Genomic DNA, 548389 nt, shown 5'->3' on the forward strand with positions numbered 1-548389 from the left:
TTTAACTTATATGCAGAATCGTGAGAAACGCTGGACTGGAAGAAGCATGAGCTGGAATCAAGATTGCCAGGAGAAATATCAATAACCTCACATATGCAGATGTCACCACCCTTATGGCAGAAAGTGAAGAGGAACTAAAAAGCCTCTTGATGAAAGTGAAAGAGGAGAGTGAAAAAGTTGGCTTAAAGCTCAACATTCAGAAAATGAAGATCATGGCGTCTGGTCCCATCACTTCATGGGAAATAAATGGCAAAACAGTGGAAACAGTGTCAAACTTTATTTTTTTGGGCTCCAAAATCACTGCAGATGGTGACTGCGGCCATGAAATTAAAAGACACTTACTCCTTGGAAGGAAAGTTATGACCAACCTAGATAGCATATTCAAAAGCAGAGACATTACTTTGCCGACTAAGGTCCATCTAGTCAAGGCTATGGTTTTTCCAGTGGTCATGTATGGATGTAAGAGTTGGGACTGTGAAGAAGGCTGAGCACCGAAGAATTGATGCTTTTGAACTGTGGTGTTGGAGAAGACTCTTGAGAGTCCCTTGGACTGCAAGGAGATCAGCCCTGGGATTTCTTTGGAAGGAATGATGCTAAAGCTGAAACTCCAGTACTTTGGCCACCTCATGTGAAGAGTTGACTAATTGGAAAAGACTTTGATGCTGGGAGGGATTGGGGGCAGGAGGAGAAGGGGACGACAGAGGATGAGATGGCTGGATGGCATCACTGACTCAATGGACGTGAGTCTGAGTTAATTCTGGGATGGACAGGGAGGCCTGGCATGCTGCAATTCATGGGGTCGCAAAGTGTTGGACACGACTGAGTGACTGAACTGAACTGAAGAGAACTTAAGAGGGGGTATAAGGGAGGAAGGCTCCATGGGAAGCTTCAGGTTCGTGAGAGAACAAATTAAGTGACTATGAGGTGAAAGAAGAAAGGCTATACTACTATCAGCAAATTTTCTGAAAGCCTGATGCACTAGGATTCTCAGTACATGTTCCTGCCTAATTCCATGTCCTAGTGAAGTGGTATGAAACGCTGTAAGGTTGTCCCAACAACCATATGCTTTGATGCCTCTTTGCCTTTTGTATATAGCTTCCTCTATTCAGCTCTACCTGAAGACCTTCACATTAAGAGTAGTTTAAAGGCTCCCTCTGCTATGAAGATATGCTGGATTCCCTCAGGCAGAATTATTCACATATATGAATGTAACTCAACCATAACCTAGCTGTGCTCAAGGGCAGGGACTTTGTGTCCCCTAACTCAGCACACCTAAAGCTGACTTTCAGCAACCTGAAGGTAGCTGCTAACAGCATTCTAATTTCAACAAATGATCTGGTAATGACTCATACTTGGTGCTGTTACATGTTTTGCCCTAAGAAACATTGCCCTCTTTGGACAGCAGTATCATAGAAAATGCACATCTACTTTTCTCTGAAAGCAAATCGATCAATCATTATTCCCCATTGATTCAGTTTAGTTCCTTTTATACATTGCTCATCACTGCTGTATATTTAGCAAAACAACAGTTTATTAGCTTTATCTATGTTAGTTGCTCAGTCATGTCCAACTCTGCAATCCCATGGACTGTAGCCTGCCAGGCTCCTCTGTCCATGGAATTCTCCAGGAATCTTCCTGACCCAGGGATTGAACCCAGGTCTGCATTCTCTGGTGGCTCAGATGGTAAAGCTATATCATCTATATTTCATGTTAAATTGGGAGAAGTCACCTCACATTAGGACTGGATTATTTGTTAATACATCATTAAGCTTTTCTATGTAAACATCTACTGTAAAATAGGTTAATGTTCCTTTCTTTCTCCTCTCTACCTCTTTTCTACCCTCCCTTTTTTCCATTTCTGTATATGTTCCCTCTTCTTTCAAAATGGTTATATGGATAGGAAAATGTACACCAAATAACAGAAGAAAGGTATATAAATATACAAAGGGAAAATGGTAACATGCTCAATAAAGTATAATAAAAAATCTTGCTCAGTTGCTATTCACGAGTGGCAAATCTGACTCAGACTCCAGCAACCAAAGAAGGATGAATCAAACTTCAAATTGTCCATTCACATATGTTGGGTTGGCCAAAAAATTCATTTTGGTTTTTCTGTAAGCTGTTACATAAAAACCTGAACAAAGTTTCTGGTCAGCGCTATGGAATCACGCTGGCCACTCAGAGCATGCCGTTCATAAATGGGGTACTGAAGACAACATTAAGCACCAAAGCAGAATTAACTTCAGAGGCCAGAACTCTTGCCTCGTTTCAGGGATTAAACATTACATGACTGCTGTATTGCAGTCTCCATCAATCTGAAAGTGAAATAATAAATAATTCACTTTACACCCTGAAATAGAGTGATTCTAAGATTTCACTTTTCAAATTATAGGAAAGTGGAGGGTTCCCCTTCTTACATATTTCTAGCAATCTCTGGGGATATTTATGTCCATAAATCAATCCTCTTCTATCTGCTGGTGGAGAGGGAACTCAGGGGCCACCTCCCAGCCTCATTCCAGGACAGTTTGACCCTCCACCCCATCTCATACTCCTATCCCAGTTGTCTTGAAAGTTTTCTGTGCCCACTGCAGCAAAGCTGAGTTTTAGTGGGATGATTGTAAGGTGGTAGAATTGGAAGATCACTAATGGCCTCTGAGGTAGCTTTTTACAGAAGTGGGTTTGGAATGCTGTTTTAGTTAATTCCGTTTCATAGTTAGCTGGGCTTACCCCGTAACTCAACTGGGAAAGAGACCCTGGTTTGGTTCCTGGGTCAGGAAGAGTTTCTGGAGAAGGGACAGGCTACCCACTCCAGTATTCTTGGGCTTACCTGGTGGCTCAGTTGGTAAAGAATCCACCTGCAATGCTGGAGACCTGGGCTTGATCCCGGGTTTGGGAAGATCCCTTGGAGAAAGGAACGGCTACCCACTCTAGTATTCTGGCCTGGAGAACCCATGGACGGTATTGTCCATGGGGTCATAAAGAGTCTGACATGACTAAGCGACTTTCACTTTCATGGTAGGCAGTAAAGTTGATCTTCATGACTCAAAGACTTCACCAGTTACACAATAGAGCTCTTTTCCTCGCCTGTACAATCACATGCTGACAAGAATCTTCCCCAGACACCTGTGCTTCTCACCAACCCCTAACCATCCCTTTCGTCAATACTGTCTACAGTCCCTAGTGCCTGATCACTGCTTCCTCAGATGGAAATGGAAGTCGGAGTACTATGACATAATGAGATGCCATTTCTCTATGTTCATTAGAGGGTATCTCAAAGCATAAGTCCCTAAGCACGAGATCACTCTCAAATTATACACAGAATCCAATTCTGTCAGAACAGCCCCAATAAGGAAGACTAATGAAGGCAAATTCCATGATTGGACACATTGTTCAGCTGGACCCAAGATTCCCCTTTGTCCCATAGCCTACGACATAAAGGATATGTTCACTAGTCTCGTTATTTCTGTCTTCTGATAAATTTCCTCTAGGGGTCATGTGATTCTGCCCAACAGTCTGGTTCTAATGAGAACCATCTCACAGCTTCCACACTTTTTAATGTATTTGAACCTCAATATTGGGAGAAATCAAGTCCTATCCTACTATTCTGCCCAGAAAGAAAGTCTTACTGCAAAACTGCCTGGCACAGAAATTAAGATTACAGACTTTGAAATCAAAGAGGCAAGTTTTCAAATCCCATCTCTGCCAATTATTAGCTATGTGTTAATCAGATTACATAACCTCAATTCCTGTTTCTTCATCTATCAAATACAGATTGAAATCCCTACCTCCTATGTTTATGGCAAACAGTAGTTCTTGAACACCCAAACCAACAGAATCAGCATCACCTAGGAATTTATTAGAGATGTAAATTCCCAGATCCCTACCGAATTAGAAACAACTGGTATTTTAACAAGCCCTCAGGTGATGTGTTGCAAGCTGAACTTGGGGGACCACTGGTTGTGAGGATTAAATGAAACAGTGCATGACTTAAACTCAGTAAGTAGCACATGAAAGTGAAAGTCACTCAGTCGTGTCTGAGTCTGCGATCCCGTGGACTATTCAGTCCATGGAATTCTCCAGGTCAGAATACTGGAATGGAGAGCCACTCCCTTCTCCAGGGATCTTCCTAACCCAGGAATCGAAACAGGGTCTCCTGCATTGCAGGCGGATTCTTTACCAGCTGAGCTACCAGGGAAGGTACACACAGTATATTAATAATTTCTATCATCATCATCATCACTATCAGTATTTCTAAAGTAATGAGTGTACATAACCTTCAGGCAAAACTCCATATATATTTCTCATTATCAAGCTTTTCATAAGACATTGGCAGCTAAAGATTAGAAGTTCTCCTATGAGATTCAGAGTACAAATCCCTGTTTAGCCAATCACATAAAAAATGAGTTGAAATTGCTTTTACGAAAAATTAACCAACTGAAAATCTGTAGAGAAAGTGACTTATGGTGCAAAAAGGAGCCCTTGGAGAAAGGGTGAAGCTTTTCCTCAGAAAACAGTCCAGTGTATACTTACACCTGTAAAAAAAAGAGACACTGAAGCTCCATGATCATTTTGACCTGGAGGTCTTCAAAGCATGTGTACCAATTGCATGTTATGGCTATGAAACAGTTTCAATAATGCACTTATAAAATGGCTATTTTATTCCATGAAACTTTCTGAGGAGTGAAATTTGTTTCACAGTGTAACCCTGAGAAACTAAATGAATTTACCTTCTTGTAGGGTGTGTTCAGTTCAGTTCAGTCGCTCAGTCATGTCCGACTCTGCGACCCCATGAATCGCAGCATAGGGTGTGTTAGATATAAACAAATTGCCTGTTGCAGGAGACTAAAACAATTGCGGTTTTAGAATAGTTCATCATAAGCCATTCTTTCTGAGAGCATTTAGATAGCATCCAGTAGAAATTAAATTTGTGGTTATGTCCTCAGCCAAATTATCCACTTGACCTCAAAGGCTCACAATTTTCTCATCTGTCAACTGAAAGGATTAAACCGGATGATCCCTAAAGTTCTCAAGCTCTGCATCCATCCTAAAAAGCTCTAAACAAGGCAAAGCTGCTCATGGATTAATAGTAACTAATGATAAACCCCAAATTAGTCATTAAGTTATATGCATACACAGTCTATTAGCAAATAGCCAATGCGTTTATTGTTTTTTTATTATTATTTTTTGTAGAGAACAAAACTCTTCCATCTGACTTTTCTAGAAAAAAATGGAATGATAACTTGCAAGAGACTCCTTTGGAAATCCCTCTCTAGCCAGACTCACAGACCTAACTGACCTAGACCCCAGAGAGAATGCATTCACTCGTGTTCAGGCTCTCCAAAGGGTGCTATGAACAAACACGAACAGTGACACTCACAGTCTTAAGCAGTATTGAGTTTTTCATCCCTTTGAAAAAACTGCTGACATTTATTTAAGCAGTTTATGTACATTTCCTTCTTTAAACCTGGGAGGAACATAGGTATTTTATTTTTTAATTCTTATTTTTTAATTAGTAGAAAATTGCTTTACAATGTTGTATTGTTGTTTACCATACAATACATATGTCAATCAATATTATATTATTATTATATATTATATCCCCTTCCTCTTAAGCCTCCCCCACTTTCCCATGCCACCCAGATAGCAAGTGGGAAGTTGCTGTATAACACAGGAAGCCCCGCCTGGCACTCTGTGATAAACATAGGTATTTTTCACCCCATTTCACAGATGAGAAAACAGTGTGGAGAGCCACTGAGCCAGAAAAGGGCAGATCTTGGTCTCATTCCTTGTCTTCTCAACTCCGAAGCCCAAGCTCTTAATCAGTGTGTAACACAGACATCAATTTTTTTATATGTGCCCCCAAATATGGTCAATGGTCCATTATTTCCTACACTCCTTCTGAGTAACTTTTCTTGAGGTAGAAAAAAAATGTTCCTAAGATAAAGTACCTATAAATTACTGCTTGAACAACTCAAGAAAAAAATCTACAAAGTTTATCGTAAGCCAAGTAGGGATTTTTCAGCCCCACTACTATCACAGCTGTAAGTGCAGAGAAATCAGCCTTGGCTTAAACCAGATGTTCTCAAAGTGTGGTCGCCAGCATCTCTGGGAGTGGGACCCAGCCATCTTGAGCTTCAACAAACTCTTTAGGGGATTATGAGGCACCTGTTTCAATAAAGCAGAGAAATTAAAACTACTTTGTTGTCTTTCACTTTAAAGCTTACTTAACTATAGAAACAATAAATGATGGTCCTTAAAATATTACTGCAAGCTACTAAATTAAGCTGAAATGCAATACCATTTTACTGACTCTTTCCAGTTAAATAGGCCATTACTAATGAGTAATCTGATGAGAAAGTGAAACTTTTTAGAGCACCATGTTGCCAGGAATAGGAGGAAAGAGCCTACAGATTGGAAGAGCCTGTTCCAAAATTCAGCCATAAGGGAATATGCTCTACAGATTTGTCTCTTATCAAGGTAACAAATCTATAAAATGCTTTTTGTTCTTTCTAGTCAGAGTCTTCGTTTCCTCCAAAAAGATTATACACCCTGTTTGGCAGGACAAGAGCACGCCATTAAAAAAAAAAAAAAGTGTCATTCTTTGCTGTTTACAGTAAGCCAGTCACTGTATAGAGCATTTTATACACATTCTCTAATTTCACTCATGCAATAACACTATAAGATGGAGCTGGTTGTCTTCACTCTGCAGATGAGAAAACCAAAGTTTAGGTAAAGATATTAAGTTGTGAACGTGCTATGCTCTTTCCAAGGTCTCCTAGTCACTGCTGCTGCTGCTGCTAAGTCGCTTCAGTCGCGTCCGACTCTGAGCAACCCCATAGACGGCAGCCCACCAGGCTCCCCCATCCCTGGGATTCTCTAGGCAAGAATACTGGAGTGGGTTGCCATTTCCTTCTCCAATGCATGAAAGTGAAGAGTCAAACTGAAGTCGCTCAGTTGTGTCCGACTCTTAGCAGCGACCCCATGGACTGCAGCCTACCAGGCTCCTCCGTCCATGGTATTTTCCAGGCAAGAGTACTGGAGTGGGGAGACAGTAAATTCCCTAAGCTGCATCTCCTTTTTCCTCTCCTTTCTCTAGCACTAATCCTTTCTTCAGGGTTAAATAAAGGAAAAATATTAGTACTAACTCGGAAACTTGGTCAACTCTTAGCAACCAGGTGTCTACCTTAGAAACCCACCTAGCGGGACTTCACTGTTGGGCCAACGATTAAGATGTCTCCTTCCAGAGGGTGTGAAGAGAAGAGAACCATCCTGCACTGTTGTTGGGAATATAAATTGGTACAACCACTGTGGAAAACAGTATGGCGGTTCCTTAAAAACCCCAAAATAGAGCTACCATATGATCGTGCAAGTCTACTCCTGGGCATATACCCAGAGAAAAGCATGGTCTGAAAGGATGTACGCACCCTGATATTCATTGCAGTGCCATTTACAATAGCCAAGATATATAAGCAACCTAAATGTCCATCGACAGAGGAATGGGTAAAGATGTGGTACATGTAAATAATAGAATATTACTCAGCCATTAAAAGAATGAAATAATGCCATTTACAGCAACATGGATGGGCCTAGAGAGTATCACACTGAGTGAACTAAATCAGACAGAGAAGGAGAAATATCATGACATACCTTATACGTGGAATTGACTTCCCTTGTAGCTCAGTCAGTAAAGAATCTGCCTGCAGTGCAGGAGACCCGGGTTCAATCCCTGGGTCGGGAAGATCCCCTGGAGAAGGAAATGGCAACCCACTCCAGTATCCTTGCCTGGAAAATCTCATGGACGGTAGAGCCTGGGGGGCTGCAGTCATGGAGTCGCAAAGAGTCAGGCACGACTGGGCTGCTAACACGTACTTACTTATACTGGAATCTAAAAAGAAATGATGCAAATGAATTTACAAAACAGAAAGAGACTCACAGACTTAGAAAATGATCTTATGGTTTTTGGGGGAGAAGGAGTAGTTAGGGACTTTGGGAAGGTCATGTACACACTGCTGTATTTGAGATGGATAACAAAGATCTATGGTGTAGCACATGGAACTCTGCTCAATGTTATGTGCCAGCCTGGATGGGAGGAGTGGTTTGGTGGAGAACAGATACATGTATATGTATGACTGAGGCCCTTCACTGTTCACCTGAAACTACCAAAACCTTGTTAATTAGCCACACCCCATTACAAAATAAAAAGTTTAAAAAAAAAAAAAGATTTATCCTTCCAACACAGGGGTTGCAGAGGGTATGGGTTTGATTCCTGGTCAGAGAGCTAAGATCAGGCATGCCTCCAGGTCAAAAAAACAATAAAACAGCAGCAATATTGTAGCAAACTCAATAAAGACTTTAAAAATGGTCCACGTCAAAAAAAAAATCTTAAAAAAATTAAAGAAACCCACTTGGCTGCAGTGGAAAGACCCCTGTCCATCTGCAGTCACTTGCTTCATCGCAGTAGCTTCATGTCACTGATCACATGGACCATAGTCATGCGCAGGTGGCCAGCAGCAATATCTTTCTTGGCCTTCATCATCCTTTTCCCAGCTTCCCCTCTCCCAGAAGTCCTATCAGCAGAGACCTTGCAACTTCACCAAAAAAAAATGATATAAGGAAGTTTGTAAATCTTCCTGCATGCTAGGCACTATGCTGAAAGCAACTTACACCTGTATCTCACTTGAACAACCTGTGAGATAGGTACCACTCTTATCTCCATTTTACAAAAGGGGAAATGCAGGCTTTTCCATCACTTGGCTGATAGAGTGGCAGAGTCTGGTCTTTCGCCCAGGGCTCCCTAATTCCAAAAGTCTTACTCTTGACTTCCACTGAGTGTTCACTTCTCACTTCACACTGAGTGTTCGCCCAGTGAACGACACTGCTGCGTCTAACCAATATTTAAAATGGATAGGAATCAAGGTTTATCCTTTCTGTAACCCAGGCAGAATGCAGCTTTTCAAATGCAGCCAAACAAACTAATGAAGCACAGTTTGGTGGTTCCTACTCAGCAAATGCTTTCCCTTCCTTCCTGCTCCTTAACCTCTTGTGGTGCCACCGTTTTGACATCTCCAATGGGCTGAGAAGCCCCCACGCTCAGGGTTTGTAGGAGCCTTGCTAGTCTCATTAGGTGGAAGAAATGAGTCCCTCTCTTATTCAGTCCCCAGACTACTCAGCTCACCTCAGTAACTGGGCTTTCCAAAAAGTCTCTGAAACTCAGAACACATTATATATTATAAACAGTGATGAGAGTCCCAAATTAGTGTACCCTTTAGCCTAAATATAATGTGCCTGAAATAGTATGAATGGTTAGAGAAGCCCAGAGAAACATGAGGTTGCTGGAGACCCCCAAATTATTTGATCCCAGAGTTTTTCAAGCCTCTTGAGTCCCAGGACAGTGGCAAGTACATAATAGGAAGTAATAATAGCTAGTACTTATTGAGCATTTCCCAAGTATCTGACGCTGCTCCAAGTGCATTATTTCATTTGACCTTCTCAGCACATTTAGACAGGAGGCTGGTTATTAACCTCAGGAAACTGAGGCACAGAGAACCTGAGTGACTTTCCAAGGCTACAGAGGACAGAAGCAGTAGGAGCAAGACTACAGTCCAGACATTCTGGATCCAAAACCAGTGTGACCTACCAGTGTGCCGTGCTACTGGGGAGAGGCTGAGCCAAGCCTCTGCTGTGGAGGCAGCTGCGGTGACGCACACGGGAAATCACACAAGCAAGCAGTGGGGGAGGGGCTGGCAGGGAGCGAGTCTCTCCACGGAGGTGGGAAAGGGTGATCGGAACAAGCACATGAGCTTCTGTGCTTCAGGGAAAGAAGGGGTTGGCAATGCAGCCCCAAGAGGGGTGGAGAACAGGTGGCTCTTCTCTCCACAGTGTCTGCTGCTGCTCTGCGCCATCAGTTCAGTTCAGTCGCTCAGTCATGTCTGACTCTTTAAGACCCCATGAATCGCAGCATGCCAGGCCTTCCTGTCCATCACCAACTCCCGGAATTCACTCAAACTCACGTCCATCCAGTCGGTGATGCCATTCAGACATCTCATCCTCTGTCGTCCCCTTCTCCTCCTGCCCCCAATCCCTCCCAGCATCAGAGTCTTTTCCAATGAGTCAGTTCTTTGCCTGAGGTGGCCAGAGTACTGGAGTTTCAGCTTTACCATCATTCCTTCCAAAGAACACCCAGGGCTGATCTCCTTCAGAATGGACTGGTTGGATCTCCTTGCAGTGGGCAAATTCAACTGTTGTGGTTATTGTTTAGTTGCTCAGTTGTGTCTGACTCTTTCACGACCCCTTGGACTGTAGCCTACCAGGCTCCTCTGTCTATGGGATTTCTGAGCAAAAATACTGGAGTGGGTTGCCATCTCCTTCTCCAGGAAATCTTCCCAGCCCAGGGATCGAACTCGCATCTCCTGCATTGCTGGCAGATTCTTTACCCCTAAGCCACCAGGGAAGCCCATGCAAGTTTGTTACTGATCTGTAAAATAAGCACAGTAACAGTTCCCACCTCTAGAGTCTTTGTGGAAATTAAATGAGATCATTCACCAAAGAACTCTGAACAGTGCCTAGCACCCACTCACTGAACGTGTCCTCTTCTAATTATGACCATTATCATTACAGCATAATATCATTCAACTCTGAAGAAAATCCCAAACACACTGGAAAGCCCTGCTCAGTAACATCGCAAAGGCAGGCTTGAGGGCAAAGAGGTTTTGCCCCTAAATGTGAGGTAGTGCTGACTGGCAGCTGCAGGCCTGGCCTCCCTCTCCCACCTCTGCTAAGAAGGTCGGAACTCCAGTCTCCTTTCCTGCAGATCTCTTACCAGCATCACCACTGAGAGGCACAGTGAATTGGCTTGAGTCTGTCCTCTTGTCTCTGCCCTTGTGCTCGCAGGGGTCAGGGCTAAGAAGCTGAGGGATGGAGCGATGCTGGGTGGTGGGAGGAAGATGGCAGCCCAGCCAAAAAGGCTCGGGATAATCAGGCTGGAGAACAGGCCGTAATTTACCCTGAAATGGTCTCTAATGGTGATGGACTCGGGGGAGGGAGGAGAGCGGAAAAGAGAAGGGAAAACAGATGCCCCTTGAAGCGCTCCATCAAAAACCTAATGAACCATACTATATGAACGCAAAGGTGTTTTATGATATACCCTGGAATTCTTTAAAATGTCTCGGTCCAAAGTCAGCTCTCTCTGCTTCTTTCCATTGTCAGGAGGAGGGTTGTTATCTTTGCCACCACTGATGTTATTTTTCAATTGGCAAATATAAAATAAAACCAAGCTGGATGAATCTTAAACTCAAAATTTGGTTTTGCCTTTCCCTGTTATAGATTAGTTGAGGAGGCTTTTGGAAGACACAACAGAGACATTATATGTAAATCAATAACAATTTTTCTTTTGTATTCAGACCATGAATACCAAACTAGCTAATTTTCACGACATCTCTATAAGATAAGTGAGCTTTATTATACTGTTCCAACTCAGTTCTTCATCAGCATTTTAATCAGCCTGGGCAATTTTACTTTAATTTATCTCTTTGAAATGATTTTTGCCAGCACCCTACATTTTTATCAGATATCCTTGTCATAGGCGGATACAGCTGGCATGGGCAGTTAAGTGCTGCAGAATGGGGCAGACTGATGAGGATGGAGAATCAAACAAGGCGTTGGCATGGGATGGTTGATGGATGTGGATATTTGGAAGGACCGGATGAGAGCCAATATCACAGCTGAGAGTGTCAGGAAGAACAGTCTAGTTGATGCCGGTACCATCTACAAAGGTGCTAGCACAGATAAAAGGAGGGAGCCCAGGCCACAGTCATAATATGAAATACAGGGCATTTGACAGACATTTAGGATTGTTTGCAAAACTATGTGTACCCCTTCCTCTCAGTTCCATGGGAGGAGTGTATATCTCTATCCCAGTGTTTAGTCTTGGTCATTTGACCTGCTTTGTCCAATGGGATGCTAGCAGGTGCAAGAGCAGAAGCTTGTAATATGTTTGCACAGTGGGGCTTCTGCCAGGCAGCAGGACGGCCTGCCATGGGCACTAGTTCAGACAGGTTGAGAGACTGGTGGAGCAGACTAGGACCACACCTATGACTGAGCAAGCTGAGGCAGGCAAACACACATGGTTGAGTATATTATTTATAGCAATTTCTTTGAGGCTTCTAGGCTTTCACAAGGGCCGTCTCCTGTGCCTGAATTGTTCTTACCCATGTTCTTCTGATGAAAGGCTAATGCCTTCTCATCCTTCCAGTCTCAGAGACCTCCACCCTGACTCTCCTCCCATCTAAATGGTGTCCCTCTTAATTCTTCCTAAATGTACCTGGTTATTTTCCCTCATCAAACTTACCACAATTTATCAGTTGAATGTTTGTCTCCTCTTACATTCCTTATGAGCAAAGAACATACTTTAGACATTTGGTTCTAGCACAGTCCCTGGCATAGAGTAGATACTTTGTGAATATCTGTGAGATGAAATATACCAAGCACAGTGCTGTGGGGTGATGCTATAACTGCTGCAGTGATGAATACAGGGCTTTCGCTCCCAGGGGCTTTGAATCTAGCCAGGCCGTCAGCCATTGCACAGTGATGGGCTAGAGCTACTTAATCCCTTTCTGCCTGTGGTCAGATTGAGAGGTTGAGACAAGGAGTCTGCTTAGCCATTGCTGCATAACAAATTATACCAAAATCTAGTAACTTAAAGGAACAATTTTTTTTCAAGTTTCCTTTTTATTTGGAGAAAGCCTAGCTAGACAGATCTGATTCGGCCTCTCTCATGAGATTGTACTGAGATGCGTAGGTGGAGTAGCTGGGCTGGCCAGCTATCTTTGTTCATGTAGTATCAGGTTCGTTCATGTGGGACCTCTTTGTACACAAGTTAGGGCTTCCTCACAGAATGATAGCCTCAAGGTATTTGTACAACTTTCATGGTGGCTCACGGCTCTAGTGAAAGTTTTCCAGCAAGCAAGGCATAAGCTCTGTATCACCTTTTCTTTTTAATTATGGTAAAAAATATTTAAATTTTTCATCTTAACTATTTTTGAGAATACAGTTCTGTAGTGTTAAATATATTCACATTGTTGTACAAACCACCTCCAGAACATTTTCATCTTGCATAAGTGAAACTCCACACTCATTAAAAATTTCATGATTTTCTTCTCCCTGCAGCCCTTGACAACTGTCATCCTACTTTCTATTCTGTGAATTTGATTATTCTAGGTACTTCATGTAAGTCCTTCCTTTTTAAGGCTAAATAATATTCCATTGTATAAACGTACCACATCTTGTTTATCCATTCCTTAGTTGATGGACACTTGGGTTGTTCCCACTTCTTGGATATTGGGAAGAATGTTAGTGAGAACAGGGGTATGCAAATAGCTGTCAGGGTCCCAACTGGCTTCATCACCTTTTATGACTTAGCCACAGAAGTCAAATAACATCATTTTTTCCAGTGTCATAAGCCCACTCATTCAGAGGGAGAGAGCAGTCCCCAGCTCTTGATGAGAGAGTGAGAGTATTGACATCACATTATAAGGTGAGCATGTGGAGGGAGAAATCTTTTATAACCATCTTCGGAGAATACAACCTGCCTCACAAGACCCCAGTTGGAAATAGAAGAGTCAGAGGAGAGAGGATTGGGGAAAGGTCTTCTGTGGCGAGAGAAAGGTTGCAGAAGTTGACAAGGCAGATATCTACTGCACCAGTGAAGGTCATCAGGAAAGACCCCAGCGACAACTCGCCTTCATCCTATACGTCCCTCTCTGCTAGAATGTAAACTCCAAAAGGACAGAGACTTTGTCATTTTGTTTCCTTCTGTATACCAGAGTCTAACATGGTGCCTGACACATGGTGGGCATGCAGTACAATTTTATTAAATGAATGGTTTAAAGAAAGAGGAAAATGTAACTTGAGGTCTGTGTTTTCAAGTGGAACGAGAATTGTCTGACCATGTAAAATTCTAGTCTTCCCCTTACCACCTGGGTGGCCTACTGTTTAAAAAGGGGAAGGAGTGGATTGCAAGGTGGTTGATGCTGAAACTCATAGTCCGTATGATCATGGTAAATAGAAAGGGGGGTTCAAGTCACAGAATCACTAGAGGGCTCCTCAAAACTTGTGTGGTCCAACTCCTTCATTTAACAGAGGAAGAAGCTGAGTTCCAGAAGTCTGCAGTGCCAACACTAAAAGTGTGAAGCTCAAGTCCCTCAGCTCATCCTAAACTATTAGAACTCAAGGTTGCAAGTGACAGAAATGTGTCTCCACAGCAGTACATCCTCTGTGCCACAGCTGCCCCTGTGATGGAGTCTCACCTCACATGTACCCCTGCCTTTCTCTGTTTTTCTATCTCAAGACTTTCTCTAAAACCACAGGAGCCTACTCTGCCCACCTAGTTTCTCCTGGAAGAAGGAGTTTAGTTGAAGCCCCTAGAGACAACTCTCAACTAAAAGGGAATGGGAGCCATGGGACAGATGTCCCAACTTCCTATCTGGTAGATGGACAATTCTGGAAGCTGTTCTGTAGGCTTCAGTAGTCCCTGCAGAGTTGAGCCCCTATTGCCTAAAGCAGTAACTTCACAGTTCATTGCCTGTTCCCTTCTCCCAGGGCAATCTCTGTCCCCACAGGGAATTATTTAGAATCACTTCCCAAATAACTACACTCTCTACAGAAGTTCCTGGAAAAGGAAATAGCAACCCACTCCAGTACTCTCGCTGGGATAATCAACAATAATGGACAGAGGACCTTGGCAGGCTATAGTCCATGGGGTTGCAGAATCAGACACAACTTGGCACACACGCTGTATATGTTTGACTTGGGCTGTGCTTTTGGAGAAATTTAAATTAGGAAACCAAGCTATAATTGATAATAGCCAAAAAATTGGATATGGCTTAGTTATATGATGATTGATCCTAAGTGACACTTGACTCCAGGACCATCTGCCCCCTTAAAGTTGTGGTCTGACCGTGGCCCTGAGGACAAGAAACCTTAAGAATTATGAGGTTTGGCGGTCAGAGTTGGGGCCGACCTGTCCTTTTAGCCCTTCCAGCTGGAGAGAGATCCCTGAATCCATTTCCAACAGCCTGTCTTCCCCTGGCCATGTAAAATGCCCTCTCCTTCCCGTCTACTATTCAGCTTCCATCTTTTCTTCATGTATATAGCATACACATTATATATCTAGACCTACATCTCCATCCATCCTGAACCTGAGTCCTCCACTAGAGTGGAAGCGCCATGTGGTCAGGGACTTTGTTTTGTCTACTACTGTATAACCAACACCTGTAAGAGTGGTACCTTGCATACAGTAGGCACACAATAAATATAAATGAACTGCATACAATTCCATGAGGGGATTAAGTCCTAATGTCCCACCATCCACTCTTTGAATTAACTTCTTTCCCATGCATCAGGAATGGCACTGACTATATATCATCCTTGGAATGAGAAAATATTTGAGAAAACAGTCATTCAAATCACTTGTGTGTTGTGGTTCAAATGAGGAAAACTGGTTGAGAAAATTTAGTTCATGACTGAATGTAAGGATGAAAAGTCTCACTTCCTCTAAGTTGCCTCCTCTGACCATCCCGTTTCAGAGTTAATAGTTAATGATATGTTAGCAAAATTAACAGATAGTTGAATTTCCACACAGTTTTGGTAATTCTGCTCACATCTATTAAATATGTCATGGGGTAGAAATGGTTAAGATTGAAAGACCCCTGCTTAATGACTGGTGTGCACTTAGGAGACAGACACCCAGCCATCCCAGTAAGGCGACGTTGGGGACCCTGTAGTTAATGGCTCTGTAAGCAGATCCAGCCTTTTAAAGGTTTCACAAAAGCCACATACACAATTGAGGCTGCAGTTTTGAGTACTGTCTGGTCCTGATAAGCTGGCTGGGAACACCCTGTTCTATCCTTTCCCCAAATCAAATGCTCTTTGAGAGCCGGCCAAGCATTTGAGACCAACCAAGCAGTACTAAGTGCATTATCTTGTCTAAGCAAAGCATGAGAAATAAATTAAGATCCATGCTGACCTCACCAGCTTGAAAAAAATCTCTGCTTTTACCTAATGTCTGGTCAGTGCCCTAAAGAGGATCTTCTTCCTTCCCTTAAAATTGCATTTAGGTTCAGTGCTTTTGCAATAAGTCCCATTTTACAAGGACACTTGTTTCAACTTTCTTCAGTCATTTATAAACCAAGCACCAGAAAGTGCAATGGGATTATCATAATTAACTTAGGATCCAATAGGATATTTCTGGAGAAGGCAATGGCACCCTACTCCAGTACTCTTGCCTGGAAAATCCCATGGATGGAGGAGCTTGGTGGGCTGTAGTCCATGGGGTCGCTAAGTCAGGCACTACTGAACAACCTCACTTTCACTTTTCACTTGCATGCATTGGAGAAGGAAATGGCAACCCACTCCAGTGTTCTTGCCTGGAGAATCCCAGGGACAGAGGAGCCTGGTGGGCTGCCATCTATGGGGTCGCACAGAGTTGGACATGACTGAAGTGACTTAGCAGCAGGATATTTCTAGGAGATGAGGATGTACTCTGCTAAGCAATACAGGGGAAGAGTAGATATCTGAAAAGAAAGCAGGGTTCTCATAACAAGCAAGCAAGGAGAGGGTACTGGGTCTGCAACCAGTAGTGTCCATCATGAGGACTTCATATGGACTTTTAGCGTGGAAATGATTTACGTACTAAATAAAAGAAACATTATTATTTCTAGGACTGAGATTTCAGATGTTCTCTGTTGGCTGCAGTGACCCCATGGTTTAAGGAAAAATATTTTTTAACTTAGTTGTTTACTTAAAGTGTTGCTTTTTATGTCATGTCATCTTTGTATGAATTACGTATACTAGACTTTATACTTGTAAAATACAAAGTGGAAATCGGGGACAGGTAAGTGATTATGCACAGATCAAAAGTGTAAAAAGTGCTCTATTATACATGATGAGTGAAAGTGAAAGCCTCTCAGCTGTGTCAGACTCTTTGCAACCCCATGGACTGTAGCCTGCCAAGCTCCTCTGTTGGAATTCTCCAGGCAAGAAAACTAGATTGGGTAGCCGTTCCCTTCTCTGTTAGCCTTTGCCCTGCTTCATTGTGTACTCCAAGGCCAAACTTGCCTGTTAGGGGATCTTTCTGACCCAGGAATTACAGATGGACTCTACCATCTGAGCCACCAGGGCAGCCACATACATGATGAGTAAAGCATCCGAGGTGACTTCCAAAGCATTTCTCTTTGCTGACGACTTGAGAGAGGCAGATTTGGGATAGGGTTCTGGAACTTCTGGGACAGGGAAGTGATCTGGACTTGGGCTTTGATATGGTGATAGCTGCTTCAGTTTTCACTTGCGATCCTGTAGGCCAGCTGACAGGGAGGCTGCTATCCTTCCAACCATGGGCGTTCAGTTATCCTGTGATGGGAAGGAAGGCTAGTGAAAGTAATTTTATTTTACTAACCTCATCAGAGAAACTAGTCTTATTTTAATAACCTAATCAGAAACAGAATCAAAACACCCTTTGGTAATAATTTCGTATATGATTCTCAAAGGCTAACAAGAAAATTTTGAAGAAACAAATGAATAGTTTGTATTTTTTTATCTACACAAATTATTTTTTAAAAAACACAAGTCATGGTATGAAGAGTGACAAGACTTGCAGGACACTTGGTCTTGTCCGAATGTCTATAAGACATTTGATCCATAATACATATGCTCCATGCCAAAGGTCCTTGAAATTTGGTCCTGTCCAAAATGTCCATGAGTGTATTTGGTTCATGCCAGATGGTATTGAAGAGGACCAATATCAAAAACATTTTGGCATAGACCAAATGCCTCCCCATGGACATTTTCAACAGGACCAAATGTCTGCTGATTGAATACCAGTACTAATGATCCTGGGTATCATTATTAACACAAGAATTAGCAATGAGGGCAAGAGTGGATATTTGTACCTGGACAGTCTGACACATCAGATGAATAAATCAGGACTTGGGGCTTCATTCTGGCTGTCTTTTCTTTTTTAATGTAACAGATATCTCAGGCGAGATTTTATCTGATTCAAGCAAACTAGAAAAAGTCGGGGTGAAAGTTGTGGGAGCTGGGGAGAGGGATCTCCTAGCAATGTTCCCAGCCTTCTGCCAGACTAACGGTCTAGAAGCAAAAATTGGACTCCCCCACCCCCTTTTTTGGAGTATAAGCATGAATGTGAGGAGAAACAATAAGGAAAGCAGTCTCTTAATCAGCACAGCAGCTGAGAACCTCACGTGCAAACTGCTCTTTCCTTCTCTACCGTCATTTCTTTCCCAGCACCTGCTCCCCACCCTCCACCCCTACACTTTCCCCCTCTAACCCCATGAAAAATCAGCAAAAAAATTTGCTATGGTTAGTGGCCAAAGGAGAACAGATGTACTCTCTTCATATACTTTGGGTTAGGATCAAATAGACTCTCAAGTCCTCCCTGCTAGAGCCCCAGCCACAATCCTTGGCCATCTGGCCCCACCTCCTCCTTCTCTTCTCTCAGGCATGCTAATTAAAGCTCCACAGCCAGCACCGAAGAGGGACTTGAACTGACTCTCTCAATTAGATCCCTAACTGTCTCAAGCCCCTGCTTCCTAACTGGCCACACCGGCAGAAACCAAAGCAAAGCAACTTCTGTAGCAGCAGCTGCCTAGGCCGTTCCCCTCCTTCCAAAGCCCATCATCCTTCCTCAAAAGAAGGTCTTTTTCTGCTGTCAGGTTCCTGGGCAATATTTCAGAAGCTCACTTATCCTGCCACTCCCTCACGCCCCACCCCCACCACCTCATATCTCTGTCCCCAAACAAGACCTCTGGAAGGAAACATGAGAGATTTTATTTTAACCTAATTGAACAACAGCCCTTATTTCACACTGAGTAAGATAAATGGGCTGTCCAACTTTACTTCTCACTTTATCTGTAATGAGGTTCTTCTCTCAACTGTTTACTAAGGTATTAAAAAGCACTTTGCAGCACCTACTGGTATATTTCATCGATGAGAGTCGATGGAACAGATGAAGACATATGAGAAAGTCAGGGAGATAAGGTGCCTTTTATGAAAGTTCAGATTCCAGGCCTATTAGAAAGAATTGCTTCCCCTCTATAAATTTAGTGGCAAGAAATGGCCTTTTCTGTTTGTTAGCAAAGTGGTTTCTGTAGGGGAGGAGAGCACCTGGCAGATTTTTCCCAGGGTCAGGCCAAGGTGGATAACTAATTGCAGCCATTAACATCCAGGTGGTAAGAAATTGGCTGAATTGCGAGAGCCTATGAGTGAATTCCGGGAGTTGGTGATGGACAGGGAGGCCTGGCGTGCTGCAGTTCATGGGGTCGGAAAGAGTCAGACTTGACTGAGCAACTGAACTGAACTGAACTGAATAATTGCGAGCTCTTGCCTGGAAAATCCCATGGACAGAGGAGCTTGGTGGGCTGCAGTCCACGGGGTAGCCAAGAGTCAGACACGACTGCGCGACTTCACTTTGACTTTTCACTTTCATGCACTGGAGAAGGAAATGGCAACCCACTCCAGTGTTCTTGCCTGGAGAATCCCAGGGACGGGGGAGCCTGGTGGGCTGCCGTCTATGGGGTCACACAGAGTAGGACACGACTGAAGCGACTTAGCAGCAGCAGCAATAATCGCGAGATCTCAATGCTGGATGCACTTTTGTGGACCCTTCTATCACCAGCAGTGATGAAACACATCTGTTCTTGCTCAGGCTTTATCTTCCACTGTTCCTTGAAGAGACACGCGCATTCCAATGTTGGCTGTTACAAAGGTGAATCCCCAGGGGTTGGGAGCCTGCCGAGCAGACCCCGCTTGGAGTTTTGACACTGAATGCTGCGTGACCTTACATGAGTCACTAAACTTCCCTACTACATAATTTCTTCCCAAAGAAAGGAAACATGTTACACTGATAAGGAGTCCGGTATGGGTAATGAACAACTGAGTGTTTGATGTGTTGAGATTTTATGTAAGAATCAAGTGTGGCTACTTCATTGCCTTCCAGCCATAGTCCTGTTCAAAGCTTTCCTGCATCAATAATTTGAGGGTCTACAATGCCACCTGGGCTTTTCTAGTGGCTCAGATGGTAAAGAATCTGCCTGCAATGCAGGAGACACAGGTTTGATCCCTGGGTTGGGAAGATCCCTTGGAGAGGGGAATGTCTACCCATTCCAGTATTCTTTTCCAGTATTCTTGCCTGGACAATTTCATTGACAGAGGATCCTGGCAGGCTATAGTCCAGGGGGTCACAAAGAATTAGACACAACTGAGTGACTAAAATTTTCATGCCAGTACATGTAATGGAGAGGAAAATGACATATAAACATGAAAAGCAAAACAAATTCACGACTGTATTAAAATGGGAGTTCAAATTTCTATTCCTTATCCAAGACCCCAACAACATCCTTCCTAATTACCTCCTTAGGTATCTAAGGTAAACTGTTCATTACGCAGCATGGCACCTTGACTATCATCTGCCTTTTCAGTCCCCTCTAACTAGACTGTCACCTTCAAAAAGAAAGGGCTATGCCCCATTCATTTCTTTATCCTCACTCCCTAGAGTAGCTCCTATAGGTATGCAATGTTAGTGCCTAAGTAAATGAATAGCATGAATGAATCAATGCCCAATACAGACCATACATTCTAAGAGAGATGTGTTAGCACTGTGGTGGGAGAAGTCCAGGAAGAGGATCCAAAAGCCCTAGGTGCAAATCATCAAGCTGTCTTTCTATGAATGTCTGTCTCTGGGCTCTCTGAGCCTCCATGTCCACATCTGAAAAATGAGTATGCTAATACCCAAACAAAACAGGGTTCTTTTGGTAATTAGATGGGATAACATAGGTAAAGCCCTGATCAACAAATTTTAGGTCTCTTATCCTGTGTCCCTTTTTTCTAAGTTCAAGGGAGAGAGCCAAGATGCAACTGAGATGTCAAGATTAAAAGAAGTAAGAGATTTTAAACAACAGGAGTAGATGAATTCTCAAGGAGGAAGAGGGACAAAGAGACTGATGGCAACACTCAAAAAAATACCCACAATTATGGGGCATGGTGTTAAAGAAAAAATTATTCTGACACTTGTTAAAATGATAAGGAAGCTCAAAAAAAAATAGAACATAGATCTGTCAAAACTTTTTAAAGGTATTGATTCAGATTTCCAGCCTACGAGTTACCACTCCCAAGTTTTTGTCACCTAAAAATTGTCATGACTTCTGTGTCTGCATACCTTTGATATTTAAAGGGATAGCACTACACTAGAAATAGGAACCCAGTTAACTCCTCATTAATACTCCCACCTTGGGACATTTTTAACTGCTCAGAATTAATCTAAATACAAATCCACTCAATTGAGCTTCTTGAGGGCAAGAACTGTGCCTATATGTCTATATAATCCTATCATCTAGCCCAGGGGTGGGCAGACAGCTGTATCCAATCCACATGTCTCTCCCAAAATCCTTCAGGAAGTCTTGCTGCTGCTAAGTCACTTCAGCTGTGTCCGACTCTGTGCAACCCCATAGACGGCAGCCCACCAGGCTCCCCCGTCCCTGGGATTCTCCAGGCAAGAACACTGGAGTGGGTTGCCATTTCCTTCTCCAATGCATGAAAGTGAAAAGTGAAAGTGAAGTCGCTCAGTCATGTCCGACCCTCAGCAACCCCATGGACTGCAGCCTTCCAGGCTCCTCCGTCCGTGGGATTTTCCAGGCAAGAGTACTGGACTGGGGTGCCATTGCCTTCTCCGTCAGGAAGTCTTACCCAACTCCAAAATCTCCATCTACTTGGAAGTCTGCACCTTCCCATGGTCTGTAGCCAACCTCTTTAACAAAGGCATCATTTGTTCCTGCCATGTTCATCCTGGCTCAGAATGGTGCCACTTTCTTCTCTTAGGCTTCACAAAACTTCTGTTTAATCATCATTCTAGGATCCTGTGAAACTTACAAGGAATCTAAGACTCATAGACATAGACACCTAAGAAATATGTTTTAAGAACTAGCTTTACTTCTAGGCATTATATAACCCAGGCTTTTCTGGGATTTCTTTGCTTTCCTTATTTCCCCAACAGCACTCAGGATGGGCCTATTCCCGTCATTCCTCGCAGCTGCCTGCTGATCCTGAGCTTCCCCCCGTGTCTGAAGGCAAGGCAGTGGCCCGTGGGCAGCTAGAACAGGGCATGTGTAGGGAACAGAGTCCACAGTGCACATAGCATCCTTGTTAGTGGAGTCCTCAATCTGCCAAGTCCTTCCTTGGGGTTGGGTGATGTGTGCATGAGCGGGAACAGTGGTTTCACAGCCCCTCCATCCCTACTTCAGGGCTCTGCCCAGCACTATCCCCATGCACTGCATAGTGACCAGGAACAGCCCTGGGTTTCACATGGACCCTCTGAATCTCACACCCTAAACAGAGCTCACAAAGCAAGGAGATGAGGCGGGCACTTTGGCCAGTGCTCCATCAGGCCTCTTTGGGCAGGTTCTTGGGGCCTGACTTAGAATTTCAGGCTCATTCTGGAGGCCTGCTTGGTGTAGGCAGGGAGTGACTTTTTTCAGGACAGAGGCTCCCCCTGGTTTCTCTTTAGGAAGTATAAACAACCAAACTCCTGTTACTCATCAGGTATATAAGCCATCAGAACTGACATGTATGCAGGGCTTCAGTTCATCACACTTTTTCCACACAGATGCAAAAATTTGCACAGTAATTTTCATTTCAGATGCAAAAACTACTGCACTGCAAAGTCAACTGACCTCTCCACAACCACCTCATGGGTAAGGGGCCAAGGGATAAACTCTGGTCTGTTTGGCTCCTTATGCCTTGCTCTCCCCATCATCCTACCTGAATTACTGTTCATTCCTGAAATACTTCGGAGAAGGCAATGGCAACCCACTCCAGTACTCTGGCCTGGAAAATCCCATGGACGGAGGAACCTGGTAGGCTGCAGTCCATGGGGTGGCTGCTAAGAGTTGGACACTACTGAGCAACTTCACTTTGACTTTTCACTTTCATGCACTGGAGAAGGAAATGGCAACCCACTCCAGTGTTCTTGCCTGGAGAATCCCAGGGACGGGGGAGCCTGGTGGGCTGCCATCTATGGGGTCGCACAGAGTCGGACACGACTGAAGTGACTTAGCAGCAGCAGCAACAAATACTTATTGGGCCCTATGGATACCAGGATCCAGGCTTAGTGCCAGGAAATACTAGTGAGCAACCTGTAGACATTTCAGTTACACAGGGAAGACAGGGAAGTAGGAAGTAAACAAATACTTTCTACTGTTACATGTATTAAGAACAATTACCACATAGTGGTCAAAAGTTTAAGCTCTGAACCAGATACCTGGGTTTGAATTTATAGCTGTGTGATCTTAGGGAAGTTAATTAACCTTTCTACATTTCGATTCTTTGCCATAAATTAGGGATGATATAGGCTTCCCTTGTGGCTCAGCTGGGAAAGAATCCGCCTGCAATGCGGGAGACCTGGGTTCGATCCCTGGGTTGAGAAGATCCCCTGGAGAAGGGAAAGGCTACCCACTCCAGTATTCTGGCCTGGAGAGTTCCATGGACTGTATAGTTAATGGGGTCGCAAAGAGTCGGACACGACTGAGCAACTTTCACTTTCACCTCAGGGATGATATAGATGGTATAGATCTTACAAATTTGGAGGACTAAATGAGTTTATGCATGTTAAGTGCTCATTATTTGTGCCCAATAAATATTGACCGTGATAACAGGGAACTCTGAAAAATGGGATCTTAACCTATAGGGATGGGTATGGGGCAAGAGCCCTTGAGGGTTAATAAAAGTTTCCTGAAATAAATGGCCTTTAAAATAAAGCCTTAATGATGAGCCCGGTAGGCTATAGTCCACAGGATTCCAGACAGGCACGGCTGAAGTGACTTAGCACGCATACACGCACACACACACAAGGCTTGCAGGGCTGAGGACTTGAGAAAGAGACAGACAGACAGACAGACAGACAGACAGACAGACAGACAGACAGAATGTTAGGAGACTGGGGGCAGGGAAAGGGAGGAGAAGGGGCAGGCGAAGAGAACAGCACACGGGTAGGAGTCATCGGACTGCAAAGTGAGCCAAGAGCTGACTTACCTCGTGACTGGCCCCAGGCCAGACATACTAAAATATTTGTCAGAGGAAAGGATGGGGAGTTATCAGGGAGAGAAATTCTAAGGCTTTTAGCCCTGTCCAATCAATCATTCAATCAATTCCTCTCTCACTCTCATTCTCTCAGCAACACGTAATGGAATGAGTACCAAACCCCAAGGAAAACCCTTGGCTGATGCTCTGGTTCAGCCTCCTGTACTGATCCTGGTGGTTCCACCTCACTTCCGGGCCTCAGATTCCTTCTCTATGAAAAACAGCAGCAATTTCAACCTTCAGTGCTATGGATTCACTTTAATAAAATATAAACATTGCTACTCAAGTTGAATTCCCAGCTTTACTACTGTGTGACCTAGAGTAAGCTCCTTAATCACTGTGAACCTCAGTTTTCTTATCTGTAAAGTGGGGATGATAAGAATAATGTCTCATAGGGTTCTCCCCGAACTTTTGATTTTGAAAATTAAACCTATGAAAAGTTTAAAGAGCATTTTTATAACCTTCGTATAGGTTCACCAAGAGTTAACGTTTTGTCATAAATTTGCTCATTCGTGTATGTGTGCTGCAGACATCATAACACTTTCCTCTTAAATATTTCAACACACAACTTGTAGGAGCAAGGACATTATTCTATATACTCACCATACAATTATCACACCTAAGACATTTATCATTGATTTTATGTAAGTAGTACATAATCCAGATTTCCTCATTACACACAAAATGATTTTTATGGTTTTAAAAAAATTCAAAATCGATCAAGCTTTATGCATTTCATTGACTACCATACCTCTTTTCTTCAAGCACTCTCTCTGCTTTTTTCTTGCAGGGGCATGGGGAGGGACTTTTATGACATTACTATTTTTCAAATATTCATACTATGTGTTTTCAGATTGTCCCTGGATTTGTTTCTTTCCTTATGTTTAGATTCAGGTTAAACATTTTTTAAAATATTGCATAGGTTATGAAGTGACTTAAGCAAAATGGCAGAACAGGAAGCCCCAGACTTTGTCCCTCAATAGAGATTCTGACTAAACAACAATATATAGTCAAAAAAGCCTGTATGAAAACTCTGGAAACCAGTTTGGAAGTTATGGTACCTGAGGTAAGTTCTAAACCAAGAAGAGCAACATCAAAATGACTAAGAAAAGCTAATTTAAACTGCATCAATTGGTCTAGTGATGCTAAACCCCCTCAGCTTTCATTTATCTGGGAAGCTCCCTTGTAGGTGATAAGTTGCTTCTTGAGAAAGTGACTTGTCACATAAGGGAGCTCCCTTACGATTATGAACAGATTTCTCAGCAGAAATATTTCAGGCCAGAAGGGAGTGAAATGACATATTCAAAGGGCTGAAATTAAAAACAACTGCCAACAAAGAAGGAGAAGGCAATGGCAACCCACTCCAATACTCTTGCCTGGAAAATCCCATGGGTGGAGGAGCCCGGTAGGCTGCAGTCCATGGGGTTGCTAGGAGTCGGAAATGACGGGAACAACTTCACTTTCACTTTTCACTGTCATGCATTGGAGAAGGAAATGGCAACCCACTCCAGTGTTCCTGCCTGGAGAATCCCAGGGACGGGGGAGCCTGGTGGGCTTCCGTCTATGAGGTCGCACAGAGTCGGACACGACTGAAGCAACTTAGCAGCAGCAGCCGATAAAGAATACTGTATCTGGTAAAACTATCCTTTAAAATTACAGGAGAAATATTTTCCTAGATAAACAAAAGCTAAGGTATTCACCATCACAAGATCTGCCTTTACATGAATTGCTAAAGGGAGTCATTCAAGTTGAAATAAAAGGATGCTAGATGGTAGCATGAAAGTGTAGGGAAATAGAAAGCTCTCTGGTAAAGATAAATATACAGACAAATATAGAATATTAGAGTACTATCAGGGTGGGCCATAAATCACTTTTAATCCACATCTAGAATTTAAAAGATAAATGCACACCTACTTTAGTCCATCCAAAAATTTAAAAACTGACCATACCAATTATTGATGAGGATATAGAAGAACTGGGACCTCATACACTCCTGGGGTGAGAGAGGGATGTAAATAGTACAACCCCTTTGGCAATATATTTTAAAGTTAAATATAAGCCATGTAACTCAACCATTTCACTCCTAGATATTTACTTGAGATAAAGTGTATGTCTACACTAAGACTGATACATAGATGTCCATAGTAGATTTAGTATAATAACCCCAAACTGGAAACAACCCAAATGTCTATCAATAGATGAATAGGCAAATTGTGATCTAGCCCTGAATGGAATACAACTCAGCAATAAAAAGAATGAACACCATACCACAGCATGGATAGCATGCTCAGTGCAAGAAGCTGGGTTAAAAAGAGCACTTGAGTTCACTTACATAAAACTCTAGGGAATCCAAAACAACCTTTAGTGACAGAAAGCAGCTATGGTTACAAGGGGATGGGGAAAATGGAGTGGGGAAGGGCTGGCCATAGAAAGGAAGGCTGATAAAGAGATTAGGAAGAAACTTTTGGAGCTGACAATCCTGACGGTGGTGATGGATTTTCACAAACATATACATATGTCAAAATTTATCAAACTGTACAGTTTAACCATGCTCAGTTTTTTTTGTATGTCAATTCGATAATGCTGTTCTTTTTTCAAAATGAAAATTTTTCAGAGGGCTTTCACTATTTCTGTTGGGCTTCACTGTGCTTTCCTTTTTGCCTGATATATGATTTATTAGGCATCGCAGCGGGAATCAGTCCGCAGCTCCTTTTCTCTGCTTGTATTGCTGGTATTGCCCTCGGTAGTTAGTAACCAGAGTTCCAGAGATCTGCTTCCACCAGCAGAGTGCATTTCAGCAGCTGCCGGTGGGTGGAGACTGTCCAAGCCCTTTGCAACTGCTCAAACAGCTGAGGGAATCTGGGGGAGGGGGAGGAAGGGAACGGAAGGGACAGGGCAGGAGCTGGTGAGGGCGATGGGGTGACTAGTGCACACCTGCCACAGGTTGCTGGCCTGAAACCCCACCCCTACTCAGGGTCAGATAGGGATGACTTATGCACCATAATGAGACAGAAAACCTGTCTTTGATGGCATTCCGGCTCCTTCTGTCTCCTGTCCTATCGGCCTCTTAGACTGTATAACCTTTTGGGAAGCCCTCTGTATTTCTCTGTCTGCCATTGTCTGAAACTTACTTGCTGATAGGGGCCAGTTAGCAAGCCTGTCTCTTTGTTTCTTAAAGCTGAAGAAACAGGATCTTTGACCTCTGCTTGGAAGCACTATAAACAAAGGCCTTCTTGACTGCCAGTAAGTTCAAAATGCTCATTAAGCAAGAAGTTTGTTGGCCAGTGGTTGAAATGACATCATGCTTCCTCCTGGAATTCAACTAGAGATAAAAATCAGGTCATTCCATTTACAAAGAGAGAATGCGCCCGTCTCCTGCCAGCATTCAGAGACACTGGCTTTCAAAGAGAACTCTGAAGAGAGGAGCCCATTTGAGCTCAGGCTTTGAGAATGTCTCTTACACTACCTCCTCTTAATACCTGAAACTATGCAAAGGTTTTCCACTCCAAATCCCCTGGTGTGGAAGAGCAGAGGGTGCTCCTTGTTCATTTTTTCTGAGTTTGCAAATGGAGTGTTTCAGGTGGATCTTGTTAGCTGATAATGGGACCACCCTTCAAGGCTCTCTAACAGCAGAGTGGAAAGAAGAACATCTTTGTCTTTTTTACATCATTAATCACAATTTGATATGGGAAGGAAAAAAAAGTATCATGACCTTAGAGAAGTCCATTCAGATTCTTTTAAGACAAAACCAAAAGAAGTGCAGTTTTCAGAGGCTGGTGAGATACACCCTGTGTTATTTATTTACTTTTAGGCCTCTATAGAGATTTTACTGGCTTTATTCAGTGATTCATGAATGGAGTAGCCTGCAATGTAGCACGTAGAAAGGAGCTTCAAGGAGCTGTAGAAGCTGAAACACTTTTATAGACAGAAAGGAGTGGCAAGAAGGAAGTTTTACTAGCCCCCATCCCGCCCCCCCAAAAAAGTAGTGGATTGATTATTACCAGGTCACTTTCCTTTAGGGGATGACAGGAGTCTTTCAAGCAAATTATCTAGTGTACTGATTTGGTGGTTCCTGATTGATTGGTTTAAGATTCCATTTCTGGGAGATGCTGAAACTAAGTTTCGGTTTGGTGTCATAAGGTTTAGCATAACTGACTCCGTTTGGGTCTATTGTCTTGTTTTTAAAACCAGTATAATTGATGTTTTCACAGAGATCCTTTGCCAGTAAGGGAAATCTGGGGACAGTATGTCTGTAACCAATGTCCAGATCTAGAATTTACAGATAATTTCACCAAATATGGACTTCCCTGTAGCTCAGACAGTAAAGAATCCGCCTGCAATGCAGGTGACTCGAGTTCGATCCCTGGATCTGGAAGATCCTCTGGAGAAGGGAATGTCAATCCACTCTTGGTGGAGAATCCCATGGAGGACTACAGTACATGGGGTCCCAAAGAGTAGGACATGACTGAGCGACTAACACTTCTCACCAAAATATTAGATACACTTAATACAAACTAAAACAGAAAAGACCAATACCTAGAATAGGGGAAGTTTGTTTTTGATAGCCTATGTTCCATTTTTTAAAATCTATATTGAAATGTGCATTATCTCTTATTTTTAAAATGTCTTAATAACATATTTTGGTCCCAAACAAGTAAACTTAAAATTTTAAAATACATTAAAACACATATATTTTACAACTTACTGATCTAATAAGAATACTGCATTCATTAATCCATAGATCACTTATGAAAAACCTTAAAATTCTCCTGTTGTTCAGAAAAATGATTCTAAACTTGGAAATAAGTAAAAAAAAATTATTGAGTGACATTTTGATCATGCTCAGGCATTTTCTAATAAGTCTATCTGATGTGTAACATTATTTGACTTACTATTACTGCTGGGAAGGAAGACATTTTCCTCTACCCTCCTAGGTTGTTCTGGCTGGTCTGAGAATTAAATTGACATGAGACAGATAAACAGGAGAAAATCAAGCAAAAGTTTAATAACATGGATACATGAGAGAGACCCAGGAGAAGCTAGTAACTTGCCCAAATGGCCAAAGCCCTCACCTTAAATACCTTCTTCAGCTAAAGACAAAAGAGGATGTTAGGAGTAGAGTTTGACCTTCAAAGGGGAGAAAGGCAATTTTATGGAGATTATGAAGGAGGAAACAGAGCAGGCTCTTGAAAGCAGAACTCCATCTTGGGCTAGACTGTCGACTTTCAGCTATGTGTCCAGTATCTATGAAAACAACATACCAACTAGAAAACCAGGCCCCCCGGATGGAAGAACGCCAGGGCTCATACCTAGATTCTCCATTGCCTAAAAGAATACCCTAATTATCTGTGAAACCAAATGGAATCATAAATTCTATTATGCTTATTGGGGTATGACCACAGGCCTATTGATAATTGTCCACTGTTAACTACCTAGGCTTAAGGCATATGAATCATGGGCTAACTTTGATTGTATCTTTCTCTTCCTTTGTTCAGACTAGTTTCAGGGAATTTGGGGAGGTGGGTTTGGGCACATACACTCAGGCTATATAAAGTTTTCACAAAAACTGGTTGGGGTCCTTGGCTAAGAGGAGACTCTGCCTTGGGCCTGCCGGTGTAATAAACTGCACTCCACTATCTGCATTGTCCTTCTGAGTGAGTTTGTTTCCCGGAACGTGTGGCTACAACAATTAAAAAGCATATGTTTGGCAAACAAATATTTGCTAGGCTATGCAGAGACAATGGGATGCAGAAAGAAATTTTAGCAAACAGACTTTGCTAGGTTCCTCCCTATAGTTATAACTATATACACAGAACCTAGTTCACACTGTAGTTACCTATGATAATAGCTGACTTCCTGGAATAGGTATTCTACCTACCTTCTTTTAGGTGGTTAGGAGGAAGATCGAAGATCCCTGAGCCTTTGGGGCCTTAAAAATTATCAGCCAAAATTAATCCTCATACCAAAGAGACAGAATTTGTGATGACAAATTTTGCCTCCCTGTACAACCAATTGACTAGTGTCTCAGACCTCTTAGAAATCTGTAAAGTTAGAGTTTTCTATGACTGTAGAAAATCTGATGCTATGATGATATTTGTTCCTCTGGTTGATAATACAACTCAAGGGTTAGGGTGTTATGGCCCTGCTGCAGGATTAACTAATTTTACATCTAATTTAGCCATCTATTCAGCATTCCTTTTTCTACTGTTGATATATCATTACACTGAGTCAGCTTTATTATTCTGCCGTAAATGAATTAAATAAAACCTTGACACAAGTTATCTATTGTATGAGAGTTATCTTTCTAACAGTGTGAAAAGTATGCTTTGGTACTCAATCAGCATTTAACAGAATTTGCAATAGTGGAACAATCCTGTTTTAAACAAACTGCTTGTCTGGGTTGGGATTCTCCAGAAGTAGACCTTAGACAAGAATTTGAGCACAGTGGCTTATCTTGGAGGTACGAGGACCACTGAAAGGGAAGTGAGGAAGTGACTCAGACAATTGAAGTGAAGAGGCTCAGAACATGCCACCCTGATACATGCCCCTTTGGCAGATGGATTATTTTGAGCTGAAGGCAATCAAGACCCAGCAGACTCAATAGAAGTGTTTTAAGACCCAGCAAACTCAATAGAAGTGTTTTACCTCCTCTAAACACAGGGTTGCTTTCTTTTTTTTTTTTTTTTTTTCACTTAAGAGACATCTGTAAAGCCAGGCAAACTTTATTTATCATGCATTTCCTCCTCTCGCCTTCCAGAGAATTGCCTCCTGCCCCAGCAGCCCCTCAGAAGTTCAAACCCCTTTCCCTACCTCAGGATGACTTGTGAAGCTCTGGTGCGAGGGTAAGTAATTTTAAAACATTCCCCTGTTAATCTGTCTTTTTAATTCTTAGACAAGCCACAGAACCTAGAAGGTTAGAAGGGAGAATTTTTCCTCCCCCACATAAGGCAGCCAACAGCACTTTGTTGAAAGATAAGCTGCTGCTGCTGCTGAGTCACGTCAGTCGTGTCCGACTCTGTGCGACCCCAGAGACAGCAGCCCACCAGGCTCCCCCGTCCCTGGGATTCTCCAGGCAAGAACATTGGAGTGGGTTGCCGTTTCTTTCTCCAATGCATGAAAGTAAAAAGTGAAAGTGAAGTCGCTCAGTCGTATCTGACTCTTAGCGACCCCATGGACTGCAGCCCACCAGGCTCCTCCGTCCATGGGATTTTCCAGGCAAGAGTACTGGAATGGGGTGCCATCGCCTTCTCCATGAAAGATAAGCAGAAGCATATGAAAGATTTCAAGAATTTATCTGGGCAAAAATTGATTTGAATTCAATAGTGCCAAAACAGAAGTGGTTAGGAGTACTCCACTGACAGGAACTAGGGGAAAGACTTCTACAGAGAAAAGACAAAACCAAAGCAAAGAAATTATTTGATTTGGTATAGCTTCAATTGTATTATTTGGAAAAGCCTAATTAACTATTTGGGCTTCACTAGTGGCTCAATGTGGTAAAGAATCCACCTGCCAATTCAGGAGACTCAGGTTTGACCCCTGGGTTGGGAAGATTCCCTGGAGGAGGAAATTGCAACCCACTCCAATATTCTTGCCTGGGAAATCTAATGGACAGAAGAGCCTGGATGGCTATAGCCCGTGGAATCTCAAAAGAGTTGGACATGACTTAGCAAATATATACCTATTAACTATTTGTGATTAGTTGCCCCTAGTTTCATATTCTTGGCCTTGAGGCATTATAGACTGAGGTTTCGGTCGGCTTATATACACTTTTAAAGCCTTAGCATCACCTCAGTCTAATGGCCTACTTGTTTGATTAATTTGAGAGCAGATCATTATGTCTGCTACCATTGTGGGTGATGTTGGAGCTTAATCCCACAAGGAAACTGTATAAAACATGGTGTCAGAAGTATCCTACCCAAAGAAGATGGAACTGGAGTATTTACACACCAATCCCTGAGTCATTTACTGAGGTCTGTTCCTGAATAGTACTAATTCTCCAGTACTTCCTGCCTGCTCAGTGGCAGCTCATCTCAGTTTTGGAGAAAGTTCTCAGGCATAAAGAGATAGATAAAGGCATTTGGAAATCTTGAAGTTTACTGAAATAGTAGAGTCCAAGGGATGTAGGCAGGGCACTCAAGGATTTTTTCTGACTTATAGAAAAAGCATTTCCACTTATCATGCGATAGAACATAAATTAAATGCACCAACTTCTTTATTCTTGTAACCTGAGTGGAAGTTTCTGATCAAATATTTTATCGTTGGTTTTTTCACAAAGTATACAGGATTTTTCGTAATTAAGCAAAGTCCTTTACAAAGTGTTATCCTAAATTACTTTTTAAAATTATTGACTTAGTGTGGCTTTTAAAAAAACTAATAAATATTATTTATTTTAAGAGAGTCTTTGAAAACAAATAGAAGACTATGTATCCCACCATCATATTTATAAAAGGAAATGGTCTATGTAGCCTGATAGGGAGGAAATGTCCTTGTGAACTTAGGGAACTTTATCTGTGGTCCAGCTCAGGCATAAGGAAGATTCACACTGAGGCCACACTGGCAAGGTAGTATGTCCTGTGGACCCAGAGAGTGAATAAAATACCACTACAATAGAGACATGGGAACAAAATAATAAAATGCTTAAATATTTGCCCTTTGTGTTTTCTATTTGTTTTCTTGACCCCAGATTGATTGATTGTCTGGTTCAATGACCATGCCTCCAGTCTAGAAAATAATGTTTCTTTATAGTTTTGCCCAAATTACAAGGACAGAAATGAACTTCCACCCCACCCTCCTTGCATTCATTCACACACATGCACACAAGCACACAGACACAGAAACAGGAATTCAGTTCTTCCCCTTAGGTCTCCTCCTACTCTCCCCAGATATTTCTCAAAGGGGATTCCATGTGGGCTCCTGAAACACTCTAACAGCTGCATCCCCGCCCCCCCACAGCAGTGCCAGGTTTTTCCTGCTTGGCTCCCACCCCATTTCCTATGAACAGCTGTCACCTGGTCCTTGTCCCCCTCTCATGCCTCACAAAGACTCACTGGAAAATAATCCTTTCTGTTTGTTTCAGTCAGAGACCAATCAGGATGGAGATCCATGCCATTCACCCCACCTCTCCCTGCTCCTCCTCAGGCCTTGCCCTGATCCATAACACGTCTCTCCTTCCTGAGTGACAATGCTGAAGTTCCCCGGCACATCAAGGAACATAAACACTTACAAATGATGATGGGAGACAATAACATTAATCTATCTCTTCTGGTACAGACCTACAGCTGGAATTTACTAGCCAGTCCTCCAATCTAGCATCACTGATTACCAAAGCAATAAGGAATATCTGAACTGGAGGTAACAGCTCCAGTTTTTCTGATCTCTATGTTGCTATTACTCAGCAAACATCCTAATACAAACCGGTTTTGTTGTTTAGGCACTAAGTCATGTCCGACTCTTTTGCAATCCCATGAACTATAGCCCACCAGGCTCCTCTGTCCATGGGATTTCCCAGACAAGAATATTGGAGTGGATTGCCATTTTCTTCTCCAGGGGATCTTCCTGACCCAGGGATCAAACCCATGTCTCCTGCATTGCAGGTAGATTCTTTACTGCTGAGCCACCAGGGAAGCCCCAGTATAAACCAGGCACTGTGCTAGTGTGGGTATCCTAAATTGCACACAACTTTTTTCTTCATTCTCCCTATTGCTATTTCAGTTCATACTACCATCACCCTGCTCACCTAATTATCACTCACCCAAACCTAATATATTCTCCATATTGTTGCTCAAATAATTTTCTAACATAAACATTTGATCACGTCCTTCATTTCTCTTTGAAAATCTGTAACGCTTTCCTGCTGAACCGACAGTTAAGTCCTAAGACAGTAAAAAGCTTACAAGACTCTTTATGATCTAACTTCTGCTCATGCAGAAGTCTCCTATCTCTGGCCTCCCTGTGATACTCCCCAGACATGCTAGATTCCCTCTACTCAATATTCTCTCTGTTACAAGAATATTCTCTTCCCATACCCTCTTTCCTTTTCCCATTCCCACAAGGCATAGAAATTTCAGCCTATACATGACGTCCCCTTGGAAGCTTCGTTTGACTCAAGGCTGATTCCTGCTGCGGTTGACTCCTTTGGAGGTATCGAATCAACCCATGAGCCATGCTTTCTTTTCTGAGCACTGACACCCACTGGCACCTCCCTCATTATTTACAGTCAGTGGCTCCTACCAGCCATGTTTCTACCCTCACCCTGCTAAATTAGACCAGGACCCTCACCTAAGTGGGTGCATAAGTTTCTCTGCCACATGAACTTGAAATAAGGACTTAGAGACAGGCATCTAGTCTCTTGCTAAGGGAGCAGTTTGCAAACTCAGGAGCAAAATATGGGGTGGTTATATTTCTCTGTGAGAACAGGAAAGCAGGAGGCCCAGCTGCAGCAAAGAAAAAGAAAGAATGCAGCCAAGCTTCAAAGTAAGAGTACTTGTGAGGCCCAGTGCTTTTCCAGCTCCTGCTTCTACTACCATCTGACATGCCTCTACACCTTATTACAAAATTCCTCTTTTGCTTAAGAAAGCACTCAGTTGTGTTTTGTTTCTCATAACCAAAGAGTATTAGCTAATCTATCCTCCCTGTGCTTATTTATCATACTCCTCAATTGCCTGTTCACTATTTTGTATCCTTCATCAAATTTGTAACCCCATTAGAGGCGAAGACTATGTTTCATTCATTGTTATTATACTCCAAATAGAAAGTTTAATATATTAGTTTTCACAAACTTTTTTTGAATCATGGTAATAATCAGTCCATTCTGAAGGAGATCAACCCTGGGATTTCTTTGGAAGGAATGATGCTAAAGCTGAAACTCCAGTACTTTGGCCACCTCATGCGAAGAGTTGACTCATTGGAAAAGACTCTGATGCTGGGAGAGATTGGGGCAGGAGGAGAAAGGGACGACAGAGGATGAGATGGCTGGATGGCATCACTGACTCAATGGACGTGAGTCTGAGTGAACTCCAGGAGTTGGTGATGAACAGGGAGGCCTGGTGTGCCGCGATTCATGGGCTCGCAAAGAGTCGGACATGACTGAGTGACTGTTCAGTTCAGTCACTCAGTCATGTCCGACTCTGTGACCCCATGGACTGCAGCACACCAGGCCTCCCTGTCCATCACCAACTCCCAGAGCTTGCTCAAACTCATGTCCATCTTCCAGCCTTCAATTTTTCCCAGCATCAGGATCTTTTCCAGTGAGTCAGTCTTTGCATCAGGTGGCCAAAATATTGGAGTTTCAGCTTCAGCATCAGTCCTTCTAATGAATATTCAGGATTGATTTCCTTTAGGATTGACTGATTTGATCTCCTAGCTGTCCAAGGGGCTCTTAATAGTCCTCTCCAACACCACAGTTCAGATGCATCAATTCTTCGGTGCTCAGCTTTCTTTATAGTCCAACTCTCACATCCATGCATGACCACTGGAAAAACAATAGCTCTAGGGCTTCCCAAGTGGTGCTAATGGTAGAGGACCTGGCTGCCAATGCAGGAGACGTAAGAGGCGTGAGTTCCATCCTTCGATCCCTTGGTCTTAAGATCCCCTGGAGGAGGGCACGGCAACCCACTCCAGTCTGGAGTCGCAGAGTCAGACACAACTGAAGTGACTGAGCACACACACACACACACACACACACATACACACACAAAATAACTGATACTTATTGTGCGTTGTATGCCCTAAGAAGTAATTACTGTTTTTATACTCATTTTACAGATTAGAAAATGAAGGTATGGAAAGATTAAGTTACTAGCCCACGATCACAAAGTGCTAAGTGGCTAACTATACAAGTCTATACAGTGTGGCTCCAGAGACCATGCTTTCAATCATTGGGTCACAAAGATCACCAGAAATAAGGCAAAGGGGAAGACAGGGCTCAGTGCCTGTGCTTCAGTAGTTTATAGAACTGTTTTCAGTCTTTCTGTGGTTTGTCACATTTTCCAGTGACGCCCATTCTGTACCTACGTGGTTATTGCGTACATCCCTCTCCTGTCTACTACTATTTATCCCATAAATGTCTCCTCTTCTCAGCTATGTAGGAAGTTCTTTGAGGGCAAGGACTGAGACTTAATGTCTTATTATTGCCCCACTTTGATTAAGACTTTTATTTCCAAATTAGAGAAAAACCTAAAAAAACTGGTTTAAACAATCAACGGATTTTATTTATTCTCAACTTCAAAAGGTCCAAAGGTAGGTCTGACTTTGGTTAAGGCTTGATCCAAGATTCAGCCATGTCACCAAGGTCCCTTTCCTTCCTTCATCTTGTCTTCTCTGAAAGAGGGCTTCGGTAGTGGCCCCAAATATCTGCCAACAGCAGTTCGGACTGCTTGCTTTCCTTATTCGTGTCTAGCAGAGAAGAGAAAGCATTATTTGTTTGGCGTGCGCAAAGTTGCTCAGTTGTGTCTGACTCTTTGTGACCCCATGGACTGTAGCCTGCCAGGCTCCTCCATCCAGGTAATTTTCAAAGCAAGAATATTGGACTGGGTTGCCATTTCCTTCTCCAGGGGATCTTCCCAACCCAAGGATTGAACCCAGGTCTCCCGCACTGCAGGCAGACTCTTTACCATCTGAGCCACCAGGGAAGCCCCTATTTGTTTTAATATCCCTAACAAATTCTTATAATTTAATCTAAAGGGATTAAATAATTCCAATAATCACTGAATCAATTATTGTGGCTCTGAGTGTGTGTGTGTGTGAGAGAGAGAAAGGGAGAGAGAGCAAGAGAGGGCTAACTGGTTTAGCCTTGCTCACCAACTGAGCCACATGAAACGAGCTCCTAGAATCATGTGGGGTGCCCAAACCAAACTGGAGGGTGTTGAGAAGAGAAAGGCAGGGATTGAGTTTACAGCTCCTCTCTCCATTGCTCCTCAGAGAATCTCAGGGTCGGAAGGGACTTCGAAAGCTGACCAGTACAGCCTCTCTTATGATGCTTCTTCCCGAAACAGTCCTTTTCAGACTTTGAGGACACAGGTATTTGGATCCAGACCCTGGAGGCAGTCCACGACCTGGTCCAAGTTCATTTAAGCAAACGTAACCTAGCCTCTCTTCTCCTTAGCAACGCTTTCCGTATTTGCAGCCCACTGCCCTGCTTCCCTTCAGCTATTCCAAGTAGCAGAGTTTTATGATCCTTCACCACCTGTTTGGTTTGCTCAGCCCCCAGGGAAGGCTTTATGTTGGGAGGGAGATTTCCTCTCCTACTGCTCTGGGCCGCTGGGCGGCTGGCCTTTTTGGCGGCAGGGAGATTGTTTCTTGTTGCTGTGGCCCATGAAGATTTGACTGGGGTGGTTGGTGTTCCTAACAAAACATAACAGGGCTGGTAAGTGTCAAGTTCTCAAAAGCATATCTGTGGCTATTTTCCCCTTGGAATCATATTTTTGCTCTCTGGAGGAAAGGGAAGATGTGGTCACAGTTCTGTCTTTAGCGGGTGTCCCGGAATGAACAGAAATGCCTAGCTGCTGGGGAGTGTAATCTGAGCAAGGAAATCCATGTGTGGCCTTAAGAGCCATTTGCAGAGGGCATGAGTGTAAACACATGCTCCTTTAAGTTCAAAAGCCCAACGTGGTCCTCAATTTGCTTCAAAGGACTGTATCCCTTCCCATGAGCTTTTCCCCAGCTGCAGGCAAAGAGAAGGGGAAATTGAAAGCTCAGATGTGAGCACAGTGCAGCCAGGGACAGCACCAGCTCACCAGGAGAGGGACAGCTGTGCTCTGTGAATTGGGGCCACTGGGACATCCCATGAGATTCTGCTGCTGGATGCTAAACTTCTTTTGGTTCAGGCAAGAAGAGAGGAGAATGGGCACTTCATCACATGAAAGGAGACATCAGGGGAGGTTTGTTTTGTTTGAAGCACCAATGCTTCTTTGCTTAAAAAAATTGAAATATGACTGTTGAAGACAAGAGCAAGGTTCCAGTTGAAAAACTGGGCAGCAGCAGGCAGGGGCCTCTCATTTTCTGTCTGGAAAGCAGGGGAAAAGGGCCTTCTCTCCCAGCCCTGAGCATCTCTCGCTTACACTGGCTTTTTGAAGGGGACTCAGGAATGTCAGTGTGCTGCTTGGGCTTCACAAGCCAAATTGTTCTATGTTGAAGCAAACAGAGCTCTGTTTGGGGGAGGCACTGGTGCCCAAGCTGAGCCCCTACTTTTCTTGAGAGTAGAAACTTGGAGGATCTCTGGGTTCATCAGTGATACCTTTCTCATTAGCCCCGCCTCACTTGGTTAAGACCCCTCCTCCAAAGAACCTTCACTTACCATTCTACATACCTATTTTTCTCTCTCTGTATTTAGCATCTTAGCATCTGAATCATCTTTTCTAATTATCTCTTCCCATAAAACCTGAAGGGAAGGGCACATATTTACTGAGCACTCTCTATGGACCAAGCATAGGGCTGGGTACTGTGCATCCACACAGCTCTGTGTGATATTTCCTCTGGTCCTGTTTCACAGATGAGGAACATTTAAGTTGCTCACCCCAATCTCAGAGCAAAAGGTATGGAGCCAGGATTTTTACTGAACCTCTAGGACATTTTTCTCCACTGCATCAGCAAGAATAGTCTCACATTTTTATATTCTCTTCAGCATGTGTTAGGTATGGAATAATACTCATCATTGCTAATTAACTGCCTATTTGAAATCTCGGATTGGTAGCTAACCAAGAGTACTTATAAATGGAAGAGGATTTGCTGTATTCTTCTTAATGGCTAATGATATTTTGTACTTCATTCCACATTATTTACCTAGATAAGTTTGTATTCCTGCCCACGATTCCTTCCAACCTAGCCTATTCCAATACCATAGATTAAGATAACAAATCTTTATGACTTCCACCCCCAGTCTCTGCCTTCTCGTATGCCTTTTTTTCAGCTCTTCCCTCTGAGGGATAGAAATGATTCTCAACTATCCTACCCTGGAAAGGAAGGAGAGACAGTAATTGCGACAATGTCAACAGTCATCCACCGTGTGTGTGTGTGTGTGTGTGTGTGTGTGTGTGTGTGTGTGTGTGTGTGTAGCTACAATATGTGAAGCAGTTATTATGAGCCATACTGGGGGCTTCTCCTGATCTTTACGACTGAGGTAGGTACTCAGTCGTAAAGAGTACGACTGCTCAGTTTACCAGCTGCAGAACCTGAGGCTCAGAAGATCTTATCCTACTCAAGCTCACATAGCTCAGAAAAGGCCTCACCAAGATTCAGGCCCAGGCCTGTCCCATTCCTGAGCCATGCTCTTGACCACTGTGCGTGGTGGCCTCATTTCCTGTAGGTGGTGGTGACCAACCCTTTCAGAGGAAAGACATTGAGAAGGGTCAAAGATAAAGCGAAACAAAACAAACAGGGGAGGTTGACAGACAGCATATTTGAGATGGAGAGAATGTAGGAAAACATTTCCCATGTGTAAAAATATAAAATTACTTTCTGAATATTAAGCCTTGTGCAAACAGTTTCGTGACACCAGTGACTGAGAGAAAATACATTAACATGGAGAACAGACAGCCAGTTAATAATCTGAATCTTAAAGAGGCTTTTTTTTCTGACAGCTCAGAATTGTTTTATAAATTTTTAAGAAATGTTAATAGGTGTCTGACATGAACGATGAAAGGGGAACTATTTAGTATTACAAAATGAATTAAAGCTTTAAAATGTCTCTACACAACTATAAGTAGAAGTAAAACTGCTAAAATTGGAATAATGAATTGGGAAATTGCTACTTCAAAAACAGTGAGCAAGATCTGAAAGCCACCCCTCTACAAAGAAAATGCTTTTAACTGGGCCGGGCCTGGAAGGTAGCATCTAAACTTTAGCTCAAGGCACTGAGAGATAATGCAGGCTGAGCCTCTTGAAAGACACTGGGATTTGTGCAAAGAGCGGGGAGCAGTCTCTTGGCCGGCTGCTGTGAGTTCTTTCTTTCTCTCCTCCAGTCACTCCTTGGCCTCTCCCTTCCTTCTAGAAGTATGCTTTCTGCTGAGTTGCTGAGGGCATTCACTGCTTCTCACCAGCATGCTGTCTCCTTCATCATATATTTAATACTGTTTTCCAAAATTACCACCTTGTAAACTGAACTGAAATGTAGTACTTTTGAAATCATACTTCTCCATTGAAAAGTACTCATGATGGTAAGTACTTGATCATAACTTCACTCTTCAGAGAATAATGGAATGAGCTTGGGAAAATGGTTATAGCACAGGGTGTCCACTTTCTTCATCTGTAGCAAACCCCTACAATGGAGAAACACCACCAACACTGAGAACTTCATTCTGTAATTTAGACTAGGAAAAATAAACTCTTCCAACTATCCATGTTCCACAGGAAAACATCTTGGAGTAGTTTACTTTTTATTTGAGGGAAGAAGACAGGGGTTCATCAAAAGGTTTGAACTCACTGGGAGGTGCAAAAATGCAGATATTTATTAAATATTTTTATTTTTCATTCATCAAATGAGCGACAAGTAAGGAACAAAATAAAGGATTCATTTTAATCACTTGGGCCACATGAGAATGGAGGGATTTGGTCTCTTCATGCTCAAAGGCTCATATTTTCTTCTCCTGCACCTGGAGATGTCACTAGTAAATAGAAAAGGATTGACTCTGGCCTGGATGCCCTTCTATGACTCCCAGCATATACAGTGGCAAACTCTGCCCTCCTACTCTTAAAAATCCAAGCCCAGTTCTGCCTTCTCTCTGGGAACTCCAGAGGCTCTTGTTACCCAGCCTCACAGGCATGGAGGGTGGGCACTTTTGGGGTGTGATATAAACCACCTGTAACTTTTTTCCACCTGAAGCCTGTTCTGCCCTTTCTTTTACTGAGTCGCCAGCACTGCCTTTTAAACTCTGACTCTTTGCCAACTTCTTTGTTGAGGCAGAACTATCTTATCTCATCGCCGTTTTCAGGGCTGTTTTTTCTCTCATTCTGATCCCCCGGCAGGCCCCAACCAAACCACATCTATTATCTCATGGAGTGTAAGTTGACAGTGAGCTCCAAGAGTGAACAGTGCGATGGGGTCGTCACAAGAGCAAATGTCCTCATAGTTATCAAAGCACCAGTTTTGGAGTCAAAGAGCCAGACAGAAACCCCTGCTCTGCTATTTACTTTCTGTGTGAATTCTGCCAGATTACTCACTCTCTGTATTCAGGGTGTTTATTTTTAAAATGAGGATAGTAAGTAATACCTGCCTTACAGGCTTGGGGTAAGAATACAAGGAGCTCATTCAGTGAGCACAATGCTTAGCATATAAGAAAAACTCAAATGATAACTATTATTATTGTTGTTGCTATTGTTTTGTATTATTATTACATGTACTATTTAGGTTTTAGATTCCAGGGTAAGGGAAGTGATGACAGTGGTGTGGGAAAAGCACTGGACTGGCTCAGGAGATGGTTCTAGTTGCTGTACAAGAAGGGAATCTCATCAGACAGAGTCCTGGCAAGACACAGATGGTGCACTCAAAGGCTGAATTAATGAAGGTTTCATGGAGAGAGTACTAACAGAGGTATGGAGCAAAGTGAAGTGAATCAACAGGAGCCCGTGAAGTATCAGGGACTCACAGAGGCAGGAAGCTGTTGCCACCCACAACCTGAAGCTGTGAGAGCTGGCACCCTGGAAGAGAAACCATCCCACAAGAGCTGTGGTGGTGGAGGAATCCAGGCAATACCAAACCCCACCCAACAGGATGGAGCCAAGGAACGCATTCCAGGCTTCTCCTTCCTCCCTACCTCCAATCCCCTCTGGTGCCCCATGTTAGCCAAATCCATCAGGAACCCACAGGGCACAGGAGCCAACGTGATGGGCAGAGCAGACAGAGGAGGATGGAGAATGAGTGCAGATGGACAAGCAGAGAATAACCAGCCCAACAGGCTTATAATTTCATAAGTCTCAGAAAGCCCCTCTCTGCATGGGCCAGATCAACCTGGCCTAGGTGATTGTTCTAAGTAGGTGCAGTGGCCTAGTGATGATGCCCTGACTCCACCAGGAAAAGTAGGAGCCCAGTCTGCTGATCTAGAGTCAGGAGATGAGGACCCCAGATCCTTGGGGTGGGAACTATGACTCTGAGAATGATCTGAGAGGCAGCTTCAAAAAAGTAAAACCTAAACTACAAATCAGGCCAATGGTCCAGCAGAGGTATCAGCCTGAAGAGCTGAGTAGAGAGTCAGAATCCTAAGAACAGGAAAAAGGAAAGCCCTTGGGTGACTGGACTGATGATGAAGTTTGAAATGGAGGTGCTTGCTGGATCTGGGGGGTTTCTGAGATGCTGAAATGCAGTCTTCTAGCTCTTCGAGGGCCCCTTGGCCTGGGTTCATTTTGTTTATTGATTAATCCATCTTTTTCAATAAGTGTTTATTGATTAGCTTATCTATTCTAGGCAGGATACCAGGTACTAAGGATAGAACAGTGAGTAGGACATAAATCCTGTCTTGAAGGAATTCACATCTAGTGGGTCAACAGCCAATCACAACACAGAATGTATGATGACTGGTCCTGAGGGATCACAGAAGAGGGATCCCCACCCTAAATTGAGTGGGTGGAAAAAGTTTCCCAGGGAGGGGACATCTAGGCTGACTCTGAAGGCTGAGTTAGCCAGAGAGGACAGAGTGAGATGGAGAGGTGGGGACAGCTAGAAGAAGCTTCTGTATACACCGGGAATTGTTACTCAGAGTGGACAGATGGGGAGTGATGGTTTAAGACAGCCAACAGTGGTAGTTCACAGGCAGTGAAATGACATGATCGGATTTGGATTTCAGTACTATCATTCTCGTTTCAGGGGTAAAGAGCAGGTATTCAGGTAGAGCCAGTGGGCAAGAGTGGACAGACCCCGGTCCATTTAGGGAAGACCTGGTGGGACTGGATGACTGTATATAATCTATTATATTTATCAAATCTATCTAATCCCTCCTCCCACCATACAGCATCTATCTGCAGTTCCTGTAATGGTGTTCCTCAGAGCACTGTTTCTCAAAGTGTGGCCCACAGACCAGCTCAGGTTCACAAACTGTAAACAATCCTTAAGTACAGAAATGGAGACAGTTTAGAAACTTTCAAAAGCAATGCTGTGTCTTTCAATCTAATAATTAAAGTATCTGGGGTTTATCTTCTACGTCTGCTTTTAAAATCTCCACTTTGCTAGTGATTAATTTTTCTTGTATTTTACAAAAGTATCAGTCAGCAAAGGATGAAAAGTTTAAAAACAAATACAAAACTCAAAACTAGTCTTTCAGCAGTAGTTTGAGAAGCACCATCTCAGAGCATACTGGGAAAATCAGAAGAGCTCCATGGCTCTCAGATTTGGCTGCCCATTTTAATCTCCTGAGAGGTTTTAAAAAGTGCAGATCATAGAACCACTCCCAGCAATATGATAAAATTCATCTGGGGCAGTGGAATTTTAGGAAATTCCCTAGGTGATTCTAACGTCCACCAAGGTGGAGTCACTGAGCTTAGGCTCCCTGGTGTTCTTGGCTCACCCTCACAAGCCTACAGGAGGACCAAGCCTGGGGACAGTGGTTCTCAACCCTGGCTGCACAGAGAAATCATTGGACCAGTTTTGAATGAACTTGTGGTTGGCCCCTCCTGAACCAACTAACTTGGGGTCTTTGCAGGTGGTTCTTGGACACTAGGATTTTAATGAAATGATTCTGAGCAGCCAGGGTTGAGAACCACTGGGTTAGAAAGTCTGGTTGCAGATGAGACAATTAATACCAGGGAGGTAGGTTCATTGCTCTCCCCAGCGCCTGGAGTCAGAAGCAACCCTTGGATTTCAAATCTTTTATTTTCTCTGGGTCTATACAGCCATATAGCCATGGCTGAAGCTGGGATGTTGGGGGCTTGGTGGGTGGGCTCATCACAGAGACCAGTGGTCAACTGAGAGGTCCTGGCACAAAAAGCAACCTGAATTCTTGAGCTCATCTCCCTTCCTGCTCTCCTGGCTGATGTTATCATTTCTGGGAGGCAGCACCACTTAGGCTGTTTTCCACTGAACCGGAGTGACCCCTGAAAGGCAGGTTTTCTGAGAGACGGAAAAGCATGGCTCTTTCTGCCCAAAGTTGTAGCCCTTTGTGCTGAGCAACCACTCTGAGCACTGACAGCAGCTGTGCTTCAGCACAAACCCTCACTTTCAAGGTGCCTCTGAAAGGGTCCAGCTGTTTATTTCATCAGTCACTGAAAAGGATGCCTTTAACTTGAGGAAAGCACAAATGCATTAGGACTTCATCTCTGAGAGGAAATCAGAGGGGAGAAGCAAACACTGTGTAGTTAAGACTGTCTTTGACATTTGCTGGTAGAAGCTGGAACAAATAATTACAGCCATTTAAAAGCTGCTTGCAGGAGAATGAAGGGACAGGCCTGGCATGAAGGAATTTGCCTCTTATGATGGTGTAAGGCTAGGTATGACAGCAGTTATTTCTCACAACAAGACTCTGGAACATTCCATTGTTTTGCCTGTGCCAACATCCATTCTATCAAATACTTCGGGACAGTGACATTTGAAGTTGTCTTGAGATATGACTTTGTACTGAAATTCTTATTTTTGAAAATCTGTTTGAAATAACTACATAGACTCCAAAACTAAAGAAATATTTCACAAAAGTTTAGTAAAGGAGAAGATATCTCCTTCCCCCAGGGAACTCATCCTTGGAGGGAAAAAAGTTGTGCAGGGGTGGGAAGCACGTTTATTTAAGATGTCAAATTTTAGTTTATGGTTAAGAAAAGTCGAAGATGATAAGATGATTTGAGCAATGTAGACAGTGGTAATTGTTTAGGTTGTGGACACTTGGTTGTATTATAAATCGTTTAATAGTTATAATTTTGTTATTGTTGCTTTATATGAAAATCATTTATTCAAAAGCATATTAAGTATTTATTTATGTGCTTACTAGGCATTGTGTTAGGCCCTGGGGATTCAATCCATAGTGAGCAAGGCAGACATGATCGTTGTCTCAGTTCAGTTCAGTCGCTCAGTCGTGTCTGACTCCTTGCAATCCCATGAACCACAACACGCAAGGTCTACCTCTCCATCACCAACTCGCAGAGTTCACCCAAACCCATGTCCATTGAGTCAGTGATGCCATCCAGCCATCTCATCCTCTGTCGTCCCCTTTTCCTCCTGCCCTCAATCTTTCCCAGCATCAGGGTCTTTTCAAATGAGTCAGGTCTTCGCATGAGGTGGCCAAAGTACTGGAGTTTCAGCTTCAACATCAGTCCTTCCAATGAACACCCAGGACTGATCTCCTTTAGAATGGACCGGTTGGATCTCCTTGCAGTTCAAGGGACTCTCAAGAGTCTTCTCCAACACCACAGTTCAAAAGCATCAATTCTTCGGTGCTCAGCTTTCTTCACAGTCCAACTCTCACATCCATACATGACCACTGGAAAACCATAGCCTTGACTAGATGGACCTTTGTTGGCAAAGTAATGTCTCTGCTTTTCAATATGCTGTCTAGGTTGGTCATAACTTTCTTTCCAAGGAGTAAGCATCTTTTAATTTCATGGCTGCAATCACTATCTGCAGTGATTTTGGAGCCCAGAAAAATAAAGTCAGCCACTGTTTCCCCATCTATTTGTCATGAAGTGATGGGACCAGATGCCATGATCTTAGTTTTCTGAATGTTAAGCTTTAAGCTAACTTTTTCACTCTCCTCTTTCACTTTCATCAAGAGGCTCTTTAGTTCCTCTTCACTTTCTGCCATAAGGGTGGTGTCATCTGCATATCTGAGGTTATTGATATTTCTCCCAGCAATCTTGATTCCAGATTGTGCTTCCGCCAGCCCAGCCTTTCTCATGATGTACTCTGCATATAAGTTAAATAAGCAGGGTGACAATATACAGCCTTGACATACTCCTTTTCCTATTTGGAACTAGTCTGTTGTTCCATTGTCTACATGGAATTTAAATTTTAGCGGAGAAAATTACCATTAAACAAACAAATAATTACAACAGTGATAAATAGTTCTATTAAAAATGTACAAGATTTTCTCTTCTTTCATTTCCTTCTTTTCCCTTAAAAAATTATATATATATATATATAATATATATATATATTATATATATATTGCCTGTCTGCCTTTCTTCCCTTCTTTCTTCCTTAAAAAGCCATTCAGTTCAGTTCAGTTTAGTTCACTCGCTCAGTTGTGTCCGACTCTTTGCAACCCCATGAATCGGAGCACACCAGGCCTCCCTGTCCATCACCAACTCCCGGAGTTCACTCAAACTCATGTCCATCGAGTGGGTGATACCATCCAGCCATCTCATCCTCTGTCGTCCCATTAGATAGGCCCAAACAAGGCAGTCAGTCAGAGTGGAGAAGGCAGCCTGAGCCGGGGATTGTAGGCTGCACTAGACAGGGACAGCACACAGCTGAATTAAAAAGCATTTACACACAGGAAGATCGAGCAGATAAGTAAACGGGCTGAGGGTAAGTGAGGGTTCATGCTCATGCTCAAGAATTTGCAACTCTTTATGACCCCAGAGACTGTAGTCTGCCAGGCTCCTCTGTCCATAGGATTTCCCAGGCAAGAATACTGGAGCAAGCTGCCATTTCCCTCTCCAGGGGATCTTCCTGAGCCAAGGATAGAATCCATGTCTTCTGCATTGGCGGGTGGGTTCTTTACCACTGAGCCACCTGGGAAGCCAAAGTGAGGGTTACTCAGAGGGTGATTCCAAATCAGTTTTCTCACAAAGATGGCAGCAATATAGCAAGAAGAAAACCTAAAATGAACCTGTGGTGGTAAATTAGAGTTGCAGGTGTCTCTACAAACTCTTGGTTTTCAACACATATAGAGAAAGGAATAGAGAGGGGTGGGGGTGTGTGTGACTGTGTGTGACTCCGTGTGCATGTACACGTTTCCTAGTTCTGTCAATTGAAAGGCATTGGGAGCAGTGATTCCCTAGTAGCAATGAGCACATGCAGTGCCCAGATCTTGGTTTCCAAACACTTCTCTCCACTAAAAGGAACCAGCGCTCCTTGGAGAATGGCTGGCTCCAGGATTGAGCAGAGAAGTGAAAAGATGAGCCTAAACTATCTTTTGACACAAAGGAAGAAAGTGCTCAAAGAATGACAAGAAATATTAAAAGGGCATAAAAGGGGGCTTGAAGGAGCTTCCACTGGCCAAATCTGAGAAAATTCAACACCAAAATAAATGCCAATAGTAATGGATCATAATCTATTGAACAAAATAAGGAACCTATGAGTCCACATTGATATAAATGAATGAATGAAAAGGATAAATAAATGGAGAGAAGAGAAAGCTCCCCTCATAGTAGAAAGCCAATTAATAAATGTAAAATGAATGATAGTAGTAGACAACCATCATCCGGCAATCATTAATCAGGCAAGAAACATCAAAGGATGCTAAAACTAGTTGGTGGCAGTAGGCTAAGTAACAGAAGTTTTCATGGTCTCAAAGTATCTTTCCAAGAAAAAGATTAGTAACCGTGGAAGGCAGCATAATAGTCCCTGAAAGATGCTCAGATACTATCCTGGAAGCTGTGGATACGTTTCCTTACCTGGTGAAAGGGACTTTGCAGGTGTGATGAAGGTGATGATCTTAATCTGGGGAGTTCATCCAGGTGGGCCCAGTGGAATCACAAGGGTCCTTAAAAATGAAAGAGAGAGGCAGGGGAGTCAGAGAGGGAGGTGTGATGGCGGAGCAGAGGTCCGAGTTGGAGGAAGGCTTGAAGATGCTAAGCTGCTGGCTTTGAGGACGGGAAGGACCACAAGCCAAGGCATGCAGGTGGCCTATAAAATCTGGAAAAAGCAAGGAAACAGAGCCTCCCTTAAAGCCTCCAGAATTAACACAGCCCTGTGACACTGATTTTAACTCAGTGAGACCGGTCAGCCTTCTGACTTCTAAAACTATAACATAATGCATGTGTATTGTTTTAAATCATGAAGTTTGTGGTAATTTGTCACAGAAGCAATAGAAAACTGACATAGTCACAAAGGGAAATAAAGAAACGTCATAACAGAGGAATCAGACAGACACTATCTGAATGAAAGTGATTAAAATTAACACTGTCATAAACAAATAGTGTACCATCTGTGTTCCGTCAGATATGAGACAATGAAAAAACAGCATGTGCTCTATTTTGGCTCAAAATGCATAAGCTGGGTTTTATCATGAGACAGCATCAGACAACCCAAACTGAGGGACGTTCTACAAAATGAATGTAGATTTCACTTTTTTAAAATGCTGTATGGTCAAGCCGGTCCAGATGGCTGTTCTCTTGCTCTCTGTACTTTCCCTGCTCGACTAGTCCCTGTTTCACCTACACTCTACTCACACGAACATGCTTGCCCCTTGCTCCTGCGGCCAGAACAGCTCCACCTGCTTGTTTACTAAAGGGAAACCGCTGCCCCTTGTGATGGTTGTTAACTTGAGGGGCTATGAAGCAGGTGCGTCAGCCACTGGACTCCCTGGAAACTTATGGGTCGACTTGATGTCAGTTCCCCCTATAAATAGTAGCCTCCTTTCCTCCCAGGTAGCACAGATGGCTGTCACGTCCTGACTGTTTTCTGCCACACACGATGGGGTTTCACCCCAGGACTTTGCTTCAGGCATGTTAGGTCCCCCATCTATTAAACCACAGATGTCTCTGTCACTGTCTCTGGGCTCTATCTTTGGTCTTGAAGCTGGGCAGCTACAAGACTTGCAGGCCTGCGGGTGCAATTTGGCAATTGGTGAGCCAGTCAAGAGGCCAAGGAAACTCCCGTGGGGGCTGAGAAGTCAGGAAATAAGGACAAGAAACAGAAAGTTGTGCAGGTCACCCTGAGGTGATTGTCCACTAGCCTGTGGGGCCTGTTGGCGTTGAACACCAGGAGAGATGTTTTCCTCTTCCGTTATATTAATGATACTCTATAAACCTTCGTCTCTTTCCAATTTAAACCATGCTCACGGCTCATCTGACGGCATGAGTGTGGCTGGTGAATACAGACAAAATGAAAGGACTTGGATTATCTACAAAATACAAGGATACCCACCACTCCTAAACAGTTACAGACTCAGGCTTTAGGGATGTTAACTCAGGGACAGGCTTGCAAATTGGACGTGGCCAGTTACTTGGTGGCTCAGACGGTAAAGAATCTGCCTGAAATGTAGGAAACCAGTGGTTTGATCCCTGGCTCGGGAAGAAAATGGCAACCCACTTCAACATTCTTACCTGAAGAATGACATGAGCAGAGGAGCTTGTTGGGCTACAGTCCGTGGAGTCACAAAGAGTCGGGCACGACTGAGCGCCTAAGCACACACACAGTTACCTGGAAGCGTTTGCTTGGGGCCTGTGGTAACTATGGTAACAGAGAAATAACAGAGTGCCCTTGGACTTCTGTCCTCAGCTGTGGAAGGTTGCAGTGTGATGGAACAGTTGCGGCTTGCATCCTACAGTGCCTTCCAACAGGCGGAAGATGTCACAACAGGCGCACCCGAGCCATCAAGCAACCAGAAGAAGCAGTGTTCAGGCTCTAGTGTTAACAGCTGTGCATGACACACACGGCACCCATCGGTATTGACAGTGACCAAGGATCCCAGTTTGCCGGCCATGAAGGCCATTCCCATCGGGGATGGGCTGATAAAAAGTCATATACTAGTGTTTCCACCTGCCTCACCACCCTGCTGCTCCCAGACTAATGGGAAGGATGAAGGGGCTACTTCAAGAACAGTGAGGCCCCCAACACATGGACACACACCAGGAGCAATTGTCCCAGTGCCTGCGCAGTGTTAACCCAGAGGCAACCAGCCCATGCCATCCAACTTCAACTGCTGCCCACCGAAGGACCACTGCCAACTGTGGGTCAGGGCAACAAATCACTTTTACCCTGGCCACAGGGTCTACACTGAGGGGAACACACCACAGAAAGGCCCTGGGGCTGGCAGGTAAGTCCCCATTGATTTGGGTTTGCTTCTTCATGAGGAATAGGATTAGAAAGAGACTTAACACGTTTCACCTATCTTCTACCTGGCCCGTCTGAGACTCCAAAGGTAGCTAATCCCGGCCCCTACTGGAGACAGGCACCACTGTACTGTGGTCTGTTGTTAAGCCACCTCTCCTGGATTCAGCCCTGGCTGTGGGCACTGAGGGTGGACAGGCAGGACGGTGCTGCTGGACAAAGCCCATGGGCAGGGGTGGTATGACCTAGAATGCTGTTACTGCTTGAAGTCTGGCTAATGGTTACAATCTTCCCTGTATTGTGCCTGTTAAATGTCTCCATTTCATCCCTAGTCTGATCAGAGGCTTGACTAGGATTTGAGGATTCAGGGATAACAGTGGCATCACTGTGAAATGAGTTTGTGCGGTCAGTAAGACACCCTTGTTATCCTCCTCTGGACTTCCATGAAAAAAATTGACCCAACAAGCACCTGGCTCCAAAGTTTGCCCATCTTTTTACTCTCTAGCTGTCTGTCTCTGGACTGCATTTGTGGTGTCTGGGTTGCAGTGCACCTCTACATACCTGAGCCCAGGGATAGCATGGAAAAGGGGCAGACCAAGACGGCAAGGAGATGTAGGGGTGGAAAGCATGGTCAGGTCACTCGAGACGACTGTTCTCTTGCTCTCTGCTCATTTCCTGCTCTGCCAGTTCCTGCTTCACTCACATGACTATCTAGCCTCTTAATTACAGGGCTTAATCAGTAACTGGTTACAGGCTTGCCCCCTGCGCTAGCTGCTGGTTTCCCCTCATAACAGATGAACCAACCTGACGTCAATTCACCTATAAATCGTAGTCCCCTTCTCCCCCAAGAAGCAGAGATTGCTGCCATGCCCTGCCTGCTGTCTGCTGACCATGGTGGGATATTGCTCCAGGACCCTTCGCTTTGGACACGTAAGATCCCTTATCCAAAAAGCCACTGATGTCCCTGTCACTGTCTCTGGGCTCTTTCTTTGGTCTTGAGTCTGGGCAACTACAAGGATTGTAGGCCAGGGACTGCACCCCAACAGATGCCAAGGTTATAAAAGTCAAAAAGTGAGGAATGTTCCAGATTGAAAGATACCAAGAGAACACGGCATGAGGAACAGCACCTGTCTTTGGATTAAGTCCATTGTTGCAGAGGAACCTCTGAGACAACTGGGAAAACTTGAACGGGGTCTCTGGGAGACCTGGGAGAAGGATATAGAAGACTTTTCTGAGTGTGGCTGTTTCACCAAACGTTCCTGTAAAGGATTGTTATGGTAATTCAGGTCTCATGGATGAAACAGTGTCAGGTTGGTGGGAGATGGAGATGGGTATAAAACATGTGGCTCTGGACAAGATGGCATACTTGTAGGATAGGAGGAGAGTTAGTGGAGGGGTTTCACCAGGACAGTGAAATGGAAACTCACTTCTACCTTCCTGAGTGGAAATCAGCCACCAACAATCTTTGCCTGAGCACCTTAGCTTTGAACCAAGGTCCACAGACTTGTCACGTTGGTCTGTCTGCTAAATTCACCTCTGGGGTAGCCCCTGAAGGTGTTTTGGGAAGCAGTTGTGAGAGACAGTTGGAGCCTCATTTGCTGCTGCTGCTGGGGCTAAGTCGCTTCAGTCATGTCTGACTCTGCGACCCCATGGACTGCAGCCCACCAGGCTCCCCCGTCCCTGGGATTCTCCAGGCAAGGACACTGGAGTGGGTTGCCATTTCCTTCTCCAATGCATGAAAGTGAAAAGTGAAAGGGAAGTCGTGTCCGACTCCCAGCGACCCCATGCACCGCAGCCTCATTTGGAAACCTTGAAAACATGGGTGTGATGACTAGATTTGGCCAGCAGATGGCAGCATGCAATTTCGGGGAAAGAATGCAAGACAACCCCAGCTGGGAGGTCCAACTGCGGCTTCACTGTCAGCCAGCTGAGGGCAAAGGCCTGCCGGCTCAGTGAGTTGTTGGCCTTCTCTGAATTAAAGGGCTCCTGCCAGACAAAACCTCAGGCAGGCCAACCTCACTCTGGAAATAATGGGAGAAAGAGGAGGAAAATCAAAAGAAAGTCTTCATTGTGTTCTTTAAAGAAAGAAGGCTTTATTTCATTCTAACAAGGCAAAAAAGGAAAGAGAGAAGCCATAATTTAACAGACCCTGAATCAGACTCCTTGAGGGTCCCAAACCTTAAAAGGAAAGAGTTGGACTCACAAGTCATGGGGCCTAAAGTGACATTAAGTATTTAGATAATAATAAAAATGAAGCTTTGATTTTTATCTGTAAAACAGGGATGGAGATTTGAGAATTGTATGAATATCTTTGGTGTTTAGAGCAGGGACTGGTACAAGTAAGTATTCAATAGAAATCAGCTCAATTATGATTTTCTGAACACTTACTATGGGCCAGGGATTGGACTGTTTCATGCTATATCCTGATTTCTTATACTATACTTGTACTATATATTTTATCTCAATTGTTTAAATTTAAAGCTTAGGAAACTTGTCATTTAAACATTTACTGACTGCCTTCTAGGGCCACTGTGGATTCAGCAGAGGTAAGGACAGACCTGTCCTTCAAGAACCAACTCTAGGGACTTCCGTGGTGGTCCAGTGGTTAAGAATCCACCTTGCAACACAGGGGATCAGGGTTCAATCCCTGGTCAGGGAACTAAGATCCCACATGCCGAGGAGCAACTAAGCTGGAGTGCCACAACTACTGATCAGGAGTCCATGTGCCGCAACGAAAGATCCCACATGATGCAAGTAAGATCCAGTGCAGCCACATAAATAAATATTTTAAAAACCCAACAGATTGAAAAAGAGAAAGAAAGAACCAACTCTACAGGTGGGTGCATAGAGCTAGTTAGGAAAAGAGTGAAAATTTAAAACCAAGACTGATTCAAAAACCTGCTTCTACTACCTTCCATAATAAAGAGACCTAACTTTTACAGATGCCTATTGTAACAGACACTTTACCTGTTCAATTTTCATATTGACCCAAACGAGGTAGCAATTGTCACCACTGTTTTACAAATGCTGCTGCTGCTAAGTTGCTTTAGTCGTGTCCGACTCTGTGCGACCTCATGGACGACAGCCCACCAGGTTCCGCCGTCCCTGGGATTCTCCAGGCAAGAGCACTGGAATGGGTTGCCATTTCCTTCTCCAATGCATGAAGAAATATTAAATGAATTCCTCAGTGGCCATAGTGATAAGGAGCAGTCAAGCTTTATGTACTTGAAGCCCATCTTCTTTGCATGGCAACACTCTAGATGATTCCAAGGATCAGAAGAGATCTATACCAGCAGCACCTCATTCTGTCCAAATGTGAATTCCAACACTGACAGGTCATGAAATCAGAAAGGTATCTTGGAGGTAAGGATCCTTCAAGTCTTCAGATTCAGGTGCTTTTTGTTTGCTTGCTTTGCTTTTGTTTTTTCTTTTGCATGTTGCTGAAGCAGCTTTGGGCTCCCCTGGTGTCTCAGACAGTAAAGAATCCACCTGCGATGCAGGAGATCTTAGCAGCAGGATTCAGAATTGAAAGATCCAAAACTGACACTTTGCTCTTTCATGAGCTGCACGATTGTAAAGCAAGTCATTTAGACTTTCTGGTACTCAATTTCCTCATGGAAGATAATATGTATGACATTGGAAAACTGAAGATTCAGTAAGATAGTTTATGTAAAACCGCTTTGTACAGCCTAAAGGGAAATTGAAGAATTACGTCAATCCTTGTCAAAAATTTTTCCTGTGAAATCTAGTTCAAGACTTGCTATTCAACATCCTTTGTCCTGGATTCAAACTATCTTCCTAGTCTTAACCCTTATGTTTTTAAGTAGAGGTAGGAATTCTAGTTTAAACTGGCTTAAGAGATAAAGGGAATTCATTGATGTCGTAATTAACTGGCTAATGGATTACTCACAGATTGTTTCAGCTTCAGGAGTGAATTGATCAGAAACGAGGTTTTATCTTTCTACCTTCGGGATGCCTTTCAGCTGTGCTGGCTTCATTCTTAGTCAAGCTCTGCCCTCATGGTCACGAGCTGGTTGCAGCAGCTCCTGTCTCTACATCCTCTTAATTTCAAATCCAGTGGAAAGAGACTTTACAGTTAAATTCTGGATAAAACTCTGTCACTTTCAACACATGTCTTGCCTCTGATTCTCACTGGTCCAAATTGAGTTACATGCCCATCATTGAATCAGTCACTCTGGGGCTAGATTATGCTGACTAACTGAACCCAGTTGGGACCCGAATTAGAAGCTGAAGGTTGTCAATCTCTTACTACTAATGAGATGGAGAAGGAAATGGCAGCCCACTCCAGTATTCTTGCCTGGAGAATCCCATGGACAGAGGAGCCTGGTGGGCTACAGTCCACGGGGTTGCAAAGAGTCAGACACGACTGAGCGACTTCACTTCACTAATGAGATAACTACAGGGAGGGGTTATTCTCAAAATACAATATGTCATATTATTTCCAGTAGAAAAAGGATGAATAATTGTGGCTGAGTGGCAAAAACAGAACTCTCACATGTCTGCAGTAGTCGGATTGAACTATTATACGGTGTCTGAAGCACATCCTGTAATTTCTGGCTGACAGGCCCATGGTCATGTTGTTCTCTTCATCTAGAACATTCCTCCAAGCTCTGTCAACCAATTTCTCCTTGGTTTCCACAAGTCTTAGTTTCTTTTTTAAAATTTTTCTATTGATTTTTTTTCTTTTTTAGTCTCTGCTTCATTTATTTCTGCTCTGATTTTTATGATTTAGTTCCTTCTACTAACTTTGGGTTTTGCTTGTTCTTTCTCTGGTTCCTTTAGGTATAAAGTTAGGTTGATGAGATTTTTCTTATTTCCTGAGGCAAGCTTGCATTGCTATAAGCTTTGCTCTTAGAACTGCTTTTGCTGTATCCTGAGAGGGTGTGGGGATGCCAGGCCACTGTTGGGAGGGGCCGGGTCCCTGGCGCTAAGATTAAAGAGAGTATTCCAAAATGGCTCTTTTAAGTACCAGTGTTACTGTGATTAAATATGCTCCCCAAAAGGGCTGCCACCAGCATCTCCATCCCCAGGGGTGTCCCAGTTGCCTCCTGTCTCCCTAGGAGGCTCCCTGAGATTAGCAAGTAGATCTGAATAAGCCTCCTTTCAAACTATTGCCTCTGCTCTGAGACTTACAGCATGTGAGCTTTTGAATGAATCCTGTAAGAGTGAAATCTCTGTTTCTTGTAGCTTTCTAGATCTTCTGACTGTAAATCCCATTGGCTGTTGAAGCCAGGCATTCTCATTTGTTCCCTCTGGGGCCCCTGGGCCAGGGAGGCTGATGTGGAGCTCAATTTCTTTGCTCCTTGGAGAGGGCCTCTGTGATTGTGATATTCTCCCCATATGTGGGTCACTGACTTGGGGGTATGAGTCTTGACTATGCCACATCTCTGCCCCTCCTACATGTTTCACTGTTGTTTTCTTTATATCTTTAGTCTTGGAAAATCTTTTATGCTAGTACTTTAGATGGTTTTCAAAGCATTTGTAGTCTTGGTGTGTCCATGGGAGGAAATGAGTTCTGGTTCTTCCTACTTTGCCATCCTGACCACCTTTCCCAGTGAGGAATATTTAAAGAAGGAAATACTTAAATAACAGTTTCTACATAACCAGACATACTATCATTACAACAAGACTCCAAGGAATGGCAAGGTACCTCAGGGCTAGTGACAGCAAGGAAGTGTTACTGCTCTTAGATAGGATTGGGGCAGAGAATGAAACAGTTTCCCAAACCCATACAGCGCTGATGGAGGGAGTTACCCAGCAAGAGCTGTAATCTTTGAACCTAGCTATGGAAAAGACTTTGAGGCTGGGAGGGATTGGGGGCAGGAGGAGAAGGGGACGACAGAGGATGAGATGGCTGGATGGCATCACTGACTCGATGGATGTGAATCTGAGTGAACTCCAGGAGTTGGTGATGGACAGGGAGGCCTGGCGTGCTGCGATTCATGGGGTCTCAAAGAGTCGGACATGACTGAGCGACTAGACTGAACTGAACTGAACTGAGCCAGGTGAATCTGTACCCTGACCTCTCTCTCCTTTCATCCCCTTTCCACTAGTTTCCTACTGGCTGAACCCAACAGGAAGTCAAAGCACAGAAAACCTGTTGATGTAGTCCATCCATACAGCTCAGCCTCCCACGACACAAGCAGGAAGAGAGAGGTACAAGAACAGGCAGAAAGTATTGACTTATCTTAAAGGTCTTTTAGTCCCATGATTAATTTTTTTTTTTTTTTGCAACAGGAATGTTTATTCTTTACAAATTAGACTTAAGAAGGAGCCAAAAGAAAAGTGATGGAGATTATGAGATTGGGGGAGTGTGGAGAGACAGCTGGTCAAATGTCCCTCACTCTCTATGGCAAACTCTAGGGTACTGCCACAAAAGCCCCCCTGCCAGTAGAACATAGTTTGAAAGTCACTGATAGTTTAAGCTGTTCATTTTTACAGATGAGGAAACTGAAATTCCAAAAGCTAAGTAACTTGCTAAAAGTCATCCGGTGAGTTAATGGCAGAGCTGAGTTCACTAGAACTTGGGCCCTTTGGTCCCGAGTTCAGTGCTCAAGCACTATTCGGGCACAGGGTGGGTGAGTAGGGAATTCCCAGAAAAGCAACGCTATAGGGGTGGGGAGGCAGGCAGCATAATTCAAGCTCACAGTTAGACAGCTCTAGGTTCCAATCCTGACTGTGAAACTTTGAAGCCAACTTATTATTAAATCTCTTATCCTTATTTTCCTCATTGGTAAACTGGAAATAAAAATGCCTAGTGTTTATAGCTGTTGAGAGGATAAACAAGATAATATTTAATCCTCAGTATAGTATCTGGCACTGAAACCTCATCAATAACAGCTGGTTGTTATTAATAGTAACTCCGTTTAAGGGTTTCTAAAATCATGCAGATAGCTCATTGACATACTCTCAGAAATGTCCAAGCTCAGAATGTGACCAACCAACCATAATGGACATTTGTAGATTTTCACCTTCCTTGGGAAGAATGCTTGGGGTGACTGATTCAACTCCAGCACAGGGTGGTGTGACTCAAGCCTACGCCAATCAGCGAAAAGTCCATCCTCCAAACCATACGGCATCAATCCAAGGATGGGTACCTTACCCAACTTGTCAGTTTAAACCCTAGGATTTTGGCAAGAGTTACTGGGAAAGAAGTGCTCTTCTCAACTAGGACTGTTAGCAGAAAGGAATGATATCAGCATGGGGACGCTGGACTATGAAGCCATCTCAGAGTAGGGTCAAAGGGAAGAGCTTAGAGAATCCTGGGGACATCGCCTGGGCTCCTAGGTAGGTCAGGGGCTAGCAAACTTTTTCTAGAAAGAGCCGTGTAATACTTTAGGTTTTGCTGGCTATAAGGTCTCTCTTGTGAGTACTCAGTACTGCTGTTGTAGCTTGAAAGAACCATGAACAATATGTAAAAGAACAATCACGGCTGTGCCAGTAAAACTTTATTTACAAAAACAGGCAATGAGTTACAGTTTGCCAGCTCCTACCCAAACCATACCTAAAGCCAGACAACCTTAGGACTTCTCAGTTAGGTTTGCCATTAAATTCCCTTTTTGGCTTAGTTTGAGTAGATTTCTCTCACTACAGTGGGAAAAGTCCTGATACAAATTTCCATTTGATAGAATATGATCTTTATCTAGTAGGTCACAGATGCCCTAATGGTAGAGAAACTGGTCATTTCTGTCAAGAAATAGAAGCGTTTAGGAGAAAAAAAAAAATCCCTTTGTAAGTCCATTCTGCAGGGTCATGTGCTATTGCCACAGAAGTTGGATTTTAACTGGTGTTTATCTCCTCCTTGTCACAAAGGAGAAACAAGTACTCCTATGAATCTTTACCTTAGAGCATGTGGTCCACAAGAGACCAAAATACTCACTTGTCTGCAGGACAAAATGATCCCAGAGGCTGACACACACAAATACTCAAGAACCCTGTAGAAGAGCTCTTATTCAGTTCATGTAAAAATGAGACCTAGGGTTTGTTTTGTGAAGGGGAAGAACTGGATCTTTAGAAAAGTCAGGCCCAGATGTTCCTGTTGAGGGAATTTATCACCCTTTGGAAATGACCTTAAGGAAGATCTCGTGTTTCTTGGGTCAGAGCAGCTTGTTCTATCTTTTCTGACTTCTTACTGTTACTCAGACTTTCCTGGAGTTAAGCTGACTTATTTGAAAGCTGAACTCTGCAGTCCTGATCTCAAAAGATTAAGTGGAGCTCCTTCTGGCAAGTTGCAGATATTATAAGTAAGTGTCCACTTGAGGGCTTTCAGTCTTCACTGAACAACTCAGTGTGTTAGGAACAGCAAAGAACTTAACAGTCAACTATGTCTTTCCCTGAAAATTGAATGAGTATCACCAGTGTGGGATATATTCAAACACTAAGCTGTACAGAGCAAACTTGAAATTAAATAGCTGTCAGAAGAAAGAGATTAGTTTAGTCAGTCTGAGCTTCTATAACAAAGCATAGAGACTGCATGGCCAAACAACGTTAAGTTTATTTCTCACAGTTCTGGAGGCTGAGAAGTTCAAGACCAGCAGATCTGGTGTTTGGTGAGAGCTGGCTTTCTGTCTCACAGATGGCCATCTTCTTGTTATGTCTTCATGTGGTAAGAGCTCTTTCAGGGCTCTCTTCAGTTCAGTTCAGTTCAGTCGCTCAGTCGTGTCCGACTCTTTGTGACCCCATGAATTGCAGCACGCCAGGCCTCCCTTGTCCATCACCAACTCCCAGAGTTCACTCAGACTCACGTCCATCGAGTCAGTGATGCCATCCAGCCATCTCATCCTCTGTCGTCCCCTTCTCCTCCTGCCCCCAATCCCTCCCAGCATCAAAGTCTTTTCCAATGAGTCAACTCTTTGCATGAGGTGGCCAAAGTACTGGAGTTTTAGCTTTAGCATCATTCCTTCCAAAGAAATCCCAGGGCTGATCTCCTTTAGAATGGACTAGTTGGATCTCCTTGCAGTCCAAGGGACTCTCAAGAGTCTTCTCCAACACCACAGTTCGAAAGCATCAATTCTGTGGCGCTCAGCCTTCTTCGCAGTCCAACTCTCACATCCATACATGACCACAGGAAAAACCATACCCTTGACTAGACGGACCTTAGTTCGCAAAGTAATGTCTCTGCTTTTAAATATACTATCTAGGTTGGTCATAACTTTTCTTCCAAGGAGTAAGCATCTTTTCATTTCATGGCTGCAATCACCATCTGCAGTGATTTTGGAGCCCCCCAAAATAAAGTCTGACACTGTTCCCACTGTTTCCCCATCTATTTCCCATGAAGTGATGGGACCAGATGCCATGATCTTCGTTTTCTGAATGTTGAGCTTTAAGCCAACTTTTTCACTCTCCTCTTTCACTTTCATCAAGAGGCTTTTTAGCTCCTCTTCACTTTCTGCCATAAGGGTGGTGTCATCTGCATATCTGAGGTTATTGATATTTCTCCTTGGAAGGGCACTAATCCTATTCACCAGGGCTCTACCCTCATCTCCTAATACCTTCATCTCCTAATACCATAACATTGGGGGTCAGGATTTCAACATATGAATTTGGGGTGGGGAAACACAAACATTCAGTCCATCACAGATATGAGTGTGGGTTTGAGAATTTTGGAGAGGAAGAGTGAGGACATACTGGGTAGAAAGTGTAGAAAGTATTACTGGGACAAAGACGTACTCCTGTAAATGAACACTCCATTTACTTTAACAACTGTTTATGAAGCACCTCCCTTGTGCCAGACACTCAACTCCGCTTTGTGAATACAATAGTAATAATAAGCACAGGGTCTTTGTTCTTGTGGCACTTACACTCTAGTGGACTGTGCAGGATACACAGTGTAAGGAGACAGAATTTATTCCTATCAATTGTTAGAGACGAAGTGGGAAGGAAAGAACAGGCCAGATGAGCTGGAGGAAGATGGAAATGGAGTGACTGTTTCAAGAGAGGACTTGATGAAAATGCGTGGCATTTTAATCTATAAGATGCAGAGAGGATTGAGGTGGGGAAATGGTGGCCAAGTGTGGGAGGGTGGTGGGAAGACTGAACTTTGGCCTTGTGCTTCTTCCCGTGTCTCATTTTATCTGTTACCTTGACAACCTGGATCCTCTTTCATTTCAAACTACGAGTAGGGACTGTTTCACTTGTTCAGAATCTTGCACAATGAGGTCCAGTGATTCTTGAGCTGAGTTGAACTGGCACTGCTGAGCTGATGCTAAGATACTATGGAGAAGCAACTCTCTCTTAGTCTCTGCGCTCAAGAGGAATTCCTCTGGAGTCTTGGTAGCAGCTTCAACAAACATGAAAATTACTGTATAAGACTGTGCATCATTTCAAGAACTTTCTCAAGAAAATGCTGTTATTTTTAAAATGTCTATTCTGAGTGTACAAGAAAATGTACAGTAATCAGATGTACAGTTCTAATTCAGATTCTTCTTTAAAACAAGTTTTCTCATAAAAAATTGAACTTCAGTGAGAAAGAATGTTAAAGAAATAAGTATCTGTGGTGCTAAGTCCAAGAGAATAGAGTTTTCCAAACTGTACAGGCAGAGCGTAAAAAACAAAGAGCTCTGGATAGAGAAGGTGAGGGCTTCCTTTCAGCCGGGCTGTGCTATTCCCTCCTGAGTTGTGCACAAGTGTCATGTGATGGCATAAACCCTGGGTGCATGGCGCAGACGGGAGAGAACACCTCTGTGCTGTGGAGGTGACAATTCTAAGTTAGAGAAATAGAAAAGGGCCCTTTGGAAAACTTACAGTAAATGATGTCATTGTCACTTAGCAAAATGTTTGCCTCATATTAAGAAATTTGAGTGAGCCTCTGAGGAATTTTGTTTTACAGATTAAAAACAAATCAGGCTTTCTGCCTGTATATGCCGCTGAGAAAGCAGCGCTGAAGTTCCCCCATCCCGCCTCCACTGCTTTCATGTCTGAGCCAGAGTCTCCCAAAGAGCCTGAACAGCTGCGGGAGCTCCTCATCAGAGGACCGAGCTTTGAAACAACTGATGAGGGTCTGAGGAGCCATTTTGAGCAATGGGGAGCGCTCACAGACTGTGTGGTAACAACGAGCGATCCAAACGCCAAGCGCCCCAGAGGCTTCGGGTTTGTCACACACGCCTTGGAGGAGGCGAAAGGAAGGCCGCGCAAGGCGGACGGAAGAGCTGTGGAACCCAAGAGGGCCGTCTCGAGAGAGCATTGTCAAAGACCTGGGGCCCACTTACCTGTGAAAGAGGTTTTTGTTGTGGCATTAAAGAAGACGCTGAAGAGCACCGCCTGAGAGATTATCTCGAGCAGTATGGGAACCTGGCGTGACTGAGATCACGACTGACCGAGGCAGCGGCAAAACGAGAGGCTGCGCTGTCGTGCTCTTTGATGGCCGTGACTCCGTAGGCGAGACTGTCGCTCAGAAACACCGCACTGCGAACGGCCAGGGCTGTGAAGTGAGAAAGGCCCTGTCTGAGCAAGCGATGGCTACTGCTTCAGCCAGCCAGAGGGGTCGCAGTGGTTCTGAAGACTTTGGTGGCGGTCGTGGAGGTGGTTTGGATGGGAGCGACAACTTTGGTCGTGGAGGAAACGTCAGCGGTCGAGGTGGCTTTGGTGGCAGCCGTGGTGGTGGCGGATATGGTGGCAGTGGGGATGGATATAATGGATTTGGTAATGACGGAAGCAGTTTTGGAGGTGGCGGAAGCTACAATGATTTTGGCAGTTACAACAATCAATCTTCAAATTGTGGACCCATGAAAGGAGGAAACTTTGGAGGGAGAAGTTCTGGCCCCCATGGTGGTGGAGGTCAATACTTTGCCAAACCATGAAATGAAGGTGGCTGTGGTGGCTTCAGCAGCGGCAGGAGCTACGGCAGTGGCGGAAGGTTTTAATTACTGCCAGGAAACAAAGCTTAGCAGGAGAGGAGAGCCAGAGAAGTGACAGGGCAGCTACAGGTTACAACAGATTTGTGAACTCAGCCAGCACAGTGGTGGCAGGGCCCAGCTGCTACAAAGAAGACACCTTTTAGACAACACTCATGTGTATGGGCAAAAAACTCGAGGACTGTACTTGTGACTAATTGTATAACAGGTTATTTTAGTTTCTGTTCTGTGGAAAGTGTAAGCCATTCCAACAAAGGGTTTTAATGTAGATTTTTTTTTTTGCACCCATGCTGTTGATTTCTAAATGTAATAGTCTGATCATGATGCAGAATAAATGTCTTTTTTTTTTTTTTTAATGTGCTGTGTAAAACTAGTTTACTCTGAAGCTATTTTGGTAAACTACCCCAACCATGTGAAGTAAGAATTCCTTCAGGGTGATGCCAGGTTCCATTTGAAATTTATTTACAACCTGCTTTCGTGGAGAAGCTGTTGTCTTCAGAACCTTGGTGTTGTTGAACTGACAGTTACTGTGTTGTGACCTGGAGTTCACCATTAAGACAGTCACCCATGCAAAGTCATGGGTTTTTTTTGTTTTTGTTTTTGAATATTAATGATTGTTGGCACATCCTATGCAATATATCTAAACTGAACTATGGTACCAGATAAAGTTATAGGAATGAAGCTTGTGTATCATCCATTATGATGTGTAATCAATAGAAAATGCAATAACTTCTTGAAAAAAAAGAAAACAAATCAGGTTTGGGTGACTTATACAAGATCCCTGAACTCAAAGTCAGGAATGACTGTTGTTTTGTTATATAAGGGTTATTGCTGCTGCTGCGAAGTCGCTTCAGTGGTGTCTGACTCTGTGTGACCCTATAGATGGCAGCCCACCAGGCTGCCCCATCCCTGGGATTCTCCAGGCAAGTACACTGGAGTGGGTTGCCATTTCCTTCTCCAATGCATGAAAGTGAAAAGTGAGTGAAGTCACTCAGTTGTGTCCGACTCTTTGCGACCCCATGGACTGCAGCCTACCAGACTCCTCCATCCATGGGATTTCCCAGGCAAGAGTACTGGAGTGGGGGCCATCGCCTTCTCTGATATAGGGGTTAAGAGGTACACAAAACACCCTGTAAATGGGTACTATTCTCGGAGTCTTGGACAGGAAGACCTCAGTTCTGAGAACAGCTGTCATGAAACAGCTGTCCAGTCCAGTCCATGGAAAGGTTTTTGACCAAGATGGTTGCTTAAAATTTTTTCAGCTGTGGGTGGTTTTATATGGAATATGCCTTTTCTCTTTGCCTGAGTTCTTATCACTCCCTGTTAATTGTATCTGACCTTGGTACTACCTGTCTAGCCTGGCCCCTAATGCCATTTAAATTACTAACACTGGGCAGAGAGAAGGGGCTGTGAGGGACAACTTGGAATTATCTGTGGGACAGGCAGAGGAGAAGTAACTAATGAAGGAATGAAGAGAACTAAGAAAAAGTGGTGTGTTGAAAGCAAACGGTATTCTAAGACAGAAGTGAAATCAGTACAGAAAATTCAAACATTAATAGAATGAGAACAAAGGATTAGCAATTAGATTACTGTCTGAAGTGGGGCAAAACTAGATTATGATTGGCTTAAGCAATGCAAGGAATTGAACTCAGACTAGAGGCCAGTGTAGTTTTGACTAAAAAACTAATTATTCAGACTTAGAATCCAGCCTTCTCATCGATACACAGCAGTCATCACCAGACTTAGGTTTCTAGAGAACAAAATTTCATTGCATCTTGGCTACATTGTCATACTGACTGCGACTGATGGAAGGATCTTAACTAAGTCATTGGGGGAAATGAAAGAGATGCCAAGAATTAAACAGGTTAACTTCTTGGCACAAGGAAGCACCTAAGGTCTTGTAGAAGCCACTAATGCATTTTACATGATTGCTTAATTTCAGGAAATCCTGACTCATTGCCCCTATAGAGTAAGACGCAAAGGCTGATCTCAATTTACAATCCTGTAAACCAGTTTTGAGTAGAGCAGAAATTATTCTTGGCAGAAATACGTCTGTTTAGAGCCTATTTTGAGAATGTCTTGGTATGCGTGTGTTTTATTTTCTTTGAGAAAAAACAGACTTTATTTGGGATGTTCTGGGAATGATTAAGACTAAATGGGCAGGGGAATACCTCCTGGCTTAACATTTGAATGGGAAATGGGGATACCATCAACAAATCTATGCAGTCAGACAAATGAATCCTTGATAAATGGCCCAGATGAAGCTTGAATAAGAAAATGAGAAGTTAGAACCAGTTTGCTAAACCAGGGTGCCAGTGCTGGGTAATGTGAGAACCAGAATGCTACTAATAGTGTCACTGAAAGTTTAACCTCTTTCTGATTTAATCCTCATAATAATGTAGAGTATTCACAGTGGCTATTATTAACCGTTTCACAGATGAGAATAACATGAAAAAAAAAATTAGATAACTGAGCCAAACTCACATAGTAGGTTAGTGAAGAGGCAGGGCTAGATTCCAGGCAAGACCAGTGCCACTCTGGATCTCCTATCTCCTCTTTTGCCTTCCTCAGCAACTACTCCAAACCTTCTTTACGAGTCTGTTGCTCCCTCCTTCGTCTGCTCTCTACAGTCCCGATGAATGGCCTTGGCCCCAGCATCACTGGAAGCGGAGGTCCCTGGACCGCCATCCTGTACTCCTACCGTGTAAGCCCTTGCCTTGTACGCCATCCTCATTGCTTGTCCTCCAGGCTCTCCCTTCTGCTCAAAGGCATGTCTCTCTACACATTGCCTCTCTTCATTTCACTTCTTCCCTGGCATTTTCCCCTCTGTTTATAACACACTCAATTTTCTCTCAGGCGAAAACAAACAACATATCCTTCAACTCTCAAATCCAATCTAGCTTCTTCCTCTCTCATTCAAATTTCTCCAAACAGTTAACTGTCTCTGTGTTCCGCTTCCCAATTTCTCTTCAGTGCACTTCTCCCCTCACCACCCTGAAATTTAGTTTCAGGCAGTGTTATGGGCTGAATTGAGTCCTTCCAATTATGACGAAATATGATGGAATCCTAACCCTCAGTGCCTCAGAATGCAATGAGGACCCAGAAGAGGCAAAGTTCTCTAATGTGCCCCAGTTCAGTTCAGTTCAGTCACTCAGTCGTGTCTGACTCTTTGCGACCCCATGAATCGCAGCACGCCAGGCCTCCCTGTCCATCACCAACTCCCGGAGTTCACCCAGAATCATGTCCATCGAGTCGGTGATGCCATCTAGCCATCTCATCCTCAGTTGTCCCTTTTTATCCTGCCCCCAATCCCTCCCAGCATCAGGGTCTTTTCCAATCAGTCATCTCTTTGCATGAGGTGGCCAGTGTACTCGGATTTCAGCTTTAGCATCATTCCTTCCAAAGAACACCCAGGACTGATCACCTTTAGAATGGACTGGTGTGCCCCAGTGATCATGAAAAATCACGTGAGGCAAAAATACTCAAAAGAGAGGGCAGAGGGGCTACCTTCATAGAGAGCTGGCATCAGGGAACGTGAGTCTGAAGCAAATGTATCATTTATTCCAAGAGACATCACATGAAGGGGAAACAAAAGTCAGACACCGATGGGAAAAAATGACAGGGAGTAAGAGAATCCCCAGGTGTCGATTTTCCCCTTCTTGGCTTCTCACTGAAAAGTACTGTGATTCTAGTAAGTTATACATAATGGAAACCTGAAGATGCCACTTGCTTTGCTCTACACTGATACTGAACTATTGAAAATAATTCATAAATAAGCAATACCTTCTCATTCTCAAATGCATCCACTTTAAAAAAAAATGGAGGTATTAGATGATATTTCTCCTAGTTTACAAATAACTCTGTAAAGTTAGGATAAAATGCCTGGCTACACTGAGGACAGATTATACCCATCCCTGTCCTAACAGGCAAGTAACTCTGTGGAGAAAGATTACACTGATTTGACAAGAAGTATTTCTTCCAGAGCAGGCTAATTTACTACCCCCTAACTTTCCCTTCTGTTTGCACATCAGTTACAAAACATTTTTCCCACTATTGTTTTGCCTTTCAGAAACTTCTGTACCAACTGACATCACTGTTTACACTCAAAAGATGACTTTCCTCTTCCTGACATCTGTTAAGTCTTTTCCTGTAAACAGTGTTAAATGATTCATTTAATCAACTTTGATGGTATATCCTGTATACAGTCAAACATAAACACAATCTCATGTGTTACCGCTAATGAGGAAAACACCACCACTTTGACGAAGGCGCTTTGGCTAGGTGGCTATGAGGAGGAGCCTGTCAAAATTCTGTTAAAACTGAAACACTGTCAGTCTGACAATCTCTGAACATAGGTTGTATGTGCTTAATCGCTTCAGTTGTGTTCAGACTGTAGCCTTTCAGGCTTCTCTTGCCACGGGATTTTCCTGCTAGAATACTGGAATGGGTTGCCATGCCCTCCTCCAGGGGATCTTCTTGACCCAGGGATCGAACCTGAGTTTCCTGCATTGCAGGAGGATTCTAAAGAGCCTGTGTAGTCTAGACTTATGTTGACCCTTTCCTTGCAAATCTAAGTGAAAGTTAATCATTAATGCACAGAGAATTGCAAGAGGTATATTAGATTTCTCTAGGGAAACAATCAATGGAATCTTTTCCCTTCTCTATTTGTTTATGCACAGATATACAAATATTTAAACCATTGAGTTTTGGGATGATTTGTAATGCAGCAATGGAAACTAGACCAAAAGAGCTTGGCTGGGATCTGGGCTGAGCTTTGGGATAAGATCGAGCTGATTCTGAGTGGATAGGCAAGGGGTATAGCTGGATAAAGATTTCACTCTATATGGAGAGAAACGGAAGAGTCCTGTATTGTTAGGCTACAATGAAGAGATATGAGTTTTAAAGTAGATGAATTAGTCATTGTTCATAGGACTAGGTTAGGCAGGAAACACTGAGATCAGATCAGAGTCTGGGCTATAGGTCCAGATGTTCAAGCCAGGAAGGAAGAAATGGAAACACACTTCAGGCCAGGAGAATAGATTTCAGAATATGGAATGGCAGGTAAAACAGTCTTGTTGAGTCATATAGGTATTTATGATGTGGGAGATCAGGTGAAACAGGAGCCACGGACATGGGTCAAAAGCTTGAATGTAGGTGAAACCGGGCACAAGACCTCTGGTACTAGTTACAGTGGAGGTGGTGACAGAAAGACTGCTATGGATATAGAGTCACATAGTTTCGAGGCTGGAGCTCCGTGTTCCTTCCTTGGAGCTAGAATTGACTTTAATGCTCAATTTAGAGGGGCAAGGTAGAACGCTGGGTGTGGTGTGGACTAATAGGCCCCCCTATGAGTCTGAATAACTAGTGAATAGTCTAAGGATCCTTGAGTATAGATAACAAATAAAACATTGAAATCTCATAAAACTTAACATTTTAGCTTAGGGTTGTCTTTGTTGTTCTCAAAGCAAGTTGATGAGTGATTTTAAAGTGTAAATTATACACCAGATGCTCCTAAAGAGGCTATTAGTGCAGTAGGTAAAGCACTGAAGTGTTTACGCAGACATATTTTCTGAGTGTGCCCATGAGAGTTGATCTTACCAGATTTTGTCACTCCTGATTGAGGTGTTTTTCCTTTTCTGGTTTTATTCTAAAAGCAACTCAAGAGTGTGACCAAAGTCGTAAGACAGCACAGACCCTCCTTGCCTACCTTCCCAACCTCACTTCCTACTATCCTCCTCTCAGGATCACAAGTTTCCAGACGTTCTGACTTCTTGCATGTGTGTGGAAGTGCCTGACTTCCTACGAAGTCTGGGTCTTGGCACGTACTCTTCCCTCTAAATGTAAGGCATTTCAAAGTATTCTTTTCTTAAATAGCTTCCATTTATATTTCAGGCCTTGGTTTAAATATCACATCCTCCAGAGGTCTCTGAACTACTCGCTAGTCTCCTTTGTAATTCTGAGTAACTTTTTTCTTCATTGTTTGTACCATGATTGCAATGATATATCTGTACCTTTATTTAATGGTTGCCTCTCACACTAGAAGGTGATTTCTAATAGATATGGGAACAGTTAAGTTTTTTTCATGACTGCAACTGGGGAAGAGAAAAATAAGCTAAAATCCACTAAAGTGAGAGAAGGCACAAGAGGCAGGAAAAATTGAGAGATCGAAAGATTAAAAGAATTTCATTCTTCAATTCACTTTTAATGGAGGGCATAGTGCTTATTAACACATCTTAATGTCCCCAGATGATAAGGGTGTAAAATGAGTACCCTTAATGAGAGATGAAGACTATAGATGTGCAATAATTAGAACTCTTGTACATTGCTGATGGGAATGTAAAATGGTGTAGCCACTTTAGAAGAGTTTGGCAGTTCCTCAAAAAGTTAAACATTGACAGTATATTACCCTACTCCCAGGTTATGTATCTAAGAAAAATGAAAACATCTCCACACAAAGTGATACATCAGTGTATAGAGCTGTTATTCATAATTACCACAAAGTGGAAACAACCCAGGTCTACCAAATAATGGATAAAATATGCTATATTCATATAAAGAACTATTATGCAGCCACAAAAAGAACTGAAGGACTGATACATGCTGTAATATGAATGAATCTTGAAGACATACTAAATGAAAGAAATCAGACACAAAAGGCACATATTGTGATTCTGTTTATACAAAATGTCCAGAATAGGCAAATTCATAGAGAAATCCAGAGACAACCTGGATAGGTGTCTAGGACTGAGGTTGTTTGGGTGTGGGATTGACTACAGACAGGTACAGAGTGATGAAAATCTTCTAAATTAGATTGTAGTGATGGCTGGATAATTCTGTAAATATACTAAAAAGCCAGTGAATTGCATACTCTAAGTAGGTGAATTTTAAATATGAAATGTCTCAATAAAAATGTTAAATTAGTTAATCCTCATTACTCACAGTAGTTATTATGTGCTATAAAGTCACTGCAAGCACTTAACTGGTGAACACAAAACTATTGCTTTTAGGGGATACAGAGGGTTAGAATCCTGGAAGCCTCTGGTCACATTTTTGCTAACTTATCAGTACATAACCTTGCTTTGTGTTTTTGTTTAAAGATACCTTATTTAAAATACATTGCTTATTTAAAATATATTACTAACAATGAACTCATGGCCAACAGCACTGTAACTCAAGCCTGAACAAAACTTACCTAAAACGAATTTTTTTCCCAGAAGGCACATCGCAGCTTTCTTGCACTTACTAGGAACACTAGACAGCACTTTAGTACTACGCTTGAGAGCCATTCTTAAGAGTGAAATCATCAACAAAAAGCCCAAAAATGCAAAATATGTGGCATTAAATCGACTGTGAAAAGGATGCTTGTTCACAGCATGAGCTGAAGCAAGGCAGAATGTCACTTTGTTTGACCTTGGCTGGGAATGTGTGCATTGGGGCACTCAAATTTTTCACTGCTTTCCACACATCCATGGCCGACTTCAGAAGTGCCAAGAGTATTGTGATTGGGTTACAATTAAATTTCAATGAGCAGGTGAATTTGCAAATACGGAATTTGTGAATAGGATCAAATTTAGCCTAGTCTTTCTACCAAAATGGTTTTTAAAAAACATTTTGAATTTTAAGGTCTAAACTTCAGTCTTCTCATAATACTAGATAAAATGTTATACGTGTTCGTAGTCTGTTTCAAGACTAGCTAATAGAAAAGAACTAGTTTTAGAGGTCTCAGATCATTCTTCGTTTTATTCCTTTAGCATTTCTAGGTATTATGTTTCATGCTACTGATTCCTGGGTTAAAGACCAGTTTGAAGGCAAAATGAAAATGTTTATTTTAATCAGCAAAAGTCTAATTTGAATTTATCACAAACACATGCGATCTTCTCCTAGAAAAAGTTGTCTGTCACCAGGATATAATTAGAATATACTTTCATTTTTAAGGAAAAGAAATACTTACCTAGTTGTGCTCCTATCTGTAATCTGTACTCCTACTTTCTATATATTTGTAGACACGCTTTCACATGGTAGCTACTGCCAATTTCCAAAGTTTTTCAGTTTGCTTTAAAAAATATTTTATGCATTTTATTAACTTTAATTTTAGATTGGCTTTCAAGTCTCAAATCCTCTTAAAACAGGAAATGTCAGCTTTTGCTCATAGCTCCTTAAGAGGCTTTTGCCAAATTCAGGAATTTAGAGACACATTTTAACTGCTTTACGTTATAAGTAACAAAATGTTGGCATGGGGAGCAAATTTATAAATATCAAGTGACTATTACATATCCATATCTGTGAACTTGAATAAGCTTAATCAAATGTCAAAATTTGGCTATAAAATGGTACTATTTTGGACCAGTATTTATATACCCTCTTCTTGGTAATCAAGATTTGTTTCTTTAAAAAGGTTTTAGCTGTTGATTGGAATTGGTGAAAAAGAGTTGGAACTGGCTAATTAACTCAAACTTCCCAATTAAAATAGTGGAGCTTGGTAGATAACACATTTATTCATCAACTCAAGAACTTAAAAGTTTTTCAAAGTTTAAGGTTCTTCAGTCTCTTTTGATCTCTAATAACAACTTGGATACAATAGAGTTTTCAGGCTTCTCAATGCCAGATAACTCATTTGACTGGCTCCTCCTGCTCAGAGAACAGTCCGATTAGGTTTCTGTGCCAACCCCAGAAGTTCTGAAGTTTCACCCTTTCTATCCAGCTATTTTTCTGTATGTGGCAGCAACTCCTCTCTTACTGGTTTTTCCCCACTTTGCACGACTGGCTTCACTTCATTTTTGTTCTGAAGTAATAACCACCATTTGTTGTTATTTAGTTGTAAGTCATGTCCAACTCTTATGTGACCCCACAGACAGAAGCCCACCAGGCTCCTCTGTCCATGGGATTTCCCAGGCAACAATACTGGCGTGGGGTGCTATTTCATTCCCCAGGGCATCTTCCCGACCAGGGATTGAACTCCCGTCTCCCGCATTGGAAGACAGATTCTTTATCACTGAGCCACCAGGGAAGCCCAATAACCACCATTAGGGATTAGTATATTATCCAGAGCCTTGTACTATCAAAGTGATGGCTCTCTACATTACTATGGATGACCAAAAATAGACCACAGCTTGTATGCCAGGACTTACAGTATTTTTTCATTTTCTAGTTGGCTTTTAAAATGTCTTAAAATGACATGTCACAAAATGCCAGTAAAGATTAACAACTGACCTGTTAAATATTCTACAAACATTTCCTGGCAGAGCTGTCTTTAAAAGAATTTCAAATACCCTTCATTAAGACAGTTTAAGAATTTATTCTAAGATTGAGTTAATACAGTAAGATTTTAGACCACTTTAATTTAGTAAGAGGTGTAAGTGACCTAAAGTCATTTGGACGAATGCTGGTCTTAGTGAACCATCTTTAAGAAGTCACTTTAATCACACAAAAGACTAAGCAAAGTCATTTTTAATAGCTCATAAAAAAAGAGGTGGTATTTTAAGAGATATTCCTTATATAATAAGGTAATAATGAAAATGTGTTCGTTTTAAGTGTTTTTTGGATTGAAACAGATTTATATGAAAATAAAAATGTACTGAGAAATGTGTCATTTTTTAAACATGAAAGATTTCAAATTCAGATAGATTTTTGAAACTTTTTATTTATATTTTGGTCTTACAAATGATCATTTTTAAATTGACTTTTCCATAAGAATGTAAAGCACAAAAATCTGCTAAATATCAGGTCCACACAAATCCTCAGGAAGGTTTTCTGTGTAGGCTTCATTAATGCAAATCTTTGTGTGAATATTTCACTCTTACTGTAGATCTTGAATCTGTTTTACAATAATGCAGCCATAAAGTTTTTATGCAGTGCATTCATTATAAACTATACATTTCTATTAAAAGGAAGGCTGGGTGATACAAAAATATGAGAGGATCTGGGGAACAGGCAATCTGTTGAGGTTCGGTATGTCTTACTTGCTTTCAAGATTTTTGTCGTTACTCTCAGAGAGCACACAGCACACGAAGCACAACAATCATCTCATTAACCTCCCTAATTTAGAAATCTGCTGTTCATGAAACTGACCAATTATCACAAACTATCACCTGCACAATTAACCACAAGTCTACTACCAGGCATTCTGTTACTAGTGGTATCAACAAAGGAAGGATGGAAACTTATAAAAAAGGGTTTTGTTAACTTCTTACCTATCATGGGCTGTGCTGCTGCTTGAACTTTTAATTAGATGTTTAATGCCTCACAGTAAAAGACTGATCAATGGAAGAAAGCAAAACTAAATTATTTTCTAGGTGCTATAGTATTTCACTGGACAAGGTAACAGAAGGATAGGACAAAATTTAAGATTTATATGCGTTCCAACTTCTCACTCAGGAATTCTTCTACACTGTCTGTGTTCCATTTGAGGATGCTTAGTTCTTCAGCAATGTTCCCACTGTCGTCCAAAAGCTTTAACACAGGGTCTGAACCGCGAACATACTACAAAAGAGAGGAATATAATTTTCTGCTTAGGAGGAGTCTTTTCATGCTTCAACCAAAATCCAAACCAATTCAACCTAGCTTAACTAAATGTAATAATAATAAGCTTCTAAACTCTTTTAGGGATTTCATAAAAAATAGGGGAAAAAACCCCACACTTTACTTTGAAGAGAAACACTTGCTGGTATCGAGACAGTTTTACTTGGGGTTTAAGCTTACTTTTGAATATAACAAGTGTTTATTGCATACATGAAGAGAATGATAATTAAGAGCAATGTTAAAAAAGACTGTGCCTACCAATTATCAGATAATTCTGCACTGGACTTTCATTTGATTTCTTAAACCAAAAAAATTAATTTTGTTGTAAATAGTTTATAATTTGGTTGAATTCCTAAAACTTCAGACCTACCTAAGTGGCGGGGTCCAATATTTCACCAGAAGGCTCTGAGGAATTCTTACTTTGGGTAAATGGGATAACAAACATGATCCCATTCATTAAGCGATCAATCTTCAATGCTAAATTAGGGACTACATAACTAGAATGTAGCAGTGATGATAAAGGGAGCTCTAAGAACTTAGCAATTATGCTTCAGTTTTTCTAGGTTTTCTAGGGTTGTGAACTCAGGAGATGAAGACAAGCTCTGATGTGATTATTAGCATTGGGTATATTCTCAACCCATTTGTGGCCCTCTAAGCTAATGAAGCAATAACATTACTACTAAAAACTTTTGGGTCAGGCTATCTACATAGACTGTGCTTAAAAACTTCATTTTTTAATTAAAAAAACCTCAGTCACAAAATTAGAAACTACATAGAACACAGCTGCAAAAATATTCAAATATTAAATCAAACCCAACAATGTATAAAGAATCATATGCCATGACCAATTTGGATTTGCTCCAAGTATACAAAGCTGGTGCAATATTTGAAAATGAATTAATGTAATCCACTATTACCAACAGGCTAAACAAGAAATCTTGTATCAACAGATGCACAGAGAGCATCCTGTCACATGCTACAACATGGATGAACCTAAAAGACATCACGCTAAAGTGAAATAAGCCAGTCATGAAAGGACAAATACTGTATGATTTCACTAATATGAAGTATCTAAAGCAGTCAAAATCATAGAAACAAAGTTGGTTGCCATGGGCTGGGGACAGGAGAGAGGGGAATTAGTATTTAATGGATACAGAGTTTCAGTTTGGCAAGACGAAAAAATTCTAGATCTACTGCACAACACTGTGAATATACTCAACACTACTGAACTGTACTCTTAACATTTAACTTACCATCTTAACTGCTTTTAAGTTTTTAATTTTTTGACTGAACAGCATGTGGGATCTCAGTTCCCTGACCAGAGACGAAACCTGTGTCCCCATGGGGTCTTAAGTGCTGGACCACCAGGGAAATTTCTTAAAAAAATTTTTAAACCGTAATTAAAATTTTAAACAGTGAGCAAAAGATCTCAGATTCACCACAGAAGATATACAGATGGCAAATAGCATGTGATATGATGTTCAATTAAGAAAATGCAAATGAAAATGAGATAACAACACACTTTTTAGAATGGCTAAAATTCAAACACTGACAATAACTAATGTTGATGAATGTGGATCAACAGGAACTCTCATCTATTATTAAGGGACTGCAGCATGATATAGCTACTTTGGAAAACAGTTTAGCTTTGTAAGAAGTGCCCAATAGTCTTACTATGATTCAGTAATTGTGCTTCTAGGCAATTACTCATGTAAGATAAACTTATGTCTACATAAAAATGTACACAGCACTGTTACTTGCTAAAACCTGGAAGCGACCACCATGCCCTTCCATAGATGAACAGAAAAACAAACCATGATATAACAGAATATTGTTCATGTTATTCAGCATTAGAAAGAAATGAGCTATCCAGCTACAGAAAAGACACAAAGGAAATGTAAATGTATATCAAGTGAAGTTTGAAATCTGAAAAAACTATCTACTGTATAATTCCAATTATATGATAATCCGGAAGAGCCAAGACTACAGAGACAGTCAAAACGTTAGTGGTTGTCAGGTGTTTGGCAGGGGGTGGGATGTGGAGCACCGGGGAATTTTGGGAACAGTGAAACTTCTGTATGATACTATAATGGTGGATATATGACATTATGCATTTGGTAAAACTCCTAGAACTGTACAAAGAATTAAGTCCTAATGCAAACTATGAAATTCACTTAATAATGTATTAATATTGGTTCATCTGCAAATGTACATCAATGCAGGATGTTAACAAGGTAACTGGAAGATGGAGATGGGAGTATACGAGAACTCTAGAATCAATTTTTCTATAAACTTGAGATTGTTCTAAAAAATAAAAGTTCATTTAAAATGAGTAATTTTTTAATTAAAAAAAAAAACACTGGAAAAAAAGGATCACATTAAAATTACATTACCTTGATTTGCAGTCCTTTGAATAGTTTGGGTTTATCACTCCTGACGAAAGCTTAAAAGAAAAGAAAAATAGATTCAAATTGTTCACTTCCAGATACAAGTGACTATAAAGATCAATATAGAAAGGAGAAATAAATGCAACAAATAAAAAAATTAGATTCTTTTCTATATGGGAAAACCAAGGAAGTTAAAACACCTACAAGTAGAAAGACATCCCATTTTCTTCAATGGAAAGACTAAATATTTTAAGATGTCATTTCAAGGTAATAAAAATCCCAAATTACAATAGGATTTTAAGGGCTTGACAAAAATGACAGCAAAACTCTGAGTATATAAGGGTAAATGTATGAGAATAGAGCAGTTTAGAAAAAGTAAAATACAGGAGAATTTGTTCAACTGTTATTTAATATACTATGTGATACTTATTATCAGAATGGATAAGACAAAGAAACAGATTAGGAAATCTAGAGAGTTAAAAACACCTCTATTTTTATATATGGTAAAGCTATCAAGCCAGACAGAAAGAAAGAAAAAGATGATGTATGCATGCGTCTGGGAGTGTGTGTGTGTATTATGCAATAAATACTTTTGAATATCTATTGTATACCAGACAGCAGAGATAAAGCTATATAAAACAGACAGGACTCCTGCTCTTACGGAGTTTATAGTCTGGTGGGGAAGAAAGATGCTAAACAAGTAACCATATAACTGATAATCTGAATTGTGATTAAGTGTTTAAAAAAAAGATTCGTGTTATGACCATGACATTTAACACAGACAACCTGGATAAATAAAAACACCACTAGAAACAAAGTTAAAAAAGTAAAGATGACAAATTGGGAAAAATTATTTCTGACAGTATATAAGAGGGCTCCTATTAATAATAATAGAAAACACTAGGTACTAGAATGAACTAAGGACAGGAACATGTAATATACAAATACGCAAGTGGTCACTAAACATTTGAAATAAATGTTCAACCTCAGAAAATAATCCAAGAGCTGTCAAAACAATCAGGTAACCTTATTTGCAGTGGCAAAAATTAAAAAGAATATTTAAGGTTAGAGAGGGGGTAGAGAACATTTTGCTGAGGGTTAGCTGTGGGAGAAATATAAATGGATACATCCTTCCTGAAGGGTTTTTAGCAAAAAGAACCAGTCTTAAAAATGTGCCTACTCTTTTAGACCTGTAAGTATCTTTCTCAGAATTTCTTTATACTGAGGAAACAATGACACTATATAAGGCAAACACAGATACGAGGTCCTGCTAACCAAGACTGGATCTGAAAATAATCTAAGTGTGTAAAAGGCTATTGGTTAAATAAATTAACATGGACCTCACTCACATGTATATGTGTTTCATACACATCCAATCATTTAAAAATTGTATTAATCTATATTTAGTGATATAGACACAAATGCATATAAAGGTTTATAGATCAGTTTGTTTTCCATTGTTAAAAAAAAGACAGATACATTGTTTTTATATATTTACATTAATGTATTTATATATTTATCTATAAATATATATTTGCAAAGGAAAAAGCTTGGACGCATTCAAGGAACTTAAAAAAAAAAATTAAGTGAGAAAATACAAAACACTTAGCAGAATACACCTAATAGTTCAAAACAATAACTACTATTTTAATAGGAGTTATATCTAGAGCACAGGGTTTGGGGAAGTTTTTAAGTAAATATCTTCCTTTTTGGGTTACTGCTGATCTACATTTTACCAAGTCTTTAGTAATGATCATATCTTAACTGTCCAAGTTAGAAAATTTTACAATATATTAAAAAATATACAAGCAACCTGTTTCATTTAGATACCAGACAGTTCTTAATACCACCTCTATAATGATTTGCATTAGTTTCCAATTAGATTTTATAGTGACAGGCATGCTTTTGAGAACTTATCTTTTTTTTTTTTTTTAACTTATTTGGCTGCACTGGGTCTTAGTTGTGGCATGTGGGATCTAGTTTCCCGACCAGGGATCAAATCTGGGCCCCCTGAATCGGGAGTGCAGTTAGCCACTGGAGCGCCAGGGGAGTCCCAAGAACTTATTTTTTAAACTAAGAATCAACTAGCAATAGAACTGTAGACATGTTTCACTATGAAGATCTTTATATATGTGCATCTAGAACAACAAAACAAAAATTAATAAATACTTTTTCTTTTCAAGGTGTTGCAGAACTGTTGGAAGAGATTTAGATATCCCATCTGAATTTCCCCTACTGTATTTAGTTCAAAATAAAATTGATTCTACTATTCTGGCTTATTAGAATGTCTTCTCTATTACCTTCATCCTTTCAGATTTGTCCAAATACTCCTGACTCCCCAAATGAAAATGAGCTTATGATATCCTGTGGGTTTTATACCATTCCTTTGGCAAATGTTATAATGCACACCTGTGCAAAGCATTATTTAACACAGTTTGTTCACAACTACAAAAAAAATATCTCTAGAGAAAAGAACTACTCAAACATTTTTTCGTATTTATAACAAAAGCTATAACTTTGTCTTTAAGAAATTTTTAACAGGCTGGAATGAGGAATAAATTTAAAAGAAATATTAAGATGAGTCACTTAATGACCCATGGAGAGTGAAATAATGACTATCGTCATCTGTTCTTTTCTCTTCTCTCTGCTATGTATAAATCCACAAGCTCCTAATTTTGAATGAAGGAAATATCCGTTAAATACACCGTAGTGGCAAAACACATTTTACAGGTGGTAAACTGAACTTTAAAAAGATAGTTGAATATTCACTATATACACACAGCACTAGGACAGACTATGTGAGAATATGAGACTTGCAAAACACATTCCAGAGTAACTTATGTTTCTACTTTACTTATTTTTAAAATTTTTTCTTTTCTTTATTTTTGGCTGCACTGGGTCTCTGCTGCTATGTACAGGCTTTCTCTAGCTGTGGAAAGCAGGGGCTCCTCTCTCCCTGTGGTGTGTGGGTTTCTTATAGTGGTGGCTACTCTTGTTGTGGAGCAAAAGCTCTTGGGTGCACATCAGAGTAGTGGCGCGTGGGCTCAGTAGTTGCTGGTGCTTGGGCTCAGTAGCTGGGGTACATAGCCTTTGTTGGCCCTGCAGCATGTAGGATGTTTCCAGACCAGGGACTCAACTGGTGTCCCCTGCACTGCACATTGATTCTTAACTACTGCATCACCAGGGAAGCCCTCTGCTGTTCTAAAAATAACTAAATTATATCAGTTTGAAGATTCCTAGAGATTAATTCAGTCACTATTTCAAGAAAATGTTCTTATGCCATTTAACTATTTGTCAATTACCAAGGCAGATTTGTAAATAACAATTTAAAGTGATCAAATATACAGAAATGATTAGAAAACAGGTTAAATGATTCAGTTTTGTTAAGATTCTTATCAGCATGGCATTTGTGCAGCTGCTTAGAAGTCAGGGTAAATATTTGCTACATACACTGCTTATAAAGTCATAGGACTCTTCTTATAATCCAGAAGCTCTTCAAAGTTAACTGAAGAGTATTAAAAAATAAAAATCTATCTTCCAAAAGAGGTTAAGTGGGGATGAGGGGTAACAGGAAGGATATGTCTAGAAATAAAAAAAAGTTTGAACTATTATTTTTGAAATCACAAACAAGTGAAAATATAGAAACAAAATATACTTTGCTAGATATAATGATGTACCTTTGATCACATTAGAAGCAGTCATACAATGTACTCTATTGGTTTAAATATTTAATAAATAAAGGCTTACAGCAGGTACAATTAAGATTTGTGAAGTGCCATACAAAGTTACCAGAGAAGGTGATGGCACCCCACTCCAGTACTCTTGCCTGGAAAATCCCATGGACAGAAGAGCCTGGTACGCTGCAGTCCACGGGGTCACAAAGAGTCGGACACGACTGAGCAACTTCCCTTTCACTTTTCACTTTCATACATTGGAGAAGGAAATGGCAACCCATTCCAGTGTTCTTGCCTGGAGAATCCCAGGGATGGGGGAGCCTGGTGGGCTGCCATCTACGGGGTCACACAGAGTCGGACACGACTGAAGTGACTTAGCAGATACAAAGTTACATGGAATGATAATTAGGTATTTTACTGTTGATTAGAAATAAGTACATTTGAATCAATATATATTCTAAATAAAAAAGTCATATCATATCCAGAAACAATAATACAAAGAGAAGAGCACCAGCAACAACAACAAGAGAACTGAATTCTCAAGTGCACTCAATGAAAACTACTGGGAATCCATGTATTTCTAAGATAAGAAAATTTACTATTGTATACAAACTATCTGGAGTGCAAAATCATGACTTATTTTGGACCTTCCAACAAGACAATTTAAAAGCATTTAAAAACATCCAGAGAATGGCAATTTAAATAATTAAAAGAATCTGAGAAGACTGGAGGTACAATAACGAAGGCAAGACAAACTAAAAACATGATCACTTTTCAGATCAGAATAAAAAAGTCAGAAAAGGACTACTGAAGAATATATACTCATAAAAGGTATTTAACCAATGTAAACGTAGGCTTTTAACCAGATTTGCACTTGTCAAAAGTGGAACCTCCCTTGAATTGGATAACTTTAGTAAATACACTCATTCTTTCAATAAATATCTGAATCCCTCTTAATATGAGGTACCGTGTTAGGATGACTGGAAGTGTATTAGTGGTAAAAAATTTAAAAATTGAACTTTAAGGAATTCCTCCAGAAAAACCTCTATTTCTGCTTCACAGACTATGCTTAAAGCCTAGTGTGGATCACAACAAACTGAAAAATTCTTGAAGAGATGGGAATACCAGACCAACCTATTTTGCCTAGAGAAATACCAACAACCTCAGATATGCAGATGATACTACTCTAATGGCAGAAAGTGAAGAGGAACTAAAGAGCCTCTTGATGATGGTGAAATAGAAGAGCAGAAAAGCTGGCTTGAAATTCAGCATTCAAAAAACGAAGATCATGGTATCTGGTCCCGTCATTTAAAGACAAATAGAAGGGGAAAATGTAGAAGCAGTGATGGATTTTATTTTCTTGGGCTCCAAAATCACTGTGGACAGTGACTGAGGCTATGAAATCCAAAGATGCTGATCCTTGGAAGGGAAGCTATGACAAACCTAGATAGTGCAATAAAAAGCACAGACATCAGTTTGCTGACAAAGGTCCGTATATCAAAGCTATGGCTTTTCCAGTAATTGTGTACGGATGTGAGAGTTGGACCATAAAGAAGGCTGAGTGTCGAAAAATGGATAGTTTTGAATTGTGGTGCTGGAGAAGACTCTTGAGAGTACCCTGGACTGCAAGGAGATCAAACCAGTCAAATCTAAAGGAAATCAACCCTGAACATTCACTGGAAGGACTGTTGCTAAAGCTGAGGCTCCAATACTTTGGCCACCTGATGTGAATAGCCAACTCACTAGACAGCTCCTGATGCTGGGAAAGACTGAAGACAAAAGGAGAAGGGGGTGGCAGAGGATGAAATGGCTAGATAGCATCACCGACTCAATGGGCATGAATTTGAGAAAACTCTGGGAGACAGTGGGAGATAGAGGAGCTGCAGTCCATGGGGTTGCAGAGAGTCAAACATGACTCAGCGACTGAACAACAAAGTTTGGCAGAGGCAGAAGACCAGCAAAGCAAATAAATACATTAAAATATTATGCGGGAAATGCTATGGAACACAATGCGGAGTGAAAAATTCCGTGCAAAAGTAATCCCCAAATAATGTTTGAACTGACTTTTGAATGAATAGGGGTTCATCACAAGAATGGGCAAAAAGCGTAAGTCAGGAAGAACATACAGTGTGTGCAAAGACTTAGAGGTCAGAGTTCAGAGAACTGCAAGAGTTCTGCATACAAACTAAAGACATAAACCTAGAAAAGAGAGTCCATGTCATGATAGGTCTTGTTTATGATGCTGAGTTTGACATTTATTCTCTATGTGGTGGGGAACCACAGAGAATTTTAAATAAGAGGTTCACATAATCAAATCTGTCTTCTGGAAAAGGTCTTTTCAGTAGTTGTGTAGGAGAGAGAATAGAAGTAAGAAAAGGGAAAAAACAGGTAGGCCAGATACCAGGTAACTAATTCTTTCAGATAGAGATGCTAAGGGCTGATTAAAATCACAGAATAGGCCAAAGGAGTAAGATATGAAGGTTAATAAGGAGGAGGAAGAGACACAACTTGGTGACTAGCTGGGTATAAAGTATGCAAGAAATATTAATCATGAGTCTTGGGTTTCATGCTAATACTTTTGTTTGATGATACCGCCATTTGTGGAAATAGTGAAGACGACAGTGTAGTTTTAGAGAAGAGGATTAATTTAATTTTTGAATATGCTGGGTTTAAGGCCTCTCTACTAAAAATATAAAAAGGCAAAACGACTGTCTGAGAAGGCCTTACAAATAGCTGAGAAAAGAAGACAAGAAAAAGGCAAAGGAGAAAAGGAAAGATATATCCATTTAAATGCAGAGTTCCAAAGAATAGCACGGAGAGATAAGCAAGCCTTCCTCAGTAAACAATGTGGAAAAGACTAGGGATCTCTTTAAGGAAATTAGAGATAACCAAGGAAACACTTCATGCAAAGATGGGCACAATAAAGGACAGAAATGGTATGGATCTAAAAGAAGCAGAAGATATTAAGAAGAGGTGGCAAGAATACACAGAAGAGCTACAGAAAAAAGATCTTAACGACCCAGATAACCACGACGGTGTGATTACTCATCTAGTGCCAGACATCTTGGGAGTGTGAAGTCAAGTGGGCCTTAGGAAGCATCACTAGGAACAAAGTTAGTGGAGATGATGGATCTGCTGATCTATTTCAAATACTAAAAGATGATTCCGTGAAAGTGCTGTATTCAATATGCCAGCAAATATGGAAAACTCAGCAGTGGCCACAGGACTGGAAAAGGTCAGTTTTCATTCCAATCCCAAAGAAGGTCAATGCCAAAGATTGTTCAAACTACCACACAATTGCACTCATTTCACACACTCACAAAGTAAGGCTCAAAATTCTCCAAATGAGGCTTCAATAGTAGGTGAACTGAGAACTTTCAGATGTACAAGCTGGATTTAGAAAAGGCAGAGGAACCATAGATTAAATTGCCAACATCCAATGGACTATAGAAAAAGAAAGGGAATTCTAGAAAAACATCTACTTCTGCTAACTGACTACACTAAAGCCTTTGACTGTGTGGATCACAACAAACTGTGGAGAATTCCTCAAGAGATGGGAATACCAGACCACCTTACCTGCCTCCTGCAAAACCCACATGTAGGTGAAGAAGCAACAGAACTGGACATCGAACAGTAGACTGGTTGCCCCTTGGGAAAGGAGTATGTCAAGGCTGTATATTGTCACCTTGCTTTTTAACTTATACACAGAGTATACAGTGTTAGTTGCACCTCAGTCGTGTCCAACTCTTTGCGACCCCACGGACTATAGCCTACCAGGCTCCTCTGTCCATGGAGTTCTCCAGGCAAGAATATTGGAGTGGGTTGCCATTTCCTTCTCCAAGATATCTACCTGACCCAGGGGTTGAACACAGCTCTCCTCCATTGCAGAAAGATTCTATACCATCTGAGCCACCAGGGAAGCCCCCAGGGTAACTGTATAATGGAATATTATTTAGCCATAAAAAGGAATTAAGTTCTGAAATACACTACAATATGATGAATCTTAAAAACACATTAAGTGAAAGAAGTCAGTTACAAAAGACCTCATATTATGATTCCATTTATCTGGAGTCAGAAAATCCACTGGAATAGAAAACAGGAATAGTGGAATAGTGGCCACCAGGGGCTGGGAAAGTGGAAATGAGAAATTAAAGTGTGTGTCCTTCAAACTGTGGGCAGGACTGAATGGAGCTATCTTTCCTTGTTGAGGTCAGGATCCCTGTCTCTTCCACATGGAAGCACAAGAAAATAAACTCAAAATTTCTAAGAAATTGATCATTCTAGACCTCAATTATAAAGTAAAAAGCAGTTCTATTGTCAGCCCAGTATCTGCACCCACCAATCAGGCAGTCCTTTTCTCAGGAACCCCTTTGGACCACTTCAGCCTCTAAGATAATGAGGCTTCCAAAATATGGATTTTTAACAAATTCAAACAGTTGTACATCATGTGAAATGCTGGGCTGGATGAAGCACAAAGTGGAATCAAGACTGCTGGGAGTAATATCAATAACCTCAGATATGCAGATGACACCACCCTTTTGGCAGAAAATGAAGAGGAACTAAAGAGCCTCTTGATGAAGGTAAAAGAGAAGAGTGAAAAGCCTGGCTTAAAACTCAACATTTATGAAATGAAGAACATGGCATCCAGTCCCATCACTTCATGGCAAATAGATGGGGAAACAATGGAAACAGTGAGAGACTTTATTTTCTTGGGCTCCAAAATCACTGCATATGGTGACTGCGGCCATGGAATTAAAAGATGCTTGCTCCTTGGAAGAAAAGCTATGACAAACCTAGATGATGTGTTAAAAAGCAGAGATGTTACTTTGCTGACAAGGTCTGTCTAGTCAAAGCTATGGTTTTTCCAGTGATCATGTATGGACGTTGACTATAAAGAAGGCTGAATGCTGAAGAATTGATGCTTTTGAGCTGTGGTGTTGGAGAAGACTCTTGAGAGTCCCTTGGACTTCAAGGAGATCCAACCAGTCAATCCTAAAGGAAATCAATCCTGAATATTCATTAGAAGGGCTGATGCTGAAGCGCCAATCCTTTGGCCACCTTATGTGAAGAGCCAATTCATTAGAAAGACCCTGATGCTGGGCAAGACTGAAGGCAGGAGAAGGGGATGACAGAGGACAAGATGGTTGGATGGAATCACTGACTCGATGGACGTGAATTTGAGCAAGCTCTGGGAGATGGTGAAGGACAGGGAAGCCTGGCATGGTGCAGTCCATTGGGGTGCAAAAAGTAGGACATGACTGAACAACTGAACAACAACTAAAAACGTAGGCCACAATCTATAGAATTGTTAGAAAAGCAGAATCTCGGGATACAAACCCAATTTACAGAATTATACTCTGCATTTTAACAAGACCCCCAGGTGACATATATGTATGTTGGTTTAAGATACTATGAGACCACCTAAGTGGAAATGTCAGTTCAGTCTGAAGTGTGTGATAAACAAAAGAACAGTTTGAGTTAAAGTCATAAATTGGGAGTCACCAGGTGAACACTGCAGCAGAAACCGAGGGAGTGGGACACTGTTTAAGAGAGTAAGAAAAAGGGAAAATAAGAACAAGACTGTGACTGACCCCAATATTTGAAGTTTGGGTGGTAGATGAGATGCCAAAAAAGGAGAATAAAAAAACTTGTTCACACAAGTGAAGGGAAGAGAGAGTCAAACGCTAGAAAGTCATTGTTATTCAATTCTCAAAACAGTCCAATAAGGTAGATATTAACTGATTTTATACCACCTATTAACCCATTTTATAAATGAGTAAATTGATGAAGCTAGTGCTAATCAATTGGTATTCCTTCCAGTAAAACTCAGAGGTAACATAATCCTAGGCATCACTCAAGAAGTGAAAATCTATTTGCTATCTCAGTTGTACATTATTTTAAAATTCCTTTCTGTATCCAAAGATTTATGATTCTAATATAGAGGCTGGCAAACTACAGTCCACAGGCCACAGTGGCCTTCCTGCTTTTATAAATAAGGTTTTACTGGTACACAGACATATGTATTCATTTAAATATTTTCTATGGCTGCTTCTGTACTACAAAAGCAAAGTTCAAAAGCTGCAATGGATATACTGTTGGCTTTAAAGCTGAAAAGTATTACTATCTGGTCTTTTAGAAAAAATGTTTGTTAAGACCTACAAAATCAGGGGAAATTTACATTTTTTGTTTTGGAGAGAGACAGACTGCAGACACATCCTTATCATGGTAAGACTCGTGTATAAGAAAGAAAACAGACTTAACATCATTGCTTTGATGCCACTTAAGTGATAAAACACAAGATCCAACATACAGTGAGAAATTTTTATACATACAGACTTTCCTACTTAAACAACCATAACATGGAAAACCAGAGTATTTTAGGAAGTATATCTGGAATTAGCTAAGACATGATTTGGGACTTCTTTTCAGCCCACGAAACCTGAGCTGATTAATGTGGATAAGACATTTCAAATTTTTAATCCTTCTCTCTTCTAGAATAATTTAACATTATTTTTTCCTTCTGTTTCATGACATGGCTAATTAAAATTAAATAAACTTAAAAAATGTCCTAGTTTCTCATGGGCTCAGAAAATATTGATGATTAAATATGGCTATGGATTAAAGAATTATACAATCATTTTAATTTAAATTAGTCTGTACTAATTAAATATTTATACACAGAATTAAAAATTTAATGTTTCAAAAGGAAAAGACAGTATGACCACATATATCCACAAGTTTGATAATCTAACTATACATAAGAAATATATATATAATTAAGTTGTAATCCAAAGATTAATAAACTATACTCAATCTTTTAAAGACTGAACTAGCAGCTGTAGAAATTATTATCATGGACATGATAAAACCTGACATCACAAACAGAAGCGCTAACTGCAATCTACTCTTGACCTCATGAAAATCTGAGTCACAAAAAATTATTAATAAGACAAGTCAGTAAATATGACTAATCAATATAATTGAAAGTAAATGTCAAAATATTTTAGGAATAAGAATGATCACTTTATCATTCAGATAACTGATATTAAAAAAAGCTAAAACAACGCTGGTACAATTCTGAGTTTAAGTGTTTGAGGCAAGATTAATCCTAAGAGCAAGGAATTTTCTCCCCAAGTTGTTATATTCTGTGCTATATCAGAAGATGTTCTTATTCTAATAAAGAATGTATTTAATTAGATATGCATCTGCTCTGGGTCTCAAATAAAATATCCCCAAGTCAAATTGTTTGATTACATTTCTGTGCCAACAGGAACAATATTTTATTATAAATAATTCTAGGCCAGCAAGAAAGGGCATGTGTTAACATGGGCAATTTTACATAATACTAAACCCCCAAATTCTCTTGCTATTGAGTAAACAAGTCAAGAAACCGCAGGAAAGGCAGCAAAAACAAAAACAGAATGAGGTATACAAATATAGATAGCACTTATGCTTTCCATCAAAAAAAAACACAAAACTTCATTACCTTCATAAAACTGATTTTCAAGTGACATGCAAGGATGCAACAGAAAATGTCCAAGTCTTTTTGGAGATACAGATCTCCATTACTGTTTGCTGTCAACCAAAAGAATACACTTTCACAATTATCCTTTCACATACTTATCTTTAATTCCTATGAAGATACACTTGTATGATTTCCTTTCTTCTACACCTCAAGTTTTATGGTATTTAATTTTCTTCTTGATTATTTTTATACTAGAGTTAATTTTACACACCTTGGACTTGAGGGAACCTCCCCAATTTTCATCCACAGACTTCAAGAATAGCTCCTGCATATAGCTGCAAAAGAAAAAACAGAAGTTTAAAAGACCAGTAAAAATTTTTAAAATGTAGCTATAAAATAAATATAAAATTTCATAATATAAACATTCCAGTGAAGCAGATATATATATATCAAACAAACATCAGAAGAGAAAATGAAGGCCTAAGGGTATTAAGCAGTAGAGGTATTCAAGCCCTTCTTGGAGTACACTCAAACTTACTAAAAAAGACTGAGGAAGATATGAAGACTTGACAATGAACTTGAATAGGTAAGCTGTTCTAGGAAGTTTTTAACAGAATTTTAAAGATTCCCTAGTTTTTCTTTTAAGGATGCTAAGGTGAATCCGGCTTCCCTGGTGGCTCAGAGGATAAAGCGTCTGCCTACAATGCAGGAGACCAGGGTTTTATCCCCGGGTTGGGAAGATCCCCTGGAGAAGGAAAAGGCAACCCGCTCCAGTATTCTTGCCTGGAGAATCCCACGGACGGAGGAGCCTGGCGGGCTACAGTCCACAGGGTTGCAAAGAGTCAGACACTACTGAGCGACTTCAGACACACAGACACATGCACGCACGCACACGGTGAATCCAGGTATGTATCCATCATCTATTCAACAAAAATATTTAATGAGAATTCCTTTTGGTTGTCTTTAAAATTAAGTGAACAATGTTTTAAAATTAAATAATACAAAACCCCAATTAATACCTTTAAAAAGTAATTAGAGTACTATGTAAAGATATTACTGAAAACTCAGTAAAATCTCATTACAAAGAACTTAAATGCAAATATTTCCCTTAATGAAATTCAGCTGAAATGAATTCAAAGGTAAATGCTGCTTTATTATCTACACATTCTCTTTATAATAAAAAGCTTATTATAAAAAACTCAAATGCAATGATTTTATTGCAATGAATTCAGTTGAAATGAATTTAATAGTAAATATCACTTTTTTGTAGCTGTAGAGCATTGTCCATTCTTCTGGTAGTGACTTGGGAATGCTGTGACTCTAAGACAGGCAATTATAAGAACATACTACATCCATTTTACTTCTTAGCTTTTAGTCATTTTTTTTAGTTGTAGGTCCAAGAGCTAAAGATAAATTTTACTTTTCAAGTTCTAAAACAGCACAGAAATCATGTGCGCTATAAATTCTTTTTTCAGACACTAAAAAATAAAAGCACAGAACAGAAATTTAAAAAAATCACCTTAATTCCAACTCCTCCTAACATAATGACTTCAAAAAAACATTCTGGTGATTCTGGGTTGGATCAATAAAGTTCTTAAGTTTTTGAGAGGCACAGCTACCGAGTCTGAATTTGTTTTCATTCACACTACTCATGGACTGTCTGAAACACTGATGGATTTCAGATTAAGAACTCTGATGATCTCTAAGATTCTTAAACAAGATTTAGTTAATCTTGGTTAGCTAATCCCATACCCCAAATCTTTAAAAGTATAAGGCCGTATTACCAATGAGATCGTAAGAAGATTCTAACACCACTAATCAATAAAGAAATTAAACGAAAACCACAGTAAGATACCACTTCACACTCATTAGAAGCTATTATAAAAAAGGCAAAACAAGTGATTGAGCAGGATGTGGAGAAAATGGAATCCTTGTGCACTGCTGTTGGGAATGTAAAGTGGTACAGCCACTATGGAAAACAGAATGGTGGTTCCTTTAAAACTTAAAAATAGAATTATATGATCCAGCAATTTCACTTCTAGGTATATACCCAAAAGAATTGAAAGCAGGGGCTGGAATAGTTACTGTGTTATTATTCACAACAACCAAAAGGTGGAAGCAACCTAAGTATCTACTGACAGATGAATGGCTAACCAAAATGCAGTATACATACATACAAAGGAAGGAAATCACGACACGTGCTGCAACAGGGATGAAAACGGAAAGCATTATCCGATGATAAGGCCGCCACAAAGGTATAAATACTATAGGACTGCACTTTTATGAGGTACTTTGAATAGTCAAATTCAGAGACAGAGAGTAGAATGGTGGTTCTCAGAGGTTGGTGGGTGGTGGTACGGAGGAATTATTGTTTAATAACTATGTTTCATGTTGGGAAGATGAAAAAGTTTTGGTGATAGATGGTGATGAAGCTTGGACAACAACATGAATGCACTTGATGTCACTGAATCGAACACTTAAAAACAGTTAAAATACTTAATTTTATGTACACTTTACCATAATTTAAAAAATAAGGCTATATACAAAATTGGTTATTAGATTTATCTTCTGTTTCCAAGTTTATGATCTCTTGGAAACTCTAAGTGGAGATTCCATTACCTTATATGATGGCATTCCTCTATACCATTGTTTCCCTAAATTCTTCGTATCATTACACAGCGAAAACAGTAACAACTGTTTGGAGCACTGGGGTAAAAGGAAGTTGCTGCTTAGAATTGGAGATGACTAGCCAGAGAAGCCGGTGGCACCCCATTCTAGTACTCTTGCCTGGAAAATCCCAAGGACAAAGGAGCCTGGTAGGCTGTAGTCCATGGGGTCGCAAACAGTCGGACATGACTGACCGACTTCAGTTTCCCTTTTCACTTTCATGCATTGGAGAAGGAAATGGCAACCCACTCCAGTGTTCTTGCCTGGAGAATCCCAGGGACGGGGAGCCTGGTGGGCTGCCGTCTATGGGGTTCAAGAGTCGCACACGACTGAAGTGACTCAGTTGAGTTCCCATTTGGTTGTCCCAAACGACTGAAGGATCCTAGCACTCTTGTAATCCATTTTCTGCACCACAAAACATGAACTGATTAATGAAAAATATTAGAAACATATTTTTAAATGACTACACAAGCTCAGATGTGAGCTTCTCAAGGAACATTTCAAATGCTTAAAGCATTAATTTGTGATGCTAGTTTGGCATTTTAAGGATTTGCAGTGTTCATAGGAACATATGTTTTTAGTGGCGAATAAATGCAGTAAATCAACTACAAATTGTGGTAAATTTTCAATGCCTTATCATCATAAGAATCTTTGGCAACACATACATTCACATACAAGGAAATACATGCTACTCAGAGTTTATCAAGGGTACGAAGTATGAAAGGGTTAAAAAAAAGTTAAAATTTGAAACTTCCTGAATTTCACCTTTAGCATTTTTACTTTTTAAAGTAACATAAACATATAAAAACTGATGTTCAAACATTTGTGGAAAAATACCAGTTGAAGAAAAATCAAAGAAGCAAGTTATATAACTTCTATATAGCAAGTTTTTATTTTGCTTATATTACCAACACCAAGTTGGTAGGCCTCTCTTCTATATGCACTAAAGAGAAGCCTTATTTGCACAGATAACCTAACTCTAGACACTATTCCATTAGGATTATATTACTCTGGCCCTAATAATTTAAATGGAAATATACAGCCACCTTTAGAAAAATATGAAAATGATGCACAAAACTGCATTTCCCCTTTTGGCATCCATACCTATTTCCATATTACTTATTGCCACTTTTCCTAAATTTCTGATAGCATCCTCCAAATGGGAAGTGGAAATATCTAACTACTTCAGCCCTATAACTAATTCACCTTATTTGTAACAGGATTTTTGAATATTCCAATTTCCCTTTCATTTAAAAAATAACTGATTTTTATTATTCTTAAAATAAATTTCAGCTTTGCAGTTAAATAATTTTTTGCAATTTAAATATATTTTGAGCATTACCAAGACTATTATTGATAAGCTACCAGTTTAAGTTCTGTACATTTCATATATTTTCCTAATATTTTGAGACAATGTACTTCCTTCACTGTTCAAAGACTTCCCTGGTAATTTATTTACTGTTGTAATATACTGATTTCTTTCCTACCTGACCAACCTCTTGTTACAAAATTTTAGTTAGAGCCTATAATGAGGTTTCTCATATAAAAAAACAGCCTAAATATTTGTGGTGATAACTTTGCCACAATTAAAGTTTTACTATGTAGCTATAAAATGGATCAGATTAATAGTAAGACAAAAAAATCAATCTACGCTATTTTCTACCAGATAGCTAGATTCCTAGGTAAGTTAAGGCAACATATGTGAGTTTTGTAAAATTTCCAAAGAATTTTTAAAAAGTATTACATTAACTTTTACTGCCACCATCATACCACCACCAACCATTACAACAAATCTATAAACCTTGTCCAAGTCAGAAATATTTTGCTACTTCTCAACACTAAATAAATACTTTTGTTGGTGATGGTATCAATGGCTCTGAAGAAACATTACAGTGAGAAACAAGTTATTAAAAATAAGTCAGACTACCAAATTTTCATACAGCATGGTATTGTTAAATTAAACAAGGAGGCTATCACACAGAGGTAGTTCTAGGACATGAGTGACTTATGTAACCAAAACAAAACCTAAGCCTATAAATGCTTTAAACTTAAGAAATAAAACCTAAAATTCAGTTCAGTTCAGTTGCTCAGTCGTGTCCGACTATGCAACCCCATGAATCGCAGCACACCAGGCCTCCCTGTCCATCACCAACTCCCGGAGTTCACTCAAACTCATGTCCATTGAGTCAGTGATGCCATCCAGCCATCTCATCCTCTGTCGTCTCCTTCTCCTCCTGCACCCAATCCCTCCCAGCATCAGGGTCTTTTCCAATGAGTCAACTCTTTGCAACAGGTGGCCAAAGTATTGAAATTTCAGCTTTAGCATCAGTCCTTCCAAAGAAATCCCAGGGCTGATCTCCTTCAGAATGGACTGGTTGGATCTCCTTGCAGTCCAAGGGACTCTCAAGAGTCTTCTCCAACACCTCAGTTCAAAAGCATCAATTCTTTGGCACTCAGCTTTCTTTATAGTCCAACTCTCACATCCATACATGACTACTGGAAAAACCATAGCCTTGATTACATGGACCTTTGTTGACAAAGTAATGTCTCTACTATTTAATATGCTATCTATGTTGGTTGGAAGAATCATTGGCGGCCATACATTTTTATTTTTGAAATCCTCTTTTATTTAAAGCAGAACTTTAGAAAAAAACTGAAAGTAGCACTGATGAAAATGACTTAATGTTAGGTTAGCCAAAGGAAAAGCTTTGACTGCTAAACAGAATTCAGATCTGAGCAGCAACTATTTCATTGGTCTTGTGAAGCCCTGAAAGAAAGTATAAGTGAAAGTGTTAGTTGCTCAGTCCTGTCCACCTCTTTGTGACCCCAGAGACTGTAGCCCACCAGGCTCCTCTATCCATGTGGATTCCCCAGGCAAGAATACTAGCAGTAGGTTGCCACTCCCTTTTCCAGGGGATCTTCTTGACCCAGGGATGGAACCCAAGTCTCCCGCATTGCAGGTGGCAGATCCTTTACTGTCTTGAGCCACCAGGGAAGTCTCTTCTGAAGAGGAGTTTAAAAATAAGGAAGCATGGCTATAAAATGATGAAATCTAAGTATTATAATATTTAGAGATCTTAAATGAAAAAACTATAATGATAACATCTAAGTATATGCGACCCACTCTTAATTACATCACTAGTGGTAAAGAACCTCCCTGCCAATGCAGGAGATGAAAGAGATGTGAGTTCAATCCTTGGGTCAGGAAGATCCCCTAGAGAAGGGCACTGCAACCCACTCCAGTATTCTTGTCTGGAGAATCCCATGGACAGAGGAGCCTGGTGGGCTACAGTCCATAGGGTCACACACAGTCAGACATGACTGAAGCAACCTAGTAAACACAAATGTTGTTTCTTAAAGTCAACTTTACTCATTTCACATACATCTGGAGAGGAAAAATATATTAAGCAGAAGTTATTTTTTTTTTAAAGCAAAATTTAGTCAGTTAATTCTCAGAGAAAATGTTTACAACTAAAACTATGTCTAGGGATCTGCTGATGTTATGAATTTTAATTCATTATTTATCAAAGTCATTCCTATATTTTCTAATATTTTTTAAAGTGCCTGTAATGCTAGAAACAAAAAGCTACAACTACACATGAGCAAATAACTAGAGTACTAAATATTTGTGATCTTATATAAGCTTTTGTCAAGATATCAGTTTAAGTTACCTTAAGTGTATAAGGCAAACGGTATATTTATTAACACTTTCATACACACTCTGACTGATGGCATTCTTGTATAGGAACAATGAACGAATACAAAGGATTAGGGAAATAAGTTGGGTTTTACAATTTTATCAAACCAACCTGGTAAATATAATGCTCTAAAATCATTTGCCTGAGATCAAACTATTCATTTTTAGGTGCTTTCTACCAAACTCTGCAAAAATATAAAACAATGACTGTGTCTAAGGAAGCTTCCCCTAAGTTAAAAACAAGCTAGGTAACATCTACCTTAAATTAGGCTCTGAAGAAAATAAAGAGTATGCCGAGGGAGTCTTTTCATAAAGATACAATCACTGTTCCACTAAAAAGCTCAACGAAAATGTACAAAAAAAAAAAAGTTTCTCTGACATCACCACAATCTAAATTAGACCATTCTAACTATGAAATCTGAGGAAAAGAACAAGGCTTCTTTCAATATTGTGATTAAGAAACAAAATTTGCATATACACCTAAAACAAGGAGGATTTCATCACCAAGAAGTTGAGACTGTAACGATCAGATTTCCACCTAGAAGCAAATATATTCACAGATACAGAGCACACACATTCCCTTGCACACTTCAGCTATAAGTATGAATAATTCAGGGTATAGTTTGGGAACAATATATTCAATTCTAATACCTAGGGAATATCACACAATGTAAAGAATAATGACACAATGCCACTATATTTCCTGAGGCCAAAATATCCAGAGAATGGTAAAAATGACCCTAAGCTTGAATATCTTAAAGGTAAACAGTTTTAAAAACAAAACCAACTAGCTCCTTGGTAATATGTATAAATAAAGAAAATGGCAAACAATTTAGTGTAAGTACTCAATTAAAAAAAATCAATGTTATGTATAAAAAAATTCAATAATAATAAAAAATTAATTTTTGCTCCTGTTTGCAAAGTATAACCTATATTTCTGTTAATCTGAAAATCTGAGATTGAGATCCTGTTAAAAACAGTTCAATATACATTCAAGAGTCTCAAAAAATGAACATAAATGTGCCAAAATGACTCTGAGGTAGTTATGTCTAGGAAATGTGGCTCTAAGACAGCCTGGAGGTAGATTATCAATTACTTTAAGGATTTATTTCCCTTTTAAATATTATAATCTGCAAATGTGACAGAATGTTTTAACATGCTTAGAAGCAGATCCTGATGTGTAAATATCTAAAAAAAAAATTAACTACACTTATTTTTCATATTAAAGATAAAGCAGGAAAAGCTGCTTTTCAAAAGAAAATTCAATTCTTTGTGTGTTTCCATTACCATCCAACAGTGAACACCACTGTCATAAAAAAGGAGGCAATTATTATCATGTGCAAGAAAGATTACAATTATATGAAATAAAAAATAAGAGCAGCTCAAATGAAATGATTTCTATTAAAATTAATCACCTAATGTATTTTCACTTTAAAAACAGATACCAAAACAGCTGCAATAATTCAAAAGTTAAACAGTATACAAAAATGAAGAGCAACAATGTGAAATTAGAACAAAAGAAACTAGGCCAGTCTACACATTTTTACTTTTTGCTTACTCTCTGAAGAGTATACTATCTATTTTAGAACTTATTATGGTAGCGAGATAAAATTCATGGCCTGCTACAGTACAACTTAACACATCTATCTCCAAAAAGAAAACTGAAAAGGCAGTTTGCAACTAAGGGATGTATACTTTACTAAAAATTATCCTCTGTCACTGTCTCTTTTCCCATCCACCATCATTGCCTTTAGGGGCTACCTTGTTCAGTTCAGTTGCTGAGTCGTGTCCGACTCTTTGCGACCCCATGAATCACAGCATGCCAGGTATCCCTGTCCATCACCAACACCCGGAGTTCACTCAGACTCACGTCCATCGAGTCAGTGATGCCATCCAGCCATCTCATCCTCTGTCGTCCCCTTCTCCTCCTGCCTCCAATCCCTCCCAGCATCAGTCTTTTCAAATGAGTCAACTCTTCACATGAGGAGGCCCAAGTACTGGAGTTTCAGCTTTAGCGTCATTCCTTCCAAAGAAATCCCAGGGCTGATCTCCTTCAGAATGGACTGGTTGGATCTCCTTGCAGTCCAAGGGGCTCTCAAGAGTCTTCTCCAACACCACAGTTCAAAAGCATCAATTCTTCGGCGCTCAGCTTTCTTCACAGTCCAACTCTCACATCCATACATGACCACTGGAAAAACCATAGCTCGATGGAATTCTTTCGTAGCCTTGTGTTGAGGTTAGCAGTTTCTGAGATTAAAAACACTGGAAAGTCTCCTCACTCTTCCCTTCCACATTTCAATCCAGTTAGTCAATAAATCCTGTATTTATTGCCTAAATCTATTTCAGATCTGTCCCTTCTCCATTTTTACTACAGTGTGTTAGCTTAAGCTCCTTCCTGCACCTTTCCTTTGGAAGCTGGCATCCTAAGTTCTTTCTCTGCCAATAGTACTCCTTTCTGCTCTGTCAACTATCATTCACAACACCAACAAAAGTTATTAAAACACAAATCTGATGTCAATTTACTGTTTATAGTCCTTAACTGTCATCAACTGCCTATAGGGTAGAGTTCAAACTTCTTATCAAGACACACAGGCCCTACTTACGCACCTATTGTTCTCTCTCTTCATAATAAGCTCTCTGATTCATCTTAGATGGCCATCTCTCTCATGATGACTCTGTTCCTTTTCAAATACTTTTCCTTCTGCCAGAGATGACCTTCTCCTAATCACTTTCCAACTTATCGTAAGCATCAGCTTCTACATAAGCAAGGGGTAATGTTTACCCGACCTGGCAAATGGTTATATCCTTTCTTCTGTGGTGCTTTTATACCATTTGTTTACAGAACTTATCTCTGTGAATTCTTACTGTTTTTAGTTCTTCTGTTGGTCACTTCCATAGTGATTAACATGGTTGTATTTATAGTTCTTGATTATGCCAATTTTAAGAAATTTATTGATTCCCCTCCTCCTCCTGATTTTTAATTTCTAATTTTTTTTTAGCAGTTACATTATTGGATATTATGTTTTATCCCAACAGAATATCCTGCCAAACGCATTCCAGCAGTCCAATTTCTAAGTCTATTTCTTCGAGTCCTCTAGGACAGTGACTATTGTCTTATTTTGGCAAAATATCTTATTTTGTCTCATTCTCAGAGCCTACAGTATGAAGTAATATTTAGTATATAAACAAAGTTTATTTTGACTCTAAAGTAGGTATGTCTAAAAGAAATGCAGTTATAAGACAGCCTGGAAATTGATTATGATTATCTTAAGGGTTTATTTTCCCTATAAATATTACAATCTGTAAATGTGACAGAATGTTTTAACATGCTTAGACAGAAGCTGATTCTGATTTGTAAATAACTAAGAAAACTGACCACATTTATTTTTCGTATTAAAGGCAGATGAAATGCCCCATATAGAAAATATAAAAAATAAATTTAAACTATTTTCAGTTTAACTGAATAACTGCACAAAAGAAACTTTTAAACTTTTCTTACACAAATATATGACATACATGTTTATTGTCACTTGTTAACTGTATGACTTTAGGCAAGATCTCCTTGTCTCAAACCTAGCTATGAAATGGAGATGATAATGATACTTACCTCATTGAGTTGTTGTAAGGATTATATTAAGTTACTTCATATAAAGGCTTTGAAGAGCACCTTCATATAATAAGAACTTAATGAATGTCTGAAGCTATTATTAATTACTGATTTCTTACACTCAATTTGAACTGTTGCTAAACAGTTTAAAAAAAAAAGAAAACTGTCTGAACAGTGTTTTTATATTAGAATAACCTGTTGAATTTGTTTCCTTTGAAGAAATCAGTTCATAGATTTGATGCTACACACACTACGAAAGTGAATCTATTTTAAGCAACGGTGAAATCTCTTTAGTGACTACAATTTCACACAGTTAGCTTAACCTCCATTTCATCCTTCTATGCTTTACACATCAGTAGCATTCAGCTTCTGATAGGCTAAAGCTTAAAATTTGCGACTGTTTTGAATAATGCTGTTTAAGCTGACTTCTAAATTACTCTAAAGTTGGCTACAGAATTTCATGTATTATTTCTTAGTAAAAAGAGCCTTATTCAAGGGTGAAAAGTTATGAAATATTGTAAGCTAAAGGCTGAGGATTCAGAAACATAAAAAAAATAGTACTGAACTTCAAAAAGCATAAAACACTGGGAGAAAGAAAGTCAGACATCAGATACAATATAATGGAGTTAACTGCAAATCACAGGCATGGTTAAGTGCTTTGGAAATGCAGTGGTGGTTGGTGGTTTAGTTGCTAAGTCATGTCTGTCTCTTGCAACTCCATGGACTGTAGCCCGCCAGGCTCCTCTGTCCATGGGATTCTCCAGGCAAGAATACTGGAGTGGGTTGCCATTTCCTTCTCCAGGGGATCTTCCTGACCCAGGAATCGAAACAAGGTCTCCTGCACTGCAGGCAAATTCTTTATTGACAGAGCTTTGAGGGAAGACCTAGGTGTAGCTTAATGTAACTTGGAAGTGGCAATGGTGGTGGCTAAAGAGGAGAAATTGGGTAAGACTTCCCAGCAAAGGGGACACTTGAGCTAAATCTTTAAAACAGCTTAAGTAGAAGTGGTTTACTCTAGTAATTGAGGGGAAAAACCAGTCTGTTCTTTACCTAAGAGCACCTCATCCATCTGCTCCCTGGTGTAACTTCTCACATGGCTACTGTGGCAGATTCTGTGGCAGTTCTTACATTATTCCATAATCCTGGCTAATAACTGGTTAGTGACCCAACCTGAGCTAGTAACAACCCTTGTCTAAAATACTTCAAAAACGTAACAGGAGAAGAATTAGTCCTTTTCTTGTGGGAAAAGTTGTAAAATACAACAAGCAAGAACTGGCAGTTGTATGTTTTCCACCACAAGCAAAGAGTCAGTCAGTAGTAAACAGTTCCTTCCATTCCATTAAGATTCTATGTACTAAAAGCAGAAGTCACTTACACTACTTAGTAAATGTTAACAGCACCAAGATTTAAACATTTTTCTTTCATTAGTTTACCGTTTTTTTACTTCAAGTTACAAATTAGTATACAGGCTTTCCTGGTGGCTCAGCGGTAAAGAATCCACCTGCCAATGCAGGAGACAGGGGTTCGATCCCTGGAGAAGAAAAATGGCAACCCTCTCCAGTCTTCTTGCCTGGGAAATCTTGTGGACAGAGGGGCCTGACGGGCTACAGTCCATGGGATTGCAAAAGAGTTGAATATGACTTAGTGACTAAACAACAACAAATTAGCATGCTCTTAATAATTCAGTCAATATCCTTATGAGTGTTTATAAATCGTACTTAAGTACACAGTTATGAGCAAAAGTAGTTAAAACAGTAGTAAACGAGCTAACCAAAAAATCTTGTTCTAGTCATATTTGTGATGTTTACCTAGGTCCTTTACGATCAAAAGTGAGGGAGAAACAAGACCAAACACAAACAATATATAGGAATATCTACTTGCAGAATAAGGCATTTAGAAGCTATTTTCTGCATTTATTGGGAATACATTTTTTAAAAGCAAATTTTATGTTTTTGCCTATCAAAGGCTAAATTTAGCTTGACTGAGTGTATGCATTTGAAAAATGATTAGCTTTATCCCTGAACAGACCTATAAAGCACGCAACTAAGACAGAACCAAAATGAGTATTCAGGTAACATTTATTTATTATAAACTGCCAAGACAGTCTTGCAAATAAACTACAAATTTCCTCTTCTACAAAATTTATATTCCCAATGATTTACACACAGCCATGTTTAATTATTTCTAATATTTTTGACATAAGGTACTAGTCTATAATGCAAATTCAATCCCCAAATCTAGAATATCTCCTGGAAAAGGAAACAGCAACCCACTTCAGCAACCTTGCCTAGGAAACCTCTTGGACAGAGGAGCCTGGTGGGCTACAGTCAATGGGGTCTCAAGAGTCAGACATGACTTATATAGACAAACTAGTCTACATATTGCATATTTCTACTTTTGTTAAAGTAGAACTAAATTAAACTATAATTTCAAAATTAAGCCTTAAGCCAGAGTTGAATGAGACAGAAAAGCTATTGCGTATATTGTTACCTATGATTCAGTTCAGCTCAGTATAGTCACTCAGTTGTGTCCAACTCTTTGCGACCCCATGGATAGCAGCATGCCAGGCCTCCCTGTCCATCACCAACTCCTAGAGTTTACTCAAACTCATGTCCATTGAGTCAGTGACGCCATCTAACCATCTCATCCTCTGTCATCCCCTTCTCCCACCTTCAATCTTTCCCAGCATCAGGGTCTTTTCAAATGGGTCAGTTCTTCGCATCAGGTGGCCAAAGTACTGGGAGTTTCAGCTTCAGCATCAGTCCTTCCAATGAATATCAGGACTGATTTCCTTTAGGATGGACTGGTTGGATCTCCTTGCAGTCCAAGGGACTCTCAAGAGTCTTCTCCAACACCACAGTTCAAAAGCATTAATTCTTTGGCACTCAGCTTTCTTTATAGTCTAATTCTCACATCCATACATGACTACCTATGATTATGTACCAATAATCCAGAGAGCAGTACTGCACAGATTAAATTAAGCATACCACTTTTATATAAGAATATGGTTTATATCTACATGGAGGCTTGCCTGACCTGCCATACTTTTATATTTATACTACTATTTTAAGTGTTTTGGTTTCACCAGGCCTCTTAAAGAAAATCATTCACTGATTTTGTGAAACACTGTCCTAGCAAATACTTAATGAGAGTACATCTTATAGATTACAGGCAAGGAGTTGAGAAAAAGCAAGTACAGTATAAAAGGTATATTAGGATACAGGCTCACTTGCACTTATATATAATAAACATTTCAGTTTGTGTGATTAGTTAGGCATGTATTAAACAGTGGCCTATTTCCCCACGGATAATGCTGAGCTGTAACTGCTGCAAAATGTCAAGATATCAAACACAGCTCAATTAATAATGAAAACTGAACAGGAATATGATTAATTTGAGAAGTGTGTGACTGAAGTTTGGTTCTACTAAAATTATATCACAGGGACTTCCCTGGCAGTTCAGTGATTAAGATTTTGCACTTCCCTTACAGGGGGCATGGGTTTGATCTCTGGCTGAGGAACTAAAATTTTGTATGTGGCACGGTGTGGCTTAAAACAAAAAACAACAAACAAACTCACAAAATTTGTGAGAAGAATTACTGAGAAAGGACAATTAAGTAAAAACAGCTTTTATATGCACTTAGTTTATAGTTTAGGCATATTTGATATCAGTCAAAGGCTGGACTTTCTTAGCTTACCCTTGATTACAAAGGGGGTGTGCGATAAAGATTTCTTTTAAAACACCCCTTGTTGTTCAACCCATCTCAGTTTGGTGTCTCAGGAAATAATTATTGTTGGCTGAGTGGCTGTACAGACCATAGAATAACAGCTTAAAGATGAGAGGATGAGTCACACTGTAGCCACTTGTCTCATGTGAATGTATCACTGAAGACACAGAACAGAAAACAAGGAAGGAGCCTACTAATTAGGTCCTATGTCTTAAGTCTATTTAAAATCAAGTTTTAAAAATCTGTTTAGATTTTACTTACTTGCAATAAAGACTAACTTTTATATATGGGAATCTTCTAAACATTAAAATATATTATGGGTATATGTGAACCAAGAAAATGAAAGCCACTGTAGACATGGAAGCCACATCTGGGACACAGGAACTTCAGGTTTTTAGCTGAGAAATCAAGCTTAACTTTCGGTTGAACACTGACATTAAAGCGTGTCTGCTTGTTTTTCTTACAAACCTATAAAACTGTACTCATTGTTAGAAATACACCTTTACTATCTAATAATGAGAAGATACTATTTGAAAGCTTTACAAACCATAGTGCCTCAAACAGGATTCAATAAGTAAAACTGAAAGAATATTAAAAGGAAACAAAGCAAAGAGATGTTGACATTTTTTCTCAAACACAGGGACTTCGTTAATTCAGCTTGATTTGGATGATATAAGTGACCTTTTCATGATAATTTTTAAATTAATCTACAGGTCTAAGGAAAAGATTTAAAAATTGAGCAAGTTTACTGTTAATTTGAATAGTGGGTAAAACCATAGCAGATTTTACTGGATACCTAGTCTTGGTTGTCTTTAGGTGTTAAAGGTGAGAGTAGGTATCAGGAAATATTAGTAACAGGTGTGCAAATTAATAGACCGTATTCTTTAGTTAACCATACAACTTACTGTTGACAATTATGTGCACGTAATAGGTGCTTTACTTTCATCTCAAATTTCATTGTAAGACTGGGTTCTTATTGTGACTGAATAAAAACATCTAGTTAATTATTCTTTGGCTTCATGTGGCCAAAAGGAAGGAAGACTGGACAGCACAGCCACGGTAGGATGGTCTGTTGGTCTACAACCATACTTTTCCACCTCATTTGCTTTGACTGATCTAATGCCCCAAGCAAGAAATCAGTTGAGTTTCTAAAACTACAAAATGTAGAAGCTAATGACTTCTTTGTAGTTAGGTTCATTAAGCAATTTAACATTTTACCTCATCTCAACTAAATCATCTTATGGAAGAGAGATACTAGAAAGCAGTACCTTTTTAGTTTCAAATTGTGCTTCTTCCTGACAGCACCCTCTACAGTCAGGATCCAGCTGCAGAAGGTTGAACTGTCCAAGCAAATCACAGGAGCTGCAGAGCAAGTTGCTGGAGAAACCTAACTCTCTGCAAGACTCTGAGGAAAACTCTGCTCCCAATGCAGAGACCTGAAAACAAAAAATAAGGGGGAAATTCATTTTTACGTTACAAAGCTTCCAAAAAGAACAAGCTAGAGTTGTCAAAATCTAACACACATACTAGAGACTTACTGAACGCCTCATTTGGAGACAATTGTTAAATTATTTTTAAACTCTATAACCTTATGAGTCTTTGGTTCTTCCCATCTCCCATTTTTTTTTTTTCTTAAAAACTTGTCATATTGCAGCTTGGCTTAAACATGGATTCACAAAAAAGATCATATATTATTTCTTTGTGATATACATATAGATATATCTTGCAGAAAAATGAATTTTCATTTCAAGAACTTAGGATCTGCTTGCCCTCTCCTCCTTCTGCTATGCATCTCCTAAGTGTTCCCCATTTCTATTTTTAGTTCTCTCTTTGCATATTTTCCATGGAGAACTATGTCTTTTCCATGGCTTCAAATATCCATTTATTAAAAACTCTCGTCTTTCTTCTTAAGTGTCAAGCTTCCAACATCTTCTCATTTAGATATATAGACACTGCAAATTCAAATTCTCCAACAGTGAAACATCTTTTAAAAATCTATTCCTTCCAATGTATTCATATTCAGAATATCTTAGCAAAATGGTCCCATTTTCCCTGACTACCCACTTGTCCAGGTCAGTCAACCTAGACTGCACATTCTTCACCATTCTTAGAACCAAAAAAAGCAGAGACATTACTTTGTCAATAAAGGTCCATCTAGTCAAGGCTATGGTTTTTCCTGTGGTCATGTATGGTTGTGAGAGTTGGACTGTGAAGAAAGCTGAGCACCGAAGAATTGATGCTTTTGAACTGTGGTGTTGGAGAAGACTCTTGAGAGTCCCTTGGACTGCAAGGAGATCCAACCAGTCCATCCTAAGGGAAATCAGCCCTGGGTGTTCTGGAAGGACTGATGTTGAAGCTGAAACTCCAATACTTTGGTCACCTGATATGAAGAGTTGACTCATTGGAAAAGACCCTGATGCTAGGGAAGATTGAGGGCCAGAGGAGGGGACAACAGAGGATGAGATGGCTGGATAGCATCACTGACTTGATGGACATGGGTTTGGGTGAACTCCGGGAGTTGATGATGGACAGGGAGGCCTGGTGTGCTGCGGTTCATGGGGTCGCAAAGAGTTGGACATGACTGAGTGACTGAACTGAACTGAGAACCGATCAATTAAGTTTTGACAATTCAAAGAGCTCTCAAGCCTCAAGTCTCTCAAAGAACTCTCGAATCTTTTCCTGCCTCGGTGGCTTAAATGGTCAGCTAGTCCTACTTCTCATTACACCTCCAATCCCATTCTACTTTTCAGCTATAATGGATTCCTATAGTACCTAAAAATACAAAACCCTTACTCAGACATACATTTATTTGCTCACATTTTTTTTTTGCTAGGCTCTTTTATACCTTTCCACCTTGTTAAATTCTACTTAATCCAAGTACTTGATCAGTATCAGTTTTCTTAGGAAGCCTTCTCTGAGAAAAAGCAGATTTCAATCTTTAGCCACTATCTTTTCTAAGAAATTTATGCATAGCTATAAAACAGCACACTCATGACACTGTAAACCTATGATTGTTTGATTCCCCAATAATACTGTGAACTCTCTTAAGGGCAAGCATTAAGTTATTTCTTTGTATTTCCAGCACTTGGCTTTCCAGGTGGCACTAGCGGTAAAGAATTTGCCTGCCAATGTAGGAGACTTAAGAGATGGGAGTTTGATCCCAGCGTCAAAGATCCCCTGGAGGACGGCATGGCAACACACTCCGGTATTCTTGCCTGGAGAATACCATGGACAGAGGAGTCTGGTAAGCTACGGTCCATAATGTTGCAAAGAGTCAGACATGACTAAAGCGACTTAGCATGCAGGCACATGCTAGTTCTCAGATGTTTTAAGCAGATGAATTGGTCAAAACCACAGACTCAAATAGGGGGAATTTCAGATTGACTGTAACGCATTGATCTCCTAGACAAAGAGTCTGCAAATTTTATGTAAAGGGTCCCATAGTAATTGTGTTAGGCTTGGGTGGCTATTGGAGAAGGAAATGGCAACCCACTCCAGTATTCCTGCCTGGAGAATTCCACGGCCAGAGGAGCCTGGTGGGCTATAGTCCACGCGGTCACAAAGAGTGGGACATGACTGAGCAACTTCACTTTCACTTGGGTGGCTATATAGTTTCTGTTGGAACTACTCAACTCAGCTACTGTAGCACAAAATCAGTCACAGTAATAAATGAATGTATGTCTGTGTTCCAATAAAACTTCACTTACAAAAACAAGGATTGCTGGATTTGGCCCACCAGCTAACTAAACAAGTTGATAAAACCAAATGGCATATCTCATTGTAAAAAAACTTTAACTACTGCTGGCATACTCCTCCAAAATGCTAATCATCCCACTGGCCTTACATTAAGTCAACATCCTAATTTGATACCTTATACAAACATCCTTTACCTTATGTAAGTAATAGGGGACAGTATATATCATAATGTATCAAAATAGATCAAGTGTACCAGTCTAGCCAGAGGGACCTAAGACCCTTGCTCCTATACTAATACTTTGAATAGTTTCTTTACTTGTAAAGTGATCTGCTTGATCTATTTCACAGGTTAATTTCTATTTCTCCAAAGATGGCCACACCAAAATATATACATCATCCCAAATGTGACTGGCAGGGGCTTGTGACTATTCTGACAAACATGGTGTCAAGAAGTGATAATTATGTGATTTCTGAAGGTAGGCCATAAAAAAGGAAGCCATCTCTGCTTGATTAGGGCTTGCAGGTGCTGCGTCTCTGTTTCTCTAAAATACTCACCTTTTAGCCACCATGCTGTAAGATAGCCTAAACTATAGAGAGAATGTGGAGAGGCCCATGCAGAGAACAGCTGAGGCCTCCAGCTGACAAAGAGCACCAACTACTAGATGTGTGAGTAAAAAGCCTTCATACTTTACTCTTTAGTCTCAGGCTGAGGTCTGAGACACGGTGGAACACAGTCACGCTGTCGTGCCTGTCTGAATTGCTAACCCAAAGAATCTGGGTTAAAATGAACAGGTGATCTGTTTTGTAGCCATGGTAACTAAAACAGGCAATAAAAGCGGAATCATTTTGAAACAGTGAACTGCTAAACAAATGTAAGAAACTGTTACCAAAGCATGTTTTACAAAACAAGCATCTCTAATGAAAACTCATGGGATCGTAATCCTTGGTTTTATTCTGGCATTGACTGAGCACCTACTGACAGGTAGAGTGAACATGCGAAACGTACTTGAGTCTGATGACATCCTGATTCAAATACCAACTCAGAGCAACCTTACTCCTGAACAGGATTAATTACCACTTACTTCACTTCCCAGAGTTTGGCTTCCCTGGCAGCTCAGAGGTTAAAGTGCCTGCCTGCAATGCGGGAGATGTGGGTTCGATTCCTGGGTCGGGAAGATCCCCTGGAGAAGGAAATGGCAACCCACTCCAGTATTCTTGCCTGAAGAATCCCATGGATGGAGGAGCCCGGTGGGCTACAATCTACAGGGTTGCAAAGAGTCGGATACGACTCAGCGACTTCACTTCACTGCACAGAGTTTGGAGGATTAAAGGAGAAAAAGTACTGAAAGCATGTAGTATCCTGTCCAGTACACAGTGAGTACTTAATAAATGTTAGAATTATTCCTTCCACTGTGAAAACAAAAACACTCTATATTTAAATCATTATAATAGACATGGGTTAGAGGTAAGTGTAGGGGAGATAGAAGGTATCGTTAATTTCATGAATGAATCTTTTTTTCTACCATAATTCATTTTTTCCAGACTTGAGGCTTTGACTCAAATAAGAACATCAGAACATATTTTAAAGCACTTTATGACAAAAGGCTAAATAATAGAGGAGAGTTCAACTACAAATTACACCCACCCATCTTTTTATTACATAAAACTAACTGAATAGCATTTAAACGTACACAGTAAGGTCAAATATTACATTTTATTTTTTGTTTTACTGTTATTATTACTATTTTTGGCTCTGCCACAGTGCTTATGGAATCTTAGTTCTCCAACCAAGGACTGAACAGCGCCCTTGGCAGTGAAAGCACGGAGGCCTGGATGACCAGGGAATTCCCCTAAATTTTATAATAATTAGCCACTCTTGTAAGAAAGACATGGATTTTAAGGACAGGGTGGGATAACCCTGACTGGGTAACTACTTAACAGTTTACAACTTTCTCCAATTTTAAGTAGGATTGACAGGCTGAGAGACTATGCGTTATTCATTTATTTTTCTGGTGTTATTGAGTTCTTTAAAAACATGAGGGTTGTTGGTGGAGAAGTTGTAATAACTATAATGCAACATTACCCCTTTGGGCAAAAGTCTGGTATTGCTATACATTTTACTACACTTACACATTCACATGATTAGTTGTCTCTTTACTCAGAAAACTCACAGGGTTCTCACATAGTAATTCTGAAAAGACTCAAATCTGAGATAAAAGTAAATACATGGGTTTACAGACTAGCCCCAAGAAAACAAGTATCAGAAACATTATGACAAGCCATAATGACAAGCTCTTACAAGGCACCAGATACTTTGTAAAGTGTTGCTAAACACTTCACATCATTATTTCATTTAATCTTATCCTCCTATGAAAGAGGAGGTATTATCCTTACCTTATAAAAGAAAAGAAAGTAAAGTCCCTCAGTCGTGTCTGACTCTTTGCGACTCCATGGACAGTAGCCTGCACCAGGCTCCTCCATCCATGGGATTTTCTAGGCAAGAGTACTGGAGTGGGTTGCTATTTTCTTCTCCAGGCAATCTTCCCAACCCATGACCCAGGGATTGAACCCAGGTTTCCCACATTGTACACAGACGCGAAAGGCACCAGCGAAGGTATAAATGAGACCAAAAGAAATCAACAACAGAAACTGCTCAACAGACACATAGAATCATGAGAAATCATTATTTTAAGCCACTATAGGGGGTGCTTACACAGCCACAGATAATCAAACAGTTAAAGAGCTAATGAGATCGGAAGAAGTCAACTTGAAATGTTACTCTATCTTTTCATGGTGGTGAATACAAATTATCTAAGACTGACAAAAAATTCTTGAGTACAAAGTTTAGATAGGGGTCTTCCAATAATTTCTAAGGCACCAAATGACTGAATAATGAAGTATTATAAAGTTAATGAGAAGAATCCACCTTTTATGTAAGGCTGTAAAAGTAAACAGGCAAGATCTTTAAACTCCTTAATGAAAGAAAAGCCCAGGTGTTTGCGGAGGCCTTCCGTATAGACCCTCAATCCTCCAAACCTTGAATAAATTAATCAAACCAGATTTCTAGGAGAATACTCAGCAGACTCAATACAGAGAACACTTGAAAAATTAGGCTGATAAAAGACACTTGTAAAAACTCCAAGTATGATGCCTATTAAAAAGTTTTATTATTCACAGTTGAACGAACTAAAAACTTATAATAAGTCGTTTGTGAGTGAATAGGAAAATAAGTCGAAACTAGCCTCTTCCCATTCAAATATAAAGAAGGTATCTCTTCTGTTAATGGATAAAAACGAAAAAAAAAAAAAACTTGGTTAGACAACGATCGATTTTAAGCGAGATGAAAGCTATCATTTTAGAAAATCAATTTCAAGAATAAATTATGTTTTAGTATGGCGTAGTTCCTTTTATTGCAACAGAGTTGTTTAAAAACCACAAATGATACTGAGGTGTACCCAGCGGCCTGTGAGTGCCAGAGAACAGAGGTAAAAGACTAAGAGTGACTTACAGGGACCACAAACAAATGACAAAAAGAAGTAAAAAGGAAGTGTACCCTGGACCAAAGACTTGAGGGCTTTCCTCTAAGACTTGAAAGGAAGCTTTGTCATAAAGACGACAGTTCCTTGCATTTCTGCTAATTTAAAAACAATCTTCATTTCTTTGCAAAACTTAGTGCCTTTCCCGCCCCTCACCCCTCGCTTTTACGGTGTGTCTTACAGACTGTATTCAAGAAAGTCTCAGGTCAGAAGAAGGAACTGCTAGAAACCCAGGGTGGGGAAAGATAATCTTCAAACGCGGAATAAAGCCACGTCGCACGCCAGCAGCAGCAACCGCTGGGGGAGCCCACCCGTTTCAGCTGTGTTTCCCAAAAGCGACCGAATATTCCGTCTTCCTTAGCGCAATCCCTGTCGCTCGCCCTGGGGCTGCAGCAGAGGTGACCTCCACTCACCGTTTGAAGCACGGTCGCCAGCAGCAGTCGCAGCCCAAACGCCGGGCCAAGCCATCCATCCGGCCGGCCCGCCATCTCCGCCACCTTCCGTAGGTCTCCGGCTGCCGAGAAGACCCCTCTGCTAGGGGCGTCTACTCCAGTGCCTGATCCAAAACAGGCAGCTAAAGGCCGCTGCCATCAAGCCTCTTATTCTGAGGAGACGGGCATTAACTACGGGCATATGTAAGCTTAAAGGTGAGCAAAAACTTTACACTTGATGTAAATATGAAGTCACTGGGTCCTTTCGCTAACTCACATCAGGCATCTCCCTAAACTCCTCAAATCTGTGCTTCCCGGGCTCCTTCTTTTCATTCACGACATTTCCTTAAGCAGTCAAGAAGCCCCGCCTTCGCCAGTTTCGGCCTGCCTCCTTCTCCAAGTTTACCCAATCGAGTGCCGATTTGGTTGACACCTACGGCAAAGGAAACCAACCGTGACACGCACCAAGAGCGAAGCGCTGGAGTTCTTCGGCCCAATAAGCTCAACCGAAAGGGAGTAGAGGGCGGAGCCTCTGGTTGCCGAGCAGCGTACGTGGAGGCGTGCGCGTGGAGGCGGAGAGGGATGGGTAAGGGGCGGGGCCGAGGGCGGCGCAGCCGCAGCCGCAGCGCTGGCGGAGAAGCGCGCGTCCGCGAGCGAAGGAGGGAGGGAAGGAAGGAAGAGAAGGAGGCGGTTAGGCAGGCGGGCGCGGGGGTCGGGGACTGAGGCAGTAAAAGGAGGCGAGAGCCCGGCAGCTGCTTCGCTCTGTGTTTGCTGCACGGGCTTTTGGAGGGAGTCGGCCGTGGAGTCGGTCGAGGAGAAGCGGGCACCGGCGGTGTTGCTGCTGGCGCCTGGGGGCGGGGGACTGGGGACGCGAGAAGGGGGGTCGCTGCAGTGGTTCTCTCGCTGTCGCGCTCTTCTTGCCTTTCTCCCGGCTCCGTGGGCTCCTCCCGGGGTCTCCCTCGCCCCCGGGGCCCCGATCCCCGCCCCCCGCGGTATGTCTTGATCCCGAGCAGCGGGTTTCATGGGGCTCCTCAGGATTATGATGCCGCCCAAGTTGCAGCTGCTGGCGGTGGTGGCCTTCGCGGTGGCGATGCTCTTCTTGGAGAACCAGATCCAGAAACTGGAGGAGTCCCGGTCGAAGCTAGGTGAGGAGCCGGGTCACTCCGGGCTGAGTGGTGTGTGGAAGGGGCCAGGCTGGGGAGGCACTGCAAGCCAAGCAAGTGGGCGTTTATCTAACCTGATATCTGGCTTGGAGGCTGGAGGCTGAAAGAGAACACAAGCCGAATTCATTTGGTGTGAATTAAGCTTGGGTGGTATGCTGGGCTCACGAGGTCAAGGGGCAGAGGTTGCAAGGTTGGACTTTCCCGAGCCAAAGGGATACCCTGAACTAGGCATTTCACGGGGAGAAAGCAAGAGAATATCGAATTCGTTGGGGAGTCAGTACCGACAGTTGGAGGAGACCGTAACGGTCAGGCTTGCCTGTTCTCTTGGAAGTCAAACGGAAAGCTCCAGCAGTGTCAGGCAGGGGGTTTTCTAATTTGAGATGTGGGCACCTGGATACTGAATCTTTTGGGAATGGGGAGGTTCGCGAAGGGACAGATGGGCTGAAATGGAGGGGAGATACTGGAATGATGGTGTGTAAAAGAAATACATTGTAGTGAGTTGCACTCGTGCTGGGGGCAGCAAGGGACCGCGCAACTGACGAGAGAAATAGACTGTCCAGGTAGGACAGAAAAGCAAATAAAAAGCTCGCAAGAGGTTCTGAAACGAGGTAACCAGGCATTTAAATTCTTTTTTAGTGGCGCTAAACTGGTATTTTGAGCTTAAGAAAGGAGTTGTATGTGCATGTTGCTTCGCGGCAATGTTGGTGTAGTGAATTTAGAAGGGGAGGAAACGTTGAGGGGGAATTGCTATAATGAAATTTAAAGTTAACGAGAGGAAGAGTGCAGCAAGTTTACCGTATGGCTAAGTACCTTAAAGAGTTAAAAGATGTTACTTTAATTGGGGGGTGATCTGAAGTACAAAATGTTGGAGTGTGCTGTTGTGAAAGACCAGACGAATGCACAGACAAGTACTTTCAGAGCAGTAAGGAACTGTGGCATTTGGGAAGAGTGAATGGGGAGGGAGTGTTAAAAGAATGTCAGCAATACATTTTGATTTTAAAATGTACATGGCGCTTAAAAATCAGCCCAAGAGGCTGTAATTTGGATATGGAAAATAATGTTTAGTAAGTGTATTTTATACACTTTAACTGCCGCATCATTTAAAATAAGTTTTGAAATGCAAAGGATAAAATAGAAGCTTTATAATTTAGACTCAGAAGTAACGTATGCTGCTGTGATGATTAATGTTTTGGAAAAATCTATCAGAAAATAAGTGTAATATTACAAATAGTAGCTAGCCATTTGCAATTTTGATACTTTGAAAAAAGCACTGGAGACAATTTTAAAGTGCAGTTTATCAAAGAACATCAAATAAATTAACAAGTGCAAATAAATTTGAAGATAGGGACAATTCCACTCTTCAACTCTAAGGTAAAACTTGCCCTGTATAATTTTGAACAGATATCAAATTTATTTTCTATGATTTTATTAATATGTATAGTATACGATGGAAAAATATTCACTTTAAATTTTCAAGGTTGGCCAGTATACTCTTTTTGTTTGTACCCGATTAGCAGCATTCATGGTCATATTCTAGTCTGGTTAATGATCCAGCTTTACAGAAAGAAAAGACTCCTCCTCAAGAAAGTTGAAAGTTATATTAAATTAAAATTTATATTTATTCTTTGTTGTATTGCTCTTTGAATTTCTTATACATATTATGGTGGCTGGGATAACTTCAAATTTTAATTTTCCTTCCTTGTCTAACATTTTTTCCCATAATAATTTAAATTGTTTTCTGTAGGCACAACCTGAATGATTTTTAAAATGTAGGAAGCCAGAGGTAGTGGCTCGGTAGATAACATGTTTCTTTAAGACTTTTTACAAGAAAGAAACTCTTACATTTTGTTAGAAATAGTAAATATGGAATAAATGAAATAATTCTTGAAAAGGAGTCTCGTACAAAAAGCTGCTGGTGCTGCTAAGTCTCTTCAGTCGTGTCCAACTCTGTGTGACCCCATAGACGGCAGCCGAGTAGGCTCCTCTGTCCCTGGGATTCTCCAGGCAAGAATACTGGAGTGGGTTGCCATTTCCTTCTCCAATGTACAAAAAGCTAGAAGGAGCTAATAATAGAGATGTGGAATTGAGTGAGTGATAGTTGCTAAGTCATATTTGACTCTTTGAGACCCCGTGGACTGTAAACCTGCCACACTCTTCTGTCCATGGAATGCTCCAAGCAAGAGTACTGGAGTGGTTGCCATCTTCTTTTCCAGATGTAAAATTATGACAAATAAAATGTATAGCTTCACATCAGCAGTCTTTTGACTTAAAAAAAGTCTTATGAAACGGCCTGTATTAAAGCAGATGTCAGTAATCTTCCTTAGGAAAGGAACATAGAAGGAGACATATTTTGACAATCAGACTCTGTACTAGACCCTTTCATATTTGCTATTCTTATTTGATCTTCCAAGAACACCATAAAAAAGCCATTTTTACAGATGTGGGAACAAGTTCAAAAGTTATATAAGTTGACTACATACCTAATAAGTGGCAAAGTCAGTATTGGAACCCAGGTATGTCTGATTTCAAATCAAGTTCCCCTTTAATTATACCAGGCTGCATGGGACTTTATATTGACATTACACTAAGATGTAGTGGTTTGAATAGAATTTTTAAACTAGCACCAATGTTTAATTGCATTTATTGCTAAGAATGAATATCATTCTTAGAAAATTCAATTTCTGACACAAAGGAATTAGGTTAGTGTAATGTCTGTTGCTTGTTTATACCCATGTAATGAACATAATTGTATTATCTAATGAAAGGACTGAAATAGATAGCTTACTTTTGCTACGGGGGGAAAAAAAAGATTGTCGTTTTCTGTACGTGTAAAATCACAAACAATAAAAGCATTTTTATTTTGCCATCAGAAAAACTTACACAGTTTTCACTTTTCAGAAACTTTAGTCGTGTCATCTGTCACACAGAATTTTGACTTAAAGTGTTGTCAAATTTATTACATTTTGCATTTATGGCTTAAAAAAACCCTTAAACATCATTAAGTATATCAATAGGAATTCCTAAAAACCAGTGTCTCATAATAGAGTTATTTTTTTTTCCAATGAATATTAAATGACAGTATACGTAATACTGGCTTTGCATCTTGCTTTTTTCATTTAATGTCACAGAACATCTTTCCAGGTCAAAAAATATAAATTTGACTTACTCATTCTAATAGCTGTATAACATTCCACAGTATGCATGAGTCATAAATTCTTAAGCCATTATGTCAATAATGAACACTCAGTTTATCCCCCTTAAACGCTTTTTTTTAAAACTGTTTTATTTCTTGGTATTATAAAAGTGTTACAAGAAACATGCTTATATTAGTTTATTTAATTCTTTATTTGTTGGTACTATTTTCAGTAGGATAAATTCTAATAAGGGATTACTGAGACAAAAGATATATATATATATATTGTAGTTTAACAGATTTTAAAATCTGTTACTTCCCTGAAAATTTATTTCCCAAGGGTTATAATAATCTGTACTGTCAGCATACACACAAGTGCAGGATATTGTCAGCTTTTAATTTTTGCTAGCTTTTAATTTTTTTCTAAAGCTGTGAAATGGTATGTTGTTGTATCAATTTATGTTTCCTTGACTTCTAATTAAGTTGAACATAATTTACTGGTTCATTTTCATGTCTGTTGGGTAGTATTTCATCTTACCAATTTTAGGGTTTGAAAAGGATGTTAGGTGTAGTAATCATTTATCTGTCGTGTCTTGCATCTATTTTTCTCCAGGTCTGTCATTTGTCCCTTGACTTTATGGTGTATGGAAGTTAAAAATTTTATGCAGTCAAATCTCTCAGTTTAGGCAAGTAGGTGCCTTGCATTGCTTGAGGAGTCTTCCCCCAACCAAGATTATGTTATTATTCTCTATATTTTGTTAGTGTTCTACAGCTTATATTTTTATGTTTAGCTCTTTAAAGCATCATATGTTTATTGTAATTTCTCTCAGTGAATGGCCACTTATGGCAAATATTATATTAATAATTCATCTTTTTTTCCCTCCTTTCTATGTTACAGTTCTTGTTTTAGTCACATATTAAGTTTTCATATTTCTTGGATAAATTTTGGACTCCATTATTTTCCACTAATCAGAGATTCTTTTGGTCTTAGGGACTCATATATAGGCTTCAAGGCATCTATGAATTCCCTGAAATTATATACATATCTTTTATCAGATTTGCAAAGGAGTACACAATCCCCTTAATGGTAAGAATCACTGAATTGCAGTAAATGGTTTATATTTAATGGAGTGAGTGTGTTTTTTGTTTTAATATTAACTTATTACAACCTGCAACTCGTGAGTTAAATTTAGGATGCAAGCATATTAATATTAATGTGGGTGTTATATTACAAACTTATTAATGTGGGTATTACATTGAGAAAAGTATTAAAATCTATACAAACTTAATTTTTCTAATGAGGTATAGAAAATAACATGGAGTCAAAATGAAAATTTGCTTAGGTTACTGCTTAGTTACTTAGCTGTTAGAACTCTGGTTGTCAGAATTTGTTGCTTTTTCTCAGTAGTTATTTCTGAATGTCAAGAGCACACTACTGTTAATTTTGACTGATGGAACAGTCAATGAAATTTTTGTTATATAAATGTCAGAATTATGTGGTTGATAACTTTATTTTTTATAGGACCTAAGCATTTAAAATAATATTTTTTGTTCATGTGCTTGTAAGACCACTAAATAAATGAATGCTTTAGGACCTAATGTTTTCAATGAAGACAGTAACTCAGAATGGATTATGTAGCTGTCTTCATTGGTCAAAAGTATGTTAATCTTTTATGTTCTTGAAACTCTCCTTAACTAATGAACCAGCTTTCAGGGCCAAGCTTGGGACTTATCTCTTTGGAATTTGGTAGGTTTTACAAGTGCCACTGTTTTTTTTGTTTAGTCGCTAAGTTGTGTCTGACGCTTTGTAACCCCATGGGCTATAGCCTACCGGGCTCCTCTGTCCATGGAATTTCCCAAGCAAGAATACTGGAATGGGTTGCCATTTTCTTCTCCAGGGGATCTTCCCGATCCAGGCATTGAAACCATGTCTCCTAATTGGCAGGCAGGTTCTTTACCACTGAGCCATCAGGAAAGCCCACCTGAAACCATACATACTTATAAAATGTTCCCAAGAATGATAGATTTCTCTACTTATAAAATTGTTTGCAAAGTTTACAGTAGTTACTGTTTAGAGGACTTGACAGTTTAATTGGAATGCCGTTATTCTAGAATTGCTAATTGGTGTTTCACTTATTAGTCCCAGATAGGATATCTAGTGCCATAGAGTAGTCAGTCAACTGAAATGGTTGATTTCAATTAAAGTGATACTAGGCTGTCTCTCTACCTCTCTAAGCCTTCTAAGAGCTTTTTGGGCACTTAGTGAAATTGAAATAATAAATATTCAAACACTGCTCTCCAGAATGACTACTTTGGAGAGATGTTTCTATAGATGGACTTTATAATCATGGTTCACTATAGTCCAGTTATTTATAATTATCTGGCCAACTATTAGTAACTGTGTTTATGTACTTTGCCATTCTGCCTATTAATTATAGATTAACTGCCTATTGGACCACTTGTGCACCTGATCCTGTTTCCTCATCTACTTAAAGGTGTGGTTCCAGAAGTTTTCCCTCATTCTCCTGTAGTCATCATTTCCTCCCTTTCTGCTGGATTCTTCTCATTAGCATGTAAACATGCTATTATTTCTCCCAACCAAAAACAAAATGATATTTTTCTCTTGATTCCTCTTGCTCAGCCAATGTCTGTTTCATATTTCAGCTTCCCTTAGCAGTAAAACTTAAAAATTGTCTATTTTCACTGTTGCTAATTGCCACAATCACCAGTGACTTCCCTAAGTCCTACAGTTTTTGGTCTTCATCTTACTTGACCAGTCAGCAGAATTTGACAGTTGATCACTTCCTCCTTTTGAGCAATTTTCTTCACTTGGCTTCCAGTATATCATACTCTCGGCTTTCTTCCCCCCTCAGTGGGTCATTTCTCTGTCTCTTGTGTTAGCTTCTTTTTTAGCATTCTCTTCAACCCCTTTGACATAAGAATACCAAAGGGCTGAGTCCTTGAAACTCCTCTTTACTCTTCCTTAGTTGGTGACCTATGTGTTGACAACTTATGTATTTCTGGTTGAGACTTGTTTCCTAAACATTAGATTTGTGTAGATTCATGTAATTGAGTTGCCCACTTGAACAATTAATAGACTTAAATTCAGTGTGGTCAAAACGAATCTTCTGATGTTTCTGTTCAGTGCCTCAGTACCCCCCTATACCCCCCCAATAATTTTATCTGACCTTTATTTCAGTTGATAGCAGCTCTATTCTTCCATTTGCTAGTTAACTTGACTTTTTTTTCTCACACTCTACATCTAATCTTTCAGAAATATCTTGTTAGCTTTACCTTCAAAATATTTCTAGAATATGACTACTACTCAGCACTTCCACTCTTATCACCTAATTCAGGATACTGTAGTCTCTTCCCTGGATTACTGCCATGTCTTAACTAGTCTGTTTGATTCTGCACTTGGCCTCCCTACAGACTATTCTTAATATAACAGCTTGGTGAGCCTTTTGAAATGTAAAAAAATCATGTCACTCCTCTGCATAAAGCTCTTTAGAAGCTTCTTGAATTAGAGTAATGATAGCTGTTTTTAAAACAAAGTCCACAATTTTATTGGCTAAACATAGTAAATGACTCTTTTCTCCATCATGTTTTAGGTGATCATTTTGGTGGATGGTTTTCCTCTTCATGAGTTATTCAAGGTCTTGGGTACTTTCTGTTATTAGTTATGCCATCCTCTGGTTTGGAGTTCTCTGCTGTCAGCCTGGGGAAGAAGCAAGAGAAAGGTGAGGCGGTGCCCCTTTCTCAACTTTTTTGACCTCTTTTACCCTCAGTCTATTGATGAGGTTTTGTTGTTGTTTTAGTTGCTGAGTCTTGTCCGACTCTGTTATGACCCCATGGACTGGCCCACCAGGCTCCTCAGTCCATGGGATTTCCCAGGCAAGAATGCTGGAGTGGGTTGCCATTTCCTTCTCCGAGGGATCTTTGCACACCAGGGATGGAACCTGTATCTCCTGCACTGGCAGGCGGCTTCTTTCCCACAGAGCCACCAGGGAAGCCATGGGTGAGGACTAGTTATAATCTCCATGCAAAGGTGGTAGGGGGAATGGAAAATGGTTTTTCAGTTGGCAGTCACTTTAACATTTGTGGCTATGTACTATGGAAGATGGGGGCGCACAGTTGAATCCTTTGAATCCTTTCAAGTATTTTGTGACTCAGAATATAAACTGCCTTGAGTAATGTTCTTTGTGAACATGAGAAATGTATATTCCATTGTTACAGGGTGGAGTATGCTATAACTATCAGGTCGAGTAGTTCCAGTCTTCCATATCTTCTGTATCCTTGATTGTCTTTCTGCCTACTCCTTTCATCAATTATATAGAGAGGGATTTTGAAGTCTCTGGTGGTGACTGTGGGTTTATTTCTCTTCAGAGTTCTGTTACTTTTTGCTTCGTGTGTTTTGAACTACTGTGAGTAGTTGCATGAATGTTAGGACTGTCATATCTTCTTGATTAATTAACCCCTTTTTCATTATGAGATGATGCTCTTTATCCTTAGTGATATTCTTTGCTCTGAAACCTACTTGGTCTGTTATTGGTCACTTCAGTTTTGATTAGTTTTAGCATAGTGTATCTTTCCCATTCTTTTAGTATAATATTAATCTGTTTGTGTCTTTTTCCGCCCTTCATGGATCCCTCCTTGTGATGAAGAGGCTTACATAACTCCGTGAGGCTATGAACCATGCCAAGCAGGGCCACCCAAGATGGATGGGTCATGGTACAGTGTTCTGACTAAATATGATCTACTGGAGGAGGGAATAACAAACCACCCCAGTATACTTGCCATGAGAACCGCATGAACTGTATAAAAGGCCAGAAAGATATGACACCAAAAGAAGAATCCCCCAGGTCTGAATTTGTCCAGTAAACTACTGGGGAAGAGCGAAGGAGAATTACCAATAGCCCCAGAATGAATGAAGCGGCTGGGCCAAAGCAGATACGACACTCAGTTGTGGATGTGTCTGGTGATGAAAGTAAAATCCTATGCTGCAAAGAACAGTATTGTATAGGAACCTGGAATGTTAGGTCCATGACTCAAGGAAAATTGGACATGATCAAACAGATGATAAGAATAAACATCAGCATCCTAGGAATCAGCAAACTAAAATGGATAGGAATGGTCGAATTTAATTCAGATGACCATTATATCTACTACTGTGGGCAAGAATCCCATAAATGAAATAGAGTAGCTCTCATAAGCAACAAGAGTCCAAAATAAACAGTACTTGGTTCAACCTCAGAAATAACAGAATGATCTTAGTTCATTTCCAAGGCAAGCCATTCAATATCACAGTAATCCAAGTCTGTGCCCATACCACTGATGCCAGAGAAGCTGAAGTTGATCAGTTTTGTGAAGACCTAGAAGACCTCCTAGAACTAACACCTAAAAAAGATGTTCTGATCATCTTTGGGGACTAGAATGCACAAGTACAAAGTCAAGATACACCTGGAGTAACAGGCAAGTTTGTCCTTGGAGAACAAAATGAAGCAGGGCAAAGTTTAACTGAATTCTGCCAAGAGAATGTACTAGTCATAGCAAATACCCTTTTTCATACAACACAAGAGATGACTGTACACATGGACATCACCAAATGGTCAATACAGAAATGAAATTGATTATGTTCTTTGTAGCCTAAGATGGAGAAGTTTTATACTAGTCAGCAAAAACAAAACCTGGAGCTGACTGTAGCTCAGATCATCAGCTTGTCATGGCAAAATTCAAGCTTAAACTAAAGAAAACCAGGAAAAACACTAGGCCAGCCAGGTATGACTTCTATCAAATTCCAGATGAATTTGTAGTAGCAGTAATGAATAGATTCAAGGGACTAGATCTGATTAATAATGTGCTGAGGAACTATAAACAGAGGTCCATAATATTGTGTAGCAGGTGGCTAACAAAACCATCCCAAAGAAACGCACAAAGGCAAAGTGGTTATCTGAGGAGGCTTTACAAGTAGCTGAAGAATGAAGAGAAGTGAAAAGCAAGGGAGAGAGGGAAAGGCACATCCAATTAAATGCAGAGTTCCAGAAAAAAGCTGGAAGAGACAAGAGGGGCTTCTTCAATGAACAGTGCTTAATAATAAAACAACAAAGGGGAAAGACTAGATATCTCTTCAGGAAAATTGAAAACCTCAGGGGAGAATTCTGCCCAAAGATGGGCACAATAAAGGATCAAAATGGTAGAGACCTAGTAGACGCTGAAGAAATCAAGAAGAGATGGAAAGAATACACAAAAGAACTATATAAAAAAAGATCTTAATGATCCGAATTATTATGATGGTGTGGTTAGTTACCCAAAGCCAGACAGTGTGGAGTACAAACTCAAGTGGGCCTTAAGAAGCACTGCTGTTAATAAAGCTGGTGCATGTGATGAAATTCCTGCAGAACAGTTCAGATCCCTAAAGGATAATGCCATCAAAGTTTTGCATTCCTTATGTCAGCAAATCTGGAAGACCCAGCAGTGGCCACAGAACTGGAAAATGTTGATCCTCATCCCAGTCCCCAAGAAGGGTAGTACCAAAGAATGTGCTAACCATCGGACAGTTGTACTCATCTCCCATGTTAGTAAGGTCATGCTTAAAATCTTGCATGCTAGGTTTCAGCGTTATGTGAACTGAGAACTTCCAGATGTCCAAGCTGGGTTTAGGAAAGGAAGAGGAACTAGAGATCAAATTGCCAACATTCACTGGATTATAGAGAAAATGGAAATTTCAGAAAAATACCTGTCTTTGTTTCTGACTGTGCTAAAGCCTTTGACTATGTGGATCATGACAAACTGTGGAAAGCTCTTAGATGGGAATACGAGACCATTTTACCTGTCTGCTGAGAAACCTGTGTGTGGGTAAAGAAGCAGCAGTTAGAACCTAGTATGGAACAACTAATTGGTTCAAGATTGAGAAAGGAGTATGACAGGGCTATCTGCTGTCACAGTGTTTGTTTATATGCTGGGCACATCATGAGAAATGCTAGGCTGAAAGAGTTACAAGCTGGAATCAAAATAGGTGGGAGAAAAATCAGCAACCTCAGATAATGCTGGTGATACCACTCTTAATAGAAAGAGAAGAGGAACTAAAGAGCCTCTTGATGAAAGTGAAAGAGGAGAGTGAAAGAGCTGGCTTAAGACTAAATATTAAAAAAAAACTAAGATCATGCATCTGGCCCCTTTTGCTTAGTCACTCAGTTGTTTCCAGCTCTTTGCGACTCCATGGACTGTAGCCTGCCAGGCGCCTCTGTCCATGGGGATTCTCCAGGCAAGAAGACTGGAGTGGGTTGCCATGCCCTCCTCCAGGTAATCTTCCTAACCCAGGGATTGAACCCAGCTCTCCCTCATTGCAGGCAGATTCTTTACTGATTGAGCCACCAGGGAAACCCGCTGGCCCCATTACTGCATGGCAGATAGAAGGGGAAGAGGTGGAAGTAGTGACAGAAAGGTGGAAGATTTCCTCTTCTTGGGCTCCAAAATGATTGCAGATGGTGACTGCTGCCATGAAATCAGAAGATGATTGCTTCTTGTCGGGAAAGTGATGACAAACGTAGACAGTGTGTTGAAAAGCAGTGGTATTACTCTGCTGACTAAGGTCCATGTAGTCAAGGCTATGGTCTTCCCAGTGGTCACGTATGGTTGTGAGAACTGGACCATAAAGGCAGAATGCCAAAAAATTGATGCCTTTGAACTGTGGTGCTGGAGAAGACTCCTCCTGAAAGTCCCTTGGACAGCAAGGGGTTCAAACCTGTTAATCTTAAGGGAGATCAACCCTGAATATTCACTGGAAGGACTGATGCTGAAGCACCAGTATTTTGTCTGAGGCTCTAGTATTTTGGTCATCTGATGTGAACAGATGACTCATTGGAAAAGTCCCTGATGCTGGGAAAGATTGAGGGCAGGAGGAGAAGAGGGCGTCAGAGGATGAGATGGCTGGATGGCATCACTGATGCAGTGAACGTGAACTTGGGCAAACTCCAGAGGGACAGGGATACCTGACATGCTGCAGTCCATGGGGTCACAAAGAGTTGGACATGCCTGGGCAACTGAACAACAACAAAGCATGATACATTGTTATTTTTAAGCAATCAGTTATCTTTTAAAAAGATTAAAACATTTTTTTAGAGAACTTACTCATACATGCGTCATTCCTGATGCTTTCTGTTCCTTTGTGGAGGTGCAGATTTCCATCTGGTACTCTTTTCCTTCATCCTCAAGGGTGTCATTTGAAATTACTTGTACTGAAAGTCTGCTTGGTGATGAACTCTTTTTGCTTTTGTATGTCTAAAAGGTATGTATTTACCTTAATGTTTATAAGAAATTTTTGTTAGGTATAGAATTGTAGGTTGACATTTTTTTCTTTCAGTACTTTAAAGCTGTTGCTCCATTGTCTTTTGGCCTGCATTCTGTGTGATGAGAAGTCTGTCATTGTTCTTATCTTTGTTCAGCTGTTCATAATATCTTTTCTTTTGACTGCCTGTAAGATTTTCACTCGGTTTTAAGTAATTATGGTAAGCCTTGCTGTAGTTTCTTGATTTTTTTCTTGTGCTTTGGGTTTGTTGAGCTTATTGGACTTGTGCGTTTATAATTTTCATTAAATTTGGAAAAATTTGGCCATAACTATTAAATACTTCATATAATTTTTATGTACTTCTTTTCCTTCAAAAATTCAAGTCACATATATATATATATATATAGTCTACATTTAGTTGTCAATGTTTGATGACATTTTACTTATTTTTCCTAGTCTTTCTGCTTTTTGGTATTTTTTAATTACTTTGTCTTCAATCCACCAATCCTTTCTTCTGTGTATCTAATTCTGCTTTTAATTCCATTCAGTGTATTTTTCATTTCAGTTATTTTTTCCGTTTCTAGAAGTTCATTTTGGATCTTTAAAAACAACAGCAACAAAGAACTTCTGTTTGTCTCTTTAACATGCTTTTTACTTTATTTTGTTGAACACATGACATATTGTTATAATGACTCTTTTGATGTTGTTTACTGATTCTATCATCTGTGTTTTTTCTCGATATTTTTCTGTTGGTTTGCTTTTTTCTTCATTGTGGACCATATTTTCCTTTTTTATATGCTTGGTATTTAGGTGTTGGATATCTTCAGATTCTTAAACATACTCTAAGCCTTGATTTGGGACACATTCAAGTTTCCTAGAAACAAACAGTTTGATCTTTCTAGGGTTGCTTTTGTGTTTGTTAGATGGGATCAGAGTATATGATTAACTTTGCCCTACCACTGAGGCAGTAACCTTGCAGTTCCTTTCAGAGTACTCCACCCAGTACCCTGTGTATTTTATTTCCCTACTCTGGCTAGTGGGAATGCTGCTTGAGTGAACCCCAGAAAATTTTCCACCTGTGTCTTTTGGGTGGCCTCGGTTAGTTTCTTCATGCATATGCACTGATTGGTACTTGGCTGAAAATTCTTTTCTTGCAGCTTTGTTGTCTTTAGTATTCTGCCCAGCATAAGCCAGCTGCCTTGGCCTCCCTGGACTCCCAATCCTGGCCCCTTAACTCAGGGAGACTTTTGGGCTCTGAGGTCCCCTTCTCTGTACTCTAGCCTGGAAACTCTCTTTGGAGAGGCATATGACTCACTTCATTTCCTTTCTCTCTCGCAGTGACCCCCATCCTGTACAGATTTCCTGTCCAGTGACCAGCGTCTGAAAGCCTTTTGTTATATATTTTATGTATTTCAGTTGTTTCAGGTGGGAGGATAAATCCCCTGTTACTCCATCTTGGCTGGAAATGGAAGCCAGGTGGCCTAGTTATCTCTGATTGTGTGTCCCTAGGTTGACTTAGGGGAAAGTAATAAAGTTGGATAAATTGAATTATATTTGACAACTAAAACTAATATTATAAATTTAAGGGTGAAATAATGTTTTATTTTTCTCTATTTCCTCAATTTCTAGCATGGTATTGCACACAGGCCCTTAGTAAATTGTTTGTTCCAAGTTAGAGGCAAGTCTTATTCACAATGGCTGGATCTCGTCACATCTCCATTGAAGTTTCAAGTGGATGTCAGTTAATTCTTTTGCTTGTTATCAATTTTACTCTAACTTCAAGAAACCAGTTCTTACTGCATCCCTTTAGATACAGCTGAGTCCAGTGGAGGCTCTTTCAAACTGGGCAGTGAAGTCTCTGACTCTGGAAGAGCTTTCTATTTTTCCTGTCAGTATGCTTCTGGAACTAATTGGTCATATCCTTGCTGGGGTGGGTGGATGTATAGTCCTCTTCACAGGCTTCTTTTTTGTATTCCTGTTGTAATACCCCGATTGCAAGCAAAACAGTAGAGAAGGAAATTTTAAGGGACGTTGATGCCAGTAGTAACTGTAATCATTGTGTGTGCTCAGTTGCTCAATCATGTCTCTTTGTGACCCCAGGAACTATAGCGCCCCCAGGCTCCACTGTTGATGGGATTACCCAGGCAAGAATATTGAAGTGGGTTGCCATTCCTTCTCCAGGGGACCTTCCTGACCCAGGGATCAAACCCACATCTCCTGCATTGGCAGGATTCTTTGCCACTAGCACCACTTGGGAAGCCTGGTCATTATGCTGCATCAACAGAAAATGGACCTAGTTTACCTTAAGATGAACATTATTATTATAGTTACCAGATTTTCAACTTTGCATGAAATAATTCTTGCTAAAGGTAGTTAGGTTGTACCAAATCCCTATGGGTACTATAAAATATCAGGGACAACCATTTTTTTTAAACTGGAGAAAAATTGCTTCATTGTTTTGTTATTATTACGTTAGTTTCTGCTGTACAACAGTGTGAATCAGTTGTAAGGATACATAAATCCCCTCCCTCTTGAGCCTCTCTTCCACCCCTCCACCCCCAATCCCCCCCATCATCACAGAGCACCAAGCTGAGCTCCCTGTACTATACGACAGCTTCCCACCAGCTTTCTGTTTTACCCATGGTAGCATATATGTATCAATGCTATCTTCTCAGTTCCTCCCAAGCTCTCCTTCCTCTGCTGTGAGGAGCAACCACTTTTAATTGAAATTGTTGGATTCTCCTTTTGGGAGATAGTGGTTTGAAAATTTGAAAATCAATTTGGTACTTATGTAGCAATTTAAAACTGGCTTTAGAGGGAAAGAAATGCCCATTTTTCTAAATTCCAGTAGAATTTAAAAGTCATCCATTGTCACCTTATCACATAGCACCTTATATGTTTCCATTATTTATTTCTTAAGTTTGTAACATAGCTGAAAATAAGTGACTTGTACAGTTAAGCACACAGAAATGAATTTAGAGACTCATCATATGTTGTCTAAGTTGGAAAATACCTTAAAATTTTGCTCAGTATGGTTATGGAATGAAGCAAAGGGGCTATGCAGGTGTAGACTAGCTCTTGGCATATTTATTTCTAATTATATATTATGCTTGAGTTGGTTAATGAATGTAATTTAGGACTGTTATTGGTTCATTGATAACATCCTCCTGTTATATATTCTCTTTACGCTTTGAAGCAAAAGAGTATAGGAAATGAACTGATCAATGTAGTTCTTTTTTGTGGTAAATAAGTCAAAAGGTTAGTATCCCAGTCACCATACTTGTCTTTAAACAATGACTCTTGTATTAAGGTTTCTGTTGCTATTGTGCTTTCAAAATAATACCTTGTTACAGTATACTTTTAGTTAATGGTAACTTTAAAAAAATAAAGTCTTTAAAAAAAAGCGCTAGTTGCACAGCATAAACATTGTAACTAAAATCATAATTCAAAAAATTCTTCAATAAAGAGAGTTGTGGGACTTCACTGATGGTCCAATGGTTAAGACCTCGCCTTCCAATGCAGCTGGTATGAGTTCAGTCCCTTGTTGGGGAACTAAGATTCCACATTTTGGGGGGCCAAAAATCTAAAACATAAAAAACAGAAGCAGTATTGTAACAAATTCAAAAAAGACTTTAAAAATGGTCCACATCAAAAAAACAAACAAACCAGAGTTGTAAATTCTATTGTTTTTTTTTTTTAATTTCCCAAACAGCTTGGTGATTAATTAGGACTATTTATGGTTCTTTAGATTTCTAAGATATGTAACATAAAGGGACAATATCTTAAAAATTTAGTGATAAATATATTTTGGGTATTTAGAGGAATATTGGAGCTTTGAGTAAATTAAGTTGTTGGAGTTAAATAAAATCAATAAAATCTTCCTTCAACCTTGTATTTGTTAGTAATTTCAGCTTTGCTTGTGTCTTACTGAAACTAGTTCAGCAATCAGTTTTGACACAGTGGTTCTTAAATATGACTGAGAAATTGGTGATTATTTGTATTTGAATGTTAGAAAGCTGCTTCCAGTTGCCAGCATTTTTTAATTTCATCATATACACGCATATCTGTAATACAATGTTGCATGTTCCCAATCTGGCGAAAAACCAACTGGGTTCAATTGTTTCCTCCAAAGAAGAGCTGATTAGAAAGACTGACTTGATGTATCTTACGGTATGTTTTTGTAGACAACTTCTTCATTTTGTTGAAGAGGAAAGAATAAAAACCATTCATTTTTGTCCTCTAGAACATAAATGTCTTCTTTTCATGTTTTGAAGGTTAAAACAGAAAGAAAGCAAACTTGTGATGCTATTTTAGTGTCTCAAAATAGGTTTCCCAGCGAGGAAAATTAGGGGTATGTATGACTTTTGCTTCTGAACCTGGGAGTTGTTAGTGATGATAGTTTTATTTGGCTCAGGATGAATCTGTCCAGGAACCTGTCTGATCCATGAGATGTCATTATGTGCTGTTTTTCTTTTGCCCTTGGTTGGAACTCTGTGACTAATTAAGCCTGTGACTAGTTATAATCTAGTCTTGAACATGACCACTTCCCTTTGGTCTTTTTTTTTTTTTACTTGTTTAGATCTTTCCCTGCTTTGCCCTTGAACCAGTGTTTCTTATATGGTTTTCTCCCTTTCCCTATCAATGGCAAGTCATCATGATCTCTAAACCTACTGTATCGGACTGTGTACTGAGCATATTTTAAGTGTTTTATAAATATAGAACTTACTTAATATGAAGGATGCTTATTCTACTATCCTCAGAGTTACTAGGAAGAACAGTTAATCCTCAAAGGGTATAAAGAATATGAAAAGGTTTGTAAACTATAAAAACTACAATTTAAGTTGTTATTAATAGTGATAATAATACATTTGCTTGCTCTTTGATGTTGTCTTTTGGTTGAATGTAGTTTCGACTTTACATTTCTTCGTGCTGTAGGCTTATCTCAAAGGATTACACTTGTCTGATAACGGTTCAGATAAATGATGATGTTACATGAGTTATAAATTTGACATTCAGTTTAGCTGTTCATTTCTTTTCTCTCTTAGGATGAAGTAAAAATCACTATCAGTTCATATCATTATTTTCTCTTAAAGGTATAAGTCTGTTTACTTTCATATAAATTATAGAAAAGCCCTGGCCTTTTAACATGACCAGACTTCCTTCCCTCTTTCTTACTGATCCTTGCCAACTTTGCTGTTTAAAGGTACTTTTTTAAAAAGAATGTTAATTAAATTTGGATTGTGAGAGGAATTTCAGTGTGTGTGTGTGTGTGTGTGTGTGTGTGTGTGTATGCACATATATGTATAAAATTACCCCTTAGATTCTAAGTACTTTTCTTTTTGAAAAGCGTTAATGATCAAACTAGTGAAGGAAAAAAAATGTATTTTTCCACTGTGGGAGAAGTTTTTTGTGGTAGTTCCTTTATTGTCAGTTTTCCCACAGTGATTCATTGTCATCTTCTCAAATAGAGGGAAAACACCTGTTTTGTATCCCTAATTTTAACTTAGGAATTTCAATTTTTTCTTTTTTCTTTTCACTCAGATGTAGAATAGAATAGAAAAGGTTGTAGTTTTATACTAATTGCTGGGATTATGAGAATCAATTCTTGGCTCCTACACAGCTTCAAAGGTTTTTTTTTTCCCTTAACTCAGGTCAACATTATTTGCCACTCTGTGATCAGAAAATCTTGTAGGCCTTTGTGATAGAGGTTGTGAGAAACAAACTCTAGTGCAATCACCTCTTTGATCATATATTATTGCTTTTTCTTTTTTTCTTGCATTAGCATGCTATTCTTAAGTATTGGTCAACATTGCTGAAGGTTTGATATAAAATTGTGATATACAAGTTCATGAATAAGCAGTGATTTTTGATTTGCATATTATAGTAGCTTTTATGTTTATGAAACATAAGACTTTTAATTTTGCTAATTGGCAGTGAAAATATTTTGACCGAGATGCTGCATTTGTTAGGGGCTCTATTTACTTACATTTTAGCTGTACCTTTAAGACTTAATTTATTTCTTAGTGAGTTTGCCAATCCCGAATTGAGGATGATAGAATTGAAGAACTCCATAAACCTTTTGCATTTCACCTAACCTTCCCCTATCCTCATATGGTGTTACTCTCTTTTAAAAATGTTCTTTGAGAAGAGAGGTAATTCTATTTATTTATTTATTTTTATTTAATTAACTTAAATTTATTTCCAGATATTTGTAATGTTTAGAGTAGTTTTAGACTCACAGTAAAGTTGAAGGGAATGTACAAAGATTTCCAAAATGCCCCCCATGCCCACACATGTATAACCTCTGCCATTATCAGCATCCTCCACCAGAGCAGCACATTTGTTACAACTAATGAGCCTGTAATGGCACATCATAACCACCCTAGGTCCATAGTTTACATTAGGGTTCACTTTTGTGTTTTATGTTCTAGGTTTGTGGGCAAATACAAGTACATGTATCCATCATTATGGTATCATCTGCAATAATTTAACTTTAAGAATAATTTGTGCTACTCCTATTCATAGTACCCTCCTTACCCATGACAATTTCTAATCATTCTACTGTCTCCCTGATTTGGACATTTTCTCAGTGTGTGATCATTGCAATCAATATTCTTGCGCTTATTAACATGTATTTAAGTTTCCCACATGTCTTTTCATGCTTGATAACTCTTTCATTTTATTTTTTTTTCTATTTTTTTTAATTTTTTTTTAATTTTTTTTTTTTGTTTATTTTTTAAATTTTAAAATCTTTAATTCTTACATGCATAATTCTAAATAAGAATACTAAGTCTTACTTAAATAGTGTTGAATATAGTTAAATGTTTGCAGTTGATTTTCTGAATTTGAGTTATATTATACACTTTTTCCACATTTATTATTCATTGATCTTGTCCTGAAAAATTGTTGAGGAGATTTCCAGATGTACATGTAATACAGAATGAGGGAAGAGGGCAGAATGAAGTAGGAGAGGTATTTGTGTAAATATTAACTGCCATTTTAGGTTTCTTAGCCCATTTTCTTTTGGACAATTTGGGAAAATTAGAAGTCTAGTCATGAGAACTGAGACCAGGATATTGTAGCAGAAATTATTTGTAATAATGCTGTTCTTACTGGGAAGCTCCAACTACAATTTAAGTTTGTTTCCAGTGTAAAATCCATCAAGGTAGAACTTTACATATTGATTATTAATTACATTTTGACAGAGAATTTGAAACCATGTAATAATTTGAAGAGAAGTTTGTTTATGATATATAAGTAATCTTTTTCTTTGATGGTTTTTAATTTAAGAAAACCTGATAAAAGTTGTTTATGGCTGATTAATGTAGCTGCTTAAATAAGAAAAATGTGGATTGAGTTGACATTTCTGAACTACAGCATTCATGTGTGATTTAAATTAAGTGCTGTTAGATTAATATTAAAGTCTAATGTAAAATTGCCAGAGCTTAAATTAAAGATAGTTTTGAAGAGAGCTGGTATCTTTTTTTCCCCCCAAGCATTCTTCTGGTAGTCCATGGTATAGTACATAAAATTAAACCCATTTATTTTATATTCAAAGCAATCGATCCTTCATGCTCTCCTTAGATGCTTTGTTATAAAAAATGTAATACGACTATTTTCATAATTTTCCCTAGATAGTAGTTGGCTTTTTAATTTGCTTCATAGTATTTTTATGTATGCAATAACTTTTGTTTTGAGATAGTCAGAATCATTTATCTTTTGGGTTTTTTGCCTTTAGTTATATGTCTTAAATGAAAATGACCCGTGTGTGAGTGGAAATCTAAAAACCATTGTTAATTTTCAGTTTGTTCAGATTTTTCCCTGTTGTGAGAATGGTGGTAATGATTTATAAGCACTTACATGTCAGACCAGAAACCCTTAGTAATATTTTATAAATTGTGACGTAATTTTATTCACTTATTTGTTGGCTTTTATTTTTCAATCCATTCTTTTTGGATTTTAAGTTTGTAAGGGTGTAAGGAATATGGTATGCTTCCGGGCCATCATTACACTGCTTTATCTTAATAATTTTTGTGTTAGGGTTATACTACTTTCAGTTCTTAACAGCCTTTTAGTTTTTAGGGTTAATCCTTCCTTTATGGTTCTTTATTTTATATGTCTATTTATTATCCCAGTTGAACCTCTGAATCATGTTATTAAGTAAAAGAAATAAGCAAAACTGCTTACGATTAATAATATGATTAGAATGATAGAATTATGTTTGGACTTCCCCATCTGGAAAGTTATTTCTTTGTTTAGTCAGGTCTTCTTTTACATTTTGGAAGTTTCTACATTTTTTTCGCATGTTATTTCTTGGAAAGGGGTTACATTTTTAACCATGGTTGCAGTCTTCAGCAGTTTTCTTAATTCTGTGTCATTCTTATATTTGTCCTTGTCAGGTTGTCTTTCCTGTTAGCTTGTGCCTATGTATCCCTTTCAAATCTGAGCTGATCAGTTAGTTTTAGTAGCTGCATTGCTTTCTTTGGGCACTTTTGTCTACTGCTTTAGCATTCACTGATACCTTCTCTTCTGTCTTTCTCTATTTATTTCAGATACTTCATTAGGTAGAAGCTGTGAATACCACACTTGTGCTTCTAGATCTTAATGTGGTAAATCCTTTAAGAATGCATTTTGTTTTTGTCGTTAACCTCTTCTACATGTATACTCAAACAGCAGTCATTCTCTGACATATACCTAGGTCACTTGTTAAATGATTTTAGCTTTGTATTCCTTATACGGAGCTGTTGCTCAGTAATCTTCTGTTACTCTGAAATCTTCTGGAAGGAAAGGTGAGATTGTATGTTAATTTCTTCTAGTCAGATGAAAGGTACATTGGTGGAACAGTGTGTCTAAAGTGTTTTCTGTTTTATTTTTAAAGATAGACTGTATGTACAGACATCTTTTTTTCAGAAGTTCTGCACTAAGTTAATAAGAAACTGGGTGTGCTTATTTACTTGTAAACAGCTTGAAAATTTGAAATTAAAGTGTATATAGACTTGTATGGGAATGGGATATCTTCTAGATTTGATTAGTGCACTGTTGCTTAATTTTTTAATGAGAATCTTTTTTCTTAATAGTTAAAATATCAATCATTTTCAGTTAAGTTGCTGTGAATAATTCTTGTCCATTTCTCTTCAGTTTTTCGTTCTCTTCCCTATTGAGTTCTTTATACTTGCTCTCTTTCAGCAGGGCTTTTTTTTTTTTTTTTTTTTTGGAAAGCGACGACTCCCTGCAAAGCTTTTGTGGTACCCCAGTTATGAAAAACAGTGGGATAAATGTTCACATGTTATAACTTCCCTTTTTTTGGCTGAGGTGGGGTGGATTAGTAAGACAAAACAGAACAGCGGAACAGTGAATGTTGGCAAGTTTTCAGATTTGTTTTTTTTTGGTCTCAGTCACCTTGGCTCAGTTAAGTAACTGCTTATGAGTTAAGTTTTTCAGTCTTAGAAATAAGGAGTTGAGAATAATGTGTGGGTAACTGATTAGTTTCCATCTCACAAAGATGTTGGATGGCTTGATTCTTAGGGAGTCTAGGAAATGACGAAACAGTATAAATGTGGTCTACCATACAACAAAGTAGAGGCTGGTAGAAGATACTTCTTTTAAAGAAGAAACTGCGTTTGAATTTCTATATGGTTTTTTCCTTCTAATACTAGTTGGTACCTGAATATATGTAAAACTTAAGTGTTGGTTTTTTAAATATATATATATATATAAAAAATTGTGAAGTGTTTATGCAAGTAGATTCAATTGAAATTTCTTGCTGTTTAAAATGTGTAGGAGGGCTTCTTGAGGTTTGCTTTCAGAAATGATGTTTTCTCACTGATAGGGATGGATTTTCATCATTATCGCTTGGACTTTTATTTTCGTTAAGGACAGGCGTGTATAAGCCTTAGGAAAAATACATGTTTCATCTCTCACTTATTTCAGGGTATAGACTAGTTGCAGGTGTGTGCAATCATCAGTTGTATAGAAAAGTGTTTCCATCCCACTTCTATGGCTTATCTCTTGTATTTGATGGATTTGCAGTGTTGGTTTTTGTGATGGAAAGTTCACTTGACCTCAAATACAGCAGGATCATATGCACAAAAGTTCCTGTCTGTTGTACCACAAAAAGCAGACTGCTTAGTTTTTTTTGCTCCCTATCATGTGTGTTTGTGATTTAGTGGGGTACCAAAATCAGGTTTATAATGTTAGAATCTTAGAGTTGTGGTTCTCAACTTTAATTACTTGTGGGAATTACCTTGGAAACATTAAAAAATGCTGATACCTGGGTGCCACCCTTCCAAGTTTCATTTGATTGGTTTGGGGTGTGGCCTGGGCCTCAGTTCCCTCAGTGATGTGATTCTCTTGTGCAAATGAGATTGATAAGGTTGAAAGACTGTATTCTAGGGACTCATTCTGAACCTACTCAGTTCAAATATATAATAGCTTTTTGTCATTTTTTTAAGCTCCTCAGAATTCTTGTCATAGTTATAACACTAATATGAATATTTTAAGTTATGTTTTTGAGTTTACCATGGTCACCTTAAAATTGGCACTGTTACTGCCTAAATTTTGAACGTTGGTTACCAGATTTGATCAAAAGACCAAAAGGCTTAACAGTTAGCTTTAATAGTTAATTGTTATTTCCTTCAAACTATAAGAAATAACAATATATGCTGATAAATAACTGTTTTCTTGGTCAGCCCTACAACTTATATAATTCAGGGAGATGAATAAAATCCCAGTTAGTCCATTTACTGCTGGCATTATTTTTTTCACAGGATTTTGTAAATACACTGTGTGTATTCTAGTCGTTTTTCCCTCAGTCTCAAAATCTGACAGATTTTTGAAGTTATGTGTGTGAACATTACTAAAAAAGATTCATCATTCTAATAATTACTGCTTACTAAAGGTACGTGTTAAAGAACTTCGTCAGGTAACTTCTCATATTATTTTCAGATTCAGTAGGCTATAGTAGGAAGTCCAATTAGATTTAAAGTTATATTTAATGTTCTATTCAGAGTAATTGATGTCACTTGGGTAAAGGTTGTTGGCAGTCTTATTTCAGCATATTTGGCTATGAGAAAATTAAACTGAAATTCTCATATGATTTTGGAAAATGATGACTATTAAAAACATATCAAAAGGTAGAAAAGCTCCTCCCAGGATAATCAAAAGTTTGTGGCCCAAACATCTGTGATCTGCTGTAGAACTGGAAAGAAAATGATATTAAAGATAATTTTAGAAGTCTCTCCAAAGACAGTTATTGATATAGGTAATTCTTGGCAAAATAATGTCATAATTTGTATTTGGATGCCTGTTTTCTGGAATCTTTCCTACTCCACACTCCCAAGATTTACCTTCGTATGAAATGTGTAAAATTCCCAAACTATGTCTTCTTCCCCTTTGACCAAAATTGCTTATAGCTATAAAGTTTTCTGTGGGTCGGGGGGTGGGGGGTGGGAAGCAGTGCATGGGAGAGGTAGAACAGGTGAGTTGAGAGACAAAGTAATTTTTATAATTTCCCTCCCAACCATATACTTAATTTATAGCCTGTACACACCACTTGGATTTATTCAAACAGTAATGTATTTTCACATTCATAATAAAGCTTTAGAGATAGGTCAAAGCCTCTGATACTTTTCACTGAACTTATTTCCCTCTGTTCTTCTGTACAGATAACCACTGTGTTGGGTTTATCTTTTCCAGAAATATTTTCATAAACCAAATATTTTCATAAATCTCAAGTAATAAAAGAGATAAAATTTAGAAGAGAAATGTTTATGAGCGGAAACTTGATACCCCACTGGAGGTTATTAATTAGTGATGAAACCAATTCTGCATATAAACTTTTTTCATCTTTTTGTATATGAACATTCAGTACTGATTGTTTAAAGACTTTCCTGTTAAAAAATTGTGAAAGCTTGAGAACCTAAACTTTAAGGAGACACACAGGATTAATTCTGCTTTGTTAAAATCTACTAATGTGATTATGGCTTGTTGACAAGGAACATTGGATGAACAGAATCCAGTGTTTATGAGACTAGCTTGTTGGCAGGCACAATTAACGGTGCCCACACCACTGAAACCAGCCAACTCTTTTATCTTTAGTAAATTCTCTGTCAAATAAGAGATCAATCCCTTTAAATTTTAGATAATGAATAGAATTCATTTAGACTTTAATTTACAGTGCACAGTTAAAATAGGTTATTGTTGATTGGATTATCTTGGTTCTACATGCTGTCCTGTCTGGTTCACATGAAAGGACTGAAGTAATGCTAGAGAGGGTGGAACAAAGGTTGAACATCTTTTTAAAGTTCAATATAAGAGTAAATTATTTTAGAAATAATGGAAATATTTTGTATTATTTATAAGAGAATCAAGTGCTTTTGTGAGGGCTATATTTCTGGGCACTAATTTAGGTATTTATTTGTGGGAAATGGAAAATGGAAAAGGATCTGTATATGGGCTGAAGACAGAGATTTCCTACTTCAGGCTGGGGCAGTGATTAGCTCCTACTCTTTCCACACCCCTCCCATTCATCTCAGAAGAATGAGCTTTTCTCCACTGATAAGGTAAGATTAGTGTCATACTCTATTTAAAACAGCAGCAAAATAACCTTTCTCTTATTCCACTCTTCCTGCCCTCCCAGTTGGTTTCCCTTCTAAACTCTACTTTGACTTGAAAACTGGGAGTCATCCTTGACTTTTTCCCTGTATATACAGTCAGTCATCAAACTTTGTGGCTTCTACTTCTTTGCCTTTTCTAGTCTTATATTTTAGCCTTACATTTTATAATAAGCAAGAGATGTTTGAAGTTTCTTCCAGCTTTAAAATACTATGGTGACCCTTAATATCTAAAATTAACTGTTAAAGTATAGTATTAAAACCTTTTTAAAGAAATATTAATAATAACTTTGAATAAAAACTACAGATTTTAGATCAGATTCCTCTTAAAAGTATCCTAAAATGTCAGAATAAAAACATGTAGAAATTTGTGCTTAGTGTGAGTCTTAGTGTTAAAATTACATATGAATCATTGAATATTTATCAGTAGAAGTTAAATGTTTAATATTGAGCTTTACATCTAACTTTTTCTGAAGAAACAACAAGTTCTTACTGAATATGAAGAGTAAATTTAGTATCTTAATCAGTCAGCATCCAGGTAGTTTGGGACTAGACTTTTCAACCACTGATGCTGAGATAACCTGGTATGTTCAGTTCAGTTCAGCTCAGTTGCTCAGTCGTGTCCTACTCTTTGCGACTCCATGAACCGCAGCACACCAGGCCTCCCTGTGCAACATCAGCTCCCGGAGTTTACCCAAACCCATGTCCATTGAGTCAGTGATGCCATCCAACCATCTCATCCTCTGTCATCCCCTTCTCCTCCTGCCCTCAATCTTTCCCATCATCAGGGTCTTTTCAAATGAGTCAGCTCTTCGCATGAGGTGGCCAAAGTATTGGAGTTTCAGCTTCAACATCAGTCCTTCCTGTGAGCACCCAGGACTGATTTCCTTTAGGATGGACTGGTTGGATCTCCTTGCAGTCCAAGGGACTCTCAAGAGTCTTCTCCAGCACCACAGTTCAAAAGCATCAATTCTTTGGCACTCAGCTTTCTTTACAGTCCAACTCTCACATCCATACATGACCACTGGAAAAACCATAGCCTCGACTAAATGAATCTTTGTTGACAAAGTAACGTCTCTGCTTTTTAATATGCTGTCTAGGTTGGTCATAACTTTGCTTCCAAGGAGTAAGTGTCTTTTAATTTCATGGCTGCAGTCACCATCTGCAGTGATTTTGGGACCCAAAGAAATAAAGTCAGCCACTGTTGTCCCTGTTTCCCCATCTATTTCCCATGAAGTGATGGGACCGGATGCTATGGTCTTTGTTTTCTGAATGTGGAGGTTTAAGCCAACTTTTTCACTCTCCTCTTTCACTTTCATCAAGAGGCTCTTTAGTTCTTCTTCATTTTCTGTCATAAGGATGGTGTCATCTGCTTATCTAAGGTTATTGATATTTCTCCTGGCAATCTTGATTCCAGCTTGTGCTTCCTTCAGCCCAGTGTTTCTCATGATGTACTCTGTGTATAAGTTAAATAAGCAGGGTGACAATATACAGCCTTGACACACTCCTTTTCCTATCTGGAACCAGTCTGTTGTTCCATGTCCAGTTCTAACTGTTGCTTCCTGACCTGTTAGCAGGTTTCTCAAGAGGCAGGTCAGGTGGTCTGGTATTCCCATCTCTTTCAGAATTTTCCACAGTTTATTGTGATCTACACAGTCAAAGGCTTTGGCATAGTCAATAAAGCAGAAATAGATGTTTTTCTGGAACTGTCTTGCTTTTTCCATGATCTAGCAGATGTTGGCAATTTGATCTCTGGTTCCTCTGCCTTTTCTAAAACCATCTTGAACATCTGGAAGTTCGTGATTCACGTATTGCTGAAGCCTGGCTTGGAAAATTTTGAGCATTACTTTACTATCGTTTGAGATGAGTGCAATTTTGTGGTAGTTTGAGCATTCTTTGGTATTGCCTTTCTTTGGGATTGGAATGAAAACTGACCTTTTTCAGTCCTGTAGCCACTGCTGAGTTTTCCAAATTTGCTGACATATTGAGTGCAGCACTTTCACAGCATCATCTTTTAGGGTTTGAAATAGCTTAACTGGAATTCTATCACCTCCACGAGCTTTGTTCATAGTGATGCTTCCTAAGGCCCACTTGACTTCACATTCCTGGATGTCTGGCTCTAGGTGAGTGTGAGTGATCACACCATCGGTTTGTACCCAGTGATAACAATTTTAATTCAAACCTTTTATTTCTGAAGACTTCCTACAAAAGATATCAAAAGTTACTTTGAAAGATTTAATGTTGTCATTTCTTTTGGGAGGATCCTAAATTATGAAAAGAGACTCTCTAGGTTGGCCTTAATGCAAATATTAGAAAATTAAGAAAAAGTTTTAGTGGAAGGATATGTCTGAGAGAGATTATAGGAAGCATAAACAAAATTTTGAGGTTAGGTACCTTCAGAAGTTTTGACTTTTAAGGTAGGGAGTAAAGTTGAGTATATAAATCAAAACAGTGCCAGAATGACATAACTTTGACCCAGTGATTTAAAAAGCGAAACATTATTAAAAATTGATTTTTTTAAAAATGTGGGAAGCATACTTGCTTGAGCACTCTTGTGAGGCTTTCTCTCCAGCATAGCTATTAGGAACCATGCAAAACAATACTTTTAATTTCCCAGGCTTTTTTCACAAATTCATTAATTCAAATAGTCTTGAAGCAGCTCCTGTCTATATTCTGGACATTCTGGATATTCTGCTGTCTTTGCCCTGCTTTCAATATAAGTTTAGTTTCACAGTGAAGATTTTTTTCTTTTAGCTGATCTGTAATGTTTGAGTTGATAGTTTCTACTTTCTATAAAGCCAGCACCTGTTCTTATAGTCATCTAAATTTTCTTAGGCGTTAGTAATTTGTTTCCCTTTGAGCCCCAGCTGCAAGCACCCAGGGGTCTGACAGACTTTCTGAAAGGAGTAGGTATTTGAAGTTCTCTTGAAAGGGAATGGGATTTGATCAGTAGTTCTAAGAATGGATAAGAATTTGCCAGGGAAAATTCAGGCAGATCAAAGGTATGAACATAAGGCACCTAAGGTATATTCAACACTTGAGATGTGATATGGCATGTTAAAAATGTTCAATTTTGTTAAAAAATAGTGGGATACAAGCAGGAGGTTAAAGGAAAGATCATGGAATATCACACATTTCATTTAATATTACCTATCATTTATTGAACATTTAAATATGTCCAAGTTTGCTAGGCCATTTATGAAATAGTCTAATTTAATTCTTACAAACAGTCCTGTGTTGGCTTTTAACTAGGTTGAAAAGGCTCAAACAGCTAATAAGTTAGATTTGAATCTACATCTCTCTTAAAATATGCTTCCATCTTAGTACTCTGTAGGTAAAATTGCCTTGCAGTGACCTGTAGATTTTATACAAGAATTTTGCAACATCTTGAACTTCTTATAGACTAGATGACATATTGGCCTTAGGGAAGAACCATGATTATTAAAATGCCCAGCTTCAGAAGAACTTCAAATATACACTGCTACACTGCTTCACATATACACTGCTATAAGAACATGAACATGAATTGATGTCCCACAAAAGGAGACTGTTTTGGATAACAAAATACCCTCTTGGTAGCCAAGACTCTTAAAAAAACAAACAAACAAAAAAAAAACAAGAAAATCTGAGACAAGTGGTCAGACTGGTATGTTCAGGGATACCCTCATTTGTCTATCCACAAATATTTGACAGTTTAGGTCTGGGCTGATAAGGATCAGGTTTTAATAGTGTGTCTAACTACCTCTTAGCTCCATGAATTTAGAGCTGACATGTATGTATTTGTTTTGTTTTCTAACCTAGAGTTAGCGTTGTTTGTATATTAAAGGGATGTCAAACTATATTTGTTATTGTTGTTCTAATAGGTGAATATCTTCCATTGAATCACAGCAATTTTAGTAACTGGTAGCATGTGAGTTAAAGAATTTTACAGGTGAAGGGATCTTAGTAATTGTCCAGTGGAGTCTTCTTAAACAGATAAGGCAAACGAAGCATGGGAACAAGATGATGTGACTGAAGTTAGTAGATGATGTGACTGAAGTTAGTTATTCATTTAATGCTGGTAGAACTAGAACTACAACTACTTTTATCAAATTGTACTACCTCCAGTGTTTATAAGAGGGTGTTGTGTAGATTGTCACCCTAATGATAGAAGTCTCTTACTGTTTATGAGGGTGGACTCCTAAAGCATTGGTTTTACCTGGGTGAGATGTAGGTTGCTATGTATCAGACTCTTCTGGGTATCTTTCACAAAGTGCATATATTGACTGCTCTTTGAATACCACTTGGCTAGAGAGTCCATCATATCAAGAGCATCTTTAATCACTGAGCATATCTCTGTGGCTAGAAAAATGGAAAATATTACTGTGTTTTGGAAGTAGGTATCTAGAAAACAGGTAGCTGAATAATCTAATGGTACCTTTATAGACAGATACCATAAAATTATCCTTTCCAGTGCTCATACAAGACATTTGATTAGATTATCATATATTGCTGGAGTCCAGCTCCAGCAGCCAGGGATTCAACCTGAAGGGAGGGACGGTGTCGGGGAGTAACAACACAGTCTCTCAGTTTTCTTGGACTGCACATTTAATTCAAGTTTAAGATTTTGTTTTATACTTTTACAAAAGCATTAGGTCAGCGGTTTGATATTTTCAGTTCCCCCTCACCCAGATTTATTATATCCATAAGTCATTGTTGCCCCTCAAACAGTTCCTGCTTCAGTGATTCTCTGGGAATCAGCTTTACCATCTGTTATCTACTTCCTCTTATGTGTCCTATAGTTAACTTGTGATTACATTGTAACTCATGCTACATTCCTCAGTTTATTTATCTTTCTAAATCCTGTTTGCCCCTAACATCCTGAGTTCACTATCTCTTAAAAAGGCTTCTAGCTCTAGTATCTCTAAAATTCCTAACCTCTATAAGCTATAGTAAAATATGCTAACATTACAACATTCATTAAATCTTTAACTTCTAACTATTTTAATTATTTCTAAGCCCTAAATTCAGTAAACTCCTTTGCCATAAACATTTTCCTCACAAATAGGCTTCAGATAGCAGTCCCTCCCATGGCCTCAAGCTGTGGCCTATGTGCTCATCCTGAACACTCTTTTGTAAAAGTGCTTAAACAAATGTCAATGATTAACTTTATGGATTATTCTCTGAGCACAGCTGCAGGCTTTGTGCCTTCTCATGCTCCTCTCAAGAACAATAAGCACCTTAATATTCCTTTTCAGTCAACTCAGCCAAGGAGAGGAAAAAACAAGTCAGAATCACAAGGCTTAACTCCTTCATCCCGGTCCGTGCCTGCGGGACAAAGAGAGGGGTTTGGGGCCGTGCCTTCATTTTGTCAGTAATGCCTACGCGGCTCCCGACAATATATGTTCTGAAAAACTAAGAAAAAAATTAGACTTGTGAGACCTTTGACTTTTCCACGTGATTACTTTTATGGATATACAGATTCTGAGATTTCATTGTAAACCAACGGATTAGCCTGCCAGAGTTTCATGGAAGCTGGTAAGAAGACGTATTAGCGTTTTTGCACGAGTTTGCTGAGCTCCACCTGCCATAGGTGACATGAAGTAGGCTGGATGACATCTGCACATGAAGTGGGTTCCATTATTGGAGAGGAGCCCTGAACTTAGGGAGTACAAATTTTGCTTTAGAGAAAGGCACTCTGTCTTCCAAGGCTATTAAATAAAGTTTCAGAAGTGTGACCTCTTTATTTATTTTTGTTGTTGTTGTTGTTGTTGTTGACTTTCTTTTTATTTGAAGAGATACTTTTGTTGTTTGCATGTTACATGCCCTTGTAACTATAATAACCAGAAAGTTAACTCTGTTAGTTTTGATGAAGGGTGTTCTGGTTAATTGGATTTTCTTTTAAAATATTCACATTCCTTTATTCCAAGAGAGCACACCTGATTCCTTTATCTCCCCTCTCTCTTTCTATCTTGGAACAGTTTCCCTCTGTGTTGTTTTGTTTTATTTCAGCAAATACTTGTGTGCCTGTCATGGACCAGATACTTGTATGCTAGCAGGTTATATACAATAGAAGATTGCATGTCCTCTATCCAGAATTGTTACATGCCACCTATTTCTGTTTTTATTTAATTCTCACACCAGTCCTACAACAGCTGAGGGAAGGAGACTTATAGGCTAAAGGTTTAGAATGGTTTTCCTGGGAGAATGAAAAATGTTCAAGGACTTTGGAGAAGACAGATAATAGGCAAAAGAGTATTTCAAGAAGAGTAATACATGTGAAGGTCCAGGAGAGAGAGAGAGAAGGTAGAATAGTGAGTACTTCATGATACTGATACTCACTTTTTTTTTTTTTAAGAGTTTCAAATTCAAACCTGTTGAGGTCTTTGCAAATTGTATTCTGTTAGGGAGTGAGGTTCTGCTTTTATGGATCTCAGTGGGTTGTGCTTGTCACATATGAAACCTTTCATGCAGACTCTTAAAATCTCTTTTGGGAGGGGAGGATGGGGGAGGGGGAGAGATTTCACTATATATCTTTTAGTGTTAGAATGCTGCAGTATTAAAGTATGAGTTTTTGGATAAGATTGCCTATGAGTTTGCTGTTTAAAGGATAGTTTTCATTCCTGTATAGTTGTATATCAGTTAAAGAATTTTCAAAATAGCTTTATTCAATCAGACCTCTATATTTGCCTATTGATCAGAATTGTGGTTTGTTTTTCATTTGAAAGGCTTATCACTTGCTCCAGATACAGTGTGGTTCGTATTCTAAAGTTATCCATGACATTAGAAATTAAATAAAGTTTCCCTATGCCATGTATTTTTAATCAGGCTAGTAAAGAGCCTGTTGGACTATAGTCCATGGCTTGCAGAGTCAGACTTAGTGACTAAGCAACAGTAAAGGTGTTGCTAACTTTTCTAAAACTTCTAGCTGTTAGAGGTTTTCAGTAGCTATTGATTTCTTCCAACTAATGCTTTTAATGTAGTATTAAAATTTTTAGCATATTAAAAAGTGATTCAGTTAACAGTTTAGCTGACCCTAGTTTTTCTAAGTGTATTTTGTTAAAGAGAACTCTGCTCTTATTACAGGGTTAATTTAATCATAAAACCTGTCTCAGAAAGGTGTACTCTCAATTAGAGGGTCATCGTGAGGATTAAATGAAGATGTGTGTAAATTACCTTATGTAATATAAAAAGTTCCCAAATGATAGTTACTATTACTCTTGCCATGTTATTGGTTTTTAAAAAGTTTGCATTGCATGTGTTTGGGTTTAAGTGGCAAATGTGATAAAAAGTTGAGAGATTGGGCTTCCCAGATGGCATTAGTGGTAAAGAACTTGTGGAGACATGAGAGACGTGAGTTAAAACCTATGGTCAGAAAGATCCCCTGGAGGAGGGCATGGCAACCCACTCCAGTATTCTTGCCTGGAGAATCCCCATGGACAGAGGAGCCTGGCGGGCTTCAGTCCTTGGGGTGGCAAAGAGTTGGACACGACTGAAGCAACTTCACACGAACTCACACTTCTAATACAGTACATTAGCCACGTATATGGTAATTTAAATTCAATGATATGGAGAAATTTTACTGGTTACCAGATGATCAAACTTAACATTGTAGCATGATCTGATGTTATATGCATCTTGATGTGATGCACCAAGAAGACTAAAACTTCACTTGTGTGAAATTTCTGACAGTTTTAAAAAATGATAATTTAATGAAGAAAAAAAATCAAGGGAATCCAAGTAGGGGATCTTCTCTAGAACAATTGGTAAATATTAGTAAAAATATTCTTGAAAAAATATTGGTAACATGAAAGATTAAATAAATAGGGCAACTAAAGGAGACTAAAGAGACACTACTGTGTTGTGTGCTGAGCCCATTTTATATTGGATTGTAAGATAAAACATAAAGGACAAATTTGGACTGATTGGACAAATTTGAGAATGGATGGTAATAATAATAATAGATGTTAATATTATAATGACTGTGGAAGAAAATGCTCTTGGAGGAGTACATATTGACATATTTAGGGGTGAAATGTCATGAAATATGCAACCAACTTGAAAATGGTTCAGCCAAAAAGAAAAATAGTGTGTATGTGTAAAAAGAGAAAGCAAATGAGATAGAATGTTCACAGTTGGTCAGTGTGGAATACTCAACCTTTTTGTAATGGTCAGAGAGTTTTATCACTACCACCCCTAACCCAGGAACTAATTTTGCCCTTTTGGGGTCATATTTCCCCCACTGATACTGAATGATCTCGATGAAGGCTGTAAGGGTGCTCATCATCATATTTTCTTAAACCTTTTTTTTTTTTTTAGGTTTGAATTTTTTAAAAATATAAAGTTGGAGTATAAAGGGTTGCTTCTTATTTTGTCTGTTTAGCAGACAATTCCAGGGAATTCCCCTGTCTTTTCTGCTTTATGATGGCAATGAAATGGATTTGTGAAGTTTCAGTAATCCCAGGGACACGAGAGCCTGATAGGCTGCCATCTATGGGGTCGCACAGAGTCGGACATGACTGAAGTGACTTAGCAGCAGCAGCAGTAGTCCTTTCAGTGGAAAGTGGTACTGAACTGAACCTCAGATGAGGAGTTGGAAGTTAATTCAACCAGTGAATAGGAAGGCAGACATTTCAGGCAAAGAAACAATATACATAAAAGTATTTTAGTTTATATGTTACATATATGTTTGTATCTAGTTTATATGTTTTGGTGTTTCACCAGAATTTATTCACAGTAGATTATTCAGATTTGTTCTTTCCTTTTAGGGCAAATTGCAGTGCATGTAAGAAGTATTTGTACGTCAGTTCTCTTAATAGCACTTTCCAGTGACTTCAGATGCTCCGAGTCTCAACAGGTAGGCAGCTGCAGGTAGAATCAATTAGGGGTTGCCTGTTTCAGCCTTTTTAATGTTTTGTTGACCACCTAGATTCAGATATGTTTTGTAGCAAATAATATTTGGGTAAGGTTCTGAATTGGGATTTTAAGATAAAAATACATTTAGTTCAAAATAATGTCTCCATGAATACTTGGTCAATAGGCTTGCTATATTGGTTAGTTATACATTATTAAACTAATTATAAATATCTTATATACTTTAAGTAAACAGTATGTGTTTAATCCCCCTTCTCTAGGAAATTGATTCACTAGTAGGATTGGCTGTATCAAAGACCTAGTCTGTTTTTTTTCTGCTGCTTCTTATGTATGTTGAAAGGCATTTTCAGGCTTCCTCCATGGATATCTTAATGGAAAATAAAACAGATGAAAAAGGAATATGGTTTTAGGATCAGGGTACAATATAAATTAGAAAGTTAGACTATAGTAACGGAACACATGTTAGAATTCTTGAACATTTGCTAAAGCCGAGCTGGAAAAAATTTTTTTTGAGTTAAAATTTACTTACAGTAAAATGTATAAATCTTAAATATACAGCTTGAGGATTTGGGGCTGGGAATTTGATTCTGAAAATTACCTTCTATCTGAAGCCAAAAATAAATAGCACTAGTTCCTTGGAGGGGGCAGAATGTTTCCTTGTGCATATTTCTGAAAGAAACTTCTTGAATGGAATCTCATAAAGGGAGTATTGAGTGATGTGGGTGGGTTTCACAAAGCTCTTGTCTTACATCCTCCTTAGTGAAAGCTGATGTCATGATTCTTAGGTGTAATTTTTATTGGGGGTGAAGGTTTGGGACCTAAATAAGTAGTCCTTATTCAAAAATAAAACTTAGAGCATATCAAGAAATGGTTGATACATCTCTCTCTCTTCTGTATGTTTGTATACATACATACATGCACACACATTCTCTTATATATGTATGTATAACGGTTTGTGTAATATTATATATACGTATTATATATATATATAATTTCACTAAATCTCTTTGTTGATAAGAATTGGGCAAGGAAAGAGCTTGAGTACAATTATTTTGGGTTATCAACTAGGAGTAAATTTATTGCTTTAAGAAATAAATACATAAGTAGATAATTTCCTTTTCTGGAAATTCAAAATTTTAAAATTTCCCTTTTGAATCCAAAGTTGTCCCACATTCAGAGGAAAGTAGGCTATTAGAGAATCTGCAGGTAAAGCCAGGATTGTTCTGAGAGAACCATTCTTTGTCTGATTTAGTGTCCTCAAAGTTCTTTAAAACATAGATGGCCTAGATATTTCTGGCTGGAAGATACTTCAAACAAATATTCCCAGTTGGTCATCATAGCTGTAGAATAAATGTCAGTAATACTCCCATAAAAATCTGGTGTTGAGCACTGTGATCCTACTGAAAGAGAATTGGTGGTAAAAGGAAATTTTTTTCCTTCAGATTATCTTCTTTTGATGCCTTTACTTCCTGTCAGTTTCTATGATCCTACTTTTTGTTCTGCTGTCTTGAGTTATGATTTGGGGGAAAAAAAACCAAAAAACTGTCCTTTAGGTGGAAAGGATTGGTGTCTTTACAGAATGCCACAAAGATTTTCCTGCAAGGAAAAATACCTTTTTTTTTTTTTTGGTGGTATTTTAGTGGAAAATTCTTAAAGAGATGGGAATACCAGACCACCTTACGTGCCTCCTGAGAAATCTGTATGCAGGTCAAGAAGCAACAGTTAGAACTGGACATGGAACAACAGACTGATTCCAAATTGGGAAAGGAGTATGTCAAGGCTGTATATTATCACCCTGCTTATTTAACTTATATGCAGAGTGCATCATGAGAAATGCCGGACCGGATGAAGCACAAGCTGGAATCAAGATTTCTGGGAGAAATATCAGTAACCTCAGATATGCAGATGACGCCACCCTTATGGCAGAAAGTGAAGACGAGCTAAAGAGCCTTTTGATAAAAGTGAAAGAGGACAATGAAAAAGTTGGCTTAAAACTCAACATTCAGAAAACTAAGATCATGGCATCTGGTCCCATCCCTTCATGGGAAATAGATGGGGAAACAGTGGAAACAGTGAGATATTATTTTTGGGGGCTCCAAAATCACTGCAGATGGTGATTGCAGCCATGAAATTAAAAGATGCTTGCCCCTTGAAAGAAAAGCTGTAACCAACCTAGACAGCGTATTAAAAGGCAGAGACATTACTTTGCTGACAAAGGTCTGTCTAGTCAAAGCTATGGTTTTTTCCACTGGTCGTGTATGGATGTGAGAGTTGGACTATAAAGAAAGCTGAGATCCAAAGAATTGATGCTTTTGAACTGTGGTGTTGGAGAAGACTCTTGAGAGTCCTTTGGACTGCAAGGAGATCCAACCAGTCCATCCTAAAGGAAATCAGTCAGAAATATTCCTAAATATTCCTAGAGGAAATATTTAGGCAATATTCCTAAAGGAATATTCATTGTAAGGACTGATGTTGAATCTGAAAGTCTAATACTTTGGCCAGTTGATGCAAAGAACTGACCCCTTGCAAAAGACCCTGATGCTGGGCAAGATTGAAGGCTGGAGGAGAAGGGAACAACAGAGGATGAGATGGTTGGATGGCATCGCTGATTCGATGGACATGAGTTTGAGCAGACTCCGGGAGTTGATGATGGACAGGGAAGCCTTGCGTGCTGCACTGCATGGGGTTGCAAAGAGTTGGACACAGCTGAGCAGCTGAACTGAAACTGTAGTACTCACCTCCCTTGTAAATTATCCTGGTTATACTGCTGCATGGTTTTTTCTTTTTATGCTTTAAGTAACATTTTCTTGTTAGTTGAGGCCTCCGGATAGCTCAGTTGGTAAAGAATCCTCCTGCAATACAGGAGACCCTGGTTCAGTTATTGGGTCTGGAAAATCCCCTGGAGAAGGTATAGGCTACCCATTCTAGTATTCTTGGGCTTCCCTTGTAGCTCAGCTGGTAAAGAATGCGCCTGCATGTGGGAGACCTGGGTTCGATCCCTGGGTTGGGAGAAGGGAAAGGCTTACTCACTCCAGTATTTGGCCTGGAGAAATTCATGGACTTTATAGTCCTTAGAGTCACCCATATATCTTCACTAATTGAATTTGAGGGATTACTGAATGTATTCAGAAAGTATAGAATAGAACTTCTCATCCTTGAATCTTTGGACAGTAAAAATGAATTATATTTAACTTTGAAATCATTTATGATATTGTCATTTGAAATTAAAGATGAATAATGCTGTGAAAAGATCTACCACATTTTTGTTGTGTTATGAAAGGGATATTAACCTAAATTAACAACAGTTGTAGGTTACAAGTTGTATGTACAAAGTGAATCTTTAGGTGATAAATTATGAACATTTATAGTTTAAGTTTTTGAGTAAATTTTGTCATCTTAAAAATCAGTGACAAATTGTGAAAGAAAAAGATTCCTGACTTTTATTCAAATGCTTTCCTTGGATTAGATTAATTTGAAAACCTTATAAGGGTAAGTAATTAATTGGCCCATTTTATAGAGAAGAAAGCATGTCTCTCATTGGATAAATGGCCCACAGTCACACACCTAGTAAGTGATGGAATCAAGATTTAAATCTTAATCACTCTGTGATGCTTCTCAAAATTTGTAGTTGACGGTATTATGATATGTTACTTCCTACCTTTTTTCTGACACTGAATTGTCAAGGTATCTGCTCTTTCATTTACTTTTACTTTCTAACCCCAGATTTTTTCATTTTAATGATGATAAAATCTAGAGGAAATAAAAGAAATGTTAAGAGTTAAATATATTAGGTTAAAACACCATATCTGTGTATATTAGCTGGGTGACCATGGGCCAAGGTACTAACTGATTTGATTCACTTCTTTAAAAAATTATAATAAGGAACTAATAAGGTGCTTCTTATTGGTTTCTTATTAATAACTCAGTGTTTGTTGAAAAGATTACAAGTATACTATTATTAGAACTGTTGCCTTGAGGATATTAAAGGTTTAAAAATAGGTAACAGCTATTGCCTTCACATTTCTAACTGAAAAATGAAGTATTTAGTAAAACCTCTTTGATTGTATTAAACATTCAAGGAAAACAGTTAATATCAGTTGTCTACAATGTCTTCCAGAAAACAGAAATAGAGGGAATATTTCCTTATTTAATGATGCCAGCATTATCCTAATAACAAGACTAAAGATTTTAAAGGAAAACTGTAGACCAATATCTCTTAATGAATATTGATGTGAAAATCCTGAAATTAGCAAGTTGAATTTAAAAGTGTTTAAAAAATTGTATGCCATGATCAAGTGGGATTTATTCCAATTGTACAAGGCTGGTTCAACATTTAAAATGCAATTTATGTAATCTATTACTATTAACAGGCTAAATGAGAAAAAAATCATAAGATCATATCAAGAATTGCAGAGAAAACTCTTGATAAAAACCAGTACCCATTCATGATAGAAACTCTCAGCAAACTAGGAATGAGAGAAATTTTCTTTGACAAAGCATATCAGCAAAAATTCCTACAGATAATAGCATATTTACTAGTGAGATAAATGCTTGCCTATTAAGATCAGAAAAAGGACCATGATGTTCTGACTACTACTATTCAGCATCATCCTGGAATACCTAGCTAATGTGGTGGGGCAGAAAAGGAAATAAAAAATGTGCAGATTGAGAAGGAGTAAATAAAACATTTACAGATGGTATAATGGTCTATATAGAAAATATCAAGAAAATCTTCTGGAAATAAGTGATTATGGCAGTGTTGCAGAGTATAAATTTCATATACAAAAGTTTATTGTTTTCTTACGTAGTAACTGAACAATTTAAATTTGATGTTAAATAAGCAGTGTCATTTACATTATCACAAAAAATAGAAAAAAATTTAAGTAGGTATAAATCTAGCAATTGGAATTTGAAGTTAAAAAGTGAACATCATTTACATTAGCAGCCCCAAATTTGAAATTCTTTATATAAATATTATTTAACAAATCGTGTACGAGATCTGTATGAGGGAAAATGATAAAATTCTGATGAAAAAGATCTAAATAAATAGAAAGATATTCTATGTTCATGGTTAGGAAGACTCGGTAGTTAAGGTATCATTTCCTCTTCACTTGATATTTATCATTGTTTAGTCACTAAGTCATGTCCAACTCTTTTGTGACCTTATTGACGAAACCTGCCAGGCTCTTCTCTCCATGGAATTTTCCAGGCAAGAATACAGGAATGGGTTGCAATTTCCTTCTCCTTCTTCAGGGGATCTTCCCAACCCATGGGTTGAACCTTCGTTTCCTGCATTGGCAGATGGGTTCTTTACCACTGGGCCACTTAGATTCAGTGTAATCACAATCTAAATCCCATGAAGTTGTTTTGTGGATATTGACAAACTGATTCTCAGTTTATGTGGAGAGAAGACCCAAAATAGCAAACACAGTATTAAAGATGAACAAAGTTGGAGGACTGACACTACTGGATTTCAAGACTTACTGTAAAGCTGTGGTAACCATGACAATATAGTATTTGGTGAAAATGATAGATAAGCAAATCAGTGAAACAAAATAGCTCAGAAATGGACTCACATAAATATAGTCAACTGATATTTGAGAAAGGAGCTGAGATATTTCAGTGGAAAAGGACAGTCTTTTCAAAAAATGATGTTGAAACAACAGGATATTCTGATACAAAAAAAAAACTCTGTACACAGATCTTAACATCTTTCACAAAAATTACCTCAGTGTGAATCATAGACCTAAATGTTAAGTACAAAACTGTAAAGCTCCCTGAAGATGATAAAGGAGAAAATCTTAGACTACCATAGGTTTGGTGATGGCTTTTAGAGACAACACCAAAAGCAGAATCTATGAAAGAAAAAATTGAGAACATGGACTTAATTAAAATGAAAAACTAATGGTCTGTGAAAGATACTGTTAAGAGATTGAAAAGACAGTTGTTGCAATGTGCATATACGATAAAGGACTGGTACCCAAAATATACTAAGAACCTTTAAAATTCAACAGTAAGGAAATGAGCAGTTCAGTTCAGTTGCTCTGTCATGTCCAACTCTTTGCGACCCCATGAACTGCAGTATGCCAGGCCTCCCTATCCATTGCCAACCGCCGGAGTCCACCCAAACCCATGTCCTTTGTGTCAGTAATGCCATCCAACCATCCCATCCTCTGTCGTCCCCTTCTCCTGCCCTCAATCTTTCCCAGCATCAGGGTCTTTTCAAATGAGTCAGCTTTCCGCATCAGGTGGCCAAAGTATTGGAGTTTGAGCTTCAACTTCAGTCCCTCCAGTGAACACCTAGGACTGATCTCCTTTAGGGAGGACTGATTGGATCTCCTTGCAGGCCAAGGGACTCTCAAGAGTCTTCTCCAACACCACAGTTCAAAAGCATCAGTTCTCTGCTCAGCTTTCTTTATAATCCAACTCTCATATCCATACATGACTACTGGAAAAACCATAGCCTTGACTAGACGGACCTTTGTTGGCAAAGTAACGTCTCTGCTTTTTAATATGCTGTCTAGGTTGGTCATAACTTTCCTTCCAGGGAGCACACGTCTTTTAATTTCATGGCTACAATCACAATCCACAGTGATTTTGGAGCCCAGCAACCCAGTACTGAATGAAAAAATTTTCTGAATGATTTTCTCATCAAAAAAGATGTACAAATGACAAGCAGATGAAAAGATGCTTAACAGCGTATATCATTGCTGCTGCTGCTGCTAAGTTGCTTCAGTTGTGTCCAACTGTGTGCGACCCCATAGACAGCAGCCCACCAGGCTCCGCCATCCCTGAGACTCTCCAGGCAAGAATACTGGAGTGGGTTGACATTTCCTTCTCCATGGCAGGAAAGTGAAAAGTGAGAGTGAAGTTGCTCAGTCATGTCTGACTCTTAGCAACCCTATGGACTGCAACCTACCAGGCTCCTCTGTCCATGGGATTTTCCAGGCAAGAGTACTGGAGTGGGTTGCCATTGCCTTCCCTGCATATGTCATTAGGAATTTGTAAATTATAAGAAAAGTTCACCACTGTAAACCTACGAGAATTATGAAAATTCACAACAGTGACAGTAGGACTTTGCTGGTGGTACAGTGGAGAAGAATCCACCTGCCAATTCAGGAGACGGGGGTTTGGTCCCTGGTCTGGGAAGATTCCACATGCCATGGCGCAACTAAGCCCGTGTACCACTGCTTCTGAGCCCATGCTCTAGACCTGCAAGCTTCTACTACTGACGCCAGTGCACGCAGAGCCTGTGCTCTGCAACAGGAGAAGCCACTGCGTGAGAAGCCCTCACACTGTAAGGAAGAGTGAACCCCGCTTGCTGCAACTAAGAGAGCCTGTGTACAGCAACAAAGACTCAGTGCAGCCAAAAAGGAAAGAGAAAAAGAAAACCACTGACAACAGCAAATGTTGGTGAGGGTATGGAGCAACAGGAACTCTCATTTATTGCTAGTGAGAATGCAAAATGGTACAGACATTTTGAAGGGCACTCTGGTGCTTTCTTTCAAAACTAAACGTGTATTCATACCATATGATCTGGTAATCACACTCTTTGGTATTTAACTCAGATGTGTTGAAAACTTATGTCTACACAAAAACCTGCATATGATTGTTTATAACAACTTTATTAATCAAAACTGGGAAGCAACCAAAATGTCCTTCAATAAGTGGATGGAAAAACAAACTGTGGTACATCTACCTAATGGAATATTGCCTAATATTCCAATATACAGTATAAAAAGAAATCAGCTATCAAGCCATGAGAAGACATGGAGGAACCTTATATTTAGCATAAAATCAGTTAATTAAAAATAATCTCCTTGGACTGTACAAGCTACACAGTGAGCCTTGGGTAAATCCAACAGTGTAAAAAGTAGTGAAAGTGTTAGTTGCTCAATCGTATCCATCTCTTTTCGACCCCATGGATGGCAGCCCGCCAGGCTCCTCTGTTCATGGATTCTTTGGGCAAGAATGCTGGATTGGGTAGCCATTTACTTCTTCAAGGGATCTTCCTGACCCAGGGTTGGAACTAATTTCTCCTGCTTTGCAAGGAAATTCTTTACCATCTGAGCCGCCAGGGAGGCCCAAATCCAACAGTGTAAATGATTCTTAAAAATGTAATGTTGAATGTAAGAAAGCAAGGAAGAATTCTTAAAATATGGTGAAATTGTACTATGTTGTTTTAGGATGGGTGCATAGATGATAAAACTAAAGAAAACCAGGCAATTATTATTAAAAATCAGGATACATTTTATCTTTAGAGAAGGGAGATGTAAGGAGGAACACTTGAAAGGATTCTGTGGTACTATTTCCCACTTCGGTGGTGTATTACACAGTTGTTCATACTTTACATTATATGGTTTTTCTTGAGATATATATTTTTTATTGAAGTGAAATTTCCAATTATTCATTTTAAAGTATACAGTTCAGTAGTATTTAGTGTGTTTATAATGTACAACCAACAGCTGTCTCGTTTCAAGATTATTTTATCTCATAAAAACACCCCATAAAAACATATCCATTAGGTGATTACTCTTAACGCACCCCTTTTGCCCAAACCCCTTGTAACCTGCAATCTGATTTTTGTCTGTGCATTTGTCCATTCTGAATATATCATAAAAAAGAATCATGCAGTATGTGACCCTACCTGTCAGACTTCTTTCACTTACCATGTTTTTGAGATTTATCCAAGTTGTGATATGTATCCACACTTCATTCTGTTTTATAGCTGAGTAATATTCCCTTGTATATACATACCACAATTTGCTGATCCATTAATTCATTGAGGAGCATTTAGCTTTCTACTCAGATAATTTTATATTTAATAAATATATTAAATTCATAACTCTGATATAAACATTTGAAGCTTTTAGTTTTCCACACTATACTGTATGTATGATATACAAGACAATGAAAAAGTAAGGAAAGGAGAAAGATCTTATTGGGACCATATTACTGTATCATCAAGATACAAAGATGAATTAAGCATAAACTTTGCTTCCAAGATTTTTAAATGTAATTAAGCATGTAGCATTTTATTGTAGAATTACAAAAGCAGTAATAGTGCACATTTTAAAGAATTAAGGCTCGAGAGATCTTCATGACCCAGATAATCATGATGGTGTGATCACTTACCTAGAGCCAGACATCCTGGACTGTGAAGTCAAGTGGGCCTTAGGAAGCATCACTATGAACAAAGCTAGTGGAGGTGATGGAATTCCAGTTGAGCTATTTCAAATCCTAAAAGATGATGTTGTGAAAGTGCTGCACTCACTATGCCAGCAAATATGGAAAACTCAGCAGTGGCCACAGGACTGGAAAAGGTCAGTTTTCATTCCAATCCCAAAGAAAGGCAATGCCAAAGAGTGCTCAAACTACCGCACAATTGCACTCATCTAACACACTAGTAAAGTAATGCTCAAAATTCTCCAGGCCAGGAGAATTTTGGAATCTCCAAAATGGCTTGGAATCTCCAAGCCATTCTTTCTTCCAAATGTGCCAAGTGGGCCTTAGAAATCAAGTGGGCCTTAGGAAGCATCACTATGAATAAAGCTAGTGGAGGTGATGGAATTCCAGTTGAGCTATTTCAAATCTTGAAAGATGATGCTGTGAAAATGCTGCATTCTCATATGCCAGCAAATTGGGAAAACTTTGGTTTGCTAATATTATATTGAGAGTTTTTGCTTCTGTGTTTATCAGTGATACTGACCTGTAATTTCCCTTTCTCATGGTGTCTTTGTCTGGTTTTGATATCAGGGTAATGCTGACCTTTGAAAATGAGGTTGGAGGCGTTCCTTCCTCTTCTATTTTTAGGGAATAATTTAAGAAGGATACATATTTACTCTTCTTTAGTGTTTGGTAGAGTTCACCTGTGGGCTGCCTGGTCCTGAATTTTTTGTTGGGAGTTTTTAAATTACTCATTTAGTTTCATTGCTGGTAATTGGTTTATTCAGGTTATATATATATATATATTTTTTTTTTGTTTTGTTTTGTTTTGTTTTCTTTTAATGATTCAGTCTTGGAAGATCGTCTTTTTCTATACATTTATCCATTTCTTTTAGGTTGTCCAATTCATTGGGATATGACTGTGACTAGCAGCCAAGAGTCGGACACGACTGAGCGACTTCACTTTCACTTTTCACTTTCATGCCTTGGAGAAGGAAATGGCAACCCACTCCAGTGTTCTTGCCTGGAGAATCCCAGGGACGGGGGAGCCTGATGGGCTGCTGTCTATGGGGTCGCACAGAGTCAGACATGACTGACGCGACTTAGCAGCAGCAGCAGTCTCTTACGAGTCTTTGTATTTCTGTGGTATCAGTTGTAACTGCTCCTCTCTCACTTCTGATTTTATATATTTGGATCCTTTCTTTTCTCACCAGGGGAGCTGGGGAGTGTTGCATCTACCACTGGAGCTCTATAGTTTCCTTGATGTGGCGAGATAGTGCTACATCACTACAGGGAGTATCTCCACACACCCCCACCTCGCCAGCTGAAGTTTTTAGATTTGAAAAACTACTCTCCTTCTCATACAGTCTTGGCACCTTTTAAAACTGCTTTCAGGGCATGAGAGCCTTTTAAGAGGAGATTTTCAGTTTCCTATAGTACTTTGAGACCCTGGGTATCAGCATCTGGTTTTCTAAGCCAGACATTTTAGAAGTTTGTCTATCTGGTATAGATCCCAGCAACTGGGGTGCCTGATGTGGTGTGCCAACTCTTCACCCCTCCGGGGGAAGTACCCGCCTAATGAGATCCCTTATTGCTATGTGTAGCCACAGATGAAAGGGTTTTGGCAAGAGTGTTTCTGTGCTGCTCTTACCCAATTTGATGCGGTCCTCTATCCTTTCTTGTAGCATAGGTGTTCATCTAGTTCTCAATTTCTTTTCATAGAGTATCAATCCATGTGTGTGTGCTCAGTCACTTCAGTCGTGCCTGACTCTTTGCGACCCTATGGACTGTAGCCTGCCAGGCTCCTCTGTCCATGGGGATTCTCCAAGTAAGAATACTGGAGTGAGTTGTCATGCCTTCCTCCAGCGGATCTTCCCGACCCAGGAATCGAACCCATGTCTCTTAGGTCTGCTGCTTTGGCAGGCAGGCTCTTTATCTCTAGTGCCACCTGGTTATGTCTGTAGGAGGAAGTAAGTTCAGGTTCTAACCACGTCACCACCTTGAACCCCCAATCTGTTGCTTTTATTGTTACATGGTTAGTAGGAGAGATATGAATACTAATATCTTAATATATAAAGGATGAAAAACTCTACCGTGTGCTTAAAGCTGCCTTTTTTAGCAGTCATGATGGATTTATACTGATACATTCACACTAGAACCCCTTTGGAATGCCATATATTTGTAGTATTACTGATAGTGTTTGTAAAGTTTTAAATGAACTAAATAGCTAAGGTTCTGTGAGTTTGGGTCATACTTTAATAGATTCCCTTAATCTCAGTCTCATTTCAAAAAGAATTGTATGCATTCTTCAGTGATACAGTAAGATAATGTAAATGGCTAAGGAAATTTGGGTAACTGGAGCATAAAGTATATAAGTAGTCATAAGGATGAAATGATATTCAAAAATGTATGCCATGACATGCAACCTTAAAAGACTCAGAAAAAAAAGACTTAAAAGCCCCGAGTTTTCTAATGGCCAGTGAAAAGAGGGATTAGTGTTTAAAAGAGAAGTGGTGGGTTTTTTTGGCCAAAAAATACTTCAGTTCAGTCCAGTCGCTCAGTTGTGTCCGACTCTTGGCGACCCCATGAATTGCAGTACACCAGGCCTCCCTGTCCATCACCAACTCCCGGAGTTCACTCAGATTCACGTCCATCGAGTCCGAGATGCCATCCAGCCATCTCATCCTCTGTTGTCCCCTTCTCCTCCTGCCCCTAATCCCTCCCAGCATCAGAGTCTTTTCCAGTGAGTCAACTCTTCGCATGAGGTGGCCAAAGTACTGGAGTTTCAGCTTTAGCATCATTCCTTCCAAAGAAATCCCAGGGCTGATCTCCTTCAAAATGGATTGCTTGGATCTCCTTGCAGTCCAAGGGACTCTGAAGAGTCTTCTCCAACACAACAGTTCAAAAGCATCAATTCTTTTAAGGGTCTAAATAGTTAAGTGCCTAAATTAGAACAGCTATTCCTTCTGTAGAAGAGGATTATGAAATCACACATTGCTAAAGGTCATAAGTTTTGTAGTTTCAGTTTTTAAAAAATTGGAGTATAGTTGTTTTATACTGTTGTGTCAGTTTCTGCTGTAGAGCAAAGTGAATAAATCATAATATACATATCTCCAGGCTTCCCTTCATCTGCCTGCAATGCAGGAGACCCCTGTTTGATTCCTGGGTCAGGAAGATTCCCTGGAGAAGGGATAGGCTACCCACTCCAGTGTTCTTGGGCTTCCCTGGTGGCTCAGGAGGTAACGAATCCGCCTGCACTACGGGAGACCTGGGTTTGATCCCTGGGTTGGGAAGATCCCCTGGAGGAGGGCATGGCCACCCACTCCAGTATTCTTACCTTGAGAATCCCCAAGGACAGAGGAGCCTGGCACACCAGGCTGCAGTCTATGGGTTGCAAAGAGTCAAACAACACCCTGTGCCTAAGCATAGCACAGCATACATATATCCAGGCTTCCCAGGTATTGCTAGTGGTAAAGAATCTACCTGCTAATGCAGGAGACAAGAGATGCGGGTTTGAGCCCTGAGAGGGCATAGTAACTTACTCCATTATTCTTTGCCTGGAGAGTCTTATGGACAGAGGAGTCTGATGGGCCACCGTCCATAGGGTTGCAAAGAGTCAGACATGAAGCTACTGAGCACGCACCTACATATGTCCCCTCTTTTTTGGATTTCCTTTCCATTTAGGTCACCACAGAGCTTTGAAGAGTTCTCTGTGCTATACAGTAAGTTCTCATTAGCTGTTTATTGTATACATAATGGTGTATATATGTCAATCCAGTCTCCCAATTCATCCCACTGTGCTCTTCCACTTGTTATCCAGAAGTTTGATCTCTATGTCTGTGTCTCTATGTCTGCTTTGCAAATAAGATCATCTATTAGTATATGTAGTTTCAATTTTAAAATGAAGATATATTTTTATTGTGGGTCACTCTGACATCTCATATTGGTTCTTTATGTTATGCTGTCCAGTATTGTTTTTAAGCTACTTGTTTTATGCTAAATCTATTGTATTTTTGTGAATACCAAAGCCATCTCTCACGATTCACACTGTTTCTCAGTTCAGTTGGGGTTGTTATTGTTGACGATGGAGGCTTCAAGAGACTGTTCTAACTTGTGCCTTCTTATTTTGGAGAATTTCCTTCTGCTTGCCAGTGACTCTAATCTTAGCCTCTTTATCCATTGTTTGGCCTTTTTGTGCTAGGTACTACTTTAACATTTTCAGGCTTTTTTTTGTTCTTTCAGCTCACTCTGTTTGCTGGCTTATCTCTGCTTGACTCCTTACTGCTCAGCAGTTCTCACTTGAGGCATGGCATTTCTCCTTAAACCTGTGAATCTCTGAGGGGTCTTTCTCTGAGGAAGGCGCCTTAGTACTTAGTTTAACATATGTGGCTTTCCAGAATAGCTCCTCACTGCCCTCTTCTGGCTGTGGCTTCAGTTTGTCATTGAGCATGCTTTAGTTTTTAATCCTTAGAATTCTAGCAATATTTTGGATAGATTAGTGGTTCTCAAGATTAGTTGCACATTAGAATCACTTTGGGAAGTTTTTAGAAAAAAGTACCAGTTCCTGGGCTTCACTTGTGAAGATTTTGGTTTAATTGATTTTGAGGGTGTGTTTGGCAGGGCTGGGTGTTGGTGTTTCTGGATCTTGTTTCTAATTCTTTAAAGCAGTCGTCAACATTTTTGGCACCAGGGACTGATTTTGTGGAAGACAATTTTTCCACAGACTGAGATGGGGGTTAGGGATGATGTGGATGGTTTCGAGATGATTCAAGTGCATACATTGAGTTTATACCACTGATCTGATAGGAAGCGGAGCTCAGGTAATGTGAGCAATAGGGAGTGGCTGTAAATACAGATGAAACACCTTCTCCTGTGCAGCCCAGTTCCTAAGAAGCCAGGGACTTGTACCAATCTGTGACCCGGCAGTTGTGAACCCTTGCTTCCGATGATTAAAATCTCTAGCTAGTGATTAAAATCTAACCACTGGTATAGATGCCCCTTGGAATCCTTTACAACTTGAACTACTTAGATATAGTCCTTATGTTTTTAGGTATCATAGTGGATTAAAGAATTTAAATTGAGGATTGTAGGTCTTCAGAAGAGGCATGGATTAGATAAGGATATGATGTGGATAAGACTTTATAAGATCTGTATAATATCTCCTAATACTAGAAGAAGTTTTGGAGTGTACTCTCTTCTATCATTTTCCTGCATTAAGATTCATATCTCAATTTTCACTTCCTTTTTTCTGTCTCAGGGGTTCAGCCTGAGGCTTCTGTCTGGATTTGGCCGTTGGAAGATACTCATACTAAATAAGTGTAGGGGGAACCCTTATACTTCTTAGTTGGGTTAGAAACCTGATGGGAAATATATATTTATCGCAACTTCTTAAATGAAGTTTGTAGTTAAATACCAGTTGTAATTAGCATCTTATTAATAATGTCTTCTCCAGTAATTACATTGTTAAGAATACTTTTGGTATCTCTTGTTTTCACATTTCAGCCCATGGTACAAATTTCTCTTATCTGTTAAATCTCTATTACTAAACTTAAATTTGGGTTATTTTTTTTAAATAATAGAATGTATTTAACTTTTTAGGGATTTAGGATTAGCACTCTAGTGTAAAAGGGAGTTATTTGAATAAGAACCTCTTTTTTTTTTTCCAGAGGAAGATTATAGTAAAATTTATTGGTTTATTTGTTAAAGCATATACTGAGAACTTATCTAATTGATTCTTTTGATTTTTTTTTTTAACCATTAGGGTTCTTGAAAATACAGTACTAGAGGTAACATTTTAGTGTTAGCGAACACTTGTGACATTTGCTAAGTTTATTAATATGATTATAGTTCTTATTTTAATCCTCAAATAAGTTTTAGGATCTTTAGGTTTTTTTAAGTGGCATATTGATGGTGACTGCAGCCATGAAATTAAAAGATGCTTACTCCTTGGACGAAAAGTTATGACCAACCTAGATAGCATATTGAAAAGCAGAGATATTACTTTGCCAACAAAGGTCGGTCTAGTCAAGGCAATGGTTTTTCCAGTGGTCATGTATGGATGTGAGAGTTGGACTGTGAAGAAAGCTGAGCACCGAAGAATTGATGCTTTTGAACTGTGGTATTGGAGAATACTCTTGGAGAGTCCCTTGGACTGCAAGGTGATCCAACCAGTCCATTCTGAAGGCGATCAGCCCTGGGATTTCTTTGGAAGGAATGATGCTAAAGCTGAAACTCCAGTACTCTGGCCACCTCACGCAAAGAGTTGACTCATTGGAAAAGACTCTGATGCTGGGAGGGATTGGGGGCAGGAGGAGAAGGCGACGACAGAGGGTGAGATGGCTGGATGGCATCACCGACTCGATGGATGTGAATCTGAGTGAACTCCGGGAGTTGGTGATGGACAGGGAGGCCTGGCATGCTGCAATTCATGGGGTCGCAAAGAGTCAGACATGATTGAGCTACTGAACTGAACTAACTAACTCATCAATATGTGACCATTTTATTGTGTTTCTTTTACTGTGGGATTCATTTATTCAGATGTAGCCTTTGCATGATACCCAAAGCAAATATATGCATTTGGTAGCAGAGTTTGTGAAGTCCCAGCAAAAACAGTGGATATTTGAATGGTTTTGGCTTAGGTCATCTTCAGCTTACCTGTTTCTTTTGTCTTTGAAACATATGTGGTTTCTCTGTTTCTGTGGGTTGTGTAAATGTCTTTGATGTCTTTGGTTTGCTTTAAAAAAAAAAAAAGCAAAACTCAAACATTTTGCTGCTGTATTTTAAGATTTAAGAAATCATATATTTGGAAATTCAGTTTCAAACCTGTTAAAAATAAGTGTAAACTAATTTTAATCTCCTCATTGCATAGAGGCATGAATATGAAATCATTAGTACCATTCAGCTAATAGTATAGAAAAATGGGTTTTTTGATGAAGAAATTGAATACAGATATTACCATCAAATTTCTCTTTGTATCAGTTTCACATAAATAAGTGTTATCCAAATATATGATTTTTTGAATATGTGTATCCTTTAGGTAGAAATGTCTATTTTTCATGGTTGCCGACAGGAAATACTAAAAAACTCAGGTAAATATCTCCTCCCCCAGACTCTCACTATTTAAAGTTCTGGTTCTCAACCTTAGTTCCACCTAGGATTACCTGAGAAATTGACAAAAATATTATGCCTAAGCCCTGTTCTCAGAGATTCTGATTTAATTGGACTAGGCTAAGGATGACTTTGAAGCTAGAATTCTGGGGTTGGGAACTGGGTGTTGGTATTTTTGAAAGCTTCCCAGGGGCTTCCCCAGAGGCTTTGTTTTAAAGAGTCTGCCCGCCAGTGCAGGAGGCAAGGGTTCAGGCCCTGGTCTGGGGAGATCCCCACATTCCGCTTAGCAACTGGGCCTGTGTGCCGCAGCTGTTGAGCCTGTGCTCTGGAGCCTGGGAACCGCAGCTGCTGAGTCCGTGCGTCCTAGGGCTGCTGATGCTCCACGGCAGGAGAAGCCGCCACACGTGCAGTGCATTGCAACTAGAGAGTGGCCCTTGCTTGCTGCAACTAGAGAAGAGCCCACGCACCAAGGAAGACCCAGCACAGCCAAAAATAGATAAATGAAAAATTATTAAAATAAAAAAGCTTTCCAGATGAGTTTTAGTATTCAGCCAAGATTAAGCACTATTAACAGTTGTTATAAAATTTGTTGATCATATCAGAGTTCTATGAAAGATCTCTGTATATTATTTTTCTTTGTTTTGAGTGAACATTTGGAATCGATGTTTCAGGCAAAGATTAAAAACAAAGCACAAGCTCTGCAGAGTATTGACTTTGTAGTCCAATCCAGCTAAGATAGTAACCTAATTTTTTTGCAGTTAGTCTCATGGCCTAATGGGAGTTTTGGTCCTGGAATCACATGGGCTTAAATCTTGGTTCCTTCCCTTTCTAGGCATTTGATTTAGGGTAAAATATTTTATCACTTCACCTCTAAAATGGAGAAAATAAAACTACCTCCATTATGGAGTTATGGATTAAATGGATTGACATATGTGAAGCACTTAAAACAGTGCCTGGAACTTAGTACGCATTTGAAAATTATTAGCCATGGTGATTGTGATGGTATTGATGGTGATAATTATTAGTTTTGATTACAGTTTTAACTATTAATCATCCTCTATTTTTAGACATATTATTTCCAAGTTTTAAAAATTATAAATAATGCTGATAACCATTTTCATAAATGTTTTTATTTAGTTGAAGTATAGTTGATTTACAACGGTGTGCCAATCTGCTGTACAGCAAAGTGACTCAGTTATACACATATATCCATTCTTTTAAAATATTCCTCTCCATTATGGTTTATCCCAGGATACTGAGTATAGTTCCCTGTGCTGTACATTAAGACTTTGTTGTACCAGACTCCCAGTCCATCCCACTGTCTTCATCTTCCCCCTTGGCAATCACAAGTCTGTTCTTTGTGTTCATGAGTCTCTTTCTGTTTTACAGATAGGTTCATTTGTGCCATATTTTAGATTCCACGTATAAGTAATACCATATGATATTTGTCTTTCTCTCTCTGACTTCGTTTAGTATGATAATCTCTAGTATCTGTGTTGCTGCAATTGGCATTATTTTTTTCTTTTTTATGACTGAGTACTATACGGACAGAGGAGTCTGGTGGGCTCCAGTCTGAGGGATCGCAAAGAGTTAGACATGACTGAATGACTAACAGTAAAAGTATTCTATTGTATATATGTACCATATCTTTATCCATTCATCTGTTGATGGACGTTTAGGTTATTTCCACATTTTGGCTATTGTGAACAATGCTGGTGTGAACATAGGGGTGCATGTATCTTTGTGAATTATAGTTTTGTCTGGATATATTCCCAGGAGTGGGGTTGCTGTATCATATGGTAATTCTATTTTTAATTTTCTGAGGAACCTCCATACTGTTTTCGATAGTGGCTATACCAATTTATATTCCCACCAGCAGTGTAAGAGGGTTCTCTTTTCTCCGTGCCTTCTCCAACATTTGTTATGTGTAGACTTTTTAGCGATGGCCATTCTGACCACCTCATTGTAGCTTTGATTTGCATTTCTCTAATAATTAGTGATGTTGAGCATCTTTTCTTGTGCCTACTGGCCATCTGTATGTCTTCCATGGAGAAATGTCAGTTAAGGTCTGCCCATTTTTTAATTCGTTTTTTGTTGTTGTTTAGTTGTGTGAGCTGTTTGTATATTTTGGAGATTAAGCCCTTGTCTATTGCATCATTTGCAAATATTTTCTCCCATTCTCCAAGTTATCTTCATTTTTTTATGGCTTTCTTCACTGTGCAAAATCTTGTAAGTTTGATTATGTCCCATTTATTTATTTTTGTTTTTATTTCTATTGCCTTGGGAAACTGACCTAAGAAAACATTGATAAGATTTATATCAGAGAATGTTTTCCCTATGCTCTATTAAGTCTTTAAGCCATTTTTAGTTTATCTCTATGCATGCTATCAGTGTTCTCACTTCATTGATTTACATGCAGCTGTCCAGCTTTACCAGCACCACTGTTAAAGAGAGGTGTTCTCATTTTATAGTCTTGCCTGCTTTGTCAGTTTGGATACCTTTTATTTATTTTTCTTGTCTGATTGCTGGGGCTAGGACTTCCAATATGAAAAGTGGTTAGGAGTGGGGATCCTTGTCTTTTTCCAGATTTTATTAGTTTTTCATTGTGGAGTATTATATTGGCTGTGGGTTTATCATAAATGGCTTTTATTATGTTGAGATATGTTCCCTCTATTCCTGCTTTTATCATGAACAGATGTTGAATTTTGTTAAATGCTTTTTCTACATCTTTTGAGATGATCATATGGTTTTTGACTTTTGTCAATGTAGTGTATTAAATTGAATGATTTGTGTATGTTGAGCAGTCCTTGTGAACCTGAGATGAATTCCACTTGGTCGTGGTGTATGCTTTTTTTAAAAATATGTTGTTGGATTTGGTTTGCTAATATTTTGTTGAGAATTTTTGTGTCCATATTTGTCAAAGATACTGGTCTGTAGTTTTGTGTGTGTGTGATGTGTTTATCTGGTTTTGGTATCAGGTGATGGTGGCTTCATAGAATGTCTCGAAGAATGCTCCCTTCTCTTCAGTCTTTTAAAAGATTTTAAGAAAAATTGGTGTAAGTTCTTTTGATGTTTGGTAAAATTTGGCAAATTTTTTTTTTGTGAAGCCATCTGGTCCTGGATTTTTGTTTGTAGAAAGTTTTTTTTTGTTGTTGTTACAGATTCTACATCATTTCTAGTGATCAGTCTGTTTAAACTGTCTGTTGTTTCTTCATTTAATTTCAGTGGATTATATGTTTCTAGAAGATCGTCCATTTCTTCTAGGTTGTCAAATTTGTTGGCATATAATCGTTCATAGCATTCTCTTTTGTTTTTTGTTTTTGCATTTCTGAGATATCTGAGATTTCTTCTTTTATTTCTTATTTTCTTTGTTTGGGTTCTCACTTTTCTTCTCGGTGAGCCTTGTCATAGTTTTGCCAATTTTGCTTACCCTTTCAAAGAACCAGCTCTTGGTTTTGTTGATTTTTTCTATATATTTTTTTAATCTCTTATTTATTTCTTCCCTGATCTTCAGTATTTCATTCATTCTGCTGACTTTAGGTTTTGTTTGTTCTTCTTTTTCTAATTCTTTTAGGTGGTAACTTAGGTTATTTATTTGAGATTTTTCTTGTTGTTTGATGATGAAAGCCTATATCACTGTGAACATCCCTCCAAGAACTGCTTTTACTGTGTCCATGGATTTTGTATGGCTGTGTTTTAATTGTTGTTTGATTTAAGGTATTTTTTAATTTCTTTTTTGGTTTCCGTGTTGACTTATTGGTTTTTTAGTGGCATGTTATTTAGTTTCCATGTTTTTCTTGTTTCTTTCCTGTGGTTGGTTTCTAGTTTCACGCCATTGTGGTCAGAGAAGATGCTTGAAATAATTTCTATACTCTTAAATTTGCTGAGGTTAGATTTGTGCCCTAGGATGTGGTCAATCCTAGAGAATGTTCCATCTGCATTTGAAAAGAATGCATGTTCTGCCTTTTTTTTTTTTTTTGAATGTAGAGGCCTAAAAACATCAATTAAGTCTAACTGTTCTATTGTATCATTTAGGACCTCTGCTGCCTTATTGATTCTGTCTGGAAGATCTGTCCATTGATAGGAGTCGAGTGTTGAGGTCTCCCGCTATTTTTTCTCCCTTTTTGTCTGTTAGTATTTGTTTTATGTATTTGAATGCTCCTGTATTAGGTACATATATGTTGATGGGTATAAAATATTTTTCTTGTATTGATCCTTTAACATTAGTTTCCTTTTTTTTTTTTATCTTTCTCTATATCCTTTGCTTTATTGTCATAAATTTTTGTAAATTTCTCCAGCTCCTTGAAGTAGTATTAACTCATTAATCTTATTTGATAAATTAGGGTTGGGAGTAAACATTAAAAGGAACTTCTGAGAACTATCTCTCTTGAAAATTATTTGTTAAGTTGATGTGGTTATTTTTATTTCAGGTTTGAGTTTTATGTGGGGACACTAATTGGTCCTTAGAAAAATATAACAAGAGTGTCTTTTTATAATATAAAAAATTTCACTTATTTTGAAAGTGAAGGTGTTAGTTGCTCAGTCAGGTCCAACTCTTTTGACCATGGACTATAGCCTGCCAGGCTCCTCTGTCCATGGAATTCTTTAGGCCAAAATACTGGAATGTATAGCCTTTCCTTTCTCCAGGGGTTCTTTCCTACTCAGCAGTCAAACCCAGGTCTCCTGTGTCACAGGCAGATTCTTTATGTACCATCTGAGCCACCAGAGAAGCCCTTACTTTATCTACCAATTAAAAAAAAAAATCACTAGTCTGTATTAAAGAGCTCGTGCCAAACATAGTTCCAGGCCTTTTGCTTGTGTTATTACATTGATATTTACATAAGAAGTGTTTACAGATGAAGAAACTAAGGTATAGAGAAGTGAAATAATTTCCTCCAGATTATGCAGCTGATACAAGGTCAGCCAGGACCTAAAGGTCAGTTTGATTTCATATTTTGTACTCCAGAATCACAAGTATAAAGGGCATTTTTCGTACTTGACTCACAACAATTTTATTTTGATTATGAGGTTTTTGTCTTAAAGGCCTGCTCATAAACAAAGTTACATTAACCTATTAGGTTTAAAATTGTCTTTCAGCTTTAAAATTTTCTTTAATTCTATATCCAGTTACAAGTATCTAGTTAGGTTCCTCTGAAATCTTAAGTAGTATTTCTTTTAAGAATGAATTTTCTTTCTGAAGGAAACCTCTTAATTGTCTAATGGAGCCCATTTCTCTAATTCTAGCTTGCTGTAGAAGCTTTATAAACAATTGTGTATGTGTACAAAGATTCCAGGTTGAGGGAATGTTGCAGCTGCAAGTCATTCCTTCCTTCTCAGTTAATTTCATATGATTCTTTTCACTTCCAAGATTGAGATGATTTAATGGTGTTTTTTTCTTTAGATTGTCATAATAGTGTTATATTTTAAAACATTATAAACAAGTAGATTAATTATATAGATACTATCAAAATTTAGAATTATGATCAGGTGAAGTGGAGGAGCTAATTTTATAAATTTAAAAGCCTAATCTGATAAATTTTTCTTTGTTTAGTTGGCTTTAGGTTTTTAGCTCTAACAGTTATTAAATCTGTTTACTAACAAGACTGACAGATAAAATCTTTTAATTAAGAGTATTTATTTATTGGTATGTGATACACAGGAAAGGAAATATAATCAATAATACTGTAATTTGTCTGGTGACAGGTAACTAGACTTATCTTTGTGATCATTTTGTAATGTATAAAAATACTGAATCACTGTGTTGCACACCTGAATCTAATATAGTATTAGATAATTCAGAAAAAGAGAGTGTTTAAAGAGACAACATTAATATTTTATAATAGAATGATTAGGTCTTATTTAGGTTATTTGTTCTACCAATGGACATTTTATAATTAATAGTGTATTAATGTAGAATTACATCAATCATATTTATGATTAATACAATTTCCTGTGTAAGCAGTCTAAATACTGAGAAAAAGTTGAAAGAAATATAGGTCAATTAAATGCCATTTAGTATTTACATGTTTCTCTTTTATGGAAAAGACCCTAACATAGCTTCCCTGGATCACTTGAGTAGATTCCTGATGTAAACTTGGCTAGTTGCATTTTCTTACTCAGGGATTACTTATAAAACTAACTTTATTCATTCATTTAGTCAGCAAAAGTTTATTGAGGGCACATTATATGACGCACATTGTTTTAATTGCTAAAGATATAGTGGTAGAAAACCTGTTCCTGTCTTCCTGAAACAAATAGATTGTGGTTTGACATAGAGATGGTGGCATCCAAGAGGGAAGGCCCGTAGGCTACTAAGTTCTACAGAGCTGCCCTGGATCTTCCATACTAAAGCCTGATGATTTAATTCTTCAGTTCTGGGCACTACTCCAGTCTCCTTCCAGCTTTCCTATAAAGCTGATTGACAGCCTCTCTCCCAATCTTATTTTCAATTTCTTCAGATTTTTTTTTTTAGAATCAAAAGAGCTTAACTAATACATAGACCAGGTGGGGTTTATGATAGAATCAACTTTGGTCAGATGTCTGCTCCTAGACCCACCAGACTCCTAGCCATGAAGAGGTGGGATTTTAATACAAATGGTAGCTTCTTTACAATTTCAACCTAGGGAAATGGGCATTTCATAGCAGGAAGTTTGCACTGTTTTGTTCTCTGTAGACGAAGCAATGTCTCTAACAGTGTATGTTCATCATAGATGTTGTGCTTGGCTGTGACTTCCAAAGTTTATTCCATAGGATCATGTCTTTATTAAGAACTTGTGGAATTTGTGCAAAGAGAAGATCTAGTACTTAATAGTCTGAGGTTGAATTGTTTGTTCTTGAGAGACTAAAAAGACAAAAATATTCTGGTCTTAAGATATGAAAACTATACTTTTCAGAGTAACTGATTTTGTGTTTTGGACTAGTTCTTTCAAAATTTGGGGCTTCAACTTTTTGTATTTGTCATAGCTCACTATTATATCACAAATAGCTTGAGGGCAGTCACTGTCACTACAGTCTTTGCTATCTTACATAGAGATGATGTTCAGTAAATCTTGACGTGATTTGAGTTGAACAAAAATTGACCATATATATTATAGTTTCATCATAGGTGTAGTTTAAATGTATTCATTATTGCAAGATTTTGAAGTATGTTGAACTGTGATCATTATTGAGGCTTCAAAGAACAAAAGAGCTTTATGTGGGGTCTTAAGAATTGCATTTTGAAACACGGATATGGGCAAAACCGAAAGTGTATTCTGAGAAAGACAAAGAATTGGGCTTATAAAGACAAAACCCCTAAGTTTGTTAAAGTTGCCTGATGAGATTTTTGATTGACTGTGATGCAAGTCAGGAAATATTTGTCCTTAAGGAATCATGATGAGTTATTTTGGGTTAGGGGTCTGATAAGTAGATAGGCTGTCATGAGTTATTTTAGAGTGAGGATCTGGTGAGTATCTTGAGGACAGTGAATGGTTAAAGATCAGATTCTGTCCAGACTGAGATGTGCATAACCCACACTTTCTCATTGCCTCCCGGCTCCATTGTAGAGAGCTCTCTTGGCAATATCCACCCCATTTTTTATGTTCCTTTCACAAGTTGCAGGAAAATATTCAAGGTCCCTCCTTTGTTAACTTTTTATTTTGAAATTATTTCAGACTTAGAGAAAAGTTGCAAAAATAGTGGCAGAGTTTCTGTGTGTCACCAACTTCATCTGGTGTAAACATTTTGCATAGGGATTGTATAGTTATCAAAATTAGGAAATTAACCTTGGCGCAATAGTGTTAAAACTTATAGGCCTTATTTGAATTTCACTTGTTTTTCCATTAGTGCCCTTTTTCAGATCAGGATCCAATTCAGGATCCCACATTGGATTTAGTTGTTATTTCATCCTTATTATCCTGCAGTCTGCAATAGTTACTCAGATTTTCTTTGTCTTTCATGACCTCGATTTAGTTTGTCCAGTGTTCTCTCTTGTTGTTCAGTGGCTAAGTCTTGTCCGACTCTGTGCAACCCCATGGACTGTAGCTTGCCTGGCCTCCACTCTCTTCTGGAGTTTGCTCAAATTCATGTCTGTTGAGTTGGTGATGGTATTTACATCTCATCCTCTGCCTCCCTCTTCTCCTCCTGCCTTCAGTCTTTCCCGGCATAAGGGTCTTTTCCAGTGACTCAGCTCTTCGCATCAGGTTGCCAAAGTATTGGAGCGTCAGCATCAGTCCTTCCAATGAATATTCAGAGTTGATTTCCTTTCGGTTTGAGTGGTTTGATCTCCTTGTTGTCCAAGGGACTCTCAGGAGTCTTCTGTAGAACCACAATTCGAAAGCATCAATTCTTCAGTGCTTAGCTTAAAAGGTGTCCAACTGTTATGCCCAAGTCGCGAAATCTGCCAATGACCACCAGGGAGCCGATATCCGATGCAAAAGCAAGAGAGTTTTTATTACCAAGCTCGAGCTGGGGCTCCCACCCATACCGACACAGTAGCTATAGGGAGGAGCCCTGAGCTCTGGGTTACATTGCTTATATAGGGTATTATCGTGCGAAAAATTTAAAAAATGGGAGTCTCGGGGTCTGATTGGTCACCTTCTGGTGAAGGATTAGGTGTTGAGTTCTGATTGGTTCTCCTTTCTGGGGCTTGACTCGAATTTCCCGGGCTGGCCAAGGGTTCTGATTGGTTCGCAGGTGGTGGGGTGAGGTCAGGGGATTTCCAAAGGCTCTTTTCCCGGAACCTTACAAAATGGAGTAGCTTTGATTCTTCACAACTCTCACATCCATACATGACTACTGAAAATACCATAGCTTTGACTATACACATCATTGTTGGCAAAGTAATATCTCTGCTTTTTAATATTCTATCTAGGTTTGTCATAGGTTTCCTTCTAAGGATCAAGTGTCTTTTAATTTCATGGCTGCAGTCATTGTCTGCAGTGATTTTGGAGTCCCAAAAAATAAAATTTGTCACTGCTTCTACTTTTCCCCTTCTATTTGCCATGAAGTGATGGGGCTGGATGCCGTGATCTTTATTTTTTTTAATGTTGCGTTTCAAGCGAGTTTTTTCTCATGATTAGACTGAAGTTATTTATTTTCCAAGAATCTAGAAATGATGTGTGCCTTTTATCTTGGTATTCATGAAGTTAGTATGGCTTATTTACTGACAAAAATGATGTGTGTCTTTTTCCATGGTGTGTGCTTTTTATCGTGTTCGTGAAGGCAGTATATCTTTCTTACTAGTAATGTCCATCTTGATCCTTTGGTTACAGTGGTTTCTGCTGGGTTCCTCCACTGGAAAGTTACTGTCTCTCCCATTGTTGTTAATAAATTTCTTGGGAGATACTTAAATAACCTCCAAGGACTCTTTATCTTTCTCTTTTCCCTTTAAACAGTGATTGAGACCTAGTGCTTTATCATTCAAAATGGACCTTTGTTTTTCTTGAGTCCCGCATTCAGGTCAGTTTCCTTTGATTCATTTTTCAGAGGCAAGGTATGCAAAAATGCTAGGAATGCAAAAATGAAGATGATTGATTTCAAATCCTCATTTTGAATCTTGGAGTTACCTGAAACTGTGCAAGTTGCTTAACTTCACTGAGCCACATATTATCTCACAGAATTAATAATGGGAATAAATATGAAATTCTAGAAAAGGCAAAACTAATCTGTACTGATAGTATATAGCGTGCCTGGGGCCATGAGTGAGAAATTGATCTCTGAGTGGACTGAGGAAGCCTTTTAAGGTACGGAAATATGTTATATCTTAATTACTTTTCCAAAACTCATCCTAGTGTACATTTTTCTTAAGTGGATTCCAAGTCCTTAGGATCTTCTTTGGTTTTCTTTGACTCCAAAGCCTTTGGTTTTCTTAGAATCTTTCAACTTGGTTATTCAGTGGGGGTATTATTGATTAAGAGGTTAAATTGACTGAAATAAGCTTCTTGAGACTCTTTGAGTACAGAATTTTATCCTTCCCTTTGCAACTCCAGAACTGCGTGGATCCTGACAGGATCCCAGAACTTCTTATTTCGTAACCTGTTAGTTTTTAAGATTGATTTTGTTGGTTCACCTCTGTGTATATGTGTGTATGTATGAAGTATATTTATTTATACACATATAAGGAGGCTGAGAGCTGAAGAATTGGTAACTTTTGAATTCTGGTGCTGGAGAAGACTCTTGAGAGTCCCTTGGACTGCAGGGAGATCAAACCAGTCAATCTAAAGGAAATCAATCCTGAATATTGATTGGAAGGACTGCTGCTAAAGCTGAAGCTCCAGTACTTTGGCCACCTGATGCAAACAGCCAACTCATTTGAAAAGACCCTGATGCTGGGAAAGATTGAGGGCAGGTGGAGAAGGGGGTGACAACGGACGAGATGGTTGGATGGCATGACTGACTCCATGGACATATGTTTGAGCAAACTCCAGAAGATAGTGAAGGACAGGGAAGCCTGGTGTGCTGAAGTCCATGGAGTCACAAAGAGTCAGACACAATTTAGTGACTAAACAACAAAGTGTTTGTGTGTGTGTGTGTGTGTGTGTGTGTATGTACACCTTACATTTAATTTATTCTCTCCCAGAGTACTTAAAGACTTTGATGGAGAAATTTTTACATGTGTATTTTAAAATCTTGTTGCTTTCCATATAATTTAAAAATCATATCCTATGGAAAGGAGATCAGTGTTTTGTAATTCTGGCTTTTCTTATTTCTTACTAGGAAAGGAAAGAGTCCTGTTGGGATTGGTGGTGTTCAAAATGCTGATTAGCCATGTACAAAAGGCAACTTGCTTTTGTTTTTCCCAACTGAAGTAAACTTGGTTGGTAACTCTTCCCCTAGAAAGATCAAAGGCTGAAAGGATAAGCACAAACAATGACATACAGTTTTTTTAGATAGTAATACATTTAAATAGAAATTCCGAATCTGTAATAAGCTACTAAATAATAGACTGCTTCAAGACAAGGACAGAGCTTTAGACTCACACTTGTAGTCAGTGTTTAATAAAGACTTTTTTGATGATATGAAGATGGCCTTGAACTGTGCTGGATAAATTACAAATATGTATTCTGCTTAAATTTGAAGAAAAAAAATTTCAGGATTGGGTTTTTAATACAGTTTTATCTGAGATTTAGGTTCATTTGTAAGTTACTGAATATTTTATACCTTTTGCCAAAATTGTATTGTTTTTTAAATGTAACTTATGACAATAAATCTTTATGGAAATATTATTGGTAGAGAAATCTTACAAATTTTGTTTCCAGATTATATTCCTGTAGGAACCTTACTATTTTAGGGTATGATAAAAGGGCTAATAGATAAAAAATACCATGCTTCACTAGCTGTTTCTACAGGCTGTATATTTTGATCAAATACTTTGGAGGATTTAAATAGCTCTCATGAGATGTAGTTTGCAAACCAAAACTTAAAATGCCATGTTAGATTTTTTTGTGCTGTCCTGATTCTCTAGAATAAAACCAAAATACACTTATCAAAGACATGTTGAGATTGGACTCTAAGAATGTAATTTAAATATCTGTATTTGAAACATCGTTTGGCATGATATGTTTTAAGCTTCTGTTTCTGTTCAGTAACCAATAATTGTTATACATACTAAGTTGGAAATCCTCCTGGTGATAGATTTTGATTGAGAACTTGTCATTGTAGCAGCTGCTTTAGACCTCATTTATATTTAAATAGGAGAAAGTGATCTGCTTAGAATTTTAAAAGTTGTTGCCATGGCAAAGTGACTTGCTATCTCATCTTTTATCTTTGCCATTGAAGTGATCTATCTGGTTGCTCATTCCCAGGAGTGGAAAGGATGAAGTGTGTTGGAAAGCTTTCATTAGGACAATGATGAAGGCTTCCGCACACAACTGAGCGACTGAACTGAACTGAACTGAAGTCTTCCTAATGGGATATAAGTTAGAGACACTAAAGCTTTCTGAAACCATTGGCTTTGTTAGGTATAATTAGAATTGATTCTTCTCAATTAAAACAGGCAAGATAAAGCTAGAACATTTTTAAAGGAGAAAAATGTGAGCCTAATTTAACATTACTTTTGATTAATTCAGTGAATAACATACCAAAATTATCTATTATGAAAAGGGTTTTATTTGAATGAGTATTATTTTTAGAGCATGAGACAGCATTGAGCTTTATAAAATTGTGTATCCATACTTTTTTTAAAGAAAGTGACAATGCCTCTTGTGCCCATGGCCACCTGTTCACTTGAAAGCCATATATCATAATCTGGCTGTTGCGAGTGATTTTTGAAGACCAACTGAATATTTGGTTTTGTGTTACTTCTTTCCTATAGAAAATATAGTAATTTAACTCTTGCCAGACTAATAATTATCTGCCCAAACCAAAACCTAGTCTTTTTCTTGTTCTTGATGATGTAGAATTGCTGGAGAAAATCTCACTTTATTGTGTGCCTCTGAAAGTAACATTTTTTTATTCTGAAAGTCTTTCCTGGCAAATGACTGTTTGCTATTTGCCATTACCTTTAATTTGTGTGATTTTGACTCTTAATATACAGATTGAGCTATGTGCAGTGTCTAAGTGCATCTTGAGGCTAACAGACCAAATTAACCTTTGATTAATTTGAAGTAAATATTTTGCATTATACTGACTTAGCAGCCTTTTTGTTTTTGCTTTTTTAAGTGTCAGCTTTGTTAATTTGACAAATTAGTCTCTTAACGTCTTAAATATTAACAGTTCTCCAAATAATCACTTGTAAATAACCCAGAGTTTATGAAATTTTATGCATTTCACTGGTCATATCCTCATACATACTTAAAGAGTGATGAAAAACTTAAATAATTGCTTCTAAACTAGAAAAGCACAAATTATTTGTGATATATATCTCAGATTTTATATACTCAATACACAAAATATACACAATTGCATAAATTTTAAAAGTACATATATAGTAAAATGGATAAAATTCTTGTTACCATGGGGCTTAACAGCTTTAAAATATACTACATATTTGTAATGTCATGTCCAGAGAAAGTACAGCTATTGGAATGACATTTGCTGAGACAGAATTATGATTTCTTGGTTATCTGAGTATGTGAAAGACCTTCTAATAAAATATCAAAAGTCTTGTATTTAAATGCGGATATTCACTTAATACTTATAAAATGTTTCAAATGGGAAGGCCCTTTAATCTCAAGCCTAAAAGAAAGCCAGGATAGTGTCATCAGTTTATCAAGTTTTGTCTCCATTCTCTTGGTCATTTGGATAGTTATACATTGGTGCAAAAGTAGTTGTGGTTTTGCATTGTTGAGCTTTGCTGTTTCATATTGGAATACATTCCTAAAGAAGTATTGGTTATGTTATACATCATATTAATGCTCATTTCTCACTGTGTTTTTTTGCTAATGACTTATTACTTGCTGTTTATATTTATTTTAGACTAGGGAAATGATGTTAGACAAAAAGCAAATTTTGAGTGATTTTCTTATTTGAGTTCAAAATGGGTCATAAAACAGCAGGGACAGCTTGCAACATCAGCAATGTATTTGGTCCAGAACATTTGGCTGATGAACATATAGTGTAGTGGTGGTTCAAGAAGTTTTGTAAAGAAGATGAGAGCCTTGAAGATGAGCTCAGTGGCTGGCCAGCAGAAGCTGACGGTGACCAACTGAGAAGATTACTGAAGCTTATCCTCTTACAACTGCATGAGAAGTTGCCCAAGAACTCAGTGTCAGCCATCCTATGGTCTTTTGGCAATTGAAGCAAATTGGAAAGGTGAAAATGCTTGATAAGTGGGTGCCTCATGAACTGATTGCAAATCAAAAGAATTGTCATTTTGAAGTGTCATCTTCTTTTTTTCTGTGCAACAGTGAACCATTTCTCAGTCGGATGGTGACATGCAACGAAAAGTGGACTATATAGGACCCACACGACCAGCTCAGTGGTTGGACCAAGAAGAAGCTCCAAAGCACTTCCCAAAGCCAAACTTGCACCAAAAAAAGGTCATGGTCAGTGTTAGGTAGTATGATGCCTGTCTGATCCACTACAGCTTTCTGAATCCCAGCAAAACTGTTACATCTGAAAAGAGTATAAATTGGGGAGATGTACCAAAAACTGCAATGCCTGCAGCCAGCATTGCTCAGCAGAACGGGCCCAATTCTTCTCCATGACAACATCTGACCACACAACCAGTGCTTCAGCAGTTGAATGAACTGAGCTATGAAGTTTTGCCGTATCTGCTATAATCACTGACCTCTCACCAACCACCGTTTCTTTAAGCATATCGATAACTTTTTGTGGAAAAATGCTTCCACAGCCAGCAGAATGCTGAAAATTTTTTCCAAGAGTTTGGTCAAATCCTGAAGTATGGATTTTTATGCTACGAAAGTAAAACTTATTTCTTATTGGTAAAAATGTGTTGATTTTAATGGTTCTTATTTTTATTAATAAAAAACACATCTTTATGATGTGTTTGAGCCTAGTTATAATGATTTAAAATTCATGGTCTGAAACTGCAGTTACTGTTTTGGCAGCCTATATTCATTTGAGACAATGAATATAGTAGTTGAAGGTAACACTAATTTCCTGTTTTTGAGACATGTAGAAATGTAGAAGTATACATCAGAAATTGAAAAGTAACTGAAGAAAAGTTCAGAGCATTGTATTCATACACACATAAAAGCTCATAAAAATCTTTGAGAACTCTATATTCTAGAATTTTTAGAGAATTTTAAGAATTTATTAATTATGACATACCTTGTATGTTTTAATAAATAATGTTGGTCAGTTTCAAAGGGTGGAGCAAATTCCAATGTGCTTGTACTAGATTTTACTCTGATAGGTGAGGGCTTCCCTGGTGGCTCAGAGGGTGAAGCGTCTGCCTGCAATGCAGGAGACCTGGGTTCAATCCCTGGGTCAGGAAGATCCCCTGGAGAAGGGAATGGCAACCCACTCCAGTACTCTTGCCTGGAAAATCCCATGGACAGAGAGGCCTGGCAGACTACAGTCTATGCTTGTACTAGATTTTCTCTGATAGGTAGGGAATACCTGATATTATTAATAAAGGGCAGTTTTCTATTCTGGTTTCTTCTTTTTAGGTCTAGAATATCAGTTGTGAAATCCTTGAGAAATATTCTTTTTCTTACATGCTATTGGATTAGCCTAAAAAATCATTGTTTCTTCTGTACCAACTTATGGAAAACTATGAACAAACCTTTTGGCCAACCCAATATTTCCATATAATATATGATATTAAAAAGAAATGAGAGGCCTCAAATGAAGTCACTTGTGCTAACCCCCATGTCAGCAAACCAAAACTTACCTAACCTAATTGCAGTTATAAGCCTCCCCCAGGAATGTAATCTTAACTGGTCGGTTTGGAACCTTCTGGTCAGCCTGAGTGAGATAATCTGCTACATTGCCCTTTTTCGTTCTTCCTAGGTGGATTACCTAAGTCTGAAATGATCCACTGTGTTCCTCTTCTGCCTTTTGTGTAACTCCTTGGAGTACCTTTCTACTTGGTAGATAGAATGCTACCTTGTGTAGAAATAAAATTCAACCAAGTAATAACCATTTTATTAGGCACATGATAATTACCAGGCACTGCTTGAACACGTGACCTTTAAATTTGTAAAAGTAGATATTACATACATGAAAACTGGAGCCTTAGCCATGCTGTATTTTCTGAAGACACAAGTTAATATTAATGTGTTTCAGGTCTGAAAAAATGGTTACTAAGAAACCAAAGATAGAATTTCCAATAAAGCCTACAGTTAGATATATTCATAGAATTCTGATTCATTCATAGAATGTTACATCCCCTCCACTCACATTGAAATCAGAAGAGTGGAAGTAAGGTCATTGATTAGGGCTTGAAAACAAAGGAAAATGAAAGATTAAGCTATCCTCATGGGGCTTCCCAGGTAGCAAAGTGGTAAAGAATCTGACTACCCATGCAGGAGACTCAGGAGATGTGTGTTTGATCTTTCAGCTGGAAAGATCCCCTAGAGTAAGAAATGGCAATTCACTCCAGTATCAGGAAAATTCCATGGACAGAATAGCCTGGCAGACTACAGCTTGTAGGGTTGCAGAGTCCAGACGCGACCGAGCACATGCACACAAGATATGCTGAGCTTAATCCTGTTTTCTTATGGAGTTTTAGTAGCTTTATTTGAGTTAAATGTGTACACCATTTTTACAGATAATAGTTTAATGGAATGTGATTAAATTATTTATTAAGTATCCATGAACATTTGCAGGAAATTAAAAGATGTATAAGACTCCCACAGTTTCCCATATGTTGATATCCATTCACTCTGTCTTACTAGTATCCTTAATTATCAGTTAAATTATTTTACCTATATATTCGATTGGCCAGAAAGTTGGTTTGATGTTATGAAAAAGCCTGAATGGATTTTCTGGCCGGCCTAATATTTTTTGTGTGGAGATAGTTATCAAAATGGTCATTGAAAGATAGGTATATAGAGACACCTCTGTCTTAGCTTTGTCCATTAATTCATATTGTAAATTGGCATTCTGGTTTATAAATCAGGTTCCTCTGTGTTTGCTTATATGAATTAGTTCCTCAAAGTTGTTCTTGGTTCATCTTAAGCTGATTTTGTTTTTGCTCCAGTCCCCTTTAGATAAAAGTGTTGGAATTTGTTCATTTAAACATATTTTGCAGTGTTGTTTTTGATATTTCTGGTCAAATAGTTTGTAAAAGTATATGCATTTTATGTACACTTTTGACATTAAATGATCCCAACTCCAATCTTGGTACATATTTACAATTGATTTTTTAAGTGTGTTTGAGGTTAAATTTCCTCTAAATAAATAAATAAAACATCCTACATTGTTTGCTTGACACAATATCTGAGACTCTCAGTCATGCTAGCTTAGGAAAACTATCTGTAAAAGAACATATTTTCAAGAGCGAAAGCTTCCAAAACCTTTTATAATATTTTATCTCATGTTTGTTTCCCCTTACTCTGCCTTAAGTCATGCTACTATTAATGGTTTTTAACATCCATTACCACATGTAGTGACACATTTTTTTTTCTTGTGATAATGTTTAAGATCTACTCTTAAGTAACTTTCAAATGTACAATATAGTATTGTTAACTATAGTCAACATGATTTCCCCAGGACTTAATTATTTTATAACTAAAAGTTTGTGCCTCTGGATTTGTACTTTCACCCATTTCACTTACTCCCTCTACCACAGCTTAATAATTTTGATCTGTAGCAGCCAAACAAATCGATCATTGCTGTTTACCTAGAAGGCAGGCACTGACATTTGTGTGTATGTGTTTGTTTTTTAAAGAAAGTAACACAAATCATTCAACCTTTATAAAATCATCTTAAATTTAAGGACTTTGCCTTGGCATGTTGAGGTGTGCATTACCTGTTTGTAATGTGTTGATAAATTTAGGTTTATTTCTTCAAAACTGAAAATCCTCTCCCAGATTTTTCAGAACAGCCCTAATTTCATACAGAGATTATTATCTCTGAAGTATTTACTGAATATTATTTCACTTCTCAATTTATTTTTACTGAGTGGTTCATTTAATATGTGATTTAAGTTTTATATCATTTAATGGGTTTTAAAAATGACTATGTAAATATGTATGCAAATTCATAAAACAAAATTCTTTCTTGGTCCATGTTTGTTACAGTTATTTTAGCTACATACTTGGTCAATTTTAGGGTTGAAGTAGTTTCACCAGATTATTATCTTACTGTTAAATAGTTTTCCATCCTAAGTACATTGATACTCAGCAAGTCTTCTGATTCTCTTTCCTGTGGTAGGCATAATAATGGTACCCCAAGGATGTCTGCCCTAATCTCTGGAATTTGTTTACATGGCATAGAGAAATTAAGAGGAATTAAGAGGAATTAAGGTAGGAGGTGAAATTAAGGTTGTTATCAACGGACTTTAAAATAGGGAGAGTATCCTGGGTTATATAGGTGAGCCCAGTATTGGGAAGTCCTAGTATAAACACAAAGATCCTTAAATGTAAGATGGAGGCGAAGTGTTACTGTCAGAATTGTGCCATGTGAGAAAGACTTAATGTCTATTGCTGGCTTTGGAGATAAAACTGGGCCATGAGCCAAGGATTGAGAGCAACCTCTAGAAGTTGGAAAAGGCAAGAAAATGATTCTCTGGAGCCTTGGGACTCTAGAAAGAAACACAGTCCTGTGACACCTTAATTTTCACCCATTGAGACTAGTTTTGGACTTCTCATCTCCAGAACTGTAAGATAATAAATCTGTGTTGTCTTAAGCCACTATATTTAATGGTACTTTGTTATGGGATCTGCAGAAAAATAATACATCTGAGTCCAGTGACTTACACTTTTTGTTACTCACAGTAGGTCTAGTTAGAGACTCCTTATTCTCCTCTAGACTACTTTTTTTCTGTCAACTTGATAGTCCTTTGATTCTCTTCTGTTATTAGGATTATATTGGCCAGGGTACTTAGTCTCAGAAGAATCCAATGCAGCTAACTTTAGCACAGACAAATTTTTGAAAGATTGTCATATAAGCAGTTGTTGGGAGGGCTATAGGAACAGGCTGAGCTTCCAGGAAGGGCTCTCAGAACCACACTGCAGTCTAAAGAGCTGCTTCCTTTGTTTGATCTGAAAGCCACAGAATCTGGAGGCTGCTCATGGCATCTGGTCCCATCACTTCATGGCAAATAGATGGGGAAACAATGGAAACAGTGACAGACTTTATTTTCTCAGGCTCCAAAATCACTGCTGATGGCCATCACAGCCATGAAATTAAAAGACTCTTCCTCCTTGGAAGAAAAGCTATTGACCTATTAGGTATTGTCATAGCAAGACAGCATATTAAAAAGCAGAGACATTACTTTGCCAACAAATGTTGTATAGTCAAAGCTATGGTTTTTCCAGTAGTCATGAATGGATGTGCAAGTTGGACCATAAAGAAGGCAGAGCACTGAAGAATTGATGCTTTTGGACTGAGGTGTTAAAGACTCTTGAGAGTCCCTTGAACTGTGAGGGGATCAAACCAGTCAGTCCTAAAGAAAATCAACCCTGAGTGTTCATTGGAAGGACTGCTGCTGAAGCTGAAGCTCCAATTCTTTGGCCACCTGATGTGAAGAACTGACCCATTGAAAAAGACCCTAATGCTGGGAAAGATTGAAGGTAGGAGAGAATGGGACAACAAAGGATGAGATGGTTGGATGGCATCACCAACTCAGTGGACATGAGTCTGAGAAAGCTCTGGGAGATGGTGAAGGACAGAGAAGCCTGGTGTGCTGCAGTCCATGCGGGTTGCAAAGAGTCCGACATGACTGAGAGGCTGAACAACAAGGACTGCTGTGGCATTTTTCCTCTGCCATGATCTAAATCTTACTGTGACCCACATTGCCATTAACTGTCTGACCCTACCATTACCTTTCTGATTTCATCTACTGTTCTTTTGTCACCATTCACTTTAGTCTAGAAACATTGTCTTCTTACTGTTCGTAGACCATATCAGGCATGCTCCTAATATGGAGCATTTGCTGTTCTTTCCCCCTGGAACCTTTGGATGATTTACTTCCTCACCTTCAACTCTGGTTAAATGACACTATTGTAGGAAGACTTTCCCTGCCTACCCAGTTTAAACTTGCAATCCTAACCTATCTGAATACATCCAATCCTCTTAGCTATGTTTTTCTCCTTAATATTTATCACCACTTACTATACTTCCCTGGTGGCTCAGACGGTAAAGCGTCTGTCTACAATGTGGGAGACCTGGGTTCGATCCCTGGGTTGGGAAGATCCCCTGGAGAAGGAAATGGCAATCCACTCCAGGAGTATTGCCTGGAAAATCCCATGGACAGAGGAGCCTGGTAGGCTACAGCTCACGGGGTTGCAAAGAGTCGGACATGACTGAGCGACTTCACTTTCACTTTCACTATACTATGTAATTTACTCATTTGGATAGAAAAAAATTGTTTGCTTCATCTCAATAGAGAAATTACTTTTCTCTGTTAACATATCCCTGAGAGTGACTGTAAGTGCTGAAACATTATGGATGCTTAAATATTTATTGAAGAAATGAGTACATGTTCCTGAAAATGCCTTTGGTTTTGCAGGTACTGGAAAGACTATTCAGTATGCCCTCCCTTCTTTTTGTCTCTTGAGTTTCTTTGATTCTAAATAAGATTTACACTGAATGTAGCTTTAATATTCTTTAATCTCGATTAAATGATTATTATTGTGAAATATAAATAGCTTATTGGAGTGTTCCTTTGTGCTACAGGAATTATTTTCAGTTTTACTTATACTACTGTATTTACTGTTATATGTATGTTTCATGACCATCTAAATCTTCCAATTTAACAGAATATGAGGTAACTTTTCAGTCTTTGCACACAGTTATTAGTATTGTATAAATTCTAATGTTCATTGTGGATACAATAGAAATCTTTTTACTGATGTGATTTGTCCAAAAATATGACAGAACAGCTGAACTTAAATTCTAAAAGGTATTATTTTTGCAGACGGACCATTATTATTAGGTGCAGATATCTTAAAAATTGTTTGCTTAGCCCATAGGAAAAAAAACCAAACATGCTTGACTTATATTTCATAGTAGACATGTGAAATGAACTCGCTGTTTAACCAGAGGTCCATTATCCAGATGTAGGTGTTTAAAAAAAAAACCAGAACCTCTCTTTCATGTACCTGTTATCTGGCTTTATGTGTTTGTTAGCATTTCGTGACTAACTCTTTGCAATCCCACGCACTGTAGCCTGCAAGGCTACTCTGTCCATGGAATTTTCCAGGCACGAATACTGGAGTGTGTTGCCATTTCCTACTCCAGGGGATCTTCCTTACCCAGGAATCAAACCCATATCTCCTACATCTCCTGCATTGGCAGAGAAATTCTTTACCACTGTGCCGCCTGGGAAGCCCATCAGTGAGTAGTAATTAGGGTTTAGATTAGTTTTACAACTTCTTAGGAGCTGAAGAAAAGTCTGTGACTGCTAAATTAGAAGATGATGATGCGGATTAGAGAATTTTGTTTGTATATTTCAGTTTTTTCAATTATACTGTATTATCACAGATACTTAATTGAGTAGATTGTAAGAAATACCAATGCTTTCTCCTTGGTTCTATATTAAAATTCAACTCTCAAATAAAAGTGATGATAGTGGACGTCTTTGTGTTGCTTCTGAGCTTAGAGGGAATGCTTTCAGCTTTTCGTTGTTGAATATGATGTTAGCTGTGTGTTTGTCCTATATGACCTTATTATGTTGAGAAATGTTCCCTCTATGACCACTTTTTGGAGAGTTTTTTTGTTTTAATCAAAAATTGATGTTGAATATTATCAGAAGCTTTTCTGAGGTGATCACATTTTTTATTCTTCATTTTATTAATATTGTGTATCACATTGATTGATTTGTGGATATTGAAAAATCTTTGCATCTCTAGGATAAATTTCACTCGATCATTTCAATGTATTGTTGGATTTAGTTTGCTAGTACATGGTTGAGATGTTTTGCATTCATGTTCACTAGTGGTATTGGCTGTCCTAGCCACAGCAATCAAAGAAGAAAAGGAAAGGAATACAAAGAAGTAAAAATTATCTATCACTGTTTGTAGGTGGAATGATACTACACTAAGAAAATCCTAAGGATGCTACCAGAAAACTACTAGAGCTTATCAATGAATTCAGTGAAGTTGCAGGATACAAAATTAATATACAAAATTTAGTTGCATTTCTTTACACTAACACTGCAGTATCAGAAAGAAAAGGAAACAATTTCATTCACCATCCCATGAAGAACACCTAGAAATAAACCTACCTAAGGAGGTGAACCATGAACTTCCAGATGTTCAAGCTGGTTTTAGAAAAGGCAGAGGAACCAGAGATCAAATTGCCAACATCCGCTGGATCATCGAAAAACCGAGAAAGGTCCAGAAAAACATCTATTTTCTGCTTTATTGACTATGCCGAAGCCTTTGACTGTGTGGATCACAATAAACTGTGGAAAATTCTGAAAGAGATGGGAATACAGACCACCTGACCTGCCTCTTGAGAAACCTATATGCAGGTCAGGAAGCAACAGTTAGAACTGGACATGGAACAACAAACTGGTTCCAAATAGGAAAAGGAGTACGTCAAGGCTGTATATTGTCACCCTGCTTATTTAACTTATATATAGAGTACATCATGAGAAACACTGGGCTGGATGAAGCACAAGCTGGAATCAAGATTGCCGGGAGAAATATCACTAACCTCAGATATGCAGATGACACCACCCTTATGGCAGGAAGTGAAGGGGAACTAAAAAGCCTCTTTGATGAAAGTGAAAGAGGAGAGTGAAAAAGTTGGCTTAAAGCTCAACATTCAGAAAATGAAGATCATGGCATCTGGTCCCATCACTTTATGGGAAATAGATGGGGAAACAGTGGAAACAGTGTCAGACTTTATTCTTTTGGGCTCCAAAATCACTGCTGACGGTGATTGCAGCCATGAAATTATAAGATGCTTACTCCTTGGAAGGAAAGTTATGACCAACCTAGATAGCATATTCAAAAGCAGAGACATTACTTTGCCGAATAAGGTCCCTCTAGTCAAGGCTATGGTTTTTCCAGTAGTCATGTATGGATGTGAGAGGTGGACTGTGAAGAAAGCTGAACGCCGAAGAATTGATGCTTTTGAAGTGTGGTGTTGAAGAAGACTCTTGAGAGTCCCATGGACTGCAAGGAGATCCAACCAGTCCATTCTGAAGATCAGCCCTGGGATTTCTTTGGAAGGAATGATGCTAAAGCTGAAACTCCAGTACTTTGGCCACCTCATGCAAAGAGTTAACTCATTGGAAAAGACTGTGATTCTGGGAGGGATTGTGGGCAGGAGGAAAAGGGATGACAGAGGATGAGATGGCTGGATGGCATCACCAACTCAATGGACGTGAGTCTGAGTGAACTCCGGGAGTTGGTGACGGACAGGGAGGCCTGGCGTGCTGCAATTCATGGGGTTGCAAAGAGTCAGACATGACTGAGCGACTGAACTGAACTGAACTGAAGGAGGTAAAAGGCCTATATTCCAAAAACTATAAGACATTGATGAAAGAAATTGTAGACAACACAAACAGACAGAAAGCTATACTGTATTCTTGTATTGGAAGAATCAGTATTGTTAAAGTTACCATACTACCCAAGGTACTTACTTTACAGAGTCAATGTAATCCCTATTAAATTACCAATGACATTTTTCACAGAGCAATAGCAAAAAATTTTTTAATTTATATTGAAACACAGAAGACCATGAATAGCCAAAACAATTTTGAGAAAAAAGAATGGTACTGGAAGAATCATGCTCCCTGACTTGAGATTATACTACAGAGCTAGAGTAATCAAAACCATATGGTACAGGCACAAAAATAGATGCATAGATAAGTGGAACAAGATAGAAAGCCCAGAAATAAACCCATGCGCTTATGGTCCATCTGCCACAAAGGAGGCAAGAATATACAGTGGAGGAAAGACAGCCTCTTTAATAAATTGTGCTGGGAAAAGTGGATAGCTACATGTAAAAGAATGAAGTTAGAACATTCTTTTACAACATATACAAAAATTAAAAGACAAATTAAAGACCTAAATGTAAGACCGGATAGTATAAAAGTCTTAAAGGAAAACATAAGCAGAACACTCTTTGACGTAAATCACAGCAAGATCTTTTTTGATCCACCTTCTCAAGTAGTGGAAATAAAAGCAAAAATAAACAAATGGGGCTTACTAAACTGAAAACCTTTTGAATAGCAAAGGAAGCCATAAAAACAAAAAGACAGGCTATGTACTGGGAGAAAATATTTGCAAACAATGTGACTGACAAAGGTTTAATTTCCTAAATATACAAATGCTCTTACAGCTCACTATCCATGAAAATAAGAACAAAAAGACAACAAGCAAAAATACCCAAACCCAATCAATAAATGTCCAGAAGGCCAAAATCAACATTTCTCCAAAGAAGATATAAAGATGGCCAAGAGGCATGTGAAAAGACTCTTAACATCACTAGTTATTAAAGAAATGCAAATCAAAACTCCAATGAGGTATCACCTCACACCAGTCAGAATGGCCAACATTCAAAAGTGTACAAATAATAAATGCTGATGAGGTTGTGGAGAGGATAGAACTCTCCTACACTGTTGGTGGGAATGTAAATTGGTTCAGTCACTATGGAGAAGAGTATGGAGGTTCCTTAAAAAACTAAAAATAGATTTGCCATATAATCCAGCAGTCCCACTACTAGGCATATCTAAGACAGATATATGCACCCTTGTGTTTATTGCAGTGGTATTTACAACAGCCAAGACATGGAAGCCACTTAAATATCTGTTGACAGGTAACTGGAGAAGGAAGATGTGGTGTATGTGTGTTTATGTAGGTATACATATATATGTGCATGCATATATACAGTGGAATACTATTCAGACACAAAAAATAATGCAATAATGCCATTTGCAGCAACGTGAATGAACCTAGAAATTATCCTGATAGTGAAGAAAGAGAAAGATAAATATCATATCACTTATATGTAGAATCTAAAAATGCTACCAGTGAATTTATTTATAGTACAAAAGTAGACTCATAGACTTAGAAAAACAACCTTATGATTACCACAGAGGAAAGGCGGATGGGGGAAATTAGGAGTTTTGGATTAACAGATACTACTGTATATAAAATAACAGCAAGGACCTAGTGTATAGTACATGGAATTATAGTCAGTGTCTTGTAATGATGTATAATGGAAAAGAATTTATAAAAGAATAGAACATTTATAACTCAGTCACTTTGCTGTACACGTGGAACGAATACAACATTGCACATTAACTAAAAACAATCTTTTTGTCCTTTATGTGTATTCTCTGGTAGAAGGAACAGTCTGCTTTATCCTGTTTGTTTTGCTAAATGTTGTTTACCCTGTAAGCGGTACTGATCTTTATAAACCAGGAGAATTAATGGTACGGAACAGGTTTATTCCAGATCTCCCTAAATCACCTACATGGACCAGATATTTAAGCATTCAATATCAAAAGCTATATATTTCCCATACTAGTAAGAGAAAAAAAGAGCACCAACTGTCTTTCCCTTGTTTCCATCACTATTTTGAAGAAGAGTGATATTAACCTGAACAATATCTCCACATAGGTATGGCTTATGATATATAAAGAAAGCTTGAACCATGATTTGACTGTATCAGGGCTCCTGTGAGGAATCATGGGGGGATCTCAAGGGTTATTCATATAAGATACACTGAAATTGATAGATCTACTTCATATTACTTGGAGTCCATACACTGACACAAGAGGTCCTGTTGGTAATTTATGCAGCCATACTTCAGAGAAGGCAATGGCACCCCACTCCAGTATTCTTGCCTGGAAAATCCCATGGATGGAGGAGCCCGGTAGGGTGCAGTCCATGGGGTTGCTAAGAGTCGAACACGACTAAGCAACTTCACTTTGACTTTTCACTTTGATGCATTGGAGAAGGAAATGGCAACCCACTCCAGTGTTCTTGCCTGGAGAATCCCAGGGATGGGGGAGCCTGGTGGGCTGACGTCTATGGGGTTGCACAGAGCCGAACCAACTGAAGTGACTTAGCAGTAGCATCAGCCATACTTAGATCTAAAAACCAAGAAGAGTGTTTGAGGGATGGGGTGGAGGAGAGGGGAAAGTGGTTTTTGCCCCTGTATCTGCTACATGCTTATCTAGTGTGTGCTCAGTCACTTCAGTTGTGTCCAGCTGTAGCCCACTAGACTCCTCTGTCCATGGGATTCTCCAGGCAAGAATACTGACGTGTATCTAGTACTCAGACCAAAATTGTTTTCCCTTGTGAAAATACAGGAGTGTTTTGTTTTGTTTTGTTTGCTTCTATTTATATATTTACTAGAACATACTATTTTAAAGTTTTGTGTTCTTGTCTTTATTTCTTAATTAAAAGTTGGTTATATACCCTTTTTTTAGGGGCTTATAAATGCAGTCTTACTAATGTATATGCTTACTCTTTGATCCATCTGGATTCTATATAAATCATGTCCTTGTATATTAACAGTACTTAAACACACACACAACTACATAGAAATTAACAGTTTATAAATGTAGTGTTCTAAGAACTATGTTAAGGAAAGACCTTAGTCCCATTTCTGTGTGAATTACATTACCTGTGAAGCATCATTGCACATTTATATAAATGTATATTTGCCAAATTATACCAAGTGGGAAAACTTAATCATTTCATGATCATATAATCTATTCAATATGACAGCATTTTCTCCTGATGCAATTTGGTAAACTGGTGTTCATATAGATGTAAAGTAACATTCCACAGAATAGGCAGTTTTATCTTTTTTCAGTGCTCTTCAGTTGGGTGTATGTGAATGATGTGTGGAGAACTGGATGAGCTACATGTTTTCTCTTCAGTATGGGCAACAAAATTCCTTTGCTTTATTACATCTTGAGGACCCATAGTGACCACAGCTCCAGATTGACTGTTAGCCAATTCTAGAGTACTAAAGTACTTATGATGATAGGAACTGTAATGTGAGATTGAAATTTTCAAGACAAAGTATCTCCCACACCCCTTTTTGGAGAATTCAGTTTCTTTAAAAATCGTTTAATAGTAGTGCTGATTTCAGGGGAATAATGTGAAAGTGCCCTGTAATCTGACTGTGACATGTATGAGTTTGTGTTGGGGTTGCAATGATTAAGCCTAATGCCAGGACAAGTAAAGCTGATGCTTTGGACTCTGTTTTTATTACAAAGTGTAAGCTGTATTGTTTCTTGAGGAATTAACAAACTGACAATGCACACATTTCTTAGCACTCTGATGTGCAGTATTTTGTTCATGTATATTCAGTTAATGTAAAGTATGTACTTATATTAAATGAATTTTTCTGGAATTCTCTTAACTGAGTAAGGGTACTTAGAATAGGAATGTGAATATTTCAAATATATATTGGAACAACTATAGTATATCAGTAACTGTGCTAGATACATCCTGGAGATACAGTACTAAACAGGATAAAAAGCTTCCATTCTGTTCAGGGGTAGCAAAAAAAAAAAAAAAAGAGAGAGAATTTCATAGAGTAATAAGTGCTATGAAGGAAACAACAGAGGATGGAGTGATAAGGATTAGGGGAGTATTTTAATTCAGTGCTCATGGATGGTCTCACTGAAAATGTGATAATTAAGGTGATGAGAGGGCACTGGTGATGTCTAGCTTCTTAAAATGGTGAGCTAAATTATTTAGATCAACTTTTTCAGTGAAATTAAAGAAATGCTGGATAAAGCATATTTTTAAATGCTTTAAAAATACTTAAGCTCTAAAAATATAGCCAGCCACTTTTTGCGTAGCATCCTATAACTTAATAGGACTGGATGCTGAGCAGACAAGGAGAATAAAGCGAAAAAAGAACTTTTAAAGAAATAACTGAGAAGTATGGCCACAGACTGCCTTTCATACATGTGTGTGTTCCAGGTACATGTCGCCCAACTTGGCTGGAAATGGTCCAATCTTCTGGTGTCCCCTAAAGCAAAATTTAACTTCTGTAGCTGAAGCACGTTATCTTACAGTGAACCCCTACAAATACATTTTCAAGCAACAAGTGAAAGATAAGGCAAATGAAGAAACAGACAATTGAATGGAAGCAGTGGAAATGAACAGCAGAAGCAGAACTTCATGGACTGCAGATACTGAAATTATTAGACACAGAATTAAAACAACAATGCTTACAAGTTATGGCATATCTGCATGGAAACCATGAAAAGCAGCACAGCATATTTATAAAGGAACCAAACTAAATTTTTAGAAATGAAAAACACAGTAAAAAGATAGTGAGCCGTCTGGTTCTGGCATTGTCAGTTAGCTTGTATCTAGTGAACCCTCCTATTGAAACCATTATGAAAGTTGGGCCGTGTCTGTAAGACAACCAGTTGAAGGCCTTGGAGAGCAACCAGTGTGAGCTGGACTTGGGTGGGGAACTATGATTCCTGAGAAAAGGAAAGATTTTGAAGTGATCTCTGTATCTGGTTTTTTCCTTGAAGGAATTTTCCAATTCTCAGTGCTGGATAGAACTCAAACAGAAGTGGCAGTTTTACAGGGCTAAGGTTACAAAGAAGCTAGGGTCTGAGACCAAATGCTAGAGATGAGAGAAGTACGGAGAACTGAACATTCTACATAAAGTACCCACATATAAACTCCCTCAAGGGTAGTAGTTTAATAACTACTAGACCTAGGGCAGGATACCAGACATCAGACAATGTTGACTGTGAGGATACAGAGCTAAGCAGAAGTTTCTACAACCTTGGAGGAGACGTATTTGGATTCAAGTCCATCAAAAACTAGTAAGAAGCACACTTAAGCCATTAGCTAATATATGTGTGTGTGAAACTATACTCATCTGTGTGAATATAGTTTAAGAGCTAATGAATTTGTTTAAAGAAATATAAAAACAGGCCAGACATTGTGATCTTATATCTTATAAAATATAGAAGATTTAAGCTGTGTCCCAAATGCAAATGCTGGTTTGAGTAGTGTATGAAACAAAACACCCTTCAGTCATAACTGTGCATTATCTCAACAGTACGGTGTATGATGGGCCTACTGACCTTTTATTTGCTGTACCCAGTTGCTCCAGAAAGTGAGAAGTAGAGGTCAAGAATACCACTGTGTTGGTCTATATATAAGTCTTTAAGTCATGTTTTTAAAAATCTAGCCAAGTTTCCAATTTATCTTTCTTCTCATATGCAACCTACTTTTAAATGCTTGAGAAGATTTGCTGTAAGCACTAAAATGTCCTCAGGATTGACCAGCACAGTTAATGCATGACCAGATGCATTCAGCATTCACAGGAACATACAGCATTCAGGAGCATGTTTTTTTTACAGGTCAATGAATTTTCTACAGAGCTGTTGCTGAGAATTAGTTTTTAAAGTACCTTCTCTAATATGCTTGTCTAAGTCAGTAAGTCTCTTGTACTAGAAAATTTCCAGGCAATACATAAAGCAAAACACTTGCTTTAATGAATAGTTACTTTCTCAAGTGACATAATGTCTCTCTTTTACTTACTGTATCACAGAAGCACTAAAGTCATTCCTGTTTTTTTTTTTTTGAAAAGGATTTATTGATTTATTGTTTCTTTTAAAAATAAGATTGATTTTATTGGGTCTTGGGTCTTGAATTTTCTTAGGGTTTTTTTTCTTTACTTGCATACATGCAAACATTTAATACAGCTTTGAAAAAGTGTTCTTCCTAATTAGAATTAATTTTTGCCATGTTTCAAACATCTTGTATTAAACTTTAAAGTGAAATTCACCAAGTATTTTATTGCTTTCTCAAAAATCTAATCTCTTGGTCAATTTTTAGAAATTCACCTGCTGCTGCTAAGTCACTTCAGTCATGTCCGACTCTGTGTGACCCCATAGACGGCAGCCCTCTAGGCCACTCTGTCCCTGGGATTCTCCAGGCAAGAATACTGGAGTAGGTTGCCATTTCCTTCTCCAATGCATCAAAGTGAAAAGTGAAAGTGAAGTTGCTCAGTCGTGCCCGACTCTTAGCGACCCCGTAGACTGCACCCTACCAGGCTTCTCCATCCATGGGATTTTCCAGGCAAGAGTACTGGAGTGGGTTGACATTGCCTTCTCCGGAAATTCGCCTAAAACTTTGCTATTTAAACTGTGGTCCTTGGAATAGCATTCTGTGGCCATCACCTGGAAGCATATTAGACATGTAGAATCTTGGGCCCTACCCTAGATTTACTGATTTGTAATCTGTATTTTGATAAGCTCCAGTGATATCTATATACATTAAAGTTGGAGACGCACTGATCTAAAAGCTTATTTCCTAATGTTTATATTTAATCTATCCAAGTCTTAAAGGTAAAGAGCCGTATACAAAGCACAATTAAAAATCAAGGTATTTTAAAAGCTTTCAAGGGTATCTTGGAGGCTGATATGATTTGTACTTTTTAAAAAATAACAATTTTTTCCTAGTGATTGTCCTGTATCATTTTATAATGCCTTTTTTCCCCCCTTATCTAGTCTCACATGTTTAGCTCTCAGCTCTTTGCCATACTTTTTAAATTAATAATCAGCCCTATCTTTTTCACCTGGGCTCTTACATTTCTTACATTCATCATGTCCTAAATAGATGTATCACCATCCTTCTCAAACTATGCTTTCTTTCTTAACTTGCTTTTGTTAATTACCTATCTGTATCAGACCCACTGAAGTCTCCTGTTTTCTGAATCTCTTCATAGCTTTTCTTGTGTTCAGTGATTTCCCCCCTTTGTTTATTGCTATAACCCCTTTTATCCCTTCTATAGAGATGGAGATGGAATTCACATCTTCAACATAGCTCCCTGTTTCTGTATTGCTTCTGTTGTTGTTCAGTTGCTCAGTCATGTGTAACTCTTTGCAACCCCATGGACTGCAGCATGCCAGGCTTCCCTGTCCTTCACCATCTCCCAGAGTTTGCTCAAACTAATGTCCATTGAGTCAATGATGTCATCCAACCATCTCATCCTCTGCTGCCCCCTTCTCCTGCCTGCAGTCTTTCCCAGCATCAGGGTCTTTTTCCCATGAGTTGGCTCTTCAGACCAGGTGGTCAGAGTATTGGAACTAGCTTCAGCGTCAGTCCTTCAGTGAATATTCAGGGTTGATTTTCTTTAGGATTAACTGGTTGGTCTTCTTGCTGTCCAAGTGACTCTCAAGAATCTTTTTCAGCACCGTAGTTGGAAAGCATCAATTCTTCAGCACTCAGCCTTCTTTATGGTCCAACTCTCACATCCATACATGACTACTGGGAAAACCATAGCTTTGACTATACGGATCTTTGTCAGCAAAGTGATGTCTGTGTTTTTTAATACGCCATCTAGGTTTGTCATAGCTTTTCTTCCAAGGAGCAAGCGTCTTTTAATTTCATGGCTGCAGTCACCATCTGCAGTGATTTTGGAGCCCAAGAAAATTAAATCTGTCACTGTTTTTATTGTTTCCCCATCTATTTGCCATGAAGTGATGGGACTGGATGCCATGATGTTCATTTTTTTGAGTGTTGAGTTTTAAGCCAGCTTTTTCACTCTCCTCTTTCGCCTTCATCAAGAGGCTTTTTAAGTTCCTTTTTGCATTTTGCCATTAGAGTGGTGTCATCTGTATATCTGAAGTTATTGTTGTTTCTCCTGGCAATCCTGATTCTAGCTGGTGCTTTATCCAGCCCTATATTTTGCATGAAGTACTTTGCATATAAATTAAATAAGCAGGGTGACAATATACACCCTTGTATAAGTAAAGTTTCCGGCGGAAACCAGTATTTGGAATGCACCTTTTTAAATTTAAAAAAAAAATTATTCCTGATCATTTAGTTGAAAATAGTATGCTGGCAAGTCTGTCTTACCAGTTGATGACTGGATATTAATTTTTAAGTTTCTGTCTTTTACAGTTAACAAGGTTTCCATGTTATGCAGTAACTAACTCTTAACACATTTTGACTCACCAAAAACTAAAATTAACTGAAAACCCCTGAAATAGAATGGTTCTTATGAAGCAAATAATCAATGTCCTCACCTTTAGGTACCTAAGAAGAATAATTAATATTTCCATAAGATTGCTTAGCATAAAATGGAGAGACAGTTATTTCTTAAGGCTGAATAAGATTATATGGAAAGTGGAAACTAACACATACTAATTTAAACACAATTTGGGGATAGAAGTTAAAGATCCTGACTCCTTTATTTTATATTAAAGAAAACTGAGACAGGAGTTAAATGTTTGCCTCTGTTCCCTTGTGGTTCAGATGGTAAAGAATCTCCTCGTAATGCAGGAGACCTGGGTTCGATCCCTGGGTCAGGAAGATCCCCTGGAGGAGGAAATGACAACCCACTCCAGTATCCTTGCCTGGGAAATTCCATGGACAGAGGAATTCCTGGCGGGCTGCAGTCCATGGGGTTGCAAAGAGTTGGGCACGACTGAGCGACTTAACATTTCACATTTCACATGCCAAAATAGTATGCAGAGCACATCTCTCAGCTTTTGGGTTTCAGTCTAAACTCCAGAAACTTGAGAATATAAAGTTTCCAAATTATGTTCACTTTCAATTTGGAATAAACAGTTAGCTTTTGGGTTAAATGACAACATTTGGCATCAGACTGTGCACGTGGGTAGTTTTAACATGAAGACTTCATGTTCTAAAAGATGATCCAAGAGTAGGAGGTACTTAGTAGTTTGGGGTTAATGGATTGTTGGGAACATTTAAAACTGTGCTGAAAATCTTGTAAGATTTTGCCAAGTTTGACTCTACATTTTTTCCCCATCTTTTTCTTTATGTATGGCAAACATTTAATCTTTTATAGCTTTTGTATACTTCAACTGTATAATAGCACAGTGCAAATATATTCAATTTTGTCTTGGGAAAATACTCCCCTGTTTTCTGGGTTAGAGCTGCTGGAATAATTTTAACAATTTTACCCTCCGTTGTTTTTTATTGAAGATGAGCCCCGTACTACTGGTGGCTCATGTGGTAAAGGATTCACCTACAGTGCAGGAGACCAGGGTTCAATCTCTGGGTCAGGAGTACCCCTGGAGAAGTGAATGGCTATCTGCTGCAGTATTCTTGCCTAGAGAATTCCATGGACAGAAGAGCCTGACGGGCTATAGTCCATGGACAAGACTGAGTGACTTTCACTTTTCACTACTATTTTAAAGATATTTAAAATAACAGTAACTCAGAGTCAGAATTAATATCTGCAATATATTGGTTTCCAGAGTTTTTTTCCTTTGTTGTTACTGGGTTTTTGGTGGGGTTTTTTTTTTCGCTCAAGGTAGGTCAGCCTTTATTAGTGGGGTGAGTGGGTTGTGGGGACAGTTCCCATATGAGCATAGGACACTGAAGAAGAAAAGCTTCAGCCCCAGCTGGGGAGGGGATTTCTGCAGTTGACATCAGCACAAGCCTGAATCACAGTAACTCCCACATGAAGATGGTCATCCAGATCCTCCACCATCTAGACATATGGAGGGCCAAGGCAGTGAGGGGTTCCCACTGAGCTGTACATAGGAAGTTGGTTTCAGTTATAGTGGGGGAACTTTCTGTTTTTATTCAAATGGGCATAACCCTGATAATCTTAACTATATTAATGTAGGGAATGGGAAAAATAGATGAAAAGCTGAAGTAGGAATGTTTTTTAAAAACTTAATTTCCTAAAATGTTCAAATGTTTAGAGAGGACAATCAGGAAAAGAGGGTTGCTGTATACGAATACCTTTGGATTTACTATGAATAGGCTATTTCTCATAATATGTTGTTCATCTTTTTTGAACCAACTTCCTTTCTCTAAAACATAGTCATATAATCTCTGAGTTGAATTTTGTTAGTATTGTGAGTTTCAGATCTTTTTGGAAAAAAAATCTGTTTAATGTTTATTTTATACATCTTCCTTATCTTGTCCCTTTTTATATGGGTTCTCTGTCAGGAGGAAAAGGAGGAAACTTGAAATTAAATTTAATGTGACTTTAAGTATTTACTTTTAAATAATTAAAGAAAAATCCAAAACAAGCTCTGAAAATTTAGAGGAGGAGCCTTTTAGAACTTTAGGGTTAGAATTTTAAAAAAACTTAAAACATAAAGTATAATTTAAAGAAGACTAAGGAAAGTTATTTATTATGATATCAGTTCCTATTTTCTTTTTATAATACTTCTAGATCTTTTGGTAGGTGACAACTTTGTGGGTAGCTATTATTCAGACTCTTAAATATTAAGTATGTGTATCTCATTTAATCTCAGTAATATTTTTATTATATAAAATTCTTACTGTTTTCCTTGCTCTTTCAACAAAATATTAATTTCTTTTTCATTTTCCACTGAATACTTTGTGTGAAGTCCACTTTTTGGTCACCAAAGATCCAATTCTTGTCAGTGAGTACTGACAAGAATTCTTTTACTTCTTTTGGGAATAATTGCTCAGTAGTCTGGAATGTAGACTAACTGCTCTTCAGACTTTTTAGTAGAGGAACTTTATAATTAAAATCGCTTATGGAGGGAATTCCCTGGTGGTCCAGTGGTTAAGAATCTTGCAACACAGGGGATACAGGTTTGATGCTTGGTCAGGAAACGAAGGTCCCAGATGCCACAGGGCAGCTGAGCCTGTGTGCTGCAATGAGGGAGCCCACATGCGTTAACTAAGACCAAACTAATTAACTAATTAAACCTTCCATGGATGCTTAGCGTGTATGAATGTAAGGTGCATAAGTATAGTGTTGTCCTTTTGAAGTGGTAGCTGTAGAGGTGGACTTTGAGCCCTAAGAACTTGTGGAAGCAAAGATGAATGTGTGACCCAGGCTCCTTGGGCTCCATGAATCCCAGCCTAGATTGTGGAATGAATCTTGAGTTAGTGATGAGTCAGGTGAAGAAGGATCTTTGGCAAGGGAAAGCAAAATGTTGCTGCCTCAAGTTCTGAGGAAATGCTTGGTTATGGTTGATTTCTTAGAAGTGGGACACAGGTTAATCAAGAGCTGTTTATGATGTTTTATTTCTGTTTTGTGTTAGATATGAAATTAGTTGAGGAAAAAGTTCAGGAGAAAAAAACAGAATAATGTGTACCCAGTTTTGAAGATAGGAACACCATCAGTGTTTGTGCTAGATGAGATTTTATATGCAATTAACCAAAGTTTAAAAATAAGTTGTGAATGCATGCAGTGTTCATGAATAAAAGCTAATTTTTTCTCTTCTCATGAAATAGCATGGTAAAGTTAAGTAATGTGTGTATACATTACCGTTGACCCATTTGATTGAAGTGCTTAGTGGTGCATATTCTAGTTTTGTCTTAGAACAAAGATAGTCAGTTTTGTGATTTCTTGTATGCTTGTCTTGGATTTTACTTGATGCTGTTATCTTTATAGACACTGTCAAGTATGTGTTTGTGTTTTAGTCATCAGCCTTTTGTGTTTTTAGTGACAGAATTCTTAGTGTGGGAGAATATGTTTGTTTGTGCCACCAAACATAGTTTCCAAATAACTTTTTGCAGTTCATTTATTGATCAAAAAATATTTATTGAGTGTCAGCCGTAAACTGTGATTATATGTTATTATTGACTAAGGAAGTGGTTCTCTGTCAGAGGAGTACATCTTACAACAAATATTGTTTACAAGCTTTTATAAAGGAATATTTACTTCTTATTGGAATCACTGTCATCTGAAGAATGACAAAATAGATGGGTGTATTCTGTGAATTACATACACAGTTTGACCTGAGAACATGTAAGAAAAAATATTCTAAATAGGAACCCCCCTCTGCAAGGGATTCAGGTGAACACTGGATGCTGTAGAGCTTCAAGTTTTTCAAAGACTATCAAGAGATGGAATAGGAGTTAAAAGCCACAGTTTACCTTCTCAGGTTTAGTCACTAAGTTGTGTCCGACTCTTGCCACCCCATGGACTATAGCCTGCCAGGCTCCTCTGTCCATGGAATTTTCCAGGCAAGAATACTGGAGTGGGTTGCCATTTCCTTCTCCAGGGGATCTTCCCAACCCAGGGATCGAACTTGAGTCTCTGGCATTGCAGGCAGATTACTGTCTGAGCTTACCCTCTCAAGCAATATTGAAATTGACTCCATATTCTTTTTGATAGGTGGGCATCAGTCTTCTACTAAAAATTTCTGGAAACAGTAACATAAGTAAAGGATAATTAATTTTAATTTTAAGTAACTATCATGATTGGAAAATTCCTTATCAGTTGAGCTAAAGGTGTTTCTTATTTTCCATTCTTTGATCTCAGTTTTGACCTCTGGAGTTAGCAGTTTAATCCTGATCTAATCTGTCCTTCCATATGTGGCAGTTGACATGTTTGAAGGTAATTATGTTCCTTCAGTAAGCTTTTTTTTTTTTTTTTTTAAACATCGAGTGTATTTCTTTTACCATAAAACTCAAATTTAGAAGAATAATTTTATAATGTATGAATTCTCTTTTGCCCACTTAGAGGCAGACTTCCATATATGTTGGCTTTGTCATTTTTCTTGAGCTTTTCATGTTTTATGTATTGATAGTTTGAGAATTTTGGGGGAGTATCTGATCCTGTAATTTTCCTAAATGTTCAAATAGATAAGTCCTGATAACTTTTTAGGCAAAGAAAGTATTTTAATCTATTTTTATGTATTTAAAAAAACTGACTTAAAAACTATTACATTTAGTGATACAGTGAGTATTAAGGTTTAATCTTTAAAAATTAATAAAAGTCAAAATTGAATGATATTAGAAATTCTGTGTTTAAATAGATGTCAGTGATTTACTCCAGTTGGCAAAATTTTAACACCATACATAATTTCTCTGTAGCAGTCCTTGTATTCAATAATTAGGGATTACATGAATATTTGTTTTTGTTAGTTTTCATTAATGAAGAAAACAAGGGAGAAAAGATTCTAGGAAGATGCAGAGTAACTATAAAGAGAAGAAAACCATGGTAACAAAATTGTGTTGAGGCATTAATAGCAAAGTTCTATATATTTGCCTCTGATTTTTTTCCATCATGCTCAATCATAGATTGAACAATAGAAGTGAGATAAATATTTTTAATACTCTTCTTGTTATTGTTTGTTGGGTATGTGAGATTTAGATTACTTCTGTTGTATGTTTAAGAGTTCTTATGTTAGAACTGAGATGCTTCTAAATTTAATTAATGAACTATATTAGTTAGTTAATTATAACTTAATTAGTGAACTATGTCACATGCCAATCTTTGTTCTCCTCTAGTCAGATTACAAAAATTTAGTGTGTTTGGAAGGATTCTTCTCCAGCAAAATACATTTTTATTAGGATATTTTAGTATGAATGTAACTACAGAGAAGAGTAGATTTCTAGTAACAATTTTGTGACCAGTGTAAAAGTACATTACTGTTGCCTGTACCTCTTCCCGTATAAAGAAAAATATCTTCTTTATTTTTGAGTGAAGAGAAAGATGTATTTCCAGAGTCATTTTTATATAAAAATGTGATCTTTCATAATATTTTAAATATTAGATTAAACAGAAAGTCTTATCTAATCGCTATTATTAAAATGAAATTTTAAATAAATAGTTTCTTGGAATTCTTGTGAGTACTGACAAGTTTTGTAACAGGCTGTTCAGTGACCCAGTGAGATCTGGGGACGTGTTTACTGTTTTCCTTGTAAAGTTTTCTCTTACCTTAAAAGGTACCACTAATGCCTAGGGATAGTAGTGAATTAATGAAAAATGTAAACCCTGACTTAACACACTTAGCTTATTTTTTGCTGCCAAAATAGCCAGAAGACATTTAGTAATGCTGTGAGCCATTAGGAGTTGCTGAGGTAGTTCACTTTTTATGGTATGGGCTTCCCTTGTGGCTCAGACGGTAAAGCGTCTGCCAGCAACACTGGAGACCTGGGTTCGATTCCTGGATCGAGAAGATCCCCTGGAGAAGGAAATGGCAATCCACTCCAGCACTCTTGCCTGGAAAATCTCATGGACGGAAGAGCCTGATAGGCTACAGTCCATGGGGTCGCAAAGAGTCGGACACAACTGAGCGACTTCACTTTCACTTTCACCCAGATATACAGGGAATCCCTAACTAAGGGCACAAATAATGCACGCATAGCATTAGCCTCAAGAGAGGCTAGTTTGCATATACAGGCAATGCCTGCCTTCTGATTGATTAGGCCTGTTACCATGAGATTGTATTTATTATAGGCAACACTTCAGTAATTCTTTGCACAAATGATTAATTGTGAAATGATTATTGACTTTAGTTAATTAGAAAGTTCAGGATGAAAATTCTGAATGGAATAGATTGAATCGTTTCATTATATTGAGTTATCCAACTTGAAATTATTAAAACTTAAAATTACTACTTAAAGTTGTCATGCTATGAATATTCTAGAAAAGTCTGAATGATTTTAATCAGTTCTAATAGTAACATATATTAATCTGAAATGAATTTTCAGATATTTTGCTAAGAAAGATACTGGCTTAATCTCTTAATTAGCAACATTTTTGTCCACCAGTAGCCTTTGAATTAAAGATGTTATTATTAATATGCTGTTGTATAATTTCTCTAGTCTTTTCATTGTGTTTTTGTCAGTATCTTTAACTCAAAAATTTTTTTTTGCCTCTGTAGTGTATACTGAGTGAAATAGCAATCTTGTAAAAGAGAAAGCATTTTAAAGGAGGGGTTTTCAACTAAGTAGGTAATGCTGTTCTCTGCAGTAGGAAGGTTAAATTCTTTCCTAACAACATAAGAGCTTGTTGGTCAATAAATTCTGTATGAATTGTACCTAAATAGCCTCATAAGTGGAGAAGGAAATGGCACCCCACTCCAGTACTCTTGCCTGGAAAATCCCATGGACAGAGGAGCCTGGTAGGGCTGCAGTCCATGGGGTCGCTAAGAGTCGGACACGACTGAGCGACTTCACTTTCACTTTTCACTTTCATGCATTGGAGAAGGAAATGGCAACCCACTGCGGTGTTCTTGCCTAGAGAATCCCAGGGATGGGGGAGCTTGGTGGGCTGCTGTCTCTGGGGTCACACAGAGTTGGACACAACTGAAGTGACTTAGCAGCAGCAGCCTCATAAGGGGCTTCCTTGGTGGCTTAGCGGTAAAGAATGTGCCTGCAGTGAGGGAGACCTGGGTTTGATCCCTGGGTTGGGAAGATCCCTTGGAGGAGGGCATGACAGCAAGACTCTAGTATTTTTGCCTGGAGAATCCTCATGGACAGAGAAGCCTGGCGAGCTACAGTCCATGGAGTTGCAAAGAGTTGGACATGACTGAGTGACTAAGCACAGCACAGCGACCTCTTAATTTATATCCTTCAGCCCTTGGTCACACCAGAAGTTGATGGAAGTCATTTAGGAACTCAGATTCATCAGAATTTATGAGATTATTTTGTTCTAGCTTAAAAAAAAAGTTATATCTAGAATAGACTTTCATACACATTACTCTTACACACATATATCCATGTAAAAATCCTCAGTGCTCTTACACATATATTCATGTAAAATCCTAAGAGATACATTGTGTATGTATGTGCATCTTTCCATCTTTAGATCTTGTAGTTCTTGGTTTCCTGGCACATGAATAAAGAGATCTACCAAGTTTAATTTGTAGATCCTGCCAAGATTCCCACAAAGATGAGCTTGTACCTTTGGGTATTATAAAGAATACACAGCAGAACTTGAAGAAGTATGAGGCAGTTATAGTGGTGCCCATGCACTGCCATCATAGCAAGTCTTGTTAAAATGTGATAGAAGAAACTACTTCTTCCATTTAACTTCTTGGCTGTTATGTTTCATTCAGTTTTTTGTTGTTTTTTAACCTCAAAATACTTTGCACTCATCTGACATCTCCAGTGACACACAGCTACACAGTATTTTTTCCATTCTAAGCCTACTGCACAGACTTTTCAGTGGTTGGTTGTTTTTTTTTTGAGTAGAATGTTAATGGTGTGACAGTTTATCATTTATGCACAATGCTGCTGCTGCTGCTGCTGAGTCACTTCAGTCATGTCTGACTGCGTGACCCCATAGACGGCAGCCCACCAGGCTCCCCCGTCCCTGGGATTCTCCAGGCAAGAACACTGGAGTGGGTTGCCATTTCCTTCTCCAATGCATGAAAGTGAAATGTGAAAGTGAAGTCGCTCAGTCGATGCACAACACTAATGCACGCCATATCCTCGTGGTGCCCATATCCTTGCTTCTCTTTCATTTAAACTTAATGCATAGAATTCTTCTTTAAATGCTATATTTAGGACTTTTTTTGTATATACTTGTGCATCCATTTTTAAAGTCACCAACAATCTCAACTGTGTTATCTTTATTTTCAATAACATAAAATAGTATAAACCATTCTACCTTCTAACCTGATTTGCAAAATTAACCTAAGTAAAACTTACTTCTTTAAGTTGTAGCACATAATGGCTAAAAACGGGACTCAGAATTCTGAATTGTGGAGAAAGGAAAATAATACTGTATCAGAAAAAGGGTTAGTTAAAACAGGCATTCTTGGGCCCTGCTTTAGGTCTACTTTTCCTAACAAGTGGTTTAAATCAAAGGTCTCCTGCATTAAATCTCAGAGAAACCAAGTCCACATATTTAAAATCTTCCATAGATAGAATCAGCATAATGGGGTAACTGAGAAAATAGACAAGTTCAATAATTCTTATAGGGAAATCTGTTTCATTATTTTTCTTTTCATAACCCATGCTTTTAAGGAAAAATAATGACAAATTGCAGGCATACACCATTTGTTAACCACTCATATTTGAAAATTGATAGTTAAGTTATATCTAGCACTGAAACAAAAATGAATGTGATTGCTTCTGCCATGTTTTGGCAGAGCATTTATTTACTGTAATATTTTGAAATATAACTGCTGAGCAAAAATGACATGCTAATACCTTAATTGCATTTACTGTACTATCAGTTATCTGTAAGCTACAACACAGTTCTTCAGTGAATTTTCTAATTCGGCAGTTAGTTCATTTTTGGCCCAGTACCTAAATTAATGTGTTGACAAGGCTTTAAAAAAGGTAAATAGGTGAATTTCTTAGGAAACAATGCAGAGTAAAATTAAAAAGACTGAATAGTTGTAATTTATGTTTGGCTGACTCTGCCTTAAGGTAAGGCAACACACGTTTATAGTGAAAATTTCTCGTAGCTAATGTTAATCTAGGTGCTAATTCTATAACTAGCCAAATGGAGGAGTTTCAGATTAGAAAACAACTCTGTTCAATAATACTAATGCCCAGCTGCCTGGTACTACGAAACAGTTGAGTTCAGCGTGTTCTGTGTGTTTACATTTTCCCACCCCCTTCAGTTCAGTTCAGTCTCTCAGTCGTGTCCGACTCTTTGCGACCCCATGAACCACAGCATGCCAGGCCTCCCTGTCCATCACCAACTCCCGGAGTCCACCCAAACCCATGTTCATTGAGTCGGTGATGCCATCCAACCATCTTATCCTCTGTTGTCCCCTTCTCCTCCTGCCTTCAATCTTTCCCAGCATCAGGGTCTTTTCAAATGAATCAGCTCTCCGCATCAGGTGGCCAAAGTATTGGAGTTTCAGCTTCAACATCAGTCTTTCCAGTGAACACCCAGGACTGATCTCCCTTAGAATGGACTGGTTGAGTCTCCTTGCAGTCCAAGGGACTCTCAAGAGACTTCTGTAACACCACAGTTCAAAAGCATCAATTCTTTGGTGCTCAGCTTTCTTCACAGTCCAACTCTCACATCCATACATGACCATGGAAAAACCATAGCCTTGATTAGACGGACCTTTGTTGGCAAAGTAATATCTCTGCTTTTTAATATGCCGTCTTGGTTGGTCATAACTTTCCTTCCAAGGAGTAAGCGTCTTTTAATTTCATGGCTGCAGTCACCATCTGCAGTGATTTTGGGACCCCAAAAAATAAAAGTCAGCCACTGTTTCCCCATCTATTTGCAATGAAGTGATGGGACTGGATGCCATGATCTTCGTGTTCTGAATGTTGAGCTTTAAGCCAGCTTTTTCACTCTCCTCTTTCACTTTCATCAAGAGGCTCTTTAGTTCTTCACTTTCTGCCATAAAGGTGGTGTCATCTGCATACCTAAGGTTATTCCTGTCTCCCTACTCTCCCCAACCACTGACCTTGTCCCTACTGTTAATGGTGGAGAGGTACAGAAATTTTTTTCAGCTTTTATAGATAATGACTTTTTTCTTAATTACTATTTATATTTTATAGACTAGAAATTAGGAAATATTAGTAAAATCAATGACACTGGTAAATGTAGAGAAATTAGTTTACAGAGCATATCATGTCATTCATATTCATACTGGTGACCTCTTCTGAGTTACTGCAAAAAAAAAAAGCTGATAGTAATGCAGAAAAAATGTCTTTTTCCTCCTCTTTTCTTTTGCTAGAGTACCTTTCAGGAGATAAGGAACCAGTAGAGAAATTTAGATTAACCAATTACTTTGTATTGCACATTTTTATATCTCATGTTCTGCTCTTATATTCATGTGGATATAATTTGAAAACATTTTGAAGTTCTAAACCTTTGCAGTAAGGTTTCTTGTATTTACTATTTAAAATAAAAGCACATAAAATAGACTTCCATGCTTTCACTTTGGTAAGAGTAATAGACATTTTCTTATTTTTGCTGTTAGATATTTGTCTTTTGTATTGCCCTCTATAGGCCAACTTGCATTCTGCATAATACTTAGTTATATACTGTAGAATGTCACTGTGGTAATGTGAACTGATTTCAGTCTATTGTGTGCATATTTAGATGAAATAATCTGCCTAGTCCTGATCAGAAAGGAGGTATAGTTACATAATGCTAATCAAGCATTTGTTAGCATTTGGAAAGGTCAGTACTGTAATTTTAGTGGCTACATGTATTATCTATCATACAAATTTAGCAACCAACTGTCTAAAATACAAATCACTCTACCCTGGAAATTGTCAGGGTTAATTATAAGCCCTTATTGTCCTTTAAAAAGCATACCTTATGGTACATCTTAATATATTTTGGGTCCCATTTCATTTGTTGATTGTGGAATTTTGCTTTTTAGTATACCAGAATAGTTCTATGCATTCTTTTTTCATTTCCTCCACCTGGTTTGGGTATGTTGAATTTGTTATTTTTAATTTTAAAAATTATTTTTGAGTTTTGTTTGGTTTGCATTTATTTGGTTTAAAACCAACTGGTAGATTTGGGAAAGTAGTCTCTTTCAAAAGTGTTTTAAAAAGCAAAATCATTCATTCATTCAGCAGACTGACTGTTTACAATCTTTCAGGTCATAAGATGTTCTCTTGAGAAAGGTTGATTGATAAATACACAGTGTAAGTGCTATAGTAGAGGTTTGTACTAGTGATTTTATATGTAATGAAACCAGGTTCCATTTTAAACTGTTTTGAGAATTTGATAACATTATAATGGTGACCCATTCCTTAGACTGATTCATTAAGAACTTACCAACACAAGCGGTGAAACAGTATTCTCACAGTACAAGTTTTCAGTACATTTCTCTCGTAAATGGAAAGTGCTTCTTTTATCCACACAGATTAATGGGATTGTTGAGCTGAACATTATCTCATTGGAACAAAGTCCAACAAAGCCTAAAGTGACTGGGACTTGGTATTGATTTTTTTCAGATCTTCTGCTCATCTTTTGCTAAAACAGATAGAAAACAGTGCTTTCGCTTCTTGATTAGGTTCTCCGGCAGTTTCCTAAGATTAGAAAAGAAATTTGGTCTCAAGATATTAGGTATAGACAGAAGGCAAAGTGGGAAATTTGTGATAGAGTAAACCTTAATAGGCCACATATTAAATAGATAGCTTTTTTCCTTTAAAAAAAATCCTTGATGATTTCTGTTGTCAGCACATTTCAGGTGTTGTGATTGTAATAATAAATGCTGTGTTTAGTTGCTACAGTAATTGAAACAATTGTTAGTTTACTTGGTGTATTCTTCTCTCTAAAATTAAATCATTAAATTCCAGTTCTCATTTTGCATCACTGCAGAATATCATCTAGTTAATCCAAAATATTTGTAGACATTAAAAAAATTTTGAGTAATTTTTTGTGATTTGTTTTACTTTTAAATGCTATTTTTAAACATTTATAACTTGCCTGAATACATAGGATTTGAGGCAACTTACAGGAGGAAACACTCTGAATTAGAAAAAAACATTAGAATAAAAGATAAAAAGAGTCCACATATGTGCATTAATATATGATACTTATTTTTCTCTTTCCAACTCACCTCATTCTGTATGACAGAGTCTAGGTCCACCAACACGGGGGAACGGAGGAGTGGGATGAATTGGGAGATAGGATTGACATATATACACTGCCATGTGTGAAATAGATAGCTAGTGGGAGCCTGCTTAAAGCACAACTCAACTTGGTGCTCTGTGATGACCTAGTGGGTGGGATGGGGAATGGGGGGAGGGGACATCCAATAGAGAGGGGATATGTGTATGCATATAGCTGATTCACATCATTGTACAGCAGAAATGAATACAACATTATAAATTATTACAGTTATACTCCAGTAAAAGATAAAAGGAAAAGACTGAACATGTGTGTAAGCCACGAAGGCCACATTACTTAATGTAGAGAGATTTTAAGAAAATAAAAAAGGGGCCTAGAAATTTTAAAGTGGCTTTTGTGTTAATAAGTTATTAACAATGCTGTATTTTCTGCTTAGAATTAGAAACATATCCTTAACAAATATTTGCCACCTAATGAATGTAAAGGACCTTGGATTCCAGGATGTGGAATTACAAAATGATATTGAGAGAATGACAGGCTGTGTGTTAGTGTGCGTGTGCCTGTCTGCCTGTCTGATGTCCTGTATCTAGGGTTATATTAGCTACTTTGGGAGGATTGGTACAGAAGATTGATGCGAGGTACAAAAAAAAATGAAATGCTAGCTGATCAGAATGTTAGTTCAACTAGAATATAGTATTATAAAGACTGGTAATTTTTACCTTTTTTATTAAGTAAACCAAAAATAACTAAGTATATTAAAAAAAAACCACATGGTTTTTTTGGCATGATAGTAAAACTGAGATGTGAGATGTGATAAAATAATGGAACTCACAGATTGTTATATTGTTATATGAATATTATTGAACTATTAATAATGTCTATAAATCTATGTAACTAACTTATAAATATAAGTTAAAGATATATAGAAATATAGATATGTCTTTATAGTTAGACAGTGTACTTTTATATGTGTTGTCTTATTTAAGAGAATGTTGGATTTAGAATAGAGTTTGATAGTTTGTGTATGGTCCCAAGTTACTTTTTTTTCTCTTAATCAGAGAATCCCTGCCAGCGCTTAAGAATTCATATCCTTAAGCTTCATGATGGTTACTCTGTTCTCAATAAATCAATTCTTGGCTTAGATACTGAAATAGTTTGTTTCTAAAAATTCCACAGAGGCCTTTGACTCTGCTCACTTAGATACCATCTAGAATCTGGGATATTTGTTCCTATCTCCTGCCTCCCACCCTCCCCTCACCCTTGTCTTATTTATAGTTTTCCTTATTTGTGGTTACTGCACAGTGAAAATGAGCCTCAAGCTCTTCTCAAGTGGATAACTCTTATCAAGCAAAATAAATTTTCCTTCCCAGTTTCTCTCTGCTCAGATTTTATGTATGCTTCCTTATTACGTATCCTAACTTACCTTAATAGTAACTGGACAAAGTCTCCATTCTGGATAGTAGTATTTCCACTCTGGAAGTTGTGTTTGCTCACAGTTTTTCTTCTAGTGAAATTATACACTTTAGTTCTAGCAACCTTGAACCACCTGTTAGTAGTAGGCCTACAGCAGGCTCTTTGCCTTTTCCTGAGATGGTTTGTAGATACTCCAACAGATACGTCATGAACATAATAGTTGGTTTTTATATTTGATTTTTGTGATTTTAAAAATACATGAGATTTATTCTCTAAACAACCTGTTAAATGTGAAGTACATATTTATAACTATGATAACAATGTTGTATAGTAGATCTCTCATCTTGCATAGCTGAAACTCTGTGCCCATTAAACAACAGCTCCCGTTTCCTTCTCTCCCTAGTCCCTGTCCTTCTCCATTCTACTTTCTGCTTTTATGAGTTTGACTACTTTAGGTTCTTCATATAGGTGGAATCATGAAGTATTTGTCCTTCTGTGGCTGGCTTATTTCATAGAGCATAATGTCCTCCAAATTCATCCATTTTATTGTATGTATAGGGTTTCCCTTTTTAAGGCCAAATAATATTTCATTATATATATATATGCGATGAATATATATCACGTTTCCTTTGTCTATTCATTCATCAGTGGAATCAAAGGGCATTCAGGTTGTTTCCACTCTCAGATATTGTGAATCATATTACAATGAATATGGAAGTGCTAATATCTCTTTGAGATCCTTACTTCAGTTCTTTTGGTTAAATACCCAGAAGTAGAATTGCTGAATCATTATGATACTTCTGTATTTAATTTTCTGAGGAATCTTCATACTGTCTTCCATAGAGGCTGCACCATTTTACATTCTCAATCAACAGTGTAAAAGGGTTCCAATTTCTTGACATATTCATCAGCATTTAAAAAAAAAAGTCATACTAACAGGTATGAGGTAACATTGTTTTATTGTGGGTTTTGATTTGCATTTCCCTGATGATGAGTGATATTTAACATTTTTTCTGATACATCTTATGTCTTTTGTATGCCATTTGCATATCTCTTTTGGAGAAATATGTATTCAAGTCTTTTGCCCATTTTTAAATTGAGTGTATTTTTGCTATTGCATTGTAGGATATTCTTACATATTTGGGGTAATAAATTACTCTTATCAGACATATGATTTGCAAATATTTTCTTCCATTATTCTGTAGATTGTCTTTTATTTTGTTGTTTCTGTGCTATGCAGATTCTTTTTAGTTTGATGTAGTCCTCCTCTATTTTTGCTTTTGTTTCCTGTGCTTTTCGTGTGATATCTGAGAAATAATTGCCAAGACTGTTGCCATGAAACTTTTTGCCTTATATTTTCTTCTAGTTTCATGTCTCACATTTAAGTCTTTAATACATTTTGAGTTGATTTTTCTGCATGTGTAAAATAAAGATCCAATTTTATTCTTTTGCATGTTGATAATCCAGTTTTCCTGGCACAATTTGTTAAAGAAACTATCCTTCCCTATTCTGTAATCCTAGCATTCTTGGATCATTCGGCTGTATATGTGTGCTCTATTTCTGGGCTTACAGTTCTTTTCCATTAGTTTATATGTCTGTCTTTATGCCAATACCATCCTGTTCTAATTAGTTTTAGAATATGTTTTGAGATTGGGAGATGTGAGTCCTCCAGCTTTGTTCTTCTTTTTCATGTTTGTTTTGGCTATTGGGGGTTCTATTGGGAGCTATTTGGGTGATTCCATATAAATTTTAGAATTGCTTTTTCTATTTCTGTAAAAGATGCCGTTGGGGTTTTGATAGGGATTGACTTGAATTTTTAAATCACTGAGTCATTTTAATAATATAAAGTTTTCCAGTTCATGAACATGGGATGTCTCTCCATTAATTTGTGTCGTCTTTAGTTTTTTTCCAACACTGTTTTATAGTTGTCAATGTACAAGTCTTTTTGCTTCTTGGTTAAAAGTTGGGCAAGACAGAAGTGAGTTCCTCAAGTTTTCTTTCTATAAAGTCAGAACCTTGGATGCACACTCCATCTCCCACCCTTACCCCCAACCAGGAGAAATTCCAAGCCAGGGTATTCTCCTGAGCCTAATCTGTTCTGACTTGGTGGAGGAACTGTTGTTGGTACAGTGAAGCTTTCCTCTTACCCATTTTGCTGCAGTTGTTCTTGGCTTTGTGCTGCCTGGGGTACTGCAACTTCTAAACTGGAATTTGGAAATCTTATAAAGGTATTTTGGTCTTTATGTTGTTGCTAAACTGGTGTTTCTACCAAGGAGAAAGAAGTGGACATAAAAAAACTGGAAGTGGTTGTTTGGGGCTTGATTACTAAGAGCTTTGTTTGTGAACCTAAGGAGTTTGGACTTAGGACATTGAGAAGTCTTTTAAAAATAGTATAAAATAATAACCACCCTCACTTTCTCTGTTCATAAAATTCTATCTCCCTTGTGGAACATGAACAACAATTAACAATTAATGCATACTGCGTTTAGGGGAACCAATTGCAACATCCAAGTTGGGAGATGAAAAAAAAAAAAATGAGACCATAAGCTAAAAAATTTAAAAAATGGAAGGTAAAAAGTTGAGACCATGTCAGTGGCCTTGAGGATGGAAAGACAGGCTTTGACACAGATTTCTGGGATGAAGCCAAGAATTAATAGCCAAATCAAAGTGGGAAGTGGGAGATACTAAAAAGGCACCCTATTAGGGCCATAGGCAGTTGGTAGAGGCAGGAAAATGAAGGATAAAAAAGCAACAAAGTAAAAAGTAGGTTTTTAAAATATCAGATAGACACAACAGAAAAACTCAGTTCTCTTGCTTCCTCTAATTCTCAAATTGTATAGTCTTCATGCTAAAAGAAAACGAAATGAATTAATATTTGAGCCAAACTTAATTGAATTATATGCTTGCTAAGCCTAAAAGCATTTATTATATTACAATGCCATCCTGCCTGGCTCTGCTCTTTAAAGTTCCTACAGACATCTACTTGTGTCTCACTCCCCATGGTTACTGCATTTAAGACAGTAGATGGGATGAAATACAGAATGAGTTCCAAAGCTACAAAGAAAAAAGTCTTGTCCTGTGAAATTTGTTATTTATTTATAGTTCAGAGTTTATTTTCATAGGGAAATTGCGTTTAATGAACAGTATCAGCTCACCCAGAAAACTAACTGCTCTTGACATTAATTATACAAGATAGATAGAAACCAGAAACTTTTTTATCTTAGGCTTATATCTTAGCTCTTTTCCCTTTGTCATCTTGAACAAGTTCCTAAACCTCTCCATGGTACAATTTTTTCATCTATAAGAACAGTACCTACTTTGTAGTGTTATTGTTAATATCTTTAAGGGAATTTTTAGGCAGGATGCTGTCCTGGTGATAACCAAGTGAAATAAATAATTACCCTTCTAAAAGTATATTAGGATGTGTGGAAATAGTGACAGTCTGATAACCTAGGTATTTTTTCAGGCTTCTTCAAATCTGTTCTAGAGATATATTCTTATTAATGAACAACAAATCATTCTGAATGTAAAACAGAGATCCTGAACTTTTTCTTTTTGTCAAGTCAGCAGGGCACCCATTCCATTATATTTTTGTTTAGTTATTAACGTTTACTTTTTACAAAAATTATATCCCTAGTGTTCTTAATACTATTTGAAAGATTTAATTCTATAAACATGTTCTTTCATTTCTCAATTTGTTCAACAGTAATAGAATTTGGGCATTATTTTATAGGACAGCCATCTGTCTTATCTAGCAAAATCAGCATAATTTAAATCTTAATATGATACTGAGCACCTCTATCAGGGTTGACAAGAATTTTTCTTACTTGGTAACAGTACCATCCAAAGCCAAAAGTAGTTTATCAAAATGACAGATTTAGGTCTCAAGTATGGGCTTGGAGGAATTGATGCTGTAACTTTCATCTTTATACCTGATTTTGGAGGTGCAAGTAGCATACCTAGGACATCTGAATTTATATTTTTTTAGTGGCTAGGAAGGGCTCACTTGAATTCTTTCTTAATTCGTGTTTTGTATCTACATAATAACGTAATTATCAGGGTGTTCCTTCAGTGTATGTGCAGTGCATTTATTCATAACTGGTTCTTACCTCTCCACAGTGTTGTCTTGCGGTGCTTTCAGAGAATAGAAACTGCCAGTGATAGTTGGATGGTTTCCACATTTCTCTTCTTCATTTGGGGATTTCTCCCCTATCATAGTCTACCTTTTTATTGACACTAGTATTGAAATAATAAATTTTTCTATTAGTGTCAACATTCTGTAACTCAGCAATACCTTCCTTTGGTATCATTGTGTTGTTGTTGTTGTTGTTGTTAGATAATTTCTGGAAGGGCGTGTGGAAGAAAATACCTAAGGTGTCCCATCTTATTCTACGTTAAATTGCCTGGTTTGGAGTGATACAGTTTTGAATTTGAAAATTCAAAGCCATGAAGAGTCATTTAGCTCTTTTTCTCAGTGAGAATGTAGGTTTTTCTCGTTATTACATCTTTGTTTAACTCAGAATGTAAAGCCAAATGTGCCAGCCTACTCCAGATAGAACCAGTTAAAAAATAGAAGGTACCATTTTAGAGACTCTTAGCTTCTCGTTGGTGATACTTAATCTTGAAGTCATTACCTTTCATCTCTCATTATAAACTTGGATGGGGGAGGTCAGTTTTAGGGCAGATGGTATAATGCAGTTGCATTCCAAATTAATCAGTCAATTAATTAACAGATTCATCATTCTTTCTTACCCTCTTTTTGTTCTTTCCTCTCCCCCTCACTTCCTCTCACTTTTTCCTGTCCTCCTCTACTTCCCTCTTCCCTCTCTTCAGTAGAATTCTTTTTTGAATAAAATATTATAGAAACACAGCACAATCTATTCTTTTACACTGTCCATTTCAGAGAATAATATGGCTTATACGCTATTGGCACGTAAGGGAATGATGTCGGTACAATATGGAAGTAGAATTGCTTCATAGTGGTATTTCCCAGCACATCCAAATTGTAGCAATTGAATAAAAAACAGACCAAATGTTGAAAACTGCAGCCCATTCACTTCTCATTCTGCCTATTGGTTCTGTTTGAAAACACACTCTATCTTAGAAGTATTTATTCTCTGTGTTTCACAATTTTCGTTCACTTTGCCCCTTTTTCCATAACCCAACTGTTTCTTATATCCCCTTCTGTCAAGCACTCTTTACTTCTGTTTTACAAATAATGCTGTATATTTACTAAAGTGATTACTTACCAGGAACTTAACACATCTTTTTATTAGAGTTGTTGTGCCTCTTAGTTCTCTGGTTCAATTTGCATAGGTTTTGAGTGGCCTGTACTAACCCTGCTTTTCCTCCAAGTCCAATTATTTATAATGTGTGATTTTGCAGAATGCAAGGCTTTTCCTGGGAGCTATAGTCTGCCCTCCTTATCTATGGGCTCTGCATCTGTGTGCATTCAGCCAACCAAGGATGGGAAAGAAGTCTGAAAAAAATTCCAGAAAGTTCCAAAAAGCAAACTTGCATTTGCAGCATGCTGGCAACTATTTACATGATATTTACATTGCTCTAGTTATTATAACGTCTCTGGGCTTCCCTGGTGGCTCAGAAGGTAAAGCCTCTGCCTGCAATGCAAGAGACTCAGGTTCGATCCCTGGGTCAGGAAGATCCCTTGGAGAAGAAAATGGCAACCCACTCCAGTATTCTTGCCTGGAGAATCTCATGGATGGAGGAGCCTGGTAGGCTGCAGTCCATGGGGTCACAAAGAGTCAGACATGACTGAGCAACTTCATTTCACTTCAGTTATTATAAGTAAGCTAGAGATGATTTAAGGTCTTTAGAAGGATGTGCAAAGGTTATATGCTAATATACCATGGCATTTTACATGGTGGACTTGAACATCCTCAGGTTTTGATATCTAGGGGGGTCTAGGAACCAATCTGCCAAGGCTGTTGAGGGAAGACCTCATTACCTTGTATTAATAGTTTGAGTGCTTGTATATAAACATAGGAAGAAATGGCTCCAATTTACAAAGAGGACTAGACTCCAACCTTGTCTTCTCTCACTATTTGCCCCATACCAACATGCCCTTTTTGGCTTTTTAGGTCAACTTCTGTATAACTCTGAAGAAGATAATTGATGGGTCAGATGGTAAAGAGTCTGCCTGCAATGCAGGAGACCCAGGTTCGATCCCTGGGTGGAAAAGATCCCTTGGAGAAGGAAATGGCAACTCACTCCAGTATTCTTGCCTGGAAAATCACATGGACGGAGGAGCCTGACGGGCAGAACCTGACGGGCGGTTCATGGGGTCACAGAGTTTTACACGATTGAGCAACTAACAGTTTCACTTTTACACTTTTGTCTCAAGAATAGGCAACCCATCTTCCTTCTAGGCACTCTAAAGACTCTCCTTAGATACATTTGGGTTACTTAGAGAATACATACTTGGGCCAGATCATCCTGGTGTTCTATTAAATTACTGAGCTGAGCCTCAGTTTTACACTTGCCACTTTTTTTTTAAGTCTTTGGAAGAACCAGCTTTGTGAATCCCTTTATTTGCCTGAAAACTATTGTTGAGGACATTGTTCATTATATAATCTCACATATGAAAATCTTTAAGAGTTTAAGGAAATCTTCTTCTTTCAGAATCCTTTTGAGACAGGGTATGTGTTGGTGTAAAGATGGTGGAGATTTTTGATTGCCAGTTTAGTTTCTTTCATGGTTATCGTTTTTCGTTTTTCTTTTCTCAGGTTTTCTTTCTTTGACAAAGGAGGTGGAGATGTCAGTTTTTGCCACATTTTCTAGATACTTGGTCATTTCCCGTGATATGTTGTATTTAAGGTGTCTACAAGTCTGAAATTTAGGAAAGAAGTTAGCCTGGAGATAAAGATTTAGTCATCAGTGTGGGAGTGAATAAAGTTTCTAAGCCAAGATTCTAAAATTGGGAGTGAAAAGAACCAGGAACAAAATTTTCATTAGTGGGTTCTATGTCTTCTTCTCTGTTTTAAATTATCATTTTATTCATTTGTATCCTAGAGTTGAACCATTATAACCATTATATCTTAGAGTTGTATCCTAGTGTTACACCTTCTCGGCAAGGAGAATATTCTAAACATTAACTACTCTTGCTTGGCTGTGCTTGGCAAAAGGGAATGGAAACATTACATCAGCAAAAGGTTTCAGTGAGACCTGGCAAAAACAGTTCTTTGCATAGTAACTAGATATAAGATACATGTTTTTGTTCGTTTGTTTGTTTGTTTAACTAGTGTATCCTTTCCCCTGTCTTAGCCTAAGTTTCAGAGGGAAAACAGGCTCCAAGTCAGAAACTTCAGATTTTGTATTTTGTATTTTATTAATCTGTCCCACTCAAATGCTGCTGCTGCTAAGTCGCTTCAGTCGTGTCCGACTGTGTGCGACCCCATAGACGGCAACCCACCAGGCTTCCCCATCCCTGGGAGTCTCTGGGCAAGATTACTGGAGTGGGTTGCCATTTCCTTCTCTAATGCATGAAAGTGAAAGTGAAGTCCCTCAGTCGTGTCCGACTCCTAGCGACCCCATGGACTGCAGCCTACCAGGATCCTCTGTCCATGGGATTCGCCAGGCAAGAGTACTGGAGTGGGGTGCCATTGCCTTCTCCCCGATCAAATGAGTCAAATATGAATGGTTGTTCCTTCATTATTAGGGAAATTGAGGTTCAAGGAACGAATTCTGTCTAAGGTTTCCCACCCTTGACTCTTTCACTTACATGTTTAATTTTAGTTTTCAAGGTGAAATGTACAGCAGTTTGGAATTGTAGCTGAGTGCTACACTCATCAATTTGTTACCTCTCAACTCTATAGTTACCCTTCATTGACTGATCTGGAGAAAATGAGGTGAACCCTTGAGATGTTTTTCCTTTGCCTGCCAGCACAGTGTCAGGTTTTGTCAGGTTGAAGGTGCTGGCACAGTCATGCTGAAGGAGGAAGGGGTCTTTTCATGGTTCTGGAGTGCTTGCAGCTTCCCTGACTTCTGCAGTACGTGATGTCAGCAACACCTAGTAACCAGGAGCTCCTTCCTGCACGCTGTAACACTCCGACCTCTGCACACCTGGCTGTTTAGTGGCGGAGTTCCTCTGCTGCTACTGTTGTTGCAGTTACAGTGTTGACTTCTGCAGTACATGCAGCCAGCAGCTTCTGGGTGGTTTCACAATGGACTGCTTACTGAAGACACCTCCCCATGAATGGCTTTCCTTATTCCGACAATAGAACTTAGGAAGCCATGGGATGTGGGGTTATTTTCTGATCTCTCTATTTCAGTCCTGGGGGTAGTGGTTATTTCAGTCCTGGAGGTAGTGGTTGCTCCTTATATCTGTTATGTTTATATTCATTTATGTTTTCTTTACTTCCTAGTAGTCAGTCTGCTGTGTGAACTTATGTTGTGTGGTTAATAGTTTAGATGTTCATCTACCAATGAGTTTTAAAAAACCCTCCATGGAATTAAAATCACTTGGCATTATATAGTACTGGGCATAAATTTATTAATTTTTTTTGTGATTTTATAAAGTAGGTTGTAAGTATCATCTCCCTATTTCTAAAGAAATTAAAGTTCTAAAGTTCGAAGAGTATTCCTTAATACCTTTGGATATTTCTTAATGATAACTTCACTAGAACACATTCAATCTGTCACTTGATCTGTTTAAACTTTTGTACACAATACCAGGCATATATCTCCTCTTTCCTTCCCTGAGCCCTGCTGCCACACCTCACAATCTTGACTAACTTTGTGAGGTATACTTTAATATTTTCTTTTTCCTTGAAAGCCACAGTTCATTAAGTCGAAAGCATTTATATTCCTATGTCACATTAGCATGTCTTTAGCTTACTAGATAGTATTTTGTTTTCGGTTGATTGCAAATGTTGATTTCTGTTTTTTCAGTTTGCAAAACTATATGACAGGAAATCAGTAGCTAAATATCACTTTATGATTTCCATCTGTTCAAGTACAATAGTGTTTATAGCACAGTCCAGATTGCAGTGTGATAGAAATGTCCTATTATAGCAGATAGACTTTTAAATGATCATTATATATTCTAATGAGAAAACATTTTTAAGCAAGTACTTCACTTAATTTCAAAGCAGAGTAACTGAATGCTACAATTTGATGACAGCATCTGCTATTCAGTGTATGTGTGTGCTGTCAACAATAAAACCTTTTTTCTGACTTCCATAGAAATTGATCAGTTTGCTCACATGGATACTAATAATGGAAGCTGAACAGTCAGGGAGACAAAGTTCTTTTGACTATCTTAAAAAATTTTTTTCTATTATTATGGAGAGTATCATACATTATTTTGTGTGGCTTAACTCTGGGGGTGGGGCTGTTTTGAGATGTTTATTATAATTTTTGCTAAATTTTTTTCTGAGAGTCTGTTCACATTTATTAAATAGAAATCATTTTCCTTATCACATGGAACTATAGCCGTTTCAAATCTCTTTGACTGGAGAATTGAGGGGCAGAAGAAAGATGAAAACGATGGTCCTTATTGTGTCATAAAGTATTGGGCAGTTCCATGGTGTTTAGTTCTCACAGAGTGTGTTTGCCTCTAGTCCACTGTTACAAATGTGTCTCCTGTTCTCCGGTCTGATCAGCAGCTCTCTGGTCATTTACGAATTTTTTTCCTACTCCACTAGATGCAGTGCTGAAGTGAATCAGTGTGCTGTAGCACTCTTAATCACAACACAGCACTCAGTTTCCTGAGTTTCAAACTTTTCAGATACTGTAGTTCTTAGTTTGATTAATTTTTAGTTGGCCCTTGTTTTATTGTCTGCATTAATTTACTAGGGCTGCCACAGCAAATTCCCTCAATTTGAGTGGCTTAAACACAGGAATTTATTTTCTTACAGCTCTGGAGGTTAGAACTGAGATAAAAGTGTTAGCAGCATTGATTTTTTTCCCTGAGGTCTCTCCCCTCATCTTTACAATATCTGTCTTTTCCCTCTGTCTTCAGGAAGTGCTTGTCTGTGTCCTAATCTCCTCTTTTTAAAGAGATCCCAGTCAACTTGAATTAGGGCCCACCCAGATGACCTCATTAGGAGAAGGCAATGGCACCCAACTCCAGTACTCTTGCCTGGAGAATCCCATGGACAAAGGAGCCTGGTAGGCTGCAGTCCATGGGGTCGCTAAGAGTCAGACAGACTGAGCGACTTAACTTTCACGTTTTACTTTCATGCATTGGAGAAGGAAATGGCAACCCACTCCAGTGTTCTTGCCTGGAGAATCCCAGGGACGGGGGAGCCTGGTAGGCTGCCGTCTATGGGGTCGCACTGTTAAACACAACTGAAGTGACTTAGCAGATGACCTCATTATACCATAATTACTTCTTTCAAGACTCTTATCTTGAGAGTCCCTTGCAAGGAGATCAAAAAAGTCAGTCCTAAAGGAAATCAGTCCTGTATATTCATTGCAAGGACTGATGCTGAACCTTCAATACTTTGGCCACCTGATGGGAAGAACTGACTCATTGAAAAAGACCCTGATGCTGGGAAAGACTGAAGGCAGGAAGAGAAGGGGACAACAGGATAAGATGGTTGGATGGCATCACCAACTTGATGGGCATGAGTTTGAGCAAGCTCTGGGAGTTGGTGATGGACAGGGAAGCCTGGCATGTGGCAGTCCGTGTGGTTGCAAAGAGTCGGACACGACTGAGTGACTGAACTGAACAAGCCCAGTCACATTCTTAGGTACTGAGGTTAGAACTTCAACGTACAAATTTCAGGGGTGAAAGGAGACAGCTCTTTCTTCTGCCTTCTCTGCTGTTCTACACTGCTGATCCCAGGTGTGTGAGTTTGTCCACACCAGCCAGTTTTCTAACTCCAGACACCAACTGGGTATTGTAAGATTCAGTTATGATACTGATTACCTGGAGTTAGCATCAGTCATACAAGTCTGCTTCCACTCACCTTCTTGCCAGTCAGAAGTTCACTTGTCACTACCCGTGCTGCTAACCAAGCATCTGTAGATTAAAGCTTCCCACACCCACTCCTCAGGTTTGATAATTTGCTAGAATGGCTCACAGAACTCAGAAAATGTTGACTGACTTGATTATTGGTTTATTAGAAAAAGGTATAATTCAGGAAAGCCAAATGAAAGAGATGGATAGAGTGAGGTACAGGGGAGGCATTGGAGTTCCCATGCCCTCTCCAGGTGCGCCAGCCACCCAGCACCTCCATGTGTTCAGCAGTCTGGCAGGTCACCAAAACCCCTTTGGTTAGGTTTTTGTTTGTTTTAATGTAGACCTCATTCCATGGGTATGAGTGATTAAATCATTGGCAGTTATCTCCAGCCCTCCCCAGATTCCCCTGACAACCAGGCACCCATCCTGAGGTTGCCTAGGTGCTTTCCAAAAAGCACCTCATTAACGAATACTCAAATGTGGTTTTAAAGGGTTTATTATGAATAACGTAAGAGACTCTTTTCACCTTTATGGCTCTGAAGCTGTTTCAGAAATAGAGGACAAAAGACCAAATGTTTTAACAAAAGATGCTCCTTTCATCCTTTTCACTTAGGGAATTATAAGCGTTTTAGGAGCTCTGGCCAGGAGCTGGGGTGAAGACCAAATATTTACAGTTAACTCTTGAATAACATGGGGCTTCCCTCGCGGCTCAGATCCCTGGTTGGGAAGATCCTCTGGAGAAGGGAATGGCTACTCAGTCCAGTATTCTTGTCTGGAGAAGAGTAAGTATTCTTGCCTGGACAGAGAAGCCTGGTGGGCTACAGTCTGTGGGGTTGCAAAGAGTTGGACACGACTGAATGACTAACAGTTTCACTTTTCACTTGAACACATGTATTTGAACCTAGCGGGTCCACTTATATGGCAGTTTTTTCCAGTAGTGAATGATAAAACATTACAGAATTCATGGTTGGTTGGACCATGGTTGCAGAACTGAGAATACAGAGGAACCACAGAAAAGAAAGGCCAGCTTTGTGTTATATGTGCATTTTCAACTGCACAAGGATCAGTGTCCCTAATCTCCATGTTGTTCAAGGGTTGATTGGATTTAAATTTATCATATATAAATTATATTATCACAGGGAGGACACAGTTAAGCCGATAACAAGATTTTAGACTTCATACAAATGAAGTGTGACAATAAACAGTTTTGAGTATCATTCTGTAAAGATACACCCAAGAGTTTTCCTCTCCTACACAAGCCCCAGCTTTAATATTAGGTTCCACAGTTTTGAGTATCATTCTGTAAAGACACACCCAAGAGTTTTCCCCTCCCCCACAAGCCCCAGCTTTAATATCAAGGTCCTTTGTTTCCTAACTGCAGCTTGCTGCCCGTTTAGGGTGGCTTTATTCCCCCCTCCCTCCCAAATACTGGCTAGGAAGTTAATTAAGGGGTAATTTAAAGGATTTAGTGGAGAGTTTACCTGAAGGTTTCCACTGATTTGTTTTTAGTAGCATGTTCTTTCATTGCCTACAAATAGATTCCTTGTAGGCCCATCCTACCAGCCTTACAGATATGTCCTCCTCCCATTCCTAGCATACTTGTTTTGAGTCTGCAAGAAGCACACAATCTAGACCTTGTTCAGAGACTACATGATATTGAGTCCTCCTTTCAGCCAATAATTGCTTGCTCTACAAAAATTCCAACTTCTTTGATGAATCCGTATTTGGGATAATGAAGAATTACAGCCTTATAAGCCAGAGTACTCAGCTTGCTTGTCACATTCATAATTTTCAAACAACAACAAAAATCTGAAGTTGATAGTTGGCATATTATTTTTGTGTAAATGGTGATAAAGATCCATCAACTCCATATATTTCAACCAAAAGTTGTCTTTTCACTTACACCAGTAAGAAAATGGTGTCCTCTTTCATATAATTTGTGGAGTGCAAGATCATAGAACTGTCCATAGATAGCACAGTTTTGTGCTTTGAGATAAACAGGATTTCCAAAATTCTTTGAAAGATTAGAAAGGAAAAATAGTAGAATGACTAAAGTCAGTAGGTCTGTTTTACAGAGATTATTTTAATTTGATGAACTAGTTTCATTAAGTAGATAACATATTTTTATTTGTTGAAGATAATTTTTCTTCATACTAAAAATATAATTTAAATGCAAGCTAACTCTAAGATACTTTTTATGTGTTTGCATGCTCACTCAGTCATGTCCAACTCTGTAACCCTATGGACTGTAGCCCTCCAGGCTGTTCTGTCCATGGGATTTTCCTGTCAAGAATTCTGGAGTGGGTGGGTGCCTATCATATTATTGAGTTGGCCAAAAAGTTCCCTCTGATTTTTCCATGTTACAGAAAACCCAAAAAAATTTGCCAACCCAATAAGATTTAAAATATTTCCATTACACCACTTTAATGGAAAATTAGACACCCTCGTACATTGTTATGAGAGTGTGCAGTCAGGTTTTCCATAATTTGGCATGTGTTCCTAAAAATCACTGCACTAGGCAAATAGGGCTTGCAACAAAATGTGTCTTAGTTATGTCTCTTTAACAGCTTGCATGATACCTAGTTCTTCCTAGGTACAAAATAAGGATATGTTGAATGGAATCAGTGAGTGGGTCTTTAAGCATGCATGTCTATAAGAAAATTTGATATACAAAATTACAAATGTAAAACAGACTGAGGATGTAAAGTATTCGTGTTACTGTTTTCTTCAAACAGTGGGCATTCTCTTATACTTAGGGCATTATTCTGTTTCTAGGGTTTTGATTTAAATGTATCTTTTGGGTCATACTACAGGGCCCTATCCTTCTTTGAGAAACTAAGTGGTGAAGAGCCACTGGAGAAATTAGAGAAAGAGAAAACAGGACAAAGGACAGAAATGTTAAATCTTTAATATTTTAAGAGATGTCATTAGTAGGCATTAATTTAAGTTCAGTGTTTCTCCAAAGGACAAAAATATGGTTAATGGATATAGAAGATAGAGGAAGACAGATTTCAGACTAACTTGCTAATAGCTATTAACAACTGAAAGAGCATGGTTATAAAGGCATTTGGTAGCAAAAGTTGATACAAAGATTCCTGTCAGAATTAATGGTGAAAAGGAGAAATTTATAGTCCTTTTTTATCATCAAGAAGATTAAAATCTGAATTTGAATGCTGTGCTACTATTGTAACCTTGGGCAAAAAGTAACTTTTAAAATTCCTCATTTATGAAACAAGTATAATATATCTTAGAACAGTGCTATAAGGATTAAGAAAAGGTAAAGTACCCAACACCATGTTATATTGAGCTCTCAATTAGGGGTCACCATTGTCATTAAAATAGGAACTCTTTTCAAATGTCAGCAAATTTGGAAAACTAGCAGTGGCCACAGGACTGGAAAAGGTCAGTTTTCATTCCAATCCCAAAGAAAGGCAATGCCAAAGAATGCTCAAACTACTGCACAGTTGCACTCATCTCACATGCTGGTGGGTAATGTTCACATTATCCAAGCAAGGCTTCAGCAGTACATGAACTGTGAACTTCCAGATGTTCAAGCTGGATTTAGAAAAGGCAGAGGAACCAGAGACCAATAGCCAACATCCACTGGATCACTGAAAAAGCAAGAGAGTTCCAGAAAAACATCTATTTCTGTTTTATTGACTATGCCAAAGCCTTTGTGTGGATCACAATAAACTGTGGAAAATTCTGAAAGAGATGAGAATACAGACCACCTGACCTGCCTCTTGAGAAACCTATATGCAGGTCAGGAAGCAACAGTTAGAACTAGACATGAACAACAGACTGGTTCCAAATAGGAAAAGGAGTACATCAAGGCTGTATATTGTCACCCTGCTTATTTAACTTCTATGCAGAGTACATCATGAAAAACACTGGGCTGGAGGAAGCACAAGCTGGAATCAAGATTGCCGGGAGAAATATCAGTAACCTCAGATATGCAGATGACACCAGCCTTATGGCAGAAAGGGAAGAAGAACTAAAGAGCCTCTTGATGAAAGTGAAAGAGGAGAATGAAAAAGTTGGCTTAAAGCTCAACATTCAGAAAATGAAGATCTTGGCATCTGGTCCCATCACTTCATGGGAAATAGATGGGGAAACAGTGGAAATAGTGTCAGAGTTTATTTTTGTGGGCTCCAAAATCACTGCAGGCGGTGATTGCAGCCATGAAATTAAAAGACGCTTACTCCTTGGAAGGAAAGTTATGAGCAACCTAGATAGCATATTGAAAAGCAGAGACATTACTTTGCCAACAAAGGTCCATCTAGTCAAGGCTATGGTTTTCCCAGTGGTCATGTATGGATGTGAGAGTTGGACTGTAAAGAGGGCTAAGTGCCGAAGAATTGATGCTTTTGAACTGTGGTGTTGGAGAAGACTCTTGAGAGTCTCTTGGATTTAAAGGAGATCCAACTAGTCCATCCTAAGCGAAATCGGTCCTGGGTGTTCATTGGAAAGACTGATGTTAAAGCTGAAACTTCCAGAATTTTGGCCACCTGATGTGAAGAGCTGACTCATTAGAAAAGACCCTGATGCTGGGAAAGATTGAAGGCAGGAGGAAAAGGGGACGACAGAGGATGAGATGGTTAGATGGCATCACCCACTCAATGGACATGAGTTTGGGTAGACTCTGGGAGTTGGTGATGGACAGGGAGTCCTGGCGTGCTGCGGTTCATGGGGTTGCAAAGAGTTGGACATGACTGAGCAACTGAACTGAACTTTTCAATACAGTGTTATTTTATACTGTTTGGTTTCTAAGGTTAGTTTGGTATTTTTGAAAAATGTCCCTTTTTCCCCAGATACTGGTATCCATAGCTGATGTGCTGATACAATTAAGATACACAGCTCTGTTAAAACTAGTCCTCTCTGATAAATTTCAGTTAGTTGTATAGTTCCCACTGAAGCCACTGTTGTTTGTTAACCCTTCCTTTTCACTAAGATATGTTCTTGTCTATAAGGAATATTTGCAGTTGTTCTAAAACAACTTACTAATTTTTTTTTAATTTTTCCTAAGTAACAGAAGTTAATTTATATCTTGAGGAAGATATTAATTCTTCAAGTGACCTAAATTTAACCATCTAATACTTATACATTGTTATTCCTTACTTTATTAATAAGAAAGCAGAAAGTTAATGTTTTTGTTCCCATAGTATCCTGAATATAAAATGGTGCTGTAATAATTGTAACTGATCTTATGTATGGGACATAGTGGAAAGTGTCTTGTATTGAATGTTGGTCCTTTGATTCTCTGTTCATGTAAACTAAGAATAAGTTTTTTGTTTCTCTAAGCTTCTGTTTTCATCTGTAGAATGAAATGAGTCTAGATCAGCAGAAATATACCCCCGTGGGCTTGGTTATGCCCCAGCTGTAAACCAAAACCCAGTAAGTCAGTCAGAATCTCTGAAGGTGAATCCAAGGTGTTCACGCTTTCTAAAGTTTCCCAAATAATTCTCATGTGGAGCCTGGGTTAAGATCTACTGAACTAGATGATCTCAAAGACAGTGCTACTGAGTGTGGTTCACAGACTCTCTGCCAGTCTTTGAACTATTTACTACCAGTCCACAAGGATATGTGGAGCTTGTGCCAGAATGCAAATCAGGTAAAGCATGAGTACACTATTTAATTTGGCTGATTTTTTTTTTTTTTTTGTAGAAGACTTGATTAAAGAAGTAGTGAATTTAATTTACACTCATGCACAAGGTCCTTATTTGGTCTCAGGTGGGCACTTTTAGTAGCACTTCTCTAAGATCTTTCCTGGTTCTTTTTTCTGTTACTGAATACTTAATATAAATTTGTTTAAAATATACTGATTTAAACTGCGATTGAAAGAGGAGAGTGAAAAATTTGGCTTAAAGCTCAACATTCAGAAAACGAAGATCATGGCATCTGGTCCCATCACTTCATGGGAAATAGATGGGTAAACAGTAGAAACAGTGTCAGACTTTATTTTGGGGGGCTCCAAAATCACTGCAGATGGTGACTGCAGCCATGAAATTAAAAGCCGCTTACTCCTTGGAAGAAAAGTTATGACCAACCTAGATAGTATATTCAAAAGCAGAGACATTACTTTGCCAACTAAGGTCCGTCTAGTCAAGGCTATGGTTTTCCCAGTGGTCATGTATGGATGTGAGAGTTGGACTGTGAAGAAGGCTGAGCACCGAAGAATTGACGCTTTTGAAGTGTGGTGTTGGAGAAGACTCTTGAGAGTCCCTTGGACTGCAAGGAGATCCAACCAGTCCATTGTGAAGGAGATCAGCCCTGGGATTTCTTTGGAAGGAATGATGCTGAAGCTGAAGGAAGCTGCAGTACTTTGGCCACCTCACGTGAAGAGTTGACTCATTGGAAAAGACTCTGATGCTGGGAAGGATTGGGGTCAGGAGGAGAAGGGGACGACCAAGGATGAGATGGCTGGATGGCATTACGGACTCGATGGACGTGAGTCTGAGTGAACTCCGGGGGATGGTGATGGACAGAGAGGCCTGGCATGCTGCAATTCATGGGGTCGCAAAGAGTTGGACACGACTGAGTGACTGAACTGAACTGAAATATTATTTAAGATGATAATGAACAGAAGACTATTGCTTAGCTAGTGGAGATGACAAAGTTTGAAAGGTTAAAAATGTGTGACCATTTTTTAAAGAACACATGAGAAAGTTTAGGTGTTGGTCAGAAATGGCAACCCACTCCAGTATTCTTACCTGGAAAATCCCATGGACCGAGGCGCCTGGTAGGTTACGATCCGTGGGATTGCAAAGAGTCTGACACGACTGAGCAACTTCACTTTCACTTTCATTCACTTTTCTTCTAAGATGGAAAATGTTCCACTGTACCACCATGATATTATAATTCCAGTATTTTATGGCATACTTTACTGCTTCAATGCACCATTTTTCTTTTATGGTTACAAGAGATAATTGAATTACCCATGGTTAATTATTTAAAATGATTGCAAAGCAGGTTTAAAATGTAAAAAAGCCCTATTTAAATAAGACTCCAGTAATGATAGCTGGAGAAAATTAAGAAAATAATTGCTCTTAAATGTATTAGTTAATCAGTAAACATTGTTCTGCAAATAGCTCATACCAAAGGGTTTGTTCATGAGTGGATTGAGAGTATCAGGCTTATGAGAATATTTTCAGTATCATAAACATTTAAATTGATTATATGATATAGAAGCTTATAAATTTATAAACGTCTTTGTTTTTGAAGATAGCTTATAAATAGTATTGGATGAAAATTAATCTGTTTTGAAATAACTGTGCTATTTAGGTTCTCTTTCCCTGCCCTGCATATGTTAAAAGTCAAAAATGGGCTTGAATATTAAAATGCTAATTTAATTGAAGGTCTAATTTTAACTGCTAACTTTTAAGACAAAGTTAAGACATCTTTATTTATGTTATTGATAAATTTGAGGCTTTCTTTTTTGTTATTTTGATCCTTTTATAGATTATTATAACAAATTATTTTATCTTAGAGCAAATATTCATAGGTTATTCTATATTGGCAGTGACAGCTTTTAGTGGCAGAGGTTAATTTCCAAAGTAATCATTATTCTCTTTATTCATGGTCCTGCTTACTATTTATCTAGTCTGGGTTCTTATTTTTAATAAAAAATGCATTTGGCTTTTCTTTTCCTTTTATTGCCTTTTTTTTTTCAATTATTTTGACAGTGAAAGTAGTCCCAATAACAGATATTCTTGGCCTAGAAAGCTATGAAATGTATATATGAAAGACCAGTATAATTAAGCTTTGAATAGGCTCCAGATTAACTCCCACAGATTTTCTGGATGAACAGCTGGTTCAATTTGACCATCTGTGATTACTGCCCTTTATAAAAATAATTTCCTTCCTTTCATCTGACTCATTCCCAATCTTTGCTTTTTTTCTAATCCATTTAATGTGTTGTAAACCCAGTCTTCTAATCATGATGAGCCTCTGGGTTGAAAAATAATGATGAATGCCATTATTTAAATGTTTTAATAAATTGTGGAAGCTGAGATTATATATATTTTTGAATTATTATGGACATTTACGAGATATACATAATAGTAAGATTAATCCCTATACCACTAAGCTATTGCAACTAATCAGCTTACACAGAATCTTGCTTCTTCTGTACCTCCCCCACTGTAGCATATCTCAGACGTCATATCATTTTATCCATAAATATTCCTGATGACCGATACAAAATTGGCGAACTAGAATGGATGAAGTCCAAAAACCCCTTTGGGTACTCAGAAGTAATAGGTAATAAAGAATCTTTGCTAGAAGGGAATATGAGTTTCTGCTGGAGTTCCAAGACTGTCACACAGTTACTACTCAGACTCTTCGTATCAGAATGAAATGCCCTCCCAGTAGCTCCACAATAGAACTCTGAACTTATCTTCTTTCTCTGACTCTTCAATGCAATTTTAATTTAAAATGGTTAATTTTTTAGTTTGTATAATGCCATTGTTGTACTCTGTTAGTGGACTTACAATTCCTTATAATGAATAGCAATATTCAGTACCACAGTGAGCAATTATGAGCTTAAGTCTAACAAAGAATTGGAAAAGTGGTTTATCAGTTGAGACACAGTAGCTGAACAGATTGTTTTACCTGTCTAGTGAGTAGTATTTGGCAAATATAAAAGGATTAGCTTTCAAAGATAAAGAGGTAGTTCTTAATCTTGATCAAAGTAAAAATTGAGTAGACCACCTACCGCTTAATTTGTTTGAAAGTGTTAAAACAAAAATTGAATTTATGGTAATAACAGCTTAATGTGGTACCAGTGAAGGTCATAGTAAATTATGCCATGATAAATGAAAATGTAAATTCTTTATATTGCAAATGTTAGTATTACAGGAAAATAGCCAATATACATAATATACTGGGAGACGAATTATTCAGGAGCAGTTACACATTTTTTTTCCATACATCTCCTGTGTGTCCACCATTAATTATAGACACCTTATAAGCTGTACATTTCATAATAACCTTGCAAGTTTGCTGCTGCTTGTATTTTACAGGTGAGGAGTATGAGTATGACCCTGTTACTCAATTAATACTTTTTTGTGTAAATCTTCATCTTCCCACAGGATGTAAAATTCAACTTCCAGTACTGTTGTAAAACAGATTGTTCAGGAAAGTGAATATCTTACAGTTGGTTTAATTGGGAAGATAAGAAATACATTCACAATATAGTTGATATTTAAGATGGGCTTTGAAAGATCAGTAAGTTTCTAATAGCTGTCAGAGGGAGGATATTCCAAGTGGAGTGAATACTGAGCAAAGGCCCAAAGATGTGAAAACATAGACTAGGTGATGGAGACTGAATAGTTTGGCTGGAAGATTTATTTAGGGAAGAAGTGGGAGATAATACAGCGATTAAGTACTTAGATATTTAATTTTTTGTAGAATTTTGTTTTTAATTCAGTTGATGAACTAACTGTAAAATTATCTTAGATTGTTTAATCTTGAATATTTGTTTTGCAAACTCCTTGAAAACAAATCTTATTTGCCGAATGAGTGAGTGAATGAATGAATGCTGACCTATAGTTTTTAAGGAAAACCTTGGATATATATTCAATATGTGTTTTAAACCACAGTGAAGTATGTGATTTTTGAGAGATTTTTATCTGAATGGTTAAATTGAAAGGTTTTGATTCTAAAAAGATAAGCTCCAGTTATCTAGAAAATCCACTTATATATGTCACTTCATTTCCCAACAATATTTGTTAAATGAAGTATTACTCATTTTGGTAATTGAAATGTTTTTCCTATTCCAGTGAAATGAAAAATATAAATGTATTTGTTTCCCTTATTGTCTAATTTAATCACATTCATGGATATACTGACATTTTCTTTATGAGCTTTAAACTTTTGCTTTTTTGTCATTTGAATGTGCTCATTTTCTAGTTGTAAAAGAGGTACCTGAATGTTTGCTAATTATATTATATTGTGATTTGTAAATGTCTTGGAGATAGTTCTTTTTTGCTTCAAAATGAAAAATATGTCCCTGTGATGTGTAATAACCATTGAAGATTGCTAAGTTGGTTTGAGTTCGGTAACTGTTATAATTAACTCACTGTATCTTGCTTTTGAAAAACACAAGTTAAAAGGGAATCTATTCTTTCCATTTATTCTGCATGTTTGTATGAATAAATGTGGTCTGATAAATAAGTTGTCTTCAGTATTTTTCTCTTAACATTTTAGAAATTAAAAGAATACAGAAAAGTACAAAGGAGATAAATCACTGCTGTGAGAATTATTGGATATTAACAGGCATGTTTACTTCTAGACTTTTAGATATAGCTACATTTTTAAAAATATTTCTTAAAATATATGTAATTTCAGATAAAGCTGAAGTTTAATTTGACACCATCCCATTTCTCATCTGTTTCTCTTTTATGTACGTGCTAAGTCTCTTCAGTCATATCTGACTCTTTGCAACCCAGTGGACTGTAGTCACCAGGCTCCTCTGTCCATGGCATTCTCCAGGCAAGAATTCTGAATTGGGTTGCCATGCCTTCCTCCTGGAGAAGGCAGTGGTACCCCACTCCAGTACTCTTACCTGGAAAATCCCATGGACAGAGGAGCCTGGTAGGCTGCAGTCCATGGGGTCGCTAAGAGTCGGACACGACTGAGCGACTTCACTTTCACTTTGACTTTAATGCACTGGAGAAGGAAATGGCAACCCACTCCAATGTTTTTGCCTGGAGAATCCCAGGGACAAGGGGGCCTGGTGGGCTGCCGTCTATGGGGTAGCACAGAGTCAGACACAACTGAAGCGACTTAGCAGCAGCAGCAGCTCTCCTCCAGGAAATCTTCCCAACCCAGGAATTGAACTTGCATCCCTTACATCTCCTGCATTGGCAGGTGGGTTCTTACCACTAGTGCCTCCTGGGAAACATTTCTCTTACAGAACTAACATAACTGTTATATATGGGATGTATATTCATCTAGTATATTTTGGTAAATATTTTTATTCATACCTATGTAACCATAGGAAAAATAGTTTTATTTATTTGCAGAGATGTTTATCATAGTGTATTGTGATTCTATAGTTTGCATTTTTCACTCAATAGTTTTAACATCTAGCCACATTGATATTTCTAAATCTAGTTTTTTTAACTACTGTGTAGCATATATGCACTTATTTATTCTGCTAATGGACTTTTGGCTTCTATCTAGTTTTTTTAAAACAAATTATAAGCAGTTCAGCTGTCAATATTATGATTCATGTTTCTCTGTACACACAAGCAAATGCTTTTCTAGTAGGTACCTAGAAATAAAATTGCTTGGTATAGGGCTTACGTTGTTATTTTGCCAAATTGCCCTCAGAGTGATAGTACCAGTTTTTACTCACAACATATTATGTGTCTTTGTGTGTATGTGTGTAATTTTTATTTTTAGTAAAATAGAGATCCTATTGTCTCTATTCTTTTTGTGGTTTCTTTTTTCATTTAACATTTTATTGGGAGCTTCTTTCTTGGTCAGTATTCTATTCATTCATCTATTAGAATTTGATTTTGGATATTTTTATGGGAGAAGAATGCAATGAAAAACTTTATAGAATTAGTGATCAATATATTTTAACCAATGGAATTTTACCTATTAATAGCCATAGACTTAACTATACTTCCTCATAACATTGCAGTTTAAAAAAACTGTCAAATTGTTTGCTTAGGTCATGATCATCCATTTGATCAAGATGGCTTTGGTCTCTTCTTTGAAAATATTCTGTGTCCTTAACACTCAGCGGTTATCTCATAATGAGTCTTTTACTACTAAGGAAAATAGTGAAATGTATCAGTGAATGTACAGATGAGCAAAGTCCATCACCCATATCAGTGAAATAATTATTTTAAGTGTAATGAGATATTTGACAGTTCATGTATTTTATTTTGAGTTTGGGGTCCCATCCTGGAAACTCAACATAAATGTATGTAATTTATTTACTCTTATATATTATTTGAACATCTACCATTTGGGTTACTGTCATGACACTATTTTGAAATTAAATGTCAAGTGAAAACAAGTTCAATAAAAGTAATTGCAAGTTAGAAGGTGGAAGCTAAGATTATTGTACGTGACATATTCTGAAAGTTCAGTTCAGCCTTTCAGTCTTGTCTGACTCTTTGCAACCACATGGACTACAGCACACCAGGCTTCCCTGTCCATCACCAACTCCTGGGGCTTGCTCAGACTCATATCCATTGAATCGGTGATGCCATCCAACCATCTCATCCTCTGTTGTCCCTTTCTACTCCTGCCTTCAGTCTTTCCCAGCATCAGGGTCTTTTCTAATGAGTCAGTTCTTCACTTCAGGTGGCCAAAGTGTTGGAGCTTCAGCTTCAACATCAGAATATTCCAATGAATATTCAGGACTGATTTCCTCTAGGATTGATTGGTTTGATTCCCTTGTAGTCCAAGGGACTCTCAAGAGTCTTCCCAACACCATAGTTCAAAAGCATCAATTCTTCAGCGCTCAGCTTTATGATCCAACTCTCACATTCATACATGACCACTGGAAAAACCATAGCTTTGACTCGAAGGACCTTAGTTGGCAAAGTAATGTCTCTGTTTTTGAATATACTATCTAGGTTGGTCATAACTTCCTTCCAAGGAGTGTCTTTTAATTTCATGGCTCAGTCATCATCTGCAATGATTTTGGAGCCCAGAAAAATAAAGTCTGTCACTGTTTCCATTGTTTCCACCTCTGTTTGCATGAAGTGATGGGACTGGATGCCATGTTCTTAGTTTTCTGAATGTTGAGCTTTAAGCCAACTTTTTCACTCTCCTCTTTCACTTTCATCAAGAGGCTCTTTAGTTCCACTTCATGTACTGGAAAATATGGTAAAAACTAGGGCTAGGAAAGGTCATAGAGATTATCTAACCCTAACCCTCCATTTTATAGATTAGGAAAAATTCTGTTGAAAGGTGTCAGCCAAACATGTTGGGAAAAAAAGTTTCAATAAAGACTTTAGTGCTCATTATTGTTCTTTAGCATCTGAAAAATTCCATAACTTAATGTACCAGTTGTTATTAGAATATTTTTTATGGCCAAAGAAAAGAGACCAGCTAAATGTTCATCATTAAGGTTGATTGAATAAATTATGATATGTCTACACTGAAATGCTTTGCTGCTTAAAATAAAAAAAAAAAAGGAACAAGGAAGATCTCTATTTGGGAAAATCTTTAAGATATATTTACATTTAAAAGAAACAAAGGCAAGGTATATATTCTAATATTGGTGTCAAAGAGAAAGATATTTAGTTGTTCTAGCTTGTATATACATAAAATGATCTCGGAAAGGATGACAAATAATAGTGGTTACATATTGTGAAGGGTGGAAATTGGGTGGATGGATACAGGACCTCTTGAGACTTTTTGTTGCATAGTCTTTTGAAAAATACTTCTTTATGTTTGAATCACTTGAATATATTGCTTTTTTCCTTTCCTAGTAGTGTATAAATTTAACATAATTCCAGTTACATACAGTTGTAAATTGTTTTTAATTTTCTGATGGATAGAATATTTGGTAAAAGTAATCATGAACCTTTTTTTAACCCTCATGGCAAAAAAGTGTACAGTATATTATTGTTCATTATAATTGTTAACTATAAGCATAATTTTACACCTGATCTCTCCTAGGACGTTTTTTTTTTAAATCTTGTATAACTGAAATAAGACTTACTGAACAGCGGCTCCCATTTCCTCGAATTCCCTGGCAACCACCATCCTCTTTTCCTTCCTACCAGTTTGACTACTTTAGATGTCTCATGTAAGTGGAGTCATGTAGTGTTTGTCCTTCTGTGACTGTTTATCCTTTATTTTATTTAGTGTAACATCCTCCAGGTTCATCCATGTTGTCACATATGACAGGGTTTCCTTTTTTCATGGCTAAATAGTCTTCCTGTGTGGGTGGGTTTTGGTGTGTGTTTACCGCACATCATCTGTTTTTCTGTCTTTGGACATTCAGGTTGCTTCTACCTCTTGGGCATTGTGAATCATGTTGCAATGATCATGGGAATACAGGTGTCTTTTTTTCCATCCCGATTTCAATTCCTTTGGATAAATACCCAGAAGTGGGGTTGTTGGAACATACAGTGTTTCCGTATTTTTCTGAGGAACCTCTATACTATTTTCCATAAGTGGCTACATCACCAACAGAGCACAAGAGTTCCATTTTCTCCACATCTTCGTCAACACTTATTATTTTCTAGATTTTTTTTTCTTCATAATGTTTATTCTACCAGGTGTGGATACCTCATTGTGGCTTTGACTTCCTTTTCCCTCATGATGAATAATGTTGAATGTCTTTTCCTACACCTGTTGGTAATTTGTATGTCTTTTTTGGAAAAATGTGTACTCAAGTCCTTCGCCCATTTTGTATTTTTGGTGTTGAGTTATAGGAGTTCCTCATAAATTGTGGGTAATAATTCCTTATCAGATATATGGTTTGTAAATACTTCCCCCTATTCTAGGTCACGTTCCTTTGCTGTGTGGAAGTTGTTTAGTTTGATGTTGTCCTGCTTGTCTCTTTTGTTTTTGTTTCTGTGCTTTTGCTGTTATATATAAGAAGTCATTGCCAAGACCATGAAGATTTCTCATATGTTTTTTTTCTAGGAGTTTTATGATTTTAATTCTTATATTGAAGTCTATAATCCATTTTGAGTTGCTATCTCTTTTTATAGCACTTATTTTAAAAATAGGCATGGAAAGTCCATTTTCTTTTTATGCTTTTAATATTTTGGGGTAGTTAGATTTTTAGCTATGCTAAATACAGAGGAAGTGCTCTCTTGCATTGCCCACTAAACACATAAGACTTTTTCTTTCAAAACAAATTAACTTCCTGATAAAGAGAGTTTGTATAGTATTTAGTTTTGCTGGAGTATCAAAATGGTAAATATATTGAAATTATGTATTTATGTGTCACCACTGCATAGATTCAGATGGGCTATATTTTATAATACCGTATGTTTGGTAATATGTTAAATAAAATAGTGTAAAAAGGATATGATTAATAGGAATTTCCTTCCCAGATTTTTTTTAAAGCTTAATGCCACATGAAAAATTAAATAACTACATGTTTGCTAAAAGCAAGTCTGAAATGTGCTGTCTTCATGGTGGCCATTTAAACTGGAGGTGAAGGAATTCCCTGGTGGCCAAAAAAAAAAAAAACAAAAAATTGAAGGTTAAGATTATTGTTATTATTTCATTCTCCTCCTTCCCCCTACCCCTTTCAAGATTAAATTTTGCCCATGGAATAGCAGACCCATTTTGTATAAGGGTATGCATGTAACAAATTTTTCCATATAGAAAACAGTTCCATTAATTATGTCATCAACTCAAAATATGCTAAAAGAGAAAGAAATGATATGAGAAAGGCAGTATCTTCATGATAATTTAAGTACTGCTTTGTGGAGAGAGAGGCTTATGGGAAGGGATAATAACCTGGATCTGTATCCTTATAATTAATTCTGTTTCCCATTGATGATTCTGCATAGAAAGCAAGAAATTCTGAAAATCTGAGAACTCTTAAACCGTTAAGGTTAGCCTTGTATATAGTCTATGTGGTTAATTTATAGGTGACCCTAAGTTAAACCTTTAATTTGAACCATTTTATGAGATCAAATAAAAGTGCTTAAATGACTGATTTAATCAACATAATTTTTATTCTAAATTTATTATATTTAGATTCATTTTTTCCTCCTATTCGAAGAACCAACTAACAGCAATTTGGTATTTACTATATCCTAAAGTAGTCAGATGTATAAGTAAATAAAGACATATTCTGTGTTGTTAGTCTGTATCCTGCATTGTGTGTGATCACTTGGAACAAAAATGATATCCTTTTCATTGAAAAAAGTGGATGTGTATGTTTATATGCATAAAAACTGCTTTTAAAAAGGATGTTATGAAATGTATCAGGTCTTCGTTTCTATATGTCAGCTTTACTATCTATCAACAAATGTGTATATATAGCCACAAAATACATGAATGGAAATGTATTTCTTTAAATTTTAGTTGGTGACTATATTTGTGCTATAATACATTCTGTGAGAATAAATTTTCTTTGGATTCCAAAAGTAATATTTATTTTAGAAAACTTGGAAATAGCTGAAAAACACCCTTGTATTTTTAAGTCTTAGAACAACTTAGGTAAAATGCTTTAAAATTTATGTAGCACCATTGAAAACTGAGCTTAGAAAAGATCTTTGGTAAACAATTAACAGGCAAAAACACTCAGCAGGAGAAGCGGTATTAATAGCACTATTCAGTCATATAATTTTGAAATGTGGCATTACTTTTGTTATGTGGAACTAGAACTAAGAAAATAAAGAGCAGTTAAAGTCATTGCCCACATTTTTGGACATTACAGCTCTACTTGTTCTTAACTTTCTAGTTGACACCATTATCATTGCTGTCATCTTTTTTGTATTTATTTTATTGATTTCCAAGAATGCAAACTTAGAAAAGTAGGAGCTAGATACCAGGCATGAAATTTCAGAATATACTTCTGTCTTACAGAAGTGAGAAATGTTTTTGAAGCTGCATCTAAAAATCTCCACATAGGTAATTGTTTGTACTGTTCTCCTTTGAAATGGGAAATGCTTTGATTATTGCCAAAGGTTGTTATTTGAGTAGTGGCAATCTTTTGGTTGTCTTAGTCTCTCTAAGAAGCTATTTGTATAGATTTGAATAAGCTGAGGTAATAAATCAGAATAAAGAGAAATAATAGGTCAGGTCAGGTCTTTTTTTAAAGGAAGCAATTATTTGTTGCCTATAGTGTCTTCATCAGGAATCCAATTTGTAGCTCTCCTTAATCCATATTATCTTTGATTCCTATTGTTCAACTCAAGAAGGGAAAAGAGTGACTTTCTTTGTCCCTCAGTACCGATAGACATCAATATGTATATCCTTGGTGTGTGTACTTTTCAAAGCCTATACCAGCTGCAACTGTTCCAAATAAAAGTTTTCAATAATAGGGGAAAACTATCATGTTGGTAAAGTTAAGGGAAAAAAGGCAATATATGAAAGTGTTCATGTTATGATCACTGTTTAAAAAGTATGGAAAAAAGATAGTAAAGAAATGTTTGCAGATATTCATAGGGTTACATTTGGATGGGGAGATTATATGTTATTTTTCCTCTTCTTTCTAATGCTATAAATCTGTCTTTTCCAGGAGTTTGTTACCTTTTCCATTAAATAAAAGTGAATTCAAAAGGCCCTAGGAACCCTTCTTATTCAATGAGAATAAGCCCCTATGTTCTGTTTGATGCATGTAAGAATTTTACCTTAATTGTTTTAAGTCAAAATATATGTGTGCATTTGTTTAAATATGGGTCTACTTATAAGAGTTTTAGAAAGCATGTCTGTAATAATTTATATCCACTTTGAGCTTCTATAAAATGTAGTAAAGAAAATTAAGACGTTAGCAAAGCAGTCTAGATCTCTAGATTTTTTTTTTTTCAAGTCTTTTGTGTTGTCTTGCTAATATCTGATCTAAGAGCAATTTCTGCTGGGTCTTCCCACTCTTCCAACTTGATTTTTACAAAAGCAACAACTCTCTCGTTTTTTGCATGCATGTATCATTGATTTTGATGCTTTTGAACTATGGTGTTGGAGAAGACTCTTGAGAGTCCCTTGGACTGCAAGGAAATCCAACCAGTCCATTGTGAAGGAGATCAGCCCTGGGATTTCTTTGGAAGGAATGATGCTGAAGCTGAAACTCCAGTACTTTGGCCACCTCATGCGAAGAGTTGACTCATTGGGAAAGACTCTGATGCTGGGAGGGATTGGGACAGGAGGAGAAGGGGACGACAGAGGATGAGATGGCTGGATGGCATCACTGACTCGATCGACGTGAATGTGAGTGAACTCTGGGAGATGGTGATGGACAGGGAGGCCTGGCGTGCTGCGATTCATGGGGTCGCAAAGAGTTGGACACGACTGAGCGACTGAACTGAACTGAATCATTGATTTATGCAATTATACAAATATAACTGGTGTAAAATAATTTGGGAACAAACAGTTAACTGAAAGGTGAACTTAATGAAACTAACACCTTTGTTTAATGTTATACAGTATGTATTCATTGTGGGGGAGGGAGACAAGGTCTGGCTTCTTTAACTTAGTGTGATGATACTGAGATTTATACATGGTGTATTTATATATGAATAAGTCTTTCCTTTTTATTGAGTAGTAAACCATTGTATGAATATACCTCCATTTGTTTAGTTATTTACTTGCTGATGGACATATTGGTGTTTCCCATAAAGGTGAATGTTTGGACACAACTTAAATGAATATATATGTTGTTATTTATTTTCCTTGGGTAAATACCTAGGCGTGGAACGACTAGGTTTTATTGTTAGATGTATGTTTAGCTTTTAAAAAAACTGTCAAACTTTTCTAGAGTGGTGGTCCTCTTTTGTATTCCCACCGGCAGTTCATAAGCATTCCAGTTTCTACACATTCTTGTGAAGATATGATATTGTCAGTTTCTAATTTTTGCCATTCTATATGTGTGGTATGTCATTGTGCTTTTAATAATTTTCCATAATGATGAGGAATTGCGAACACCTTTTCACATTGTTATCTGCATTCTGTAGTTCTTCTTTGAGGAAGTGTCCAAGTCTTTTATCCATTAAAAAACCACATTGGTTGTTTTCTATATATACTAGATGCAAGGCTTTTCTTTGCCATATATTTTATAAATACGGTCTCCCATTCTGTGGCTTTCCTTCTGATTTTTGTGTCTTTTAATTTCAGTGAAGTTGAGTATATTGATTTTCGCTTTTGTAGTTCTTGTGTTTTGTGGTTTTTTTTTTTTTTTTTTTTTGGTCAAACCCAAGATTGCTAGGATTATGTTTCCTTTAGAAGTTTTATTATTTTAGTTCCTACATTTAGGTCTATGATCCATTTTGAATTCCTTCTTGAGTATGATATAAGGTAAGATGGAAGGTTCCTTTAAATTTTTTTTAATGTATGGCTATCAAGCTATTCTGATACCTTTTTTGAAAAAAATGATAGGTTCTATTAAATTGTTATACTAAATAACTTTGTCAAAAATCAATTGATCATATATGTGTGGTTGTATTTTTGGATTTACTATTCTGTTTTGATTTTGATGTTTGTCTTTACACCAGTATCATATACTGTAACTTGATAATAAGTCTTGAGATAAAGTAGTAGAAATCCTCCAATTCTGTTCTTTAGTAAAATTGTTCTGGCTATTTTAGATCCTTTGCATTTGTATAAAGATTATAGAATTATACCAGATATTTATACCAAAAAAGCCTGCTAGGTTTTGATTGGAATTTTATGACATCTTTATATACATTTGGGAAGAATTGCCTCTTAACAACAATCTTTCACCTGTGAACATGATGTACTTTTCTATTTAGGTCTTATTTACTTTTCTTTCTCAGCACTGTTGTATAATTTTTACTGTAGAGGTCTTGCATATCTTTTTGAGAATTTGTCCTTGTTAAAATACTGTTTCAAGTGGTCTTTAAATTTTTTTAAAATTTCTGATTAGTATATAGAAATAAGTTAATTTGTATATACTGATTTTGTCTTGCTAAACTCAAATATTAACTCTAGTAGGTTTTCTGTATACTTTGTAGGGGTTTCTACACAGACAAGCATGCTGTGATAAAAGACAGTTTTACTTCTTGCTCCCTAATCTGTGTGCCTTATTAATTACTTTTTCTTTCCTTACTGAATTGGCTAAAGTTTGTAGGCCAGTGTTGCACAAAATAGGTGAGAGTAGACATTTTTGCCTTATTTGCATTCCTAGGGGAAAACATATAGTCTTTCCATAAAGAATGATGTTGGCTGTGGGTTTTTTAAAGATATTCTGTTATAATTTTGAGGAAGTTTTCTCCTATTCCTAGTTTGCTGAGATTTTTATCATGAATGGGTGTTGGATTTTGTTGAACATTTTCTTTGTATATATTAAGGTGTTTTTTTCTTTTTTTAGCTTGTTAATATGGTGAATTTCATTGACTTTTGAATGTTAAACCAACCATATGTTTCTGAGATAAACTGTATAGATGATAATTACCTTTCTATATATTGTATTCACCTCTCTAAACTTTGTTAACTTTTGCCTCTGTGTTCATAAGGGATTTGGTCCCTAGTGTTGTAATATCTGTCTCATTTTGCTATCAGAGTAAGGTTGGCTGCATAGAATGGGTTCGGAAGTGTTCTCTTCAGTTTTCTTTGAGTGTGTGTGGACTGATATTTTTCTTTAATATTTGGTAAGATTTTCTAGTGAAGCCACCTGGGCCTATTGTTTTTTCTGTGGGAAACCTTTTTTACTTTGTTTTGTTGGGGGGGGGGGTTTATCTTCAAATTTAATTTCTTTAGTATATAAAAGGTTATTCAGTTTAGTTATCTATTCTTGAGTGAGCTTTGTTAAATTTTGATTTTCAAGGGATTTAGCCATTTCTTCTAAGTTGTTGAGTATATTGGCATAGAATTGTTATATAATATACCCCATTTTCTGTTGTGACTTCTCCTTTTTCCTGATATTCATAATTGTGTCTTTTCTCTTTTTTTTTTATTTAACTAGAGGTTTATCAATTTTTATTGTATTTGCTGAAATAACCAGCTTTGGTTTTATTGATTTTTCTCTGTGTTGTTTTTATGTTTTCCATTTCAGTGATTTCTGCTTTTGTTTACTCTTCTTTTTCTATTTTCTTAGGGTGAGGCCTAATCCATTGATATTGACCTTCTATTCTAATATCATATCATAGTATTAGTTTTTCTCTGAGTACTGCTTTAGTTATATCTTACAAATTTTGGTATATTTCATGTTTATTAGGTTCAGAATGCTTTTCTAATTTCCTTTTAGATTTTTCCTTTGTCCTGTAGGTTGTTGTTTTTTAGTCGCCCAGTCGTGTCCAACTCTGCGATCCTATGGACTGCAGCATGCCAGGACTCCCTGTCCCTAACCGTCTCCTGGAGTTTGCCCAAGTTCATGTTCATTGGATTGGTAATGCCATCCAGGTATCTTATCCTCTGACACCCTCTTCTCCTTCTGCCCTCAATCTTTCCCAGCATCAGGGTCTTTTCCAATGAGTCTTCTCTTCCCATCAGATGACCAAAATGCTGGAGCTTCAGCTTTGGCATCAGTCCTTCCAGTGAATATTCAGGGCTGATCTCCCTTAAGATTGACTGATTTGATCTCCTTGCTGTCCAAGGAACTTTCAGGAGTCTTTATGGATCACTGCCTTGTGGCAAAGAAGCTTACATAACTCAGTGAAGCTCTGAACTATGCTGTGCAGGGCCACGCAAGATGGATAGGTCATAGCAGAGAGTTCTGACAAATTGTGAAGGCACACCACCCCGATATACTTGCCCGAACCACATGAACTGTGTAAAAGGTCCTGAGGATTACTTGAAGTATATTATTTAGTCCAAATGTTTGTGGGCTTTTAAAATGTCTTTTTTGTTATTGATCATTTAATTCTGGAGTAATCAGGGAGGATACTTTGTATGACTTTAATCTTTCACATATATTAAGTATTGTTGTATGACTCATAAACTTGCACTTGAAAAGAATGTATATCAGTCTTCTCTATTGTTCTATAAAGGCCAGTTGACCCCAAATTAATTGATAGAATTGTTCAAGTTTTCTGTATCTTTACTGATTTTCTGACTACATATTCAATTAGTTATTGAGAGAATAATGGTGATATCACTGATTGTACCGAACCTGTGGATTTGTCTGTTTTGAGTTTTTGTGTGGTTTGAAACTCTCTTATATATGCACGAATATTTAAGATTGTTATTCTATTGACCTCTTTCTTATTATGAAATAATCTTTTTTATTCCTAGAAATATTTTTTTCTCTGAAGTCCAGTTTTCTTTTGAATTTTGTTAACATGATATATTTTCTGCCATTTTTTAAGTTCATTTATTTCTTTCATCTTATAATGAGTTTTTTGTAGGCAGGATATAGTTGAATCATACTTTTTTTATCCAGTCTGAAAATCTCTGTCTTTTCATTGGGGTGTATAGGTCATTTACAAATATTAATTTTTGTAGTTATAAATAAGGATTTGAGAATTATAATTATCACATCTTATAATGTAGCCTTGTTCCAAAATTTTAATTTTCCTTTTTAGACTCATTATTTCCAGTTTATCTTAGGCCTCCGCTGTACCTCCCTATAGCCCCGGCAAAAAAAAAAAAGCCAAAATGGAGAAACTAACTGGAACTAACTCAAAATGGAGAAACTAACTAACTGTAAGAAATACAGTGGCCTCCAAAGATGAGAATTGATGCTATGGGGAATTCTTCCCTAATGTCTTAGTTATGTACGAAATGGAGAATGATACCTATAGACTCATAAACCAGAGTTAACAAAAATGTATTAGCTAGGTTCCAGTGTTGTTCTAGGATACCTTGTAATGTCTCCAGTTGCTTTATCTTTCATGTCATTGAGACTCATTTCACCCTCGGAGCTTTTTAAAAATATTTATTCCTAGTACTTTCCCAGACATGCAGAAGCTATTATGCCCTGGATTCTATTTAAGATAACTTAACTCTTCTTATGACTTTTGGCTTCATCTAGACTTGAAAATTATAGTCCTACCATGTTATTTAACTCCTTTAATCTTCAGCTTCCATGCTCCTTATCCTCTCTCACATAGTCCTGACACCATTAGAGGAAAAAAACTCTGAGGATAAGATTTGACACACTGAGAATATCAAACCTATAGCAAAAAGTGTGATATGTATGGAGCTTCAGCTTTGACCATGCTGTGTGTAACACTGATTGCTATGTTCAGTTCAGTTCAGTCAGTTCAGTCATGTCCGACTCTTTGCGACCCCATGAATCACAGCACGCCAGGCCTCCCTGTCCATCACCATCTCCCAGAGTTCACTCAGACTCAGGTCCATCGAGTTGGTGATGCCATCCAGCCATCTCATCCCCTGTCGTCCCCTTTTCCTCCTGCCCCAAATTCCTCCCAGCATCAGTCTTTTCCAATGAGTCAACTCTTCGCATGAGGTGGCCAAAGTACTGAAGTTTCAGCTTTATTGTCATTTCTTCCAAAGAACACCCAGGGCTGATCTCCTTTAGAATGGACGATTAGATCTCCTTGCAGTCCAAGGGACTCTCAAGAGTCTTCTCCAACACCACAGTTCAAAAGCATCAGGGTTCAAATCATCATATCACATTCTCACTTCTTTTAAAAAGTAGTTCTTTCTTAGATTGCTTCTGTATCCATTAATTTAATAACATGACACCACCCTTATAGGAGAAAGTAAAGAACTAAAAAGCATCTTGAGGAAAGTGAAAGAGGAGAGTGAAAAAGTTGGCTTAAAATTCAACATTCAGAAAACAAAGATCATGGTATCTAGTCTCATCACTTCATGGGAAATAGATGGGAAACAGTGGAAACAGTAGCTGATTTTATTTTTCTGGTCTCCATAATCACTGCAGTTGGTGATTGCAGCCATGAAATTAAAAGATGCTTACTCCTTGCAAGGAAAGTTATGACCAACCTAGATAGCATATTCAAAAGCAGAGATATTACTTTGCCAACAAAGGTCTATCTAGTCAAGACTGGTTTTTCCAGTAGTCATGTATGGATGTGAGAGTTGGACTGTGAAGAAAGCTGAGCGCCGAAGAATTGACGCTTTTGAACTGTGGTGTTGGAGAAGACTCTTGAGAGTCCCTTGGACTGCAGGGAGATCCAACCAGTCCATTCTAAAGGAGATCAGTCCTGGGTGTTCTTTGGAAGGAATGATGCTAAAGCTGAAACTCCAGTACTTTGGCCACCTCATGTGAAGAGTTGACTCGTTGGAAAAGACTCTGATGCGGGGAGGGATTGAGGGCAGGAGGAGAAGGGGATGACAGAGGATGAGATGGCTGGATGGCATCACTGACTCGATGGACGTGAGTCTGAGTGAATTCCGGGAGTTGGTGATGGACAGGGAGGCCTGGCGTGCTGCGATTCGTGGGGTCGCAAAGAGTCGGACACAACTGAGCGACTGAACTGAACTGAACTGATCCGGTTTTAATTAAGAAAATTTATGTAATATCTATTCTATTCTGGGTAATGGTCATCACCATTTTTTCCCAGAAAGAAGGTAGTTTTTATAAAAAAAAAAAAACTCTTTGAAGGAGATGGGACACCCACCCAGCCTACCAGAACCAATGCCATGAGTTAAAGGGTAAAACATGTCCTGACTAGAGCATTCTCACAACTAGTTTCTACCAGGAAATTGAGTAGCATTATACAGAGCATGGTCCACTGGAGAAGGGAATGGCAAGCCACTTCAGTATTCTTGCCTTGAGAACCCCATGAACAGTATGAAAAGGCAAAATGATAGGATACCAAAAGAGGAACTTCCCAGGTCATTAGGTGCCCAATATGCTACTGGAGATCAGTGGAGAAATAACTCCAGAAAGAATGAAGGGATGGAGCCAAAGCAAAAACAATACACAGCTGTGGATGTGACTGGTGATAGAAGCAAGATTCGATGCTGTAAAGAGCAATATTGCACAGGAACCTGGAATGTCAGGTCCATGAATCAAGGCAAATTGGAATTGGTCAAACAAGAGATGGCAAGGGTGAAAGTCGACATTCTAGGAATCAGCAAACTAAAATGGACTGGAATGGGTGAATTTAACTCAGATGACCATTGTATCTGCTACTGCGGGCAGAAATCCCTCAGAAGAAGTGGAGTAGCCATCATGGTCAACAAAAGAGTCCAAAATGCAGTACTTGGATGCAATCTCAAAAACGACAGAATGATCTCTGTTTGTCTCCAAGGCAAACCATTCAGTATCACAGTAATCCAAGTCTATGCCCCAACCAGTAACACTGAAGAAGCTGAAGTTGAACGGTTTTATGAAGACCTACAAGACCGTTTAGAACTAACACCCAAAAAAGATGTCCTTTTCAGTATAGGGGACTGGAATGCAAAAGTAGGAAGTCAAGAAACACCTGGAGTAACAGGCAAATTTGGCCTTGGAATGCGGAATGAAGCAGGGCAAAGACTAATAGAGTTTTGCCAAGAAAATGCACTGGTCATAGCAAACACCCTCCAACCACACAAGAGAAGACCCTACACATGGACATCACCAGATGGTCAACACCAAAATCAAATTGATTATATTCTCTTCAGCCAAAGATGGAGAAGCTCTATACAGTCAACAAAAACAAGACCAGGAGCTGACTGTGGCTCAGATCATGAACTCCTTATTACCAAATTCAGACTTAAATTGAAGAAAGTAGGGAAAACCGCTAGACCATTCAGGTATGACCTAAATCAAATCCCTTATGGTTATACAGTGGAAGTGAGAAATAGATTTAAGGGCCTAGATCTGATAGATAGAGTGCCTGATGAACTATGGAATGAGGTTTGTGACATTGTACAGGAGACGGATCAAGACCATCCCCATGGAAAAGAAATGCAAAAAAGCAAAATGGCTGTCTGGGGAGGCCTTACAAATAGCTGTGAAAAGAAGAGAGGCGAAAAGCAAAGGAGAAAAGGAAAGATATAAGCATCTGAATGCAGAGTTCCCAAGAATAGCAAGGAGAGATAAGAAAGCCTTCTTCAGCGATCAATGCAAAGAAATAGAGGAAAACAACAGAATGGGAAAGACTAGAGATCTCTTCAAGAAAATTAGAGATACCAAGGGAATATGTCATGCAAAGATGGGCTCGATAAAGGACAGAAATGGTCTGGACCTAACAGAAGCAGAAGATATTAAGAAGAGGTGGCAAGAATACATGGAAGAACTGTACAAAAAGATCTTCATGACCCAGATAATCATGATGATGTGATCACTAATCTAGAACCAGACATCTTGGAAAGTGAAGTCACGTGGGCCTTAGAAATCATCACTACGAACAAAACTAGTGGAGGTGATGGATTTCCAGTTGAGCTGTTTCAAATCCTGAAAGGTGATGCTGTGAAAGTGCTGCACTCAATATGCCAGCAAATTTGGAAAACTCAGCAGTGGCCAGAGGACTGGAAAAGGTCAGTTTTCATTCCAATTCCAAAGAAAGGAAATGCAAAGAATGCTCAAACTACCGCACAGTTGCACTCATCTCAAACGATAGTAAAGTAATGCTCAAAATTCTCCAAGCCAGGCTTCAGCAATACATGAACCGTGAACTCCCTGATGTTCAAGCTGGTTTTAGAAAAGGCAGAGGAACCAGAGATCAAATTGCCAACATCTGCTGGATCAAGGAAAAAGCAAGAGAGTTCCAGAAAAACATCTATTTCTGCTTTCTTGACTATGCCAACGCCTTTGACTGTGTGGATCACAATAAACTGTGGAAAATTCTGAAAGAGATGGGAATACAGACCACCTGACCTGCCTCTTGAGAAATCTGTATGCAGGTCAGGAAGCAACAGTTAGAACTGGACGTGGAACAACAGACTGGTTCCAAATAGGAAAAGGAGTACGTCAAGGCTGTATATTGTCACCCTGCTTATTTAACTTCTATGCAGAGTACATCATGAGAAATGCTGGACTTGAAGAAACACAAGCTGGAATCAAGATTGCCGGGAGAAATATCACTAACCTCAGATATGCAGATGACACCACCCTTATGGCAGAAAGTGAAGAGGAGCTAAAAGCCTCTTGATGAAAGTGAAAGAGGAGAGCGTAAAAGTGGGCTTAAAGCTCAACATTCAGAAAACGAAGATCATGGCATCTGGTCCCATCACTTCATGGCAAATAGATGGGGGAAAAGTGGAAACAGTGTCAGACTTTATTTTGCGGGGCTCCAAAATCACTGCAGATAGTGATTGCAGCCATGAAATTAAAAGACACTTGCTCCTTGGAAGGAAAGTTTTGACCAACCTAGATAGTATATTCAAAAGCAGAGACATTACTTTGCTGACTAAGGTCTGTCTAGTCAAGGCTATGGTTTTTCCTGTGGTCATGTATGGATGTGAGAGTTGGACTGTGAAGAAGGCTGAGTGCCGAAGAATTGATGCTTTTGAAGTGTGGTGTTGGAGAAGACTCTTGAGAGTCCCTTGGACTGCAAGGAGATCCAACCAGTCCATTCTGAAGGCGATCAGCCCTGGGATTTGTTTGGAAGGAATGATGCTAAAGCTGAAACTCCAGTACTTTGGCCACCTTATGTGAAGAGTTGACTCATTGGAAAAGACTCTGATGCTGGGAGGGATTAGGGGCAGGAGGAGAAGGGGACGACAGAGGATGAGATAGCTGGATGTCATCACCGACTCGATGGAAGTGAGTCTGAGTGAACTCCGGGAGATGGTGATGGACTGGGCTGCGATTCATGGGGTCGCAAAGAGTCGGACACGACTGAGCTACTGAACTGAACTGAACTGATTTTCTACATATTTAAACTACTTAAAATTAGTGTAAATTCCAAATTAATAGAGATACTAATAAATTAGTCACATAGTAAAAAAGACTGTTTTCTCCACCTATCTTGTTAATAAACCAGTAGAAATATTCTCTAGAGTATTCATTCTCAAAGTATTCCTGGATCATCATGTCGGCATCACCTGGGAACTTGATGTGAAATTATTGCACCCTGAATTAACAACTGGAGATGGTAGGGAATCTGGAATCTGTATTTTAACAAACCCTGCAAGTGATCCTGATGCTTGCTCAAATTCAAAACCACTGCTCTGAATATGATATATATCAAGCTCCAGTGAAATAATGGCAGGTTTTCAGCATCACTAATTCTCATTTTCAAACAGCTGCTGCGTAGGTTTTAGCTAATGATCTCCAAGCCCAGCTGGAGTTGATGCCTAGTTACTCCATATTCTTTTTACTTACTAGTCAATGGAGCACCAGGTGCAGCTGTTGAAGTGTGAAAATAATTCAGCTTTGTAGACAATATTGGCATTTCTTTCTTGATTTTGAAAATGCTTTCATCTTTTTGGTATGGTGTTTATTTCAACAATCAAAGCTCATCTATTTTAATAGCAGTTTAAACTTCTGCTAGAAGTTGAGGAAGTCTCTGAATCTTCCTGCCAGTTTAATATCAAAATTAATATCTTAGTTGAATTACAAAGCTTATAAAGTAAATTTGTTGCTTGAGGGAAAACAACTGATAATACTTGTTGCCCAGTAGAAAATTTGAGAAAACTTGTATTTGTCACTATGAGCTTCCCAATACTGAGTATTTTGATGAGATTGAGGGTGGAGTTGTATAATTAGACATATTGCCTTTGGTGGATCTGTGTAACTCCATAAACCAGTATTTTTTAAGTGATGGTACAAGGTAGATCAATATACAGTGTATAGAAAGTTTACTAACACGGGTCATCACTTGACAACTAGCCTTTAGAAGTAACACTTGTTGAGTTTTAGTGTAGTGTCAGACAATTACCAGAAAATATTAAAATAATCCTTTTCCAGCTGTTGTGCATTGTGCTCAGTCATGTGCAACTCTTCGCAGCCCCATGGACTGTACCCCTGGGGCTCCTTGTCCGTGGGATTTTCCAGTCAAAAAGACTGGAGCTGGTTTCCTTCTCCAGTTTCCAGCTGTGGATCTGTTCAAAATCTGTGTGTCTGATTGCTTCATAGACTCCATCCCAAATACTATATGGTAATATTTTGGATGGAAAAGCAGTTATGAGAATCCAGTTATCTTCCATTGTTAGACATATAAAAATATATGCAAAAATGTTAAAAAGTCATTCTTTTTACTAAATTTTGTTTTTTGGAAAATGGTATTTTCACAGAACTGTCATTTTTGCTGACATGCTTTATTATATTACTATTTTTAAATTAAATAAATATTTTCAAGTTTCATAGTTTTCATTTCTCATATGATATTGGTAGATCTAACCTACGCTAATGAAAACTCTTTGGAGTTCCTAATTTTTAAGTGTATAAAGAAGGTTCTGAACTTAGTGAGTTTGAGAATTGTTGACTTTCACGTTACAGTTCATATCCCAGTATGGTGATTAATATGCTGCGTTTTGGCCTCTGCCGACTTGTCTGCTTCATGTTTTACTTTGTCGCTACCCATTCTTTCATATTGTAAACTTACCAAGAACCACTTTTAGGATCTGAATGCATCATGCAGTATTATACCTCCAAGGGTTTTGCTCAAGTTTTTCTCTCTGCCTAGAATGCCTTTCTTTTTCTACTCAGGGGGTACTTCCTTTCTCAATCTTCTTTGTGAATCCTTTCTTAAGCATCCCATTTATGGGATCCCCATTGCATCTTATAAAATTTTATTATAATGCCATGCCACCAAACTCTCCAGGCTTATCTCTAGGACCAGATGAATTATAAATTAATAGGTTCTTTGTAAATATTAATGGAATTAGTTAATGAGTCTAGTGTGAAGAACTAGGTTGTAAATTATCACAATATTCTCATTACTTAAAGCATAAAGTACAGTATCAATCTTCTCATTATCTGAATTTTTGCCATAATCATAAGAGGTACATACTTAGTCTTTCTCAAGGTAGGCATGAGTTTGGGCAAACTCTGGGAGATGGTGTAGGACAGGGAAGCCTGGCATGCTGCAGTCCATAGAGTTGCAAAGAGTTGGACACTATTGAACAACACTGAATAAGACAGAATTATGGAAAGAATGTATCAGCATTCCACTTTTTCTTCTTAGTTAATTGTCACCAGCCTGCTTCTATCTTTATTTTTGCTCTATCCTACCTTGTTAGAGGCTCAGTGGAGAGAATCCTTCAAAAGAATCTGTATGCTAGCAGGCAGGCTTCCCCAGTGGGCTCAGCAGGTAAAGAATTTGCCTGTAGTGTGGGAGGCACCAGAGACGTGGATTGGATTCCTGGGTCAGGAGTATCCAACAGAGAAAGAAATGGCAACCCGCTCCAGTACTCTTGCCTGAAAAACGCCATAGACAGAGGAGCCAGTGGGCTACAGTTCGGGGGATTGGAAAGAGTCAGACACGACTGAGCAACTAAGCGCAGGTATTTCCCTAGTGGTAACTGATGCCTGATGTCCTATAGTTTCAGCTCTCATCAGTGCAGAAATCCTATCTACGTCTTTTGGTGGGTCCTCATGAAGCGCCTCTGGGGCTTTTCCTCTAGGCTCAGTAAAGAATCTGCCTGCAATGTTGGAGACCTGGGTTCGATTCTTGGGTGGGGAAGATCCCCTGGAGAAGGGTTTGGCTACCTACTCCAGTATTCTTGCCTGGGAATCCCTTGAACAGAGGCGCCTGATATGTTACAGTCCATGAGGTCACAAAGGGTTGGACCCAAGTGAGCAACTAAGACACATGAAGCCTCTAGATGAGTACCTCTGGAGATTGATAGCTTCAGTTCAGTTCAGTTCAGTCACTCAGTCGTGTCCGACTCTTTGCCACCCCATGAATCGCAGCATGCCAGGCCTCCCTGTCCATCACCAACTCCCAGAGTTCACTCATACTCACATCCATCGAGTTGGTGATGCCATCCAGCCATCTCATCCTCTGTCATCCCCTTCTCCTCCTGCCCCCAATCCCTCCCAGCATCAGTCTTTTCCAGTGAGTCAACTCTTCGCATGAGGTGGCCAAAGTACTGGAGTTTCAGCTTTAGCATCATTCCTTCCAAAGAAATCCCAGGGCTGGTCTCCTTCAGATTGATAGCTTACCTCCCCCTAAACTGCACGTATCTTTTCTTTGCACTGCCAGTTATTTAAAAAGCTCATTCCATCTTGAGACATAGTCTATCTTGTCTTCTAGAGTGATTCTGTAGAAAGGATGCCTCCTTTTCATAATAACTTTTCAAATATTTCAAGATCACTTCAGTACATTTATGGAATTTCTCCTCTCTACTTAAGTGTTTTGGGTGTTTTAAAAGCAGTTTTTTTGTGTGGCATGTGTTATCTAGCTCTTTTCCATTCTGAATGTACTTTATTATTTGTGTATGCCTGAAATGATACATCATAATACATGTGTGACATAAATTTCCTAGGAACAGTGCCTTCCTGTGATTTAAGTCAGTAATGACTACATTTTGGTTAGGCTTTGGTATCATTGAAGTTTTGGGTTCTGACTCTGTTCCTCAAAACTCTTAACTAATCTGACACTACATTTCCATATTATTACCTTATAAGTAATAGATATAGGGTTACTTTAAGAATTAAATGAAGTAATACATGTTTAAACACATAGCAGCATTGCTTCTGGCCCATAATAAAGGCTCAATAAGTGGAACATATGTTACTTTGATAATTATATGCTTATCAGTATAGCCTAAAATTGTCATAGTTTTTTTTTAGCTGTTTTACACTACTGTTGTTAAATAATTTTTAATTTATTTTTAATTGGAGTATAATTGCTTTACAGTGCTGTGTTGATTTCTGCCATACAACAGTTACTTTGCCGACAAAGGTCCCTCTAGTAAAACTATGGTTTTTCCCGTAGTCGTGTATGGATGTGAGAGTTGGACTATAAAGAAAGCTGAGCACTGAAGAATTGATGCTTTTGAACTGTGGTGTTAGAGAAGACTTAGGAGTCCCTTTGACTGCAGGAAGATCAAATCAGTCAGTCCTAAAGGAAAGCTATCCTGAATATTCATTGGAAGGACTGATGCTGAAGCTGAAACCCCAATACTCTGGCCACCTGATGTGAAGAGCTGACTCACTGGAAAAGACCTTGATGCTGGGAAAGATTGAGGGCAGGAGGAGAAGGGAATTACAGAGGATGAGATAATTGGGTGGCGTCACCGACTCCATGGACATGAATTTGAGCAAGCTCTGGGAGTTGGCGATAGACAGGGAAGCCTGCTGTGCTACATACAATTCATGGGTCACAAAGTGTTAGACACGACTGGACGACTGGACTGAACTGAATACAGCAGTATGGATCAGCCAGTATACATATGTCCCCTTTCTCTTGAGCCTCCTTCCCACCACATCCCACCCCTCTAGGTTGTCACAGAACACTGTTGGTTAAATAATTTTATAAACAGATTTTCCTAGTGTGTTACTTGTCAGCTTAATCACTCTGCAGGCCTTTATGGCTTCCCAAAGGATCCATCTCTATATTTTGAAACCCAGTATCTTTTCAAGGCTCAACTTATCCAGTGTGTCTTTCTCCATAAGTTTTTTACCCCAATTCTTGGTTTCAGAATTAGTTTGTTCTCTGTTATGGCATTTATTTGATTTTGTATAAGATGTAAATTTAAAATACAAATAGATTACTTGAGAAGTGTATAAAAAGGTATGAGGGATGTTTGAGATGTCTTGGTAAAACTTGAGAAAAGGGAAAAGAATATTGGTTGGAATCCCCATTTCCTGTCAGAATATTCATTTCAAGTGACTGAAATATGTACAGAATGAAGTCATCTCACTCATGATTTTTAACTATAATATTCTATATTTTAAAAATGGATACTTGCAAAAAAAGTGGTGCTTTTATATAATATCCTGCTGTATTTAGTTATGCAACCCTACTCCTTCCTCTTATTGAAGGAGATTAAATCTCAAATGACAGGTGTAATGTGGAGCACAGGCTCTAGAGTTGGACTGACCTGAGACCATATCCTGACATTAGTATTCAGCTTACGATCAGTTAGCTTCTTTGAGAATCAGTTTCCTCATCTAGATGAGAATAATAATATTGCCTCTTAGGGTTGTTTTAAGAATCAGAACTTGAGATAATGCATATAAAATACTTAACACAGAGTATGCATGTAAAGAATGATACATTTAAGACACATAGTGAGAATTCAGTGTTAGCTATTAGCAATATTATATTTCATATAGGTGTTAATGCATTTTTCAGATTGGTAATATAAAGGAAGGTTGTTATAAGAATTTAACATTTTAAAATTTGTGTAATACGTGTAAAAAACCAGCCAGTATAAATGAGCCATGTTCTTTTAACTTAGTAACCTTAGCAATAAAAAGAAAATAATTATATTGGTAGTTATCAGATTGTTGGGATATTTATCAGCTACTTTATTCTTACCTTATTCTTATTCTTATTGCCTTATTCTTATTCTTATTACCTTATTCTACCTTATTCTTACCTAATAGATCCTCTTAAGAACATTAACCAATAAATTTTTAGTCATAATTCATTAGTGAGTTGAAATTTGGGAAGAAAATTTAATTTTTATTTTGTAATATATTTTCATTAATCTTGAGTCAATATATAATTAATGCACAAACAATAAATATGTAAGGCATGTATTTACAAGGGTCTAGAAGAGTCCTTGTATGTAGGGACACAGGTCTTTTTACCCCTTATATATGTTTATTCGTAAGTATTTTATTCTTTTCAGTTTAATTGTAAATAAGATTGTTTCTTTGAATTTTCTTTCTGATAGTTCGTTGGTAGGGTATAGAAGCGCAAGTGATTTCTATATACTAATTTTGTATTCTGCAACTTTACCAGATTCATTGTTGAACTCAAGTAGTTTTCTTTAGGGTTTTCTATTATTATATGTCATCTGCAGTCAGTGACAGTTTTACTTGCCAATTTAGATTCCTCTTATTTTTCTTGTGCGATTGCTATGGCAATGGCTAGAACTTCTAATACTGTGTTGACTAAAAATGGGGAGAGTGGGCATCCTTGTATTATTCCTAATGTTAGAGGAAATGCTTTCAACTTTTCACTGTTGAGTGCAATGTTAGCTGTGGGCTTGTGTATGGCCTTCATTTTGTTGAGGTATATTCTCTATGCCCACTTTCTGGAGAGTTTGTTTTTGTTTTTGTTTTTCTAAAATCATAAACAGGTGTTGAATTTTGTCAAAACCTTTATCTGCACCTATTGAGATGATTATATAGTTTTTATTCTTCGGTTTGTTAGTGTTTATCACATTAGTTTGTTTGTGGCTGTTGAACCATTCTTGCATACCTGATATGAAGTCCATTTGATCATGAAGTATGATCATTTTAATGTATTTTGTATTTGTTCTGCCAATATTTGTTGAGGATTTTTGCATCTAAGTACATCAGTGATTCTGGCCTATAATTTTCATTTCTTGTGATACCTTTATCTGGTTTTGGTATCAGGGTGTTGCTGGCCTCAGAATGAGTTTGGAAACATTCCTTCCTCTGCAGTTTCTTGAAATAGTTTAGGAAGGATAGATGAAGCTGGTCCTAATGCTAAAGCAGGCTTGCTGGTGTGAGTCTCGGAGTATTCTGGGGATTTTGCCTGCCTACTGGTGGTCAAAGCTGGGTCTCTGTCTCTGGCAGTGAAGCTGTGGAAGGTCTGGTGCCTTCACACTGGTATGTGTAGCTGCGTTCTGGGCCCTGTGGTGGCTAGGTTCATGTTCAGGGACTGCTATGGGCTCAGGGGTGTTAAGGTGCCCCTCTGCTGGTGGGTGGAGCCGTGTCCCACTTGGTTAGTTGCTTGGCCTGAGGGGTTCCAGCACTTGTGGTTGCTGGGGGGTGGAGGGAGCTGGGTCTTGACATTAATAAGCTAGAGGGAGTATTCCAGAATGGCGCTTGTCAACACCAGTGTCCCCATGGTAGGACAGGCTCCCCAAAATGGCTGCCACCAGTGTCTTTGCCTCAGCGTGAGCTCCAGTTGCCTCCTGCTTCTCTGGGACACTCTCCAAGATCAGCAGGTGCGTCTGACCCAGGCTCCTCACTGCCATCAGCCCCGATTCCAACAACAGACAAGATTTTGTGTCTGCCCTTTCAGAATGGAGTCTCTATTTCCCGCAGTCTTCTGAGTCTCCTGAAAATAAGCATCACTGATCTTCAAAGCCAGATACTCTGGGGGCTCATCTTTCTGGTACACGATTCTGGGCTACAGAGCCCATTGTGGGGCACAGACCCCTTATTCCCCGGGGGAGAGCCTCTGCAGTTGTAACAGTTCTACCATTTGCGGGTCATCCAAGCCAAGGGTTGAGGTTTTGGCTCGACTACAACTCCACCTCTCCTGTCCATCTCCGTTATGGTTGCTTCTTTATACCTTTAGTGCAGAAGATCTTTTCTGGTAGGTTCAGATCTTTTTAATCAATCTGTAAGTAGTTGTAAGTTTGATGTGCTTATGAGGGGAAGTAAGCTCAGGGTCTTTGCTGTCTTGGGAATTCCTCTTACTTTATTTTCATTTTTATTCACTCATGTATTTAAGTTTCCTTGATATTTCTTTCAGTTTTGTTTTCTGTTTTTCTTCTTGCCTCTTTTCTTTTCTCTTCATTCCTATAAATTACTTTTACACTTACTAAAAGTTATAGTTTGATTTATCCATAGTGTTTTTGAGTTTAAAACACTTGGAGTGTGTTTCTGAGTGTACAGCATTTTTTTCATGGTTGCTTTATGTGTTACATCATATAAATATCACTTGTCACAGTTTACTGGTGTCATCAGTTTACCAATTCAGGTGAAGTGTAGAAACGACCTCTATTTACATACTTTCATTATCTGCCACTTACAACATAATTGTACTAAATATTTCTTCTGCATACATTTAAAATCATATCACACAATGTTATAATTTTTGCCTTATATGTCAAACATATTTTTGAAAACACAAGAAGGACAGTTTATTGTTTTTACCCATATATTTATTCTTTCTATTTTTTTGTTCCCTTTTTTTCCCTTGTGTTTTAAGATTTCTTCTTTTATGTTTTTTTTTTTTTTCCTATCTAGAAAACGTCATTAATCACTGTGGCAAAAAATCATTGAAGGTTTCTTTCATATGAGAATATCTTGTACCCCTGCATTCTCGAGGATCATTTTCTCTGGGTTTAGGGTTATTTTATTTCACCATGTGAAAACCTGGGCCACCTCCTCCTGGCTCTTTGACCTCTGATGAGAAATCTGCAGTTACTCCAGTTTTTTCTATAATAGGCTTCATTTTCTCGGGCTAATTTCAAGCCCCTTTTTCTTCATTTTTAGTTCCCAGAAGCTTAATTATGACATGTCTTGTCTTGGATGTCTTTGGTGTATGCCATTTGGAGTTTGTTCAGCATCTTAAATCTTTGCCTCCTGTCAGATGTCAGGTTTTCAGCAATATTTCTTTAAGAACTCTTTCAGCCCTGCTTTCTTTCTCCTTTCCTTCCAAGACTCTGTGACCCCAATTTTAGATATTGTTGTTATATCCCACAGTTCCCCAAGGTTCTGTTGCTTTATTCTCCCTATTATATTCTCTCATTGTTATTCTGATTGGATAATTTCTTTTGTTCCATGCTCCAGTTCACTAAATTTCCTTCCTTTCCATTCTACTGTTGATCCCATTCACTGAGCTTTTTATTTGGGTTTTTTTTCTTCTTTGAGTTCTAAAATTTCCATTTAGTTATTTATGTATTCTATTTCATTACTGAGCTTATTTTCTGAGGCCTTCTATTTTTTCATTTGGTTCAAGCTTGTTCTTGAAAGCATTTTTATCATGACTGGTTTAAATCTTTGACAATTCTAACATCGCTGTCCTTTTTATATTGTCATTTCTTATCTCTATTCATTGAGTTTGAGATCTTGTTGGTTCTTAATATGCTGAGTACAATTTGATTGAAACACGGATATTTTTATATTATGTTGTGAGACTTTGGATCTTTTTTCCTTCAGTTGAATAAAATATTCTTTAAATTCTATAGTGTTTTGCAGTTTTCTAAAGTTTCACACACATGATGTCATATAATCCACAATAGCCCTTTTCTCCCCCAACACCTGTATAGCCCCTCCCCTTTCCCTCTTATCACTGGTACCCACTAGTTTGTTCTCTGTATTTGTGGGTACTCTGAATCTTATTTAAAAATACCTTTTGTTTTAGTTGACTTTTTCCAGTACTGCTCTGGCAAGGGAAGAGGTTGCTGCTTTGTTACTGCAAAGTGGAGGTAGAAGTTCAGGTTCCCAGATAGGCCACCATCAACACCTGGTGAGCTCATTGTTACCTTGGGCAGGGACAGGAGTGGCCTCATTACTCTGAGTGATGGTGAGCGTCCTGATTCTCTACTAGGTCTCCTCCAACAGCACCAAGTGGGGAGGTGAGGCGGCCTCTCATCACTCCTGTGTGAAAGCGGACATTCTGGTTCCTTGCTTGGTCTTCACTGACACTGCACAGGTGCCTTGTTACCTGTTGCTTAGGGTAAAAGTCCTGGCTCCCTACCTTGTCTTCTCTGACACCATTCCACCAGAGATACTGGGTACCTGATTACAGCCTTGTGAGGGTAGAAGTCTAGGCTAGCTGCTTGGCCTGTGAGAATGGAAGTGGGGCCACAGTTTTTTCTGTGGTGTTTAGCTAAAGTAGAGTGATTATTGTCCAAAAGCTTTTTGTCTTTCCATGCTGTCCTTTTCTTGGTATTCTGGCAGGGCTTTTGTTGGACGTCTTTTTATATATGCCTGCTCCTGGGTTGCCAGCTTCTGCTACTCCAAGACTGAGATATATAAGGCTAAAGAAAACTTAAGGAACTCACCATGTTGTTCCTTGAATCTTAAGGGCTCTAACTAGTCTGTTTTCTTCTCTCCAACTTTTAGAGTCTTACGTTTGTCATATATATAATGTCCAGGGTTTTAGTTGTACTTCATGAGAGGAATAGCAAAAACATAAGTTTACATCATCTTCCTTGAAGTAGAAGGTGGTCTCAGCTCCTTTTTATAGGATGATCCAGTTAAACATATGTGTAAGTTTTTTTTAAGTAATTAATTTATTTAATTTTGACTGTGCTGGGTCTTTGTTGCTGCACACAGGCTTTCTCTAGCTGAAGCAAGTGGGAGCAGCTCTCTAGTTGTGGACTGCAGGCTCCTCACTGTGGTACTTCTCTTGTTGTGGAGCATGGACTCTGGGGTGTGTGGGCTTCAGTGGTTGTGGCACACGAGCTCAGTAGTTGCCCTGTGGTATGTGGAATCTTCGGACCAGGTATCAAACTCACATCCCCTGCATTGGCAGGTGGAATCCTAACCGCTGGACCACCAGGGAAGTCCACTTGTAAGTTTTAAGGACAACACGTGTGTCTCTTGCTCACTGCCTGGAAACCACATAAGAAAGCATTTACTAGTGTTGAGAGTACAGCCTTTAATCATCCATATTGGAATTTATTTTGTCAGTCCCCATGGTGATTGAATTCAAGGAAGCTAACTCAGGCTAAACATATTCATAAGAAAATGATGTATACAATTGGACAACCAATTTGTTTGATTCATAATAATTACTAAATCCTACTTCTATGAAGATCAGATAGTGCCTGACTAGACAGTTCATTCACAGTAAGTGGTGCTGGAAAAAAAATCAGTTAACCTTTTATTCTTTTGGTGCACCTTTGTTGCTTCCTACTTCTCACCGTGTGCACATTTTATGGGGAACAAATTATACTTCAGAACAGTATTTGGGGATTTACACAACTGAGGATTTATCCCTAGAAAGTGCAAAGGATACACTTTAACTCAGGTGTTTGGTAGCTCCAAGCTCTTAGTTCCTGTCTGGCTCCGCAAAAGGCATAATTACCAGGGAGTTCTGACATGGCAAATGTGACAAGGCACCCTCCCTGTGGACATTTCTCTAATCGTCACTGCCAATTTCCTCTATGATTTCTTTTTGCCTGCAATTCTAATTTTGTGAGTAACCTCTTATTTTCAATATATATACTAATACCTTTAGGCAGTTTACTATCAGGCCTTGATGTCTGTGAACCCTTTTTTCTTTTATTTGAAAATAATTAACTTGGGGTCATGGAGCCACCTGCCCATGGTTGGGCTCTAGGAGGAAGCTCTGAAATGTACACATCAGCCGTTCTGGAGACCAGATCTATTGCTTTCATCATATCCTCAAAAGACCACAAAAATCATCATGAGCCACTATTGCTTGGACAGTTTTGAGCATTGCCTTCGTAGCGTGTGAGATGAGTTCCATGATGCAGTAGGTAGTTTGAGCACTCTTTGGCATTGCCTTTCTTTGGGATTGGAATGAAAACTGACCTTTTCCAGTCCTGTGGTCACTGCTGAGTTTTCCAAATTTGCTGGCATATTGAGCATAGCACTTTCACAGCATCATCTTTTAGGAGTTGAAATAGCCCAACTGGAATTCTGTCACATCCACTAGCTTTGTTCGTGGTGATGCTTCCTAAAGCCCACTTGACTTCACGTTTCAAGATATCTGGCTTTAGGTGAATGATCACACCATTGTGGTTATCTGGGTCATGAAGATCTTTTTTTGTATAATTCTTCTGTGTATTCTTGCCACCTCTTCTTAATATCTTTTGCTTCTGTTAGGTCCATACTGTTTCTGTCCTTTATTGTGCCCATCTTTGCATGAAAGGTTTCCTTGGTATCTCTAATTTTCCTGAAGATCTCTAGTCTTTTTTTTTTTAGGAAATGTCAAATATATAGTTCATAAACTTTAATACACATAATGAACCAAGAATAATGATGAATTCTAAAAACATGCTAGTATCATACTCTATATAGAGTTTTAGCACCTTAAAAAATTTTTTTTAATCCCTAAACTAAATAATAACTTCTTTTAAAGAATAGCAAAATCTGTTTCTTTTCCAAATACTGAGTTCAGAAAAACTAGTGAAAGCATTCAGCATTATTGGTGGTTGTTGTAGCCATTAAAAGTAAAGGTAATTTCATATATTATCTGGGCTGCTGTAGGAAATAACCTCTTAAACTTCTGTCAGCGCTTAAATGTCAGCAGTACTGTTTTATTTCCCATAGTGGAAAAGGGAGAGTCAGGACATAATAATACCGTAATAGTTTTGGATTGTGGTGACAGTTTGGGGTTGCTTAGAAGATACAATTCCTTTAAAATTCTTGAATATACTTATATTCTTAGGCTTTCCATAAATACATGCTGAATTTAGTGAGAGAACTTGCAAATCCTGTGTAGATGCTTGAGCATCATACATTACCTCGATTACAGATTCATTTGTAAACTATTGTAAATTTTGAAAAATATTGTGCGTTCTGAACATGCGGTATGTGGTTCTTAAAAGTCTGTCCAGGTTTCTTTTTCTGTTTCTTCTTAGCCTTTTTCTATTGATTGTCTGTTTTTCTTGTTCCTTAAATGTTGATATTTCCTAAGATTCTAAGATTAAATTCTCTTTACATGCTATATGTTCTGTAATATCTGTGTAGTCTCGTCATTCCTGTGGTTTCCCAGATGTCTTTCTTCTACATGAATGTTTATTCTCAAGCACTCGAGCTGTGTGCCCAGTTATCTACATCTCCTGGGTATCCTAGGCAGTCCAACAATATGTTCCACATTAAGCTCATCTTGTTTTCTCCATATTCCCAACCAACTCTCCCCCATGAGAAAAGATACGTGTATATGCATAGTATATATTCATATGTGTGCTTCTCTTCCTGTTTTGGAAAGCCCGCTGCTAGTAGGGCTTCCCTGAAGGCTCAGTGGGTGAAGAATCTACCTGCAGCTCAGGAGACATAGGGAACATGGGGTCGATCCTTGGGTCAGGAAAATCCCCTGGAGGAGGAAATGGCAACCCACTCCAGTATTCTTGCCTGGAAAGCCCATGAACAGAGGAGCCTGGTGGGCTCCAGTCCATGGGGTCGCAGAGTCAGACATGACTTAGCAACTAAACCACCACCAGTAAGCAGCAGGCTTGGAACTTCAAGTCTTCTGAAGGTGAATCCTCAGCTCAGAGCATGCTTTATAATGTAGTGGCCATATCTTCTGAATCAAAATTTAAGATGCATAGTCAAACAATATTTGAAGCCTGAACTTGTTACTGTAATTATACCACATTGCTTTTTTATGTCATTTTACTAACTTGTTGCCAGTATGGTAGATGCTAATACACATAATATGTAAAATTGCAATTATGTGTATGTATGAGATGTGCATTATGAGGTATATATACATACATCATGTGTGTATGTGTGAGGTTTGACCTAGTTAGGGAGATTGGATGATGCTTCCCTTGCAAGTGATGATTAAATTGAGTGTGAGGTTTGGGGAGTTCACTAGGCAGAATTGGGGTAGAGGGAGAATGAATGAGAGTTCCAGGCAGGGTAAGATAGCTTGCACAGAGATCTAGTGGTAGGAGGGTGCATACTGTGTGTGAGCAGTTGTCTTTGTGCAGAGTAATTTGCAGTCTTGTTACCCCTCTCCCTATTTCTTCCCATATTCTTATTTCTTAATTCTAAAGAATATTTGAAGTTGAAGCTTATATTAAATAGAGAATAGTATGGCTCAGGAAACTCAAAACAGGGGCTGTGTATCAACCTAGAGGGGTGGGATGGGGAGGGAGTTTCAAAAGGGAGGGGAAATATGTATACCTGTGACTGATTCATGTTGAGGTTTGACAGAAAACAGTTCTGTAAAGCAGTTATCTTTCCATTAAAAAATAAATAATAAGAAAAAAATTTTTTAATGTAACTTTCTTTTCAAACTGCTTGGTGAACAGTCATTTGAATACACCATGGAGTTTAATTAATAAACATAGCCAGGACTTATCTGTAGTTTAAAACACCAAAATGAAAAAGGTTCTATGATACCATCTTTCCTCTTGTTACCTAAAATCACACAAGGGTTTATAATCACTGCCATAGTACATTCTGATGAGGAAGGGAGTTATTACATCCTGTATACTTCCCAGGTGGTGCAGTGGAAGGAATCCACCTGCCAATGCAAGAGACACGAGAGATGCAGGTTGGATACCTGGGTGGGGAATTCCCCACTCCATTTCCCTTGGAGTAGGAAATGGCAACCCACTCCAGTAGTCTTGCCTAGAGAACTCCATGGACAGAGGAGCCTGGCAGGCTACAGTCCAAGGGGTTGCAAAGAGTCAGACACAACTGAGCTCACACACAACTACATCCTAAGTAATAAATTTCTAAGTAATTGCCTAAATTATAAGTGATTTTATTTTCTAAGTGTATTTTTACTGTGAAGTTTAGTATTCCATGTAACCTGTCTTTATGTGTTTGAGAATTAATTCAGGCTATAAAAATTCTGTTGGAATGAAAAGTATATTTTGAACTACATGGAAGAACTCTAATCTGTTGTATTCTAAACTCAATGACTGTTTTTTCTTTTTTTCTTTTTTTAATTTTAAAATCTTTAATTCTTACATGCGTTCCCAAACATGAACCCCCCTCCCACCTCCCCTCCCCATAACATCTCTCTGGGTCATCCCCATGCACCAGCCCCAGCATGCTGTATCCTGCGTCAGACATAGACTGGCGATTCGATTCTTACATGATAGTATACATGTTAGAATGCCATTCTCCCAAATCATCCCACCCTCTCCCTCTCCCTTTGAGTCCAAAAGTCCATTATACACATCTGTGTCTTTTTTGCTGTAAACTCAATGACTATTTTTTCTTCTGTTCTTCATATGCATGAGTATTATCTCTCCAAGATAATTCTGAAGTTTTGGTTCTTAAAACATTTCTTTAGTGGTTCTTAACCCCATTTTTGAGTAGGAGAACTGTGTTCCAGGAATAGGGAATTATTTTCAGTGTTTTACAACTTCCTTTATAGTGTCTTTCAAAACTAAGTTCATATTTTTCTTTGCAGAAAGGGCTATTGCACGACATGAAGTTCGAGAGATTGAGCAGCGACATACCATGGATGGCCCTCGGCAAGATGTAGCTTTAGATGAGGAAGACGACATGGTGATCATTTATAACAGAGTCCCCAAAACTGCAAGCACCTCTTTTACCAATATTGCCTATGACCTGTGTGCAAAGAATAAATACCATGTTCTTCACATCAACACTACCAAAAATAATCCAGTGATGTCACTGCAAGATCAGGTAAATACCACTTGGATTAATAATGTTTTCTGACACTAACTCAAGTTTTGTATTTCAAGAAGATAAAGCATTTTAAGGGATATGTATGCTGAGCCCAGTGGATTATAAGTTTCTTGGAGAAATGGATCAACCAAACTTGTCTATAGTTTTACATTCTTCACAGTATTTAGTACATTTCCTTGCCTACAATATGTATTGAAATACTTGTGAAATAAATGAATTAACAGCTTGAAGTTTTGAAGAGAAACTTGATACTCTTCAGTATGCTAGCCCTTTAAAACTGTGAAATATTTTTAGCAGATGCCCTGCAATAAAAATCATTATATTGTCTCAATTCATCACTGAGAAATCTTTATTTGATGAATATTTGTATTCTATATGGTTCAGTTTTGTGACTAGACTCCTGAATTGAATCTTACCTTCTTTCATGTAAGTATTAGCTATAAACTTCTGGAGAACAGGGGTTATGACTTGTATTTTTAATATAATCTTGCCTTTCAAGTTATTGAGACTCTTTTTTAAAAATTTTTTATCAGAGTATAGTTGATTTACAATGTTGTGTTAATTCCTGTTGTTCAACAAAATGAATCAGTTACACATTTACATGTATACGCTCTTTTTAAGATTCTGATCCCATGTAGGTCATTACAGAGTATTGCGTAGAGTTCCCTGTGCTCTACAGTAGGTTCTTATTAGTTACCTATTTTAGATATATAGTAGCATGTTTTGTGTCTGTCCTGATCTCCCAATTTATCCCTTCTCTCCTTACCTCGTGGTGACTGTAAACTTGTTTTCCACATCTATAACTCTTTCTGTTGTGTAATTAAGTTAATTTGTATCCTTTTATAAAAAGTGCTGCAGTGAACATTGGGGTGCAGTATCTTTCAAGGTGTTAAGAATCTTTAGATAAACAGATGGATAGATAATTTATGAAATGGTTTTAAGAAAAGTAGAGGAAGTTATCTCAGAAACTGAAACTGACTCCCCTCTTTAGCAGTAGCTTCAGATATTTTCTTTACACCTGGAGTTCTTACTATAAGTATAGTTCTTTCCGCAGATATTAAAGGGAATAGGAATTGAGCCCCATGATAAGAAAAGATAATATTTGAAAATACTATATAGGATCAAGTACCATATTGGGGTAGCTTATTAGACAGGTATTTGTGACAGTCATGTAGTTAAAATGTATTTATCTGTTTGAAAATAGCTGACCTTATTTTATTGTCACAGAATTGCTGTTATCCCACTATTTAGCGTAGCTTTAATCCTCTCATTGAATTAAGAGAATAACATTGACACACGGTTAGGTACGCTTTCTTACTAGAGAGCTATTTGTAAAGGCTAATTATATATGGCATATCATGTCCCCATATAATTCTTGGCTCTCTGCAGTATCCTCAATTACTCTCTTCTATAGAACCAAAAATCTACGCTCATCAGCCAAATCAAATAACTCTTTTGTAAATGAGAAGAAACATGAGCTTATTTAGCTAAGTGGGTCATAAAAACTATTCATTATGTAATTTTGTATATCTCAAGGGCAAGTGTCCTAAATTATCAAATTTTATACAGTGTGTGCTGCTGAGTCGCTTCAGTCGTGTCCGACTCTGTGCGACCCCATAGACGGCAGCCCCGTCCCTGGGATTCTCCAGGCAAGAACACTGGAGTGGGTTGCCATTTCCTTTCTCCAATGCATGAAAGTGAAAAGTGAAAGTGAAGTCGCTCAGTCGTGTCCAACTCTTAGCGACCCCATGGACTGCAGCCCACCAGGCTCCTCCGTCCATGGGATTTACTAGGCAAGAGTACTGGAGTGGGGTGCCATCGCCTTCTCCGATTCAGTGTGTAGTAGATTTTAAATCTGCATGATTACTTTTCAGAATATATCTTGGTTTACAAGGAGCATTTCTTAATACTCACATAATATTTTACATTTCTTCAGTAATACTGTTTAGAAAAATAGAGTTAATTTGTTCAAATTTTTCTTTGCGACCCCGTGGACTGTAGCCCACCAGGCTCCTCTGCCCATGGGATTCTCCAGGCAAGAATACTGGAGTGGGTTGTCATTTCCTTCTCCAGGGGATCTTCCCAACCCAGGGATTGAACCCGAGTCTCCCACATTGCAGAGAGACGTTTTACCATCTGAGCCACCAGGGAAGCCCATATAATACTACAACATGGATTTGCTTGTTTTCTCAGGACGAGGTCCAAGTTAAACATTTTGGTTATACATTTTGGTGAGAACACAACTTGATGTTTTCTTTGAATAGTTCTCATAGTTCCTGCAACTATGTTTTATGTTTCCTAGTAAATGATAAAAAAGCTCTTTGAAAAACGTAGCCTTGTTTTTCATTTCTTTGGTAATTCCCCAAGGAATGTAGCATAATCTCAGTATACATCGCATGCACAATAAAGGAAACTTGAAAGCAGAGCTGAGGAGTGCGTCTGCTGCTGTTGCTGCTAAGTCGCTTCAGTCGTGTCCGACTCTGAATACGCATTAACTGTTACATAGGGAATGCTTTTATATCAAACCAGAAATACTCTGTCTTTACCTCTTAAGATTTTTCAGAAGAATGATTAAGCAGATAAAAAGTTTAGCAAAGTCTCCCATGCAAAAATGAATCTAGGAAAGAGCTGGAGATATTAAAGGCAAATATTAAGCAGACTGGACTGCTGAGATTGGAAGATGAAAGAACGGAAGGCACAATCATCTATTATATCCCTAAATATTTTTACGAGTAAATTGGGCTTTAAATAGAAGATCAGGACAACAGCAGATTTAATAAAATCCTCATTTTTTAAGTCTCACTTGAGTTAGATACTGATTAGAAACTATTTCTCAGAGAAGAAAGAAGAGCAAAATAGGTCATTTATTAATTCTTATTTAAATAATAGGGCAGTTCAGAACAGCTCACAAGGACAATAAAAATATGGTGTTAAAATCAAGTATTTTTTTTAATTGTTTTGTTTTTTATTAAAATCAAGTATTATACAAGATGATTTTCAGGAAATATTTTTGAAATTATTTTCAAGGTATCTAATATTCAAAAGTTTACATTTAGAGGAAGCTTATACTAGGTTGAAAGTAAAATTAAAATGCTATCTAATATGTCATGCAAAGGGAAAGGAAATAGCACCTATGACTTGTTTGAAGAACTGTTTCTATTCAGAAGAAAGCATCAGTTAAAAAAAATTTAGATATGGTGTATTAGAGAACATTTTGTATATTAAGCCACCCCTACCTAATTAACTACAGATACTGAACTACCAGCGGACATTCTGAAATATGTCAGCTGGTGATCAAGGCTATTCTTCCACTTTGGCCCCCACAAATACATTTTAAGTGTTGTTCATTATGTAACCCCTTTGCCTTTAAGGTAGTGTCTGTGCATCTCTTTTGCTGCATAAACACACACACACACACGCGCGCACGCGCGCGCGCGCGCGCGTGACAAGCTATTAAAAGGAAAACAGAAGTTTTATCTCATCTAAATGCAACTGGAAAAATGTACCAGTACATGATGCCTATAAATGTCTTATGCATTAAGCTTTGGCAGATTTATATTTCATGGGCCGGGGATGGGGGGAAGGTCTAAGTCATTATCAGATATATCATAGCTATAAGACAACTTTCTAACACTGGACACAACTATGAGAACTATTCAAAGAAAACATCAAGTTGTGTTCTCACCAAAATGTTTAACTTGGACCTCATCCTGAGAAAACAAGCAAATCCATGTTGTATAGAACATATACATCTAGGACAAGTGTCCTGAACTATTAGTGTCAATGTCATAACAATCAAAAAGGGCAGGGGGGAAGGGGAGTGATGAGCTAGAGGAAACTAAGGAGACATGAAAACCAAGTGTAAATTATGACCCATGATTGGATGCTTGAACAAAAATGTCTGCTACTTTGATTCAGAAAAAAATTAAGTGTGTGTGTACATAGAGAGAGGGGAGGAAAGAAAGAGATAAACAGAAGTGGCAAAATGTTACCAGTGACTCTTGGTGAAGAATGTACAAATATTGGCTACTATTCTTTCAACTTTTCTGTAGTTTAATAAGAGTTTTTCAGAATTAAGAGGTTGGGATAAGAGGAACAGTTGGAACAAGGAGATTAGGAGGTAATCATTTGAGAATATAAGGCACGAAAGGACTTAAGTGGTAAGTATGAGGTAGATTCAGCCGTGTAGGTTATGTTTTTGAGATGGGCTTTACTCTGTTAATGGACAGGAATCAGCAGGAGACAGGGAATCGGTTCCTCTAGTTGGAAAATGAAGTTGACTCTAGTACACAAAAGTATCTTTATATTACGGAACATCTTGTCTTTAAAGTAACAAATAGGTTTAAATGGCATCATCTTTTATGATTCTTCTTTATTCTTGTCTGCTCTCATATATTTATTTGAGATAAATAAATCTCTGATCTGATCTGGTCTGATCATATTTAACCCCTTTCTGGAATTATCCAGAATTTGTATTCTCTTACAGGACAGTATAGTATTTTTTTTTTAATTTACTGTTAAACCAACTTCTGGCTATTTGCATTAAAGCATATGGTTTTATATTAATAGTAGCAAATACTGATTTTTCAGAACAACACTTCAGGTGAATGCTTCTCAACTTAGAATGTGTATACTGAACACCAGTTGAAGTACAGTTTTTTATTCAGAAGGACTGAGATAAAGCCTGATACTTAATTTCTGAGAAGCTTCCTATTAATGCCAAAACTGATACTTCTGGTCCTTGACCCACAGTTTGAATAGCAAAGATCACATAATTCTCAGTGAGGTGATGGAATCATACAAGATGCGTATTATAATCTTCCCAGGATGGTGAGTTACTTATCTTTAAATTAGCATTCCTACCTCCCCAACAAAATCTAAATTCCTTACCTGGGCCAACAGGTCCTCCTTCTTGATCAGACACTTGCCCATTGGCCATTGCTTCAGTCTTTTATTTGCTGGCCACACTGAACTTTTGATTCATTGAATGCACCAAGCCTTTACCGCTTCAGGGCCTCTGTACTTAACATTCCCTCTTAGAATGCACTTCTCCTGGCCTCACAGTTGGCTTTATATTACCTGTTAAGGTTTCAGCTTATTGACATCCTCATAGCAAAACCTTAGTTGGCCATCCTATTTATTAAATACTTCTTTCAGGTTACTAGGTACCATTATTCTTTCACTATCTTTCCTATTACCGATTTATTTATTTCCTGTCATTTTCTCTATTATAATTTAAGTTTCTTAAGGGCAGGGACCTTGACTGTCTTGTTCACTTTGTATCCCTGGGCTTAGAACCATACCTAAAACATAGTTCGGTTCAGTCACTCAGTCGTGCCCGACTCTTTGCGACCCTTTGGACTGCAGCATGCCAGGCCTCCCTGTCCATCACCAACTACCAGAGTTTACTTAAACTCATGTCCATTGAGTTGGTGATGTGATCCAACCATCTTATCCTCTGTCGTTGCCTTCTCCTCCTGCCTTCAATCTTTCCCAGCATCAGGGTCTTTTCCAATGAGTCAACTCTTCGCAAGAGGTGGCCAACGTATTGGAGTTTCAGCTTCAGCCTCTGTCCTTCCAATGAATATTCAAGACTGATTTCCTCTAGGATGGACTGATTGGATCTCCTTGCAGTCCAAGAGACTCAAGAGTCTTCTCCAACACCACAGTTCAAAAGCATCAATTCTTCAGCGCTCAGCTTTCTTTATAGTCCAGCTCACATCCATACATGACTACTGGAAAAACAATAGCTTTGACTAGACAGACTTTTGTTGTCAAAGTAATGTCTCTGCTTTTGAATATGCTGTCTAGGTTGGTCATAACTTTTCTTCCAAGGAGTAAGAGTCTTTTAATTTCATGGCTGCAATCACCATCTGCAGTGATTTTGGAGCCCAAGAAAATAAGTCTGCCACTGTTTCCACTGTTTCCCCATCTATTTGCCATGAAGTAATGGGACCAGATGCTATGATCTTAGTTTTCTGAACGTTGCATTTTAACCCAACTTTTTCACTCTGCTCTTTCACTTTCATCAAGAGGCTCTTTAGTTCTTCTTTGCTTTCTGCCATAAGGATGGTGTCATCTGCATATTTGAGGTTATTGATATTTCTCCCAGCAGTCTTCATTCCAGCTTGTGCTTCATCCAGCCCAGTATTTCTTGTGATGTACTCTGCATATAAGTTAACTAAGCAGGGTGACAATATGCAGCCTTGATGTACTCCTTTCCCTATTTGGAACCAGTCTGTTGTTCCATGTCCAGTTCTAACTGTTGCTTCTTGACCTGCATACAGATTTCTCAAGAGGCAGGTCAGGTAATCTGATACTCCCATCTGTTTAAGAATTTTCCACAGTTTCTTGTGATCCACACAGTCAAAGGCTTTGGCATAGTCAATAAAGCAGAAATAGATGTTTTTCTGGAACTCTCTTGGTTTTTGGTGATCCAGCAGATGTTGGCAATTTCATCTCTGTTACCTCTGCCTTTTCTAATACCAGCTTGAACATCTGGAAGTTCACGGTTCACGTACTGTTGAAGCCTTGCTTGGAGAATTTTGAGCGTTGCTTTACTAGCATGTGAGATGAATGCAGTTGTTCAGTAGTATGAGTATTCTTTGGCATTGCCTTTTCTGGAGAAGGAAATGGCAACCCACTCCAGTATTCTTGCCTGGAGAATCCCATGGATGGAGGAGCTTGGTGGGCTACAGTCCACGGGTCTCAAAGAGTCAGACACGACTGAGCGACTTCACTTTCACTTTCACTTTCTTTGGGATTGGAATGAAAACTGACCTTTTCCAATCCTGTGGCCATTGCTGAGTTTTCCAAATTTGCTGGCATATTGAGTGCAGCACTTTCACAGCATCATCTTTCAGGATTTGAAATACTTCAACTGGAATTCCATCACCTCCACTAGCTTTGTTCGTAGTGATGCTTCCTAAGGCCCACTTGACTTCACATTCCAGGATGTCTGGCTCTAGGTGAGTGATCATACTATCGTGATTGTCTGGGTGGTGAAGATCTTTCTTGTATAGTTCTTCTGTGTATTGTTGCCACCTCTTCTTAATATCTTATGCTTCTGTTAGGTCCATACCATTTCTGTCCTTTATTGCGCCCATCTTTGCATGAAATGTTCCCTTGGTATCTCTAATTTTCTTGAAGAGATCTCTAGTCTTTACCATTCTATTGTAGATAGTCCATATTGTATTGTATGTATTGTAGATACATAGTAGATACTCCGTAATTTTTTGTTGAATGAATAAATGAACAAATGAACCTGCCTAGGTTCTGAAGGTAATTCTTAGCTGAGCTTGATGCCTTGGTGGTAAATCCTGGCAGAAGGAGTACCTCTGATTGATAGTAGTAGGATTGAACAACACAGTTCTGAGCTTTAGTACAGATAGTTTACTATGTTCTTTTGCTGCTGAACCTTTCTTATATGGTATCCAATTATTACTCATTTTTTCTCTTTGTATAGAAAACTTCCTCTCCAATTTAGTCTCATAAAACTACCCACGGCTGTACAGTGAATGTTTATTTTAAGTATGTGCATGAGTAGGAGTTTGGTATATATAATTACCCAAGTTAATAGTAATGTTCACTCAATAGGTAGTAATTACAAAGTTGGAATTTGACCAGGATGTTCAGGATGACATTCCTACTTTTAGATAGTGAAAACAAGTTCTTTTGTGATCACATTTAATCATAATGTTGAGATTACTCTTATTAAGAATATAAGTCTAGATATAGTGTTAGTGAGAGGGTGCTTTCTCAGCTTTTCCTATTGCACTGGTTCAATTCTGGTTCAACTAGCAAATAAATCACAACACCACTCCCTACATTGCTTGTGTTTTCCCTAAAGGCCTCTTCTGATTACTTGCTAGCCTAACTCTGCTTAAGAGTTATAAAATCTGACAAAAATCACAGTTTAAAATTTGCTCCAGGCTAGCCATAAAACATCTCTTTTTCCTGTGTTGTTATCTAACTACTATTTCTGGAACACCTTCTTGCTAGCCTTTTGCAGTCAGAGTATGGAAAATCTCTTTGAATAAACTTGCTATGGTGACTTTATTTCTTTTCCCCAAGAGTTTTCAGCGTTTTCAGATTCAGCCTCATTTGACACTATTAGTTTAGCTCCTTTTTGCCCCCTCTCTTTATCTTTCATTAGTGCCAAGTATCGTAGTCAGTAAGACTCCATAAAATGAACTGAGTAGAAGCTTGCCCACCTGATCTACGTCCCCCCTTACTATCTATCTATCTACATCTCCCCTTACTATCTCCTCCTGTCTATCCCAGAGCTTTATCTCACAGTCTTGGGCAGAATGCACCACTGTAGAGGAAAACCAGAAGAAAAACTGAAAGGCAAGTGGAAGAGAAGAGACGAGAACACAGAAAGTGACAGGGCAGGGCCTGCAGCTAGACTGATGAAAGGGCGTAAGCAAATATGACCGATGAGAGGCAGGGAAAATTCTGGAGAACTCAGAGGATAAAAATTAAATGTGGCTAAATTAATACTTTGAAAGGAAAACTTTTAAAAAGTATGTTCTTCAGAGGGCATTAATTAGGTTTTTATGTCCTGGGAGATTACTTTTGAAAAGGAGATTAGGATGGTGTAGAATTTCAGTCATATATAAATGACACTTATAAATGCTCAGACTTTTCTCCAGATTAGTGTGAACTACCACTTTAACCTTATTGACAGTATTTGTTTACTTAGCACTTTTTGCTTCCCTCTGAAGGGAAGGTAAATCTCAGCTCAGCATCTTTGAATTTATTGCAAATCAGCCACAGCTTTATTAATGAGATTTTAACAGATTGCCTTAGTTAAATGTTGATTAGATGAAAGAAAAAAATACATTCACATATATATTAAGTTTGTAGCTTTCAGTATTCTCTTAGTTGGAGATTAGAGGAAGATTCTGTGTGTTTGGAGACTAGCAATAGTAGAGTGTAGGGAATTCCCAGATGGTCTGTGCTCCCAATGCAGGGGGCATGGGTTCGATCTCTGGTTAGGAACTAAGATCCCACATGCTATGCAACACGGCCAAAAAATTAAAAAATTAAAAAAAAAAAAAAGACTGTAGAGAATTTAGTAATGTACCTGAATATGCCTCAGAATGTATTTGGTATAATAAGATTCAAAGTCCTACATTTAGCCTGGGTCTCTTAGTTTTGACCAGCATTGTTCAGCAACCCTTGAGGTTACCCAGGACAATAAAAAGGCAAGACTAAGTCAGTGGCCATTGTCAAAAAATGGTTATTCAGTACAAGAGATAGTGCACAGAGTAGATTGGAAGTTGAGATTATAATGAATGTAAGCAGGAAGATATACAGTTGAGAGAGATATATCAACAGAGCTTTGAGATCTTGGAGATTTGACTGTCTGGATCTCAGGGATTTCCTGAGCATTGGACAGAACCTGAAATTCTCAGTGTCCTAGTCTGTTGATCAGTATTATGATGTCAAAGATATCTGTCTGCTTCTCTTTCAAGTCTTCTAGTCCCCAGACCTCTCCAACCTTGTTTAAATTGGACAATAATAGATTAAAGAAATTAGCCAGTGGTATAGAAGGATGCTGCCGCTGCTGCTGCTGCTGCTAAGTCGCTTCAGTCGTGTCCGACTCTGTGCGACCCCATAGACAGCAGCCCACCAGGCTCTGCCATCCCTGGGATTCTCCAGGCAAGAACACTGGAGTGGGTTGCCATTTCCTTCTCCATGCATGAAAGTGAAAAATGAAAGTGAAGTCACTGAGTCGTGTCCAACTCTCGGCGACTCCATGGACTGCAGCACACCAGGCTCCTCCGTCCATGGGATTTTCCAGGCAAGAGTATTGGAGTGGGGTGCCATTGCCTTCTCTGATAGGATGATTGGACCCAAAATCGGAGCTATGTGGTTCTTGGACTTCAGTTTCTGTAACATAAAGAGTACAAAATATCGAGGCCCCTTCTACCTCTAAAGTGCTGATTCTGCAAACAGGAAAGTTTGAGATCGGTGACAGCAGTGGATGCCTCTTGCCTTGTTCTGTTCTGCCTTCACCAGAGTACCCTGAGTCCAATGGAGGCACAGCCCTTTTATTTATTTTATTACTTTCTGTGTTCCTTGGAATGCTTTGGTTCCAGAGTGCTTCAGGCATCACTGTGTGGGCAGATGGAGGAGACTGAGTAGGCGGGGGCATCCTGTTTTATATGTTGTGGTAGCTTGTGTGTGTGTGTGTGTGTGTGTGTGTGTGTGTGTGTGTGTGTATGATCTGTATATGTGATAACATTTATACCACTGTTTTAGTTCAGCATACTTTTTTTTTTTCCATATCATGAAAGCAATAGCTGAGAGAGTATATCCTTGTTAAAGAGCCTCTATAGACCTCAGGCCTCCTTTGCAGGCAGTACAGAACGAGCTTCATGTTGATAAAACCAAGAGCTGGGTCCTGGGTCCACACATGCTAAAGGCTTGCTCCTCAGTGTCACCTGCTGACCTGGCCATGCTGTGGAAACTTTTTAGAAGTGCAGAATCTTGGACCCCACTCCAGACCTGCGGAGTCAGAGTCTGCATTTTAACAAGAGGTGGTAAAATGCAGGTGATTCATTTGCACACTGAGTTTGGGAAGCCCGGTAGCAGTCCAGGTCTCATCCAGCTTCAGGGCTTTTCACCTCACATTACAGAGCACGCAGCAGATGGAGTGTGTCTTCAGGAGAATTTAGTTTGATCTTGACCATCCTTTGGAAGGGTGGAGGGAAAAAGGATACTTGAAGTTTATACGTGTCTTTCATCCCAGTGTACTATGATCCTCTAACATTTGGCTTATATAACAGTGTTTTCTTAGGTTTCAATCTGTCATTCCCTTTCATTTCCCTCTTATACCATCACATCCATTTAAATCTCAGCTTCTGAAGAGCTCAGCTGTAAGTATCTTAAGCACCCTTGAACCACCATCTCCCATTCCTAGTCTCTTTGTCTTGTATTTCTTCCTCATTTGGGACTGAAATACTGAAAATTATTTTCACAGAACCAAAAGCTTATATAATTCACCATTAAGTAGAAATTATAAGGGTTTTTCATATTCAACATGTAAACTTTTTTAAGGATTCAGTTTATGGATTAAGTAGTATTTTATTTTCTGTTTCTTTTTCATTTGCCATTTGATATTTTTATTCTGTTTGATATCTTGAAGAACAAATAGGAAAGAACCTGAAATCTCAAGTCACATGTTTATTTGGCTCATTCGTTTTGGTGGGGACAATTTGTAAATATCTGCTGAAATAATATAATTGTGTACTCTCTAATACAACATAATTTTGTTATCTACATCCAATTTTCAGATTTTAATAATGTGTATGTGTAAAATAATAACATAAGGTTCTTTTCATTTCCCCTCCAAAAACTCCATTGTTTCTAACTCCATTGTTAGTATTTGAGTTATAAATTGAGTTATAAATCCTCCTTCCAGAATCTTCCATCTTGCCTTAGTTCACATCCTCTGACATAAGGCTGCTTCTGCAGTTTCCCTACTCTGTTCCTACCAGTGGGCCTTATCCAGGAGCCATCATTCATGGCTATTAATTTATTGACTAACCTGGTAAGAAGTGCTCCAGAATATCACCATGTAACTAACTGTTATAAAGTGTAAGTGAAGGACTGATGAATTGTCAGAAGTAGGTGATTGACAGTTCTGTGTCAGGGGCTGAGGTCGCAGCTTACAGGGGCTTTCCCTGCAGAGGGTGGTGGGCCGCCACCCCCAGCCATCCCCACACTGTCTCTAGTCTCCAGAAGAGATTCTTAACCACTTGCTGTTGATCCTGCAGAGATTTGATTATCAGAAATTTATATTATTTTTCTTTGAAGAATTATGTATCATAATTCTTATAATTCTGTTTTGTAGTTGGTTTATCAAGTTCTGTATTAACCAGTTCTTGAAACTTTAATATTTATACTTAAACTGTTGTATTAACTAATATTTTGTATACTTTTAATTCTAGTAGATTAAAATAGTAATATTTAGATATTTTTTAAAATTTATCTTTTAGCTTTTTTATCAACAAGTTGATGATATCTGCTCAACCATATGATATCTGCTCTTAGTGGTTTAAAGTCTTCTGATACTCATCTTTTCTTCACTCATTTGGTTTTAGGATTAGTTGATATTTGTTTTATTTGTTAGTCATTAGAAATGTGAATTTTTATGAATAACGAGTCTCTAGGAAGAAGAGATTTGCATAGACTATCCCCATATTGAATTGCTACCTGCTTCAGCTTGTGTGTTTGTATACCCTCCCCCCCACCATATAAATGTACTCACTGTACAGTATTGTAAATGGTTGCATTGTGCAATTTTGTTTTCAAGATCCTCTTTCACTCTTTTCTAAGAGTGGTGACAGTAGCTTCTCTATGATGCATTAGTAATTACAGGTCACACTATGCTTTTCTTAGTTGAAGCCTGTATTTCAAACTCCATAATTGTCAAAGTGGTGTGATCAGCTTTAAATGCCTAAATGAAAAGCATTTTGCTATCACAAAATTTTATTTTCTTTAAATTGTACTTAAGTAATGAGTATGTTCTCCTTTTTTAGGTGCGCTTTGTAAAGAATATAACTTCCTGGAAAGAGATGAAACCAGGGTTTTATCATGGGCACATTTCTTATTTGGATTTTGCAAAGTAAGTTATACCCAAAATTATACACGAAAGAATGCTTTGTACTTTAGCAACCTAAGAAGAGATAAAGTTATTAAATACTTGTGATTTTGGTTTCTAGAAGAGCACTGGCTTGTGCTTGCCGCTTTAGATATGGAATGTAAATATGCCTTCTAGTGTTTTACTGCCCTCTAGTGTTCATGAATTGATGATTGTCAGATTAACTTTAGAAATTTAAGGCAGATAAATTTAGGTAATGCCCTTTAAACTTATTTATCATTATATTTCTGCTTCATGTGCAATCAAATAACACTATTTCAGGAGAGTTCCAAGTTTTAACCTAGAAGCCAGTCGAATTATGACCTACCACATCATTGACTGAGAACAGAGAAAGCAAAGAAGCCGTTACTCACTTATTCATAACCTGAAGTGTCTGCTTCTCAGCCAAGACACACTTCCCCTCTGACTACCTTGTTTTAGCTTTACAATTGAGTTATGAAAAGACTTTTTTTTTAAGTGATTTTTCTTTATAGTGATTTGCCTGAAACTGGACCTAAATAACTCTAATTTTCCATGTTTTGGGGGAAGCATAGGATCAAGGTATTCCTGTCATAACTCTTTCCAGAAAAGTTAATAAAGTATAGGCCTTTGTACAGTATCCAAGCACTATGTGCCTCCCCCTAGAGTTTGTGCCACAGTAAGTACTAATCAGAAGACTGATTAAAAGGAATATTCTAAATATGTATAGTTTGGTGAATCTATTTAAATATTTTTTTGTAGCACATAGAGTTATTATTGTTGGAAAACCTCAAATGCAAATCTATCCCCTAATAAAACTATTCCAAAAACATTAAAAATGTTTTTAAATATTATTTTTTGTTAGGTGGACCAGTTTTAATGTTTTTATTGAACTTGTTAGAGTATTGCATCTGTTTTATTTTTTTGGCTGCGAAGCGCGTGGAATCTTACTTTCCAGATAAGGGACTGAACCCACATTCGAAGGCAAAGTCGTAGCCACTGGACTGCCAGGGAGGTCCCCTACTTTTAAATTATTTAATCTTAGATGTGTTTGCTCAGTCATTTCTTTAGCAGTCATGACTTCAGAGCAGTATATCCCCTTGTATTTGACAACTTCAAAGAGCATTCTGTGTAAAATCCAAAAGTTAAATTGATGTCCCACTATCATTTCAACTTTTCAAATTTGAAAAGAAAAACAGTTGAATGAAATGTTGCAGATTCACATTGATAATAACTCTTAACTTTCTTGGAAAGCAAGTAATTGAAAGGAATCTCCCAAATGTTACACACATGAAACAGCATATTCTCGTTTCTGGTTCCTCCTACAGCACTCAGGGTCTTTCGGTAAAATATTAGCTTTAAAGTTAGATGTGCATGTTTCTGTAAATTATTCATGCAGCAGTATTGAAAACATTCTATAGGCAGCTTTAAAATAAACTAATTATTTTTCTTTGCAGAGGGACTGAACCAATTTCATAAACTTCATTCATATGCATATTCCCTCAGGGCTGCATTATCCTTCAATTGAATGTTTGTTACCCTTTCACGTAAATGATTTTTTTCCCCCCACACATAGCTTGGCTTCATACTTGAGGTTTTCATTATTACAATAATATTGAGTACTTTTGCTTTTGGCAGAAGTCTTCGAATGAAACTCTGGTGTATGCTAGGGTTCTTACAGTTGAAAAAATACAGAGTTCTTGGAAAGATTAATCTCATGTATTAAATACTGATATGAACATTTAAGGATTTGAATATTTTCATAATATGTTTCATTTTATTGGAAGCAAAAAGTATTATGAAAAATTTTGATAGACCTTTACAAGATTTTAAACAAATACCTTAAAAAAATCAACTAGAGAAAATGTATTTTGATGTATATAGTCACAAACTATTTTAGATATAACTAGTATCTTTTAAAATGATTTTTAGTTTGACTGTCATACTCACCACAAGTAAGGAAGAGAGGAAAGAAACATCACCTTGCCAGTTTTTAAAATACTTTATTCTTTAAAACGTATTCCTGACCGGTGTAGTACCTTGTGGAGTCCATTAAAATACTTGCCTTCAAGAAAAAAGTGGTCAAATTCGATGAAAGAAATATGTAATGACATAGCTTTTCAATTGCCTTAGCAGAAACACTAAAAAGAGTACAAACCCAGGAAACCTAGGCAGTAAGATGGACAAATAAAAATTGAAAAGTGCTTTCTAATTTAGACTGATCACAAGAAGTGCACATTTTATTTTTAAACCCATATCTGCTCAAGCTATATTTTGGTTATGTTTATCTGGTTTTGTTTAGAACTTTAGAATAAGAACAGAAATATCTTATTGTTATAGTTGTGTTCCTGTCCTGTCTTGTCTTAACCTTATCTCATTCCTTTTTCTCTTAATCCTATTCTTATATTTTTAAGCACATTTCCTAGTTCTTCTTTCCATTTTTCTATTTAGTGTTTAATTACTGTTTTTAATTGGTGGACAAACCATTTTAAAATAATGTAAAATAATTATGAATTTAGAAATTTTCCAGTGGAAAGAAAATTGTATAGATTAAGACATTTTCAAAATGTCCTAGGTTACATACAGGCAGTATAAAGTTGAACAAGTTGGAGTTCTTATTCTCAGTGAGTTCACTGAAGCCCCCCTTTTTTCCCTATAATTATCAATTCATTTTGGTTCATTATAAACAGTGAAAATATTCAGATTATTCTCTGTTTAAAATTCATACCACTCGTTTATCAGCAGTATCTACTACTCCCACTTTGATTTTCTTCATATTTTGCAAAGAAAAATATTTAAACATCTTTCAAAAGCCTTTTTCAGACTATTTTCCATTATCAAGAATAATGTCCAGCTGAAACTAATGCTGGTTTTGATCAGACGCTGCTGAGAATTTTGTTTTTATGATCTAGCTACCTAGGGTCATATGTCATCATCCAGGCTCAGAAAGATATTTGGACATTTTTTTAAATACAGCAGTCAGTTTTATTCAGGCCCATGTGAGGTGTGTACTGCCTTTGTTGGTCATCCCCAGGAATGAGTATCATCATTTTGGTTTCACTGTATCACCCCAGTTGTCTTTTTCACAACAACTGAGATGAATCAGTAAAGAAGCAGGTATGTCAGGATAAGAAACAAATAATTAAATGCTTCACTAGAGAGTAATAAAATGTTAGTATTTTAGGCCAAGAGTTTATAATATATAGATTCTGTGCGATTGTCCCTTTTGCCTTGTATTTCTCTGCTGAACCAGTTGAAGTTTGTACCACTTTCTACATCTTTTAGCAAAGCTGTCACAACACTGTAGAAACATTTACAAAATTATTTTAATCATTCTAAGTAATATGTGAGAGTTGCCTTTTTACTGCTCTTATATTCTAGCTCTTTCTGTGACATCAATCGTGTAGATGCTAAGAAGAAATCTCTCAGGTCTGCCGTGCCATGCCAAGTCACTTCAGTTGTGTTAAACTCTTTGTGACCCTGTAGTCAGATCTGCAGTTAAATCTCCCTTAGTTCCTTCCTAGCTCAGCAGTCTCAGACACATGACTTTAGATCTTCAGTTTCCCGTTTGTGAAATGAGGATAATTAACTACTTTATGGGTGGTTGTGAGTATTAAAATGTAATAAGAAACAGTTCATTTGTGACTCACACAGAGCCATGTTAGCCAGTCCCTTAAAACTCTGACTTTGTTCAGTTACTGTGATGTCTTACTGGTGTTTTCTTCTCCCTTTTTGAGTTTGTGCTGACCCTCCTTATTCCCAACTCCTAATCAGGAATTGCCCAGGATTCTGTCTTTGCCTCCAATATTGTCATTTGAGAAGTTTACCCATTTTTATTTATCAAAGCGTCCAAAGAAGAAACTTCAGAGTCATTTTGAATCACCCTTTTCTTTGCCACATGGGTCTAGCCAGTCACCAAATCTTTGTGGATGGCTTCTTAGTGTCCTGCTTTTGATGCTCATCCAGTTGGGCGCTTGTGTCAGTGGTTAGCTCCTTTCTGGGGAGTAAGGATGGAGGCAGAACAATTTCTGTCCACCCACCAGTTTCTGGATACTTGGGTTTTCTCCAGCTTTTGCTGATTATGAGTAAAGTTGCCAGAACATTTGCTGTAGGTTTTATGTGGACACAGTGTCTTCATTTCTCTTGTGTAAAACCTAGAAGTGAGATTGCTAGATTGTAAGACACTGCTAGCAGTTTTCCCAGTGACTTTATTATTTTGCTGTGTATCCTCACTATCATTTGGTAGTGTTAGACCACCCCTCCTATTTTAAAAAAATTGCCCCATTTTAATAGATGAATGCTCATTTCAAGAAATAGTTATTTAAAAAATCTTTTGTTCTTCATATCATTGTCAGTGGGACCAATAAATACCAACAGGTTATTCACTATTTTTGAAACAAGACAATGGGAATTTACTGTAGCAGATTTTGGAGGTTTCTAGGAATGCTTTAGGGATAAGAGAGTCCAGAATAAATGGGTACAGTCCTCCCTTGTTATTTACAGTTTCCACATCTGCGAATTCATCTAACTGCAGATCAGCTGTGTATCAGTGTCCCTTGTGTGAGACTGCTACTTAACTTGAAATGTTAAATCTAGTGTGAAGCAGAAATCTCAAAGTGTAATAAGTTCATGAAGACTCTTTGAGCCCTCCTTCAGCTTCTTCATCTTCTAGTTGTCAAGGTTCCTTTCAGATGTTCTGAGTGTGCACTTTTTCTTTTAACTATTGTTGATGTTCATTCATCTGTCCAGGCTATATAGAGTGTGGGTGTAAAGAAATGTTCCTGGTTTGTCTTCCTTATTGTTATACCATGTATTCTACACATGGACATCACCAGATGGTCAACACCAAAATCAGACTGATTATATTCTCTGCAGCCAAAGATGGAGAAGCTCTATACAGTCAACAAAAACAGGACCAGGAGCTGACTGTGGCTCAGATCATGAACTCCTTATGACCAAATTCAGACTCAAATTGAAGAAAGTAGGGAAAACCGCTAGACCATTCAGGTATGACCTAAATCAAATCCCTTATGATCATACAGTGGAAGTGAGAAATAGATTTAAGGGCCTAGATCTGATAGATAGAGTGCCTGATGAACTATGGAATAAGGATGGTGACACTGTACAGGAGACAGGGATCAAGACCATCCCCATGGAAAAGAAATGCAAAAAAGCAAAATGGCTGTCTGGAGAGGCCTTACAAATAGCTGTGAAAAGAAGAGAGGCGAAAAGCAAAGGAGAAAAGGAAAGATAGAAGCATCTGAATGCAGAGTTCCCAAGAATAGCAAGAAGAAATAAGAAAGCCTTCTTCAGCAATCAGTGCAAAGAAATAGAGGAAAACAACAGAATGGGAAAGACTAGAGATCTCTTCAAGAAAATTAGAGATACCAAGGAACATTTCATACAAAGATGGGCTCGATAAAGGACAGAAATGGTCTGGACCTAACAGAAGCAGAAGATATTAAGAAGAGGTGGCAAGAATACACGGAAGAACTGTACAAAAAAGATCTTCATGACCCAGATAATCATGATGATGTGATCACTCATCTAGAGCCAGACATCTTGGAATGTGAAGTCAAGTGGGCCTTAGAAAGCATCACTATGAACAAAGCTAGCGGAGGTGATGAAATTCCAGTTGAGCTGTTTCAAATCCTGAAAGATGATGCTGTGAAAGTGCTGCACTCAATATGCCAGCAAATTTGGAAAACTCAGCAATGGCCACAGGACTGGAAAAGGTCAGTTTTCATTCTAATTCTAAAGAAAGGCAATGCCAAAGAATGCTCAAACTACCACACAATTGCACTCATCTCACATGCTAGTAAAGTAATGCTCAAAATTCTCCAAGCCAGGCTTCAGCAATACATGAACCGTGAACTCCCTGATGTTCAAGCTGGTTTTAGAAAAGGCAGAGGAACCAGAAATCAAATTGCCAACATCTGCTGGATCATTGAAAAAGCAAGAGAGTTCCAGAAAACATCTATTTCTGCTTTCTTGACTATGCCAAAGCCTTTGACTGTGTGGATCACAATAAACTGTGGAAAATTCTGAAAGAGATGGGAATACAGACCACCTGACCTGCCTCTTGAGAAATCTGTATGCAGGTCAGGAAGCAACAGTTAGAACTGGACGTGGAACAACAGACTGGTTCCAAATAGGAAAAGGAGTACGTCAAGGCTGTATATTGTCACCCGGCTTATTTAACTTCTATGCAGAGTACATCATGAGAAACGCTGAGCTGGAGAAGCACAAGCTGGAATCAGGATTTCCGGGAGAAATATCACTAACCTCAGATATGCAGATGACACCACCCTTATGGCAGAAAGTGAAGAGGAGCTAAAAATAAAAAGCCTCTTGATGAAAGTGAAAGAGGAGAGCAAAAAAGTTGGCTTAAAGCTCAACATTCAGAAAACAAAGATCATGGCATCTGGTCCCATCACTTCATGGGAAATAGATGGGGAAACAGTGTCAGACTTTATTTTTTGGGGCTCCAAAATCACTGCAGATGGTGATTGCAGCCATGAAATTAAAAGACGCTTACTCCTTGGAAGGAAAGTTATGACCAACCTAGATAGAATGTTTAAAAGCAGAGACATTACTTTGCCGACTAAGGCCTGTCTAGTCAAGGCTATGGTTTTCCCAGTGGTCATGTATGGATGTGAGAGTTGGACTGTGAAGAAGGCTGAGCGCCGAAGAATTGATGCTTTTGAACTGTGGTGTTGGAGAAGACTCTTGAGAGTCCCTTGGACTGCAAGGAGATGCAACCAGTCCATTCTGAAGATCAGCCCTGGGATTTCTTTGGAAGGAATGATGCTAAAGCTGAAACTCCAGTACTTTGGCCAACTCATGCGAAGAGTTGACTCATTGGAAAAGACTCTTATGCTGGGAGGGATTGGGGGCAGGAGGAGAAGGGGACGACCGAGGATGAGATGGCTGGATGGCATCACGGACTCAATGGACGTGAGTCTGAGTGAACTCTGGGAGATGGTAATGAACAGGGAGGCCTGGCGTGCTTCAATTCATGGGGTCGCAAAGAGTCGGACACGACTAAGCGACTGAACTGAAACTGAACTGTATGCTAATACAGTCAGAATAAGGTTTCTTACCAACTTGCTGCTCAGATTATATTTTTTCCCTTTTGATCATCATTTAACATGACAGATTCTTACGAAATATGTTCTTCTCTTCCTAGAAAGATTACGTTCTCGTGGGTCAATAATAGTTAAGTTTCCTGGAGTGAAGATGAGTTTTCCACTCTTCCGTCTGAGCTCTCCTGAGGAATTGCTCAGATGACTGGCCAGGGTTAAAGCTGAGTCTACAACTACAGAATGTGTGTTTCCACTGGTATAAAACTGCCTGGTTGGCCAGAGACGTAAACATACAAACTTGTTTCCTAACTGGTTGAGCTGAATGGCCCAGTGCTGTTTTATCATGCCTGTTTTCAGTTATAATTCTTTGCTTCCATGTCTACATGCCCATACTCTGACTTATTAAAATAACTCTTATCCATTTTCAGAATAAGTTCACATAGATTATCTCATTAAGAATTATGTTTCACACAGATAAATGCCACCTAAAGCCATGCCCCAGAAAGTCATTTCCCAGACAGCAAGAAGAATTTTGTCAAATGCCATATCCCTGTTTCACTTCTACTTGGTAAGAATCACCGTCTGTTCCACATTTCAGGGACTAGGAGAAAAGAGGAGGCATTGGTAGAAGATATTCTGGGAGGAGGTAATTCCCAAGGGGATAGCTAGCTCAGGTGGATCAGTGGCTAATAATAGAGATGATAAAGGAGGTGTCCAGGGAATCTCACAATCTAAGAATGGGGTCATTTACCACTGTCCTGCCCTTTCCTGTTATAAGACTCTTGGCTCTCTCAATTAAGGTAGCAGGTATGTATCCCTAATGCCTCCCAACCCTCTTCTCACTGGTGAGTACACTGTTCCGCAGAAAGGCCTCTATAAGTAGCCAATTCACAACAGTTCATTCGCCTAATTCTAATATCCAACACCTGTCTGACATCATGCTAAACATTAATAATAAAGCTATGAAGCAGAGAGAAAGTCTTCTTCCCTTATGGAGCTTCTGCTCTGATACCTAATTTGATAATGCCATAATATTTGCAATAATACTGTTTCCTTTTCTAAAAATTGTAAGAAAAATTTTACTGTATCATTGTTGATTGTATAGGTTTATGAGTTGTTCATTGAAAAAATATACCCCAAGCTCTGATCAACCAATTCACAAATTAATAGAATAATGTTTTACCAAAAAGTTCTCTGTTCAGTCCAGTTCAGTCACTCAATTATGCCCAGCCCTTTGCAACCTCATGGGCTGCAGCATACCAGGCTTCCCTATCCATCGCCAACTCCCAGAGCTTGCTGAAACTCATGTCCATCAAGTCAGTGATACCATCCAACTATCTCATCCTCTGTCATCCCCTTTTCCTCCCACCTTCAATCTTTCCCAGCATCAGGGTCTTTTCAAATGAGTCAGTTCTTCACATCCAGTGGCCAAAGTATTGGAGTTTCAGTTTCAGCATCAGTCCTTCCAATGAATATCTGAGACTGATTTCCTTTAGGATTGACTGGTTTGATCTCCTTGCAGTCCAAGGGACTCTCAAGAGTCTTCTCCAACACCACAGTTCAAAAGCATCAATTCTTCCAGAAAAACTGTAACTTTGACTAAATGGACCTTTGTTGGCAATGTAATGTCTGCTTTTTAATATGCTGTCTAGATTGGTCATAGCTTTTCTTCCAAGGAGCAAGCGTCTTTTAATTTTCATGGCTGCAGTTACCATCTGCAGTGATTTTGGAGCCCAAGAAAATAAAGTCTATCACTGTTTCCATTGTTTACCCATCTATTTGCATGAAGTGATGGGACCAGATACCATGATCTTAGTTTTTTGAATGTTGAGTTTTAAGCCAACTTTTCCACTCTGCTCTTTCACTTTCATCAAGAGGCTCTAAAGTTCTCTGTAGTTTTCGGTATTTTCATATGTACAAAGGATTTTAATGACTTAGACAAATGGCTATTTGAGAAAAAGGACTGGAATTCAACAGAGTTGACCCCTTTTTACACACAAAGCATTTCTTATAGAATCCAACCTGTTTGTAAATTAGCAATGTCCTGTTCAGTTAATAATTCAGAGGCTGAGAGAAGCAAGTTCTATCTCGGCATCTTACTTTTTTCTCTTCTCTGGTCTCTTTTCACTACTTATTTGCTAAGAATTAGTATAAAATATTTATAGAATGTTTGTGTGTGTGTATAAGACATTGTAACAGGCAAAAGTAAGCGGGAAATGTGAAACTGGTTAGGTTAGGTATGTGCTTTTTCGGTGCCTTTAAAAAAAGATTTTAGTAAGAAGGGCAATTTAAGTTATAAGTCCATGGAGTCCCAAAGAGCTGGCCGTGAGTGAGGGATTGGGCATGCACACAGATTGTTGATTACAATTACCATGCTGTACATTAGATTCCATATCATGACGCTTCTCTGCTGACTCAGGCTCCCTCCTGATGCTTCTAGTGCCCTACAAGGCCCACGTGGTCTACACTTCCCCCACCATCACCCCCACTTCTCTCCACTCTTATGCTCTGTCATGACCCCCTTCCTGATGCTGCCTCAGCCATTTTGACCTTGCTGATTCTCAAAAATGCCCGGCACTTAGCTGCTTTAGGGCCTTCCTGCTTGGAAGTCTTATATCTTCCTGAAACACTTTCTCCCAGATATCGACGGGGCTCTCTTCCCATCACATAATCATAGTGCTGTGGTGGTTTAGTCTTGTCCGATTCTTGCAACCCCATGGACTGCAGCCTGCCATGCTTCTCTGTCCATAGGATTCTCCAGGCAAGAATACTGGAGTGGGTTGCCATTTCCTTCTCCAAAGGATCTTCCTGACCCAGGGATTGGAACAGGATTGAACCTGGATCTCCTGCATTGCAGGCAGATTCTTACTGACTTAGCTATGAGGGAAGCCAAATACAAAAAAAAAGGCAATAATAGTGCTGCCTCCCTGGAAAACCCTAGTTTAAATTGTACTGTCCCCCTTCTCCCTGTTCTCTTTCACTGCATCATTTGTCTCCTTAGTATTTTTACCATTAAGATATTTACTTATTTATTAGTTTACATTCTGTCTCTCCCAAGTAGAATGTTAACTTTGGCAAGACGAGGAATTTTGTCTTTTTTTTCCCCATTATTGTTTTCTTAATATTAAAATAGTTCCTGGCAAGTATTAGATACACAAAAAAGTACTTTTTTGAATGAATTAATAAAAAGAATAGGGAAGTGCAAATAGCATTCTAGTTAAGGAAGACAATGAGCAAAGGTGTGTATTGAGAACTAGAAGTATGATATATTGGTGGGAGGGGATTGGGGGCAGGAGGAGAAGGGGGCGACAGAGGATGAGATGGCTGGATGGCATCACTAACTCGATGGACGTGAGTCTGAGTGAACTCCGGGAGTTGGTGATGGACAGGGAGGCCTGGTGGCTGCGATTCATGGGGTCGCAAAGAGTCGGACACGACTGAGCGCCTGAACTGAATTGAACTGAGAAGAGGTGGACCTAATTATAACTGATAGATGATTTCTTATTTGTGGAGAGTTGAAAATAAAGTTGGATCAATAAGGTGGGTCCCAAGACATAAGGCAAGCAGATGTTAACAACCAAGCAAAGGAGTTTGGGTTTGATGTCAACATAAACAGTGGTATCTCAGGTTCCTAAGGAGAATGATCTAATCAGTGGTGTTTTAGGAAATATCAGTTGAAAATTGGCATGAAGGTAAATTGAAAGGGAGAGAGATTGGATGCAAGAAAACTAACTATTATTATTAGTTACAAAGCCACCAATTATCGCAGTACTCTGAGCAAGAGGCCTGCGAAGAGGGCAGTTGTGACAGGAAAGAAAGTGATCAAATCTGTGGAAAACCTGCAAAAGAAAAGTCAGAAGAACTTGGTAATTGTGTTAAAAAATGAAGAATAAAGGAAAGTGGAGAGTTGCGGTAACACTGAAGTTCAAGGTTGAGATAAGTGAGGATATGAGAACAGGAACCAGCGAGACAATTCTAGGGTCTACAAGGAATGCTAAAGTAAACATCCTCTGTGTTCCATCAACTCTCTTCATTCCCTAAGGAATGAATAATGCTGAGGACCTAATGTCTTTCACTTCTATCTAGTTTTTAAAATTAGCACCACAGAGGGTAAGCTCAAATGGTCACTTGTATGGATTTCTGCTGTGTCCATAAATAACAGTTACCTAGTTTGGTGGGCCAGAAATGAGAACTCACTGCTATATAAAATTGAAATGTTTTACGTAATTCTTGCTAATAAAATTTAAGACTATTTGTCATTCAATTGTCTCCCATCTCCTGTATCTTCATTTGTAATTTTAAAATTCTTACTACTTTATTGTAGTATAAATAGTCATGAAATATTTCTGAATCTCCACATACTCTATTTAAATTATTTCATATTTTTTCCATACAGAATTAATACCTCAAACTTATAATTTCAGGACATCCCAGACAGAATGAAAGTGTTGATTTCACCATTTAAATTTTATTCTGTTTCAGATTTGGAGTGAAGAAAAAGCCTATTTACATTAATGTCATAAGGGATCCTATTGAGAGGCTAGTTTCTTACTATTACTTTCTGAGATTTGGAGATGATTATAGACCAGGATTAAGAAGACGAAAACAAGGAGACAAAAAGGTAGTATTTTAGCTTCAGAATTTTTATAAAGATAATTGTTTATGAATTGCATGCAATGAACAGTGAATGCTTTTGAAATTTATTAGTAATTGTAAATATATTACTTGCTTATTGTGGAACATTTCAAAAGAACCAAAAAAAGTATGAAGAAGCAAAAATAAAACTATTTTGGAGTGTATATTTTGTCCTTTTAGAAAGTATTTTACCTTTGTTTCAGGGCTGAATATTTGTTTTATTATAGTCCTATTAACAGTTTTCTGTGAGCTTACTATAGCTATTCATGAATATGACATATTTGATACATACTTTGATTCTCTAAATCTTGATGTTAGAAGTTGACACTGATTTGTGTTCATCTGTTTGGGGACCCTGTTTTGCTAAAACAGCTATTTTTTTCAGGCAAGATGAAAACTATAGCTCAACAGAGTTCTTACTTATCAGGTTCAGATTTGAGTTGTCTTCTATTGAAGTGAATCCTCCAGAGCAGCCCCAGACTTGCTTTCCTAAGAAACCAAACTCTGTCACTTTTTTGGTGGAACACCTTTGTTGGGACCACCCTGCTCACAGGGTCGCCCAACACATGGGAGATGCAGTCTGACAGAGGCTGCAACCACCCTCTCCTGCCTCATTTTCTCCCCTGAAGCGCCCAGTGCCTCAGCGTGAAATGTCACATTCCTCCAATATGTATTAATCCTTTTATACTTTTTGCACACGTTTCATTCCCTGTGTTTAGAATGTCTCTCCTTCAGTCTGGAAAACTCTTTGTCCACCTTTAAGATCCAGCTCAAGTGTAACCTCTTTCATAAAGTCTTTTCTAACAGATAGCCACGTCCTTTTCAAAGCTCCCAGAGCACTCCATTGGAGAAGGCAGTGGCACTCCACTCCAGTACTCTTGCCTGGAAAATCCCGTGGACAGAGGAGCCTGGTAGGCTGCAGTCCATGGGGTCGCTAAGAGTCAGACACGACTGAGCGACTTCACTTTCACTTTTCACTTTCATGCATTGGAGAAGGAAATGGCAACCCACTCCAGGGTTCTTGCCTGGAGGATCCCAGGGACGGCGGAGCCTGGTGGGCTGCCATCTGTGGGGTCACACAGAGTCAGACACGACTGAAGCGACTTAGCAGCAGCAGCAGAGCACTCCATTCATGTCGCTATTTTTTACATATTTATTTTGTGGTACTTGAATTATTCGTTTACATATATGTCTTCTCCAAAATGCTGTGAACTTCCAGAAGCAGAGACTATACTTCATTCACCTTTGTTGACACCACATCTACTATGGTGCTTAGGTCGTCTCTAAACACTTAGCAAGTGGCTCAGTGAGGGAATTCTGCACCTTTTAAACCTAGTGTTGCATAGCAGTGATGCGCGATACTTGATGTATTATAGTAATTAACATCCAACAATTAATGTTTTCCTAAGTTAGCAGTGCCCTCTGTTGCATAAGAAGGCAGTGGAATTTTTTTGTTTTATATTTACCTTTTCTTTTTTTAGAATTTGCTATTTCTTTCCTTGGTCTCAAAGCTTTAGCCAGAAGGTACTTATCCAAACAGTACCCTTTTTTTCCAGTGGACACTGAAAAAAAAAAAATCTCTTACTATTATTTAATCTTCTAGAAAATATATATACTTATGTTACTAGGGAAAGCCTGTACAATTTTGTAAACTCTAGTAATATAACTCTTTTGTGACCTAGTACTTCAAAATTTATCAGTAGTTATTTCTAAATTCACTTCAATGCCAACTGCTTCATTTCTTTTTTTTAATTTTAGCCCCATCATTTATACTAGCTCTTACTCAGTAATTGTCAGTATCCATCTCCCTCCTTCAACTAAAGGAGTGTTAATGTTGGTAAGGAAAAGATTCACGGTCACATAGGTTCCTACATCCACCATTTGTCATGTCAGCTCTGGATACCATGGTTTTGTGGTTGCTATCCTATTTCATTTGGGGAATTAGGTAATAATACTACTTAATACAGCCAACAATAATAGCTCACATCTATTGAGTGCTTATTGTATATCAAGCTCTTTTTTAAGCCACATACCATGTATCATTTCAGGCGGTCCATGCAATACTTTTATGTGGTAGTTGCTGTTGCTTCTCCATACATTTTAAATATTAGAGCAGTAGGGCCTCCAGATGCAGCTAGGCTTTTATCTAAGCAGAAGTCAAGGGGGAGCTCACTCTCAACTTCCAATTTTCTGTAGAAAATGTGAAGCAAGATATTTGTAGAAAAGGGTTTGAATGTAAATGGCATCACTACCAAGCATCAAATTTTGTTTAATTATTGACCTTCAATTATAGGAATTAAATATTGAAGCTAACAATCTAAATAATCTAGTTGCTTAAGTGAAGACGGTGATTATAACTTTGTTTCTCTAGTAGGCTGAACTGAGTTTTGTGGGAGAGGAAGAGATCTGGACTAGAGTGGTTTTATTTCATTTGTTTGTTTTTATTTTGTATTTTAAGACCTTGAAGTTTTATTGGAGTAAAACATTTATATATAGAAAATTTCATTTCTGAAATGTGGCCCAAATGTTTAGGAGGAGGCTGATAGATGTTAGCAAACCAATGGGAAGATTCTGGTGGGCAGCATTTGAGTGACTGTCAACTTCTGTGATGTGATGTGAGTAGAGAAGCCCAAGGGCTAGCGTCACTGTTGGAGTTGGTGGCGCAGTTCATCTTGATTAAGACCTCGGCGGATTCACTCACGTTTTACATAGTAAAGATGGTTTTGAGTTGTGTTAACTTGATTTCTCTCACTTGGTTTACTTTTTTCATCACATATCTATAAAGAAATAGCAGAGGGACTTCCCTTGCAATCCAGTGGTTAAGGCTCTGCTTCCAGTGCAGGGAATGTGGATTTGACACCTGGTTATAAATGATAAAAGAAATAGGACTTGTGTTGTACACTAAGATCTAGCACACTCATGTATGTTCACCAATTTCTGATTGTTTATAGTTAATTTTTTCATATATCTTCCTTGTTATTGGCCTTCTTTGTGTTGTTTCTTTTAAGTTGGTAGGAATGAAACACCTCTGCCAAATGATAAGAAGGAACTATAAAGGAGGCAAAACCCAAACTATTTTTCCACTTTTATATTGTCTAATAAAATGTGTGGTAGGTGAATTAGGGTAAATGCTAAGCTTTTAAAACAAAGAAATTCAGATGTTTAGATAGATTTTTTTTCTGTCATACATAAAGCCTAAAGGTGAGGGGCCCAGGATCTTAGAGCAGCTTAGCTCTGCACTGTCATTCAAGGAGTAAGGTTCCTGCCATATTGTTTACTCTACTGCCCTTCAGGGGTTTGCCCTTATGTGCTTGGTTAAATTGGGGGTCACCACAGCATCTGCCTTCTAGCTTGTGGGAAGGAGGAAAGTAGAGGCCCACCAGTTTCCTTTAACTAAGTGACCCAGAACTTGCTCACATTACTTGTGCCCCCAGCTGACTGGGAAAACTTAGTCCTATGGCCACACCTAACTGTAGGAGAAGCTAAACATTGTGACTGAAAGAAGGGAAGAATGGATTTTGGTGGTAAATCTGTCTCCCAGAGTTGGCTAGCAGATTTTAAAATGAAGTGAAGTGAAGTGAAGTCGCTCAGTCATGTCCAACTCTTTGCAACCCCATGGACTATAGCCTACCAGGCTCCTCCGTCCATGGGATTTTCCAGGCAAGAGTACTGGAGTGGGTTGCCATTGCCTTCTCCAGGAGATCTTCCTGATCCAGGGATTGAACCTGGGTCTCCTGCATTGTAGGCAGACGCTTTACCAGCTGAGCCACAAGGGAAACTTTTTAGCAGATTTTAAGCTACTGGCCAAAAGTAAACTTGAAGATTATCAGCACATTTGCTTTGTCTGAAAAACAAATACTTTCAGCAGTTTAGAACACAGGAAGTAGGAGTTGGCTAACTTGAGAACTTGGATTAAAATAGCAGTCCCACATGCTTACTCATTAATCAGTTTTGATTCCAACAGTGGATATTTAAATTCCCAAATTTTGTCTATATAGTGACTCTCTGGAAACTTTTAATACTGCAACCTCTTTTAATACCCTAATTTATTACATTTAAATAAAATCTTTCTAATGTCTTTGAATTTTACACACACAAAATGGTAGTACAGTTTGTGAGTTCACCCACAATCACCTTAGTAATTCATTTCTTTTTTTTATCTGAGACTATTCAGACAGAGGTATAATGAAGCAGACCACCTCTTCTGAGTTTCAGAGGCACCATACAATGATTTGGGATTCATTTAAAATTGAATAGGCATGGAATCAGAAACCTTCTGATATATCACCACTTGGTTTATTGGAACCTGGAACATGGTAGAGATAGATACATAGGTTTTGTTTTTATGAGCTACAAGTTGGCATAAAGGATAATAAAACCACTTTTTAGAAAGTGACTTAGACCAGCAAATTTAAATAGACCATCTGGTAAATTTCAGAAATAATATAATGGCCATGGAAATGGGGTTGATTGAGTCTTAAGTATAAAACTGAGATGTTTTCATTTAAAAGAATAGAGTGATGTGTGTGTGTGTGTGTGTGTGTGTGTGTGTGTGTGTGTATGGGGGAAGGGAAATCCTAAGATAATTTTGGAGAACTTTAAGGAACCGCCAAAATGCTTCATGAAAAAATGTTACCACCCCTGTCTTCATCTCAACCAGAATTGTGCCTTTAAACCTCATGCAAAATCTCCGAAGTGCAGTCTTCCCCAGCCATTTACAAATATTGATTGTGCAAACAACTAGTGTAACAATATATTGTATGCTGTGGAGGACACAAATCCATAGTGCATGATCCCTCCAGGAACTTTTTCTGTAGTTTGGAAGAGTGAACATAATATTTTTTTTTCAAAGTACATGAAACAAGTTCTTTAGATAAAGATGTCTATATAGATATACATACCTGATCCTAATAGTTGATCCTGTTACAAGGCAGTATATAATTAATTTACATGAGTTTAAAAGAATGAGTGACCTGAGGCCAGAGTAGTCATTGGAAAGATAGCGTCTTGTATATTAGATTAGTAGAGGAAAGCACTTTCAGAGGAAGAAAATGTATTTAGCAAACATATATAGATCTGCAGGAACATATGACTTGCTTGAGAAATTGTAGAACAGGTTAATCTGGTAAAGAAGTTATACATAGAGATAAGACTAGCACATTGAAGTCAGAGTATGAAGCACTCTTTAAAGCCAGGATAAGGAGTTTGTGTCTTCTTTCTTTGAATATATTAGAAGCTGTTGATGTTTTCTGAGTAGAAGATGTAAAAGGGACTACTTAGACTGTCTGGTGGTCTAAGAGCAGATTGAAGGAAGAGAGGAAACAGAACCTGATTAGAAAGTGATTGTAAGGATGGAGAAATGGCATTGTGAGATCCTGATGAAAGTATGATTGGGGGGAAAAAAAAAGATGGAAAGACATTACCTCAAGGAAGTTAAGTGAAGTAGAGGAAAAATTAAGAAATGTTCTGAGATCTTGAGTCTGAATTACAAGGGGCAATGTTGTCGTATTGCCAGAAATACAAAATATGAGGTAATACTGGAAACTCAATGAAAAGGCACACTAGGTATCAGAAAGTACGTAACAAGTGATTCATCTAGGGGTACAGATTTGGAAAGCTTCTGCCTGGAAATCATAAAGTATTCCAAGGAAGTGTGAATAAGCTAAGGAAGGGTGTGGGTAAGAAAAGACATCTGAATTTCCATACTTGGTAAAGGACCAAAACATGCCTTAAAAGAAGATAATGATAGTTCTTTCAGAAAGGTACAGAGAAGCAACAAAAAACCCAAAAGGGCAGTGTTCAAAGAAATAGACAAATGCTATGGAGGTCAAGGAGAATAAGAACCAATAAAGCATTGTATTTGACTGTTAGGGAGGACAGGTGGGGAGAGAGACAGACAGACATGGATACATCCCATTTATTGAATGGTTATAATGAGCCAGCCAGTCTTTGTGGTAGATTGTTTTACATCCATCATTTTATTTCTTCTTCAAAATAAGACTATGTCCTTGGTTTTTAGATGAGGAGACGAACACAAAACTTAAGTTTTCTGGCTCAAAATTCAAGCCCAAGTCATAAAACTTTTTCCTATATCATGGTAAAGGCCATCTGTAAAAGAAATGGGCAAGTCAATTGCGGACTGTAGTTTGCTGTTGCCTCTTAAATGTTGCCAGAATAAAGATAATTATCCCACTATTTCTCTATTCATAGTCAGATCTAAGGATTTGGCGTCCTATTCTCAATAGAGTTTTGGTTGAAAGGGACCTTTGAGTTTATCTAACTTTATATGAAATGTATTAGAAAGTGAGGTTTAGAGGCCGTAATGACTTACTCAAGATAAGGTCAAAGCTGGTTCTAGAAACTCAGAAGTCTGGACTCTGGACGCATTCTCTTTCTACTCTTTCATACTCCTCAGAAGTAACAGGTGGTATTTATAGACGACTACTGCAACAGCCTGAGCTCCTAAGTTTGGCATCGTAATATCATTTCAGATAGATAAAGCCTACTATAAAAATGCCTGTGACAGATAGTAGTAAGTTCTCAAGAAAGTGAAGCTGATTTAATTTTAGACCCATAACCCATGAGTCTCTTTCCCTTTTCATTAGTTTGTATGTGTGCTCAGTCATGTCCAGCTCTTTGCAACCACCTGGACTGTAGCCCACCAAGCTCCTCTTGTCCAGGCAAGAATACTAGAGTGGGTTGCCATTTCTTACCCCAAGGGATCTTCCTGACCCAGAGATCAAACCCACATCTTTTGCGTTTTGGGAAGCCCTTTAATTAATTGAGTCAGATGCATTTGGAGAGGGGGCCATATCAGTCGTTAAGTACCTGGGGTCACTTTTGCTTGTACAATGATGTTTTTGTTCGTTTTAATGAGGAAAGAGGGAAAGACTTAAGTGTAGTTCTACTTTATATTATTTTCAAATAATTATTTCCTGAAGAGTATCTTGAGGCTTATTTAATTTTCTTTGGTAAGGGGATAGAAAATATAAATACACAGATTCAACATAAACCAGTACTTAATTTCAAGGACAAGTTGTTATCTGAGGATGTTCCATTCTTATGGTAAAAGAATTCTTAGAAACATTGGTGTGAAACAAAAATATGAGAAAAGCCATATTTAACTTTGCTCAGTGTCTCAAGTATGTTTTGTAACCTATCACTTTAAGTCACTATCTCATCCAGCTCTGCTGCCATTGATTTAATAACTTACCACATTAAGATAATTGATGGCTCACATGTTCTGCTCTGTATTTTTTCCAGACCTTTGATGAATGTGTAGCCGAGGGAGGCTCAGACTGTGCTCCAGAGAAGCTCTGGCTTCAAATCCCCTTCTTCTGTGGCCACAGCTCGGAATGCTGGTAGGGAGATAAAGTTAGCCTTAATCGATAATCTGCTTATTTTTCTCCATAATCTGTATTTCACAAAGGTGCGTGCATTAGTCAAGGGCTCAGTGTAAGGAAGTTCATGAAAGACCAGACCAAAAATAACATGTAATTAAGTAATAACCTAGTTTTTTAGTTACCTTAAAAAGATTCTTCATCTATAAGATGCTTGCCATGATTTCTCAGATGCTGGTTTTTAAAGATTTTTGGTATTATGTATATTGCTATATTCTAGCAGTGTTCTTAATTAGAAGTCAGAAGTCCTTTCATAAACGTTGTTTTCTCCTAAGCTTGTTGTTTTAGCCACCCATTTTAGATCAAGAAGAGGCTTAGTGGGTAAATTATTTACCTGGTTTTACTGTTAAACTGATTTGACTTTGTGAGAAGCCAAGGTAAAAGAAAAATGTTTTATCTTTAATAGAGTTTATTTCTTCAGGATGTGCTGAGTTTTCAGTTTATAAAAATAATGGTATGTATTTATTTGTTCCAGTCCATCATTTTAATAGGAAAGTAGAAAAACAAGAAACACATGCAGTTAGTGTCTTCCTTAAAACCATGAGAGACGCAAGGAATGCCTTCTGTTCTTTCCATCATCGTTTGAAATGTAGCGTTCGGTCAGTGTGAACCTGAAGGTCTTACTCAATATCAACACATAATAGAGTTGACCCTTTGAACAACACAAGTTTGAACTTTGAGGGCCCACTTAAGCACAGATTTTTTTTTTTTTAATATGTGTTACAGTAGTGCATGATCTGTAGTCCTGCACTACTGAATCCTTACATATAAAGCTGGGGATATGGAGGGCTGACTGTAAGTTATACACAGACTTTCAACTGGGGAGTGGGGGATCGGGTCTGATTGGCACCCATAAACCCTCTTGTTCAAAGGTCAACCATAATAATATAAGAAGACTTGGATGCTTCGAAAGAATGTCTTCTCAATTTTTAATCATTTCCTTACAACAGGAATCAGTAAATTACAACCTGGACACCAAATTTGGCCCAGTACCTGTTTTTATAAATAGTTTTTTTGAAAGACAACCATATCTATTTGTTTATTGTCTGTGGCTGTTTTCACACTGCAGAAGCAGAATTAGGTAATTGTGACCAAGACCATATGGCCTGTGCAGCCATCTTGGGCTTTACTCTCTGGCTCTTCATAGGAAAAGCTTGCCACCCCCACCTTAGAACAATAATATATTTTTCTGTTGGGTGTTACTGAGATTTTAATTGAACTTCTTTAGGGACCTTAGAAATCAACTTGTTTACTTCTCCAACCAGCCACAGTCCCTTAGCCATGCAGTGTGGAATCTTAGTTCCACAACCAGGGATTAAACCTTTGCCCTGAGCAGAGAAGGAACAGAGTCCTAGCTGGACCTCAAGGGAATTCACAAGTGTTAGTATATTTTTGTTGGTTTTTTTTCCTGGCTGTATCCTGTGGCTTGGAGAATCTTAGTTTCCCAACCAGGGATCAAATCTGTGCCCCCTGCAGTGGAAATGTGGAGTCTTATCCACTGGATCACCAGAGAAGTCCCCACCCCAGCTTTTTAATGGCTGAGAAAACAAGTTTAGAAGGGTGAAAGACACTTGCTCAATATCATACTACTTAAAGGCAGAGCTTGGAATCAGGATTAGGAAATGTCAATGCTGAAAATAATCCAAAGGCATAGTTTATTTAGGGCCAAATTGCTATTAACAGTCAGTAGCTGACAATGTAAAAATTAAAAGATCCGTAGCAGAGCCATTTCTTAAGAAAACATAAATTCATAAATTAAATGAAGATAACCACTACACAAAATTGCTTAGACCTTCCTAGAGAGCTCTTAAAATGAGTGAAGTTTAGAGTACAGTTGACCCTTGAGCAAGGCAGGGGTTAATTCCAGTATAACTTACAGTTGGCCTTTTGTATTCATGATTCCTTAGATCTGCAAATTCAACCAACCATGGTTCATGTGGTATTACAATATCTACTATTGAAAGATATTTGCATATAAGTGAACCTGTGCAGGTCAAACCCGTGTTGTCCAAGCGTCAACTGTAAACAAAGATTAGATGCACTCATACCTAAATCAGATAGGAGGACACATAAATATACATATTTTTTAACTGTTCATATTGTGTCGCCTAGTAAAATTTGAATTAGCCCTGCATGGTTCAGCAGAAATTGGAGACAGAGACAAAGGAAATTAAGAACAGGTGTACCTCCCGAAGGACATTAATAAAAGGGCATTAAGGCTTTGAATGAACACATGTTTATCTGTTTTTGCCATAATATACAGTGTCAAAGTCATCAAAAATACTTAGCAGATTTTACAACCAGGTTTTTTATTCTTTTTCTTTGGTTTTAGGAATGTGGGAAGCAGGTGGGCCATGGATCAAGCCAAGTATAACCTGATTAATGAGTACTTTCTGGTGGGAGTTACTGAAGAGCTTGAAGATTTTATCATGTTACTGGAGGCAGCTCTACCCCGGTTCTTCAGGGGTGCTGCAGAACTCTATCGTACAGGTATATAAAGGATGGGTTTGGTTTTTGTTTTTTTTTAAGCTGACTTTAACTTTGCCACTTGCAAAATATGTATTATTTGAAATCTGTTGAGTAAAACTCCAGAAAGGCAGGTATATTGTCCATTTCTCCTCACCATTTTCAATACAGAACAATACATGGCACACAGATGGTGTTCACTAAATATCTTTTGAAGGAATAAATGTGCATGAGATGATAATTAAACGGCATTGTGGGTATAGTGGAAAAATACAGACTATAGTGCCAGCCTTAGAAATTGTGTGATACTCAGTAATGATGGCCGTGCATTCCACCCTTTAGACGTGTCTGGTGCCATTTAGGTAGGGGCAGGATCGGAAGACTGAATCATGTTGGTAATGAACCTGTGCTCTTGTCTGTTATAATGCTCCTAAAAGTATCTTTCAGTAGCCTTGGTGGTATTAAAAATCTGAAGGTGACTGTGCTAGTCCAGTCTAATCCTGATTTTTTTTCCCATATTCTTTGGTAATATACAGAGGGACTCTTTTTTTTTTCTAGAGTATGCATATGCCCAGCTTTTAATACGTAGATATACAGAATAGAGGTTATGAGAAATCAGTCCAAAGTTTGAAAATAGATATTTTATGTCTTTAAAAACAAACTAGTCAGTACACCAAGCATTTGAGAGTATAAAATGTACAGTGACCATCTATACTTTACCAAGTGGCAATTCTTTCTTTTATTATTTGACATCTCATTAAATCTCTAACGAGGATAAAGATTTGTCTTATGAAGGAACAAATCACTGATTAGGACACTGTTTTTGCCTGAATGATTTTAAGAGGAAGCAGTTATGTTACCTGCCTTCCATATGTCATCTCTTAAAATAAACAGGCATTAATTTTTATGTGTGTTCTCAGAATTTATTTATCTTTTCTCTTTTGCCTTTGTAAGTAGGAAAGAAATCTCATCTTAGGAAAACCACAGAGAAGAAACTCCCTACTAAACAAACCATTGCAAAACTACAGCAGTCTGACATTTGGAAAATGGAGAATGAGTTCTATGAGTTTGCACTAGAGCAGTTCCAGTTCATCAGAGCCCATGCTGTCCGAGAAAAAGATGGAGACCTCTACATCCTTGCACAGAACTTTTTCTATGAAAAGATTTACCCTAAATCGAACTGAGTATAAGGCGTGACAGTTAGATTCTTGAACTACAACTCCAACCTTGTCTTTACCTTAGTTCTCAGCTCCACAACTTGGATTGTTGATGGGTATATAAGACACTTTGTGTTAGGATACAGACAGTGACGTCAAGGAAGTAGATTCTGGCTGATACGTCAGTGGTCCAGGAAGTTTAAGTTTCAGCCTATTTTTTTCTGGTTAAATTTTGGTGGGAGTTACAACCTCCTGCCCGGACAAAACCTACACATCACCTAAAACAAATACCTAGCAGGTTTAATTGAAGGCTAGATGCAGCTACAGAAAAGTTCTGATACTCTGTTTTTGATAAAGCATCTTTTTCAACTAACCATCAATGAAGATGAACCCATCTGCTTCTTCGCCTGGAGGTTTGGGCTGTACTCCTCTACTGGCTAGTGTTATTAACTGTTTGGCAGTGTGTGCTTTGGTTTCAAATGTTTGATCATGGTTGCTAAAAAATGTTTTTGCTGTAGTTGGAATTGCCCATATTTATGTGGGTCATTTTAATTTTCTTTTAAAAGATGATTATTGGTGTTAAAAACTAATTTAAATCATTATTAATACTGTAAAAAGAAAGCAGTATTTCTTATTCCTGTCTCCCCAGTATCTAAGATTGGGGAAATACTTCAGAGAATGTTGACATTGCCTAAAGTTCTTTTTTTTTTTTTTCCACAAAAATAGTTTCCTTTAAGAAAGATTTTTTCATCATGTTTAATGGGAAAAAAATAATATGTAACATAAACAGTCCTGTAGGGAAATTTTGACTGTTTATCTTTTAGATCATATATTTTTTCCTCAAAATCTGTACATATTCTTGTGATGTTTTCAAAAGTAGGTCCTGATACAGATTGTCTCATCTGTGGGTCTTAGAGGAGACACTCTATGGGATCCAGGTTCAAATTCAGCAGCAGCTTCTTCTGGTTCTTCAGTTATATTCTGATCTCTGCCTGCCTTTCATTAGTTCTGTCTAGTTTAATTGCCAGTGACTTTCTAACCTTTAGTTCTCCCAGGTAGAGTTGCTTATGTTTTCCCAATTCTGCTTTTAATTAGAAACTTCTTAAAAGGTTTCCATCTTGGAGAGTTCAGATTCCAAGTCTTTAATTCTGAGTTCCATCTGACTTCTTCGGTTCAGTCACTCAGTCGTGTCCAACTCTTTGCGACCCCATGGACTGCAGCACGCCAGGCCTCCCTGTCCATCACCAACTCCCGGAGACTGCTCAAACTCATGACCATCGAGTCAGTGATGCTATCCAACCATCTCATCCTCTGTCGTCCCCTTCTCCTCCCGCCTTCAATCTTTTCCACCATCAGGGTCTTTTCCAATGAATCAGTCGGTCAGAGTATTGGAACTTCAGCATCAGTCCTTCCAGTTAATATTCAGGACTGATTTCCTTTAGGATTGACTAATTCCTTTAGGATTCCTTTAGGATTGTTGAATTCCTTTAGTATTTCCTTTAGGATCTGACTTCTTATTCAAGCATTATTCTAATTTCATGATTGCTCTAAGTTTTCTTGAGATGCTGCTTGTATCTACAAAAATAGGTTGACTTCTTTTAGATTGCCGCTAAGTCACTTCAGTCGTGTCTGACTCTGTGCAACCCCATAGACAGCAGCCCACTAGGCTTCCCCGTCCCTGGGGTTCTCTAGGCAAGAACACCGGAGTGGGTTGCCATTTCCTTCTCCAATGCATCAAAGTGAAAGTGAAGTCGCTCAGTCATGCCTGACTCTTAGCGACCCCATGGACTGCAGCCCACCAGGCTTCTTTGTCCATGGATTTTCCAGGCAAGAGTACTGGCCTATCTTGCTCTTTCTTCAGTCTACTGTTTATACTGCTCTGCTTGACTGTGTTCTGTCATATTCATTTCTATATGACTTTGGAGGTTCACTACTTCTTGCTCCGACTTCTTTTTATTCTTTTCTAGTTTTTCACATTTCTTTTGCATTACTTTCATAGATAATAACTCCTGTCGAAGAACTTGACTCTTTGTATCAGGTGCAGACATTTTGAAGATGTAGTTTCTAGCTCTGCTGTAAGATCATCAGTCGAACTTGTACTTAACAGGTTTTTCTGAAGCTGTTCAATTTTGCCTGCTTGCTTTTTGACCCGTGGTTTTAAACTTGCATTTTCAATTTCAAGCTTTTGGATGTGATCCTGTGTTTTCTCAGCACATCTCAGGGCCTCTGTATGTTGATCCTGTGCTTTTTGCATCTGACTTGTGAGTTGACATAATGTCTTCTTTAAATCCTGTGGCTCATCTTCTAAGTTAGCACAATAATGTGAGTCACCTCCAGTGAATCCTCTGACATAGACTCGAGTTCATTTCCTTATTAGCCATTTCTGTCTCCTTTTGTTTGGCAAGATCGGGATTCCATCCTGTAAGATCCTTGCATTCCATTCTCGAGAAGGCTGCTTCTGATGTCATTTTGCAACTTTACAGCCTGATTCAGATTATTTCTCACAGCCTTAGTTTTATTTCTGATTAAGCTTCCCTGGTGGCTCAGAGGTTAAAGCGTCTGCCTGGAATGCGGGAGACCCAGATTTGATCCCTGGGTTGGGAAGATCCCCTGGAGAAGGAAATGGCAACCCATTCCAGTACTCTTGCCTGGAGAATCCCATGGAGGGAGGAGCCTGGTAGGCTTCAGTCCATGGGGTGGCAAAGAGTCGGACACGACTGAGCAACTTCACTTAGTTTTATTTCTAGTGCTCTGAGAGTGAATTCAAGTTGTTTTATTTCAACTTCTTACCATATCTTACCAATCTTCTTTTCTTCTTAACTGCTCCCTAATTTTTTCATAGGACATACCAGACTTCTCTTCTTGCTCTAAGGTGAACTCAAGCTGAGGAGCTGTCGTTCCCACTCCACTTTCTGTTGCTCTGTGATTTCACTTTTTTTGTTTCTTGACAGCTCTTTCTATAGCCCTCTAACCTTACTTTCCATTTTAATTTTTCCTCTAAGTAGTTCACAGTGGCTTTTTTAAAGTTCTGTTAATCTTTCATAGAAAGAATTGCACCCCGAATTTTCAGTAAGCTAACAGAATCTTTACACCCCATGCCAAATTGTTCACGTAGCAACACGGAATTCAACTCGCCATCCTTGGAAGCGGTTTCAGATGACTGAATTAAGTCATCAAGGTCATCCACAGAATTCGTTTGTTCTTCGACCTTGTTCTGTTCACTAGATATTTTCTTTGCAGGCTTGCCATTATCCTGATCCACTTTACTTAAAATACTGTCATCGTTCACATGCAGCAGACCACCAGTCAGTGAATTGGTCATTTCAGACATTGGTGTGAAGTGATGTCGCTCAGTCGTGTCCAACTCTTTGCAACCCCATGGACTATAGCCTACCAGGCTTCTCCGTCCATAGGATTTCCCAGGCAAAGATACTGGAGTGGATTGCCATTTCCTTCTCCAGGAGATCTTCCTGACCCAGGGATTGAACCTGGGTCTCCCACATTGTAGGCAGATGCTTTCTCCTCTGAGCTACATGCCCTCTAATCACACATTATTTTGGTGTCCATTTTTCATTGTCCTTTTTCTTTACTTCCTTCATATGCATGCTAGGATTGCTGCTATCAGAATCTTCATTCTCTGTAGCAGGAAACAGCTGGTTGCTATTTTTTTCTACTCTTTCTCTCCTGAATGAATCCAGTCTTCAGCAGCATCACATACATTGTCAGATACTTGCATTTCACTACTTTTGTTCTGCTGCTTTTCTTCTTCAACCTTGATTTTAAAATCTTAAGACTTTATCATCTGATGTAGGCCATAAATCAACACCAGGTTGGTTTGTTGGAAAACCTGCTTAAAGAGTCTTCCTCAGAAATCTCATCCACTGAGTTGCTATTTTCAGAAGGTATCTCTTTTCTTTATAGTGAGTAATCAGTTGGTGAATAATAACACCACTAATAACAGCACATTCTTCAGCAGTCCATCCAAAGACATCTTGAGAAAAGATGTTAACACTGTGCTGAAGAAGACTGACTGCATTTGACTCATAACTGACAGCAAACATGAGGGCTGTTCTGTTCTTCTTATCAAACACATGTATATTTGCTTCTTTCTTTACTAAAAACTCCACCATTTGCTGTTTCCTTTCACTTACAGTAAGTAACAGTGGTGTGAGGTCATCCTTGTTCCTGGCTTCTGTTGTTGGTATCGTATGAAAGCAGCTCTGCTGCAAGTGACATATTCTGGCAAAACGCAGCATAGTGGAGAGCAGTGCTGCTGCTGACATTGGTGACATTTGGGTCGGCGCCATGTTCCAGCAAAATAGTTGCAAACTCCTCCGCTTGGCATTCTACAGCCTTCATCAGCACTGTCCTCTTTTCATTGTCACAGAGTGAGTTAGGAAGGTATTTTCTCTCCAGGAGGAGAGTTACCCTCGCTGAGTGACCATTGGCACAGGCCAGGTGGAGGGCAGTCCTGTTCATCTTGTCCCCATCATTCATGTCATTATATCCGAGCTGTACTTTGGCTACATTGCCTATGCTTTCAGCTTTGAGGGTTTTTCCGAGGTCCTTCTCTTAGATGTGGTACCTGGGCCTGGTGTCTTCTTGGACCTCCCAGTCATTGGAGAAGGTTTCCAGCTGCTGCCCTTGCAAACAGTTTGAAGGCTGGAAAACATCTTTCTGTTCTCTTGCATGTCTACAAAGATAGCATCTTGGAAATTGACTCCATGAGGCTAGAGGTTATATTCCTCATCCATCCTGAGGAAGAAGAAATAGGAGTAATCCTGGACCACAGTGTGGGAGTGACAGGAGAAGTAGCCCTGGCCAGTGAGCTTGAGCCTGGAGCCTGCGGGCACCTGGAACATGCTGCCCCACACCTGGTTGCACAGCATCTTGATCTGTGCCCACTAGAAGAGCCCCACATACTGCTAGGGCAGGTAGGTAGCTATACAGGCCATGCCGCTCCTGGTACAGCGCCAGCACGTTGGCGTACACAGTGATCTCGGCCAGCTTGGTGCAGCAGCCCTTGCTCAGGGGTCTCCCCTCAGAGGGCAGCTGGCAGCTGCTGGAGGCCCCAGGCCAGCCAGCCAGGCAGAGCCAGGCAAGCAGCAGCGGGTGCAGCATGCTGGCAGCTGCAGTGGCGGGGGGTGGGTGATGGGACTGGCAGGGTGAGTGTTGCGCCCAGGGCACGCTAGCTGGAGCCCCAGAAGCACAGTCCTGGGCACTCTGCTCCGTGCTGCTCTCTCCTCCACCACCAGGATCCACCCTGCCTAAAGTTTTAGTTAAGGCTTCCACATACTAATATCAAAAAAGTAAATTTAGTGTTTGTTTCTCCATGGGTTATTTGTAAAGCTGTAAACTGAGATATCGGTGGCTCCATATTATATCTCGATTAGTGAGCTGTGGTATGGGTAGGATTTTCCTACTTCTGTACTTTTCCTTGTAGACTATTTTTACTAAGGTGCTTTATAATGTGTTTTAAAGCATTGCATTTACAAAAAAAAAAAAGGAAAATGCTGTAAATATTGCATATTTTATGTATTTGGACCAAAAGGTTATAAGTAATTAGACAAGTGATTTTGCACCAATTTTATTACGTCAAGTAAAACCATCAGATCTACTGTTCTTGTATTTCTCATTTAACTTTACTGTTAAGACATCACTGAAATGAACTTCAGTAGCCTTTCAATTTTGATACGAAGTACATTATTGATAATTGGGGGCAGTAGTTATAGTGGAAAGAGTACTGGACGAGGAGTCGGAAATGTTGATTTCTTGACTTGCTCTGCCACTTGTCAGCTGTGTGACCTTGAGCAAGTCACTTAACCTCTCTCTGCCTCAGTTTCCTCATCTTGAAATGAGGATATAATACCTGCTGTACCTACCTCACAGGGGTGTTGTGAGGATTAAATGAGATGGCATGTGAAAGCACTTTGGAAATTGTAATGTGCGATATAAATGTAAGGTTTTATGGAAACATCTTTAACATATAGTTTCATATTATTGGTTTTTTAACAAAGAAAAGAGAAAAGTTCACTTATAAGCTGATTGAAGAAAAGTTCATCTTGATATGAGTTTGTGTTTAATAAATATCTTCTCAGTGTTTTATCTTCCCTGTTTCAACAACTATTGAAAATTGAAACACCTGTGAACTCTTACAGATTCATGAGCAGCTGCTTGAGTTCAGGAGGTTGTTCCCTGTTTGCAAAAAGATTTCATTAGCTGACTCAGGGCAGAGGAAAATTTGCTCTTCAAATGTGGAAGACTTTTCTGTTTTTATTTTACATTACCATTCAGAAATGGTAGCTATTTTATACCTCTGGTTTTTAAGGTATATTTTGCAGAATTTGATTTCCCTGTGCATTCTTTACTTTCTTCCACTTCTTGGAGTAGCAAAGGTAAAGAATTTTGGAAACATTTTCTAAAAGGGTAACCTTTAATATGTTGAGTTTAAATAAATATCCCCTAACAAGGCCTGACCAGACTATGTTAAGCATTTCAGGCAGCTTGCTTTAAAGGTTGTTGATTGTATGGGAGGAGGAGAGAGTGCAAGTTATCAAAAGACATTTTGGACTAATTTAAAGAAAAGCTAAAAGAAGTTGACAGGAAAAGTCATTGTAACACCCTTCCCTCCCCACCCCCCGGCCCCTCCCCCTGATAATGGAACAATATTAGGAGTATATCAACAGGCATACTTTTCTTTTTTGACTTTTTTGTGAATTTAATATCTTTTGCAGGCATTTGTTGAAAATATATACAAATGATTTCCTTGCCCAAAAGTAAAACACCACCTTGGGATGGGGCATCTGACATTTATCTGCTACGGAACCCTAGGATACAGGTTATTCTCTGAGTCCAGCTAAACCTTAAGGTGCATCAGCTCTTTGGGGTAACTAGAGTTACCTAGATAGATCTAGGGTCAAAAGATTCAGAGAGTACGTACAATTTCAGACTTTGCAAGCCATCGGTCTCCATCACAACTACCCAACTCTGCCATTTTAGTATAAAAGCAGACAACACATAAGTGATGAGTTATGGCTGTGTCCCAATAAAACTTTATTGCTGAAACAGGTGACAGGCCAAATATGGACCATGGGTTGCACTTTGCCAACCCCTGAGGCAGGTTATTATTTATAGAGAAATCACTTTTGAATCTGTACCCTACTGGCCTAAAAGAGTTTATATACTTCCAAAACAGCTCCTAACTTATATCCAAAGAATAGCTTTCTGATCCAGGCAGTCTCTCCCACAGATTCATAAACTTTCATAACTTGAATTGCTTCCAGGTGAGCAGGTTTTCTTTCCTAGTTTAGCTGTTCAGAATAGGGGCATTTATGCTATCATCTTTCAGGGTGGGTGAGAAGTATCCTTCCTGGAGACTGAGAAAGGGTTAGATTTAATCCCATGTGGTCTAATATAGTCCTAGGAGCCTGACAAGTGCAGAGTCCTTATAATACCTAACTTTATAATCAAATAAACAGAACCACTGAGATGGTAATGTATTTTTTTAAAATGGCAAGTGTGATTTTTCTTTTTCAGCCTCTGCGCTTTTTTCAGTATTTTGAAAATAGGGGAAAATTTTTTTTTATACAATACAATAGCAAATTAACCACTTTGAATTTTAAAAGATAATGTTATGTGTGTATGTGTGTGTGTATATATATCTATATATGTTTATTTCCTAAAAGAGGGAAAAGTACCTTTTCGTTCAACTTGTATCAACTCCTGTTTTCTAATTGCTGTGAAATGGCAACTATTGATAAATTATTGTGACTTTTAAAATTTAATGGAAAGGACATATTTTGGTTTTACCCAGCTTTAATCTGTAAAGTATCACTTAAATATATCTGACAACAACGCATATAGTATTGCATGGGGATTACTTTTCTATCATCCATACGCATTTGTGCAACTTTGAACATACTGGGTGCTTCTGAATTCCTGATGATTGGATTTAAATGACTGAAAATCAGAGAAAAACTTACTGACTTTTAAACTTTGCATTTTATTTTCTATTTTTAAAATTCAGTTAATGCCTATAATTTGAAGTCCACTGTTGCTCTTTCTCAATATATGTCCTATCAGAGATTCCTAAAATTGTGAGTCCCATCTGTGATTTACAAACAGTATTTTGATATTGCAGGTGATTTGCTCATTGTATTTGAATAGTTAGAAAGAAAATAGTTTGTAGACAATGATTCTCTTTTTCTAATAAAATGAAATAAAAATTCTAAAAGCACTAGAGAATTGAACTAAAGGCTGGTTCCCAAATGCATAGCTGGTATTTTAATTTCTATTCGAATTCTACATAGAGAACATCTGTGTAAACCATCTCTCTGGTTTTTCCCATTGATCATTCTCAAACACACCTATGGCCCTAAAATCCTTTATTATGAGAGGCACCCGGTATTGTAACCTTTTATGAAGTTTGTTTTTTAAGAGGTCCAGGTGCTTCTACTTCATAAGTTGAAAATGTGCCTCTTCATAACTTAGTGCTGTGCTTTGAGAGGAAGTAAGGCAATTGCTGTTAAATTTTTGCATCCATTCACCCTGTGCAAAGCTGCTGGATGATATCAACTAAACTGCTGCTCAGGCAGCCTTTGGAGGGGGAAAGCACCCCATTTGAGACGTACTGCCAATTCAACTCCTCTCGAGTGGAGCTTGCTTTCTGATTTACTGGAGAGGGAATTGTAAAGATAGAAATGGGCAATCAGTTCATCAGCTTTATCCTGTAATTTAAGTTCATGCAGCTTTGTGACCTTTGCAGTACTATTTATAAAAAGGACCCTGATGGTGATGATCTCTTTTAAAACCCATTCCTGGTAAGCCTATGGTTTAGACACACTGGTGCTGTCTATCTGATTTTCAGACAGCTTCTAAAGCTTTCTACTGAGACTCAGGTGTGTGAGCATCTCTAAAGCAGTGTCGAATGTAATTTTGGCAAACATGGATTGTATATTTTGACTTTCAGTTTATAATACATAAGACAGCTGAAGAAGAGTGCCTTTTCCCCCTCACAATCCACGTTGGAAGATGCTTGCTTCTTCCTCTGTCTCTGCTTTCTCTTTTTCTCCCCCTCTGCTGTTCACTTGATTCATTTACACAATACTGTTTCCAAGTTGAAACCATTTTGTCACATCTGTTGGAGAGATAATCACTCCTTTTCCTTAACATTCGGCCAGCTCTCTGTTGTTCAAGTGTTTCCGTTGATTACCTGATGAACAAGCTATAAAATAAACACTCAGTGGGAAGGGGAAAAATGGTTTGGTGTCCTGTTTTAATATTTTCTTCCATGGCCTTGATGCTGAAAGAGATTTTTCCAAGTGGAGTGCGTGTGCAGTGTCATGAACTTAACCTTCAGATATCACTGCCAGCAGAGAGGTACGTGTCCTCCCTGGTCTGTCATGATTTGGGGGTTTATTTGTGACTTGCAAGCTGACAGGCCTTTGCTGCTTTTTGTCTTGTACTTCATTCAGTTCAGTTCAGTTCAGTTGCTCAGTCGTGTCCGACTCTTTGCGACCCCATGAACCGCAGCACGCCAGGCCTCCCTGTCCATCACCAGTTCCGGGAGTTCACTCAGACTCATGTCCATCGAGTCAGTGGTGCCATCCAGCCATCTCATCCTCTGTCGTCCCCTTCTCCTCCTGCCCCCAATCCCTCCCAGCATCAGGGTCTTTTCCAATGAGTCAGCTCTTCGCATGAGGTGGCCAAAGTACTGGAGTTTCAGCTTTAGCATCATTCCTTCCAAAGAAATCCCATTTCAGTACTTCATTACTGGTACTGAAATTTCAGACAGAAAATTTACAAGGTATACTTAGGATATATGCATAACTAGAAGGAAAAAGGGCTGTCAGAATAAAAAGGGAATTTGAAAGAAAAAGTTAATCTGGTTAACATTTTCTGCACAGTTTAGACTTGTCTGTAATATTTCTTTGAGAATACCCATGTCTGCTGATTCTCTTTCACTCTTAAAGGAGAGACTCTCAATTAACAGTTTTCCTGTTCTCAGCCCTGGCTCAGTTGTTCCAAGTAAGTATTGTATGATACTGGGTTGAGTAAATACCCAATTCAGTAATACATTGTCTAAACAGGGAATTTGGTCTTCACTCACAGAGGCAGAACAGGGAGCATGAATTTGAGAGTCAAATGGACCTGCGTTTAGCAGTGTAGCTAATCAGTGAAGAGAACAGTATTTTTGTTGTAAAGGTTGGAAAAGGAAGATATAAAGTGCTGGCCAGGGCAGACCAATAACTGGTAGGGCTTTTATGTCCTGGGTTAGAATATTGTCAAGTTGACAATATTGCCCTTCTGACCCTGCAGAATACTAGTATTGTGGCTTTAGAGAAAATGTGTTTATAAATGTTTTATAAATACTGCTGAATTTTACTTTTTTATTGACAGCCCACTAATGCCTTTTTTTTGAACTTATATCCTATAGCATAGCTAGTATTGATTATGATACCTGCTGTTGTTTACATCTACAAATTTTCTGTGAGAAAAGGGGGGTTGCTGATTGTCCTAAAGGAGAACTTGCTCGTTCCAGAAATGGCTGTTCACATATTATTATTATTTTTTTAGTTTTTTATTTTTAAATTTTAAAATCTTTAATTCTTACATGCGTTCCCAAACATGAACCCCCCTCCCACCTCCCTCACATATTATTCTTGAACAGTGTGGACTGTAAAGTAGCACATACATAAAACTCAGGATACCTGGAGTAATTTGCGTTCTTTGGCATTCTTTCAACAGAAAGGAAACTATCTATCCTCTAAGAAAAGAGCACATTTGCCTTGGCTATAAATTCATTAATCATTTTAGAATTCCACATTTTTAGGATATCTGAAAAATAAACTATGAATCTAAACTGACATATTTTCACCACACTCTTACCATCACGAGCTCTTTCTTAAAGCAGCAGTTGAACTTACTGAATTTTCTTCCAGTAGTGACAGGTGCCACAATACAAATTCCAAGCCACTGTCCCTTTGTTTTCTTGCTGTGAAGGCATCTGCCCACCAGTTGCCCTACCTTGCCTCCATTATACCCTGTCTCACCTTTGTTACCACAGAGCCCACGGGTGGCACCTTGCAGCAAAACACAGTAACAGCATCAACAACAAAATTGACTTTAAATTGCAAATTTTTGTCTTTCTACTTCAGGAATAACCAGTTGAACAAATTTAAATAAATAAATAAACTTGTTATACAGTCACAGTTCTCTTTGTGCGTTACTATATTTCTTCTAGTAGCATGAAACCAAAAGTTTAAAAACATGTCAAGGGCCTATGTAAGGTAAAATGGATTTCTAGATAATACATTTAGTTTGTAAGACCTGTGAGGAGACACAACAGGAAAAAATATCTTTTTTCCATCTTTCACCTGTTCCGTACTATGAGAGATAATACTAAGCCCCTTGAATAGATTATTTTTTGGTCTGAAAACAGTGACAGTGGGGATTCGTGAAAAGATAATCCTGAAGAGTTGACTAGTTGTTTCTCTCTTCATGCCTTTTGGTCGTGTTCATTCAAAACCAGATGACCAGCTTGGTGAGATCACCATATGGTGTTTTGTAAACTTTAGTATCTTTGCTTTTTACATTGAAAACTGAGGTCTCAGACTTCATTTGATTTCCCATACATCCATACGAGTCAGTGCCTACCTCCTTTCCCCCTAGTCCTTCATCATATACATACTGCTTCTGGAGATTCTCCTAGCCTGACAAGTAAAAAGAAAGAAGCAGTCACAAGGTATAGAGAATTCTACGGCTACCTGTGAGAAGGAGGCAGTTTGTATGGTGGTTAGAATATGGGCTCTGGAGTACCACCGCTTACTAACTAACTGATCTTGAACAAATTAACCTCCCTACATCTGAATCTTATCTGTAAAATGGGCCTAACACTAATTAACAGTTTGAGGATTAGTGAGATATGTATAAACTTAGTACTTGGTTCCTGTTATATAGTAAGCTGTAAAGAAGAGCTGACATTACCTGCTAGGATAAATAAAGCAAAAGAGGAGGAACATCCATTCGGACATGCTGTCACGGTGTGCGTCCATGAAGTCGTCATTGACCTGTGCGTGTGACCTGAGGAACATGGGAGATGAACAAAACAGGCATGACTTTTATTTATTGATAAGAGACGAGGTGAAGAAATGCCAAGCATCGTGCAAAGGTCTCTTTCCTTTCTAAGAAACCACCACCTATTGTTAAGGATTCATAGAGAAAGGCATGGCAGCCCACTCGGGTATTCTTGCCTGGAGAATCCCAGGGAGAGGAGCCTGGCAGGCTACAGACCACAGGGGCGCACAGAGTTGGACACGACTGAGCACGGCACCGCACAAGGAGTCATAACCCGCCTCTCTCCCCCAGACCTTTCAATACACTCAACGGCTTCATCTCTTGGTTTTAGCATTGAAATGGTAGAAGCACCGCATTGCCCAAGCAATCAAGTTCTAAACATGCAGTACCTGTTACTTAACTCTAAAATGCACTTTCATCTTGGTCTCTGTGACAGGCTTCATTTCATGACACATCTGTCCTCCCACTTCTCTAGATCCCTAGTTGGGTTTGTGGGTTAAAATGCCAAGGTTTTACTCTGGGAGGCACTGTTGATCTTTGTTGTAATTTTTGGTTCTATTATATCTTAATTCCAAAGTCATTTCAACAGTGAGAAAGACAAAGCAGTGCTTTATTTGCAGTCTCAATCTAAAAAATGGGTTGTATTCTCAGAATTTACTATAAGCCAGTTGTTTGAAATCCATGTGGAACCAACATGTGGGCCAGCCTAACCCACAAAAGTTAAATATTAATGGAGTTATCCCTTCTTTAGAGCAGAGGAATCTGAGGGTAGTGTTCTATTGGGGAACTTAAAATTGAGTCTTTCTGCCATTTTCCCCAATGAGATTTTTCAGTCTTGAGCCCTAAAGCTGAGTGGTTCATATTTTAACCTGTGGGGCTTGTTAAGCAGAGGATGAAGCAATCACTTTTGAGTTTTGAAAAATAGATGCAACAATGTAGAAAATGTGCTCTCTGGCTGAAAGCTGGGGACACAGAACCTCTGAGGAGGTTACTGCAGTTGTCAAAGGAAGTGGTGATAACGTTAGGGAGAAGCAGATGGATCTCAGGGACAGAGGACCCAGCACTTGGTGACAGATGGGATGTGATTAGTAAATGGAGAGAGGGGGCAATATTTGGGTTTGCAAAACACTGTGTCTATACAGACGCTCAACATCCTTTGCCTTTGCCCCAGGTATGCAGTGGTGGTGGTTTTCCATCTAAAAGTTTATAAAATAGACCAGTGTCTGTCCAGAGAAGCTAGGACCACAAAGACAGGGTTCACTGTCTCACTAGTAAGTACTTCATTCCCGTGCCTCTTGGATCAGATTTTGTGACCTGGGTTAGAGTTTGGCAAAGAACTTCCTTCAAACACCCTACTGCCCTGTGGTTTGATGTCAGACATCTAGTGAAATACGCCAATCAACTTCAGCCTCGTCTCCTGTGACTTCCCTAGAGCTGAAGCTTCAAAATTAAAGTCATGCCTAGAGATGTTTCACATCATTAGTGCTTGAGAGAGTTTACAGGGAAACAGAATTTTAGGGTTTCAGTCAAAGGTTTGGGCAACTGGATTGCTAGACCTGTCAGCCTATCGGTGATGCTGGAAAAGAAACAGGATGAGCCTGAAGAACAGACTGACTCTGCCCAGACTTTCTGCTAAGTACTACCTCTCCCCACCCCTCCCAGTAAACAGGAAACAGTGACATGTATTTTGAACTGTAAGAATGTTAAGAAATTCCTCTCTCTCAGCAGTCCATTGAGAGGCTGGAGTCGGGCAGGTTCAAAACATTATCCTGAGATTCTAGAACCACAGTTTCGCTCTTTCTCCCTCTCTCCTTTCATTCCAGAGTTTAGGTAGAAAGTTGACGTCAAAGAAAGTCTGACACGAAATCAATTTGTGGTTTTTGAAAAGATTGTGCCTTTTTAAAGGAGCAAGTTGCATCTTTAACCTGTATCTAATTGTTAGAATCTGGCAAAGACAGACCTACAGTCCCCATGTGATCTGGCATCCAAACTTTGGTTTTATTTCACAAATATGGGCCAATTTGGTCTGAGTCAGGGTAATTCACATTGTATCCCTAGAGATTTACTTACAGTGTTTGTGACAATAACATTTAATCTGTATCTGTTTTACAGATTCTGGGTGTTCCCTTAATAACACAGCGAGACAGATATTAAAAAAAAAAGAATGTAGAGTGTTTTCGGAGTCTTACATGTTAGAAACTGTTGTTTTTTAAGCATCTCTCAAGACTGACTGGTGAAGTATATGTTTTCTGGGTAACAGAGCTCACCAGTGATTTGAAGTGAGCTTCCATTTGAAGTGAGCAGCGCCTTTCTGAAAATGGCTGAGGGGAAATAAGTGACATTTTTATTCAACCAAGAGTGACCGGAGACTTATTTTTCTTCCTTTAAAAGTAATTTAAATTCTCCAGGGGATTGGTAATTAGGTCTCCTGGCAGAGCATGGTTATCTGATCAGACTGTCATGCCCGTAAACACTGAAAATATAGGACGTTGATTTGTTCATGGTGTTTTTAAGGGAGGTGATGAGCTTTCAACTCCTTTCTTGCTCTTTCTCACTCTTCCTCTCTTTGTCTCTCAAATGGGGGCTTTTCAAACTTTAGACAAGAGCAACGTTGAAAAAATGGGCCGGTTATATTTTGCTTCTCTGTCTCCACCAGGCTAATGGCTCCCTATTTGATCATTTAAACACTGGTCCAAATCCAGATGGAATTAGATGCCCCTTACTGCAGTCAGACAGTCTGTAACGTTTGATACGGATCTTCTGAGTGGACAAGATGAGATTAGATTGGTCTCTCTGGGAGCCAACACTATTCATATTGTAAGAAAAGTTATCCTGGAGGCCTGAGGACTGCCAAGAGCAAAGGAGAAACAGAGCCCAGTCTTTTCCTCTTATCAAGATCCACAGTTGGTTCCACATTAAGCCGTGGCACACTCGATGGTAAAAGGATTTGAATAATGAATTGGGTCAGAAGCCAAGAAGGAGGTCTCTGCCACCCACGACTGGAATATGAATTTCATGTGTTGTAACTTTATTACCATTTTTTGTTTAACATATGACAGAGACGGAAATGTCTGGCATGGAGTCAGTGGCTATTTTTACTTATTGGGGTTTTTTTCATTTAATATCTATTGAGCCCCACAATATGCCAGTCCCTGCGCTACCAACCTCCGTGGACTATGAAATTTAACCCTTAGAATAATCCTCATGTTTAATCCTTTACAAATGTATAGAATGTTATAGTTTATAAGGCACTTTCATATTTATCTTCACATAACACTGTCACCTCGGAGAAGGCAATGGCACCCCACTCCAGTACTCTTGCCTGGAAAATCCCATGGACGGAGGAGCCTGGTAGGCTGCAGTCCATGGGGTCGTTAGGAGTCGGACACGACTGAGCGCCTTCACTTTCACTTTTCACTTTCATGCATTGCAGAAGGAAATGGCAACCCACTCCAGTGTTCTTGCCTGGAGAATCCCAGGGACGTGGGAGCCTGGTGGGCTGCCGTCTCTGGGGTCGCACAGAGTTGGACACGACTGAAGCGACTTAGCAGCAGCAACACTGTCCCTTAAAAGATGGGTATCATTGTCTTCATTTACAACTGAGGGGACTGACATGGCAAGAGGAAGAGGGTCTAGCCCATCCCCCATGAGTCTGGCTTCACCAGACTCTGATGTCCTTCCTGCTATGTTCCTGTCTCTCCAAGCAAACAAAGGCTCTGATAAACAGTGGCAGTGGTTCTCAGAGTGTAGTCCTATCCCTGGACCAGCAGCATTAGGATCACCTGGAAGCTTGTTGAAAGGCTAGTACTTTAACTCCAGAACCTTCTGAGTAGGGTCAGTGATCTGTATGCTAACAAGCCCTCCAGGTGGTTCTGACACTGACTAAAGTTCAGACCCACTGGACTAGAACACTGGTCCAAAGATGAAAGGGCAAGCTCACCCAGGTTAACCTGTGTAAGACCTCCCATAATAAACGGTTGTGAGCCAGAATGTTGTCTGGCTCCAACATTGTCTGTTTCGGGGTTCCTTATTGTAGTCTGAGGCTTCCCAGGTGGCTCAGTAGTAAAGAATCCACCTGTCAAGCAGGAGATATGGGTTCCATTCCTGGGTCGGAAGGAGGGAATGAGAACCCACTCCAGTATTCTTGCCTGGAGAATTCCATGGATAGAGAAGCCTGGCAGACTATAGTCCATGGGGTTGCAAAGAGTTGGACATGACTTAGCGACTATAACAACTATAGCCTATTTTAGATATTCCGTTTTGGTAAATTCCCTTCTGAAATATCCTTGGGAGACAGGCAGTTCAATAAGAAGATAAAGGTCTCTGGATGTCTTGTGGAGTAAGGCACAAAGACTGCCCCGTCTAGTGAGTTTTTGTTTTCTGAATGAGATGAACAGGAGGGATGGTCCTCAAAATGATTACTAGAATGTCCAAATCAGGATATCCAGAAATATACCAGAAGGTCCAAAATTCCTATCCAGAGTAAGCGTTTTGCACCTGGGTCTTTCCTAGCCCAAGTTCCTCGTTCACTCCCAATACTGCACTGTGATGGAGTTAATGGCAGCAGGGCTCCTTGCTCCCTGCCATGCAATATTTGTGCAGCTATGGCTTGAGGCAGTATGGGGGTACCTGCAGCTACTTGGAAATCCCTAGTGCTTTCCTCATCAGCTGAGATCCATAGCCTGTGGGCCCATTGTAGACTCTTCCAGCTGTGTGGAGTAAACAAAAGCACCCACCTACTTCTCATGAATTTCTTCTGCATTTTTTTTCCTCCTTGAAGCAAGAGCCCAAACCAAGGCTTAGACCATAGCTCAAAGATCTTCCAGGAGCTCAGAACTGAGCCCCACCCTGCATAGCAAGGCTATTCCTTCCACAGGCTCTAGAGACAGGCAAAGCGGCAGATTGAGCCCTTAGGTGCAATATGCTCTCTTCAACATGTTCTTTTTGAAAGAAGAAAAGTGCTGTCCATGTACAGAGCTCCTCCTCTGTGCCGGCACTCAGTGCTTTGCATGTGCGCTTTCGTCCTATCGACACTCCAAGGAAGATACTGCTATTAGCCCTGTTTTACAGATGAGGGACATGAGGCTCACAGAGGTCCACTTTCCCACAGTCACACGACTGGGAGGTGGTGGAGGTAGGATTCAAATCCAGGTCTGACTGCAAATTTCCAGCCTCAACCATCGTGTGACACAGGCTGTGACAGATGGGACGGCAGGGGAGGGGCTCTGTTTTGAAAGTCTTGCCACATGTCTATTTCAGCCTCTTTCCTACAGTCTCACAGGGCTTGGCACCAGGAGAAGTGGGACCCTGGAGCTATGGCACAGCCCATGTGGGCTACAGCTGCAGTTGTAACTCAGCAAAGGCCGCCTCCACTAGGGAGGCTCGAAACTAGGAGCTGGGAGAAGCACGCTTAGCCCACTTTCGTGCTTTGAAATGCTTCCTCTGAGTTTTTGTTTCTTGATATCTCATACCCTGGTCAATACATGGTAGTTTTTGTGTTGTTGCTTTTTTTTAACAATCACTTTCTCAATTTATTATTGTGTTCAAAATAATTTCTAGTTACAATAATAACAGATCAGTATTTGAAGTTAACCATGGCAGAGGGTTTCTATTAATCTGCTAGGTGATTTTTCATTTCATTTTTCATTTTTAACAACAAAAACATTTTGTATTGGGGCATAGCTAATTAACAATGTTGTGATAGTTTCAGGTAAACAGTGAAGGGACTCAGCCATAGATATGCATGTATCCATTCTCCCCCAAACCCCAGTCCCATCCAGGCTGGGACAACATTGAGCACATAACATTGAGCAGAGTTCCATGTGCTCTACAATAGGTTTTTGTTGCTTATTAATTTTAAATATAGCAGTGTGTACATCATCTTCCCAACATCCTTAACTATCCCTTCCCGCTCCCCTCCACCCCCACAACAATGATTTCATTTTCTAAGTTTGTGACTCTCTTTCTGTTTTGTAAGTCATTTGTAAATAAATGGTAGTTTTCTGTTGTTACTATTTAGTAGGAAGCAGATTCCCAGATTCAGTGTTAGGAAAATCACTGTAGGTCTGCCTTTATTTTTTTTTTAAGTGTTTTGTTTGTTTGTTTTTGGCTGTGCTGGGTCTTAGTTGCAGCACGAGGGATCTTTAGTCGTGGTGTAGGGAAAGAACAACTAGGCAAGATGGTGGTGGTCAGGCCCTCTCACCCCATGTCCTCTCACTCTCTCCGTATGTTTTGTAAATAATGATGTACAGCTGAGATCATTTATAGCACTGGGCATATGGACCTGTCTAAGCACCACCTGAAAACTCCCTGTTGTTGAAGCATCAAACATTAGAGAATAAAGTATGTCTGCCTTGCTGCTGTGGAAAAAAAGGATGTCTGCAGTTCTTACGGCTCCAGCGTCTTCTCCCAGCTTCTTCCTATCTGCCTCCTAGCTTGTGCCTTTCCCACCCTGGATTCAGTGATCTGCAAGACGTGTGGCATGCTAACTCTTAATTGTGACGTGTGAGAATCTAATTCCCCGACCAGGGATCAAACCTGGGCTCCCTGCATTGGGAGCGTTGATCCTTAGCCTCGGGACCACCAAGGAAGTTCCTTGGTCTGCCTTTTAACGTGCAGGCCGGTCCCAGTCCTGGGTTCCTGGGCCAGCCTGGGGCCTCTTAAGAGTTCTTCTAGGTTCTCTGGTTCTGACTGGGACCCCAAGTGCAAACCTTGCCTTTGCCCAACAGCCATGATGGCAGGAGGTGGTCCAGGCTGCTCTGGGGAGGTGGGAGGTGGCAGTTGCTAAATCTTGCTCCAGTTGCTACTTGGAGCGAGCGTGGTCCATATCCACCCTGGGGACCCAGCAAAGTCTGGTTGTCCCAGCGTCTCTGCCCCCTCCCACACTCTCTCCCTTTACATACCCAGGGCCTTTCTGCAAAGTTGGGTGTGCAGATATCCAGGGCTAGTGAGTCTAGCCCTCTCAGAGTGGGTAGAGCTGGAAATCTGCAGTGCATACAAGTCCTGAAGCCAAAGGACTAAAACCTCTTCTGTGTGGGAGTCTGGCACCATGGGGAAGGGAGGGGGCACCTTGGCAAGTGCGCCAAGAATTCACTTGGTAGGTGGTACCTGCTCTGAACTCTCCAGAGATCTGAGAATCTGGTTATATCCCCTATTACAGCTTCTCCCATGCCACTGTGCAGTTCACCCCCTCACCCCACCCCCAACATTTCCTTTGTGTATCAGGGAGGTTTTCCAGCGCCTCCCCGGCTGACAGATCAGCCATGTGAGTCAGCCTGCGCCTCCCATTTAGTCACTTAGGCCTCTGGAGTCCGGGTGGCCCAGGCCTAATGCCAAACCCACTACTACTAATAGCAATACGATTATAATGGCTTTTATTCTTAAATTTCCTTTCTTCCAGGAGCCTCAAGTTCTTTCACAAATGCAAGAATTTTGCTGCAGGCCAAAAAATAGAAACTGAGAGAGAACATGCACCTTATTCCAATTCTATTTCTCCTTCAAGGCTTTGTATAGTTGCTTTGAAGGTGGATGTTAAAAATTTATAAACTTGAGTGGGTGGGGAGGGTATGGATGGGGAAAGGAAACCTGAGGCTTCTCATGGCCTCAGACCCCACCTGCTTTTCCATCTTCTCTTTCTAGGGCTTGGCAGCTCCAAGACCTTGGAACTCCATGTGGATGGTCTAGCAGGCTTGGTCCTGGGAGAGGAGATGAAGTTCAGTAGGATCACATTTGCCTCTGGTGTCTCCAGGGCCCAGCTTATTGTTGTGTGGCTTAGGACAGGCAAAGAACTAGGAACCAGAGATCATCACTTCCAGTTCTAACTACCCCTCTTTCTTACCGGGGCAGGGGGTGTGGGTGGTTCGGGCAACATCTACCAGGTTTTGTTTCTTGTCTGTTGGTTTGGGGGAGAATACTAGCTAACTGTCAAGATTTGATCTGGTTCTAACTTATTCTCTACATCGATGACAAAATTGTCTTCCACAATTTGCTCCCTCCCTCAAAAAGTCTCAGCACTTCCTGCCACTGTGGGAAGGGGTTTCAGCTTCTGTAAAGAAGCATGTAGGACCTTCTATGATATGTCTGCTATGAGCCTCTTTCTCAGCCTTGTTTAACTCTGGCGCTCTCTCATAACCTGGGCACACGAGACCACTCAAACACACTTTCATGTTTTTGACCAGTTTCTTTTCTTCTTAATTCTATATGGAAATCCTTCTCACCATTCAAGGCCTGGATCAAATAGCATTGCTGGGGGTTCAAATTGATTGTTCCTGCCACTATAGCTGCACAACCCACTGGTTGTGCCTGTTTAGTAACAGTGATATGTGAAGCACACACTTTGGAATGAGACAGACCTGCTGTGTTGAGGGCGGAAAGGAATAGGCAGAGCTGACTCCATCCTGAAAAAGAAGGAAACTCCATCTTGCACTTTCAGTGAGCTTTGGACTGTGTGCCTGGTAGCAATGGGGATAACATACCCATGGCTGAACTGGCCTCCTGGAATGATAAACACCAGATTCCATACCAAGATTTCCCATCGCCAAAAAGAAGGTAATAATCTCCTTGTAGTCGGTCACCTTTGTAACTTTATGGCACCCGTTGGTGTAGGCTACAGTGTATAACCAGCTGACCCTTCTGATTATGAATCATGGCTGTAACCTGACTGTATCTCCCTTTAACTTTCCAGGCTAGGTTTAAGGAATTTGGGGATGTAGGCTTGAGCAGTGGAGAAGGAAATGGCAACCCACTCCAGTATTCTTGCCTGGAGAATCCCAGGGACAGAGGAGCCTAGTGGGCTGCTGACTATAGGGTTGCACAGAGTCAAACACAACTGAAGTGACTTAGCAGCAGCAGCAGCAGCAGCAGGCTTGAGCAGTACCTTTAGGTATATAGTTCAGTTCAGTGGCTCAGTCAGGCCGACTCTTTGTGACACCATGAACTACAGCACACGAGGCCTCCCTATCCATCACCAACTGCTGGAGTCTACCCAAACCCATGCAAATGGAAATCAAAAGAAAGCTGGAGTAGCAATACTCATACCAGACAAAATGGACATCAAAACAAAGACTGTGATAAGAGACAAAGAAGGACACTCAGTTCAGTTGCTCAGTCATGTCCAACTCTTTGTGACCCCATGAACTGCAGCACACCATCACCAACTCCTGGAGTCTACCCAAACCCATGTTCACTGAGTCGGTGATGCTATGCAACCATCTCATCCTCTGTCTTCCCCTTCTCCTCCTGCCCTCAATCTTTCTCAGCATCATGGTCTATTCAAATGAGTCAGCTCTTCACATGAGGTGGCCAAAATATTGGAGTTTCACCTTCAACATCAGTCTTTCCAATAAACACCCAGGACTGACCTCCTTCAGGATGATCTGGTTGGATCTCCTTGCAGTCCAAGAGACTCTCAAGAGTCTTCTCCAACACCACAGTTCAAAAGCATCAATTCTTTGATGCTCAGCTTTCTTTATAGTCCAACTCTCACATCCATACATGACTACTGGAAAAACCATAGCCTTGACTAGACAGACCTTTGTTGACAAAGTAATGTCTCTGCTTTTGAATATGCTGTCTAGGTTGGTCATAACTTTCCTTCCAAGGAGTAAGTGTCTTTTAATTTCACGGCTGCAGTCACCATCTGCAGTGATTTTGGAGCCCCAAAAAATAAAGTCAGCCACTGTTTCCCCTGTTTCCCCATCTATTTGCCATGAAGTGATGGGACCAGATGCCATGATCTTCGTTTTCTGAATGTTGAACTTTAAGCCAACTTTTTCACTCTCCTCTTTCACTTTCATCAAGAGGCTCTTTAGTTCTTCTTCACTTTCTGCCATAAGGGTGGTGTCATCTGCATATTTGAGGTTATTGATATTTCTCCCAGCAATCTTGATTCCAGCTTGTGCTTCTTCCAGCCCAGTGTTTTTCATGATGTACTCTGCGTACAGGTTAAATAAGCAGGGTGACGATATACAGCCTCGAGGTACTTCTTTTCCTGTTTGGAACCAGTCCGTTGTTCCATGTCCAATTCTAACTGTTGCTTCCTGACCTGCATACAGGTTTCTCAAGAGGCAGGTCAGGTGGTCTGATATTCCCATCACTTTCAGAATTTTCCACAGTTTATTGTGATCCACACAGTCAAAGGCTTTGGCATAGTCAATAAAACAGAAATAGATGTTTTTCTAAAACTCTCTTGCTTTTTCGATAATCCAGTGGATGTTGGCAATTTGATCTCTGGTTCCTCTGACTTTTCTAAAACCAGCTTGAACATCTGGAAGTTCATGGTTCATGTATTGCTGAAGCCTGGCTTGGAGAATTTTGAGCATTACTTTACTAATGTGTGAGATGAGTGCAACTGTGCGGTAGTTTGAGCATTCTTTGGCATTGCCTTTCTTTAGAATTGGAATGAAAACTGACCTTTCCCAGTTCTGTGGCCACTGCTGAGTTTTCCAAATTTGCTGACATATTGACATATTGCTGACATTTGCTGCAGCACTTTCACAGCATCACCTTTTAGGATTTGAAATACTTTAACTGGAATTCCATCACCTCCACTAGCTTTGTTCGTAGTGATGCTTCCTAAGGTCCACTTGACTTCACATTCCAGGATGTGTGGCTCTAGGTGAGTGTGAGTGATCACACCGTCGTGATTATCTGGGTCATGAAGATCTTTTTTGTACAGTTCTTCTGTGTATTCTTGCCACCTCTTCTTAAGGTTTTCACAAAAGTCAGTTGGGCTCCTTGGCTAAGAGCAGACTCTGCCTTGTAATAAACTTTACTCCGCTATTTGCCTTGTCATTCTGAGTGAGTTTGTTTCCCAGAACGTGTGGCTACAACAGTGTGACTTTTAGAAAATCATAAATCATTAACTTTCCTTGTGCTACGAAAAATAAAACCAAAGCCTACCTTAACTGGCGGGCTGCAGTCCATGGGGTCCCAAAGAGCCGGACACAAGCGAGCAAGTGAGCAACAGCAGCAAACTTCCCTTACAGTGCTGTGAGGACTGAATGAAGTCGTGTCTCTAGAATCACTGGGAGGAGAAAATTGTGGATGAACTGAAGGCCTGATGTTTCCTAATGTTGCGTTCCAGGTGCTGTCAGCCTGCCCATGTTGCCCACTGAGTGGTCAGCTCAGTCAGGCCTTGCTGGCCATCTCGGCACTGAGGCCATGCAACTCCAACATTGCGTCTCGTGCATAGTGGGCGTTCAGCAGACATTCCAGACACTGATAAAGCACTCGATTTCTTTGTTCCTCAGTTTCTCTCTCTAAACAATAGTGACAATGAGTAACCAAAAAGAACATTCTAGACTCTGAAGAAAACCTCCCGAAGCACTCCTCCCAGGACGGAGCCTGTTGTTAATTGGAAAATAAATGGCTCTCAGCTGAACAGACTTCTCCTTTCATGGGGCCCCCTGCAAGGCAGTGGCTGTTGGGGAGAGAGTTACACCTCCTTTGAGGATAATAATGACTGCCCCAAACTCCTTTGGAAGAATGTTGGAAGATAAATGAGATAATCCACCTGACAGCTTTGTGAGCTCTTATGAAAAAGATACCCTTGAAATATAGGATACAGGTGTGTCTGGCTTTGGTTTGTGAACTGGGGGGATTTTATGAAAATCTGCACCTACAAAACAGACAAATTAAGGGGTGAAAATTAGCATCACAAACAGCCTCTTGGCTTAAAAGACTCACAGCAGGATCCCTTTAAATAGCCAGCTCCCCTAGTGTATTTAAAATATGACTCAATTTGTAAAGAATTTGATTTACATATACCCAGTGAGGAACGCGTCTACTGCAGAAGGGGAGGCACATATGTTTTTTGTAATAAAGATTGATAACTGTGGGGCTTTAAAAATATAAAATATTTCTTTCTTCTCATGATCTTTAATCATGCAGTTAACACTTACATGGCTAGGAAGCTGCTCTGAAAACTGCAGATGTGGCTGTGGAGGTTGGGACAGACTCTTTGGAGCATGCTTCCCGGGGAGAGCAGGTGGGGACGGGCTCAGCTGATGCCAATGGAAATAGAGTGAGAACTGGCTGGAGCTCACATCTGAATGTGACAGGCTGTTCCTAATTGGGTTAAAGGCTTCCCAACTTAATAGAAGATTAGAAAAATCACCAAACAATGAATCTTTAATGTCTGAAAAAGTAAAAATCAGCCTTATGTAGAGGAGGGATCATATATAGCAGATGCAGAAGCCAGTAGATGTGAGTGAGCTCATTGTTCAAATGTCTTCTTTTGGAGAGAGAGAGAGAGAGAGCACACGCACGTGAGAGTGAGTGTGTGTGTGTGTGTGTGCGCGCGCGCGCGTGCATTTGTTCCAGCCTATGCTTGGCAGGGTTGAGTGAAGTATGCTAGTGGGAATAATGACCTCCCAAAGATGTCCATGCCCTAACCCCCAGTGCCTGTGAATGTGTGATGCTACATAGCAAGGGAGAATTAAGATTGCAGGTGGAATTAAGTTTGCTTATCACTTGACCTTAAAATCAAGAGATTAGCCTGAATTAGTCAGGTGGGCCCAGTGTAATCACAAGACTTCTTAAAAGATGGAAGAGGAAGAAAAATCAGTGTCAGGGGATGCAATGTGAAGAAAACCTCAACTTGCTGTTTCTGGATTTGTCAGAAGGGGGCCAAAGAATATGAGCAGCCTCTAGAGGCTAAAAAGGCGAGAAAATGGATTCCAGAGAGAAACGCAGCTTTGACGACACCTTGATTTTAGCCCAGTGAGACCTACTTCGGCCATCTGACTTCAAGAACTGTAAAATTATAAATCTCTGTTATGTCACTGTGTTCGTGGTAATTAGATTCAGCAGCCATAGAGGACTAATATGGGGGTGGGAAGGGACTGGGATAGGGTGGTTCTCTAGCTCACTGGGCCCCTCCTGCTGAGGAGGTAGGAGATGTACAAAACCTCTGAGTGATTTTGTGAACTTAGACAAAACGTTCAGTGGCTACAAGTCCTTGTGCCTAGTACCACATTCTGCCCAAGAGGTAAGAGGCAGGGGGAAATGGGAACACTCTGGGCTGGCCCTTGACTCATCCTGTGCTCCACAGAAGCAGGGAAAAGACCTAGGCTTCCTTCTGCTGCTGCTGACTCTTCCAGTTAACTTCCTATTTGCAGGCCAGCCCTTTAAAGCCGATGGCACATACATTAACAAGTCCACGTTCTTCCTTTGTTTCTAGGCCCCTCTTGACCTCAGACTCTTCCTCTCCAAACAGAGCCCAGGTTCTAGTACACTAACCCTCTCAGAACTCCTCATGTCTCTCAACCCCATCTTTCCTCCCAGAGCAGGCAGGTGTGGCTGGCTGGCCTAACAGCAGGAAGCTCATTCCTATTGGAGGGGCAGCGAACACCAGTCTGCCTTTGAGATCTGCTGAACCACAAGGAGACTGCACTTCACTCTGTGCGTGCCTCCCCCCCAACCCCTATGGCAAATGAACTTCAGTGGCTCCATTACTGAGCATCTGACTGGTGGTTGGGTGGGGAAGGGAAGTAAGATCAACTCAAAGGAAAAGGAGTAGGAAGCCTCCTTTGGTTATAAACTCAGCTGCATCCCCCCAGCCAGCTTTTCCAGCAATAGAGCTGATGTTTTGATCCCTCAACTGGTTCTAAACCTACCAGGCAGAAGGGTACAATTAATTGACCCCAACAGTTACTCATGAGCAGAGTCTCTTTGAGAGACTCAGAGTTCTGAATTCCAGCATCATCTCGTGGGGAGAGAAATATGAGTGTGAATCTCTGCTCATTACCAAGTGTGTGATGTGCAGCAAATTAACTTCTCTTTCATTTTCTTCGTCTCTAAAATATAGTTTATAATAGAGCCTGGCTCACGGGATTGTAAGGATTAAATGAGATGACCCTGTAATAGTCACTAGTTTATAGGAATGGTAGGAGAAAGCAACTACTACTGTTACCATTAATTTTGTTGTTATAAAAGGATGGTAAAACAGACCCTTTCTGTGATAGTTTCAACTTAAGGGCCAATTTCTTCAGTTTTTCGTAGTGAGGTGCTGGCCACCAAAGCAGAACATGCAAAGATGACCCAGAACTGGTGTTCCAACAGGTCCCAAAGACCTGAGGAGTTGCATGGAAGGGTGGCCTGGAGTTGTCTTCCAGGACTAAGAGGAACTTCTGCAGAATCAGTGGGACCCCATAAGAGAATGGGTGGGGAAGGGTCTGCAGAGCATCAGAGGCTGGAGGTGGCCATAAGCATCTGGGCAGAGGAGGACTCAGGGTCTGGGTTAGCAGAACTTCAGGAGAGGACCAGGCTGTGAAGTCTGCCAAAGCCAGAACCCCTCTCTCTACCTCCAATCTTGAAGTTACATCCAGCTTGGGAAAGAAATTACAGAGCCACCCTCACCCTCACAGATGACCATGCCCAACCCAGGGGCAGTTCCCCTCCTAACCCCTTCCTGCCTGCCCATCTTTCACTCTCAAAGAGCCCTTGACCCCTTAGCCCCAGCTCCACCCCATCTCCCAACACTGGAAGCAGGAGGGGAGAAGTGAGTTGGTGTTTTCAATTGTTAGGTGGAACTGGACATGTTGATTTCCAGACTGTGTCTCTTCCTGTGATTAGAAGTGACCAGAAACTTATCTCAGCTGAAAGGAAAAGCTCTAGGGCGCCTGACATTTCACAGGGATGCAGGGGACAATAGCCCACAGTGTTGGCCTAAATAGGTAGCAAGGCAGGAACAAATACAAGTATTTTCTAATGACACTCTTTATTTCTTACTTGTTAAAGATACTGATAATATTATTCATACTGTCCTCTTCGCTGTTTTTTATTTCTAGCTCCATGGATAGCCAGACAAACTCTTTTCAATGAGAGCTTCCACCTCCTACATTGTTCAAGCTCCTACCTTAAAAAAAAATACGTATTTATTTATTTTTGGCTGCACTGGATTTTTGTTGCTGTGGGAGGGCTTCCTCTAGTTGCCAAGAGCAGGAGCTGCTCTCTCGTTGCGGTGCACCGGCTTCTCGTCGCGGTGGCTTCTCTTGCTGGGGAGCATAGGCTCTAGGCTTGTGGGCTTCAGGAGTTGCAGCCTATGGGCTCAGTAGCTGTGGTGCATCAGCTCAGTTGACCGGAGGCATATGGGATCCTCCCGGATCAGGGGTCGAATCTGTATCTCCTGCACTGGCAGGTGGACTCCTAATCACTGGACCACCAGCGAAGCCCCGAAGCTCCTACTAGGTGAACTTCCTTGCATCTCATGAAAACGCTTAGGAATTATTCCAAACTGCCAATTTCAGGCCTCAACTAGAGGCTGAAGCTGCTGGAGGTCCTCCTCCAAAAGGCCAAGAGAAGAAGGAGCAAGGAAAAGGAAGAGTTCAAAACCAAACCAAACCACAAAATAGCAGCTCTTCCTGTGGAAATGTAGTACTTTCCCCCTTATTTTAATAATATAATTATCAAGGTTATCCAAATATTCATTACTGGAGTCCCTGTAGTTAGATTGTGGAGGCACATGAAAGCCATAACACAAAAATATTTGTTCATGGACATCCGCCATAAATTCCACGAAGCCCTTTTTGGTTCAGTCTTCTGATGACTGGGATATTATAAACATCTGACAGGACAATGCAAGCTATGCAAATCTATTTCAAAGTCAAATTTCAAATCTTGCAAAAGATCAAGAAGAATGAAGTTGGAAAATTGCTCAAATCATAGCAATGAAAAATAGGGGCATGATGGAGATGTACCAGTTAACAACAGCAAAAATTAAGAATCAGCAGAGATAGTGATCCCAGAGACACTTCAAAGGGAAACATACACCTATCAACCATTATGAGAAGCCTTTGAGAAAACTCATGAAGCACTTGCATACTTTTGTATAAATGTCCCTTCAAGTAAGATTGGCCATAAAAGTAAAATACAAAGCCAAGAAGGCAGTGCTATTGTACAAGTATTTTGAAATTTTTTTCCCCAAAATGAATGGCTCGTTTTTTTCAGTCTAAGATTGTGTATTTGTAATTATAACTGAAATTGCCTTCAGTATAAGATTTTAAAAGCTTAATTTCATAATTTTGAGTTTTATTTTTCAAGTTCAAGCCCCAAACAACCCTTTCCCCCACCTTCTGTTTGTTGTAAATGTTCTCTCTTAAGTAGTTTCCTATTAAGAGGTTGTCCCAGAGTTATACAGTAATGAAGACTTTCTGCTCCTAAAACCCCAGACTGAAGTACATTCTTTGCATCTGGAGAGCTTCTTTGAGGTCAGAACCAAAGGAGACACTTGACTGACACCTGCATGACCCAGAGAGTCACTATGGGGAATCTCAGGAATCCCCACTATGAGATTTTAAGTGACACACGCACAAAATGTATATCCCTTGTATTATTATTATTTTTTTAGTGTCTGTTATTAGTGTCTTCTCTGCCTGGAAACCAAACTTCCTCCCTGTTCAGTGAAATACCAGGTGCTGGTCTTCCCCGCTGGAGGCCCCTTCCTGGCCTCCCAGCCCCTGACCAGCCTTAGCCTTGAAGGCCTCTGAGGCAGAAGGAGGATTCCAGCCCCAAAGAAATGAAGCACTGGACGCCCAGCTTTCCAGCCTCTCTGAGTGTTGCAGGAGGTGGGCATGGGGGAGGGGTTGCTTCCAGACTTTCTTGGGTGGGAAGAGACTTTCTCCTGTCTCTGGACCCCGCCTCCCTCCATCCCCTGCTCAGAGGTTTGGGATTCCCTGAGAAGAGAAATGATGAAAGGGGGTTTCCCGCATGCTCCAGTTCTGCTAACCACTGCTTCTTCAGCTGACACCTACGCCCTCTCCCACTCAGGACCCAGATGAGTCAGGTTCTTCTCTTCCTTGGGATGGAGGGAGGTAGGGGAAGCTTTGACTGCCCCCTAGAGGTCACGGTGTGTCCTGCACAGTCTAAAGGGCATGCTGCCTCTGCCCAACTTTGTGACCTCACCCACCTGAGAAGAGAGCCCCAGTCTAGAGCCACAGCTCAAGTGCTCAATGTCAGTTCCATTTCAGTTCCCATTCTGCTTGGTGGCAGACACTTATGGTTACTTCTAGATCGTTTTCTGTCCTTGGGGATTGTGTCCCTATTCTGGATGGTTTGTTAGCATAGAGGGAGGTGGTGGTGGTGACGGTGACAGGAAGTGGAGAGAAGGGGCCTCTGTCCCAGGCCATCTGTCCATGCCATCCTCCCAAGAGCCCCCTCTGTTCCTGGTCACCGACCCAGTAGGTTGGCAGCTGCACTGAGTCACTCCCTGTAGCAAGACCTGTACAGAACTGACTCATTTCTGCTACTTCCTGCCTCTTTTGAGGAACTGGAGGGATTCTGCCTCCTTCCCATAGAGCTCCTGAGCTGTGGGGCTCCAGGGAGCAGCCACAATCCTCTCCATCTGTGGGATCCAGGAATCACTCAGTTGCCGCTGCGCATGCAGGGCTGAGGGAGGGGCAGTTCCCCTGCAATGTTGCTATTCTGGGCCATCAGGGGAAGGGCAGAGGTGTCCTCTGTTCTGTTCCTGAACCACTCTGGTTTCCTTCATTCTCGTCCTGCATCTCAGAGGCAGGACCCCCGTCAAGGTCTTCTTATTTTCCCTCTGCTCTCCTTGTTCCCCATCCAGTCTGGGGACTTGATCATCTCACCGTGGGTTTCACTGAATCTTTTATATTTTCACATTTGAGTCTTAAAACCTAAACATTTGGATCTTGGTTGCCCTAGTTCCACTGGGACAACCTTCCTTCAGGATAGGAATGCCTCCTGGCCCACTGCCAAATGTGGGAGAGTCTTTGTGAAACGGAAGTAGTAACTAGTGTTTTTATCAACACAGCATCCACCTCCACAACAGACGGACACATACCACGGGCCATGCAAATACAGACCTGTGCTGTGGAAAAGCAGAGCCTGTACTTCACGAATATGCAATTACAGGCTGTAAAGCCTAGAGTATTCCATTTTGTTGGTAATTTAAACCTGTAGGTACACCTCCTTGGCCCAACTCAAAATGTAGATGTTTTTTCCCTTTTGAGTCGGTCACTGGGAAGTTTCAGCTTTCTGTGAACATTCATTTGGAAAAGAATCTCAGCTTGTTGTGAATAGCTAAGTTTATTCAACATATAAATCTCTTAAAACCCATGCACTTAAATGCTTGTGGTTGTGTGGGATATTATCAGTGTCAGGGATGAGCAGAGTTGAAGGCATTTGGGGTCAGTCTACTTTCTTTAAATCTTCTCCAAACATTTTAGGTTTGGCAAAACCTGAATTGCATTTTGCCAAAACCCTGTGCCTGTAATTTGTAAACCCCTGTGTATTTTCAGGGAAATGTAGTCCATATGTTTCTGATTGATTTACACTTAACTCATCTAAACGTTGTTTTGCTAGTGTTATTTGATGTCCAGAGGGCCTCAGAGCCTGTTTATGTCTGTCTAAGCTGCTTCTTCCCCCATGAGACTTGGGAAGAATCTGTTTTGCCAAGAGTAAACTAAGTTGAACAGGGCAGTGCCCCTCCAACAGCCCCCACCCTGAACCTCCACATTTGGATCAGACTAGGGTTGTGTCTAAAATACAGATCTGAGGAAGCTGCATGGGGCTTTGAAGTTGACCAGACACTCAACACTGCACTAAGAGGAATCAGAGCCCAAAGTCTCCCCACTGGGCAGCACGACCAATAACACTAGCATCGAAACCAGCACTAGGCCAGGCCAACTTTCCAGCCTAGCCTGCCCCTAATGGCACTGGCGCTCAGCTGCCACCAGCCAAACCCCCTATCTCAATGGTCTCTTCTATTAGGACACGTTCTTGGAAGCTTCACTGAGAGGAGCAGGGAACAGTGAATAAAAGCTATCCACTGTCTTGCTAGATCGGAGATAATATTGTAGAGCAAGGCTGTGGTTTTCAAACAAAACAAACAAAAGAAATCCTCAACGAGCGTCCCACATGACTGAAACTTAATTTTAATAGTCTGCATTTGCTTCGCAAATGAGTCCAAAAATTACCAAGCCACAAACACTGAAAGCAATCCTACCCACTGCCAGAAGAAATACACTGGGCAGAAGAAATCAGGCCAGCCTCCTTCTGCTCCACTGTGGTGGAAATGGGGTGAGGTGCTGCTGAAACTTAGATGGCACCCCACACTTTTGGTAACACGATAACTAGAAATGGGGACATAGTGCAATTCTATGCATGATTCATGGTTGAGGGACGTAGCACTTTATTTTGGAGGAAGAGGTTTAATGTGCATTTCGGTCATGTTCAAGTGAAGTATATTTGGAATGAAGATATTAGATAAAGAGGAGTTGGTGGCTCCATAAAATACCATGATGGGTATGCAACTCTCTAGGCAGAGTTGCATCTCTGAGATTACTATGGCATTGACTTGGAGGTCAGCCTGAGATGCTCCTATTTCTTGTCGGACTCTGAAAGAATCTGGGAAGCCTAGGTTCTAGGTAAAGAGGATACAGGTATAGCAATTAACTGGGGGACACTAGGCTGACCCTGAAATGTGGGAGCAAGTTAGAGGCTAAGGACAAAGACAGCTCAGACACTCTACCTCCAGGGTTTGAGTATTTTGTTTTATTTTGTGCTGTCTTTTGTTGTTGTTTACTGATTAAGTTGTGTCTGACTCTTGCAACCCCATGAACTGTAGCCCTCCAGGCTCTTCTGTCCGTGGGATTTCCCAGGCAAGAATACTGGAGTGGATTGCATTGTCTTGAAGCTTTCAAAAAATCTTGATCACTGTTGTAGGTTGGTCTTGATTATGTTCTGGTTTAGCAGAGGGCCTGTGTTTATGCTGCAGGGGATCCAGAGGGAACGGGCCACAGTCGAGAGCAACATGACAAGTGACAAACAGGCCTGAACTCAAAAACATGGACATATTGCTGGGAGATTCTCAGAAATACTTGAGATAGGAAGGACTCTCTGAGACTGGCTTTGCAACCTCTGGCATGAATGCTGAATTAAAAGCAGAGAAGCCTTAAGGGCTGGAGAAGCCGGGGACATCAGCCGCCTGGGCTGCAGCTTCTCTTGGAGCCAACGGCGTGCTTGTCTGGACTGGATGTGACCCCTCAGGCCCGACTGTAGTTTCATCAACCACATTGCAGCCTGGGAAATCCAACTACGTTAACACGCTGGGACATAGTCCCTTGCAACCTAACAGGCTCCTTCGGTGGCTCTCTAAGGAGAAACTTCTTCCTGATCTTAGATTAGAAGTAGTTTAACTTCTCCTTAGGGCCTGGTTGCATTTTATTTGTTTATTTGCTTTTTCTTTTTTTTTCATTTTTAAGTTATAAAATTTTACATGACTGACTTCGGTTGTGTCCAACTCATTGTGCCTCTATGGACTGTAGCCTGCCAGGCTCCTCTGTCCATGGGATTCTCCAGGCAAGAATACTGGAGTGGGTCTCCATTCCCTTCTCCAGAGGATCTTCCTAACCCAGGGATTGAACCCGTGTCTCCTGCAGCTCCTGAATTGCAGGAGGATTCCTACCACTGAGCCACTGGGGAAGCCCTATAAAATTTAAAAAATGTGGCAAAATACACTTAACATAGCATTTGCCATCTTAACCTTTTGTAGGTTTACAGTTCAGTGGCATTAAGTGCATTCATCATGTCATGCAACTATGACCACTGTCCATCTTGTAACTGTTTCCTTCTCCCAGACTGCAGCCCTGTGCCCATTACACAGTAACTTCCTGTTTCCTTCTCCCCCAGCCACTGGAAACCACCATTCTACTTTCTGTCTGGATGAATCTGACTACTTCATGTAACTCATCAGTGGAATCATACAGTATTTATCCTCTTGTGACTCGCTTATTTCAAAGGCCTGGTTTGTTTTTCTCTTATTATGGTCACTGAATTCTCTAAAAAATTGGATCCTCCCTACGCCCACCCTCAACTATTTGTTTGATCATAGCAGCTAGAAAACAAGGTCAAATCTATGCCTGACTGGGATTTTTGTTAGAGTTTCATCTTTTATTCCACTTTCTTTTTATTTCTAACCTACTTGTTTATCATACATGGATTCTGCTTAAAGTGTCTCCAGTCCACTTTGAAACAAGGAAGGGCATACATTTAAAATACCCACAAGCAGGTGATGGAAAAATTTAGGGGATCGGACCAAACCCCTCAGTGAAGTCCGGTCTCCAAACCAGCAGGATGCTAGTCCATGTGGTTGGGTCCATCCTGCAGAGATGTGCATGGTGCTACAGCCTCCGGGAGCTTGGCAGGCCACTGCTGGTCTCTTCAGCAGCTCCCTCTTCTCTGAAGTCAGTGCATTCAGGCCACGGCTTCAAAGCCCAAGACCTTTTTTTTAAAAAACAGATGTACAAGAACTTGCACCACCTGTCTCCCTCAGGAACTCCACTTAGCACTTTCTCTCAAAAGTGAAAGATTTGCATGCTGGTGTAGGCTAGCCTCTTGGACAGGGGTGCAGAGGAAGTTAGGGAGTAGGCTTAGGGCTGAGCCTGGGGTTGGAGATGAGAGGTATGGCTTGAAGGAAGGAATGTCAAGGCTTCTTATTTAAAGCTAATGCTACCAAGTTAGGATCTGAGTTATTTTTATTGGAGTTATATTTCCACATGAGATATTTGTTGGCTCTGAGAAGTCTGTTTCTTTTGGCTCATCCTGGGCCCTCCTCATAAGCCTGAACCAGTGTGGATAGGGTCCACAGGGCTTCTCCTTATAACCGTCACCACCTTCAAACCTCCTTGATACACATTGTCTAACTTCAAGGAGGTTATCCATGCAGGCCATAAGCAGGACCAGTCTCCACAGGATGTAAGGGTTGAAGGGGGGAGTCTGTGGTCAGAAGACCCCCAAACACCTCTCTGCCACTCATCAGCTGTGTGGCAAGTCACTTCACCTCTCTGAAACTCCATCTGCTCCTCTGCAAACTGCGGACAGTAATCTCTTTTCCTCTGAACTATCGTCAGATTAAAAACACCCTTAATAACATGTTACTATTGTAATAATTCTTCTGGAGAACAACAGTTTATTATACATGATCACCTAAATTTTTAGGTGGCACCCAGCTCTTCTGCACCGATTTTATCTTTATGTCGTGACCTAATTTTTCAGTCTCAGAGTTAGTGCTGATCCTTGAAAGGTTTTCTGGACCACTGGTTTCCAAACCTGGCTGCACATGCAGAGCTTTGAAAGGCATATAATGTGGACACTAAGGAACCAGTGTTTTTATGTTGCTTTCCTAGTGGTTTGGCTTTGTCCACAGATGGGGTTTGAGTTGCTCTTGCCCTGATCCTCCCTCTGATACCAGGCAAGGATCTTGTTCTTTGTTTCCAGGTGAGTGGAAACCACTTTCCCATCCTATTCTCTGTAAGAACTGGCGATTACCAGGCACCCATTCCTCTGTCTCCCAGCCTGTAGCTCTCCCCTCCTTCGGGAGGTGAGTTCAGCCCTTTGTCTCTCCTTGTGATTCTCTGGGGCTCCACTCTAACTTCCTTCCCCACACTTTCTCGCATCTGGAGTTTGGGTTTATTTTTCTTCCTGCCTAACTACTTCTAATATACTAAGTCAATAAACAGATTCTCTGTGGTTACATATGGCAAACAGCTGAAATTTACAGTTGAGGGTAAAATTTCCTCATTTAGGGGGGAAAATCATTTCACAGATTTAAAAAGTGGTCATTCTGATCTCTAGAGCAAATAAAAGTGTTTTATAACCTTCCACAAAAGCTTATGCCTTGATTAAATTTTTATTATGAATTATTAATTAGAACAAGGAAACACACAGTCCTAAACTTTTGCTTAAATTTGCTCCAGATTGAGATACAAACCCAAAGGTGGCAAGAAACCCTGAAGGGGAGGTTTAATGATGAGCGACTCACATAAACTCTCCGAGCACTTTCATCTGCCAAAGGCTGCAAACCAGTCAGTAAACCAGCCCACGTGGCCAGGCCCAAACAGAGGCCAGTAATGGACCCAGAATCTTCAGCTGTCCTCCTGGGTTCTGTGTTTGGGTTTCATGGGGGTGTTGGGACTTTGGACACATACGCTATTCACTTCATGAGTGCTGTGATTAGAGCGGTGGGGAGTGGTAGGAAGCAGAGTAGAAAGGCAGCCTGGTGTCTGAGAGTTTGAGTCAGAGGTCAGGGGAAGCAGTCATCATGCTCAAGGTTGAGTGATGAACTCAACGAGGGTCACCCAATACAGCTGTGCAGGTGGCCTGGAGACAGGGGTCAGGGGAACAGCAATTCAGCTCATGTTCTCCTTGCCAAGCTTTGCCCCTTGCAGTAGGGCTGTGTCCACTCAGAGGAAGAGGCATCTTTTTCTGATTTGAACAAGGGAGTCATACACTGGTCAAGCCTTGCTTGGAGGCAGATAGTATACTATGGGGTGGATAGGAGGGGTGGTCCTGCCTTCTTCCAGAAGAGGCATCTTTTTCTTAGAATACAGAGGGGTGGTTTGGGCACATGGTGACCTCAGATTTAACCAATAGATGTTAGGGATGCGAACATGAACCAGTGTCTTCAAGGAGCTCACAGTAACTCAGGGAAAAGGAAAGCAGAGTAGTACAACACAGTGGTGACAAATGAGGTCCTAAAGGTCTCTGCACATGACTACCCAACCAGATGGAACTGGACAGGAGAGAATCAGGGAAGCTCTCTTGAGGACGATGTCTCAACGAGTCTTGAAAAGTGGAAGAGGGTTGAGAACGAGGCTGCGAAGAGTGGAAAGGTACTGCAGATAAAGACAATGCATCATGGAAGCAATGGAGGGTGGAGAGAGGTCTTCCTGACCAGAAGGAAGGGACGCTCTCAGAGAAGACATGGTGACGCTGGGAGGCTCCCCACCATGTGTAGCTGTGCTTCAAGCCATTGTCAAATATGAGAATCTTCTCAAAGAAGAGGTGAGACCCATTCCCTTTCCCCACTGGCCAAGGTTGGAAGGCTTGGGCAAACTGCCAAGTCCCTGACACTGTGCTTGGCACTTGATGTGCCGCGAGGCTAGTTTCTTCCCCTTCACCATTTCCTCCTGCCCATTCATTTTCAATACGAAAACAGGGGTAAAAGACATAAAGGTGTTGTCAGTGGTAAAGAATCCCCTTGCCAATGAAGGAGATGCAAGAGAGTCAGGTTTGATCCCTGGATCGGGAAGATCCCCTGGAGTAGGAAATGGCAACCCACTCCAGCATTTTTGCCTGGAGGATTCCGTGGACAGAGAAGCCTGGTGGGCTACAGTCCATGGGGCAGCACAAAGGTCAGACACGACTAAGCACGCATGCACACAGGTGTTTTTACTCAAAGAGGAACTAATAAAAACATGAAACAGAGGGTAATGACTTGGCTTTTGGAGATGGGCAGCCCCCGGGGATTCTGTGTCCCCACCTCTGAGCTGGCTTCGGAGAGCATGTTGAGGTTGCAGCAAGCAGCTGGCCTCCTTGGATTAACCACTCGGGAGGAAGAGAGGAAAGGACAGCTCTTCAGTAGCCCAGGAAGAAAAGTGTTATCTGGCTATCTTTAGGGGCTCACCATCTCTCTGTGTGGCTTTCTAGGCTTCCAGTCATACACAGAGGAGTCTGCACGGAGCCTGTGTGGCATGAGTTTGTCTCTTGTTTATCCTGAATTCAGCGCTCATGGAAAGTGGCATGTTGACAGCACTGCTTCCCAGCATGACATCACATAAATAAGTCTGAAGATACTGCTTTATAAGAACTGTGTAAAGATAAGAGAAATGGTAGGAAGAATTGAAGGATGTTGTTTCTTCCCCAATATCTGCCATGAATCACTGCTCACAGGGAAGACAGAGAACAGAGGCACTGGGGCCCCAGGCCCCAGAGGGCAGGAGGGCGTCGCTTTGGTGTGAGGCTGGGCTGAGAAGGAGGTGGGGGGCTGTGAGGAGGCCTGAAGAGTGGGGTGGCACGGTAGCCTTTCCTGGCATCTAGTTTTGTAATCCTCTGTACTGAGGAACTCCATCAGAGTGCTGCATCCACTCATTAACTAGCACCTAATAAACGCTTATGGTGAGGGCAGCACAGTGGGGGAGCTCTGAAAGAAGACCCTTCTGTCACTACAAAGGAATGACCTCAACACCCTGGGATTCCTCTTTCCAGAAAAAGGCAGTTCACTTCTCCCTCAGCATCCTGGGGGACTGGTTCCAAGACTCCTGTGGATACCAAATATGTGACTATCCAAACCCTGGGATGCTCAAGTCTCTCATATAAAATGGAGTGATATTTGCAAATAACCTACACACATCTTCCTGTATAATTTAAGTCATCTCTAGATTACTTATGATACCTGGTACAACATAAATGCTATGTAAATACTTGTGACAAATTCAGGTTTTGTTTTTCCAAACTTTTGAAATTTTTTTTTTTTTCCCAAATGCTTTTGATCCATGGTTGGTTGAATTCATGGATGCAGAAGACTGACAGCACTTTTTCCCTCTCCCCTCCTACAAGCACAGGGAAAATCAGCTCAGTTCCGTCACTCAGTCGTGTCCGACTCTTAGCGACCCCATGGACTGCAGCACGCCAGGCTTGCCTATTGATCATCAACTCCCAGAGCTTGCTCAAACTCATGTCCATCAAGTCTGTGATGCCATCCAGCCGTCTCATCCTCTGTTGTCCGCTTCTCCTCCTGCCTTCAATCTTTCCCAGCATCAGCGTCTTTTCCAGTGAGTCAGTTCTTCTCATCAGGTGGCTAAAGTATTGGAGTTTCAGCTTTAGCATCAGTCTTTCCAGTGAATATTCAGGACTGGTTTCCTTTAGAATTGACTGCTTTGATCTCCTTGTAGTCCAAGGGTTTCTCAAAAGTCTTCTCCAACACTGCAGTTCAAAAGCATAAATTCTTCGGCACAGGGAAAATATGGCACACGATTAGGGAGAAAAGACTCCTGAGAAAACAGTGCTTTATTCTTTTCTTATAAAAGTTCTTTCCTGGAATGTAGCTCAAATACAGGTCCCCAAGGGTTTCTCAGGTGGCTCAGTGGTAAAGAATCTGCCTGCCAGTGCAGGAGATGCAGGTTCGATCCCTGGGTCAAGAAGATCCCCTGGAGAAGGAAATGGCAACTCGCTCCAGTATTCTTGCCTGAAAAATTCCATGGACAGAGGAGCCTGGTGGGCTACAGTCCATGGGGTTGCATAGAGTTGAACATGACTGAGCAACTGAGCGGTGAGCATGCAATGGACACACAGATGCAGATGGATCCCCAAAAGTTCCCTGCAGGATTTTTTTTTTTTTTTGTAAGAGATAGTGTCAGGTCAGGGCTTTAGGGCAGGTGATAAAGACTTTTGGTGGCTGCCCTGCTGAGCCCATTGCTTCCCTAATGGGAGCCTCTTCTTCAGGGCTGGGTGCGAGGGAGGTGGTTCTGAGGGTGGGGCTGTCTCAGCACCTGACCCCCAGTGATCTTGTTTGAGGAAGACTCCAGCCAAGGCCCAGCAGAATATTCTGGAAGCTGAGGAGTCTGCTGGTGGGAAGGTAGAAGAGTGGAAGGGGGGAATGGGCAGTAGATGCCTCACTTTGTAAAGACAGATGGAAAATAAAAGGTGTGTCCACAGCCCATGGAAAGTGCTTGATGGTCCTCTCTGCAGGGCTTCTTTGTGTGGTGATGCTCTCCCAGAGCCAGTCGGAAGGAGTTTGTGGATGGAGGGATGTGACCAGGGAATGAGAGAGGAATGTCAGGAAATGAGTCGAGGCTGGGAAGGGAACTGAGAAAGACTGTAAGTGAGGGACATGGTACTTCAGTGAAGACTGTGACCTCTAAAACCCTAAAGGGTACCGGCTGGTTTGATTCTGGCCCATGAAGTGGCTCAATAGGGTCTTAGAAATTATTTAGCTTTAAGCCCTCAGTTCATAGTTGAGGAAACAGATCCAGAGTAGTCTGAACTTGCCGTTGGTCACATGGTAAGTCTGTGGCCCTGTAGGGCCCAAGATCTAAGCTGCAGTTCCTGGTCTTATCTTTGCTGGGGACATTTGAAGTTCCTTTAGCTTGCCCCTCTGAGGTAGGGGGAAAGCCCATGAAGAAAACTTTGACCTCGGAGTCAGATGATCTTGGGTTGGGGTTCCTACTTAACCAACATGTTTCCCCAGCCTTTCCAGACAAGGACAGGGCCCCAACCCCTGGTTTTCAGGCTGGTGACCAGCCAAAGGTCAGTGGGGAGAGGGGGTTTAAAGCTGATTTGGACCCTTTTAACGTGTCTCTCCCTTTGTTCTTTTCGAGGTGGCAGTTACTGGGCAACATAACTCTCGAGGATGAGATAACCTATCTCAGATAGGAAGGGTTTATCTCTGAGGTTATTGCAAATATGCCTGACTCCTTAATCTAGTTCTGTCCAGATCTGAACTGGTAGCCAGATAAACTGTTTGCTGCCTGATTTCATGTATTTATCAAGTCTAAACAGTGATCAGAGGCAATTATCCTCCCCCAGAGGCCAGGGGCTCAAGAGCTAAGCAGTGCCCTGCAGGCCTGGCTTTTGCTACAGACCCACAAGCTGTCACTCCAGCCCCTGCAGATTTTCTCTGCTTTCTCCACAATCCTAAATTTCAAAGGAGGTTTGATGTTCTAACGGGTCTGTTTTGGTGTTCTCTTGCCCATAACTGAGAATAAAATCCCATGGTTTTTATAGGTGGATGAATCCTTTTTAAAGCCCCTTTTGTTACCACCATGGGGTTTGTGAGCACTAAAAGTGGGTTTTAAAGGACTAGAGAGACCTTAGATCAGAATTTGCTGATTGTGGAAGGGACCAACTGACGCTAGGCACAGCCCCTTCATTCTGTAGATGGGGAAGCCAAAGCACAGAGGGATTCAATGCTTTATGTAAAAGGAATGTGCTCTTTAGAGTTGGGTAGACCTGAGCTTGAAGCTTGGCTTTGACACTGACCTGCTGTTTCACCTTGGGTAACCTCCTAGAGCCCCTAACTGCCTCATCTATCATGTGGAGGTAACAATTCAGACCTCATAGCATCGTTGTGAGAAGTAAAAACTGGTTGCTCCCTGGTCAAGGTCGCGCAGATAATTGCAGGCAGAGCCAATATGAGAACCCTAGTATCCTGGCTCCCAGACCTGTCTTTTTTCCATTACACTGCAGGATTCTTTCTGGAGGTCTTCGATTGGCCATAAAATCAAAAGTAATAGTTCATTTTTGTCCCACCCAATTCAGTGTTTCTCAGAGGTAGCCCCTCCAGATGGTCTGAAGCTCAGTTCTTCTCCGGACTCTATACAATGACAGCATCTATATTTTTTTCCACAATGAATTAATAATTGACTTGCCATTGTATTTAGAGAAAACCGGATATCACCTCATGGATGTCTCATGGAGAGGGAGTGTCGTTTATTCCACTTATTCTGAAAATTTTTCTACTTAGTTTTGGAGGCAGCAGGAACAGGGATCTTGGGAAACTTTCTGCTCAGCCAGAGGATATTACTGGTCCACAGGATGACCAGTCTAGTTCAAAGTCGGGGCCTAACGGTGAAGATCCCAGGACTGGAGTCAGCCTGTCTTGCAGCCCTCGCCACGCGTTGTCTCCGCCTCAGACACTAGGTGGCGCCAAAGACACATCCTCGCGGCGCAAGGCGCGGTCGCAGCTTGGGAGGACTCGCCTTGGCGCCGCGGAATTCTCCGGGTTTCCACGCAGGGTCAGGGTTCCTTCCGGCTGGCCACCTCTCGCCACAGTGTCCTCCCATCAAAAGGACGGCTACTTTCTGGGGAAAGGCCTAGGTTGTGCTGACCGGCGATGGGAGTCATGCCCCATTTGGTGTTAGGATCCTCCAGTTCAGCATTATAAACACCAAAGGGCTAAGCTTGTTTGTTCCTCATCCGTCGTCCCAACCCCACCTCCCCCACCCCCGCCCCTCCTGTGTCATTAACGGTTCATTTGCTTTGAGTGGCATCGTTACGAAGGTTGGGGGCGCTAAATATACCTCCCCATCTTTCTATTTTTAAAAGACTGCAGACGTGACACAAATTATGCTCGCATGACGGGCGCCTCCGAGTTGGCCTAGAGAGGTTGCCGTGGGGACTGTGGAGCAGGAGGGGGTCTGCCTGGCGAGGGTGTCACGTTGCTCTTCAGCCAGGTGCGTGCTGTACCCGTCTCCTCCGGCCCTGCCGCCGCGAGCGCCCCCTGGAGGCTGGCGGGGGAGTCGGGCACGGGCGCGGCCTCCACTTTTCCGTTCCCTTTCTTGGGATGCTGCAGAGATGTCCCAGTGGCCTCTCAAATCGCGATAAAGTTTCCCCACTTTAAACGCGACTGCAGTCCTTTTACGTCCCGGTCTGCATCGTCCTTTCCACCTCTACCCGTTTCCTCTGCCCCATCCAGACAAATGGCTTCCCGGCCCCACCGGGTTCCCCGCTGGTCCCAGCTCCCCGTTGGGCCTCCAGGTCTCGGTTCCTCCTCCAAGGACCCCGTCGCGGGTCTTGACCCCTTGGGCACTGATCCAGGCAGGATTAGGGGCTCTTCCCCACACCATGGCGTCCCTCCATTCCAGAGAATCAGGAATTAAGCCACATTTGGTCCCTTTCATTTCTACTCAAGGCAGAAAGCACACTTCAGGTATTTTTTTGTGCGTGTACTAGGACCATCAGATCTGGTAGTGATTTGAGGATAAGGGTAGTTTTCTTTCTTTTTTGTTTCTTTTTTTTCTGCCCCAGAAGTTGCCTTTTTAACTAGTAAGTACAGTGCCCTAGGAGGAGTGCAGGCCTGGAAAGCTGATGGCAATTTCAACTACATTAAGCTTCAGCGGTGAGGCCAAATGGAGGCTAGACAGAGCGTGAAGAGTTGGCAGAAGAAAAAGGGAAAGAGAGGACCAGGAGGGGTTACAGGAGCAAAGGCCCCGTGTTTGCAGGTCTTAGGATGTCGAAATTCTACCGCTGGCTCTGAGAGCCTTGGCATCGTGGGTAAATTACTTTACTTCTTGATCCTTGGTTTCCTGGCCTGTGAAATGGGAATACTACTGCCTACCTCATAGAGCAGTGGTGAAGATTGTGAACTAATACGTAGACAAAGTGCCCTCTGGGAAGATAAAGAAGGCTACAATATGATAGCTGGTAGCATAATCAAATTGAAGCCATTGCTTTAGTTTCTAACCAAACTGACTTTACAGACATCCAGAAGTATATGCTTTTCTCCTCTTGTTTTGGATAAGGAGTAACTTTCCCTGAATTTTGAGTGTATTCCTTTGTTTTATGGGCTATGATGTCCTCTCCTTGCTAGAAAGGAAGGGAGGGTAACTGGCTCCCCACCCTCCAAGACCCTTGAAGAGGAATTCCTGATGTAGCCATGTCACTGGGAATAAATGATGTAACTTGGGGGCATGTCAGTTTACTCAAGTGTACCATGGGGTTTTCACATAGGCCTCTCCCTTCCAGAAAATATTTTGGGACACCAATATTGGTGTACCATCTGATGGGAATGTTCCCACGTGTGGCAGCAAGTCCATGTCTTAGCTTCTGGTGAAAGTCGGGGTTTGTAAACTGAGCTCATTTATGAATAAATAGTACAAACATGATTGATGCAGCTAGCTGTCCTCTACTGCTTGTGACTCAGTTTATTCATGCTCTGCAAAAGATGGCTCCTTTGCTCACCGGCAGCCTTAAACAGTGTTTCATTAAAACTAGCTTCACGATTATTAAAAGACAGCCCAATCAAAAGCTATACATTCCTTCTGTATGTCTGTATACATGGAGCCGTATATATGACGTACATTTCTAAGTGGGTGTATGCGCCTGCATGTATGTGTACATATGTATTTGTGTGGGTATATGCTTAGTAATTTAATTCAATGGCACAAATTCTTGGGGAAAATACCCAGGAACTGGCTCCCTTTCTGTTGCTAGATCAGAGTAGAGGCCAGTTCCTGAGGGCGTGACGTCAGTGGCTTCTCACTGACTCCACGGTAGACTCCACAGAGCGCTGTCCCAGTGTTGAGAGTCACAGACTTAGGACAGGCAAGTTTTGACTTGCTCTGCTCTCAGGACGTCCCTTTTCTCCTCAGCAGTGTTGAGGGGCTTGGGCTGGGAAGTGTTAGGGGGAAAGTGTCCTTGCAAAAAGAGACATGACCCTCCGGGCTTTCGTTTCTGGGGCTGGCTGTCTAGCTTTCCTAATGAGCAAATATGTTCTCTTTAAGGAAACAAACAAAGCAAAAACATCTATTCATCTGGATTTTATTTGTTTGTTTTAAATACAAACAAAAGGAGAGAGGAGACGTGGTTATTTCTGCAGCAACTATTTCAAATGCAAGTTATTCCATCGCTCCAGGTGTTCCGATGGTGTTTGTCACCGTAGTACCCACGGGGCTAGTTCCGACCATTATATGGTAAGGCTTTCTTTCTTTCCAAAATTCCCAGCGTTCCTTTAAGGCCCATTTAGCTGCGGGTTTTGTTTATTCTCTCAGCAATCAGCATTTAAAATAAGATAAACAAGCATTTTTCCTGGTCTGTGAATCCCCACCGACCAGCCTCCACCTGCACACCTGAAGTCAATGGGTCCAATTGAATTTCTTGGTAACCCATATCCCCTTCAGAGACTGGCTCCCTCCATATACCAAGCTGGAAATAGAGAGCTTAAGCAGGGCAAAATGTAATTTTAAGAACTGCTAATGATGCTAGGAATCTGCAGTGCAATTAGCATCATTGAATTTGGCGCTCCTCCGAAGGCACAGAACTCCTTGCCATCCTGCAGTGGCAGCAGCGGCAAGCGCCTCCTCGCATGCCTGGGCGGCCGGGGGTGCTGGCAGCCGCTTTGCACCCAAGTAGGAGCATTTGGTTAGGCTTCCTCTCTCTCTCTCTCTCTCTCTCTCTCTCAGCTATTGACTCCTTTGTCTCTTTTCTGACTTGCAGAGGGAGGGATATATGCATTCGTTATATTCTTAGCACTCAGTCCCCCAGTGCGTGCGTGTGTTCATGCTAAGTCACTTCAGTCATGTCCAACCCTTTGCGACCCCATGGACTGTAGCCTGCCAGGCTCCTCTGTCCATAGGATTCTCCAGACAAAAATACTGGAGTGGGTTGCTGTGCCTTCCACCAGGGGATCTTTCTGACCCAGTGATCAAACCCACATCTCTTATGTTTCCTGCTTTGGCAGGTGAGTTCTTTATCACTAGTGCCACCTGGGAAGCCCTCAATCCCCCAGTGGAGTCACTCTGTTTTCTAGGTAAGTGGGGTCCCTGCTTTGTGAATTCACTTTGCTCCCTTGGATTTCAGTGCTCCAGTTCAACCAGTGTTCCGCCTGTCCTGGAACCCCAGTAATTCTGAAGCTGTTAATTGGCACCTCACATCTTAGTGGTTGGGGCACCCTCCGACCCCACGTAACCACTGTAAGATATACCCTCTCTTTCTCTTTCCTTCTCTAACTTCCCTTTTTTTGCTGCTCTCTAAGGTTCAGAGGTAGTAGGAAGAGTTAAACGTAGCGATAGGAACGGAGCCAGAAGAAGAGAGGGAATGAGAAGGCAGAAAAAGAGAAAATGAATGATTGGATGCAAAATAAACCTTTGCTTGTTCATAAGGAAATTATTTTTGCTCTCAGGAAAAATAGTGTGGGCCAGGCATAGAAACCGTGTTAGCTGGCTTAGAGGTTGCTGAATGCAGAATTTGATCTTGGTGGGTCTGTTCAGTTTAGCAAAGGTTTTGGCTCTGGGGATCCTCTTTCAGATACGGAGGCCCAAATCAGAAGCACATAGAGGGGAGCTGTTCTTCCCAGATTCCAGATGTGTCTGTGAGACAACACATTCTGGGGCAAATTGATTTCACCCTGGGGAAACTGGAGATTTTTCAAAGTTATGTCTGCAGAGCCGGCTAATGCAATTCCCCATTAGTGCATTAAAGTGTGCCCTTATTAATTCAAACATAAAGGCAACAAAATAAGCTGTTAAATTTAAAATATAATACATATATAATGAGGAGAATGTGTGAAAGCCTTATTCAAATGAAAATACAGGAGTGTTTGAACTACTGAGGTATCTTTTGTATTGAATTATGAGCATATGTAATAGATTTAATTATTAATTTCCCCATTGTTCTATGCACACAGACAGGGTTCAAGGCACAGTCATTCTCTGGCTTTCATAGATCTAATTTGTATAATTATTGCCTGAATAAAGAATTGCTCCAATTCCTAGCTCTCTTTCTTTCTTCCCCCTTTCTAAATACTATTTCAATGCCGCATTCCAAAAGGGGAACACCTGCCACTTCTTCAAAGTCAGCTGATCATTTGGAATGATGGACGGCACGGCTGCCGATGACGTTCCCCTTTCAAGTCTCTTTGTCTAAGTGAATTATCGTGCATCCTTTTAATTTTATTGAACAAATTACATTTGTCAAGGTCTATCTTTGTAAATAAATGATAACTAGAGACACATGGATGCGTATTTCTGCTGTTCAAGGGCTCTTGTTCCATTTCTGGAAGCCAGATGAACATGGAACAAAGGAGAAACTTTCCTCTAAAAGCAATTATCTTTCTGCATTCCCATCAGTATAATTATATTGCAGGGAATTTTAAGAAGCTGTAGAAGTAGAATTGAATGCTTAAAACTGTGTTTGCTGAATTGCTATGCAAAAGTTGAGCAGGCTGTATTACATCACACGAAATAGTCTAACTCTCTTCTGGGCACATTTCTCCCAAGTTTAGAGTGGGCCGGAGGCTGGGGACAGTGTGAAGAGGGGGTGTCGGGGAGGTAGGTCAGATTTAGGGGTTCATGTGCTTCTTGAAAGGAATGTTTAATGACATTTCTAAACACTGAGGGCTGTAAGCAAGCAGACTGGAGATATACACAATGAAAGTACCCATTTCTGGTCTATTTGGAAAGCTTCTGATTTGCCGTTTGCCCTCTACCTGGAGCAGAAACCTACAAGCTCATTAACTAATCCATTAATGGTGGTGAAATAAGAAGGGGATTCTTCATGAAATCATGGGAGAAGCACATACACTGCCCCCCAAAGCAAGTGAGCAGCTGGTTTAGAGAGATATTGAATGTGGTTTGTGTGGCTACTGTGTCAATACTGCATGTCAACAAGGATCATTTCTTCATCACTGTCTCCCCCAGACTTTAGTGAAGTGAACTGTATTGTCTCATCATTGATGGCTATCCATCAGGCTCATCTCTCCCCTTCCCAATTTTTACCAGACTACCTGATGAACATTCAGGGCTGGCGGGGGAGCGCCTGTGTGAAATGAAGATGGAACATGCCAGAACCATGGGCTGGCTTAGGACTGGGCTGGCAGGCTTTAAGTTACTAGACAACTGAATGGGTAACATTTTAGAGATCCTGAAAAAAGAAACCCAGAGGCAGAGATAACCTTATATTTTCAAAGAGAGATGGGTACTGTAATGACCTATATGAGAAAATAATTTATATAAAAAGGAATGGACATATGTATATGTATAATTGATTCATTTTGCTGTACATCTGAAACTAATACAACATTGTAAATCAATTATACTCCAATAAAAAATTAAAAAACAAAATAAAAACAGGTGGGTAAAAGGGTGGGTTAAAAGCCAGGAAATAACATTTCTCATTCACAAGAGATTATGGAGCTGGGGAAGGAGCATGGGCCTGGTGGTTGGAATTAGGAGCAGGTGTTCATTGGAAGGACTGATGCTAAAGCTGAAACTCCAGTACTTTGGCCACCTCATGTGAAGAGTTGACTCACTGGAAAAGACCCTGATGCTGGGAGGGACTGGGAGCAAAAGGAGAAGGGGAAGACAGAGGATGAGATGGCTGGATGGCATCACCGATTCGATGGACATGAGTTTGGGTGAACTCCGGGAGTTGGTGATGGACAGGGAGGCCTGGTGTGCTGCGATTCACGGGATTGCAAACAGTCGGACACAACTGAGCGACTGAACTGACTTGACTCGGCCTCCTGCAGCTATTGGAGGGGTCTGGACCAGATGATCCGATAACCTATGTTGAGATTCTTGGTCCAAGACCATGAACCCCATTGTATGGGGGCATGGATCTCCATGGGAAAGTGGTGGAGGGAAGATCCAAGTACTGGGACTGAGTAACTAGAGCTTTATGAATATGTTGAAAAGGAAAAATGATTTATTTGCTCAACAAATGAGTCAAGTGTTTTCTGTCTCCAATTTCTGTGGCTGAGGTTTGGTTTGGCAAGAGCTGAAATCCAAGGGATCACTGAAAGTAACATGGTCAGAAAGTGGTAGGTCTATAAAATAGGCTGAAAATGGTACCGTGGGCATCTTTGTGATGGAAAAGACTCTTCTCTCAGGAGAAGACATAAGACTGACTGGCATGTGACTTGTGTCATTCAGAGCATTTCACCAAGCAGGCGGTGAAGGGGATGGGCGGAGAGAGCAGCATGTCTGAGTTAGTAATGAATTCAGTTCCCCCGCAAAGTTCCTGGTGCTGGAATAGAATGTTACCTCAGACATAGTCCCTGTTTTTGGAACCAGGTTGCATAAGCCTGATGGGGAGAGGTCAGGTAGGAACATCAGTGATTATCGGACAGAACGATAAGGGCCATGGCAAGGTTCTGGTGGCGGGGGAGGGGGTGGTGGTGTGCTATGTGAGCACAGTAGGGGAGCACCGACTCAGCCTGGTGGGGCTGGAGGTGGTCAGCAAAAGTCATGAAAAAACAGTGAAGCTTGAGTAGAACAGAAAAAGTGGGGGGAAGGGGAGTGGTAATGGAGGGAAGGATATGTGAGGACCAGTGACAGAAAGCAGCCAGGCATGTTCAGGAAGCTGCTAATATTCCAAGATGACTAAGAAGGAGGGTGCGAGTGGGCGAGTGGAAGAGGATGTACCAGACAAGGAAGAGTGTGGAGTCCTTGCCAGGAGGCAGCATTTTATGCCGCACATTATAGGAAAGCATTGAAGGAGTCTCACAGCTGAGTGAGACGATCAGGCTTGGGAAGGCTCACATGGGGAGTCAGGACAAGCCATTGGGGTCCAGTGAGAAAAGAGAAGTGAGAGCTCCTATTCAAAGCCAAGAAAAAGTTGTGCTGCCAAAGGTACTAAAGTATAGAGCTTTCCCCCTTTACTCAGTAGTCTCTCAACTTGTCATGCTGTTTGTTAGAAATTTGCCATTTAATGTCACCTTCTGCAGGCACAGAGATGCTTGTGTGGAATGTGCAGACCCTCCCGGGAGCCTGGGGCCCTATCTCCCAAGACTTTGGACACTGATGGCCCTCTGGTGGCTGGGCGTCTCCCTGAGGAGCTGCTAGGTGCTGTGGCCACCTAGGGGTGGGAAAGTGAAGCCGGTCCCCGGCCCAGGGACCAGTGCCCCCAGTGGTACTGTGATGTGTATGTCGGGATTCTCTAGGCCTCTGGGCCTGGGGTGGTCACAAGGCTTACCTGCGCTATTGTTGTGTTTGTAGCTCAGTCATATCTGACTCTTGGCAACCCCGTGGACTGTAGCCTGCCAGGCTCCTCAGTCCGTGGAATTCTCCAGGCAAGAATACTGAAGTGGGTAGTCATTCCCTTCTCTGGGGATCTTCCCAACTCAGGGGTTGAACCTGCGTCTCCTGCATTGCAAGCAGATTCTTTACTGTCTGAGCCACCAGGGAAGCCCTGCCTGGGACAACAGACCATAACCGGGGGCTTAGGGCACTGGCTCATCTGGGCCAGCCCTTCTGCCACCTCTCAGCCACTCACTCACCTGCCAAAGGCACTGTGGCTGTGTCAGCCTAGGGTGGAGATAGCTATCACCACGTTCACCCCTGGATACCAAAAGGCATGCTGGCTCAACCCTGCCCCTCCTCACGACTATGCCTGGGCCCTGCTGGTGGCGGAGCTGGCAGTGGTCACTGGGAGGGCTTAGGGAGAAGGGAGGTGGGGCAGAGACTAGGGTGCCAGGTGAGTGAGTGGCCGAGAGGTGGCAGAAGGGCTGGCCCAGATGAGCCAGTGCCCTAAGCCCCCAATTATGGTCTGTTGTCCCATGGACTTCACTTCCAAAACACTAATTTATTAAGAATTTCAAGATGGCAACCACAGAGCACTGAACTTCAAATGTGGCCTTCTTCTGTGAAGCTGTAGTGCTCACTTACCCATGAAGCTTACTGGCAGCAAAGGGCTATAGCAGAGCCAGGCTCAAGGCAGGAAACCCATTAGGGAGGGACCAGAGCTGTCTGGGTGATGAGTCATGTGAACCACAGTGAAGGCAGTGGTGGGAATGGAGAGGAAGTGGAGATGGGGAACGCTAGGAGCACGGAGGTGGGCAAGTTAGTGGGATACAGGCTAACTTCCAGATTTCAAGTGTGGGCAATGGAACTTTATAAAATACATTCATCTTTTATCTTTTATAAAATACATTCAACTTTTATCATGTAATCCCTAAAATAGTCCTGTGGAATGTATATTTTCATTACTTCCATTTTGTGGTGGGGAAATAGCTCAGAGAAATAAGGTAATTTGCCCAAGTGCCTCCAGTCAGAAGACTTGGGACTCAAGCCAAGGAATCTTATTTCCATTGCATATTCTATCCACTATAACATTAGGCCTCTCTGCTGCTCTAGATGACTCTGAACTGGCTTTTCGGTTCATTCGTTCATTCATTCGTTGCTTCATTGAGCAAATACTTATTTTTATTAAAAGCCTTTATTGAATTTTGTTACAATATTACTTCTGTTTTTTATATTTCTTGTTTTTTGTTTTTTTTTTTTTGACTGTGAGAAGTGTGGGATCTTAGTTACCCGACCAGGACTGAAACCTGTACCCCCTGCATTGGAAGACAAAGTCTTAACCACTAGACCATCAGGGATGTCTCCAGCACATACTCATTAAGTGACTGCAGCGTGCCAGGTGCTCATCTGGGAGCTGGAGATGCGTTGATAAGCAAGCCAGACAAGGCCTCCGCTCTCATGGAGCACGCATTCAAGCAGGCTCGGGTGCCAAATTTAATCAGAGATTCCCATGGGGCTTTGAAGGCTTGTAGAAGCCATTGTTTATTTTTCTCTTCTGTTTCTTGTCTGGGTTTCTAATGAATTAGAGTTTGATTAGCTGCAACAGAGCAATCATGACAACAGGGTGGGGAATAAAGTGTCCTTTCAACCACCCCTATCCAAAAGCTCTGTATAATCAGAAAAATCAAACCCTATTGCTTGTCATCTCCACCTGGGTTGTCAGAGGTCTGTCCCATTCTATACGTAAATAACTATGTTGTTTTGTTCTTTCACTAAAAGAATATATTATCTGTTTCAAATAACAAAATAAATCTCAGGCTAGGAGACTGGATAATCCTGTTGAAGGATAAATTTCACGGTATTAAATTGTTGCTGAGCCAATAGCAACGGTTCTGAATACTGTTCAGATGACTCAACAGCATGGGTCAGGAAGGCACCTAATTGGCTGGTGACTCAGCCTGTGCCTACGCATTGCACCGTAGAAGACGGCAGGAAGGCGTGTGGTGAGTGGTGCTAGGATGAACCAGTTTTCTGTCTTGGTGTACGGCCCCTGAACTAGACTGGCTGCCAGATGGCACAGGTGCAGGGACATGAGCATTCAGAGTGTGATGCAATTAAAGGAAGTTTGGAGACTGAAATCCTTTTAAGGGCCATGCTTTATCTGATAGGAAACAACATTATAAAAAGATTAATTACCGAGTAGTAGTCATGGAGAACCAAAATCATATTCTCGCAGGAGAACTTTCTGAGCCTTATGATGTCTCTGCGGCTTGTGAGAGACTCTAGGGGACACGAAAACCTGGGATCTCAGTAGGTGCAAGCAGTCTGTCCACTCCACGATGTCTTGGCATGTTCCTTGGGTTCTGAGTTGATGGCCAAGAGGGGGTTGCAGGAATAAGTATAGGGGTTGGTCTTAGAAGGCCTCACTGATTGTAGGTCTGAGGAGATGATGAATCAAACCAGGAGGCCTGCTGCAGACCCAGAGGCACAAAGGGGTCTGAAGACCATCCAGGAACTAGGCAGCCCTCTTTTGGGCATGCCATCATCCTTCTGGGTCTGCCTTCTTGTGTGCCTGCTGTGTGATGCAGGCTTCTTCCTTCCCTGCTCTGTGGCATGGCTGTGTTTTCTCCTAGCCCCTCTCTGTAGGAACAGAAGCTTCCACTTAGCTAACACCTCAACATATGAAGTTTAAGTGCTTTTCAGAACATTTTATTATTGCCTGAGTGTTCATGAAGCAGCTTACCTTAGACTCCAGCTGGCTTCAAGAGGTTTGTGCCTGCCTTGTATTCCAGAAGAATCATGCCATGGGCCCAGCACATTCCTCACGCACTTCCCCACCCTTCCCCACCCTTCCCCTGCCTCTCTCTCTCTAAGGAGTGCGATGCCACACCTGGGAAGTCCACGAGGGATCTTAATTTCAACCTTTGTACCACTGCATGGCCAATTTAAGGAGGGATATCATCCCTTTAAAATTTGTTTTTAAGTTGTATGCTACATGGATGGACTGTCCGCCAGGGTCAGGCATTGAGCACATAACTAGGCGAGTGAGGCTTTTCATGTTGCTTTGTCAGGTGAGAAACCTCAGGGACAACGCTCTGGCTCCTTCCCGAGATGCTTCCTGATGTCAAGTTCTTAACTCCCTTCAGCAGCCAGGCCTCTGTGTCTGCATCCAGGTTGCCATCAGGGTGTGATAATTTGGTCTTCCCAAGGAAAGTATATTCATTTATTAGCATCTTGTTAAAACTATTTAAATAGGTATACCAGTGTTTAGTAGTAATACTCCGTAAAAAAGTCATAAATCTTGAGCAAATTTGACCATTTATGATGCATCTTCAGAGACCCATATTAGTTTGTGTCGATGTTTAAGGGGGCAGGTGGAGAATTAAACATCAAAAAGACTTGATATAATAATAATAATAAAACCATGACAGTTTCTGTTACCGTTTTCTCTTTGTACCTAATATAGTACATGTAACATAAAAACTAATGTGTGTAATAAGCTAGACAGGTAGATTAAACAAATACTAGAATAAAGAACTCTATGATAACAAACCACAGGGCATAGTCATAATAAGTGAGATAAATTTCATTCATGAAGAGATTTTGATTTTTGCCCTTTGTAAGAGAACTGTTAAGATAGGGGCAGCATCTAATCTTGAGTTGGGTAGATAGTGATGAGTGGCGAATCATGAACAATTAAAAAATCTATCTGTGGCTACATGTGGTGCGCTTCAAGTCACCTTATTGCTTTGGACTGCAGGGGCGGAGGAAGCCGTTGTGGTGAAACAGACTGAAAACCAGAAGATGCCAAGCTCTCACATTCCTTTCTCCAATCTTGCTTCTTCCCTCCAGTTGCTCTGAGACCTAAGATTCCTTTCCCAAAGTTTTTCAGAGCTACAAAGTCCCCAAGGGGACTGAGTCCTGCCAGCCTCCTCACGCAGCGAGTGACGCTGGCCTGCTGCTCCCTGTTGGAGGGGGTGCGGGTCCTGGGAGAGGCCTGGCTGCTGCCCTCTCAGACATCCTGGTGACCTGTGGTCCAGTGACGGTGAGGCCCAGGGACGGGGTGGCTGTCGTCTTGGTGGCCGGGCTTCTCTGAGGCCCCGGGGATTTGGAGTCACAGCAGCCAAGAAGAGAACAGCCATGCTAGGTGTCTGGAGGGTCCTTGGATGGCAGCGTGATGAGAAAACCCACGTCAGGAGGAGCTGGCAAGGAGGGAAGAGTGGTCCTGCCACCCGAGGACTCGAGGAATGGTGCTCGGCCGAAGGTGTGTTTCCACCTGATTGGAGTGCAGGGTCTGTGGTGAGAGCTGGTGGGCCAGGCAATATTTGCACTTTGAAAGTCATCCTTCTGAAAACATGCTCCTCCCAGAGCCCTTTACCCTCAAGTGTGGCTTTGACTGTGTGAATCTAAACTATTCCGACGATATACTGATGGCACAGCACCATGTTTATTTTGAGTGTTGCCTTTCAGTCATCCTACAGATTCTCTGCATTTGCTGCAAAATGTTTTGCTACAAGCATTCTGAGAGAGATGGGAATACCAGACCACCTGACCTGCCCCTTGAGAAATCTGTATGTAGGTCAAGAAGCAACAGTTAGAACTGGACATGGAACAACAGACTGGTTCCAAATAGGAAAAGGAGTACATCAAGGCTGTATATTGTCACCCTGCTTGTTTAACTTATATACAGAGTACATCATGAGAAACGCTGGACTGGAAGAGACACAAGCTGGAATCAAGATTGCCGAGAGAAATATCAATAACCTCAGATATGCAGATGACAGCACCCTTATGGCAGAAAGTGAAGAGGAACTCAAAAGCCTCTTAATGAAGGTGAAAGAGGAGAGCAAAAGAGTTGGCTTAAAGCTCAACATTCAGAAAATGAAAATCATGGCATCTGGTCCCATCACTTCATGGGAAATAGATGGGAAACAGTGGAAACAGTGTTAGACTTTATTTTGGGGGGCTCCAAAATCACTGCAGATGGTGATTGCAGCCATGAAATTAAAAGGTGCTTACTCCTTGGAAGAAAAGTTATGACCAACCTAGGCAGCATATTCAAAAGCAGAGATATTACTTTGCCGACTAAGGTCCGTCTAGTCAAGGCTATGGTTTTTCCAGTGGTCATGTATGGATGTGAGAGTTGGACTGTGAAGAAGGCTAAGCGCGGAAGAATTGATGCTTTTGAAGTGTGGTGTTGGAGAAGACTCTTGAGACTCCCTTGGACTGCAAGGAGATCCAACCAGTCCATTCTGAAGGAGATCAGCCCTGGGATTTCTTTGGAAGGAATGATGCTAAAGCTGAAACTCCAGTACTTTGGCCACCTCATGTGAAGAGTTGACTCATTGGAAAAGACTCTGATGCTGGGAGGGATTGGGGGCAGGAGGAGAAGGGGACGACAGAGCGTGAGATGGCTGGATGGCATCATTGACTCGATGGACGTGAGTCTGAGTGAACTCCAGGAGTTGGTGATGGACAGGGAGGACTGGCGTGCTGCGATTCAAGGGGTCGCAAAGAGTCGGACACGGCTGAGAGACTGAACTGAACTGCACTGACAAGCGCAATGGCATGCATTACTATTAATTTTTTCTCCCTCAGGTCTTCTCTGTGTCACGTCCTGTAAAGTGATGATTATGATGGGGGTCACAGTGATGATGATGGTAGCCACAAATTTTACATAATGCTGATGACTTTTCAAACATTGACTCATTTAATCTTCATAAAACCCCTCTTATTATTTCCATTTTATAGATGAGGAAATAGAGGCACAGAAGTTTAGTGACATAAGGTCACATTCTGGTAAGTACTGGAGCTAGGATTCAAATCCATTCTCTGACTTTGATGTCCATTGTTCTTAAACACTTTGCAATAGTGCACTCCACCTGCTTCTTATATGGTACAGGAGCACACATTAAAACTATTATTTAAAATGTCCAAAGGTTGTGGAAATTTGTGTCAGTCATAAAGTATTCCTATCCCTGCATGGATGCATTTAGACATTTATTGACCCCCTACCACCTGCCAGACCACCATGCTGGGGATAAGACTAAGACAGACATGAGGTTACAATCTTTCTGAAAAGTTAACAAATTAAACAAGAATCACAGTGATATGTGATGAAGATTATACTTAGTGAAGTATAAAATAGCAATAGCTATATTTATTATTTTGTTATATATGGCTAGGCAATGTTCTCAGTTTTTAATGGATTTTCTTATTTAATCTTGACTGCAACCTATTTTATCCCCATTTTATAGATGAGAAAGTAGAAGTGCAGCAAGGTTGTGTAACTTCTGAGTGATGCAGTTGTTTAACAGTGGAACCAAGACCACAGGAGAACATATCTGGGGGGAAACCCAGCCTGGGAATTAGAGAACCTGGTTCCAGTCAGCTGGTAAGCAGTGCTCATTGAGATAACGCTAAATGGGGGACCCTGCATTCATTCAGTCATTCAGAAGCATTTATGAGGCATTGTCATAGGCAAAACATCAAGGGAGGGGGTAGTGGTTGATGTAGCAAGAGATGGTTAATGTAGTGTTTGCAGTTAAGAAGATGCAGTCCAGTAGCCAATGCTGTATTAAGCACTTGAGGATATAAAAGATAAGAATTGCTCCTTGGTCTCAAGTTGATAGCATTCTAAGAGAGGAGTGGAGGCAGGCAAGTTGGCTTATGCGATGGTGTGGAGTTTGGCCTTAAGAAGGGGAAAGCTGTACCTCTGGCCCAGATTTCAGTACACTCGAGCTACGTGACTATGAACAAATTATAGTCTTCTAGAACATTAAAAACTAAGAGGTCAGAACCCTCATTTTATAGCTGAAAGTTGTTACAAGCTCGAGAAATGTTTGAAAACTGACAAATTCTGTGATTCCAGCCTGGAACACTGTATGAATCTTAACTTGCAAATGATTGTTCAGTTTTTTAATACATAAATAACATACTTGGCAGGGGCATTGGTGATCTGCTAGTATGGAAATGCAGCAAGTTGTTCTCCTTATTCACAGGTTCCAGAGGGGTTCCGGATTGTTCAGTTCAATTCAGTCACTCAGTCATATCCAACTCTTTGCGACCCCATGGACTGCAGCACGCCAGGCTTCCCTGTCCATCACCAACTCCTGGAGCTTGCTCAAACTCATGTCCATCGAGTCAGTGATGCCATCCAACCATCTCATCCCCTGTCATCCGCTTCTCCTCCCACCTTCAATCTTTCCCAGCATCAGGGTCTTTTCAAATGAGTCAGTTATCACAAGAGGTGGCAAAGGATTGGAGTTTCAGCTTCAGCATTAGTCCTTCCAATGAATATTCAAGACTGATTTCCTTTAGGATTGACTGGTTGGACCTCCTTGCAGTCCAAGACTCTCAAGAGTCTTCTCCAACACCACAGTTCAAAAGCGTCAATTCTTCAGTCCTCAACTTTCTTTATAGTCCAACTCTCAATCCATACATGACTACTGGTAAAACCATAGATTTGACTAGATGGACCTTTGTTGGCAAAGTAATGTCTCTACTTTTAAAAATATGCTGTCTAGGTTCAAAAGCGTCAATTCTTCAGTCCTCAACTTTCTTTATAGTCCAACTCTCAATCCATACATGACTACTGGTAAAACCATAGATTTGACTAGATGGACCTTTGTTGGCAAAGTAATGTCTCTACTTTTAAAAATATGCTGTCTAGGTTGGTCATAACTTTTCTTCCAAGGAGCAAGCGTCTTTTACTTTCATGGCTACAGTCACCATCTACAGTGATTTTAGAGCCCCCCAAAATAAAGTCTGTCACTGTTTCCATTGTTTCCCCATCTATTTGCCATGAAGTGATGGGACCAGATACCATGATCTTAGTTTTCTGAATGTTGAGTTTTAAGCCAACTTTTTCACTCTCCTCTTTCACTTTCATCAAGAGGCTCTTTAGTTCTTCTTCACTTTCTGCCATAAGGGTGGTGTCTTCTGCATATCTGAGGTTATTGATATTTCTTCTGGCAATCTTGATTCCAGCTTGTGCTTCATCCAGCTCAGTGTTTCTCATGATGTACTCCGCATGTAAGTTAAATAAGCAGGGTGACAGTATACAGCCTTGATGTACTCCTTTCCTGGTTTGGAACCAGTCTGTTGTTCCATGTCCAGTTCTAACTGTTGCTTCTTGACCTGCATACAGATTTCTCAAGAGGTGGGTCAGGTGGTCTGGTATTCCCATCTCTTTCAGAATTTCCCAGTTTGTTGTGATCCACACAGTCAAAGTCTTTCAATAAAGCAGAAATTGATGTTTTTCTGGACCTCTCTTCCTTTTTCAATGATCCAGTGAACGTTGGCGATTTGATCTCTGGTTCCTCTGCCTTTTTTAAATCCAACTTGAATATTGGGAGTTCTTGGTTCACATACCGTTGAAGCCTGGCCTGGAGAATTTTGAGCATTACTTTGCTAGCATGTGAGATGAGTGCAATTTTGTGGCAGTTTGAACATTCTTTGGCATTGCCTTTCTTTGAGATTGGAATGAAAACTGACCTTTTCCAGTCCTGTGGCCACTGCTGAGTATTCCAAAGTTGCTGGCCTAAAGAGTGCAGCACTTTCATAGCATCGTCTTTTAGCACTTGAAATAGCTCAACTGGAATTCCATCACTTCCACTAGCTTTGTAGTGATGCTTCCTAAGGCCCACTTGACTTTGCATTCCATGATGTCTGGCTCTAGGTGAGTGACCACACCATCATGGTTATCTGGGTCATGAAGATCTTTTTTGTATAGTTCTTCTGTGTATTCTCACCACCTCTTCTTAACATCTTTTGCTTCTGTTAGGTCCATATGATTTCTGTCCTTTATTGTGCCCATCTTTGCATGAAATATTCCCTTGGTATCTCTAATTTTCTTCAAGAGATCTCTAATTTTTCCCATTCTATTGTTTTCCTCTATTTCTTTGCATTGATCACTGAGGAAGGCCTTCTTATCTTTCCTTGCTATTCTTTGGAACTCTGCATTCAAATGGGTATATCTTTCCTTTTCTCCTTTACCTTTCACTTCTCTTCTTTTCACAGCTATTTGTAAGGCCTCCTTAGACAACCATTTCTCCTTTTTGCATTTCTTTTTCTTGGGGATGGTCTTGATCACTGCCGCCTATACACATCCTCCTATGCAGGATGAACCTGCATCCATAGTTCTTCAGGCACTCTATCCCTTGACTCTGTTTGTCACTTCCACTGTATAATTGTAAGGGATTTGATTTAGGTCATACCTGAATGGTCTAGTGGTTTTCTATACTTTCTTCCATTTAAGTCTGAATTTGGCAATAAGGAGTTCCTGATCTGAGCCATAGTCAGCTCCCGATCTTGTTTTTGCTGATTGTATAGAGCGTCTCCATCTTTGGCTGCAAAGAATATAATCAGTCTGACTTCAGTATTGACCATCTGGTGATGTCCATGTGTAGGGTCATCTCTTGTGTTGTTGGAAGAGGGTTTTTGCTATGACCAGTGCATTCTCTTGGCAAAACGCTATTAGCCTTTGCCCTGCTTCATTTTGTACCTCAAGGCCAAATTTGCCTGTTACTCCAGGTATCTCTTGATTTCCTACTTTTGCACTCTAGTCCCCTATAATGAAAAGGACATCTTTTTTGGGTGTTAGTTCTAGAAGGTCTTGTAGGTCTTCATAGAACTGTTAATCTTCAACTTCTTCAGCATTACTGGTTGGGGCATGGATTTGTATTACTGTGATATTGAATGGTTTGCCTTAGAAACAGAGATCATTCTGTCATTTTTTGAGACTGTGTCCAAGTACTGCATTTTGGACTCTTTTGTTGACTGTGAGGGCTACTCCATTTCTTCTAAGGGATTCTTGCCTGCAATAGTAGATATAATGGTCATCTGAGTTAAATTCACCCATTCCGGTCCATTTTAGTTCACTGATTCCTAAAATGTCAATGTTCACTCTTGCCATCTCCTGTTTGACCAAGTCCAATTTACCTTGATTCATGGACCTAACATTTCAGTTTTATGCAATATTGTTCTTTATAGCATCAGACTTTACTTCCATCACCAGTCACATCCACAACTTGGGTGTTGTTTTTGTTTTGGCTGTGTCTCTTCATTCTCTCTGGAGTTATTTCTCCACTGATCTCCAGGAGCATATTGGGCACCTACTGACCTGGGAGTTCATCTTTCAGTTGCCTATCCTTTTGCCTTTTCATACTGTTCATGGGGTTCTCAAGGCAGGAATACTGAAGTGGTTTGCCATTCCCTTCTCCATGGGGACTGTACTATGCCATTTTAAATAAGGGACTTGAGCACCTGTAGATTTTGGTATCTGCAAGGGGGTCAGGGGTCTTGGAACCAACCCTCCACAGATATGGAAGGACAACTATATCACAAAACCTTCCTAGAGTCAGGAAGGGGAACCTTTAAAGAAAGACAGTGAAGCAGTGCAGAAAACACAAAGGAGATATTCCCAGCACTTGGGGAAAACTTGGGTGGGAACTTGGAGGTGGCATGAAGGAGAGTGGTGAGGCTGCTGGAAGTATTATTGGCCAGGCTGAAGGAGGGCTGCAAGAAATAGTGTGGGGCCAACGGACAGCATTTGGGAAGCTTGGGAAAGAAGAGGAGGAAGAACAGGAGGAATGTTTCCCTAAGCGTAAGCCTTTCTCTATTCATTAACACCAGACTCATGCCTTATGCTCATTATCTGCATAAAAGTGTCTTGGGCTCTGTTTTATGCTTGGTTGCTTGCAGAAATGGATAGAGTGTCTGAAATAGGCATACATCAGAGATTTGTGGGTTCAGTTTCAGACCACCTCAATATAGTGACTACTGTAATAAAGCAAGTCACATGAGTTTTTTCCCAGTACATATCAAAGTTAGGTTTACACTATATTATAGTCTATTAAGTGTACAATAGCATTATGTCTAAAAAGAAGTGTATACCTTAATTTTAAAAGTTTATTGTTACAAATGCTAACCATCATCTAACAACACAGGGTTTCCACAAACCTTCGATTTGTAAAAACCTCAATATTTGCAAAGCGCAATAATGTGAAGCACAATAAAATGAGGTCTGTCTCATTCTGCCTCATGATTCAGGAAACTGTGGTAGAGATGAGGCCTCCAAAGCCTCCTACCTGGACTAGAATTTCTATCATCTACTTGCACAACCAACCTGCACCATTCATCTGGAGCCTTTATTTCTTCAGCCACGTTACACTTTAAAAAAATTATTTATTATTTCTGGTTGCACTAGGTCTTCATTAATGTGCATGGGCTTTCTCTACCTGCAGCGAACAGGGGCTACTCTTTGTTGCTGTGCACGGGCTTCTCGTTGTAGTGGCCTCTCTTATTGTGGAGCACAGGCTCTAGGCACGTGGGCTTCAGTAGCTGTGGTACACAGGCTCAGTAGTTGTGGCTCCCTGCCCTTAAAGTGCAGGCTCAATAGTTGGTGCACGGGTTTAGTTGCTCCATGATATGTGGGATCTTCCTGGATCAGAGATCAAACCCATGTCCCCTGCATTGGTAGGTGGATTCCTATCCACAGGCCACCAGGGAAGCCTCCAGAATTTTCAACTGGGTGCTGCTCACCTGCTGGAGCTGAGGACAAGAATGAAGAGAGAAAGAAGTTTCCTCTTTCCTTTTTTTAAAAAAAATTTTTAAAATACTAATTTATTTTAATTGGAGTCTAGTTACTTTACAATATTGTGGTGGTTTTTATCATACATTGACATGAATCAGCCACAGGTGTACATGTGTCCCCCGATCCTTTTTCCTTTTAAACAGTGACTCTATGCTGAGCATCATTGATAGTGGAGATGGAATAAAGAGGAGGCAATGGGGGAAGGAAGGTGAAGATGCATATAGAAGGCGCCAGGGCCAGCTGCTCCCCTGGTTGATGCTGCTTTAAAAGCTGTGCTGGTCATTTGTGCGTCATTCAGGTCTGGACTGGACATGATTTTTTTTTCTCTCCTGTTCTTTTTGTGACACAAAAGCAACTATGGCTCTGATTCCAAGCACAGTCAATGAGCAGCTACCAAGCTGGGGAGGGGGCGGGCCCCACAAGTTATCTGTCCTGAGAATGGCATCTTGGCAATACTCCTCTGTCTGTCCCAGTCGGGGAGGAATGGACAGAAGGTCCAGCATATACAATTGATTCCGAGGGAAACAAGGAGAAAGTGGTTTCTTCTGGAGGACTTTGCCTTAAGCCTTGAATATATTCTCTCAAGAGTAGAACCTAGGTGTTTCCTCAGGCTGCCAGGGCATTTCAGTGTTATCTGAGAAGTACATAATAGCTATTTGCTGAGATAAGAATTACACCAGGCTTGGCATCTGAAGTCTTAGGTCTGAGACCCGGCTCTTTAACTTCCTAGCTACGGCTGAGTTGCCTTCTTCCCAGCATAGTAATGAAGGGCAAATGAGAAACGTTATGACAACACTTTAGAAAACAGTAAGGCTGTGCAAATATTTGTTGGTTTGTTATTGTTACCTAGCAATACTAAGGGATTGCCCTTGTCTAGGTTCCAGGTAAATAGCCAGGGTCTGTGTAACTGAAAGCTTGGCAGGTTCAATTACAACTAAAAGGGTGAAATTAGATGATAGAGACTCTAATACGGGCTTCATCAAGAAGGCATAGAATAACACAATGAGCAGACCACACACAATTTTTCTGAACAGTTGCTTTGGGTGGTTAACACTAACTACTTCTCACCAGAGATTGGGTGAGAAAAATTGTATTTTATAGATTGTATTTAATCCCTCCCCCATCCTCAGCTAGCATCCCAGGTGGCACAGTGGTAAAGAATCCGTCTGCCGGTGCAGGAGACACAAGACACACTGATTTGATCCCTGGGTCTGGAAGATCCCTTGGAGTAGGCAATGGCAACCCCCTCCACTGTCCTTGCCTGGAAAATTCCACGGACAGAGGAGCCTGGTGGGCTACAGTCCATGAGGTTGCAACACTTAGTTGGACGCTGAGCACGCATGCCCACCACCATGCATTGAGCTAGCTAGCCCACCGCCAGCATTTTGCCTTGGGCATTCCTGGAGGCTCGGCCCCCTACTAGCTCCTTCTCCTCCTATGGGTTTAGCCACATGGGCTTCTTGAGAGTTGTCCCGCCTCAGCGGTCTTGCTCACCTTTGTCTACCGGGCCTGGTCCCAGCAGCTGACCCTTTGCTCAGTTTCAGTTCCTGTCTCCATCCTCTCCTTGGACTCCATGTTTCAGAGTCCCCCTTGCTTCCCAGGGCCCAATGCCCTCACATTTCCCCACCTGAGTGAGGAGGTGGGCGACTTGAGTTCCACCTTCCCACCCTGGGGTAGGCTGCCTTCTATCGGAGCGCATCTTTCCCAGCATTTGGACAGAAGGTCTTTTCATGGTGTTGGGCGTTTACTACCTGCACTTTCCGATGAGCAGGGCACTCCACTGCCTGTGTCTGTTCTTCAGCTCCTGCGAACTTCCGTGGTTAACTGATTAGTCATGCCGGAGCTCCCCCAGATTCTTACTACATTCTGCTGAGAACAGGGAGTCACTTCTTTCTGTCTGGGAGGGGACCTCTGAGTCTCAGCCCTGGGTGCTTTTCTTAGGCTGCAGATCACTGCTGGGGTCCCGCCAACCCTACACCATCTTCTTAATGCTGTCTCCTGTATCTTCCTAAAACAGATTTTTCCATGACCACTTGGGCCTAAGAGTCAGTTTTAAGCTCCCAGATTGTCCCAGGAAACTCACCTTGACTTCAAGGATAACTTTCTACCTGTTAGGCCACATCAGCCTTCACCTTTGCCTCTGTTTATGATCCCTTTGGTCTCTGCTGAGCACTGGAGATGTGGCTTCCATCTCAGGGCTCACCTCACCAGTTCCAGAGATCCCAGTGCTTCCAGTACCAGGGACTGGGTCTGCTTATCCTGTCTGTCGTTCCCATGGTTGGAGCTGGGAAGAAAGAGCTTCTGGGCAAGATGCCACTAGCAAGCCTGTGTCCCTAAGAACAACAGACCCGTTTTCTCTCTGGTCGTTCAGAAATCTACTTCTCTCACAGCTGTGTGAAAAGAAGCCAAATGCCCATTCTTAATGTGCAACAACTGAGGCTCACATGCAAACTGCTGTTATCTCAGTGGGAGAGCAATTTGCAACCATTTAAAATCCTTTCACTCTTCCCTGCTCCTCAGTGTATGGTTATACACGAACCAGACCATATTTATTAGTGCAGATGGTGAGAGTCTCATCATTGAAAGGGCTTAGAGCACAGGGGGAAATGGATTTTTGGCCTCACTCTGGCCTTATAAACAAGAAGGCTTGAATGATTTTAGGTTCCTGATTCTTGCCTCAAAAGAGCACAGTTTGCTTCTCTCCAAACACAAGAGGTTGTAAATTGGTAATTCATCTCCACCAAAGGCCACATGATGAGCAATTGTAGAAGTATTTTTTTCCTTGTTGTGCAAAAGAGGAACCCGACATCTGAGTGTGGGTTCCAGCTGGTATTTGCCTTTGACCGTTTGCAGCCCAAATGCAAACTGTCTTGGCGAATCCTGGCTCCATGTACCTCCTGCCCTTCACCTGCATTACCTCCGGGGCTATCACAAGGGGAGAAGTCAGCTCAGCATTTCCATGTGACTTCTTAAAAATTTTTTTTGTGTGTGTGTGCAGCTAAAAAATAAATCAGTTCTAATAAAAACATTTATACTATATTCTTTATTGTCAGCTAATCCTGCCTGAACTCATTAAATGGCAGTGTGTGGGTTATTTGCTGTCAGTGAAATTATCAAAGGCATTTTTCAGCTGGAGCACCAGGAAAACATATACTTCAATGCCAACTAAAACAATAATGAGGAAATGTTATGATCAGTCTTGACCAGATGACCCTGCCCATTTTAGATTAGTTCTTAATTTCAGCACAAGGGTCATCCTGTGAATTCTTACAATAAGTCACTGCTCACCACTCACATGAAAAAGATGTGACTTATTAGAAAACTCACTGTACTCATTGCAGTTAATGAGATGTGGAAAGCTTTGTAATTTGATTTGCTGGGCCATATGCTGTAAAGGGATACTGCTGATTTCATTCCTCCGTATTTAATTTAAGCAGTATGCAATACCTTCTTCATATAGCTACTTATATCATAAAAATTAACTTGGGGTATAAAAAATACACCATTGTGGGGTTTATTACTTGGCGTGGTTCAGTTTCAAGTGTTTTTCATGGAAACATCTGTAAGTAATGTGTGTGGGTCTAATTTTAAATCCCGCCAAATTTTTTCCATTTAACATTTGGTTTAACTGACAAGCTTTACAGAAGTGGTTTTCAGAGCTGTTGGTAACAGATACATACAGTATTCCCAAGGCCATAGCATTTTTTTAAGGAAGATAACAGTAATGCAAAACTTTTTTTAAAACAACCTATTTTTACATGTCAGCATGTACAAGCTAGCAATTTAGAATGCAGTCACTTCTATCCTGTCAAGGACTGAAATCTGAGAAATGGGCCAATGCCTACCCTCGCGGGTAGCCACCAGAAAACCAACAAACCAACAAACCAACAAACTATGCTCTATTTTCCTTCTGATTAAAAAAAAAAACACAAAACCCTCACTTTATTCTAAGGGGGCACCAAGAGTGGGTGCCTGATCCAAGGGCCTGATCAAAGCTGATCTGTAAAACCATAAAGCAGAGCCTCTCTTTTCTTCATGTGGTGAGGTTGAGAAAAAAACGACAACCTCGAGTTAAATTTGAACTTCAGATAAACAACAACGATTTCGGTATAAATCTGTTCCCCCGGCGCCCAGTATTTTTGCCGGCTAAATCCGGTAACGCTACCACCAGGGTCAGAAGTGTTTGCTGACTCCATTCTATTCACGGGCACGGAAGCTTTATTTCAGGTTGCTTGATTTCGGTGGCTGACGAAATGAAACAGCTCGACCGGCAGGCGGGACAGCCGAAGCCATAAGTACCCCAACTCCGGACCTGGGCCGGGAGCGCGCTCCCTTCCCATCCTGGCTGCGCGGAGATGCTGACTCAGCGCCGGGGCAGGCGCGAGGCGGGGACCCCCAGGAACATAATTAAACCGTTTCCAGGCCTGACTCTCAAATAAAATGCTGCGTGGGAAGGGAAACTTGAGGGGGAAGTTAAACAACAAATGGGGAGGTGTGGAGCGAAACCTCAGGGAAACTGTTGGTTTTGCTTCAAGGGAATTGAATTGTGAAACTTGCAGTTGCGAAATTTCACTCAGTCGATTCTGGTGAGAACCGAAGTTTGTTTTAATTGTCAATTAAAACTCCTGGTGCCTGGGTCCTGGGATCTAGCTAGGTAGGGAACCAAGGGGCGGCGAGAGTGGGAGCCGGTGAAGGTCCGATGACAGGGCCGGCCACTGGGGGTCAGGATAAGCTTGCAGAGTGCCCCTGCCGCCCGCTGAACTCTCTCCGCAGGAGATACCCTGCCGGCCCCAAGAAACTCAAGGCCTGCGGAGAAGGTGGGGAGAGACGCACCTTACTTAGGTGTCCCTGGAGCCCGTCGTGTCCTCTTTGGAGGCTGGCCTGGCAGCCCATTTGTAAGGTAGATCTAGGCCCCCACACACTTTGGGGCCCCACTGTCGGGCACTATATTGCCTTTATGAGAGTCAAGCAGGCTTGCCCTTGACAACACTCTGATAACAAAAGAGGTGTGGCCTTGTTGAAGATGTTATGCAAAAGGAAATGATTCCTTTGAACATTAGAACAAGCCAGAAAGGTCCAGCCCTGGGTTTTCTGCCTTATGATTTGTTTTTTTTGAACTTAAGAAAAAATCCAAAAAAACAGAAAAACCAGAAAGGAGAAACCACCTCAAATGTTCAACCAAGCTTTAATTTTTGTTTGTTGCTGCCTTTTTCTTCAAATCAAGGTTGCCTTCTCATTAACCCTAGATACAGCCACAGAAAATTCGATTCCCCTCACTGAGGGATTAACCACTGAGAAGAGTGTGGGGCTGGGGAAACCTTGAGAGTCTTGAGATCAACGAGTCTGAAATGTTTGAAAGAAAAAAAAAAACCTTCAGTGGTTTAAGGCCTTCGCTAAGACATTTTAAAGAAAAAATAAAAATTGCCCTAATTAAAGAGCTTTGGCGATCCAAATACATGTCCATTTTCTTTTGTCAATAAGATACTTGATTCATTCTGTGCATCATAATGCTTAATAGAAATGCTAGAACTCCTATTCAATCCCCAAACAAGAGTCTTATAGCCAACTCTATGATTTTTGCAAAGACCAATTTTTTGTTAAAGCTTCACGTTTCTGTTCCTTTTGGTGATGGTACACTGAAGAAAAACCCAATGCTTTTCTTAGTACCTGAATGAGAGAGGAAAATGGCCCACATCTTTCAACTGGGCCCAAATGTTTGGGTGGCAGGCCTGCTTGAATTGGGAGTGATGTTTAGAGCTGATCTATTTTGAATATCCATTAATTCACTCATTCAACCAGCATCTCCTAAGCACTCATCATATCTGGTGCAATGTCTTGTATTAGAATCATGGTCTCACCTTCCAGGAGCTCGCTGGCTGGTCAGGAAGCAGACAATGTGAGGAGAGACAGAAGCTATTCTACTGTATTGGAAAAGGCACTCATCTCGTCCTCTCTTTCTCATCTAGAAGATGAGAAATAACCAGGTCGGTCAGCATGGTTTAATAAACAAGTGGTAACACCACTTGACAGTAACGACCAAAATCCAGTTTAGTTTGCTAATATCCATCCTTCCTGGCCGACTGCTTCCTTTTACTAGGGGTCCATCTTATTCTTCCAGTGACCCAAAGTGCCCTTTGAAACCACGCCCTCTGCCTTCAAACCACTGGGATCAAATGGGGATGTGGGTAGAAAGTAAGCTGAGCACTTGTACTCTCTGACTTTGTAACCAGCTGTTGAATAGCTTGACATGGCTTTACTGTGAGAGTGAGGAAACCACTGTTCTTTTCCTTCTGGAATGAAGAGAAGCCAGAAGTTTATTTAATCTTTTCTAGGCAACTTATTTTATTGCATTTTTAATTTCCTCTCTTGCATTAACATGACCCTTTTCACTGGCTTCCCACGCCTGGTGCTTAATTACTTATCATTAGCAATGTACACGGGGGCCTTGCTGCATATTTATAAATGTGATCATTAGTACATGGAAAGACAAAGGCTTCTTTAAGACTGTCATTAGTTATTCTGTTTTCATGGAAATGTTCATTAGGAGAAACTACCCACCTGGTTAAATAATTATAATTAAAAATTGGTAGTCTCCTTTGCATTTCGAGCTTGCTGTTTGTTTCGTCTGTTTGTACGTAGCTAAACAAGTCATATTTGGCCAGTATTCTATCCTTAATTTTCACAAAAATCTTCAACAAATACAGACTCTTTGTTATTAACCTATAGGTGGTGACTGATTTGCAGAGTGACAAATATAATTTTTGTAATGCAGCAGTTATTTCCAAACCCAGTAACCAGCCATGGAATGGTGATTCAGTGAATAGCATTAAGGATCTCTGGTTGATTTCATTTTCTGGTCTTCTGTCAGTGGTGCAAATTGAACTCCAGGTTTCTAACTGAACTATGTAAAGGGTCTCCTTTAGCTTCTCAACCATGGAGACACCAGGCTGGGTGGCCACCTTTCCCTTGCATGTGCCAGGCAAGACAAGTGGCAGTTGAATGGCTTGAATGCTTGTGTGTCAGCATTCGACTCTTAAGTTCTGGACTAGGGGTAACCACAGCAGTGTTCTAGCTGGGGCCAAGCCAATGCCTAAGCAAATAGAGTCCACAAGGAGTCTTCAAATTGCTAGCAAATGGCCATGAGGCCCATACGTGGTTACGTGTCAGCTGAGCTGAAACAAATGAGGTGACAGAAACACAAGAAAGGAAGCCCGGTCATGCTGCTGCCCACTCCCCTCTGCCCAGACTGGTCCTCAGCAAGCCACCACCCCGAACTGATGAGAATATGCCAGTGATAAACCACAACTGTGGGAAATGCTGGGTGGAGGCATAAATATCATCTGTAAACAATTAGGCAGCCACTGCTCATTCAGTGCCGTTTTGAGAAGCTAAGGAAGTCTGCAATCAGTTATATCTCCAATTACCATAAAAATATATTAGCCATTCATTCATTTATTAATGATTCATCAGTTAACCACATATAATGAGCAAATAATTAGCAGTGCTGTACGGTTGCCAAAATTGAAGAAGTGTTGGCATTTTAAAGATGAAAGGTTGCATTTATGCAAAAGTCTGGTGATGATAAAGTTAATATGGAAGATAATTATAAAAGTGGCTGTCTTATATTACAGGCTGAGGTACTACACAAGTTGCCTAATTGAACCGAAATTAATATTCTTCCGAAGCCTGTGTGTTGCCACACACAAACTGCTGAATTTCTCCTGAAGATCTCCCTTCAGTAAGGTGCACTGCACAATACAAGTTAATAAAATGCCAGACAGCTAGACTGTGTTCTTTGTTTGCTTGGTTCAGGGCCTCATGGAAAACAATAAATTGCATTCATGTCAGCTGAGGCCCATCCCTTTGCTAATTACCGTTTGGTGCTGAAATGACTTCTGTGAAATTGGGAGCATGAGGAAACATACAGCCATACAAGGGAGGCTTTTCAGAGTTTTGCAGTAAATGTGAGATAGGCCTCAGGCACACAGATGTTAAAACAGTGAATTCCCCCACAGATTACACTAATGGAAACCCTGTCAGGGTAAGTCAAATCCGGGTCTGTGGTCAAAATCTAATTAAGGTTTCTGTACTTAAAAAGAATATGAATGCCTGGGGGTGGTGATGAATGTATAAGAAACTCACTTGTTTGTAAAATTGTTAGCATGAATAGTAAGTATCGTGGGGCTGTTACCTGCCATGTAACACCTGTTTTCTGAGTCGCTCTCGACTTTTGCTGGATGGCTCAGGGACGGCGGTTTCAGAGGTCAGTGAATCCTGCCCAGGCTGCAGTGACCTCTCATCTTTGGGGCCTGGTGCAAGGCAGGGTTTGAGGTCATGGATGAAAGTGGATCCTTAGAAGTCACCCTGGAATTCCAGAGGATTTTTTGCTTTGCCACATGAAAACCACACCAGATGATCCTGCCCAACTGCCTGGCGCCACTGAGGAAATAGTTCCTGTGAAGGGTGTGGGGCCGGCCAAGTCTCCTCTCTGGGGAAACAATGGGTCGTCTGCTGCCGGGGTGCGCCCTCCAGCCCGGCCGCCCTGCCTCCCGAACAGCTGCAGTGGGCAGGCGCGGCCCTGATTCTAATAGAGGAAATGAATTTATAATGCTGCAGTCTCTTCATTTTCACCATGCACAAATTTCCCCTTAAATACTTAAAAACAACACTCAGAGCTGGATATACCTTAAATTTCGAATAAATGAAACCTTAATCCAGTCTGTTGCTGAGTCTGAGTTGTTATTAAAGAAATAAATTTGAAACAGCAAGTGGTTTGAGAATTTTTGAATTTAATTATTTAAATCTACTTAGGGTAACTCTCACACGCTATTTCAGTTTCCCATTGAGAACATGAATTCTGGGAAAGGTATCCCACGCAGGGCCCTGGAAATATTAACTTTCATGTACAACTGTGGGCTCAGCTGTGCCACCCTCCTCCCCCAAAATGCGAAAGAAAGAAACTTGGAAATTCTTTTTATTTTTTCCTTCTGTAAATTTTAGCTAAGTGATAGAGGACTTATTTTTCAAAGAATAAAGGAAGCCAGGTCCTCTTCTTTCAGTTTCTCAGGCCTTCTTCAGTTGCATTGCTTGTGTATCATCACCTGAAGATCTTTAGCAAGCAGGTTTACACAGTCATTGGTTGAGCAAAGTTAGGGAGCAAAAGGTAAAGAGAGATGATGAGCTGTTCTATTGAAATGGCCAGCAACCTCATTAGGGTTATTTTGGCCAAGTGAGTGTCTGGGGCCTGATATTTGACAGTTGAGAAAATGACGACTCTTCTGATGAGTCCTAAGAGTGATGTCCTGAGGATTCTTGGGATGGAGCTCCTGGCCCTTTTGGTGCCACTTGGCTCCTGAGGCTTGGAGAGTCATGATCAGGGTCCCTGGCGCCATTGCCTTTGTTAGTAAGAGATATCTCCTGATATTAGCAGTCCAGTTTTTTAAAGCATCCATGTTGGGAAAGGGGAAGGGGAGAAGGTGCAAGACTCAGGCACAAATGTATGACTTTACCTTTTTCTCCAGTTTCCCAGGATTTTGGTATGACACAGGATAGGTTTGCTGGGACCCTGCAAGGAGGGTTAAATTACCTATACCTGTGAAGAATCTCGCTGGAGTGTGGTCTTTCCTCCCTTAGTGAGATCCCAAAGCCCGAGTCAGAAAGAAGCCCAGGGTCTGACTTATTCCTATTTTCTGCTGGCCACTTGTTATTAATCGGAACTGCCGAGTCCTACACCCAACCCAGACTAACAAGAGGACATTGACTTGGAGGGATTTTTAGATGCAGAATTCTATTTTTCTGGTCAATATAAACATCTTCAAAGAAGCTGAAACCTTGGAGTAAAAAGCAAATCTTAGTGTGGGGGCGCAGCCTTAGCCTTGACATTGTACCCAATAACTGCAAAGGACTATGGAAATTCAGTGTCCAGAGGATGAGTGGATGTTTTACCCACTAAAAGAAAAGGCACAGGAGCACTAGACAGGGGCTTCTACGGGCAGTAAGGGCCAGTGGTTAGCACTGGCTCAGAATCAAGAGTTTCTGGGTTTATGTTTTTAATAACTGTAGCATAGTCTTAAAACTAATTCCTAGTATTTAATTTTTATGAAATCTATACATATTTATGGAAGAACTCCTCCTTTCCAGGCACAGTGCTGGGCCCTAAGACTTCAGCAAGGAAAAGCCATTGTTCCTGCTCTTGGGGGCTCTCATTTCTGCTGAGGGGGTGTGGTGGGGGCAGGCACTCAAACAGCATGAAGCTGACTCCACGTAGCCGAATTTCTGCATCATTACAATGCCTGGCATGTAGGAGCCCAATAAACGTTTGCTTAATGAAAGGAACTGCTAAGAGGGGAGTGTCATGTTTCTTGTCTTTCTATTGTGATTTATAGCACTAGCGTTTATAATTCATTTTATGCCCCTCTATGCTATATAAGTACAAATTATTAAATAGCATCATCATAAACTAGGGTCTTAAACACCAGTTATATTTTCCTATGAAGTTAGTGACATTTAGATTCTTTTGTTGGGCAGATGGTGTTATATTGCACCTGTTGGAAAAGTAGGCATTTTGGGGAGGGACATTAATTCAGAGCTATTTATAATATAAGAAAATACTGGGGTTCTTAATAAATAAGTTTTTATTGTTTCCCAAGGAAGTAACACAGATCCTAGCCTTGGTAGTTGCTCAGTCGTGTCAGATTTTGCGACCCCATGGACTGTAACCCACTAGGCTCCTCTGTCCATGGAATTCTCCATGCAAGAATGATAGAGTGGGCTGTATTCCCTTCTCCAGGGGATTTTCCTGACCCAGTGATTGAACCCATGTCTCCTGCGTCTCCTGCATTGCTGGCAGATTCTTTACTGTCTGAGCCACCAGCGAAACCTTAAATTAGTATTTTCTACGAGACTCTAACTCTTTGAATTGGAGCTTCTGAAATTGAAAGATCATTTTTTCTTAAAGCTCTACTCTACGTTTCCTCTTCATTTCTGGTTTCCTCTTTCACTCTCAGGATTGACTTTTAATTCCAATTTGTTCTCAGCCTTCTTCTCCACAAGTCTCTCTCCTTTGTGTCTGTCTCCATCATTCTCCTTTTCCCTCTCCTGCCAAGATATTTCATTCCTCAGGGATGCTCCTTACACCACTATGGAGCCCAACTCTACTACGATTTGTTGGGCTGTATGGAGCAGCTGTTTCAGCCTGGATTTCTGAGCTTTCATAACCCACCTACTCCCAGTCCACACTGGGCAGAAAGCGCTACAAGAGCCAGGCTGCCTTCCTCATCATCCCACAAATGTCATGTTTGTTTCTTGGGCCTCTGCTCATGTTCATGTCTTATCTGGAGGTGTCTCTTCCTGTTGCACCTTTCTACACGTCATATATCTATTGACCATCTCCTATTTGAACTTATTCTTTTTTCTTTCCTTGATCTTTACCTCTTCTAAACTTCTATTGCTCTTTCTGTTCTATCCTATAGTTTAGTTTAGTCTTAGCTTCCCATATAAACCCAAAGCTTCTTGTAGCTGTAAGAAGCTACAGTATTTATTATGTACTGGGCTGTGTATTAAGGTGTGTGTGTGTGTTAGTCGCTCAGTCAAGTCTGACTCTTTGTGACCCCATGGACTATAGCCTGCCAGGTGCCTCTGTTCATGGAATTCTCTAAGCAAGGATACTGGAGTGGATAGTCATTCCTTTCTCCAGGGGACTTTTCCCAACCTAGGGATCAAACCCGGGTTTCTTGCACTGCAGGGGATCCTTTACCATCTGAGCTACCAGGGAATTAAGGTACATTAAGCCCCCTGTATGAAAGTTCAGTTCAGTCGCTCAGTCGTGTCTGACTCTTTGTGACCCCATGAATTGCAGCACGCCAGGCCTCCCTGTCCATCACCAATTCCCAGAGTCCACTCAAGCTCACGTCCATTGAGTTGGTGATGCCATCCAGCCATCTCATCCTCTGTCGTCCCCTTCTCCTCCTGCCCCCAATCCCTCCCAGCATCAGAGTCTTTTCCAATGAGTCAACTCTTCGCATGAGGTGGCCAAAGTACTGGAGCTTCAGCTTTAGCATCATTCCCTCCAAAAAACACCCAGGGCTGATCTCCTTCAGAATGGACTGGTTGGATCTCCTTGCAGTCCAAGGGAGTCTCAAGAGTCTTCTCCAACACCACAGTTCAAAAGCATCAATTCTTCAGTGCTCAGTTTTCTTCACAGTCCAATTCTCACATCCATGCACGACCACTGGAAAAACCATAGCCTTGACTAGATGGACCTTAGTTGGCAAAGTAATGTCTCTGCTTTTCAATATGCTGTCTAGGTTGGTCATAACTTTCCTTCCAAAGAATAAGCGTCTTTCAATTTCATGGCTGCAGTCACCATCCGCAGTGATTTTGGAGCCCCAAAAAATAAAGTCTGACACTGTTTCCACTGTTGCCCTATTTCCCACGAAGTGATGGGACCAGATGCCATGATCTTCATTTTCTGAATGTTGAGCTTTAAGCCAACTTTTTTCACTCTCCTCTTTCACTCTCATCAAGAAGCTTTTTAGTTCCTCTTCACTTTCTACCATAAGGGTGGTGTCATCTGCATATCTGAGGTTATTGATATTTCTCTCAGGAATCTTGATTCCAGCTTGTGCTTCTTCCAGCCCAGCGTTTCTCATGATGTACTCTGTATTAAAGTACATTGCGTTATTATTTCTTTTAATCTTTATGACAATCCTGTGATGTAGGCATGATTGTTATTTTCATTTTACAAAGGCCCAGAAAGCATGAGTGACTTACCCAGGTTATACAGTTAATAAGAGGTAGAGCTGGGTTATCTGTTGGATCATTGGTAAAAAGTCTGCTTGCCAATGCAAGAGACATGGGTTTGATCCCGGGTCAGGAAAATCCCCCGGAGAAGGAAATGGCAACCCATTTCAGTATTCTTGCCTGGAAAATTACATGGACAGAGGAGCCTTGTAGGCTCCTGTCCATGAGGTCACAAAAGAGTCAGACATAACTTACCAACTAAACAACAACAATAGCTTTCTTCTAAAGCGGAGACATTATTTTGCCAACAAAGGTCCGTCTAGTCAAGGTATGGTTTTTCCAGTAGTCATGCATGGATGTGAGAGTTGGACTGTGAAGACAGCTGAGCGCGGAAGAATTGATGTTTTTGAACTGTGGTGTTGGAGAAGACTCTTGAGAGTCCCTTGGACTGCAAGGAGATCCAACCAGTCCATTCTAAAGAAGATCAGTCCTGGGTGTTCTTTGGAGGGAATGATGCTAAAGCTGAAACTCCAGTACTTTGGCCACTTCATGCGAAGAGTTGACTCATTGGAAAAGACTCTGATGCTGGGAGGGATTGGGGGCAGGAGAAGAAGGGGACGACAGAGGATGAGATGGCTGGATGGCCTCACTGACTTGATGCACGTGAGTCTGAGTGAACTCTGGAGTTGGCGATGGACAGGGAAGCCCGGCGTGCTGCGATTCATGGGGTCACAAAGAGTCAGACATGACTGAGAGACTGAACTGAACTGAACTGATAGTCACTACACCGAACCACCCAGATCCCCCTTGGAATGGAAGGACTTACCCCTCAAATTGGTAGGAGTGCTGCTGGCTAATAATCCTCAGTTGTCAGCCTTCTGCTATCTACCTTTTCTTAAGGGAGTCTCTTTATTCAATGTCACACCCCTTTGCTGCTGTCGCCTGCATCAGAAGGCTGTTTTTCAGGGGTATAAAGGACTGTCCATCTCACCTCAACTTGGGACAACTCCAATGTGCAAATGAGCTTCAGAAGTCTGAAGCTGGCTGAGGTGATGCTAAGATGGAATTCTGGAGCTTGACTACCTGCTGTTGAAGATCGTAAGATTAGTGGAGTTCCAAGGAAGGTCGAACGCTCATCTAGGCAGGTGTACTGTAAGACACCAAGTTCCTGATTGAGAAGCAACAGGACCTTGAGATAAGAGATTGTGACGTCTGAATTGATGTGCTTGACATCTCAAGTCTCTAGATTCCCCTGAACATTCTGGGCCCACAGAAGGGGCCTCCTCTTCTCTGCTGAAGACTAACACTGATCCTCTGTTGTTTGACAACAAGACAAATGGATTTCCTTCTCTTGAAGATCTGCCTCCATGTCCTCTTTCTCGACAGCCAGACTAATAAATAGGGGAAATCACAACATTGCTGGCTGGGGAAGTGCTGATCTTACTAGGGGAGGAAAGGTCCTGTACCTGGAAGGAACTGCAGGATCTAGGCAACAATGCTGGCAGGATCCGGGGCACTACCTAAGGGACTGGGTTCTGGAAGTACTGGATCAAAGTGGGTGGAATATGAAGTTATATTAAACAGGATTTATCAATATGGGAGGACTCTCCTGGGATACCTTACTGTTTTCTTAAGACTGCTCTCATATGCCTGAAGAAAGTAACAGTCCACATAAAGCGAAGTAGAAATGAGTTATTATGGTAGTGGGAGAAAGGATTAAAAAGGCTCAGAGAAATGGGCTTGGCAAAGCAGAAATACCACAGAAGGTCAGAAATGTCACCAAAATATGTTCATTGGGAGGTTCCAGAGGACAGACTATACAGATTTTGAAGAGCAGTTCCTGGTGTGCTCTGGGACTCTGCATATTAATCTTCAAATGATTACGAGGCTAGAACTGTCTCTCATGAACTGTTTTCTGAACTGAGCAGAAACAGATCACAATGGACAGTTAATAGATTCACCAAAGTTGGGTGGGGAGGGCTAGAGGGAATCCATTGCGAGATGGAAAGGGTGCATTTAGGATTGAACATGAGCAGGGCCGGAGGGCACAAGTAACTGCACGATCAGGTGGCCCAGACCCCAAGTCATCATCGGCCACCATTACACTGCCTCTCTCTCCGTGCACACTGTGGCTGCATGGGGTCCTTTGTGACCAGTTGATGGAGAAAGAATGTAAGAAGCTGAGCTTGGTTCATGAATGTGTTGTCCTGATATGTAACTGCAAGTGGAAATGGACTGCTGCTGTACTAAAGCCCTACTCAGGAGTGACCTTGAAGTCACCAATCAGTGGAAATTCTCTTTATAAGTGTAGCTTCAAATGGTATACCTTATCCACTACGTGGGGAAAGAATATAGATAAACTCATATGCAATGGCAAATGGCTTGGCTGAATAGTCAGGGGTCAAAAGGAAAAAGATTAGAAGACAAGGAAGTCTGGGGAAGAGGCATTCCTGTGGAAATGGGCATGAGGTGTGAAGATCTTTGAATCACAGGTTAACTTTCACCAGAGAGCATTTAACACAGAAGAGGTCTTATTAAATAAACAAGATAGAATGACTAGATCAGTTGACATCAGCCGGCCACTGCCATCGATCAGCCCAGGCCTGGCACAATGGATGCATAAATGGAATGGGGTTCGCCTTTATTGCCTGCAGAGCCCCAGCTTGCACCGCCATCTGCATCTGAGGGCTCAGAGTATTTGATCCATTGAGTGGATACTACATCTCGTTGGGTCACACTAAATAGCCCACTTTATGGCAAAGGAGATGCACCAGAGGGTACAATGCTGTGGGATCTACTCATCTTATCTCACATAGCACCAGCAAGAAGAAGCTGGAGTGATGGAATGGCCTGTTGCAGACAAAGCTGTGGCACCAGCTTGGGGATGGTGTCTGTGAGTCTCAGGATTCAGTGTATGTTCTCAATCAATGACCATCATATGGAGCTGTGCCCCAAATGGAAGAAAATATACCTCCAGGAACCAAGGGGTGAAAGTAGGGATGGCTCTGCTTCCCGTTACTCCCAATAAACCAGGTAGGGAATTTACACTTCCCTTCCCCACAGCTCTGGGCTCAGCAGGCTTAGAGATCTTGGTTTCCAAAAGAAAAACACTTCCATCAGGGAACACAGTAAGAGTCCCATTGAATTCTAAGCTATGGCTACTGACTGAGCGTTTCTGATTTCATGAGCCAAGGGTCCACCATCTCAGCACAGAATTTGACCCTGACCAAGAAGTAGGACTGTACTTATACAACAGGGGCAGGGAGATCTATGTTTTACCACCCAGGGGAACCATTTGAGGCTTTGGGTATTCTCTTGCCCAATTTTGATGATAAATGAACACAATGCAGCAACCATGGCCTGAGAAGAGAAGACCCTTGAAGGATGAGGGTGCTGAGGATAAAGGGAATCTAAAATGGTTGTTGAAAGAGGGAGATAAGGGTATCGGTTGTCATTGTGACTGAGTGTAGCTGTAGCTTGCCTCAGCTGCAGCAGGGGCTGGGCTGGCGGGGGGTGGATGTTGCTACTCTCAGGGGCTCCGTTTCTTTGTCTTTCAGGCTGCCTGAGTGTCAAGTCACAATCGGTGCTTCCATTTCTGACACACCAGGTTAGGCTGTGGGATGGCATCTGACCTCTCTTCATAGACTTTTCAATTATTTGAAGCCTATTATTCATCCACTGAGCATTTATTACACTTCTACTATGTCTTCGGCTTTGTCCTTTGTATAGCGATTGAGAAAATGAGGAAGAGAAATAAGACGTAACTCTCGCCCTTAAGAAGCTCACAGTCAGGTGGAGGAAAAAGATACTGAACCAAACTAGTATAAATACTACAGTGAATGGAGTAGTAGAGATGAGCGTAAAGGAAAAATGCCTTATCCAGCTCGGTGGTCAGAGCGGAAGGAGAATGTAACGCAAAAGTTTCCAGGAGTGGATGCCTGAGCTTAGGGTTATAAAATAGGGAAGATCAGGGTGCAGTGAAAGACTATTCCAGGCAGAGCAAAGGTGAAAAGTAACGTAGCTGGATGTTGCTAGAGCACAGAGGACAAGGTCAGGGAAAGCAGTGATCAAGTCGTGGAGGCTCTTGTATTCCATGCTGAGCAACATAAACGTATCCTGTGGATGGCATGGAGACATTGACAGGATCTCAGTGGGAAATGGGGTTCTAATGCCTCCTCAGTCTTTTCAATGTCCTGTTTGCAGCTGCCCCGCTTCCCAGAAATCCGGCTGCTTGAGTGTCTTTTGGTCACTGTACATGACACCTTACAAAATTATTTTATTCTGCAGCAGATCTTAGTTCTGGCAGATACTAGTGAATTTGGCTTTTATTTTTTAAATTTATTTTTCTTTTTATAGAATTATTGTTGCTGTACAATATTATATGTCACAGGTGTACAATATAGATATTCACAATTTTTGAAGATTATACTCTATTTATAGCTATTGTAAAATATTGGCTATATTCCCCGTATTGTACAATATGTCCCTGTAGCTTATTTTACACCTAATAGTTTGTACCTCTTAATCCCCTCTGTTTATATTCTCCCTTCCCTGTTCGCTCTCCCCACTGGAAACCACTAGTTTATTCTCTACACCTGTGAGTCTCTACATCTGCTTCTTTTACGTTATATTGACGTTTGTTATACTTTTTAGATTCCACATATAAGTGGCATCATGTAGTATTTGTCTTTCTCTGTCTAACTTATTTCACTTAGCATAATGCCCTCCAAGTCTATACATGTTGCTGTAAATGGCAAAATTTCTTTCTTTTTTTATATTTAAGTACTATTCTATATATAGTAGAATATATATATATATACACAACAGAAGACTGGAGATATATATATATATATATCTCACATCTTCTTTATCTAGTCACCTATTGATGGACACTTAAGTTGCTTCCGTATCTTGGCAATCATAAATAATACTGCTATGAAGACTGTGGCATATCTATTCAGGTAACTTAAAAAAAATTTTTTTTTCTCTCTTTATTCTGAGTATTTTTTGCATCTATTGAGATGATTGTATGGTTTTTATGCTTCAATTTGCTGATATGATGTATCACATTGGTTGATTGATTTTTAAATATTGAAAAATCCTTGTATCCCTGGGATGAATCCCACTTGATCATGGTATGTAATCTTTTAATGTATTGTTGGATACAGATTGCTAGAATTTTGTTGAGGATTTTTCCATCCATGTTTATCAGTGACATTGGCCTGTAATTGTGTGTGTGTGTGTGTGTGTGTGTGTGTGGTATCTCTGTCTGGTTTTGGTGTCAAGGTGATGGTGGCCTCATAAAATGAATTTGGAAGTTTTCCTTCCTCATGAATATTTAAAAAAATGTTTTTTCAAGTGGCTTTTTAAAAGACATCCTCAAGATCACTCTCTGTTGGTAGGGTCTGTAGCAGTGGAGTTGCTGATGCCTTTTCAGCTATTCTAGATTGCTGAAAGTTGCCCCATTTCCTCCAAATTATTTAAAACAAGAAATACCTAAAGGCATGGCAGGGGAAGTCCATGACTGATTACAGGCCCAGAGTTCTGGGAGAACATTGTTGGTACTCTGAGATAACTGTCCAGAAACTCCTTACATTGTTGGTGCTTGGAAAGGCCTCATTGGTGTGGACTACTTTGCTGAGTTAGTAAAACTCTCTGGTGATCATTCTAAAGACAGAGAACCCGCAAGAGAATATGACTCAATCCTAGTCACAAAACCCAAGATTTCAGCATCCCAAAGAAGCTTAAAGAAGGTGATGAATTCTAAATGTCGAGAAAGATCATCATGTATTAGGAAATAAGAAGACAGGTGAACTATTTTGGCAACAAGCTCCAGATCAAATTAAAAGTCAACACTGAATTCCAGACAGAATCCAACGTTTTATGTAGATGAACTCACATATGTGGTAGAGGTCACCTTTGGCTTCTTGGTTATTCTACTCACTAATAACCATATAGAACACAAAATCATGAATTGGAATACTCAACAATGAGTTTAAGAAATACAACCAGGCTACTGGTATGAAAACCTACTTGCTTGCAAAAATGGTTTATTTTTTGAAAAATTATGTTACTAGGATGAGCCACTTGGACCAGCTGTCCCAAATTAGGGCTCCATAAAGACCTCCATAACTGAACAGTTTGTATCATGGGTCAGTACTTGGTCTTCTCTCATTTCCCATCTAAATCACATAGTGTGTGTGTGCTAAGTTGCTTCATTCACGTCTGACTCTGTGCAAGCCTATGGACTGTAGACTGCCAGGCTCCTCTTTCCATATGGATTCTGCAGGCAACAATACTGGAGTGGGTTGCCATGCCCTCCTCCAGGGGATCTTCTGGACCCAGATATCGAACCAGTCTCTCTATGTCTCCTGAATTGGCAGGTGGGTTCTTTATCACTGGCACCACCGGGGAAGCCCAGAACACATAGATCTAACACCAAATGTTTTTCCAACACAGGCCAAGGTGTCAATTTACACATCGCACACAGAGACTCAAGTTTGATACCAGGCATTGTAACTGAGAATTATGGAGTACCCTTTAGAAATTAGGTAGCACTCTGATATAGCAAAGATTGGGAAAGACAACAGCAAATGGTCAGGGCTGCAACTGAAATCATTCTCTTGTGAGTAGCGTTTTGTGAACAAAACACCTGGTATGAATTGAATGTGGGAGAAGATTTACTAAATGGTTTCTTCTTAACCTATTACATCTCCTGTTAGGTTTAATTCAAATGCTATAGATCTGCATAAAAATGGTCACATTTCCAAATGGCTGGAAGAACTGAGTGGAAAGTCCTCTAGGGCTCTCTCAGTTTCCAACCATCTCTGTCCCCGCCTTCACCCAATTGCTACTCTCTCCCCTGCAAAATCCCCTTTCAGTCCCTAGTAAATTGGACTCTTTAATCCCAGTATAATTTCCAGCCTGTTTCTATTAGAAGCTGGGTGTTTCCCACAGTGATTTACTTGGTTGCCCTGCCCAGAAGGGACCAAAGACATCAGCTACCACTGACTCTTGCTGATTGGACTGAAAGATGAACAGAAAGAGGCAATGAGTGCCGCTTGGTTCCCAAAAGACATTAGACTGAAAGAAGCAAGCTTTCCTGGGGGAGGAAAGGACAGTTTAAACATAGTGATAACATTGACCCAGATGGATTTTTTTTTTTTTTAGTCTCAAATCTGACAGACCAGTTTTATCCATTTTTGAATTATAAGAAAAGAGGTAGAGACCTGAAGTTTTCAGACCCAGCTGTGCTACCAACTTTAGGACATGGTTTTCTTTACCTGAAACATTATGCACTGTAGGATGATGCAGTGATCTCTAAGTTTTCTTTTACCTTGAAAATTCATGAAAAAGAATCACATATGGCCACCCTGGATGGCAATATTGCTACTGTATGTTTTCTTTAAACAGAGTCTTAAATCCATTCAATATGAAGTAGATTAGTAATAGGAACCAGAGACTCTGAAGAGGCCACCCTCATATACAGGGAATTTACTGTCTTGCCCTGTGTATTTTGTGTTTATTTCTGCTGACTCCTAGCTGGGGGTTGATTCTAGGGAAGTAACACTTATTAGAATCCAAGTGGAGGGAAAAAGTTTCTCCCTCATCTCTCTTTCCCAAACAATCTAGCTTAGTTCATCATCTTGTGTTGACATTACTTATGAATGCTAATGAGCTCATAAATGCTAATTAATAACTCCATGTGCTTCTATTTATTGGCAAATATAGAGATCCAGGTGCAGCGTAGATCTCGCCCCAAACACAGTACCTCTCTCCATCTCTGAGCTGAGAATAGGGATAGGATGATTCCTGCAGTACTGCTGAAGTCGGGGGCCTTTACACATCTTTTAATACATGCAGGAACTATGATTAAAGTCTCACAAAATTATTGGCTTCTGATTTCTCACGGAGGAAAGAAACTGGGGTAAAATCCAGCAAATAGCAAGGCTAGGTTGGACTCTCAATCTCTAGGGAGGGTCAAAGCTCAGTGGTGGACAGGGCACCCTCCCCAGCATGCCCTGGAGGCACTGCCACCTTGGCGCTGAGTGGGAGATGCTGAGAGCGCCACATGGAGGAACAGCGGGAAGGGCAGGGCAATGGGGCTTTGGGGGCAGCACTCAGCACCTTTGTTCTCTTACAAATGCAGCTGCCCTGTCCCCTCAACACCAAATTTTGCTCTAACATCCTCACAGTGCTATCGTGTAGTTACTATTTATTACTACTCCTGTTTGAGCATTTGGTAGACTGAGGCAGCAGGGTGGTGTCACTTAGCCAAGCTCACACAATAAATCAGTAGCCAAGCCAGGATTTGAACATGGCCATCACCTTGAAGGGGGCTTCCCTGGTGGCTCAGACAGTAAAGAATCTGCCTGCAACGTGAGAGACTCAGGTTTGACATCTGAGTTGGGAAGATCCCCTGGAGAAGGGAATGGCTACCCACTCCAGTATTCTTGCCTGGAGAATTCCATGGACAGAAGAGCCTGGGGGGCTACAGTCAGTGAGGTTGCAAAGAGTTGGACACAACTGAGCTACTAACATTTTCACTTTTACTTCATCACCTTAAAGGAAACCTGTTTCTAGACCGCAGCCTGGGGTGCAGCTCCCAGGGCTACTGGGGACTCGGACGCTGGGGGTAGTCCTCCTCAGGGGGCTCTGGAGTCAGAGCCTTGCTCCCTAGAGGCCTTGCATCCCCTGCCTATTCAGGGCCAGTTTTCCTTCCAGCCTGAAGGGCTGGGGATTGGACCCACTTCCTCTTCCCAGATGTAATTGCTTTTGACCTCCAGAGCCTCTCCTGACTTGGGAACCACCCTTTCCCCTTCAATGCTCCCCAGTCCTCTCCCTTCTCCGGGCCTGCTGGAGAGTCACTGTTGCATCGACTTGGGATCTCCGCCTCTTAGGGAGGAGCTGTGCCTACTCCAGGGGAGAGGAGCCGAGGCTGAACACCCCCATCCTGATAGATCCAGGCTACCCAGTGGTGTAAACTCATAGTGTAAGCTATGAGCTTCTCCAGAATAGTGGAACTTCTCTTTGTGAAGAAAGAGAAGACTTTATAAACCCCACGCTGTTTTCAAAGAGGCTTTCTGGGTGGCACGGCACAGTCAAAAGCTTGAGAGGCAGCAGGAGAATCACTAACTCTGAGCCAGTGCAACGGGCTTTTGAAGGGTGGGGCGTGGGAGGCCGGAGAGAAAGTTCCCCATAGCCCCTGTCTCCGTGGGTATGATGAACATGTGGGTAGTTGACACCTCTGCTGCGGGGCTTCTGGGTCCCCACTCCTGGCCTCATGGCGCTGGTGGGAGGGGGCCCCACCAGCCCCCAGCAGTCTCTCCAGGGATAATTGCTCATGTCTGTTTCTTCTCTTTCCCAGGCCTTGGAGAGTGTTCCAGGAAGGGACCTGCTACAGTATGATGACCTGCAAAGGCAGCCCTCCCACCTACATTTCAAACTCTAAGTCAGCCGTGTCAGTCTGAAGCAGGGCTGAGGATGATAATGGGTCAAATGCAATTAGCAGCCGAGAGCATTGTGCATTGCCATCTGATTTAATTTTTTGCCCATCAGATTCCAAGAATCTTAGTGCTTAAAAGCAACTAAACAATTGCTCTATTGTGCTGAAATAAAGCCCAGCTAATTCAAAAATCAATTGCACCACCAGGTGGGGAACACACTGGCCCCAAACAGATGGGGTCGAAAACTCCCCCAAAATGCAGTCTTGCTAAATTAAAAACTTGATCCAGGAGTGGAACAAATAGGGAGCCATGAATGGAATGGAGTCAGGTCCACTCAGGCGAATTCTTTCTTCTCCCCTTCTTTTCCCTTCCTTTTAAAAAAGAAAAATGTGCCATTCCATGTCTATCAGTGTCAGCGTCTGTGCAGGGCTTAGCAGTTCAGTGTCTTGCTTTAATTAGTCTGAAAATTAAAGGGCAACTCTGGGCCAATGTGAGTGATTATGAAAATAAAATACATGTACATCCCATGCAATCCTCTCCTTTAATTAATAGTCTTGTAAACTGTACGGCTCACTTTAAGGCGGTCTCACAGTATAACAAGTCTATTTAAATATCCACTTAATACTTAACAAAATGTGAGGGACATACTGTAGCATACGGTCCCTTCTCAAGTTTCACTGTCTGAAATTTTTCAAAGCTGACCCAAGTCAACCTGAAAAATGTTTAACACCCTAGGCTTGAACACAAGAAACTCTGTGATGAACAGACATTCAATTACATTTTTTAAAAGTGAGAAGCATTTTTGTAAAATAGAGACTCTGGAAACTAATTGGCAGCCACGAAACTTGTGAGCGAAGGCCAGATCTTGTGGGGAACTTTTACTACAGTGACACGACTCAAAGAAATGTGAATAAAAGGCATCTTTGTTTCCCAGTCAAATTAGCTGATTAAGAAATAAAACATCTTAACGTGTTTTTAAATGTAGAATTAATTATTTATATGAAAAAATTAAAGGCAGGTTATGTGAAATCCTACTCGGTGTATGAAGTGAATGGGGCAGGAAGAGTAATCCTTATAGACTCATCTTAGGTCATGAAGACAAAACTTAAGGCAAGCTGAATATTAAGAGCTTTGTCAGAAAAAAATTGCATTCAGATCACAAGTTGTGCTTCCCATTTTGATTTTCAAAGTGCAGATTCGTTATGCTACACATGAAAAAATGTGATTCAGAACAAGAAAACCGCTTTATAGAGGCTGTGTCCTGACAATTGAGGGGAAGAAGAAAATACAGCTATACAAAGAGCAACGCTTACTTCTGAGAGAATACAGGTCTTTTTCTCTAAGGAACCCAAAGAAGGATTCACAGGAAGAATTTGAACAGGCCGCTCTTTATTTTGCTAATGGGCGAGTTTGGAACTCAGGAAAACAAGAAAACCTAAGTTACTTGTTAGGCTCAGAAAAGAAGTAGGCAGGTGACCTTTGACATCTTAGGCCCCCTCGTCTCAGTCCAAGTCCTCTGGCCCTGACCTCTTAACATTCCAATATCCTGAAGCCAGGCCCTGCCTGAGCCAAGGTTGCAAATTATCTCTGAGATGTGGATAAACATCCACTGCGTCAGTGTTTTTCAAGGTACGGTCTAGGGACCACCTGCACTGGGGTTACCTGGAGAATTTTCAAAAATATAGGTTCCTGGGCCCCAGGAATTACTGGACCAGAGGAACGAGGTTCAGAATTTTACCTTTTGATCACATTGCCCAGGACTCTATAAGGATGCTGAAGTCTGAGAATCACCATGCCAGAGGCCACTTAGAGAGACCAGAGGAGTAAACTTCCCGACATTTCTTTAATGGATTCCCTTTAGTGAAAGGCATTAACTAAAATGCGAAAGCCTGTCCACAAATCCTTCACTAAACAAAAAAAGTCCTCCAGCCATTTTCTCCATTTCTCATGGCATCTCTTCACAGAGGGAGTATAGGAAGGCTTTGTCCTTTAAAATAAGTTCAGTTAGTACTTGAAAAGTCGTTTGGCAGGAGATGAGGGATGAGACAAAGGGGGAAGATTAATGACGAACAGAATCAGAGTCCTTGCTAAAATAAAAATGGATTCACACCCAACTTCTTATGAAGGCTAAGACATATGGCAGCTCATGTGGGAAGCGAGCGTGTTTAGTAGAAAGAGGTCCTGCTGCAGAGCTGTGTGATATAGGGGACAGCTTTCTCAGCCAAAAACAGAACATCACATGCTCTGGGAGATGCACCGTCTCTCTGATGTGATGAGAGGCTGACTTTCTAAAACTTGAGCAAACTCCGTCCGAATGGCTTTAATAAGTTTAATGAGCTTCTCAGAGTTGAGATGATCAGGTTTTGGGGTTTAGATCTTGGTTTTGCTCTTATCTTATGCGTGGCCTGACAGCCAATCATTTTCTGTGACTGTTTATGGAAGCCACTGATAGCTGAAGTTTCCTCATTTGTAAAGTGGAAGTCACAATCCTCCATCATTTCTGAGAACTGGAAGGAGGAAAGTGCTGGCCACTAGGAATCGTATCTGAGTTTCAACTACAAACCATGGACTTTTGGGAGATTTTAGCAGGAAAATGCCAGGACATACCTGGAGGATGTTTTTGTTTCCCTTTCTGTTTTTTAAAGGGAGAAAGAGCAATCATTTGTACTATGTGACCTGTTATGCACCAACCTTAAAGCAGCAAGGGCCGGATTCCATTAATTACTAGGGCTCATTCAAAGTTATAAATACACAGATATACAAAAGATATTTACAAATATGGCTTATTATGCTTACAGTAGCAACAACAGGAGTTCAGTTTTAGTCCGTGGAAAATTGCTGCTTAATAAGAACTTTCCCAAACCCATGTCCCCTTTGAGATAAAAATTTCCACACTAAGTTTCATCACCCTACTAGAATTTCCTTTGGAATGTTTGTGCTAAATTCCTTTCTCCCTGATTGAAATATACAACACAAAATCTAGCTTCAAGACTTAAAAAGTAATGCATTGAAATGCACAGATATATAGAGACAGTGGGCTGAGGGAAGCAGCAGAGAGTTGGGGAAATGAATTAAACTCCCCAATAATTAAGAAATGATTTACTTGGCACATTCAGAATTTGGATTGCTTGAACAGTAGGGCAGTGTATAACTTCATTATGTGCCATGGGCAACCCCAGCACCGACTCAGTTTTGCTGCAAGAAGCCTTTTTTATTTTTTCAGTATTTCCTGACTTGGTATGTGCAGTTGTGAACTTAATTAACACACTAGTGATTCTGTACCCTCAGGGAAAAATGGTAAATTTTGTAAAATATAAACACAGAAAAAAAGGGAAAGTTTCTTTCCTTTCTGTTCATAGTTGTTTTTATTCCTTCTTTTATGTTATGCATTAGGAAAACATGAAAGGCACATGCTTTGTAGAGCCCATTTCTGGACCCCACTAAGGCACGATATTTAGGACCTCCTCTAAATCACTCTTGTATCTTATAGACCAGTGGTCCCCAGCCTTTTTGGCACCAGAGACCAATTCCATGGAAGACATTTTTCCTGTGGACTGGAGGAGAAGGGATGGTTTCAGGATGATTCAAGCGCATTACATTTACCATGCACTTTATTTCTATTTTATACTAGCTGCACCTCAGATCATCAGGCGTTAGATCCCAGAAGTTGGGGACCCCTGTTATGGACCATCCTAGCTGCTTTTGGATGAGAGAAAGCAGGGTTAACAGGTAGCAAAAATTAGCTCTTTCGATGATAACATTGCATCTTATATGCCTTTTTTTTTTTTTTAATATTGCTCTCATATGGAAGTAGCTTGAACAATTCCCTTTTGAATCAGGCCCTATAAATTTGATCAACATCATTATTTTCTTGAGGCAAGTTTAAACCAATAAAGTTGTCCAGCTTTGTCCCTCTTCTCTCCCACTCACCCTCTTAAAAAAACCAGGGCGAGTCACAACTTTGGCGTGGAGCTTGAGTGTGAAGCTCTGGTACAGAAAAGTCTATGAAAAGATGACATTTATAGATGAGTATATATATTTAATTTCTTGTGTGTGAGTGTGTATGTAGATATATTTCTGCTTCTGTTCATCGAGAATACAACATCATAATTCAGGACATTTTGCTTTATCCAATGAAGAGTTTTTTTCAGCTCTCTTTAATTGGTAATTTAATTACAGAGCTAATTAGGAACAGAGTGGGTGTTGGGATTACAATGAGTGTCTCTAACTGGAAATTCTTACCACTTACAAAGCAAGGAAGTTTTTAAATTATGGAACACTTAAATAATGGATTAATAAGTCAGTAAATATAACTGGATGAGGACAGATCATTCACATACCTGTCAATTGGCAAAACTGAATGATGTGATCTCTCTAAGAGAGATTATTACTAGCCTCTGCCTCTCACCTGTTCATAGAGGAAAGAAAAGGAAGTTTCTGTCTCTGCCTCCGTTTCCCTACTCCTCTGCCCACTGCAACTGACACCTGTGTTCCAGGGCAGCACGGTAGTATTTGGAGGTAGCTAAAGCATGGACTGGGGCACAGGGGTTTTTAGCACAGACCAGGTGGTCCTTTGGGTCTGGTCTTGGGTTCATGAGACAGAGAGGGCTGTAGCTGAGTGATATAAACCCATGCCCTGCCTGTCCCATCCATGAAATGAGGCACTATGAGGGCTGAGCTTGGTGTGAGTGCAGGGTGGGGAATAACTAATAATTGAACCAGAACAGAGACTCTGTATTTGGAAAAGACTTGTTGCTGATCTGTTTAGGGGAAACAATCATTTGTTCATTCATCAAACATTTAGGAATGATGTGTGGGTGGCTACTACCCTGTAAAGAATCCTCACACAAAATAAAAACACCAAATGTAAATACACTGTCTCTTTGAATGCAAAATACAGAGAATTCCCTACAGGACAAATTCCACAAATGTCTCAAAAAAAAAAAAAAAAAAAAAGGCTAGATCAGAATTTTATCTCTTGGGCCTCCTTATTGGGAAGGTTTCATATGGAAAGGTGGGGAGCCAGAGAGGCCACAAGTCTGTGGGGAAAATGCTAAAGGCAATCCAGGTCCAAAGGATAATTTGGATGGATTACAGATTCATAGCTCTCTGCAGTATCTGCAGGGGAAGGTGTGTGTGACCGGGGAGAAAGGAAGAACAAGAGACAATTGGGGCTAAATCCACAGATAATCCTAAACCTGGTTTCAGCCAACAGCCTGACTCAGGTTCATTTTCCCCAAACTCTGGACAAGAATTACTGTTGTGAACTAAACTGATTGGAGCTTTGCTGGTTTCCTTCTGCTGCAAGTGGCATGGCCAAGAAAGGCCTCAATGGGCCAGGTCAGGAAGAGGCACAAAGGAAACTAAGGGTTCTGACCGGTTCACAAACCAGCTGTGACCCCGCCCTCCTCCACTCCCAGCAAAGAGCAGCTTGCAAATGAAGCAGGAAAGAACAGTTAGCTTCCCCCAAACAAAGGATTACTTGCTGAAGGAGAACTTAAAAAAAAAAAAACAAAACTATTTAATTTAAATATGCCCTTTTTGAACTAATAAAATCATTGAGAAACTGACCCTTCCCTAGGTCTCGGCAACCCTAAATTTTTTTTTATAAAATTTTAAATTGGAGGATAATTTCTCTACAATGTTGTGTTGGTTTCTTTCATATAAAAACATGAATCAGCCATAGGTGTACATACGTCCCATCCCTCTTGAATCTCCCTCCGACTCCTCTAGGTTGTCACAGAGCAGCGGGTTGAGCTTCCTGTGTTATACAGCAGCTTCCCATATGAAGGAGAACTTTTATAAGCCCAAGGTTTTAGAACTATGGTCAGTTTCTCCTCATTCCCCAAAAGAAAGAACTTCCTGATTTTTTTTTTTTTTTTTACACTCTCACCCTAAATAACTCTTTTTATGCTAAAGCTTCCACATGTTGGGCTAAGAAGGATAGATTCCTTATAATTTTATTTGTTTGTTCTCTGCCTTGCTTCAAAAATGATTTAGGCTGAGATGTCTCATGCTATCCAGCACAAAGGAAAGGAGATTATGACCACCCAAATGGACAGAGGCTCAAAAGAAATAAATCAAAAAAGGTTCACCCTTAAATATTATCTTTTCATTAAATTATTTAGTTCACAGTTTCATCAGAACATTCTTTCATTTATTTAATAAATCCACCAATATCTATTGAGGACTTATGATGGGTAAGGGTCATATAATTTTAATCCAGACCCAATTCTTTCTGAGTTTCTAGTCAGACTGGAGAGGTGGTGTGTGCACAAATATTATGTTACTTGACAGAGGATAATAAATTCCATGTGTGAATGGCAGAGTCAGGAGAAAGCAAGCTGTCTTGCAGCTGAGCTAATCAAGAAAGTCTTCATGGAAGGAGAGGGTGGGGCTCAGGTTGGGTCATAGGTTAGGGAGGAATCTGATAGACAGGGTTGAGGGCAGGGCATTCTGGACACAGGCTTACATTTACTGAACACTTACTTTTTGCCAAGAACTGTGGTAAGTACTTTATATGCATCCAACTCATTTAATTTTCACTACGACCCAAAGAATGTTTATTTTTCCCCAATGCAAGTTGCAACAATAATTAAGCTTTGTTAGGCATTTAGTATGTGTCAGGCATTTTGGCTAAGTGGTTTACATGGATGGATTAAGTCTTTTATTCGTCAAAGCAGCTCTTCGAAGAGGGTACTTTTATTTTTATTATTCTCATTTTACAGATGAGGATGTCAAGGCACAGAGAGGTATGTAACTTGCCCAAGTTTACCCAGCAAGTGAGGGGCAGAGCTGTAGCTCCAGGGCCCTCCTTCACTTTTAATTCTGTCCTCCTGTTTCCCATAGGAAAAGCCACAGAAACAGGACGACCTAATGAAAATGTCTAAGAATTCACTATTGACATTTTGTTGGGAATATGTTTGCAAAACTCACACAAATTGAAACATTTTAATAGTGACCAACGTAGGAAAACATTTAAATTTTATGCTTAACAACCCATGTTGAAACAGAGGTAAATGATTATTTTCAACTCCTGACTTCTTGTCTCTGCTGAGTTACAGGGCTGTGGTGAGTAGTAGAAGCTCTGGAGGTGGGGGTGGAGGGAGCGGGGAGAAGAGAAAGGGTAGGCGTAGGGGAGATGTTCGAGCAGCATGTCTCTAGCGATGGCCCAAGTCATGTCTTTCCCCAGAGCACCGACCTCGTTCAGATTATTTGAGGAAGTCTTTTTGCTGAATGTGCTGATGCAGAAGGAGTGGAACTGGATGGTCAGAGAAGTATGTCTGGCCATGTTGCCTCTAGAATGGAGCTTGTAATGTCTACAGCCACCTGGGTATGTGGTCACTCCTCAGATTTCAGTCCTATAAGAATGATCTTGATAGCTCATTTGTTTTAAGAGTGACATGAGAGGTGAAGGATTCTAATAGCACCCTTAAAGGGTAAATGTTATTTGTAATTTTGTCTAAAGGTCCTTGCCTAGCGTTCTATAGCTTTCAAAGTAGTTTCCCTTGGGCTCTATCACTGGACCCCACAGACTTAGCAGAGAGAACAGGGCAATTGACAGATAAGGAAATGAGGCTGAGAAACTTAAGTCAGTGGACAAGGACACAGGTCTCAGGATTGGGCCCAGCGCTCTGCCTCTGGTACAGACTCTTTCTCTGATGGTCACTACGTTCAGTGAGCTCCTCCCTCTTCTGATGAGCAGGGCCTGGGTGATCAAGAGGCGGACAAGCAGGGAGTTTAAACTTGACACAAGCTGAAATTCTGGGGGAGAAAAATGGCCAGCCTCCTCCAGGTGGAGCAGGAGAGGGAGACTAGAACAATAGAAAGAATTCAGAACAGAGAGGTACTAGCTTCATTTTTTTTTTTTTTTTAATGGGGAAACATCATATTCAAAGTCTTGGAGAGAAAACCCTAAACAGAATCCCTGAAACTAAGATCTTAATCACCTTGGAGGGAAGGAATCTCAGTGGAAAAGGAAACTAACATCCATGTGTTCATTGGACAAACCTTTTCACAGGTACTGCTCTGGAACCAGACACCCAGATGAACGAAGGTCTTATTCTTTTCAGAAGCCATGGTGAGAGTGAGGGTGGGTAGAGAGACAAGGGACAGCATACGACAGACTAGAGGAACTCTGTGAAGGAGCCAGGAGAGGACAGAGGAGGGGCACCAGCTACTCCAGTGGACCGACCCTGTGCCAGCATTTTCTAGATGCCTTTATGTAGGATACTTCAGAGCAGCCTCACATCCTGTGATGCAGGCATCACCACCCAATCTTCAGAAGAGAAAATGAGGCTTACTGAGGCTGAGAAACTTGCTTCAGATGACATGATGATAAAGGGGAGAGGAAGATTGAAACACATGTTTGACTCCAAAGCTTACACTGTTAAAATGTCCACATTCTGAGTGAGCAAAGTGATGGTCATTTTTATCTATTCCACTTGTGAATAGTGTGACCTATTTTCTCTGTGTCTAGGGAGAACAGAAATGACATAGGAGTGGGCTTTGGGTCAAAGGTGAGCAGATGCATGGCAGAATGGGGGTTTCCTTGCATTCCTTTCATTGCATGGAAGCTCTGACAACTAACTAGTAAATTTTGCTGATCTTTGATCCCAAATCTCTGAGTGGCAAACCAAGAGTCCCAGAAAAGAGAACTCACTGTTGTGCTGAGCCGTGCTATCTTTCTACCCCTGCTCAGCTTTTTAACTACTTCTTTAAGGGGATCTGTTGACCTGAGTATTTTAAGAAGAAAAATGTTCATTGGCTTGGTGAACTTCACAGACAAGACATGACCAGTTGTGTCCCAGTTGTTTTCCAGGAGGCCTGTGTTGGGCAGGCCGTGAGTTTCCTGGGCTTACCCCACACCCAGCATCTGGAGCCCCATGGCTGGGGCGGCAGTGTGCAGAGAAACTGCTGACAGACACCTGGCCGCCTGGGCCTGGGCACTGCGGGGGTTAACTTCAAAACGGCTTCCCACCCTTGGATAATTATTTTGTCAGAAATGAAACCTCTGGTGTTCTCTGGCCTCATTTTGATACCTGCCATCCTTCCTTTCCCTCTTTGGAGTCCTATAGTAATGTCATTAAAGTCCCCGGAAAATGTCAGCCGAAACCAAGGTTTCTGTCGGTTATAACCTATGAAAAATGTATTGGATTTAATATGTTTGGTTTGGGAAATCAGTTTTTGTCCACTATAACCAATTGTCCATAATAACCATGTCTGTTGTAAGTGGCATGCACTGTAATAACCCTCATATAAAGGGTAAAATGAAAGACAAACCGTTTCAGATGGTAGCTGGAGCCGTATCAATATAGATCACTGCCTACGTATATCAAATGATTGATGGCCATTTTTAAGGCTTTTTCAATTCAATGCCAGTGCTGTCTAACGGCAGTAAAGCACACAGTATTTGCTGATACCCTTCCTGATAAACCGGCTGGTTGCAAGTGAGAACAACTTAAGGAGTGAAAAGGCTCTGGGAGCCATCTCTTTCAAATGATCCATGCTCAGTGTCCTGGTGGGAGGACAGTCCTCACTGCAGGAGACGCAGTCGGCTGGAAGCAGGCGGCAGATCGGCAGCAGGACCTGTGCCCAGGTCCCGGAAGGGGGCCATCTCCCCAAAGCTGTCCTCACAGCTGGTAAGGAGGTAAGGAGAGACTGAGATGTGACTTTGAGGGAGAGGACCATTTTGGCTTCCTTTGCCTAAGGATGGCAAACACATATGTGTACCGTGCGGAGCTTGTTATATTTGTTTATTCATTTAATCCTCAGATAAATCCCATGACTTCTGAACTCCCATTAGTCCCATTTTCACAGTTGGGGAAGTGGAGGCACACAGAGGCTAAATAAGTCCCTTGCCCAGGATAGCAGTTAGTGAGCGACTGAGCTCAGAATCACACCAGGTCCCCTGGATCTGGAGTCTGAGCATTTTAGCCTCTAGGCTGTTCCATCTTTCAGGACACAGAAGTGTATATGAGCTCCCTTATAGGTGGAACCTAAGATAGCCAAACTGATAGAAGCAGAGAGTAGAAGGGTAGTTATCAGGGGCTGGGGGTAGGCGACACAGGAGGTGATGATCTAAGAGTCTAGAGTTTCAGTTATGCAAGATAAATAAGTTCTTGAGACCTACTACACAGAATAGCACCCATAGCTCTCAATACTGCACTGTAGACTGAACTCTTGCTAAGAGGGTAGATTATATGGTAAATGTTCTTGCCACCCACAGACAAAATACCAAGAACAATACAATGCCAACTACTACTATTACTACTACTACTAATGGGTGCAGGAGAAAATTCAGGACATAATGGATTAATCTATGACCTGGATAGTGGTGATGGTTTTACAGGTCTTCGCTTATCTCCAAACCCACTGAATTGGTATATATTAAATGTATGCAGACTGTACATGTCAGGCTTACTTTAATAGAGTGTTTTTTCTTTTTAAAGTATGTGGATATTTAACTGTGATTTCTTGGAGTAAATGTTGAAATCTCAAGAGGCTGTTTGTTGCTGACAACCATGCCCAGAAGCACCTGCTAATACCCTCATCGTGGTGGAGATGCCTTCACTTTTCTTCCAAGCCCTTCCGCAGCACCGCAGTGCCAGCTGACAACCTCACTCTCTCCCACGAACATGCACCAAATGTGACTACTCAGACCAGGCATACATGCCCCCACACATACATGCCCTCATACACACACACACACACACACACACACACACACACACACACACACATCCTCTCACCCACATGCCCACAGGAACCTGCCCCTCTCCTGCAGGATGTATTCATATTTACTGTAAACAAGTATTTGCATAATTGCCTTTGAATGTAAGTCTCTCAGAACAGCCCATACACTCCTGGAGGCAGAGATCATTTGTCTCATTCATGGCTGCCCCTCCATTATAGCTTGACAATGAGCTTGGCACACAGGAGGGCTCAGGAATTGCTAAAGAATCAGTAACATGAGTGAAATTCTGGAAACTTCTGAATTTCAATAATTCAGAAATGCAATTCAAAATTCTGAAATTCAGTACTGGAAGGAGAGAAAATATTTTATCTGTCTTTCCTGTCCTTTATCCAAAATGAGAAATGTGATAAATCCTTATTGAAAGGATTAGTTTCCTTAAAATATCCACGCCTTTGTTAAGGAAATGAAACTTCACAAATGCCAGAACTTGCCAACATAAAATAAGTGCAACTTTCATAAGTATCTGAATTCCAGATACACTTGCACACACACGCACGTTCACGCGCACCCAGTGTGTGCCCCGTTAAACCCACTGTGCCCACACAGCTGCTTTCATGTCCTCTGTGAAGCTTCCTTCCTCCTGGGGAGCAGGCATCAAAGGGGTTACCCCCTGTCTCTGAGGAATCCTCCTGACGTTCACTTGCTTTGGGAACACATGCGGACACTCACAGTTTAGCACATGGGCCCTGTCTTTTCAGCTGTCTTTTAATCTTTGATAAATTGAACAAGCGTGGAGAACTTGCCGGTGACAACCAGCTCGGCTAAGACTGCAGGGATGAAAACCATGTCAGTGGAGTCCCTGAAAGTCCTCCAGTGTGCTTGAAGCATATAAAGAGAACCCTTGATCCCGGCTATCAAAGGGTGCAGAAAGATCAAGAAGAATCAAAGCTGATGGTGTGCCAGAAAACACCTGCAACAGAAGGTCATTACTTCCCCTCGTTAAAACAGCCTCAGTTCTGGGGCCTGATCTGAAGCTTAATTGAAATGTTTCAAACAGTGGATTATAAGGAAGATGAGGCATCCCCTGTCCATTTCATGACCTTTTCTAAGAAAGGCAGATTGGTAATAAGGAAAAAAAAAAAAAAACAAACCCTGAGCGATTGCCTGAAGACAGCCAAGCCTCTTAATGATATGAGCTGCAACACCTTTCTTGGCAAGGAGGATCTGCCCAGGGTGCGGAGCCAAGGAAGCCTCCACGAGAGGGCAAGAGGACATGGGCCTTGGCCTCCCAGACACTCCCCTGGATCTGCTTCCCCATCCCCATTTCTGTGACCTTCCCTTTTCTGAGCAAGAACAGAGGGATACCAGATGCAACACTACTTCTGGGATAATAATCGCCCGTTGTTCCAAACGTTATTCTTGTGGTGTAGAGGGTCCATCACCCCATCACGCTCCTTTCATAATCTTTCTATCTAGCTTGTGTCATCACACATGACCCTGTTGATAGTGGAAGATGAGGAAGGCCCTCCAGGTCCGCAGAGGATGGGACCGTAGCAGGAGGGGACGCTGGCAGGAGATAACTCAACTCAGACCTTATCAATTTTTCTGTATCCTGAAAAAAAAATCACAATGCTGCTGCCACTTATGCTTTTCACATGATAATAAATTGCAAGTCACATTTGCCCAGAGATTTAAATGCCGTCTGGCTCTCTTCCCCTTTTTTGGGTGTGATTATCTGCCCTGGCAATGAAGTCCAAGTCTGAAGTCCTGTGATTATCTCAACCTCCAGCTGGTGCATTGTGAAAGTCACTGTTTTGGGGATATTGTTGCAGCTGTAGATAGGAAAGCTTTACAGAAGTTTCTAATCCTATATTTATCTCTGCTTTGGATTCACCTGTCCTAACCTGCTGCAGGGTTTCACTTTCTTAGGTGATTGCTCAGATGCTTCTCTTTGGGAACCCTCTAAGACCTTGTTCTGCAAGGTCTGGTCCACAGCATCAGTACGTGTTAGAGATGCAGAGTTCCAGGCCCCACCCTAGACTTGCTGATCAGATCTGTGGCTTAACCAGGTCCCCAGGTAATTCAGATGCAGATTAAGGTTTGAGGCAGATCTTAGGAAGAAGGCTTCCCAGGTGGTAGAGTGGTAAAGAATCTGTCTGCCAATGCAGAAGGCACAAGAGAGAGTTTTGATTCCTGGGTCCAGAATGATCCCCGAGAGAAGGAAATGGCAACCTGCTTCAGTATTCTTGCCTGGAAAATCCCATGGACAGAGAAGCTTGGTGGGCTACTGTCCATGGGGCTGCAAAGAGTTAGACACAACTAAACATACAGAGACTTCACTTTAGGAAGGAGAAACTTTCTTGGTTGGGTGGGTTTGAGAAATCTTGCTGAACATTCCTGGGCACAGAACACCTTTCTAAGATGAGATTTAGTTAACTCAGTGCTGAGCGGGCCCAGAGGGATGCTCTGTTTCTCTCATACAGTTCTAATGAGAAAGGGTTAATAAGTTCTTCAACAGCTGGAGCTATTTTGCAATCAAGGACCAACATAAAAAGACAGCAGGCCAGGCACAAAGGCCAGCCTGCCAGAGCTGTTGGATTAGAGCTCCTAAGAGAGCCTCAGAGAAAGTACTAGTCGTGACTTCTGACTTTATTAAACTTTGTGTGGTGGCAAAGTTTGTTTGAACTTCACTAAATCCTCCAAATAAAAGACTAGCTTCAACCATCTGGTTCTCTAGGATGAAATAATATAATTCAGGACAGGCAATTATCAATAATTGTTTTAGGACAGTTAAGAATGGAAACTCTTAGTCCCACCTGCTCTGTTTCCCCCTTGAAAGTATTTTTTCCACTAAACCTTTTGAATAGAAAGTTGAACCAGGAAAGTTTTTTTATATCTTGCTTTGGGTGTTGATTCTATCTCATTTAATCCTAGCATAACTTTGCCTTGAGAATGCAAATTTGCTCCCCCTGAACAAATATACAATCTACCTAGATTTTTTTTTAACTTTGCTTTCATTATTGTCTGCATTTATGTTATCTTTAAATTGGTCCTTCATTCTTTTCTTCCTGACTTTCAGTCCCATGATATTTTGGGGTTCTCTTCATATGCAACACTTTCCCAAAATATTTTCCTATTTTTCTTTCCTATTAGCCTTCCAAACCAGATATACTGAAAAAGCATTTACTGAAATGTCAAAAAGGATTCTTCTATTGAGATATATTCTAATGTCATTTTCTATAATTTTGAAAACAAGAAACCCAATTTTCAATCTGTAGCCCTTACTTCCCCAGACTCCAGAGTTTTGGGGTCACTTTCTCAAGTACATCTTCTCTGGAGGTTTTCTATGACTATGAGTAAGAACAGAGCCTTATTTTGAGCTCTAAGTTCAGAGTTCCTGGATGATCTCAGGGGGAATTCCTGTCATCTGCCAAGTGCATTTTTCTTACCTGAAAAGTGAGGTAAGTGCCATCTCCTTATCTTCAGGAAAGTGAGAAGGCTAATGAGGGGGCAATGAAGTCTTCAAGCTTGTTCTCTACAGAGACAGGTGCCCTGAACCTAACCTGCTTCCTGTACAATCCACACTACCCTTTGTGATCCATCTCCTCTATCTCATCAACTGGTCTCACTGAACCAGGCGCCTGAACACCAAAGGCCATTTCAGCCCTGTCTGTGAGTGCTCTTCCTTCTGTGGGATAAGTTTTCCCCCTTGCCTGCACTAGACCTCTTTCAACATTTCCATCCCCTTTTTTGAGCAACCCTCCCTGATTTTCCCCAGGTCAAGTTCACTACCCCTTCCTTGGCAACCTCCACTGTTCACTATACATTTCTCCATCACTGAATCTATCACCTACATTGTATATTTACCTACATTGTGCATTTTTTCCCAAAGGTATTATTCTGCCTTCTCAACTAAACATGAGCTTTTAGAGTCAAATATTGTGACTGATTCATGGTTGTGTTCTCAGGACTTGGTTTGGCAGTTTGGCAAATGGTTATAGAATAAGTGAATGCATGGCTTTCTAGACCAGGCTGCATTTGATTACTATAAAGAGAGTTTTGTATAGGACTCTTTGGTCACAAGCAACAGAAACAAACTTGAGCCTCATTATGCAAAAAGGAGAGAATTTGTTATGAGTTCCAGGATGTCTCATGGAACCCAAGTGTAGGAATGCAGCCAGACTCTAGGGCAAGAATAGAACTAGATTTTTTTTTTTTAAAAGAAACTGTTTTCCATCAACTGAATTTTCATTGTAAGAGTTTGTGAAAAAACAGTTTAAGACCACTTAGCAATTTTTCTTACCCATTCAGTGGCCTGAGCAGTGGAGCTGCAGGCCAGTCTGCAGTGGCAGGCTGAGCGAGGAACTGCTGAATAGGTGCAGAAGACACCTGCAAGCCTTCAGACCAGTCCACCACCTCAGGCTGAGCAGCAGTGAACTCTGGAGCTGGAGTGGGACATCCACCCTGAAGTTTCTCCTTGGTCACAGCCTTCTCAGCCATCACCTGCTCTTCCTTTTCAGTCTGCTCAGGATCTCTGTAGAAGCAGAGATCAGGCATGACCTCCCACGGGTGTTCACAGGAGATGGCACCCACACGTGTGCAGGACTTCCCAAATGAGCATCCACCACACTAGACCCACTAAGTGAGCTCCCTTCCTAGGATCTTGCAACAGGATACATCAAGTTAGTTTGAAAACAGAAAGATCAAGTAATGCCTGAGAAGAGTAAGAAATACCGGGGAAAAGCAGAAGAAAGCACAGGCTATTTTTTAAATGTCTTCATCTCTCCTTAAAGCTCTCATGTTAAAATTATACTTTTATAGCAAGTATTACTATCAAACTTCATTCTTTAGGCCAGAGACCCTTGAGGTGCTAGCGAGAAACTCGCTCCCATTTAGCACACTACCTATACTTGTGAGTTCATCAGCCAGTGGCTTCAACGCCAAGCTCTAACAATGTGCAGATGGAGCTAGAAACTTAAAAAGGTTGCTTTATTTCTCATTTCTGCTCCTATGTATTCATTTTCCACCTCCTTCTCCTCCTCTTCCTCCCTCTCTCTTTCTTTCCCTCTTTCTCTCTCCCTCTCCCACAGACTCCCTATGGGTTTATTGTTTTCTCAGATCACATGAAGAAACTATATGTTATATATCTAGGCACCTATAGAGTCTAATAAATATTCTCCTGGTTTCAGCTCCAAATACCCAGTAAGAGAACCTGGTTGACCCAACTGGGGTCAAATGTGTACCTGTGGACTAATCATCTATAGCCAAGAACAGCAGAAATTCCAAGAAAATAGGGCAAAAATAGACACCTCCAAATGTGTCCATGAAAATGATATAATCAGCTAGCAATTTAAATGCCAAACTGGAGATGAGTTTAAATGATTAAACTACATTGTAAAACACTATATTTAATGACTTTTCAGCCTCATGCCACAATAGATTCTATTAAAACATGTGCCTCTGAAATTAATTTTCATAGACTTAATGGAGTCCTTATAGTTTTTAATGTGGCTGTTTGTGTTGTTCTTTAAGTCCCTGATAATCAACTCCGATATTTCTCTAGAAAAATATGAAGCAATATGCCACTTAAGGCATATGTTTCTCAGTTATTTAATATGTAGTGTGGCAACTATAGGTGTCTGGTATTCCTAGAGCTTTTTCAGTTCTGCTCTCATTTAAGATTCATGCAAAATCTTCAATCAAGTCAGGTCACTAGGAGATATTAGTTGTGATAGAAGAAAATGTGGAGGCTTTATTGATACTCTGAATTTCCATGCTTGTTTCTAAAGGGGAAAAACATGTCTTTGTCAACAAATTACATTTCATTTTCTTTCCAAGTCTGTTATTCTGTTGGCTTCCACGAAGTTAAATCTGGGTAAAAGGGGGCTGTCTTTATTCTTGTTCTCTATAGGTTGGGGAACTGAGGATGGATTAACCATTTGACAGGATGTCAAAAAGCCTTCTGAGTCTGGGGACCAGCTCACAGTGTGTTTGGAACTGGGTTGGACAATCTCCCAACAAGTAAAAATTACAGTTTCAAAAATAGAAGGGCTATCTTGAAAGGTGAGCTGGAGCAACTACGGGGAGGTTTTCCTTTGGAACTTTGCCTCCTTGTAGCATGCCAGAGGAGTACATGAGGATTTACATACCTTTGATGTCTGTTATTTTAGATTACTGTCAGCGAATGCCCATTCTTCTTCAGTGATGGCAACTGGATTTTCTAACAAAGAAATATTATCTTACATGTAGCTTCCCAGGTATGAAATAATTATTATTGACAACCCACCAAAATTAAGACTGGGAAGAGACTTACGGTTTAGTCAGTAGATATTGTGAGCCTATAGTAATAATAGGACTTCCCTGGTGGCTCAGATGGTAAAGCGTCTGCCTACAGTGTGGGAGACCTGGGTTCGATCCCTGGGTCAGGAAGATCCTCTGGAGAAGGAAACGGTAACCCACTCCAGTACTCTTGCCTGGAAAATCCCACGGACAGAGGAGCATAGTAGGCTAGAGTCCATGGGGTTGCAAAGAGTTGGACACGACTGAGTGACTTCACTTCATAGTAATAATAATATTAACATTAATAATAGCACCAACACATTTCTAATAGTACTTTATAACTTAGAGATGTCCTCATGATATGGTGAATGTGAAAGCATTTTGTCTTCAGTGATAAAAATATAAAGTTTTTATATTACAACCAATCTTTTTGAGTCATTTAAGTTCTTATATGTTGTGGGTGGTTATGAAAATTTGGAAGGCAATGAAGACATTCGTCATTGCTTCAGGGAGGCTTAATTTTATCTGAGGAGGCAAGATTATTACTATGAGACGAACAGAAAAAAGGACAACACTAACTTGTATGATATGGTTTCTAAGAAAGAGGGAATCAAAGAGATGTAGAACGAAAGTTCCATTAGGTCAGGGAATATTTTTTACTCACCACTGTATCTCTATCACCTAAAACAATGCCTGGAATATAGTAAGTGTTCAACAAATATTGGATGATTATTAATGAATGAGGATGGACTTAAGCATCACATTAAGATGGATATAATTTGAATGTAAATGGAGAACAGAGGGAATTCTAGATAATAGGAAAACACCATATGTAGAAAATGAGCAATGAGTATTCTTTGGAGGAAATACCACTGAAAGATGGATTGTTTTGCAGTGGCCACGGAATGGCTCATAAACTGAAAAGAGCAGATGCAGGAAGAACAATTGGGAACCTGTCAAAATTACCCTATATCTAGTCCACCACAGTACTCCGTTGACTTGGTCTACCAATTTCTCTCCATCTCCGCTATCTCTGTAGCTTCTCTCAGTCTTCTCTCACCTGAACACTGCAACAGCTTCCCAAACATCCATTTACATCCACTCTTGCCCTGCCCCATACATACTGGAGACACCACAACCGGAATGGTCTTCACAAAATTAAAATCTGATCACATTGTTTTTCTGCTTCTCACTGCTCTGAAGATAAAGGTAAATAGCTTGGTCGCTATGACCTTATGTGGCCTTGTCTTGGCCTGCCTGACCAGTATAATACTGAATCACTTTGCTCCTCACTCTTGTAGTTTTCCCTGCAATATTCTTCTCTGACTCTTTTGAATGTGCCATGCTCCCTCCCAAATCAGGGCCTTTGCATGTGCTCTTCATTCTGTCTGGCAGACTCTTCTCACCACGCTTCTTCCTTTGGGCATAACTCAAGTCATTTTCTTGGGGAATCATTCACAAACTTCTCTAGTATACGCCAACTCCTGTTATTTTATTACATGTTTTCAGACTCTGATATGCATTTCATTACCATGATCTAAAGTGAAGTTGCTCAGTCATGTCCGACTCTTTGCGACCCCATGGACTGTAGCCTACCAGGCTCCTCCGTCCATGAGATTTTCCAGGCAAGAATACTGGAGTGGGTTGCCATTCCCTTCTCCAGGAGATCTTCCCGACCCAGGGATTGAACCCGGGTCTCCCGCACTGTAGGCAGATAGATGCTTTACCATCTGAGTCACCAGGGAAGAATAATTATTTCCATGACACTCTTACTCCTCTGTTAGACCATAGACTCCATGAGGGAAGGAATATATCTTTTTTGCTCACCATTATATTCTCAAAGTCTGTCTCAGTTCCTGGAATTCAACAATATTGGTTGAGTGAGTAAGTAAATAAATAAGTGAATAAGGGTCTGAATAGTAACGGTGGCACTAGAAATTGGAAGCATGGGGTCAATGCAGGCAGCTTAGGGGATAGAATTAGCATGGAAAAGAGCATGGTGTTAGTGTCAGAAAACCAGGGTTTAAGTCCTGACTTTTCTATCAATTGACATAAATTATTTTGGACCAGTTCCTTACCTATTTTTAGTCTCTATTTCCTAATCTTTAAATGGGAAACTGTACCACTTGGCCCCAAAGGGTAGCAAAGAATGAATGAGAGAATGCACACGAAAGTGCTTTGTAACCTATAAAGCTCTTCACGAAATTATCTGTTTTATAGCCAGAAATGACCTTAGAATCTTATCTGAACTCTGGCTGTATAGATAAGGAAAAAGAGACGAGAGGTTAAAGGACTTTTCCAAGATCACTTCTCTGCTTCGTAAAAATACTAATGATGGCAATGATTTTGATATTAACATCGCTTGAGCACTTCCTATGTACTAATCACTCTACCAACGTAATCCTTCCTTACCTAACCACTGCTATAAAGCTATCCTGCGGAGATGATTTCTATTTTATAATTAAGGGCTCCTGTTGAAGAGTCAGGGCCGCACAGATGAGGTGGGATGAGAACTCACGAGTCCTGGCTTCTTGTGTGGCCATGGGTTGTTCAATTCTCTTATCGTGGGGAGGAAAAGGGAGAGTTAGACATGTCTCCTAGTTTCTAGCTTGATTTGACCACTCGCTGAGTTAGATGAGAAACTCAAGGTGGGAAAAAATGAGTTTCCTTTTTGTGATGATAAAATTGTGATATTTTAATAGGACCAATTTTAAATGAAATTACTGAAGTTTCCAGAGTAAGAAACAAAATCCTTAGGATTTTTTAACTGGTATTTCAAGTTCTTGTGAGGATTTTATTTCCACTTATGGAAGAGAAGAATGGAAGTGTTTATTATTGTGAAGTTCTTTTACAAGACATGTTGAAATGTGAAATTCATAATTTTATTGCCGTGTTCAGTATGACATGCAAATAGGTCTTGATTATGAGTTAAACAAAGCAAAGTGTGTTATTTTTAACCACTCATTTTTATCGTGATACCGCAGTTATTGCTGCCAGCTTCCCCAAGGCAGGAAGGCGCGCTCCGTCTCTCTCTGGTTTTCCTTTCCTCCCTCCTACCCTTCTCTCGTCCTTTGTTCCTCTCTCCTCTGTCCTTCCTTCCCTTTTCTCCCATTCCTTCTTGTGGTATTTTATCCAGTCAAATTTTATTCACCAGAATATGTACAAGAAACAGCTATAAGTGCTTTTCCCTCATAGGTTGTCTCTGAAGGATATGGTGTCTGTGCTGCCCTGCATGTTAGTAGCCTGACAGCTTATTCACCCAACAAATATCTGTTGAATTCACTTACTTTGAACAGTGATTGAAGAGGAAGGCAAAGGGCAAGAAAAATGAAGGAGTGAAGCAGACAACAGGGTCAGACTGGAGAGATGATGATCTGTCCCCCGCCCCCTCAAACTACTACCATACAGAGCATTGCTAGAACCCCTGGCCTCTGGTCTTCCACTAGTATCCTCAGTGATAATGGTTAGACCTTATTCTCAGGGCCCAGGCAGTGTTCTAAGTACCTTTGAATTCTCAAAATGACTTTATGTCACGAGCCTATTACAACTGGTGTGTGTGTGCTCAGTGACTTCAGTCATTCCGACTCTGTGCGACCCCATGGACTGCAGCCCACCAGGCTCCTCTGTCCATGGGATTCTCCAGGCAAGAACCCTGGAGTGGGGTGCCATGCCCTCCTCCAGGGGACATTCCTGACCCAGGAATCGAACCCCCATCTCTTGTGTTGAGGCAAATTCTTTACCGCTGAGCTTCCACAGAAGCCCCTATTACAACTGCTGCTGCTGCTGCTGCTAAGTCGCTTCAGTTGTGTCCGACTCTGTGCGACCCCATAGACAGCAGCCCACCAGGCTCCCCCGTCCCTGGGATTCTCCAGGCAAGAACACTGGAGTGGGTTGCTATTTCCTTCTCCAATGTATGAAAGTGACAAGTGAAAGTGAAGTTGCTCGGTCGTGTCCGACTCTTCGCAACCCCATGGACTGCAGCCTACCAGGCTCCTCCACCCATGGGGTTTTCCAAGCAAGAGTTCCGGAGTGGGGTGCCATTGCCTTCTCCGCCTATTACAACTACTATGTATCAAATGAACACACATGGAACAGAGGCACGGAGGAATTAAGCAATTTACTTAAGTGGCCCAGCTAACAAATGTGGGGGAGAAATTTGAACCCCAAACCCATACTTGTGACATTGCTTAATGTGGGTACAAACTGCATTCCTGAATATTGAGAATATACTGGTCCTTTTTTTGGAGAGAGAATCCAAGGAAAGCAGGAGAGATTGGAAGTCCAAACTCTGGCTGAATGAAACTGCTAACCTAGCCCTGGTGTTTAAAGTGACTGTCATTCTAAGTAGCTTCTCTTTCCCAGGCTTTGAGACAGTCTGCCATAAGCCACCTGTACCTTCGACCTGGAAATGGGCATGTTCGTTACTCACTCAGCCTTTGATTTGAATGAGTGATGTGCAGAGGTGGCTATTGGGTGGCTTCCACCTACCACATTCTGTGGCTACATTTATGGTCATGTTTGTGCATTAGTGTTTTCTGCTTAGCTAAATTGTGCACATTGCATTTAAGGCCAGGTTTGGCTTGTTTAAAAACATCCAAATTGGGATTAAGTATTCAAACTGTAATCTCTTTAGTAAGCGTCTGTCCACTGGATTTGTATGACATAAAGTGGGTTATTGAAATACTGTGACTTTAATATTTTTTATCCTCTATGCAGAAATGACTCTTAAATGAATTTAGAAACTAGGAAAGACATTGGACAGATACCAAAGAACAGAGCAGATCTCATTATTTTTCAGGCCAGTTATAGCAGAGCCCACATCTGTGTAGGCTTCTCCATCCAAATTCTTTCCTTTAAGCAGTAATACACTGTGCTCCTTGGTACAGGATAGTAAATTCCCTGGGGGTTTCTAATATCTCCTCTTTCTCTGTTTGTAATGGTGTTGTTCTAAGCTGATACATTTCCCCTTATTCTTTACCCTCGAGCTGCTAGAGAATTTGAATCATCCAAATCTAGAATATTTCCAGGAATGCCGGGGGGGGGGGGCAGGTGAAGTGGGCTGGGGGTTAGGAAGGGGGATTTGAAATCTACCCATTTGTATCTAATTGAAAAGTGTGCAGCTCTAGTTAGTATTCTGCAAATATTGAATATGAATAATCAGATAAGACACTTACTGGTATAAAGAAACCAATAAATTTTATTTTTGTGGTACATTAAAATAAAATTCAGATAAAAATTTTAAATCATAGCATATCCAGAATAACCATTTGATAGCTATATATAAATCTACTTTAGAGATATGCAAGCACAAATTATGGAATGCCAGAGCGCGTTGATTTAGGCTGCTTTTTCTCTAATATAAATAATGCAGAGTGCTGCAAATATTCAAGTACACTTAACTGAACATAATTAAAATATTGGAATATATTTTAAAAATAAATAATTAAGTAGTTAGAAGTATCTGCAATACTAATTCAAAGTGATATTCATATGATGATTATATTATGCAGTTTACCCAGTACTTTTGCTTTAAAGTGCAATAATAAAATTTGCATTTAATAAAAATCTTGATCCTGTAATATTTGAGAAAATGGGAAGATTCTATTTCAAGTACAAAACACAACCCTTGCCTCTCTGATCCATCGACAGATGGACTGAGAACAGACATTTTTGCCTAAGCTGAGCAGTGTGCCTGCGGAGAGACTGCTTACTCCCATCATCACGGTTTTAAATGCTGTGTCAGGAGTTTTGTTTGCCTGTCTCCTGTTCTAGATTTTCGACTCCTCTGGGGTAAGTGACCTATGTATCTCTGTACACCCAGTGTTGAGTATAATGCTGGTGAGTAGTAGGTGTTTAATGCGTGAGTGTGTGCATGCTCAGTCGCGTCCGACTCTTTGCCACCCCATAGACTATAGCCGTCCAGACTTCTCTGTTCTTGGGATTTCCCAAGCAAGAATACTGGAATGGGTTGCCATTTTCTCCTCCCAGGGATGTTCTCGACCCAGAAACTGACCCAAGTCTCCTGCATTGGCAGGGAGATTCTTTACCACTGAGCCACCTGGGAAGCCCTGGGGTTTTCATCAGTTCAGTCAGTTCAGGCCCTCAGTCATGTCTGACTCTTTGCAACCCCATGAACCGCAGCACGCCAGTCCTCCCTGTCCATCACCAACTCCCAGAGTTCACTCAGACTCATGTCCATTGAGTCAGTGATGCCATCCAGCCATCTCATCCTCTGCGTCGCCTTCTCCTCCTGCCCCCAATCCCTCCCAGCATCAGAGTCTTTTCCAATGAGTCAACTCTTCGCATAAGGTGGCCAAAGTACTGGAGTTTCAGCTTCAGCATCATTCCCTCCAAAGAAATCCCAGGGCTGATCTCCTTCAGAATGGACTGGTTGGATCTCCTTGCAGTCCAAGGTACTCTCAAGAGTCTTCTCCAACACCACACTTCAAAAGCATCAATTCTTTGGTGCTCAGCCTTCTTCACAGTCCAACTCTCACATCCATACATGACTACTGGAAAAAACCATCGCCTTGACTAGACAAACCTTTGTTGGCAAAGTAATGTCTCTGCTTTTCAATATGCTATCTAGGTTGGCCATAACTTTTCTTCCAAGGAGTAAGTGTCTTTTAATTTCATGGCTACAATCACCATCTGCAGTGATTTTGGAGCCCCAAAAGATAAAGTCTGACACTGTTTCCACTGTTTCCCCATCTATGTCCCATGAAGTGATGGGACCAGATGCCATGATCTTCATTTTCTGAATGTTGAGCTTTAAGCCAACTTTTTCAGTCTCCTCTTTCACTTTCATCAACAGGCTTTTTAGTTCCTCTTCACTTTCTGCCATAAGGGTGGTGCCATCTGCATATCCGAGGTCATTGATATTTCTCCCGGCAATCTTGATTTCAGCTTGTGCTTCTTCCAGCCCAGCGTTTCTCATGATATGCTCTGCATATAAGTTAAATAAGCAGAGTGACAATATACAGCCTTGACGTACTCCTTTTCCTATTTGGAACCAGTCTGTTGTTCCATGTCCAGTTCTAACTGTTGCTTCCTGACCTGCATATAGGTTTCTCAAGAGGCAGGTCAGGTGCTCTGTATTCCCATCTCTTTCATAATTTTCCACAGTTGATTGTGATCCACACAGTCAAAGGCTTTGGCATAGTCAATAAAGCAGAAATAGATGTTTTCTGGAGCTCTCTTGCTTTTTCGATGATCCAGTGAATGTTGGCAATTTGATCTCTGGTTCCTCTGCCTTTTCTAAAACCAGCTTGAACATCTGGAATTTCACGGTTCATGTATTGCTGAAGCCTGGCTTGGAGAATTTTGAGATACTGTTAAATTAATGAATCAAAGAGTGAATGTTTCTACCCTTGCTCTCTGTACTCAGCACAGTAGCACCCAGGCATGCTTCTGCTCAGGAATTTCCTCTGCCTGGGATGCCCTTCTCCCAGATATAGGCAGAGCTCACTGCCTCTCCTTCTTCACACCTTTGTTCAAATGTCATCTCTTCCAGGAGGCCTCCTTGACTACTGTTTTTAAATAAAATTGCCCCCCACACCTCAATACACACTTTCTAGCTCCCTTTGTATCACTATGAGATGTTGTGTAATTTACTTGTTTATTTGGATATTCTTATTCACTCTAAGAAAATGCAAACTTCATAGAGGTCAGGATTTTCTATTTGTTCACTGCTGTATCCCCAGCCCACAGAACAGTGTTTCATTCCCAGTAGGTGCTCAGTAATAATTTATTGCATGAATGAATAAGTGAATGAATGAGTTACAGATGGGGAAAAAGGGTTACCCTGAAGGTCTTAGGTCATATAATGAGTATGATTGTATGATATGTTCAATATTTTTAGGCTCAAGAATAGTATCAGACACACTTGAGTATCTTTCTGTTTCACTGGCCATTTGATGGCTCCTCAAGTGCAGATGGAAACTGGATGTGTTCATTCACTTAAAATGCTTGCCCACTGTCCAATGCTCAGTGCGTGTCCATTGATTCTGTGATCTCCTCCGGTGATCTGAGTCTGCTCTGAATCCTTGGCCCAGATGGATAACATTTTAGTCTTTTATTAGGGCCAGTATGGATTCTGAGCTTTCCTGGGAACTTTGCTAGGTAGCTCCCTCCCTCAGATGTTCAATGCCCTTGTCCTTGCCTTTTATCATTGCCCACTTCCAAACTCTTTACGGCCTTGGGTATCATCATAGTATCATTCTCACCCAACACCTCACAGGTCCAGGAGCACAAAGGCCAGTCAGAAATTCTGGACCTGTTGCCTTTGCTTGATGTAGGGCAATATGGTAGATTACAGATGGCTTCAAATTCCTTGCCATCCTCTTTTTTGAGAGGTGATGTTGCATCTAAGCTGGTTTTGTGACTGGCTTTTATCAACAGAATATCGTGGTCGTGATATTCACTGGCAGCTTCTACCTCTCCTTCAAAGCCCTGTCATGTAAGAAGTCTGGCTTTCATGCTGGACAGACCGTGCAGAGAGAGGGGCCCTAAAGCTACACAAAATGCAGCTAGGCCTACCTGCATCCCAGCTGTCTCTAGCCTTCCAGCCGCTCCCAGCTAGGCACCAGTCATGTGAATGAGGTGTCTCGAAGGTTCCAGCCTGTCAGCCATCTAAGAGACCCAAGTGAGACCAGCAGAAGAACTAACTGAGCCCTAGTCAACTCTCAGAATTGTTAGAAATAGTGAATTATTGTTTTAAGCAACTCTATTTTAGGGTAGTTTCTTATACAGTAATAGATAACTGAAATAGACAAGTTAAAAACCTCTTTGGGCCTTTATTTTCTTATCTAAAAAATGGAAACAATAATCTCTATTCATGAGGTTGTATATAAAGCACCTAAGACAGTGCCTGAGAGACAGAATTATTCAGTAAATATCAGTTTCCTTTCTCTCCCCTCCCCTGGATGAGGCCTTAAGCTCCAGGCATATCTCCAGTTTCATCAGTCATCAAAACTTCCCTCTCTCTGTCTAGCCCATTTCCTTTCACGAGTTATTTTGGATAAGACAACTTTATAAACTCATCCTAGAGAATATGGACAATAGCTTCATTTGTTGGTGCTTCAGGGATATTTGCATTTCAGAGGAGGCTCTGGTAAAGCACAAATCTCTTTCTCAAGGATTGAAATTTTAGCAGCAAATTTCAGCCCCAGTGATGAAGAACTAGCACTGGAGTGTGAGAGGGGAGTTTGGGGGAAAGTTCTGTTGGAACTCCTCCTGCTTTCCTGTTTTAAAGTCTTTAGCCTTAGGATCATAGCTCACCTCAAGACTCAGCCGTGCTCAAGGCCAGGACAGCTCGTAAGTGTCTTGCATTCTGTAACCATGTCAGTTTTACTGTCAGGCATCTCTGCTTCTCTTATTCTTTCCTTAGTTTTAAACCCTCCATAGTCTGTTCATTTTTACAAAGGCTACAGAACTGGGTAGGAAGGCAAACTCCACTGGCATTTACCCCTCAAGTCTTCAGTTGTAAAGCCAACAGTTTTGGAGAAAAGAAGATGGGAATGGCAGAGACTGGGTTCAGAAAATGACCCCCCCAAGCCCTGGCTGGTTAGTTTATTTTTTTCGAGAGATCTTGTCTGCTCAGTAACCACAGATTTTGTTCAGGGATAGATACAAGTTCTGTTTTAGAGAACACATGTAAAGATTTCCATTCCCACCCTCATTTTTATTATAAAAAATAATATAACTATAGTAGAAAAAAACTTTCTCTACTTCCAAAAGGAAAAAGTTTCCTTGAGAAAGATCGATATTTATTTTCAAGTTAAGTCAATGCTATTCAAATCTAATATGATTATGTAGAAACAGAATATTTCCAACATTGATTCTTTCTTTTGTTGGTGTAGGACAATGCATAACAGGCAGATGAAATTCTTAGAAAATACCACAAACTTCAGGAGCTTTTTTTCATTCAAAAATTTTAACAGGGCAAATAGTCACGATGATTGAGGAGAGTAGAATGGTGAAAGGGTAAAGAACAAGATAATAAAATTAAGAACGTTAGATTAAAAAAACAAAGTGTAAAAGGTCTGGATAATGTACCAACTACATGATTGATCAAAGTATAACTATAAACTGGATATGTCGAAAAGCATGTTTTTATATTTGTGCACAATAGAGAAAGGGGTATAATAGATATGTTGTCTAAGTTCACTTCAAATTACAGAAGAATGTTTTGGTTTTGAAATCATTGTTGAGATCAAGCTATTAGGCTAAGAAAGAGAAATATTTTATTGTTCCCTTCCAAACTTTGGTTAATTGAATTTGTAATGGTTTGGCAGTGTATGCATGGTGAAGATTGATTGCTTTCTCTTCAATTTTATTGTCATCTTGCAAATAGGTGCTGTAGCCTTTTCATTTCCTTGCCTTGAGCAATGTAAAAATCTTTTCCTCTCATCAGAGAGGTGGTGAGGAAGTGTGATAAAATTAGGGTACCTGGGTTTAAGAGCTGGGATAAGTCAGTTTCTTGAAACCTCCACTTCATCACCTATAATGTGGGAATAAAATCTTGTCCAAACCTATCCCAGTGAGATAATGCCTGCACCATGAGGATATAATGCTCTTGAATTGGGGAGAGTCTAACCATGAGAACCATCCTGTACCTGGTCATTGGCCCTGTTATTACATTAATTTGGAAGGATGTCAGATGGCAGCTGGCCATGTAAAGTGGTCTGGCCCTTCTAAGAGCTTTCATTCTGCCATACAGCCTAATGAGGGTAGGCTATCCAGCCAGTGATGGGTTCTCCTTACAGTGAGAGTGAGTAATTCCAATTTGGTGGATGAAACAATCTTTGGCAAAAACAGATATTTCAAAAGAGATTTCTTTTGGTTCTGTGGATTGTGAAAAGCACATATCCAAATCTTTTAAAATTAATTATTTTAACTTAGAAGATTAATACAAACAAATATTAAGAACTGTAGAAAGGGAGTAATATAAAATAACAAGTGCCCCATAGAAACTGTTGAAAGTTTCTCTCTTTAACTCTTATCATAGTTACCATTACAATTTCTGCCTATCGATGTACCAATTTTGAGTAACATCTATTGGTTTCTTATTATGGGATATGAAGTATTAAGTGCAATTGCAAAAATCACTGATTTTCCATCTTAAACTACATTCTCAGTTTTTGTTAGTTGTATTTAGTTATTACAAATGTAATAAGAATAACTTTGTAATGATGCTGTTGCTGAAACTCCAGTACTTTGGCCACCTCATGCGAACAATTGACTCATTGGAAAAGACTTTGATGCTGGGAGGGATTGGGGGCAGGAGGAGAAGGGGACAACAGAGGATGAGATGGCTGGATGGCATCACTGACTTGATGGACGCAAGTCTGAGTGAACTCCAGGAGTTGGTGATGGACAGGGAGGCCTGGCGTGCTGTGATTCATGGGGTCGCAAAGAGTCAGACATGACTGAGCGACTGAACTGAACTGAACTAATTTATTTCCTGCTGTGAAAAATTAACAGTTTACTTACACCCTCTATAGTTCTTCCCTTTTCTCCCAATTTGACTATGTCATTTTCACATTGTTAAAGTTTATATTAGTATTTTGTTTTATGATTATAATGTTTTCTGTATTTAACTTGTAATTTGATTAAAAAAACTTAACACCAATATGAAAGTCCAGTGATAATGCAAATATTATTCACTGCAGTCCAGGGAGTCTATGGGTAGACCTAAAGAGAGAAACAAATTCTGTATCACCAGCCAATTTCCCTCAATAGAGAACTTTCTGAGTGTGTTGAGGTCAGATGGATTATTTTTAAATGTCTTTTTAGCTCTATTTATTTCCTTTGGTTCTACTGAACTTCTTTTAACTCACACACAGGCATTTCTTTGATTCTTCTTCTTCTTTTGGTTTGTTTTCTTGGAAATTCTTGTGAGTAATTATTTTTCTTGTAGGATTCACGTTTGTAGGTGCAAATGTTTTAGCTTTTTTTTTTTTAAAGCAAAAATCTTGTTCCCTTTCTCTAAATAGTGTGGTTGGATAAATAGCTCTAGGTTTAAAATAATTTTTCTTGCATAATAATTTCTTCTTTAAATTCATTACCATATTTATCTCTAGCATGAAGTGTTGCTGATAAAAATCTAACATCAATCCAGCCTTAATTTTGTTGTGAGTAGCCTATTGTTTTCTCTCTGGAAGTCTGAGCCTTTTTTTCTTTATTCTTAGATTTCTGACATTTCATTAGGATGCCTCTCTAAATAGGTTTCTATCTTTTTTTCCCACTCATACTGCTCATTGTTACTTGATCAAAAGATTCATATCTTCCCTTCTTTTCAGAGAATTTTCTTGTATTATGTCTTTGGTTATCTTCTCCCTTTTGCCGTTCCTGTTTTATGCTTTTAGAATTTCCATTAGCAAGTTCCATTAGCCTGATCCCAAAAATCTTTACGTTTTTCATATTTGCTCACCTATCCTTTTGTGCCATATTTTGAGAGATACCCTGGGGTTTTTCAGATCTCCATTTTTAATCTATAACACATTCAATTATGAAAATTGTCCACTATATTTCTTATTTAGACTTTATGCTTTTCTATTTAAAGAATTCCTTTTTTTGTGTCTGAAGACTTTAAGAAGAACAGCACCTTGTTTTTACAATCAGATGCATTGTCCACTTGAATCTCTTCTGAAACTAATTGAATTTTTTAAAAAATATTGTCTTTAATTTTCTGAATAATCTCTGTTCCCAGTGAGGCAAATTGCTTTTCCTTTTTTTAAATAGTCACTTTTACTATTTAATAATCCTTATAAAGTGCTTCCACATATATTCCTAGGAGTCCATTAGTCCTCTAAGAGAATTTTAAAATCTGGTTTTCACTTTAATAATAATCTTTTGAAATATTAATTGCAGATTCTGAAGCATCGAGTATGACAAGCAGTGTCAGAACCTGAATTTGCATTTGTGTTTATACTGTGGTATCCACGCTGTGTGGCAACATTAGCCTTGTGCATGCATGATGACTTGCTCAGGCCTAAAGTCTGGGAAGGACTGAATCCTCACGTGGTGCCTGGGCACTGCTTTGAGAAACATGGCTTCAACATATTTCACTTATGGATAAGATGGCTGTATCATTTATTATCCAAATTGGGACGTTTTCGAGCATGAAAAGAAAAATTAGTAATTGTGTGAGGATTGTAACATAAATTGGAATTGTCTGGGCAACCCAGAGTGCTTGGCCATCTTACTCCAAGATGAGCAGTTTTACTTTTCATAGTCTTCTCTCTGGCAGCTGTTACCGGGGTCCACGGTTGTCTCTGCCTCTGCTCTGTCTCTGCTGCACTTCTCAGCCCGCATCAAGGGCCCCTCTCTAAGCAGATCCCTCCCCACCTCGCCCCCCCACCTCCCCTCCCCCCACCCCGAGAACTATTCTCCAGGCTGTACCCAGAAGGCAAAGGCATTAATTGTTAGCTGATATGCAGGCATGGGGAGTGGGAGGGGGTGTTGCCTCATTGGTTCAGCTGTTCCAAGTGTACTTCTTCTAATTAATTGCTCTTATGATTTCTCACTCCCCACCCTTCCATCTCCCCTTCGCTCCAGCTTTGCATGTGTTGACTCTGAGTTTGGAATTTGTCCAGGACTTCTTTGTAGCGCCTCACTTCCGGTTTCACTGTCATTCTAGTCCCGTGTGCTTTCTATCTTCCAGGAGTGCCTCCATTTCTAGTCCCTGGATGTTGCTTTCTACTCTTCCAAGACAGTTTTGATTTAGTATTTTAAAGCATCTTATTTTTAGAGTTTCTATAGGATCTTTGGAGGAAGGGGAGGCAGGTAACTGTGCTCAGAACATCATCATGAACCTTAGCTCCTTGTTCTATGATTTTTGAATTTGAATCTAAATATGGATGTATCTGCTCTCCTGAGTATATACACACCTCAGTAAACAATGAGGTAACACTAGAAGGAAGGATCCATTTAGGAGACTACCACCTTTTCTATTCTGTTCTTTCCTTTCCTAAATAAACTCCTAGCCCAACACTTTATGAAGGGATCAATTCTCAGGAGCAAACTTTCTCTTTTTTTGACTGTTTCATGGGGCACGTGGGATCCTAGTTCCCCAACCAGGGATTGAACCTGTGTCTCCTGCCTTGGAAGTGCAGTGTCTTAACCACGGAACCATCAGTGAAGTCCCCCAAGGGAGAACTATCTTAACTAAAACTCTACTCCAGTTCACTGTATTCATAGCTCATACCTATCCTGAATTAAAGAGCGAATAGTTAAACTGTATAAAATAGAGGATCATTTTTTCTAACGTTCTTTGGATATGGGAGAGAAGAGTCAGAGATTGAAAAAAAAATTAAATATGTGTTGAGAAACAACTATAATCTTGGACTCAGTGGTGTAGGGGACAGAAACAGTTACAACAGAAGACTTCTTTCCTCCACAAGCCCACTATCCTGCAGAGCTGGAAATATATGCAGGGAGAGTTAGAGGACTACAGAGAGCACATCACATGTCAGTATCTAAGGGACATGTCAGGGCCTGGAGGTTCACAGAAGGCAGCTTCTGGCTGGGAGACACAGTCTGACCTTTGAAGAAAGAGTAGGAGTTGGGTTAGTGAAGAGAAAGTGAGCAACCTAGGTGAAAAGGACATCATGGCCAGGAGGCAGGAGGCTGCTGTGTGCAGTGCTTGGTGGATGATTCCATGACATGAGTACAGACTGTCCACATTTTATCACAGAGAGAAAGACTTATTAAGGGAGCTGACCTTGTGGAAGTTCTCAAATGCTAGGTTGGGTATTTGAACTTTAGCTCACCCAGAAAACTTGGAGAAAAACTATTTGATTATGGTTGTGTGTGAGAAGATACATGTGTTTAAGAAATGTTAATAAGGCAAAGCTGTGAAGGGTAGGGAGAAAATGATGGTGTAAAGATATGACAGAAAGATTGCTGGTAGTTACTCATATCAATGATATTAATAAAAAGTTAACATTTTAGATATAATGTTAACTGAGGCTTTGGGAAGTAAAACAGATGACAGTATCAGCAGTTATTTAGCAGCAAGATATACTTAGTGATAGATTAAAATTTTTAATGAATTTAAAAGTGAAAATAAATCTTAAAGTTTAATCTCAAAATTCCTTGTGAATGCCCTGAATATTTTAAGACTGAGGAATATGGCTTTCTCCTATCGTTTTCAATAGGATTCAAATGAACTTATTATTGAAAGATACAGTGTGTTTTTGTGTGTCTGTGTGTATGTGTGTGTGTTTGGCCAAAATCACATTAATATAATGAAACACCACAGAGTATGATCACTACATTCATTGTGTCAGGGTGCCTAATTTATTAGAAAAAGATTACAGACTTTTGGCAGATGACAGGAAAATGAGTAAGTCTCACATTTAAAAATGGATTTTTATTGTAGTCTCCTCTTTGTCTTTGTTGAGCCAATTGCTGTGGGGGTTACATGGAGATAAAGAAAGGGTTTTCCTTCTTGAAGAGTTTACTATTTAGCAGGGGTATAAAAGCCAATTTTATTATAAGTGAGTATAGTGAGTATAAGTATTAGTCTTGCTAAATAGAATCACTAAAACACTGACGGCTCTAGTGGAAAAGAGGAAAAAGAGCAGAGGAAAAGAGAAAGATGGTCTCTGCCTTCAGGGAGGCTGTCATTTCACCAGAGATGCTGGACACCAATATCCACAAAATTCGATTGCATTGTACAGCCGCAGTAAGATGAGGAGGGCCTGTAAGGGGGACAGGAAGTGCATGAGATGCTGAGAGAGGTTGCTGAGGATTCCAAACGTCAGGAAGCACTGGGGCAGGCCTTGAAGGAAGGGCAGGGTGTGGGTGGATAGACACAAAGTCCAGGGCAAGGATCAGTGAGGAGACCCACTGGCTGGTTTGGAGGCTGAGGTAGACAGAAGGGGAGCAGAGGTGGGAATGGTAGATTAATGCCAGCTGGTGGAAGGCTTGCATGTCCATTGATTTTAGATTTTACCTTGAAAGCAATGAAGAGCCACGAATGGCTTTTGAGTATTAGGAGGGGTGAGATAATGAACCAGTCATGTTAGGGTATAATTTGGCGGGGCTTGCAAGAAGATCCAAGCCAACCACAGAACCACAGAAGGCCAGAGACAACTGATCAAGACCTGGGCTAGATTACTGCACACGTATGACAGTCTCTAGGTTCATCCACATCACTACAACTGACTCAATTTCATTCCTTTTGATGGCTGAGTAATATTCCATTATATATATATGTACCATATCTTCTTTATCCATTCATCTGTTGCTGGACATCTAGATTGCTTCCATGTTCTGCCTGTTGTAAATAGTGCTGCATGTACATTAGGGTACATGTGTTTTCTTCAGTTATGGATTTCTCAGTGGTAGGATTTTTGAGTCATAATACATACATATAGAATCTAGAAAAATGGTGCTGATGAACCTACTTGCAGGGCAGGAACAGAGACGTAGAGAATGGATTTGTGGACGCAGCAAGGGAAGGAGTGGGTGGGTTGAATTTAGAGAGTAGCATTGATTTATATACACTGCTGCTGCTGCCAAGTCACTTCAGTTGCATCCGACTCTGTGTGACCCCATAAACGGAAGCCCACCAGGCTGCTCCATCCCTGGGATTCTAGCATGTATAAAATATTTAATAGATAGCTAGTGGGAAGCTGCTGTATACCACAGGGAGCTCAGCTTGGTGCTCTGTGATGACCTAGAGAGGTGGAATGGCGAGGTGGGAGGGAGGTTTAAGAGGGAGGGAATCAGTCAGTCAGTCAGTTCAGTCACTCAGTCGTGTTTGACTCTTTGCAACCCCATGGACTGCAGTATGCCAGGTCTCCCTGTCCATCATCAACTCCCAGAGTTTATTCAAACTCATGTCCATCGAGTCAGTGATGCCATCCAGCCATTTCATCCCCTGTCATCCCCTTCTCCTCCCACCTTCAATCTTTCCCAGCATCAGGGTCTTTTCCGATGAGTCAGTTCTTTGCATCAGGTGGCCCAAGTATTGGAGTTTCAGCTTCAGCTTCAGTCTTTCCAATGAATATACAGCACTGATTTCCTTTAGGATGGACTGGTTGGATCTCCTTGCAGTCCAAGGAACTCTCAAGAGTCTTCTCCAACACCAGAGTTCAAAAGCATCAATTCTTCAGTGCTCAGCTTTCTTTATAGTCCAACCCTCACATCCATACATGACCACTGGAAAACCATAGCCTTGACGAGATGGACATTTGTTGGAAAAGTTATGTCTCTGCTTTTTAATATGCTGTCTCAGTTCAGTTCAGCAGCTCAGTTGTGTCCAACTCTTTGCAACCCCATGAATCATAGCATGCCAGGCCTCCCTGTCCATCACCAACTCCCAGAGTTTACCCAAACTCATGTGCATAGAGTCGGTGATGCCATCCAGCCATCTCATCCTCTGTCGTCCCCTTTTCCTCCTGCCCTCAATCCCTCCCAGCATCAGAGTCTTTTCCAATGAGTCAACTCTTCGCATGAGGTGGCCAAAGTACTGGAGTTTCAGCTTTAGCATCATTCCTTTCAAAGTACACCCAGGACTGATCTCCTTTAGAATGGACTGATTGGATCTTTTTGCAGTCCAAGGGACTCTCAAGAGTCTTCTCCAACACCACAGTTCAAAAGCATCAATTCTTCGGTCCTTAGCTTTCTTCACAGTCCAACTCTCACATCCATACATGACCACTGGAAAAATCATAGCCTTGACTAGATGGACCTTTCTTGGCAAAATAATGTCTTTGCTTTTCAATATGCTATCTAGGTTGGTCATAACTTTCCTTCTAAGGAGTAAGCGTCTTTTAATTTCATGGCTGCAGTCACCATCTGCAGTGATTTTGAAGCCCCCCAAAATAAAGTCTGACACTGTTTCCACTGTTTCCCCATCTATGTCCCATGAAGTGATGGAACCAGATGCCATGATCTTCGTTTTCTGAATGTTGAGCTTTAAGCCAACTTTTTCACTCTTCTCTTTCACTTTCATCAAGAGGCTTTTTAGTTCCTCTTCACTTTCTGCCATAAGGGTGGTATCATCTGCATATCTGAAGTTATTGATATTTCTCCCAGCAATCTTGATTCCAGCTTGTGCTTCTTCCAGCTGTCTAGGTTGGTCATAACTTTCCTTCCAAGGAGTAAGCATCTTTTAATTTCATGGCTGCAGTCACCATCTGTAGTGATTTCAGAGCCCCCCAAAATAAAGTCTGTCACTGATACATGTATACATATGGTTGATTCATGGTGTTGTACAGCAGAAGCTAACACATTGTAGCAATATAGTCCAATAAATATGTTGTTAAATGAAAAAACAAAAGGCCCGGGCAGTAGCAGGGATGATCAGAAAGGTTGGAAGGGAGATCTTTTGTGAAGACAAGGTACAGGAACTTGAATTCCTCATTGTGAAGAGGGAAGGAGGAGGCTGAGCATGACTGCAGGTCAGTTAGTCAGAACAGACACTTGTTACCCCAAGAATGGGCTCTCCCACCACAATCCTGGCGCTGGAGGGTTCATCCATACTCATCCTCGGGGGAAATGTGCTTTTGCTGCCACAGTGACAACAGCAGCATTGATGGAAGACAGCGATGGATGACAAAAGTGATTATGCAGTGATGCCTGACAATTGATTCACTCTGAGTTACACCTTCCGTGTCAATATGCAGAACTGGCTTGACGGAATTCAGTGAAAAGAACACCTGAATTGAGGAAGACAACACATTTTCTGGTGTGTCAGCATGACACCAGGGACCCTGCTTAAATGCTTCCACTTAAAAAAAACAAGTTACCCAGGCAAATCAGAATAGTCAGCTGGTAGAATGCCAAGCTAATGAGGTCAGTTTACTGTTGCTACCATGGTATGGGTCAGTTAGCTCCCCAGACTCTTTCCCCAAAGTGGTTTGGATCAACAAGTGTGTGTCCTGGATCTATAAATGCCTGATAGAGTACCAATGCTGTGTGTGTTAGTCACTCAGTTGTGTCCGACTCTTTGCAACCCCGTGAACTGTAGCCCGCCAGGCTTCTCTGTCCATGGAATTCTCTAGGCAAGAATGCTGGAGTAGATTGCCATTCCCTTCCCCAGGTCTTCCCGACCGAGGCACTGAACCCCAGTCTCCCGCATCACAGGCAGGTTCTTTACCTGGGGATACTGAAATGGATACAACAATCCCAGTCTCAGAGTGTCAGACCCGTGGGGATGAGCACAGGCTTGGGAGGCAGATGTTCTCCTTTCAAATCGCAGCTTTTCCATTTACTAGTTTTAAGACTTTAAAACTAGTTTTGAGATTTTAAACTTGTTGACCCTCAACTTTCTTACCTGTAAAATGGAGATAATAGTACTTGGGTCGATTGTAAGGATGAAAAGAGATATTTATGTGTAAAGTACTTATTGTTATTAAAAAGAAATCTTTTGGCTACGCTGCATGGCAAGTGGGATGTTAGTTCCATGATCAGGGATTGAACCAGCACCCCCTGCATTGGCAGTGTGGAGTCTTAACCACTGGACCCCCAGGGAAGTCCCTAGGTGTAAGGTATTTAACACAGTGATTGACACATAATAAGTGTTCTATAAACGATGCCTATTTATCACATAACAGGGAAAGTGCCGTCCCTGAGGGATGTACACAATACTGTAGAAACATAAAGACAGGACATTTAGCCCAGCTTCAGTGAATTCATGGTAGGCTGCCTGGAGACGATGACTCGAGCTGGTGATAGAAAAGCAGGAATGAGCAGGGAAAGAGGGGAGAGGAATTCCAGACAGAGGGGCCAGCAGTGCCTCCTACCAAGTACTCCACCAGCTCAGGGCCACTTTAGTGCACTGTGGAAAAGACAACTCCAAAAAAGAGTTTTGCTGGGAGTGAGTCTGACTTTCATCCTGAATTTTTAAAACCCATAGGGCACAGCCTGTGATCCCTGTTAGGTTTCACACACTTGTTTGCACACAGTAAATCCAGCAGCTCTGTGCTAGATCCCATTTTCTGAAAACCACAAACCAGCCCGGGTCTGTCTTTTTTCACTCATTCTCATCAAGCATGACTCCTGCGGGTCAGAGGAAGCCAGTCACTGTTGTCCTAGGGAATGCCCTCCACTTCCCTGAAGTAGTTTTCGAAACCGGAAATAGGGCAATTAGTAAAACGTCCTGGTGCTTACAGGGGACGGCCTTCTTTCTTCCCTGAAAGCATCCTTTCTTTCATGCACTGTTATTGATGCCCAAGATGGTTTCTTTGAGACTGCCTTGTTATACCCGAGTTCCAGATGGGGCAATTAAAGACGGACAAGTCGGTATTATAGCTACCTTTGGAAATAGAATTTACAGCACTAGCTTGTCCTTTTTGATTCTCCCCCAGTAGAGCTCCCCCCCTTCACCTTGGAGGACAGTGAGCCTTGGCAGTGGAGGGAGCAGTGTGCCCGGCTGGCTTCTGCAGGGGCCACGGCGTCCCTCTGGATGAAAGGCTCAGCGGAACTCTAAGTCATTATCGTGATCAAGGACGAAGGAACAGTTTCAGCGTGTAAATGCAGATGCTCTCTTGGTTTCTGTGATAGATGTGTTCCCAGTGCCAATGCAGCAGTGTGTTGAATTCTTTTTAAAATCTGAAAGACCTGCAGGCTCTTCTCTCCTTTTCTTAAATCCATTTCCCTGTTGAGATGAAAAATGTAATACTTTTCAGCTTACTTTAGACTTTCTTCAAAAGTATTTCTGGAAAAGGATCCTTCATGTGGAGCATATGAAAACTGTCAGAGGATGGGAGAGAGCGAGGTTTTAAAAACACACTAATGGACAGCCATTATGCTGTGGGGAATTCCCCCAGAGAGCAGAAAAATGCAGGCTGGGGAGGTCGGGGGGAGACAGAGCATAGAATCCCAGGATTCAAGGAAGAACATAGTCTAGAGACGCTAAAAAACCTGGATGCATAATGAGATGGGAAAATAATACTGGCCAAGATAAAGACTGCCAAGGTTCGCCTTGGGAGAGAGCAAAATAGAAGTTTGAAGCCTGACCAATTGAGTTCAAGTGCTGCTGTTTCCTCTTGCGAGCTGTGGCATCAAACACATTGCTTTCCATGTGACTCAGTTTCCTTGCCTATAACATGGCCATAGAAATAACTTCTGCATAGGGTTGTTGTGATAATTAAATGGGGTGATGTATGTCTAGTGTTCACTTTATTCTCGGGTAAGAGTAAGTGCTCAATAAATGCTATTTATTATTACTATTACCATTAGTGTTATCACTGACACAAGGGCATAGACAGCTTCATAGCCTGCTTTTGAGACAGTGGCCAGTCCTGCTTTCCCTCTGGGAGTTTATGTGTGTGTGTTTTCTCTCTCGATAGCAGTGGATTCACACACTGAATCCCATTCCTGGGGTTTCCTTGTTTACATCCCTGTTCCTCCTCCTTGAATGTTTGCCATGGCCCTGGACTCCTCATGGAGCTCACTCGCAAGCAGAGGGCTGTGTTCTGGTAGCAACTTGGGTCCCAAGAGGAGGTCTGGTGACTCATTTCCATCTCATCATGAGTTGCCTGTCTCCTACGCTAGGGCTGGAAAGCAATGGACTGGAGGGTTGTGCTATGAGCAAATCTGAATCATGGAGAGAATGTGAAGGAAAATGAGGAGCAGTTGAAAAATACCCCATAGGAAAGAAATGGTAAGCTTCATGGTTTCTTTTGCACTTTCCCAACTCAACCTCTAGAAAAGGTGTCATAAACCTCTGCAGGAGTGACTAAGGGCTGGGACAAAGGCAAGCCTGTTACAGACATCCCTGTAACTCCAGAAGCAAATCTCTTTTTTCCCCCTCCTAAATAACTCCAGAACATTACATGGCATTAACAAGTTTCCCAGGACAGGAACTTCTAGTTTATTACTTGCTCACATTGTCATCAGAAATTAATTTTGTCCCTGAAAGACAAATTGGCTGGTAGCTTATGAAGTTAAATGGAAAGAACAAGTGCGCATCTGTTTCTTCTGCATTTTGTCTCCTTGGTGTCTTACATATAAATGAATCAGAGTGTTCAAACTTAAATTAAGATCTTTGGCTAGATAAACAGTTAAAACTGGTTCCCATAGCTACCTCTCACACATAGCTGTGATTGCATTATAATCCCCTAGTAATCAGCTCTAAATGAAAGAAAGATGATAAGGGTGCTCTTTTCAGTTTTCAGGACTGATTTTTATTAGCTCTCAATCAGTCCGGGACTGCTCTGTCTTTCATCACATTGTGGTAGTGTTTGTAGAATCATTAGAGTAATAAAGTGTAAATCTTACTGAGGTGCATTATTCTTGAGGTGTTTTATATAAGGAAAACTCTGAAGATTACACTGGCTGGTACAAGAAAGATTTGTTTCTGAGACGAAAGTAAGACTGTAATGTATGCTAGATTCATTTATTCTTTACCCGAGTCAAAACCTGATGAATTATCCAGCCTAGGTAAAACAACCACCAGAAAAACCTCTTGGACTTAGGCAGCCAAGTATTACCATAATATAGATTTGCATGCATTTAGCCATTTCCTCATTTGCCTTGTTATCCTGCTCCCACACTCTTCCAGTGTAAAGCCCTCCCATTAAAGACGCATTACCCACAAAACCGCAAGCTTTGCTATTCCCAATGTGATTTCTTTTGCAAACCAGTGTAATCCAATAAAACATCATGTCGCACCAACATTGAAGTATTTATTGCAGAATACATTGCTGCTTAAAAAAGTGCACTTGCCCCCCTGCTTTCTCGTGTATCACAGAGTGACCCGCCCCTTCAACCTCATTTGGGTTGGAGATCACAAATGGAGAAAAGTGGCCATCGACGAGCCTCCCCTGCACCCACTTTGGATTTTTCTAGGCCTATCCAAGAGATGGTAGCAAGGAAAGGCAATGGCTCTGGCTTTCCCCAAGTGTTGGAGGATTTTTCACAGATTTCGCAGGTGTGCTCCACATTTGCAATTAACAGAATACTTAATCCTGACGTGCTTTTCCTTTCCCAAAGGCTTTATTATGGCTGGAATATGTTACAATGCATCATACACGAAGGTACCCATAAAAACGCCTGCTTGTTTTAAACGTGGGATTTTATTCATTTTATGTTTATATTAGGCCGAAAGTGTCCCTATATTTTAGTGACAGACATTTACACTCATCCATGGGGTGAGAAACAATATCATGCAGCGGTATGTAGCCTCTGCAAGAGTTTACAGAAATGCGGTGGCTTCATATTTAATTTTAAGTTACTGTTTTTTAAGGAAAGGTTTTGCCTGAGATAATTATTATAGTTTTCATGCTCACAAGGCAATTATGTGCATCTCCACAACCAGCAGAGTTGTCTGTAAGATTCAGGTAACTGGAAATTCAGGTAGTGGCATGGTGAAGATTTTCCCCAGGTATCTTTTCGGTTGCTATCATTATATGTAAAAATATGGGTAGGATTAGACCTGCAGATAGAGTTTTTAGAGACCAACAAGAAGAAAGCATTTGATTAGGGTGGTTCTGGATGATAAAGGAAATCTCATTTTCAGACTTTTTTTTTAACCCTTAGTCCTGAATCCATTTTAAGTGTAAAATGTACATTTTACATTTTAAAATATTTAAAAAGCCTGAGTTTAAGCGCTGGTTCTCTCTTCTTCTTTTTTAAAAGAAAGCAAATAAAATATTTTGCTGATGATGGCGCTTCTCGTATGTGTTTGCATGTTGGTACTTAAATGCAATATGTCTGGAAGATGTTGCTATTTCACACTACGCGCACAAGAAAGAGTAAATTGTAGGTCCTGATTATCAACAGATAACAAGACATACTGTATATAAATAAATGCTCAGCATCAAAACCCATTATTGGATTAGCTATATAATCATGTCTCAGGCTGTAAGTCTGTGCTGACAAATGAACACTTTTCATTTGGCTCAAGGTCCTCATCAGCAACGGAACTAATTTTACATTCTCACCCATTAAGTGAATAAGATGTGGAAAAAGCTGTCTGCTTTTTGAAGTGTAAATTTGCTGCTACAGGCTGTGCAGACCAAAGCGCTTTTGAAGCAGGCAAATGAGATCATCTCTAGGGACATGTGAACCTCACAAAGTTTAGGTCATTTCTGTCGAAGGGACGAAGTGTGTGTGCGTGTGTTCTTGTGGTTTAGGTGGCCGTGCACTTTGGGCTGTGTGGGTGTTCTGGATAGTGTGGATGGTGAACACCTGGAAAAAACCCGGGAGAGCACAGGGAGTGCTGTCTTTATCTTCTCCAGAAACCGAGGACTCCTAAAATCTGTGAAGAGCCTAAGATGGAACAATCTGGGGTTGGCACTAGCCCGTCAGTATCCCCATCCCTCTGTCACCCTTGAGAAAGGACATCAAAGCCTCTGAGCTTCCAGTTCTGAATGTCTTGTAGGACTGAACTGCTCCATGGAGGTGCCAAGATGCTGGTACTGCTGGGGCTGGCTGGGAGCAAGATGAGCCAGGAGGAGGAAACTCCCTACTTCAACCATTCTGAGTGATTTTAAATATGCTATATGCTGATGACTTCACATTTATATCTGTAGCACAGACTTCTTTGTACTCCACATTCTTGTATGCAACTGCCTACTTGGTCTATCTACTTGGATGGTTCGTACATATCTCAAACTTAACATATCCAAAATAAAACTATGGGGCTCTATCCCAAAATGTGTCTCTATTCCCCAATTCCTCCTCATCTCATAAATTTCATCACCATCTTTTTCTTGCTAAAGCCAGAAACTTAAGCGTTATCCTTGATTCACCCCTTTCCCTCACCAGTGAAATGCAATCTACCAGCAGTCATCCTGGTTTGATCAACAGAATATACCCTAAGTCTCCTTGGACTCCTAGGCCAGGTAGAACTCACCTCTCACCTTGACAACAATGACACTGCCTCTCCAACTTTCTTCTCTAACCACCCCTCCAACCTTTGCTTTAACCACCGCTTCTCCTCATTACCGCTGAGCAGAGAGTAACTGGAAAATACGTGTGTTATGGGTTGAATTGTACTTCTGCCCCCAGTAATTGTATGTTGAAGTCTTAAACCTCAGTACCTCAGAATGAGATCTGATTTGGAAGTAGAGTAATTGCATGTATCATTAAATAAGATGAGGTCATACTGGAGTATGGAGTGGGTGCTTATCCAATATGACTCGAGTCCTCATAGAAAGAATGCCATGAGAGAAAGAAATAGACCGAGGGAAGATGATGTGAAGACACAAGGAGAAACCATCCATAAGGAATGCCAGAGATTGCCAGTGAACCACCAGAAGCTTCGAGAGGCATGAAACAGGCCTTCCCTCCCAGCCTTAGAAGAAATCGAGCCTATGGACACCTTGATCTCAGACATCTAGCCTCCAGAACCATGAGACAATGGATTTCTGTTATTTAATAAGCTACTCAGTCTGTGGTGCTTTGTTACGGCAGTCCTAGCAGACGAATGCAGTGTGCAATCATGTCCCTCTACTACTTAAAGCCCCTGCAAATGGTTTCCCATTTTATTTAGATTCAAATTCCAATTCCTCATCCTGACCTACAAAATTCTTTACAATCCTCTGCTCCTCCAGTCTCATTTCCCCCAGTTTTCCTTCACCAGCTTCAGCCACACCAGCTGTTGTTATATTCCTCAGTCATACCTAGCTTCTCCTATTTTTGTGGCCATTGCACAGGCTGAAGTATTTGTGCTTGACTTGAAGTGCTTGCCTGCTTCTCAATTCTGATTGCATGGCTGACACCTGAACCTTCAGGTCTTAACTTATATGTCACCCCTCCTACCTCTGCTGTCATTCTCTGCCTTGGCTCCAGTTTTCTTTTACAATTACTTATCATGATGTATAAGGCTTCCCTTGTGGCTTGGCAGTAAAGAATCCCCCTACCAATGCAGGAGACATGGGTTTGATCCCTGGGTCAGGAAGATCTGCTGGAGAAGGAAATGGCAACCCACTCCAGTACTTTTGCCTGGAAAATCCCATGAACAGCAGCCTGGTGGGCTATAGTCCATGGGGTCGCAATCAGACATGATTTAGCGACTAAACAACAACACAATTATGATATATACACTTATTGTATGTTTGTATAGATGCTCTTTTATGAATCTAGACTATAACGTTCAGGTCACATCAGTCTGGTTCATCAGCGTAAGGCCAGTGCCTAACATAGCGCCTGACACACTCTGGGTGTTCAATGCACATTTGTTCAGTGAATGAATGTATACAGTTACTTAGAGAAGCATCTTTTCCCCAAGTCTTGTGGCTGATGAGGTGTGTTTCACATAAGCCTTTATCCTTTGGTTACTGCTTGAGAAAGGGTAATTATTACATAAGAAACATCCACTGGTGTTTCTCCATGCTGGTAATGTTTAGGTTACTTCATATCCTCAAGATTATCTGTCTAGAAGTAGAGGAACTGATCAAAAATTTAGGTGAGAGGATATGGTAGGAAAAATGGGCTGTGAGTCAGGTCTTTGCCCATTAATTGCATCATGAAGTTTGTGAATCCTCTCCCAGAAAGAGCATTGCCTTGGCAGGCCAAAGAGTACATTGCTTTATAGAAATACTCTGTGATCTCAGCTTTTGCCAAGTTGAAAAATAGGAAGTTGTGTGGGTGAGTGTGGGGGAGACTGTTAGCTATCCACCAGAATCTGTTCTCTTTTCTTGCTGGGCACAAAATTAAATGACATTTCCCAGCCTCCCTTGCAGTTAGGTGTGGTCATGTGACTGAGTTCTCTCCAGTGATACATGAGGAGAAATGACAGATGTGATTTCCAGGCCTATGGCTCTGGAAACCTGCCTTGTGCACTGTCCATGATCATTTCTCTCTGGTTTGTGGAACTGTCAATGCCCAGGGCAACTCTAGAAAACATGGTTGAAAATGCAAAATGACCATTAGGCTGGGTCTCATTGACCCCGTGGAGAAGTCCTTCCCTGCAGACCTGAACTGAGCAGGTAATCCTAGCAAGTACTTTGTATGATGTCACTGAAGTTTTGGGGTCTTTCTGTAACTGTATGCTAGTCAACCCTCACAGTATCATGTCACTTTTTTTAAGAAGCTGACGCTTGTGAAAGGGGTGAAACTAGCACTAATGATGTTGGTTAAAGGAGCAGGGATGTGAATGAACTGTTAGACACAAGCAAGAGTCCCTTCTCTCTCATGAGGCAACCAAGCCATGGGAACTAAACATTTGATCTCTGATGGGGGAACTAAGATCCCGCATGCTGCATGGCCTGGCCAAAACACCAAACCAAAACCCAAAACTCGTTCTTCAAACATTCTGTGAACTGAAGGAGGTTAAGGAAAAAGATGGAGTCTGTGAATTACCTACACAGTTGTCCCAGCAGCTGTTGCTGTGACACTGTGTTACTCTAGGTTATTCCCATTTCTGGCCATGACCCCTCCTGAGGGCATGGAAAAGACTCTGAAACTAATAACAGAAAGACAAAGTTGAAGCCAAGAGCAGGAAGAAGCACTCAGGACCTGAAAGGGGAAGAAAAACGCAAATTCTGAAGGGCATTCAGCCACTTGAATAACTTCTCAGCTGTCATATCTGCAAGGAAGATGATGACTGTCCCAGTCCAGGGCTTGGTACATCTTATGATGAATGTTGGAAAAATAAATAAATAAGCTATTCCATTTGAACCCCAAAAACCTTATGAGGAGATAAAATTTTACTGTAGACAGTGTTGTTTGCTTGTTGGGGCCAAAACCATTCCTGTTCCATTTATTTTTTTTTCTCCTTCTTGGTCTGTGGAAGGCTATACTTTCCAGTCCTCATGCGGTTAAGTGGGGTCATTGGCTGGTTCTAGACAAAGAAGTGTGCATGAAAGTAACACAGCAGGAAAGATCTCTGCAAATTTTCTCTGCTGCTGCAGCCAGTCCTAGGGCCCTATGCTGCGGATCTTCTGGCCCTCACTGACTTGCACTGGGTATGTAATATAAGCAAAAAAAAAAAGATTTTCTTGGATTAAGCATCACATGTCTTATATTCCAGCAGAACCTGCACAACCTACCTGGAACAACCGTCAGCAGCCTCCTCCTTTTCTCTTTACGTGGCGAGAAGCTCAAAATTTGCCAGCTCTTCTCCAGAGGTCATCTGTTTCAGGAGAGCTGGGTCCTCTCCTAGCCACAGGGGTGAAATGGGTATGGTCCAAGCTGATCAGGGTCATCTTAACTCCTCATCAGTGATTACTTAAGTTATAGGCTTGTAAGCCACATCTGGCCAATGTGGTGTCTGGGGGAACTCTGATAGGGGTTTTGATGGGAAATTTTTCTTCAATTTTAAATCAGGAGACAAGAATGCTTCCTTTTCATGCCTGAAAGCATTATTTTGGGAGGATATGGAGCTGCTATAACCATCTTGTGGCCAAAGGGGAGATGTCAACACACTGAAGACAAATGCCTGGAGATGAAGAGGGATCCTCTTTAGACTATTTTTGTTTGAATATTCTGTTCTTGTCTCAAAGCATCCAACAGATTATCTCCATTTTATTGAAGCTGAAAATGAGGTTTAAAGAGTATAAATGATTCACCTAAAGTCTCTTGGCTTGCGGGTAGAAATCAGGTCTTTTAACTTTGAGTCTTCTCTTTACGCTGTTTAAGGAACAGTGGCAACTAGGTTCTCTCATCAGCCAACCCATTTAATTGGGGATAGCTACTTAGAGAGTTGTGCTGAGAAGTTTTTAAGATCATATCCAGTAAGGAAAAGGGTTTGGATTGATTAATAATTTTATGAGTAAAAGATAGGAAAGTAGCACACTTTTCTCCCCATCATTGCAATAAATCATGTAATTCTGGATTAACTTTATGGAGGGGGGAGTTGTGTATCAGTTATCAGTTGCTGGCTAACAAATTACCCCCAAATTTAGTAACTTAGAAAAACTAAACTACGGGTGCAAATTCGCTGAGTGCTGCTGTCAGATTTCTCAGTGGTTGCACTCACTCAGGCTCTCTGGTTGCACTAGGGCTGCCGTCTAATCTATAGTCTTGACTAGGAGAGGACCAGCTTTCAAGCTCATTCCTGTGGTTATTGGTAGGATTCTGCTCCTCCTGCACCGTAGGACTGAGGGCCTCAGTTTTTTAATGGCTATGCTCAGGTCTCTGTTGCCTGGGTCTAATCATAGAGCAGCTTATCCTAGGGTGGCTGGCTTTCCTGAGTCAACAAGCAAGTGAGAGTGCATCCAAGAGAGAAGAAACAGACTTTTAGTAACCCAATTTTGGGTTTTACATCTCATTGTTTATGTAGATTTTATTCGTTCTAAGTGGACCCAGAAGTTCAGCCCACACTCAAGGAGAGGGAATTACACAAAGGAGTGAATATTGGGAGGCAGGGATTAGGAGGCAGTTATTTTCAAGGCTGCCTATCTACCACAAGGGATACATTTTTAAAAAGCACATGAAATTACTTTTTCTGTTACCATTTCTGTAATTGTTATGGTTAACTACTTGGCCTCAAGCATTGTGGTTTTTTTCTTCTCCAAGTTCTAGTGTTTCTCTGTGGGTTCAAGCAATACCATGAGGGGCTATCATATGTCCCCTTTCCATGTCAAGGGATAAGCACATAGGAATAATTTAAAATAATATTAATTTAATAATTAATAATATTAGAAAAGACCCACAGTGCAGTGAATGCCATTGATGTTAGCCTTTCTGCTCTTACTTCTTCTCCCCAATCCTGGTCATATGACACACGTGCCTGTCTGGAAATTGAACAGCACTCTCTCTCTCTGACACTCTTGTCTCCTCCCCATGCATGACCCAGGGCTACCTTTAAATCCAGTCTACTCCTGAAAATGTGCCTGCTGGTGGAGGGCACGTGGAAAAAGTACGGAAGGGAACTCATTCTCTGGGCGACGTCTGACACTGACACACGTTAGTGAGAGAAAGAATATTTCAAGGATTCTGGAAAAAGACAAGATCGGAGATAGAATGGGTTAATATTTTGAAGGAGCTGAACTGTCATGGGGCTGTGACTAGTCTAGCAGGCTGGGTGAGACCAGAGGATAACTGGACTTTTAATAAAGGGAAGCAGATTCAATTAATCATGACAAGAAAATGAGCGAGGAGTGCTTTTCCATTGTTATTTAATAAGAAAACTGTGTAATTAAGTGATAAAAATAGTTTTTGCAAGAAGCAGGCAGTTAAATAGTTTATAAAGCCAGTCAGGCCAAGTCCTCAGCATCCCTGTTAGCAATCAGAATGCTTTTTATATGGTGTCTTTCTTTGGAAACGCACGGCCATCTCTCCACAGACATTACCTCATTTGCTTCCCAGCCTAATGAATGCTTTATGGCTGAGAAATGATGCAGGAGGCAAGTAAGATGGAAGAGAGGGAGAAACTGAGGCATGGGAGGGGAAGGTGGGAAGTGGGGGCCTCTGTGGTGTTCCCAGGAAGCTTCTATAAGAAGTACTTAGCTTTAATCATTTCTAACTTCCTGCCTCTTAATTGTGTTTTGGACATTAGCTAATGAATTCAAATGAAACAATTGCTTCTCTCTTCTAAGAGCTGCAGAGAGGAACCTGGGCTGTGTATTATGGCTGATATGATACTATTCTTCTGAATCGGAGGTGGGGGTGGAAAGAGATCCTGGCATTTGCCATCTGGTAAGCCTGTCTTTAATCCTCAGTAAAGTAATGGAATGGAGATGAAGAAAAAAATTGCGAAAGAATCAAGAGCATAATGCCACCATGAGCAAGCAGCTGTCTGGATTTTTAAAGAGCAAATTCCATGAGACAAATTTAATTGCATTTTTTAATAGAATTAAGGAAAAAAAAAACACAACAACCTCCACAACATTAGTGGGTTGAAGGAAATGAAATGGATGTATCCTGAAATCTCACTTCAAAGATGAATTCTACCAGGCTGATATTGAGGTCTGTCTCATGGATTGAAACCTGGTTGGAAGGCCATGTGAGCAGCCGGTGGGCGGCCCTGGTCCGGCTGGGAGATGGCGTCCAATGGCATGCTTCTGGCAGGCTCTGAGATGGGCTGGTATCTACAGAGCATCATTATTAATGACTTGCAGGAGGTGACAAGCAGAACTTTAATTAAACATGCACATGTGGCCAAGTGGGAACTTGGCGGCGAAAACACGGGAGGCAGGCACATAATACCCAGGTACTTGTTTTTCAGCTTCTGTGATCTGGCCTGCAGGAAGTGTCTTGACTTTGGTTCCCCTCCTCTCTCCCTGCTGTCTTGGGCTTAAACCAGATTTGTGCATGGTGTCACAGGGGAAGTGGCAGGGAGGTGCCTTTGGAGCAGGCTCATGAATCCCCTTGCCAAACACCAGGGTGTGTACTAGCTGCACCTCTAGCTGGATGCTCTGAAAACAGAAACTTACAAAAATTAATACTGATATTAGCAGAGTAATGAAGCAGCTGCAAATCTGGTTCACAAATGTCTCACCCCATTTCACGGCATGTTTACATCTGTAAAGGGGAGAACACGCAGGAGATACAGGGATGGGTAGCATCTTCTCTGAATCATCTTCAGGGCAGCCTGTTGGTCCGTGATTTTTTCCTAGGACAAGCCTGGGTGGTTTGACGTCTGGAGACATTCAGGCTTTTGAAATGATGTGGCTTGCCCCCCATGCTAAAGAAGACCATACTGATAAGTGAAGTTCAAGCATTGCAGAGTTTCACATTCAATCAACATTTATTGTTTTCTTGAAATATCATCCCTAAAATTCCACTGGCTTGGCTGGTAGCTTCGTCACAACTGAATGTTGGCACTGCCTCTATTGAAACTTACATTTATCTGAAAATGCCTCTGTCGCCAAAGTAGAAAGATGGTTCCAGGAGAATGCAAGCTCTCTGCTCAGAGATATCAAGTACTGTGTGTTCTGAGATGGTAGATTATCTTTGTGCTTTATTTAATTTGAGAGCCATTATCCAAACTCTCTGTAGACAGGGAGAGTTTTGTAATGGCAAGGGTGATTTACCTTGTGTCCTTCTGAGACTGTACTGTGGCTAGTGAGTGCAGGTGTGCAAGTGCTTAGGAAGAGGGATAAAAATACCACTACCGCCCAACAGCAATAGCATGACCTCCAGTATTCACTGACTGCTGATGGGCACTATCTAATTGAGTTCATATAACAATGCTATGGAGATAAGGATTTTTATTGTCCTTATTTTAAAATGAGAAAAATGGATCAAGATTGAGATGAAAGCTTTGAGAGTACAGAGTAAACTCCAGAGAGCAAAGCCTATAGAAGGCAGAACTGACCCGAGTCTTAAGCCCATTGCTCCAGCTTTGGAACCATTACCTAACATTGACCTAGGGTTACTTTGGCAGGGGATTTGATGGCTGGATAATAATGGATCTGGAGTCCAAGATCAAGACAGTGGCATATTACCCTTTAATTATCTATTTAATATTTTTCTTAGATGAGTGGCTGAGATTTCCCTGAAGGATGGGCAGAAATGAAGGACCCTTAGTGGCAGCATCTTGCCTCTTTCTCACTCTCAGGAACCATTTATTTCTGGCCCCAGACTTGCATAATCCACCCAGGAAAGCAAAAGTTCTGAGCTGGCCAGACCCATCTTTCTGAGAAGGCGATTCAGTGACCCTCTGGTTACTTAAGCACATCCCTTTTTGAATATTATTTCCCACCTCTGGGAGCTTATTGAATCATTTGTTCCAGTGATATATAGCATGCTACCTTAGAGGATTTCTTAGAAGTTCAGTGATCATTACATGTACAGAGATCTTTTTTTATTTTTATTTATTTATTTATTTATTTATTTATTTTTTTTTGTTTCCTTAATTTCTTTTTCTACTTTCTCATTGTTCGTGTATAGGAATGCAAGGGATTTCTGTGTGTTGATTTTATATCCTGAAACTTTACTATATTCATTGATAAGCTCTAATAATTTTCTGGTGGAGTCTTTAGGGTTTTCCATGTAGAGGATCATGTCATCTGCAAACAGTGAGAGTTTTACTTCTTCTTTTCCAATTTGGATTCCTTTTATTTCTTTTTCTGCTCTGATTGCTGTGGCCAAAACTTCCAGAACTATGTTGAATAGTAGCGGTGAAAGTGGACACCCTTGTCTTGTTCCTGACTTTAGGGGAAATGCTTTCAATTTTTCACCATTGAGGATAATGTTTGCTGTGGGTTTGTCATATATAGCTTTTATTATGTTGAGGTATGTTCCTTCTATTCCTGCTTTCTGGAGAGTTTTTATTATAAATGGATGTTGAATTTTGTCAAAGGCCTTCTCTGTATCTATTGAGATAATCATATGGTTTTTATTTTTCAATTTGTTAATGTGGTGAATTACATTGATTGATTTGTGGATATTGAAGAATCCTTGCATCCCTGGGATAAAGCCCACTTGGTCATGGTGTATGATCTTTTTAATGTGTTGTTGGATTCTGATTGCTAGAATTTTGTTGAGGATTTTTGCATCTATGTTCATCAGAGATATTGGCCTGTAGTTTTCTTTTTTGTGACATCTTTGTCGGGTTTTGGTATTAGGGTGATGGTGGCCTCATAGAATGAGTTTGGAAGTTTACCTTCCTCTGCAATTTTCTGGAAGAGTTTGAGTAGGATAGGTGTTAGCTCTTCTTGAAACTTTTGGTAGAATTCAGCTGTGAAGCCGTCTGGACCTGGGCTTTTGTTTGCTGGAAGATTTCTGATTACAGTTTCAATTTCTGTGCTTGTGATGGGTCTGTTAAGATTTTCTATTTCTTCCTGGTTCAGTTTTGGAAAGTTGTACTTTTCTAAGAATTTGTCCATTTCTTCCACGTTGTCCATTTTATTGGCATATAATTGCTGATAGTAGTCTCTTAGAGTCAAAATATAATGAATAACACAATAAATGAGATCAGAAACACTCTGGAGGCAACAAATAGTAGAATAATGGAGGCAGAAGATAGGATTAGTGAAATAGAAGATAGAATGGTAGAAATAAATGAATCAGAGAGGAAACAAGAAAAACAAATTAAAAGAAATGAGGACAATCTCAAAGACCTCCAGGACAATATGAAACGCTCCAACATTCGAATTACAGGAGTCCCAGAAGAAGAAGACAGAAAGAAAGATCATGAGAAAATCATTGAGGAGATAATAGTTGAAAACTTCCCTAAAATGGGGAAGGAAATAATCACCCAAGTCCAAGAAACACAGAGAGTTCCAAATAGGATAAACCCAAGGCGAAACACCCCAAGACACATATTAATCAAATTAACAAAGATCAAACACAAAGAACAAATATTAAAAGCAGCAAGGGAAAAACAACAAATAACACACAAGGGGATTCCCATAAAGATAACAGCTGATCTTTCAATAGAAACTCTTCAGGCCAGGAGAGAATGGCAAGACATACTTAAAGTGATGAAAGACAATAACCTACAGCCCAGATTACTGTACCCAGCAAGGATCTCATTCAAATACGAAGGAGAAATCAAAAGCTTTACAGACAAGCAAAAGCTGAGAGAATTCAGCACCACCAAACCAGCTCTCCAACAAATTCTAAAGGATATTCTCTAGAAAGGAAACATGAAAAGGGTGTATAAACCCGGACCCAAAACAACAAAGTAAATGGTAACGGGATCATATTTATCAATAATCACCTTAAATGTAAATGGGTTGAATGCCCCAACCAAAAGACAAAGACTGGCTGAATGGATACAAAAACAAGACCCCTCTATATGCTGCTTACAAGAGACCCACCTCAAAACAAGGGACACATACAGACTGAAAGTGAAGGGCTGGAAAAGATATACCACGCAAATAGAGACCAAAAGAAAGCAGGAGTGGCAATACTCATATCCGATAAAATAGACTTTAAAACAAAGGCTGTGAAAAGAGACAAAGAAGGCCACTACATAATGATCAAAGGATCAATCCAAGAAGAAGATATAACAATTATAAATATATATGCACCCAATATAGGAGCACTGCAATATGTAAGACAAATGCTAACAAGTATGAAAGGGCAAATCAGCAATAACACAATAATAGTGGGAGACTTTAATACCCCACTCACACCTATGGACAGATCAACTAAACAGAAAATTAACAAAGAAACACAAACTTTAAATGATACATTAGATCAGTTAGACCTAATTGATATCTATAGGACATTTCACCCCAAAACAATGAATTTCACCTTTTTTTCAAGTGGTCATGGAACCTTCTCCAGGATAGTCACATCCTGGGCCATAAATCTAAACTTGATAAATTCAAAAAATAGAAATCATTCCAAGCATCTTTTCTGACCATAATGCATTAAGATTAGATCTCAATTACAGGAGAAAAACTATTAAAAATTCCAACATATGGAGGTTGAACAACACACTTCTGAATAACCAACAAATCACAGAAGAAATCAAAAAAGAAGTCAAAATATGCATAGAAACGAATGAAAATGAAAACACAACAACCCAAAACCTGTGGGACACTATAAAAGCAGTGCTAAGAGGAAAGTTCATAGCAATACAGGCATACCTCAAGAAACAAGAAAAAGTCAAATAAACAACCTAACTCTACAACTAAAGCAACTAGAAAAGGAAGAATTGGAGAACCGCAGAGTTAGTAGAAGGAAAGAAATCTTAAAAATTAGGGCAGAAATAAATGCAAAAGAAACAAAAGAGACCATAGCAAAAATCAACAAAGCCAAAAGCTGGTTCTTTGAAAGGATAAATAAAATTGACAAACCATTAGCCAGACTCATCAAGAAGCAAAGAGAGAAAAATCAAATCAATAAAATTAGAAATGAAAATGGAGAGATCACAACAGAGATCTTTTTTTAGATCCAAGTGTTAATTTAGAAATTTTATAGGTCAATCTCCTAAATTGCTGTCCTTCTGGGACAGCCAGAGTCATCTATTTGACCTCTGAATAGGATGGCAGGAAGCAGGCTTTCTAGGGTTGAAGAGAGTGGATAAAAAGCTTAAGATCCGGGCAAAGGATATCTCAATGGTGACAAAAGCACTTTTGACCTTAAAGCTGTAACTGGAAATTTTAGGTTACATACTATGGGGAGATCATCAGATTTTTCCCCCAAGTTCTCAGTTATACATTTTATTTTGCAGGGATAGACCCATCCCAGATGTCTTTTAAAAGTGACTTAGCCCTCCAGCTTCAAGGATGAATCTAATTTTTCACCTTGGTACCTGGGTGGCCTCATGACTTGCTTATAACCAATTGGATGCAATGGAATTGATACCAGGTGATCTTCAAGATTCGGTTGGACAAAGCCTGAAGCTTCTCTAAGGCCTTCTGAAGCTGCTGACGTTGCATAAGGAGGGCTGTTAGAGAGAGCCGTACTTGCTGTTTGCTGGCAGTCTCTCCCTTTCTTATTCTTTGGCTCCTGGCATCTAAGCCATTCTTTTACTATTCCCCAGCTCCTATGTTTTTGCATTCATCCCCTCCTCCTTTTCATCCCCCTGGATTTTCTTACTCTTGTGCACTCTCCTGACATGTGCAGAATAGGGAAGATGGGGCTAATGTGAAGAGCGATTGCCCCAAGCAGCGGGGGAGGGTATGCTGAAAACTTTACTTCATGGTGACATTTTCTCTCCTGACGAGACTTGGAGCTAAGTGGGATTCTTTTAATTTTTCAGATGAGGAGACTGAGGCTCAGAAGAGTGAATTAACTTGCTGAAGTTCACCTAGCAGGTAAGTGTTGGACCTAAGTATGTTCTTCAGTTCAGTTCAGTTGCTCAGTCATGTCCAACTCTTTCTGATCCCATGAATCGTAGCACACCAGGCCTTCCTGTCCATCACCAACTCCCGGAGTTTACCCAAACTCCATCGAGTCGGTGATGCCATCCAGCCATCTCATCCTCTGTTGTCCCCTTCTCCTCCTGCCCTCAATCCCTCCCAGCATCAGAGTCTTTTCCAATGAGTCAACTCTTCGCATGAGGTGGCCAAAGTATTGGAGTTTCAGCTTCAGCATCAGTCCTTCCAACAAACACCCAGGACTGATCTCCTTTAGAATGGACTCGTTGGATCTCCTTGCAGTCCAAGGGACTCTCAAGAGTCTTCTCCAACACTACAGTTCAAAAGCATCAATTCTCTGGTGCTCAGCTTTCCTTATAGTCCAACTCTCACATCCATACATGACTACTGGAAAAACCATAGCCTTGACTAGATGGACCTTTGTTGGCAAGGTAATGTCTCTGCTTTTCAATATGCTATCTAGGTTGGTCATAACTTTCCTTCCAAGAAGTAAGCGTCTTTTAATTTCATGGCTGCAGTCACCATCTGCAGTGATTTTGGAGCCCCCCAAAATAAAGTCTGACACTGTTTCCACTGTTTCCCTATCTATTTCCCATGAAGTGATGGGACCAGATGCCATGATCTTCGTTTTCTGAATGTTGAGCTTTAAGCCAACTTTTTCACTCTCCTCTTTCACTTTCATCAAGAGGCTTTTTAGTTCCTCTTCACTTTCTGCCATAAGGGTGGTGTCATCTGCATATCTGAGGTTATTGGTATTTCTCCCAGCAATCTTGATTCCAGCTTGTGCTTCCTCCAGCCCAGCATTTCTTATGATGTACTCTGAATATAAGTTAAATAAGCAGGGTGACAATATACAGCCTTGATGTACTCCTTTTCCTATTTGGAATCAGTCTGTTGTTCCATGTCCAGTTCTAACTGTTGCTTCCTGACCTGCATATAGGTTTCTCAAGAGGCAGGTCAGGTGCTCTGTATTCCCATCTCTTTCAGAATTTTCCACAATTGATTGTGATCCACACAGTCAAAGGTTTTGGCATAGTCAATAAAGCAGAAATAGATGTATGTTCTTAGAACTGTGTAATTCAAGAAACTGTTGTATCTCCATTGGTGCTGTGACTTAATGGGGGGAAACCTTAACAATTTATGGTCTACAATCATGTTTTGGTTACCTAGGAAACCATAGTGTGTATTCTTCCACAGTAAGGCTTTGATGACTTCAGCAAATCCTCTGGTGTCTTTGTAAAGTCCAGAGTTAAATGAACAACAGAGAACAGAATTTCCAGGTTTTGTTATCAACATAAACCTGAACCTCATGGTATCTTATCTTGGCAGTCAAGTTTCTGGTGATCACAACAGGCAAGTCTACAAGTGCTTTCTTTCTTTCTATCTGCAGAAGAAAAGAATATCTATCACAAACTTAAAATATAAGGTATCAAAATGGCAATGCCCAGTAGATAGATTTAGATGTCCAGTAAATAATTGTTGAAGAAATAAATTATTAGTATTAAAGCTTTTGTATTTTTTTTAGGATATCCAATGTTTTAGTTTCAACAGTATATCCCACCATGTGTGTGTGTGTGTCTGTGTGTGTGTGTGTGTACATGCCAGGGGATGAGGATGTGAAGGTCAGGGGTAGCTGTGATGGTCCAGAATAGTGTAAAATGTTGTACAACCCCATGTATGAAAATCATGGTATCATTCTAGACCTCAGCATGCTCCTTTGCAAAGTGAAGATGAGATCCCTTCAGTTCTGTATATGACCATCTTGGTTCTTAGAATTGAGACCCAGATGTGTTTTTATTAAATGCTCAGCCTGGGAAACTGGCAGCAAGAATGCTGAATTTAATCATACAGTAGGGATTTTTAATCCAAACATTATTTATCCAGTACTAATCAAAAATACAATGAAAGGATTTAAAAAATAAAAAGAAAACTGAGAAACTGCCAGACTATAAAACAAGCTCTTTTCCTCTTTAGCTCTCACAGACTCATTCTAACATCTGTGGGATTTACAGGTGTTAAAAATGCCCCTGAAAGGAGTCTCTTTATTTCCTGGGGTGATGGAGATATATTGATAATTACAGGGGGAAATTAGGTTTTTTAAATAAAACAATTAAAAGAGCTTAGTGTTTAAGTGAAGAAGAATATAATTTTCCTTTATTTTATCTACCATTAAATGGATGGCACAAGCTATTAGATAAGTTTAGTTTAATCAAGGTCGATTTTCAAATAGGATTCATATTTATATGAATTGTCAGAGAATAGGGTGGTAAACTTCTGGGCCAGTGCACACACACATATGTATATTCATACACACCTTAGGGGTTTGTTTCTTTAAAAATAAGGAAAACACAGATGGTGACAAGAAGTGACAGTATGTGGGATCACAGGAATACAGGGAGTAAAGAGTAAGCCCTGCTTCTCGTTAAGAGGCTATCCTAGACTTAGCAGGAATATTATATAATATTTCCTCTTCTTCAAGTTGTAAGTGCATTTGTGAACATCAATATGTGAGGTCTAGGGGCTTCCCTGCTGGCTCGTTGGTAAAGAATCCACTTGCCAATGCAGGAGACACAGGTTCAATCCCTGATCTAGGAAGATCTCACATGCTGTGATGCAACTAAACCCTTCCACCACAACTACTGAGCTTGTGCTCTGGAGGCTGGGAGCCGCAGCTTCTGAAGCCCGTGTGACCGAAAGCCCGTTCTCCACAAGAGAAGCCACTGCAGCTAGAGAGTGTCCCTTGTTTCCCACAAATAGAGAATACTCCTTGCCTCAACGAAGACTTATCACAGACAAAAAAAAAAAAAAAAAAAGGACATCTGGACACATCTGATGATTTGAGTGTCATAGTCAAGAGATGTGCTGGAGGCCCTCACGTGGCTCCTGAAGGGCCCCATCTCTCTTCAGCCCTGTGCTCAGTGATGTCATTGTGGTGGTTTGAAAGAGGCCACGGTGAGATTATTGGCACCATGGAAGTCAGCTGGTGCTACAAATCAGACTCTCGCTACCCACCCCCTCCATCTGGTTATAATTTAACTATAATGAGTGGTGTATATTTATCAACACACCATTGGTCATAGTTAAATAAAACCTACAACAAAATTAATGAGACATGCGACTTTTCCTATTGCTTGCAATGCTAATTAAACGTAAATGAGTCACATACATTCATATATATAACCAGCTGCCATATACTGAGCTCCACTTTGTGTCAGGCCTGTGCCTTCCAGACTGTCTTTAGCCCCCAGATGATCCCTGTAAGGCCGGTATTACTATCTTCATTTGATAGGTGAAGAAACGGAGACACCCACAGTTGCCTTTGGTCACACAGCTAGTTAGCTGCTCAATCAGGATCGAACTCACACTCCCTGCCCACAGTGAGCGAGCTCATGTGTTGCTGAGATCAGCTCGTGAAGCTTCAGGGAACATATGATGCTGAGGGAAACGAGCACTCTGAAGCCTCTTGTAAGATTCCAGAATCCCAAAGTTCAGAGACTGAGCTGACAAATGCTTCATTTCTGTAGCAGGGCCTGCCCATGGCTCAGGAGCAATGGATTGGAAGACTCTGGTGGTCCCAGAGGCCCAGATTTCCACATACACTCAGGGTGGGTCTTCATGGGTCTCCATAGAGCTCTCCGTAGAGCTAAGGAGTAGTCCGGGGGAAGCCTAGTTTCAGTGAGGGCTTTTCTCGCTGCCCTGCCCTTGATGTCCTTATCACCAATGTTTTCCCATAGACCTCCAACCACTGATGTTTCTTCCCTTGAATTCCTCCCTTCTCTTCTTTATTTTGCATTAGTGCAGCTCAAGTCTTCATCTGCCTTTTCAGTCCCTGCCTGTCTTCCCTCCTATGATTTAAGTTCATCTTTGCTCCCAACAGCATCTCAGCACAACTTCTTTCCATTTTTGGAATAATCCCAGGGTTTCCAAGGGTAGCAGGGCAGGTAAAATTTTATTATTTTAATAAACTGGCAATGCAGTTTCTTTGAGAGGAGAAGTATCTTCGGCTCAAGAAGTGCCTTAATGGCTGCTCAGGAGGCGGTCTCTTTCCCCTGCAGGTGCCAAGGGAGGGGAAGCTGCTTCGTGTGATAAATGGAAAAGAGTTTGGAGCTGGGTGAATGGAATGTGAGAGCTGGGTGAGGATGAGCAGAAGTGGGAGGAGGGAGAGTGAGTGTTATAAACTTGTGAAATGGTTGGGTGAAGAGTTTTTACATTTTGATTATGGAAAATGAAGAAGGCACTGGATTCCATGCCAGGGTTGATATATGTGGCATAGAGGCAGCTAGTTAAGGTGGAGCCACAGAATTGTTGAGTTGGTTCGTGGACAGTTTTCTTCATACCCAAAAAGCTCTGAGGGGCATGTGGGTCACCCTCATTTCCAATAGCTCGTGGCTTCTCCAGACCAACTCAGCCTGCACTGGTCTTGATGGACATCCAGCATTCTATTCTCCCATCTCATCATTCTTCTCCTTGGGTCATGTGCAGACTAGGGGAATCTAGCTGGTAGTATGGGAGCGCTGAGTTACGAGGGGCAAGGAGATTAGGAAAGACAGAGAACCAAGAGGCAGAAGGGAGGCAGGGTCCAAGAAAAGAGGGCAAGCATTAAAGAAAGGAGAAACTCTGTTTCATAAACCTTCCTCTACCAGATGGAGTAAAGCAAAACAAATGCACACCCCAAGCTAAAGCTTACACAAAATAGAAACTTATACCCCCTCCCACCGAAAGCCACGTCACCGCAGCAAGAAAACCCCACCTTCTAGATGGCGGTAAAGTGAGGTCGGAACAGGCAACAGTACAATCTTGGGGGCCTGGTTGCCTGGGATACAAATGGTAATGTAAGATGGCACACTGGGCCAACAGAAAGTGGCTGTGGGAATAGTTCGTGCCTTTCTTGGTTATTCTCAGGTGCATGCTATTAAGAATCGCTGTCTTAATTTCTGTCCCTGACTGTGAACCTGAAACTGGAAGGCCCTTTAAAATAGGCCTTTATGAGTGCTGTGGAGGGATGGTAAAGGCATGGGAATCCTGTCCATGGCTGCTGTCACAAAGAAAGAATGGGAGATCACTTTTCAAGTCCTGGCTGACGGATTTTGAACTGGGTAGCTGATTTTAAAAATTGATGTTATGAGTGCTTGGGATATAAGCAGAACACCTCCAATTCTTGGTGAATAGAAGCACAATAGTCCTTTTTTTTTTTTTTAACTTGCCTTAGTCACTGAAGGTGATCTCCTAAATTCCAGAAAATTGTTACCAACTGTCAGAATGTGGGTACCATAGCCTTTAGTCAGAAAAATAACCCGACATAGTAGGAAAACATTTCAACCTCCACCAAAGAGAAAAACAAAGACATTCGGCTAAATTACTCAGACTTTAAAAACACATCACCATTCCTCACTTGGTTTTAGGGTAATAGTAGAAATTCTAGCAAAGGTCATTCTCAAGTACACAATTGTATAAACTTGTCTTGTGAATGGAAGGTTTGGAATTTAGGCAGCCCACCCTGGGGACTGTGTTTATGATCAAATTCAAGAGCGTGCTGTATGTCTGCTATGTTCCAGCGGCTTTTACCCTGCCTGGCCTCTCTGTCTACTGGGTGTATGTGTTTGTGTGTGTCTGGTTCTTTGTGACCCATGGACTGTAGCCCACCAGACTCCTCTGTCCATGGAATTTTCCAGGCAAGAATCCTGGAAAGCGTTGCCATTTCCAGGGGATATTACTGATCCAGAGATCGAACCCACATCTCTTGCATTGGCAGACAGCTTCTTTCCACTGCGCCACTTGGGAAAATCTAAATCAATGAAAATAGAGCTATGTCTTTACCATGTCTGTGAGCCAGAAAGAAGAATATTTCCACTGACTAAGAATAAATTTTACAGAAATTCAAAGACTTATTGGACTGCCATTCACTAGACATAAAATTGGGATTGTGATAGCCTCTACCTAGTAGGGTCATTGGGAGAATCAAATATGATCAGGTTCATAAAACTTTAGCCCAGAGCCTGGCACACCGTATACACTCAGGAAATGGTACTAGAACTTTTGTTAATAAGTGATGGGAAATTTCCATGGTGTTGGAAATTTGCAAATGAATAGAACCCAGTCCTTCCTTTAAGAACTGCACAGAGGAGGCAGTAGAGGAAGACAGGCCAGCAGATAATTATGACATATGCTGCTGCTAAGTCACTTCAGTCGTGTCCAATTCTGTGCGACCCCATAGATGGCAGCCCACCAGGCTCCTCTGCCCATGGGATTTTCCAGGCAAGAGTTCTGGAGTGGGTTACCATTGCAACATATAGCACATAGTAAATACGATGTATAATAAATAATAAGAGGATGTATTGGACACAACTTCAGGGCAAGCTTCAGTGCTTTGAAATGGAGAATCATTAAGGGCCAAAGACCATCTATTTGCCTTAAGCCTGTGAATGTGAAAGACTAGGTCCTAGGAAGGCCAGCTCCGTCACTCTGCCGTCCTAATGATGGATGGGGATTTGTGAGCAATTGAATTGGACCTCTGCCATTACTATCGATTGTTGGGATAGATGTCTCAATCGGAGCTAGTGGGCCACAGTCTGGGTCAGTGGTCACACTGACACAGGTTTATGACCTGTCCTAAACCTCTTGTGTGCCTTGCCCCATGTCCATCTGCCCAGAACCTAGGATCAAGCTGGCATAAAGAATTTGGGAAAATGAAGACTGAATTAAGTGACCTCAGATCTAAGCCAGCTGTCACTGGAAGCTCTTCTTTTTGAGGAGGGAATTTTTTTTTTTTTCATTTCCAAAGCTTTGGAGGCAGTTGAGTTAAGACATAGAGGTGGAAATGAAATGCATGGTGATTTAAATGGAAAACCCTACTGCCCCACTCTTTGACCCTGAGCAAGTTGCTTACCTACTCTGAACCTCAGTTCCCTTGTCCACAAAACGGGGAAAATGACACTGACCTCATTAGGATTGGGGTGTTTTGTTCTTATTAACAGCTTTTATTGGGATATAATTTACATACTATAAAATTTACCCTTTTAAAGTGATTTCAGTGTTTTTTAGTATATGTAACAATATGCAATTATCAGCACTGTCTAGTTCTAGAATATTTTCATCACCCCCAAAAGACACCCATACATATTAGCAGTCACTTCCCACTTCTCCTTTTGTCTAGCTTCTGCAAACACCAATCTACTGTCTATCTCTATGGGTTGGTCTATAAGCAGATTCCTTACTGTCTGAGCTACAGGGAAGATCCATTCTAGACATTTCATATAAATGAAGTCATACAACGTATGGTCTTTTGTCCCTGGCTTCTTTTACTGAATATAACATGTTCAAGATTGATCTATTTTGTAGCATCTATTGGTACTTTATTCTTTTTTTAAAAATTTATGCATACTCTCCCATTGTATGAATATACTACATTTCGTGTACCTATTCATCTGATATGTTGGTAGACATTTGGCTTGCTTCCATTTTTTGGCTATTATAAACAATACTATGGATATTTGTGTATAGTTTTGTGTGGTCATATGTCTTAATTTCTCTTGGCTATATGCCTAGGAGTAGAATTGCTGGATCATATGAAAAATCTATGCTTAACTTTTTGAAGACTTGCCTAATTGTTTTCCAAAGCAGTTATACCATTTTATAATTGCACCAGCAATAAATGAGGGCTCTAATTTCTTCACATTCTTTACAACACTTGTTATTGTGTGCCCTTTTGATTTTAGCGTCTTGGGTGTGAAATGGTATCACATTATAATTTTGATTTGCATTTTTCTAATGACTCATGATGTTGAACATCTTTTCATGTGTTTATTGGTCATCTATATATATATTCCTTGGAGAAAATGTTTGCTGAGATTTTTCTTTGGGTTCTTCTTTTATTGTTGCATTTTAAGAGTTCTTTATATGTTCTAGGTAAGAGTCCTTTGGGAGATATGGTTTGCAAATATATTTTTCCTAGTCTATCGGTTGTCTTTTCCCTTCCTTGATGGTGTGATTTTAAGCACAAAGGCTTTTAGTTTTGGTGAAGTTTATTTTATCTATATTTTCTTTTGTAACTTGCATTTTTGATGTCAAATTTAAGAAACCACTGCTTAACCCTAGGTCATGAAGATTTACTTCTACTTTGCTTCTAAGAGTGTTATAGTTTAGCTTTATATTTAGGTATTTAATCTATTTTGATTTTTTCTGTAGGTGTGAGATAGGGGTCTACATTTATTCTTTTGCATATATAAATGGATGTCCAGTTGTCCTAACATCATTTGTTGGAAACACCATTCTTTCCCTGTTTAACTATTGACACCCTCTTCAATAGGTTTTGAAGAATAATGACATAATCTAAGTAAAGTTTCTGATATATAGTAAGTTTCAATACATGGTAGCTATTATTATTTTTATTGCTTTTATCAGGCTATTGAGTAAATTCCTAAGCAAAATAAGATAGTTGAAAGTTCCTCTTTACTAGAAATTCCAGCAAATAGGATAAAAGAGAGCAAGAAACTGCAATTAGCGTGAAATCGTCTATGTAAGGTTTGCAAATAATACTTCTACTAATAGTGATAATCATTGCAGTGACTCACATTTACTAGTACTTCCCATGCACTGACACTTCATTTCAATTAAGTCAGTAAGTTCTCACAACAATACTATGAGATAGGTACTATTTTAATCTTTTATTCATATAAGGAAACGTGGCCTTAGAATGGTTAAGGTGCTTGTTCAAGGTCACACAAGTAGTGAGCCCCCAAGTGGATATTTGAATTCAGTCTGCGATGGGAATTGGCCTTAGGAGATATGAGTGAGAGTCTTGTCAGAATAAGAAAAACATATTGGGTTGGGTAAAAATTTTATTTGGGTTTTTCTGTAGGATGTTATGGAAAAACTCAAACTTTTTGGTCAACCTAATGGAATCGCATGTACATTGACTAACATGGAAAGAAGGTGGTTAAGAGAGTTAGAGTCTCTGAGTTCAAATCTCAGCTCAGCCACTTAAAAAGCTGCATGATCTCAGGCATCTCAAATTCTTCAACATAAAATAGGGCTAATTATGCTTATCTCATAGTCTTATTGTGGAGAATAAATGCGTTAATACACATAAAGTATTTAGAAGAGTGTCCAACATATAGGAAGTGCTCAAAAATTGTCAGCTGTGATGCTGATAGAAAGCTGTAAACCAGATCCCAAGCTTTCTTTCCAGAATGACCCCTACTGTCAGGCCAGCTTCGTGAGTGTGCAACCTGTGTAGCCATATAAGACATTGCTCTCAGAAGGACCCTGAAATTTGTTCAATGCTCTGTTGTCACCATCTTGAAATTTTTGATTATTTTTGAATTTGGGAAGGGCGTGGGGGGAGAGCTGTCTCCCTTCTCCCCCTGCGTCCACTGATGCCTGACAGTTCATGCAGGGGCATCTCTTTTACACACACACACACACACACACACACACACACTTCAGAACCTCCTTGACTGCTATGAACTCCAGTGGATCTCAAAGTGGAAGATAGTGCTATTCAGGTTAATTACTGTCAGTGAGGCCAACACACACCCACTTGACATTCCTGATTTATTGCCTAAAAGTGACTGCAATGCATAGTGGGCCCCAAATCCTGCCTCTATTATTGGACTGAAAACCTCCATTGACTTAAGCTGGCAGCCTACACCACTAATTGAGGACAGAATTTGGCCCCACGGGTTTTATATAGAACATTTTTCTTTATTTCTTGTTTTCATGGGTGTGTATTGTGGGCTGGGGATTATTTTTATGTTTTTCCACTTCCTGATTAGTTTTAGGACTTGTTTATTTGGAGACTGCTTTAATAAATGTGCACAGCAGGGTGAGTTAGTAACAAGGTTGGTGTATTTAACCAGGAACCACCTTTTTTTCAGTTTGGTGTTTGGTGTTTAACTTCAGGGCACAGTTGCTCCATTTCAGCACCAAATCTCTGCCAGAGCCCACCTATCCTTGCTCTGGATGCCGTGATGCTTTAACTTCAGGGCAAGGCTCAGCTCCCATGTGGAACTCCACTGTCACGCATCACCAGGGCACTTTTAAAGTGTTATTGAATTTTAATAACATTTGCCTATCTGTTTCCTCTGCTAAACTGCGGGGCCCAGAGGGCAGGGACTTGCTCATCAGGGTCATTTCAGTGCCTAGCATGACTCCTGTCACCAATCAAGAAACATTTTCTGAGCATCTATTATGTGCCTGATATAATAATAAGTGTGACAAGATTGATGAGGTCCCTGCTTCAAGAAGGGCTTACACTCTATGAGTGAGACACAGGGATAGCTAAGCAAATAATTGCAAAGTAAGATTTTTTTAGATTTAGAGTTTGGGTTTTATTTTTTAAAATTCTTTTCCATTATGGCTTATCACAGGATATTGCATATAGTTCCCTGTGCTATACAGTAGGACCATGTAGTTTATCCATTCTATATATGACAGCTTGCATCTGCTAGTCCCAAGTTCCGAATCCATCCTTTCCCCAAAGATTGTTATTAAAAATAGACGTGGAGGGTGCAGTAGAATCATTGAGTGTGTGTATGTGTATGTGTGTGGTTGGTGGTCAGGGAAGGGTTCTCAGTGGAGGTGGCTTCTTAGCTGAGACCTGAAGGCAAGAAGGAACCAGCTAGGGGTTCCCTGGTGACTCAATGGTGAAGAGTCTGTCTGCCAATGCAGGAGACGGGTTCAATCACTATCGAAGATCCCTACGCGGGAAGATCCCTACGCGGGAAGATCCCTACGCGGGAAGATCCCTACGCGGGAAGATCCCTACGGCACAAAGCAACTAAGCCCGTGTGCCACAGAGCCAATGCTCCCCAGCGCCAATGCTCCACAGCAAGGGAAGCCACGGCAATGAGAAGCTGGTGGACTGCAACTAGAGAGTAGCCCTTACTCGTTGCAACCAGAGAAAAACCCATGCAGCAGTGAAGACCCAGAGCAGACAAAATAAATAAATTTATATATAAAAAATGGGCTTCCCTTGTGGCTCAGTTGGTAGAGAATCCTCCTGCAATGCAAGGGATTGTCGGCAATGCAGGAGATGCAGGTTCAATCCCTGGGTCGGGAAGATCCCTTGGAGAAGGAAATGGCAACCCACTCCAGTATTCTTTCCTGGAAAATCCTATGGATGGAGGAAGCTGGTGGGCTACAGTCCATAGGGTCACAAAGAGTTGGACACAACTTGGTGGCTAAACCACATGTATAAAGAAGGAACCAGCCACAATGTTGTGTGGCTGCCTGGGTGCGAGTGGAGTTTGGGGGAGAATGGATACTTGTGTATGTATGTTCAAGTCCCTTTCCTGTTCACCGGAAACTCCCACAACATTGTTAATTAGCTATACTGCAATATAGGATAAAAAGTTTAAAAAAAAAAAAGGAAGGAACCAGCCGTATGCAGATGATCATTGCAGGAAGAGGCGGCGTCTGAGACAAAGGCCCCCGAGTGGAAGGCAGCTGAGTTCGAGGGGCAGAGCACAGTGACCACAAGGACCTTGGTAAGAAATGGCCTGATTAGGGAGGCTTGTCCCAGACGGTGTTACTCTGAAAAGGATCTTATTCTAAGGTCGGTGGACACCTTAGGAAAGACACACCCAAATTACATTTTCAGGGAGCGCTCCTTGGTGTTTTGTGTAGAAGGTGGTGGAAGGTGAGTGGAGGGGGCAGGTTTGGAAGCAGGAAGACCAGTTAGGGGGCTTTTGTGTTCACTGTTGAACTGACTGGATTTTCCCCCCAGAAAGACGTTGCTGAGGCTGGTAGCGAAAAGTAGAAGTGAGGACAGATCATGGTTCATCTACCCCTCAATCTGAGAGCCCATATTGAGGGGGCGCTCCGGTTGCTTGGGTCCTCGTGTCTCTCTTTCCAGTGGACTTCAGAATCCCCACATTGCGTCCCTGGGAGGATGCTGACGGGATGGGATTTTGTGGAACTGAGGAGCCCAGCTGGGAACGGAGAGGGAGGAGTCACACCCCCAGGGGATGACTTCACTTTGGAAGAAAACTGAAGAAAGGAAGGCACTTCCAAGCAGAATGGCAGTGTGGCGAATGGAAGCTGGTGGCGAGAAGGGACAGTGTGTTTAATAGAGGGTGCATTGCGGTGGGATCAGCAGTGTGGTGCTGGGACTGCGAGGGCCGCGCAGTGGAACTTATTTAAAGAGGCTGTTGTAAAAGTCTCCCAGCCAGTTAATTAGCAGTTTTTGTTATGTCAGGAACTCCTCAAGTGAAAGCAGAAAGAAACCATTCATGAGTAGGTTCCAGTTCTGTAGTTTAATGGGACAAGTTAAAAAAAATTTAAAAACTGATAAAATGATTTAGTCCGTGGCTGGATTGAACCTCTTCACAAGAAAAGCTGAAGTCACATACCGCACTCCGCCTTCTCCTAAAGAAGCCATTGAGATGGCCGCAGACTTCACTGGACCAGTGATCCATTCTGCCGGCATATAACTCAGGCACCCACAGAGAACTGACCAGGTGGAGGAAACAACCTATGAACATGACCCGGGTGAGCACGGCAACCCAGACAGGCTTTCTGAAGCCCGTGCCCAAAGGTGAAAACAAAGAACGTAAACCACGTGTGCATGGAACTGGAAGACTCCTGTGAGCAGGCTCCCTCTGTCTTGTGATCCAGGAGCAAGCTTGTGGAAAAAGAAATGGAAAAAAAACCAAACTTGCGTGTTCAACTAAAGACAACTGTGGAAGGGTTAGAAAGTGCAGACACAGGAGCATAAAGGAGGGGGGAGAATTTCTTTTGTTTTTATTTATTGAAACCTCAGTTAACAAATATCATTGTGTATACTGGATACACCTGAGAGAAGACAAGGCTGACTCAGCATTTAAGACATTCTGGACTAGAAGACATTCATTTGTGTCTGCTGTTGCTGCTAAGTCGCTTCAGTCATGTCCGACTCTGTGCGACCCCACAGACGGCAGCCCACCAGACTCCCCCGTCCCTGGGATTCTCCAGGCAAGAACACTGGAGTGGGTTGCCATTTCCTTCTCCAATGCATTTGTGTCTAGAGTTTTGCGAAGCTCTTCTCAACCTGGGTTAGTTAATTCAAGTCTGTCTGGGGGAGTCTGGAAGCCCCAGCGTGGATGGCTGGACTGGTGATTGGAGAGAGCATCACACGTGGAGGTGGCCTTCAGATTTTATCAATACTTACGGCCAGCACTGGAATCAAATAGATTTACGTTCTGATCCTGGTTCTGGTACTTATAGGAGCGTGCTATTGGCCATTTACATTATCTTCTAATCTATCAAATACAGATAATACGAAGGCAATCTGGGCTGCCTGTGGCAGTCTTCATCTATTGAAAATCTTAGGTTTTTTTGCCTACCCCAGACATTGGCCTAATATTAACAATTGTGTTTCATGTAATAGAATACTTAGATGATTCCATTGACCATCCTAAAGTCTCCCTATTATCACATGCCTTGGTCAGTAACTTAGGTGAAGTAGGTTTTCCTTATTTATGGTTTAAATCCAGTTGAAGCACAGGAAGGTTTCAAAACAGCTTTAGTAACTAAAATATCATTTATAAGGCCTTGTTTTCCCTTAGTATATTTGATAGTTACTAACGATATATTTTCCAACAATCCTACGAAGTTGGTTGTTTATATTTTCATTCTGATTTTCTCAAATAAGCAAGTAGTAGGCCCTTAGGAAGATACATTTGAGTATTTTAATGAACGGCTGAATCCTGCAGACCATCTGTGGCCCAACCAGGACTGTGATGGGCCATCCAGCTTATAAGGTCATTGTCACACCTGCATCTGGTACATACCCTCAGGCCTCTTCACTACATCCTCCTCAAAGAGGCAGTATTCCAGTCCAAAAATGATCATGGTTTCACTGTGTCCAAAGCAAGCAGGCCCTCATCTAAATTAAGGTTATGTAACAGCAACAGAGAGAACAAGGTGATGGATGAACTTAGTGAGGGGTGGACTTCCCAGGCTTTGTCAGTTGTCTGGACAATTGTACATACTGATGTGTACATACTGGCTTGCGTGATTTAAAACTAGGAAGTCAGTTTTGTATGGATATTTTCTCTTTCACTTTACATCTCCAGGGTAGGATACATCAGTCGGCTCAGCTTATAGCCAGAGGAGACCAGCTGTCAGATATAGTCTAGCAACTAGCTGGATTTGCTCCTGAGCATCTTCAAAGAGGATAGAGTCCACACTTGATGCCTCAATTTCTTTCCCTCCTCCTTCCTCTTCACTCTGCCAGCTGCTACTAAATTCACCAGCAACCCCTTACCGCCCAGTCTTGTGGACCGTGTTTGGCTCTTACCTTATCTGACCTTTCTGAGGAGTGTTAGTCTGCCAGCAAACTTTCCTTTAGTTTCTCTGTTGGTTTCTCCTGATTGCCTTCCCTCTTGGCCTCCCCTCAGCCCGGTGTCGAGCTCCTCAGGTCTCTGAGCTCCTCAGGTCTCTGAGCTCAGCCCTGTTCTCTTCTCCTTCTGCACGCTCTAGGATACTCGGTATTAACGTGACTTCAAGCCCCCAAGTATCATGAATCTGTGCTTCCAGCATGGCTCGCCCAGATGTGGTTTATCCAACTCTGAGATCCCACCTTAGCCGCTCACCCCTGTGTCTTCTCATTGCCATCAGTGACAGTTCTTCTGTAATCTCAGATTAATGTGCTTACCCTGGGCCCCCTTGGCTTCCCAGGTGGTGCCTGGCAAAGAATCTGTCTGTCACTGCAGGAGACACAAGAGAGGCCAGTTCAATCCCTGGGTCGGGAAGATCCCCTGGAGTGGTAAATGGCAACCCACTCCAGTATTCTTGCCTGAAGAATCCCGTGGACAGAGGAGCCTGACGGGCTACAGTCCATGGGAGTCACAAAGACTTAGATGTGACTGAACACAGCACAATTTACAGTTACCTGGGCCCCCACCTCCAATCTCTCTAGCTCATTGTTTACGCACCCCAGCCTGAGCAATCTCTTGACCACCAGGACCATAATCTATCAATTCTTCCATGTTTGCACTCGTCTCCTTACTGGCTTAGACTCCATACTCAATCAAGATAATCATATTACCCTGTATACTGTTGATGCCCTTGCCCTTCTCTCATTTGCTCAGACGTCTTTGGTGAAAACACAATCTTGGTTAAATCCAGCTCTCTTCCTCCTCCACTTGTGCAGCTGAATCTGACTAGAGAAAAACACACAGCCACGCGGACTGGTCGCACTTTAAATTCATGACCGTGAACCTTTAGTGGGTTCTTAATGCTGCCAGGCAATCACTCTATTAGTTCCTGGTCCTTTTATTTTCTCAGTTAACTGATTTCCTCCCCCTGTACTCACTCTCAGCTAATGACCTTGCCTCCCACTCTACTGAGAAAATTGATGTCATCAGAGGAGAAAGTCCACAGACTCCCACCCCACATCCCCACACCTATGACCATTTGTACCCACAGACTTGGCCTTGAAGGTTGCTGTCTTTTGTGAAGCCTTCCTAGGGAGGCTTCCCTGGGCTCCCAGAACACCTTGTGTATGACTTTTTGCAGGGGAAGAGACTGTCTTCATCTTTGTTGTGGACCTCGTGCCTCCGCAGTGCTTGGCACTGTGTGGTGAGCACATGCTTAGTTCTCTAGTAGAGCTTACTAGTGAGAGAGATGGTGGCTACTCTCCAGCAAATATCCCATGCACAGCTCATGTTCATGCTTCTCAGACCTTGCCGGGCTCCTGACTTCTGCAACTTTTTTCTTCGTCTGAGGCCCCTTCAACTTCTGCAGACTTACACTTGCACTCCCACCACCAAGCTCCTAAAATCATGTTGACCACGGTAGAAAGGATGAAAGGAGCTCCTTTCTATCACCTTTGAGTCAAAGTAACACCACCCGTATCCCTTGGGTCCAAGTTCTGAAGACTGCTCTTTTACCTTTTTTCAAAGATCCAGTCCCCACCCTCAGTTCTCTTTTAGCTGTTCAGAAATAACTATTGAATGAATAAAGGAAATGCATTTCTGCTAACATTCTCATGGCTGGACACATATTACCACATCTGACTATCAGACAGATTGCAACATGTAGTTTAACTATGTGCCCAGGAATAAGAGGAGAGCAGAGGTAGTGAGGTGAACCAGAATCCTTTCTATATCCTCTCTGGGTAGCTATTAATGTTTTTCCAAGGAGCAGTAATTTGTTAATAGCTAAGGTACGGCTTTATTTCCCTGTCTGACTTACTCTGTTGGTAAACTGGGATGGAGCTCATGGAATCACAAGGACTAGTATGGACCTATGAAGTTAGATCAAGCCATTTCCCCCTATACCCATGGATCCATACAGTCCTTTAGATACCATGATGTTAATGACTAAAGAAGACATAAAGCATAAGGCCTCTTTACTGTACCTGCTATTTCTTCCAAGGACAAGCTTGGGGTAGGGAGAAAAAGTATCTCACTTTTACTTTGTTTTTCCATTTTGTAAAATTGAGGTATAATTGATTTATAATATTATATAAGTTTTAGGTATAAAACCGGAGAAGGCAATGGCACCCCACTCCAGTACTCTTGCCTGGAAAATCCCATGGATGGAGGAGCCTGGAAGGCTGCAGTCCATGGGGTCACTGAGGGTCGGACACGACTGAGCGACTTCACTTTCACTTCTCATTGTCATGCATTGGAGAAGGAAATGGCAACCCACTCCAGTGTTCTTGCCTGGAGAATCCCAGGGATGGGGGAGCCTGGTGGGCTGCCGTCTGTGGGGTCACACAGAGTCAGACACGACTGAAGCGACTTAGCAGCAGCAGCAGCAGGTATAAAACAGTGGTTCACAATTTTTAAAGGTAATACTCCAGTTGTAGAATCTGCCTGCAATGAGGGAGACCCAGGTTCAATCCCTGGGTTGGGAAGATGCCTTGGAGAAGAGAATGGCTACTTACTCCTGTGTTCTTGCCTGGAGAATTCCATGAACAGAGGGGCCTGGCAGGCTATAGTCCATGGGGCTGCAAAGAGTTGGAAATGACTAAACGACTAACACACAGTACACCTGGTTATATTTATTATAAAATATTGGCTATATTACCTGTGTTGTACAATATGTATTTGTGGCTTATTTATTTTATACATAGTAGTTTAGTTTGTACCTCTCAATCCCCCACATCTATCTTGTCCCTCCCCTTTTCCCTCCCTTCAATGTAGCTGCTAGTTTGTTCTCTGTGAGTCTATTTTTCCTTGTATTCCCTAGTTTGTTTTATTTTTTAGATTCTACAGATGAGTGATATCATACAGTATTGGAGAAGGAAATGTCAACCCACCCCAGTATTCTTGCCTGGAGAATCCCAGGGACGGAGGAGCCTGGTGGGCTGCCGTCTATGGGGTCGCACAGAGTCGGACACAACTGAAACGACTTAGCAGCAGCAGCAGGGTACAGTATTTGTCTTTATCTGATTTATTTTACTAATCATAATACCCTCCAAGTCCATCCATTTTGTTGCAAGTGGAAAATTTCATTCTAATGGCTGAACAATATTCCATTATGTGTGTATATGTATAAACACATATATCACATTTTCTTTATCCATTCATCTAGCAATGAAGGATATAGAGTTTCCCTATCTTGGCTACTATAAAAAATACTATGAACATTGGGATGCATATATCTTTTTAAATTAATGTTTTCATTTTCTTCAGATATAAACTCAAGAGTGGAATTGTTGGATCAAATGATAGTTCTGTTTTTAGCTTTTTGAGGCAATTCCATACGATTTCCACAGTGGCTGCACCAATTTACATTCCCATCAACAGTGCACAGAATTCCCTTTTCTACACATCCTCACCAACATTTGTTGTTTATGGTCTTTTTGATGATAAACATTCTGGCAGATGTAAGGAGATATCTCATTGTGGTTTTGATTTGTATTTCTCTGAGGAGTAATGGTGTTGAGTATCTTTGCATGTTCCTATCGGCCATCTCTATATCTCCTTTGGAAAAATGTCTATTCAGGTATTTTACCAATTTTTAAATGAGGATTTTTGATGTTGCGTTGTGTGAGCTGTTTATATGTTTTGGATTTTGACCCTTATTGGTCATATCATTTGCAAATATTTTCTCCCATTAAGTAGGTTGTCTACTCCTTTCGTGAATGGTTCCCTTTGCTGTGCAAAAGCTTTTAAGTTTAATTAGGTCCCACTAGTTTGTCTTTGCTTTTGCTCTCTCTCTTTTGTTTTCATTTATATACCTTGATTCCTGGTGAATTTGCCCACTCTTTTGGCATGTGTTTACTGGCCATTTGTGTTCTTTCTGTGGAATGTCTGCTTATAGTCTTTGTCTATATTTGGCGTGTTTGTCTTTTCCATTTTGAACAGCAACCCTTTGGTGACAGACCACTTGGTGGAACTAGACACTTGTCTGGAAGACAGAACTACTGGGTTTTGCAATTTCCCTATCTATGGAATTAGGCTTCCTTGGTGCTTCAGCTGGTCAAGAATCCACCTGCAATGCAGGAGACCCTGGTTCAATTCCTGGGTCTGGAAGATCCCCTGGAGAAGGGATGGGCTATCCACTCCAGTATTCTTGGACTTCCCTTGTGGCTCAGCTGGTAAAGAATCCACCTGCAATGTGGGAGACCTGAGTTCGATTCCTGGGTTTGGAAGATCCCCCGGAGAAGGGAAAGGCTACTCACTCCAGTATTATGGCCTGGAGAATTCCAGGGACTGTATAGTCCATGGGGTCATAAAGAGTGGGACACTTTTTGTGACTTTCACTTTCAAGATGAGATTAATGTTAGGTGGATCCATAATCCATTTTAGTGGGTCAAAATAGTCAAGTATTGGCCGTGTCAGACAGTTCAACCTGTAGACCTTATCTTGCCTCTCTCATGAAGAGTTTAGGAGACTCAAATGAGTTGAGTGTGCAAATACTTTATGAGCAACAAGTGTCAATCAAAGTAAGGTATTCACTCAGAATCCATAGCATTTGCCTACAGTATCTGGTTTATTTCTCACCACACACCTGATAAGTAAATATTCTTTCCTCATGTAGCAGATGAAAAAACTATCTCTGCCAGTTTGTTACATAGCTCACAAGGAGCAGGGCCAGATGTTAGCCTGGGCTGTCTGGCCCCCTGGCCCATGATCTTTCTATTGTGTTACCCTGCTTCCCTCCAAGTCCTTTATAAAGGCAGGTCAACTAACATCTGCCCTAGCATAATTTACTTGCATAGCACACAAAGCAAGGACATTAGCCAAAGCTGTGCAGACACAGCTTGGATCAGCATGGTAACTGACCAACTCTCATTAACAACATAAAGAACAGTATTGAGTTGTGATTATCTTTCGAAATGATTGTATTTTATAGACAAGCAATTCTGGGCTCCTGTAGGTGTGTTTGGTTTGTAGGGCTAAAGGTTATAGTGATTTGAAATGGCTATCTTGAGTAATTCCTTAGGTCATTCTCATTTATAGTTGCTTGGGTTATGACTAGACAGATTCACAGCCCTTATAATGATGCTTCTAGAATTGTCAACTTTCCAAAGATGTATCACATACTTCCTAGTCCCTTACCTCTCCATCTGGGCATGTGAGAATAAACAAAACCCCTGGAAGGATAATATTTCTAGAAATATGAGGGAAAAGTTAATTTCTTCATTTTATATCCAGATGTTTTCCAGCAGGAAGGAAAATCTCCATAGAATGCAAGTTTCCCAAACAAATAAAACTTCCAAAAGAATTTTCCTTTTAGCAGATCTCATTGTATTACTTGCAAACTAGCTGGTGAATAAAAGATGCTTTGAAGTTTGCATAGTCAATTAAATGTGTATCTGAGGGATAAGAAAACACATTTGTAACCTGTTAATAGGTATTTTTTTCCCTTGATCATCTCCTATGCTTAATCTTTATATGTAAGACTTAGGTAACCAAAGCAGAAATTAAAATTTATAAGAAAAAAAAAAAAATCCTGGGCCAGAAACTGTGGAGATGCCAAAATGAAGGAGTCTCAGTCCTTGACCTAAGTGGTCTTGAAAATCAGGAAAGGGATTAAGTCAGTGGTAGAAATTTGTAAATTGATACCGGAGCAACAGACAATATGCTGTGGGAACTGAAGTGGGAAGAGGTTATATCTGTCTGGGGAGACCAGAGCAGACTCTGAAGAAGAGGTGGCATATGGGATGGGAAGGCTGGGAAGAATGAGGTTGGAGGTAGAGGGTTCCAGGTAAAGGACACAGAAGAAGCAAAGTTAAGGGGTCCCAGTTGGCAGAGGAGTTGTCTGGCTAGGGTGGTAGGTGGAGGGGAAAGTGGGAGCTCAAGCTGGAGGAGGGACCGCTTGGAAAATGACCCCCGTGGGGATGCCTCATTCTCTTTGTTTTTTCCACATTCCCAGTGCCTGCTATGGGGTCTTCACAGAGGTGCATCAGGATATTGGTAAACTCAACAATGGGGCAAAGGGAGGAATGAAAGAAAGAAGACCCCTTTATTAAGGAGGTGAAAGTCTTTCAGGTTTGTGGCAGCACATTCTTTTGTCTGATTCATTCTCTAGACCATTTGTAAGTTGGTATATTTATCTCCTAGTACAATAGAAGCTCTCTTTTCAGACCAGTAGTTGGTTACCTGAAAAAATCAGTTAGAGAGAATTATAGACAAACATACGTTTATACCTTGAATGTTTTAATTTTATCTTAACATGATAAATGTACTTTTAAATACCATTTTTTTTTAACAATATCTAGGGCCAAGGCTCTTCCTTTGAATAGAAGTACGCCAACTGGAGTTCTCCCACCATTTTCTATGGGTCACGCCCACAACCCAATAGCTGTGATTTCCGGCTGAGGTTCCTTCAAAGTGTGACACCAATTGAAAGACCCCTGTGTAGCAGTCTGAATCAGAACCATTTTGGACTTTTATTCTTTTGCCCCAGTCCTTTACATTTGTCTTGCCCATACCTCATTAGGCAGTAATTCTTTTTAGTAACTGCCCTTACCACTTCTTTCCAGATAATTCTACTTCATTTTCATAGAAACAACCTTTTTTTTTTTTTCTGGGTTCATATTTCATCAGGTTACATAATAATGACCACAATTACATAATTATATCAACAAAGAAATTTGAAGTGAGGAGTCTAAGAAATAGTACAACTGATTCTTGAGATGCACCTGATTCACATTGTGGAGTAGAAATGCACAGGTGAACTGGAGTGGCCTCTGCCTTGATAGTGTTCGAGGTCCCAGAGCCTCCATTAGTGGCCTCTACTGGGACCAGAGAGTGCCTTTGAGTTGGGGAGCTGGATTCTCTTGAACTCAGTGAACTCTGAGGGTTGCGTTCTTGCTTCTTACTACAGAGCACTGAAACCTCAGCCATGCCTGATGTGTGTCTTGCAAACTCGACAACGAGCTGATCTGCCTTGGAGGTCACCCAGGGTGCCTAATCTGAGAAATGCCAAGGAGAGGCAGATCTCCCACTTTGACTTATCACAGGGTCCCATGGGGTGAACCTCACAGCTGGTGTTGGAGTGAGGCTCCAGGGTATGTAATTGTTTTAGCATAAATCAGTCCAAAGTGGGGAGGAAGGCTCTTGGGGATCATGGAACAGTGCTTGGCATGTTGCTAATACGTATTAAATAGCTCCAAATAAAAATGGACATGGCTTTCTGCTACACTAGGCAGATTGCTTGACTCTCTGGGAGTTGTTGTTGGAGGAGAAAAATGAAGGCTTCCAAGACTCTGGCTGGTGTCCTAGCAAAATTCTCTTTCACTTGTTGAGGGGATGGGTTCCCTGCAGGAAGGAAGGTAAGCAGGCCCACCTGCTCATGCCAGGCCAAAGCCCCAAACCCTGAAGATTCTTGACCCACTCGGAACAGACACACAGTGACCTCCAAAGGAGAGTTGTGTGGTGGGGTTCAGGAGCTAGCCATCCTATCCTTTCGAACTGACCATATAACCTAAAAAAAAGAAAAATCCTTTGATCCCTGAATGCCTGCTCATTTTTTTTCAGGTAAACTGAAAGGATATGTGAAAGTCATAGTTTATCACACTACAGTCCATGGGTTTCTTAAGGCATCAATCACTCAGTTCATTCTGGGGCAAGCTTGGTGCACGCATCTCCCTTCCCACCCTCTCTTCACTTGAAGGAACTGAGTGTGAGATGCCTGATCCCTGTCTCCCCATTGATCCACCCACCCGGGGTTAATTAGTGCCTCTGCCCTTGAAAATGATGCTGCCCCTCGAGATTACCCTTGGGGCCTGAAGATCACTGCCTAGAAGAATATGGTGAGTCAGGGAGCTGGAAGGCTGAGGGGTTTTTGTTTGTTGGATTTTTGTCTTCTGACTACTCCTACTGCTCCCTTACCCTTCTTTAAACACCCAGCACCTCAGTCTGCTCGAGTCTCCCCTTGTTAAGCAGAGGTGTAGAGCCTCTCACTACAGAGCAGCCACAGCCTTTCTCTGATCACGTTCACGTCTGAAGTCAGGCGGCAGGACAGGCAAGACAGGAACCCAGTTCAGCCGGTGCCTCCAGGAGCCCAGGCTCTGTGATTCATCCCCTGGAGCTGGGAGAGACCTCAAACAAGCTGCCTAGTGAGTCAGCTGATGCAACGCACTGTTACAGTGTGTGAAGTGCCACTGCCTTTGAGATGAGCAAAGCAAAACTTGGGCAAACAAAAAATGATTTCTTTCCAACAAATAGATGGTGTTTAAATCTGATAAGGAACAAGCAAACCTGTAGTTAGTACTGGCTCAGGCCCAGAAAAAGATTTAGAATGTGTTTCTGGAAGTTGTATAAAAGAAAGCTTTCTTTAGAGCCACCTTTGAAAGTTGGGGTTGGAGTGAGGAAGGGGTGGGAAGCTTGGGGATGGGGTTCTGAGGACTGGCAGGGCTGGAGGGCCCGGGGCAGCGAGGACCGGGCGGCATTGCCATCTGGCTGGGGTTTCATGTGCTTTGGAAAGTAAGCTGGTGTTCTGAAGGCAAGGCAAGAAGGTACCCAGTGCCAGGGAACAGAGTAAATGAGAACTTGTCTCTAGGCCACGAATTCTGGAATTTCCCATAATTAACATTCCAGCTGAATATTCAAAAGGCCCAGGCCTCTGGTAGGCCTATAAATTAAAATAGGATAAAGTATTTAGAATCTAGTTATGAGGGTAATGGTCTGGGAAACCTTAGCATTTGTCATCCATGAATTGTGACTCAGTGTTTGCACCTGTCAAGTGGCAATAGATTTAGAAATTTAAAAAAACATTAATGCTGATGGGGATCTTAGGGTTAATCTGCTCTAAATCCTTTATTTTAGCGAAAAGGATCCTGAAGCCAGAGAGGTGAAGCTTATTACTGTAATAACATTAATATTAATAATATTAATAGTATGACTGTGCTGAATGCCTAGTGTGGAAATTCATTATCAATACAAATTCTTCCTGAAAAGTTATTGGTACTACCCCTACATTACAGAGAAGTAAACTGAGACTTTTTGCTACCCCATGGACTGTAGCCCACCAGGCTCCTTCATCCATTTCTAGGCAAGAGTACTGGAGTGGGTTGCCACTTCCTTCTCCAGGGGATCTTCCCAACCCAGGGGTCGAACCCGGGTCTCCTGCAATTCGGGCAGATGCTTTACCCTCTGAGCCATCAGGGAATCCCTAAATTGAGACTTACAGAGGATGAGCATCTTGTCAGGGTCATATGGCTAGCAGTGGGCTTAAGATCAAGTCTAGTGGATTCTAGATTCCAAGATCTTAGAGAAGTAGTTCATAGCTGCTTATGTAGAAAATGTTTCTTTTTCATATCTCAAGAGTTGGGAGAGGGTCAGAAAGGTGAGATGTAAGAGAGAGAATGGTGGCTTTTTAAACAACTTATGCTGCTTTGTCTGACAATAAGGATAACTGAGGAAAAGTGCTGACTATGTGTTAGATGCTATATTAAGTTGTTTACTGGAATTACACCAATCATTGAATCTCACCCCTCTGGGACAGGTGATGTTATTATTGCTATTTTGTGGGTTAGTAATCTGAGGTGCAGAGTTGAGTCAAGGTCACAGAGGTAGTAAATGATAGAGTCAGAATTTGAAGCACAGTCCTAACCTTTATGAGTGCCTATGTCTGCTGCTGCTGCTGCTGCTAAGTCACGTCAGTTGTGTCCGACTCTGTGTGACCCAATAGACGGCAGCCCACCAGGCTCCCCAGTCCCTGGGATTTTCCAGGCAAGAGTACTGGCGTGGGTTGCCGGTGCCTTCTCCAGCATATGTCTGACATGTCTGCTATTGATATTTGCTTCCACAAAAATACCATAACATGGCAATTTATGTTTATTATGATGACCTTGATCATTAAAGACAGATTAAGACGTAATCACATCTTTGTTGGGAAATGCAGTCTTTGTACTCAAGTGTTTTGGAGATGGGTGGTTCATCTAGCCTCCAGATAACATTTCTGTATTAATATCTAAAATCCTGAGCATTCACCCACAAGGATCTATTTGCTTAGGTTGAAGGGATTGACCAGCTACAGTTCACCCTTGTCCTGCCCCTTTCTTTTCAGAACTGGAAGGAAATCCTGTCCTGCTATTAGTCCCAGACTTCTCCTCAGTTTGAATGGTTGTATTAGAAGACATCTTGCAGATGGGACATGTGTGAGTTTTTGTGAAATAGTGGCATCCATTGGGATTCAAAGGTATAGAATGAAATTACTTAAAATAGAAGTACTTTTCCAAATGATTTCATGTCTAAGACCTAAATTATTCATTTGAGAAATTAACCAGTTTAGATTGCTGAAGTTACCGTAGGGTTTTTTTTTTCTTTCTCTTTTGCCTCTAATGGATAATTTTAAGGAATTGGCTTTTGTATTAAGAAGATAAAACATGAGTTGACAAAACTGTCATCTGATCTTACCACCCAATGAAAGGGCTGTTAGAAAAAGGGTTGTCTGATAAGTCTTAGATCCCAAGATGCTTGAGGGCAGGAGCTATATGCTAACATATATGCTCTTCTCTTTTTCTGTTTAATGCAGAACCTTGCACAACTGGACACTACACACTTTCCTGTTAAATGATATGTGGGAGTTGGTTTGAGAAGCAAAAGCCCCAGCTAGAGCATTGCCCTCCTCCTGGGCCTTTGTGTTGGCTGTCTGCCTACATCTGGTCCTGGGCTGGATGGTCATCCCCAAAGGATGTGGATATGGGTGGACTGGGTTAGTAAAGCTGGTAACGTGATGATGCATTTTCTGGCTTCCGAGTGTCGTGTGCATTTTATTGCTCCTATCTGAAGGCAGTGCCCTGCTTCTGGAATGAGGCCCACTGAGTCATACCAGAGCTCTCAGCTTTTCCTCTTATGTGGTAATACCTATATCTGAGCATGAAATTGGTCCCAGGTGTGTCTATGCATGGTCTCTAAGCCCATGAATAACCCCATTCTTTTATTTACTCATTCAATTTTTCTACCTATCCTCAACTTTATAAAAAAAAAATCACTCTTTCACTCTTTATTAGCAACCTATGTCCCCTTCCTTCTTCTTCACTTTGTTTTTACATTTTCTAAGGGGAAGTATTGTGTTAAAATTGTCATAGCTATGATTTATTGTCTTCTGTGTATCTGGATCTATGCTTGGGACTTTAAATGAAAAATTATTTGTAAGAATTGTCATCACTGAACTTATTATATGAAAGGTCCTGTGCTAAGTGCTTAACAGACTTCATTTAATCTTTGTAACAAGCTCATGAGTAGTATTATTAAATCTATTTTATAAATGAGAAGATGGAGGATCAGTGAAGTTAACTAACTTGCTCAAAGTTATCCGCAGAAGGCAATGACAACCCACTCCAGTACTCTTGCCTGGAAAATCCCATGGATGGAGGAGCCTGGTAGGCTGCAGTCCATGGGGTCATGAAGAGTCGGACATGACTGAGTGAATTCACTTTCACTTTTCATTGTCATGCATTGGAGAAGGATGTGGCAACCCACTCCAGTGTTCTTGCCTGGAGAATCCCAGGGATGGGAGAGCCTGATGGGCTGCCGTCTATGGGGTCGCATAGAGTTGGACACGGCTGAAGCGACTTAGCAGCAGCAGCAGCAGCAAAATTACCCAGATAGTTACAGGCAGCACCTAGAATCAGGTAGTCCAATGCTGTACACTATACTCTTAACCACTGCAATTATGTAGCTTCCCCTTAAATCTGTGATCATCCACATTCCTCATAATCATCCCTTCAGGTCAGTATATTACTGTATGTATCTAGTAAGGTCCATATTGTGATCTCAGGTCTGTTTGCTTCTAAAGTCTACACTCTTTCCACTCTCCAAGTGCCTTTGAGAAAGATAGACTCTGAATTACCCACCGTCACCTACTCATTTGCTTCCTTCTCAGGAACAGAGAGACAGGCAGAATTACTCATGCCACATGTAATGCCCAAGCAAGTCCCATGGTTTAGTACATTGGTTTACCAACTTCTTTAACCTTAGTATTTTTTCTTCAGGTTTTATATGGTAACTCAGTTTGTACAAGAGTCCCAGACAGAACTATTGTGTCTGAACTAAGGATGGTGAACCAGTGCCCTTCCTATACCCACTGCTCTGCCTCCACGAGCCCTGGTTTCTTCAGCTCCTTCGTCAAAATTTGAAGGACACTGGAAAGCGCAGCTGCAGTGTCACTGATCTCATCCTAAGTCAGGAACACATGGCAACCATCCCCAAGTGGGTAGTTATTTGTCCTATCTCTGCGTTTATTAGGCATTACATTATTCCAGAACATCAATGATTTTGAAAAGTATTGTTGTTATCCCAGCCAAAGACCCATTTTCTATGCTCATCTTTCTATAGATATCATTAAAAGAAATTTCTTGGCAAGATCAAATTAATAAGCACTCATCTTGTGCCTATCAGTCCTCAGAATCCAAAATTCAATATGACAAGATAACTTCAGTTATGATTTAAATATATTTTTCTCCGTTTTCTGAGTGACTTAAATCCAGTCGATTAGGGCCACTCCAAGACTATAGTAAAACAACCTCCCTCAGGAACTCAAGCACCCAAGCCATAGACATATCATAAACATAGGTTACTCTAGGGTTTACTAAGCAACTGGAATAAACCACTGCTCACTTTCTTCCTACAGACAACTCAGAGGACAGGTCACTCATGAACCTCAGTTTCTGGATTCCTTTGTACAAAACCAAAAGAGATCATAGATAACTCACTGCAAAATTCTCATGCAAAATTTAGAGTATCATGAAGACACATGTGAAGTTTTCTAGCTGCATCTACTATCTTTAACATTTTATTATCAAATTAATTTTCTGAATTTGACCTCCAGAGATAATGATGGGAAAATCTGGCCCTTCTGAAGTGAAGGAGGTGGGAAAGATTTCCTATACATCTTTTAGGTTATGAGTCTATGGGATTGTGGCAAAGTACCCTATGTGTTCACAGATCCCACATCTCCGTCTTTTAGCCACACACCTATGCATTTCCAAGCCTGCTGTGCAGTAGTGGGTGTGCATGCCTTCTTAGTCACTCAGTCATGTCCAGTTCTTTGCAAGCCCATGAATTGCAGCTCATCAGGCTCCTCTGTCCATGGGATTTCCCAGCCAAGAATACTGGAGTGGGTTGCCATTTCCTTCTCCAGGGGATCTTCCTGACCCAGGAATCAAACCCGAGTCTCCTGCATTGGCAGGTGTCCTCTACAGAGTCACCTGGGAAGCCTGCTGTGCTGTTAGGTGGCATCATATCACTGAGTTCTGGCCTATAGATATTGACAGAAGTGATGTGTGCCATTTCTAGGCTGACCCATAAAATCACCCTACACACCCTCAGTGGTTTCTCCTCTTATATGTTCTGGCTAAGGGGAAAGGATGCTGAGAGTTTAGAAGAGGGTGGAACCAGAGGATGGAAAAAGTCTGAGTCTCCCAAAGACTATACAGAGCAAACCCTCCCTCACCAACCTGCACTGGACTGAAATGAGTGAGAAACAAAATTTTACTGTGCAAAGCCTCTGAGATTTGGGGAATGCCTGTTACAGGACTTAGTTTACTCCAGCTAACACAGAGGTATAGTGAAAAGAGCATAAGAATTAGAGTCAGACAATTCTGGGTTCTACACAAACTTTTCCACTTACCAGCTGTGTGACCTTGCGTAAATTACTTAACCTCTCAGAGTTTCAACTTCATTTGTAAAATGGGAATATAATAACACTTACCTCATAGGATTGTGGGAGAATGCTATGAAAACATATGTGTATAGTGTCTGTTACATAGCAGGTGTAGCAAGATTACAAATTTACTCACACGATCCAATTGTACAAAGAAAGTGTAATTTCTTTATTTCTCTATAACTGACTGAATTTTTTTCAAGAACCTTCAGCCCTGGGGTAAGCAGGGAAACAAACGTGAACTTTAAATGAGCCAATTAACAATATGTCAATCTCCTTTGGTTTAAAATGATCTCTTTCAGGTAAATGCTCAGGTTTTCAAAATCTTCTTCCTCAAGCTGGGAGATGGGGAAGTTTCCTCTGTTGCCATAGCAATGGGGCGTGGTCCCAGCGGTCTTCAGGCAGGCCCTTGGCTGCTCTCTGAGTCTTCACCGGCCTCGTCAGCTCTGTCTTTGGCCTGTATTGTTAGTGCTTGCTCAGCTGGCATCTGCTCTTGGAAACCTGAGACTCTTCTCTCTTAGCTTGGTATTGGCCTGAGGGCCTCTCTTTTGACCCAGCTGGTGCTGTGTAGCCCTCCAAGGTTTGGCTGTGATTCCCCCCTTGCTTACTGGCCTGGCTACCCTTGTCCACAGGGCCATTTTTCTCTACCCTGAGGGACTCCTCTGGTGAACTAACTGCCTCATAAGTCAGTCACTTTCAGTTCCTTCTGTAGAGCATCCAGGAACTTTTGGACACTTTCTATACAAGGAGGGAAACTCCAGGCAACATAGTTCAGTTCAGTTAGTTCAGTTCAGTCGCTCAGTCGTGTCCGACTCTTTGCGATCCCATGAATCGCAGCACCGCCAGGCCTCCCTGTTCATCACCAACTCCCAGAGTTCACTCAGACTCACATCCATCAAGTCGGTGATGCCATCCAGCCATCTCATCCTCTGTCGTCCCCTTCTCCTCCTGCCCCCAATCCCTCCCAGCATCAGAGTCTTTTCCAATGAGTCAACTCTTTGCATGAGGTGGCCAAGGTACTGGAGTTTCAGCTTCAGCATCATTCCTTCCAACTCTTTCCCTCTCAAAGCTTAACCATGATTTTGCTCTGCTATGGTCATCATATGCTGGCATGGGGTGGGGGCCATACTCTGCAAGATAATCCCTCCTGGGAGATTCAGACAAAGGCCTCTTTGCTTTTGGTATTTGTGGCTGACAGACTCTAGGGTGACCCCCTATGATCCCTACCTCCTAGATTTCATGCCCTTGTATAACCTCCTCTTCTTGCATGTGGGTGAGCAGCCCTGTGATTGTGTTTCATATATAAAACTTCATCTTGCTGGCAGATCATTCTACAGGCTTTTCTTGCTGACCTGATGAAATGGCCATGGCCATGTTGATAATGGCAGGGAATTATAGATGAACTCTAGGAATTATGGGTGAATTCTAGAATCTGATGGGCTGGAGGGTCTATAAAGGTCAATAAGAAGCAAGAATCCTAAGTGAATTCCTCCTCAGAAAGTCTTCAGATGAGAACGCAGCTTTGTGACATCTTGATTACAGCCTTGTGGCCTTAAGGAAAGACCCTGTGGGATAATAAATGCGCGTGATTTAAACTGCTAAGTTTGTAGTAATTTGTGCAGCGGTGACTAACTTTGGCTCAGAGAAACTGTTCACGGCATGCATGACTCATCATATATCCTCTCTCTTTGTCCCCTTATGCTTCCCACAACCCACAGGGGGATAGAAGGACAGATTTTAATTTTCCTTTTCACTCTGGTGGGAGGACCCTTCCTTCTCCCCCTCTCCGCAACACACAGCATTACTTCCTCCTGCCTGAAGTGACATTCATTTTTCTCTACATCCTTTGTGCTCAAGATACAGAGTGGCTGCTATGAAACATAGTTTAGAAGAAGAGGTAAACGGTATACAGAGGATTGATATCTTAAAAATATTATCCTCTGACATAGATCATTATATATAGTTTCCTCACCTTTAGACTCAGTTGATATGAACCTCATTGTTTTCCAGGTCAGAAAGTTACTCAAACCATCTTTTACCCTAACTTTCTCTTGAGTTTTTCCTTATCTCAAACTTCTCTTGGCGTGAAGGAGGCTGTCAAAGCTGGGTGACCACCCACTGATATAAATATGGCTTGCTATAAATGCTCAGAGAGTCTGGTTTCCCATGGGAATGCATCTGTTGGAAAGATCATCAGGATAAGCAACTATCTAGTTTGGGTTCATGGGCCACAGTCTTGGGGTATTAGAGCTGAAGAAGTATAAAGTCCAAACATTCTCATTTTATAGAAAAAGGAAATTGAGGCCCAGGGAAGCGAAATGACTTGCAAACCCCATCATGTTGGTTATTCCAAAGCTGGAACCAGAATATGAGCATTCCTATATGCAGTCTATGCACCAGTTAAGATATCATGTACAACTACAAATATGCGTGCAGTGGAAAATTCTTTATGAAGCAACTTTTGTCAGAGTGGATTATTTTTTTAGGTCCACTTTCTCAAGACCTCTTCTTTTTGCAAGAATTAAGTCTTTATCCTTTTCTGTTATTAAAAGAAATCTTCCCAGGAAAAGTCAAAGAATAGCTGCTTTCCTCTGAGCTGCTAAATGGTGATAACAGCTGTAGGAATTCGTCCCCTCACACTCCAGGGAGTGAGCCATGGGGCATTTACAGATTTTGGGTTCCAGTGGGGTTGTCTAGACCTGGGCAGTCTGCTAACCTTGGCCGGAGATAGAATTTTTAAACAGTGCTTTTATGTATAGTCTCTTCTCGCTCTCTCTTTTTTCCTCTTAAGAAGGGGAGCTAGACTTTATTTTTTCTTTTTAGCCTTGAGTTTCTGACAAAGCCCTGGAAATATGAATACAGCCTTTGTGAAAATGAGTGAGAATCTTCTTTTAAAACAATTCTTTTATCATTTTTATTCGTTTTGCAGAGATTCTTTTCACTCATAGAACTAGCAAACAGTTTGGGTCATAGAGAATAACCTTTTGAAAGCATGTTGTTATTTTATTCTTAATTCTCCTAAGAGACCACCCTGCACACGAGTAGCTAGCTTGAGACATTGCAAAGGCTGCTGTGTTTTGTCCTTTCCGGGTCCTAACAACACTGGGTTTCTGACATCAGCGTGGTGCCACTTTCTGGTTTTATGTGAGATGGTGTGGTGTGGGCGGAAGGCCTCCGGTTGTGGAGTCAGGCAGACCAGGGTCAGAGCTCTGTGAACTGAGGTGACTTATTCTGCTGCTTTGTCTTAGTTTCCTCCAGTGTAAAGTGAAGGAAGAATAAGAGCGCTTGGCCCATGTGTGTGCTCAGCATGGACTGTGCCCCACCAGGCTGCTCTGCCCATGGGGTTTTCCACGCAAGAATACTGGAGTGGGTCGCCATTTTCCCCTCCAGGGGATCTTCCCGACCCAGGGATGGAACCCGAGTCTCCTGTGTCTCCTGCATTGCAGGCAGATTCAGTATTCTTGCCTGGAGAATTCCATGGACAGAGGAGCCTGGCGCGCTACATTCCATGGGGTCTCAAAGAGTCAGATGCTACGACTGGGTGACTAACACTTTCACTTTTCTTTACCACTATTCAGCTATAGTGGAATAGAATGTTAGGGACATTAAGTGAAGAGAAGAAACACAGCATACCTAACACAGGGCCTGGCACACGGTCAGCACTGTCGTAAGGTGCAGGACCCTTTATTAGAATTCCAGTGCATATTGGATTGTTCATGTTCCCAGCTGGACTAAAGAGTCCATCAAAGAAGGAACTGTGTCTGTCTTGTTCATCATTATAGTCCCAACATCCATCTTAGTGCTTAATACATAGTAGGTACTCAGAATGTATTTACCTGAATAAATGAATGACTGAAACTGATAACTCTTGTTAGTGGTCTCTTGAGCTTGTGCCACACCCCAGCAGACCACATAGGCCAGCCGAGTCCTCTCAGCCACACTGTGTTCCATACACACACATCGATGTGGGCACCAGCTACTTCCAGGCTTTCTACCTGGGACAGATTTTGTTCACATTCAGGAATCTGAAGAGCCTTTCCTTCAGAATCTGGTGTTGCCTGGAGCTTACAGAAAATTATAACAGCTTGAGGTTTAAGAACAATATCTGAAGAGGAGCTAGAAAGACCAAATGTTAAAATAATTTTGTTAGAAAAACAAAATTTCCTATAACTTAGTTCTCAAAATTCAAAACCTAATGTGAACCCCTCATGAGTTCAATAATTTCCAAGGAAACTGAGGCTTTTAATGTTCCTGTTCCATTATAGATAATTTCCTTCTCATAGGAGGCCTCTAACAGCACTTGAGATAGAAATAAAAATAGTCCAAGGAGAGAGAGTGGGAGAAATAAAAAAGGAACATAAGATGGAGGCGAGATAGATCCCCAGGAGAAGGAGAGTTTTGTAAACAAGCTCTCTCTGAATGGTGATTGGATTCATCCTTGTATCACTAAGGCCCAGCACAGAGAGTAGACATGTGAGCCGATCAGCCCAATTCTTGAGCCAAAGGGGGTCTGAGGGGTGAAGTGACGGAGGATGCGACTTACAGCTAGAGCAGGAGAGACCACAATGGGCCAGTGTCTACTGCCTGGGCCAAGGAACAGAAGGAGGAAGACAGATGCTTGGAAGGAGAAAAGACAAGACGTTGGAGTGAGAGGCTCTTCTCCTTTTACTTCTTACTCTTTTGGTTTCTTTATGTAAGAAAAGCAACAAGGGAGAACTATCAAGAGCAGAAGATCCTAGAAGGAGTTGAAGGCGGAAGTGGGAGATAAGAATAAATTCCTTGTTCTACTTTCACTCCGATGATATTAACACTTGAGTCTAGTTCTCCACTGCCTCCTCCTCTTCCTAGTTATCTGTGTTCACCTTTGTATCTCTCACTAGACTACAAGCAACTTGAGGGCAGAAAATTTTTTTCTTCCTCTTTGTACTCACCTGGGGAGTGCCTGGCTCATTTGTTGCTTGATGAATTGAGTTGGCAAGAATAGTTGATGGTGTCTGTGAGTGGGTGCATTCATATAAGGAAACTCCATTATTCAGTAATAATGGAACAGTCAACCCTTTCCCCTCCCCTGGTTGCATTTGGGATATACACAATAAAGAAAGGAAAACTGTAAACTAAAGGGGGAAATTTTTGCACTTCCCCAGTGATGAAAGAAACCACCAGAGTAATTTAATCAAAGCAAGATACTATAACGTGTCACCTCTTCTCTTATGGTTGTTAAAGGGAAAACATACCTCTGAGTGAGACAAAGGGCACTCAGGAGTGTGCACTACCTTTTCTCCATAATCTACTAGTTCTTATCTCAGACTGAGTTACCCTATGGGTAGAAGGTAATCCAGTGTCTTCCAGTTGTAAAGTCCTATCTATTATAGCCCATTTAATGTTAGAAACAGGTTAATGTCATGCCCAGGGATATGGTTAAAATATTTTAAAAACAGAATCACTAGGAGATGAGTGGGAGGATATGGAGAGGGAAAGAAAACCAGGGCAAGAGGACAGAAACAGAGGCATGAAAAAGACCAGGCAGTAGAGAATAATAGAGCTGCATTGCTCTTAACTGTGATGTGTACGACAGATCAAACCTACACTTCTACATCTGAGGTGGGAAGATGTGGTTTCAGGTAAGTTGCAAGTTGGCCTTTTGAGTGATGGGGAAAGTATAATCACATAATTCTATGCGAAATCAAGTTCTTAGCCTTTTCCAAAATATGGACTCCCCTTTAATAATCTGGATCTTGAAAGCTCTCATTAAAAGAAAAAAAGTTGCAACTGTGTATGGTGAGAGATGTTAACAGGACTTATTGTGGTGACCATTTTCAATATATACAAATATCAAATCATTATGTTATACACTTGGAAATAATAGAATGCTATGTCCATTATAGCTCCATTAAAAAACATCTGATGAAATATAGATCTTTTTTCTGGAAAAAACACAGACATCTGCAATTTTACCTGCAATTTTGGAGGCTCAAAGACTCCTGCAGTCCATTCACTAACTCTGTGGCAAGGTCCCTTCTGGCCAGTATAGTCTCAGCATCCTTTACGTCTTATCCAAGGTTCCAGCTTTCAGTTGCCATTTACCCCAGAGCAAATGAGACCCAAGTGGTCCCTGTGTCTGGGTAGGGGGTCATCTGGTGTCTCTGCTCTGTATTTTTGGTGCAAAACACCTGGCCTTCCAGAAATAGGAACTGCTATTGATAACAAAGTTTTGGCTGAGGCAATCTGAAAGGGTTTTCTCTCAAAGCTCTATGGGTGACGAGTGGAAGGAGCACTCCACACACCACTGGGTTTCAGGAGTCTGTCAAGGGATATGTGGAGATTGGTGGCAAAGGGAGGGGAAGGAGGACATGCACAGAGTGCTGCTACTGTGTCCGGTCACACGTCTGTTTTCGAGCTGTGACGTGCTTCAGACTAGAACAGGTAAGTATGGAAAAGGCTCAGGAGTGCCAAACAGAATTCATCTTCCTTTCCAGTTCCTATAGACTGTGTGTTAGCTGGTTACATGGAGTCTCTCAATGAATCACTCCTCCTAGTAGTCACACCATTGTGAAATCTTCCCTTTAATCGAGGCTGCTCCTCTGATATGCTTTGACCAGATACAGAGGAACCAGGAAGAGAAGGACTGAGGTTTCCCAGCTGATGGCCCAGCTGAACTGCCCCCAGAGAGCCAGCAGCAGCTGTCAGCACGAGTCATCGTAAACATTCTAGCTAGTTAAGCTTTCAGATAACGCAACCCAAGCATCATGACACAGGGTAAAAGAAACATCTACTGGGCCTAGTCAGCCCCCAGAACAGTGAGGAACAAAAGAAATAGTTGTTATTTTAAGTCACCTAACTTTGAGGTGATTTGTTATTCAGCTGGGCTTCCCAGGTGGCTGCCTGCCAATGCAGGAGATGTAAGAAACGCGGATTCGATCCCTGGGTTGGGAAGATCTCTTGGAAGAGGGCATGGCAACCCACTCCTGTATTCTTGCCTGGAGAATCCCATGGACAGAGGAGCCTGGTGGGCTACGGTTTATGGGTCACAAAGAGCTGGACACAACTGGAGTGACTTAGCACACACGCACATGCATTATACAGCTAAGGTAAGTCAAACAGGTTGCTGTTCTCAGAATACTGTGTTAAGATGGATTTTTAGGTCAGATCCAGACTTGGTTGGAAATATTCCATGACTGTTTGCCAATTTCTCATTGCGGCAGGAAGAAAGAGTGGAATCCTGTGTAAAAAAAAAGAGACTGGAATTATAAAATTACAACTTATATTATCTCAGTAGAGCTCAGAAGGAACACTTGGCAACTTTTTGTGAGAAAGTTGTGACTTAGAATAAAAATAAATAAAAACTTGGCTTTTCATTAGCTCTGAGATTTTCTGTGTTCTTAAATTTGGCTCTGTTAATTTCTGAAGAACTTTAAAGCAGGACAACAGACAGAAACTCAGTGAAAGGGTCATGCCTAGTAAGGCCTGAAGGATTATCACCAGGATTCACTCTTCTCTGTTTGCTACCCATTATCTCTCCCTCTAAGGTCAGGGATGTAAATAGCATGGAGGGTCCTTGGAATGGTTAGCATTCTTGCAGATTGTACTGGCCAAAGTCCAGTGTAATATAGAGGTGCTGAAAATGTTTGTACAAACCTCACTTGCTCACTCACTAATTCATTTTAATTTGTCTACAGTTTTATGGTATGTATCTTTTTCTCTATGCCAAATATTTTTGCAGGGACTGCAAAGAAGTAAACAAGATATACGTTTTGAGTCGTGGTCCCTATCTTCAAGGAGCTCATGTTAAAGCAATCTGGACATTACAGCAGAATAAGAATAATATAGCCACAATAGAGGCTCTTGTTAGAAGAGTAAGCACTCTGTACCACTGTATCTCACGTAATCTTTTATAAAATTTTTAAATTAATTTTAATTTTTATAACAGCTTTATTAAGATTAATTCACATATCATATATCAATTCCTTTAAAGTGCATAACTCAGTGCTTTTAATATACTTATAGAATTATGTAATCATCATCACTATCGAATTCCAGAACATTTTGATCACCTCAAATAGAAACACCTACCTATCAGCAATGACTCCCTATTCCTCTCACCCCTCTCACCCTGGCAACCACTACCTTACTGTACTTTGTGGATTTGCCCATCTGGTGAACATTTCAAACAAATAATTCAGTATGTGACCTTTTGTGTCTGTATTATTTCACTTAACATCTTTTCAAGATTCATCCATGTTGTAGCATCTATCGGTACTTTCTTTCTGTTGCAATGCTATTCCATTGTATGGATATGCCATATTTGGCTTCTTCATCAGCTGATGGGCATGTATGTTGCTCTCGCTTGTTGACTATTACGAATAATGCTGCTATGAACATTGGCACAGGTTATTGTATGGAAATATATTTTTTATTCTAATGGATATTTATATAAAAGTTAAATTGTTGAGTTATGTGGTAACTATGCTTAATTTTTTAAAGAACTGCCCAACTGTAACTGCCTGTCTTTTATTTTAGCCATCCTAGTGGATGTGACGGAGAAGGCTATGGCACCCCACTCCAGTACTCTTGCCTGGAAAATCCCATGGACAGAGGAGCCTGGTAGGCTGCGATCCATGGGGTCAGGAAGAGTCAGACACGACTGAGCGACTTCCCTTTCACTTTTCGCTTTCATGCATTGGAGAAGGAAATGGCAACCCACTCCAGTGTTCTTGCCTGGAGAATCCCAGGGAAGGGGGAGCCTGGTGGGCTGCTGTCTATGGGTTCACGCATAATCGGACACGACTGAAGTGACTTAGCAGCAGCAGCAGTGGATGTGAAGGTGCATCTCATTGTGGTTTTTACTTGTATTTCCTTAATAATTAATGATGTTAAGCCTCTTATGCTTAATGGCCATCTATGTGTTTCTTTGAAGAAATAAACATATTTAAATCCTCTATTTTAAAATTGGGTTATTTTTTATTATCCTTTTGCTGTTCAGTTTTATGAATTCTTTATATATTCTCTACAAATTCCTTAGGAGGTATGTGATCTGCAAATATTTTCTCCTATTCTGTGGTTGTGTTCTTCCTTTGACAGTGTCCTTTGAAGCTAGGTGAAAATTCTTTAACTTTGATGTCATCCAATTTATCTATTTCTTCTTTTATCTCATGCTTTTGATGTCATCAAGAAATCATTTCCTAATGCAAGTCCATGAAGATTTCGTCCTATGTTCTCTTCTAAGAGTTTTATAGTTTACCTCTTATATTGAGGTCTAAGTTCCATTTTGAGTTAATTTTTATATATGATGTGAGGTAAGGGTTCAACTTCAGTTTTTTGCATGTGGATATTCAGTTGTTTCAGGACCATTTGTTGAAAGACTATTTTTTGCTATTGAATAGTCTTGGCATCCTTGTAGAAAATCAATTGACCATAAAAAATGTAAGGATTTATTTCTGGACTCTCAATTCAATTCCATTGACCTATATGTCTTATGTCAGTCATTTAATCTTTATAACAGCTATATGAGGAAGGTACTACTAAAGGCTCAGACTCTGAGCGCTTTACTTTCTTCAATATCTTGTAATTAATATGCAGCAAATCAAAGACTGGCTTTCCCTGGTGGCTCAGTGGTAAAGAATCTACCTGCCAATGCAGGGTTCGATCCCTGGGTTGGGAAGATCCCCTGGAGGAGGAAATAGCAACCCACAAGAATATTCTTGCCTGGGAACTCCCATGGACAGAGAAGCCTAGCAGGCTATAGTTGCTCAGTTGTGTCTGACTCTTCGCAACCCTGTGGACTGCATCCTGCCAGGCTCCTCTGTCCATGGGATTCTCCAGTCAAGAATACTGGAGTGGTTTGCCGTGCCGTCCTCCAGTGGATCTTCCCAACCTAGGGATCGAACCCATGTCTCCTGCATTGCAGGCAGATTCTTTACTGTCTGAGAAGATCCCTTGGAAAAAGGATAGGCTATAGCACATGGGGTCACAAAAGAGTTGGCCACGACTTAGCAACTAAATAACCACAACAAAATAGACTGGAAAAGTTAAGTTGAGGGTAGATCATGAAGGGTCTTGGCTGCATTGCCAAGGAGTTTGGGTTTTCTCTTGGAACCACCTGGGAAATAATGGTAGGTTTTATACAAGGGAGTTAGGTATTCATGTAACTGGCAGCTCAGAGCAGGATGGATTAGAGTAGGAGGAAATAGAGCTAGAAAAACCAGATATAGAGTTCTTGTGAGTGAGATGATTATAAGAGCAGGGATGGAGAGAAGAGGGAAGTTATCTAGGATGCCTGGTTGACAGGACTAGTGATTGATTTGGAGTAGGGGAGAGGAGCGAGGGAAGAAGGGAGAGGAAAAGAAGAGAGAGAAATGAGAGGAGAGGGAAGAGAAGAGAAAAGGAAAGAAAAGAAGCAAACATTTTTGAAGGTCTAAGCCTTGTTAATCTATTTCCTTCTTCAGATGAGAAAATATATTCAGAAATTTAAAATATTGTTCAGTCCCAGATCTGCTGGTCAGTGGCTGAGACGGGTTTCAAATTCAGTCCTCTTTGACTCCCGAATCCCGTCTTTCCTCCTCACCACATTGTCAAGGTTAAAAGTTCAGATTTTTGGTAGAGGTGGGAGGATGAGTACTGAGACCATCTATAAAGAAAAAGAGAGAAAAGAAATGACTTTAATAGCAAGAGAGCAGAGATTCTTTTGGGGATGCATGATGTTTGAGGTTGCTGTATGACACCAGGGTGGCACAGGCGAAGATGACCTACGTGTGATTAGACATATGAAACCAAAGCTCAGGAGAGGCACAGGGCTTAAAATCCTATCCTAAGACTCACTTCCTACTTCTGAAATTTTGGGTGATACTATGGGAAGCAGCTGAGATTGTCCAAGGAACAAGTAGGAGTGTGAAGAGAAGAAAGACAAGGGAGGAAATGGTCTAGAGTATCAAAGACGAGAGATGACAGAGCCTGGGCATCTTCCTTGGTGGCTTGTACCCACAGAAATGTGGTTTCCAGGCCTTCGAGAGGCTTGAAAGACAGCAGTGAGGGGCCCTTTCTTTCCTGCAATGAGCACTCAATAAATGAGCATTATTGTTGTTGTTGTTGTTATTACTTTGGTTATGATTATGCACAGAGCAAAACTCAGCAACTATTTTTCAAGAGTATATTTCATACAGTCCTCTTCAGAGGCAGGACTATGGGATAAAATAATTTCCTGTCCCTCCTGAGTCCAGAGCTCCATAATTCTCTCTACTATTGACTAGTGAATAAGAAATATCTTGAAATTTGATGCCTGGCACAGAAGCTATCATTATACTTCCAAATTTTATTGAGGAAATATTTGAATCCAAACAGAGACTTTCATTTTGTTGACTTTAAAGAAAGCTTCATTCATATTCACCCAACAAATATTCGTTTAGCACTTGCTCGTATAAACAGTCCTATGATAAGTGCTATGGTAAAGTCCTGTAAATACAAAGTCTCTGTCCTCGGGCAGTTTGTAGTCTGGATAAGGGGAAGGATGAACATACCTGCAAATGGAGTGGGTAACTAACCAAAGTCAGCAAAGCAATTTATGGTTAAATTGTAGACAATACAAATTACAGAAGGAGGGAGGAGAAAGAGAGAGAGAGAAAGACAGAGACAGAGACAGAGAGGCAGATAGACAGACACTGCAGAAACAAGCATGAAGCTAGCCTTGAGACTGGCTATGATTTGGCTAGTCAGAGTCAAGGCAAGTCCAGGAGGGAGAAAAGGGAGATCTCAGTAGAAAAGAGGAAGGAAAGACAGCTGAAGTGTGTGCCTATGAAAGCAAGAATGAGGTAGCCCAAGGGGAGCAGGGCACTGCAGAGGTGCAGCCTTGGGGGCAAATGTGTCCTCAGCTGCCCACTTGGCCTCGGTTCATCCTTTTACATGGGTGCCATCTTCTCCTCTGTAGAAAGTATTATTTCTGGCACTTTGTTCTCATTCCAACCTTTTGAGATGCCTGTTTTGGAAGAAACATGGTTACCAGTTTCTCCCAACTATCGATGAAACCCATTCACTGCCACATACATGGGTCTTTACAGTTTTGTACATTATTCAGAAATGTACTTTTTATCATTATTGGAATGTCTCCCTTTCACTCCGTTTCCTAAAGGCATGAAGCCTGCTCAGGGTGCTGCCATGTTAGGAAGCAGAGGTAAGTGGTTCTGAGGACAATTGATGTTGAGAGGCTGATTTTTTCTCCCCACAGCTTCTGATTCCTCTCACTAGTGCTTTGATTGGGGATATAAAGTCCCGTAGAGGGGCCTGGGGCCTACTCTGTGCATTGTGTAGCTCCTGGATGGCCAAAGATGGGGCTGAGGGAAAGGTTTCTTAAATACCAAGCAACACTTGGAGGATTTATACACAAATGAGTCAGAAATATGGAGATTAAATTTTCGCTGAGATGCACATGAATTAAGGAGAAAAGTGTTTGAGGCAATTGAAAAAGAAATGCTACAAAACTTAAAGCATATGGAATATAATACAAGATGTCGGAGAAATCTCAAAACGGATGGGGTTTGGCCTAACTAGTCCTTGGAGCCCCTCCTCTTTTCACAAAAATCTCATCATTTCAAGAAATTAACATGACCTTAGAGACCAGCTGAAAAGGGTCCATCTCTCCAGGTTTGACTGGCTCATCCCCAATCTAATTGTTCAGATTTTAATTTTTCTTTTTTTTTTTTTTACCTTGTTCTGCAGTTCATGTCTAAATACTCGAGATGTTTATATTGCATACATTCAGCTTTAATTGGCCCTTAAAAGAAGGTGTTGATTAGAATCTGCTCAACATCAACAGCTAGCTCACACAACATTCTGTAATTACTGTTTATTAATTTAGTTCAAGTGGCATAGTTGAAAGCCCTGTTCAGATGGGAGAAGTAAATTGTCACTGGTATTGAATATGTAAATGATGTGCATTGTAAATTTCCATAAAGAAATGTTTAAAGTTAAATGCTGTGCATATAAACCCTTCTGGTTTTATCTAACCTGGCCCTTGGAGTTGAATCAGGTTTTTACTCAGGAAGCAGAAGGCTCTAGAACCTGGTGGAGGTCCCCTTGGTGGGTCATTGCCCCAGGGTGGTACATCTCACCTTGAGTTGTAAAATGAAATTTTGTAATCAAGTTTTGTTGTGTGTGTTCCCTTTTTCATGAAACAAGGCAACGCTAATGCGCTCTCTTTATCCTTGTTCATAAAGCCCTTCCATGGAGTCCCCAGCAGATTTTCTAAGGCTGTTTAGCAATCCAGCAAATTCCCCTGCTTCCCCAAGGAAGCTTCTAGATGCTGTCAGGTGGAATGCTGAAAACAACAGCAACTGAAGACAGCTTTTCTTTAGCAAATAGCTGAAATAAATTCCTATGGATGTGTGTGTGTGTGTGTGTGTGTGTGTGTGTGTGTGTGTGTGTGTGTGCTTCCCTCAGAATACCAAAAAAGATGGTAGAAACTGGGGCAAATTCTAAAGTCAGGATTGTTTCCTCAGGCCCAAACTTATCTCTGGGAGCTGTATTAAAGGCTCTGTGCAACTCTTCCCAGAACAGAGAGCATTTAATCTGGTTGGAATAAGTTTACGATATCAAAGATAGTCTTAAGAGTCTTGCTGTAATAAGGTTGAATTAAGTGAAAATTTCCTTCAAGCATAAAGATGCAACCAAAACACTTTGCTTTCTTTCTGTACTAATGGTGCTTTGGGCAAATTACTTAATCTATCTGTTCCTTGGATTCCTTAGCTGTAAAATGGAGAACATAATAGTACCTACTTCACAGAGTGCATGCAAAGATTAAATGAGATAATGCCCCAAAGTGCTTAAAACAGGGCCTGTCCATAATGTAGGGACAATAAATGTTAACTATTATTTGTCCCTGTAAAAGTATTTACATGGTTACAACTGGATCCCCAAATGCTTTTATACATTTGTAAAGAGATTCCTTTTCTAGAAATTTCTGATTGTTTTGGGAGAGTCTGAAATTTACAACCAATCAGAAAAGATGGTTTTAAAAAATTAGAGGAAAAAATCAAGGGGTTTTGTAATCATGAAAATTCAATTATAATTTTTTTTCTAAAGGTTGAAAAGAGTAGTTGAGGCAAAAAGTACATCTGGCTCTTCTGTCACCAAAGCCCACACATGCCCATTTGGGGGGCTTTCTGGCTTTGTACAAGGTTTTCAGCCCAGATGTTGGATGTTTTCAATTTTGTAGAATCTGACTATAAATGAACTTAAAAAAAAAAAAAATGGCCCAACTGTTACTGGGACTAATTATGATTAGTTCCAAAGAGATTGTGCACGCTTTCACTTTTCCTTTATGAAATGTTCCTGAACAAAGCTTTTTGATGGAAATAACCCTTTCAGAGGATAGCTGACATTTTCAGTAATAATAATCCTACCTCAGGTCCCTAGAGAGGAAGTAATGGGAAGGAAAGTGCTTTGGCAATGCCAGCTTGTGTATTTCCATGACCTTCCTCTGTTGTGGGTGGTAGGAATGATTCTCCCTATTTTACAGATGCTGAAACTGAGGCACTGAGACATAAAAGCAGGAGCATAAACATTCTAGAGCAAGTCACTGATAGAACCGGGGAGCCTACAGTCTTAGAATCTAACTGGACTGAATCCAATTGAGTTAGGAGCCATCCGCTTCCCTGATGACTCAGTGGTAAACAATCTGCCTGCAATACAAAAGGCTCAAGAGACATGGGTTCGATCCCTGGGTCAGCAAGATCCCCTGGATGAGGGCACGGCCACCCACTCCAGTATTCTTGCCTGGAGAATCCCATGGATAGAGGAACCTAGTGGACTCAGTCCATGGGGTTGCAAAGAGTCAACTTATCATGCATACACATACTGAGGACACAGATGTTAATGAGAGCTCTTGTCAACCAGGTGAGCCTACCTTGATGGCTTGGATGTGTTTCAGCTAAGCTGTTTATGGCTATAAAGTAAGCTTCTATCAATGTTTGTTGAAAAGTTGGACCAATGGGCCCCCAAATTGCTCCCTTAAGTAGAGCTGAACATTTTTGACATGAGAGAGCTGAAAGTGGTTGCCCAGGCTCTGGCAGGTTTTAATCATTACAACTTCCACCCTGTTCCCATCTTATTAGTGTTTTGAGAAGTTGAGAAGAAAAATAGTACAGAGCTGAGAGGACGTTTGTAGTCCTTCCCACCTCTTGGTGCTCATTCTGAGCAATCTTTCTTCAAGTCACTGGGAGCTCTGCCCAGTGTGGATTCTTAATACCCTTGGAATCTGGCTTTGCATCTCCCTGGGGTGACACCAAGCTATATTCTCACAGACTGTAAATAAGTGACATTTCTTCCATTTGGTTTAGTTTCTTAAAATATTTTGTTTATTAATCTAATTGCCCATTAATGCCTTCATTGCCTGTCAGGCGCAGACAGAGGAGGTGACAAAGGGTGAGTAGAGAGAAGGCTGGAGGACTCTCCCCTCAGGAAGACGGGGGCTCATGATGGGTGGGGGATGGGTAGACAGATGCAAACCAACAACCGTCACACGGGGGTGTACTGTCATGAGGCAATGACAGATAGAATGGACATCTGATCTTGTCCTGTGGGGGATCTTAGGAGGAGTTTTGAAGAATGGATATAAATTAGGCAGGAGAAAAGGCAGTGAGACGTTATTTCACACAGAAAGTATAGCTAGGGTGTGCAAAGGTGTGGGGATTGAGAGAGCTTGGCCTCCAGGGGATGGTGTGGAGTGAGCGTGGCTCTCATATAGGCTGCTCACCCTCACCCAAGTTGTCTACTGGCTATGCAGGTAGAGAAGGGTAGAAGCCAGACTTAGAAAGCTGCTTTATGCCAAGGAACATTTCTGTTGAGATTACAGGGCGTTACTGAAAGCTCTATATGACAGTGAATTGAGCACGACCATGTATAAGTCTTCCAGTTTGATAGAACCAATTGATTTGCTATTTAACTGATGAAGTAAATCTGTGTATATTTATGTGTTTATGGGTCAGAAGAATAGAACCAATAGTGTGTGTGTGTGTGGTGTGTGTGGGGTGTATGTGTGTGTGTGTGTGTGTGTGTGTGTGTGTGTGTATTTTAAGGAACTGGCTTACATGATTTGTTATTATGGAAGCTGGAAAGTTCAAAATCTGCAGGGTCAGCCAGTAGGCTAGAGACCAGGGAAGAGTCAACTCAGCAACTTAAAGGCCATCTGTTCATAGAATTCCCTCTTGGTCAGGAGAAGTCAGTCTTTTGTTTTCTTCAGGCTTTCAGCTGATTGGATAAGGCCTGCACACATTATAGAGGGCAATCTTCTTTGCTCAAAGTCCACTGATTTTAACATTAATGTCATTCCAAAACAATCTTATGAAAACATGCAAAATAATGTTTGACCATATTTCTGACCACCATGGATCAACCAATTTGACACACATCACAAAGGGAGTGTGTGTATTCACATGGGTGTAATATTCCTATACCCCTATCTATTTTTCACAGAACTCCATGCATCTCATCTTGCTCGTCTCATCTTGGTTTATGCATCTGTCTCTATTCCAATGGCCTTGGAGGCCCAGAAAGCAGAAGTGCGGTGGGAATAGCATAGGTTTTCTTTGCATAAGTGACTTACCAGTGACTTGTTTGTACTTGGTACTCTGTAAGCACCTGTAATATGGTTGTGAATCAGATGTAAACTTGGCTCATAGGGTAATGGGGGAGAAAGATGCATTCTCTGTGTGTGCTTAGTCACTCAGTTGTGCCCGACTCTTTGCAATCCCATGGACTGTAGCCCAACAGACTCTTCTGTCTGTGGGATTTCCCAGGCAAGAATACTGGAGTGGGTTGCCATTTCCTTCTCCAGGGGATCTTCCTGACCCAGGGATCAAACTCAGGTCTCCTTCATTTCAGGCAGACTCTTTGCCATCTGAGCCACCAGAGAAGCTCTATGCATTCTTTGAAAATTACTGAGTGCTCACTATATGCCAGGCCCTGGAAATCCCAACGTGAGCAAGATAGACCAGTTGCTGACCTCATGGAGATTTTTAGTGAAGCAGGGATTAGCAAATTATGACCCAAGGCCAAATCTGGCCCACAGCCTGTTTGTAAGTGAAGATTTATTGGAACACAACCATGTTCACTTATTTATGCTTGTTTATGGCTACATTATGCTACAGTGGCAGAGTTAAGTAGTTAAGACAGTTATGACAGTTAAGACAGAGACCATATGGGCTATAGGTTCTAAAATATTTACTGCTCAGCTTTCTATAGAAAGTTGGACAATCCCTGTATTGTAGGGTATAGATTACAAGGAAATAGACATCAAATGTGATGTCAGGTAGTCAATGAATGATTTGAGGTGGAATCAAGCAGGACAAAGGGGTAGAGTGATGTATGTGTTATTTTCGACTTGATGATGAGGGAAGGTCTCTCTGTAGGGGTGACATCTGAGCAGGGATCTTAAGGAAGGAAGGGACAGCCAAGGGGATACTTTGGGGAAGAGTGTCCCAGGCAGAAGGCACAGCGAGTGCCTGGCATTCTTGAGGATCTAGAGACTGAGGAAGACCAGGGCTGATCACCTGCAAATTTTTCTCTGCTCTGGCACATCCAGGATGGTTTGTGTCTTACTGAAACTGGTTAAGAGATTAGCTTCTTGAAAAGCATGGTTTGAAGTTATGGTTCTGAAACACTGGACTCCAAGTCATCATAGCTTCCTTATTAGTCTCCCGAAGCCAGATGGGATCAGATGCTTCCATGTTACTCTCTTTTCCTTGAATTTCTACCATTGCAGAGTGCACATGCAAATGCCTCAGCCAGGCAATCCAAACCATCAGAGGTCAGTCCTTACTCCAGTCTACCTTTCTGACATGTTTTCATAGTGTCTCCCCACTGCAGGTCCCCTCTCACACTATCCTCACGTGGCCGCCACACCAGGGTCCTACATTGCCCCGTCCCTCACCTCACTCACCATCCTCTGGCTCACGCTGTCCCCTGGCAATGCCTCACCTCCACTTTTATTGCTCTCTCTCTCCACTTCTCTCCCCCTCTTCCTCCTTCTTTCCCCATACATCTAAGTATCTCCCTCCCACTCACTGCTTGCTGTTTGAATCTTGTGACCGAGCTGAGGGTGCTCGTCTCATCTTGGTTTATGCATCTGTCTCTATTCCAACAGCCTTGGAGGCCCAGAAAGCAGAAGTGCAGTGGGAATAGCATAGTTTTTCTTTGCATAAGTGACTTACCAGTGACTTGTTTGTACTTGGTAGTCTGCAAGCACCTGTAATATGGTTGTGAATCAGATGTAAACTTGGCTCATAGGGTAATGGGGGAGAAAAACACAGAGACAAATGTGTATAGTACAAGATAGATGTTTGAAGAAAGTGCTCCAGAAGCAGAGAGAGTGTGACTGGCTCTGCCTGGAGGAATCAGGGAAGCTTCCTTGAGGAGGTGACATTTTAGGAAGGTCTAGGGAGAAGAAGGGGCTTCCCAGGTGGTGCTAGTGGTAAAGAAACTGCCTACCAATGGAAGAGATGTAAAAAACATTGGTTCAGTCCCTGGGTTGGGAAGATACCCTGGAGGAGGGCATGGCAACCCACTCCAGTATTCTCGCCTGGAGAATCCCATGGACAGAGGAAGCTGGGGGGCTATGATCCATATGATTGCAAAGAGTTGGGCATGACTGAAGCGACTCAGCAGCAGCAGCAGCAAGCAGAAGAAAGGAAGGGGAATGCTGTTCAGGAGGAACAACTTGTACAAAGGCAGAAACTGAAAAGGAGCTGTGCTTACTGAAGGCTGGAGGAGAAGTTCTAAGTGGTGAAGCCAAGAGAGAGTGAGAGTCAATGGGAGTGGTAGGAAGGATGTAGAGCTCATAGAGATAAAGTCCTGATGGAGGTGGGCAAGCATGAAAATAAACATTATTTTTATCTTTGTATCTCCCTCACTAAGTCTGGTACCTTTGATAGAGCTGTGAACACTTGGTAGTTTCCTTAATTTGAACTAAGCAAGTTAAATTTCACTCTATATCCTGAGACTCATTTGAACATGGTATGCCCATAATTTTTGTAGTGCAATACACATCACATGTCCTGATTGTGGCAAATATACATCACACTGCATCATACATCACCCCATTTTCTTTTTTGTTTAAATTAAGTAATTTATTTTAATTGGAGTATAATTGCTTTACAATATTGTGGTGGTTTTTGCCATACATTGACATGAATCAGCCACATCACCCCATTTTCTTAAGCTTATGACCTCAGCAGGTATCGCTTAACCTCTTGATCCTGGCTGTGGCTTCCTCAATGGGACCAATGTATTCAATACACAACAAAAACTTATTCTCTGTTAAAGTTATGTTCCGTGCTTGAGTAATGAGAAATGTTAAAGCCAGTGGACCCACCCAACATTTTACTTTTATAGAACTCTTGCTGGAGAGTAATAAAGACAGGGCAAGTGGGTGCGACAAGATTTCCTTCAGGAGGGACTAAAGAAACAATAACCGATGATCAGTTAGTGTCAGTATTTAATTCCTAAATGAGATGAACATGGTCTAATACAACTTGATATCCTGCCCAAATAGCCTCAGCCAGATTTTTTTTTTTTTTAATGAAGCTGTCCATGAGTTCTTGGCAGGAAGCTCCTGCCATCTTAAAGATAAGTTTGCTCTCTATTAGGTCAATGAGGAGTGAACTAAGTGTTTTATTCTACTTGGGTCTTCACATGATAAAAGCTTAACAACTTTGAAGGAGCTATTACAAGCGAATGTCTAAAAGAAATACCCAGGTGAAAAGTCTATAATTATGGACTTCTGTAATAGTGTGTAAAGGGATCATGGTTCCCATCAAGGGTTATTGTGTAAATAGTGAGTTCTTAAGTCAGTAACTACTTATTTACATGATGATCGGTAATGGCAATAAAAGAACCATCACAAGTTGCTGAGCAGAACGTATTCATCCATGTAGTTGGAACTCATAAGGTGCTGAGGTCTGTTTTCCACTCAGACACGAAAAGCATCACAGCAACTTGGAGGGAAGGGAAGGTGATATCTTGCTATCAAGCCACGGGACACGAATGAGTTCCAAAGGCCCCTGCAAGTGATTTAGGTTCAAAGTGCTTGGATTGGCACTGCCTGGAGGATATCTGCCTTCCACTACCTAGTCTCCATCCTCCTTTCTTCTGATAAAAGGCTCATCCCCTCGGGAATCTTCCCCTCCCACATTCCTTGTGACTCTGGTAGGGCTGTCAATCAAGTGGCCAGGATTTCCCCATCACCAAGTGATTGAAGAAGAACTCTAAAGAGTCCTTTGGGGATTTGACGTGATTTCTGAGAAATAGACATGTTTTTTGAAGATGTCTTGGGAAAAAAGCTCAGTATAAACTTAGAGCTGCTGGTGTCTTTCTTACAGGTAGAAAAATCTGGTCGAAAGGAAAGTAAAGCCAACACAGAATAAGGTTGAGGTAAGAGATGGTGAAAAAGACTTAGATTTCTGACCATCTTGTTTGAACACCTGTTCTCAGGTGAGCCAGGTCTGAAGCTAGACCATACCTTGAACTTCCCAGTTACATGAGGGGTGGATTTCTTGTTTTATGCTTATGTGGTTTGAGTTGGGTTTCATATTGCCATCACTGTTGGGCTGCCTGGTATGAAGTACCCTATTTGTGATTTTCTTTTGTTTTCTACTGTTTATCCATGTGTGTGAAAATTTCTTGTGTGTGTATCAGAAGATGTATGTTTGCATATTGGGACACATGACGCTAACTGGTAGACTTCTGCTATCAACAGTCCCAGTACCAATTATGGAAGAAGCTGAAAGTGAAGATTTGACTTTATTTGGGCAGTGACTCCTCCATTAGCAGAAATGAGCAAGAGTTGCGAGTGTGCCTCTGGTTGACAATCCCAGGACATGATACCCCTTCCCATATTTTTCCTTTCATTCTTTCTGTCAATCTTTGTCAAATGGTTGAAGTTTCTCCCTTTTTAACTTTAAATCAGATGATTAGCACAAGGAGATGTTCTATTACAAAATGTTTTGCTTAAATATTTAGCATTTTCACACTTGTAAGAAAATTAGGGCAGTTCTGGGGAGCCATACTCCACGGCCATGGTTATGGCTGAGAGAGACCACTCGCCGCATAGCCTGTCCTCTCCGTGAAGGCTCCGTGAAGAGGATGACAAAATGTAATCTTAGTTGTTTGAATATTTATAGCTGAAAAGGAGGCTTTATAATGAGAGTGAATGAAAATGCGAGATTTTGGCAGAGCCCCCGAAAGGTGTTCAGCAGGGTAAGTTAGGGATCACAAAGGCACTAGGAGTTGAAAGTGCCCAGTGAGGCCGCAAGCTGATGATTCAGTAGCCAGATGCAGAGAGAGAGTTAAGAATTCAAGAACCAGGGTGAGGCTTTTTGGAAATGTGTCTGCACTGGGTGCCCAGGGGAACCTTGGGGTTGCTGGAGGGACTGAAGGGACTGAATGACACTTGTCCCAAGTATTGGTTCCAGGCTTCTCTTGGATTGTCATGCTTTCATTTTGCGTGATCTCTGTTTCAGAGTTTCTCAGCAACCACCAGCAACGGCTAGCAATGGGCACATATCTCTTAATCTTGCTCCAGATTTGGAAAACCTTAATTGGTGGAGTGAGAAAGGCAGCTGAAAGTAGGGGAGAGTGCCTGTTTCTATAATGAGAATCGATATCTTTAGTTGTAGGACTTCTTGAGTGTGTCTGTGGTCTAAAGGAATGAGATAGTTATCATAGGATAATAAAGGAGTTGTGATAGAAATATACAATAGAAAAAATTAAGTTGAATAATGGATGATAAGTCTAGAGGAAAGAATAGATGATACAGGTTAAAAAAAGAAAAAGAAAAGATGCTCAGAGGAAGGGCAGAGAGGGAAGGGAACCAGCAAAGGGTACACACGGGCAAGTTGAAGAAGTTTGAAGACATTGCTCATGTCTATATGACTCATCTGATTCCCCTGGTATGTACATGTCAATCACTTCAAGCATTTTTGAGGACTATTTTCCATAATCCTTTCATGGGTATGCATCCATATTTCTTTTCTTCAAAAGAGGACTGTACAATTCCATGTCTACTTTAAAATGTTCTCTGACTAGGGGACTTGAGCTGAGATTTAGGTGATTTTACAAGCAAATCTCAAACAATTTTTTTTTTTCACTTGCATTTGGGAATCTTAAATCATTTGGGCAGGAAATCAGATACATAGTATGTTGGAGAATAGAGGAAAAAGGAACAGAGCTGTTCATCAGAGTTGATTCTGTTCTTATTGATTTACAAGTTTAATTTCCATCAAAATAGCAGAATGAGAAAACCTGAGACATTTCCAGTGGTTTCTGAGAGGCCCGGGATTTGACTTGGCTGGCAGAACAATTCAAATTACTTAGGACTCTTCATTTGTGTCTAAAATTTGGGAAATGGTGCTGTCTCCATGGCTTTCCACCCCCTTAGCCTGCTTGATAATTGTTTCATCAGCCCCCTTTATCAACCAATGCCTTCTCTCCCCATCCTCCACCTCCAGTGTTTCCCAGATGACTACTTCCTTCATTTTTTCTTTCCTGCCCTTAGTTCATCTCTGTTTGGGTCACAGTAGCACTAGAAACTGGGGGAATTTCTCCCGAGGGTATTGTGTACCAGTTTCAGCCTCTATAAGTGTATGGCCATGCTGCTTAAAAAAATTTCTGTTTTCTTAGCATGGATTTATAAGGCTAAGATCTAAACCATTCAGAACGTTAAAGATACCATCATAAATATGAGGATTTGATACACACATCTTTGAGAAAAGCGAGGGGGGCAGTGATAAATATAAACTGATTCCTTAATCATTTACTCTTAGACATCCTAAATCCCTTTTATATTTTAGTGAAAAGTTTATTTTCCATTTGGTAGCTTAATAAATGGTATTGTTGTATCCTGCATAATGATCACCACAATTCAAAAGCTGGGAGAATGAAAGCAATTGTCAGTCTACTTGTTTTGAATATCAGTTTTATTGAGGGTAAAACATAGAAATGCTATCTGTTCAAGTCCTGATGGAGCTGCTTCCCTTCCTCAAGGGGTTATCACATAGTATCAGAGATCTCAATCTTTAAGACTATGGGCTGTAGAGTAATTAGGCTTCAGTGTCTTCAGGAGTGTTTTTTTTTTTTTTTTTTTTTTCTTTTAAAAAATGTCCCTTTCCAGAGGCAGGGCTGAAGTTATCTGTTGCTTCTGATGTTGCTGTCTTAGGCCAATTGGGAAGTGAAGTTTCAAACACAATGGCTCCTTTGAATTCTTTGCAAGAGGCAGAACATTCCCAGCCTCAAGATTCCGGAAAAAAGCAAATCCCCTCCAACTTGAAGAAAGAGTCTTCCTCCTCCCTACCCTATGCCTCGACCTCTGAACCCAACCAAGTCCTGCAATGTCTTAGGAAATCATTTGGTTTTAAAGTGTGGCATTTGAGGGTGAAAGGGGAGAGAGCTTATAGGAATTTGAGCCTGTTTTCACAATTCCAGTTGGGATATTGGAGAAAATTTCTGAGACAATGAAACTGCCAATTACTTTATTAGATTTTCATTTCTAAAGCAGAACTAAATATGTGCAGTCAGTCAATGACTCTGGCCAAAAAAACGTGAATGATTTGGTCATTAAAGAGTGTCGCTTCCCTTAACTGAGGAGTTCCGAACACTGGCTTTGAATGAAAGTTCTAGTTTCAGTATCAAAAGTATTCAAACATTTTTGGTATAATGATCTGAAAAGTCTGAAACTGGGGGAAAAAAAAAAAAAATGAAGTGCTGAGACATTGTCCTTTCCTTGGATGTTGGTTTTTCTAAGAAAAACAAATTAAATTTGATCAATTTCTGAAGTTTTAGGCCAGTACAGTTTTGAAAGCAAGGCTGTTTTTATCAATACCTGACAGCAAAGCCAGATGGAACATAAATAAGAAATGTCTTCGGTGCTTTCTTCTCCTCCTCTCTGCCCAGATCCTCTTTAGAATATAATTTAACTTAGAACATGTGTAGATTAGATCAGGGAAAATGTGGATGGGGACAGTAGATTGGAGTTTTTCTTGTGGTTTTTTGTTTACGTATTGGTTTTCCTACGAGCTGTTTTAAGGTTGGGGGAAGAGGTTGTGCATTTTGTAGATGGATTTGCGTTCTGGGCCTTCTTTTATTATCTTTAAAATTAGATTCTTCTTAGTTATTCAAGACTACATTATCCCATTTGCAGACTATCTGGGAGTTTTGTTTCTTCCCTTTTCTCTCTCCTATTGCCTCTGTTTTGACAATTTCCTCACTCTGCTGACATCCGCAAAATTGACCATAAAAGGAGAAGGGAAACATCCAGTCAGTTTTGTTTGTTAATTGCTCTGGTACAGTTTGTTCGGAAAGAAACTAAAATACAGACCAAACTGGAGTTTGAAGATTATCTGTGCGTTGAATCTTTCCATTCTTTCTTTAGGCCTCATTTGTACAGATAATCGAGGGTTGGCAGAACTTCAGAGAAGTATCTCTTGAGGGAGATCAAACACTTCTCAAAACTCAACTCCCTCTGAAATGGCAAATTTTTTCATTCTCATGGGAAAGCCATTGCCTAGAGAAGCAAATGGACAGAGGTGCTGAGAGAGAGAATTCCTCTGGTCTCATCTACCCTCTAATGAGACACATGCAATAAAGCCTGACTACTGGTGATTGGTTCTGGCCTAAACCTGTGCCTAAAGTGTGCGCATATGCGTGCACTCTTGTGTAATATTCGAATCTACCTCGAGGCGAGATGCCAGGACAGAGACATGGAGGTCAATGTCTGTGAGCTGCAGCTTTCTCCTTCAGAGCGAGAGCTGTTTCCAAGTCAGGGTCCCTGACTCTCCCCTCTTGAGTTCAGGGGCTGCTCTTCCAACTGACCACCCAGTGGTGTGAAACTAATGATATTAACTCTTCGGCATCAGTGCTGGAGAGTTTTCTCCACTAATTGGTAATGTAAAACCCATTAGTGATTAGTGTAGGGACACCTCAGAGTCCAGATGTCAGAAGGCTAATGAAAAATTGAGTACAATGATGGCCTAGTACCCTCCGGGGATTGATCCAGGACCTCAGAAGATATGAAAACCCACGATGCTCAAGTTCCTTATATAATATTTGTTTATAACCTATGTACATACTCAAGTATACATTAAATCATCTCTAGATTATTTGTAACATCTAATGCTATGTGAATTGTTGCCTGCAGGAGGCAAATTCAAGTTTTGCTTTTCAGAACTTTCTGAAATTCTTTTTTCGGAATTTTTTTGACCTGAGGTTGGTTGAGTTTGCTGATACGAAATATGTAGATGTAAAGGAATGACTGCACTGTATTTTGCTAGGGGGATTAAAGTTTTTCAGGTAGGTGATATCTTTTTCTCCTTTTTGCCAGCAACCAAGATTGAACATCAAGCTATTGGCCTCTAGGAGCTGGCTGCAAGTTTGGCTGGGTTTTATCTGGAAGATCAGAAAATTTTTGTCACCAAATACAAACACACACCATCTAGAACTATCCTTCACTGTTTGGAAATGGAAATGGCTCCCATGGGTCACATAAAAAATAAATTTAATTGCCCAATAATTGCAAGAGTTTTGTCTGCAAATATATTTGTTAATTAAATTTTTTTTTCCATATTTAGGATACCAGAAATGAATAAGAGGGAAATTTATTAGAGAACTTTATTTGGACTGGAGGACCCATTTGTGCAAGTGCATTGCTTATTAATAGGTCTTTGTTCTTGCTGTAACCCTCAGCCAGGTATTTTGAGAGGCATTCTCATTTTCTTCTAAGTCATATCAGCATAGTAATCACTTGGCTGAAAACCAGCTTCCATTTGCATGTTTAATAAAAATATAACACCAATACCATATTCAAGACTATTTTTCCTTTTAGCCTAAGACTTCAAGATAACCTAGTTCCCTATATCTACCATAAATGCTGTTTACCTTGAGTTTGAAGTCTCTAAAATAGGGAGATAATCCTAAAACAGTTTGATTACTCTTTCCTTACCCTATCAGTCACAAATCATCTCTCTTAATTATAGTGTAAGGACATTTACATAACCAGGGGGAGGGTCCTATAACCACATTTCTATTATGCTTGGCACTTGTGTGAAAGGATATTATATTCATGTGCATTAGAGATTGCTTATAAAAGATCAAGACAATAATAGCCGATCAGACGATAAAGGTCTCTTTTCTCCTCCCAGACAGGCTGTCTCTGGCAGAAGAATACACTTCATCAAAAGTGTCTGCAGGTTGTCAAACTCAGGGAGGTTTGGGGACCCTCTGAGGCTATCATGGTCAACAAGAAGATTTTCTGTCGGGCTTTGCCATCACTCACCCTGAGGAAATAATCACTCACTACATTCTGCATGTTCTCATGATAGAGCTCTCCATTTGAGAGAAAAGAGCCATTTTATCAAAGGACAATATAGCCCTTCTCTGGGTCCATGTAGCTTCCATTATCAGACCATAATAAATCATATTTATGTTCTCAGTTAATAAGACTGATTACAACGCAGGTTTCAGACGTGGGAAAAGCAAAGCAGGTTGAAAAGATGTTTTAATGAAAATATGATAAGAAAACAGCTTCTTGTGAACATTCAGTGCTATTATTTGTAATGATTACAGACAATTTTTGATGCATGTTTAGCAATGGTTTAAGCTGCATAAATTGGCTCACTAGTAGATAAGTAAAAATAATAAGGAAAAAAATCATGAAATCATCTTATGTTGTCTAGAATCATTATGTACATAACAAGTGCAAAATGAGTCTAATGTATATGCTGGGGATGGAGGGAAAACAGATTGCTCAGGAAAAGCATGGTTTGGGTTTTATTCAAAATGATTTAGAAATTTTCTCCTCATCTCACTTATTAAAGTTGTGTGTGCTCTGAAATTTGGGGGTGCCAGATATTAATTTCATCTTGTAAATGAATCAACTTTACCTCTGTTATTCAATCTCAGTGTTGTTTTTCCCTTTCTTTCTTTTTTTCCCCTCCATGGAGCTCCATACAGAGACATATATTTCCTACCCAATGTTTGGACACAATTGCCATTAGTGCTAATGGGAGTTAAGTGCCTACTTGGGAGGAAAACAGAACCCAAAGTTTAATATTGAAAGGTATCTTATTAAAAAGGTCTGGACATTTTTAGCTTCAATGAGTTCAATTACAATGAAGTACCAACTTTCGAAATTAATACAAAAAAGAAAAAAATCAAATAAAATATTGAAATAGATTCAGTCATTAACTGTAATACAGAAAAGTATCTGATAGCTGAGGACTGATTTGTTCCTACTAATTTACTAGTTTGGTAGTATAACAAATAACAATTCCAGGTTAGCTCCCAGCACTTAGAGCACTTCTTTCCATTGTCTGTTTACAGCTTTGATGAGAATTTTGTTATCCTTAGCTTTTGGGTTAATAAAAAGACAATGAGGCTTCTTACATCCACTGTTACTCTGAAAAGTGATATTCTGAAACCTCTGATGAGCCAGCTAAGCACCATGGATTTATCAAGTGGTTGGGACATCCTCTTTATTTGTGAGTAGAGGGGATTGGCAGGCCTCATGTTGTACACATTGGTGAGTCTTTTAAAATAGCCATTGTTATGAACCACGAAAGCGAACATCCTCCATAATGAAGCTGTCACGGCTAGAACTGCTGGAAAAGGCCTAATATTGATGGTACTGCAGACTCTTTTTACTAAAAGCAAACTTAACAGAGTCTCTATTTTATTCAGAGGTGCTTGGATTGTATTTTTTCTAAGCCAGTTCACACTAATGTTAGATATTGTAAGAGTCGATAATGTCAACGACGTCTAAGAGATTAATTTCCCAAGGCATGAGAAAAACTCACAGGGAAAGATGCAGGATTTTAACTGGTACAGGTGGGCACATACTTGTGATGTAAATGTGTGCCTAGGCAGGAGTCCCGTGTTTTCCTGAAATACTGCTCTGTTTCCTGAAATTAAAAACCTATTGAGATTCTGTTCCCTCCCCCTAGATCATGACTTTCTTTGTTGGCAATTTCTCTTAGCTCTAATCTTACCTGAATGGCGGAGGGGAGAGTCATAGGCCCCATGTCAGTCACATTGTCTGACTTCCATAGAAATAACTGCCAAGACTTCTGCTGCATCTTCCTTTGGTTTCCACCCTCACTTCTTTTTTCTTTTCGTAGGTTGACCAAAAAGTATTGCCTGCAAGAGATTCTGTAATGCCACCATATATCTAGTATCTATGAAGCGTTTTGTTTTAGCGTTACTGGACTTAACCACAAAAGACGCTTGACATTGATAAAGAATCTGTCAAGTCTACCCTGATCAGTGCACTGAAATCGCTCATGACAGGGAAGACACCAAACCCCCAAAGCAGTGGTAGATTAGGAGAAAAATGATTAGAAGCTTCGTGGTCGTGAATCCATTTCATGTTGGACCATACACTGAGCCAAATGTGTTTTACTTGTCACACTCCATTAGCATGTGTGAAACAGTTGGGAAAATGGCCATATGATTAGACAGAAGGAAACCTGGATTCTTCATACTGGGAGTTGTTACCACTGAATAATGTCTATGCAAGAGAAATTGGTTTAGATTCTGTTAATTTCTTGTGTGATAGAAAATAAAGGGCATTTGTGAATAGAATCTACATAAGTTGACCACAAACAGTCCCTCCCCTAATTTTTAACATTTTTTAAAAGAAGGCTTGCTGAAATCCACATTTTTCTTGGCAAAAAGTTTCATTGATATTTCACCCTTGAAATTCCATCCTCGGTTTCCCTATTAGAACCTGTAGATTACATTTTTTTTCCAGGGCACAAACAACCTGTATGTGGCCAAGGAAAAAAAAACAAAACAGCAAAATAGGACTGGCTTGAGGTGATGCTTTACATCTGGTATAGCTCTTATATTTTACAGTTTAAAAAAAAGAACAACACTTTTTTTTTTTTTTCTTTAAAGAGGGAATGTCAGTGAAAAGATGACTTTAAGGATGAAAAGATACAAACGACTCAGGTACAAAGGAAATTCCCAGAAATGCTTAAAACACCACAACCACAGCACTGTAAGGAAGACAGAGTGGGGCAGGATTTTCCCCTGGGGAGCAATCTGTTGAAAACCCACATAGAATGAAAGAAAATCTATTATGGGAAAGAAAGATAGCTTTCTTGAATGTTGCCTATAAAATCCCATATCTAAGGGTGTTACAGTTCCTTGGGACAAAATATTGTCCTGAATGAGACTGGGGAATTATCAAATGTTGACTGTTAAATATTTTCATTTCATACTGTATTTATTTCTCCAGAATGATGAATATGCAGATTTAAAATTGAATTTCTTTGTTCCCAAGAGAACGATGGAGCCAAGTTCTTGACGACGTCTAGCATTTACAGATGGGCCCTCTGATGGGATGAGTCACTGCACAGTTAATGGCCAGCGTGTCAAGTACGACCTCATCACCTCCCACACCGCGGAGGAGGACCATTTGGACTGGGGACTGCTATGACTCTGCTGATGGTCCCCGGGCATTGTGCAAAACTTTGACCTGATTTCACTCTTGTGGATAACTTTCCCCAGTCCCTGGTCCAGCAAGTAGATGTTATTTCCAGTAAGAGGAAAGGATGAGGATCAAAGGGTAAGCCAAAGGGTTCTATGCCCCTGGACAGATCAGCATGGCAGGCAGTAATTAGTATAAAACACCCACCTGTGTCTTTTTTTCTGGTGCTTGTTTAGCTTGTCTGGCCCCTGAAACTTCGTAGTTGCTCCAAGAATTCAGGGCAGTCCTCCCTTGTGACCACGCAGAATGTGTTTGCGGTGCTGAAGGCCAGCCCAGGACTAATTTTGAAAAGCAAATCTGGGAAACAGCTTAATTTCAATTCCCTTGAGATTTTTCTGGGACAAAGTTAGAAAGGAAGAGAAGCTGAACAAAATAACAGTTAGAGGCAGAGGTTACTTTGAGCAAAAGTCTCCTACATTTTCCTTAACCCCCAAATTTTATACCACAAAGGAAGTTTAACAGATATTCAGTAAATGCTAGTTTTTGATGCCACACTACGGTTCCTGTGATGCTGGCATGAACTGTAGGATCTTTATTTAAAGTACCCTCTTGAACACCCAGAAAGAAAGGCATAACCAAACGTACATACAAGACCTACGGTTCTCAGTTCCACATGTGTTTACTGAGCACCTACTGTGTGTCAAGTGTGGTGACTCATAGACCAGGTCTCCGGGGTCAATGTTCTTCCTACTCCAGCACATACTGCTTCCTTGGTGTGACTGAAAGAGTTGGTGACCTGAAGTCAGGAACTCCTGATTTTGCAGGTTTCAAATCAAAAATAGTCATTTTAGCAGAAACTCTAAGATATGAATATAAATGAAAAATGTGCTTACTTTTTTCTAGACGCATTGCTATGGAGTCATGTCTACTGTAGGAACAGGGGCTTTGGAGTTCTGGCATAACCATGGCTCCATTCCAGTCCCTTCCAGTTAGTTTGCCCAAAGGCAAGCTACTTAATTTCTCAAAATCTCATTTTCTTTTAAGTTTCCTTTCTGTCTTTTTTTAAAAATCATTTTTGAAGTCTTTATTGAATTTGTTATAATAATTTGTATATAATTTGCTATAATAGCTTCTTTTTTTCGTTTGTTTGGTCTTTTGACCTCAAGGCATGTGGAAATCTTAGCTTCCTGACCAGCAATCAAACCCACACCTCTTGCATTAGAAGGTGAAGTCTTGACCACTGGACCACCATAGAAGCCTCTAGATCTCAATTTCTTCATCTGTAAAATGGGAGTGATAATATTTCTTAGCATTGTTGTGAGGATTAAATGCACACGAACAGTTGGCACAGACAAAGCCAGATTAAGAGCTGGGGCTTGAAGGCAGCTTCCTAGGGTGGGTGAGGAATCAGTGTTTAAGGGAATGCCAAACACCTGCAGAATAAATGATGACCGTGATGCCAGGAACTCTGCTTTCTACCCATGTTCCTGACATACCCACAAGATGGAATCAGTCCTGTCCTACCAGAATAGACAGTCCCCTTCAAAGGGAAAAAAATATTCCTTTTGGCCAGTTTCCTTTGGCTGGATGTGGCTTTCATGCTGCCACCAATCACCCTGGGACCAGCAGTTGTAGCCGCCTGAAAATCTGAAATCAAATATTGCAGGCCTGTGGTTGTATACTGGAAAACTAGGCTATTATCTAAATTAGAATCCTGATACCAGGTTTCTCAAGCAGTTGTTTGATTTAGGAATTATAAGAGGAAACAAGAACAAAAATATGGGACACATTCTATCAACACACAAGTCAGAGAAATTAGATTTTAAAGCAAAATTTGAATAAGATTTTACAACTCTATCAATATAAGTTATCTCTATGCTTTGAAAGGAACACTATTCAGTTATGAAAGTAAAATAACTGAAATGGAAGGCAATTCTAATTAAGTTAAAATGTTTCACTGCATGAGATAATTCTCTTGTTTTTAACAGCAAGAGAGACGTGTATGAATTATGTTAGTGGAAAATCAGTTTTTCTCATCCTCAGCAAATGACTCCTGGTCAATAGGACACTGGCTTGTAGTGTCACCAAACTGACTCTCTGCAGGCTTCCCATGTTCCGTCTGCCCGGAGCACAGTCCCCAGAACATAGAAACTCTCACGTAACATTTGCCATGGCTTTTTAAAAGTATCTGATTATGAATTCCTGAGAAAATCTTGAGTCAGTGCCTTCAGGACTTTAAACTGTGATGCAAGACAAGGGAAGAGGTTGAGCTGTTGGAAGTGACTCTTGGGACCCCGTGGCTGGTCTGGCCTCAGCATCTCCCCTCTCTTCTTTCCTCCATTCCTCTTCGCATCTTTCTTTTGCTTCTCCTTTCACAGCTCATGCTTATGCCCATCTGCACACGTCAAACATCCGGCACCACTTTTGGTGTGTGGTCCTCCCCGAGCTAGATCTCTGCTCCCTCCTTTTCTACCTTCCTCCATCCACAAGGGGTGCTACTCCATCGCATTACTGGACATTCCGGAGGATGAGCTGCACTCTCTGCGTTTCCACAGGAGGCCTCTTGACTATGGTTTTGTTTGGCTATTTCATACAAGGGAAATGAGGGCTGGGGGCAACCTGGGGAGCAGGATGGGGGAGGTTCCAGATCCATGTTTGCCTTCACCAGCTGCATCTCAGCATGGTTGTGAGGATTAAATACATATAATAAGCAGATTTTCTGGGCATTGGAACCTCCAGGGGCTGCTCAAGGGAGCTGGACTATACCTGGAGTATTCAAACACTCCTAAAGGAGTAAGAAACTTTTTACAAATATGCTTTTATGTGGAATGCCAGTAGCAGAACAGATTAGGCAGGAGATGCTATAGAAGCTTTGTGGAGACCAGGAGGTCCACGCCTGCCTGCTCAGTCTCTCATGACTCCGCCTGCCCCATTCTCCAGCTCCCTCCCCCAGCCTGCTTGTGGTCTCCTAGGAACTTACTAGAAAGTCTGTCGGTAGATGGTCTCCCGGATCCACCTCCGACCCCAAGTCACTCCAATAGTAGTAAGCTCCCGAGGGCAGGCAGTGAGTCTTTTTTCTTCAAATTTCTACTCTCACGTCTTCCCCTTAATGCCCAGTAAGATGCTAGATATATGTAAGCAGTTTGTGTTCACTCCAGTTTGTGTTTATTCACTCCATACTAGAACATAGTTAAAAAGGTATTGCTGTGCGCTCATAGTATCTCAGAGCTGGTCTAGGGTCCTAACTAGGAAACGATATAAAACAGTGGTGCAATTTCTTAATCAAACTCCACCTTCCAATCCTGGGTATTTGGAGCATTTAAATGGGTCAGAGACGTCTGTTGGGATGGCTCTTGGCTCCCAGCTTTCTCTTCTCCAGGACTTGCACAAACAAGGGTTCCTGTGGCTTTTCTTGGGCTGCTGCTGCTGCTGCTAAGTCGCTTCAGTTGTGTCTGACTCTGTGAGACCCCATAGACAGCAGTCCACCAGGCTCCCCGCCGTCCCTGGGATTCTCCAGGCAAGAACACTGGAGTGGGTTGCCATTTCCTTCTCCAATGCATGAAAGTGAAAAGTGAAAATGACATCGCTCAGTCGTGTCCGACTCTTAGTGACCCCATGGACTGAAGCCTACCAGGCTCCTCCATCCATGGGATTTTCCAGGCAAGAGTACTGGAGTAGAGTGCCATTGCCTTCTCCGTTTCCTTGGGCAGTATGATCTTATCTCCTTCCCCAGCTCTCAGTATGGTTTATTGGCCTGGGGGTGGACACTGAACCAACCCAGGCCAATCAAAATCTTCATCTGGGGTTTTCTAAGTTGTATTCAAGGGAAGATAGTGTACTTCCGTCTGATGGAGGCAACCCTTATGTGCTGAACTCAGGAGCTTTCTGAGCTGTGCTATACACTGCGTGAAGGTGGTCAGTCTGTGAAAGAGAATGAGCCTCCCTTGTCAAGGAATCACAAAGTCACGTGGCATTCAACCCCGATTTCAAGTTGTTTCTGTATCTCTGCCCTTGTATTTGATTATGGTCCAATATCTTTGTTCAACTCTGTTACTTTCAACCAAGAGAATCCTAATTCCAGCACCTTTCCTTTCATACTAAGTATATTTTTCATGATGTTGTATGTTAAGGAGATCCCACACCCTCTCCCTCTGTGCCTCTGCTTGAAACCCAGATCATTCTCCATGCTCAGGCTGCCATCTCTGAAGGAGGTCCTCGTGGACGAGGCTGGTTATGGGTGGCTGTTTCCTGCAGGACTGGTTGAGGCCTTTCCTTTGTGTCAGCATGCTATGCTCTAGTAGCTGCTAGTGGTTCTTATGAAACTGTATGGTTGGTCACCATCTGTCATTCTCTTAGGATCTAACCTCCTTGAGGGCAGGCACAGGGTCCAATCATTTTCTCCATTCCCAATGCCAAACAAACACCTGAGGGCACTCAATTTCACTTTTCGTTTGTTTACAGCAATATATATGCCTTGTCAGTAGTATAGTCAGATTTTACTTTTTCCTCTCGCTTTTCTTCTTTGAGGGGTTTGTACTTTCAATTACTGAGGCTAGAATATCTCTTTACAGTTGCTGAGAGTAAAATTGCCTTTCCCAAGGGGTGAGGGGAATCCTTTGGGAAGTCTCCCTTAGACCCCTGAGAAGTCTTTGAAATATCTTTGAGAAGGTTGTTTCTCTCCAAAGGGTAAGCGGAAGGTACCCAACTCAGATTATAAGGAAGAGTGAATAGCTCCAACATCTAGGTGAAGGGGTAGAAAATTTTGGGTGTTGAGGGTTTAAGAGAAAAGACAAAGCAACTGAACTCCAAAGGTAGAGCCCTAGCAGGGAAGGAGGAGGGTGACTTGGCCTCTGAGGTTATAGTCACTGGAAACAAGACCAGCTCCGGGCCTCTTAGGCTAACGAATGCTAAGGGACATGTGGGAAGGGCTGGGTGGGGGTTCCTGCACAGTGGGTGCGTGGACGTGGGAGATGCTGTGGTCAGCACTGAGGAATGCACTATCCTCCCTCAGAGAAGCCTGCCAGAGATCTGGATCTGCGAGGGCAGTGTTCCCAGGGGACCAGAACCATCTGCCAGACTAAACAGGACTGACTCTGTATTGCTGGGAGAAGCCGAGGAGTGGTGGCCTGAGCAGGCTTCTGTATCCTTCAGGTTAGGCTACATGGAAATCCAGGATTGCGGGAGAGCGTGTCAGGGAGTGGGGTGGAGAGAGAAAATCTCGAAAGGCCAGCTAACTGAGAACCTCCAACAATTAATCAGAAAACATAACAGTGCCCTCACCAGATATTATGTCCCAGTTTTGAAAGGCAGACACATGTGATGTTTGGGTCAAGTCTCTTAGGCTGTATTACAAAATTTCAATGTGTCAGAAGGTCCCCGCTGGGTTATTACAACAAAAGGCAGATGTTTATGTGAGTTTTACTCCTCCTGACAGTCCTGTGAGGATGAGCAGGACTGTGAGCACTATCTCTGCCATAAAGATGAGGAAACTACTGCTCGGAGAGATGGAGTGACTCACCATTGTTAAAAGGACAGTTCTTGGCTGCGTTCTTCACTCTCCTCTGAGGCATCTCCTTCACCACGTGTAGGTAGAGGAGTGGAGCCAGAGCTGGTCCTTGTCAAGAGACCTGGCTTCAGGTTCCAGCTCCTCCACCAGGGAGCTGGGTACAGCTGGGCAAACCTCCTTAAGGGTTTCTTTGGGCTTTTCTCCCCTCATTTGGGAGGATAAGGCAGTTGCCTCAAAGGCCCTTCTAGTGTGACCATCTCTTGGGTTTGGGGTACAAAGAGAAGAGCCAGCCCCTGTGTGGAGTTGAAGGGAAGACCTCTGGTATTCTCCAAAGTCTTGCTCTCCTTCTTTTATTGTTTTTTAAATGAACTTTTAATTTTGCAGTAGTTTTACAGAATTTTGCCAAGATAGTACAGATAGTTCCCATATGTCCCACGCCCAGTTTCTTCTATTATTAACACTCTATTTTAGTATAGTGCATTTGTTGCAGTTAATAAACCAATACTGATATATTATTATTAACTAAAGTCCATAATTCATTCAGATCTTCTCCGTTTTTTTCCCAAATCCCAACCCCCCGCCCTTTCCTTTTGATTCTGTTCCATAGAGTCCCATCCAGGATACCACATTACATTTAGTCATCACGTCTCCTTAAACTCTTCTTGTCTGTAATGGTTTTCAGACTTCCTTTATTTTGATGACCTTGACAGTTTTTAGGCGTACTGGTCAGGTATTTTGTAGAATGTCTCTCAATTGGGATTTGCCTGATGTTTTCTCATGATTAGATTGAAGTAATATGTTTCGGGGAAGACCGCAGAGGTAAAGTGCTATTCTTATCACATCACATCAAGGGTACATACTATCAACATGATCCATCACTGTTGGTGTTAACCTTGATTACCTGGCCTAAGGTAGGACTTGTCAGGTTTCTTCACTACAGAGTTACTTTCTTTTCTCCTTTTTTAGTGTGCTGTGCAAGAGTAACCCACACTTCAGGAGTAGAGAATGATATTCTACATCTCAACAACAGAGTATCTAAGTGAATTATTTGGAAATATTTGTATGTTTTGTCTACTCTCCCCTATTTATTTATTCAACTATTTACTTAGATCATTATGTATCCATGGATATTTGTTTTATATTTTGTGTTACCATCTAACACTACTTCATTATATTTTTTCTTCTTTGTTTTATTGTAATAACCCCTACCCCACCGCCAGTTTTTTGCTGGTAAATGGCCATCCTGAATAAGACTACATTTCTTATTCAAGGGAGGGATAGATTGGGAGTTAGGGATTGACAGGTACACGCTGCTAGATAGACATATGTATCTATCTTTAAGATAGATAACCAACAAGGAGCTACTGTAAATAAATAAATAAATAAGACTATATTTCCCAAAGTCCCTTGCAGCTAGTTGTGATCACATAATTAAATTCTAGGAGAAGGAAATGGCAACCCATACTAGTATTCTTGTTTGAGAAATCCCAAGGACAGAGGAACTTGGTGAACTATAGGCCATTGGGGTCACAAGAATCATACATGACTTAGTGACTAAAACCAAACCAATTAAATTTTAACTAATGAGATGTAAGCAGGAGTGATAAGTACAACTTTTTCTTTTTTTTTTCTGTGTTTGCTGAAATGTGACATTAAGGCTAGAGCTGGAGTAGCCATTCTGGCCAAGAAGGTGACCTTGGCAATGGAGACCATACATGGTGGTACAGTAAGATTGGGCCTTGGTCCCTGACACTGTGGAGCTCCAAAGAAAAATCCACAGTGAATTTCTCACAGTCTGATGTGACTGCTTAAATGTTACCTGGGATAGAAAAGCATTTCTATCTTCTTTAAGCCTCATAGTTTTAGGTTTTCTGTTTCTCCCAGAAGAACATTATCCTGACTTACACAGAATACATGAGCATGTGTTCTTTATAAATGTGTGTGTGTGTGTGTGTGTATATACATATATATATATGTAAGGGGTGGCTCAAGGATATAAAATTGAATTTAAAAATGCCAGAATCCTCTAGTTTACTAAAGAGGAGGAATTTTATTATATTATTATTATTAATTTTAGTAAGGATAAGTACCTACTACCATGGTTAGTAGGGTGTCTCTGCTAGCTGTTTGATTCTCTGGGTTTCTTTGTTTTAGGAAATTCACTAAGATTGACTTTTGAGTCACAAATAAAGGCAAGTTCCATCCATTCTTTTTGGAGTAAACTATGAGGATGTGTGGAATGTCTGCAGAGGATGCAGAGGGTTCTATTTAGTAATTTAAATTGGATGAGTCTTTTGCTAGCTTTAAAAAAAAAAAAAGGAAAGATTTTCCAAAAAAGATTTATTTAGAGAAATGTGCTGGTGTTTCCTGACATGGGGTTAAGATTGAAAAGTTAAGACTCTGAGAAATTCACTGTGGATTTTTCCTTTTGTCCTGTCTGGCTGTGAGTTTTCTCCTTGCTGTGTGTTGGCGGGTTGAGGGGACAGACAGTGCCCCTGCTTGGGTGGCACTGCTGGAGGAGGTTGAATGGGCTATGCAGGAGGCTATGTGGAGTACATAGTTTGGAAGCTGGGGAGGAAGTTGTGTGAGAGTAACCTGAGACTGAGGGCCACTGGTTTTAGGGCAGGGAGAGTGAGGCTGCCGTAGCTTGACATCCAGTTTAGAAAATGCTTATGTGGTCGTGCAACACAAAGTCAAGAAATGATGATGACAAACATCAGCTGCCAATAAAATGTTCCCCTTATGAACTTGGGTCCACGGGGTTCAGTTAGAGCAGTGTCACAAAGAAATTCAACCCATCAAGAAAAGGAGGATTATCTGATTAGCCCAACTTCTTTACTCGAAGCTCAAAAATCAAAAGGTTTCATTTTAAATGTCAAATCTTTACTTTCATGGGCTACAAAATCACTGAGGACAGTGACTGCAGCCACTGAAATTAGAAGATGCTTGCTCCTTGAAGAAAAGCCATGACAAACCTAGACAGCATATTAAAAAGCAGAGACGTCGCTTTGCCGACAAAGGTCCTTATAGTCAAGGCTATGGTTTTTCTAGTAGTCTTGTACAGATGTTAGAGGTGGATCACCAAAAAGGCTGAGTGCCAAGAATTGATGCGTTTGAAGTGTGGTGCTGGAGAAGACTCTTGAGAGTCCCTTGGACAGCAAGGAGATCAAACCAGTCAATCCTAAAGGAAATCAACCCTGAATATTCATTGGAAGGACTGGTGCTAGAACTGAAGCTCCAATCCTTTGGCTACCTGATGGGAACAGCTGGCTCATTTGAAAAGACTCTGATACTGGGAAAGATTGAGGGCAAGAGAGAAGGATGAGATGGTTGGATGGCATCACCGACTCAACAGACATGAGTTTGAGCAAACTCCGGGAGATAGAGAAGGACAGGGAAGCCAGTCCATGGGGTCCCAAAGAGCTAGACATGACTGAGCAACCGAACAACAACAGCAACAACAAGAACCATGAATAAGACTCAAAGAAGAATGTAACATCCCTTCCTCTCTTGTTTATTTCAATTATAGCCCATGGCTGTTCCAGCAGCCCTTCTCCATAGGTTCTGGGAAGCTCTCTATGTCTCAGACCCGAATTCAATTTTCCCTTCCTTTCTCCCTCCCCTCATCTAGGTCATCTGTTAAGTTGACCTAACCTATGTAGAGCGAGACTCTTTTCAAGAAGGTGATGCAGATGAAAAATTAGGGTGGAAGTCACAGGGCTCTGTTGTTGAAGTTGTATGATGTGGTAGATTGCTGTCTATCCACCCAGTTTTATTAGGGGAAGAGACAATGTGAACACTAGGGTGTAAACTCTTTTCAAATTAAAAGTTCCATGAGGGCAAGGATTTTTGTCTTCTATTCACTGTTCTTTTTTTATTTTATTTTATTTTTTTAAATTTTAAAATCTTTAATTTTTACATGCGTTCCAAACATGAACCCCCCTCCCACCTCCCCTCCCCATAACATCTCTCTGGGTCCCAGGTGCCTAGAATAATATCTGACATAAACAAGGCACACAGTCAATATGTTTTGAATAAATGTACCCAGACTATGCTTTTCCAGATTTCCTTGTAGTTAGGAGTGGCCACTCCAGTACTCTTGCCTGGAAAATCCCATGGATGGAGGAGCCTGGTGGGCTGCAGTCCATGGGGTCGCTAAGAGTCGGACATGACTAAGCGACTTTACTTTCACTTTTCACTTTCATGCAGTGGAGAAAGAAATGGCAACCCACTCCAGTGTTCTTGCCTGGAGAATCCCAGGGACAGGGGAGCCTGGTAGGCTGCTGTCTATGGAGTCGAGCAGAGTCGGACATGACTGAAGTGACTTAGCAGCAGCAGCAGCAGGAGTGCCCATGCGCCAGTTCTGGCCAGTGACATAAGAGAACGCCTGCTATGAGCTGCTAAGGATATTTTTATTTCCCTGGTTAATCTTCTAATATAGCTGGCATGGCTCCTTAATTTTTCTTCCTGTCTTGAATGAGAGTGTGATGTCTGGATCTACAGTAGCCACCTGTGACCAGGAAATCACAGGCATGAGAGAAAATCCATTAGAAGCACAAAGCCATTGATGTTAATATCTACAAATTACAGAGCCAACACCAGAAGCAGCCTATCTCTAGACCTCTTGTTACATGAGAAAATAAGCCTTTTTTAAAATTGAAGCTACTGTTAGTCAGGTTTTCTGTAACTTGCAGTCCGACTTGATCATAACTAAGAGAAGAAGCAGAAAAACTATAAATATTCTCATAATGACAATTTCCATTTCAAATCATATATAGGCTATTATGGGCTTCCCGGGTGGTGATGCTAGTGGTAAAGAACCCACTTGCTAATGCAGGAGACATGAGAGACATGGGTTCGATCCCTGGGTCAGAAAAGATCCCCTGGAGGAGGGCATGGCAACCTACTCCAGTATTCTTGCCTGGAGAATCCCATGGACAGCGGGGCCTGGTGGGCTACGGTCCATAGGGTAGCAAAGAGTCAGACACAACTGAAATGACATCACTCAGTTGTGTTCGGCTCTTTGTGACCCCATGAATATATAGTCCACGGAATTCTCCAGGCCAGAATACTGGGGTTGGTAGCCTTTCTCTTCTCCAGGAGATCTTCCCAAACCAGGGGTAGAACCTAGGTCTCCCATGTTGCAGGCGGATTCTTTATCAGCTGGGCCACAAGGGAAGCTCTAGAATATGGATCGGGTAGCCTATCCTTCTCCAGTGGATCTTCCCAGCCCAAGAATTGAACCGGGATCTCCTGCACTGCAGGCAGATTCTTTACCAACTGAGCTATCAGAGAAGCCAGAAGCAACTTAACACACACACATATGCTATTATGGGTCATTTTCTTCTGCCTAATGTGGGACACTCACAACAAATGTTGACAAGATAAAGAGTCAGATTTTTCCAACTCAGGAAAAGTTTTGCATGTAGGATTTCTATGGACTGAATTTCTAGGATTGCTATGAGCTGAACTGTGTCCTTTCCAAAATTCATAGGTTGAAGTCCTAACCCCCAATATGAAGAATGTGTTTTTGCAGATTGGATCTTTAAAGAGGTAGTTAAATTAGTGGTTACCAATGGGGAGAGGAAAGTGGAGAGGGGCAAGATAGGGGTATGGGATTAAGAGATACAAACTACTAAGTATAAAATAAATAAGCAGCAAGGATATATTGCATAGCACAGAGAAACAGAGCCATTATTTTATAATAACTTTAATTGAATATAATCTATAAAAATATTGAATCACTATATTGTACACCTGAAACTAATATAATATTGTAAATGAACTATACTTTAATTAAATAAAAAGAGGTAGTTAAATTAAAATGAGATCATCAGGGTAGGCCCTAATTCAATATGTCTGGTATGCTTATATGAAGAGGAAATTAGGTCACAGATATGTGCAGAGAGAAGACCATGCGAAGACACAGGAGAAGATGGCCATTTACAAGCCAAGAAGAAATACCTTAGAAGAAACCAACCTTGCTGACAACTTGATCTCTGACTTCAAGCTTCCAGAATTGCCAGCAAAGTGGATTTTTGATGTTTAAGTTACCCAGCCTGTGGTATCTTGTTAGGGTAGCCCTAGCAGACTAATACAGGTGGTTATCCAGACTTAACCCGCTGATAACCGCTGGTTTCAGAGTTTTCTACACAGGATGCTGTTGCCAGGCACTCGTGGTGATATCTTCTCCGCACCTTCAGGCTTTCTTTGTTCCCTGGCCCAGGTTCGTATTTCCTTACACTCTAGGCTGAGGTTTCTCAGGCTTTTGCCATGACCCAATTATCTATGGAGAGTCCTCAAATACAAATACCTAGGTCTCACTCCCAAAGATGGCTGTTTAGTAGGTCTCAGCTGCTGCTGCTAAGTCACTTCAGTCATGTCCGATTATGTGTGACCCCATAGATGGCAGCCCACCAGGCTCCCCGGTCCCTGGGATTCTCCAGGCAAGAACACTGGAGTGGGTTGCCATTTCCTTCTCCAATGCATGAAAGTGAAAAGTGAAAGTGAAGTCGCTCAGTCGGGCCCAACAATTCTTATTTTTAGAAAATTGTCCCGAGTGATTCTGAGGCCCCCAGAATTGAGAGCCAGTGCTCTCATCTTCTGTCCTCAAAGGCCTGACTGGCTATGCCTTGATATGGATGGCCAACGTTCCTCTGCTCTTTATTCTTGAGGAGACTGCAACCCCTCTTTTAGGGGAGACTTTTGGGGATGTGTATGACCAATTTTTAATAGAGAGGTAGCCTAAAGGTGTTGAGGGAAGATCCCTGGTTCAAGGGCCTCTCCTGTATATGCAGTCCCCTTCTGTGTAGTGACTGACTTTTACAGCCTCTTAGATTTGTCCATGTGCCAGGTGTAGGAGACAAAGTTGATTTTTTTTTTTCCTGTAGATCAAGAATTGAAGAAAGAAGAGCTGGTGGGAGGAAGAGTGAAATCAGGCACTGAGCGATTGCAAGGCTGAGATCAGTGGAGGTGATCAAATGACCTGGTTAATGGGCAGAATAGGGTAGGAAGGGTTGTTGGAAGAGATACTGATTGTGAGCTTTATATCAAGAACTGGATTTTTCTTTGCATCTCTATTGCCAAACAAGGAGTTGTGAAAAAGACTGGATGAATGCATAAAAGAATACTTGAGTGAGAAGCGGTATCATAAGACCAAGTGCCTGGGAGTTCTTCCAACCCCACCTTCCTGGAGGCATTTATGTTTAGCTCAGGGTTTGCGAATGAAAGGGAAGAAAGGCCATTGAGATGAAGGAAGAGAATGAGCAAAGGCACAGAGCTATGAAATAACCTGATGGAACTCTGTGTTTTTGAACTGTGCCATCCAATAGAGTAGCCACTAATACATGGCTATTTAAAACTAAATTAAATGTAAAATACAGTCCATTAGATATGCTAACCGCATTTCAAGTGCCTAGTAGCCACAGATAGTAGCTGATGGCTACCATATGGACAGCACAGGTATAGAACATTTCCTTTACTATAGGAATTTCTGTGGGACGGTCCTTCCAGGGTGACACAGAGAAGGCAGCACAAGTTGAAGAAATAGGTTGGGGTTGAAAGGTCCAAAGAATCTTTTAGAGCACACTTAAAAGCTCAGACTTGATCCAGAAAGCAATGGGCAGCTACTGAAAGAGTATTTGTTTCTTAACTGAGATAAAATATATATAAAATTCACCATTTTAATCCTTTATAAGCATGCAATTCAGTGGCATTAAGGATAGCACATTGTTGTACAACCATTACCACTAGCTATCTTCAGAACTTTTTCATGACCTCAAGCTAAAATTCTGTACCAGCAAGGGACGCAGGGATCTTGTTTATTGAACAGAAAAGACACTTGTTCTTTGGAGTCCCCAGGGCTGTGAAAGATTTGTGACTCCAGAGTGAGCTGAGAAAAGAAGAGAGGGCCAAGGCCACAAAACAGAGGCTATTGATACGGACTCCTATCGTAGGTATAGGGCCACTAAGGAAGACAGAGCCCTGGAAAGGAACTCACAGAATTAAAATGAACTGTTCACTCACAGTAGGGAATATTTCCAAGGTAGCTGATTCTCCCAAGCAGGAAGTTTTTCCATGCTGCTTCCGATTTTCCCAGGCGTTTAAGCCCCAAAGAAGATGGACTTGAAGAAATTCATTCACACCTACACCCACACAATCAACCCTACATTGTGAGTAACCTGCCTTATAAACTGGCAGCCTGAACCAGGGGTAATCTCTTCTTACAGCAGTCCCATTGGAAGAAACTTTCTGAGTTCTACCTCACAGAAAGGGCAGAAGCAATACAAAGTTACTCAAATTTTGTTAATAACACTTTTATTCACAATAACCTTTTAAACGATTTCCTATAAAAATGTAAATTATTTTCTCTGCTGTTTCTTGTGAGCAATATTATAACAACAATAAAGGAGTCTTAAAAATTGTCGGATTTCACATTTTACTCCAAAATGTGGCCCGGGAGAAAGGTCCTCGTGACTGTGGTGTCTGGAAATGTAGATTTTCAATTGGCAAATATTGATGGCCTCCGAAGGACTGATTTAGTTGGTCAAGCTTAAAGAGAGGGAAGACTTCTTGCAGAAACTGGGATTATGGATAGGTCTTCTCTTTTTGAGAGTTTGAATTTTAAAAGAAGTTATTCAGAGGTTGTCCCACATATATTTTTGTTCAATGGTTTGTATAAACTAGTTTAGTTAATCGATCCAGCTCATTTATATTAAAATGATTTTATTTTATTGGTTTCACACCAGCCCCTGGGAGGTCTGAAGAGTGAGGAATTTCATATTTATGCACAGGGCCAGAAACAAGTAAGAGCGAGGTGGAAACGGAAACAAAGAAACAATATTCCAGAGCAGGACTTGATGGATGGAGTCAGAGTCAGCCAGAGAGCTCAGTTGTCCCTTTCCAAAGTTCCGTGCTTCTCCCCGCAGAGTGATCCAGGAACGCAGGGTTCCCAGGCAGTCGGCGTCATTAGTCCCTCAACTGAGAGCGCACTTTGCCGTTTTTCTTCGCGCTCCGTGCCTTTTGAGGATTTGACTGTGATTCTTTAGTGTTCACCTCAGTTAGAGCTCAACTCGCGTTGACTCTTAAGAGACCGGAAAGGTTAGCAGTCTCTCCTGTTGTCTTGCCTGTAGCCTCTGGATGAAACTTTCAGAATTAAGCTCAAACTTTGCCTCTCTCATAGGGTTATACGTTGTCTACCCATATGGGAAGTATTTGTAGACAGGGAGTTTTATCTTTCCTTTATTTTTGATAACCTCAGAACTGATGAGGGAGACCTGGGTTCGATCCCTGGGTTGGGAAGATCCCTTGGAGAAGAGAACGGCTACCCACTCCAGTATTCTGGCCTGGAGAATTACATGGGCTATATAGTCCATGGAGTCGCAAAGAGTCGGGCAGGATTTAGCGACTTTCACTTTCAGAACTGATGGCTCTGACAACTGGGCTCTGAATAGAAAGTGTTTAACCGGAAGACCAGCAGATGGCGCCATTTGTCATTTATTGACACCCGCGTATAAAAGCGTGTGGCATGGCTTCTTGCCTCTTTAATTTGAGTGGTATTATAAGTAAAATGTTTTCAACTGTTTATTATGCATGAGCCAAAATTCTATGAATGTGTAACATTTTCTCCTGTATTTCCCTTTTTTATAACATCATTTAAATTCCTTATTAATAATTTTAAAATGTTCTGGATTTTAATCACTTTTCTCATCACTAAAATATCTGATGAAGAGATTTTTTTCCCCCTGCTGAAGGTGAGCTAGAGGAAACCATCAGCCGGGAAGGAAGAAGAGAATCTCACTCTTGACTCGAGCTCAAGGCCCCTCCTGCACCGCTTCATCTTTTCAGTTTAATTGAATAGTATTTATTTAATTAATAAAAATATCTGTTTTGTACAGATTTCAGAAATCCAAGGCTCGAATAGGCTGCCATTAATAAACCAAGTTTTTTTATATCCAAGTTTAATTATGGTGGTGTTTGTTTGATAGCTTGTTACTGTAAATAAAAGAGATAAAGGCAGCCCTTCACTGGAGTAGCTCGAGAGCTGTGAAATATGTACCTAATTAAAACTATTGGTGTAAGAGGCTAATAAAGTACATGTGCCTACTAGATGTCTTATTCTAATGAATCTCGGCTAATTTGCTTTGACTGATGAATTTCGGTGTTAGTGGTAGGGGCTGAATAATTATGAAATTTATCACAAGATACAAGGACTCATTAAGGATTACTCAGGTTGAGTTAGAGGAATGTTTTCTTTGTCAGGAACACAGGCCTTGACCAATGTAATTACGGCAATGCCAAAGAGTAGCCAGATTCCAATCCAAGCCCCAGAGAATGTTCAAGGCCAGGAGGGGAGCATGTTTCTGGCAGGGGTGGGGGTGGGAGTCGGGGAAGTGGAGCCACCAGCGACTGTCAGTTCTGAGACAAACACCTGTATGGGGCTCGGGCCTGAATTTTAAATAGAAGCTTTCACTGTGCACAGAACTCCTCATGGATGGATTTAAGGACAATGACTCTCCTCCCACTCTTTCCTTGTAAAGGTTTTCCCACCCTTCATGAGGGAAAAGGAGTGCTCACATTTATTTAGCAAGGATACTGCTTGCTGCAGGAAGCCTATTCAGCTTCAAATTCTTTTTTTTTTCTTCTAAGTTTTAGCCTTCTGAGTCTCCTGAGTTATTAGTGAATCTGATTTTCTAAAGTCCTGAGTGGGAGACCCCAAAACCGGGGCCATGATTAGAGCCCATTTGGCCAGTCTCACATAACTACTTGCAGATTGGCCAGGAGGTTAAAAAAAAAAAAAACAAAAAAACACCATCTGTTTGAATTTGAAGTGGAAGATACTAACTGTTACAACATGTGCTGTGGGCAACACAGAGAAGAGCTATCTTCCCAACCAAGACCTGCACATTCTGCTCCTTACCAACCAGGAAGCAGAAGAGAATGGAGGACACCCTTAGATACCTTCCCACAGGAAACAGAGGCAGCAGAGCAGCTACGCTCCTGAGGGCAGGCAGGAGCCCAGCTCCGGAGATGAGAGCTGTGGATTAAAGGTCCCTATGAGGGGGCCTGGCTTCAGCCTCTTCTTCTGGGGGCCAGAAGGAAGTGGGGAGCAGGGGTGGGGTTTGGGAAGGAGGGATAGCAATGCTCCAGTAAGCGACACCCAAGCTGGAAGCCTTGCCAAACAAATGGAGACCTATTTACCCTCAGCATCCCGCCCCCCACCACAGTAGAGGCTTTCCCAGGGCTGCACAGGGGCTTCATGTCCTAGCATGCGAAGTGGCTTCAGTTGTGTCCAACTCTTCAAGACCCCATGGACTATAGCCTGCCAGGCTCTGTTTGTCCAAGGGCTTCTCCAGGCAGGAATACTGGAGTGGGTTGCCATGCCCTCCTCCAGGAGATCTTCCCAACCCAGGGATCGAACCCGTGTTTCTTATGTCTCCATTGGCAGGCTGGTTCTTTACCACTTGCACCACCTGGGGGGCCCTTTCATGTCCTAGACCTGTTCTTTTGTTCACATAGGAATAAAGAACTGTAAACTCTATGACAATCAGACCAGATATGTACACATATGTAAAATGTAAATACACATACGCATATAAATATCTGCTTCTAAATGTGACTTAAAATTAAAACAAACAGAACTTCAACTTGTTAGGTGTTTTACAACCAAAGCTTTCAAATAAATTAACCCCTTGTTTGGTTTTTCTTTCCAAAAATAACTTTGGCACCAACTTTTTCCAATTTTCCTTCCCTTTGAAGGGAAATGTCAGGCATGATATTAAGTGAAATTTAAACCTTCCTGCCAAAGAGCAGAACCTATTAGAAAACATGTTGAATTTTCTAATTATTGCTTTCTAACTCAGGAAGGCATCTCTTTTCAGAAAGTAAACACCTCTTGATTCAGGATAAGGCAAAATGATACAGGTTATAATGTTTCCCTTCTCCATCCCCTCCTTCTTCCCAACCCTTTGGCCTAAGTAAAGTGATAATAATAATAAATACTAAGTGCCTACTGTGTGCCAGGCACGGTACTATACAGTGTTGAAAAGGGAAAGTGTTAGTCACTCTGTTATATCTGACTCTTTGTGACCCGATAGACATTGCCTTGGAGAAGGCAATGGCAAGCCACTCCAGTACCCTTGCCTGGAAGATCCCAGGGACGGGGGAGCCTGGTGGGCTGCTGTCTATGGGGTCGCACAGAGTCAGACACGACTGAAGTGACTTAGCAGCAGCAGCAGACATTGCCTGCCAGGCTCCTCTGTCCCTGGAATTCTCCAGGCAAGAATACTGGAGTAGGTAGCCATTCCTTTCTCCAGGGGATCTTCCCAACCCGGGGATCGAACCCAGGTCCTGCATTGCAGACAGATTCTTCACCATCTGAGCCACCAGGAAAGCCCCTTACAGTGTTATGTAGTCCTCAAAACAACCCTAAGAGGTCGAGACTATCATTGCTTTCATTTTATGAAAGAGGAAACTTGTGCATGCTAGCTGAGAGCATCTGCTCCAGGTGCTACGGAATGATGGGTCAGCCTCCACTGGAGTCTGTCTGTCCACCTAACCACTAAACAATGCGGTCCTCTGATAGAACTATGCTGTTACCTTGAGAAACTTCCAGAACTTCACCACGGTTTTTCCTTCCCACTTAACCAGAAAGGATCCATCACATTCACGGCAGATCTGCAGGTTCAAACGAAAGCATGGAGGATTGGCTTCCGTTCTGAAAACGTTGCCTGAGTGACTCTCAGCGAAACAGCGGGAGACTGGACACGAAAGCTGAGGCCGGGGGTCAACAGCAGCGGGGCCTCTGGTCTGTGTGCTTATTTTCTGTTTGGAGCTGGTTAACAGTTCAAGTGTCAAGGACTTGAGAACCTATACTGAGGGGCCTGAAAAAAGTCCCCAAATAGATCTACCTGCCTCCTGAAACCTCACCCCTCCCATGATTTATATACACTGCTTTCTCTTTTATGGTTTCCCGAGTCAGTCGTCTCAGGCTAAAATTTGTGTGTTATAAGCCTCAGCATGCATGATTTCTTAGGTTTTTAATTACAAACTGTAGTTTTGACCTATTAAATCATGTGTGAGGTAAATTTACCATAATAAAGCCCTATTAACCCCCTACAATTAAGAATTTACAGTTCTTTTGCTGAACTTTTTTTTATTGAATTTCCCAGGAGGATACTTGTACAACTGATTGTAAAGAAACTTTTTAGCCCATAACCAGCAACAGTAGAGTGAGAATATGACTTAGGAAATAGCTTTTTAATGTGGAGCCAGACTTCCTGTTTTGGGAAACAGTCTCCTTGAGCACTGGTGACAACCCTGTAAGACAGGCCCTGTTTGCCCTGTTTTATAGATGAGTAAACTGAGGCACAGGAATGTGATGTAGATTGACCAAGGTCACACAGCCCCTGATGGCAGAGCCATGGCTTGAACTAGGCCACCTGGCTCCAAAATGCATACTCTAAACTAAGGTCTATGCACTGCCTCTTTCAATAAGAAGGAGGAGCTGGGGAAGAGGAGGAGAACGGCATAGAGCATTCATAAGCCCCCAGCACTGTTCTGGGATAATACACGTGTTAGCTTATTTATTCTCACAGCAACTCTATGAGGGGGTGCCCTTATCCCCCTTTAATAAACGATGAAACTGAGGCACAGAAAAGCTAAGCAACTTACTTGCAGTTCCATAGCTTGTAGGTGGCAGAAACAGAGCATAAGCCCAAGCAGGGGACTGCAGAGAACATACTGTGGCCCCCAGGTGACACCGTCTTGCCCTCTCCACGTCTCCCACCTCCCAATCCCACCCCAAACCCCTCCCAGGGGACCTCAACCTTAGCCAATATGCTCCCCTTCCCCTCTCCAAATCCACCACACGCTTTCCAGCCCCAGCCCTTGACCACCCCTTCCTCTTGACCTGTGAGGCTCTCTCTGCTTCAGGACTCACAGGCTTGGGTTTGCCTCCTGCCTGTGCTTCTCCTCAGCTGAGCTGCTCATATCCCGTGAGGCCTGGCTTCCTCCTGGGTGATGGAGGTCAGTCCCCCTCCACAGCCGTGTGGTGAATTTCTGGGTGATGCTGTCAAAATTGATATGCATTAAGTGTTCAAAGAGAGACAAGGCTTTTGCATTTCTTATTCCCTGAGCTCAGCTCAGGTCCCCTCCTCTGCAAACTCTGCGCACGCAGTATAATCAGCTGGCCTCCGAACCCTACAGCCCTCTGTCTCGATTTAGCAGTAATCACTGCTTGCTTAGTATTGTGGCAACTTCTGTGTGTGTCTGGCTTTCCCACTAGACTTCGAGGTTCTCAGGGTCAGAGACTGTGTCTTATTCATCTCCATGTCTCCAGATGCAACACTGGGACCTTGTGCATACAAATACTTTCAAAATTTTTGGTGAATTCAGTTGAAAAACAGTGTGGCAGAAACGTGGGCTACAATCACTACATGCTGCATGTGCCAAGCATCTCTTTCAGGAAAGCTAGGGGTCACTCCCACCACGGCCACTAGAAAGAAATCAGGCCGCCTCCTGCTTCCTCTGTTCCTACGCTCTACCCTCCACTTCTCAAACCACCAGCAGCTCTCCAGAAGGAAGCCCTCCTTCCTCCATATGCTTGCATTGCTACAGGAGGCCCTGGCGTCTCCAGGCTGGGCCCTGTGAGTCCCACGGGTGACGGATTAGCCCTCCATTATTGACTGGAACGGTGGCAGGCGTGCCACACCTGCTTCTCTCCCAAGTCTCCCTCACATGTCCTTCCCAGGCCTGGAAATTCTGACCTGTAATTGTAGATTAAAACCATTGTCCTGCAGAGTGTTCTAAACTGATAGCGGCGTAAGACACACCGTCCACGGTGCTATGCATTATTCCCAGCACCCCTTGGCATGCCTTGTTTGGGAGCTTAATAGCAGAGAACAGACCAAGAAGGATTGGAACCTGAAAGGAGCATCTTTGACTGGGGTTTAGATGTGAGTGGAGTGTAGGGAGAGGATTGTGTTAGCCAGGGAGGCTGGGATGTGAATGACTTGGGTGAAACTGAGAGTGCTAGATGAAGCATAAGAAGAAGATGGGTAGTGAGGAGGAGGGCCCCAGAAACCCTCTGCTTCCTGATTGAGCTTGGAGAAAATATGCGGAAGGCCCCTGCTGGATTTCCAGCTAGTTTTTGATGGCTACCCTGCAAAAGAAGAAATTCAATCCTCGTGTAACTTCCATTAAAGGACAGAGGGGGAGAGAGGCAGTGTAGTCCGGCTGCTAAAAGCTCTGACTCTAGGGCCACAGAGACCCAGATTTCGATCTGGCTTTGCTGGGGACTAGCTTGGTGACCTGCACAGGTCTTTAACTCCTCTGTACTGCCCTTTCCTTGTCTATAAAATGGGGACATAAACGGCAACACTCCTTGAGGTTCTCAGAAGGATTAAAGGAGGTGCAGCAGGGTACACACTCAGTAAAGACAGCCAGTCCTCTGGATGGAGGCAGCCTTCGCTACTCTCAACATCTGTGCCTGAGTTTCACTATTAAAGTGCCAGACCAGTCAGAAGGGCAGAGGTCAAGAGCAGGCAGGCTCTGACTCTGGCCTGAAGAACCCTCCAATGTCAGTTCTGGGAAGATCCCATCCAAAGTGGTTATCTTATTCGGCCCTGCCTCTGAAAGGGGAAGAAAAGTATCTAAAGATATCGTATGACTTAACCCCCATATAGCTGTGTCCACACAGGAGAGGATGTACCTGAATTGAGCTTCCAACAAGTGCATTGTGCCTTAAAGTCAGAGGCTTGGGCGCACAGGCTCTCGAGAGTCACAGGCTCTGTGAGGAAGTGTGGGACATCTTCCAGCCCATACTCATCACCATCCTCAGACCAAAGGCTGACAATTCCACACTCTGCAGAAGGAGAAGATCCTAGGATGGTAGATTGTTTGCAGTTGACTCTCTCGGGTGAGGACAGTCTCTAGGTATTTAGATGTCTCTTTCTGACCTGCATCTTCCTTGTTTTCTTCCCATGTTGGGTGGAGCTCCTGCCTCGCTGCGCTGGACTTGCAGACTTTTCTGCCCACCCTGTTCCTCTGCCCTCCCTGTTTCCTGTCAGGGACAAACAGTGACTGAAATTATCAATTGCATTCGTTCATCCTCCTACTGCGATGCATCCTCGCTGGATCCCAGCCCCAGGGCCGAGGTTCATCACAGTGTGCTGGTTTTCTCTGCTTAGGAACCACAGGGTCTCCTGAGAATGTCATCAGGGAAGACAGAGCACTTGGTTAGGAATGAACTCTGCTTCTCAATCCTCCTGCTGTTCCTGAATCCAGGGAAACAGTGACATGGCCAGTTTCTCTAGAGGCAGGCCCATCCACTTGGTCCACAATAAAAGAGATAGCCTTGGAACTTCCCTGGTGGCCCAGTGGAAGAGAATCTGCCTGCCAATGCAGAGTTCGATCCCTTGTCTGGGAGGATTCCACATACCTTGGAGCAGCTAGACCTGAGCTACTGAACCTGTGCTCTCAGTTCAGTTCAGTTGCTGAGTCGTGTACAACTCTTTGCTACCCCATGAACTGCAGCATATCAGGCCTCCCTGTCTGTCACCAACTCCTGGAGTTCACCCAGACCTATGTCCATTGAGTCGGTGATGCCATCCAACCATCTCATCCTCTGTCATCCCCTTCTCCTCCTACCCTCAATCTTTCCCAGCATCAGGGTTTTCTCAAATGAGTCAGCTTTTCACATCAGGTGGCCAAAGTATTGGAGTTTCAGCTTCAACATCCGTCCTTCCAATGAACACCCAGGACTGATCTCCTTTAGGATGGACCAGATGGCTCTCCTTGCAGTCCAAGGAACTCTCAGGAGTCTTCTCTAACATCACAGTTCAAAAGCATCAATTCTTCGGCACTCAGCTTTCTTCATAGTCCAACTTGCACATCCGTACTTGACCAATGGAAAAACCATAGCCTTGACAAGACGGACCTTTGTTGGCAAAGTAATGTCTCTGCTTTTCAATATACTGTCTAGGTTGGTCATAACTTTCCTTCCAAGGAGTAAGCGTCTTTTAATTTCATGGCTGCAATCACCATCTGCAGTGATTTTGGAGCCCCCCAAAATAAAGTCAGCCACTGTTTCCACTGATTCCCTATCTATTTGCCATGAAGTGATGGGACCAGAAGCCATGATCTTAGTTTTCTGAATGTTGAGCTTTAAGCCAACTTTCTCACTCTCCTCTTTCAGTTTCATCAAGAGGCTTTTTAGTTCTTCTTCACTTTTTGCCATAAGGGTGGTGTCATCTGCATATCTAAGGTTATTGATATTTCTCCCGGCAATCTTGGTTCCAGCTTGTGCTTCATCCAGCCCAGCAGTTCTCATGATGTACTCTGCATATAAGTTAAATAAGCAGGGTGGCAATATACAGCCTTGACATACTCCTTTTCCTATTTGGAACCAGTCTGTTGTTCCATGTCCAGTTCTAACTGTTGCTTCTTAACCTGCATACAGGTTTCTCAAAAGGTAGGTCAGGTGGGCTGGTATTCCCATCTCTTTCAGAATTTTCCACAGTTTATTGTGATCCACACAGTCAAAGGCTTTGGCATAGTCAATAAAGCAGAAATAGATGTTTTTTTCTGAAATTCTCTTGCTTTTTCCACGATCCAGCGGATGTTGGCAATTTGATCTCTGGTTCCTCTGCCTTTTCTAAAACCAGCTTGAACATCTGGAAGTTCATGGCTCACGTATTGCTGAAGCCTGGCTTGCAGAATTTTGAGCATTACTTTATTAGCGTGTGAGATGAGTGCTACTGTGCAGTAGTTTGGGCATTCTTTGGCATTGCCTTTCTTTGGGATTGGAATGAAAACTGACCTTTTCCAGTCCTGTGGCCACTGCTGAGTTTTCCAAATTTGCTTGTGTTCTAGAGCCTGTGACTTGCAACTACTGAGCCCGCATGCTACAACTACTGAAGCCTGTGCATGTAGAGGCCGTGCTCCACAACAAGAGAAGCCACTACAATGAGACGCCCACACCTCTGGTTGCTGCAGCTAGAGAAAGGCTGTGTGCAGCAATGAAGACCCAGTGCAACTAAAAGTAAGTAAGTAAAATAAATAAATAAATAAAAGGGACAGTCTTGATCCTCCAGCTCCAGCTCTAAAGTTCCTCCAAATCTTCACTGTCTACTTTCGCAAGGAACCTCTCCGGGAATGTCCCCTCCTAGAGTAGGAAATAGTTCGGAAACACAAGGATGAAGATGTTGCTGTTTCTTAAGAGATAATGAAAGCATCACGTTGGGTGTAATTTTGACTGGACTTATTGCAAATGCCTTCCCAATTTACTAGATCTCTTAAGCTCTCCTGCCCACCCTCATTTATTTCCCAGGATTCTTCGTACTGAAGTAATGTGCCTGAATATTGCATAACATTCTGTGGACAGACATAATATTGTAGAAATAATTTAATTGATGACTTGTAATGAAAAGAGAGCTGGGTAAGTCGCTTGGGTTGCAGTTTCTCTATATAGTTTTACATGGAGGGGGATAGTGCTGTTGACGTGAATAGGCTGGTATTGATTTCATTTAAAATTTTCAACATCTGAATGATGTGAGCAGTGATCTGTGGGAAGACACTGTAGAGTGGTCGGCATATCCTCTGCTAACAAAATACCATTTTCAAAGGATTTTTCTATTAGCATTCACAAAGAGATTGAAAAGGGTTAGAAGAATGTTAAAATTTTTACTGACCAAAGAAATATGAATTACCATCTTCATTTTACTCTTAATTAATTGAGTTATTGGAGCTTATATAATCCTCTGTTAAACACCTGAAAGAAAGCAGGCAGGAACCTGGAGGTGTTGTATAGAAGACTTTGTTTTCTAAAGGTAGTGACTTCAATGATCCCATGAGAGAGTCCTTAGACTCCCTCTAGAAATGGGTTTCGAATGCGGCAGCGACTCCTTAATGCTGTCCCATTAATGAGTTCCGATTCAGTGGTTCTAAGTTATCATCATTTAACAAGAGGAACACAAATTAGATTTTCAGACTTTCAGAGATGAGTTTCTCATGGTACCCAAGTCCAGGTTGGATAAAGAAAAGGTTGTGAGGGTGAGGGTGGGGGACAGACCTTGGGCCAGGACGTGCCTGTTTTTTTTTAATAGAACCTAGATGGCAACCTGGGGTTGCTGACTGGGTTGCACTTCCTGGGAGGGAGGGTTTGGGGTGTCTTATCTTGGAGAGAGGTTTCTGGGATTGTAAACTCAGGCAATCTGTCAGGTGACAGCTCTTGCCTTCCTGCCGGCCTGGGAGTGAAAGAGGACAGCCCAGGGCAGAGCAGTAGGTGTGAGCGGCCAGCCGATCTCCCGGGTGCAAAGGCTTCTCTCAAGCAGCTCAGCCATCCTGTCTTTCCAGTGCCTGAGGCTCACTGCTACCCTGAGGGATCAAAGAGACTTGAAGGGAACACACAGAGAGGGGCCCTTTCCTGAATCACCACTGACAGGGCTGGTAGAAAGGCCCTCAGGAGGTATGTCTCCCTGGCTGCAGATTCTTCTAGAAAACCAGCCACAGCTGGGCCTCTTCCGACTGTAGGACTCCCTCGCCTGCCCAATCAAGCAAAGGCGGACTGTCACCCTTGGGGCAGGAGGCCTAAGTTGGAGAACCTGGCCCTGTGCACACCAGGAAATGGAGAGGGGGTTGCTGCTCCGAAGGGAATGAACTGATCCCAGCTTCAGTCCTGGAGCTGATCTAGGGGAGAGGAGCAGAGTGGAGAAGAGGCTGGAGAGGAAGACAGGACACGGGCTCAGGGCTCAGCCCACGGACAGTGGGAAGGTATGAACATGTTTTATATCAACAGAGACACATTGTTCTCAAACACACGCAGATGTGTGCACAAAACGCACTGCCAATACTTTTATTGACATTCTTAGCACATAATCTGGATTGTAAAGCTGTCATTTCCATGGAACTCAATAAAGCTATATTCATTTTGAATAGAAAAGAAAATTATGTAAACTAAAAAAAAAAAGGAACTGGGTTTCCCATTGCTGACACAGACATTCAGAGGCAACTCTAATGCTGACAGGTACCAACGGGGCCCATGCCTGGGCTCAGGGTTCATCTTCCAGACTGTGCCCTGTCCCAGCTTTCATTAACCTCCCAGTTGTATCACAGGGTGGATGACAGACACAGAAAACCTACCAGAAGTGCTTCCTCTGGAAGCTTTCCACCAACCTCATTCTCTGTAACACAGCCACCCCCCAGGTTATGGCTGCCACCTGGATCTCCTCCAGCACCCCACTGGCCGGCCTGGTGTGCCCATGGTCAGACACAAGTCTTTGGGCAAGCCACAGCCTCCAGAAAGTGCCAGTAGGTTATAGTCTAAAGTTGGGATGAAAGTGGGATGGTACAATATGATGTTACATTCAAGGACCCAAGAATTCTTCCTGGTCGGCCATTCAGTCTCACTCCAAGGAGAGAGGGAGACTGAGGGAAAGGAGCAAATGGAATGGGAACTTATACTTTATTAGGAGCCAGCATTATGGCCTCTAAAGCAGTCTGAGGAATCTGGAATGCTGGCCTGGACCACACGGAAGACTGGGCCCTCCTACCTGCCCTCAGACTATAGTGGGCTAGCGGTCTGCCCCCAGACTATAGAGGGCTAGGGGTCTTCCCCTTCCTCCCTCAGCACCTGGGTTCCTGCTTAGGAAACTACTATTTGAACGCTACCAGGTCAATCCATTGCACAGGGGGCAAAAACAGGGGGACCAGAAAGACAAAGTGAGCTTGTTCTCAATGTGGGGCAGGGAGCCAGCTCACCTTGTCTTGGGCATTAGCCCTGGGCCTGGAAGCCCTGTGGGAAGCAGAGAGAGCATTTAAGGAGAGGGAGAAAGCGAAGGACAGAGACGGTTGCCACACTGCTGGGGAGCACATGATTTTAGCCAAATGCCTGAATTTTTTAACCTTTTGAAGCCAGAAGGATGAGACCCAGTATCCTGTATTTGGCTAACTGACTTTGTATCCCCATTCTTGGACAAGCCACACATTGTCCTGTTAGTCCAGCTTTCATATTATCCAGGACAGTTTATCAGTGTGTCTTAAGGTTGGGAGGGTATATTTAGGGAGATTTGGGGCAGTTCCTGGGTACAGGAATCAAGGTAGAGTGCTTCATTTCGTGAGAAAATTATTCCCTTTAAAATTCTCTTTGAATCCTTCTAATTAACTCAGCGGACTATCTCTAATGACTCTGTCTTTAACACCTGTTTAATAACGTAGTCTCTAACAGAGGGTGAACCTCAACTTCAGAACCTTTGATTGGCCACAGTATAAAGCAATAATTTAATAACATTTGCATTTTTATTTATTAACAAACTCTTTTTATGTAAGGTGAGTGACACAGGTTGCCTTCTTATAATAGTCACATTATGCAATATTTACCAGGGGTCAGGAACTGTTTTAAGTGTTTAATGTATACTAACCCATTTAATCTTCAAAAGGACCCTGGATCACAGACCTATTATTATTCCCATTTTACAAATGCAGAAACTAAGGCAGAGAATGTATAAATTGCTTGCCCAAGTTCACCCTGTTAGTAAGTGGTGAAAGCAGAATTCTCATCTAGGCATCCCCATTCAAGAGTATAGGTGTGGGGCAGAGGTTAATCCCGTATTGTCTTGATCCTCCAGTCAGTGGCCAAATGGGAGACATTCTGGGTATGTTGCATGTAGTCACCTCATTTTGGCATAAGGATGAACTCTATCCCCAAAACCAGAGCTCTGGACAAGTCCAGTTGGCCAAATTCCAGCCACAAGACCTTGGTCAGTCCCACTTTCTGAGCCTCTGTTTCCTTGTGTTTAACATGAAGGCTAGTAGCAGCATCTTCCTTGCTGGGCTGTTGGGAAGATGAATGCAGCTTAAATAAACGACAGGATCTCAGGTCTGTCCTGCTCTAAATAGAGGAGAGGACGTGATGTCTGCAGACAGAGGAACTGGCTCAAATACAACCTCCTTCATTTACTGTCATGAGACCCTGAGGGGTTCCCCACTGAGAGTCTCATTTGTCCTGTCTGTGAAATAGGAATTAAAACGGTATGGATCTCAAAGAGATTTATCCTATATGCTGTTAAAGAACCTTTAGGATCAGTGAACTGTATCCTTGGTTGAATTATTTTCAGAAGTAGAACTGAATAGTATCGTGTCACTGACTTTGAAAATCTCCACAATTTAAAAGTATTTTTAAAATATTCTTCATGTTATAAAGTACTAAATATAGCTAATGAAAAGAAGAATCCCCCATTAACACTTTGGTGTATGTCCTTTCTGATAACCACACACAGTGATGCTAAATTTTTCAAAATGAAAATGAGATTATATCAAATATACATTTTTTAAACTTCCCTTTTCACGTAAGCGGGTTCTGTTTTCTCTTGTCCTGGTCCATGTCTCTTCTTGAGAGGCAAACTTGTAGGTGTTTCTGATGGGGAGATACTGAGGTTTAAAATGGCAGAGTCTAGTTCTTTAGTTCTGAAGATTGTAAATGAAGGGTCTTATGATAGCTGTCAAGAGCCGTTAGTGTAACAAGATATCATTCCAAAGTCAGGAAAAAAATCCTTTTGTCTATATGGAGTTTGAGCCCTTTGCATATTTGGGGCCTCATCAAAGGGGAGGTTTGAGATAGTCTTTCTTGTTTTCCACATAAAACTCGGAAAATTGCTTGATTTAAAACAATTCCTCTCCTCTGTTCCATATGTCATTTCTGAAACATTTCTCAGAAAGTGTTAAAAGTAATGGTGTAACAAACCGTGAGGTAGTAGTAATATTTTAGGTAGACAAAAATGCATCCTGGTAGAAAAATAAAGACACAGCTATAGTCAGTGACCATGGAAAAGAGAAAGAGATGTTGCTTCTGGTCTCAATCAATCTGATCTTATCTAATTTAAAAAGTTAGGCTGTTTGGAATTTTGTAATTGTTCTAAGGAGAATCAGCAGAGACATTATGTTAGTCCAAGCATGTTCTGTTGTGACAACAGCATGGGCCTTTAAGGATTTTTTAAAAATGTCTTTTATTTTGAAAGTTTTTCCCATATTTGAAGTCTTGCCTGGTGGCCAAACCCTAGTGTTCTGTGGCTCTGTGGAAACACGAGCTCACCTCCTGCTCTGGGTACCCCTCTCTCTCCGGCTTTAATTAATACCGTACAATAAAATTCCTATTCCCCAGCCAAACCACCATCGGCTGTAATCTTGTCAGCTCTCATAAGCCAAACAGAAACACACACTTTTTCTTGTTGTTGTTCAATCGCCTGCATCTGCTATTTAATTTCCAAAGGAACCTCATCTTGCTGCTTTGCGTGCTCCTTTCCTCCCTTCTGTTTATTTATTTGCTTTTCATATTTTTTTTTTCCAAAGAAGACCACAGGTAACGAGCCATGTGAAGCTAAAACTGAAGATTCTGATGGCAGATGCCTCGGTTTATGACAAGCTGAATACTCTAAATTGTGGCATATGGAGGATGAAGGATTTAAAAAGCTAGCCTGCCATGGCAGAGCAGGCTTTACCTGTAACTAGAGTTAGCAGTTGTGTGTAGGGCACAGGTTACAGGCTGCATTGCTTCAGAGTATCAGGGCTGAATTTTAATGCTGTTCTTTGTGTGCCAAACACTGTGTCATGAATGGTGGTATTTGACAATCTCCTCTCTCTAAGGTCTGAAGCAAGGGTGCCTCTGCTCATGGACCACATCTGTAGCTATCTGCCTTTTTTTTTCTTTTTTTTTTAAGGGCAGTAGAACATCCTTGTGTCTATAAGGAGAGACTAAAGTGTGCATTCAAAGCATCACTATCACCATCACCCAAATCCTCAAACTCAAGTCCTGCTGAGAGAGGACCCTAAATTCACTCACCCAGCCAGCCCCCAAACACAAAGCAACAAGGCTTCTGTGTTCTATGTAATAATGTTATAATAGCATATTGGTACTTAGTGATCTGCAACATTTCTGATTCTTCAGTGCTAGGATTTGGTCTCTTTTCTTCTTACTCCCTTCCTCCCTGCTTCCCTTCCTTACTTCCTTTTTTGGTATTACTAAATACAAATTATATGTACTGTGATAAAGTAATGAAAATACATTTTATCTTTCTCGCCAGCAAGTAGAACTCAGTTTGCTGTTGAAAACCTTTAACTTCAAATTCTCCTGCTTTCATGTGAATGGAATTTCAACTCTAATGCGGCATTAATGGGGTTTTGCACTGAATTGCCTTTTGGGGTTTGATTTGCCTTTTAGAGAAGCTGGTGTTTGACTGCATGTTCAAACACAGCATGTATTCTTATGAGCGATGTGAGATTCAAATAAACACAATGAGTGCGTTCATTTTGATGACCTCCCCATCACACATTCAAATAAACACAAATGTTCTCAAATGTATAAAAGCAGCTGTGTTTATGTCAGCGTGCAAAGCACCAGATATATACATTCAGATTCACTCGTCTATCTGGAACCATGTACCTCCGCTCATCGCTAAAAATTTAGTGGAAAATCATGCATGGGGCACGTGTAATGTGCAATTTTCAACCGTATACACATCTCTAAACAAATTTTCTTCAAGCATGTTACTGACATTTGTTTTAATTGAAGATGAAGCCTGGAGAAACTTTGAAGTTTCTGAAAACAAAACAAAGCAAAATAGAAGTTGCTACCAGAGGACACTGGCACATTTAAAGTGTTCTGGCAGCATGAGAAGTCACCTTCCCTGATATTCAGGACAACCTTCTCTGCCTGTCCCTTGCCTTTTCTCTTCTCTTCTCCTCCTTCTCCCCTCCCCCATCCCCTCCCCTTCTCTCCTCTCTCTTCTTTCCTTCCTCCCTTTCTTTTTTCTTTAGGTTAAACAAAATCATGGAAAGTTCTTCCACCTTCCCCTCATTTCTTTCTTTGTTCCTTGCTTCTAGTAAAGCCACATAAAATGCCAGCTCGAGAGTTAGCTTTTCCCCTTGTTTGCTTTAAATATCATAAATGTGAGACATGACGAATCTTTTCTTCAGAACCTCAGCTGGAATGGCTCAGCCATTAATGCCGGGTTAAGCTGTCCTTTCTGCATAAGAACCAACTTTGGCTTTGTATGTCAGACTAAAACAACACTTCCATCTTGTACTTCTTCAAATAGAAGAGCAGTTCGCAGGTTTCCAAAAAAATCCCCAGCCTCCATTTTGCTGACAGACGGTAGGAAATAGAAGAAAAATCAACTCTAAAGTTGATTGGGATCTACCTGCCTGCCAGGGGCTGTTCTAAACATTTTAAATATTTTATTTAATTCTCTACCACCCTATGAGGTAGGTATTGTCACTATACTCATTTTACACACAAAGGTGGGCAAAGAAGTCTCTTTCTCAAGGTCACCTGGAATCAGTAGGTGGGGAGCCTTACTGGTATGTAGGTTACAGTCCTCGTGGCTTGTAAGAGAAAATGTAAAGCCAGATATTTACAAGTAATAACTTGGTTTTTAAATGTTAGCAAAAAATTCGAATTTTAAGAAACTGTCAGCTCAACAAAAGACATCTGGTAGTGGGATTCAGTTCCCGGGCTGCCGGTGTGCCTCCTCTGATTTAAGTGATCCCGTCTCTAGTCTTCACAGTCAGAAAACCTACTCTTAATGACTAAGCAGATAAATAGAGAGAACGTAGGATTTGGAGAGAGAACTTTCATTACCTTGGAATTCTATCCATTCCCAGCTAAATGACCTTGAGCAAGTCACTGCTATTCTCTGAGTTTCAGTTTCCTCACCTGCAAATCAGATAATTGCTGTCTTAGGAGAGGTTTTATGAGAATTATGCAAGCTTTATAGGCCTCTTGCAATATTTATAACAGAACACTTGTAAACTCTAAGCATGATATAATCAGAAACTATTGTTACTATGGTACTACCTCCTTACATCTGAATATAAGCAGAAGGATGGGCACATTTACTGAAGGTTAAGTATGGCAGTCTCTGAGGAGGAGCAGTGTTTGTTCCCACCGCTGCTAAAATGTATGGTACTGGAGCACTACAACACTTTGAATGTGCCAGTACCAAAATGGACAAATTGTGTCCACGCTGTGACCTGCAAAGTCTTTTGGCGCGCCCCCATTTTACAGAGGAGGACCTTGAGGGGCCACGAGGTTAAGGGACTTGCTCAAAGATGCAAAATTAGCAAAAAGTGCAACTGAAATTCACACAGGTTTCTTCGGCTCGAAAACCCGTGGTCATTTTTCTCTCCCTCGTTGACAGCGTATAATGTATTAAGCTTCTCTCAGGCATTTCAGCTTTAGTGGGAACCATCTTGTCAACACGAGAGTTAGCGTCCTGCTAGAAAAAGCTTAAGCTCTGGAACTACTGATGAAGAATGGAAAACAAACATGATCCAGGGAGCTCAGGGAAGGACAGGGCTGGACGGAGCCCCACCTCTACCTTTCAGTGCTGGACAAGGGGAATGTGAGATGTTAAAAGGAAGAAAGAGGAAGGAGAGCTCTGACGTGCCTGCCACGTGCTCTTGGGAGCAAGCCCCCCACGTCAGTCTTTGTCCCGCTCCCTGCCCTGCTTTCAGTGGGGTTACAGAGCCTGGCATTGCTGGACACGCACTGGAAAGTGAGGTTAGTCGTGCTATTTACCAGCTTACTTGCCCACAGATAAAAGCCACACTTGCACATACTGGCTTCATCAATCTGAGAGTGATATTCGGACCTTTTTCAGCCTTGTCCCTGTGTGTTATTTCTCAGTTGGTTCAGAACTCAGGCAAAGAAAGGGCGGCTGGCGGGGGTGAGGTGGGGGGGTGGGTACTACCTCATGGTCCCTAGAAGCCCTAGCACAAGACTGAGGGGATGAAAGAAAGAACTTAACTCTCTTTGGCTTTGGGTAATCCACTTTCTAGGCCTCCTCTAAATGTGCAATATCTCCCGTTGATGTGAGAAACTTTAGGACTGAAAAGATCCATTTCTCAAAGACAAGGCAAAGCAGCCCCATGCCCAAGCCCAGGACTCTCTGGCAACACGGGAAAACGATTCCGCTCTTTGTAAAAGTCACTGGGCTGGGGGAGTCTCCTTCAGGGTAGGAACATGACAATCTGAGGGCTCTTTTCAAGGGGTTGAGTGATCTATGTGGGAGGGGCAGGTCCTTTACCACTAATTTCTGTTAAGGCTCCAGTTCTAATTCTCTTCCAGTCATTAAAGGGAAAAGAAATTTAACATGGTAGGTGTAACAAATATCCAACCCCATGGAATTACAGGATGATGGTTTCCTCAGCAGATTCAACAGTGGTAGCGATAAAAATAATCAATACAAATTAGGGACATGCTTCTGTTTTAATGCACTTAGTAACCAGATCTCTCGTCCTCAAATAAATCTAAAGGAGAACTGTGTCCTCCACACCAACTTGAATACTATTGTGAAGGAGGTGTGTGTGTGTGTGTGTGTGTGTGTGTGTGTGTTCCCTTTTCTCTTAGGGATTCTATAGCTTCCTTCATTCTTCGCCTCTCTCATATTACAGAAAGAAGGTAATTTTTCCTGGCCATTTACTAAAGCTCATTAAAGACTGGAGAGAACAAACAATGCTACTCCTCAGAGACTACCATTCAAAGTCACTCTACAATTCTCTGTTCTAATACTTGAGACAAATTAATTATTCCTTAGTGAAAAGTGTATAATTCCTATTCTTCATTTTTGGGGGGTGGGGAATAATAATGGGAAGTTTATATCTGAGTGAAAAGCTGTCTATGCTGAAGGGAAATGAGAAAAAATGTGTGTTCTGAGAGGAGTAAAAGCAATTATTCTAATAATAATTTGAAGAATATTAATGTCTTTTTAAAGTAGATTGCCTTCAAATAAACACAGAGGTTGAAGCAATGGGAGGCTGGTTTATTTATTAATCATTCCAAATGTGCATTCTTCTAAGTGAACAACTGCACCATCAACTTTGCCGGCACATATTAAATTTAGTTAAACAGCAACTTGCAAATGTCTCAAAACTTTTGTAACCAGAGACTAATTTGTTTAACACATTTAAAATGTTATATTGATGTAAAACCCTACATGTTAAACTTCAAAGGGAAAAGCTCTTGAGAGTTTCTCAGTTTAAAGACTACATGCTGGAAATGAGATGGAGACAAATCTCATTCTCCTATTTTATTTTGCTTTGAAACAGAGGCAGTCTCCAGCCCCTGTCCTCATCCTCAGTGCAGTGTTTGGTCATCTGTAGAGCAGCAAGTATCTAACTGCAGGGACTGCAAGGCAATGGTTAAGAAAGGCCTAGTGTTTCCCTTTCATCTCTATTAATTAATCCTGGCTCCGTTTGCCCAGAGTACGTTGCTGTTGACATCACCTTTTCCTTACACTTTAAAGAGTCCCGAGAGAGTTCGACTGCAGAACAAAACTGGACAAAGAGTACATTTGGTAACCATTTTATTTCTCAATTACCAACCTACACGTATGGAAAAGATTTGCTCGCTATCTGATTTACACAACAATTATGCTTCAAAAGTTTAGAAATAAATAACTTTTTTCTTGGACTCATTACCAATTGTAATTGGTGTCAACTAACGAGTTTGCTCCATGGCTTGCCGTTAATTACTGATAAAAGCTAAACTGCAACTCTAGCCAATCAGAAACTAGTTTATTCATGAGAGTATAGTATTCTTTTAAAAGCTCTATTTGTCCTAATAAGTGGTTTTGTGTTTGGCTGAAACCTTCCATAAGCCCCCTTAACATAAGCAAAGGACTCTTAATAACTATATACAGTGAGGGAATATCATTACTGCCCTCATTCAAACAGATGAAACAAAGGGAACATTTTATAAATTTCAAATGTATACATCACAAAGTTACCAGACCCTGAAATTCCATCCATCTGGTGGGAAATAGATATTAGTACCCTTAAGACTGATACTGAGAATTTATTTCCTCTTCCAATGTCTAAATTCTTTTCACAGTATCCCCAGCCTTTCGAAACAGGCAGTAAGAAATAGGAGAAACCCAACAGTCCTGAGGCATGTTAAATCCTAATGGTATAAGCAAGGTTTGGCTCAGTCCAAAATCCCACGTGAAAAATAATAGTGTGGAAACAAGAGTGTTAAGAGATAGTATGTGGTGGAATGCCAGAAAAGCTTTGTGACAGCAAAAGCCTAATTGCAGAACCACCATCCTAAAGATTGCCCTCTTTGTTGTTGTTTTCGGAAAACAAAATAACTTCTTCAGGATTAATGGAAATTCTGAAGATTGGTTCCCACTCTTATAATAATTAGGGTGCTTTTGGCTGCAGTGATCAGAAAACCAAAGTGGCTAGAGCAACAGGGGTACTTTTTTCCTCACACAACAAAAAAATTGAGATCAGACGTTTCTGGTTTAACTCAGGCAACCACTGCTATCATTCAACGCAGGTTCTTACTATCTTTCCATTCACTGCCTCACTGTGTTGGTGTCTCCTTTCACGGCCACAAGATGACTGAAGTCCATGAATCTTATTCTTATGTAACAAAATTTAAAGACAGAAGGTACATGAATCTTATTCTTACCTAAGGCCTAAATCTAAAGGCCTTAATTTCTTCCACCACTTGTTAAATAAAGAGCTAGGAAAGTTTTCCTAGAAATATCCATAGCTAGCCTCCTCTCACATCTGATTGGCCAGAACAGGAACACATGCCCACTCCTAACCAATCACTAGTAAGAACTGCCTCAGGCTTAGACCAACCATAATTCATCTCCAAGGTTGTGGAGGATCCCAGGCACCGGTGAAGCACCTGGGTCTTGGCTGTTTGAACAAAACCGAACATTTCACTAAAGAGGAAAAAGGGGATGATGGTGAATGATTTGTTGGTAAAGTAAATAGCAGCATCTATCTCCCAGTTAAAGAGATGATTATTCCAAGTCACCACTCTCAGTGATTTCCAACAGTCAATAAAGAAGAGCATGTTCTGGCCTCCAAAAGCGATGTAGATGGACAGGGGGCATGCTACCTGGGGACCAGAGTAGTCTCTGCCACTAATTTGGGGACTATTGCATCCTGGATCTCTGTGCATCTCACTGACTTCACTCTGAAATGTGGGGATGGTACCAGCAGTTCCCTAATATCTCTTCTCACATTGGAATTTGATGGATTTTCACTTTATTCACTGCCATCTGGTGGGTCTCCTTGTTTCTTTATTCTTCAGCTTATACAAATGGCATGCTGAAATTCTCTACTTTTAGATATTTCTTATTCCTTAATTCATTCTCCTCAGAGTAGATTATAAAGACCCCAAGGGCAAGACACCTCTAAGCTTTGTTGTCTTTTATATTCATTGAGTTATTGCTTATGGAGAACCTATTCAGTGCTGTGCACAGTAGGAGAGGCTTCGATCTCACATAGTGGGCACTCTGTCATTATTTCCTTATTGATTTTGCTCCAGCTGCTTTTAGTGTCTTCAGACCTTCTTAAGAAATGCTAAGTAGCATCTCTAAGATATATTATGTGCATAATTTGTTATTATGAGGATATGGCTCGGTCTATTCCTACAAGGTCACAATTTCTGTGAATAAGGCAGAACTCCTGCTTCCCAGTGGGTGTCCCTGGTGGCTCAGCGGCAAAGAATCAGCCTGCCAACACAGGAGACACAGGTTCGATCCCTGGATCAGGGAGATCCCCTGGGAAGGAAATAACAACTCACTCCAGTGTTCTCGCATGGGAAATCCCATGGACAGAGGAGCCTGGAGGGCTACAGTTCTTGGGATCTCAAAGAATTGGACACGATTTAGCAAATAAACAACAACAACCTGCTTGCCAACAACCACCCACTCATTTAATAAGCACTGGCTGGAAGAAGCACAAGCTGAAATCAAGATTGCCAGGAGAAATATCAATAACCTCAGATATGCAGATGACACCACCCTTATGGCAGAAAGTGAAGAGGAACTAAAAATCCTCTTGATGAAAGTGAAAGAGGAGAGTGAAAAAGTTGGCTTAAAGCTCAACTTTCAGAAAACGAAGATCATGGCATCTGGTCCCATCACTTCATGGCAGATAGATGGGGAAACAGTGGAAACAGTGTCAAACTTTATTTTGGGGGGCCAGATGGTGATTGCAGCCATGAAATAAAAAGATGCTTACTCCTTGGAAGGAAAGTTATGAGCAATCTAGATAGCATATTAAAAAGCAGAGACATTACTTTGCCAACAAAGGTCCGTCTAGTCAAGGCTATGGTTTTTCCAGTAGTCATGTATGGATGAGTTGGACTGTGAAGAAAGCTGAGCACTGAAGAATTGATGCTTTTGAACTGTGGTGTTGGAGAAGACTCTTAAGAGTCCCTTGGACTACAAGGAGATCCAACCAGTCCATCCTAAAGGAGATCAGTCCTGGGTGTTCATTGGCAGGACTGATGATGAGGCTGAAACTCTAATACTTTGGCCACCTCATGCGAAGAGTTGACTCATTGGAAAAGACCCTGATGCTGGGAGGGATTGGGGGTAGGAGGAGAAGGGGACGACAGAGGATGAGATGGCTGGATGGCATCACTGACTCAATGCGCATGAGCTTGGGTAAACTCCGGGAGTTGGTGATGGACAGGGAGGCCTGGCGTGCTGCGATTCATGGGGTCGCAAAGAGTCGGACACGACTGAGCGACTGAACTGAACTGAACTGATTGCTATATATGGCAGCAAAATAAGAAGAAATAAGAGAAGCTTATTCCTATAATTCACTTCCTTCTTGGAGAAGGAAATGGAAACCCACTCCAGTATTCCTGCCTGGAAAATCCCATGGACAGAGGAACCTGGCAGGCTATAGTCCATGAGATTGCAAAGGGTTGGATACGACTGAGTGACTAACACTACTACATTTTCTTCTTGGAGCCAAATGACAATAGAATGTTTAAGGAACTTTATAAAGGCAAGTGAGAGACCTTAAACATGAGGATGGAGAAGCAGAAGCTGAGGGTCCCAGAATTTTAAGGTTCACATGGAGAATTCCCTTGTATATGTTTTTAAATCCCTAACATCCCATTTCCTCAAAAGTTGGTCAGTAATAACTTTTTAACTTTTGCACATGTGATCAAACTGTGTTTACTTTTCTGAGGTTGACAAGCAGGTGGCTTTAGTATTATAGAGGGAAAAAACCCCATGCAGTTGATTGTTTTTTCACTTGGCAGCATCTTTATTTAGTTTTAGAAGTCTTTGTCGTGTTGAACTTCTTGAAGATGGGAGTGATTATTTTGCAATTAAAAGTACATAAATGCCTAACAATCAATTCCTTGCAGATCAATGACAGCAGCAAGAAGAGCGCCAGTTCATGTTACTGCACGTGCCAAGTGTGGTGCCAAGTGTGGTATCAGCTATAACTGTGATCAGCTTTGGAATTTTTATGTAAAAATAAAAAGTATTATGGCAGGCACTGTTTATTACTCAACTAACAGCTATTTCCCTTCACCCACTCCTCTGCTAATCAATTCCTGATTTTTTTCAGAACTGAGATCTGCTGACTCCAGGGAAAGTGTTTCTTTTTTCCAGCTCAGAGATTTAATCATGATTGGTCTAGGCTGAGCATATGATGTATGTTCTTAACACAACCTCCAAAGTATATCTGGAATCTTATATTTTTCATCACTCCTCCCATTCACCACATCAACTTCTTCTTGCTCTGCAGTCATTTCTTTACTATTCTTTGACTTCCACTTTTGCCTCCTATGTCAGTTAGAATTGGTTCCAACTCTATTTCTCTTTAATGTAAGTTTGGAAGTAACTATTCTAATGTTTTGGCAACTTCACAGTGTCACCTGAGACCCATCTTTTACCAGGGCTTTTATGTCTCTGCTCCATCATCTTAGTATGAGACTTCATCCTGGTACACCATTTCCATCCTCAAGGTCATCTCATGGTGAAGCTTAAGCCATTAGGTCCACACTTCAGGTCTAAGGAAGGAGAAATATGGAGGGCAAAAACTGGGTCCTTCTCGGATGAATCAGCCCTTTAAGCACTTTGCTAGAAGTCCTATCTCTGTTTCCCCTTGTGCTCAGACAGTCATGTCCAACTCACTGTGACCCGTGAATTGTAGCCCTCCAGGCTCCCCCATCCATGGGGTTATTCAGGCAAGAATGTTGGAGTGGGTTACCATTTCCTAACTTTCCCTTACGTATTATTTACTGGCTATAACTTAGTCACAGGAGCTACAAGGGAAGTTTGGAAAATAGTCTTTTATTCCAGGCAACAATGCAGGCAGCTTGAATTGGGGTTCTATTTCTAAGAGGAAGGAGAGAATGAATCCTGGGGTAAGCTTGAAGCTAGTTCTGCCACACATCTCTTTCATCAATTCTTCCCCAGTTAAAACAAAACAAAACAAAACAAAAATCTGGGACTTCCCTGGCAGTTCAGTGGTTAAGACTGTGTTTCCACTGCAGGGGGCAGACTGGCTTGATCCCTCATCAGGAATAAGGATCCCAGATGCCTTTTGGTGCAGCCAAAAAGTAAAATAAATAAATAAATAAATAAAATTTTAAAAATCAAAGGTAAAAAAATCTGATTATGACATTACCTTGCTTGACACTCTCCAATGGCTGCCCATTGTGCTCAGATTAAAATTTAATGGCTCTGCACTATTTTGTAATGTCTGTATATGCAATGTAACTTTTCAAAACTGTTTGAAACAATAGTAAGCTTTTTTAAAAAAGTGAAAAAAAAATTAATGGCTCTTTCTCTCCAACATTAACTGTTAAACAGTCTGTCCCGATTACTCCATTCTAGCAACACCTGTTTACATTGAGCATTCATCCATGAAATTAGAAGATGCTTGCTCCTCGGAAGAACAGCTATGACAAACCTTGATGGCATATTAAAAAGCAGAGACATCACTTTGCCAACAAAGGTCTGTATAGTCAAAGCTATGGTTTCTCTAGTAGTTATGTATGGATGTGAGAGCTGGACCATAAAGAAGGCTGAGCACTGAGGAAATGATGCTTTTAAACTGTGGTGCTAGAGAAGACTTTTGAGAATCCCTTGGACAGCAATGAGATCAAACTAGTCAATCCTAAAGTAAATCAATCCTGAGTTTTCACTGGAAGGACTGATGCTGTAGCTGAAGCTCCAATACTTTGGCTACCTGATGTGAAGAGCTGACTCATTGGAAAAGACCCTGATGCTGGGAAAGATTGAGGGCAGGAGGAGAAGGGGATGACAGAGGATGAGATGGTTGGATGGCATCACCGACTCAAAGGACATGGGTTTGAGCAAACTCAGGGAGTTGATAAAGGACAGGGAAGCCTGGCATGCTGCATTCCATGGGGTCACAAAGAGTTGGATGTGACTGAGCAACTGCACAACAAGAAAGCTTATTCCCATTCCAGGGCCTTTACATTTGCTGTTTCTGCTGCCTGAAATGTGTTTCTTTGAATCTTGGCATGACTGAGCACTTCACTTCATTCAGGTGCCGTCTTGCCTCTTTTCCTACTAATCCCTAGAAGAGTGGCTTCAGAGTTATTATTGTACTTCTGCAGAGCCTACAAAACCTTACTTTTAGAATATCTACCTGAAAAACGTAAAATACATCTCACAATAAATACAGTTTGATTGTGCCTAGTGAAGGACAAGGAAGCCTGGTGTGCTGTAGTCTGACTTGCAAAGAGTCAGACACAACTTAGCAACTGAACAGCATATAAGAAGTGAATTAAATTACAAGTGTCAAGTTAATCAGTTTCCTTTGTAGACATTTACTTGGGCATTTCTTAATTTTAATTTTTGCAGGTTTGCTTCTGCACTTTGGAACCCCCAAACTTTCTACTTTGGGTATCTAACATTTTTTTCTTATAAGTGCAAAATCTTACATGTGCTGAACGTTGCGTCAGTAGAACATACTGGCTAAAACTTGCCCGGGTAACTGTAAAGTTTACCCCAATGAACACTGAAATTGTTCTGACTACAGAAACCTCATTTTTAAGTATCTTAATGAAAAAATTATTAATAACAGTTTTACAACTGATGTTACTTGTACTCTGACAGTCTAATTATCTAGCAGTGGTTTAAGCACTGGGTTTCTTTGTTGGCACAACTGACATTTTAGGCAGAATGAGTCTTTGTTATTGGGGTCTTTTCTTGTGGTTTGTAGGATGCTTAGCAGTATCTCTGGCTTCCACCAACTCATGCCAATAGCAATCCCACTTCCCAGTTGTGACAACTCAAAGTGTCTCCAGATATTGCCAAATGTCTACAAGGGGGAAAAATCATTTCTGACAGAACCACCAGTTTAAAAACTAAATATTAATTTATTAGCAGATGCAAGTGGACTGTGGAAGCTTCCTTCAACCTGTTAAGCTCTGTGGAATTCCAGGTTTTGAACCTCAACCTTGACAATGATCTTGAGCAATTGCTTAACTTTCATGATTTGCATTTCTTCAGTTTTAAAATGGAGGCAATGATACCTTGTATCCGGTTGTTAACAGGATTAAATGGTTTGTTACCTGGAAAGAACCTAGCCCAGGGTCTGGCACAGGTTGATAGGTTCAGTGTTCATTATTTCTCCCTCTGATTTAAAATAGAAATTTGAGTGAAAACAAGATTGTGGCTGTTTCTGACATAAACGCAGCAGGAGGGAAGGGCAATCATATGGGGTGGGAGATGGTGGGGAGGGTTGTCCTGCCCAACTTTTCAGAAGCAGAAAGGAATTTATAGCTCTCATGAATCATAAAAGCACAAAAGAGCTGTCAAAGGCACATGAACTCATCGATGTAAATTTTGAAATAGAAACTGTGGTCTTATCTGCCTCAGATACTCAAAATATATCTTAAATCTGTTCCTTCTCAGCTCACCTCTCCTATCTCTGTGGTTCAAGCCACCATCAGCCCTTGTGTGATTACTGCAAGAACCTTTTATCGGGTGACCTCTTTGTTTTTACCTAAAACCTTTGTAGTTTATGCTTTCTAAAATGTAAATCAGCTCATATCTCTTTTCTGCTCAAAACCCTCTAATAACATCCCTTCCCAGTCCAGGTAAGAGCCCAAGTCTGAGAGCTGTCCCAGTCAGCTCCAGTCTGCCCCAATCTAAACTCTGATCTCATCTCCTACTACAGCCAGGCCACCTGGCCTCATCCTGCCTCTTCTGAACCAGACCCAGCACACATCTCCTCAGGGCATTTACACTGCAGTTGCTTCTCCCTGGGACTCCCTTTCCCTCAGGGTCCTGACTCCTTTGCTTCCTATAGGTCTCTGTGCAAATATTATCATTGAGACCTCCTGTGACTCACCTGCTTGAAACTGTGATTCATCACTAGACCCATTCCACCCGGGCCTGACGGCTGCCTGTCATTCTTCAGCTCAGTTCAGTCGCTCAGTTGTGTCCAACTCTTTGCGACCCCATGAACTGCAGCATGCCAGACTTCCCTATTCATCACCAAATCCCAGAGCCTACTCAAAGTCATGTCCATCGAGTTGGTGATGCCATCTAATCATCTTATCCTCTGTTGTTCCCTTCTCCTCCTGCCTTCAATCTTTTCCAGCTTCAGGGTCTTTTCCAATGAGTCAGTTCTTCACATCACGTGGCCAAAGTATTGGAACTTTAGTTTCAGCATCAGTTGTTCCAGTGAACACTCAGGACTGATCTCCTTTAGGATGGACTGGTTGGATCTCCTTGCAGTCCAGGGGACTCTCAAGAGTCTCCAACAGCACAGTTAAAAAGCATCAATTCTTCGATGCTCAGCTTTCTTTATAGTCCAACTCTCACATCCATACATGACTACTGGAAAAACCATAGCTTTGACTAGATGGACCTTTGTTGGCAAAGTAATGTCTCTGCTTTTTAATATGCTGTCTAGGTTGGTCATAGCTTTTCTTCCAAGGAGCAAGCATCTTTTAATTTCATGGCTGCAGTCACCATCTGGAGTGATTCTTCCTCAGAGCAGGTATGAATACTACCATCTAACATACAATTATCTGTAGATACCACGATGGCATTTACTTTGCTTTCTTTGATGCTCTCTGTGTCTACAACACTGAATGCTGCTTGGTACATAGTAGGTGCTTGGTCAGTATATTTTGAATGAACAAATGAATAGAAGACAGAACAATTTTCATACAGATAAAGTTAAAAACAAAGAAACCCAAGAGCGCGTTCGTATAAGTCAACTGCTGTGGATCATCCTGTGTCCTGTCTCTCCCAGGCTGACTCTCCTAGTGTCCTCCTGAACATTTGTTCACCATGACTGTGACACTTGCAGCTAATACCGCCCTATCCCTCCTTCCTAAACTGTCAGGGACACTTGTCTTCCTATGAGGTGAGAAGCATGGTGCTTCTGATACAATGACAGGTAAGATATTGATACGAGGGTGTGTTTGCGACCACATGGACTGTAGCCCACCAGGCTCCTCTGTCCGTGGGGTTTCCCTGGCAAGAATGTTGGAGTGGGTTGCCATTTTCTCCTCCAGGAGATCTTCCCGACCCAGGGCTTGAAACTGCGTCTCCTGCATTGGTCCGTAGATTCTTTCCCACTGAGTCACCTGGGAAGCCTGTGAAGTTTAGGGACAAAGAGGTAAATATCCACCTCATTCTGGTTGCTCTACATAGAGTGACTCCCCGGGTGTGAGGCCTGTAGAAAGTCAGTTGGATTATTGTGTCTAGAATTTGCTCAGATGACCTTCCACGTGCTGCTGAATTCCCTTCCTCAGGCTCAGTATGACATACCCGGTGGCCTGACACACTTTCTCTTTAATGCCATGTTTGGATGTACTTGTCTGATAGGTTCTCTCTTTTCCCTTGTACATGATTCTAGTATTCACCCTATGATCACCAAAATTTGACTGACATTTGTTACTTTTTTTTTTTTTTCTACTGTATAGTGTTTCTCCTCCTGGAGTATTACTTCTCTGCCACTCTAAAGATTCTTGGTGGGAAGGAACCTCCAGGGCTCACCCTCACTATGGAAGTTTGAGACCATTCCTTCCTCTCCTCAAGAAAGCAGGCAGATGACCTTAGAATGCTCAGTAAATTGGAAGCTTCCCTTAGGGATTCTGAAGCTTATGTGGGTGGCCCAAGGCAGAACGGGTATAGATGGAGGTCATTTGTCCAGGCAACACCATAGTCACCACCCTGTTCCTGCTAGGGTGTCACTGTTGAAATTCCTATTTCACAGCTCTCTGGAGCTCCTCTGGTTCTTGCTTTGTCCCCTGACTGTCTCTCTGGTCTGTTAATGCTAAGACACCATGATATCTTTCTACATGCTCCCTTGTGCATGAGTGTTATTGGCTATGTTTCTTATAAGCCTATATCCTAACTGATACACACCCTGAGAGTATGCGTATTTTGCCTCAGGCTCTGATAGGGAGAGAAATTAGACAGAAAGAACAAATAGAGTAACTCTTAATAGAGGGAAAGAGGGGGCAACAAAATACCTTATTTTACCTTTTCTTACGTCCTGCTATTTAACTTCTATGCAGAGTTGTTGTTGTTCAGTCACCAAGTTGCGTCTGGCACTTTGCAACCCCATGGACTGCAGTATGCCAGGCTTCCCTGTCTGTCACCACCTCCCAGAGTCTGCCCAAGTTCATGTCCATCGTGTCAGTGATGCCATCTAACCATCTCATCCTCTGTTGTCCCCTTCTCCTCCTGCCCTCCATCTTTCCCAGCACCAAAGTTTTTTCCAGTGAGTCAGCTCTTTGCATCAGGTGGCCAAACTATTGGAGCTTCAGCTTCAGCATCAGTCCTTCCAATGAATATTCAGAGTTGATTTCCTTTAGGATTGACTGGTTTGATCTTCTTGCTGTCCAAGTGACTCTCAAGAGACTTCTCCAGCACCACAGTTCAAAAGCATCAATTCTTGGGCACTCTGCCTTCGTTATGGTCCAGCTCACACACCATACATGACTATTAGAAAGAACATAGCCTTGACTAAACAGAATTCATCATGTGAAATGCTAGCCTGGATGAAGCACAAGCTGGAATCAAGATTGCAGGGAGAAATAGCAACAACCTCACATACGCAGATGACACCACCCTAATGGCAGAAAGAGAAGAGGAACTAAAGAGCCTCTTGATGAGGGTAAACGGAGAAGGCAATGGCACCCCACTCCAGCACTCTTGCCTGGAAAATCCCATGGACAGAGGAGCCTGGTAGGCTGCAGTCCATGGGGTCGAGAAAGTCAGACACAATTGAGCAACTTCACTTTCACTTTTACGCATTGGAGAAGGAAATGGCAACCCACTCCAGTGTTCTTGCCTGGAGAATCCCAGGGACGGGGGAGCCTAATGGGCTGCCGTCTATGGGGTCGCAAGCAGCAGATGAGGGTAAAAGAGGATAGTAAAAAAGCTGGCTTAAAACTCAACATTCAAAAAACGAAGATCATGGTGTCCAGTCCCATCACTTCACGGCAAATCGATGGTGAAAAAGTGGAAACAGTGACAGATTTTATTTTCTTGGGCTTCAAAATCACTGCAGAAGGTAACCGTAGCCATGAAATTAAAGGATTCTTGTTTCTTGGAAGAAAAGCTATGACAAACCTAGACATCACTTTAAAAGCAGTTCAAAAGCACTTTAAAAATAGATTTAAAATCAGAGATATCACTTTGCCTACAAAGGTTTGTACAGTCAAAGCTATGGTTTTTTCCAGTAGTCACATATGGAGGTGAGAGCTGGACCATAAAGAAGACAGAGTGCCCAAGAATTGATGCTTTTGAACTGTGGTGCTGGAGAAGACTTTTGAGAGTCCTTTGGACTGCAAGAAGATCAAACCAGTCAATCCTAAAGGAAATCAACTCTGAATATTCATTGGAAGGACTGATGCTGAAGCTGAAGCTCCAACAGTTTGGCCACCTGATGCAAAGAGCTGACTCACTGGAAAAGACTCTGGTGCTGGGAAAGATGGGAGGGCAAGAGGAGAAGGGGACAACAGAGGATGAGATGGTTGGATGGCATCACCAACTCATTGGACATGAATCTGAACAAATTCCAGGAGGTAGTGGAGTACAGAGAAGCCTGGTGTGCTGCAGTCCATGGGGTTGTAAAGAGTTAGATGTGACTTAGTGGCTGAACAACATCAACACATCTTTTGAACTTGTTTTCCATTGCTGCATAGCAAATTACTATAAATCTAATTGTTTAAAGCAGAACCCATTTATTATCTTGGAGTTTCTGTAGGTATGAAGTATGGGCACGGCATATCTAGGCTTTCTGCTCTGTCTTCCCAGGCTGAAATCAAGGTGTCAGCCAGGATTGCTGTCTCCTCTGAGGCTCAAGGAACTCTTTCAAGCTCATTGGTGTTGCAGCATTCAGGTGCTTACAGCTCAAGGACTGGGGTCCCTGCCTCTCTGCTAGTTGACCAGGGACCCTTCTCAGGTCCTAGAGGCAACCCTTAGGTCCCTACCATGTGCCCCCTCTATCATGTCTCTCATATGGCAATTTGCTCCTTCCAGACTAGTGGGAGAACATCTTTTTCAGCTTTGAATCTTTTCGACTTCTTCCATCTCTGACCTTTAGACCTTCTTTTGAAAGGGCTCACCTTATTAAGTCAGGCCCACCGTCACGCAAGGAGATGGGATTATACAGCCTGTATATACCAGGGGCTGGGCATCTTGGGGACCATCTTTCAATTCTCACTAGCACAGCATACTTGTGAGGATGCCACCTGGAGAAGTCTGTTACTCAGTCCAACGTTATCATATGTATTCAAAGAAGATGAATCCATGGACAGAGTTTTTGTCGTGTAGGCCATCCCTATGGCTTATGGGAAAGCAAGGTATTTGGGGTACAAATGTGGGAAGGCCTAGTAATACTTCCAGAATGACTGATAACAGTGTTAAGTAGATGCCTACTTTTGTTGTTGTTAATGACACTTAATTTGTGCATTTTTGGTGTTTGTTTCTTTAAATGGCACAGCCTTTAGAAGGGACCATCTGATTGGAAGAACCACAACAAATCTGTTGCTCTAGTTAGAAAGAATGCCCTCTCCAGTTATGGGGGTACCGGCCAGTGTCATTCTCGCACCCCCATATCCTTCAGGATAAGGGAGCCTTCTCCCTCCACCATCTGGCAACAATGAAACAAAGTAATTATAATGCAACAGTGTCATAGGATCCATGACACCTGCTTTAAAAATAAATCTCCTGGCTTTGTCTTTCCCTTTATTTTCAATAAATGCTCTAGTATTATTGCCACTGCATTAATCTAGCAGCAGGAAACCATTATCCTATGACAACAGTCTCTCCCATCAACATTATCTTTTAATTTTAAGATTGTTTAGATGACTGCTAGGAGCTACTAAATTAAGATAAAATGAAAAAAGAATTATTTTCTTTAAGCCAAGTATTCAGTCAAGTTACCCACCCCCAATATTGTCTGTGCTGGCAAAAGAGACACCATTATTTTTGTTTCAGATTACTAAATACAATTTGGGTATAAGTTGAAATTTCTAGAAATCTAGACATGCTTTCAATGTCACCTAGGAAATAACCATTAATTATTATTTATATTGTTTGCTCTATTACATGGTATATTGTAGAAGTTGAAAATACTGATCATTTTTATAGGAAGCAGTTGTAGTAAATAAAGCAATAATGAAATCGCAATGATGGAAATTCAGGAAAGAAATAAAGGAAACATTTGTCTAGTAGAGTTTACTCTGAGACTCAGAAATAACTGAATCTGGAAAATGTAGCAAAAATAAAACAGGGTGAAAATAAACCTAGATTAAAAGAAAGTTGTGGGACTTCCCTCATGGTCCGGTGGTTAAGAATCCACCTTGCAATGCAGGGGATGCAGGTTTGATCTCTGGTTCTGGAACTAAGATCCCACATGCCCCAGTGCAGCCAAGTAAATAGATATTAAAAAAAAAAAAGAAAGTTGTGATTGTTAGTGATCATTAGTGTTCTGACAAATAGACCTATGGTGACAGTCATATCATATTAAATGGTACCTATAATTTTATATAAAATATATTATAATATTTTTTCAAATAGTAAGTTGCCTACTGTTCATTAAAAATTTTTATTCTATGAGCTGTATTATAACACCTGAAGATATTCTTTAAAATCTTTCAGTATATATTCTGTTTCATTCTCATCTGTTCCAACAGTCTCAAAGTTTTCTTTCCAAAAGGCAGAGGCTGATACAACTGCTAATGAGGGATATTCCTAAATAATTATTACAATAGTGATATTGTGTTTTCAACAGTCTAGATCTGTGCTTCCCTGCACCCATGGGTAAACCACACAAAAGAAAATTCATAGAAACTGAGTTACTGTTTTAGTAGAAATTGTAGTAAAAAAAAATGCTTAAGTTGTCAATTCCTCATATTGTTAATGTAGTTCAAGTAGACCATCAATATATGTCCTATTTACTGATAGGTGCAAAATAGGTAGTGGGAGATCAATCAAAACCCCCTTCCATAAATTACCATGACTTCTAGAAATTATCAAAACTTCACTGGAGTGTCATACGTAGTCTTCCCAGCAATGAGTTATAGTCAATAATTCATTCCCTGACTGAGCTGATAACAGGCAGATATTCTAATAATGTGCCAGGATTTACTACTGGACACAAACAGTAAGTAGAAATTTCAATGCAGTGCTAAATGTTATCTCAGTGGAGAAAAGCGATAAAAACAGGACAGAGAGCGACATCTGGGTACAATGCTTGGATGTTTTAACCCTCTAATTAGAACAAACATGTACAAAGGTAGTGTTGTTTAAGTTTTCATTTTGTCTTTGAAGCCAACTGTTTCCAGAGTATTGTTCTGTAATGACTTCCCCTGGCCTTACTGTTAGAGAGCACAACAGATGGCTCTGAAAAAATGCTGGAAAGAAAGACTATTTTATTCTTGAGTTGTTTTCCCAAATTTTAAAATGGCTTGAATATTTTCCTTTTAAAAGAAACTCTCCCCACCCCCACAAAAGATCATCTTAGACTAAAAGTATTAAATATATTTTCAGTGATTTCTTATCATACAGAGAAATCGACAAATTTGCTTTCTCTGTCAGAATGTTTTGAAGCTAGAAGTGGTGATTCATCAAAAACAATTTTATTATGAAATTTGATTTATGTTGAGAAATATAAATGATGACGTTATAATGTGTACCTCTGCGTGGAGGGAACACATTTTAGTCAATTGAGTTATCCAATTTTATTATTTAAAAAAAATCCATACCTGGTTGTTCTTTTTATTCTAAAAAATTTATGGCACTGTATAGAGTAGAAATATGTGTTTTTCAAGTCTATGGACAGGTATGGATTGAACTCCCCTAATTCCACCAGGGTCATTCATTATAATTAGATGAATAAAATATCATATTTTCATCAATTTTTTTAGTGAGCAAATAGAGACCAGTATAACACTTTAAAATATTACATTTTATTACAAATCCACATAGAGAGAAAGCTTAATTATTTCAATACTATAATTAAAAGTGACAGTAACTAAGGAAGTTGTGGATTGGTGTATGTGAAATTTCTGAACTACTAGCCTTTCTTGTACCAAGAACAGTTAATGGGAACATAGTGGGAATGAATTATGTTTTAATGCTTTAGTTTCTCTATCAATAAATGCTTATTTCCATCGTCTTGGAGAGGAACAGTAATTAATGTTAAATAGAATTGCTATTTTCTACTGGATTTATAATTTTAATATATATTGTTAGTAATAATTACCTCACATATATATACAAATTGCCCAGCCATCTACATATCCTCTTTTGTAACTATTACAAAATTAAATTTATCCGCAGGAAGATTTAACTCAACTTTAATAAGCACTGCCTGTGGGTGCAGTAGACTATTTTGAAGACCCTAATGAACATATAACATACTCACATGCACAGTCTGATAATTAATTTGCAGTGATATATGCAGAATATCACTGGTAGTTGAATATTATTGACAGAATTCAGTCCTGAAAGCTAGCAGGAGTAGGCCAAATAATCTTTATTGTATATCACCACTATGAAATATACTCCAAGATCTGCTGATGGTGGTTCTAGGGTAGAATTGGGAGATTTTTAAGTCTTATTCCTACCCTAATAAGCATGTATGAAGAAAAGGAGTCATTTCTTGCCACTATAATAAAAGTGGCCTTGTTATGTCAGGCAAAAGAATGTGTCACAGTTGTATCTTCTTTTTTCCCATCACCTTTCCCGTCTTTCCCACGGATTCAAGGAGTTTTAAATGTTCTAATCAAGTAGAATAATTAAAAGCAAAATGTATATCATAAATTATATTTCTAGTCACAACAGTATTAATGTTGTTTCCTTTTCCTCAGTGATCTTCCAATTGTTTTATTTCAATAAAATTAACTTTTTCACTATGCTTTTATGTTACCCTATAAAAGAGAGGTTAGGACAACTTCCTAAATACAGATTAACACAAATTTGGTGGCACATTTACCAAATAGAGACATATGGATTGCTTAAAAAAGAAAAAGCCTTTAAAACAGCAACAACTTTATCACATGAAACATTTAGTGAGATATTTTTCATTTTGAGAAATACTAACAAAAAACAGTAAATTTAAAGCATTATCAATATTTAAAACCAAGATATAATTCTTTGAAGTATAGTCTTTTAGATGAATTCATTATGAATCCCTATTCTCTTTTAACAAGTTATTTTATTGACATCTAGTTGATTCACAATGTTAACTTCTGTAGTATAGCAAAGTGATTCAATTATACATATACATACACATTCTTTTTCATAGTCATTTCCATAATGGTTTATCACACACTGTTGAATATAGTTCCCCATGCTATACAATAGGAGCTTCTTGTTTGTCCATTCCATACATAATAGTTTCATTTCAGTTCAGTCGCTCAGTCGTGTCTGACTCTTTGTGATCCCAAGGACTGCTGCACGCCAGGCTTCCCTGTCCATCACCAACTCCCAGAGCTTACTCAAACTCATGCCCATCGAGTCGGTGATGCCATCCAAGCATCTCATTCTCTGTCGTCCCCTTCTCCTCCTGCCTTCAATCTTTTCCAGCATCAGGGTTTTTTCCAATGAGTCAGTTCTTTGCCTCAAGTGGCCTACATATTGGAACTTCAGCTTCAGCATCTGTCCTTCCAATGAATACTCAGGACTGATTCCTTTTAGGATTGACAGGCTGGATCTCCTTGCGGTCCAAGGGACTCTCAAGAGTCTTCTCCAACATCACAGTTCAAAAGCATCAATTCTTCAGTGCTCAGATTTCTTTACAGTCCAAATCCCACATCCATACATGACTACTGGAAAAATCATAGTTTTGACTAGGTGGACCTTTGTTGGCAAAGTAATGTCTCTGCTTTTTAATATGCCGTCTAGGTTGGTTGAAGGCAGGAAGAGAAGGGGACAACAGAGGATGAGATGTTTGGATGGCATCACTGAATTGATGGACATGAGTTTGAGTAAGCTCTGGGAGTCAGTGATGGACAGGGAAGCCTGCAGTCCATGGGGTCGCAAAGAGTTGGACTGGACTGAGCAACTGAATGGAACTGAGGTTGATCATAGTGTTTCTTCCAAGGAGCAAGTGTCTTTTAATTTCATGGCTGCAATCACCATCTCCAGTGATTTTGGCGCCCCCAAAATAAAGTCTCTCACTATTTCCATTGTTTCCCTATCTATTTGCCATGAAGTGATGGGACCGGAAGCCATGATCTTAGTTTTCTGAATGTTGAGTTTTAAGCCAACTTTTTCAATCTCCTCTTTCACTTGCATTAAGAGGCTCTTTAGTTCTTTGCTTTCTGCCATAAGGGTGGTGTCATCTGTGTATCTGAGGTTATTGATATTTCTCCCAGCAATCTTGATTCCAGCTTGTGCTTCATCCAGCTTGGCATTTTGCATGATGTACTCTGCATATAAGTTAAATAAGAAGGGTGACAATACACAGCCTTGATGTACTCCTTTCCTGATTTGGAACCAGTCTGTGATTCCATGTCCGTTTCTAACTGTTCCTTCTTGACCTGCATACAGATTTTTCCTGAAGCAGGTCAGGTGGTATGGTATTCCCATCTCTAGAAGAATTTTCCAAGGTTTGTTGTGATCCACACAGTCAAAGGCTTTGGCATAGTCAATAAAGCAGAAATAGATGTTTTTCTGGAACTCTCTTGCTTTTTTGATGATCCAACAGATGTTGGCAATTTGATCTCTGGTTCTTCGGCCTTTCCTAAAATCCAGCTTGAACACCTGGAAGTTCACGGTTCATGTACTGTTGAAGCCTGGCCTGGAGAATTTTGAGCATTACTTTGCTAGCATGTGAGATGAGTGCAATTGTGTGGTAGTTTGAGCATTCTTTGGCATTGCCTTTCTTTGGGATTGGAATGAAACTGATCTTTTCCAATCCTTGGCCACTGTTGAGTTTTCCAAATTTGCTGGCATAGAGTGCAGCACTTTCACAGCATCCTCTTTTAGGATTTGAAGTAGCTCAACTGGAATAGTTTGCATCTGTTAATTTCAAACTCCCCATCCTCTCTGTCTTGGCAACCACAGCACTGTTCTCTATGTCTGTGAGCCTGCTTCTGTTTCATAGATAAATTCATTTGTGTCACAATGTAGATGAATCCCTATTCTGAAATGCTGCAGTCTCTCTGACTCTACTACTGTACAATACCTTCCCACTCCCTAGCCAACACCACCACTACGAAAACTGGCAGCCACCTACATGCCATTTCTCTTTCTGCCTCATGACATCTGTCAGTAACTATCATTGCCTCTTCTTCTCTCCACACCTTTTATATTTTGAAATTGTCCTAGACTCAAGCTTTTCAGATTCACTTTGACTGAATCTTTTGATTTCAAGGGATCTCTATCATGAAAGCAATAAAGGTAGGCAGATTAAAAAAAAGGCGGGGCTTTCTAAAAAGACTGCCTTCAAAAACAATTTTACATTCCCTTTAAAAGGTTTAAATATTTGTTTATTATTGAGCAAGAGCTGGGGCACTTTGATGTGGAAGTTGCCATATCAGCATCAAATAATCCGGCCTTTCTAGGGGCACAGATGGTCACATGGGTCTGTGTGGAACCTCTGGCTGTCTAACAGAAAAATGATTATGACTGGAAGACTCAGAGGACAAGAAGGGAAGGTATGGACAAAGCATTTTGGGTTGAGTGGGAGAATGTGGGCTTGATCTAAGATCAGAACATTTAATTAGAATGTAAGAAAAGAAATAATTTGAGTTTCTCTTTTTTTTCCAAAGCAGTGTATTCTTATTTGTCATTCAAGGTGAGTAGCTAAATGACGAGTCTATGACATCAAAAGAAGTTTCTTGAACTGCTGGGTATATTATAACATTATTATTTTGAATTCAGGCAATTTTACTATATACTAGGGTTATTTTGAGCACTGTTCTATATCAGTTTGATGAACACTTGAATACAGAACTGCCTTACCTGTAATGAATTTACATTTACACAGTTTTTGTAAATTCAGCATCAGTGAAAATAAAAGATTAACACTGCTACCCCATTCTATTAATAGCAGGCTCTTGCAGACCACAAATCGCCACAAATCGTACTACTGGTACTACTCGGATAAGGACTGCTAAATGCAAGGAATGCAGAAATAAAGACTACCCAGAGGTGGCGCTGTGGTTAAAGCACACCTGGATTTTGATTACAGGGACTGTATTTACTTCCTACCCCTCTAAATAGAGACTGTTAGCCATCATCGCTTTTGTATTTCTATAACCAGAATATCAGGAAATAAAGGTCTCTGGTAACATCCTCTCACCAACTCCAATCTGCAGGGACATGTGTAAAGTCTTCACTCCACTCACAATCAGAGAGAAAACACCATCTCCTAGGCCCTCCAAGCCTAGAGATCTGTATTCAAAGTTTTATCCATCCTTCTCTCTTCCTTTCCTTCCATAGAAACTATGATCCTTTGGACAATTACTTTGTGATATCTAATTTTGAATTTGATATCTAACATTTAATTTTAAAATAAAGATTTCATTTTAGTGTACATACTTTGGGAAATAAAGCACCACAATTCCTTCCAGACCTATGTATTAAATGTTCTGTAGAAAATAATGTTCTTTTAAAGAAGAGGAAAGATAAAGACGATTTGGCTTGATTCCTTCATCTGTGGATGAGAAAATGAAGGGCCAGAGCAGGAAATTTACTTTACTTCCCCAGGTCAAATCAGAACTTAATTGCAGCCCACTAAGATCTCGTGTCATCTCATTTTGATTGTTATAAATTATTAACAAATTGAAGCTGAACTAGGGAATTAAAATGTGTGTATTATTTACTGGGTTCCTTTCACCGTTTGGTTTGAGTTTTCTTTACCAACCTTCAAGGAACATTACATCGTTTTAAGTTGGCCTTCTTTAATCACACCCATCTGCAGCTGTTTTCTATCCAGAACATTTTAATTATTATTATAGTTTTAAAGATTAAAAAAATATTTTTCATACATGCACAAAGTGATTTGATCATAAAAATGAAATTTTAAGTTCCAATCAATAAAAGTAAGCCATTTCATTTCAAGGTGCTAGACATATAAAGAGAGGCGCGTTCTGACTGGTATTTAAAAATGTCCTCTGCTTGATGTTGTAGGCAACGACTATAGTTTCTTTTGCAGACTTAGTTTTGATGGTTTGAAAGATAGAAATCCCCCCAAACAGACGCTAAAACCATAGATGTTGAACATTCGCATTGTCTGTAGCTAGATTCCTCCGCAGGTCCCCTTTCTCAGTCTAGCAGTGCTGTGTGTAATACAACATGAAAACTTGTCCCACAAGACTGGTTTTACTTAATGATACTTAGCAGAAGGGCTTTGCACTTTCATGATAATTTCCACCAGAAAAATCTCTCTGGAACTTACTAATAATAATCAGACCTAATATTAGCCTCAGATCGGAGATTTATTAAACCTATTTGGCAAAGCAGATAAAAGTTGAAGGACTAGGTATTTAAGCATCTAGGCTGAACTGCGGTACTAGAATGAGACACTCAGACTACCACCCTCAAAGCTTTCCTCAAAACTTGATTTACACTAGAAATAACTTTTCTTACTCTCCAGAGGCTGTGGGATTTCTCATACTGCGATAACTTCCATCACTCTGAGGGCTAAGAGAAATTTGGCTTCTCATCCTCTACAATGGGGGTGGATACAAGGGGCAAGGGTTTTTTCCCTAAAGTTTTCCTGAACTTTGAAAGTAGACTGTGTGATCTTTTTTACCAACGTTGATCAATACTTATGAAATGCCTACTGGGCCCTTAGATTATATATGGATTGATGGGAAGAAGAGGAAGTAAGCAGGCAGTGTTTCGGAACTACCGAGTTCCTGTTTCTACCTTGTGAATTAAACTTCCACTAAGGTTCATAAATTTCTAACATGGTGAATTTAAAAAACAAAAACAACACCTCAAAAAACACAGCACAGATCTCCACAGCTCGGAGATCTCAGGAAAGCCTTTCTACCCTAACAGAGACCCATTTCCAAGGCAGATGTGAAGTAAGTTTTCCTAAAGGGCTCCTCTCGGCGCGAGGGGCGGGCTGTCCCCGAGGGACTAGTGGGGCGGGTCCCAGGGATACCTCGCGCGCACGGAGGGCAAGTGGGTCCCGGGTGCCTCGACTCGCCCTCCTGGGCCGCGGGGGACCGCCCCGGCGGGGTTGCGGCGCCTGGGTGACTTCTCCCCACCTGATTCCGGCCCTTCCCCGCTCCAGTCTCGGCCCGCTCCTCCGCCTGGCTCTCTCCCCCGCCCCCGGAGTCTCGTTTCAGTCATCCCTTTGTCCTTGCCCGGATTGGCAGGTTTTATTATTCCGCCTGAACAATCCGGCCGCCCAGTGGCTGAGGGTCGCTGACGTCGGCGGCAGAGCCGGGGAGTAGTTGGGATTTTGCTCTGTCAGTAACACATGTGTAAGAGCCGCGGAGGGAGCGAGCGAGCCGGCTAGAGGCCAGCGCCGCCGCCGCCGCCGCCTCCGAGCCGGGCAGCAGCAGCCCCGGCAGCGGCGCAGGCTCCGGCGCGCCGGGCCCCGCCGGCCACAGCTCCCCGCCTCCCGGGAGCACTCGCCCCCCGGCCGCCGCCGCCACTGCTCCCGGGGCTGTTGTGTCTGCGGCCGCTCCCCGGCTGGAGGTGCAGGAAGCTCGGCCGAGCCGCTGCCGCCGCCAGCAGCCCCGAGCGAGCGGGCGGGCGCGCGGGAGGGAGGCAGGCGGAGGAGGAGGAGGAGGAGCGCGGGCGGGGCGGGGGCCGCCGGGCGGGGGAATATACAAAGTGAAGCCACATTGCCAAACTTGCAGCAGCGATTGCAGCAGTTGCTGCCGCTGCGCCGCGCTGCGCGGGCCGAGGGCTCCTGCAGCTGCTCGCGCGGAGCCGGAGGCGGAGGAGAACGGCGAGGACCGAGACTGACACTTCTGCTCCCCGCCGCCCGCCACTTACGCGGGGCCCCCCAACCCAGCCTCAGAGCTGCGCGTTAAAAAAAAAAAGCGGCCCTTAGCCCCCTCCTCCCCTTTCCTGCTTCTGCGAGAACATCCCCCCTCCCTCCAGCTCCGCCAGCCGAGGCGCCCCTTCCTTGGAAGCCGAGCGGCTTCGCTCGCATTTCGCCGCCGTCGCCTCGCAATATTGCAATATAGGGGAAAAGCAGGTAAGGGGACGGCTGGGGAGCCGCGGGCAGGGAGCGGGGAGAAAGAGGAGAGGGCCGATTTGGGCCGGGGCTGTTTTCTTTGGCTTCCTTCCCTTGACCGTCCCAAATTGCAAGTAAACAATACGTCGGCTTAGATAATGCGCGAGTCTGAAACTACCGAGGCCGGCCTGCGAGCTAGCACGGAGGACAGCCCCGGGCCGCCAGCTTTGTAGCGGTTCCTGCTTACAAAAGGGTTCTTCTTGGAGATGGGTCTGTTGGAGACCTTGGAGGGGGGTGGGTGGGTATATTTTCAGTTCTGAAGGGAAAGGCTGGATGTGCTATAAGGGTTTAAGTCTGAGAAGTAGTGTGGGGGAAATAGTCACGACCCTCCACTCCACCCCCCCCCACCCCCCACACACTATTTTTAAAACAGTGGCAGAAAGGATCTAAGTGAGCAAGATTGGGTATTGATGGTTCTTTTAAAAAATTCCTCTTGGCTTATAAGTCTTTTGTTCCAATCCAGAAGAAATCCGGTGAATCACCTAATTAAAATCAAGACATGAATTAAGCATCCATTTTTGTACTACAAATTGCCAGCGCTACGTTTGTCCCTCCCTTGGTCTCCATTAAAAAACACCAGAGACGTTGTTAAAGGGGGGCAGATTTTGCCTCTAGCTGCCAGTTCTGCTTTCTATTTCACTGACTATCCCAGGACCTAAATTGCTTGGCTATGTAATTACTAGAGTATAAGCCTATTTAACTTAAAAGCTTTCTTTCTTTTTTTTTCCCCAACTCTAAATGAAACTTGATGAGGGCCCGTCCTTAGTTATCAGGGGAGTCAGTTTCTGGTCAGTCCTCTTGATTCATCTCTTTTAGATTTAATCAGCATTAAGGTATTGCTTGTCCTTAAGAGCTTTAGCTAATGGGGTTACTGGATGCTTTTCTCAGTGTAGTGTTTCCTTTAAAAAAAATACATATATATTTACCTCTCACCAAAGATGGGGGCGGGGAAGAGCTTGGAATCTCCTCCCTCCCTCTCCTCTTTTAAAAAGGAATTTGGAGCGATTAAAAAGGGGGGGGGGGGGCGGGGGTTGTTTAAAGACCTAGGGCAGGAAATGCAGATTCATTTGGGTTAGGGCAAATTGTAACAAAAAGCAATTCCTCGAGTAAATGCATCAGATAAATCAATTTACATAAAGGTATGATGCATTCGGATAAATGCAATGCTAATGGGTTTTAGAGTGGTCCTGTTTCCAAAGTCTCAGGGTTTTGTTACAGCTTAATTGGTGCAGTTCTTATTCTGGTTTATTGTGCGGTCACTGGACACACGTTCCGGGACTCTTTCGGAGGAAATGTGTTTAAAATCGGCCTATTTAAGGAACCCGAGTCCTTGTTTCGTTCCCTTCCCCTCATATTTTTTTTTTCCTCCTGCAGTAGCCAAGTTGGGCTGGGGACAGGCAAAGTTCGCCCTCTCCCTTCTGAGGTATCAGCTGAATGTCTTGAGCAGATAGCTGGGAGCCTCGAGGGGAGCCCACACTCTCGGCTTACAGAGGACAAAGACAAAACAGGCTGCTTAATTGGCAGTAAATAACTTGATCTTTTTATAGAATAAGTGACTGGAGGAACACGAGGACTTTATTGGACTCAGGATTGGAGGCAACAAATTAATCGGTTTAGGCTAAGCTTTATAAATTGATTCCTATATTATACCCCAGTTGCTTCTCTCGTGACATTCATTAGAAAGAGTGGGGGATTTTTAAAAGCAGTTTTTGGTGACTGCAGGACTGGCTCGGAGATAACTTGTGCATCCTTTAACAGTTCCTTCTCGCATATTATCTGTAACGCACCCCTGGCTCCCCCCGCCCCTTTGGAGGAACAAAGCTTTAGCATTTAAATTGCTGATCAAGGGCAGATTAGTGAGACCAAAGTGGAGAGTGTTTGTATAGGAAGTTAACAGGCATCCTAAAGTTCAATGATCTATTATTCTTGCCTGTGTCCTGAAAACCCAGAGAAAACACTGATTGATCTTCAAAATGAAATGAGATTTGGAACAATAATGGGAGATGGCGGTCACCACAATGGCATGTGAAAGGTGCTGTTTAAAATACGAAAAACCAGTTTCGCAACTTTACACCCCCCCCCCCCCCACACACACACACGGTCTCCTCGCCTTCCCTCCCACCATCACAGTCTCCATCTCCCCTCTGCTGGTTCCTCCCTCCTTCCCTTTCAGAAAGCCGAACTATTTCCAACTTGTGAACTGCAGCTGCACTTCCCGGGGCAGAGCTCGGGAGGGAACGTGGCTCCGGCGGGGGCCGCCGCCTCCCCACTCCCCTCGGCGAGCGCTCTAGGCTCGGCGGGGCCCGGGGAGGGGCCGGGCGCGGCGGTGGGTGGGTTTGACCCTTATTTGCTGGAGGCGGGCTGCGGAGGAGGGGAGGAGGGGGCGGAGGCGGGGGCCGGGAGGAGGCGCCGCGAGGGGTGGAGCGCGCCGCGGAGCCTGGCTCTCGGAGTTTTGACAGTACCCAAGCTGAAATTGTCAGCGGCGGAGAGCGCTGGAAAGTTGAGAGGAGCTCGTGGCCCCAGAACAAAGCTTGAGAAAAGTAAACAGGCGGCTGCTGCCGGCAAGACTCCCTCCTTCCCTCTCCCCGTCTTCCTCCTTACCGCCCTTGCTCTGCTGCTTCCTTCCAGCAGTTCTGGGGGGGAACGGGTTCGCTCTCTAGCGCGGAGATTACTAACTTTTGCATCGCCCCTGTTTTGTCTCTTTCTCCCTGTTCGCTTCCCGCCCTCTGCAGACCATGGTGAATCCGGGCAGCAGCTCCCAGCCGCCCCCGGTGACGGCCGGCTCCCTCTCCTGGAAGCGGTGCGCAGGCTGTGGGGGCAAGATTGCGGACCGCTTTCTGCTCTATGCCATGGACAGCTACTGGCATAGCCGGTGCCTCAAGTGCTCCTGCTGCCAGGCGCAGCTGGGCGACATCGGCACGTCCTGTTACACCAAGAGCGGCATGATCCTTTGCAGAAATGACTACATTAGGTAAGACTTGGCTGCCTTTTCCCCAACACTGGCGGGCAGAGCGGTAGCAAGGCCAAAGGTTACCAAGGATTTTAAGGAAAGGAAAAGGGCACCTCTTGAGAATACACCTCAAAAACCTGGCTGGCTGAAATTTAAGGGGTTAAAGAAGCATGTGTTAGTCTTCCAATTTTTAATGGCAGATTAATGGCGAAGGCCACACTAACTGAAAACTGCACATCTAGTGGGACTGGGCCGCTAGGTGTGCCAAGGTTGCTCACTCCCAGGACCAGGGTTTCAAGTGGTCAGCCCCAGTTGGACCCTCCACTAAAAATAAACATTTCTAGTGGGATTTAAGCTGCTTTCTTAAAGCAAGGTAGGGGCCCACACAGAAACTCGGAGACAAAAGATTGACTTAAAATTTTGTGTGGTTAGTAAGAAAAGATTTGCGGATGGTGATGGCTGATTATTATATTTACATAAGCATCTTAAACTTTCTTAAGTAGAAAACTGACTCATTCTTTGTGCCCCTTGTGAAAACTGCTGGTTACCTATCAGTTTAAAGACTTGTCATTTTTCTTGTAGCAAAGGAACCCAAACAAGAAAAAAAAAAAGCTTAATGGTAATGTTTCTCTTTTTGTACTGTTACTTGGAGGCTCGAAATACTCCAGTGTTAGTGTGTGGTTTGTGATGTAAAATTTTGCAGTGCTTTCAATTGAGGAATGTTCAGATTTTGGGGTTTTTTTGTTGTTATTTGTATCACTGCCCTTGATCCCCAAAAGAGATTTAGGAAAAGAGGCTATAGAATTATACTAATCTTGCATTTTAAAGCAATGTATACGAACATTCATATGCCCATGTAAGCAGCCTTTTCCAACAAGTTTCAGTGCAATTAATGGGAAGAATTCAGGAGGTCAGGTGCCTATAGGATCTTTTCAGGTGAACTCAAGCTACTTAAACTCATTAATTTGAAAGGAGGCATTTGAAGGATTACACATTTAATTTGAGTAAATGGTTTGATAGACTGATGCACATGAATGCTTCTAGGAGGTGTTCTGTTTCAACATCCAGTAATTAAAAAAAAAAAAACCCACGCCCACACGGTTGATATTAGAATACCGCTCACTTTAAAAAACTGCGTTCTATTTAAATTTCTGCTCTAAACCGTTTTCTTTATAGAGATTAGAACATTTTTGCTCTTTCTTCAATGTGGGTTAATCAATAGATGAGGTATTTGTTTGAAGTGTTGCTCTATTGTGATTCCCTCACTCTGGGTCTAAAACTGCAAAAGACCCCAGTGCAATACGGAGCTGAGTAGTATGGCTATGTTTAGCGCAGGGATATCATTAGTATAACATGATGGAATAAGGTGACATTTGGTTTTCCAGTAATGTAGTACTGGCCTCCTCAATCAGCCAAGTTAAAAAATATATATATAGATACAGGAAGGGGGCGGGCTTTTATTTTTAAATTAAGAGGGCAGCATTAATTTCATAAAGTGTTCTTTTAGAAATGTTGGAAAACCAGCAGGAGCATGGGTGTAATGCTTTCTTATCCTTCTTCCAAGCAATGCCATGAGCTTTGACAGTATTGTAATTAAATAGAGAGCAAAACTGTGGTAAGGAGGGTGACTTAAAAGGGGAAAAATTGACAGTGCTGTTCAGAAGCAGTGAATGGTACAGATTCATCTCTTCTCCATGTGCCTTCAGAAAACGTTCTGATTACCACTAATTAAAAAGAAGATGGGTCCACTTGCATTCCCTTGGGACAAGTTTAGGCAAGTGGCTTCCTGGGAATCACTTCATTTCTTTCCTTATTCTTGGGAACAAATATCAATGCCCATTTGGTGTTTTTCTCGTGGCTTAATGGAGAAAGGAAGGATGTGTGCCCAACCCCAAGCTTTAATTAATTGAGCCCATATTCTCCTTTCCTTTCTTTTTTCCTTACTGAAAACTGGAACCATTGCTGGTGAACCAGAGGATACCCTGAGAACCTTAGATTTGTCCTGGAGAGGTGTTCTAGCTCAGTACCAAACTGATCCTTTCCTCACACTGCTCAGAGCTCAGCAGCAGCATCTTCCCCCTGCCCCCCGACTCCCCATTTTTAAGGGATCTCCATCTCCTAAGACTTCCTTCAGTGTTCCTTCCTTCTGCCCACCAAGATGCCAAAAGGGTGGGAAGGTGGGGAGGCGCGTGTTCCGTTCCCTATCAGCTACTCCTTCCCAGCCTCCCCTCTGTCCACTTGTTGAAGGCGTTTTCAATTCTGCAATGACGGCCGCTGAGGAGCAGGACTAATCCGCTCGGCAGCTACCAGGTGAAGGGGACTCTTCGGCTCTATGGCCCCAGCTGGGACCACAGAGCGATTTATTAAGGGGCTTTTAAACTGTCTGACTTTGAGGTTGTGGGTTGTTTTTTTTTTTTAACCAACCAAGATCTGGCTAAAAAGCTTCGGGAGAGCTGGGAGAGGCCCGGGGAGGAGGGGGTTGGGGGAGGAGGGTGCCGCTTTTCCCTAGTCCCTTGCCCCTGCGCGACCAAGTGTCGATTGGGCAGAACTGAACTTCTGCCTCTTCTCCCTCCCAAGATTTCAAATAAAGCCTTGCTGCAGCGAATCCGCACAATTAAAAGCTTTAATTAGTGGCTCCTCCATTTTCTTAGTTCTGATGGGCTTTATCTAATGAGATCTGGTCTCTGGCTTAGATCTGCTCCGAATGACGTGTCCGCAATGAATGAGAGCTGCGTCGCAAACAAAACATTTAATTAACAAAATTGGCCTCTAAGAGAGCGAGGGAAAGACGAGGAGGGGGTGAAGGGAAAGGAAGGGGAGGGTGGGTCTTAAAGGGGCCAACGCCGGCCAGGCCCGGCCACCTTAGAAAATTACAAAAGTAGGCGAGCCTTAGCAGCGCCCTTCCCCCTACTACCCCCCAGTTCCCGAACCCCCAGCTCAATCCTAGCGCCACCAAGTAGCTTCAGAAACTCTGATTCTCTTTCTTCGAGTCCTCCTTCTCTACCCCCACCTCCGGCCCGAAGACTGGCGAGGAAAGTGCAGCGAGAGGAGGAAGTTCGGGGAGATGGACGGGTGGGGCTTCAGGTCCTGTGAGGCGAGGAAACGCGCCGGAAGCCCGGTTGGCGGTTCTCGGCGTGCCGGGTCTCGTCGGCTCGCTCGCTCTACTGGGCGGGGGCCAGGCTAGGGGCCGGTGGCGCCCAAGGCCGCAGTGGAGGCGCTCGGCCGCTTGGCCGGTGCCTCGGGCCCGCGAGGGGGCGAGCGCAGGGCGGGAGCTGGACGAGTGGGTCGCGCTTTCTCTCCCTGGGCTCTGCTCAGGAGGTTCACGTGGCGCCCGCAGCCGCAGTGAGCGCCGCGCGGCCAGGGGTGGGGGCCCGGGGCGAGGGGACTGGTGCTGGTGGGTGGTGGAGGGTGTGTTTGGGGAGGGGGTAGCGTTAGGAACGGAGGCGCCGCCAGACAGCGAGTTCATTTCCCTGGTAATCAACAGCAAGCTGCTATATTCAGAGAATGCTGTCCCTTTAATTGAACAGGCTAGGTAATTAAATGGCACTTTTCCAATAGGACGTGCTAGGTAAATCTAATAGTTGGTTATTTAATATCACTTTGAAGTCTGCCCACTCAAGCACAATGACAGCACAGGAGCATGTGAACTATTAGCTAGGAAAAAAAAAATCCGAGGATCTCAAAAATTAATTAAATCGCATGCAATTTAGGGGGAACGTTTATCTTGATTTGTCATAACAGAATTAATTCAAGGCCTCCAATTCACTTGGGGGCAGATCTGTTACTCTGAATTAACCAAGCGTAATTTGGCTGATTTTTTTTTTTTCTTCCCTCCCCTCTCTAACGCAGCAGTTGCGATTATTCACAGCCCCCCTCTTAAGTATCAATAGCTTCTGGTGCTTTTAAGGTGCTTGGTCTCTAGTTATTCCGAAGTATCTTTAATGGACTTGGCTCCAGGCATAATTTCTGGGTTGCATTTCTTTGTTACATTTAATATAGCTGGTGCAGAATTTAGATTAAATATAGGAACCTGCTGGAAAACCAATTGCATCTGGATCAGTAGCTGTGGATGTGCATTTTTCTCCTAGATAGGTTGCTGATATTTACTTGCAGGTACAAATGTATACCTTTCAGCTACACTCTTAGAAACGCACCTCTCCTTGCCTGAAAGCAGTTAAGAAAACAGCCAGGTAACGCTAGTATTGCATGTATTTTGCTTGAAGTAATAATGCAGTGGAAAATAGGCCCACCTATTGGTCACTGAAGTTAGGGAAAGATGCTAAGTATTATTACTGAACTAAAAATACAACTTGCTCTCCATCTCTTTTCTGTCAGCAAGGAGAGCTGGAGTTGGCAAGCAGTACTGGCACTTCAAGGTGTTTTTCCTAGGAGCAAAGCACCTTTAAAGTGTGGAGGTTTGGTGGGATTTCTCCCTTTTCCCCATATAAGGAACCTCTTGATGTTTGTGATTGATTGCATTGCCCAAATGCTGAAATATTAACGACCTTCTTGGACTGAGGACCCAGAGAAAGGAAACT

The 548389-nt window shown here is 40.6% G+C and overlaps 4 protein-coding genes, 2 long non-coding RNA genes, 1 other non-coding gene and 2 pseudogenes across 15 annotated transcripts in view; 5 read left to right on the forward strand and 4 right to left on the reverse strand.

Moving 5' to 3' along the window:
- The first annotated feature begins 60485 nt into the window (after positions 1 to 60485).
- On the forward strand, positions 60486 to 62273 carry LOC105614834 (heterogeneous nuclear ribonucleoprotein A1-like; annotated as a pseudogene).
- A 9267-nt stretch (positions 62274 to 71540) lies between these two features.
- On the reverse strand, positions 71541 to 107419 carry SELENOF (selenoprotein F). 2 transcript variants are annotated; one of them, XM_004002164.6, is made up of 5 exons: positions 107308 to 107419; positions 100931 to 101098; positions 86236 to 86299; positions 74832 to 74881; positions 71541 to 72399 (listed from the first exon to the last, which is right to left on the reverse strand). In XM_004002164.6, exons 1-5 carry the CDS (start codon positions 107380 to 107382, stop codon positions 72268 to 72270), a joined length of 489 nt encoding a protein of 162 aa, XP_004002213.2. In that variant the 5' UTR covers positions 107383 to 107419; the 3' UTR covers positions 71541 to 72267. The 2 variants fall into 2 exon arrangements, with proteins under 2 accessions (XP_004002213.2, XP_014947569.1); XM_015092083.4 differs by lacking the exon at positions 74832 to 74881 and having other exon boundaries at positions 72341 to 72399.
- Positions 107420 to 107958: 539 nt separating this feature from the next.
- Positions 107959 to 299917, forward strand: HS2ST1 (heparan sulfate 2-O-sulfotransferase 1). 5 transcript variants are annotated; one of them, XM_060411449.1, is made up of 9 exons: positions 108394 to 108470; positions 112613 to 112708; positions 115233 to 115361; positions 256066 to 256304; positions 268859 to 268944; positions 280506 to 280644; positions 287922 to 288019; positions 290391 to 290548; positions 291479 to 299917. In XM_060411449.1, the coding sequence occupies exons 3-9, from the start codon at positions 115304 to 115306 to the stop codon at positions 291706 to 291708; spliced, it is 1008 nt and encodes a 335-aa protein (XP_060267432.1). In that variant the 5' UTR covers positions 108394 to 108470; positions 112613 to 112708; positions 115233 to 115303; the 3' UTR covers positions 291709 to 299917. The 5 variants fall into 5 exon arrangements, with proteins under 5 accessions (XP_012030717.1, XP_004002214.1, XP_060267432.1 ...); XM_060411451.1 differs by lacking the exon at positions 112613 to 112708; XM_042250707.2 differs by lacking the exons at positions 112613 to 112708; positions 115233 to 115361 and adding an exon at positions 141267 to 141355.
- On the forward strand, positions 115372 to 140603 carry LOC132659355 (uncharacterized). Its single transcript, XR_009599679.1, has 2 exons — positions 115372 to 120820; positions 120877 to 140603. It is a non-coding gene; the product is annotated as an uncharacterized LOC132659355 (long non-coding RNA).
- On the reverse strand, positions 295533 to 300479 carry LOC121818608 (ankyrin repeat domain-containing protein 7-like). Its single transcript, XM_060411459.1, is given in 2 exon segments — positions 295533 to 295877; positions 295879 to 300479. Coding segments are annotated over 2 exon segments (645 nt in total). The 5' UTR covers positions 296179 to 300479.
- LOC132657544 (coiled-coil domain-containing protein 3-like) lies at positions 296254 to 300479 on the reverse strand (annotated as a pseudogene).
- An 88826-nt stretch (positions 300480 to 389305) lies between these two features.
- LOC114111249 (small nucleolar RNA SNORA62/SNORA6 family) lies at positions 389306 to 389454 on the reverse strand. The gene has a single exon (XR_003587332.1). It is a non-coding gene; the product is annotated as a small nucleolar RNA SNORA62/SNORA6 family (small nucleolar RNA).
- A 72976-nt stretch (positions 389455 to 462430) lies between these two features.
- Positions 462431 to 464399, forward strand: LOC132657985 (uncharacterized). Its single transcript, XR_009596838.1, has 3 exons — positions 462431 to 462541; positions 463174 to 463306; positions 463971 to 464399. It is a non-coding gene; the product is annotated as an uncharacterized LOC132657985 (long non-coding RNA).
- Positions 464400 to 540514: 76115 nt separating this feature from the next.
- Positions 540515 to 548389, forward strand: part of LMO4 (LIM domain only 4) — a 16673-nt gene continuing 8798 nt past the window's right edge. For 2 of the 4 annotated variants that reach the window (XM_060400647.1, XM_004002167.5), the window contains exons 1-2: positions 540515 to 540862; positions 543634 to 543872. In XM_060400647.1, coding sequence (XP_060256630.1) covers positions 543637 to 543872 — 236 coding nt within the window. In that variant the 5' untranslated portion in view covers positions 540515 to 540862; positions 543634 to 543636. Of the gene's footprint in view, positions 540863 to 543347; positions 543442 to 543633; positions 543873 to 548389 lie in introns of those variants that run through there. The other 2 variants (XM_060400649.1, XM_004002166.4) reach the window with 1 other exon arrangement.

Source organism: Ovis aries, chromosome 1 (genome assembly GCF_016772045.2).
Source record: "Ovis aries strain OAR_USU_Benz2616 breed Rambouillet chromosome 1, ARS-UI_Ramb_v3.0, whole genome shotgun sequence".
Lineage (NCBI taxonomy): Eukaryota > Metazoa > Chordata > Mammalia > Artiodactyla > Bovidae > Ovis > Ovis aries.

Bases quoted from the DNA above. Each gene is read 5' to 3' on its own strand.
- HS2ST1 (XM_012175327.5), top strand. From the start codon at position 108,347: ATGGGGCTCCTCAGGATTATGATGCCGCCCAAGTTGCAGCTGCTGGCG. The intron at 280,645-287,921 runs GTAGTATTTTAG...TATTTTTTCCAG, and splicing joins GAAAACAAGGAGACAAAAAG to ACCTTTGATGAATGTGTAGC. The intron at 290,549-291,478 runs GTATATAAAGGA...TGCCTTTGTAAG, and splicing joins TGCAGAACTCTATCGTACAG to TAGGAAAGAAATCTCATCTT.